At 35.5% G+C, this 576,716-nt stretch overlaps 1 protein-coding gene across 2 annotated transcripts; it reads right to left on the bottom strand.

Annotated features, from left to right (window-relative positions):
* Positions 1 to 553,322: 553,322 nt before the first annotated feature.
* LOC131035515 (uncharacterized) lies at positions 553,323 to 565,849 on the bottom strand. Of its 2 annotated transcripts, XM_057967222.2 has the most exons (2): positions 565,697 to 565,849; positions 553,323 to 553,640 (listed from the first exon to the last, which is right to left on the bottom strand). In XM_057967222.2, the coding sequence occupies exons 1-2, from the start codon at positions 565,790 to 565,792 to the stop codon at positions 553,323 to 553,325; spliced, it is 414 nt and encodes a 137-aa protein (XP_057823205.1). In that variant the 5' UTR covers positions 565,793 to 565,849. The 2 variants fall into 2 exon arrangements, with proteins under 2 accessions (XP_057823205.1, XP_057823206.1); XM_057967223.2 differs by lacking the exon at positions 553,323 to 553,640 and having other exon boundaries at positions 565,443 to 565,846.
* Positions 565,850 to 576,716: the final 10,867 nt, after the last annotated feature.

Genomic DNA, 576,716 nt, shown 5'->3' with positions numbered 1-576,716 from the left:
TCTGTAAAACGAACACACTTCAAACACTCTTTATCCCTAAGGTCAAATGGCCAGTTGTGATAAATTTAGCCCACATCTTGATATTTCTTCGACTTTGGTACTACATACCTTATCAATCCCGCCGTGGTAGGTAAGGATGTGATATACTAAGTCTTGCACGAGCATAACAAATAGATGATCCCTATGATGGGGGAGTCACCACTTTTATCAAGCCACAAGTGACCTTTCAAAAAGCTATGTTTCTACTCAAGGAAATATGTATGGTGAGTATCTTGGGAGCAAAACCATCTATGCTCTTGCACTAAATTATACCTCAAATATCCTCAATCAATAGAACAGGTGGGCTACTACTTAAAGGTGTTTAGTCATGTTCGATGGCTTTGGACATAAGTTCATTCTGCAGTGACTCACTTAAGAGCCTTGTAACTGGTGGTGGGGCCCATTTGTCCTTTCGGCCAGTTACACTGTAGGAACAGCTATACCCAAGGCTACAGCTTTCGCTCTCACCTGATTTCTATAGCGGCTCGAAGGATTTACCGCTCGAGGTCGTTCCCAAGAGTATCGATCCCTTGGCAGGCCTCTCTTAAAAAGATAAAATTTGAGTGTTACTAACACTTTTCTCTTGCACCTAGGACCACGAGAGCCAAGGGAGAGGATAGTGTGTGTTAGAGGTAGGACCACTCGACCAACTCTTTTGCACAAGTGTGCCAAACACAAAATTCACTTGTTCCTTTTAATTTGTCATCGCAATGATTTTCTATCTATTTGGAGATGTTGCTCCAACAATCATGGTGTTCTTTTTAATTTTCAAAGGCAATTGTTGGAGTAAACTAGAATTTGAAAATCCTGGTCAACTTAATGAAAAACACGTTTGCATGAAGTAAAATTGCTTTAAAAATGAGACAAGTTGATTGTGAATTTTATTTGCACCAAAAATGGAAATGTGGATTGTAAGTTTTATCTTGATGCAAGAAATAAAATTTGCCTTGTTTATTTTAAGCACCAAAACGAAGTTTGTTTCCTAACTTGCAAAAAAATAAAACCTTTATCTTAGGCTGATCAGATCCTGAGACAAGTGCTAATGCCAGTATAACAACAATACTCTAAAATGCTTCTCTTCTTTGTTTGAGGAGAAGGGTTCTATTTATAGAAGAAATAGGGAAATGAAGGGTTAAGATTGAGCAATCTTAACAAGGGTTAGGATTGAAAGTTGGGGATCCATGTGCACAATTGGCACCAATAAAATGGTGACAAGTGTCAACATAGGATTGGGTTGAGAGAAGAGGTTGGAGGCATTAAAGGCCTGAGAAGACCTCATGGTTATCTAGAAGGTAAGGGTCAAGTCTAAATTAGGATTACCCATTGGATTAAGAGTTAATCCAAGGATAAACCTTTGTGCAAATGATTAAGAGATAATCATGGTCAAAGCATTAAAGGCTTGATGAGACCTTTGGGTTGGGTAGAGGTTGAGTCAAAACAAATGTTTTAACCATGTGGGAGGGTTTGAGGTAACCATTAATGGTTATTGGAGACTTTGGGGATTAAGTGGTTGAAGGTTGAAAGCCTTCAATGGTTATCAAAGACTTTGAGCCATTTAGTGGTTGAAGGTTGAAAGCTTTCAAAGGTTATCCAAGACTTTGAGGGTTAATTTGTTGAACACACAAAGCATTAATTGCTTTTCAAAGACTTTGGAGTCTTTGAGAAGTGACTCCAATTTGCTTAGGAATGTGACAATATTTAAGGGATGGATTTAGGCTAATTAGGAAGGGTTTAGAAGAATCTAGAAGGGGTTTAGGCATACAAGTGGATTTTGTAGGAAAATGCAAGTGGGAGAAATTTTGGTATTTTCAATTAAAATAAAATCATTTATTTCAATTAAATGGTGTAAGTTGAATTTGGATAAATATTTAAATAAATATTAATTTATTTAAATGAGAAAAAGAAGATAAAGCATTTAAAATGCTTGAAGACTTTGAGGGAAACCATTAAAGGCTTGAAGACTTTAAGGAAAACCATTAAAGTCTTAAGAAGACTATAGAAGGAAGCCATCAAGTTTGAAGACTTTAAAGCCATCAAGTTTGAATACTTTAAGGGAAACCATTAAAGGTTTCAAGTGGGTGAGGATAAATAGGATTTTAAATAAATAATTTATTTAAAATAGTTGTGCAACTTGCTTTTGTAGGAAAATACAAGTGGGTGGAGGATAAAGGTGATTTAAATAAAATATTTATTTAAAATAATTGTGCAACTTGCATTTGTAGGAAAATGCAAGTGGGTGGAGGATAAAGGTGATTTAAATAAATGATTTATTTATTTAAATGTGAGAGGTGGGATTTTGGGGGAATTTAAATAAATATTAATTTATTTAAATGTGAGAGAAGATTTAATTAAATAAATATGATTTATTTATTTAATTAATAGTCTGAATTTGGTTAAGTGAATTAAATCAAATAAATTGAATAATTTATTTAATTAATAGGAGAAGAGGGTTAAGATGAATTAATTAAATATTAATTTAATTAATTATTAATTGATGGTTAAATAATCAAATAAATACTAAGTATTCATTTAATTAAGTGGACAGATTTATGTGACTACAGTTATTATTGAAGAATTTCTTTTTACTTTGCAATTGAATCAAGTGATATATGACAAAACAGATGTGATTGTGAAATTATTTGATGCATTTTCTTCTCCTGCAATTGGTTCTATTACATTGCCTATTGAGGTCCATAACAAATCTCTTGATGTGAACTTTGCTATTATTCCATCTTCCGAACAATTTCGTGTGAAGCTTGGCTATCCTTGGCTATCTTCCATGAAAGCTATTGCTTCTCCTATTCACAAGTGTTTGAAATTTCCCCATAATGGTGAAGTTGTTACTGTCAATCATAGTCTCTTTAAACCAGCTGAAAGAACCTCTAGTGTTCTTATTGATTACTTTTGGCCTAAACAATTCCAATCTCTTCCTCCACGAAGTGATCATCTTTTCAAATCTTATCAAAAGTGGAAAACAGATATGATCCTATCTCTAAGTGAACCTAGAGCACCTAAACTTGATATTCCTATCATTCTTGAGAAGGAAGTTCTTCCTTTGAAAGATAAAACTAATGTCTTTCCTCAAGAAGATTCTCAACCCATCCCTATGGAAGTGACTATGTCTATACCTAATAAACTTCCTAAGAGTAGACCTATACCTCCTCGTCATGATGGAATTGGTCTTCTCCCTAAACCAAAAATTCCTCCTTTGTATGGAGCAGTTCCTTCTCCTTCTTTTTATAGAGAGAAGAGACCTTCTTCTTCTCCTATTATCTAGCCTAAGAGACCACAACCTAAACACCCAAGTGCTAAGGATGAGAACATTCCTCCTCCTCAGTCTTCTTCACTTCCTACTAAGACTAGACGAAATCGTTCTGCACGTGAACGCCGACGAAAGCATCGTCTTAGGGCTCAAGCAGCCGCTTCTCAAACTTTGCCATCTCCAAAAACACTTTCAACAAGCATTATTCCATTTTCTCCTCAGCCGGACATTGAGCCTAAATCTCCTAAACATAAGATGCATGATGGTCTTGATCCGGTGCGAGTTAAAGATCCTATTTTTATAAATCTTGATGATGATATAGATGAAAATGTTATTCATGATGAAAATGTTACTCCTCTTGCTTCTGATAGTGAATATGAACTTGTTGATGTCGATAACCATTTATCTAATGAATTTTTTAAAGCACTTATCCTAGCTCCTAGACAAGAACAATGTGGCTCGGAACATGAACATAGCCCTTGTTTGGATCTTGTGATAGCTCCATCTGCTGTGTTGGATGTTCCTCCTCTGGCGTGTTCCCTGCCTTCCCGAAACATTGATCAGCAAGATTGGGGGGTAGATGACATGCTAGACTAGTTACATTAGCATAGCAGATTCTCTCCTCCTCTCTTATGTTACTCTCATTCTTCTATTTGTTGTCCTTAGTGTTGTCTACTTGAGGACGATGCAAAGCATTGAGATCTCTCGATCTCTCTCATGTTGACTCAAAAGACACATGTGTTCCCTTCTTCTAGGTGACCTTCCTTGATTGGGGAATGAAGAACAATTATGCATACATACATATGATATATATACATGAATTATCATACAGCATACTGACCCCGAGGAAAGAGAAGTCACCTTGTGCTTTGTGTTTTGTGTCTATTATCCTTGGGCTTATCTCACACTTGGGGGCTAAATCCTTGCGATAACGTGCTCCTTTCCTTTCTCATTTCTTATGTGTATCACTACGTTAAAAAAATCACCCCTGGTGAGGCATGTGCGATCTCTTTAACGTAGGGGGGCATACATCTCGTTCATATCTTTTCAAGATACTTGAAAATTTCTTGGCAAATTTAGCCTTGCCTTGAAAATTTTTTGATATCTTTCTTGCATGACTCATAGTGAGGGAGCCTTACTACTGACAGTCATGGTTCTCCTTCGTGATCTTCCCTTTTACTTTGTCAATCGAAGTCATAAGATCCTTAGTCCACTGGGGGCTTGGTGTGTCTTGCCTCCTTGACGTGGTGAAAGTCTTTCAATGTTGTTTCCTTGTACTTTACCGGAAGTATGAGCATACATACTCCCGCTAAAGTGGGGGCTAAATGTAGCGTCCTAAAATTGCGACACTTGCAATTTTGACTGCATTTTGGTCTTCACGATGGCGATGCAACACGCAACCTGAATGGAGACCTTGAAACTTGCTCACGACACTGAAAACTGCATTTTTCAAGCACCCTGGCCTGAACCTCCTTGCACCCTGCTGTCCCGGGAGGTGGGACCAGAGCGCCCAGCGCCCTAGTCCCCAGGACCATGGCGCCCAGCGCCCTGGTCCCTGGGTCCTATTTTGGGCACGGTCTCCTAAGGGGCTCGGGTCTTTTTGTTTGCAATTTGGAAATTAACTTTCCTGGTCGGCCTAAGGTCGGGAAAATCAGTCTATCAGCCCTAATTGACAAGTATATAAACTACATTTTCCTCTTTCATTTGATATGATGATGGGAAAAAGCGTGGAAACTATACTCAAGCACTCAAGCATTCAAGCATTCAAGCATTCAAGCATTCCTTCAAGCAATTGATCATTTCAAGTCTCCATTCAAGGCTAAGTGTTGCATTCAAGACAAGGATTCAACCATTGAAGAGGAGATCACATACAACATCTAAACCTTTGCACATAAGGATACAAACATCCTTAGAACAAGGTATTAGTACTTGTTTTACAGTCATTTACATTGACAGCTCTTGCTCATTTCTTGGTTAATTCCAAAACTGGGGTTTGACCTAAAGGCAAACCCCTAATCCCTAACCCCCCAATCGTCTTCGCTTTTCTGTGTGTAGGTTGCAGGTACGCGGCTGAAATTGAAGATCTGGAATCCTTATGCAGAGACGAACAGATCCCCCTTCGTTTCGCGGATTTTTCGGAGGACCGTGGCGCCGGGCGCCATCGTCCCAACAACTTTTTCTCAAATTTGTAGGACAGTGCCGTATCGACATTTTACTGCTAATTCCAGGTCCGCAGCTTCATCCTATAACCTGAACTCAGTTTATAAGCGAATCTTTATGACTTTCTATGCATTCCTAGCTTAATTTCCTTAACAACATTCTTTACAAAAGAGCGTAGCCTTGCTTTCCTAACCCTTGAAATTCATTTAGCATCCAATCTTACATTGTGTGGGATTGGATCTTATGAGTTTCAACCCCTCTTTTGAATGTAAAGTCTCTACCCTAAGTGAAAAACCATCGAATCCTAGCGAACTTCCCTTCTCTCTCCTCAGAGTCGGAAGAGGGGAGACCAACTAGGGTTCGATCGCGATTTTTCCGCTTTACACTTATTTATTTAATTATCCCACTTCTTCTATTAATTAAATAAATCTTTATTTATTTAATTAATTCATTAACCTTTTCTATCAATGACACATGTCATTCATCTCTTAATTCATACACTACCTACCCCTTTCATTATTTTATTATTTCTTTTACCTACCCTCTAATCATAGCCAACCTCCTTTTAAACATCTCAATCTTATCCCTCCATTTCTTGTAGTGTCTTCTATATAAGGAGATGCTTCCCTCATTATCAAACCCTAACTAATGAATCATCTTAAGGACTTGACTACATTACGATCCTACTTGCAACCACATTCCGTTCTTTGTTGAACTCTTGTGCACATAAAATTTGAGAGCAAATATATCAAGCAAGATCAATGGAGATAGGAAGAATGGAGATCCAAACCCTATTGGACATGTGATGGTATAATCTTTGTGATTTTGTTTGATTTACATTGTCTTAGGTAATCTTCATATGTTATGGTGGATCTTTGTTGTTATTAGGCTAGGGTTTTTGTGGTTGAATTCATTTAGCCTTTCAATATCCTTATTATTGTTATCCATTTTCACCATATACACTTATCAAACTTAGGTCTCACAAAGTGTGTAGGAAATGGAGGCATTGGAATGCTCTTGTCAAATGGATAAGGACATATGTCTCTCATTGTGTATGTTGGCTTCAGTGTATTTATGTCCTCCATTTTCTTTTGTAAGTCCTTGATTTGTTGTTCCGATTTGTTCTTAGGTGGAGACCGACTTCTTGGACCATTCCCCATGCTTGAGGCACCAATTGGAGGAGAAGCATGTTGCATATATGGATGATATTGATCATACACATGTTCATGTGGAGGAGGTCTATAGTGATGCTGCATATATGGACCACTTGGTATAGATTCATGTTGAGGAACAAAATATCTATTTTGTCCATGTATACCATACTCTATAGGCATGTCATGTTCTAATGTGTTGCCCCCAAATTTGACACGGGGTTTCCTTGTGTCCAAATTTTTGGCATGCCTTTGAATATCCAATTGCTTTGGTGGTTGATCCTTAGCATTGATATGTGATTGAGCATATTTCTCTGCATAAGACTTCCATAATGGTTTGTGAAGGTGAGTATCATATGCTTGAGCATGTGTATGTGGGACCTCTGGTTTTTGAAACAAAGATATTGGTGATTCAGGCACAAGATGTGGTCTTCTATTGCCTCCACTATTAGGCATCCTTTGATCCATGTTGGAGTGAGGTTGTTGCAAAGGTCGATTTTCCATTATTTGAGACATGTCAAAATCATGAGGTATCTTGGCTCCACTTTGTGCCATCATTTGTAAGAAGTATTGTCTATCCCTCCTCATTATTTCCTCAATCAATTGATTGAAATGGGGATCCATAATGGATTCTTCCACATCTGCCGAATGTATGGAGAAGTTGTCCATATTGTCATTGTCTGTATCATTGTTGTTTGTAGTGTCCATGTTCTCAACATTTGGAATGTTTCTATAGGCATCCATGTCAGGTAATGTAGTATGATTAGAACTGAAAAAGATATCATTGTCATACTCATAAGAACTCATGTTTGCGGACTCTTGAGCCTCTTTAGTTTCTCTCCTAGATTTTTGAAGAAGGGTTTCAACCATGAACTAGGTATTGACCGAGATGTGTGAGACTAGATGAAAAATGGAAAAAGTATGGAAGACCAAGAGTTGGATGGAATGTAAATGAATCTGAGGTGTACTTGCGATGTCCAAAGTGTAAGACCAAGTATGTATGTAGTAGATTAGGTGTGACTTCCAAAGAGAGGATAGTTTCTCTTGATGAGGTAAGTTGACCTTGACTCTAAGTAAGACCAAATGAGACCCAAAGGTGATAGACCTTGATGAGGGACCACTGAGCAAAATGTTGTTGTATGTAGTGTCTTGACAAAGTATAGTGAGGACAAGCAAGTGACCTTTTGACTCAAGTTTAGACAAATGTGAATGTAATGTAAGGTGTAAAGAAATGATGGATTTTGTGAGACCCAAAGACAACTTGAATGCTAGATGAAAACCCAGAGAAACAACCTAGGAAGCTCAAGAATTCCGAAACTGATTGCTCTTGTTTGTTGGACTATAAAAATTTTCCAATTTGTGAAGTTGTTGGTTGTGACCAAATCTGAATGTTTGACTATTTTTCGTGACAAGAGGACACAATGTTGATGAGGACTCAATGTTTGCAAGTGTTTAGACTGACAATGACTCCAAGAAAAGTGTGTTGTTTGATGTAAAATTGTTTTACATACACTTGAAGACAAAAAAGATGCAATGTTTTTCTATTTGGTCTTGAATGTTTGAATGTTTAAAATAAGTCAAGCACAATTCTTATGGCTGGCCAAGACAATAGTTGTTGATCCCACATGGGGTTTTACCCCTGAGGCTACGCTATTCAGAGCAGATACTTAGATGCTTGACCTCACTAGCTCCACCCTCGGCACTCACTTCTCGGGTCAGCCAAGCATTAGTCCCCACAAAAAATCCCCGTGGCGAACTTTGTATCTCTACTAAGAACCATATGTGTGTGGGTCGCTACCAGAGGTCCGACCTCCTGCCCCAACAACTAGAAGGATTTGGGCTTCTAAAACAAAAAGGTGCTAGTAAGGGCATCCGCTTGTGTGGCCATACATGTAGCACTTTTAGCTCTGTAAATACAGAAGGCTCCTAGCCGGTAGGGGTTACACCTTACAACTGATCAAATAAATTTGATCAAACGGGTTTATGGGGAGACATAGTGTCGATATGAACTAATCAGCACACGTTATTCATATTTTTCACCATGACTACAGTTATTTATAGTGGTTTGGAAGAAGATGGCTTTTCTTTTGCTACCACTTGGGTCGTTCTCTTCTCACTAGTAGTCCTAATGACCACACAGGAAGATAGGCCCTCTAAAGATTAAACAAAAAGAGCCTATTACTCAAGACACAAAAGACAATGATTCAATTTTAGTGCACCGATGGAAGTGTTTGCTAGTATATGAAAACAAGGCACATAATAAAAATCCAAAAACCCTTGCCAAGGACTTGCAACAAAGAGTTGTTAGTAGTTTGGATTGTTTCAAATAATCACCCCTTCCTGCAAGCACACAAGTTAGGTAATTTTTAAATCCAAAAGACTTTGTGAAAATAGGGGCCTTCAACAAAAATGATTTTGCTTTCAAGACAAGCTACACCAATTTCATTAGCTAGATCTGAAAATGTTAGCTCAAAATAAACCAGATCTGAAACCTTAAATGCAAAGCTCAAAACCAAATCAATAAACCCAAAAAAAATAAAAAAAAATTTGAAACCGATGTGCACAGATGTGATTACTTTCGACACAGACGCAACTTTGTGACGCAGACGCGATTCTGTGAGACACAGACGTGGCTCCAGAACCCAAACGCGACTTCTGGACACAAATGCGTCTAAAAACACCGCAGAAACGACTTCTGGACACAAATGCGTCTAAAAACACTGTAGACGCGACTTAGGAACATAAATGTGGTTTCCAAAATCTGCAAAATAAAATGTTGTCGATAACATAGACATGATTCCAGATGTCGCAGACGCGCCAGAAAATAAAAAACGCGATCCGAAAGTACGCAGATGCGAAAATATCAAAATGATGTCGAAAATGTAAGATCTGCAACTTCAAAACACAAAATCTGCAACAAGGATGTTAAATGCAAAAGGGACAAGAGTCCCACCGGGCATGCCAAAATGTATATGGTGAAAATGGATAACAATAATAACGATATTTAAAGGCTAAATGAATTCAACCACAAAACCCTAGCCTAACAACAACAAAGATCCACCATAACATATGAAGATTACCTAAGACAATGCAAATCAAACAAAATCACAAAGATTATGCCATCACATGTCCAATAGGGTTTGGATCTCCATTCTTCCTATCTCCATTGATCTTGCTTGATATATTTGCTCTCAGATTTTATGTGCACAAGAGCTCAACAAAGAACAGAAATGTGGTTGCAAGTAGGATCGCATATGCTCAAAAGCGTAGTGTAGTCAATTGATCAAGTAGTTAGGTCATTAGAATGATTGACTATGGTTCATAATGAAGGAAGTATCTCCTTATATAGAAGACACTATAAGAAATGGAGGGATAAGATTGAGAGGTGTAAAAGGAGGTCGGCTATGATTAGAGGGTAGGTAAAAGAAATAATAAAATAATGAAAGGGTAGGTAGTGTATGAATTAAGAGATGAATGACATGTGTCATGGGTAGAAAAGGTTAATGAATTAATTAAATAAATAAAGATTTATTTAATTAATAGAAGAAGTGGGATCAATTAAATAAATAAGATATTTATTTAATTTAAGAAAAGGATAATTTAAATAAATAAATGTATTTATTTAAATGAGAAATAAGGTTAGAAGAAGATAAATGAATTAATTAAATAAATAAAGATTTATTTAATTAATAGAAGAATTAGGCTAAAGTAATTAAATAAATAAAATATTTATTTAATTAGACATGACAATTTTAGGTGTCTACATTACCCTTCCGGGCGATCATTGTATCATGACTGATATATTCATTTTTAAGATCTATATATATGATTTTGGCAGTGGTTATACATGTACTTTGTTATGGATATTATGATGGATATTACTTATTAATTTGTGATGTGATGCATGGATGATGATTATAGATGTATTGTGTTGACCTATTTGTGATGCAGGATGGATGCTTATATATGTAGATGCTTATGATGCACTACTAACATGTTGATGGATGCAGGATGGATACACATGCATGTGTTTATGATATGTTACTTACTCTTTGATGGATACAGGATGATTGTCTATGTGGATGCATATGTTTTTGAGATTTTATGATGCGTTTATATATATTTGTATGATGTGTTGTTTTGAGATTTTTTTGATGATTTCAGAATGCATAATGTGATTTAATGGATTAATCTAAAATGGATATGCAATGCAATTTATAATGAAGTGAATATACACACTATAATGCATATCCTATACAATGGAAAATGCAACAAGATTTGGATGCAAACTAGGTGATAAAAATGCAACAAAATTTGAAATGCAATCTAAGTGATGGACAAAAATTTAGGATGCAACTTAAATGAATAGCAAAATTTGAGATGCAAGTTAAATGAATAACAAAATTTGAGATGCAAGTTAAATGATTAATGCAATAGATAAAAAATGCACCTATATAAATAATACAAAATTTATTTGTGAATATGTAAATCATAATGCAGTGACCTTAAGATAGGATAGAAGAAATAGGAGGAGAAAAAATGAAGACTCCATGGGGATGTTAGATAGGGAAAAAATTGAGGACTTTATTATAATGCAAAATGGAAATTGTGAGATTTTGCCAAGATCTAGAGGCAATGGAAAGCTCAAATAAGAGAGACAAAATAGATGGTAGTACTAAACTGTATTCTATCAAGATGCACAATATGATCAAATAGATCACTACAAGATGTTCAATGATTTCCCATACAAACAATGTAGATGAGCCTGCTTATATAGGCAAGGCTATATGGATATGTGAGAACACAAACATGACACATGGCTCAATAAAAAAAAGGGTAGGTAGGAAATAGGTGTGGGTAGGTAGGAGACACAATAAAATATTCCACATGAGGTGGAATGTAACAACAAGATAAGATCAACACCATAAAAGGTGGAAATTCTCCTACACACACTATCCCAATGTGGCACAAACACCCAAGTGTCTCATACCCAAACTACTATGAAATGCATGTACCTAAGTAAACCTAAGTAAAGTGTAATAATATCCATGATGAATATTTATTTACACTAACACTCCCCCTTAAGTGCAACTTAGGGGAATGCACTAAAGTCTACAATGCAACTAAGCAATGCAAGATGGGTCCCGACTACTAGGCCATGTTAGGTACCCATTTACAAATGCAAATGCAATCTCCCATAAACAGAGAAAGAGGGAAAAACCTAATGGGAAAAAACCCTCCCCCAAAAGAGAGATGATAAAAGCACACAATGCTCTCAATGATGAATGAGAAGAACAAAAAATATGTCCCCCCCCCCCATAAGAGAGAAGAGGAGACCATGAATTACCCCTTAATGTCGAATCTCCTGCAAAGATGGTCCAATAATGATGACCAAAATACCTCCCCATAAGGAATAAAGAGATTCAATGTTGCACCAATAATGTCAAATCGTGACAAAACCAGGTACCAAGTCAATGACGATGAATCACTCACCGTAATAAAATAAAGATCAGGCATGGAGACAACCTACTTTGAGCATCATCTAGATACTTGTAAATAGAAAAAATACTCGTACAATCTAAGTCTCATGGGAACCATGCAAAAATGTGTACAATCTAAGTCTCAACTGGAGCCATGCACCAAGTCTCACAAGATATTCTTAATCTACGTGTACAAGAGGATTACATCAAATATGTCAACAATGACAAGATACAAAGAGTTGTGGTACTTTATGATAGTGCGAGTACAACATTTCTCAAGCAAGAGCATATATCATGATAAAATATTCAAATATGGAAACATGAAAATGATGCCACCAACAAAGAAGCCCTATAGAATATTGCAGATGAAGACACCTCCGAATGGAATTTCACCAAGAGATATAAATGAACAACTAGCCCCCCATAAAAAGATCATGTTGGCACTTGAAAATAATGGCAAAGTGGACTTCTGATTTCAACTTTACAACTTCTGAAAATGAGATATAAGAGACTTCAACAAATACTACTAGTGATCTAAAGTAGGATCCAAGCAAAATACAAGTACCAAATAGGCCAAAAATGACCAAACACTGAAAATACAATATCCACTCAAAATCACTGCAAACTAATAGCAAATTATGAAAGTAGACAAAAATTATGCACTTTCAAAAAACAAGGCACATGAAAAGGAGTCCATATGAGCTCGAACGAAGCCTCCAAAGTTGAAAAAATTGGGATTTCACAATTTTCGAAACACCTATATCCGAAAATCAGAAAAATCCTGCACCTTTGTACAGATCACAAAATTATACCCCAAAACAAAAAAAATTGTTCGAAAAAAGGAGTATGGATGAGTGAGATATCCCTATTTGAAAATTGTCTTCAAAATTATAATCTCTAGAAAATTTCCGCCGCAGCTTCAAATGCCTCTAGATTTGGCCTCCGAAATCTGATTTGCATGAAACAAAAGGAAAAACTGACTTTCTTGGACCTCCTTAGTCCAATAGTAACCTCATATTTGACCCATCAAGCTTCAATAATAACCTGCAATAGAAAGCTCCAAAATACACAACCCCAAATAGCATCAAGTTTCTCTCAATTGCCAAACCAATGACACTCTAATGGCTCTGATGCCATGTGAGATTTTGCCAAGATCTAGAGGCAATGGAAATCACAAATAAGAGATACAAAATAGATGATAGAAATAAGTTGTATTCTATCAAGATGCAAAATAAGATCAACTAGATCATTACAAGATGTTCAATGATTTCCCGTACAAACAATGTAGATGAGCCTGCTTATATAGGCAAGGCTATATGGATATGTGAGCACAAAAACATGACATGTGGATCAATAAGAAAAAAAGGTAGGTAGGTAGGAGAAACAATAAAATATTCCACATGAGGTGGAATGTAACAAGAAGATAAGATCAACACCATAAAAGGTGGAAATTATCCTGCACACAGTTTCCCAATGTGGCACAAACACCCAAGTGTCTCATACCCAAACTACTATGAAATGCATGTACCTAAGTAAACTTAAGTAAAGTGTAATAATATCCATGATGAATATTTATTTACACCAACATAAATGATGGGGGGAATTTTGCACAAAATATGTGGTGAGCCAACCTAGTTTGATGTTGCCCTAGGTAACTTGCACCACTGATTATAGGAATCGAGATTCCATGAGCAGAGAGTTTTTTAGTGGCGAATCTTCACCAATTGGTGAATTTTGCATTTTTTTTTTTGAGGAAATGGCAAATAGTCTGGGGCAACATAGTGGTCAAATCGCTCAGAATTTCAGGGTTAACGGTACACTGTATTCTAGCTTTGCCATTGACCACACACCATTCAACCTGCATGCCCATAATATTTGCCTGGAATCACTTAGACATGGGTATTAGATCACCTCCATTATTCACTAGAAATAGTAAAATGACGACATACCCAGGACCTAATTCGCCAACGGTAAATTAAATATTCATTGCACACATCGGTCAAATTCGCCAATGTCAATTAAAATATTATAAGCATTCAAGGACCCATTTTGCCCCACTTAAATCAAGATGCATTTTGAAATTACAGCACAATTCACCAAAAATGCAATCATGAATTGATATAAATACACTCTTTTTTACAATTTGTTCATGTCTCATTAGTAAATTTGAGAGCTCTCGATTCACATTCTAAAATTTGAGTTGGAACGTTGAAGTTCATTGTAGGGCGGAGGGTCAAAGTTACAATCCTGCAACATAGGCCCAGGTATTCCTGATTCCTGATTCAGATAATTGAGAAGGCATAAAGGTGAGAATTAAGAATTTGAATTATTAGTAAACAATTAGAATTTATTTTCTGAATTATTAGTAAACAATTGAATTATTAGTAAATTGGTTCCACATTATGTTGAACATGAAATGCAACAATTTGTGTCACAAGATCCATAAAATTATTCATATTGCATAACTATTAGAACATTTCTACTGTTCTACTTAAATGCTTAACATGATGTTCATGGCGATTAGGGTTTTGTGTTTGTTTTTTGTCTTAGTTGGCTAGTAAACCGAAGTTGTCATGTGTTGAAAATCTGAGTTGTCCTCTCTTTATTTGTCCATATCAACGTCAAGTGTGGTCAAACGGTTGGTTAGACAATGAGACATGTTTAATGTTTTATCTCTAACTCATAGATAAATTTCTTGTTTAACAATTTAAGTGGCGAGTTAACGAGTGTTGGTTTGGGTTTATCGCGAGGTCTCTAGTTTTTTGGGTGTTAGCATTTTATGTTAGTGAGCTAGAGATTGTTAATGAAATTGCTTTGGTCATGAGGTCTCTAATTGGTTTGATGCCATGCATTATAGCTGCGAGAGTTAGCTAGTAAGTCATTAATGGTCTGTGTGCCATTGCTCGTGCCTGTTTATGAAGCTAATTAACATAAAACATCGATTTTTGTTGGTACTCGCTGGGTCGCTGCGGTCAAGAGAAATATAGTTTTGAGATTTTATGGTTATCGCTAGCTCGCATGTCCTTTATCATCAAGACAATTTAAGTCGTGAGCTTGCGAGTACTGGGAGATTTTAGTTGTCACTACCTCGCAAGATGTTTTGCACTTGACCATTTTATGTTGCGACGTTGTGACTGGGTGTGATTTTATGTTATCGCAACGTCGCGAGGTGTTCGTGATTAAGTCATTTTAATTTGCAATCATGCAATGTGGTTGGTATCAAAACATAGTTGGTTTCATCCTTTGCTCGCAGGTTTTGAAGTTGTTTAGCATTTTATGTTGCGATCTGGCGACAGGTAAGTTTTGGTTTGATTTTGTGGTCATCGCATGCTCGCGCATTTGTAAGTCTTGAGTCAAAAAATGTTGCGAGCATGTGATGGCGGTTAAGTGTCTTGTTGTCACAAGATCGCAAGGGTTTAAGTCAAGTTAAGTTTTGTGTTACGAGCTTGAGATGAAATAAGTTCTTTTGTTAGATTTGCAGTGCTCGCTAGCTCGCAGGTAAAGAAAGAATATTATAAATGTTTTTGCGAGGTTGCAAATGAAGGGCTTGATGAAGATCAATGGTTGTCGCTCACTCGCGAGATTCTTTGAGGATTCGTAAAAGGGGTTGCGAGCTTGTGATTAAGAGGATTTGGTAGCATTGTTGCTAACTTGCTGGTTACTTTCCAAATTGTTATAACCAGTTGCAATTGTGCAGTTAAAGATGGGGATTGACACGTGGACTTGTTTGTCAGGTTCTATAAATTTTTTGAATGGCAATCGCCAATCAAATAGAAGGGCATGAATTCAAATTTCACTTGAATACTTCAGCCATTTTGTCAGATGTCTTGGGTCCCATGACTTCTACCATTTTTCGAGCACGTCACCATACTCGTGTCACTTTTCAGGACTGTTTTTTAAGTCTGTTTAATCATTTTAAACTTCCACCTAGAAAAAGCTTTATAGACTTAATTATATTTAATTAAATTAAAAAATTTCAATTCTGGGTGAAGTTCTCACAAATGTGTTCACTTCCCACATTCGGGCCGAAATCCACCCTAAGTCGTTGATCTTTGCTCATCCAACAGATGATGGTACCTATTGTCAGATGTTGTGGGTCCCATGACTTTTGCCATTTTTTGGGCACATCACCAATGACTATACTCGTGTCACTTTTTGGGTCTTTTTTTAATCTGTATAATCATTTTAAAATTTCGTTTGAAAAAGAGATTTATACACTTAATTATATTTAATTAAATTTAAAACGTTCAATTCCGGGCTTGCTTGCAAGGTAAAATGTCTGAAGACGTGATCAAGCCGTGAGTTGGCGACAAGTTGGTTTGAGTTTACATCACGAGGTCTCTAGCTTTTTGGGTGTTCGCATTTTATGTTAGCGAGCTGGAGATTGTTAATGAAATTGCTTTGGTCGCGAGGTCTCGAGTTGGTCAGATTTCATATATTATTGTCGTGAGAGTTAGCGAGTAACTCATTTCACACAGTTGTCACTAGCTCTCATGTTTGTTTAATGTTAGCATTTTTAGGTCGTGAGCTAGCGACTAGACAGTTTGTGGTTAAGTTTTATGGTTATTGCTAGCTCGCGAAGTTAAATGTCTGGAGACCTGATTAAGCTATGAGCTTGCGAGTGAAGTTATAGTGGTTAAGAGATAAACGGTTTTATGTTGGAAAGTATGCGACAAGGGTTAAAGTTACCACTATCTCCAAGTCGCTACAGTGACGAGGACTTAACATTTTGTGGTCAATAATTGGCGAGTGGTAGTTCAATTTCCCTCAGTTGCTAGATCTTGAGGTTATGAAGGCTTAGCATTTTCAGCTTGCAAGTTGGAGATAGAGTCATAAGGGCTTGTCACTTGGTCACGAGATTTTCCAATGGGCAGTGTTTCAGGCAGAGAGTTGACGACTGTGTGCCACGTGTTTTAATGACTTGATGGGGACTGTTGAGGTGCCAATATATTTTTTTTACATTTTGGAAAAAGGTTGAAATTGCCAATATATTTTTTTTATGGTTTGAAAATATCTTGAAATCGCCAATATTTTATTTTTATGGTTTGAAAATAGGTTGAAATCGCCAATATTTTTTTTTATGGTTTGAAAATAGGTTGTAATCGCCAATAATTATTTTTATGGTTTGAAAATAGGTTGAAATCACCAATGCAAATATTTTTTCTGGTTTTAAAATCATTACAATTTGCCCATGCAATTATTTTTTTGGTTTTAAAAACATTACAATTCGTCTGGATTTTTCACAAACTTTGAGCGATCATGAATGATTCGCCAATGGGGATTATTATTTTTTCTCTGTAAGCCGCAAAATTGTGCCAGTAAAATTAAAATTTTCCTCTGCAATTATACACCTTTCGCTGGGTTTTTACACCTTGTCCGAGAGGGGGGGGGTTCTTAAAGTTTTCCCTGGCCATGAGAAACCCAAGGCGTTGACTGACTCACAGACAAGAGGGAATTCCCTACACACAACTATGAAAGTGTTGAAGAACACTAATACAAAGTTGTGGATACGTGCAATTCCCTCAAGCACATAGATATCCCTTGTATGCGACAAGGTAAGTGTTGATAAACACTACTACCAAGTCGTCGGTTCATACAAGAGAGATCCCAGACACACCATACCATGAAACATACCCCAGTATACACACATTGTAAACATACCTGGATATGGAGGATCCGTGCAGTCATAGATAGGAGTAGTCGTAGGGCAAAAGATGCAAGCCAAATAGGAAAATATTTTAAAATTATTGAAAATTTAAATGATTTAAAAATAAATTTGCAATAAAAATATTAGTTTAATGTATAAAATTATTTTAATACAATATGTAAATACCAATTTTTTATGAATTGATTATGATACTCAATGTAATGTAAATATTAAATAATATATACCAAAATTAAATAATATCAGTCTTTCTTCAATTTGCGTCCTCCAATATATTAGTTAACATATTTAAATTAAGGCTAAAGATATCTTTAGGGTTAGAACTCAATTATTGCTAGGGGTAGTGTTAGTATGTCATACTAAAAATTATTATCACTCTTTTTTCAAATTTTGCCCTCCAATATATGAGTTAACCTATATGTTACTATGGTTAGGGTTACATTTGAACTAGGATTAGTTCAAATAGGATTGGAGTCTGTGTTCCTAAGATTTAAATTAAAGTTAGTAATATCATTAGGGTTCAAATTCAATTAATATTAGGGGTAGGATTAGTATGTCATATTATAAAATATTACCACACTTTCTTCAATTTGTGCCCTTCAATATATCTTACTATTAGCATAACCTTGTACCCTTCAATATATCTTATTATGGGCATAACCATTGCACCTTTTTTTTGGTGCAATTGCTAGTTAATTTTTTTCAAAAAGAATAGTTAATCATTAAATTAACATTTTTTAAGTTAGAAAGTGGATGAGAAAAAATTGAATTGTAAAGTGATGCCAATCAGAATTCTTGAATTAAAAGGATGTGAAGTTGTGAAAAAAATCAACAAGTTACAAATTGAACTTAAATTATGCATCTTTTTTTTCTAAATCACACCTTTTAAAAAGTGAAGATTAGAAAATAAGATTCAGACCTTTTTACCATTTTCTAACATTTTGAAAATTGAAAAATTTTCAAAACTCAACAACATACTCTTTTCCCATTTCTAACCTATGCTAACATGCTTAACTTTTAGCAAATTGTGCACCTCATCATTTTTGAACATTAAAGAAGGAAAGTGGTTTCTACAACTACACATAATATGTGAATCATAAGCCAACATTACAAGTTTCATGATAAATTTGTATGCAGCTTAGCTTCAATGAATGTGCAAATATAGGCAAATTACACCAAATCGAGTGGAGCTTTGCGGGATGTCATAGATGCTGGATTTGTGCACGAAATGTATACGTTGAAGAGGTTTAATTTTGGTTTGAAGATGTGATCTCATATGTATATGTATATGTCAGATATGTTGGATAGGTGCATAAATTGGTTTCAGAGGCACGTAGGTGCATTTGACTATTGCAAGGCCAAAATCTTTACGTCTGTGCTTATGGTTGACAATGGTGGTATCAAAATGACATTTCGTAGGTCTGAACAGTAGCTCATGGACATTTTCATGAAGTTATTGAGAATAGATAGCTTTGAACGCTTAAAAAAATGTAGGCATTGTAATTTTAGATAAAGAATGATTTTGTTTGTAGGTTCAAAACAAAGAAGGAATGTTGAATTTTAAAATTTTAATTTTAATGCTAGAGGCTCCTTGCTGTTCCCATCAACCTGTCAGGAGCAACCAACTAGGGTAATCTAGATAATCTAACTGGTTTAAGAGATTTTAAATTCTTAACAAATTTTCCTTCTTAAAAGAACTAAGGTAATCTAGATAATCTAACTGATCTAAAAGAATGACCTTCTTGAATTTTTTTCCTCTATTTTTTTAGTTCTAATAGATGACCTTTCACTATTTTTTCCCAAACATTCATGAAAGCTTGACAACAATGAACATCCACTGCCAACCCACCCTAATTACTTCCTCCAGTCTTGACTAAATTATAACAATTATTAAAATAATAAATAATAAATTAAAATTACCAATTTGTATATTTTAAGCTAACAATAATATAACCATAATTAAATCTTAATCAATTATAAACAATTTTGAAAAATTCATTATCATTAAAAGAAATGAAGTATAATAAATAATTTACAGCCTAAAATTTTGACACAATATTTATATAAGATGATCTTAAACCTAAAAAATAAAAACAATTTTCAAAGCCATGAACACAAATCAAATGTACATAACAGTTTTGCAATGGAGCATCTCAAGAGGCTTTAGTACAACCCCTTATTACAACGTGAGAATGGAAGTGAATAGATTTTACCATCAAAATGCTACTACATAAATCTGATGACTGAACTAACATTCTTGCAGAAAGTTAAATATCTATAAAGCCGTTCTGAAGCCTCTAACCATTTGAAAAAGCCAGCCCTTCAATTTCCTTCCCATAACAATTGATTGAAGTAGGTGTCAGTGTTCTCAAATTTCAGGTTTTAGTTAAATATGATGTCAAAAGATCGAAACAATCTTTGTTCCAGGAAAAATTCAATTTGAGCTAAAGGAAAAATCAGATAAGGATAAATTAATCACAATCAGTATAAGAATTTAAGGTAAAAAGAATTTTCTATTGCATTTCTTTTCAACACTCAAGATTACCACTTTCAGAGGAATAAGAAGCACATTTTACTTTTTCTATTGAAAATCCAAAATTTGTTGAGATTCATCATCATAATAAAATCCATCGATCAAAGATCACAAAAGCTACTCTTGCAATACAAATAATATATATTGTTCTCTTCTTAAAAACCATTATCAATAGATGAATATTTTCCTTGGTTTGTCAGAAAATTTATCACCATCAGGCTAAAATAAATTATTGTTCTTCAGCTACTCTTACAAATGCAAATAATATATATTGTTATCTTCTCTTAAACCATTATCAATAAATGAATATTTTTCTTGGTTTGTCAGAAACCTGATAAAATTTCTTCATCTAAAAAAAAATTGATAAAGTTTTCTTCTAATTCATTACTTGAGATCCATGGTAGTATTTCAGCCATCATTGCCAAATAAGACAATGATCACTAGTACAAATATTTTTATTGTTGTCCTCTCTTAAACCTAAAATCTTGTTCTATAATTAACCGCCTTTATCAGGTTGTATATGATTAGACAAAGCTATTTAAGTTATTATAAATAGATTTTATAATCAAAGATATAAAATTTTGACAGCTCATAATGATTATTATGCATTCAACCTTGTAGATTTTGTTAGCATCAATATTTCGGATCACATACCATGATCTATCATCAGAATGAAAATGAACTATGAGAAAAAAATTATTAAAACTAATTCAATAATTTACTTTTATAGAAATCTTGTCATCCAACTTAATTAATCGTGATGCAATGAACGCCCATCCTCTTTAAACACGTTCTGGAAACACACATGCTTTCAATGTTTTTATCTACAGAGAAAATTAACTGAGTGATGCGTGAATACCATTTTGGTACTGATGAAGATATTTTATCAACAACAAACTAAACACTCATGCTTGCCAATGCTTAGTTTGATCTCCTCCTTTTCATTCTTCTCCGTACCAAGTGGTACAAATGCATCATTCAGTTAGTTTTTTCCATCCTCTTTGTTTCCTTTTTTCCATTCCAGAATTCTTTCCTGGATGCGATTCAATATGAATCAATTCATGTGAAAATTAAAAGTCGAATATAATATGAATCAGATAAAATTCATATGAAATTCTAAATCATATTAAGATAAATTTATAAAATTAGTAAATCGTCAGACATCTACAGAGCATGATCTGGAGATTAAAAACAACAAATAAATTAAGAGTAGAATATAATATGAATCAGATTGAATTGCATATTAAGATAAATTTATAAAATAAATAAATCATCAAGCATCTACAGATAAAAAAGTCCAATAAGTAAAAAGAAAGAATAAATAAATCCTAACTGTGACGACCTCTTATGCAAATCATTCTCAGAGAAACCCACCCATTGGTTTCTCTTCCCACTCGACTTATGTTCTCAAAAACAACAATTTTTTTGGATACTTGTTCCTTCTTCGTTCTCCATTATTCTCTGCTGCACCATGAGTACAAACAAGGATGAGCTTGAGAATACAATGATGGAAATGTACATTAAGATAGACTATTGGTGAGATCTAATATAAAATATAAAATATTAAATATTAAATTAAGATTTGAAATTTGATGCTTGACCTATTATGATTACATGATTCTTAACAGTGAAAAGCTTCAATAAAATACTTTGAATTGTACTGTATATGTTTTTCATTTAATATTTTAGATTTCTCAATGATCTCTCATTAAATAATCAACAGTTAAAATCTAAATTATCTCAAAGATCCCTCATCACATAGTCAATAATTAAAACCTAAATTATTTATGCATTAGCTTTTTTGTTTAGATTTTATGTTTGCACACAAAACAAACAAAACCTAATGTCATATAATAAATTGTAAAGGGGGAAAATGAAAACTATCATTATAAAGCCAAAAAGGGGAAATGAAAGATTATGATTGTAGAAGCTAAAAAAAGAGGAAAAGAACTCAGAATTTGAAGAGTTGTATACTGACCTATTTTTATGACTTAATAAACATTTTCTATTAAAATGTAGAATTCTAATGTTCTCAACTTAGAAACATCTACTAAAGAATTCTTGAAAAACCCATCTTTCTCTTCTTCTCCTTTCTTCATATACATGAGCATGAGTTAGAGTATGTGGGTTTTACAATGCAATGAGTTTTGAATACAAACTATCAAATGTATGAGAAAGAACAAAATAAAGTAGTTTTATTTGTTGATTTTTTTGTGAGATAACTTCTTTGATTGGAATGTAGAAGGCGGTTTGGAAGAATGAAAGATTGTAGGTCATATAGAAACTGAAAAAAATATGCTATATCAATAAGCTAAATAGAAAAGAATACATTTGAGAAAATGGATGTATAGAGCTGTAGACACCTAAAATTATCATGTCTAATTAAATAAATATTTTATTTATTTAATTATCTAAGCCTAATTCTTCTATTAATTAAATAAATCTTTATTTATTTAATTAATTCATTTATCCTCTTCTAGCCTTATTTCTCATTTAAATAAATACATTTATTTATTTAAATTATCCTTTGCCTAAATTAAATAAATATCTTATTTATTTAATTGATCCCACTTCTTCTATTAATTAAATAAATCTTTATTTATTTAATTAATTCATTAACCTTTTCTACCCATGACACATGTCATTAATCTCTTAATTCATACACTACCTACCCCTTTCATTATTTTATTATTTCTTTTACCTACCCTCTAATCATAGCCGACGTCCTTTTACACCTCTTAATCTTAACCCTCCATTTCATATAGTGTCTTCTATATAAGGAGATGCTTCCCTCATTATCAAACCCTAATGATCATTTTGACTACACTACGATCCTACTTGCAACCACATTCCGTTCTTTGTTGAGCTCTTGTGCACATAAAATCTGAGAGCAAATATATCAAGCAAGATCAATGGAGATAGGAAGGATGGAGATCAAAACCCTATTGGACATGTGATGGTATAATCTTTGTGATTTCATTTGATTTGCATTGTCTTAGGTAATCTTCATATGTTATGGTGGATCTTTGATGATTGTTAGGCGAGGGTTTTGTAGTTGAATCTATTTAGCCTTTCAATCTTGTTATTTTTGTTATCCATTTTCATCATACATATTTTGGCACGCCCGGTGGGACTCTTGTCCCTTTTACATTAACATCTTTGTTACAGATTTTGTGTTTGAAGTTGCAGATCTGGCATTTTCGACAACATTTTTGACATTCCCGCGTCTGTGCACTTTCGGATCGCGTCTTTGATTTTCTGGCACGTTTATGGTATCTGGAATCGCGTCTGTGTTTTCGACAAATTTTATTTTGCAGGTTTCAGAAAAGGGCGTCTGTGTCGGAAACGAGTCTGTGTCGGAAACGAGCGTCTGTGATTTTTAGGCACATCTGTGCATCACATAACCGCGTCTGTGTTATCCAGACGCGTCTGTGTTTAGGGTAACAACGTCTGTGTATTTACTGTTTCAGAATTTGGAAGTTTTCATTGATTCGATTTTCGGATTTTGTACTTAAGGTTTCAGATCTGGTTTATTTTCGGACTAACACTTTTAGATCTAGCTAACTAAATTGGTGTAGCTTGTCTTGGAACCAAAAAATGTTTTTGTTGAAGGCCCCTATGTCACAAAGTCTTTTGGGTTTTTAAAATGTACCTAACTTGTGTGTTTGCAGGAAGGGGTGATTATGTCAAACAACCCAAACTACTAACAACTTTTGTTGCAGGTTCTTGGCCAGGGTTTTGAATTTTTATTGTGTGCCTTGTTTTCATAGACTTGCAAACACTTCTATTGGTGCACTAAAATTGAATCATTGTCTTTTGTGTCTTGAGCAATAGGCTCTTTTTGTTTAATCTTTAGAGGGCCTGTCTTCCCATGTGGTCATTAGGACTACTAGTGAGAAGAGGACGACCCAAGTGGTAGCGAGGAAAACCCACCTCATCCGAACCACTATAATCAAATGTATTCATGGTGAAAACTATGGATAACGTGTGCTGATTAGTTCATAACGACACTATGTCTACCCATAAACCCGTTTGATCAAATTTATTTGATCATTTGTAGGGCATAACCCCTACCGGCTGGGAGCCTTCTGTATTTACAGAGCTGAAAGTGCCGCATGTATGGCCACACGAGCGGATGCCCTTACTAGCACCATTTTGTTTTAGAGGCCCAAATCCTTCTAGTTGCTGGGGCAGGAGGTCGGACCTCTGGTAGCGGCCCACACACATACGGTTCTTAGTAGAGATACAAAGTTCACCATGGGGAGTTTTCATGGGGACTGATGCTTGGCTGACCCGAGAAGTGAGTGCCGAGGGTGGAGCCAGTGAGGTCAAGCATCTAAGTATCCACTCTGAATAGCGTAGCCTTGGGGGTAAAACCCCATGTGGGATCAACAACTATTGTCTTGGCTAGCCATAAGAATTGTGCTTGACTTATGTTAAACATTCAAACAATCAAGACCAAACAACAAAACATTGTGTCTTTTGTGTCTTCAAGTGTATGCAAAACAATTTTACATCAAACAACACGCTTTTCTCGGAGTCATTTTGGAGTCTAAACACTGTGTCCTCTTGTCACGAAAAACAGTCAAACAAGTCAGATTTGGTCACAAAAAAATGACTTCACAGATTGGAAAAAATTGCACAAATTTTACAGAAACGCGTCTGTGTCTATTTTAACTGAGTCTGAGTCATATAAACGCGTCTATGAAGGGCAGAATAGCGTCTGTGTTGAATATAAACCCGTCTATGTCGGATAAAAGCGTTTTTGTAGTATACAGTCGCGTCTGTATCCAGAATTGCAAAAAATCTTTACAGTCCAGCAAACATAAACAAGAAAATCGCAGAAGCACGTTTGGGTTAGACAGAGTAGCGTCTGTGTCTAGAAACCACGTCTGTGAAGTATACAGTCGTGTCTATGTTCAAAATTGCAAGAAAATTTCAGAGTCCAACAAACAAAAGAAATCAGTTTTGGAATACTTGAGCTTCCTAGGTTGTTTCTTCAGGTTTCATTTAGCATTCAACCTGTCCTTGGCTCTCACAAAGTCCATCATTGCTTCACATCTCACTTTACATTCACGTTTGTCTAAACTTGAGTCAAAAGGTCACTTGCTTGTCCTCATCATACTTTGTCAACACATTACATACAACAACACTTTGCTAAGTGGTCCCTCATCAAGGTTTCTTACCTTTGGGTCTCATTTGGTCTTACTTAGGGTCAAGGTCAGCTTACCTCATCAAGAGAAACTATCCTCTCTTTGGAAGTCACACCTACTCTACTACATACATACTTGGTCTTACACTTTGGACATTGCAAGTACACTTCAGACTCATTTACATTTCATCCAACTCTTGGTCTTCCATACTCTTTCCATTTTTCATCTAGTCTCACACATCTTGGTCAATACCTAGTTCATGGTTGAAACCCGTCTTCAAAAATCTAGGAGAGAAACTAAAGAGGCTCAAGAGTCCGCAAACATGAGTTCTTATGAGTATGACAATGATTTATTTTTCAATACTGATCACACTACATTACCTAACATGGAGGCTTATAGAAACATTCCAAATGTTGAGAACATGGATACTCTAAACAACAATGCTACACACAATGACAATTTGGACAACTTATCAATACATTCAGCAGATGTGGAAGAATCCATTATGAATCCCCATTTCAATCCACTAATTGAGGAGAGAATGAGGAGGGATAGACAATACTTCTTACACATGATGGCACAAAGTGGAGCCAAGATACCTCATGATTTTGACATGTCTCAAATAATGGAACATAGACCTTTGCAACAACCTCACTCCAATATGGATCAAAGGAGACCTAATAGTGGAGGAAATAGAGGACCACACATGGTACCTGAATCACCATCAGCTTTGCTTCAAAAACCAGAGGTCCCACATACACATGGTCAAACATATGATACTCATCTTCGCAGACAATTATGGAAGTCTTATGGGGAAAAATATGCTCAATCACATCTCAATGCTAAGGATCAACCACCAAAGCAATGGGATAGTCCAAGGCATGCTCAAAATTTGGACACAAGGAAACCTCATGTCAAATTTGGGGGCAATACAATAGAACATGACATGCCTGTAGAGTATGGTATACATGCACAAAATAGATATGGTGTTCCTCAACATGAATCTATACCAAGTGGTCCATATATGCAACATCATTACAGACCTCCTCCATATGAACATGTGTATGATCAATATCATCCATATATGCAACATGCACCTCCTCCAATGGGTACCTCAAATATAGGATATGGTCCAAGAAGTCGATCTCCACCTAAGAGCAATTTGGAGCAACAAATCCGAGACTTACAAAAGAAAATGGAGGACATAAATACACCAAAGCCAACATACACAATGAGAGACATATGTCCCTATCCATTTGACAAGAGCATTCCAATGCCTCCATTTCCTACACACTTTGTGATGCCTAAATTTGACAAGTATAGAGGAAAAGGGGATCCTAAGGCACACATAAGACAATTTTTCACAGCTTGCATTGAAGTGGCTTCAGAAGAGACATATTTGATGAGATTATTCCCACAAAGCTTAGGCAATCAAGCTATGGAATGGTTCTCCCAACTTCCACCTGGAATTAAGTCATGGTGTGACTTAGCAAAGGCATTTATTCAACATTTCTCCTACAACATAGAGATAGACATATCAGTCACTACTTTGTGCAACACTAAGCAAAAAGAGGGAGAATCTTTTGCATCATTTTTACAAAGATGGAGAAATCTAGCCAGCAGATGCTCTTGCAAAATTCCACAAAAACAAATGGTAGAAATGTTCACCCAGAATGTTAATAAAGACATTGGCTATGATCTAAGGAAAGCTTGTTTGTCCACCTTCAAGGACGTCATCGAAAAAGGCTTAGCAACAGAGAAGGTCCTAATGGAACAAGGAGTCATTAAGATATTCAAGGAAAACAAAGATGACTTTAAAGGAAAAGACAAGCCAAGATTTTGGAATAAAAACAAGAACACAGTAAATGATGGTGTTGTTGATGCCAACACAGTGCGACCCAAAGTCATCTTTTCAGGATCAAGTTCTACAAACAATCAAGTGAATACTCAAACAACTTCTAGGTCACGAAGGAAGTACACTCCTTTGGGAGAACCACTTGAGTCAGTCTTCAAAAAGCTAGTGGCAAACAAAGTGATCACAATTCTAGATTTCCCACCATATGAACCAAAGGTCAAACCAAATTGGTGGAATGATGATGAGTATTGTGAATTTCATAAAAGCAAGGGACATAAGACAGGAAATTGTCATCGACTAAAGAACATTGTGCAAGATCTCATTGATAGAGGTGACATTGAGATTGAGGGACACTCATCCAATCAAGAACATGAGATGTTTAAGGAACCATTCCCAAAGCACGACAATGGAAAAGCTAAAGTCACAGATGATCAAGCCAACTATACTAGAGCACCTTACAACTATGATTCAACTATCAATCATATCTCGATGGACAATCATATCTCTACTATTACCATCAAGAACAAAAACCCTGAGAATCCTCCTCAGCGACCCAAGATTGTCCTAAGAGGTGTTGGATCTTCTTTCGAACCTACTTCTGAATGTCATGTTACAACTCGTCGAGGTAAAATTACTTTGCCAGGTGCTTCGACTAAAAACACCACTTCTTCATCTACTAAACCTGAGTATAACCTTGTAGAACAGTTAGGGAAGACACCTGCGCTCATCTCCATCCTTGAGCTCTTACGCATATCCCCTGCTCATAAAGCTATTCTTGACAAAATCTTGAGAGACATTGCCATTCCTACTGATCTGAACGTGGACCAATTTCAAGCCATGGTGGGATACCTTTCCATTCCACATTCCCTTACATTCACAGAAGTCGATGACGCCTCCGTAAGTCAGCCACATAATGCACCATTACATATTGAAGCCTTCATACACAAACATCGAATAAAGCGAGTCCTGATAGATGGAGGAGCTGGTCTAAATATCTGCACATTGAGCACCATTAAACAATTGGGATATTCCGATAAAGCTGTGAATTCAAAAAATCAAATCACCATCAAGGTATATGATGATGAAGAGAACTCATCCAAGGGCACAGTCACCTTACCTCTAAGAATTGGGCCAGTTACAAAGGATGTGGTTTGCCAAGTCCTGGATTTAGATCTCAATTATAATATATTGCTAGGACGTCCTTGGATTCATGAAATGAGGGCAATCCCATCGACATATCATCAATGCATTAAGTTTCCTCACAATGGAGTCGAGGTAATAGTTAACGGCGATCCTAATCTGTTCATATATTGCAATAACTTGAGATCACATACTGAGACCATCATTCCCAGTAATCGTGAAGCTGTTTCTTCTTCGACATACATTGATCCTGAGTCATTAAAACCTTCGACATCAAAACAAGGTGAACTTAAAGGCAAATTTTAGGACAAAGGCATGGGAGAATACACTTTAAATCAGACCATGTATTTATGACAAGTCATGAACTCTCCAAAAGAATATGGAAGGCCACATCCTAACAAGCAAACATTCATCATGACGCTCAAATGGGACCCTACTACCTTTCAAAGATGGGGCGAACTGGAAGAGGAAGGTTTATACAAAATGCTCTACAAAGACATTGAAGATGACACACAAGATCAGATCAATATACCCTGTGAGAAATATGGCAAAGGCTTCAAGATTCTACAAAAATTTGGGTATGATGGAAAAAGCCCTCTTGGGTTACGAAAAGAAGGTGTTATGGAGCCCTTACAACCTGAATTGACTGTAAAAAGGGAATGCTTGAAGGGACTTGGTTTTCTGACTTCCAAGATCCACACTAAAAGGACAGAAGAGGCATCACAAATCAAAATTGCCAAAATTCAACAAGAGGATCGCTATTCCATAGACTCCAACGAATGGGAATGGGGTTCAGACAAATCCTCCAATGACTATGAGCTCACTGAGACATTCAGAGAGCCAGATGAACCCACAGAAGAGGAGGATTTTTATAACAAATTTAGAGTTGGTCAAGAAACAACCCATGAGGAGTCTACAACATAGGATGAGAACACCTGTTCCAAAATGCGCTACTAGTAATGATAATTTGGATTCGTTCGTGATCGAGACTGATAAGGAGAGTGCCATCGATGACCTTGATAATTACCTTGACATACCCAAATATAACCACATCTTCACTCTTAGCCCCGCTAACTTCAAAGATATTAACGGCCTTCCCCTTGTTCATCACCAACTCATTGACTGGGATAATGAAGGACCTGCACAGTTGGATACATTCCAAAACGATGAAGCTTTTATTGATTATCTAGGCATACAAGATGATCTTCCCCCTAGAGACCATAAAGCGGGATACACCATAGAACTCAATAGCGTGGCATATTTTGGTGAGGGTGTCAGACCTTCCAGTCGCAAAAATGTGAAAATAAGAACAAATCAAGGGTCTTATGGCAAAAACCACACTGTGGCACTATCTGACCCCAAAAAAGTAAAAAGAAAGGACTCATCTGAGGGTGAAAACCTCTTTGAGGCACCCGAAGATGGAAGGCTCGACATTCTCCCAGCATCATATGAGGAAAAATCATCCATGTTGGTAGAAGAAACTATCAAAACAAACATTGGTACAGAAGAGGTTCCACACAACATATTCCTAGCTCAATCACTGACAGAGTCTGAAAGGTCAAAATTCATAAGTTTCTTCAAAGAGCGACAAATCAACTTCACCTGGTCATATGCTGATATGCCCGGATTGGATCCGGATTTGGTAATGCATCATCTGACGGTCAAGACGGAGGCAAAACCAGTAAAACAGAAATTAAGAAAAATGCATCCACAAGTGGCATTACTAGTCAAAGCAGAGCTGGAGAAGTTATTGGATGTCGGATTCATATGCCCAATTGATTATCCGGAATGGATCTCTAACTTGGTACCTGTCAGTAAACCAGATCACAGCATCAGAATTTGTACAGATTTCAGAGACATCAACAAAGCTTGTCCAAAGGATGACTTCCCATTACCAAACATTGACTTGATCGTTGATCTCACAGCAGGTCATGAAATGCTATCATTAATGGATGGATTCTCTGGCTATAATCAGATAAGAATTGCACCCGAGGATCAACACAAAACATCATTCACTTGTCCTTGGGGAACTTTCTGTTGGAATGTCATGCCCTTTGGGCTAAAAAATGCAGGTGCTACATATCAAAGAGCTATGACTACTATTTTTGATGATCTCATGCATGTAACTGTGGAAGATTATGTTGATGACCTCTTGGTCAAATCAATAGACAGAAATACACACTTGGACATACTTTCAGTTGCCTTTGATCGGTTGGAAAAATACAAAGTTAAATTAAACCCTAAGAAATGTGTCTTTGGAGTAACCTCTGGGAAACTCCTAGGATTTATTGTATCCAAAAGAGAAATTGAAGTGGATCCAGCAAAAGTCAAAGCTATCTTGGAAATGCAACCACCAAGAAATATCAGTCAACTTCGATCCTTACAAGGCAGACTCCAGTCCATACGAAGATTCATAGCACAACTGGCGGATAAGTGTAATCCTTTTCATCACCTGCTACATAAAAACATCAAATTCAAATGGGATGACAACTGTCAACAGGCTTTCTAGATGCTCAAAGACTATCTCCTAAATCCACCAGTTCTGATGCCACCAATTCCAGATCAACCACTGCTACTATACATATCAGCTACTCCAATAGCACTAGGGGCACTCTTAGCACAACAAATTGCTGGGGGCAAGGAAAAAGCAGTATACTATATCAGTCACACATTGATGGGATACGAGCTAAACTACACACGAATTGAGCGCGCATGTCTCACCGTGGTCTTTGCTTCACAGAAATTACGACATTACATGCTCACTCATAAGATTAAGTTGGTTGCAAGAATTGACCCATTAAAATACCTTCTCAATAAAGCAACACTTACTGGGTGACTGGCCAAATGGGTAATGATACTGAGTGAATTCGACATCGAGTATGTGGACAGAAAAGCAATAAAAGGACAAGCCATCGCAGATCAATTAGCAGATGCTCCCATGATAGATGATGTTCCTTTAAATTCAGAATTTCCAAATGAATCCATTTTAACAGTGTCACATGCAAAGCCATGGCAACTGTACTTCGATGGCTCATACACACAGCATGGGGCAGGGGCTGGCATCCTCTTTATAACTCCTCAAGGGGATTCTATACCAAAATCATACCGCTTATCATTTCCTTGCACTAACAATATAGCGGAATATGAGGCATTAACAACAGGATTACGAATTGCAGTTCAATGGAAGATCCAGGAACTTCGTGTTTTTGGAGATTCCCAACTTGTTATCCGTCAAGCAACTGGTGATTATCAAACAAAAGATGAAAATTTAATGCCTAATAAACAAATGGTGGATGATCTGAAACAACACTTTACAAAGATAGACTTTGAGCAGATACCAAGAGAGCAGAATCGCGCCGCAGATGCCATGGCTACAATTGCTTCATTGATTGATTTACCTCCAAACGAGACCCGCTATGAGTTCTTGGTGGATAACCTTTTAGTCCCTTCATATGAGATAATGCCTACTGAGATGATATGTGTTGTCTGTCCCGAATCCCAGTTATATGGTTCCATTTTCACATACCTACGCGACAATACTTTACCTCCTGATCTATCAAATAGCCAACGTCGTACATTCATTCGCCAATCCTCTTGATATGTCATTTTAGCTGATATCCTATACCGGCAAGGTGTAGATGGCACTCTTCTTAGATGTCTAGAAAGCGACGAAGCTCAAATTGTGTTACGTGAAGTGCATGAAGGGATATGTGGTCCACATGCTAGTGGTCCTACCTTGGCCAAGAAACTCATTAGGACTGGATATTACTGGCCCAATATGGAAAAAGACTCATATCAGTTTGTCAAGAAATCTAAGCAATGTCAAATTCATGGAGACCTCATACATGCGCCAGCATAAGAACTACAACCACTTGCGTCTCCTTGGCCCTTTTGTCAGTGGGGACTCGATCTCATAGGCAAGATTCACCCTCCTTCTTCCAATGGTCATAAATTCATTATCACCGCCACAAAGTATTTTACAAAATGGATTGAAGCCGTGCCTCTCACACAAGTTACGGGAAAGCAAATTGCTACATTCATCCTTAACTATATCATTTGCCGATATGATATTTTGGTTTCCATTATCACTGATAACGGGCATCCCTTCAAAAATCAGGATGTTCGCGAACTCTGTGACCGCTTCCATATTTCCCATCGTTTCTCCACACCATATTACCCCCAAGGTAATGGCCAAGCTAAGGGGTCTAATGAAACAATCCTTAAAATCCTCAAGAAGATAGTCGACGACGCTGGCCGTAATTGGCATATCCAACTCAATCCTGCACTCTGGGCCTACCGCACAAGCATCCATACACCTACAGGAGCTACACCCTATTCACTAGTCTATGGTTCTGAAGCCATCTTGCCTATTGAGGTTGAGTTACCCTCTTTACGGGTCTCTTTGCAAAACATCATTACTGATGAAGACTACAGGGTCTCTCGCTTACAAGAACTAGAATTGCTGGATGAACGGAGACAAACTGCTTTTAATCATCTCAAGGCTTACCAACAATGAATGAGTCGCAGCTACAATCACAAGGTCAAGCCTCACACATTTGAGGTAGGTGACTTGGTTCTCAGAGAAAACCCCAAGAATCAGCAACAGAGAGAAGAAGGGCAAGTTTGAACCAAACTAGCTTGGTCCTTACATCATCACAGCAGTATATGGCTCTAGGGCATATCAGCTCTCAACTACAGAAGGTGAACCTTTGGAGGATCCTATCAACAGCATGCACCTTCGCAGGTTCTACACATAGCTCATCGGAATATCCTAATTCAAAAATACAGAAAAAATCAAAAAAATTCAAAAATACAAAAAGTTTATAAAACAAAAAAAATCGTTACTTGGTGAAAACCTAGCAAACAGGTGCCTTGTGACACAAAAAACATTGAAAAATAAAAAAAAGTAAAGAGAAATAATTTCGTCCAATGGTGAAAACCACTTCGGTGGCGCCCTGGGCAAGTACCATGGTGAAAACTGGGTCACCAGTGCCATGCGTAGAGACATTGCTCCTCCCTCCTTCAGGATTCTCTTTCATCATTTCACTTTGCACACACTCACAACCTATTCGTTCATAATAAACTTACCCATTCCCATCATGGCTTGTTATTGATCTACCCAAGATTGGTTAGCCATTCATAATAAACCTCCCTTTTCACATCCCTTTCCATCCATAACAAATCAGACCCTATCTGTGGCTAAGGCAAATCCTACGTCTAGTGATGGGTGTGGAACTAAGAACATCACATGTTTCAAGGAGTAAAGTTTCTTCCAGCTTTCTTCAGTCTATTCGCGCACAATCCGCAATAAAAGCAACATTTGCATCACAGATCCGCAATAAAGTTTCATCTTCTCCGCAATAAAGTATCAGTTTCATGGATTCAGTCAGTTTTAGATGAGACACAGCACAGCAACAATGGGCTTCAACAAATCAAATCTTTCAACAGATTCAGACAACATATGGTTCAGTGCTATCTATCCATTTTGTGAAAGTAAACATTGTGACCACAATCAAATAAGACTTATACAAGTGACAAGAGACACTAAACTTGAGGACTACAGTGGATGTTGGTGTTGAGTCTTGGTTTTCTTTTGATTTTATCTTTTTGGTGACATGTCTTTTAGCTTTTCCAGGATGTCTTTGACTAGAGATTCTATCTCCAGGATGTCTTTGACTAGAAAGGCAAGGATGGGGTATCGTCACCTATTTGTGCTTGCTGTCTATGGATTGTCTCTTAGTAATGCTATGACTTGTCCAAGGATATGAGGACACTGTGAGTCTAGTGTGAATTGGGGCATTCCTTGTGTGTGACTATCTTATCTCCATGCAAACGGGTACAATGACTTTCTAGGTCGAACATATGCCTCAATTGTCATAACCTATTTTGCCATAATAAAGCTCAATGATGATAATGCACAAGAAGCTCTTTCACTTTCATATCTTCTGTCTTCCATCCCCCTTTCTCGATTGACTTCCATCGTCCTTCTCGAGTTCGCATAGCCTGCTATCACATGACTGAGTATAATGACACACCAAAAACATTTGCATTTCATGTAGTTGCACCTGCATTACCACATATAAGCATTTCATACACACATATAGATATCACAACTGCATCACATCCTGCACACAATACCTATTAGCACAATTTACATTGGCATTATCATATTCATATGCATTATATACATTTACATTTACATTGGGCATAACATTTTAAAACATAAAAGAACAAAAATATTGCATTACATACATATTTGCATCCATTTCATAAGCATCACATAAGAACATCTCATCACATAGGTACATGCATATAGCTACCGCAAAGATGAATCATCTCATATATATAATCAAAAGTGTCATGATACAATGATGTCAAAATCATATGGCTACAATCACCTGCAGGTGTCTACAATACAAAAGAATGATACAACACTGATACAATGGGAGCCCTCTAAGGCTATGATGAACTCCCTCCCTCGGAGCCGCCTGACCTTGATGGAATCTGAGCCCCTGAAGGACCCGCCCCAGGATCATCCTGCCTGCCCCCTCTATCTGGTGGTGGTGGAGGACCCATGACCCCACCGCTAGATGCCTGCCTCCTCCGACTCCCTCCCGTAGTTGTCGCTGTACGCGACGGTCTATGGAAGCTCCTTGCCCGCTGATCTGCTGGCACTGCACCGTAGTAGACATCCCTCCAGTACCCTATCTCCTCTCCGGCCCACAAGACATATGCATAGCCTGCCCCTGTGTCCTCCGCCGCCTACCTCCCTGCCCTCAGTGCTGTCTCAGCCTCTATGTAGCGTTGAATCGCCTGATCTCTCTCCCGCTCAGTATCCCTGAGCCTCATCCTGAGCTGATCCCTCTCCCTCTCCAGCTGCTGTATCTCATCTGCCTGGCCTTGGCAGATCTCCCTGAGCTCAATCAGCTCATCCTCCTCTGGATCCCCACCCTCTGCCTCTGCTTGTGGCTCTCCCTCTGTAGGTGGCTGCCCCTGTATCAGTACCTATATTGGTGCCTGTACGGGTACCTGTCTCTGTACATGCACCTGTCCCTGTACCCTTCCCTGTCCCTATCTCTGCCTGGGATCCTGTGCTGCTGGTACCTGTAGGGGTAATCCACCGTGACCCCTCACCACCTGAGCCTGCCTCTCCTCTCCACCCTCCCTCCGAGGTGCAACTCGCCTCTCTCCCACTACTCCCCTCCGCCTCCGTCGGCCTCTACCCCCATCGCCTCCACCATCATCATCATCGTCCCCACCTCCATCTCCATCCAACAGCTCCCCTGGATCTGTCAGTCGTGGGAATGGATGCTCCACCCAATATGCTGAATACTTAGCATCCATCCCGGCATCGTCGACCTTTGGCCACATATCCCAGGGTAAGGGTACCATCTTTGCCAGCTGTGTGACCGCCTGATCATATGACAATAAAGGCCCAAACTGCGCCTGATCTCTAACTGTACGGGCATACATACCCAAGCCTCGTGGCATCCTCTGGATCCTGCCATACTGCCTGCATACCCTATCCACAAGCTGCCTCTCTAACACATCAATATCATCCAGCACTCGCTGCCAATGCTCTAACCTGCCAATCCGGGGCTGTGAGGTGATCATGTCGTAGAAATGAACAAAGTTGCGTCCATGTCCCCTGCCTCGGAAGTGTATCGGCCTCATCACTGGCAGATGCTCATAAGCCCAAACTTGTAGTAGTGTCACCCTGCAGCCCAATCCAACTGACCCATGGTAGACAAACTGGTGAAGCTCATAGTACAAGTGGGCCAACACACATGGTCCCCAAGCATATCTGGTGTGCTGCATCACCAGTGTCTCCAATGCTCCGCCCCAGCCCACTGCCAATCCCCGCATCGCCCTATCCAGACACAAGAACCCACTGATAGCTCCTCTGATCACAGCTGGCAATGCTAACCCTGTGGCGGTCATGGTGTCCCATGCCACATGTCTTGCCCTCATCTCTAGGCCGGGATCCTGGAACACCCGTCTCAAGGCCTCCCTGTCTCCGTCACGATCATATGGAATCAACTCTCCATCAATCGGTATCCGTAGAATCCTGTAGACATCCTCAAGGGTGACTGTCATCTCACCCATCGGCAAATGGAAAGTGCATGTCTCAGAATGCTATCTCTCAGCAAGTGCAGTCAATAGTCCCATGTTTGCCCGAAACTCAGGCACATACAATATATGTCTCAAACCCATCTCCTCGATGGCAGCTCTATCCTGGAATGACAACTTAGGTCGCAATCTCTGTGTCGACGGGAATCTCTCCCGTGACTCCAACATAGGCAAATACTCCTGTAGTTAAACAACTCAATCATGTCAGTTATGGTGGCATTCACTGTTTATCACAAAATGCTACTCGCTATCTAAATGCATATGGTTATCTATCCTAGTGACACTCACTGTTCATCACAAAGTGTTGCTTCTATCCTAGTAGTACTCCCTGTTCATCATAAAGTACTATGTGTGTGACACTCCCTGTTCATCACAAAGTGTTACTCACATTTGCACTCCCTCTTCATCACAAAGTGTTGCTCATACTTTGGGGTACTCCCTGTTCATCACAAAGTACTCTATCTTGGTACTCACTATTCATCACAAAGTGCCTTGATCTATCCTAGTCTTCCTAGAGGACCTGCTTGAGTGTATCCTCTCAACAGCTTATCCAATCGACAACAGATGTTCATCACAGAACTGCTGATTTGACCTAGAAGACCAAACTTGCATTTTTTCACACAAACGCACTTGACTGACACAAACGTGCCTACAGACTGCACAAGCGTGCCTGAAAAACACAGACGCGCCTGTAGGACATAGACGTGCCTAGGCGGTGCATAAACGCGACTATACATCGCAGACGCCCCTGCACATCGCAGACGCCCCTGCACAATGCAGACGCGCCCACATTCGACGCAAACGTGGTTCCAGACACAGACGTGCCTGGCACCGACACAGACGCACCTGTTGGACACAGACGCGCCTGGCACCGATGTAGACACGGTTACACATTTTCAGACTTTTTTGGTACCCTATTCCTAAGCGCATTTATTGCTCTAACTAGCATGCATTAATGACAAAAATACATGCATCAAAGTACGACGAGGCTTGGTGGTACTTATCAGCTCTCCTGCCTCTACTGGCCTCTGAAATCGTCGAATGCGGTCGAATCTGTGAACCAAAGCCATCGCTGCTGACTACTCCTACTTTTTTCTCGCTCTGCACTTTGATCTCGTGATGGTGTAGATGACAATGAGGATGTCTTTGGCCCGTGGTCTATCTTATAGCCTACCCTAGCCCTCGCCTTCATTTCCCGAGTCAGTTTTCATTATCCCGTGACTTTGTCACTTTATTTGGTCAATCCATTCTAGCCTTTCTTTCTTAATCGAGAGATTGTCTGCAATCTTTTCAGACATTTTCATCCAATCTCACGAGGGGGCAACTCTGTTTCCCATTTTGGGGCAACTCTGTATCAGTTCATCTTATCTTCTTTGAAACAACGCGACAAGCCGCATTGTCTCAAAGAGGGGTAAAATGTAGACACCTAAAATTATCATGTCTAATTAAATAAATATTTTATTTATTTAATTATCTAAGCCTAATTCTTCTATTAATTAAATAAATCTTTATTTATTTAATTAATTCATTTATCCTCTTCTAGCCTTATTTCTCATTTAAATAAATACATTTATTTATTTAAATTATCCTTTGCCTAAATTAAATAAATATCTTATTTATTTAATTGATCCCACTTCTTCTATTAATTAAATAAATCTTTATTTATTTAATTAATTCATTAACCTTTTCTACCCATGACACGTCATTCATCTCTTAATTCATACACTACCTACCCCTTTCATTATTTTATTATTTCTTTTACCTACCCTCTAATCATAGCCGACCTCCTTTTACACCTCTTAATCTTAACCCTCCATTTCATATAGTGTCTTCTATATAAGGAGATGCTTCCCTCATTATCAAACCCTAATGATCATTTTGACTACACTACGATCCTACTTGCAACCACATTCCGTTCTTTGTTGAGCTCTTGTGCACATAAAATCTGAGAGCAAATATATCAAGCAAGATCAATGGAGATAGGAAGGATGGAGATCAAAACCCTATTGGACATGTGATGGTATAATCTTTGTGATTTCATTTGATTTGCATTGTCTTAGGCAATCTTCATATGTTATGGTGGATCTTTGTTGATTGTTAGGCGAGGGTTTTGTGGTTGAATCTATTTAGCCTTTCAATCTTGTTATTTTTGTTATCCATTTTCACCATACACAAGAGCAAAATAAATAGATGAATGGTTAAATGGATTTGAGTATAAGAAAGTTATTCTTATAAGAGATATTATAGAAGCAAAAGAAAGTGGCTTGGCTCATCACTTCTTCAGGAACTTTCAAATTAATAGTATGAAGATGATAATTAAATGCGCAAATGCATAAAACCCTTCCCTAAATTACTATTCAATTAGTATTTTTTTTTAAATTTTTTTGTAAAAGTGGCAAGCCATTATAATTTTATTAGTATTATAATTAGGGTTAATTGAATTTAGGATTCAATTAATTTTATAATTAACATTCAATTAGGTATATTTATTGAATTAATTTTACATTGTTTAAATTTTTATTATTTCAAAGTTATATTAATAAGAAAAAAAAATATTTGAGTAAATAGATTATTGAATGTGATTCTAAATTTAATATTTTGAATATTATTTTGAGATATTTTTAAGAAAATGAATCATATTTCTTTATTCTTTCTAGTTGTAAAAAATATGTAATAAAGATTTTAGATTAACATTTTTTTAAGTTTATAATTTTTTAATATTTTTTAATTTCAAATATAAACAACAATATTTGAATATGTTTTATAATAAAATATTTTTTTTGTCAACCTAACAATCTTGAGAATCTAGATATCTTTATTATTTTTATGGTTTGACAATAGTTTCATAAAATTAATTATACAATATCTCCTTGATATCATGAAAGATTAATTGGTTAAATTTTAGAGGTAATTTTGAATGTGATAAAAGAAAAAAATTGTTAACAATATAATTGATAAAATGATGACATTTTAGAAGTAATTTTGAATGTGGTAAAAGAGACAAATTGTTAACAATATAATTGATAAAATGGTGTTATTATTATTATTATTATTATTATTATTATTATTTTTAATTAATATTTTTTAATTTTTACACAAGATTCAAAGAGCATACCAGAGGAAAGAACCGTGGAGAAAACCTCTAATCACAGCTCATAAAATAAACCTATAGTATGTAACGGATCAGTTTATACACCCCGCCCAAAACCACATACAAAATGCAGTCACAACACATATAATATCAGTTTTGCATAGAGCCATATGACAATTTGTCAAAAAAACCCATCGGATAACTTTCAAATGTAGACTCCACATCTACTATCAATGGAAGAAGACAAAATTTTCCAAAGCCCTGTGCCAAATTCCATGAGCCAAAAACCTTCCTGCCAAAAAAGAAAGTATCAAAAAAACTTTGGAAAAACACTATTGTATCAAATACCATGAGCTCGAACTCTCCTCCAGACAAGGAACATGAATACTTGAAATAAAACGGGAAAGAGGGAATAATTATCATCATAAAATTTTACATCAACATTACTCAAGAAAATCACATAACTATTGTTGCAAACCTTCCCATACCCTAGAAGGAATTTCCTCAAAACCCACCTCTTGCTGATTGGCATTGCTATCAATGGCTAAATTTGCCAAATAATCTGAAATCTTATTAACTTCTCTGTAACAATGGGATACCAAGAAAGATTCAAATGATTCTAATTTTTGTAAAATGAGATCAATTATTACTACAAATTCCAACAATTCAATTCCTTTTTCATAACACATTGAATAATCACCATAGAATCACCTTCAATTATTAAGTCCTTAATTCCCAATGAGATTTCCATATCCAAACCAAAAGACAAAGCATGAAATTCCGCATAATTGTTAGTTTTAAAACCAATAGCATGACACTTAGCTTGAATAAAATTTGCATTGTGATCACAAATTACCATGCCTATCCCAGCCGGCCCAGGGTTATCACGAGAGGCCCCATCAAAATTCAATTTAAAGTGCCCTTGCAGAGGAGGTTTCCATCTAGCAAAGCATCTGTTACCTATTGCATCATTCTTTTTTTAAATTGAACCATGAGAGGGTAAAACTGACAGCATCTTCCAAACTCTAGTAACTCTACTATCCTAGTGCAAAAAAGAAGTAAGATTTTCCAAATTCTTATAAATAAACGACAAAGCAACCTCAACGATTGAAGACTCAATTTTTAATAGAACCTCAAACACAGGAGACCTTGTTTTTTTAAATATCCTATTGTTTCTCTCTAGCCAGACATTCCAAATCACAATAGATGGAGATATGATCCAAAGGCATGCATAAAAAGATGAGGCAAACATAAAGGGCCAAGATCTAAAATGGGAAATGAGATCCTTAACAATAACAAAGGATATATTTAACTTCTCAAACAACCACTGCCAACCAAAACAAAGGCTCTAGCTTTAGGAAGACAAGCCGAACGCCAAAACAACTTATAAGGCCAAGATGATAAATCTTTAGCAACCATAAGAGAGTTGTAACCATCTTTAACAGTGTACTTACCAGAAATATTCTTTGTCCAAATAAGTTCATCCTCAGAATCAGAAAGAAATACAATTCTATCCCCCAAAATCTTCTCAAAATCTAATTTCATGCTTTGATCAACATCTAAGAAATCAATCGACTTCCATCTAGCTATCTTAAGGGGACCACTAGTCACAATTTCAAAATAATCTGCTACAAAAACACCCCAAAGGGAGGAAAGAATAGTGATCAAAGGCGACTAATCCCTAATATTCACCAAAGGTGTGTGTCCATTCCATACTTCATCCCAGAATCTGACCTTTCTACCATTATGAACAATCCATGAGAGATGAGGCAAAACAACTGATCTACATTTACAAAGAAAATTCCAAATAGCAAAACCCAAAGGCAAATTTGAGACTTTAAAAATGTACTCTCTTGGTCCATTATTTAAATATTTGGCAAACATAATTTTTGCCCATAAGGAGCTAGGCTTGTCATATAATTTCCAAACCAACTTAGCACCTAAGGCTAAATTCTAATTCTTGAGACTCTGAATTCTTGTTCCCCCAAGTTCTTTAGGAAAACATACCTTATCCCATGCAACTAAAGGGAGTTTCTTCTTGCCATCTTTATTATTGTTCCAAAGAAAATCTCTAAGAGTGTCCTGTAAACTAACAATAGCTACTTTTGGATACTTCAAAACAGACATGAGATATATGGAAACAACATTCAAAATAGATTTGATGAGAACAAAATTACCTACCAAAGTTAACCATCTATGATTCCATGAGAGAATTCTTTTAGAAATGACTGAAATAATCTTGTCCCAAAAACCAATCTTATCCTGTTTAACAAAGAAAGAAATCCGAAGGTAAGTACATGAAAGATTTTCAGTCTCAAATCCCTAAAAGGATTGCAACCTATTCTGAACCAGTTGTGATGTATTAAGGAAAAAAATCTTTGATTTATCACCATTCACTTTCTGACCAGAAAATGATGCATAATTTTGTATTATTCCTTTAATCACTTTTGCCTCAACTAACAAAGCATGTCCAAATAACAGAGTATCATATGCAAAGAGACAATGAGAAATACTCTGGAGAATATTTTGAATCCTTATACCTTTCCAAACCCCCCCACTTTAGTAGCCCTAATAGCCCAACTAAAGGTTTGAACTAGGAGAATAAACAAAAAGGGAGAAAGGGGATCTCCCTATCTCAAACCCCTAGAGGAAGTGAAAAAACCACAAGGAGAACCATTAATTAAAACCGAGAATCTTGCAGAAGAAATACATGCACGAATCCATTTGACCCAAGCCTTGGTAAAACCTAACTTCTCAAGAAAAACACATAAAGCCCCCCACTCTACTCTATCATAAGCCTTAATCATGTCTAGTTTAAGTATCATGACTGGGGTTCTTTGGGTGGAAATAGAATGCAACACCTCATGTGCTACAATTGCACCCTTTGTCATCTCCCTTTGGGGAACAAAACCACCTTGCTCCAATGAAATGATCCTAGGTAGAATTTTTTCCAACCTAAAGGAAATTGCCTTCATAAATATCTTATACAAAGTGTTACATAAAGCAATGGGGTGGAAGTCAGCAAAAGTCTTAGTATCCTCTTTTTTAGGAATAATTGCAATCATTGTAGTATTAAGTTCTTTTAAAATAGACCTATTTCTCCTAGCTTCCTCGAGAGCCAATAAAACATCATTTCCCACAAAATCCCAACATTTCTGAAAAAATAAAGGAGTAAAACCATCTGGTCCCAAAGCTTTATCGGGATTCATGGAAAAGACAACACTCTTAACTTCTTCTAAGGAAAAGGGAGACATCAACATCTTATTGTCTTCCAAAGATACTAAACGAGGAATATTAGATATAATATCATTGCTGAGATTTCCATTTTTCGAAGATAATAATGACTTAAAAAACCTAACTGCCTCTAAAGCAATGTCCTCTAGCTCTGTCAATAAATTCCCATTCTAACACTGAATACAAGATATCCTATTCTTACATCTTTTAATCTTAGTTGAAGAATGAAAAAATTTAGTGTTCCTATCACCATCTGAAAGCCATAACTCTCTAGATTTTTGTCTCCAATAGATTTCCTCTCTAGCTAACATCTCCTCAAGCTGTAATTTTAGTGGCTTCAATTCATCAAAAACTTGTGGCACCATACCATGTTGAAGAACATGAGTATTAAGACACTCAATCATATCTTGAATCCTTTGTTTCTCCTAAAAAATGTTCTTAAAATGCGAGATATTTCATTCCCTAATATTCAATTTCAAATAACTTAACTTCTTAGCAATCTGAAACATACGGGACCTAGAACAAAAAGGAGCAGAATTCCACCATTTTATAAGTAGAGGCAAAAAGGAAGAATCCCTAAACCACATGGGCTCAAATTTAAATGGAGACTTAAAAGAACTCCTATCCTCAATAACTGAAAGGGAAATTGGAAAATGATCAGAACCCGAGATCGGTAGAATAGAGGAAAAGAATTCAAAATCTAAATCAATCCAATTCTTAGATAACAAAAAATGATCTAATCTCTTAGAAATCTGAGAAAAATCGCTTCTCATGTTTGTCCATGTGAAAACCCCATTCCGAGACTTACAATAAAAAAGGCTCATATCAGAAATTAAATCCCCAAAGTCATCCATAATCCTTTTATTAGGGAAAACACCTCCTCTTTTCTCATCTAAATCAGTGATAGCATTAAAATCACCCCCGAAGATAATAAAGGAACCATGTTTTAAGGGAGAAGAAATCCTCTTTAATTCACCCCATAATTTACTCTTCCCTTGAATTCTTGACAGAGCATAAATGTTAAAAAGCCAGAATTTAACCTTCGAAATCTTGCTTATAACTAAAGCCAACATCCAATTTGTAGCAGATGCCACTAAGTGTACCTCCAAATTATAATTATTTCAAAGCAGTGCCAAACCCCCTAAAGCACCACAAGCCAGAGAAGAAAGAAAATTCCACCTTCTCCAAGATGTAAAAACCAAATCAGTAGACTCCTTTGACAACTTTGTTTCTTGCAACATAAAAATATCACACTTAATTAAGTCCATCTGGGACTTAATTAAGCATCTCTTGTTAGGGGCATTTAAGCTCCTAACATTCCAAGAAATAATTCTCATTGTCCTTGAGGGGAGGCCGAAACTCCCCTCTTCCCATTAATCGAAGAATTTTTGCTTTCCCCAAAGCAACCTTGCAAATTACGTTTCACGGCCCCTGATCTTGTCACAGGAGGACTAGTCACAATTCTCTTACTCCTCTTTCTTTTTACACTTACAAGAGTTAGGCATGTTTTCTTAGGCCTACCAAGAGAGACTGAATGCCTCCCTTGCCCACCAGCAGGGGAAAGGGACAAAGTCTTTTGAATACCAGCATCAATTTCCATTTGAGTCTTAAGATTATTTGGAGGCCTACCTCTCCTAGGAGAAACCACCAATGATGAAAAAACTAGAGTTGTTTGGACAATTGGTAAACTCTTGCATGACTTTGGAGAAGCTAGGATAAATGGATTATATTCAAAACCCAACTCTGTTGTAGCCAAAACTGCAAAAAGATTAGCAGATGCAGAAATTGGAAGGGTCAAGTTTATACCCCCAAAATCATTCTCAATTGAACGAACAACTCTATCAGTAATACCCTCATCCATTTGATGTCCATGATTGTTAAAAATATCATTTACTTGCTGAACTAGATTCTCATCTGGCATTAAAATAGGGACAATCTCTGACGGATTACTATTCCCTAAGGAAGATTCATTAGCCATATTAATTTCAACATTCAGAGGGGAATTATTAGACACCAAATTCTTAATTTCCTTAACTAAAGAAGCATCATTAGGAAAACCTATGGCAGGTACCTATTTAATAGTTTCCATATCAACCACTACATTTTTATCTAAATTCACATTCTTTGAAAAATCCAAAACCTCATTTTGAGTGCATGAAGACAAATTGTCGTCCTTACCCTTTATGTGACTATTTGGCATCTTAGAGAAATCTATCATCAATGGATTATCTACTCCATTCATGGGGGGATTACCATCCACTATACCCCCGTTATTAGAAAATGACTTTAGTAAAGACAAAAGTGAGACCGAACCCGAAGTGTGACCATTTGATTTCCCAGAACTATGACACAATGGATTATTTTCAAGATTAATGTGACCTGTTTCTACCAATTTATGTGAAGAGACATTTCCACATCCTTCAACCGAAGGTCCCACCGACAAACTATCTTTATTAAGGGATTTAGGTACAGAGCCAACAACCTGCTGGTTTTTCTTAAAATCCATAAGTAACGGAGCATCCAAAAGTAAAGGAGACTTAAGAAGCTCTGTATCTAATTTCTCAATTGACTAGTGCGAAATACCATTATGAGACTTGATATTACAAGTACGGGGGCAAACATTGTTAGGGTTAATAAGAACACAAATATTTACCAAAACCTCCCCCTTCACAAAGTCTATTTTAGATGATAAAAAAGTTCCCATAGTATTTCCAAGTTTCTCAAGAACATTTGGATCCATAAATTCAAAAGGAATTTTAGGTAAACCAAACCAGAAAGGAATAAGTTTTGAACTAGACCAAGAAGGAACAAAAAAAGGTTTCCAAGCCACAATTGAAATTAATTTTTATAGGAGAATAAAAGAATTTAGGTTTCCAAAATTTTATTTTTATAGTTTTTTTATTAAACTTATGCTTCATGGCAAATAATTGATCACAAGTTAGTAGTTCAAAATCATCATTCAACATTCAGAGAGCTTCAATTATAGCTTCAAAAGTGCTAGCAAAAATATAATTTGTATGTAAATCAAGAACACTTTTAGATTTGTGGAGGTACATCTTTATTTTGATAAAGTTTCCCCTTAGAATTCAAATCATTAGATAGTTTCAAGTGCTAAAGTTCATGTTTATATATGAGTGACAAGGTCAATTTTTGATAAAAAAAATTAACACAATGATCAATTATCAAAACCAAAATCACATTACACAAACCAAGACTGACACACATTGTGTCCTAGAATGTCAAGCCAAATAGGCAAGAAACTAGTGTTGGGTGATGGGGTCCAGGCTTATTGGCTTGTTCAAAGGAAAGATACAAGTGAATGGCCCAAGATATTGGACATGTTACTATCTCAAGAATTTGATAAATTTTGTAGTATTACGGTCATCAGTAAAGTCTTTTAGATTTGAGCATAGAATATTGCTTAAGTTGAGGTTTAGGTTTGAGGCTTGCAATGGTCCTAAAATGCACTAGAAGATTGGACATCAAAGATTGTACCAACAAGAGTATTAAATTGTTCTTGCATCATTAGGGAGTACAATTTATGATGCTACATTTAGCCCTAAATTTAATAGTCATATGAAACTACATGCATATGCATGATAAAGTATACAAAGAAAATCCAATAATATAGAGGACACCTAAAAGGATACTATAGAGGACATAGGGTGTCACCAAATGTGATAAAATTATCCTTAGTGTAGTAACTTACAATACCATATCATTAGGAATTTTATAATTCAAAACTTATTCATTAGAAAAATTAAAAAAATACCAAACACGAACAAACATGTCATTTCATAACACTTATAAGGGTGATGAAGTTCATGGCTAGTTTTATGCCTTACATACTCACCCCCTACATTTTGAGTTCGAAAATTTTGCCCCCCCTGCCTTTTTTTTTTGTTTCTTTTTCTTCTTTTGCCTCTTTGCCTATTTTTTTTCTGAAATCTTAGAATTTTGGGTTCCTGAGTTGAAAAACTCGGAACCCCGGGATCTTGAGTTCTCAGGTTTTTCTTTGTTCTTGTGCTTTGTTGATCCCATTTTCCTTCATTCGATATTTCCTTTAGAAACTCGGGTTCCAAATTTCTCAAGCATTTCCTCATTGTGCCTTGCTTCTTTTTCCTTCCCTTTTTGTTTGTTTTGGCATTTGAGATTTTGCGATCCTAAGTTTAGGAATTTGTATGATTCTAACCTTGGAACCCCGAGTTCCTGAGTTTGATTTTTGTTTTGCCTCTTTTGTTTTTTGCCTTCAGAATTTCAAGTACCCAAGTTCTTAGATTTTCTTTAGCCTTTTGGTTTTCAAAACCTTGAAATCTTAGGGTCTTGAAGTCCTGATGTCTTTGTTTCTTTGTTTTCATTTTTGTTCTTTGCTCGTTTTGAAGAATTGAAACCTCGGGATCCTAGGATCCCAAGTTCTCCATGTTTTGTTCATTTTGAGGCCTCAAAATTTTGAAATCTTGGGATCTCGAGTTCTTTTGTTTTGTCTCCTTTATTCGGAGGTTCAAAATCCTGGGTTGCCAAAGTGTATCGTGTGACCGTTTAATTGTGTGATCTTGAGACTTCGAGATCCCAAAACCCAAAAAATAATTTTGGCACCTCATTATGTGTAGCCATGATGGGGTATAAATACTCTCTTTGGTGTTTTATTTTCCTCATTTGTGCATTCAACTTGTCCATAACTAAACTCTCATTTTTTGGCAATTCTAGTGATTGTGTTAACAGATTCTTGGTGTCTTGTCCTCCCTTTTTCACATTGTTGAGGTAGGCCTGATTATCTCCCTCGTCTTTGGTTTTCCTGTTTTCTTTTCTTGTTTTTCGTGTTGCTTAGTTTAGGGTTTTTATCTTTTGTGTTTTTTTGTTTTTCAATAAGTCAATTCTTCAACATATCGACCCTCCTAGAATCAATTTTTTGATCCCTTTTGATTAATTCCCATTCTCTTAGACTTAGGTTTTTGCATCCAATTGTTCTACTCATTTGCACCTTAGGGTTTCACCTTTGCATTTGCAAGATTTCAAAATCCCAAAATCTTGAACTTCCTTAAGCTTTCTTGCTTTTCACTTTTAGAATCTTGGGATCCCCACTCGTGTAAGTTAAAAGCTTATGACTATCTCCTTTGTTTTCCCAAAGTTTGGAAACTAGAAATCTTGAGATTCTGAAGTAGTTGTGGTTATGGGACTGAGGAACTCAGAACCGTGGAATCTTGGAGTTTTGGAGTCCATTCTTAGAGACACTTCAAGATCTTTGGATCCTAGGACCCCAAAGTTTGTACTTGGTTTTAAAAGACCTTTACCAAGATCTCCTTTCACTGCTCATATTATAAAGTTTGGGATCTCGGGATCCTGAGACCTAGAGTACCCTGAACTTTCTTAACCTGGAATCCCAAGATCCTAGATTAAGACATAGCTCTGTTTGAGATCTATTGAACTCGGAACCCTAGGACCCAAAGATTATGAAGCTCACTATTTTGATAAGAGATATGCATTAAGATCTGGTTGATTATTTTTCTCTTGCAGGGTAAGGAGTTCATATGGAAGTAATAAATGCTAGGATGGTAGTTCCAAGAAGAGGACAAAGACTGAGATAAGGCTAGAGAAGATTCTAGTTACAATGAAATATCAATATCAAGGTCAAACTCAGGATTCTAAGTTAGAGGATAAAGTGTAGTGGATTACAGACATTAAGATAGGCCACATTAAACTGGAAGCAATCAGATAGGAGGTATATGTAGAGAATCCCACTAGTCCTTGGAGGAGAATTCAAAGGTCTAGGTTAGTTGAAGCTACTATATTTCCTCAGGCTAACAAACATCTCAATTGATCTTGTCCATTGCACAATACTATGAGAAATACACAAGGAAATTATAGTGTCATAAATTATCACCAAACCAATTTACACCTCAAGTTTGTGCTCCTACTTTGGTGTGTCTCCCTCTCATGTTCTATACAGGTTTGGTTAGTGCCTTAACTCTAGTTTTGATGCCTCATACACTTGTTAAATGATTCTCTATATGTGTGTCCTCCTCCCTAGACCCTAGTTCTAGTTCCTAATTGAGGAGGACCAGAGTGTCAGTGCCTTAGGTTTGAACCATGGATCCCAACATCGTGATCCCCCTCAATGGGGCCCATTTTTCTAGGGAGGGGCGTGACCCATCTCTCCATCGAAAAATGAATTAGGTGGCTCTATATGACCATTGGAGGTCGACCTAATTGGTAATTTGATCTTGAATCTCATATATAAATACATTAATCAATTAATTTCAATCCTAACGAATCCAGTGAAGCAATCAAGCATTCAAACATTGAAGCATTTGTCATCAAGTGTTTTGAGAGATCTTCAAGGTTGCATATTCTTCATTCATCTATTCTAGAGAAACATTACATCATTCATATGCAAGCATGTGTGTGTGATTATGGTTCTGTTATGTCCATGAAATTTCATACAACATATGTGATTACATTCAAGAAGTAAAGCATCAATATTAGTCATTGCAGATTTGAGTTATATCTTTCCATCATTTATTTTAGTATTTGCAATATTTCATTCAAGGTTAATTCCTAAACAAGGGTTTGACAAACCCTTATTTCCAACCTGTTTCCCTTTTTTTTGTGTAGGGAGCAGGTACAGAGTTGCGATCTTCATAGTCAACATCATTTATAGAGACAAAGAGATCCCCCATTAGAGTGCGAAAAGTGCAGAGGACCAGGGCGACCACCACCATGGTCTTGACATTTAAGGAGCTCCTTATAGGAACAAATCCAAATGCATTTACCTTTATCAGATCTAGGTTCGTAACTTGATTTGGCGACTGTAGCTAACCGTTTCCACATTTTTACCTTCATTGCAACACATTTACCCTAATTTCAACAATTCAATTTTAAAAGAGGATAGATTAACTCCATCTTCTAAAGAAAAATCCAATAAGAATTCTCAAACCTATACTTGCTAATTTGTGGCTAGATCTATTTGATTTCTACCTCTTTTAATGTAATGTGCCCTAAGTGAAACTTAGTGGTTTTCATACATTTAGTGGTGGAAACCCTAATTTTATGACATCATTACATTTTGGTGAACCCAATGTCTTACAAATTTAATTCAGATTTATATTATCGGATCTGAGTGGTTTATGTAATTTAAATTCAAATTTACAAGTTAAATTTTGAATTAAATTTTATAAATTTAGAGGTTGAATTCACAAAACCCTAATTTTTAATTTTTAAAAATGAATTTGTGGGTTTTTGATAAAATATTTTCAGATCTAATTTGTGAACATTATAATTATCAATTTTGCACTCATAAGTATCATTTCAAATTTAATTTAAAAAATTTAAGATTAAATTCACAAAAACCATAATTTTAAAATTTCAAATTCACTTGTGGGTTGCTTAAAATTTCAAATATGATTTTGATTATTCATAGTGGCACTTAACAAATCTGATTTATTTTCTATTTCACATATGATTAATTTTATTTGACTTCAATTTATTATAATCATGTGTTGGATAATGAATTATTTCATTTCACACTGGATCTTTTCATTCATAGCACTTTGGCATATTGTATTTTTAGAGTTTCCAAATTGCTTTCAATCAATCAATTAGATCTTGAAGCTTTCATTTATCATGCATGCATTTTTATTGAGATATTATTAAGAAATGTATTTCATATATAGATCACCTAAAAAGTTTTGTAGATCCCAATCCTAGAGATGCTAATGGAAAACCTAATACTTGTACCTCTCCTAGGGAATCTAATGTGAATGGAGAAAGAGCTAATACTCCTATCAATGATCTCTCTAATAAAGAGAAAGAATTAAAGAGAAACATGGTCTCATCTTCTTCTCACACATATGCCCCAGTGCAAGGGGAGCAAGATCAAAATATTGGTATTTCCATTTCTCTAGATCCTTCTTATTCTCCTAGAGCCTATCTTAATCATCAAAAAATTTGTAGAGAGGATGATGCTATGCACTTGATTCATGATCTACCTCCTCGCATAACATTAAGAAAATATGACACCTTAGATCATAAGGATCTACCTTCCTAAATGAGAAAAGAGGATATGCATGGTGAAAGAAAGGAAAATCTCCCTACACTATAAGATATTCCTTTTTCATCTACATGTCCCTTTGTTCCTTCTAAACATATTTACACTACAAATTTCAAAGAATTTCATTATAATTTTTTGTCCCCTTCTGAATTAATAAATTTCTATAAGAGTGGCTATAACATAATATCAAAATAAGGTTTTAGAGGACAAGGACCTAGAAAATTTGAACAAGGAATTAGAGTCCCTCTAAACCCTCCTACACAAGCTAGTACAAAAGGTCTAGGACATTATCATGATTCTCCTAAGGATGACCTCCTTAGGATTCAAGACTTTAAAGATTACCTTGCAAGACACAAGACTTAGCATTCATCTAAAACTCCTTTTTGCTCGTTTAATCAAAATCATGATCATCATGCTAATGATTATTTGGATTTCCAAAAAGTATACAAGAATTAGTTGATAATAGAATTTGTAAAATCACTCAAGACAATCCTTCCTCTTCTGACAACCCTTGTCCTAAATCTCAAAAGACCAAATCCACACCTATTAATGATCGAGAACAATTAGCAACTAGAATATTGTCTTTTTCCTCATGGTGGTTTTTATTTAAGTAATTTGTTCAATAACACTATGATCTTTCTCGTATATGTTTTTCAAGAGATCTTGCTCTCTTTCTTGGTGAAAAGGTAGTGCCTTAGCACTCCATTCACCCTTCATGTTGCTTCTTACCCTATGGCACAAGTAGTTAACTTAATGGGGGGCTCTTTGTCATATGAGGTGATGCTTTTTCAATATCAATTTTTTGGGGGAAAAACACGATTCATTCTTTCCTCTATCTCATTCTTTCTCTCTTTATCTAAAGTATCATTGTTCCCTTGAGGAGTTGTATTTTTCATATTTTGACGTCCTTTCATGGTATGTATCTTATGATTAATTTTTCCTTAAGTGGAGTATGTGATCTTTATTTCATCCTAGTTCCCTCTCTCTCTCTTTGAAGATTTCCTCTTCTTTAGAGTTGTATTTTATATATATAAATTTATTTTCTTGAATTAGATATTCCTTCATGTGAATAAATTATGCATTTTATTATGTCTAATATCCCCTTAGAGGTTGTGTAATTATTCTCATTTTCCTTGTTATTGTGGGGTAATGATCTCTTTATCTCTCTTGTCATTTCTAAGGATCAAGTTTTCCTTTGTTGGGTGGTGTTTTCTTATAATTTGATGTCATTCCTTGTGTGAAATTTTTGTTTGCTCAAGGATACTCTCTTATGAAAGAGGTGTATGTCCTTAGATACAATCTCTTTCTCACTTGGCAATGTACATCTATCATAACCTTAACCCTCACAATGAGTGAAAAGTGTGTCATCCTTCATCAAGAATCCCTTTCACATAGTAATAGGGGGAAGGTATATATTCTTTTTCTCCTTCCCTTCTTTTGTTTTAAGATGTTATGTTTGTTCAAGAAACTCCTCTTGGAGGTAGATGTATTTTGAGAAAATATCCCTTCTCCTCCAAGTATCCTCTTTACACTTGTTGCAAGATATCTCTTTTTCAACTATCTTATCTTTTCTTGGAAGAGTTTTTCCTCTTTCGCTTGGATTTATGACATTGTTGCCTAAAGGATATCTCGTTAGTGTTGAAGGTGGGTATCCTTGTTCTTAACTTCCTTAAGACATCAACATAAGGCTATGTTGACATCTTAAGGGGGGCACCCATATCACCCTCTTTGTACCATATTGTACCATATCTTTGCATATCTTAAATGTGGTGTTCAAACTCATAATCAAAGAAAAAAAAATCTTATATGAGATGATTTATGCCTGAAACCAGAAATAGCATTGATATGTGTCTTAGATGGGATGCACATCACCGAAACAAGAGAAAATGAACTCTTACATGGGATGTCCTTGAAACCACACATGCATCTATCTTAAATGAGTTTACACATTCTCTAAACTAGAGAAAACAAACTCTTATATGTGATGTTCCCAAAACCAGACATTCGCCCCTTGGAATTTGCATTTGCATTATATAGGTTATTGCACACTCAAAACTAGAGGAAACAAACTCTCATATGGGATGCTATATAATTTAAACTAGACATCCCTTGCACACACACACACAGGAGGATGAATGGATCCAGCAAAACACAACTAGAGTATTCCTACTCTCCTCCCCAACATGGATCACTTACAAAAAAAGATTTGGGGGAAAGTATATATGTCTTATCTCATTCTTCTTCTCATGGATCACCTAGAAAAACACATCTAGTATGTGTATCCATTCTTTCTCTTTCCTTCTTTGCAAGAGATCATATCCTAGCTATTTGTAGTTCATGGATGATGTGTGATTTTCTCTTCTATGTGATCGCTTGTGTTCTTGAGATGAAATTTTTCAAGATTGATATTAGTGGTTGAGACATTTTGATATCGATGTCTCTTTGGATAGTTGACTTGAGGTCTTGTTTTTTGGTCTTAGCTTTTGTATTGTGCATCTTTGGCATTTGCTTGTCCTTTTATGTCTTTGTTTTTCCTTTGTTTTCCTTTTCCCTTTCTGTCTTGTTTTGTGTGTGCCCTTGCATGCGTTTGAGTGAGTTAAGATCCTAAGATTGGGGGCTTGGTTCCTCGAAATTAGTGATGTATTATTCTCCTTGTGATTATTCTCCGCATTTCTCCTCTTCTTCATCTTTGTTTCATCTACTTTACCATGAGTATTTTCATAGGCTCATACTCTCACTAAAGTGGGGGCTTAATGTAGAATCATAAATTGGCATTAGTCTAATTTATAGCTCATGTTTGTGCTCCTACTTTGGCAACTCCTCCTCTCGTCTTCTATCTGTGTCCATTCTGTGCCTTAACTTTAGTTTTAATTCCTCATACACTTACCTAATGATTCCTTGGAGGTGTGTCCTCCTCCTTGGACCCTAATTATGGCCCCTGATTGAGGAAGACCATTGCACTAGTGCCCTACTCCTAGACCATGATGCCCAACACCCTGGTACCCCTCAATGGGGCCTATTTTTATAGGGAGGGGTGTATCCCATCTCTCCACTGGGAAATGAATTTTGTGGCTCTATATGACCATTGGAGGTCGACCTAATTAGTAATTTAACCCTGGATCTCATATATAAAGATATTAATGAATTCATTTCAATCCTAACGAATTCATTGAAGTAATCAAGCATTCAAGAACTTTGAGAGGTCTTCAAGACTGCATATTCTTCATTAATCTATTGTGGAGAAACATTACATCATTCATATGCAAGAATGTGTGTGTGATTAGGGCTTTGTTATGCCCGTGCCATTTCATACAACATATGTGATTACATTCAAGAAGCAAAGCATCATTATCGATCATTGTAGATCTAAGGTATATCTTTCCATCATTTATTTTAGTATTTGCAATATTTCATTCAATTTTAATTCCTAAATTGGGGTTTGACTTAGGCAAACCCCTATTTCCAACGTGTTTCCCTTTGTTTTGTGTAGGCAGCAGGTACAGAGTTGTGATCTTAAAAATTGACATTATTTACATAGACAAAGAGACCCCCATTGGAGTGCGAAAAGTGTGGAGGACCAAGGCAACCACCACCATGGTCCTGACATTTCAAGAGATCCTTCTGGGAATAGATCCAAATTCATTTAAATTGATCTGATCCAGGTTGGTGGCTCAATCCGATGACTATAACTCACTATTTCCACATTTACCCTAATTTTGACATTTCAACTTTAAAAGAGATTATATTCACTCCATCTTCTAAAGAAAAATCCAATAAGAATTCCCAACCCTATACTTACTAATTTGTGGCTAGATCTATTGGATTTCAAACTTTTTTAATGTAATGTGCCCCAAGTGAAATTTAATGGTTTTTATTCACTTAGTGATGAAATCCCTAATTTCACCACATTACAAAATCTATGGACACTAAAGGGAATGCCAGAGCAGATTTGTCTCTCGACATGCTTTCCTTGACATTTGGAATAACACAATTTGATGAGGTGTTACAAACTGCTAAGGAATAAGTTGTACAAGATTTTATTAGTGTGTAGGTAAGAAAAAAGATTATATCAATGATACTTGGCTCAAACAACCCAAAAAATAGGTTTGAAGGCAACTGATAACATCCGCAAAAAAAGATTTCAAGGATGCTCCCTATGACTTGATCATCATGCTAAGTAGATCTTTTGGGAAAGAGGATTATAAACATTATCATCTAAGGATGTATCACTACATTTTCACTATCCTCAAGCCCAAGAATTATTTTGATTACTCATAGATTATCTCTGATAATAGTCATGAGCAGATTTGGAATGTAATGGAGACTAAATTTTTTTTTATGACTTCATATATTGTATGGATGGTTGCAAGAAGTGGTGTGTATGTAGGCCTAAACACTTAGGATAGATTAGGGGAAATCATTAATGAAAAGAAAGTATGGGAATGCTACACTCAATTACCCTTCCATGTAGAAAAAGATCATTTCACAAGAATAAATGATGATTTTATATTTACAGTCATATGTAGATTAATTAGCGATGTTGGATATCGACTATCTCCAGAATCCATGACACTATTTGAGACTTGGTGGACCTAGTTCATTCAAAACCAAAGGTCCACATATATCAATTTAAGTGGCTTCACCGACAATCCTTTCCTCCTTCCCTATTATTGCAACAATAAGATTATCTTCCTTGAGATCTGTAGGCAAATTGTACATTTGTATAGGATTTGATGACACAAAAACCATAAAGCAAGAGTAAGTTTCCCACATGCTCTCAAGCACTATAAGTGTCATAACTTGCAAACTACCAAAATAGCAATCCATGAGATTCAAAATCTAAACATCAAGGAGTTTGACAATGCTTGAGAATATTATAATAAATATAACAAATTGAAGGGCCTAATGTCGAATTCTTATGAATGACACAAGCCCACACTAGAAGAAATTTGGGTAGGATTGCAAGAGAGCTTTGATGTAAGAAAAAGAAGATATTGTAGATTGACTACTTGCCAGATGAAAGATTTTGAGTTAGAAACTGATATACCAAAGGACTTCAGAGATGATAGGATTATCCTAGATATACTCTACCAGAAGCAATGGGTAGATCAAATAAAATTGATATTGATTCTGAGGAAGTGGTTGAAATAAGGATAGAATGGATAGGACTTGGACGTCATGGCTATGTTTCAAAAGAAATAAAGAGAAATAATGCCACAACGAATCCTTGGTCTAAAACAACTCAAGAATATGTGAGAAAGAGAAGAAATGATTCTAGGAAGCCCACCCCCACTAAAGAGGAGACTCCTGTATCTATAGTTAAAAATGAAGAGCTATTGAAATAGTTGGAGAAGAAGATAAAGGAATCACAATCCTTGAAAGTAGCATCAGAGAAAGGGGTAGCCATTGGGTTGTCAGCAACTCCATAAGTTTCAATTGCTCTAGTTATGATTGCCATTGGAAACACTCCATGAGAAGGGACATCATGAGACCCAGGTTCAGGACAAGAAGTCACTCCTTCTCAAGTCTCTTCTGCTCCCCTAAATCAAACACCAACTCAAGAGAAGGTAATCATTCTAAATATTGATTCTAATTCTGATAGTTAACCAATATCAATGGTAGCTCAAAAAAAGAAAGAAATCCCAAGGCAAAAGCAAACTACTTCAAGACAAGGTTTAGAAGAAAATGTGCCTAATCAAGTGTCCACTGATCTTGAAGATGAGAAATGTACTCAAACTTCCATGACCACACCTATGGATCAAACTATTGAAACCACTCAATTACAGGTAGATGAACCACAAAATGAACATATGGAGGTTGATGATGAAGATGAACATATGGTCCTTACTCTGCAGGATCAAGAAGTGCTTCTAAAGAAACTTGAAGAAATCCAAAGGAAATAATAGGAAGAAACAAATAAAGAATCTTTTAACCACTTGAGATGGGAGAAAATCTTAATGATCTTGCAAGGGAACAACAACAACAAGAACAATTTGCTCAACAAACTTCACAGCCACCACAACAGCATGAAGAACACCATCGAGAACATCCGCAAGATGAACACCACCATGAACAACAACAAGAAGAAAAGGAACAAGAACGAGACTAGATTACATGCCACAATGGTTAAGTTTCAATTTTGAAAAGATATGAAATATTGTATTGCCAAGAGTGACTTTACAAGATGTAGTTACTGAATCTCCGAGGAAATCAAAGAAAGCAAAAACCATTCACCACTTAGCAAGGAGTGAGACTAGGGACCTCATGGCTAGCATATCAACCCTAGTGCCAACAAAGGAGGTGAAGAGTATGTTTAGATACTAGCTATCAAATCTCCCAAGTAAATCTAGGTAAGAAAAATAAATGGGGATAAATAACCACTTTAGATGTTGTTACCACCACCATTAAAACAAAGATTAAAAAAGAGCACAAGTCAAAACAGGAGGGTAAGGGTTAGTTGGAACAATACATACAATTGTTGACGGAATTGTCTTGTCCACTTGACTCAAGACCTACAGACACACAAACCTCCTCCTCCACACTTCCTCCACAAGAAGTTAAAAATTTCTATGCTATGAGAAAGAAAGCAACAATTGTAGATACATGGGCCAGAAATTAGTTGAGAAAGGTAAGGAGGTTCCTACAAGAAACCATGGATATATTTGAGGATTCTCATCTTCTTGAAAAGGGTATGATCTTTCTCTCAAATCAATGTGAAACCCAATCCAAAAAGTTCATAAAGAAAATCAAGATGTTGAAGAAGATCAAAACTGTAGGTGATGTAATCAAAAGAGAAGACTTGTTAGGAGGTGAAGAATTCATTGTCTTACAGGGTTCCATTGACGTGTTGGAATTTAAAATGGACACTCTTGATCAGTATAGAATTGAAGTGTTCAAAGGGAATCCATCTTTCCTGGGGCTGCTAGAAGAATATGAAAGATGTGTAGTAAAGGTGTTGGGTAAGTATGGACCCATAGTTATTCAATCGGGCTCACTTAATCAAGAAGAAGTGCTCAAACAATGGGAGGCATATGTATCAAAGAACTTCTCTCCGGAGCTTGAGTTTGACATGACTATGATTGAAAGATACATGTTCCTAATTCTGCAATCTTACTAGGCAACATAAGTAGTGGATGACTTGGTCGACAAAATGCATGAATTGAGAGAAAGCACCAGTTTCTCCAAGTTTCAAATTGGATATGTGTTAGACCCATGATAAACTTTAATTGAATGTTAGCTAAAAAATTATTGGAGTTTTAAGAAAAGTAAAAAATGAATGATCAATAGACTGCATGTGCACCTTCAGTCACTTCAAAGAGAAGACAGTTAGTTACAATGTAACATCCAACAGTATCATCCAGTAATATGCAGTTTTGATGGCATACTTAAGGAATGGTTTTTCATAGCATGCATGGCACCATGACATCTCAAGAGAAGGAGATCATGCTCAAAGGAAGAGTGCAATTGTTTTTCTAGATGATGAATATTTTCCTATAAATAGTTAACTGAGGTTGGAGTGCAATGACTTGCAAATCAAAATCCAACCCATCCCATTTTGTAACTAAGTCCTAAGTAGAATTTACTCCAAGTTTATAGGGACTAAAACTTATAAATATATTGTCCTAAGTTTGTGTAAAGGGTCTTAAAATTGATGATTTGAAGGTCATTAGTTAAAATTTCATTTCTTTTTATGCAACTTTTCAACTTTCAAAGTTCTTTTTTAGCAATTGAACATTTGCAGTATCAGTGCATGTTGATGCTCATCTTTCAAGTTAATACAAACAATTCATGGATCGCATGTTTCATGTGTTGTATCCTCTAAAATTGGTATTCTCCTATTGATTTAATATCTTCTCTCATTCTAGATAGTATAATTGTCTTAAGCAACATTTTTTCATGAATCATACTATGCATGTCAATGGTGTATGAATATTAAACAGTGTTGTGGGATTGGTTTCTTTGAAAACTCAACTCAATCTACATGTAAATCGTAGATCTTGCATGCTAACTAAAAATATCATTTAATGTTATATGGTGTGTTATTGATAATATTAAGTTGTATGAGATATTTGTTTCATGATATACATAGCTTGTTTGTTTAATGTTGTTTATTTCCCTCTCACAATCCTTTCTTTTGCATATTATTTCTTAGTAAGTAAGACTCATGTTAAGAACTCCAGCTTGCAACTAGCATGCTCCTTGATGAAATGGGTTACTTCAACACTAAGTTATTTAGCAATGTTGTGACCCAGCAATAAATACCTTGGGAGGTCATAAGCCTCATTCTCCCAACCTCTTTCAGGAAAATTTAAGTTATGCTTGTCTTGTGTTTAGTGTGTTAAAAGATGCATCAACAAGTAGATATATGCCTCCTATTATTACTTGCTTCCATGGATGTAGAAATATGATGGGAATCTTACCATATTGAATTATTAAAAGAGGCGATTAAAATGCTTTTGGTAGTGTCATTTCATGGAATAACACCAAGTCAAAAATCATTTGAGAGATATAAGGATGCAAAAATGTTGTATACGGTGAAAATGGATACAACAATATTGAAAGGCTAAATGAATTCAACCACAAAACCCTAGCCTAACAACAACAAAGATCCACCATAACATATGAAGATTACCTAAGACAATGCAAATCAAATGAAGTCACAAAGATTATACCATCACATGTCCAACAGGGTTTGGATCTCCATTCTTCCTATCTCCATTGATCTTGCTTGATATATTTGATCTCAGATTTTTATGTACACAAGAGCTCAATAAAGAACGGAAATGTGGTTGCAAGTAGGATCGCATATGAAAGTGCAAAAGGTGTAGTGTAGTCAAGTACGCAATTGAGTTAGTTAGGGTTGATAATGAAGGAAGTATCTCCTTATATAGAAGACACTATAAGAAATGGAGGGATAAGATTAAGAGGTGTAAAAGATAAATGGTCGGCTATGATTAGAGGGTAGGTAGAGAAAATAATAAAATAATGAGAAGGTAGGTAGTGTATGAATTAAGAGATGAATGTCATGTGTCATAGGTAGAAAAGGTTAATGAATTAATTAAATAAATAAAGATTTATTTAATTAATAGAGGAAGTGGGATCAATTAAATAAATAAGATATTTATTTAATTTAGAAAAAGGATAATTTAAATAAATAAATATATTTATTTAAATGAGAAATAAGGCTAGAAGAGGATAAATGAATTAATTAAATAAATAAAGATTTATTTAATTAATAGAAAAATTAGGCTAAAGTAATTAAATAAATTAAATATTTATTTAATTAGACTAGACAATTTTAGGTGTTTATAGATTCTAATGTAAGGAGAAGTTCATGAAAATTAGAGTTTGCAAGCCCAAGTTATGATGAATCGAATGAAAATGTGATAAATTAAGGTTTAAATATTTTTTTGCCATAAATTGTATTTTTTTTTACTTTGCACTATTTATTTATCTTATTCACATGTCATAGGAGTAGAGGAGTGGACATGGCCATCAGAGAGGGAATTCCATGCAAATGATCATATCGACTGCCTAGCCTTGAGGCCTTGAGGGACAATTTGTAGGGCATATAGACTCACAAGGTAGGTCCCTATCCTTTTTCTTTACTTTATAAACTACATTTTCAGCACATTTTGTATGCAAAAATAAACATCTTTGAGGTGCTAGTGTCTATATTTCACTCTAGTGTCTAGATTTGACACTAATATCCAATTTGAGTGCTAAGGTCTAGAACTACCACTAGTGTCCTTCAAGGGAGATGGTGTTCTATTTTAACATGTGAAGTTATCTTGAAAAATATTTAGTGTTAAAGTAATTTTGCATAAAATTTCATAGGTAAATACTTGATTGACTATCTATTTGGGAAGACAGATGAGACTTGCATACTATGATTGTAGGTCCCTCTCATTATGTGTGAGCATACTGGTAGACATGTGTACACATCATTATGTGGTCACATCAATACATTAATAGTTGTAGAGATGGGATTCCTCAAAGAGATAGGTCTACCATGGGTATTCATGATGTCCACAGTTAGATTCCATGACATTAGATTGATGGTGCTCATGGAGCAATAATTCTCAAATACATCTATCTTCCATATTTTAATATGGGAAATTATGGTCACACTTGAGGACATGTACCACACCTTGAGACCACATATATGAGGAAAGAATGTAAAGATCACAAAGTGTTGACCAATAGAGTATATTTTAGTATTGTTTTTTTTCAAATATGTCATCTAATATTGAGGAAGAGTAGGCAAAAGAAATATTATTATTATTTTTAAAATCAAATCAATAGTTTCAATTATCAAAAAGTTTCTATAATTTTTCACTAAACTTATGCCCTGTGGCAAATTAGTATATGGATGGTTATCTTCCGGAACCACTATCCACCCTCAGAATTGGTTAAGGGTAATTTTGGTATAACTTATTGGTATCTCCAATGTCAATCCTTAGGATTGGATAAAGGCAATTTTGGAATTATAGTGTATGAAGTTAACTTATACTTATTAGTACTTGTATTATTGCACTCAATTTTTCTTAACTCGTTATTATTCAATTGTTCCTTCACCAATAAGAATTGTGATTTTTTTAATTTTTGTTTTCTTTGTTTTTCAATTATATATTTTTTCACTTATATACCTTCTTAGTGCTTTCCATAGGCTCAAAACTTGACCCTTGGTGGTCTCATTTCGAGTCATTCAACTTCACTAATAGACCAAGAGCCCATCCACAATTTCAATTTTCAAAAAGTTATTTTTTATAATTTTTCAATAAACTTATTCCCCTCAGCAAATTAGTTATTTTAGTATGTAAAGGTAATTTTAGTATGGTTTTTTTTAATATGTAGTCTAATGGTTGAGAAGGGTAGGTAAGAGAAACATTATTTTATTTCAGAAACCAATCAATAGTTTCAATTTTTAAAAAGTTGTTTTCACAAAATTAAAGAGAGTAGATAGAGGTTAAGTAGAGATAATAAATAATCAAATAGATTAATAATTTTGGAAAAAGCCATAATGGAGGTAAGAGAAATATTATTTTATTTTATTTCAAAAGAAAATCAATAGTTTCAATTTCCAAATATTCGTTGCCATAATTTTCCACCAAACTTATGCCCTATGGCAAATTAGTGATATAATGGTTATCTTTGGTAGGCAAGGAAAATTAGAATAGTTTAAATGAAAATTAGTCAAAGTAGATAGTGGGTAGGTATAGATAATAAATGTTTAAAAACTTTAAAAAATTTGACATGATTTTTTTCAATAAGCCATAAAATAGTTAAGCTTGACTACCAATAAAAATATTATTTTAACTTAAAAGGGAATACAGTTTCAACTTTCAAGGAATTGTTAAGAAGGGTATGTACGAGAAGTATTATTTTATTTTAAATGTGAATCATTAATTTCAAAATTCAAAGCATTGTTTCTATAATTTTTCACTAAATTTATGTCTTGAGGCAAGTTAGTGATCCAATTATTATATTGGGTAAGTAAGGGAAATATTATTTACTTTTTATTTTTTATACGAGAATAAAATAATTTAGGTTTCAAAAAAAATATTTTTATTGTTTTTCATTAAACTTTTCCCTCATGGAAAATAAGTGATCACGTAGTTCCAAATCATCCATTAACATTCAAAGAGATTCCATTATAACTTCAAAAGTGCTATTTACAACAATATAAATTATATGTAGATCAAGAAAACATTTAGATTTGAGGACATATGTCTTTATTTTGGTAGAGTTTCCCCTTACAATTCAAATCATTAGATAGTTTCAAGTGCTAAAGTTTGTGTTTATATATATGTCACATGGCCATTTTTTGATAAAAATTTGACACAAAATGATCAATTATCAATACCAAAAACACATATCACAAAGCAAGGCCAACACACATCGTGTCCTAGAATTCCAAGTCAAATAGGAAAGAGACTAGTGTTGGGTTATGGGATCCATGCCTATTGGCTTGTTCAAAGGAAAGATACAAGAGAATGGGCCTAATATATTAAACATGTTCCTATCTCAAGCATTTGATAAAATCCATAGGCTTACGATCATTGGTAAAGTCTTCTAGAACTAAGCATAGAATTTTGCTTGAGTTGAGGTTTATGTGTGAGGCTAGCAATGGTCCTAAAATGCACTAGGGGAGTGAACACCAAATATTGTGCCAAATAGAGTATGAAATTGGTCTTGCACTATTATGGGACATACTTTATGATGCTACATTTAGCCTTGAATTTATTAGTCATATGAAACTTCATGCATATGTATGCTAAAGTATATAAAGAAAATGAAATTTTTAATGGTGAAAAATTAGGGTTTTACCATGGGATGTAGTAAGATCAATAATTTTTTGCTTAATTACCAACACATTAGGGAAAGATAGGAAATTGATAGATCTAAGCCTAATAGACCTAGATTGTGATTTGATTTCAAGTTTCCTAAGTGGGGCTCTTCTTTCCCTTGAATTTAATTGAATTTAAATTATTAAAGATTAGGGTATAATGGTGGATTATTGAAGCAATTATGCACAAATAGTGAGTGACAATTGTCAAATGGAGACACAAAATCGGATATGAGCACTAGATGAAGGTTTGGATCTGTTCCCAAAAATTCAACCTGAATTGTCAAGACCATGGTGGTGGACCCCTTGGTCCTCTGAACTTTTTTTCATCCAAAGAGGAGCTTGTTTGTCTTTGTGAATCTTGTTGTTCCTCTGAAACACAACTATGTACATGTTCCTACACATAGAGAAAAAGAGAAAATATTTGGGAATAGGGGTTTTCCTTAGGTCAAACCCTGGTTTTGAAATTAACCACATGAAATAGAATTGAAATGTAATGAAGTACTGTAATGAAATGATTTCCTTTTGACGGAAAGAGTGAAAATGAATGTAACACTAATGATGTACCTTTGGTAAATTTTCATTTATCTTCACAAGGAATTAGGGTTTCATGTAGATAGTCTTCATAAAACATAGAACATGAATTTCATCTCCAAAGCTTGATAGAAGACTAATTGCTTGATCACTTGAATTTTCTTGAGTGTAATTGAGATCTTGAATTTTTTCCTTAGGTTTAAAATGAGAGGGGTAGACCTCCTTTTATACTTGCTAGTAAAAAATAAATAATTTTTTTACATATGACAAAATGGGATCTAGGTTCCCACTCAAACTGGGCGACTGTTATGAGGCCCCAAAATGGGCCCTTTTTGAGTGGACCATGGCACTGGTCTTGGATATCAAGGTCCCAAGATTAAGGTGGAGGAAAGCATAGATAGTTAAAAAGTTGATTTTGATGACTATTGTGAGAAGAATAAGAGCATCAATCAAGATTTAGAAGATGAACATGAAAGTGAGGCCTAAGTGAGGACAAAATTGTAGGCGAGTACAATTTACAACACTACATTTAGCCCCCAATTCTACAAGAGTATGAGACTAAGCATACTCATGGTAAAGTACAAAGGTTTGCATTGAAAACATTCATCAAGACATCAAAGAGACAAGACACACTAAGCCCCCAAGGGTCTTTCAAATCTTACTACTTCAATATCAAGATAAAAGAGACATTAGAGAAAAGAGAGAGAGAATCATGACTACTAGCCTAGTAAGGTTCACCTGAGTCATTAAAAAAAGAAAAATTACAAATTACAAAGAAAAAGGCTTAGTTTGCAAAGTAACTTGAGTATCAATATATGTTATCGTGTGTGCATAAAGTGAAACATTGAGCAAAGTGTATGCTGCCACATTAAAATGATTGCACATGCCTGATTGGTAGTAATTTCTTTAAGGTAGCATGAATCCAAAGATAGACACATTACCACAATGATATGCCCCCAAGAAAGGGCAAATTGTTCAGGATAATGGTCACAAAATATAAAGCACATAAGGGATCCACTAACTTCGAGCTCACTATGCTCTTATGATAGTTTATGTATATCATGAATATTTGTATTGAATTAAGCTTATCCCCCAAAGGTAGTGGAAGCACAAGCACATTGGAAGAAAGGAATATGTGTCTTTTGAGTCAACATGGAACAGACCAAAAGAGATCTCGATGCTTTTCATCATCCCCAAGAAGACAACACAAAGCACAACAAACAAAAGAATTAAGATACAAATAGAAGAATGTTACAACAGATTTGACCTCTTTATTACCTTGAAATGACAGAGTAACAAGGGTCATCCAAAGAGAACCTAACATAATAGAAAAAAACACCACAAGGGAAACACATTACGAACAAGCAATAGAGGAGTGTGAATCTACAAAATGAAAGAAGCTAATTAAGCAAAGATCATCCCCCTCCCAATATTACTGAACATTGTTTTGGGAAGAAGGACAAGATGCAAGAGGAGCAACTTCGAGCACAGTAGATGGAGCTACTACAAGTTCCAAATAAGGACCTGTAGCGTCGTAAATTGTACGCACTTGCTAGGGTGGTACAATTTCACACCTAGTTTAGCACCCGCCTTGGTGCATTTTGCATTCTGCATTGCATTTTCCCTTTAGCACTTAATTAATTAAACTAATTAGGTCTAAGGTTCTATTTTATCATCTCCCATATCATAAAGTCGGGCCCTTTTCATTAAAGTGTGCCCCTTTCATTTTATTCCTCCAATACATCACTTAATCAAAAACCCTAATTAGGCCCTATTCTGAGCTTGGGGGCTTGATTTCGGGGGTCAAAACATCTCGAAATCACCTGTAACTTTAGGATTCGCTCTAAAATCATCATATCCAACGGCCTTGAAAATTTGGTGAAAAGTTGTCAGGACCGTGGCACCCGAAGTGCACACGGTCCCGGACATTTTTCTCAAAATTTTAGGAGCGCAATCCAATCATAAAATAAAGCTTAACCCCAAGAAATTGGTGAGAGATTCAATCTCTAGGTCGGCCAAAACTTGGAATTAAGACCTAGGGTTTCATATATAAGAGCTCTCTTTCTTCATTTGAAAGGATCCGGATTCTAGTTTCAAGGACCTTCTATGCAGCGAAAGAGTAGATCTTTGAAGACCTCAACAACATTCAACATCCATCCATCAAGCATCCATCAATTTAATTCATCCATTTAGGGCTTTGAAGGCATTGAAGAACAATAAGGGATCACCGACTGAAGATTGGCTTGTACCCCTCCCTTGGGGTTGGGTATGATTTCATGTCTTTGCATAAGCTTCATGATATCATTTGTATTCATTCTTTAGATCACTTTTCATCTTGATTTGGAGCACTTACATTATCATGTACAAGCAATTAGGGTTTACTTTCTAGGTTGCTCTAGTTTGCTTACTTGCATTTTAGGATCTTGCACACACACAAGGTCTACACACACTATTTTTACAATACAACTTGGCTATTCATGGAGGTGGAAACCACCAAAGTGGGGGTTTGAGTAAGGCAAAACCCTATATAGCCGCCCGCCATACCTTTTCAGATATAAGTGCAGGTTTCAGGATTTGGACGACGCCGCAAGTTGCAAATCCGATAGAAGCGGACCGAGACAGAACAACACACCAAATTTCAGAGCAAAAGACCAGGACAGGGGCGTGGGGTGCCCTAGTCCTACCAGGATAGGGGCGCTGGGTGCCCTGGTCCCTGGGACAGGGGCGCTGGGCACCTTGGTCCTTCTATCAGACAACAAGTTTCAGACAGCTTTTCAGGTTGCAAAACAACAGTTTCAGGAGCAGTTTCAGGGGCAGTATCAGGACAGTGGCACTTGCGCCCCCATCCCAAACATTTTCACTCAGATTTTAACTCTGGGTAGGCATTTGCATTCTTGTCTTGTCCTTGTGTTTACAGCTTTCCATTGTTTAACCTTAATTCTGCAATCTTGTTATTAGTTCATACTTGCACTTTGGGATTAGGAATTGAACTTGTATCATTTTATCTTTCAATTACAACAAAGGAATAGAAATCCTAATAGGTAGCCCATGGCTCTCTCTTCCACAAAAAGAAGTAGCCAATTGTGTGATACCTCTAGGCTCTTTCGTATTCCACAATGTGTGTCAAAAGGTAGGATTAGGACATGTTAGCCTAGTCTCGCTTTTTCCCCTACACATTTTGGTGAACCCAACGTGAATCTTATTATTGCTTTCTCTTGCATTACATTTGTTAGATCTGAATCTACATTTAGCGTGTTTCATTTAAGTTTCATTTTCAAAAAAAAAAAAGAAGGAAAAGAAAGAGTGTGTTTTGTTTCTTTGCATTGTGTGCAATTTTTATTTCAAAATGTCAGATTTTTATTTGCAAGATGTTCATATTTGTGATGATTATGAGTTAGATGAAGCTTTAGATGAGTTTTTGAAACCTAAAGATACCAAACCTTCATTTTACGAAAAACTCATAAACATTGTTACTATGCCATTTCGTTGTGATGAGAAAGATAAGTCGAATGATTCCTCTCAAGGGTACATTCCTATCAACTCTTCCACTAAATCTAGTAACATGGTTGTTTTCAACGATCCCCTCTATGAAGAGATATCTCCTTTTGAATCAAAAGATAAACCTTTTAATAGATATGATCATGCTTTGTTGGACGATGCCCTTGATGACTTTGTGGCTCCTAAAAAACACTCCCTTCATGAGGATCCTTTTGTGCAAGAAGATGACATTATTCCTACATTTCCTAGTGATGGCATTTCCTTTTCCAACAAAATTCCCACTAGAGATGATGAATTAATGATAAATGCTTACCCTTCTCCTAAAGTTTGTCTTACCCATAAGCATCCCTTAGAGAAAGAAGATGAAATAAAAAGCAATTTCCTTAATTCTCTCTCCCCTAAAGATCATATTGAACATATTTTGAGGAAAGAGGATGAGTTTAACACATCTATTGATTCTCTCCCTCCTAAGGATGAGGAATTAATAAACAATGTTATCTCCTCTCCCGAAATTGACAATACTTCAAACATTCCTTTCAACCACTTCACTATTTGGGATGAACCATTAGAAGAAGGTATAGATTATTCTCTACCCCTAGCCAAAGGGGATGAAATCAAGATTGAAAACTCCCTTGATAGTTTCTCACCTTCCTTGAACCTCAATTATTCTCCCTCTAAAAATAAAGCATCTCCCTCTCCTCAACTTGGTTCTACTCATAAGGAAACCCTAGTTCAAAGCAAGATGGTTAACATCTCTTTCAAAGATCTCCCTCTCAAAAGTGAGACTTTAGAGAGTAATGTTGATCCTTCTTCTAGAGAGTTTATTCCCCATGTAGATCCTTTGATGATAGAGGATGATATGACCTTTCCTAGTATTACTCTTCCTACTGGAACATCAATGCCTACATGTGATAAGATGTTAGTGCAAGAGAATACTATCAATAATTCTTCCAACACTTTTGTTCATTCCTCTAAACCATCCTCAATTAATTTGATACGTGTGAATGAAACACCTAACAAACCTCTTTTCACTGCCCAAGGTGCCTGTCCTTCTCAAAATTCTCAACCTTTAAATAAGCCTATCTTAGTGGTCCAAGGTGGTTATGCTGATGATTCTTTTTGCACTTCTAAGAAACCTATTATTACTATGCAAGGAGGTTATTCTACTAAGAGCCCTTATGAGTATGCTAAGCAACTGACTAGAGAGAGTTATCATGCGGTTGCCCATACTTATAACACAAGAAACAATAGGCAGCCTAATCTTCCTCCTGTTACTCCAACTTCACTTCCTCCTTCCCAACCTATTCTTCCGCAAGCTCCACATATTTCACAAGTTCTCGGTAAGGAATATGATCTCATAGAACAACTTAAAGCTACCCCTGCTAAGATATCCCTTTGGGATTTAATCCAAACTTCTTCTGCTCATCATGGAATGTTACAAGATGCCTTGAAAGATTTGAATGTTCCTCCACCTAATACATCTAGTAATATAGTATCTTTGGTTAACTCTGTGATGAATCCTAAAGCTCAAATTGTGTTCACACAAGATGAGTTGCCTATTAGTGAAATTCAACATCAATATGATCCCTTGATGATTGTGGTTATCATAAATGACACTGCTATAAGACGAACACTGGTAGATAATGGTTATGGCCTTAATGTGTGTAGCATTAATCTATTGCATAAGATGAATGTGGATACATCCCTTATTGAGCCTGACTCTCGTCCCATTCGAGGCTTTGATAATGTGGCTAAGTCTTCATTAGGTATTATCACCTTACCCATCATACTAGGACTTGTTACTTTGCCTACTCCTATCCATGTTATGTCGGGAAATCTAACATACAACTTGTTATTAGGGAGACCTTGGATTCACATTATGCAAGTTGTCCCCTCTACATTGCATAGACAAGTTAAATTTATTTATAATAACAAGACATATACCTTGATAGGTGATACTAATTTTCAAGCTGTTTGCAAACATCTACTTCCAAAGGGAGTTCTTCTAAGCCTTCCTCTTCTAGTGATGACTCATTAAACAAGATACCTATGGATGAATCATCACCCTCTGATAATCAAAATTCTTTGGATGAGTCTGAAGTTCCTGAAGAAGATTCTTCTCAAATTGAATCTACACATGAAAAGGCTTTTGATCCTGAGAAGGTTCTCGCAGAAGATGATTGGGGATCTCTTGATTTCAATCCCACCTTTGTAGGTGAGTATAGGGTTCCTCCTAGAGAGCTTAAAGTTAAAAAGAAGGAAGAAACTAGAAATCAATCAGTCTTACCTGAACCTATGAGCAATAATTTTGTGGCTACTTCTCAAACTTCTTCTCCTCACACCTCTAATTATGAAGAATTTGATTCTTTGTCTTATGAAAAACCACCTTTTCTTTCTGAAATGGCTAATCGTTATGGTCGTGGTTTTCATATTTTGGCTAAGAGTGGCTATAGTGGAAATAGTTGTGGCACAAATGAACAAGGAATTAAAGTTCCTTTAGAACATAATATGCATGAATATTCATTTGGACTCAGATATAATCTTTCTAAGCCCACCAAAGCATCTAAAAGACCATCTCTCAATGTGAATGCTATATTTAGTAGTGATGATGATCTCACTTCAACTAAATCATCTTCTACTTCTATCAACTCTCATTCCCCTCATAAGGAAATCTTGGCAATGAACAAATCTCTTTATGACTCCCCTCAAATTTCTAAATCCACTTATGAATCTTTATCTCCTATTCATCATAAAGTCCTTTCCTCCAGGGATAAGGCTCTAATAAATTACACTCATCCCTCTTCTAAGATTTCTTGTGACTTTTCTTCTTCAATTTTTATCATTTTATACATGTTTTTGATCTCACTTATAGTTGAGCATTTAGCATGTCATATTCAAATACCTCATTCAATCTATCATGTCTTTAAATAACATTAATGGCTATTATGTTGCTCATGATTATGTGACATTGGTAGCTCATTTACTGGGGGCTCATTGTCATTCATGATGGTACAATTTCAAGTGCAATCATATTTTTGAAGCAACATAATAGCCTAATTTTTGTATGTTATCTCTTGTTCCTATGGGGTAATAGTGTGGAAATATTGATCATCTTTTCTTTAGAATCCTCTTTTCCTAGATATGGGAGAAGATGTGTATTCTCTTTCTTATCCTACCCACTTCTTGTGAGGAGCATTTTACATACACTAATGTCTTGCTTGCATGAACTCATGTGAGTATGTAGTACATTTCGCTTATGTCTAAATCTCTTCCTAGAAGATTGTGTAAGTCCTTCTCATTTTCCTTATCCTTGGGAGGCAATGATCTTTCCTTATTTTTATCTAAGGATCCAGTTTTTCCTATTTCATGGATGGTGTGAACTTTATTACTTGATGTTATTCCTTGTATGCATTTGTTGTTTGTTCAAGGATTCTCTCTTACAAGAGGTGTAAGTCCTTGACTACAACCTCTTTTGCACTTGGTAAAATACATCCATAATGAATTCACTCTCCCAGTTGGGTTAAAAAGAGCGTCATCCTTCATTAAGAATCACTTTCACCTCACAAAAGAAGGAAGTATTGCATTCTTATTCTCTTCTTTGTCTTATTCTAGAAGATGTTATCTTTGTCTAAGACAATTCCTCTCGGGGATAGGTGTCTTTTGTACAAAGATATCTTCTCCTCTAAGGATCTCCTTTACACATACTACAGGATATCCCTTTTCAACTATCTTATCCTTGCTTAAAGAGTGCAAAACTCTCTTGCTTGGATCTATGACATTGTTGCATTTCTGGGGTATGTTCTTTTTTGATGAAGGTAGGTATCCTTGTTCTACTTTTCTTATGACATAAACATTACACTTTTTGAGCAATGGGTCATTCTTGGAACCAGAGCACAGACTCTTAGAGTGAGATGTCTCCATTTTTCTTTTATGCAAGGTGATTATTCTCAGAACCAGAGCACAGACTCTTAGAGCGAGATGTCACGCTTTTGTACTATACATATACAGGTTGTAGCATACTCGGGCATAGACTCCTATGAGGTGCTTCTAACCTCCTTTACACACACATGCACGAGGTTGAGTGGAACTGGTGGCATAAGGCTAGACTTCTCACTCTCCTCCCTTACATGGATCACCTAGACAAGATCTAGGGGCGAGAAGTCCATGTTTTCTCTCTCACTATTCTTTTCATGGATCACCAATGTGTGTATTCATGCTTTTTTCCTTTCTTTTCTTCTCTTTGCATTTTGTTTCCATTTACATCCTTCATCTTGTGTTAGAGAACTCTCAAATCCTCACACTCTTTGTTGTGTTGGAATTGAGATTTAGTCCTCTTTCTTACCAAATGATTCTCCATTAGTTTTTGATCTCATATCAAATCTTCTTGTGAGCATTTGTCATCAATATTCTTTAACAATTTGAAGTGGTAAACATGATACCCTGTTTCAACTCACTAAAATTAGCAAGCCGAAACAGGGGGGGGCATATAGCTACCCTCGAATTTTCATCACCTTCCTTAGTAAGCATTAGGTGATTTTGTGATCTAACATGTGGTTTTGTAGGTTGTGGTTCCTAACTGTGTACTGCAGATACCGTTGGGGGCTTCGTCCGACAACTTATGTATATATCCTCTTTCAAATAATGTTTACTTTTATGTACTTTATCTTGCATATGCACGTAGTGTTCATATGACCGCTAAAGTGGGGGCTAAATATAGCGTCGTAAATTGTACGCACTTGCTAGGGTGGTACAATTTAACACCTAGTTTAGCACCCGCCTTGGTGCATTTTGCATTCTGCATTGCATTTCCCCTTTAGCACTTAATTAATTAAATTAATTAGGTCTAAGGTTCTGTTTTATCATCTCCCATATCATAAAGTCGGGCCCTTTTCATTAAAGTGTGCCCCTTTCATTTTATTCCTCCAATACATCACTTAATCAAAAACCCTAATTAGGCCCTATTCTGAGCTTGGAGGCTTGATTTCGGGGGTCAAAACATCTTGAAATCACCTGTAACTTTGGGATTCGCTCTAAAATCATCATATCCGACGGCCCTGAAAATTTGGTGAAAAGTTGTCAGGACCATGGCGCCCGGAGTGCACACGGTCCCGGACATTTTTCCCGAAATTTTAGGAGCGCGATCCAATCATAAAATAAAGCTTAACCCCAAGAAATTGGCAGGAGATTCAATCTCTAGGTTAGCCAAAAGTTGGAATTAAGACCTAGGGTTTCATATATAAGAGCTCTCTTTCTTCATTTGAAAGGATCCGGATTCTGGTTTCAAGGACCTTCTATGCAGCGAAAGAGTAGATCTTTGAAGACTTCAACAACATTCAACATCCATCCATCAAGCATCCATCAATTTCATTCATCCATTTAGGGCTTTGAGGGCATTGAAGAACAATAAGGGATCACCGACTGAAGATTGGCTTGTACCCCTCCCTTGGGGTTGGGTATGATTTCATGTTGTTTTCATGTCTTTTCATAAGCTTCATCATATCATTTGTATTCATGCTTTAGATCACTTTGCATCTTGATTTGGAGCACTTACATTATCATGTACAAGCAATTAGGGTTTACTTTCTAGGTTGCTCTAGTTTGCTTACTTGCATTTTAGGATCTTGCACACACACAAGGTCTGCACACACTACTTTTACAATAAAACTTGGCTATTCATGGAGGTGGAAACCACCAAAGCAGGGGTTTGACTAGGGCAAAACCCTATATAGCTGCCCACCATACCTTTTTAGATATAAGTGCAGGTTTCAGGATTCGGACGACGCCGCAAGTTGCAGATCCGACGGAAGCGGACCGAGACAGAACAACACACCAAATTTCAACGAAAAAGACCAGGACAGGGGTGTGGGGCGCCCTGGTCCTGCCAGGACAAGGGCGCTGGGCGCCCTGGTCCTTCTATCAGACAGCAAGTTTCAGACAGCTTTTCAGGTTGCAGAACAGCAGTTTCAGGAGCAGTTTCAGGGGCAGTATCAGGACAGTGGTGCTTGCACCCCCGTCCCGAACATTTTCACTCAGATTTTAACTCCTAGTAGGCATTTGCATTCTTGTCTTGTCCTTGTCTTTATAGATTTCCATTGTTTAACCTTAATTCTGCAATCTTGTTATTAGTTCATACTTGCACTTTGGGATTAGGAATTGAACTTGTATCATTTTATCTTTCAATTACAACGAAGGAATAGAAATCCTAATAGGTAGCCCATGGCTCTCTCTTCCACAAAAAGAAGTAGCCAACTGTGTGATACCTCTAGGCTCTTTCGTATTCCACAATGTGTGTCAAAAGGTAGGATTAGGACATGTTAGCCTAGTCTCGCTTTTTCCCCTACAAAGGACCATGCTATGAAGATGAGTAACATTATTTGTCACTAGCAGCTAGGATTAATGCTATAATTTTTTTTTAGATAAATCATTGTCAACATCAAGAAGTTCAAACATATCATTAGAATCATTAGAATCACCATTGCTATCATGAACAACATCATCATCTATTTGTTCATGAAGATTAATAAAAATAAGATCTCTAATACAAATAAAACATGAACCATCATCTTTCTTAAGTATTTTTAATCTTGGTGATTTAGGTTGAACTCCCTCCCTAGGGTTAGGAGAAAGTTGGACAAATGGGACTAAGTCATCATTTGGTGTCTTTGGGGAGGAAATAGGTTGAGAATCAAGTTCACGAGCCTTAGCCTGACGTCTCCATCAGCACTCTCTCCCATTATAGTTTTGTTTAGTTTTACTTGAGGGTTGTGAAGGTTTAGGATCAATAGACATAGGCTTCTTTTGTTCCTTTAAAGGAGGAGGAATGGGAGAAGGTCTACTAGGTTGAGAAATAGGAGATGTCGGGTGCTTCCTTTTGTAAGATGTAGCATCCGGGACTGCAACATATATATGAGGAATAGAAGGTATAGAAAGGATGTTAGCTCTATCATGTGGAGGGGGAGTAGGTCTAGGATCTCTAAATTTACTAAAAAATAATATCATCTCATTCTTCCACCTTTTATAAGATAGAAAAAGAGCATCACTTTGAAGCTTAAGATGCTCAAATTGTTTAGGCCAAAAGTAATCAAGGGTGACATCGCCACGCCTCACCATGGATTGGTACATGCTATGATTCATTGTTATAATAGTACCATTATGAAATAAGTTTAGACATTTATGAATAGTAGAAGCGATATATATTTCATGGAATAGAGCCAAGGATTTTCCAACTTCACATGAAATTGATTTGATGTAGGAATGATTGAAAACATGACATCTGAGCACTTAGTACCAACCTCGACGAGAAGAGTAATAGAACCAATAGTAGGGTAATAGAAACCATCATACACATTGAGCACTACATCAAATTTATCATATGTTACTTGATGCAATTGTAAATTATGAAGATATTCTCCAGTGATCACATTCATCATACACACTAGATCAATGAGCACCCCTCATGAGAGTTTGTCTTTGATCTTCACAATGATATATAGTGGGCCATAAAGTGAAACAATAGTCTCACTAGGATCAAAGTCAATACACAAGTTTTTAGGAGGTGTAAGTTTGTCAACAAGATTCAAAACATTAAATTAGACTCAACACCAAGGTCATTGGGAGAAGATGCAAGAGGCTCATACTCAACCATATTAGTAGAATGGGAATGTAAAATATTAGTAAAGATTTGGAGGATATATGGATTTGTTTCCTTTGTCATTCACATCAACTACAGATCTGGTATTATTTATCAATAAAGTCTTGAATCCTACTCCTTAAGGTATAACACTTCTTGATATCACATGACCGGGTTGACGATGAAATTGGAAAAAGCTTTCGGATCATGACAAGATGGCAAAGGTTGGAGGTTCCAATTGGCTTGAGAGGACGAAGTTTCAACATATTTTTATTTATCAATTGTGTCATTATGCTATGCAAAGACATAGATAGAGTAGTAAATTATTTTCTAAAGTATGTGGATAAAGAGGCCACACTTGATATTGTGGCTGCCACTTGAGTATTGATGTTATCGTTTATGTTGATGTATCCCTTGTTCGATTTAAAATTTGCAAAATATTGTTGATAATTCTCATTCTTATCAACCGGAGATATTGAAGGAGATGATTCAAATTTACTCACTTGAAGTTGATAATTATGAGGCACTATGCACAACATGTACATGAAGTAAACTCAAAAAAGAGAAGCTTATGCCTAATGAATTTTTGTAAATTAGCAATAAAAATTCTTAAAACATCTTGATCAGGCATAAGATAAGAAATTTGAGAATACAAATATTTATATCTACCAATAAAATTAGTCACTTTTTCTTTAACAGGTTGCTTACAATGAATCAAATCAATCAAAGTAATCTTAGGATCGATATTATTATGAAATTGTTTAATGAAAGTATTAGCTAATTGTTAAAATAATGTAATAGAATAAGGAAGAAGAGAACAATGCCATTGCAAAGCTTTATCCCTAAAGGTTTGTGTAAACAATTTATCCATAAGTCTTTGATCATGAGCAAAGTCACTACACAATGTTTGAATTTTTTCACTTGAGTCAAGGGATCACTTTTTTCATTGTAAAGCACCAATTGAGGGACTTCCATATGCTTAGGATGGACAACACAAACAACATGTCATCAAATAACGGGCTCTCTACATCAAATGTGGGCACATTAAACTTGGATTGGGTAATAGAATCCAATTGTTGTTGTAGGGATGAAAAGTTTGGGCTATGTTATTGATGGTTGCTTCGATTGATGGATTGAAATTTGAAATATTGGATAGTGATGGAGGAGTAACATTTTTGTATGTAGGTGTATGTTTAGAGTAAGGAGGTGGTAGGTGGGTATCGGAGATGATTGAGATACAACTGGAAGACTCATAGAAGGAGGTATATAATAATTTTGATTAACAAGGTTTCCCCCTTGACCAACATGTGTAGGATTAACATTTTGTGTGGAAGTAGTCATGATAGAAGATGTAAATCTAGGCACACTAGGCAATGATGTAGGCATAGGAATAAAATGATTGACATGACTAGTGGTTTGAGTGTAACCAAGGACTTCAGAATAACTTTTGATAGGCATGATATTAGTGTAAACAATATGGGCAAGGCCACACAACAAATCAACACCAATTTTATCACTTTGCACCATTCTTTGTAATCCTCCAATCAATGGGATTGTCTCACTTTTTGGGTATTATTGACTTGAATCTATTGTTGAAGATTTTCAAATTCATTGTCAATCTTCTCCAATTGGTCAATGGTAACCCTAGTTAGTGATTCATCCTCATCATGACAATTATGAAATGAATGGAGATAATGACATCATTTGTTGGGTTGGAGGAACCACCAACATTCTCATGAAATAAGTTATCCAATTTAGGCTCCATATCCTTAGTAATTAGACCCTGGGAAGCCTTAATTCTATAACTTCTTCTCATAGGAGTATTGTAGGTAGGAATAATGGTAACAAAACTCATGCACAAAGGAAGGAAATTTGAATGCACAAATTGAAAATTGCGATTAAACAATGCAAAATTTGGTAAAGGTGATTGATTAACCAATTAATTAATCAATGTAATTTGTGAATCTTAAAGATAAATGACTTTAAATAATACCATAACATTTCATAAATATAGAATATGAGAATGGATTGTTGAATACAAGATGTCACTAAGAGGGGGGTGAATCGGTGGTTTCCAAACTTGACCCTTTTAATTCATGAAAGATGTGGACCGGTTAGCAGATCTAACACAACGTATACATACCGATGAGATAGAAGAGAACATCAATATGCAAGCACACACAAAAGGTGTCAATTGATCTTGAAGATGAGAAATATTCTCAACCTTCCATGACCATACCTATGGATCAAATTGCTGAAACCACTCAATTACAGACTCCAAAGGAAATAATAGGAAGAAATCCAAAGGAAATAATAGGAAGAAACAAATAAAGAATCTTTTGAGAAAGAGATTTGAGAAAAGCTTAATGATCTTGCAAGGGAACACCAACAAGAAGAACAATTTTCTCAACAAACTTCACAACCACCACTCCAACATGAAGAACACCATCGGGAACAGCAGTGAGATGAACACCACCAGGAACAAGAAGAAGAAAAAGAAAAGGAACAAGAATAAGACTCTTGCATGCCACAATGCTTAAGTTTCAATTTTGAAAATATAAGGAATATTGTATTGCCAAGAGTGACTTTACAAGATGTAGTTACCGTATCTCCGAGGAAATCAAAGAAAGAAAAAACCATTCACCACTTAGCAAAGAGTGAGTCTTGGGACCTCATGGCTAGTCTATCAACCCTAGTGCCAACAAAGGAGGGTGAAGAGAATGTTTGTACTAAATATCAAATATCTCAAGTAAATCTAGGTAAGAAAATTAAATGGGGATAAATAACCACTTTAGATGTTGTTACCGCCACCATTAAAACAAAGATTAAAAAAGAGCACAAGTCAAAAAAGGAGGCTAAGGCTCAGTTGGAACAATACAGACAACTATTGATGGAATTGTCTCGTCCACTTGATTCAAGACCTACAGACACACAAACCTCCTCCTTCACACTTCCTCCACAAGAAGTTAAATCTTTATATGCTATGAGAAAGAAAGCAACAATTGTAGATACATGGGCCAAAAATTAGTTGAGCATGGTAATGATGTTCCTACAAGAAACCATGGATATATATGAGGATGCTCATCTTCTTGAAAAGGGTATGATATTTCTCTCAATTCAATGGGAAACCCAATCAAACAAGTTCATAAAGAAAAGCAAGATGTTGAAGAAGATCAAAACTGTAGGTGAAGATGCAATCAAAAGAGAAGACTTGTTAGGACCTGTGAAGACTCCATTGTCTGACAGGGTTGCATTGACATGTTGAAATTTAAAATAGGCACTCTTGATCAGTAAAGAGCTAAAGTTTTGAAAGGGAATCCATCTTTCCTGGGGCTGCTAGAAGAATATGAAAGATGTGTAGTAAAGGTGTTGGGTAAGTATGGGTACATAGCTATTCAATCAGGCTCACTTAATCTTGAAGTGCTCAAATAATGGGAGTTATATTTATCAAAGAACTTCTCTTCAGAGCTTGAGTTTGACACCACTATGATCGAAAGATACATGTTCCTCATTTCGCAATCTTACCAGGCAACACAAGTAGTGGACAAGTTGCTTGACAAAATGCATGAATTGAGAGAAAGCACCAGAGTATCCGAGTTTCAAATTGGATATGTACCAAACCCACCACACACTTTAATTGAATGTTATCTAGAAAATTATTAGAGTTTTAATAAAATTCAAAACCAAATGAGCAATAGAATACATGTCCACCTTTAGACACTTCCAAGAGAAGTGAGTCAGTTACAATGTAACCAACAGTATCATCCAGTAAGATGCAATTTTTATGGCATACCTAAGTAATGGTTTTGCTTAGCATGCATGGCAGCACGACATTTCAAGAGAAGGAGATCACGCTCAAAGGAAGAGTGCAGTTGTTGTCCCAGTTGATGAAGATTTTCTTATAAATAGTTAACTAAGGTTGGAGGGCAGTGACTTGCAAGTCAAAATACAAGCCATCCCATTTTGTAACTGGGTCCTAGGCAGAATTTACTCCAAGTTTGTAGGGAGTAAAACTTATAAATATACTGTCTTGAGTTTGTGTAAAGGGTCTGAAAATTGATGATTTGAAGGCCATTAGTTAGAATTTCATTTCTTTTTATGCAACTTTTCAAGTTTCAAAGTTCTTTTTTATCAATCCATGTTGATGCTCATCTTTCAAGTTAATACAAACAATTCATGGATCACATGTTGCATGTGTTGTATCATCTAAAATTGGGATTCTCTTATTGATTTAATATCTTCTCTTTCCAGATAGTATAATTATCTTAAGAAGCATTGTTTCATGAATCATACTATGCATGTCAATGGTGTATGGAAATTAAACAACATTGTGGGATTGGTTTCTTTGAAAAATCAACTCGATATGCATGTGAATCGTAGATGTTGCATGTTGACTAAAAATATCATTTAATGTTATCTGGTGTGGTATTGATAATATTAAGTCGTATGAGTTATTTGTTTCATGATATACATAGCTTGTTTGTTTAATGGTGTTTCTTTCCCTCTCACAATTCTTTCTTTTCCGTATTATTTCTTATTAAGTAAGACTCACGTTAAGAACTCCATCTTGCAACTAGCATGCCCCTTGATGAAATAGGTTACTTCAACATTGAGTTATTCTGCAACGTTGTGACCCAACAATAAAGACCTTTTGGGAGGTCAGAACCCTCATTCTTCCAACCTCTTTCAAGAAAAGATAACTTATGCTTGTCTTGTGTTTGGTGTGTTAAAATATGCATCACCGGGTAGATATATGTATCCTATTTTTACTTGCTTTTATGGATGCAAAAATACCCTGGCAATCTTTCCACATTGAATTATTAAAAGAGGTGATTAAAATGCTTTTGGTAGTGTCATTTCTTGGAATAAAACCAAGTCAAAAATCATTTGAGAGATATAAGGATGCAAAAAATGATTTGAATGTAATGAGAAGTTCATGAAAATCAAAGTTTGCAAGCCCAAGTTATGATGAATCGAATGAAAATGTGATAAATTAGGGTTTAAAGATTTTTTTTTTGCCATAAATGGTATTTTTTTTACTTTGCACTATTTATTTATCTTATTCACGTGTCATAGAAGTAGAGGAGTCCACATGACCATCAGAGAGAGAATTCCATGCAAATGATCATATCGATTGCCTAGGCTTGAGGCCTTGAGGGATAGTGTGTAGGGCATATAGACTCACAAGGTAGGTCCCTATCCCTTTGCTTTACTTTATAAACTACATTTTCAGCACCTTTTGTATGCCAAAAAAAAACATCTTTGAGGTGCTATTGTTTATATTTCACTGTAGTGTCTAGATTCAGCCCTAATTTCCAATTTGAGTGCTAAGATCTAAAACTAGCACTAGTGTCCTTCAAGGGATATGGTGTTATATTTTAACATGACTATCTTGAAAAATATTTAGTGTTAAAGTAATTTTGCATAAAATTTGATAGGTAAATACTTGATTCACTATATTTCTAGGGAAGATAGATGAGACTTGCATACTGTGATTACATGTCCCTCTCATGACGTGTGAGCATATTGGTAGACATGCGTACACATCATTATATGGTCAAAAAATACATCAATAGTTGTAGCTATGGGATTCCTCAAAGAGATCATGGAGGGATTGGGATTGGAGGATGATTATGGTGATATGATCGATGAGAGACCTATGTCTCACCCTCGCATGCCACAACCACTATTAGCTAGAGAACCTAGTAATTATTAGGATGGAGAGTCAAGAAGGGTTGCTGCTATAGTGCCCCAAACATCAAAGACTATGGAGTTAGTTGATAGTACCATCCCTATCAATCTTGATTAGTATCTACTAGCGATCCAAGTGACAGATTAGACTCATGCATTTTGATTTGAGTAGAATACTATATGTTTTGATTTTTTATTATACATGGTGTGGTGTGTAATATCATGTATCAGAGAAAAGTTCTTCTAAAGTATCACATCAAATGTGGCTAATTTTAAGGTCAAACATCTCTCAATTTCCAATTTATCAAAGCTTAAATTTTTATTGACCAAATTATGGAAACAATTAAATTATAGATTTTATTTAGTCAAAATGAAAATGTTTCTGGGTTTTGATCATAATGATATTATTATCAACTCAAAAACATTTTGTGGGAAAGCATTGACCCAATAAAAAGTTATATGTTTTTTTCTCTTATGACCTCCAAGGTTTGTTAGAAAGTTTATCAATTTATTCATACCATAATTTTTATTTTTTTGAAGAATAGCTTTATTAAATTAATAATTTTTGGGCAAGTTAGAAAGTGTATGAGCCAAAAGTAATGTCAATTAAATAAAATGAATAAATGCTTAGATTGAATGCTCTTGAGACTATGGATTAAAATGAATAAATGCTTAGATTGAATGTTGTTGAATACTATAGAGTGAATGGTTAGATTGAATGCTATAAAGTGTAGTAGTGTTGCAAATACTTTTACACTGATAGCTATAGAGTGAATGTTGTTGAGACTATGGATTAAAATCATGAAATCCATAATAGAATGGGTATATAGCCACACCTCAGTCATTTCTAGACATACCACAAAATTCAGACATCTGATATGCATCTTTATTGTGTTAATTACCTAATACATATCAAATATGCATGCAAGGATATGACCAACACTAACAGGGCTCTGAGTATCTTCAAATCACATTACTTCATGAGTTTTTGAAGTAATACTCAGAAATTGCAAGTTGATTGCATTCAAGATGCCATTCCTTAGTTTTAAATGAATATTGATGTTTCAACTTACAAAGACACTTAGAAAATCATTTTATGATAGTCATAGATTTATTTTTAAAAGTTTGATATTTACAAGGGGGGAAATTCCTTAGGTTCCACCATTATATTATTTTCAAAGAGGCTTCAATTTAACGTGGGCACTCTCATCAATATACATGAACAACATACATTCTTAGGAAGGCTTTCCACAAACTAAAAGTATGAAAGTCATGTACAAAAATAATAATAATAGTCTTGCAATGGAGCATCTGTAGAACCCTTAATTCAACATGAGAGTGGAACCCTTAATCAAAATAGACACTTAAACCATTGACTGAATTAACATCCTTGCAGAAAATTAAATAGCAAAAAAGCCAGCCTTAATGTTTCTCTGCCATAACTATGTTGTCAAATTTCAACTTTACAACTAATTGAAGTATTTGGCGTTCTCAAATTTCATTTATTAGTTAAATATGATGTAAAAAGATCGGATCAATCTTTGTTCAAGAAATATCCAATTTAAAGCTCTAGTTTCAAAATAAAAAATCAGTATAAGGATAAATTGACCACAGTAAAGATTATCACTTCTAGAGGAATTAAAAGCACATTTTACTATTCCCATTGAAAATCCAAAACTTGTTGTAGAACAACATTACTTGTTACTTATTACTTATTTAATGAGATTGTAGTAAAATAAATCATGGATCGCCAAAGATCACAAAAGCTACTCTTGTAAATACAAATAATATATATATATTATTTTCTCTAAAAAAACCATTATGAGTACATGAATATTTTTCAAGGTTTGTCAAGTTTCTTAACCACTTCTTTACTAATTCATTACTAAGAGATCTATGGTAGTAACAGTTGTCAAGTTTCATCTACAGATATTATTATTATCCTCCTCTCTTAAAAACATAAAGAACGACGGTTGTTTCTTGTTCTATAATCAACCTCCTTTATCACAATGCAACCTCTTCTTTCTGCACATGAATAGACAAAGCTATATAAGTTAGTATAAATAGGTTTTACATTGCAGTGATTTTCTCATCCACGGAGAAATTTTTTTAAAAGGAAAAATCTTGTCATCCAACTTATTTGATCGTAAATGAAAAATTGTAATTATAGGATGAAAAAATACAAATAGATGGACGAGATTCAATATAATATGAATCAGATAAGATTCACACAATAAAAGCATATAAAATTCTTATAGAATCATCATACACAGAAATCAAATAAATAAAAAGAATGAATAAATAAATGCTTACTGTGAGGACCTCTTATGGAAATCAGTGTGCAACTAATAGTAGACATTATAGATTTAATGTACTTCCTATTTCCTCCTTTCTCATTTTCATTCTACAGAAACGCACCATTTAATTTTCTCTTCCCTCTCGAATTATGTTCTCAAAAAAACAACAATTTAATTTTTCTTTTGGATACAATACATGTTCTTTTTTCATTTTTTTTTTCCTTGCGAACGATTGTATGAAGGATCTGGAAGCACCATGAGTAAAAACAAGAATGAGTTGGAGAATGCAGTGATTGAAATGGATATAAAGATGACTGCTGGTGAGATCTGATATAAAATATAAATTTAGATTTAAAATTTGCTGCCTTGACTTATTATGATAATATGATTCTTAACAGTGAAAAGTTTAAGTAAATTTATGAATTGATAAAATATTTTTTGAATTCTGTTGTATATATTTTTCATTCAATATTTCAGATCTTTCTCAACTATGTATTAGATTATTTGTTTGCATACAAAACAAACAAAACCTAATCCCACATAATAAGTCAAAAAAGGGGAAAAATGAAAGACTATCATTGTAAAGCCAAAAAGAAGGAAATGAAAGATTATGATTGTAAAGCCTAAAAAAAGGGAAAATATTCAGAATTTGAAAAGTCATTTATTGACCTGCAAATTTATGAGTTAATAAACCTCTCCTATCAAAATGCAGAGTGTTCTCAACATAAAAACATCTATTGAAGAATTCTTGCAAAACCCATATTTCTCTTATTCTCTTTTATGCATTTAGGGCATGAGCATGAGTTAAAATATGTAAGTTTTACAATGCAATGAGTTTTGAATACAAACTATAAAATGTATTAGAAAGAACAAAATAAAGTGCTTACATTTACTAGAATATAGAAGGCCATTTGGAAGAATGAAAGATTGTAGGTCATATAGAAACTGAAAAACATATGACCATATCAATAAGATAATATAGAAAAGAAAATGAGATAGAGGACAAATTGGAGAAAATGGATGTAGGGAGGAAAATAAATAAGTGAATGGTTAAATGGAAATTACTTGAGTAGATAGTGGTAACTAGAGATAATAAATGATTAAATAGTTTAATAATATTGTTATGATTTTTTCCTAAAAAGCCATCCAATGATTAAGAAAGGTAGGTAAGAGAAATATATATATATATATATTTCAAAGGAAATCAATAGTTTCAATTTTCAAAAATTAGTTTCTATAATTTTTCAGTAAACTTATGTCCTGTGGCAAATTAGTGATCCAATGGTTTTCTTCAATAGGTAAGGGTAATTATAGTATAGTTTTTCCCTAAAAAATCATCTAATAGTTAAGAAAGGTAGGTAAAATAAATATTACTTTATTATTTTAAAAGGTTTCATTTTTCAATCTATTAGGAAGGCTTGGGAGAGTGTTACACATAATATTTGTAATAATTGGATAAGTAGGGATGATTTTGTGTGTGGAGAGAGGTCTATTTGGTGGAATCTTATGTACAATGGCAAACCCCTTGCACTCACCCAAAGTTCCTCCGCTAAGATTTGGGCCAGCAAAGGAATCAGATGCTTTAAAGATATTATTACTAATGATATGATCATGTCATGGGATGAGCTCTCTTATAAGTATCAACTTCCCCTGTCTAGTATAAAAACGTATAGTGTCTTGTATAAAGCTTACAACTCCTTGTAGTTACCCAAAAGATGTGATGTTTTTAATGACAGATTTGTTTCCTTTACTTGGATTGATCGTAACTTGCTTTGTAATGTTAAATCTATTTTTATTTATAATTCTTTGATGTATAATGAGAGTATTGTTAATCATGTTAATACAATTTGGTATTCTAATTCATCCTTTGCTCAATGGGGCAAGTTGTTTAAGAATATTTGGAACTCTCTTGTTGCTCCTAAAAAGAAAGTTTTTAAATGGTTGTTTCTACTTGATAAGTTATCTATCAGATCTAAACATTCTAATGATGATTTGTGTAACATTTGCAAGGTTAAAGAGATAGTTAGACATATTTTCTTTGTCTTCTTTGTAGCTAAGGAGGTTTGGAAATTGTGGTTTTATTAAAGGACTTAAAAAAGACACTAATCAGTTCTGGAATTTTCTTTCATGTGAAATTCTTTAGTACATTTGCAGGATTAGGAATTTAGAGAAGTATCAAGGCATAGAAAGGGCCCTTACTGAGTCTTTTCATAGACTCACATTCTATACTGTCTTCTCATAGGTCACAATGGTTATCAGACTCAATAAAGAATTTTTTTACAGATTTCTTTGAGGATGGGCATACCAGGATTTTAATCTATGAGCTCTCCCATGGATATACATGGGGAAGGTTAAGTGAAGAGAGAACTCCCATTATCAACACCTTAGATGCACTCATGAAAAAGATAAGAGGAAATGGAGTGATGGCTCGCCAACAGTAATGCCAGGAGGATATGGCTATACATAGAAGCCTAGGTTTGGTACCTAGGTATTAATATGTAATGCAAATGTAATCTATGACTGGTATACTAGCAAGTATTTGTGGGTTTGTCTAGATTCTTAGGCTTTAGGCATCTATGAACTTAGATTATACTTCGATGTCTTTTAGTTTTTACCTTATAATGAACAAAAAAAAATGTCATTTCTATTATTTTCCACTAAACTTATGTCTTGTGGCAAATTAGTGATCCATGGTTTTTTTGAGAAGGTAATGATAATTTAGTATAGTTTTCCCCAAAATATCATCCAATGGTTAACAAGGGTAGGTAAGAGAAACATTATTTTATTATTTTAAAAGGTTTCAATTTTCAAAAAGTCCTTTCTATTATTTTCCACTAATTAGTGATGGGATGGTTATCTTGTGTAGGTAAGAGTAATTTTAGTATTGTTTTTTTGTCAAAAAAAACCATCCAATGGTTAAGAAAGGAAGGTAAGACCAATATTACTTGTAGTTACCTAGTACTAGTACTAGTTATTATTCAATTGTTTTTCCACCAATTACATCTATGAATTTGTTATTTTGAATTTGTATTTAAATCTTTAAATCTTATCAAGTATTATTTTAATTATCCTCATGCACTTATAATATAAAAATTTCATAAACTTATATATGTTAGTACCATGACAAATAATTTTTTTTTTATTATTGAAACTATAAAACTAATTATAATACTAATGGAATGTTAATTTCCATTAAATTTAAATTTAATTGAATCCTAAATTTAATTAACCCTAATTATAATACTAATTGAATGTTAATTTTATATTCAATAAGATTACACATATTATTGTTAAGATTAAATTAACTAACTTAAAAATAATTGAAAACTAAGTCAAGTTATAAAATCTCTACATAATCTTTTCCCTAACACTAATATAAGTATAAACTAAACTAAACCCTAAAAGTAAAACTAAATTTTAACCTTAACCCTAACCCATAACAAAGTTTAACACTAACACTAAACCAAATTTAATGACAACCTTAAACTATATAAAATTGAAAGCTAGAAAGTAAAACTAAATTTTAACCTTAACCCTAACCCATAACAAAGTATATGGAAGCTTTCATTTTTAATTATTCCATTTAAAAAATATATATATTAAATTAAAAAATGAAAGCCTCCATATCTCTCAGCTTTCTTTATATATATTTATAATACTAATTCAATGTTAATTTTAAAAACGGACTCTCTAGTTAAGATAAAAATACAAAGATAGTTAGGTTTATTATAGTTAGGGTTAGGAAAATTTTTGAGTTAGGTTTAAGTTATGATTATAGTTGAAACATAATTAGGGTAAGGGTTAGGTATAAAGTTAAATTTGAGTAAGGTTTAAGGATCAAATAGGCTTGTAAGAAAAACTTTTGATTTGTGGTTAGGGTTAAAAGAGGTTAGGAATAAATCAAATTTCTTAATTAAATTTTTATGTACAATAAAATAATATTTAAAATGTCTTAATTTTATTTTTAAAGTTTTTAAATTTTGTATCTTGTAAAGCTTTATATAAATAAATAAATATATATAAATAATATTATTAATACTATAGTATATTATATATAAGAAATTTATATAATAATATTATACTATACTTATAATAAATTGATAATAGTATAATAATGAATATACATACAAATATGTTGCAAGGTAGCTAACATGACAAATGAAGGTGAAAATATATGGGTTCAAGTGAGTGAAGGGCTAATATTAATTGAATAATAAAGAATATATTCTTTAGCATTATTGATATTTCAACTTAGATTAATGCATTTATATGTACTAGTTTGATTGAATTATTGGATTACCTATTTACTCCCCACTAATTTCAAAAGAAAATCAATACTTTCAATTTTCGAAGAGTTGTTTTTACAAATTTCCACTAATAAATGATCCAATGATTATCTTGGGTAGGTAAGGGAACTTAAATAGTTTAAAAGGAAATTAAAGAGTAGGTAGATAGAGATAATAAATAATAGAATAAATAAATAATTTGGTATAGTTTGAAAATAAGCCATCTAATGGTTAAGAATGGAGGTAAGAGAAATATTATTTTATTTTATTTTAAAAGAAAATCAATAGTTTCAATTAAAAATTTGTTTCTATAATTTTCCACTAAACGTATGCCCCAGGAAAATTAGTGATTTGATGGTTATCTTTGGTAGGTAAGGGAAATTAGAATAGTTTAAATGGAAATTACTCAAAGTAGATAGTGGGTAGGTAGAGATAATAAATGTTTAAAAATTTTGAAATTATTTTTCTGAATAGGCCATCAAATAATTAAGCTTGGGTACTAAGAGAAATATTATTTTAATTTAAAAGGGAATAAATAGTTTCAATTTTCAAGGAATTGTTTATATAATTTTCCACCAAACTTATGTCCCATGGAAAATTATTAATCTGAGAGTTATCTTGGTAGTTTACATGGAAATTACTAAGAGTAGATAGTGGATGGATAGAGATAATAAATGATTAAATATTTTAATAATGTGTGATTTTGAAATTGCATTGGACAATGCAATTTAAGATGTTTTTTGTAGAGATAGGAGTGCTTTCACCACAATTAGATTTTATGGCAGACCTAGTGGAATTAGGGTGGAATGTGAAATATGCAAATGTGAAGTAGCAATAGTGTGTGGTGGAAGTATAGAAGCTAAATTGTCTAATGGTTGCTTGAGGTAGTGTGTAAGAGCACCTACATTCAAAGGAAGGTTGTTGTAACTCAAATATTCATGTATCTTTCTCACAAATAGTGTGTATCCCTAACAAGTCCTATGTATCTTACCCTAGTGTAGTAAACCTCAGTCTAGGTTGTTGTAACTCAAATATTCATGTATCTTTCTCACAAATAGTGTGTATCCCCAACAATTCCTATGTATCTTACCCCGGTGTAGTAAACCTCAGCCTCCAAGTTCTTTTAGGAGCAGTGCGCTTCCTTAAGTAATGAGCCTTAAAAAAAGTGTAATATTGTTCATATAATATGAGTTAACTCTCATTGTGGTTTTCTGTTCTGGGTTTTGATCATAATGATATCGATTGAAAAACATTTAGTGGGAAAGCATTGACCCAATAAAATTTATATCTTTTTCTCTTGTGACCTTAGAGGTTTGTTAGAAAGTTTATCAATTTACTCATGATATTAATTTTTATTTTTTTTAAATGGCTTTATTATTAAATTAATATTTTTTGGGCAAGTTAGAAAGTGGATGAGCCAAAAGTGAGTTGTAAAGTGATGTCAATCAGATAAAATGAATAAATGCTTGGATTAAAGGATTGTGAATTTGTCAAAAGATTTGCAAGTTAGAATTTAGATTTCTATTATACATATTTTTGTTAAATCCTAATCTTTAATAGATGAAGGTTAGAAAATGAAATTCAGCAACACACCTTTTTACCATTTTCTAACCTTCTGAAAATTGAAGGTTTCCAAACAAATTAGAAAATGAATTTCAACTACACTTTTTCCAATTTCTAACCTATGCAAGCATGTTCAACTTTAGCAACTAGTAAACCTCATCATTTTTTTCTACCATTAAATAAGAAAAGTGATTTCTATAACTACCAATAATATGTGAAATATTGCTCATTCAGAGCTTATAAGGACAGCTTAGGATGCATTTTGTGTACATAATTGTTGTTGACACACATATGTTTGTGTTCATTAATTTTTACCATGAGAATTGCGAACATTTTAGATTGTAGTTTTGAATAAGTCTATGTTAGATGCTAAAGTAAATTAGATTAACTAAGTTTGTTGCAAATACTTTTACACTGATTTTGTTCCATGAAAAAATTGTCTAGAGAGTGAATGCTGCTGAGACAATGGATTAAAATCATGAAATACAGAATAGAATGGGTAAACATGCATACAAATCGGGTATATAGCCACTCCTCAGTCATTTCTAGACATACCAAAAAAAATTCAAACATCTGATATACGTCTTTATTGTGTCTATTACCTAATACATATCAAATATGCATGCAGGGATATGACAAACACTAACAGGCCTCAATATCTTCAAATCACATTACTTCCATCTAAGAGTTGTACTGGCATTACTTCCATCTAAGAAATATTCAGAAACTGCAAGTTGATTGCATTCAAGACGTCATTCCTTACTTGTAACTGAATATTGATGTTTCAACTTACAAACGTACTTAGAAAATCAATTTATGATGATAATATATTTATTTTTAGAAGGGGGGGAATTCCTCAGGTTTCATTATATTGTTTCCAAAGAGGTTTCAATTTAACGTGGGCACTCTTATCAATATACAGCAACATAAATTCTTAGGAAGGCTTTACACAAACTAAAAGTAGTAAAGTCTTGCAATGCAGCATCTGTAGAATCCTTAATACAACATGAAAGTTGTTATGCATTTAGAAACACATATTACTATTGTTGTTCTCTCTTAAAAATCTAATATAAAGAATGACGGTTGTTTCTTGTTCTATATATAATTAACCTCCTTTTTCAAGATGCAGATGAAATAACTCCAAGGTTCTCTTTACTTCTTCTTTCTGCACATGAATGGACAAATCTATATTATAATAAATAGATTTTTATAATGCAATGATTTTATAATCCAGTGAGAAAAATTGTTAAAAGGAATTTGATGATTTACCTTTGCAGAAATCTTGTCATCCAACTTATTTGATCTTGATCCAATGAAAACACTCATCCTCTTCAACGATGCCCAGGAAACACACATGCTCTCAATGCTTTTATATATAGAGAAAACTAACTTGGTGATGCATGAGTATCATCTTGGTACACATGAAGATGAAAAGGAAGGGGGGTTTGCTGTATAAAAGATATTTTATCAACAACAAATTAAACATTGTCCTAACACCCAATGAAACAGTCATGCTTAAATCATCTTTTGATAATGTTTAATTATTCGCCTTTCTTTTCAGCCTTCTCAGTACCAAAATGATAGTGATGCATCATCCAATTAGTTTTCCCAGCTTTTGAGCCTTTTGTACTACTATACAGAATCACAATCTTCTTGCATCCATTTTGTTTCCCATTTTCCCTTACAGGATTCTTTCCTAGATGACATTCAATTGAATCAATGCATGAGAAAATTAAAAGTAGAGTATTAAAATCATAATAATTACAGGATTAAAAATATTAAAAATAATACAAATAGATGAATGGGATTCAATATAATATGAATCTAATAAAAGATCATATTAAGATAAAGTTATAGATCTATTTTGGATACTTGGTCCTTGTCAAATGATTGCATGAAGGATCTGGAAGCACGATGAGTAGAAACAAGGATGAGCCGGAGAATACAATGGTTGAAATGTACATAAAGGTAGACTATTGGTGAGATCTAATATAAAATTTAATTTAGATTTAAAATTTGTTGTCCCGATTTATCCTAATTACATGATTTTTAAAGTGAAAAAAATTAGTATATTTATGTATATACTGTTCATTCAATATTTCAGATCTTTCTCAACAATCTCTTATTTAAATAATGAACAGTTAAAATCTCAAATTATCTATGTATTAGAATATTTGTTTAGAATTTTTTGTTTGTATATAAAACAAACAAAACCTAATGCCACATAATAAGCTTAAAAAAGGGGAAAATGAAAGACTATCATTGTGAAGTCAAAAAGAAGGAAATGAAAGATTATGATTGTAAAGTCTAAAAAGAAGGAAAAGAACTCAGATTTTGAAGAGTTATTTACTGACCTGCAAATTTATGAGTTAATAAACCTCTTCTATCAAAATGCAGAGTAAATAACTCCCCTGTTCTCAACTTAAAAACATCTATTGAAGAATTCTTGCAAAACGAATATTAATTTAGATTTAAAATTTGCTGCCTTGACTTATTATGATAATATGATTCTTAACGGTGAAAAGTTTAAGTAAATTTATGAATTGATAAAATATTTTTTGAGTTCTATTGTATTTTCACTCAATATTTCAGATCTTTGTCAACTATGTATTAGATTATTTGTTTGCATACAAAACAAACAAAATCTAATCCCACATAATAAGCCAAAAAGGGGGAAAATGAAAGGCTATCATTGTAAAGCCAAAAAGAAGGAAATGAAAGATTATGATTGTAAAGCCTAAAAAGAAGGAAAAAAACTCAGATTTTGAAAAGTTATTTACTGACCTGCAAATTTATGAGTTAATAAACCTCTTCTATCAAAATGCAAAGTAAATAACTCAGTTGTTCTCAACTTAAAAACATCTATTGAAGAATTCTTGCAAAACCCATATTTCTCTTATTCTCCTTTTTGCATATGCATGAGCATGAGTTAGAATATGTGAGTTTTACAATGCAAGGAGTTTTGAATACAAACTATAAAATGTATTAGAAAGAACAAAATAAAGTACTTACATTTACTAGAATGTAGAAGGCCATTTGGAAGAATGAAAGATTGTAGGTCATATAGAAACTGAAAAAAATATGACCATATCAATAAGATAATATAGAAAAGAAAATGAGATTGGAGAAAATGGATGTAGGGAGGAAAATAAATAGGTGAATGGTTAAATGGTTATTACTTGAGTAGATAGTGGGTAGCTAGAGATAATAAATGATTAAATAGTTTAATAATATTGTTATGATTTTTTCCTAAAAAGCCATCCTCTGATTAAGAAAGGTAGGTAAGAGAAATATATATATATATATATTTCAAAGGGAATCAATAGTTTCAATTTTCAAAAAGTTGTTTCTATAATTGTTCACTAAACTTATTTCATGCTGCAAAATATTGATACAACAGGGTTTTCTTCAGTAGGTAAGGGTAATTTTAGTATAGTTTTTCTCAAAAAATTCATCCAATGGTTAACAAAGGTAGGTAGGAAAAATATTACTTTATTATTTTAAAAGGTTTCATTTTTCAAAAATTCATTTCTATTATTTTCCACTAAACTTATGCCTTGTGGCAAATTAGTGATCTATGGTTTTTTTGAGAAGGTAATGATAATTTTAGTATAGTCTTCCCAAAAAAAAATCATCCAATGGTTAACAAGAGTAGGTAAGAGAAACATTCTTTTATTATTTTAAAAGGTTTCAATTTTCAAAAAGTCTTTTTATTATTTTCTACTAATTAGTGATGGGATGGTTACCTTGTATAGGTAAGAGAAATTTTAGTTTTTTTTTGGTCAAAAAACCATCCAATGGTAAAGAAAGGTAGATAAGACCAATTTTACTTGTGGTGAGCTAGTACTAGTACTTGTTATTATTTTAATTATCCTCATGCAATTATAAAAAAATTTCATAAACTTATATATGTGAGTACTATGACAAATAAATTTTTTCATTGAATCCTAAATTTAATTAACCCTAATTATAACTAATTGAATGTTAAATTTAAATATTCAATTAGATTACACATATTATAGTTAACATTAAATGAACTAACTTAAAAATAATTTAAACCTAAGTCAAGTTACATAATCTATACATAATCTTTTCCCTAACACTAATGCTCATTGAACCTAAACCTTACACTAAATCAAATTGATCTGTAACCCTAAAATGCTAACCCTTAATGTAATTTAAGTATAAACTAAACTAAACACTAAAAGTAAAACTAAATTTTAACCTTAACCCTAACCCATAACAAAGTTTAACACTAACACTAAACCAAATTTAACCACAACCTTAAACTATACAAAATTGAAAGCTAACTTTAAACATAATTGAAGCCCCAAAAGATATGGAAGCTTTCATTTTTAATTATTCCATTTAAATAAAATAATTTTATTAAATTTAAAAAAGAAAGCCTCCACATATCTCTCAACTTTCTTTATATATATTTATAATACTAATTGAATGTTAATTTAAAAAAGGGATTCTCTAGTATTCAATAAGATTAAACATATTTACACATATTATAGTTAAGATTAAATGAAATAACTTAAAAAATACAAAGATTACCAAATATATTCATTATAATTATAGTTCTTGTTAAAGATTACCAAATATACTCATTATAATTATAGTTCTGATTAATTAGAAAAATGGGTTTTAAGGACCCAAAACCTTTTAAATAAAGATCAAAAGAAAGATCATCAAAGATCAACTAGACCAACATAAAGACAACAAACAAAAGACTAGCAAGAAAGCTAGCAACCCAAACAAATAGCAAAAAACTAGGAACAACAAAGCAAAAAAACTAGAAAGAAAGATCTAGATAGCTAGCAACACCTACAGAAACTTAAGAAGTTCAGCAGCTTTGATGACAAACGGGTCATAATTCGCCGAGGCAACTTTGATCTCTTCGATTTCCTTGTTTGTCTTTTTCTCCCTCTTCTTGCCTCTGGTCCTCGTGCGTGGACCTCACACACCTTCCATGCCCTCCATATAAGTTTCCTTCTCCAGGGATCCCTTCTCATTCTCCAGCTCATTGATCAGGATTTTGATGTTGTCATCTAAGGCCTCCAAAATGTTATAACTGTGTTTAGCAATGCCTCTAGATAGGTATCGATTTTGTTGAGTCTATTTTCAGCTTCCACCATTCTCTGGTCCCTAATAGTGTCATTGTTTTTTATTTCCTCCAGGGCCTTCTCCACTTGCTTAAACCTTGGATTGAAGGCATCCCTAATCTCTTCAACTTTGGCAATAGTCTTTCCCAAATCATCAACATGCTCAGCCATGGATTTACCTTCACCGATGCTAATAGTCTCCAGAATTTGAATCCTATGACTTGGGTTCTTGTTTTCCTCCATAGCTTTCTTGTGACTATTTATGACCTAGTCGAGGGTGTCCACAAACCCCTTCAAACCCTCAACAAAATGGTTAGAAGTGGGGATTTTTTCACCAACCTTGGCCTGATCAGTTTTGCGGTCTTCACCACCGGTATTCTGTTCAGCATCACAACCAACACTCTGGTGGAAACCATCCCCCGTAATCTTCTCAATGTTTTGGTCCACATCTTAATCCTTTCTTTGCTCTTTGTCATCCATCTCTGGCTCAGAATTGCCCTGCCTTTTCTACTTTTTCCTTTTCTGAGAAGAAGATTTAGGTTTCTTCTTTTGAGGGGACGGAGAGTCATCCTTTTCAAAGTCCTCAAAGACCTCCGAGGAGGAGGAAGAGTGAATCTGGAAGACCTTCTCTTTTCTTTTTTTCTTGCCCTTGGAAGAGGACAACTTACTGCTCTCATGTTTTCTTTTCTTACCCAATTCAACCTCAGAGTCCTCCAGGCTCTCCTCAGTCTCACTTTTTGAATCACTAGCAGAATCCTCACCCACAAAAAATTTAGAGTCTGACCCTTCCTCCTCAGATTCAGAGATAGAAAGCTTGGGTCGGGTGATTTGATTATCTTTAATATGTTCATAGATTAGAAGCATTAGACCTTGGTGCATAGAAATGTCTCCCTTAGGGTTCTCTCTATGGGCTTTGATAGTCGCATTCATCGAGAAAATTAGGTTATAGGGCATGTTAACTTTGTCTTCATACTTGAAGTGGTTGAGCAACAAGAAATGGTAGTCGTAGACTTTGGTAAATCTACCATCCAGAGTGATGTAGCACATGATTGCAAACAAAACCTCCCTCCAAGGCTTAGCAAGGCCCTGGGAGGGTAGTAGGTCTTACTAAGCTTAACCAAGTGCTTCTTCTCCTTAGTAGTTTTAGGGTATCCCTTGATGGCTTCCTTGCTAAGCTTTCTGTCCCAGTAGAAATTACTTCCCTCCCTCCGGAGACCAGTCACCTGAGCAATGAGGTCTTCATTGATGGTGATAGTTTGATCTCCCATTTTCAGGGTGCCCTTCCTCCAATTTTTGGTGACAAAATTAGTGATTTTAGCATCCCTCCCATGGAGTCTTTCCATGTACTTTGTTAGTCTGCCCTTCTACAAGATACTCCAGATTTCCTCCTTTTGTTTCAATTATTTACAATTACTAGGCTCGTAGCGGCACCTGTTACCTTGATCCATGAAAATGATCTATCTAGCATCATTAAGAAGATCCTCTTCACCCTTCCAAGTAATGATGTTGTCATGAGTGACCGCCACGTTAGTTGCCCAATCAGCGAGGCTATTTGCTTCCTGATAAATGTGTGAGATAAAACATTTATCAAGGTTTTAATAAGATCCCTAGAAGCCTTAATAATATTGTTAATAGTCCATGAGGGCTTGGTAATTCCTTTAAAGCAGATATGGTTAGTTTGGCAACCTATAGGAACAACAACAATTTCCTTACAAATGCCATTTTCATCTCTGAGAATTGCACCACATCCTGCTGGTCTAGGATTGCCTTTAGCAGCACCGTCAAAGTTGATTTTGAACCATCTAGGAGGGGGAGAGTACCACTTAGCTTCCAGTCTCTTACTTTGTTGAGTATCAATCCTAATAGCACTCTTGAGGTTCCAAGAATTGAGGATGTGAGCTTCTAGTAAATTGACAGGAGTGCAAGGTTCTCCAATGGTCCTGAGGTTCTCCACTATAGCCCTTTAAATTTTCTAAAAAACAAAGCCTGGGGGAGAGAAGTATCCTTGAAGATGCGGTTGTTCCTTTCTTTTGAAATCCCCCACAGGATGTGAGGAAGAGAGATTTGCAACAAAGTTCTCAAAGAGGGATTAGACCAATGTTAGCTCCAAGAATGGAACAAGTCTTGAATAGAGTTAGGGAGCACCCATACCATACAAAAATTCTTAAGAAAGCTTTCCCAGATAGAGATGGTGAAAGAACAATGAATAGCCAAGTGGTCCATAGACTCTTCCTCCTCATGACACAAAAGACACCTATTGGGGGAATTAAAACCTTTAATCTTCAGGTTGTCTAGAGTCAAAATTTTATTTTGGAGGATAGTCCAGTAGAAGATATTGATCTTCAGAATAAGACCCTTGATCCAAGCTTTAGACCAGAAGGGGTTCTCTAGGGGGCTAGAGTCAACACTCCATACATGGAAGAAACAATAAGGTTGCCTTTGGGCTCAAGTTTCCAAATAAGAATATCTTCTTCATTATTCAGACAAGACGAAAATAAGTGTTTCTTGAGATTGATGAGGCTAGGGTGTATACCTTCAATATTTTTCCATTTTTCACCTATCCAGTACTCCTTAGCCAAGGAACCAAAAACTCTTTTACAAGGGGCAGCAAAAGGGGCCCAATCAGGGATTTCGAGAAAAGGCTTATCAAGCAACCAGTTATCTTCCCAAAATCTGACTTTCCTACCATTACCAACTCTCCATTTAACCCCTTTAGCTATGATATCTTTACACTTTGAAGCATGGTTCCAAATGTGAGAGCCATTGAAGCTGGAATCAGAGTTGATGAAAGAGAAAAGAGATGAAGACGAGAGGATACTTACTTCTCCAAATTTCACACCACTCACTATCACAGTGGAATAGTCTCCATTATAATTATAGTTCAATTATAATTATAGTTAGGTTTAATCATAGTTAGGGTTAAGATTATAATTCAATTAGGGTTAAATTTATTAGTTTAGTATTAAAGTTTAATTAGGAGTAGGGTTCTATTAAGGTTGGGACTATGATTCAATTACTATTTAATTAAAGTTATTAAAGAAATTTTTGAGTTAGGTTTAAGTTATATTTATAGTTGAAACATAATTAGGGTAAGGGTTAAAGGTATAAATTTAAATTTGAGTAAGGGTTAAAGATCAAATAGGATTCTAGGCAAAACTTAGGAAAGCTTTTCACAAACTGAAAGTAGTAAAGTCTTGCAATGGAGCATCTGTAGAACCTCCTTTACCAGGCTCAGGATGTAGATGATAAACACATGCTCTCAATTCTTTTATATATAGAGAAAACTAACTGGATGATGCATGAGTATCATCTTGGTACAAATGAAGATGAAAAGGAAGTGGGATTTGTTGTACAAAAGGTATTTTATCAACAACAAATTAAACATTTTCCCAGCTTTTGAGCCTTTTGTAGTAGTATGCAGAATCATGATCTTCTTGCATCCTTTTTGTTTCCCATTTTCCCTTAGAGGATTCAATGAAGACGAAAAGGAAGTGGGATTTGTTGTACAAAAGGTATTTTATCAACAACAAATTAAACATTTTCCCAGCTTTTGAGCCTTTTGTAGTAGTATGCAGAATCATGATCTTCTTGCATCCTTTTTGTTTCCCATTTTCCCTTAGAGGATTCTTTCCTGGGTGAGATTCAACATGAATCAAAAATTTGTTACTATAATATTCCACTAATCTTATGTCTGGAGGCAAAATAGTGATCCAATGGTTATTTTGGGTAGGTAAAGGTAATTTTAGTATGGTTTTTCCAAATATGTCATCTAATATTGAGGAAGAGTAGGCAAGAGAATTTTTTTTTTTTTAAATCAAATCAATAGTTCCAATTATGAAAAATTTGATTCTATATATTCCACTAAACTTATGCCGATTGGTTAAGGGTAATTTTGGTATAACTTATTGGTATCTCCAAAGTCAACCCTTAGGATTGGATAAGGTAATTTTGGAATTATAGTGTATGAAGGTAACTTAATAGTACTTGTTGTATTATTGCACTTAATTTTTCTTAACTTGTTATTATTCAATTCTTCCTTCGTAACTTATTAGTACTTCTTGTATTATTGTGATTTTTTTTCTTTTTAAAAAAAAAAAAAAATTTGAATATTTAAATTTTTTGTTTGTAACTTATATACCTTGTCACTGCTTGCCATAGGCTCAAAACTTGATCCTTGGTGGTCTCATTTGGAGTCATTCAACTTCACTAATAGTCCAAGAGCCCATTGACAATTTCAATTTTCAAAAAGATGTTTTTATAATTTTCCACTAAACTTATGCTCCTTGGCAAATTAGTGATTTTAATATGTATGGGTAATTTTAGTATGGTTTTTTTTAATATTTAATCTAATGGTTAAGAAGGGTAGGTAAGAGAAATATTATTTTATTTCAAAAATCAATCAATAGTTTCAATTTTCAAAAACATGTTTTTATAAATTTTCACTAAAATTTTCCCAAAACAATGATGCAATAGTTATCTTGGGTAAATAAGGAATTTAATAGTTTAAAAGTAAATTAGTGAGAGTAGATAGAGGTTAGGTAGAGATAGTAAATAATTAAATAGATTAATAATTTTGGAATAAGCCATAATGGAGGTAAGAGAAATATTATTTTATTTTATTTTAAAAGAAAATTAATAGTTTCAATTTCCAAATATTTGTTTCCATAATTTTCCACTAAACTTATGCCCCATGGTAAATTAGTGATCTAATGGTTATCTTTGGTAGGCAAGGAAAACTAAAATAGTTTAAATGAAAATTACTCAAAGTAGATAGTGGGTAGGTATAGATAATAAATGTTTAACAGGTTTAAAAAATTTGACATTATTTTTCTCAATAAGCCATCAAATAGTTAAGCTTGACTACCAATAGAAATACTATTTTAACTAAAAAGGCAATATAGTTTCAATTTTCAAGGAATTGTTAAGAAGGGTATGTAAGAGAAATATTATTTTATTTTAAATGTGAATCATTAGTTTCAAAATTCAAAGCATTGTTTCTATAATTTTCCACTAAATTTATGTCTTGTGGCAAGTTAGTGATCCAATTATTATATTGGGTAAGTAAGGGAAATATTATTTACTTTTTTTATTTTTTATAGGAGAATAAAATAGTTTAGGTTTCCAAAAAAATATTTTTATTGTTTTTCATTAAACTTATCCCTGGTGGCAAATAAGTGATCACATAGTTCCAAATAATCCATCAACATTCAAAGAGCTTCCATTATAACTTCAAAAGTGCTAGTTACAACAATATAAATTATAGGTAGATCAAGAACATTTTTAGATATGAGGAGCTACGTCTTTATTTTGATAGAGTTTTCCCTTAGAATTCAAATCACTAGATAGTTTCAAGTGCTAAAGTTTTTGTTTATATATGTGTCACGAGGTAATTTTTTGATAAAAATTTGACACGGAATGATCAATTATCAAAACCAAAAAAACATAACACAAAACAAGGTTGACACACATCGTGCCTCAAAATTCCAAGCCAAATAGGAAAGACACTAGTGTTGGGTGATGGGATCCATGCTTATTGGCTTGTTCAAAGGAAAGATACAAGAGAATGGGCCTAATCTATTAAACATGTTCCTATCTCAATCATTTGATAAAATCCATAGGATTAGGATCATTGGTAAAGTCTTCTAGAGCTAAGAATATAATATTGCTTGAGTTGAGGTTTAGGTTTGAGGCTCGCAATGGTCCTAAAATGCACTAGGGGAGTCAACACCAAAGAATGTGCTAAATAGAGTATGAAATTGGTCTTGCACCATTATGGAGCATTATTTATGATGCTACATTTATCCTTGAATTTAGTAATATGCACGTTAAAGTATAGAAAAAAATGAAATTTGTAAAAGTGAAAAATTAGGGTTTCACCATGGGATGTAGTAAGATCAATAATTTTTTTATTAATTTCCATAAAATTAGGGATAGATAGGAAATTGATATATCTAAGCCTAATAGACTTAGATTCTGATCTAATTCCAGGCCTCCTAAGTGGGGCTCTTCTTTTCCTTGAATTGAATTGAATTCAATTTAATTAAAGATTGGAATATAATGGTGGATTATTGAAGCAATTATGCATAAATAGTGAGTGCCAATCGTCAAATGGAGCCACAAAATCGGATCTGAGAACTAGATGAAGGTTTGGATATGTTCCCAAAAAAACAACCTGAATTGTCAGGGCCATGGTGGTGGACCCCTTGGTCGTTTGAACGTTTTGCCATCCAAAGGGGAACTTGTTTGTCTCTGTCAATCTTGTTGTTCCTCTGAAATGCAACTCTGTACCTGTTCCTACACATAGTAAAAAAAGAGAAAATATTTAGGAATAGGGGTTTTCCTTAGGTCAAACCTCGGTTTTCGAATTAACCATGAAAGAGAATTAAAATGTAAATGAATTATTGTAATGAAATTCTTTCCTTTTGAGGGAAAGAATGAAAATGAATGTAACACTAATGATGTACCTTTAATGAATTTTTGTTTGCCTTCACAGGGTATTAGGGTTTCATGTAGATAGTCTTCATAAAACATAAAACCTGAATTTCATCTCCAATGCTTGAATCTTGACTTTACTTCTACTTCAATTCTTGATAGAAGACTAATTTCTTGCTCAGTTGAATTTTCTAGAGTGTAATTGAGATCTTGAATTTGTTCATTAGGTTTAAAATGAGAGGGGTAGACGTCCTTTTATACTTGCTAGTAAAAACTAAATTAAATTTTTGACATAGAAAAACACGAGATCTATGTTCCCACTCAGAGTGACTATTATGAGGCCCCAAAATGGGCCCTTTTTTAGAGGACCATAGTGCTGGTCCTGGACATCAAGGTCCCAAGATTAAGGGGAAGGAAAGCATAGATAGTTGAAAAGTTGAGTTTTATGACTATTGTGAGCAGAATCAGAGCTTCAATCAAGATTTAGAGGATGAACATGAAAGTGAGGCGTAAGTGAGGAAAAAATTGTAGGCGCGTATTATTTAGGATACTACATTTTGCCCCCACTTCTGTGAGAGTATGAGACTAAGAATACTCATGGTAAAGTACAAAGGTTTGTATTGAAAAAATTCATCAAGACATCAAAGAGACAAGGCACACTAAGCCCCCAAGAGTCTTTCAGATCTTACTACTTCAATATCAAGATAAAATGGACATTAGAGAAGAGAGAGAGAGAAAATCATGACTGCTAGCCTAGTAAGGTTCACTTGAGTCATGAAAAAAAGAAAAATACAAAATTACAAAGAAAAAGGCTTAGTATACAAAGTAACTTGAGTATCTAAATATGTTATGGTAGTAGAAGCACAAGCACATTGGAAGAATAGAATGTGTGTCTTTTGAGTCAACATAGAATAGACTAAAAGAGATCTCAATGATTTGCATCGTCCCCAAGTAGACAACACAAGGCACAACAAACAGAAGAATTGAGATATAAGTAGAAGAATGTCATGACAGATTTGACCTCTTTATTACCTTGCACTGATGGAGTAACAAGGGTCATCCAAAGAGAACCTAACATAATGGAGAAAAACACCACAAGGGAAACACATTTCTAACAAGCAAGAGAGGAGTGAGAATGTACGAAATAAATGAAGCTAATCAAGCAAAGATCATCCAACTCCCAATATTATTTAACATTGTTTTGGGAAGAACGACAAGATGCAAGAGGAGAAACTTCAAGCATAGTAGATGGAGCTACTGCAATATCCAAACAAGGACCATGCTCTGAGGATGAGTCACATTTTTTATCACTAGTAGTTAGGATTAATGCTTTTGAAAATTGTTTAGATGAATCATTATCAACGTCAAGAAGTTCAAACATATCATCAGAATCATTAGAATAATCATTGCTATCATGAAAAACATCATCATATATTTCTTCATCAAGATTAATAAAAATAAGATCTATAATATGAATAGAACATGAACCATCATATTTCTTAAGTATTTTTAATCTTGATGATTTAGGTTGAACTCCCTCTCTAGGGTTAGGAGAAATTTGAACAAATGGGACTAAGTCAAAATTTGGTGTCTTCGGGGAGGAAATAGGTTGGAAAGAAAGTTCACGAGCCTTAGCATGATGTCTATGTCAGCACTCTCTCCCACAATAGTTTTGTTTAGTTTTAGTTGAGGGTTGTGAAGGTTTAAGATCAATGGACATAGGCTTATTTTCTTCCTTTAAAGGAGGGGGAATGGGAGAAGGTCTACTAGGTTGAGAAATAGGAGTTGTTGGATGCTTCCCTTTATAAGATGTAGGATGCGGGACTATGACATATATATGAGGAATAGCATGTGTAGAAAGGATGTCAGTTATATCATGTGGAGGAGGAGTGGGTCTAGGATCTCGAGGTTTACTAGAAAATAAGATCATCTCACTCTTCCACATTTGATAAGATAGAAAAAGAGCATCACTTCGAGGCTTAAGAGGCTCAAATTGTTTAGGCCAAAAGTAATCAAGGGTGACATCACCACGCCTCACCACGGGTTGGTACATGCTATAATTCATTGTTATAATAGTACCATTATGAGAGAAGACTAGATATTTATGAATAGTAGAAGGGATAGATCTTTCATGGAATTGAGCCAAGGATGTCCCAACTTCACATGAAATTAATTTGATGTAGGAATGATTGAAAACATGACATCTAAGCACTTAGTACCAAACTCAACGGGAAGAGTAATAGAACCAATTGTAGGGCAAGAGAAACCATCATACACACTGAGCACTACATCATATTTATCATATGTTACTTGATGTAATTGTAAATTATGAAGATTTCCTCTAGTGATCACATTCATCATACACACTAGATCAATGAGCGCCCCTCGTGAGAGTTTGTCTTTGATCTTCACAGTGATATATAGTGGGCCATCAAGTGAAACAATAGTCTCACTAGGATCAAAGGCAATACACAGGCTCTTAGGAGGTGTAAGTTTGTCAACAAGATTCACAATATTAAATTGGACTCAACACCAAGGTCATTGGGAGAAAATGTAAGAAGCTCATACTCAACCACATTAGTAGAATGGGAAGGTAAAATATTAGTAAATATTTGGAGGATATGTGGATTTTTTTCCTTTATCATTCACATCAACTAGAGATATGGTATTATTTATCAATAAAGTCTTGAATCCTACTCCTTAAGGTATAACACTTTTTGATATCACATGACTAGGTTGATGATGAAATTGGAAAAAGGCTTTGGGATCATGATAAGATGGAAAAGGTTGGAGGTAGGAATTGGCTTGATGGGAGGAAGTTTCAACGCATTTTTATTTATCAATTGTATCATTATGCTATGCAAAGACACAGAAATAGTAGTAAATTAATTTCTAAAGTATGTGGATAAAGAGGCCACACTTGATATTGTGGTTGTCACTTGAGTATTGATGTTGGCGTTTATGTTGATGTATCCCTTGATCAATTCAAAATATGAAAAATATTGTTGATAATTCTTATTCTTACCAACCAGAGCTATTGAAGGAGATGATTGAAATTTACTAACTTGAAGTTGATAATTATGAAGCACTGTGTACAACTCTGTAAAGGAAGTAAACTCAAAAAAGAGAAGTTTATCCCTGTGTGGGGGAAAAAGTGAAACTAAGCAAACATGCCCTAATCTCACTTTCAATCACACATTTGTGGAATACGAAAGAGCCTAGAGGTATCACACAATTGGCTACTTCTTTTTGTGGAAGAGAGAGCCACGGGCTACCTATTAGGATTTCTATTCCTTTGTTGTAATAGAAAGATGAAATGATGCAAGTTCAATTCCAAACCCCAAAGTGCAAGTATGAACTAATAACAAGATTGCAGAATTGAACTTAAACAATGGAAAGCTGTAAACACAAGGACAAGGCAAGAATGTAAATGCGTACCGGGAGTCAAAATCTGAGTGAAAATGTTCGGGATGGGGGCGCGGGCGCCACTGTCCTAATTCTACCCCTGAAACTGCTGTTTTGCAACCTAAAAAGCTGTCGAAAAAAATGCTGAAACTTGCTGTCTGACAGAAAGGACCAGGGCACCCAGCGCCCCTGTCCTAGGGACCAAGGCGCCCAGTGCCCCTGTCCTGGCAGGACCAAGGCACCCCACGCCCCTGTCCTAGTCTTTTGCTCTAAAATTTGGTGTGTAGTTCTGTCTTGGTCTGCTTCTTTCGGATCTGCAACTTGCGGTGTCGTCTGAATCCCGAAATCTGCACTTATATCTGAAAAGGTGTTTTGGGTGGCTATATAGGGCTTTGCCTTAGTCAAACCCCCACTTTGGTGATTTCCACCTCCACGAATAGCCAAGTTGTATTATAAAATTAATGTGTGTGTGCAGACCTTGTGTGTGTGCAAGATCCTAAAATGCAAATAAGCAAACTAGAGCAACCTAGAAAGTAAACCCTAATTACTTGTAAATGATAATGTAAATGCTCCAAATCAAGATGCAAAGTGATCTAAAGCATGAATAAATGATAGATTGAAGCTTATGCAAAGACATGAAAACAACATGAAATCATACCCAACCCCCAAGGGAGGGGTACAAGCCAATCTTCAGTCGGTAATCTCCTATTGTTCTTCAATGTCTTCCAAGCCCTAGATGGATGAATGGAATTGATTAATGCTTCATAGAGGGATGTTGAATGTTGTTGAAGTCTCCAAAGATCTTCTCTTTCGCTGCATAGAAGGCCCTTGAAACCAAAAATCTGGATCCCTTCAAATGAAGAAAGAGAGCTCTTATATATGAAACCCTAGGTCTTAATTTCAACTTTTGGCCGACCTAGAGATTGAATATCCCGCCAATTTCTTGGGGTTAAGCTTTATTTTATGATTGGATCGTGCTCCTAAAATTTCGGGAAAAATGTCCGGGACCATGTGCACTCCGGGTGCCATGGTCCCGACAACTTTTCACCAAATTTTCAGGGCCGTCAGATATGATGATTTTAGAGCGAATCCCGAAGTTACAGCTGATTTCGAGATGTTTTGACCCACGAAATCAAGCCCCCAAGTTCAAAATAGGACCTAATTAGGGTTTTTGATTAAATGATGTATTGGAAGAATAAAATGAAAGGGGCACACTTTAATGAAAGGGCCCAACTTTATAATGTGGAAGATGATGAAATAGGACCTTAGACCTAATTAATTTGATTAATTAAGTGCTAAAGGGGAAATGCAATGCAAAATGCAAAATGCGCCAAGGTAGGTGCTAAACTAGGTGTGAAATTGTACCACCCTAGCAAGTGCGTACAATTTACGATGCTACATTTAGCCCCCACTTTAGCGGTCATATGAACACTACATGCATATGCAAGCTAAAGTACATAAAAGTAAACATTATTTGAAAAAGGATATATCCATAAGTCTGTCGAACGAAGCCCCCAACGGTATCTGCAGTACATAGTTAGGAACCGCACCCTATAAAACACACATTAGATCACAAAATCACCTAATGCTTACTAAGGAAGGTGATGAAAATTTGAGGGTAGCTATATGCCCCCCCCTATTTCGGCTTGCTAATTTTAGTGAGTTGAAACAGGGTATCATGTTTACCACTTCAAATTGTTAAAGAATATTGATGACAAATGCTCACAAGAAGATTTGATATGAGATCAAAAACTAATGGAGAATCATTTGGTAAGAAAGAGGACCAAATCTCAATTCCAACACAACAAAGAGTGTGAGGATTTGAGAGTTCTCTAACACAAGATGAAGGATGTAAATGGAAACAGAATGCAAAGAGAAGAAAAGAAAAAAAAAAAGTATGAATGCACACATTGGTGATCCATGAGAAGAATAGTGAGAGAGAAAACATGGACTTCTCACCCCTAGATCTTGTCTAGGTGATCCATGGGAACAAGGACATGGAAAACTAGCCCCTAGAGTCTGTCTAGGTGATCCATGTAAGGGAGGAGAGTGAGAAAGTCTAGCCTTATGCCGCTAGTTCCACTCAACCTTGTGCATGTGTGTGTAAGGGAGGCTAGAAGCACCTCATAGGAGTCTATGCCCGAGTATGCTACAACCTGTATATGTATAGTACAAAAGCGTGACATCTCGCTCTAAGAGTCTGTGCTCTAGTTCCGAGAATAATCACCTTGCATAAAAGAAAAATGGAGACATCTCGCTCTAAGAGTCTGTGCTCTGGTTCTGAGAATGACCCATTGCTCAAAAGGTGTAATGTTTATGTCATAAGCAAAGTAGAACAAGGATACCTACCTTCATCACAAAAGAAGATACCCCAAAAATGCGAAAATGTCATAGATCCAAGCAAGAGAGTTTTGCACTCTTTAAGCAAGGATAAGATAGTTGAAAAGGGATATCTTGTAGTATGTGTAAAGGAGATCCTTATGGGAGAAGAGATCTTTGTACAAAAGACACCTATCCCCGAGAGGAATTATCTTAGACAAATATAACATCTTCTAGAATAAGACAAAGAAGAGAATAAGAATGCAATACTTCCTTCTTTTGTGAGGTGAAAGTGATTCTTAATGAAGGATGACGCTCTTTTTAACCCAATTGGGAGAGTGAATTCATTATGGATGTATTTTACCAAGTGCAAAAGAGGTTGTAGTCAAGGACTTACACCTCTTGTAAGAAAGAATCCGTGAACAAACAACAACAAATGCATACAAGGAATAACATCAAGTAATAAAGTTCACACCATCCACAAAATAGGAAAATGTAGACCCTTAGATAAAAATAAGGAAAGATCATTGCCTCCCAAGGATAAGGACAATGAGAATGACTTACACAATCTTCTAGGGAGAGATTTATACATAAGCAAAATGTACTACATACTCACATGAGTTCATGCAAGCAAGACCTTAGTGTATGTAAAATGCTCCTCACAAGAAGTGGGTAGGATAAGAAAGAGAATACACATCTTCTCCCATATCTAGGAAAAGAGGATTCTAAAGAAAAGATGATCAATATTTCCACACTATTACCCCATAGGAACAAGAGATAACATAGAAAAATTAGGCTATTATGTTGCTTCAAAAAAATATGATTGCACTTGAAATTGTACCATCATGAATGACAATGAGCCCCCAGTAAATGAGCTACCAATGTCACATAATGATGAGCAACATAATAGCCATTAATGTTATTTAAAGACATGATAGATTGAATGACGTATTTGAATATGACATGCTGAATGCTCAACTATAAGTGAGATAAAAAACATGTATAAAGTGATAAAAATTGAAGAAGGACAGTTACGAGAAATCTTAGAAGAAAGATGAGTGTAATTTATTAGAGCTTTATCCCTAGAAGAAAGGACTTTATGATGAATAGGAGATAAAGATTCATAAGTGGATTTAGAAATTTGAGGGGAGTCATAAAGAGATTTGTTCATCGCCAAGATTTCCTTATGAGGGGAATGAGAGTTGATAGAAGTAGAAGATGATTTAGTTGAAGTGAGATCATCATCACTACTAAATATAGCATTCACATTGAGAGATGGTCTTTTAGATGCTTTGGTGGGCTTAGAAAGATTATATCCAAGTCCAAATGAATATTCATGCATGTTATGTTCTAAAGGAACTTTAATTCCTTGTTCATTTGCACCACAACCATTTCCACTATAGCCACTCTTAGCCAAAATATGAAAACCACGACCATAACGATTAGCCATTTCAGAAAGAAAAGGTGGTTTTTCATAAGACAAAGAATCAAATTCTTCAGAATTAGAGGTGTGAGGAGAAGAGGTTTGAGAAGCAGCCACAAAATTATTGCTCATAGGTTCAGGTAAGACTAATTGATCTCTAGTTTCTTCCTTCTTTTTAACTTTAAGCTCTCTAGGAGGAACCCTATACTCACCTACAAAGGTGGGATTGAAATCAAGAGATCCCCAATCATCTTCTGCGAGAACCTTCTCAGGATCAAAAACCTTTTCATGTGTAGATTCAAGTTGAGAAGAATCTTCTTCAGGAACTTCAGACTCGTCCAAAGAATTTTGATTATCAGAGGGTGATGATTCATCCATAGGTATCTTGTTTAACGAGTCATCACTAGAAGAGGAAGGCTTAGAAGAACTCCCTTTGGAAGTAGATGTTTGCAAACAAGCTTGAAAATTAGTATCACCTATCAAGGTATATGTCTTATTATTATAAATAAATTTAACTTGTTTATGCAATGTAGAGGGGACAGCTTGCATACTGTGAATCCAAGGTCTCCCTAATAACAAGTTGTATGTTAGATTTCCCGACATAACATGGATAGGAGTAGGCAAAGTAATAGGTCCCACTGTGATGGGTAAGGTGATAATACCTAATGAAGACTTAGCCACATTATCAAAGCCTCGAATGGGATGAGGTTCAGGCTCTATAAGGGATGTATCCACATTCATCTTATGCAATAGATTAATGCTACAAACATTAAGGCCAAAACCATTATCTACCAATGTTCGTCTTATAGCAGTGTCATTTATGATAACCACAATCATCAAGGGATCATATTGATGTTGAATTTCACTAGTAGGCAACTCATCTTGAGTAAACACAATTTGAGCTTTAGGATTCATCACAGAGTTAACCAAAGACACTATATTACTAGATGTATTAGGTGGAGAAACATTCAAATCTTTCAAGGCATCTTGTAACATTCCATGATGAGCGGAAGAAGTTTGGATCAAATCCCAAAGGGATATCTTAGCAGGGGTAGCTTTAAGTTGTTCTATGAGATCATATTCCTTACCAAGAACTTGTGAAATATGAGGAGCTTGAGGAAGAACAGGTTGGGAAGGAGGAAGTGAAGTTGGGATAACTGGAGGAGGATTAGGTTGCCTATTATTTCTAGTATTATAAGTATGGGCAACCACATGATAACTCTCTCTAGTCAATTGCTTAGCATACTCATAAGGGCTCTTAGTAGAATAACCTCCTTGCACAGTAATAATAGGTTTCTTAGGAGTGCAAAAAGAATCATTAGCATAACCACCTTGAACCACTAAGATAGGCTTATTCAAAGGTTGAGATTTTTGAGAAGGACAAGCACCTTGGACAGTGAAGAGAGGTTTGTTAGGTGTTTCATTCACATGTATCAAATTGATTGAGGATGGTTTAGGGGAATGAACAAAAGTGTTGGAAGAATTATTGGTAGTCTTCTCTTGCACTAAAATCTTATCACGGATTGAATCAATTTTAGGAGAGAGACAAGGGGTAGGCATTGATGTTCTAGTAGGTAGAGTAATACTAGGAAAGGTCATATCATCCTCTATCATCAAAGGATCTACATGGGGAATAAACTCTCTAGGAGAAGGATCAACATTACTCTCTAAAGTCTCACTTTTGAGAGGGAGATCTTTGAAAGAGATGTTAACCATCTTGCTTTGAACTAGGGTTTCCTTCTGAGTAGAACCAAGTTGAGGAGAGGGAAATGCTTTATTTTTAGAGGGAGAATAATTGAGATTCAAGGAAGGAGATTCAAGGAAGGAGAGAAACTATCAAGGGAGTTTTCAATCTTGATTTCCTCCCCTTTGGATAGGGTTCTCTCATGGGGTAGAGAATAATCTTCACCTTCTTCTAATGGTTCATCCCAAATAGTGAGGTGGTTGAAAGGAATGTTTGAAGTATTGTCAATTTCGGGAGAGGAGATAACATTGTTTATTAATTCCTCATCCTTAGGAGGGAGAGCATTAATAGATGTGTTAAACTCATCATCTTTCCTCAAAATATTTTCAATATGATCTTTAGGGGAGAGAGAATTAAGGAAATTGCTTATTATTTCATCTTCTTTCTCTAAGGGATGCTTATGGGTAAGACAAACTTTAGGAGAAGGGTAAGCATTTATCATTAATTCATCATCTCTAGTGGGAATTTTGTTGGAAAAGGAAATGCCATCACTAGGAAATGTAGGGATAATGTCATCTTCTTGCACAAAAGGATCCTCATGAAGGGAGTGTTTTTTAGGAGGAACGTGAACATATTTCTCCAAAAATTCATGCTTAGGAAGTAGATCTTTGAAAGAAGTGTTCATAGCCTCTTGTTGCACTAACATGCCCCCATTGGAAGGACCAACTTTAGGAGAAAATAAGTCAATGTCCATCAATACCTTTTCACATAGAGAGGCATCATGTAGGGAAGGTGAATTAACATTAAGAAAGGTGTTTATGATATCATTCTCTTCCTCTAGGATAGCTAAATAGGAAGGGCACATTTTAGGAGAATTGTCAAGGTCACTCTTAAAGTCTTCATCCTCAAAGCATGGGAGAGTCTCAAAGGGATTGGAAGAAACTATTTTAGGCACTAAAATGTTGTTATAGATGGGGGGAGGTTCTTTAGGAGAAGGAAAAATTGAAACAAGGGAAGCTAACCCATTATCACATCTATGAAATGAATGCATCATGACAACAATTTTCCTCTTTCAAATGATAAGACATGCAAAATAGAAGGAAATGTTTAATTTTAATCAATGCAAGCACTTAGAATGTAGATTTAGAAAATGTTTAATTTTAATCAATGCAAGCACTTAGAATGTAGATTTAGAAAATGAAATTTATGATTCAAATGAGTTCCTAAATCAGATTTGAAATTATTGATCCAAATTAAGCTATCCACAAGTTCAACTTTGAATTGAAAAATTAGGGTTTTAGCAAAATTTTCCTCTAGATTTTTGAATCTTACAAGAAATTAAAACTTGTAAATACAAATTTCAATTTGAAATAGCATAAACACTCAAATTTGAAAACATAAATCAGAATTAGAGAAGATTGGAATTCACGTCGGGTTCACCAAAATGTGTGGGGGAAAAAGTGAAACTAAGCAAACATGCCCTAATCTCACTTTCAATCACACATTTGTGGAATACGAAAGAGCCTAGAGGTATCACACAATTGGCTACTTCATTTTGTGGAAGAGAGAGCCACAGGCTACCTATTAGGATTTCTATTCCTTTGTTGTAATAGAAAGATGAAATGATGCAAGTTCAATTCCAAACCCCAAAGTGCAAGTATGAACTAATAACAAGATTGCAGAATTGAACTTAAACAATGGAAAGCTGTAAACACAAGGAAAAGGAAAGAATGCAAATGCGTACCCGGAGTCAAAATCTGAGTGAAAATGTTCGAGATGAGGGCGCGAGCGCCATTGTCCTAATTCTGCCCCTGAAACTGCTGTTTTGCAACCTAAAAAGCTGTCGGAAAAAATGCTGAAACTTGTTGTCTGACAGAAAGGACCAGGGCGCCCAGCACCCCTGTCCTAGGGACCAGGGCACCCAGCACCCCTATCCTGGTAGGACCAAGGCACCCCACGCCCCTATCCTGGTCTTTTTCTCTAAAATTTGGTTTGTAGTTCTGTCTTGGTCTGCTTCTTTCGGATCTGCAACTTGCGGTGTCGTCTGAATCCCGAAATCTGCACTTATATCTGAAAAGGTGTTTTGGGTGGCTATATAGGGTTTTGCCTTACTCAAACCCCTACTTTGGTGATTTCCACCTCCACGAATAGCCAAGTTGTATTGTAAAAGTAATGTGTGTGTGCAGACCTTGTGTGTGTGCAAGATCCTAAAATGCAAATAAGCAAACTAGAGCAACCTAGAAAGTAAACCCTAATTGCTTGCAAATGATAATGTAAATGCTCCAAATCAAGATGCAAAGTGATCTAAAGCATGAATAAATGATATATTGAAGCTTATGCAAAGACATGAAAACAACATGAAATCATACCCAACCCCCAAGGGAGGGGTACAAGCCAATCTTCAGTCGGTAATCTCTTATTGTTCTTCAATGTCTTCCAAGCCCTAGATGGATGAATGGAATTGATTAATGCTTGATAGAGGGATGTTGAATGTTGTTGAAGTCTCCAAAGATCTTCTCTTTCGCTGCATAGAAGGCCCTTGAAACCAAAAATCTGGATCCCTTCAAATGAAGAAAGAGAGCTCTTATATATGAAACCCTAGGTCTTAATTTCAACTTTTGGCCGACCTAGAGATTGAATATCCTACCAATTTCTTAGGGTTAAGCTTTATTTTATGATTGGATCGTGCTCCTAAAATTTCGAGAAAAATGTCCGGGACCATGTGCACTCCGGGCGCCATGGTCCCGACAACTTTTCACCAAATTTTCAGGGCCGTCAGATATGATGATTTTAGAGCGAATCCCGAAGTTACAGCTGATTTCGAGATGTTTTGACCCCTAAAATCAAGCCCCCAAGTTCAAAATAGGACCTAATTAGGGTTTTTGATTAAATGATGTATTGGAAGAATAAAATGAAAGGGGCACACTTTAATGAAAGGGCCCAACTTTATAATGTGGAAGATGATGAAATAGGACCTTAGACCTAATTAATTTGATTAATTAAGTGCTAAAGGGGAAATGCAATGCAAAATGCAAAATGCGCCAAGGTAGGTGCTAAACTAGGTGTGAAATTGTACCACCCTAGCAAGTGCGTACAATTTATGACGCTACAATCCCTAATATATTTTTGTAAATTAGAAATAAAAATTCTTTAAACATCTTGATCAAGCATAAGATAAGCAATTTGAGAATACAAATGTTGATATCTACCAATAAAACTAGTCACTTTTTCTTTAACACCTTGTTTAAAATAGTCAAAGTAATCATAGGATCATTATTATTGTGAAATTGTTGAATGAAAGCATTAGCTAATTGTTAAAATGATGTAATAGAATAAGGAAGCAGAGAACAATACCATTGCAAATCTTTATCCGTAAAGGTTTGTGTAAACAATTTATCCACAAGTCTTTGATCATGAGAAAAGTCACTACACAAAGTTTGAAATGTTTTCACATGAGTCAAGGGATCACTTTTTCCATTGTAAAGCTCCAATCGAGGGACTTCCATATGCTTTGGATGGACAACACAAACAAAATGTCATCGAATAATTGGCCCTCTATATCAAATGTGGCCACATTAACCTTGGATTGGGTAATGGAAGCCAATTGTTGTTGTAGGCATAGAAAGTTTGGGCTAAGTTATTGATGGTTGCTTTGATTGATGGATTGAAATTTGACATATTGGATTGTGATGGAGGAGTAACATTGTTGTATGTAGGTGGAGGTTGAGAGTAGGGAGGTGTTAGGTGGGTATGGGAGATGACTAGGAAATAAATGGAAGACTCATAGAAGGAGGTATATAATAATTTTGATTAACAAGGTTTCCCCCTTGACTAACATGTGTAGGATTAACATTGTGTGTGGAAGTAGTAATGATAGAAGATGTAAATGTAGGCACATTAGGCAAGGCTTTAGGCATAGGAATAAAATGATTGACTTGACTAGTGGTTTGAGTGTAACCAAGGACTTAGGCACAACTTTTGATAGGCATGAGTTTAGTGTCAACAATATGGGCAAGGCCACACAACAAATCAACACCAATTTTATCACTTTGCACCATTCTTTTTAATCCTCCAATCAATGGGATTGTCTCCCTTTTCGGGTATTGTTGACTTGAATCTATTATTGAAGATTTTCAAATTCATTGTCAATCTTCTCCGATTGGTCAATGGTAACCCTAGTTAGTGATTCATCCTTATCATGAGAATTATGAAAATAATGGAGATAAATGACATCATTTCTTGGGTTGGAGGAACCACCAACATTCTTATAAAATAAGTTATCCAAATTAGACTCCATATCCTTAGTAATTAAACCTTGGGAGTTCTTAATTCTACAACTTCTTCTCATGAGAATATTGTAGGTAGGAATAATGGTAACAAAACTCATGCAAAAAGGAGGGAAATTTGAATGCACAAATTGAAAATTGTGATTAAAAAAATGCAAAATTTTGTAAAGGTGGTTGATTAACAAATTAATGAATCAATGTAATTTGTGAATTTTAAAGATAAATGCCTTTAAATAATAACATAACATGTCATAAATATCAAATATGAGAATGGATTTGAAAAGTTATGCAACCCACAAGTAAATTTTAGAATTATTAATTAGGTTTTTATGAAATCAACCTCTAACTTTGTGTAATTCAATTGAAAATTAAAGCTATGAGTCAAAATTTGAAATTTAAATTTTATAAGCAATTAAATTTGAAATAGTGAATCCAAATTAGGCAACCCACAAGTTTTATTTTATAATTATAAATTAGGGTTTGTGTGTATTTAACCTCTAAATTTATGTAATTTAATTGAAAATTATACTTGTAAATGTAAATTTGAATTTGAAAATGCATGAACAATCAAATCTGAGAACATAAATTAAAAATTAATGTACATAAGATGTCGGGTTCACCAAAATGTAATAGTGAAAAATTAGGGTTTCACCATGGGATGTAGTAAGACCACTATTTTTTTCTTAATTACCTTCACATCACGGAAATATAGGAATTTGATAAGTCTAATCCTAATAGACCTATATTCTGATCTGATTCTAGGCCTCCTAAGTGGGCTCTTCTTTCCCTTGAATTTAATTGGATTTTAATTAACTAAATATTAGGGTATAATGGTGGATCATTGAAGCAATTATGGTTAAATAGTGAGCTACAGTCGTCAAATAGAGCCAGAAACCTGTATCTAAGTAGTAGATGAAGGTTTGGATTTGTTCCCAAAAATTCAACCTGAATTGTTGGGACCATGGTGGTGGTTGAATTGGTCCTCCAAACTTTTTGCCATCCAAAAGGGAACCTATTCATCTCTATGAATCTTGTCATTCATTCAAAATGCAGCTTTGTACTTGTTCCTGCACACAGTAAAAAGGGGAAAATTATTGAGAATTGGGGTTTTCCTTAGGTGTTTTGTAATTAACCATGAAATATAATGTAAATGTAAATGAAGAATTGTAATGAAATGCTTTCCTTTAGAGGGAAAGGATGAAAATAAATGAAACACTAATGATATACCTTTAATGAAGTTTTATTTTTCTTCACAAGGAATTAGGGATTCATGAAGATACTTGATAAAACATAGAACATGAATGCCATCTCAAATTCTTGAATCTTGACTTTACTTCTACTTTAATGCCTTATAGAAGACTGATTGCTTGCTCACTAGAATTTTCTAAAGTGTAATTGAGATCTTGAATTTATTCATTAGGTTTAAAATTAGAGGGGAAGACCTCCTTTTATACTTCCCAGTCTAAAAACAAATTAAATTTTTGACACAAGCCAACATGAGATCTAGGTTCTCACTCAAACTTAGTGACCGTTATGAGGCTCCAAAATGGACCCTTAATAGGTTTAGGTTAAATCTAGGGTTAGAAATAGGCTTAGAAGTCCAATGGGGTGGATGTGTTGATCGTTGTTTCGACGCGGGCTCCCCTATTGTAGTGCGAGCATTAGCAAATAGCTTCAGCACTCACGAGGCAATATGGATCTCAAGGGGTTCTTGGGTGAGAAAATACATTTGGCATGGGCGCCTGTGCTAGGCTAGATTAGGGTTTGGGTTGGAGGGAGGAAAGGGGCATGTGGCGTGAGCGCCTGCGCCAGTCTAGATTAAGGTTCAAGGTTAGGGGGGAGGTCAGCATGTGTGTCTGTGGCATAGTGTGAGCGCCATAGATTTGGCACAAGCGCAAGGAGGGGGGAGATGAAGAATTTGATAAGAAAAGGTAAAGAAAATGGCTTAGGAGGGATCATGAATGCCTTGGGGATAGAATAGGGCCAAGAATGTTATGAGATAATTAAGTGGTTTGTGGATGCAAGCAAATTTGGGGCCATTAGCATCAAGGGAGCACTGGTCGAGGACCATGAGGCTTTATAGGTAGCTAAGGGCAAATGAGTTGGAGATAATGGCCATAGTAGGATTGAATTTTGTTGGTCGATGGCCAAGGATCTGTGCACATGCTGCTATGATGACCATGCTAGTGGAGAGATGGGACAGCAGGTACTGTACATTCCACCTGTCCATAGGAGAGGCAACAATGACTCTATTAGATGTATGGAGGATCTTGAAGATCCTCATTTGCAGTGTCATCCTTGAGTATCGACTGGATGCAGCAGATTTCTACCTTTGGGAGATTTGCAAGTATGACACACTATCCATGATGGATAAGATCTAGATGCATCTAGGTAGGGTGATGTAGATCCCACACATTCCTCACATAGTACTTGTGATCTACAAGTTTCTAAGTGGACGAATGATGCCTAATCTAGGAGAGCATGGATTTCCCATTAGATGGAGCCATTGTGTCTGCTACATGGTATAGGATTGTGCAAAGTATGCTTGGGGAGTAGCAATGTTGGCTCAACTTTATCACGATATGCATCTCGTAGTATAAAGGGACTATGATAGTATATCTGCAAGGATCACCCTTCTACACATATGGGCAAGGGAGCACCTCACGGTGACACGACCACTTGGTATACAGGACAGGCAAGCTTGACGACCTTATATCAACATATATAAGGGCCTTCTGCACTATACATGGATAGGAGTTGTCTGGTTTTGGTGCTGCATTTTTAACAAGCTCATGGAGTTTACATGGTGACTATTTCTGGATTGCAAGAGATGGAGGGGGGATTCGTTGCACTGGGCTAGTGTAGAGATGTGGCTCTTTGGTCGGTTAGTGTACGTTATGGAGTACTACGCACCTTTCAATGTAGCTCAGCAGTTTGGTTTGGTGTAGCATATAGTGGGGGACATACCATTATACCCTAAGACAACTTGGGAGGTTGGGAGATGGGGGCAGACAATGAATTCGCTATAGGGGAGGACTAGCTTCTAGATGGTAGCCTATCTAGTGTGGGATGAGTGGAGGGGAGCATGGGAGAATCTGGGGATGACCGGAGGATATAGGAGCTAGTGGGAGGCACACCTACCAATGTGTTTGACCATTCCCAAAGTTTTGGAGGATGATGAGTTATAGCTGACAGTTGATGAGGTGGTCGGAGGAGAGACGGATGCACCTAAAGACAGGGTTTTGGTAGGAGGAGGCAAGGGTGGTGTGAGGTAGTGGAGGGGGGTGGTATGAGGGAGAGAGCCAGAGGCAGCATAGGTACATGCAGCAACAATAGTGATAGGGGAGGCAGTCGAGGGAGGAGAGGGTGGGATGGGTGAGGTGGTGCCTCTGGACATATCACAGATATAGGTATAGGGTGCGAGAGCAGAGGGTGGAGAAGGGGTATCGTAGGCAGATTTTGGTAGCCTCCTGTAGCAAAGAGATGCTACCAGGGCAAGGCTACACTCACTCAAAGATGAGGTGTAGATTGAGATGGTGAGGAGGGAGAGCCTATAGGTGGAGGTGGAGAGGCAATGGCAGGAGGTCAATGATTTGACTGAGAGCCTATAGAAAGCTAGGACAGAGGTGGATGACTTGCGAAGGGATAGAGAGGAGTCAGAGAGGATTTTGGAAGGGGCTAGGATAGGGACCACCATTGGGGAGCTTCAAAGTACTTTATGGGAGCAAGATGAGGAGTTGGATGGGATACAAGCAAGGGTAGACAGGACAGAGTTAGATGTTACTCACCTACAAGGGGAGAGGGATGCAGCATGACAAATGTTGGTTCCCATGGGGCTTGGCAGATGTCCTCAGACATGATAAAGCAGCAGGAGAGGGAAGAGAGGGCAAGACGGAAGGCTACCTATTACAAAGGATTATACCATGGGGTAGTACTAGCAGACCAGAGAGCGACCTTGTACACTAAGAGTGTATGCTCCCATAGGACCCACAGCTAGCATCCCATACAGAGTCAGCAAATAGGTGGATCAGTGGGTTTCAGACCACCTAGGACAACATGAGTAGGGGGATCCATAGGAGGAGGGGGTGATGAGGAGGGGGTTGGGGAGACAAGAAGAGCAAGCTAGCTCCATTTGGACTTATGTGTTATTGTTTACCCTTCGGGGCAATCATTGTATCTTGACTGACATATATTCATTTTTAAGATGTATATATATGATTTTGGTAGCGGTTATACATATACTTTGTTATGGATATTATGATGGACATTACTTATTATTTTATGATGTGATGCATGGATGATGATTATAGATGTATTGTGCTGACCTATTTGTGATGCAGGATGGATGCTTATATATGTATATTCTTATGATGCTTCTACTGACATGTTGATGGATGTGGGATGGATACGTATGCATGTGTTTATGATATGTTACTAACTCTTTGATGGATGTAGAATGATTGTCTATGTGGATGCATATGTTTTGGAGATTTACAATGCATTTATATATGTATATTTGTATGGTGTGTTGTTTTGAGATTTTTTTGGTGATTTGAGATTGCATAATGTGATTGAATGGATTAATCTAAAATGGATATGCAATGCAATTTATAATGAAATGAATATACACACTATAATGCATATCCTATAAAATGGGAAATGCAACAAGATTTGAATGCAAACTAGGTGATAAAAATACAACAGAATTTAAAATGCAATCTAAGTGATGGATAAAAATTCAGGATGCAACTTAAATGAATAGCAAAATTTGAGATGTAGGTTAAATGAATAACAAAATTTGAGATGCAAGTTAAATTATTAATGCAATAGATAAAAAAATGCACCTATACGAATAATACAAAATTTATTTGTGAATATGTCAATCATAATACAATGACCTTAAGATAGGATAGAAGAAATAGGAGGAAAAAAAATGAAGAATCCATGGGGATGTTAGATGGGGGAAAAATTGAGGACTTGATGATAATGCAAAATGGAAATGATGGGGGAAATTGTGCATAAAAGATGTGGAGAGCCAACCTAGTTTGATATTGCCCTAGGTAACCCGCACCACTGATTATAGGAACTAGAATGCCATGAGAAACCCAAGGCATGGACTAACTCATAGACAAGCGGGAATTCCCTACACCTAGATATGCAAGTGTGGAAGAACACTGATACAAATTTGTGGATACGTGCAAGGAAACCCTCAAGCACATAGATATCCCTTGTACACAACAAGGTAAGTGTTGATAGACACTAGTACCTGTAATACCCTAAAAGTGGTCATCTAAACCATGGGCCCCTAATCTCGACAACATCACCAAGGTCCTAACCAAAGGCAATTAAATCAATCTTGAGCACACAATTAATTTCTAAAATCATCAATGTCACATGGCAAATTAAGCACTCAATATTAATTAAATATTTATTTAATTAATTAAATCATTCCAAGTAAATCATTTTAAACAATTATCTTATTTATTTTATTAAATATCCTAGCATATTTAATAAAAATAATCAACTTGCCATTAATCTTCAAAAAAGGAAACAAATCAAGAAAGAGGAATTGGAAATTATGAGCAAAAAAGGAAACAAATCAAAAAAGGAATTAATTGGCAAAAAAGAATTAAAATTTGAGAAAAGAAATCAATTGGAGATAATCTTGAAAAACAAATTAAAAATGGATAGAAAATCTCAAAGAAAGCAATTAAAACAATTAAATATTAAAATTGAATGAAATAGAGAATAAATCAGTTTTTTTCTGATTTTATCTTAATTTTAGTTGAATTTCCTTTAAAAATGAGAAAAGCATCCAATCACATCAATTCACCTGGATTGTGCTTCCTCTTGGAAAATCTTGACCGCTCGTCATCATTTGATCTTAGCCTTTGGTTTCTTTCTAAATTTTCTATAAATTGAGGCTATCATCTCTCATTCAAAAATCCTGGAGAATATATTGTTATCATGTTGTTTTTGCTCTAGGTTCATTAATATTTGTGTATTTAGATATTCACATATTAGTTATTGCATACATATTTAGATCATTTATCTCATTTATTGCTTAAATCATGTCAGATTAAATCTTGCATTCATCTAGCTTAAATCCATGCTCATATAGCTTAAAAATCCTTCATTTAGGTGTTGTCTAGTCACTAGATAGCTTAACAATCTGAGAGCAATCTAAATTCGCATCTACTAGAATCCAATGGGTCGATTTGTTATGGTTTTATTATTCATTGATTATATATGTCTAACCATGCATGTAATGACTTAATTGAAGTGTTGTGTATTCTAGATACAGATACAGGTCCACTTTTCACACACACAGTACCAGGCTGTTAGTTTGTACAAGAGAGATCCCATACACCCCATACCATGAAAGATACCCCACTATAAATTTATTGTAAACATACCTGGATATGGAGGATCCAGGCAGTCATAGATGGGAGTAGTCGTAGGGAAAAAGATGCAAGCCAAAAATTAAAATACAAAAAAATCAAACAAGTCACCCATACATGACCAATTGTTGTCTCTTGCCAAGAGTAGGATTAGGATAAAAGATTAAACTACCAAGCAAGGGAAGGATTCATCCCAAGGGAAAAGGATAGGGTGGATGAGATTGAATAGGAAATTGACCAGATAACCATGAGGATTGTCTTGTGAACGTAGGATTGACACCAAGACTTGATGAAGCTCACAGGGAGGCACAAGCTCAGGAAGCGGGACAAAGCTCAGTTGACAAGATAAAACTCAGTTTGATTGGGGAAAGCTCAGATTACTGGGATAAAGCTCAAATTAATGGGTTTTATCTTTATTCTTGATTCAGGTGTTGGCATTGTGTTGTCATTGATGTCAACCGGTAAGTATAGCATGTCACTGGTATGGATGGTTACAGGTATGCAAGGTGTATGCAGGATGCAAGTAGGAGATGTTACCGGTATGGATGTTCACCAGTAAGAAAATATAAGAAAGAAAAGAGAGAAACTGGTTATGTCAAGCAGTATGCAAGAAGGTGCAGTGCCAGCCAGTAAACATGTCCACCGGTGAGTATGTATGAACAAGTAGAAGACCGGTAGCATAAGGCAAATATCGGTAGGATGTTTTTGGTCGGTGACCAAGCTTAAACCAACATAGTGGAATTAGTTGAGTTGGATGTCGTCAAAGCATGACATGTAGGAACCAAGTGTCTAACACATAGTTATCGATGAAGTGTGCTTTAATGAGGTAGTTGAAGAGTCAGTCGACATTAAGTGAAGACTATGAAAATCACAAGTGAGTTGCAAAAGTTTGCAGCTCAATGAAGATCGACGGATGACTCTTGTGTTCTTATCGATGCATGATATATGATCTCCTTGTCAACCTGGAGAATAAAATTGTTGGGACATTAATGGTGATTGGCAGAAAGTAGAGCTGTGTTTGCCATATATAGAAAATGTGCATTTGAAGGAAGGATTTGGAATGCGGTGTGTCATTGTTGCAGGCTATCAATCTTGGAGATGAGATTCGATATGACCTGATACAGATCGGGTCGGTGGAGAAAACCCTAAGTGCACCAAATTTTGCATCTATGTTTTGGCAAGAAAGAAGATAAATATTTAGATCAAAGATTAAAAAACATGATTCCAATTGCAAGAAGAGAGTTTTATTGAGTGAATAGTGTGCAGATCATTCTGAGAAGAGTATTGCAACTAAGTAGCTGAAGGAGAACCGGTAGTAAGAGTTGTAACTAGTGAGGGGGTTTATTAGAGGTTTAACCGATAGATTACAAAGCTGAGGTGAACTGGTAGGAAGGAATCCGAGAGTGATAGAGTGCATGGTGAGTATCAGAGGAAGTCAGCAAAGGTAGAGATTGACCGACAAGTTATCAGAGAGAGTGAATTGATAACCGATAGTGAAAGATCCAGTGAAATAGAGAAGAGTTGAAACTAGTAGAGAGAAATTGAATAGGTGTTACATAACTCATTTGTAACAAGGTACTTTCATTGCAAATAAGTTGTTATTTCATTTTGTATCACTGAGTTGGAGCTCAATGTAGGGGTTTGTGCTCCTTTGGGTTGGTGCCCATAAATCATTAGGGGTTGGTGCTCCTTGGTTTGGTGCCCTAAACATTGTAAATGTTGTTTCATTGTGAGGCTAGATTCGAGCATTAGACTCTAGTAGCATTTATCACCGAGGTTTTTCCCACATTGGGTTTTCCTCGTATATCTAGTGTTGTGAGATGCATTCTTTGTATGTTTGATTACTAGTGCCTTCATTGCTTTACTAGTTCCACACACAGTTGGAAATTATTTGAAATCATTTTTTCACCCCCTTCTCAATGACATATTGTTTTCCACAATTGGTATCAGATCCTTAGGTTCCCGGTTGGTTAAAGCTTTCTCTAGCTTGGGTAGATTCTGGTCTAAGAACATAATGGAAATAAATGAGTCCTCCTCCTCCAAATCTCCCATGTTTGATGGAACCAACTATGCATTTTGGAGCAGAAGAATGAAAACCTATATGTGCTCTCTATGATTTGATGTTTGGATGTCTATAAAGAATGGGTATACTATCCCTAGTGTTCCTCCCATAGACCCAGATTCCAAGAAGGAGTATGAGAACAATGCAAAGGATAAACATGTTATTCTTAGTGGTTTGTCAGATAATGAGTTTGTCAAGGTAATGCACTGCTTATCTGTTAAAGAGACTTCACATAAACTATAGAGATTATTTGAAGGAGATTCCAAGGTCAAGGAGGCCAAGTTGAAAAATCTAAGAGGTCATCTTGAAGGATTTAAGATGAAAGATAAAGAAACAATTGCAAACTACCTTCACAAAGTTGACGAAATTGTGAGTACCATCAGAGGAATTGGAGAGGAAATTATTGGAGAAGTATTATATCATGATTTACAAAAATTGTTCTTATATGCATATAACAAACACTCCATCTTATTATTCATAAGAGGCTTAACATAACAAGTTGATCCTACGAACATAACATTAGTTAAGAGAACACATACAATTCTCTTTCATCCTATAGCATGATCATTAATATAGGGAGAACAACTTCTAATATTCAAGTAAGCATTAAAATTTACAAGCAAGTAAGACCGCATAAAATTGTATAGACATCACTCTCATCCAAGAAGTATGCATCAGAAATGAATACACATTTTGCACACAATTATAATTTCTAGGAAGAATTAGGGAGAAACACAAGGCATAAACATACAAGATCTCCAAATATTCCAATAAAATTTTCCATCACAAATCTCGAGAACAACTCAACTCAAGAGAACATTATAGTACATGATGCAAGACTACGAGCAACAACCTTAACCAGAGATCCTAGTGTTTTCAACATAGGCTCTGATACTAGATGCAATGCCTACCAAAATACCCTAGAGAAATACACCTAATTTAACTACAAATAGAGAAAAAAAAAATTTAAGCTCATATACTAAACAACACATACATATATAACATTCATCTAATGCATATCAAATACATCATCTACGAAATGCATCATTACAAATTATATCATTTTCTAATTACAACAAATCATAGAACATCATAACACAACCACACAAGCAGAATAACACATCATATCATTCTTTCTCCTAGGGTATCTCAACGTAACTACTTTTAAGAGTAACATCCATTAAAATAAGTTCATTTTAGACCACCAATTCAAACATTCAAAATCCCCATCATTACACATCCATTCTATTCATTATTAATCTAAACAGATATCTATTCATAAGATAGTACTAGATCATAATCTAAGATTCACAATGCATAACAATAGGATTACTAATATATGCAAGTACATGAAGTATAACATCAATACTTAACTATTATAGGTGCATGATGTCACCTAAGATACCTATATCATTTCCATCTAATCCATACATACTAGCATCTCTTAATACATACCATATGAAATTTCAACAACACACTATTACAATTTCCATTGTACTTCAATCTCTAAGATCATTTATGACACTAGAAATTCTTCTCATTCACAATCTTACAAGAATAATCTAACTTGAAATGAAACCAAATATCCAACTCTATAAGTTAAATTAGATCATTTCTTAAAGATACATATCATCAAATCAAGATTACTAATCACATGCTCATACACAAATCATAACAGCAAGTAATAACCCTTCTTAACACATGATACCATCAAGATTCACACATAATAATCTAACTCAAACCCATTTCTAATGAACACTTTGACAATATAGATCACATGGAGTAACATTATCTTAATACATTCCAAGGTCATAATCATTCAACATCATATTACAGGATATTACGAATCACAAGAGCACATATTTTGTATCCACATTTAGCAAATCATCATGATATAATATTAACCCTAATGGATAGAAATCAGTTCCATAACTCAAACACATAATAGAGAATCATTGAATCCATACAAATATACGAATACTCATTCATTTACATATCCCAAGAGTAATCGACACTAAGGATTAACATCCCTCAAATCAAGGTATACAAGATCATTATTATATTCACTACCACCCACATGATATACACAATCATTGCAATCATTTAATTCATTCTAGCTGGAAATTACATTCATCATGAATATCAATTTACAATAATATTATCCTATATATCTCATTTGTAGATCAATCCTCTACAAGTCTCGTTACACATATTCCAAGATATTGGTTACATGGCTTCCTTTACAATTACATCCTTTTGAGTTACATACCACACGATAACAATCATAATTACATAGATTATGTCCCAATTTACATACACATGAAGAGAAAATAGAAATCCAATTCCACGCATGCAAATTCCAAAGAAGGACATCCCAATGGAAGAAGGCATCAAACCACCCAACCATGTGGAACCAAATAGGAACCACCCCCCGTGTGGTGCACGAGCACCTAGTTTTGAGTGCATTGTCTAGATTTTGGTTTGTTAGTCTTTAGGCTGGTTTAGGTTTGTGAATAATGGACTAATCATAGGTCCACATGTGTGTTTTATATGAATTTGGAGGGTGAATGTTAATTAGATCATGTATTTACTCAATTTTTGGCTCATAAGCCCTCGTAAGCCTAAAATGGCATAAACTTGCATTTTGGTGTCAAACACCTTGAAAAGCCTCATTTGGAATTGAGACATGTCATGTTAGTTTTTTTAAGTTATTTTAGGTGGTTTAGGATGAGTGACAATGCACAAAATGCAAAAATGTACTTTTTGTCAAAAGTTGTCAATGTTGTTTTACAACATTTTCCAACTTTTGAGCAACTTTTTGAAAGTTTGATCATTTCGGTGGTTAGGAAACAAATATAGAGTTGGTTAGAATCTACATGGCATATAAATGCTTTGAGAATTAATGTAAGAAGGTTTGTGAATTCCCTGATCAAATTGGAATACATTGTGAAGACCCTTTACCAGATGTATCGACCCACAGGTTGCATCACTGATTTAGCCACGATTCTTAGCTACCCATGGTCATTATCCTAACAATGACTAGATACCATTATACTTTGCACATCAGGTATTTACTGAGGTTCATTGTCAGATGAAACCAAACTACCTTGATATTCCAGGATATTATGGACAGGGTAGGGGCAGGATTGCTGATAGAGATGCATATCGTACGCATGATAGAGCTCCACCTAGACACAGGGACCTTGTTGGCTAGAGATTTCCTGCAGTAGTCCCAACCATGGAACCCATAGCGGATCACATTGTGATTGCTTCTCAGAGAGAAGCAATTGATAGGATTGGATAGATTGCATCAGCAGCAGCCACCATATCTTCTAACAAGGTGGGCAGATATATGATGAGTCGACTAGGTTCGCGATCATCCACAGATCATGTATCTTCTAGTCATGGGGGGGCTTCAGATTTAGATATTGGTATATTTTTGTTGGCATCCCCTCCCTAGATGAGGTAGCAGCTATAGTCAGAGGTAGTAGACATGTACATATGTCACAATATTTAGCCGAGGACCTACTACAAGCTTATAGTTTTATTTCATCTCAACTTGGGATACCATTGGATGATGTTAGAGAGGAGATTCTCAAAGATGGTCGGGCTATAGTGGCATCGACGCATACCTCAAGGCAATCATAGCATTCTCATCACTCTACGCATGCTCCAGGCACTAACCCACCTACAGATCACTCTGCTGCTATAGAGGAGGAGCTACGAGCTGGTCAGGTCCATATCACAGATGAGGGCTGGTTGGATTCATTTGAGGAGGAGATACGAGCTGATCAGGTCCATATCACAGATGAGGGTTTGGACTCATTTGAGGATCAACTGAGAGATTTGAGCCATACTGGATTTATGGACATGCTACTATAGTCAGACACTTCATCCACGATGCCCACTCATTTAGTTAGCCCCTTGCACTCCTCAGTGATACATACAACTAGAGAGAGATATGTTAGGCACGAGTGATGTTGTTGATATGATCACGGGACAGGATCAGACTATACAGCCTACTCCAAGTGATACACAGGTATGTACATGTACATGTGCATTTAAATTTTTAGAAGATATGTATACATGTTGCAGATTTGTAGGATAAATCTATATATTTAGATCATGTTTAATAAATAATCTAGAATTCTAAGTTTTAATTTCTATATCATTTAAATTGATCATGGACTAATCCTTAAATTGACAGTTAGCTCATGTCACTCCTTCCTTGATCTTTGAGCATGTGCGTAGGAGAGATTCTTTAGATGCTATTAGTGTATAGGTTAGTTATGGTTTTTGGTACATATATGTACATGTATGTATACATGCACGTTACAATTTATATTTAAATTTTTATTTAACTCTACTTGGATTTGATGTACATGCAGGTCTAGAGAGATAGATATATTATATTTAATATTTAAATAAATTCTACTTTTGTAGGACTCCCCCTCAAATGGTCACTCAGTTCGTAGCCGACATGATCCTTGTTGATTTGCTCCAGACTTTATAGCTCATTTACATTTATCTTTTTATATACTTTCATATTATATATATTCATGCACGTACATGGAGTTTAGACTCTAGATTATACTGTATACTTTATACATGGAGTTTAGACTCTAGATTATACTTTATACCTGGTTTGTGTTTGACTCTAGATTATACTTTATACTTTATACATGGAGTTTAGGCTCTAGATTATACTTTATAAGTTTTATACATGTTTGATTATATTAGATTTATACATGTTTGATTATATTAGATTTATACATGTTTGATTAGATTAGATTTATACATGTTTGATTAGATTAGATTTAAATACATGTTTGATTAGATTGTATATTTCATGCATGTACAATGAAGTTTAGACTCTAGATTATACTTTATACCTGATTTGTGTTTGATCAGATTATACATGTTTGATTATATTAGATTTATACATGTTTGATTATATTAGATTTATACATGTTTGATTAGATTAGATTTAAATACATGTTTGATTAGATTGTATATTTCATGCATGTACAACAAAGTTTAGACTCTAGATTATACTTTATACCTGATTTATGTTTGATCAGATTATACATGTTTGATTAGATTAGATTTAAATACATGTTTGATTAGATTGTATATTTCATGCATGTACAATGAAGTTTAGACTCTAGATTATACTTTATACTTGATTTGTGTTTGATCAGATTATACATGTTTGATTATATGAAATGTATTTCAAACAAAAGAGTATGTATGATTATACATGTTTGATTTTCAAACAAAAGAGTATGTATGAAATGAACAAACTAAACTTAATAGGTCATGTATTTAATAGTTCACATGGTATGTGAGCTTCTAGGTATGTATATTGTAGTTAAATAGTTCACAACATGTACATGTCCTAATTACAAATGTCCTAATTCCATATTAAATATCAATTTTACAAATGTACATATTACATTCTAATATAAATATGCATTTTTTAATTAAATACAAATACAATTACATACAATTAAACATGCACATTTAAACATGTGGATGTACTTGAATTAACTTTGAATACATCCTAATTTGATATAATGTATAAATAAACTTAAAAAATATTTATCCTTTAGTTTCAAAACAAGTTAAGAGATCTAGAATTTATCTTGAGTACATTAAAATTCAATTCATGTGGGCGGAACCACATGTGTACTTTGGATTACTATATATATATATATATATATATATAGTTCATACCACATCAAGTGGTTCACAATTCTCTTCAATAACACTTAATATTTTGTCATGATCTTCACTATCTAGTTTCCACTTTTGAGACTGCCCTTGACATGGAACTGTTTGAAGAATTAGGCCAACAACAATGACCAAGTGACTATACTGATATACCTTGTTGTCAATTTGGTATTCAGTGAAATGAATCCCATGTTGAACAATTTTAACTTGTTTGAAATATGTCCCTTGCACTACAACTGATCCTGCATGTACATGTATATAAGAAACGTGAGAAATTAAAAATTTCCACATAAGCGATTTGTACATGTACATATTCAAATCAGAACTCAAACCTATGGGAAATGACATTCCATCACTCATCTCAGATTTTGATAACTTCTTTCTCTCTTCTGTGCAACGCAATAAATAATAACTAACACCTTCTATATTTCCATCTTCTACTATGACTGCAAAAATATCTCTTGCAATTTGTCACAAGTTAAATAAATTCTAAGTTATATGTCATTTTTAAGGAAATATTTACATGTGTACGTCATGTATGTACCTTTTTTAATCAATCCTAAAATATGATCATAATCACCAGAAATCAAAGGAATGTCTTCAAATATTTCATCCTCATTTGAATCCTCATATGTGTCAGAAACATCTAGTGGCACCATTTTCCATTCACTAACATATCCAAGCTCTTGGTTCTTGCAATCAACATAGTTTTCAAAAATGCATTCAGAACAAAAACATGAATAATCCCTAGTGTATAATGTCCATGGGCAATTATCTGTACTCATGACACAATGCAAAGATCTTGTCCTCTCCACACTCTTGCATCCATGCATTGATTTTCTATCCACATCTGCAAAATGTACATGTGTACAAGAATGTACATGTAGATCAAGTTGTTAAATTGAAACATTTGAACTAGGAACATTTGAACTAGGAACTAAGAATGTACATGTAGATCAAGTTGTTAAATTAAAAAAAATTAAATAAAATACTAAAAGAGAACATGTACTGGTTATCTCCCAAAACACTCTATATGGAATGGCCCTGTATGTTCTTGATGATGATTCCCCGGGATAATTAGGTTTCTCAAAGTGTTTCTTACACCATTCAACAACATCATGTGCATCTTCTATATGTTCTCCTGTGTACTTTATTTGATGCTTTCTTAGAGCACATTTGATACAAGCTCCTGCACCATCATGTTCACCCTTTCCATGACCACTCTAAAAAAAACTCCAAACATGTGGTATTTTGTCATTTCGATGATATCTACATAGTGCATAAAATAGCCTTGAAGATTTGAATTATGTCGCACATTCATCAGACCAAACAAAATGTTTAACTATTGTTATGCCTCTATCTTTCAAATATTCAAAAAACTTCTTAAAGCAATGTTTTACAAAAAGTGTGTCATGCTCCTTATCATCACTGATATAGAAGTGGTACTCTTTCTTAATGACACGATTTTCAAATGTACTATCAACACCATCCAAATTCATCTGTGCATGTCGATAACACACATGCACAAAAATAGTGATTTGCTTTGAAAAGTAATACTCTGATTGAATCTCTTTTTGATGTGCAAAAGAGTAATTCTCTGTGAAGTCAACTACAGATAGAATAGTTCCAAGTGGGAAAGTGTCTCTTAATCTTTTAAATTGTTCTTCTTGCCACTTGGAAAAAAAATCATGGCATATGTATGGTTTTATCAACTTATGAAAATTTTCCATAAATGTTCCAATAGGTATTTCCTCTTCTACATAATCTAGCCTTGTAGATTTCTTTCCAAATTTTGTTTCAAATTTTTTTGTACTTGTAACTCTTGCAATTTGCCATCTTCCTCGTGTTAGTATCTTCATCTCTCAAAGGCAATTTAGTCAGGTCCCCACATGTTCCACAAATTTCTCTTATGCAATTTATTTGATCGGTTGCATTATCATATGATTTATCACATAAGATGGATGCTATGAATTGACTTGTTCATTTAAAAGGAGCATTTTCATAACCATCACTATCTTCTCTAATCTTTCGAAACACCTGATAGTACAAATCAAATTTGATGTGATAACGACAACAACAAGTTTCAAAAACTTTGTTTAACTTCACATAATATGGCCTTAACCGTTCAAACATGGTTTGTCCAATCTTTATATGAGGGTTTGTTTTAGTAAACATTACATACAATTCATGTTTTGTTGTGTCTGTCCAATGTTTTATATGGAGATCATAACGATCAAGACCAATCCTTTGCTTGATAACATCTCTACTATTTGATGAAGGATGAGTATTATCATTCCAAAAACTTGTCACAAAGTTCCTAACAACATCTTCAATTCTATCAGAATGAGGAGCTCTACACATAATTGCCCAATTCCCTTTTGAGGTAGTATCATCCAAAATCTTTCTCCTTTTAACATATTTAGATATTGTCCTTCTACTAAAACCAAACTCAGATGACAATGAAGAGATTTGTCTTTTTTGAGGAAATCTTTCATTTACTAAAGATGTCAACATCACTCTTCTTGAAATGGTCTTATCTAGTTTTCGAGATTTTTTACAAATGTTCACCAAACCTTTCTTAACATTATCAACAATGGTTTTTTGTAGCTGAGAAGATTTCCTCTTTTGACTTGTTGTATCTATACCCAGCAATTTCATTGGATCTATTAAGTCTTTATGAGTAAGTACAACTGATAACAATTGAGCTTTTTCTAGTGTAGTATCAAGATTGTTGAAATGAGACATTATTTCTTTTCCACTTTTATTCATTAAACTCCTTTTAGTATGTTTAGGTTCCTCACTGAGATGTTTCAACTCATCCACATCTATTTCAAGTAAATGATCTAAATTTTTATAAGAAATATTTCTCTTCACCTATTTAGCTAGATCCACAATGTGCTCATCCATATCAGTGGTAGGAGGTAAGGAGCCTGACCCCTCTCCTTCAAAGGTCTCCATTGGTTCAACTTGGACAATCTCCTCCCTATGTTCATCAACTATATTGTGTTCTTCAACAGGTTCATTTGCCCATTCTGCACATAATTTAAGAGTTTGTGTAAGGTTCTTGAATTAATCAGAGATTATTCAATTAGGTTTAAGAATAGGGGTGAATTTGGCTTAAAGCTTTACATGTTAAAATTAGTCATTCATTTTGGTTTATTGAATTTAATTACTTTCAGGACCTTATTGTTATAACTCTAATTAAATTACCTATTTAGGTTTAGAGTTCAATTTGTTCTCAAGTTAGGATTAAAGTTCAATCTCTAATTTTGAGCACTAATTTAACACATAAACTACAATTTTGATAAATTAGAAATTCCAATTTTGAAAATTAAAAGTATAGATATTTTGATGCATGCATATGATAAAGGTGACCTCATATTAATTTGTTATGGACCATAATGTAGGTGGACTATAATTTGTCACATGTGTGTATATTTAAGACCTATTATTGCATAATAGACCTCCTAATCTGAAATGTTTTTGCATGTACGTGAAGTTGAATATAAATAGTTCACCTAAATTATTCAACATGTTTAATAGGTTATAAATTTATGTCACATTTAAGACCTATAATCAATGTAATAGTCCTAATAGGCCTTATTATTAAAATGAATATGACCACGTGTGAAAAAACATTTCACAATTAATATACTTAACTACCCTTAAGACAGGTATATTATGTGATATTAAAGGACCTATCACATGAAATTACTTGTACATGTAGATTAAATATTCAATATATATAATTTAGAACCTAGAAATTATGACATAATAGGTCTTATCTATTATAAATGGACTTAATTATATAGGAGAAAAGTGCAATTACACAACAAGCAAGTTGATGGAATCTGAAATTTGCAAATACACATGTATTATCTCAAATTAATTATGCTTTCCAATTAAAACAAAATTATTTTTAATCCTATTATTTCCAATTAATTTAATTAATATTTTTTAAATTAATTTTCATTAAAAATATTAGATAAAAAATATTGAGTTCTAATTAATTGATACGTAATACATATTAAATTAAATAGAAATAAAATTAAAAATACATACTTGCATCATGATATCTTTGTCTTCTTTGTTCTTGATATCTTTCTTCCGTTTCGGGAGAACAATTCCTTGAAGTCTTATTTTGCCTTCTCTTCTTGTTCCCCATGCTTTTACAAAAAACCTTCAAATTATTGCCCTCAAAATAATTTTCAAATGTCTTCTCTCATCCAAAAATGCGAATTATTTTAATCATTTGTGTGATAAAAAATAAAAAAAATTATGGACATTTATACGACTCCACAAATGAAAACTAAAATAAAAAATGCATCAGCCAGAGTTCAAACGAAACCCGATAGTTAAAAATGGTTGCGTTCGCTCGAACATGACTGTTACAAAAATGTGTGTGCCAATATCAAGCCCATTGGTTCAAATGAATGTGGGTTCGCTCGATCCCCTTATGGTTTGAGCGAACCCAATTCGCTCAAAGTACTGTTCATTCGAACCCTCAAATTAGAGGTTTCTCCCAAAAAATTTCAGAGTTCTGATGAAATTAATGACTTCGAAGCTCTGGTTCAAAGCACGAATGAAATAATCTTGATAACCCAAAAATATTAGATGGTAGTACTCGGAACAAGCTTTCCAACGAGTATAATTTTGTTATATTTTGAATTTATTATGTTCTTATTTTTTTAATTTTATGGAAAATTGGTTTTTCACCGAACATGAACTTCTTTGTTCAATGCATTGGGAAAAATAAGAAACTAATTCAAAAAAATTCTGAAAAATATCTATGCCCCTGGTATTGATGTCTTCTTTCGAACAAAAAAAATAAAATTGAATTTTGATTTATATAAAACAAGTTATGTGTTCAAACGTAAACCTATGTTTGAATTATGACTAGTCGGACTTCAAAACTTTATAAAATGAAAAATATTGAACATATCACTATAAAACCAAATGCAAGCCCTGGATATTGATGTTACAAACCCAAATTCGAAAGAATTGAGTTTTTATTATTTATAGAAAAAAATTTATGCATTTTGGGAGGCACATCACTCTTAAAAAATGTAGTTTGTTGTAAAAAACTACTTTTCGAGGGAGATGGAAAATTTTAAAAAAATTCCTTCAAAAAAATTTGGAAAAAATGTATATAGAATATACAAAAAAAATGATAGAAATCACTAATTTACATCATCTTCAAATTTTTAATAGTTTAAAAGTTATAGTTCTCGGAAGTTGAAGATTATTTTAAAAATGTACATCTCAGTGTCAAAAGTGGCAAAAAAGTGGGAAGCATTATTGTGAGTTCACCCTGTTAAGTCCACTTAGTTAAGAGATTTTCTGTCACTTTCACAAAATAATAGTAATAAAATCTATCTGCAACTTCACATCTAAAATGCTAAAGCAGATTCATATTTGTTCAATGCAATCTAGACATAGAATTAATCTTGTCTATCTGCTGGGCTTCTATACTCTGTTATTCTAACAGGTCTTCAAGCTTCTATCCTTGGTAATCACTATGTAGCATCCCTGCGCATACACTTGCCCGCATACAGTGTTTATCAACAGTTTCCTATTTATAAACAATTAGGTAACCGCATAATTGTTAGGGTTTCAAGCAGATCTGAAGCAAATATGAACTAACAATTATATGCAGATTTAAATACAAAAGATAAAGAAATAAAACAGGACACAGATAACACAAAGATTTAATGTGGTTCACCCAGAATGGGTTACGTCCACAATACACAGTCGTCCAATCTTTCTTATTATCTAGCAAAAATAGTACATCAACCTTACAATGCCTTAACCATCCCAGCCGCTTATAACATGCATTTTTAGGGCAAAAACAAAGTTGGTCTTTTTACGGTTTTATTACAATGTCGATTTTCATACAAAAAAAACACCCAAATTTTTTTTTTTCTCAGGGGCTCCCGCCCTCGAACCCTCGCTTTTCTCGGGGTCTACTACCCCTAAACCCTTGCCCGAGGCTTGGACCCTGGCGAGGATATGTGCTGAGTGTACAGTACTTTGTTGATCAGTTGCCACATTTCAACAATCTCCCACTTGGAGACTAATTAGGCTCCACACCGAACAATCTCCCACTTGGAGATTGATACTACACGACACCACTATACATGCAACATCTGCTGGATAAAACACTAGGACTTGACTAGTATAAATTCCATAATTATCAATAAAGAAGACCAACAAAAACTGATGAAGAAATCAGCTTCACCTATGGAACTGCCTTCGTGAACATATCGACAGGATTCTCACTTGTGTGAATCTTCTCAAGTCGTAATTGACCCTCCTCCAAAACAATCTAGATGAAGTGGTACCTGAGCTAAATGTGCTTTGTCCTTGAATGAAAAGCAAAGTTCTTCACAAGATGAATGGCACTCTGGCTATTAGTATACAATGGGCTATCCTCTTGTGTCTGACCCAATTCCTCTAGAGAACATTGCAACCAAATCATCTCCTTGCTGGCTTCTATAGTAGCAACATACTTAGCTTCAGTGGTTGAAAGTGCAACAACCTTTTGCAGCCAAGAAATCCAACTGACTGCAATTCCCCCTATAGTAAAAACATACCATGTAGTACTCCTCCATGAATCAATATCACCTGCCAGATCAGAGTCAACAAATCCACTTAGAGTAGCATTAGATCCTTTGAAACACAATGCCTTTGTAGTAGTTCCTTTCAAATACCGAAGAATCCATTTTACAACATTCCAATGTTCCATACCTGGATTACTCATAAACCTGCTCACAACTCCCACTGCATGTGTAATATCTGGCCTTGTGCATACCATTGCATACATCAGACTACCAACAGCTAATGAATACAGGATGTTAGACATTTTATTAACCTCTTCCTATGCCTTTGGGCACATCTCCTTAGTCAATTTGAAATGACTAGCCAAAGGTGTACTAACTGCTTTTGCATCTTGCATGTTAAATCTTTTCAACACCTTCTTTATATAATCACTTTGGGACAAATTCAAGGTTCTATTTTTCCTATCCCGTGTAATCCTCATACTGAGAATTTGCTTAGTTGCATCCAAATCTTTCATAGCAAATCACCTGGCTAATTTTTGTTTAAGATTATTTATGTGTTCTATGTTAGAACCAACAACAAGCGTGTTCTATGTTAGAACCAACAACAAGCGTGTTCTATGTTAGAACCAACAACAAGCATGTCATCAACATAAAGCAATAGGATAATATAACTATCATTATCCAATCTCTTAAAATATACACAATGATCAGAATGACATCGATGATAATCGTGTTCAGCCATGAAACTATCAAATTTTAAATACCATTGTCAGGGTGCTTGCTTTAGGCCATACAAACTTTTCTTCAACCTGCACACCAAGTTCTCCTTACCTTTGACCTCATATCCCTATGGTTGCAACATGTAAATTTCCTCCTCCAAATCTCCATGGAGAAAAGCTGTTTTGACATCTAATTGTTCAAGATGTAAATCATCTGCTGTCACAAGACTAAGTACAGTTCTAATTGAAGTCATTTTTACAACTGGAGAAAATATTTCATCATAATCTATACCCTTTTTCTGTGCAAAACCTTTTACCCCAAGTCTGGGCTTATATCTTTTCTGACCTCCTTCCTCCTCCTTCAGCTGATAAACCCATTTGTTAGGCAAGGCTCTTTTTTCTGCAGGTAAAGGGACTAAGTCCCAAGTCTTATTTTTCATCAAGGAGTCAATCTCCTCTTTCATGCCTAGCTCCCACTGTTGTTTGGCATCCACCTACATTGCTTCTTCATATTCTTCTGGTTCACTAGAATCCATTAATAAAATAGAATACAAAGAAGGAGAAAATCTTTCAGGAAGTCTACTTGTCCTCATAGAATGTCTAACACTTGCAGGAGTTTGTGGGACACTCTGTTGTTGTTGAGCATCAGGTACCTGTGGCATTTCATTTTCAGGAATCTCATTCAACACCACATATTCTTGTTTGTCTTGTTCATGCTTCTTTTCCTGCATCTATTCTTTATACATAACCTTCTCATTAAATATAACATCTCTACTTCTAGTTATTTTCTTATTTTCAAAATCTCATAACTGATAGCCATATTCATCTATCCCATATCCAATGAAGGTACATTTCTAAGATTTAGCATCAAGCTTGGTTCTGTTTTCTTTATCAACATGGACAAAAGTTTCGCAACCAAAAGTTTTAAGAAAAGAATAATTTACCTTTTTACCAGTCCATGCCTCCTCTAGAATACCACCATCCAAAGGGGTTGAAGGTCCTCTATTTATCAAATAGACAGTAGTATGTACAACATCTACCCAAAAATGTAAGGGCAATCCAGCATGCAATCTCATGCTCCTCGTGTGTTCCATGATAATCTTATTCATTCTCTCTGACACACCATTTTCCTATGGAGTTCTTGGAACTGTATTCTGCTTTCTAATCCCATTTAAAGAGTAGTAATCTTCAAATGCTTTGCTGCAATACTCACCTCTATTATCCAATTTGAGAAACTTCAACTTTTTTCCTGTCTCATTCTCAACCAAAGCTTTCCATTTCTTAAAAGTTTCAAAAACATCTGATTTTTGTTTTAGGAAATATACCCATGTTTTTCTGGTTGACTCATCAATAAAAATAACATAATAACAAGAGCCACTAAGAGATGATACCTGAGCCAGTCCCCATACATCTGAATGTACAAGCTCTAACTTCTCACTCTTCTTCTCTTTCCCAACCTTGAGAAATCTGACTGTTTTCTATTTACCATAAACACAGTTTTCACAGAACTCTAAATCAATCTTCTTTAGTCCTGGCAATAGATTTTTGGAGTGAAGGGTTTTCATCCCTTTCTCACTCATGTGCCCAAGCCTATGGTGCCACATTATCGAATTTGTTCTTGCAACATTTATTGTTGTTGTCCCTGTAGTAACTTTATCTGTAGCAGCTAGGGTAGAGTAAGTGTTACCTATACATAGATATAATGTGCTTACCTTCACACCTTTAGCTATTACTAATGATCCTTTAGCGACCTTCTACATACTGTCTGAGAGGGTAACTATGCAACCTCACTACCTAGTTGCCCTGTAGAAATTAAATTTCTTCTTAAATTAAGAACATGTCTTACCTCCTGCAGAAACCAGTCATTTCCATTCTACAACTTGATCTTTATCTTTCCTTTTCCAACAATTTGACAGGGCTCATCATCACCCAAATACACCTATCCAAAATCACCTTGAACATAATCTAGAAAATATTAAAATTAAAGCATCTTGTAAAGTATTACTTGCAATATTAGCTTCCTTACTGTCATTTTCATTTTTGTCTCCTTCTTTGTTTTTCCAAGACCAACGGTCTTTCTTTAGATGACCAGGCTTTTCGTAGTACCATCAATCTTTATTTCCTCTAGATTGAGAGCATCCTTTCTTTGACTTCCCTCGTGACTTCTCATTCCAAGGGCCTTTTCCTCTTTCCTTTGATCTTCCTCTATTCTCCACATTCAAAACACTACCCGATGATGTTGGAGTCTCACCTATGCTTTTCCTTCGCATTTCCTCGCTTAGGATAACACAAACAATATCATCAAATACCAAAGTATTTTTACCAGAGACAGAGTTACTTACAACCATAACCAAGCTATTCCATCTTTCTAGCAAAGAACATAAAATCAAGAGAGCCCTAACCTCTTCTACAAAGGTAATTTTTACCGAAGACAATTGACTAGTAATTGTATTAAATTCATTTAAGTGCTCCACTACAGATCCTCCCTCACTCATTTTCAAATTAAACAAACGCTTCATAAGAAATAGCTTATTCAAAGCCGAGGGTTTCTCATACAACTTAGCCAATGTTGCCATCAAATCTGTTGGTGTAAATAATTATTCATCATGGATATTATTACACTTACTTAAGTTTACTTAGGATAATGCATTTCATAGTAGTTTGGATATGAGACACTTGGGTGTTTGTGTCACATTGGGATAGTGTGTGTAGGAGAAATTCCACCTCTTATGGTGTTGATCTTGTTATTACACTGTCATATCCACTTATTGTGGAGTGATAATTCCACCTTCGGTGGGTGATCCACCTCATGTGGAATATTATATTATTTCTCCTACCTACCCACACCTATTTCCTACCTACCCTTGTTTCTCATTGAGCCACTTGTCATATTTGTGTGCTCATACATCCATATGGCCTTGCCTATATAAGCAGGCCTCTATTCATTGTATTGGTTAATCCAGTTGATCATTTTTATATTGATGAGATTACAATTTGTTCTTGTCATTCTATTGTCTCTTTTATGCTTTTCATTGTGCCCTTGATCTTGGCAAAATCCAACAAAATCTACAACCATTTTTGCTTCTATTTTATTGAATGCTACAGACGGCGCAAGGCACAATCGAATGGATCCCAGTGCCTTTCTATCTAAAATGTCCCACTCTTCATCTAACATTGTGGTCACTTTCTTTGCCTTTCCTTCCAATGGCCGCCACAAATCCTTTTGATACAAGTAATCCTCCATCTGCATTTTCTATAACTGATAATTCTGGCCGTTAAACTTTTCAACCTTGAATTTGGAATCCTCCATTGCTCCCACTCAAATCTGAAAGTCCTGCCAATTTATTGAAAACCTCACTCTGATACCAATTGCTAGGGTTTCAAGAAGATCCAAAGCAAATACGAACTAACAATTATATGCAGATTTAAATACAAAAGATAAAGAAATAAAACAGGACACAGATAACACAGAGATTTAACGTGGTTAACCTAGAATGGGTTACGTCCACTATACACAGCCGTCCAATCTTTCTTATTTTCTAGCAAAAATAGTACATCAACGTTACAATGCCTTAAGCATCCCAGCCGCTTATAACATGCGTTTTTAGGGCAAAAACAAAGTCGGCCTTTTTAAGGTTTTAATACAATATCGGTTTTCATAAAAAAAAAACACCCAAATTTATTTTTTTCTAGGGTGCTCCCGCTCGCAAACCCCCACTTTTCTCGGGGGCTGATACCCTTGAACCCCTACCCGGGGCCCGGCTTGGCCCCGAACCCTAGCGAGGATACATGCTGAGTGTACAGTACTTTGCTGATCAGTTGCCACATTTCCCATGATCAATCATAGCCATTAGATCTTTGATCTTGTCTAGGTTCAATGCATCTTTTGATCTGAAAATGTTTTACCCCGCCTTGGAACTTGCATATTAGTCTTGGAACTTGTGCTCAGGTATTGCAGTTCAATCTGAGCTGTAGATATTCATGCTGAATTTCCATTGCCTTAGATTAGTTAACAAACTTCATCCATGACTCACCAATCATTTAATCAGTTCCAGCTCATCAGCTTCCTTCATTAAATATTGCATGTAAACATTTAATGTATTTTGTTGTAGCTCAGTTACAACTTGGTAACAACTTGGTGAATACTAAACTTCACTTGGTAGACATTCCGCCTTCATTAACCGATAGTGATAACCTTAGGGTTTACCGACTAGGTTCTTTGCTTGATAACATAGTATAGTATTAACCTTTACAATTTACAACATATGTATGATGTTAAAACAATCTAAAACATCATGATCTCATCATTGTCTGACTCGATACTAGTTGCCCACTGAATACCTTATTCATCCCCTTATTCATCATATTCTTTTCTGTGTCATTTACCGACATCTTTATACTCTTTAAATCATACTTCTCAAGATATGGCAACATCATACTGAATTAGAAAATCAATTTCTTGACATCAATGACAAAATAGTAATATCAAGACAGTAAAACATCCTTAATCAGTTATATCCATAATCATCAACAACCTTCTCAATATCCTTGAAATGCTATCAATCTTTCATTGTCTATTATAATGCTATATTTCCAACAATCTACCCCTTTGGCATTGATGGCAAAACCAATTGATTTGACCTTAAAAGCTTCGGATTGCTGTGATTCTGAAATGCTGAAATGCTCTCCCCCATACATTAGACTTCTCCTATTTTCTTCAGTTTTCTTTCCAATCTCCAGTCTTCTCTCAGTCTTCTCCCCTAATATTAGTCTTCTCCCCCTTTGACAACAATGCCAAAAAGTAAAGAACTAAAACATAATTTCTATGTGTATGAAGTGATTTCCTGCTATTGTGTATCAATTCAGTCTCGGTCAGAGCATTTGTCTTCAATTCCTGTTCCCTGTAATATTTCTTATGATAATTCTTGTACACCTTTAGAAAACATCCTAAAGTGTATAAATCAGCATCAACTCCCAAAAGATATTCGATAGAGTCATTGGATTGATGCTTTCACCGAACTTGGTTAGTGAGTAGAAGATAGGGGTAGGACCCCTAGCTTACTTATGAAATATTCAAAAGTGTCCCTTGGTAGTGGCTTGGTGAAGATATCTGCTATTTGTTCCTTTGTGCTAACATACTCCAACACCACTTTCTTCTCTTGAGCTTCTTCTCTAAGATAATGATATTTGATAGAGATGTTCTTTGTCTTAGAGTGCATAATAGGATTCTTTGAAATATTAATGGCACTAGTATTGTCACAGAATATTGTTAGTGGCTCAGTAACTTTCTCATTTATACCTTCCAACAGTTGTTTGATCCATGCAATGTTGGTACAATTCAATGCTGCAACAACGTATTCACCTTCTACTGTTGACTGTGAAACACATCCTTGTTTCTTGCTAAGCCAACTCATTAGTCTTTCTCCTAAAAAGAAAGCTCCTCCACTTGTGCTTTTTCTATCATCAATGTTGCTTGCCCAATCAGCATCAGTATAAACTTTTAAATCAAAATCATTTCCTTTCTGATATACTAAGTGTAAAGCGGAAAAATCGCGATCGAACCCTAGTTGCTCTCCCCTCTTCCAACTCCAAGGAGAGAGAAGGGAGTTTCGCTAGGATTCGATGGTTTTCACTTAGGGGGGAGACTTTACATTCAAAAGAGGGGTTGAAACCCACAAGATCCAATCCCATGCAATGCAAGATTGGATGCTAGATGAGTTTCAAGGGTTAAGACAGCAAGGCTACCCTCTTTTGTAAAGAATGTGCATAGGAGAATTGAGCTAGGAATGCATAGAAAGTGACCAAGATTTGCTTATAAACTGAGATAGGAATACAGTATGAAGCTGCGGACCTGGAATTAGCAGTAAAATGTCGATACGGCACTGTCCTGCAAATTTGAGCAAAAGTTGTTGGGACGATGGTGCCCGGCGCCACGGTCCTCCGAAAAATCCACGAAACGAAGGGGGATCTGTTCGTCTCTGTACAAGGATTCCAGATCTTCAATCTCAGCCGCGTACCTACAACCTACACATAGAAAAGCGAAGATGATTGGGGGGTTAGGGATTAGGGGTTTACCTTTAGGTCAAACCCCGGTTTTGGAATTAACCAAGAAATGAGCAAGAGCTGTAAATGTAAATGACTGTAAAACAAGTACTAATACCTTGTTCTAAGGATGTTTGTATCCTTATGTGCGAAGGTTTAGATGTTGTATGTTGTATATTGTAGTAGTATGTGATCTCCTCTTCAATGGTTGAATCCTTGTCTTGAATGCAACACTTAGCCTTGAATGGAGACTTGGAATGAATGCTTGAATGCTTGAATGCTTGAGTATAGTTTCCACGCCTTTTTCATCAGGTATATGTCTGTCTTCCTCAAATGAGAGAGAAAAATGTAGTTTATATACTTGTCAATTAGGGCTGATAGACTGATTTTCCTGACCTTAGGCCGACCAGGAAAGTTAATTTCCAAATTGCAAACAAAAAGACCCGAGACCCCTTAGGAGACCGGGCCCAAAATAGGACCCAGGGACCAGGGCGCTAGGCGCCATGGTCCTGGGGACCAGGGCACTGGGCACCCTGGTCCTGAGGGACCAGGGCGCTAGGCGCTCTGGTCCCACCTCCCGGGACATCAGGGTGCAAGGAGGTTCAGGCCAGGGTACTTGAAAAATGTAGTTTTCAGTGTCGTGAGCAAGCTTCGGGGTCTCCATTCAGGTTGCGTGTTGCATCACCATCGTGAAGACCGAAATGCAGTCGAAATTGCAAGTGTCGCAATTTTAGGACGCTACATTTAGCCCCCACTTTAGCGGGAGTATGTATGCTCATACTTCCGGTAAATTACAAGGAAACAACATTGAAAAAATTTCACCACGTCAAGGAGGCAAGACACACCAAGCCCCCAGTGGACTAAGGATCTTACGACTTCGATTGACAAAGTAAAAGGGAAGATCATGAAGGAGAACCATGACTGTCAGTAGTAAGGTTCCCTCACTATGAGTCATGCAAGAAAGATATCAAGAATTTTTCAAGGCAAAGCTAAATTTGCCAAGAAATTCTCAAGTATCTTGAAAAGATATGAACGGGATGTATGCCCCCCTACGTTAAAGCGATCGCACACGCCTCACCGGGGGTGATTGTTTTAACGTAGTGATACACATAAGAATGAGAAAGGAAAGGAGCACGTTATCACAAGGATTTAGCCCCCAAGTGTGAGATAAGCCCAAGGATAATAGACACAAAACACAAAGCATGAGGTGACTTCGCTTTCCTTGGGGTCAGTATGCTATATGATAAGTCATGTATATATCATATGTATGTATGCATAATTGTTCTTCATTCCCCAATCAAGGAAGGTCACCTAGAAGAAGGGAACACATGTGTCTTTTGAGTCAACATGAGAGAGATCGAGAGATCTCAATGCTTTGCATCGTCCTCAAGTAGACAACACTAAGGACAACAAATAGAAGAATGAGAATAACATATAGAAGAAGTAACACAAGAGAGGAGGAGAGAATCTGCTATGCTAATGTAACTAGTCTAGCACGTCATCTACCCCCCGATCTTGCTGATCAATGTTTCGAGAAGGCAGGGAACACGCTAGAGGAGGAACATTCAACACAGCAGATGGAGCTATCACAAGATCCAAACAAGGGCTATGTTCATGTTCCGAGCCACATTGTTCTTGTCTAGGAGCTAGGATAAGTGCTTTAGAAAATTCATTAGATAAATGGTTATCAATATCAACAAGTTCATATTCACTATCAGAAGCAAGAGAAGTAATATTTTCATCATGAATAACATTTTCATCTATATCATCATCAAGATTTATAAAAATAGGATCTTTAACTCGCACAGGATCAAGACCATCATGCATCTTATGTTTAGGAGATTTAGGCTCAATGTCCGGCTGAGGAGAAAATGGAATAATGCTCGTTGAAGGTGTTTTTGGAGATTGCAAAGTTTGAGAAGCAGCTGCTTGAGCTCTAAGACGACGCTTTCATCGGCGTTCACGTGCAGAACGATTTCGTCTAGTCTTAATAGGAAGTGGAGAAGATGGAGGAGGAGGAATGTTCTCATCCTTATCACTTGGGTGTTTAGGTTGTGGTCTCTTAGGCTGGATAATAGGAGAAGAAGAAGGTCTCTTCTCTCTATAAAAGGAAGGAGGAGGAACTACTCCATATAAAGGAGGAATATTTGGTTTAGGAAGAAGACCAAGTCCATCATGACGAGGAGGTATAGGTCTACTTTTAGAAGGTTTATTAGATATAGACATAGTCACATCCATAGGGATGGGTTGGGAATCTTCTTGAGGAAAGACATTAGTTTTATCTTTCAAAGGAAGCACTTCCTTCTCAAGAATGATAGGAATGTCAAGTTTAGGTGTTCTAGGTTCACTTAAAGATAGGATCATATCTGTTTTCCACTTTTGATAAGATTTGAAAAGATGATCACTTCGCGGAGGAAGGGATTGGAATTGTTTAGGCCAAAAGTAATCAGGAGGAACACTAGAGGTTCTTTCAGCTGGTTTAAAGAGGCTATGATTGACAGTAACAACTTCACCATTATAGGGAAATTTCAAACACTTATGAATAGGAGAAGCAATAGCTTTCATGGAAGATAGCCAAGGATAGCCAAGCTTCACATGAAATTGTTCGGAAGATGGAATAATAGCAAAGTTCACATCAAGGGATTTGTTATTGACCTCAATAGGTAATGTAATAGAACCAATTGCAGGAGAAGAGAATGCATCAAATAGTTTCACAATCACATCTGTTTTGTCATAAATCACTTGATTCAATTGCAAAGTAAAAAGAAATTCTTCAGTAATAACATTAACCATGCACGAAGGATCAATAAGCACTCCACGGCAAGGTGTATTTTTTACTTTTGCAACTATGTATAAAGGACCATTAGGTGCCCTAATGGTTTCATTGGAATCAAATGTGATGGAAGGTTCTTTAGGGTTTTCTTGCTGCTCTACAAAGTTAATCACATTTGGAGTCATAGACACAAGACCATCAGATGAAAGAGAGGAATCATTAGTCTCAATCGCATTAGAAGTATGAGAAGGTAATGGATCAGTGAAAATTGAAGATTTTGATTAGGAGGAGCTACAGATGTATTGCCTTTATCATTCACTCCAGAAACAGAGATAGTATTATTATCAATCAAATCTTGAATTTTACCCTTTAAAGAAAAACATTTTTCAGTATCATGCCCAGGCTGACGATAAAATTGACAAAAGGCTTTGTTATCAAAATAAGGTGAAGTAATCTTTGTAGGATCAATTTGTCTTATAGGAGGAAGAGTAAGCATATTTTGTTCCAATAACTTATTCATAATACTATGCAATGATTCATTCAAAGGAGTATACTTTCTTTCTTTCTTGAAAAATTTAGAAATAGGAGGCACACCTGATGCTGCATTCACATTGTTGTTGATGATGTTTTCATTGAATTTGATGGAGTCTCTATTTGGTTTAAACTTCCCAAATGGTTGTTGACTGCTATCACCCTTATCACTCGGAGCCATAGGATGTGATTGTTCCATTTGACTCACAGTTAGTTGATAATTGTGAAGAGTGGCACACAACTGTTGGAAAGAAGTAAACTCAGAAAACAAAAGTTTGTCTCGAATATCTTTTTGTAAATTAGAAATAAAGATTCTTTGAATATCATTGTCAGGCACTGGAAAAGAAATTTGAGCATACAAATGCTTATATCTACCAATGAAATCAGTCACTTTTTCTTTAACACCTTGTTTACAATGCATTAAATCAATCAAAGTAACTTTAGGACTTATATTGTTTTGAAATTGTTGAATGAAAGCATTTGCAAGTTGTTCGAAAGAAGTAATAGAATAGGAAGGCAATGAGCAATACCATTGTAGGGCTTTGTCTCTTAATGTTCTAGTGAATAGTTTTGTAAGAAACCTTGGGTCATAAGCAAAATCAGTACAAATTGTTTGAAAAGTCTTAACATGTGTTAGAGGATCACCTTTACCATTATAAAGTTCCAAATGTGGAATTTCAACATGTTTAGGGGGAATAGCTCGAACAATGTCAAGAGAAAGTGGGCTCGCAACATCAAATGTGGGCACACTAAACTTAGATTGATTCATAGAGGCAATTTGTTGCTGTAAAGAAGAGACAGTTTGTGCAAGATTGTTAATGGTCACTTCAGTCGAAGAGTTCATATTAGATGTGTTAGATTGAGATGGAGGTGTTATGTTATTGAAAGAAGGTAAAGAGTAAGGTGGTGGGACCCTATGATAATTAGTCATAGGAGATGATTGGACAAGAGGAACACTACAAGGAGGAATGGAATGATTAAATGAATTGCCCCCTTGCGTCATGTTCATTTGTGAAGATGTAATAGGAACACTCATTGAAGGAGTGAATGAAGAAGTCGGATTGAATGAAGGAAGAGGGTTAATTGAAAAGGAAGGATTGCCCCCATGACTAGTGATCACAGGAGGAATGTCTTGTGTAGAAGTAGCCATTATGTTTGATGTAAAGGTAGGTATGCTAGCAATAGAAGTCATCAAAGGAATAGAATGATTGACTTGTGTAGGAGGTTGTGTATAACCTAAAGTTTCGGCACAACTCTTCATAGGCATCATGTTCGAATTCACAATGTGTGAAATACCACGCAAAATATCAATTCCATTCTTATCACTTTGAAGCATACGTTTTAGACCCTCAATTAAAGGAAGAGCTTGACTATCAAGGTATTCTTGAGACATCCATTGTCAAAAATCGTCAAATTGGTTATCCAATTTCGAAAGTTGGTCTTCAGAAACCTCATGGAGAGCTTCTTCATCATTAGGAGGATTAGAGGAATTACCCATGTCCTCGTTAAAAAGGCTATTCAAATTAGGTTCCATCTCCTCAGTAGTTAAACCTTGGAAAGACTTAATTCTACGGCTTCGTCTAACGGGAATAGTGTAAGTAGGACTTATTGTTGTAAAACTCATGCACTAGAGAAGGAGAGAAAATTTTGATTTTAGAGGCAGCAATTTTCAGTAAAATCAGCCAATCTTCTGGATTTAAGCTGTTAAATGCAATCACGACAGTCTCCCGAAATTTCGGAAAAAATGTCCGGGACCGTGGCGCTCGGAGTGCAACACGGTCCTTGCAACTTTTTTTGAAATTTGCAGGGATGAAAGGTATGATGATTTTAGAGCTAATCTGAAAAAATTGAGTGATTTTACGATCTGTAGATAGGCCAAATTAAAGTTGCAATCTCAAAATTGAACCCTACCCAGATTGTCGAAAAAATGCAAAATTTGAATTTTGAAAAAGAGAGGGAAACTGAAATTTTGAATTTTATGATTTTAGAGGGAATGTCAAGGGCAATGCAAATTTTGAAATTCAAAAATTGACTCAATTTCATGCAAAATTCAATTTTGAAAGCGGAAATCAAAGTTGTTGTAATTAAGCACTTAATTTCAAAAGTCACAAAATGCAAGAATTTGAATAAAGCACTGAAATTTTTAATGAATGCAAACACACTTTTCAGATTTAGGACAGTAAGAACACAATTTTGACACAAAATTTCAGTTTCAATGATTTTTGAATGTTTAAAAGCCTTAATCCAAGCAATCACAAGACCAACTTTGACTGTAATTTTGAAGGTGTTAAAATTGATAAAATCAGCCAAAATTCTGGATTTTAGCAGAAAAATACATTAAGATCTCGCTCCCGAAATTTTGAAAAAAATGTCGAGGACGATGGCGCTCGGCGCCACGGTCCTCGCAACTTTTTTCCAAATTTTCAGGGATGAAAGATATTGTGATTTTATTGCGGAATCCAAAGTTACAGCTGATTTGGAGATGTTTTGATCGGTGAAATTGTCGAACAAAGGTTGAATCAAGAGGGTTTTCAAAAATTAGGGTTTTGACACTTAACCACTTAATTTTGAAAATTAAAACATAGATATGAATTGATAATTTGTAATAGAAGGACAGATCTGAAACAAGCATTAAAAATTAAAAATTTCACAAGTTTAATTACTAAAAAGAAATTTTAGGGTTTTTATGCAATCACCTCTAAAATTTTGCAAAAGATCAAACATGGAAATGTAATCAATTTTTTTTTTCAGATCTAAGCATGAAAAATCAGAAAGGATGCTCACGTCGGGTTCACCAAAATGTAAAGCGGAAAAATCGCGATCGAACCCTAGTTGCTCTCCCCTCTTCCAACTCCAAGGAGAGAGAAGGGAGGTTCGCTAGGATTCGATGGTTTTCACTTAGGGGGGAGACTTTACATTCAAAAGAGGGGTTGAAACCCACAAGATCCAATCCCATGCAATGCAAGATTGGATGCTAGATGAGTTTCAAGGGTTAAGACAGCAAGGCTACCCTCTTTTGTAAAGAATGTGCATAGGAGAATTGAGCTAGGAATGCATAGAAAGTGACAAAGATTCACTTATAAACTGAGATAGGAATACAGTATGAAGCTGCGGACCTGGAATTAGTAGTAAAATGTCGATACGGTGCTGTCCTGCAAATTTGAGCAAAAGTTGTCGGGACGATGGCGCCCGGCGCCACGGTCCTCCAAAAAATCCGCGAAACGAAGGGGGATCTGTTCATCTCTGTACAAGGATTCCAGATCTTCAATCTCAGCTGCGTACCTGCAACCTACACACAGAAAAGCGAAGACGATTGGGGGGTTAGGGATTAGGGGTTTACCTTTAGGTCAAACCCCAGTTTTGGAATTAACCAAGAAATGAGCAAGAGCTGTAAATGTAAATGACTGTAAAACAAGTACTAATACCTTGTTCTAAGGATGTTTGTATCCTTATGTGCGAAGGTTTAGATGTTGTATGTTGTATGTTGTAGTAGTATGTGATCTCCTCTTCAATGGTTGAATCCTTGTCTTGAATGCAACACTTAGCCTTGAATGGAGACTTGGAATGAATGCTTGAATGCTTGAATGCTTGAGTATAGTTTCCACGCCTTTTTCATCATGTATATGTCTGTCTTCCTCAAATAAGAGAGAAAAATGTAGTTTATATACTTGTCAATTAGGGCTGATAGACTGATTTTCCCGACCTTAGGCCGACCAGGAAAGTTAATTTCCAAATTGCAAACAAAAAGACCTGAGACCCCTTAGGAGACCGGGCCCAAAATAGGACCCAGGGACCAGGGCACTGGGCACCATGGTCCTAGGGACCAGGGCACTAGGCGCCCTGGTCCTGAGGGACCAGGGCACTGGGGGCTCTGGTCCCACCTCCCGGGACATCAGGGTGCAAGGAGGTTCAGGCTAGGGTACTTGAAAAATGCAGTTTTCAGTGTCGTGAGCAAGCTTCGGGGTCTCCATTCAGGTTGTGTGTTGCGTCGCCATCGTGAAGACCGAAATGCAGTCGAAATTGCAAGTGTCGCAATTTTAGGACGCTACACTAAGCCATAATCCTCTGTCTCTTTCAAGTATCTAAAAATTCTTTTGATTGCTGTCATGTGTGTTTCCTTAGGATCTGTAGAGAATCTTGCAACTATACCTACTGTATGTGCTATATCTGGTCTATTGTGAACAACATACTATAGCTTTCCAATCATGGATCGGTAAAGTGTCTCATCAACAGATGTAGATTCATCATTCTTTGATAATTTACAATTGGTAGTCATAGGAGTACTTACTGGTTTTGAATCCTCCATTCAAAATTTCTTCAAGATTTCCTTTATGTACTTGGATTGAGTAATGAAAATCTCATTTCTCATTTGCAGTATCTGTAAACCTATAAAATACTTTATCTCACCGATTAATGAGATCTCAAATTATTTGTTCATTTCATTTCCAAAGTTCTTGCATAAAGAGTCATTTCCATAAAACATAATATCATCAACAAATATGGCTAAGATCAATATTCCATTTTCATCATTCTTCATGTACATGTTGCTATTCTCACTTGTCCTTATAAAACCAATCTTAATCAAATAAGAGTGCAATCTTTCATACCATGCTCTAGGTGCTTGTTTCAAACCATATAAAGCTTTGTTCAATTTACATACCTGATCTTTATTATTGTCTTCAACAAATGCTTCAGGTTGTTCAATAAAAACTTCTTCTAATATTCCATTCAGAAATCCAGATTTGACATCCATTTGATATACCTTGAAATTCTTGAAAGCAGCATAGGCCAACAATGTTCTTACTCCAAGTCTAGCAATAGGTGCAAAAGTTTCACCACAATCAATTCCTTCTTCTTGAGAATAACCTTTGCAAACTAGTCTTGCCTTGTTTCGAATGACCTCTCCTTTTTCATTTAGCTTGTTTCTGAAAACCCACTTTGTACTGATTACATTTTTCTCCTTTGGTCTTGGGATTAGTGTCCATGTGTCATTCTTCTTGATTTGATCAATCTCTTCTTTCATAGCATTTATCCAATATTCACTGTTAAATGCCTCTTTCATTATTCTCGATTCAAATTCAGATATCAAACATGTGTTCTGTCTCAGTTTGTTCCTTGTCATCACTGGATCATTCTTATCTCCTATAATCTGACTTGGTGCATGATGTCTTCTAACATACTTGGCTAATATAGGCTCGGTAGGCTCTGTATGATCTTCTTCATCACTCGGTTACTAGATATTCTCTTCATTTTCTTCAACAGTCTTCTCGGTAAGACTTCTTAGTTGAACATAGACAAATTCATCATAGTCTTCTGGTTCCTTGGAATTTCCTTCATCATTTCTTTCTACAAATTCATCAATTTTCACATTTGCACTTTCTACTATTTTGTTAGATTATTTGATCAGACATTTAAATGCTTTGCTTCTAGAAGAATAACCTAGAAATGTTCCTTCTTCACTTTTCTGATCAAATTTGTCATTTCTATCATCTTTGTGAACATAGCATCTACTTCCAAAGATTTTAAAATAACTAACATTACCTGTTTCTTATCATACCAGATTTCATATTGTGTCTTCAAAGTACGTTTCTTCAATTGAACTCGATTCAAGGTGTAAACTACTGTGCTTATTATTTCTCTCCAAAATGTTTGTGGCACCTTCTTTTCAATCATCGGTGTTCTAGCACAATCCACAATAGATCTGTTTCTTCTCTCAGCTATTCCATTCTGCTGTGGAGTTCTTGGTGCAGAGACTTGTCTTTTAATACCATGATCATTGCAAAATAGGTTGAACTCATCAGATGTGAACTCTCCTCCTCTATCTAATCTAAGACATTTCAATTGTCTTCCTGTTTCATTTTCAACTCTTGCCTTGTACCATTTAAACATTTGAAAAGCTTCTGATTTTTCTTTTAGAAACATTACTGACATCATCCTTGAATAGTCATCCACAAATAATATGAAATATTTATCACCATAATAACTTTGAACTTTCATAGGACCACAGAGATCAGTGTGCACTAGATCTAAAATTCCCTTAGAAGTGTAAGACTTACTTGTAAAGCTTGATCTTGTCATCTTACCCATCTAACATCCTCGACACATAGCATTCTCAAGTTTTTCAAGACTCAGTAGACCTCTTACTCGGTGCTTCTTTCTTATTTTGAACAGATTATCAAAATTTACATGACAAAGCCTTTTATGCCATAACCAGGTATCATCAATCTTTGCATGCAAACACTTGCTACGAGTTGAGTCAAGGTGAAATGTGTTACCTTTTGTTTGTGTCCAGGTAGCAGCTAACTTTCCATTCTTATCATGAACTTTGACAATTCCCTTCTGAAATTCTATTCGGTACCCTGTGTTGTTTAGCTGTGCTACACTCAACAAATTGTATTTCAAACCTTCAACCCAATAAACATCATTGCATCTTGCATTGTCAAGAAGTGTTATAGATCCTTTACCTTTCACCGGACATGGTGCATCATTACCAAATCTGACATAGCCTCCATCATAATCTTCTAATATAACAAACTTGTGTTTATCTCTTGTCATATGATGTGAGCATCCACTATCTATAATCCAAGAATCATTAGTGTTTATGTGAGATATTAGGGATTTTTCTTCATACCTTTCTTCATTTGATCCATCTTTGATAGCCACATAAACTACTTCCTCTGTATCAGTCTCATCTGATTTATCATCATTGGATTCCTCATCAGCTATTATGCATGTCTTTCTATCTCTTCTTTTGAAGTCTCAATGTCCTCTGTAATGATTGTCTTTCTATCTATCATCTCGGTAATCTCTCTTTTCAGTAAAATCTTTGTCAAGACAGTTAGAAGCCATATGTCCTATCTTATCACAATTGAAACATTTCAAAGGTAGTTTTCCTTTATACTTACCTTTGCCTCTCGGTAACCTTTTGGCTAATAGTGCTTCAAACTCTTCTTGCTTTCTGATTTCCTCATACAGTTTGTGTACTACCTCCATGTTCTTACGAAATATTTCACTTGCTCCGCTATGATTTCCTTCAGAGTACTTATACATTCTTTCACTGTAATCATTAGATTCATCAAGATGAAAAGAACTAAATGCAGATTCAACTTTATTTACTGAAGATCCACTGTTATCAAAGTTACTTAGCTCAAATGCATGTAGCTTACCAATAGTAGCATCTAAAGAAACTGGCATATTAGGTACAGACCTCAATTCATTGATTGCAGAGACTTGGATTGCATAAGCTGGTAGAAGGGTTCTTAACAACTTACTTGTTATATCTTTTTCTTCAATAGTTCCACCTACTCCTTTGATTTGATTGACAATCTTCTTTAGTCTTGTACTGTACTGAGTTATGTTCTCACCTTCATTCATCCTCATAGATTCAAGTTGTCCTCTTAGACTATCTACTTTTTCTCTTTAAACATGTTCATCTCCTCCATATACTGATATGAGTTTATCCCACATTGCCTTTGCATCATTGCAACCTTCTAGATCATTAAACTCTGAGTCGGTCAATGCAGATGTTATTTCGATCATTGCTTGAATATGTTCTTGCTTTGCCTTTATCTCTTCCATAGTCAATGGATAGGTGCTCGATGTAACAAAATCATTCTCCGGATAGTATACAACATATTCTCCAATTCCTAATAGATGTAGCTTCATCCTTTTCTTCCATGTAGAGAAACTTGACTTGTTCAGCTTCAGTGCATCCCTCTTATACATCTTTTGGATCTTTAACTCAAGTGCCTTTAAACTTTCCTTTCAGAGTCCAAAGCTCTGATACCAATTGATAGTTTTGATACTTAATATAAGTATAGATCCAATAGCCAACAAGATGAGAGGGGGGGGTGAATCATACAAACTTAATCATCCATAAAAACATCAGATTCAACCTCAGTAACATATATTTCAGTAATAAAACCAAAACTGTTAAACATGCAAACTCAAAAGCATATAAACATCATAAACCTCATAACACCAGATTTAACGTGGAAACCCAAATAGGGAAAAACCACTGTGGGATTTCAGACCCACTAAGAAATATACTCCTCTAGAGTATGCTTGGTTAAAAGAAAATCCTATTAAAGATTACAAACACATTGCTAGATGTGACATGGTTAAGGGATTTCCCTTAGATCTATTAGGATCTTCACCTTGTTAGAAGTGACATTGTTAAAGGATTTCAAACACTCAATCAAAATGTCACCTTGCTAGAGGGTTTTACAAATAAGGCTGTTAAGTCCACTCGGTTAAGAGATTTTCTATCACTTTCACAAAATAACAGTAATAAAATCTATCTACAACTTCACATCTAAAATGCTAAAGTAGATTCCTATTTGTTCAATACAATCTAGACATAGAACTAATCTTGTCTATCTGTTGGGCTTCTATACTCTGTTATTCTAACAAGTCTTCAAGCTTCTGTGCTTGCTAATCACTATGTAGCATCCCTGTGCATACACTTGCCTGCATACATTGTTTATCAACAGTTTCCTATTTATAAACAATTAGGTAACCGCAATCTTCTTGATCACATTTCCCATGATCAATCATAGCCATAAGATCTTTGATCTTGTCCAGGTTCAATGCATCTTTCAATCTGAAAATGTTTTACCCCACCTTGGAACTTGCATATTAGTCTTGGAACTTGTGCTTAGGTATTGCGGTTCAATCTGAGCTATAGATCTTCATGCCAACTTTCCATTGCCTTAGATTAGTTAACAAACTTCATCCATGACTCACCAATCATTTAATCATTTCCAACTCATTAGCTTCCTTCATTAAATATTGCATGTAAACATTTAATGCATTTTGTTATAGCTCGGTTACAACTTGGTAACAACTCGGTGAATACTAAACTTCACTCAGTAGACATTCCACCTTCATTTACCGATAGCGATAACCTTAGGGTTTACCGACTAGGTTTTTTGCTTGATAACATAGTATAGTATTAACCTTTACAATTTACAACATATGTATGATGTTAAAACAATCTAAAACATCATGATCTCATCATTGTCTGACTCAGTGCTAGTTGCCCATTTAATACCTTATTCATCCCCTTATTCATCATATTCTTTCCTGTGTCTTTTACCGACATCTTTATACTCTTTAAATCATACTTCTCAAGATATGGCAACATCATACTGAATTAGAAAATCAATTTCTTGACATCAATGACAAAATAATAATATCAGGATAGTAGTGAAACAATAGTCCCACTAGGATCAAAGGCAATGCACAGGTTCTTAGGAGGTCTAAGTTTGTCAACAAGATTCACAACATTAAATTGGACTCAACACCAAGGTCATTGGGAGAAAATCCAAGAGGCTCATACTCAACCACATTAGTAGAATGTGAAGGTAAAATATTAGTAAAGATTTGGAGGATATATGGATTTGTTTCCTTTGTCATTCACGGTATAACACTTCTTGATATCACATGACCAGGTTGACGATGAAATTGGCAAAAGGCTTTGGGATCATGATAAGCTAGCAAAGGTTGGAGGTATCAATTGGCTTGATGGGAGGAAGTTTCAACATATTTTTATTTATCAATTGTGTCATTATGCTATGCAAAGATATGGAAAGAGTAGTAAATTCATTTCTAAAGTATGTGGATAAAGGGGCCACACTTGATATTGTGGCTGTCACTTGAGTATTGATGTTGTCGTTTATGTTGATGTATCCCTTGTTCAATTTAAAATTTGAAAAAGATTTTTGATAATTCTCATTCTTACCAACCAGAGCTATTGAAGTACATGATTCAAATTTACTCACTTGAAGTTGATAATTATGAAGCACTATGCACAACTGTGTAAAGGAAGTAAACTCAAAAAAGAGAAGTTTATCCATAATATATTTTTGTAAATTAGCAATAAAAATTCTTTGAACATCTTGATCAGGCATAAGATAAGCAATTTGAGAATACAAATGTTTATATCTACCAATATAATTAGTTAGTTTTTCTTTAACACCTTGCTTACAATGAATCAAATCAGTCAAAGTAATCTTAGGATTGATATTATTGTGAAATTTTGAATGAAAGTATTAGCTAATTGTTAAAATGAGGTAAAAGAATAAGGAAGAAGAGAACAATACCATTGCAAAACTTTATCCCTAAAGGTTTGTGTAAACAATTTATCCACAAGTCTTTGATCATGAGCAAAGTCACTACACAAAGTTTGAAATTTTTTCACGAGTCAAGGGATTGCTTTTTCCATTGTAAAGATCCAATTGAGGGACTTCCATATGCTTAGGATGGACAACACAAACAACATGTCATCAGATAATGGGCTCTCTACATAAAATGTGAGCACATTAAACTTGGATTGGGTAATGGAAGCCAATTGTTGTTGTAGGGATGGGAAGTTTGGGATAAGTTATTGATGGTTGCTTCGGTTGATGGATTGAAATTTGACATACTGGATTGTGATGGAGGAGTAACATTGTTGTATGTAGGTGGAGGTTGAGAGTAAGGAAGTGGTACGTGGGTATGGGAGATGACTGGGATATAAATGAAAGACTCATAGAAGGAGGTGTATAAGAATTTTAATTAACAAAGTTTCCCCCTTGACTAACATGTGTAGGATTAACATTTTGTGTTGAAGTAGTCATGACAGAAGATGTAAATGTAGGCACACTAGGCAAGGATAAAATGATTGACTTGACTAGTGGTTTGAGTGTAAGAAAGGACTTCAGCACAACTTTTGATAGGCATTATATTAGTGTCAACAATATGGGAAAGGCCACACAAAAAGTCAAAACCAATTTTATCACTTTGCACCATTCTTGTTAATCCTCCAATCAATCGGATTGTCTCACTTTCCCTGTATTGTTGACTTGAATCTATTGTTTAAGATTTTCAAATTCATTGTTAATCTTCTCCAATTGGTCAATGGTAACCCTAGTTAGTGATTCATCCTCATCATGAGGATTATGAAAATAATGGAGATAAATGACATCATTTGTTGGGTTGGAGGAACCACCAACATTCTAATGAAATAAGTTGTCTAAATCAGACTCCATATCCTTAGTAATTAAACCCTAGGAAACTTAATTCTACAACTTCTTCTCATGGGAATATTGTAGGTAGGAATAATGGTAACAAAACTCATGCACAAAGGAGGAAAATTTGATTGCACAAATTGAAAATTGTGATTAAACAATGCAAAATTTTGTAAAGGTGATTGATTAACAAATTAATATAAAATATGAGAATGGATTTGAGAATGGATTTGAAAAGTTATGTAACCCACAAGTAAATTTTAGAATTATAAATTAGGGTTTTTGTGAAATCAACCTCTAAATTTATGTAATTCAATTGAAAATTAGATCTATGAGTGAAAATTTGAAATTTAAATTGCATAAAAAATCAAATTTGAAATAGTGAATCCAAATTAGGCAACCCACAAGTTTTATTTTAGAATTTTAAATTAGGGTTTGTGTGAATTTAACCTCAAAATTTATGTAATTCAATTGAAAATTATACTTGTAAATGTAAATTTGAATTTGAAAATGCATGAACAATCAGACTTGAGAACATAAATTAATGTATATAAGATGTTGGGTTCACCAAAATGTAATAGTGAAAAATTAGGGTTTCACCATGGGATGTAGTAAGACACCACTATTTTTTCTTAATTACCATAACATTAGGGAAAGATAGGAATGGTATAAGTGTAATCCTAATAGACCTATATTATGATCTGATTCTAGGCCTTCTAAGTGGGGCTCTTCTTTCCCTTGAATTTAATTAATTAAATATTAGGGTATAATGGTGGATCATTGAAGAAATTATACATAAGTAGTGAGCTACAGTCGTCAAACAAAGCCAGAAACATGTATCTAAGTAGTAGACAAAGGTTTGGATTTGTTACCAAAAATTCAGCCTGAATTGTTGGGACCATGGTGGTGGTTACCTTGGTCCTCTGAACTTTTTGCCATCCAAAAAGGAACCTATTCATCTTTGTGAATCCTATTGTTCCTTTGAAACACAACTTTGTACTTGTTCCTGCACACAGTAAAAAAGGGAAAATTATTGGGAATTGGGGTTTTCCTTAGGTGTTTTGTAATTAACCATGAAATAGAATTGAAATGTAAATGAATTATTGTAATGAAATTCTTTCCTTTAGAGGGAACAATTGAAAATGAATGAAAAACTAATGATATACTTTTAATGAAGTTTTGTTTTTCTTCATAAGGAATTAGGGATTCATGTAGATACTTCATAAAACATAGAACATGAATGTCATCTCCAATGCTTGAATCTTGACTTTACTTCTACTCTAATGCCTTATAGAAGACTGATTGCTTGCTCACTGGAATTTGCTAGAGTGTAATTGAGATCTTGAATTCGTTCATTAGGTTTAAAATTAGAGGGTAGACCTCCTTTTATACTTACTAGTCAAAAAATAAATTAAAATTTTGACACAAGCCAACATGAGATCTAGGTTCTCATGCAAACTTAGTGACCGTTATGAGGCTCCGCAATGGACCCTTAATAGGTTTAGGTTAAATCTAGGGTTAGAAATAGGCTTAGAAATCCAATGGGGCAAACGTGTTGATCATCATTTCAGCACGTGCGCCCCTAGGGTAGTGCAGGCGTTGGCGAATAGCCCCAGCGCTCGCAAGGCAATATGGATCTCAAGGGGTTCTAGAGTGGGAAAACACATTTGGCGTGAGCACCCATGCTAGGCTAGGTTAGGGTTCAAGTTGGAGGGGCGCATGGCACAAGCACCCGCATTGGTCTATATTAAGGTCTGAGGTTGGGGGGGAGGTCAATACATGCATCTATGGCATAACATGAGTGCCATAGGTTTGGTGTGAGTACAAGGAGGGGGGAGATGAAGAATTTGTTAAGAAAAGGTAAAGAAAATGGCTTAGGGGGGATCATGAATGCCTTAGGGATAGAATAGGGCCAAGAATGTTATGAAATAATGAAGTGGTTTGCAGAGGCAAGTGGATTTGGGGCCGTTGGCATCAATGGAGCACTGGTCGGCAACCATGAGGCTTTATAGGCAGTTGAGCATGGACAAGTTGGAGATATTGTCCATAGTAGGATTGCATTTTGTCAATCGATGGCCGAGGATCTAAGCACATACTGCTATGATGACCATGCTAGTGGAGAGATGGGACAACAGAACTTGTACGTTCCACCTACCCATAGGAGAGGTGATAGTGACTCTCTTAGATGTATGGATGATCTTGAAGATCCCCATTTGCAGTGTCATCCCTAAGTACCGACTGGATGCGACAAATTTCTACCTTTGGGAGATTTGTGAGTATGACGCACTACCCATGCTGGATAGGAGCCGAATGCATCTAGGTAGGGTGATGGAGATCCCACACATTCCTCGCCTAGTACTTGTGATCTGCGAGTTTTTGAGCAGATGGACGATGCTTGATCTAGGAGCACATGGATTTCCCATCAGATGGAGCCACTATGTCTACTACATCATACATGACTGCGCAGAGTATGCTTGAGGAGCAGTAATATTGGCTCAACTTTATCACAATATGCATCTCATAGTATAAAGGGACTATGCTAGTGTATCTATAGGGATCACCCTTCTATACATATGGGCATGGGAGCACCTCGTGGTGACATGGCCACTTGGTATACAGGACATGTGAACCCGACGACCTTATATCGATAGATATAGGGGCCTTCTACACTATAGACGGATATGAGCTATCTGGTTTTGGTGCTGCATTGTTTACGAGCTCATGGAGTTTACATGGTGACCATTTTTGGATTGCGAGAGATGGAGGGGGCATTGGCAGTTGCACTAGGCTATTATAGAGATGTGGCTCTTTGGTCGGTCAGTGTACGTTATGGAGTACTATGCACCTTTCACAATAGCTCGACAGTTCATTTTGGTGCAGGATATAGTGGGGGACATACCATTATACCCTTAGACAACTTGGGAGGTTGGGAGATAGGGGCAAACAGTGACTCCACTAGAGGGGAGGACCAACTTCTAGATGGCAGCCTATCTGGTGTGGGATGAGCAGAGGGGAGTAGGGGAGGATCTGAGGATGACTGAAGAATACAAAAGCTGGTGGGAGGCACACCTACCAATGCATCTGACCATTCCTAGAGTTTTGGAGGATGATGAGTTACAACCGGTAGTTGATGAGGTGGTCAAAGGAGAGGAGGATACACCTAGAGACAGGGTTTTCGTAGGAGGAGGAAAGGATGATGTGAAGAAGAGGAAGGGGGTGGTACGAGGGAGAGAGCGAGAGGAAGCACAGGTACATGCAATAGCAACAATGATAGGGGAGTCACTCAGGGGATGAGAGGGTGGGATGGGTGAGGCGGTGCCTATGGACATACCAAAGATATAGGTACAGGGTGCAAGAGTAGAGGGTGGAGGAGGGGTATCACAAGAATATTTTGACAGGCTCTTATAGTAGAGGGATGCTACCAGGGTGAGGCTACACTCACTCAAGGATGAGGTGTAGATTGAGAGGATGAGGAGGGAGAGATTAGAGGCAGAGGTGGAGAGACTACAATGGGAAGTCACTGATTGGACCGAGAGTCTATAAACAACCAGGATAGAGGTGGATGACTTGTGGAAGGACATGGAGGAGTTAGAGAGGATGTTGGAGGAGGCTAGGCTAGGGATCACCATTGGGGAGCTTCAGAGTGCTTTATGGGAGTAAGATGAGGAGCTGGAAGGGCTACGAGAAAGGGTAGACAAGGCAGAGGTAGATGTTACTCGCCTGCGGGGGGAGAGGGATGCAGCATGATAGATGTTGGTCCCTACAAGGCTTGGATAGATGTACTCAGACATGATGCAGCAGCGGGAGAGGTTAGAGAGGGTAAGATGAGAGGCTGCATATTACAAAGGATTATACCATGGGGTGGTACCGACAGACTAGAGAGCGGCCTCGTACATCGAGAGCATACAGTCCCGTAGGACCCACAACTAGCGTCCCATATAGAGTCAGCAGATAGGTGGATCGGTGGGTTTTAGACCACCTAGGACAGGAGGAGCAGGGAGATCCAGTGGAGGAGGATGTTATGAGGAGGGGGCTGGGGAGACAAGCAGAGAGAGATAGCTCCATTTTGACTTATATGTTATTTTTTACCCTTCTGGGCAATCATTGTATCTTGACTGATATATTCATTTTTAAGATGTATATATATGATTTTGGCAGTGGTTATACATGTACTTTTTTATGGATATTATGATGGATATTACTTATTAATTTATGATGTGATGCATGGATGATGATTATAGATGTATTGTGTTGACCTATTTGTGATGGAAGATGGATGCTTATATATGTAGATGCTTATGATGCGCTACTGACATGTTGATGGATGTAGGATGGATACGCATGCATGTGTTTATGATATGTTACTAACTCTTTGATGGATGCAGGATGATTGTCTATGTGGATGAATATGTTTTTGAGATTTTATGATGCGTTTATATATATATTTGTATGATGTGTTGTTTTGAGATTTTTTTGATGATTTGAGAATGCATAATGTGATTTAATGGATTAATCTAAAATGGATATGCAATACAATTTATAATGAAGTGAATATACACACTATAATGCATATCCTATAAAATGGAAAATGCAACAAGATTTGGATGCAAACTAGGTGATAAAAATGCAACAAAATTTGAAATGCAATCTAAGTGATGGATAAAAATTTAGGATGCAACTTAAATGAATAGAAAAATTTGAGATGCAAGTTAAATGAATAACAAAATTTGAGATGCAAGTTAAATGATTAATGCAATAGATAAAAAATGCTCCTATATGAATAATACAAAATTTATTTGTGAATATGTAAATCATAATACAATGACCTTAAGATAGGATAGAAGAAATAGGAGGAGAAAAAATGAAGACTCCATGGGGATGTTAGATGGGGAAAAAATTGAGGACTTTATGATAATGCAAAACAGAAATTGTGAGATTTTGCCAAGATCTAGAGGTAATGGAAAGCACAAATAAGAGAGACAAAATAGATGATAGTAATAAATTGTATTCTATCAAGATGCAAAATATGATCAACTGGATCATTACAAGATGTTCAATGATTGCCCGTACAAACAATGTAGATGAGCTTGCTTATATAGGCAAGGCTATATGGATATATGAGCACACAAACATGACACGTGGCTCAATAAAAAAAAGGGTAGGTAGGAAATAGGTGTGGGTAGGTAGGAGAAACAATAAAATATTCCACATGAGGTGGAATGTAACAACAAGATAAGATCAACACCATAAAAGGTGGAAATTCTCCTACACACACTATCCCAACATGGCACAAACACCCAAGTGTCTCATACCCAAACTACTATGAAATGCATGTACCTAAGTAAACCTATGTAAAATGTAATAATATCCATGATGAATATTTATTTACACCAACAACCCCCTTTAAGTGTAGCTTAGGGGAATGCACTAAAGTCTACAATGCAACTAAGCAATGCAAGATGGATCCCAACTACTAGGTCATGTTAGGTACCCATGTACAAATGCAAATGCAATCTCCCATAAATAGAGAAAGAGAGAAAAATCCAATGGGAAAAATCCCTCCCCCAAAAAAGAGATGATGAAAGCATACAATGCTCTCAATGATGAATGAGAAGAACAAAAAATATGTCTTCCCCATAAGAGAGAAGAGGAGCCCATGAATCCCCCACTTAATGTCGAATCTCCTGCAAAGATGGTCCAATGATGATGACCAAAATACCTCCCCATAAGGAAGAAAGAGAGTCAATGTTGCACCAATAATATCAAAGCGTGACAAAACCAAGTACCAAGTCGATGATGATGAATCAATCACCGCAATAAAATAAAGATTAGGCATGGAAACAACCTGCTTTGAGCATCATCTAGATATTCGTAAATAGAAAAAATACTAGTACAATCTAAGTCTCATGGGAACCATGCAAAAATGTGTACAATCTAAGTCTCAGCTGGAGCCATGCACCAAGTCTCACAAGATATTCCTAATCTACGTGTACAAGAGGATTACATCAAATATGTCAACAATGACAAGATACAAAGAGATGTAGCGCTTTATGATAGTGCGAGTACAACATTTCTCAAACAAGAGCATATATCATGATAAAATATTCAAATGTGGAAACATGAAAATGATGCCACCAACAAAGAAGCCCAGTAGAATACTGCAGATTCAGATGCCTCCAAATGGAATTTCACCAACAGATTTAAATGAACAACTAACCCCCATAAAAAGATCATGTTGGCACTTGAAAATAATGGCAAAGTGGACTTCTGATTTCAACTTTACAACTTCTCAAAATGAGATATAATGTTAGAGTTATCAATTATTTATTTAATTATTAGTCTATTAAACTCTATGCTTAAGCTAAACTTAGACATTTAATAAATATTGTAGGTATTTAATAATTATTCTAATTATTAAATACATATTATCCCTTTAGGGTTTCTTTAGGGTTGCATATCTTTAGGGTTTCTATTATCCTTTTATAAGGATTGCATTGTACTTGTTCATTAAATTGATTCCCTTTCTGAATGATAATTTTCTTCTTCAGAGAATTTATGCTTTTTTGCTTTATGTGCCTCCATTCTTCTCTTGTGACAGGTATTTGCATGCAGGTGTTCATGGGATCTCTGAAGTTGTATTTCCTCAACTTCTTCATGGTATTAGAGCCTACATCTATTGCTGCTTGTTCCTGATTTTTCAGAAGATTTTTTGGAGGAGGGTTTCATGTTTTTTCAAAAAAATTTATTGGATCTGGGGTACTAATTAAATAAAAAGAAAAAGCTAAATGCTAAATAAAGCTTTAAAGCTAATTAATTAAAAAGAAAAAGCTAAATGCTAAATAAAGCTTAAAAGCTAATTAACTAAAAAGCTAAATGACCATTAAACAAGGAACTAAATATAGGTGACTAAAATATAATTAAATATTCTAATACCCTCCCTTAATGGTCATGCTATCTATCACACCAAGTTGCCCTCTAAATTTGAGAAACTTTGCTGGGCTCAAGGACTTGGTGAGGATATCTGCAGTCTGATCTTCTATAGAAATGTACTACAGTATCACTGATCCATCTTCAACATGCTGGTGGATGAAATGACAATGAAGCTCCACATGCTTTGTTCGCTCATGGAAGACTAGATTTTTGGCTAATTTTAGAACCCCTTGATTATCACAAAACAAGAGAGTAGGTCCTGGTTGAGACATTTGCATGTCTACAAGCATACTACATAGCCAAATTGCCTCACATGCTACCTTAACAGTTCCCCAATACTCTGCTTCGGTCGAGGAAAGAGCTATTGCCTGTTGCTTCTTGCTGGTCCATGTGACTGCACCTATACCCAAGCTGAAAACATACCCAGAAGTTGACTTTCTGTCATCAACACAACCTGCCCAATCTGAGTCTGTAAAAACCAACCAGCCTAGGATCTTTGCTTCTACTGTATAGAATGCCAAAATCAGGAGTTCCCTTCACATATCAAAGCACACATTTCACTGCAACCCAATGTTCAACTTTTGGGGCTGACATGAAGCGAGAAATATAGCTCACAGCATAACTGATGTCAGGTGTAGTGGCGGTGAGATAGATTAGGTTGCCCACTAGTTGCCTGAATGAAAACTCATCCACTACAGGTGAATCTAATTTGGTTGATAATTTGAGCCCTATCTCCATAGTTGTAGATGCAAGTTTACAATCTTGCATAGGCAACTTATCTAGTAGGCTTCCGAAGAGCGTTTCCATTCATTTTGATATATAATTCGACCTATTTTGGTGACAAGTGCATCTGGGCCATGATTTTTTCATTGGCACACTTTACGAGGCACAAAAATCCGTACGGCTGTAATTGGAAATGCCTCAGAAAATTTTCATCAAAAAAATAAAATAAAATAAAATTTTAACCCTTTTTATGCCCTAAAAGAGGGGTTTTTTTTTCTTTTGGCCATAACTTGGTCATATGGAGGCGCTTATTCAAAAACCTTATATCACCGAAAATCTCTTTCCAAGCTCTCTCCAGATCTAGAGGTTTGATCTTCTGATTTTTCTTTTTTGACGGTGTTTTTTTCTGTCAAATCTAGAAGTTCCTTTTTGCACTCCGGTAGCCATAGAATGAGCATCTGAACTTCATTTTTCAAAAACTTTATATCGTTGGAAATATTGTCTTGTGTACTTTCCATCCATATGAATTTTATTTCTAGATTCTTCTCCAGGAATATTTTATTTATTTTTTTGCTTTTCAGCAGTCTAGAGGATATCTTGGTTGTTTCAGGTCCTAGGATCTCTTCTTTGAGTAGGATGTCTCAGTTTTGGTTCTTATTTCTATTTCCAGTCTTCTTATCATTGTAGCTTGTATTTATGCAAAAGCATTGAGATAAAGTGCCATCATGTATTGTTTACATGGAATCTTGCACCTCTTGTGCCTTATTGTACATGCACTACTTATAAAGTGCCATGGGGGGGTTGATGTTTGCCTTGTTTGCCATCTACCATTGTCTAGTGAGTGTTCCTTCTATGACATTCGCCTCATGATGTGTGTCAAGTGAGTGTTCCTTCCACAACACCATGTACTTTCTCTGCACCCTCGATATTCCTGGTTCGTCGTCATGCAGTTCTTGTTAGCCATCTTTTCAGTGTTCCTATCCCTCTCTCTTTTCAGCATTATGGGGAGGTTTGTCCTATTGGTTCTAATGCTTCCTTGGTTCTGTAGACACCCAAAATTGTCATGTCTAATTAAATAAATATTTTATTTATTTAATTATCTAAGCCTAATTCCTCTATTAATTAAATAAATCTTTATTTATTTAATTAATTCATTTATCCTCTTCTAGCCTTATTTCTTATTTAAATAAATACATTTATTTATTTAAATTATCCCTTTCCTAAATTAAATAAATATTTTATTTATTTAATTGTCCTACTTCTTCTATTAATTAAATAAATCGTTATTTATTTAATTAATTAATTAGCTTTTTCTACACATGACACATGTCATTCATCTCTTAATTCATACACTACCTACCCCTTTCATTATTTTGGTATTTCTTATACCTACCCTCTAATCCTAGCCGACCTCTCTTTTTACACCTCTCAATCTTATCCCTCCATTTCATATTGTGTCTTCTATTTAAGGAGATGCCTTCTTCATTAGCAAACCCTAATCAAGTATTCTAATGACACATGCTAACTACTTGATCAATTGACTACACTACGATCCTACTTGCAACCACATTCCGTTCTTTGTTGAGCTCTTGTGCATATAAAAATCTTAGAGCAAATATATCAAGCAAGATCAATGGAGATAGGAAGAATGGAGATCAAAACCCTATTGGACATGTGATGGTATAATCTTTGTGATTTTGAGTTATTTGCATTGTCTTAAGTAATCTTCATATGTTATGGTGGATCTTTGTTGATTGTTAGGCTAGGGTTTAGTGGTTGGATTCATTTTAGCCTTTCAATATTGTTGTTTATTGTTATCCATTTTCACCATATACATTTTGGCACGCCCGGTGGGACTCTTGTCCCTTTGCATTTAACACTTTTGTTGCAGATTTCGCATTTTTGAAGTTGCAGATCAGACAATTTCGACGATATTTTAGGTTTTTTCCGCATCTGCGAGTGTTCGGATCGCGTTTTTGTGTTTTAGAAGCGTCTGCGATATCGGGAATCGCATCTGTGTTTCTGCCAATTTTTATTTTTTTGCAGGTTTCTGGAATCGCGTCTGAGAATTTTAACCGCGTCTGTGCTGGATCTTATCGCGTCTGCACTCGGAAGTCGCGTCTGTGATCTCTGATCGCGTCTGTGAACTACAGAACCGCGTCTGTGTCATACAGACGCGTCTGTGTCTGGTATAAAGGCGTCTGTGCTTTTTGTTTTGCAATTTTCAAATTTGTTTTGATTCGGGTTTTCGGATTTTGTACTTAGGGTTTCAGATCTGGTTTGTTTTCAGCTAACTCTTGCAGATCTAGCTAACCTGGTTTGTGCAGCTTGTTTTGGAGGCAAATACGTTTTTGTTGAAGGCCCCTTTTCACAAAGTCTTTTGGGTTTTAAAATTTACCTAACTTGTGTGCTTGCAGGAAGGGGTTATCATTTGAAACAACCCAAACTACTAACAATTTTGTTGCAGGACCTTTGCTAGGGTTTTGTAATTTTGTTGTGTGCCTTGTTTTCATAGTTTAGCAAACACTTCAATTGGTGCACTAAAATTGAATCATTGTCTTTTGTGTCTTGAGCAATAGGCTTTTTTTGTTTAATCTTTAGAGGGCCTGTCTTCCCGTGTGGTCATTAGGACTACTAGTGAGAAGAGAACGACCCAAGTGGTAGCGAGGAAAACCCACCTCATCCAAACCACTATAATCAAATGTATTCATGGTGAAAACTATGGATAACGTGTGCTGATTAGTTCATACCGACACTATGTCTCCCCATAAACCCGTTTGATCAAATTTATTTGATCATTTGTAGGGCGTAACCCCTATCGGTTGGGAGCCTTCTATATTTATAGAGCTGAAAGTGCCGCATGTATGGCCACACGAGCGGATGCCCTTACTAGCACCTCTTTGTTTTAGATGCCCAAATCCTTCTAGTTGTTGAGGCAGGAGGTCAGACCTCTGGTAGCGGCCCACACACATACGGTTCTTAGTAGAGATACAAAGTTCGCCATGGGGAGTTTTCATGGGGACTGATGCTTGGCTGACCTGAGAAGTGAGTGCCGAGGGTGGAGCTAGTGAGGTCAAGCATCTAAGTATCCGCTCTGAATAGCGTAGCCTCGGGGGTAAAACCCTATGTGGGATCAACAACTATTGTCTTGGCCAGCCCTAAGATTTGTGCTTGTCTTATGCTAAACACTCAAACATTCAAGACAAAACAACAAAACATTGTATCTTTTGTGTCTTCAAGTGTATGCAAAAACTTTTTACATCAAACAACACACTTTTGGAGTCTAAACAGTCTGCAAACATTGAGTCATCAACACTGTGTCCTCTTGTCACGAAAAACAGTCGAAAAATCAGATTTGGTCACAACAAAACAACTTCACAGATAGGAAAAATTGCACTAAGGTTACAGAAACGCGTCTGTGTCTGTTCAAACCGCGTCTGTGTCGGATAAGCATGTCTGTGAAGTACAGAATAGCGTCTGTTTTTTTATCAGCGTCTGCGTCAAACAGAGTAGCGTCTGTGTCTGGAAAACGCGTCTGTGAAGTATACAGAGGCGTCTGTGTCAGTATTTGAAAACTTTAACAGTCAAGCAAACAAAGAAAATCAGTTTCGGCATACTTGAGCTTCTTAGGTTGTCTCATCAGGTTTTCATCTAGCATTCAGCCTATTCTAAGGTCTCACAAAGTCAATCATTGCTTCACATCTCATTTTACATTCATACTTGTCTAAACTTGGGTCAAAAGGTCACTTGCTTGTCCTCATCATACTTTGTCAACACACTACATACTACTACACTTTGCTAAGTGATCCCTCATCAAGGTTTCTTACCTTTGGGTCTCATTTGGTCTTACTTAGAGTCAAGGTCAGCTTACCTCATCAAGAGAAACTATCCTCTCTTTGGAAGTCACACCTACTCTACTACTTACATACTTGGTCTTACACTTTGGACATTGCAAGTACACCTCAAGATTCATTTACACTCCATACAACTCTTGGTCTTCCATACTCTTGTCATTTTCGTCTAGTCTCTCATATTGGTCTAACACCTAGTTCATGGTTGAAACCCGCCTTCAAAAATCTAGGAGAATAGCTAAAGAAGCTCAAAAATCTGCAAACATGAGTTCTTATGAGTGTGACAATGATCTATTCTACAATCTTGAGCACACTACATTACCAGACATGAATGTTTATAGACACAATCCAAATGTGGAAAGCGCAAACACTATAAACAACAATGCTACACACAATGACAATGTTGACAATTCTTCAATACTATCAGCAGACATACAAGAATCTATAATGGATCCTCAATTCAATAGATTGGTTGAAGAGATAATGAGGAGAGATCGTCAATACTTTTTAAACATGATGGCACAAAGTGGAGCTAAAATACCGCATGATTTTGACTTATCTCAACTTATGGAAAGTCGACCTTCACAACAAGCTCAACCTAACATGGATCAAAGGAGACCAAATAGTGGAGGAAATAGAGGACCGAATATGATGCCGGAGTCAACATCAGTTTTTCTTCAAAAGCCAGCAATCCCACATACACAAGCTCAAACATATGATACTTACACTCAAGGACCATCATGGAGGCCTTATGCTCAATCACATGCTCAAGGTATGAATCAATCAAAACAAGTGGATACTCAAGGACATCCTCAAAATTTTGACACAAGGAGACCTCATGTCAAAATTGGGGGCAACACAATGGAAAATGAGAGGCCTATTGAATATGGTTTATACACACAAAACAGATATGGGGTCCCTCAACAAGAAGTTATGCCAAGTGCTCCATATATATCGCAACAATATAGACCTCCATATGGACATGTCTACGATCAGTATCATCCATACATGCAACAAGCTCCTCCTCAAATGGGTGTTTCAAACATGGGGTATGCTACAAGAAATCAATCTCCTCCCAAGAACAATTTGGAGCAACAAATAAGAGATCTGCAAAAGAAAATGGAGGACATGAGTACACCAAAACCTACATACACTATGAGAGATATATGTCCTTATCCCTTCGATAAGAGAATTCCAATGCCTCCATTTCTTCCACACTTTATAACGCCAAAATTTGACAAATATAGAGGGAGAGGAGACCCCAAGGCACACATAAGACAATTCTTCACAACTTGCATTGAGGTAGCGGCAGAAGAAACATACTTGATGAGGTTATTCCCACAGAGCTTAGGAGATCAAGCTATGGAATGGTTTTCTCAATTACCTCCTGGTATTAAGTCATGGGGTGACTTAGCAGAGGCATTCATTCAGCATTTCTCCTACAACATTGAAACAGATGTCTCAGTTACTACCTTGTGCAATACTAAACAAAAGGAAGGAGAATCTTTCGCAACATTTTTACAGAGATGGAGAAACTTAGCTAGCAGATGCTCTTGTGAAATCCCGCAAAAACAAATGGTGGAGATGTTCACACAAAATGTTAACAAGGCTATTGGCTATGATCTCAGAAAAGCTTGTTTGTCTACATTCAAGGATGTCATTGAAAAGGGCCTAGCAATAGAAAAGGTCTTAATTGAACAAGGAGTTATCAAACTATTCAAAGAAAACAAAGAGGACTTCAAAGGAAAGGACAAACCAAAATTTTGGAATAAGAACAAGAACACAGTTAATGATGGTGTTGTTGATGCCAATACAGTGAGACCCAAGTTCATCTTTTCTGGATCAAGTTCTACCAACAATCAGGTGAACACTCAAACAACTTCTAGACCATGAAGGAAGCATACTCCATTGGGGGAACCACTTGAATCAGTATTCAAAAAGCTTGTAGCAAACAAAGTAATTACAGTTCCAGATTTTCCTCCATATGAACCTAAGGTAAAACCAAATTGGTGGAATGATGATGAGTATTGTGAGTTTCATAAGAGCAAGGGTCATAAGACAAGTAATTGCCATCGATTGAAAAACATTGTGCAAGATCTCATTGACAGAGGAGATATAGAGATTGAGGGACATTCATCTAATCAAGAGCATGAGATGTTTAAGGAACCATTCCCAAAACATGACAAAGGAAAAGGCAAAGTCACAGATGATCAAGCCAATTATACTAGAGCACCTTACAATTATGATTCTACTATCAATCACATCTCAATGGACAATCATATCTCTACTATTACTATCAAAAACAAAAATCCTGAGAATCCTCCTCAGAGACCCAAGATTGTCCTAAAAGGTGTGGGATCTTCTTCCGAATCTACCTCGGAATGTCATGTTACAACCCGTCGAGGTAAGATTACATTGCCAGGTACCTCCACTAAAAATACCAATCTTTCATCAACCAAGCCTGAGTACGACCTTGTAGAACAACTAGGGAAGACACCTGCGCTCATCTCTATTCTTGAGCTCTTATGTATATCTCCTGCACATAAAGCTATCCTTGACAAAATCTAGAGACACTGCCGTCCCTACTGATCTGAACGTGGACCAGTTTCAAGCCATGGTGGGATACCTATCCGTTCCACACTCCCTCACATTCACAGAAGCCGATGACGCCTCCATAAGTCAGCCACATAATGCACCTCTACATGTTGAAGCCTTCATACATAAACACCGAATAAAGCGAGTCCTGATAGATGGAGGAGCAGGTCTTAATATTTGTACCTTGAGTACCATCAGACAATTGGGATATTCTGACAAAGCTGTGAATTCTACAAACCAAATCACCATTAAGGCTTATGATGATGAAGAGCGCTCGTCCAAGGGCACGGTCACCTTACCACTAAGAATAGGGCCAGTCACAAAGGATGTGGTTTGTCAAGTCCTAGATCTAGATCTCACATATAACATATTGCTAGGATGTCCGTGGATTCATGAAATGAGGGCAGTCCCATCAACATACCATCATTGCATTAAGTTCCCTCATAATGGATTCGAGGTAACGGTCAATGGTGATCCAAATCCATTCATATATTGCAATAACTTGAGGTCACATACTGAGACTATCATCCCCAGTAATCGTGAGGCTACTCCTTCTTTAGCATATATTGATCCTGAGTCATTAAAGCCCTCGACATCCAAACAGGGTGAACTTAGAGCCAAGTTTCAAGACAAAGGCATGGGAGAATACACTTTGAATCAAACAATGTTTTCACGACAAGTCATGACCTCTCCCAAGGAATATGGGAGGCCACATCCTAACAAGCAAATCTCCATCATGATGCTCAAATGGGATCCTACCATCTTTCAAAAATGGGGTGAACTAGAAGAAGAAAATTTATATAAAATGCTCTATAAGGACGTTGAAGAGGACACACATGATCAGATTATAATACCCTGTGAGAACTATGGCAAAGGCTTCAAAATTTTGCAAAGATTCGGGTACGATGGAAAAAGCCCTCTCGGACTACGCAAAGAAGGTGTCATGGAGCCCTTACAACTTGAGCTAACTACAAGAAGGGAATGCTCCAAGGGGCTTGGTTTTCTGAATCCCAGACTACATAATAAAACAACAAAAGAGGTATGGCGAATCAAAGTTGCCAAAGTTCAACAAGAGGATTATCCTTCCACAGATTCTAATGAGTGGGAGTGGGGTTCAGACAAATCCTCCAGTGACTATGAGCTCACTGAAACATTCAAAGAGCCAGATGAACCCACAGAGGAGGAGGAATTTTACAAAAAGTTCAGAGTTGGTCAAGAACCAACCCATAAGGATCCCGCACAGTCTTCGTTTCAAGGTCCTAGGTCAAAATCACATAGGATGAGGACACCTGTCCCAGAAGGCTCTATTAGTGATGACAATTTGGACTCGCTCACGATCGAAACTGATGAGGAGAGTGCCATCGATGACCTCGACGATTGCCTTGACATACCTGAATATAACCACATCTTCACTATTAGTCCTGCAAAACCTGAAAGCACTAAAGACCTTCCCCTTGTTCATCCCCAACTCATTGACTGGGATCATGAAGGACCAGCACAATTTGATACATTTCAAAATGACGAAGCTATTATCGACTACCTTGGCATTTGAGATGATCTTCCCCCTGGAGACCACAAAGTAGGATACGCCATAGAGCTCAATAACGTGGCATACTTTGGTGAGGGTGTCGGACCTTCCAGTCGCAAAAATGTGAAAATAAAAACAAAACAAGGGTCTTATGGCGAAAACCACACTGTGGCGCTATCTGACTCCAAAAAAGTAAAAAGAAAGGACGTATCTGAGGGCGAAAACCTCTCTGAGGCACCTGAAGATGGAAGGCTCGACATTCTCCCAGCATCATATGAGGAAAAATCATCCATGTTGGTAGAGGAGACTATAAAGACAAACATTGGTACAGCAGAGGTTCCACACAACATATTTTTGGCTCAATCATTGACAGAGGCCGAGAGAGCAAAATTCATAAGCTTTTTTAAAGAACGACAAATCAACTTCGCATGGTCTTACGCTGATATGCCTGGGCTAGATCCGGATTTGGTTATGCATCATTTGATAGTCAAACCGGGGGCAAAACCAGTAAAGCAGAAATTAAGGAAAATGCATCCACAAGTGGCATTGCTAGTCAAGGCAGAGCTAGAGAAATTATTGGATGTCGGATTCATACGCCCAATTGATTATCCCGAATGGATTTCCAATTTAGTACCTGTCAGCAAACTGGATCGCAGCATCTGAATATGCACAGATTTCAGAGACATCAACAAAGCTTGTCCAAAGGATGATTTCCCATTACCAAACATTGACTTGATCGTTGATCTCACAGCAGGCCATGAAATGTTATCTTTAATGGACGGATTTTCTGGATATAATCAAATCAGGATAGCACCCGAGGATCAACATAAAACATCATTCACTTGTCCATGGGGAACCTTCTGCTGGAATGTCATGCCCTTTGGGCTGAAAAATGCAGGCGCCACTTATCAAAGAGCGATGACCACTATCTTTCATGATCTCATGCATGTAACGGTGGAAGATTATGTTGATGACCTTTTGGTTAAATCAATAGACAGAAATACACACTTGGACATACTTTCAGTTGCTTTTGATCGGTTGAAAAAGTACAAGGTAAGATTAAACCCAAAGAAATGTGTCTTTGGAGTAACCTCCGGGAAGCTCCTAGGATTCATTGTGTCTAAAAGAGGAATAGAAGCTGATCCAGCAAAAGTCAAGGCTATCTTGGACATGCTGCCACCCAAGAATATCAGTCAACTTCGATCTTTACAAGGGAGACTCCAGTCCATACGAAGATTCATAGCACAACTTGCAGATAAGTGTAACCCTTTCCAGCACCTGCTACACAAAAACATCAAGTTCAAATGGGATGAGAACTGTCAACAAGCTTTTCAGACGCTCAAAGATTATCTGTTGAACCCGCCAGTTTTGATGTCACCAATCCCAGATCAACCATTGCTACTTTACATATCAACTACTCCGACAGTACTGGGGGCACTCCTAGCACAGCAAATACCTGACGGCAAGGAAAAAGCAGTCTACTATATCAGTCGCACATTGGTGGGATATGAGCTAAACTACACACCAATCGAGCGTGCATGTCTCGCTGTAGTCTTTGCTTCACAAAAATTACGACATTATATGCTCACTCACAAGACTAAGTTGATTGCCAGAATTGATCCACTAAAATATCTTCTCAACAAAGCTACACTTACTGGGCGGCTGGCCAAGTGGGTAATGATTTTGAGTGAATTCGACATTGAATACGTGGACAGAAAAGCTATAAAAGGACAAGCAATTGCAGATCAACTGGCAGATGCTCCCATGATAGATGATGCTCCTCTATAGTCAGAATTTCCAGATGAGTCCATTCTAACAATATCACCTGCAAAGCCATGGCAATTATATTTTGACGGCTCATACACACAGCATGGGGTAGGAGCGGGTATACTCTTTATAACTCCTCAAGGCGATTCTATACCAAAATCATACCGCTTGTCATTTCCTTGCACCAACAATATAGTGGAATACGAGGCATTAACAACTGGGTTAAGAATTGCAGTTCAATGGAAGATCCAAGAACTTCATGTTTTTGGGGATTCTCAACTTGTTATCCGTCAAGCAACTGATGATTATCAAACAAAAGATGAAAAGCTAATGCCTTACAAACAGCTGGTAGATGATCTAAAACAGCACTTTGCAAAGATAGAGTTTGAGCAGATACCAAGAGAACAGAATCGCGCTGCTGATGCCATGGCTACAATTGCTTCGCTCATTGATCTACCGCAAAATGAGACCCGCTATGAGTTCCTGGTAGACAACCTGCCGATTCCTTCATATGAGATCACTCCTACGGAAATGATATGTGTTGTTGGTCCTGAATCCCAGTTATATGGTCCCATATTCACATACCTTGCGACAATATCTTACCTCCCGATCTATCGAACAATCAACGCCGTACTTTCATTCGCCAATCCTCTCGATACGTCATTTTAACTGATATCCTATACCGACGAGGTCTAGATGGCACCCTTCTTAGATGTTTAGAGAGTGACGAAGCTCAGATTACGTTACGAGAAGTGCATGAAGGGATATGTGGCCCGCATACTAGTGGTCCTACCTTGGCCAAGAAACTCATCCGGACTGGATACTACTGGCCTACTATGGAAAAAGATGCATACTAGTTTGTCAAGAAGTGTAAGCAGTGTCAAATTCATGGAGACCTCATACATGCACCAGCACAAGAACTACAACCACTTGCGTCTCCTTGGCCCTTTTGTCAATGGGGACTCGATCTCATAGGCAAGATTCACCCTCCTTCTTCCAATGGACATAAATTCATTATCACAGCCACCGAGTATTTCACAAAGTGGATTGAAGCTGTGCCTCTCACACAAGTTACTGGGAAACAAATCGCTATGTTCATCCTGAACTACATCATTTGCCGATACGGGATTCCCACTTCCATTATTACTGATAACGGGCGTCCCTTCAAAAATCAGGATGTTCGTGAACTCTGTGACCGCTTCCATATTGCCCACCGTTTCTCCACACCATATTACCCCCAAGGTAATGGCCAAGCTGAGGCGTCTAATAAAACAATTCTCAAAATCCTTAAAAAGACAGTCGACGATGCTGGTCGTAACTGGCATGTCCAACTCAATCCTACACTTTGGGCCTACCGCACAAGTGTCCGCACACCTACAGGAGCTACACCCTACTCACTTGTCTACGGCTCTGAAGCCATCTTGCCTATTGAGGTTGAGTTACCTTCTCTACGGGTCTCCCTGAGAAACATAATCAACGATGAAGACTACAGGGTCTCTCGCTTACAAGAACTAGAACTGCTGGAGGAACGAAGGCACACTGCTTTTAACCATCTCAAGGCTTACCAACAACGAATGAGTCGCAGCTACAATCACAAAGTTAAGCCTCGCACATTTGAGGTAGGTGACTTAGTACTCAGAGAAAATCCCAAAAATCAACAAGACAGAGAGAAAAAGGGCAAGTTCGAACCAAATTGGCTTGGTCCTTATATTATTACAGCAGCATACGGATCTAGGGCATATCAGCTCTCAACTACAGAAGGTGAACCTTTGGAGGATCCTATCAACAGCATGCACCTTCGCAGGTTCTACACATAGCTCTTCAGAGTATCCTAATTCGAAAATACAAAAAAAAAAAAAATCAAAAAAATAAAAAATACAAAAAAAAATTATAAAACAAAAAATCGTTACTTGGTAAAAACCTGGCAAACAGGCGCCTTGTGACACAAAAAAATTGAAAAATCGAAAAAAGTAAAGAGAAATAATTTCGTCCAACGGTGAAAACCACTTCGGTGGCGCCCTGGGCAAGTACAATGGTGAAAACTGGGTCACCAGCGCCATGCGTAGAGACTTTGCTCCTCCATCCTTCAGGATTCTCTTTCATCCTTTCACTTTGCACACACTCACAACCAATTCAGCCATAATAAACTTACCCAATCCCATCATGGCTTGTTATTGATCTACCCAAGATTGGTTAGCCATCCATAAATCTCCCTTTACACTCCCTTTCCATCCATAATAAATCAGATCCTATCTGTGGCTACGGCCAATCCTACGTCTAGTAATGGGTGTGGAACTGAGAACATCACATGTTTCAAGGAGTATAGTTTCTTCCAGAGTCCTTCAGTTTATCCGCGCACAATCCGCAATAAAGCAACATCTGCATCACAGATCCGCAATAAAGTTTCATCTTCTCCGCAATAAAGTATCAGTTTCATGGATTCAGTCAGTTTCAGATGAGACACAGCAACAACAATGGGCTTCAACAAATCAAATCTTTCAACAGACTCAGACAACATATGGTTCAGTGCTATCTATCCTTTTTGTGAAAGTGAACATTGTGACCACAATCAAATAAGACTTAAACAAGTGACAAGAGACACTAAAATGGAGGACTACAGTGGATATTGGTGTCGAGTCTTGGTTTTCTTTTGATTTTATCTTTTGGTGACATGTCTTTTAGCTTTTCAGGATGTCTTTGACTAGAGATTCTATCTCCAGGATGTCTTTGACTAGAAAAGCGAGGATGGGGTATCGTCACCTATTTGCATTTGCTGTCTATGGATTGTCTTTTAGTAATGCTATGACTTGTCCAAGGATATGAGGACATTGTGAGTCTAGTATGAACTGGGGCATTCCTTGTTTGTGACTGTCTTATCTCCATGCAAACAGGTACAATGACTTTCTGGGTCGAACAAATGCCTTGATTGTCATAACCTATTTTGCTATAATAAGCTCAATGATGATAACGCACAAGAAGCTCTTTCACATTCATATCTTCTGTCTTTCATCCCCCTTTCTTGATTGACTTCCATCATCCTTCTCGAGTCCGCATAGCCCGCTGTCACATGACTGAGTATACTGACACACCAAAAAATATTTGCATTTCATATAGTTACACCTGCATTACCACATATAAGCATTTCATACATACATATAGATATCACAATTGCATCACATCCTGCATACAACACATGTTAGCGCATCTCACATTTTCATTATGTAAAATAATCATTTGCATTACATACATTCACATTTGCATCATGCATTACATATACAACATAAAAGAACAAAAATATATTGCATTACATCATATAAGCATCCATATCATAAAACATGCATCACATAAGAACATCTCATCACATAGGGTACGCATGCATATAGCTGCCGCAAAAATGAATCATCTCATATATAATCAAAATGTGTCATGATACAATGATGTCAAAAGAATCATATGGCTACAAAAGAATCACCCGCAGGTGTCTACAATGCAAAAATGATACATATACTGATACAATGGGGAGCTCTCTATGGCTATGATGAACTCCCTCCCTCGGAGCCGCCTAGCCTCGACGGAGTCTGAGCTGTAGATGGACCCACTCCAGGATCCCCCTATCTCTCTGGTGGTGGTGGAGTACCCATAACCCCACCGCTGGATGCCTGCCTCCTGCGACTCCCTCCCGTAGCTGTCGTTGTGCGCGACGATCTATGGAAGCTCCTCGCCCGCTGATCTGCTGGCACGGCAGCATAGTACAGATCCCTCCAATAGGCGATCTCCTCTCCGGCTCGCAGCACATATGCGTAGCCTGCCCCTGCATCCTCTGCTGCCCACCTCCCTGCCCTCAGAGTTGTCTCGGCCTCCGTGTATCTCTGGATAGCCTGATCCCTCTCCCGCTCTGTGTCCCTGAGCCTGATCTTGAGGCGATCCCTCTCCCGCACCAAATCCTCAATCTCATCTGCCTGGCCCTGGCAGATCTCTCGCAGCCTCAGCAGCTCATCCTCCTTAGGATCTCCGCCCTCAGCCTCTGCCTGTGGCTCCTCCTCTATAGGTGCCTGTCCCTGTGCCTCTGCCTGCACCTGTCTAGGTGCCTGAATAGGTACCTGTGCCTATATCTGTCCCTGTCCCTGCACCTATCCAGGTCCCTGTCTAGGACCCTATGCTGCTGGTACCTGTAGGGGTACTCCACCCCGAACCCTCACCACCACCTGGGCTGGTCTCTCCTATCCTCCCTCCCTCTGAGGTGCTACTCGCCTCTCTCCCACCACTCCCCTCCGCCTCCGTCGGCCCCTGCCTCCATCTCCTCCACCATCATCATCATCATCCCCTCCCACCTCTCCCTCCAGCAGCTCTCCTGGATCTGTCAACCTCGAAAATGGATGCTCTGCCCAATACGCAGAGTACTCTGCGTCCATCCCTGCATCCTCTACCTCTGGCCACATCTCCCATGGTAACGAAATCATCTCCGCCAACTGTGTCACGGCCTGATCATATGATAGCAGTGGCCCGAACTGTACCTGATCTCTGACTGTGCGGGCATACATGCCCGAGCCTCGTGGCATCCGCTGAATCCGACCAAACTGTCTGCATACCCTGTCGACAAGCTGCCTCTCCAGAATATAGGGCGTCCGCCCAATAAGATACCTGCTCCTGAATGCATAGGGTAGCTCCAATGCGTCATCATCCCACTCCTCGCACCCCAGGTACGGCCTCCAGATAACCATGTCTATGTCATCTATGACGCGCCTCCAATGCTCCAATCTATCAATCCAAGGCTGGGATGTGATCATGTCGTACAAATGCACGAAGCTCCGTCCCTGCCCTCTGCCTCTGAAGTGGATCGGTCGTGTGATGGGAAGGTGCTCATATGCCCACACCTGAAGGAGAGTAACGCCGCAGCCCAAGCCCACTGATCCGTGGTACACAAACTGATGCAGCTCATAGTACAAATGGGCCAGGACACATGGCCCCCATGCATACCTGGTGTGCTCTATCATTAGTGTCTCCAATGCCCCTCCCCAGCCAACTGCCAATCCTCGTGTGGCTCTGTCTGGACATAAATACCCACTGATAGCTCCCCCAATAACAACCGGCAATGCTAAACCTGTGGTGGTCATGGTATCCCAGGCCACGTGACCTGCTCGCATCTCCAAACCGGGATCCTGAAACACCCGTCTCAATGCCTCCCTGTCACCGTCACAATCGTATGGAATCAACTCTCCATCGATCGGGATATGCAGTATCCTGTACACATCCTCCAGTGTCACTATCATCTCACCCATCGGCAGGTGAAACGTGCACGTCTCAGAGTGCCATCTCTCAGCCAACGCAGTCAGCAACCCCATGTTTGCCCGAAACTCAGGCACATAGAGCACATGTGTGAGACCCATCTCCTCAATAGAAATCATGTCCTGAATCAACAACTCTGGTCGCAACCTCTGAGTCGATGGGAATCTCTCCCGTGACTCCAACATAGGCAGATACTCCTGTAGTCAACCAATCAATCATGTCAATTATCGTGGCATTCACTGTTTATCACAAAATGCTACTTGCTATCTAAATGCATACGCTTACCTATCCTAGTGACACTCACTATTCATCACAAAGTGTTGCTATCTATCCTAGTAGTGCTCCCTGTTCATCACAAAGTACTACGTGTGTGACATTCCCTGTTCATCACAAAGTGTTACTCACATTCGCACTCCCTGTTCATCACAAAGTGCTGCCTATCCTAGTGCTCCCTGTTCATCACAAAGTGCCTTGATCTATCCTAGTCTTCCTAGAGGACCTGCTTGAGTGTCTCCTCTCAGCAGCTTATCCAATCGACAGCGTATGTTCATCACAGAACTGCCGATTTGACCTCAAAGACTCAACTTATGCATTTTGACTCACAAACGCGCTTCTGCAACACAGACGCATTTTCTGAACACAAACGTGCCTATACCATGCACAAACGCGACCAGGGAACACAGACGTCCCTACATGACATAAACGCTCCTACAAAGCACAGACGCTTCTACATTTCACAAACGCGTCCGTATTCAGCACAAACGCGGTTCCAGGCACAGACGCGCCTGGACCCGACACAGATGCGCCTGTTGGACACAGACGCGCCTGGCACTGACACAGATGCGGTTGCGCGTTTTTGCACTTTTTAACTATCCTATTCCTAGCACATTTATTGCTACTAAACATGCATTTATGACAAAACTTGAAATGCTTGAAAGTACGAGGAGGTTCTCGGGTACTTACCGGCTCTCCTACATCTGCTGGTCGCTGGAATCGGCAAACGCGATCGAATCTATGAATGAAAGCCATCGCTGCTAACTGCTGCTGCTCTTTTCTCGCTCTGCACTATGATCTTCTAAGGGTGTAGATGACAATGAGGATGTCTTTTGCCCATGGTCTATCTTATAGCTTAGCCTAGCCCTCATCTTCCTTTCCCGAGTCAGTTTTTCTCATCCTGTGACTCTGTCACTTTATCCGGTCTGTCCATTCTAGCCTTTCTTTCTTATCGAGAGATTGTCTGCAATCTTTTTAGACTTTTTCATCCAATCTCTCGAGGGGGCATATCATTCCCATTCTGGGGCAACTTTGTATCAGTTCATCTTATCTTCTTTGAAACAACGCGACAAGCCGCATTGTCTCAAAGAGGGGCAAAATGTAGACACCCAAAATTGTCATGTCTAATTAAATAAATATTTTATTTATTTAATTATCTAAGCCTAATTCCTCTATTAATTAAATAAATCTTTATTTATTTAATTAATTCATTTATCCTCTTCTAGCCTTATTTCTTATTTAAATAAATACATTTATTTATTTAAATTATCCCTTTCCTAAATTAAATAAATATTTTATTTATTTAATTGTCCTACTTCTTCTATTAATTAAATAAATCGTTATTTATTTAATTAATTCATTAGCTTTTTCTACACATGACACATGTCATTCATCTCTTAATTCATAGACTACCTACCCCTTTCATTATTTTGGTATTTCTTATACCTACCCTCTAATCCTAGCCGACCTCTCTTTTTACACCTCTCAATCTTATCCCTCCATTTCATATTGTGTCTTCTATTTAAGGAGATGCCTTCTTCATTATCAAACCCTAATCAAGTATTCTAATGACACATGCTAACTACTTGATCAATTGACTACACTACGATCCTACTTGCAACCACATTCCGTTCTTTGTTGAGCTCTTGTGCATATAAAAATCTGAGAGCAAATATATCAAGCAAGATCAATGGAGATAGGAAGAATGGAGATCAAAACCCTATTGGACATGTGATGGTATAATCTTTGTGATTTTGAGTTATTTGCATTGTCTTAGGTAATCTTCATATGTTATGGTGGATCTTTGTTGATTGTTAGGCTAGGGTTTAGTGGTTGGATTCATTTTAGCCTTTCAATATTGTTGTTTATTGTTATCCATTTTCACCATATACAGGTTCAATTGATCAGCTCTTCAGGCTTGGGTGTCTCATGCCATCTGTATCTTCGAGTTCAGTTGTTTGCCTTTGTTTGCCATCTGATTTGAGTAGTGACATTTGAGGGTACTCATGCAGATTACAATTTTTTCTACCTGGTCATGTTCTATTTCAGTGGAGGTTCTTCAGATCAGTAGTTACTCTTCGACAGTGTTTGTAGCTATTTCCTGCTTCAGTAGTGTTTTTTCCCATGTGGTTTTATCTATTTCTCCAATTCATAGAGATTTGGTTGTGATTGGGTACCTCATCAGGCTTTGTTGCCCAGACCCAAATTTGCCTTCATCATATAGTTGCATTTTTTGCTTCATGCATTTAGTGTTTTAGCTACTCCCTAAGTTCATCTTAAGGGGGGGTGTTAGAGTTATCTTGTATAAGCTAATAATTATTTATTTAATTATTAGTCTATTAAATTCTATGCTTAAGCTAAAATTAGGCATTTAATAAATATTATAGGTATTTAATAATTATTCTAATTATTAAATACATATTATCCCTTTAGGGTTTCTTTAGGGTTTCTATTATCCTTTTATAAGGATTGTATTGTACTTGTTCATTAAATTGATTCTCTTTCTGAATGATAATTTTCTTCTTCAGAGCATTTATGTTTTTTTGCTTGATATGCCTCCATTCTTCTCTTGTGACAGGTATTTGCATGCAGGTATTCTTGGGATCTCTGAAGTTGTATTTCCTCAACTTCTTCATATAAGAGACTTCAAAAAATACTTCTAGTGATCTAAACTAGGATCCAAGCAAAATACAAGTACCAAATAGGCCAAAAATGACCAAATACTGAAAGTACAATATCCACTCAAAATCACTGCAAGTTAATAGTAGATTATTAAAGTAGACAAAAAATTATGCACTTTCAAAAAATAAGGCACATGAAAAGGAGTCCATATGAGCCCGAACGAAGCCTCCAAAGTTGGAAAAATTGGGATTTCATGATTTTCAAAACACCTGTATCTGAAAATCAGAAAAATCTTGCACCTTTATACAGATCACGAAATTCTACCCCAAAACAAAAAAAGTTTTTTGAAAAAAGGAGTATGGATGAGTGAGATATCACTATTTGAAATTGTCTTCAAAATTAAAATTTCTAGAAAATTTCCGTCGCAACTTCAAACTTCAAATGCCTCTAGATTTGACCTCCAAAATCCGATTTGGATGACACAAAAGGCAAAACTGACTTTCTTGGACCTCCTCAATCCAATAGTAACTTCATATTTGATCCATCAAGCTTCAATAATAACCTGCAATGGAAAGATCCAAAATACACAACCCCAAATAGCATCAAGTTTCTCTCAATTGGCAAACCAATGACACTCTAATGGCTCTGATACCATGTGAGATTTTTCAAAGATCTAGAGGCAATGGAAATCACAAATAAGAGATACAAAATAGATGATAGGACTAAACTATATTCTATCAAGATGCAAAATATGATCAACTGGATCATTACAAGATGTTCAATGATTGCCCGTACAAACAATGTAGATGAGCCTGCTTATATAGGCAAGGCTATATGGATATATGAGCACACAAACATGACATGTGGCTCAATAAGAAAAAAGGGTAGGTAGGAAATAGGTGTGGGTAGGTAGGAGAAACAACAAAATATTCCACATGAGGTGGAATTTAACAACAAGATAAGATCAACACCATAAAAGGTGGAAATTTGCCTACACACACTATCCCAATGTGGCACAAACACCCAAGTGTCTCATACCCAAACTAATATGAAATGCATGTACCTAAGTAAACTTAAGTGTAATAATATCCATGATTAATATTTATTTACACCAACATAAATGATGGGGGGAATTGTGCACAAAATATGTGGTGAGCCAACCTAGTTTGATATTGCCCTAGGTAACCTGGACCACTGATTATAGGAACCGGGATGCCATGAGCAAAGAGGTTTTTAGTAGCGAATCTTCACCATTTGGCAAATTTTGTGTTTTTTTTTTAGGAAATGGAAAATAGCCTGGGGCAACATAGTGGTCAAATCGCCTAGAATTTTGGGGTTAACGGTACACTATATTCTGACATGCCTGTATTATTTGCCTAGAATCACTCTGACATGCGTATTAGATCACCTCCGTTATTTGCCAGAAATACTAAAATGACCACATACCCAGGACCTAATTCACCAATGGTAAATTTAATGTTCATTGCACGCGTGGCCAAATTTGCTAATGTCAATTAAAATATTATAAGCATTTGAGGACCCATTTCACCCCACTTAAATCAAGATGCATTTTGAAACACCTGCGCAATTCACCAAAAATGCAATCATGAATTGATATAAATACACTCTTTCTTACAATTTGTTCATGTTTGATTAGTAAATTTGGGAGCTCTCGATTCACATTCCGCAATTTGAGTTGGAACGTTGAAGTTTATTGTAGGGCGGCGGGACAAAGTTACAATCCTGCAACACAGGCCCAGGTATTCCTGGTTTCTGATTCAGAGAATTGAGAAGGCATAAAGGTGAGAATTGAGAAATTGAATTATTAGTAAATAATTAGAATTTATTTTCTGAATTATTAGTAAACAATTGAATTATTAATAAATTGGTTCCACATTATGTTGAACATGAAATGCAACAATTTATGTCACAAGATCCATAAAATTATTCATATTGCATAATTGTTAGAACCTTTCTATTGTTCTACATTAAATGCTTAACATGATGTTCATGGTGATTATGGTTTTGTGTTTTTTTTTTGTCTTAGTTGGCTAGTAAACGGAAGTTGTCGTGCATTGAAAATCTGAGTTGTCCTCTCTTTATTTGTCCATATCAACGTCAAGTGTGGTCAAATGGTTGGTCAGACAATGAGACATGTTTAATGTTTCATCTCTAACTCATAGATAAATTTCATGTTTAACAATCTAAGTGGCGAGTTAGTGAGTGCTTGTTTGGGTTTATCGTGAGGTCTCTAGTTTGTTGGGTGTTAGCATTTTATGTTAGTGAGCTGGAGATTGTTAATGAAATGGCTTTGGTCACGAGATCTTGAATTGGTTTGATGCCATGCATTATAGCCACGAGAGTTAGCGAGTAAGTCAGTAATAGTCTGTGTGCCACTGCTCGCGCCTATTTATGAAGGTAATTAACATAAAACATCAATTTTTGTTGCTACTCGCTGGGTCGCTGCGGTCAAGAGAAATATAGTTTTGAGATTTTATGGTTATCACTAGCTTGCAGGACTTTATCATCAAGTTAGTTTAAGTTGCCAGCTTGCGAGTACTAGGAGATTTTAGTTGTCGTTGCCTCGCAAGATGTTTTGCACTTGACCATTTTATGTTGTGAGATTGCGACTGGGTGTGATTTTATGTTATCGCAACGTCACGAGGTGTTCGTAGTTAAGTCATTTTAATTTGCGATCATGCGATGTGGTTGGTATTGCAACTTATTTGGTTTCATCACTTAGCATTTTATGTTGCGATCTGGCGACAGGTAAGCTTTGGTCTAATTTTGTGGTCATCGCATGCTCGCGGGTTTGTAAGTCCTAAGTCAATAAGTGTTGCAAGTATGTGATGGTGGTTAAGTGTCTTGTTGTCGTAGGATCACAAGGGTTTAAGTCAAGTTAAGTTGTTTTGTTAGATTTGCAGTGGTCGCCAGCTCGCAGGTAAAGAAAGAATATTACAAATGTTTTTGTGAGGTTCTGACTAAAGGGCTTGATGAAGATCAACAGTTGTCGCTCACTCGCAAGATTCTTTGAGGATTCGTAAAAGGGGTTGCGAGCTTGCGATTAAGAGGATTTGGTAGCATTGTGGCTAACTCGCCAGTTACTTTCCAAATTGTTATAACCGGTTGCGAATGTGTGGTTAAAGATGGGGATTGACACGTGGACTTGTTTGTCGAGTTCTGTAAAAGTTTTGAATGGAAATCACCAATCAAATAGAAGGGCATTAATTCACATTTCACGCGAGTAATTCAAGCATTTTGTTAGATGTCGTGGGTCCCATGACTTCTACCATTTTTTGGGCATGTCACCATACTCGTGTCACTTTTTGCGACTATTTTTTAAGTCTGTTTAATCATTTTAAACTTCCACCTCAAAAAAAACTTTATAGACTTAATTATATTTAATTAAATTTAAAAATTTCAATTTCGGGTGAAGTTCTCACAAATGTGTTCACTTCCCACATTCGGGCTGAAATCCACCCTAAGTCGTTGATCTTTGCTCATCCAACGGACGATGGTACCTGTTGTCATATGTTGTGGGTCCCATGACTTCTGCCATTTTCCGGTCACGTCACCAATGACTATACTCATGTCACTTTTCGGGTCTATTTTTTATCTGTATAATCATTTTAAAATTCCATCTGAAAAAGAGATTTATAGACTTAATTATATTTAATTAAATTTAAAATGTTTAATTCTGGGCTCACTTGCGAGGTAAAATGTCTGAAGACATGATCAAGCTACGAGTTGGCGACAAGTTGGTTTGAGTTTATATCGCGAGGTCTCTAGCTTTTTGGGTGTTCGTGTTTTATGTTAGCGAGCTGGAGATTGTTAATGAAATTGCTTTGGTCGCGAGGTCTTGAGTTGGTCTGATTTCATACATTATAGTTGTGAGAGTTAGTAACTCATTTCACACAGTTGTTGATAGCTCTCATGTTTGTTTAATGTTAGCATTTTTAGGTTACGAGCTAGCGACTAGACAGTTTGTGGTTAAGTTTTATGGTTATCGCTAGCTCACGAAGTTAAATGTCCAGAGACCTAATTAAGCTACGAGCTTGCGAGTGAAGTTCTAGTAGTTAAGAGATAAATATTTTTATATTGGCAAGTACGCAACAAGGGTTAAAGTTACTACTATCTCCAAGTCGCTGCGGTGATGAGGACTTAACGTTTTGTGGTCGAGAATTGGTGAGTGGCGGTTCAGTTTCCCTCAGTTGCTAGATCTTGAGGTTATGAAGGCTTAGCATTTTCAGCTTGCGGGTTGGAGATAGAGTCGTAAGGGCTTGTCACTAGGTCGTGAGATTTTCCAATGGGTAGTCTTTCAGGTAGAGAGTTGATGACTGTGTGCCACATGTTTTAATGACTTGATGGGGACTGTTGAGGTGCCAATATATTTTTTTTCTGTTTTGGGAAAAATGTTGAAATCACCAATATATTCTTTTTTATGGTTTGAAAATATCTTGAAATCGCCAATATTTTATTTTTATGGTTTGAAAATAGGTTGAAATCGCCAATATTTTTTTTTTATGGTTTGAAAATAGGTTTTTTTTTATGGTTTGAAAATATCTTGAAATCGCTAATATTTTTTTTTTATGGTTTGAAAATAGGTTGAAATCGCCAATATATTTTTTTTATGGTTTGAAAATAGGTTGAAATCACCAATATTTTTTTTAATGGCTTGAAAATAGGTTGAAATCACCAATGCAAATATTTTTTCTGGTTTTAAAATTATTAGAATTCGCCCATGCAAATATTTTTTTGGTTTTAAAAACATTACAATTCGCCTAGATTTTTCACAAACTTTGAGCGATCATGAATGATTCACCAATGGGGATTATTATTTTTACTCTGTAAACCACAAAATTTCGCTAGTAAAATTAAAATTTTCCTCTACAATTATACACCTTTCACCAAGTTTTTACACCTTGTCCGAGGGGGGGGGGTTTCTTAAAGTTTTCCTTGGCCATGAGAAACCCAAGGCGTGGACTGACTCACAGACAAGAGGGAATTACCTACACACAACTATGATAGTGTTGAATAACACTAATACAAAGTTGTGGATATGTGCAAGGAAACCCTCAAGCACATAGATATCCCTTGTACGCGATAAGGTAAGTGTTGATAAACACTAGTACCAAGTTGTTGGTTCGTACAAGAGAGATCCCAGACACACTATACCATGAAACATACCCCAGTATAAACCCATTGTAAAATACCTGGATATGGAGGATCCATGCAGTCATAGACAGGAGTAGTCGTAGGGCAAAAGATGCAATCCAAAAATGAAAATACGAAAAAATCAAACAAGTCACCCATACATGACCAATTGTTGTCTCTTGCCAAGAGTAGGATTAGGATAAAAGATTAAACTACCAGGCGAGAGAAGGATTCATCCCAAGGGAAAATGATAAGGTAGATGAGATTGACTAGGAAATTGACCAGATGACCATGAGGACTATCTTGCAAATGTAGGACTGACACCAAGACTTGATGAAGCTCACATGGAGGCACAAGCTCAAGAAGCAGGACAAAGCTCATTTTGACGAGATAAAATTTAGTTTGATTGGGGAAAGCTCATATTAATGGGATAAACCTCAAATTAATGGGTTTTATCCTTATTCTTGATTTAGGTGTTGGCATTGTGTTTTCGTTGATGTCAACTGGTAAGTCTAGCATGTCACTGGTATGGATGGTTACAAGTATGCAAGGTGTATGCATGATGCAAGTAGGAGATATTACCAGTATGGATGTTCATCGGTAAGAAAACATAAGAAGGGAAAGAGATAAACTAGTTATGTCAACTGGTATGGAGGAAGGTGCAGTGCCAACCAGTAAACAGGTCCACCAATGACTTGTTCCTTCTTCATTCTCCATTTTTCCCTTGCTCCTAAACTTTGTCAAACGATTGCATTGAGGATCTAGAAGCACAATGAGTAGAAACAAGGATGAGTTGGAGAATCCAATGGTTGAATGTATATAAATATTACTAGTAAGATCTTAGATTTAAAATTTGTTATCTTGACTTATTATGACAAAAGTTTTAATAGATTTATGAATTAATAATAAACTTTTTAAATTTTATTGTATATATTTTTCTTTTAATATTTTAGATGTTTCTCAACTATCCCTTATCAAATAATCAAGAGTTAAAACCTAATTTATCTATGTATTAGATTTTTTGTTTGCATACAAAACAAACAAAACCTAATGTCACATAATAAGCCAAAAAGGGGAAAATGAAAGACTATCATTGTAAAGTCAAAAAGAAGGAAATGAAAGATTATGATTGTAAAGCCTAAAATGGAGGAAAATAATTCAAAATTGAAAGAACTATTTACTCACCTACAAATTTATGAATTAATAAACCTCTTTTATACAAATGTAGAGGAAATAATTTCCAGGTTCTCAACTTCAAAACATCTATTGAAGAATTCTTGGAAAACCCATCTTTCTATTGAATGGTTAAATAGAAATTACTCAAAGTGGATAGTGGGTAGGTAAAGATAATAAATGAACAAATAGTTTAATAATATTGGTACAATTTTTTCCAAAAAGTCATTCAATGGTTAAGAAGGGTAGGTAAGAGAAATATTATTTTATTTTCAAAGCCAATAAGTAATTTCAATTTTTAAGAAGTTGTTTCTATAATTTTCCAGTAAACTTATACCCCGTGACAAATTATTGATCCTATGGTTATCTTGTAGGGTAATTTTGGCATAGTTTTTCCCAAAAAGTCATCCAATGGTTAAGAAGGGTAAGTAAGAGAAATTTTATTTTATTTTAAAAGAAAAACAATAGTTTCAATTTTGAACAAGTCGTTTCTATAATTTTCCACTAAACTTATGCCTCATGGCAAATCGATTATCCTATGGTTATCTTGGATAGGTAAGGAACATTTTAATATAGTTTTTCCCCAAAACTCCATCCAATGGTTAAGAAGGGTAGGTAAGAGAAATATTATTTTATTTTAAAAGTGAATTAATAGTTTCAATTTTCAAAAAGTTGTTACTATAATTTTCCACTAAACTTATGCCCTTTGGAAATTAGTGATAAGATGTTATCTTGGGTAGGTAAGGGTAATTTTACTATGGTTTTTTCCAAATATGTCATACAAGTAGTGCCCAAAAATAGCACTAAAACATTAAACAAACATAGGCAAATCCAAAAATTAGAAATAGCTAAATAAAAACTGCTAAGCAACTAAAGAAATAACTACAAGAAGTGGTCATGGATCATGATCATCCTTGGGATCCCATACATTAGCAGGGTCAAGGTTGTTGTCCGGGAGGGACCACCCTTCTTTAGTTGTCATCTCTTCATTATCCTTCTCCTTCCTAGTCAGTGAAATGGCCAAAGGAATCCATGAGAACCATTTGTAAGAGCTAGGCCAGGTAAAATCTATGTCAATATTTGGCCAGCTAGAACCATCACCAATTAGAAAATCAACACCCCTCGTACTGCACCTGAAAGTAGAGCCACCACATGGCGTAGAGGCTGAGTAATGTCGATTGAAATCACTACTGTCACTGGACTAGTGGCGAGCAAACTATTCCCATGGGGACTATGGGCGACGAGCAGAGGAGTTGAAATTGCATCATCAATCCCGGGGTAGAGAGTGATCATGAGATAGAGAACGGTCATGGGAGGAAGAAAGATCTGACAACACTCATGCCATCATACAAGGGGCATTTCCCAAATGGTCCAAGAGCACTTGCAAGTGGGCCACCTTGAGTGCAACCATTTTGGCTTGCACTTGAATCTAAAGCATCACATTATTACAAATACATGCTTTAGTAAAAAGCGAGACATAAATATCAATAGAGCTGTGAGAAAATAAAATAATATTTCTATCTTTCCATAATATGAAGAGTATTTCCACCCTAAAAGCATGCCAAATATGTCTGAATGAAGGGGATCTGAGTGGAGTCCCTAGAAGAGCCATATACCAAGTGAAAGACGTAGGTCGAAATGCTTAAAAAAATCATGAATCCAATTTCACAAATGTTGAGGTCAATGATAGAACTAGAAAAGGTGAGTGAAAGACTCTACTGACCACATATAGGGTAGTGAGGGCCAGGAACTCCCAAGTGTCATAGCTGAGCTTCCAACAACAAGCGTTGGAAAATAATACACTAGGCAAAGTGAGCCAACTTAGACTCAACAATGGTGGACCAAATAGTTTGAAATCTACGATGCCATATGTGGTGTTGTGACTAAAAATGCCACTAGATATTCAAAGACAGGACCATAAGCAAATGAGGCATGAGCCAATGGTAATCCAATCTGGGTTTATAATTGCAAAAGGGTGTGCTGGGAAACCAACACCAATATTTCCACCAAGATTTTATAAACCGAATGTCTAGCTTGTGTAGCATATTGAGAGACAAGGTTGACAAGACAAGGTAAAATGTTTGCTGATTTGGTTACGCGAGCTAAAACTGGATTTACATGTCCTCCTAAGAAATAAGTTGCATTGTAGCTTTGGAAAAAAGGTCCCTAAGGGTGCAAATGTCACATTTGTGAGAATGTATAGCACTAACCCCAGGAAGAAGGGCTAAAGGTGGCCCTTGAATCTAAAAGAGCAACAACCACCAAATAGTATGTTAATTGAAAGAAAGACCATCCTAAAATCTAGCTCCATCCCACCAAAGCCAAGGTTTGACAACTTCCCAAGCATGCAAAATGCTTTTGGCAACAAAAGTGCCTTGAATTTGCACTTTGTCTTTCATGACAAGAAGGGTTTGAAAGTTGATCCCCTTCTACGAGGGCCTATTAGCTGGATATCCAATAGAAATGCAGTGTCTGAGAAGAAATTTTGAGGCTTCATCACCAGTGATAGCCTGAATAACCCATTTGGAACATAATGCAAGACCCTGCTTTTTGGTAGAAATAAGGCCAAGCCTATCGAACTCCCTGGGTAAACAACAATACTCCCAAACGACTGTGAAAGCCAAAATGGTTTGTTGTCAAAGCCCACAAAAAATCCCGAAGAAGCGTCTCATGCTTACTATAAGAAGCTTTTGAGGGGGTCCAAAAGGAAGAGTAGTACACATGGGTAGAAGTAAGGACTTTAGAACAAATTTAGAATTTTCCAACCAACGAGAGGGGCTTAGTAATCTAGAAAGCCAACTTTTTCTCAATTTTGGCAAGAACCACATTCCACAGGTCCACAAGAGAACCCTGAAAGGCAAAGGGGATGCCCAAGAATTCAAAGATTTATCCATGCTAAATCCATTTCCATCCATATTGGAGAATCCAATTGGGAGCTGGGAGAAAGGATTGCCTATAACAATGGGTTTTGTGTCATTGTATTGTCTACCTAGAAGCCAAACATAAGTATCAAGGCATTGCAAAACTTCATGAACACTATCTTCATCTTAATGAGGATGAGGAAGGAATCATTTATGAAATGACCATTGACAAGATGAGAAGTTGACTCAGGTAGGGAAATCCCACTAATGTGCCTAGCAAAAATGGTAGTTGCGAGAAGGTAACCAAAACCTTTAGCAACCAACACATACAAGGAAGGAGCCAAAAACAACCTTATCGAATGGAGCAATATAGACTAAAAGCTTAAGATTTTCGGCTATTGATGGTAAATAAATACAATCAATTGTAATTTTAAAGATTGAATGTAGGGCATGGATAGTGAGTAAAAAAAAAATTAAATTTAACAATATTTTTAATTAGATAAATAAATATAATTAAATTAATCATATTGGATTTCTACAATCTATAGTGTTCATTGTTGTTGTTTTTGGAATATTGTGTGTTTGTTTTTGGAGCAGCATTTCAAATCACTTTGTGATCTATCAACATTTTTTATACACACAACATAAAAAATGAATGGTAAAATTAAGGGATTTCATTTTAATGCATGTTCATTATTTCTTTTTAAGAATTTTGTTTTATGTTTTGCTTTAGTGCCTAGATTTTATTTATTTTTATTATGTTTCAAAAATAATTTTATTCACAATCAAAATTTAGGAGGATTAAGATTAAGATTAAGGATAATTAATTATAATTAAGATTAATATCAAAGATAAAAAAATTATTAATTATAAGTAAATATTTAGATTATTATCTTCATAATTTAAACTCACCCAAATTTAGTTTCAAAAGAAATATTGATAATTGTGTTAGTTCTTTGTAACAAAAAAAGTTTTTTTCGTTGTTGTTATTTTAGAAAACTTTATATTTATATTTTGTATTTAATAATATTATAAGATTGAAAAAAATTAAATTAAATATTTTAAAATTATTGAAAATTTAAATGATTTAAAAATAAATTTGCAATAAAAATATTAGTTTAATGTATAAAATTATTTTAATACAATATGTAAATATTGTTTTTTTATGAATTGATTATGATCCTCAATGTAATGTAAATATTAGATAATATATACCAAAATTAAATAATATTCTTTCTTCAATTTGTTACTATGGGTAGGGTTACATTTGAACTAGGATTAGTTCAAATAGGATTGGAGTCTGTGTTCCGAAGATTTAAATTTAAGTTAGTAATATCATTAGGGTTCAAATTCAATTAATATTAGGGGTAGGATTAGTATGTCATATTATAAAATATTATCATACTTTCTTCAATTTGTGCCCTTCAATATATCTTACTATTAGCATAACCTTGTGCCCTTCAATATATCTTATTATGGGCATAACCATTGCACCTTTCTTTTGGTGCAATTGCTAGTTAATTTTTTTTTAAAAGAATAGTTTATCATTAAATTAACATTTTTTAAGTTAGAAAGTGGATGAGAAAAAATTGAATTGTAAAGTGATGCCAATTAGAATTCTTGAATTAAAAGGATGTGAAGTTGTGAAAAAAATCAATGAGTTACAAATTGAACTTAAATTATGCATCTTTTTTTTCTAAATCACACCTTTTAAAAAGTGAGGATTAGAAAATAAGATTCACACCTTTTTACCATTTTCTAACATTTTGAAAATTGAAATTTTTTCGAAACTCAACAACACAATCTTTCCCCATTTCTAACTTATGCTAACATGCTTAACTTTTAGTCTCATCATTTTTTAACATTAAAGAAGGAAAGTGGTTTCTATAACTACACATAATATGTGAATCATAAGCCAACATTGCAAGTTTCATGATATATTTGTATGCAGCTTAGCTTCAATGAATGTGCAAACATAGGCAAATTACACCAAATCGAGTGGAGCTTTACGAGATGTCATAGATGCTGTATTTGTGCACGAAATGTATACGTTGAAGAGGCTTAATTTTGGTTTGAAGATGTGATCTCATATGTATATGTATATGTCAGAGATGGTGGATATGTGTACGAAATGTATGTGTTGAAGAGGTTTGATTTTGGTTTGAGGTATTCCTCATAGAGATGTGATCTCATATGTATAAGTTTTTCGCCAAATAAATTGGTTTTAGAGGCACGTAGGTGAATTTGACTATTGCAAGGCCAAAATGTTTACGTTTGTGCTTATGGTTGAAAATGGTGGTATCAAAATGACATTTCGTAGGTCTGAACAGTAGCTCACAGATATTTTCATGAAGTTATTGAGATTAGATAGCTTTGAACGCCTGAAAAAATGTAGGCATTGTAATTTTAGATAAAGAATGATTTTGTTTGTAGGTTCAAAACAAAGAAGGAATGTTGAATTTTAAAATTTTGAATTTAATGCTAGAGGCTCCTTGTGGTTCCCATCAACCTGTCAGGAGCAACCAATAATTTGGAAATTGATTTAAGTAGCAACAAACAAAAAGGAAGAATGTCTCTTAAATCAGTCAAGTTGGTGGTTTCATTAAAATAATTCATTTCTTTTCAAAATTATTTTTTTATAAAAATTAAATTTAGCTGGTGGGGCAATTTCTAGCCAGTCTCTTTTTCACAGACTTACAAAGTAGGGGCTCCTTTTGTTTTTGAAAAAAATTCAAATAATAACACTGCAAGTTCTTCACACAATTCATTCATTCATTGTTTTCCAAATTCCCCCTAACCCCCTTATATACTACTCTCGTTGGAAAACCAACGGCCGAGATTAATTCTCAATCAATCACTGAGATTAAAACAACTAAACAACCCTAACCAAATTGGTTGCTAGAAGTTTCTAAAAAGAGTCAAATAATTAATAAGAATTGTTTGAACTCTAACTACATTTGTTAGCAAACAATTATTTACTAATTATTTAGCAAAGGGACAAACAACTATCCAAGCTAACAAACTAACAAACTAACACTCCCTCTTAGCAAGGAAGTTGTTCTGCATGACACCCAACTTCTCTCTGAAGAAGATGAATTTCACCTTCCCCAATGCCTTTGTCAGAATGTTTGCTACCTGCTAATCTGTAGGTATAAACTGTAGTTGAACAACTCCATGCTGTACACAATCTCTGATGAAGTGATACCTAATGTCTATATGTTTCGATCTATCATGAAACACTGGATTCTCAGTCAACTTGATGCAACTCTGATTGTCGCAGTTTATCACTGTAGTCTCAACCTTCTGACCAAACAAGGCTACTAGCAACTTCCAAAGACATATAGCTTCACATGTCGCCATGCTAGCTGCTATGTATTCTAGCTCCGCTGGACTTAGAGCCACAGACTTCTGCTTCCTGCTGAACCAAGAGACAACTCCTGATCCCAAACTGAAACAACACCTTAAAGTGCTTCACTTGTTTGTTGTACTGCCTACCCAATCTGCATCAGTATAGCCCATCAACCTGATTCCTTCACCTTGAGAATATCTAATTCCATACTTGATTGTACCTCGCAAATAATGCAACACATGCTTTGCCGCTATCCAATGCACTCCCTTTGGTTCAACCATGAACTGACTAAGAGAGTTAACTGCAAAAGCTATATCTGGCCTGGTGTTGACCAAATACATGAGAGAACCAATCAACTGCCTAAATAATGTCGGATCTACATCCTTCTCCCTAGATGTATCTACCTTCCTCCAATTCGTGACCATAGGTGTAGACATGGCTTTGCAATCTTCTATCCTGAACCTTTTCAAGATTTCAATGCAATATTTTCCTTGTCCGAGGAAAATCTCTCCATCTGTCTGCCATACCTCCATGCCTAGAAAGTAGTGCATAAGTCCCAAATCCTTCATCTTGAACTCTACTACAAGGTCCCTCTTGCACTCTTCTATGAGCCCTAGTGAACCTGTTAGAAACAAGTCATCCACATATAGAACAAGAATGAGAATCTCACCCCCAACCACCAAGTAGTAGAGATTAGCATCCGCCTCACTCTTCACAAATCCCATTTCCTACAAGTAACTATCAATGCGTTCATACCACGCTCTGGGAGCCTGCTTGAGTCCATACAAAGCTCTCTTTAATCTGCACATGTGGGTCTCTTTTTTGTGTGCTACAAAGCCTTCTAGTTGTTCTATGTATACCTCCTCTTTCAACTCACCATTGAGGAACGTTGTCTTGACATCCATTTGATGGATCTACCATCCCATTTGTGCTGAAATTAAGATTATAGCTCATATAGAAGTATACTTGGCAACTGGAGTAAATGTCTCCTCATAGTCTATTCCCTCCTTCTGAGAGAACCCTTTTGCCACAAACCTTGCCATGTATTTCTCGATGCTACCATCTCCACCATGCTTGATCTTATAGATCCAATGTGATCCAACCATAGCCCTATTTGTTGGTCTAGGCACTACTTCCCACACATCGTTCTGCATTATTGAGGTATACTCCTCAACCATTGCATCTTGCCACACTTGATGTTGTGTAGCCTCCTGATAGCTAGAAGGTTCACTATCTACCAATTGACCAACTAATGCAACATAGTCATCAAACTTGCCTGGTTGTTTCCGTTGTCTACTACTCCTCCTAGGAGTACCCACTAACTCCTGAGTATTTCTTTGTGTCTGTTGAACCTTATAGTTGCTGCAACCAACTATAGAAGATGAAATATCAACCTCCATGTCTTCTTGATGCATCTCTTCTTGCACCTATTTCTCCATACTTTGAGAACTCTCACCTCTTGAGCCTATGCTTGTACTAGTAACTATACTAGAGCTTTGTTGATAATGATTCAGTTGAGTGATCCTTGGAGCTTGTGTTGGCTGCTCACTCTGATCATCTGCTGGCAAATCTCTGGACCTTCTAAATGCCTTGTCCTCCATGAACTTGACATCACATCGAACAATAATCCACCTGGTTCCTGGAATGAATATCTGATATGCCTTTGAGGTTTCACTGTACCCCACAAAGTACCCTCTTTCTGTAGTCTGATCTAACTTGGTACGTGAATCCTTTGGAATGTGACAATATGTCAAACTCCCAAAGATCCTAAAGTGACTAACATCTGGCTTCTTCCTAGTGAATGCTTCCTCTGGTGTCATCTTCCCTAGCACCTTATGTGGAACCCTGTTCTGTATGTATACTACCGTACTACATGCTTCTACCCATAAGTAACGGGGCAAGTCCTGATCATGTAGCATAGCCCTTGCTGCCTCCGATATAGACCGATTCTTCCTCTTAGCAACCCCATTCTATTGCGAGTTGTAAGGAACAGTCCACTCTCTCTTGGTTCCTTCCTTGGTACAAAACTCTTGGAATTCATTCCCTTTGTATTCGCCTCCATTGTCTGACCGAAGAACCTTTATCTTCCTTCCTGTCGAGTTCTCCACAAGAGCCTTGAACTCTTGGAAGCGACTAAAAACCTCATCCTTGGTCTTCAAGAAGTATATCTAGGTCTTCCTGGAGAAATCATCAATAAAAGTACTAAAGTACTCATACCCTCTGAGAGATTTCATCGACATTGGTCCACATACATCTGAATGTACTAGATGAAGAACACCCTTGGATCTAGTGTTACTCCTTGGAAAAGTTGCATTCACAAACTTCCCCAACACACATCCCTTACATACATCATCATGCTCTGTGCTCACCTCAGGAACACCTATTACAGTCTCATGAAGCAATTTAAGTGCTCTATGATGTATATGGCCCATCCTCCTATGCCATAGCTCCCCAATATCTCTAGGATTACTGTTGCTCATGAGTACCTTAGGAGTATCAAACTGCAACCTATAAAGTCGACAACTCCTAACTCCAATAGCTATGGGTGATTTCCAATCCGTATGCGTAATCAATACATTTGCCTCTCTAAAGAGTACATTGTACCCTTTGTCTTGAAGGATAGATACAGAAATCAAATTCATCCCTAAGCCTGGAACATGCAACACCATGAAGAGGAATCATCTTACCATTCTCCCTCTGAAGTTGAACAGTCCCTTTCCCAACTGAGTTGAGTTTGGACATGTTTCCCATAGAGATCTAGATTCTAGTGCTCTCCTCCTTATAACTGGAGAAGTATTCTCTAACTCCTGTCATATGAAATGATGCCCCACTATCTATGTACCAAACACTCTATGAGGTTGAGCTAACCATACACGCTATGAGTGCAAACTCATCTTCCATTCTATTCGAGAGCTCATCTGCACTTGCTGAAGCTGCAACTTGCTTCTTGCCTTTCTTGTCATTCTTCTTCCTTTCAGGGCAATCGCTGACATAGTGGCCAAATTCATGATAGCCGTAGCACTTGATCTTCAACAAGTCTTTCTTCTTCTTCTCACCTTGTGGATTTGATCCTTTGCTGGACCCCTTCTTTGCTTTTCCTTTACCTGCTAGGGCAACGTTCTCTTGTTCTGCCTCACTTTTTTGACTCTTATTGTTGGCTCCATTAACAAGGCTTAGTCTAAGCTCCTCTTGAGTGAAGTCACTTCAAAGTCGATCCCAACTTGGTAAGGTGTCTTGTCCATTCACAACTTGAACAAAGACATCCCATTGCTTAGAAAACCCATTTAGGGCTATCCGTACCAGCTCATCATCACTTGGTTTATCTCCAATAGCCGCTAACTCATCCTTGACAAGTTTGAGTCTGGTGAGGTAACTCGTCACGTCTTCTCCCTTATTCATTCAGGTATTCCTCAGTTTTTCTCTAAGAATCAGCTTCCGATTAGTGGTAGCATTTTGGTACAGATTCATAATGGCATCCCACATCTTCTTTGTAGTATCTAACTCTGCAATATGTGGAACTATATGGTCCTTGACACCATCAAGGATTAGCCTCCTCGCCTTGGAATCATCCTTCTTGTATGTTGCAAACTGTGTTGCATCTGAAGGTATAGTCACAATAGTGGTAACATATTCCTTGATACCGTTCTCTTCTAGCAATAGAGAAATTTTGGCTTTCGAGACACCAAAATTAGAGGCTCCATCCAATCTGTCCTGACTCTTAAACCAACTGAGGCCATCTCAAAGGTTAAAGAAAATAAAAATTCTAAAGAGGTTAAACTAGGTTTTATAAACCCTCAGTTTCCTTTGCCTAGGGTAAATCTCTTCTACCCTTAACTTAGCTCTGATACCATGTAAAAAATCTATTAAAATTACTGATTATTATCCTCCTATCTTTGATAGATTATTTGAGCAACAAATACTGAAAAATAACACAACTGTAATTTCACAAACTCATATGAATGTGCAACACAATGAACACAATATTTCTGGACAATTGTCCCTAGGAAAACCCCGAAGGAAAAACCAGTACTGCAGATGAGGAATATATATTAACTACAGCAAATCAAGAGATACAAATACTGCTTGCCTGTTACTGGCAGAGCTTCGACAACCTCCCAATTTCTCCTGCTGAGATTCCACCCCGCTACTATCCCAACGCTATCACTGCGCCCTTGCTAACACTGCAAGACTACTTGCTAACACTGCAATTTCTTCACACAATTCACTCATTCATTGTTTTCCAAATGCCCCTGACCCCCTTACTCTCGTTGGTTACCAAAGGCCGAGATTAATTCTCAATCAACGGCTGAGATTAAAACAACTAAACAACCCTAACCAAATTGGTTGCTAGAAGTTTCTAAAAAGAGTCAAATAATTAATAAGAATTTTTTGAACTCTAACTACATTTGTTAGCAAACAATTATTTACTAATTATTTAGCAAATGGACAAACAGCTGTCCAAGCTAACAAACTAGCAAACTAACACGCCCATCCTCTTCAAACACATTCTGGAAACACACATGCTTTCAATATTTTTATTTACAGAGAAAATTAACTGGGTGATGCATGAATACCATTTTGGTACTGATGAGATGAGAAGGAAGGAAGGAGAGATATTTTATCAACAACAAACTAAACATTGCCAAAGTAAATCAAAAGGATGCTGCAGTTTGATCAGCAAGAGGATTCCGTAACGCCCAATGAAAACACCCTTCCCCTTCAACCACGCTCAGGAAACACTCATGCTTGCCAATGCTTAGTTTGTTGTTGATAGAATACTTTTGACACAACGAAATCTCCTCCTTTTCATTCTTCTCCGTACCAAGTGGTACAAATGCATCATTCAGTTAGTTTTTCTCAGCTAACCACGATCTTCTTGCATCCTCTTTGTTTCCTATTTTCCACGATCTTCTTGCATCCTCTTTGTTTCCTATTTTCCATTCCAGAATTATTTCCTGGATGCGATTCAATATGAATCAATTCATGTGAAAATTAAAAGTCGAATATAATATGAATCAGATAAAATTCATATGAAATTCTAAATCATATTAAGATAAATTTATAAAATTAGTAAATCACCAGACATCTACAAAGCATGATCTGGAGATTAAAAACAACAAATAAATTAAGAGTAGAATATAATATGAATCAGATTGAATTCCATATTAAGATAAATTTATAAAATAAATAAATCATCAAGCATCTACAGATAAATCATGAATCAGATAGATTATTGAATGTGATTCTAAATTTAATATTTTGAATATTATTTTGAGATATTTTTAAGAAAATGAATCATATTTCTTTATTCTTTCTAGTTGTAAAAAATATGTAATAAAAATTTTAGATTAACATTTTTAAAAGTTTATAATTTTTTAATATTTTTTAATTTCAAATATAAACAATAATATTTGAATATGTTTTATAATAAAATAATTTTTTTTGTCAACCTAACAATCTTGAGAATCTAGATATCTTTATTATTTTTATGGTTTGACAATAGTTTTCATAAAATTAATTATTCAATATCTCTTGGATATCATGAAAGATTAATTGGTTAAATTTTAGAGTTAATTTTGAATGTGATAAAAGAAATAAATTGTTAACAATATAATTGATAAAATGATGACATTTTAGAAGTAATTTTGAATGTGGTAAAAGAGATAAATTGTTAACAATATAATTGGTAAAATGGTGTATTGTTATTGTTATTGTTATTGTTATTATTATAGATTTCATAGTATTCAGTATATAAATATATAATTATAATTTCTTGGGTTGGTAAGGGAACTTAAATAGTTTAAAGGAAATTACTTAGAGCAATTGAAAAGATTAACATTAAGTAATTGAATAGATTATTAATCTGGTATAGTTTTGAAATAAGCCATCTAATGGATAAGAATGGAGGTAAGAAAAAAATATTTTATTTATTTTAAAATAAAATCAATAGTTTCAATTTCTAAACATTTGTTTATATAATTTTCCAATAAATGTATGCCCTTGGAATAGTTTAAATATTTTGGCATGTTTTTTCTGAATAAACCATCAAATAGATAAGCTTGGTGCTAAGAGAAATACATATATTTTTAACTTAAAAAGGGAATAAATAGTTTCTATTTTCAAAGAATTGTTTCTATAATTTTCCACCAAACTTATGCCTTGTGGAAAATTAGTAATCCCAGAGTTATCTTGGGTAGTTTACATGGAAATTATTAAGAGTAGATAGTAGGTAGATAGAGATAATAATTGATTAAATATTTTAATATTGTTGGTATTGTTTTTTGAAATAAATCATCTAATGGTTAAGAAGTGTGGTGGAAGAAATATTATTTTATTTTAAAACTGAATCAATAATTTCGATTCTAAAGAGTTTTTTTCCTACAAATTGTCTTCCAATTTATGCCCCATGGAAAATTAGTAATCTCATGGTTATCTTGGGTAGCTAAACCAAATTACTATAGTTTAATTGGAAATTACTTAAAGTAGATAGTTCCTTGGTAGAAATTATAAATTTTTAAACTTTGATATGGTTTTTTCTCCAATGTGTCATTCGATGGTTAGGAAGGGTATGTTTAAGAGAAATATTATTTGTAGGTAAGGAAATATTATTTAGTTTTTAATTTTTATAGGAGAATAAAAGAATTTAGGTTTCCAAAATTTCATTTTTATAGTTTTTTTTATTAAACTTATGCTTCATGGCAAATAAGTGATCACAAGTTAGTAGTTCCAAATCACCCTTCAACATTCAAAGAGTTTCAATTATAGCTTTAAAAGTGCTAGCAACAATATAATTTGTATGCAAATCAAGAACACTTTTAGATTTGTGGAGCTACATCTTTATTTTGATAAAGTTTCCCCTTAGAATTCAAATCATTAGATAGTTTCAAGTGCTAAAGTTCATGTTTATATATGAGTCACAAGGTCAATTTTTGATAAAAACATTGACACAATGATCAATTATCAAAACTAAAATCACATCACACAAACCAAGGCTGACACACAGTGTGTCCTAGAATGTCAAGCCAAATAGGCAAGAAACTAGTGTTGGGTGATGGGGTGTAGGCTTATTGGCTTGTTCAAAGGAAAGATACAAGTGAATGGCCCAAGATATTGGGCATGTTACTATCTCAAGCATTTGATAAATTTTATAGGATTACGGTCATTAGTAAAGTCTTTTAGAGTTGACCATAGAATATTGCTTGAGTTGAGGTTTAGGTTTGAGGCTTGCAATGGTCCTAAAATGCACTAGGAGATTGGACATCAAAGATTGTACCAAGTAGAGTATGAAATTGTTCTTGCATCATTAGGGACTACAATTTATGATGCTACATTTAGCCTTAAATTTAATAGTCTTATGAAACTACATGCATATGCATGGTAAAGTATACAAAGAAAATCCAATAATATAAAGGACACCTAAAAGGATACTATACAGGACATAGGGTGTCACCAAATGTGATAAAATTGTCCTCAGTGTAGTAACTTACAATACCATATCATTAGGAATTTTATAATTCAAAACTTATTCATTAGAAAAATTAAAAAAATACCAAACACGGACAAACATGTTATTTCATAACACTTATAAGGGTGATGAAGTTCATGGCTAGTTTTATGCCCTACATACTCACCCCCTACATTTTGAGTTGGAAAATTTTTGACCCCCTCTCTTTTTTTTGTTTTTGATTCTTTTTCTTCTTTTGCCTCTTTGCCTGTTTGTTTTCTAAAATTTTAGAATTATGGGTTCCTGAATTGAAAAACTCGGAACCTCGGGATCCCGAGTTCCTGGGTTTTTCTTTGTTCTTGTGCTTTGTTGATCTTGTTTTCCTTCATTTGATATTGCCTTCAGAAACTCGGGTTCCAGATTTCTCAGGCATTTCCTCATTCTGCCTTGCTTCTTTTTCCTTCCCTTTTTGTTCGTTTTGGCATTTGAGATTTTGTGATCCTAAGTTTAGGAGTTTGTATGCTTCTAACCTTGGAATCTCGAGTTCCCAAGTTTGATTTTTATTTTGCCTCTTTTGTTTTTTGCCTTCGGAATTTCGAGTACCCGAGTTCTTAGATTTTCTTTAGCCTTTTGGTTTTCAAAACCTTGAAATCTCAGGATCTAGAATTCCCGATGTCTTTGTTTCTTTGTTTTCATTTTTGTTCTTTGTTCATTTCAAATAATTGAAGCCTCAGAATCCTAGGATCCCAAGTTCTCCATGTTTTGTTCATTTTGAGGCCTCAAATTTGAAATCTTGGGATCCCGAGTTCTTTTGTTTTGTCTCCTTTCTTCTGAGGTTCAAAACCCTGGGTTCCCAAAGTGTATCATATGACCATTTAATTGTGTGATCTTGAGACTTCAAGATCCCGAAACCCCAAAAATAATTTTGGCACCTTGTTATGTGTAGCCACGATTGGGTATAAATACTCTCTTTGGTGTTTTATTTTCCTCATTTGTGTATTCAACTTGTCTACAACTAAGCTCTCATTTTTTGGCGATTCTAGCCATTGTGCTAATGGATTCTTGGTGTCTTGTCCTCCCTTTTTCATATTGTTGAGGTAGGCCTCATTATCTCCCTCATCTTTGGTTTGCCTGTTTTCTTTTCTTGTTTTTCATGTTGCTTAGTTTAGGGTTTTTGTCTTTTGTGCTTTTTTGTTTTTCAATGTCAATTCTTTGACATATCAACCCTCCTAGAATCAATCTTTGATCCCTTTTGATTAATTCCTGTAGACACTCAAAATTGTCATGTCTAATTAAATACATATTTTATTTATTTAATTATCTAAGCCTAATTCTTCTATTAATTAAATAAATTTTTATTTATTTAATTAATTCATTTATCCTCTTCTAGCCTTATTTCTCATTTAAATAAATACATTTATTTATTTAAATTATCCCTTTCTTAAATTAAATAAATATTTTATTTATTTAATTGTCCTACTTCTTCTATTAATTAAATAAATCTTTATTTATTTAATTAATTCATTATCTTTTTCTACACATGACACATGTCATTCATCTCTTAATTCATACACTACCTACCTCTTTCATTATTTTGGCATTTCTTTTACCTACCCTCTAATCCTAGCCGACCTCTCTTTTTACACCTCTCAATCTTAACCCTCCATTTCATATTGTGTCTTCTATTTAAGGAGATGCTTTCTTCATTGTCAAACCCTAAGAAGACATGCTAATGATCTTTCATGCAACTTGGCTACACTACAATTCCACTTGCAACCACATTCCGTTCTTTATTGAGCTCTTGTGCATACAAAAATCTGAGAGTAAGCATATCAAACAAGATCAATGGAGATAGGAAGAATGGAGATCAAAACCCTATTGGACATGTGATGGTATAATCTTTGTGATTTTGAGTTATTTGCATTGTCTTAGGTTATCTTCATATGTTATGGTGGATCTTTCTTCATTGTTAGGCTAGGGTTTGGTGGTTGAATTCATTTAGCCTTTCAATATTGTTGTTATTTGTTATCCATTTTCACCATATACAATTCCCACTCCCTTAGACTTAGGTTTTTGCATCCAATTGTTCTACTCATTTGTACCCTAGGGTTTAACCTTTGCATTTGCAAGATTTCAGAATCCCAAAATCTTGAACTTCCTTAAGCTTTCTTGCTTTTCACTTTTAGAATCTTGGGATCCCCACCCATGTAAGTTAAAAGCTTACAACTATCTCCTTTGTTTTCACAAATTTTGGAAACTAGAAATCTTGAGATTCCGAAGTAGTTGTGGTTATGGGACTGAGGAACTTGGAACCGTGGAATCCTAGAGTTTTAGAGTCCATTCTTTGAGACACTTCAAGATCTTAGGATCCTAGGACCCCAAAGTTTGTACTTGGTTTTAAAAGACCTTTATCGAGACCTCCTTTCACTTCTCGTATTGTAAAGATTGGGGTCTCAGGATCCTGAAACCTAGAGTACCCTAAACTTTCTCAACCTCGAATCCCAAGATCCTAGATTAAGACATAGCTCTGTTTGAGATCTATTGAACTCGGAACCCCAGGACCCAAAGATTATGAAGTTCACTATTTTGATAAGAGATATGCATTAAGATTTGGTTGATTATTTTTCCTTTGCAAGGTAAGGAGTTCATATGGAAGTAATAGATGCTACGATGGGAGTTCCATGAAGAGGACAAGGACCGAGATAAGGCTAGAGAAGATTCTAGTTACAATGAAATATCAATATCAAGGTCAAACTCAAGATTCTAAGTTAGAGGATAAAGTGTAGTGGATTACAAACATTGAGATAGGCCACATTGAACTGGAAGCAATCAGATAGGAGGTATATCCAAAGAATCCCACTAGTCCCTGGAGGAGAATTCAAAGGCGTAGTTTAGTTGAAGCTACTATATTTCCTTGGGCTAACAAACATCTCAATTGATCATATCCAATGCACAATACCATGACAAATACACAAGGAAATTGTAGCATCATAAATTATCACCAGGCCAATTTACACCTCAAGTTTGTGCTCCTACTTTGGTGTGTCTCCCTCTCATGTTCTATACGGTTTTTTTTAGTGCCTTAACTCTAGTTTTGATGCCTCATACACTTGCCAAATGATTCTCTGGAGGTGTGTCCTCCTCCTTGGACCCTAGTTCTAGTCCCTAATTGAGGAGGACCCGAGTGCCAGTGCCTAAGTTTTGAACCATGGTTCCCAACATCGTGATCCCCCTCAATGGGGCCCATTTTTCTAGGGAGAGGTGTGACTCATCTCTCCATCGAAAAATGAACTAGGTGGCTCTATATGACCATTGGAGGTCAACCTAATTGGTAATTTGACCTTGAATCTCATATATAAAGACATTAATCAATTAATTTCAATCCTAACGAATCAAGTGAAGCAATCAAGCATTGAAACATTGAAGCATTTGTCATCAAGCATTTTGAGAGATCTTTGAGGATGCATATTCTTCATTCATCTATTCTAGAGAAACATTACATCATTCATATGCAAGCATGTGTGTGAGATTAGGGTTTTGTAATGTCCATGAAATTTCATACAACATATGCGATAAAATTCAAGAAGTAAAGCATCAATATTAGTCATTGCAGATCTGAGTTATATCTTTCCATCATTTCTTTTAGTATTTGCAATATTTCATTCAAGGTTAATTCCTAAACAGGGCTTTGACAAACCCCTATTTCAAACCCGTTTCCCTTTTTTTTTGTGTAGGGAGTAGGTACAGAGTTGCGATCTTCATAATTGTTGGCCCCATATAAAATTTTCATTCCATATGCATCCCTGTCTATAGTAATACTTGTCTAATCCATCAGTCAAGAACTTGTTCAAATTTCATATCATTTAGCCCTCGTTAGGTTACACTGCATTGAACTTGAACCTTGAACTTGAACCTTGTTGGTTCATGGTTCAAAGTTCAAGAGGCATTGTTTCGAGTATCTTTCCTCCCACACAATTTTAAGCTTTGTGAGTTCTTGTTGACACTTTGCATTCTTTGAATTGTGAACTTGAACCTTGTTGGTTCAAGGTTCAAGGTTCAAGATTTGCCATGTTAATGTTATATTGTGATGATTTCGTAAGGCTCTGAGTTTAATGTATAGGTTCCTTGGAAGGCATGTGACTTGCCACGTGGTGACGGTGCAGACTTTTAGAACATGATAGATGACCACCGAAGGAAAGAATATTCTTTCCCTAATAATTTGAAATCTGCCATTTATGGCTGGTATGTGTGAAGATCTATTGTGTCAGAAGAGAAGTGACTTAATGGTAAGGCCTACCTCAGCTCAATCATATCAAAGTAAGGTCACACGAACAAGGAGTAATGAAGGTAGTTTTAGTAATGATGGGTAAGATTTTCTCCGCTTTAAAACTGAGTAGTTGTCTCATCGGGATTATTATTTTCTTAAGAAGATTTTGAGAAGGATTTTTTGGAGCGGGAAAAATAGGTAGCGAGAAAGGTTTATAGAGAGCGGAGGAAGGTATGTTCAACAATTTTCTAAATTGCTGCAATTTTTTTTAAAAGATCTGGGTGTTCTTTAGCTACTTGTTTTTGTTTTCACTTCCTTTCTTCACCTGGGATTGATTTGTGAAAACCACGAACCAAAATATGAGGCTTGTTTTACCCAAATTGATGAGCTCATCTTCCCTTGTAATCTCTCTGCCGGAGTTGGGTGACACACTGCTGGTTCAACTAGATTTAGAGGTCTTTCTGGAGAGAGTAAAGAATTCAACCATATTCCCCATGATGAGAGATGTGGCTCAGAGCAGATTACTGGAAGCCGTCGCCTTCCCCACAGCTTCTCCCTACCCAGAGCTAGTCTTAGAATGCATGAATCATTATGACAAGGGCAATAGGTGCATAAGGAAAAATAATGGTGAAGTCTTGTTGTCTATTGATAAACAGACAGTAATGTTAGCATGGGTATTCTTCACTGAGAACCCTATGAAGACTAGACCACTGGTAAATCTTACAGGATTTTCTCTAAGAAGAAGCAATATTATAGAACAGTGATTGCCCAGAATTGGCTCTTAAGATTCCAAAAAGGAGGCTCAAGGCTGCCGAGACCTTTAACTCGTGAACATTTAATTCCAGCAATTTGAGATTTGGTCATACTGTTGAGCAGGGTGAAGGGTAAATCTCACTCTTTTTACTGGGAAGATTGGATGTATTTCTTCATCCAAGTTACTCTGGATAAAAATTGGTTCATTGACTAGGGAACTGTTATTGCAGAAAGATTACATGAAGGTCTAAGTAATTATCTTGGAATGCCTAATTTTTATATGTCATCCTATCTGTTATATATGCTTGCCTGTGTGAGAGAGTGGTCTGGGTTGTCTCATGTAAAATGGGTTCAAGGCATGAGAATTTATGAGTATCATCCTAGTCTGACTTTGAGAGAGCATGCCGACGATTATCTTCGTTGGAATGATGTTTTTGCTAGAAGGCTGACCTTTGAACTCAAGGGTAATTTGCATAGAAGAATGTCTACGGAGGCAGTTGAGCTCGTTAACATATACGACAATTTCTTCATACATTTCAGTCATTTCACTTATTTAAGGGTCGAAGGATTTAAGGGTGAACCCTTTAAACTTCGCAGGTACGTTTTAGACTCCTGCATTTTGATCGAAGTATCTAGATAGCTTGCTTATGTCACAAAAGATTATGGTGAGGACTCCGATACAAGCGAAATTTTTCCCATTGATTTAGGCCATTATAGTTGTAGATCAGTTTCTGATGCCTTGAACCTTGAACATGAATTTAAAAGGTTTCATTTGAAGTCCTTTGTAAAAAGGGATAACTTTGATAGTAAGGGTTTCATTGCTCAGTATGTAAAGAAAGCAATACCTGATCAGCATGTTCCTCAGTTGGAGGATTATTGGGAGGGTTGCTAGGATGAATTTGAAGTGCGGAGAAGGAGTTGGTCTAGATTGACTTTGAGGCAAATTCATGACATGAAATTATCCATGGATACCTCAGGTGTCTCTACTGATGATGAAGACATACTTGACCCAGAGTTTATGAAACGGGTCCATGATGAACCTCTTTCAGAAGTAGATTGGAATAAGAAGATGGGGGATAGTATTCAGACATGCACTTTCAGTATAATCCAAAGGACAAAAAATTGGCTTAGGAGTTTCCGTTTTCATCCGACACGAGCAACCAGTTCAAGAAGTAGGAGTGGGAAGAGGAGTACTACAAGTAAGACTTCTGTTGTGACTAACATTTCTGTTTCTGATGCAGGGAAAGCAAAGGCAAGGATTAAGGAAGAGAAACTTGACATCGGGGTTGAGCTTCCTATTGCCGGTCGAGTTACCAAATTGAGATCCAAGAAGTGTTTCCGAAGCAGACAAGGTTTGAATTGACATAGATACTATTTTTTAGGACTCGGGAGCACTCAAAATCCACTCTCATATAGACCATTCCATTCCGCCATCCTCAGTAGAGTTTCCATCCATGCCTTCAAAAGAGCTGACCCTAGCACCAAAATGGCTAAGTGATTCAATCACCAGGAAAAGGAATGTAGTTTCGATTTCAGTATTAATGTAGGACACCGTGAGTAAATGTCTGCGAAGGACTATAAAGCCCCAAAAGTTAAAAACAGAGGCAATGATTGACTTTGATGAAAATATGAAGCATTAGACTGCGAACATTGCTAGACCCGAGCCTAAAAAAGATGCTACTATGGCTTCAGAAGCAGACTATGTTGTTGAACAAATAAATTTGGGAATCGAAACCAGAGCCATAGATGTTAAGCACTTGGAGACGTCCACCAAATGAATTATCTCCCATACCTGGAAGGATGAGAGGGACAAGGCTGAGTTGAAACAGAGTTTAACACAGATGGCCCAGTATATCCATGCTTTGAAAAACAACCTGTTGCCATTGTCCCAACATTCAAGCCCATTTAGTCCAAAGTCACCTAGCAATCAAAAATTCTTGGATGAAGTTCAACGAAACATGATGATCATCGAGGTTTCCTCAGAATGGCTCACCTCAATCATGCACCAGGCAACTAATTACATAATTGACTTGGTCCATATTTTCAAGGATGCCAATGAGGTCACCAAAGCCTTGGACTCCGACTTGGTCTCATGGCAGAAGGAGAAATATAAATGGGTTGTGATTTCGAAGCCGATGCGAGATATTTATCATTATGGGCTAATGAACTTTCTTGCTAAAAACCAAGTGTTTAGACTAAATGAAGATGTCATGTTCATTTGCAAGGAGGGTATTGAGTGGCACAATCAGATTATTGAGAAAGGTTATAGCGAGTCATCTAGTTTGCATGGTGAATTAACAGCTTTGAGGGCAACCATACAGAAGGACTTACACTGCGTGGATGTTCAATTAATTAAGGAGGATAGTGAAACTCTAGAAGACACCATGGAGATGATTAACCAGTTCGACAGCCACATCAGGCAAATCAAGATGGAGAAATCCTTGTCCGTGGAAGACTTTACGAGGATCTCTAAGGTGGAATCGATGCTCACCATTTGTCTCGATCATCTGGATTCACACAGAGATAAAGTGCAATTGATAAAGAGGAAAAAGGAGCTCTGGAAGTAGAGAGTTATTCATATTAGTTTGCCGCACGTAACTATAATCCAAAACTTTTCTAAAGTGCATCGAGAGTGGAGCACGGCCAAGGCGGTGATGGTGTCTGTCCAAGACACCAAACCGAGCGACCACACTAGAATAGAGCAGACTGCATGACTAGCACTGCTGGCAGTAGTTTACCAGCGAGTCTAGTTATTTTCTTTAAATTTCAGTTATACAGTTAGGGTTTCCTTTCTATTAACTCTTATGAGTTAATTTTACTTTGGTTAAAAGAACTATTGGGTCTGGTGACCTATAAATATCTTATGTAATGACTTTGAATGGGTTCGCTAAGTTTTTGGAAAAGACTATCTTTAAGATTAGCTAAGAACATTTTGTGTATGAAGAAAGTAGATGACCATCAGTGAATGCGAAATCTTATTAACAACTATTTTCAGTTTCAAATCTGTGTGTTTTATTTTTGAAGTCTGATTTCTGTGTAAATCTATTTCAAAGAAGAGGTTGTTATACTTTCTATATGTGCAAAAAACTATTGGCTAAGTTCATCTTTATAAGGTTTTTTTCATTTTGTTTTAGTGCTCATATGAAGTCTGTCGGCTTTATATAAATTTTTTTATATGGATCAGTGTTTGCATTCATTTTGTATTGATTGGTGTATGCAATTGCCTTTAAGTGCTTTCTGGTGAAAAGCATTCTATTGATTATATGTAATTTGGAGCCGAATGAATATTTACTAGAGGGAGTTGTACCTGAATTCAGAGGTTAATCAATTAGATGATTTTCCAAATATTCGGTGGAAAGTTTGTCTTCTTTTCTATGATTCATAGTGCTTTAAATTAAATAGATAAGAAAAGACAAATTTGTTTACCAACAATATTCAACATCATTTATAGAGACAAAGAGATCCCCCATTAGAGTGCGAAAAGTGCAGAGGACTAACGCAACCACCACCATGGTCCTGACATTTAAGGAGCTCCTTCTAGGAACAGATCCAAATGCATTTACCTTTATCAGATCTAGGTTCGTAACTTGATTTGACGACTGTATCTAACCGTTTCCACATTTTTACCTTCATTCCAACACATTTATTCTAATTTCAACAATTCAATTTTAGAAGAGGATAGATTAACTCCATCTTCTAAAGAAAAATCCAATAAGAATTCTCAAACCTATACTTTCTAATTTGTGGCTAGATCTATTTGATTTCTACCTCTTTTAATGTAATGTGCCCCAAGTAAAACTTAGTGGTTTTCATACATTTAGTACTGGAAACCCTAAATTTATGACATCATTACATTTTGGTGAACCCAATGTCTTACAACTTTAATTTAGATTTATGTTATCGGATCTGAGTGGTTTATGTAATTTAAATTCAAATTTACAAGTTAAATTTTCAATTAAATTTTATAAATTTAGAGGTTGAATTCACAAAACCCTAATTTATAATTTTTAAAATTGAATTTGTGAGTTTTTGATAAAATATTTTCAGATCTAATTTGTGAACATTATAATTATCAATTTTGCACTGATAGGTATAATTTCAAATTTAATTTTAAAAATTTAAAGATTAAATTCAAAAAAACCGTAATTTTAAAATTCCAAATTCACTTGTGGGTTGCTTAAACTTTCAAATATGATTCTGAGTAGTATTCATAATGGCACTTAATAAATCTGATTTATTTTCTATTTCACATATGATTAATTTTATTTCACTTAAATTTATTATAATCATGTGTTGGATAATGAATTATTTCATTTCACACTGGATCTTTTCATTCATAGCACTTTGGCATATTGTGTTTTTAAAGTTTCCAGATTGCTTTCAATCAATCAATTAGATCTCGAAGCTTTCATTTATCATGCATGTTGTTTTATGGTGATATTCTTAAGAAAATGCATTTCATATATAGATCACCTAAAAGTTTTTGTAGATCCCCCTAGAGATGCTAATGGAAAACCTAATACTTGTACCTCTCCTAGGGATTCTAATGTGAATGAAGAAAGAGCTAATACTCCTATCAATGATCTCTCTAATGGAGAGAAATAATTAAAGAGAAACATGGTCTCATCTTCTTCTCACACATATACCCCAGTGCAAGGGGAGCAAGATCAAAATATTGGTATTTCCATTTCTCTAGATCCTTCTTATTCTCCTAGAGCCTATCTTAATCATCAAAACATTTGTAGAGAGCATGATGCTATGCACTTCATTCATGATCTATCTCCTTGCATAACATTAAGAAAATATGACACCTTAGATCATAAGGATCTACCTTCCTAACTGACAAAAGAGGATATGCATGGTGAAAGAAAGGAAAATCTTCCTACATTACAAGATATTCCTTCTTCATTTTCTTGTCCCTTTGTTCCTTCTAAACATATTTACTCTACAAATTTCAAATAATTTCATTATAATTTTTCATCCCCTTCTCAATTAATAAATTTCTATAAGAGTGGCTATAACATAATATCAAAACAAGGTTTTAGAGGACAAGGACCTAGAAAATTTGAACAAGGAATTAGAATCCCTATAAACCCTCCTACACAAGCTAGTACAAAAGGTCTAGGACATTATCATGATTCTACTAAGGATGACCTCCTTAGGATTCAAGACTTTAAAGATTACCTTGCAAGGCACAAGACTTATCATTCATCTAAAACTCCTTTTTGCTCATTTAATCAAAATCATGATCATCATGCTAATGATTATTCGGATTTCCAAAAATGTATGCAAGAATTAGTTGATAATAGAATTTGTAAAATCACTGAAGACAATCCTTCCTCTTCTGACAACCCTTGTCCTAAATCTCAAAAGACCAAATCCACACCTATTAATGATCGAGAACAATTAGCAGGTAGAATAGTTTGGAGATTCAAGTATGACAAGAATTTTGTTTTTCCTTTTATAAAGTTTACCAATAAACATAAGGAATGTACTGAATATTGTCTTTTTCCTCATGGTGGTTCTTATTTAAGTAATTTGTTCAATAACACTATGATCTTTCTCGTATATGTTTTTCAAGAGATCTTCCTCTCTTTCTTGGTGAAAAGGTAGTGCCTTAGCACTCCATTGACCCTTCATGTTGCTTCTTACCCTATGGCACAAGTAGTTAACTTAATTGGAGGCTCTTTGTCATATGAGGTGATGCTTTTTCAATAACAATTTTTTGGGGGAAACAACATGATTCATTCTCTCCTCTATCTCATTCTTTCTCTCTTTATCTAAAGTATCATTGTTCCCTTGAGGAGTTGCATTTTTCATATTTTGACGCCCTTTCTTGGTATGTCTCTTATGATTAATTTCTCCTTTAGTGGAGTATGTGATCTTTATTTCATCCTTGTTCCCTCTCTCTCTCTTTGAATATTACCTCTTCTTTAGAGTTGTATTATATATATATAAATTTATTTTCTTGAATTGGATATTCCTTCATGTGCATAAATTATGCATTTTATTATGTCTAATCTCCCCTTAGAGGTTGTGTAATTATTCTCATTTTCCTTGTTCTTGTGGGGTAATGATCTCTTTCTCTCTCTTATCATTTCTAAGGATCCACTTTTCCTTTGTTGGGTGGTGTTTTCTTATAATTTGATGTCGTTCCTTGTGTGAATTTTTTGTTTGCTCAAGGATTCTCTCTTATGCAAGAGGTGCATGTCCCTAGATACAACCTCTTTCTCACTTGGCAATGTACATCTATCATAACCTTAACCCTCATAATGGGTCAAAAGTGTGTCATCCTTCATCAAGAATCCCTTTCACGTAGTAATAGGGGGAAGGTATATATTCTTGTTCTCTTTCCCTTCTTTTGTTAGAAGATGTTATGTTTGTTCAAGAAACTTCTCTTGGAGGTAGATGTCTTTTGAGAAAAGATCCCTTCTCCTCCAAGTATCCTTTTTACACTTGTTGCAAGATATCTCTTTTTCAACTATCTTATCCTTTCTTGTAAGAGTTTTTCCTCTTTCACTTGGATTTATGACATTGTTGCCTAAAGGATATCTCCTTGGTGTTGAAGGTGGGTATCCTTGTTCTTAACTTCCTTAAGACATCAACATAAGGCTATGTTGACATCTTAAGGGGGAACCCATATCACCCTCTTTGTACCATATTGTACCATATCTTTGCATATCTTAAACGGGGTTTTCAGACTCAGAATCAGAGAAAAAAAAATCTTATATGAGATGCTTCATGCCTAAAACCAGAAGTAGCATTGATATGTGTCTTAGATGGGGTGCACATCACCGAAACAAGAGAAAATGAACTCTTACATGGGATTTCCTTGAAACCACACATGTATCTATCTTAAATGAGTTTACACATTCTCTAAACTGGAGAAAACAAACTCTTATATGTGATGTTCCCAAAACCAGACATTCGCCCCTTGGAATTTGCATTTGCATTATATAGGTTGTTGCACACTCGAAACTAGAGGAAACAAACTCTCATATGGGATGCTATATACTTTAAACCAGACATCACTTGCACACACACACAGGAGGATGAACGGAACTAGTAAAACACAACTAGAGTATTCCTACTCTCCTCCCCAACATGGATCACTTACAAAAACAAATTTGGGGGAAAGTATATATGTTTTATCTCATTCTTCTTCTCATGGATCACCTATAAAAACACATCTAGTATGTGTATCCATTCTTTCTCTTTCCTTCTTTGCAAGAGATCATATCCTAGCTATTTGTAGTTCATGGATGATGTGTGGTTTTCTCTTTTATGTGATCACTTGTGTTCTTGAGATGGAATTTTTCAAGATTGATATTAGTGGTTGAGACATTTTGATATCGAGGTCTCTTTGGATAGTTGACTTGAGGTCTTGTTTTTTGGTCTTAGCTTTTGTATTGTGTGTCTTTGGCATTTGCTTGTCTTTTTATGTCTTTGTTTTTCCTTTGTTTTCCTTTTCCCTTTTTGTCTTGTTTTGTGTGTGCCCTTGCATGCGTTTGAGTGAGTTAAGATCCTAAGATTGGGGGCCTGGTTCCTCAAAATTAGTGATGTATTATTCTCCTTGTGATTATGCTCCGCATTTCTCCTCTTCTTCATCTTTGTTTCATCTACTTTACCATGAGTATTTTCATAGGCTCATACTCCCACTAAAGTGGGGGCTAAATGTAGCATCATAAATTGTCATTAGTCCAATTTATAGCTCATGTTTGTGCTCCTACTTTGGCAAGTCCTCCTCTCATCTTCTATCTGTGTCCATTCAGTGCCTTAACTTTAGTTTTAATTCCTCATACACTTACCAAATGATTCCTTGGAGGTGCGTCCTCCTCCTTGGACACTAATTATGGTCCCAAATTGAGGAAGACCATGGCACTAGTGCCCTGCTCCTAGACCATGGCACCCAACACCTTGGTACCCCTCAATGGGGCCCAGTTTTATAGGGAGGGGTGTATCCCATCTCTCCACTGGGAAATGAATTTTGTGGCTCTATATGACCATTGGAGGTCGACCTAATATTAATTTAACCCTGGATCTCATATATAAAGATATTAATGAATTCATTTCAATCTTAATGAATTCATTGAAGCAATCAAGCATTCAAGAATTTTGAGAGGTCTTCAAGACTGTATATTCTTCATTAATCTATTGTGGAGAAACATTACATCATTCATATGCAAGCATGTGTGTGTGATTAGGGTTTTGTTATGGCCGTGCCATTTCATACAACATATGTGATTACATTCAAGAAGCAAAGCATCATTATCAATCATTGTAGATCTAAGGTATATCTTTCCATCATTTATTTCAGTATTTGTAATATTTCATTCAAGTTTAATTCCTAAATTGGGGTTTGACTTAGGCAAACCCCTATTTCCAACCTATTTCCCTTTTTTTGTGTAGGCAGTAGGTACAAAGTTGTGATCTTAAAAATTGACATTATTTACATAGACAAAGAGACCCCCATTGGAGTGCGAAAAGTGTGGAGGACCAAGGCAACCACCACCACAGTCCTAACATTTCAAGAGCTCCTTTTGGGAGTAGATCCAAATTCATTTACATTGATCTGATCCAGGTTGGTGGCTCAATCTGATGACTATAACTCACTATTTCCACATTTACCCTAATTTTGATTTTTCAACTTTAAAAGAGGTTATATTCACTCCATCTTCTAAAGAAAATTCCAATAAGAATTCCCAACCCTATACTTACTAATTTGTGGCTAGATCTATTGGATTTCAACAATTTTTAATGTAATGGGCCCCAAGTGAAATTTAGTGGGTTTCATTCACTTAGTGATGAAATCCCTAATTTCACCACATTACAATAATCTATGGACACTAAAGGGAATGCCAGAGTAGATTTATCTCCCGACATGCTTTCTTTGACATTTGGAATAATACAATTTGATGAGGTGTTACAAATTGCTAAGGAATAAGTTGTAAAAGATTTTATTAGTGTGTAGGTAAGAAAAAAGATTATATCAATGATACTTGGTTCAAAGAACCCAAAAAATAGGTTTGAAGGCAACTGATAACATCGCAAAAAAAGATTTCAAGGATGCTCCCTATGAATTGATCATCATGCTAAGTAGATCTTTTGGGAGAGAGGATTATAAACATTATCATCTATGGATGTATCACTACATTTTCACTATCCTCAAGCCCAAGAATTATTTTGATTGCTCACAGATTATCTCTAATAATAGTCATGAGCAAATTTGTAATGTAATGGATACTAAATTTTTTTTATGACTTCATATATTGTATGGATGGTTGCAAGAAGTGGTGTGTATGCAGGCCTAAACACTTAGGATGGATTAGGGGAAAGAATTAATAAAAAGAAAGTGTGGGAATGCTACACTCAATTACCCTTCCATGTAGAAAAAGATCATTTCACAAGAATAAATGATGATTTTATATTTACAGTCATATGTAGATTAATTAGCGATATTGCATGTCCACTATCTCCAGAATCCATGACACTAGTTGAGACTTGGGGGACCTGGTTCATTCAAAACCAAAGGTCCACGTATATCAATTTAAGTGGCTTCACCAACAATCATTTCCTCCTTCCCTATTATTGCAACAATAAGATCATCTTCCTTGAATTCTATAGGAAAATTGTACATTTGTATAGGATTTGATGACACAAAAAATATAAAGCAAGAGTAAGTTTTTCACATGCTCTCAAGCACTATAAGTGTCATAACCTGCAAACTACCAAAATAACAATCCATGAGATTCAAAATATAAACATCAAGGAGTTTGACTATGCTTGAGAATATTATAATTAATTTAACAAATTGAAGGGCCTAATGTCGAATTCTTATGAAGGACATAGGCCCACACTAGAAGACATTTGGGTAGGATTGCAAGAGAGCTTTGATGTGAGAAAAAGAAGATATTGTAGATTGACTACTTGCCAGATGAAAGATTTTGAGTTAGAAACTGATATACCAAAGGACTTCAGAGATGATAGGATTGTCCTAGATCTAAACTACCAGGAGCAATGGGTAGATCAAATAAAATTCATATTGTTTCTGAGGAGGTGGTTGAAAGAAGGATATAATGGATAGGACTTGGACTTCGTGGCCCAGTGTTTGAAAAGAAATAAAGAAGAATAATGCCACAATGAATCCTCAGTCTAAAACAACTCAAGAATATGTGAGAAAGAGAAGAAATGATTCTAGGAAACCTACCCCACTAAAGAGGAGACTCCTGTATCTACAGTTAACAATGAAGAGCTACTGAAACAGTTGGAGAAGAAGATGAAGGAATCACAATCCTTGAAAGTAGCATCAGAGAAAGCGGTAGCCATTGGGTTATCAGCAACTCCATAAGCTGCAATTGCTCTAGTTATGCCTGCCATTGGAATCACTCCATGAGAAGGGACATCATGAGACCCAGGTTTAGGACAAGAAGTCATTCCTTCTCAAGTTTCTTCTGCTCCCCTAAATCGAACACCAACTCAAGAGAAGGTATTCATTCTAAATATTTATTCTATTTCTGACAGCAAACCAATATCAATGGTAGCTCGAAAAAAGAAAGAAATCCCAAGGCAAAAGCAAGCTACCTCAAGACAAGGTTTAGAAGAAAATGTTCCTAATCAAGTGTCAACTGATCTTGAAGATGAGAAATGTACTCAACCTTCCATGACCACACCTAGGGATCAAACTGTTGAAACCACTCAATTACAGGTAGATGAACCACAAAATGAACATATGGAGGTTGATGATGAAGATGAACATATGGTCCTTACTCTGCAGGATCAAGAAGTGCTTCTAAAGAAACTTGAAGAAAGCCAAAGGAAATAATAGGAAGAAACAAATAAAGAAGCTTTTGACCACTTGAAATGGGAGAAAATCTTAATGATCCTGCAAGGGAACAACAACAACAACAACAATTTGCTCAACAAACTTCACAGCCACCACAACAACATGACAAACACCATTAGAAACATCAGCAAGATGAACACCACCATGAACAAAAAGAAGAAGAAAAGGAACAAGAACGAGACTAGATTACATGCCACAATGGTTAAGTTTCAATTTTGAAAAGATATGAAATATTGTATTACCAAGAGTGACTTTACAAGATGTAGTTACCGAATCTCCGAGGAAATCAAAGAAAGCAAAAACCATTCACCATTTAGCAAGGAGTGAGACTAGGGACCTCATGCCTAACATATCAACCCTAGTGCCAACAAAGGAGGTGAAGAGTATGTTTAGATACTAGCTATCAAATCTCCCAAGTAAATCTAGGTAAGAAAAGTAAATGGGGATAAATAACCACTTTAGATGTTGTTACCACCACCATTAAAATGAAGATTAAAAAAGAGCACAAGTCAAAACAGGAGGCTAAGGGTCAGTTGGAACAATACAGACAATTATTGATGGAATTGTCTCATCCACTTGATTCAAGACCTACAAACACACAAACCTCCTCCTCCACACTTCCTCCACAAGAAGTTAAATCTTTATATGCTATGAGAAAGAAAGCAACAATTGTAGATACATGGGCCAAAAATTAGTTGAGAAAGGTAAAGAGGTTCCTACAAGAAACCATGGATATATTTGAGGATTATCATCTTCTTGAAAAGGGTATGATCTTTCTCTCAAATCAATGGGAAACCCAATCCAACAAGCTCATAAAGAAAATCAAGATGTTGAAGAAGATCAAAACTCTAGGTGATGTAATCAACAGAGAACACTTGTTAGGAGGTCAAGACTTCATTGTCTTACAGGGTTGCGTTGACGTGTTGGAATTTAAAATGGACACTCTTGATCAGTATAGAGTTGAAGTGTTCAAAGGGAATCCATCTTTCCTGGGGCTACTAGAAGAATATGAAAGATGTGTAGTAAAGGTTTTGGGTAAGTATGGACCCATAGTTATTCAATTAGGCTCACTTAATCAAGAAGAAGTGCTCAAACAATGGGAGGCATATGTATCAGAGAACTTCTCTCCGGAGCTTGAGTTTGCAATGACTATGATCGAAAGATACATGTTCCTGATTCTGCAATCTTACTAGGCAACATAAGTAGTGGACGACTTGGTCAACAAAATGCATGAATTGAGAGAAAGAACCAGTTTCTCCAAGTTTCGAATTGGATATGTGTTAGACCCATGATACACTTTAATTGAATGTTATCTAAAAAATTATTGGAGTTTTAAAAAAAGTAAAAAATGAATGAGCAATAGACTGCATGTGCACCTTCAGTCACTTCAAAGAGAAGACAGTTAGTTACAGCGTAACGTCCAACAGTATCATCCAGTAAGATGCAGTTTTGATGCCATACTTAAGGAACGATTTTTCTTAGCATGCATGGCACCAGGACATCTCAAGAGAAGGAGATCACGCTCAAAGGAAGAGTGCAATTCTTGTCCCAGATGATGAATATTTTCTTATAAATAGCTAACTGAGGTTGGAGAGCAGTGACTTGCAAGTCAAAATCCAACCCATCCCATTTTTTAACTAAGTCCTAGGCAGAATTTACTCCAAGTTTATAGGGACTAAAACTTATAAATATATTGTCCTAAGTTTGTGTAAAGGGTCTGAAAATTGACGATTTGAAGGTCATTAGTTAAAATTTTATTTCCTTTTATGCAACTTTTCAACTTTCAAAGTTCTTTGTTACCAATTGAACATTTGCAGTATCAGTGCATGTTGATGCTCATTTTTCAAGTTAATACAAACAATTCGTGGATCGCATGTTTCATGTGTTGTATCCTCTAAAATTGGTATTCTCTTATTGATTTAATATCTTCTCTCATTCCAGATAGTATAATTGTCTTAAGCAACATTTTTTCATGAATCATACTATGCATGTCAATGGTGTATGAATATTAAACAGCGTTGTGGGATTGGTTTCTTTGAAAACTCAACTCGATCTACATGTGAATCGTAGATCTTGCATGTTGACTAAAAGTATCATTTAATGTTATATGGTGTGTTATTGATAATATTAAGTCGTATGAGCTATTTGTTTCATGATATACATAGCTTGTTTGTTTAATGTTGTTTATTTCCGTCTCGCAATCCTTTCTTTTGCATATTATTTCTTTGTAAGTAAGACTCACGTTAAGAACTCCATCTTGCAACTAGCATGCCCCTTGATGAAACGGGTTACTTTAACACTAAATTATTCAGCAATGTTGTGACCCAGCAAAAAATACCTTGGGAGGTCATAAGCCTCATTCTCCCAACCTCTTTCAGGAAAATTTAAGTTATGCTTGTCTTGTGTTTGGTGTGTTAAAAGATGCATCAACAAGTAGATATATGCCTCCCATTATTACTTGCTTCTATGGAAGCAGAAATATGATGGCAATATTTCCATATTGAATTATTAAAAGAGGCGATTCAAATGCTTTTGGTAGTGTCATTTCATGGAATAACACCAAGTCAAAAATCATTTGAGAGATATAAGGATGCAAAAATGATTCTAATGTAATGAGATGTTCATGAAAATTAGAGTTTGCCAGCCCAAGTTATGATGAATCAAATGAAAATGTGATAAATTGAGGTTTAAATATATTTTTTTGGCATAAATTGTATTTTTTTTTAATTTGTACTATTTATTTATCTTATTCACATGTCATAGGAGTAGAAGACTGCACATGGCCATCGGAGAGGGAATTCCATGCAAATGATCATATCAACTGCCTAGCCTTGAGGCCTTGAGGCCTTGAGGGACAATTTGTAGGCCATAGACTCACAAGGTAGGTCCCTATCCTTTTGCTTTACTTTATAAACTACATTTTCAGCATATTTTGTATGCAAAAATAAACATCTTTGAGCTGCTAGTGTCTATATTTCACTCTAGTGTCTAGATTGGACCCTAATATCCAATTTGAGTGCTAAGGTCTAGAACTACCACTAGTGTCCTTCAAGGGAGATGGTGTTCTATTTTAACATGTGAAGTTATCTTGAAAAATATTTAGTGTTAAAGTAATTTTGCATAAAATTTCATAGGTAAATACTTGATTGACTATCTTTTTGGGAAGACAGATGAGACTTGCGTACTATGATTGTAGGTCCCTCTCATTATGTGCGAGCATACCGGTAGAAATGTGTACACATCATTATGTGGTCACATCAATACATTAATAGTTGTTAAGATGGGATTCCTCAAAGAGATAGGTCTATCATGGGTATTCATGATATCCACAGTTAGATTCCATGACATTATATTGATGGTGCTCATGGAGCAATAATTCTCAGATACATCTACCTTCCATATTTTAATATGGGAAATTATGGTCACACTTGAGGACATGTACCAGATCTTACAACCACATATATGAGGAAAGAACGTAAAGATCACAGAGTATTGACCGATAGAGTATATTAAGATTATCTAGATAAATTGTATTGATCATTATATTTCAATTGATACTTTAGGATATATATACATAAACAGAGATTGATACCAATGATCCTAGGCCATGGAGATCAATCAGTGAGAGTACATAGAGGAGGAGAGGAGGAGGATGAACTGATACAAGAGGTCATCGAGGGATTAAGATTGGAGGATGAGTATGGTGATATGATTGAGGAGAGACCTATGTCTCACCCTCCAATGCCACAACCACTATTAGCTAGAGAACCTAGTAATTATTAGCATGGAGAGTCATGCAGGGTTGTTGCTATGGTGCCCCAAACATCAAAGACTATGGAGTTAGTTGATAGTACCATCCCTATCAATCTTTATTAGTGTCTACTAGTGATCCAAGTGAAAGATTAGACTATTTTGATTTGAGTAAAATACTACGTTTGATTTTTTATCATACATGGTGTGGTGTGTAATATCATGTTTATTTTATTCTTACAGTTGGCATACGATCATAGTATAATTTATAGGTTAAGCCATAGTAGAAATGATCCCTATAGCTGAGACATAACTATTGGTAGTTGTTGTCATTGATGACTTGGTGTTGTAATTGATATCAATCCTCAGCTTGTGTGTTGATGATATACTCAACATTGCATTGCGATTGTTAAAATGTGGAGAAGTTTTGTGCAGGATATTGAAGACTATTTTCAATGAAGTTTTGGTGTTTTCTATTGGTACCAACATTGAGATTATGTGTTTTCATTGTGGTGAAAATCTATGATGGAGACTACTGTGATGGAGATGAAGTCTAGGCATTGTTATTGATGATATACTAATGATGAGATTTGTGGCATATGTTGGAAGGATATGTTGTAGATATGTTATGATTGATGAATGGTGTAGATTGATGTCTCAAGTATATGGTGTTTATTATTGATAAAATAAATCCCAGGTGTTAATGTGGGTTCGAATGTATGTGTAGATGGCTAATGGTTGAAGGTATTCTCTATTATGGATGTCCACCTTCTTGGTCTCAATGTCTACACTCAATATGTTATAGAAAAATGAAATGTAGATGAATATTAAGGAAATGATGAAACAAATGACAGTCCTATCAAATATGTGATTTCATTAATGTATATTTGCAGATATGTTTTGTGCATGTAGTTAATAGTTGATGTATACCATCTTGGTATTGATATCTATGCTATAGTGTCATGATTGATAGAGATGTTGATGATATTTGTTGAATGTCCACCATCAATGTGGATTTGATATCTTCCCTTGTATGATGATAATGTATTTAAGAACATTGATAATGAATACTTTCATATGAGGCTTGCTCTTTTATTCTTATGGTACTAATGGTGATGATGATTGATAGAAGGGATGATATCATATTTAGATGAGAATTACTAGTATTGAGATTAGGATTAAAAGCATTGAGATAAGGATTAGAGGTATTAAGATGAAGATTAGAAGAATGTTGATGAAGTGATTTTTTCAGATGGTCTTATACTCGGTACAAGCTATTGTGATGTCTTTCTTGTGGCTCCTACAATTGGTGTTGCAAAGTGTTTTGGTCTCCGAAAGTTGATGAAGTATGTGAATGTAGAAAAAATGTTGAAGATAGTTTGGAAGAATTATCTACACTGCTTCACATTTGAATCTATAGGCTTTTGGTTCTATATTTAAATTTTATGCTATATGGAAGTTGCACTCTTATCTTTTCAGGTCCCTAGTGTTGTAGTTGATGTTTATGGTAAAGGCAATATGTCGGCAGTTTGATGGCTGGTTTCAAAATTGCTCTGCATTGGCATTTTTGGTGTTGCAACTTGGAGAAAATTATTATAACATCTATTTAGTGTCTCAATTTATATTTTAGGTGATGAAGTGTTTCAAAAGTATGTTTATGATTTTTTGTTTCATAATTGTCTTTCCTGGTATTTCGGTAATGAAGAACTAGTTTGTTTTTTCTAACTTTTTGGGCTTGATAGAGTGGAATAAGTGTATGAGGATGGTGTTAAGGATTCATGGAACACCTCTATATGGTATGCATTAGGTTGAATGGTATGTTTGGTGCTACACTGTGACTGATGTTGGTTTTCAATGTAATTTGCAATTATTTGATCGACTAGGCTTGTTCTCTTTCTTGTAATGTATCTTTGGGATTCTTTTTCAATTTTGGTGTTTGTGTTGAGTTTAATTTGGGTCCTAATATGCCATGTGGGGATCCACATTGTGTGAATTCATCTGGAAGAAGTTTTTTTGTGTTGTTAGTCATGTGTTGGATGTTTCAACAAAATGCTACGCTATTACTAACCTTGGAGGATGTATTACAACATGTGTGATGTTTGAAATTACATTAGAAAATGTAATTTATGATGGTTTTTGTCCTCTCTATCTCATAGATAGGACCGCTTTCACTACAATTAGGTATTATGGTTGACCTAGTGGGATCATTCCTTGTCCCTTGTTTTGGCTGACCTAATTGATGTTTTTAGGTCTTGTGGATGGTATAAATAGAATAAATGTCATTTGCAAGTGGTGTGAATTAGGGTGGAATGTGAAAGATGCAAATGTGAAGCAGTAATAGTGTGTGGTGGAAGTATTGAAGGTAAATTGCCTAATGGTTGCTTGAGATAGTGTGTCAAGCGTGGTTACATTCAATGGAGCTTGTTGGATGTAGTGATGTTGAAGTCTTATTTATTGTCACACTAATATTTATGTATCATTCTCACAAATAGCGTGTATCCCTAGAAAGTCCTATGTATCTTATTGTGGGGTAGTGAACCTTAGCCTACAAGTCCTTTTAGGAGCAATGAGCTTCCTTGGATAATGCACCCTAAAAAAAGTGTACTATGATTCATACAATATGAGTTAACTTTCATCATGGTTGTTCCCTTCTTTGATTTTCCACATAAAACTAGTGTTCTCTTGTACATGTGTGTTCATTGATTTAACTTTCATCGTTATTAATCCAATTAAGGTTTAAGGTTGAATTGTGCTATAAAGTGTTAAGATTTGTTCAAGACTCATTCACCCCCCTCTTAGTCTTGTAGTGTGTTCAACAATTGGTATGAGAGAAAATTTTGTCTAAAGTATTACGTCAAATATGGATAATTTTAAGTTCAAGCATCTTTCAATTTCCAATATATTAAAGCTTCATTTTTTATCGACCAATTTATGGAAATAGTTAAATTATAGATTCTATTTAGTCAAAATGGAAATATTTTTTTGGGTTTTGATCATAATGATATTGTTATCAACTCAAAAACATTTTGTGGGAAAGAATTCACGCAATAAAAAATTTCTCTTATGACCTTGGAGGTTTGTTAGAAATTTTATCAATTTATTCATGACAGTAATTTTTTTTTAAAGAATAGCTTTATCATTAAATTAATAGTTTTTGGGCAAGTTAGAAAGTGGATGAGCCAAAAGTGATGTCAATCAAATAAAATGAATAAATGCTTAGATTGAAGGGTTGTGAAGTTGTGGAAAGATTTGCAAGTTAGAATTTAGACTTCAATTATGCATCTTTTTGTTAAATCTCAAATCTTTAAAAAATGAAATTTAGAAAATAAAATTGAGTTACACATCATTTTACCATTTTCTAACCAGTGAAAAGTTTAAGTAAATTTATGAATTGATAAAATATTTTTTGAGTTCTATTGTGTATATTTTTCACTCACTCAACTATGTATTAGATTATTTGTTTGCATACAAAACAAACAAAATCTAATCCCACATAATAAGCCAAAAAAGGGGGGAAATGAAAGACTATCATTGTAAAGCCAAAAAGAAGGAAATGAAAGATTATAATTGTAAAGTCTAAAAAAAGGGAAAATATTCAAAATTTGAAGAGTTATTTATTGGCCTACAAATTTATGATTTAATAAACCTCTTCTATCAAAATGCAAAGGAAATAATAAATGGATGTAAGGAGGAAAATAAATAGGTGACTGGTTAAATGGAAATTACTTGAGTAGATACTGGGTAGCTAGAGATAATAAATGATTGATTAAGAAGGGTAGGTAAGAGAAATATATATATATATATATATATATATATATATATATATATATATATATATATATATATATATATATATATATATAACTTTTTCAAAGGGAATCAATAGTTTCAATTTTCCACAAATTGTTTCTTCAATTTTTCACTAAGCTTATAGTTTTCCCTAAAAAATCATCCAATGGTTAACAAGGATAGGTAAGAGAAACATTATTTTATTATTTTAAAAGGTTTCAATTTTCAAAAAGTTATTTCTATTATTTTCCACTAATTAGTGATGGGATGGTTATCTTGGGTAGGTAAGAGTAAGTTTAGTATTGTTTTTTTGTCGAAAAAATCATGGTTAAGAAAGGTAGTTATTCAGTTGCTTTTCCACCAATTACATCTATGAAACTTTTATTTTGAATTTGTATGTAAATCTTTAAATCTTATAAAGTATAAATAACCCTAATTATAATATTAATTGCATGCTAATTTAAAAAATGGATTCTCTAATATTCAATAAGAATACAAAATTAAAGTTTAAAAAAAAAAAATTGAGATAGTTTTAAATTATGATTATAGTTGAAACATAATTAGAGTAAGGGTTAGGTATAAAGTTAAATTTGAGTAAGGGAGGCTTGAAACTTTTGATTTGGGGTTAGGTAAATGAAACTTCTCAATTATATTTAAAATGTTTTAATGTTCTTTTCAAATTATTTACAGTTTGTATCTTTTAAATCTTTATATAAATAATATTATTAATACTATAGTATATTATATATAAAAAGTTTATATATTGTGGAAATGTCTTGATTATGACTATTTGGATGAAAAACGCTATAAATCTAAACTTTTTTTGATTTGATATATGTTGCAAGGTAGCTAACATGACAGAGATTAACAAATACATCAGTGTGAAACTAAAATTCAATGTCTAGAACATAGTATTTGAAAATAAATTAGAATTTGGATATTAGTCATAAGTATGATTATTATATAAATTAGAAGATAGTGGGTAGGTAGAGATAATAAATAATTGAATAAATAAATAATTTGGTACAGTTTGAAAATAAGTAATCTAATGGTTAAGAATGAAGGTAAGAGAAATATTATTTTATTTTATTTTAAAAGAAAATCAATAGTTTCAATTTCTAAAAATGTGTTTCTATAATTTTCCACTAAACTTATGCCCCAAGGAAAATTAGTGATTTGATGGTTATCTTTGGTAGGTAAGGGAAATGAGAATAGTTTACAATGGAAATTACTAAGAGTAGATAGTGGGTAGGTAGAGATAATAAATGTTTAAATAGTTTAAAAAATTTGACATGATTTTTCTGAATAAGCCATCAAATAGTTAACCTTGGGTACTAAGAGAAATATTATTTTAATTTAAAGGGGACTAAATAGTTTCAAGTTTCAAAAAATTGTTCTTATAATTTTCCACCAAATTTATGTCCAATGGAAAACTATTGATCCCAAAGTTATCTTAGATAGTTTACATGGAAATTGCTAAGAGTAGATAGTGGGTAGTGGGTAGATAGAGATAATAAATGATTAAATATTTTAATAATGTGGGATGTTTAAACTTACATTGGACAATGTAATTTAAGATGTTTTTTGTGGAGATAGGAGCGCTTTCACCACAATTAGATTTTGTGGTAGACCTAGTGGGATCATTCCTTGTCCCTTGTTTTGGCTGACTTAATTGATGTTTTTAGGTCTTTTGGATGGTATAAATAGAAGATCATTTCATTTGCAAGTGGTGTGAATTAGGGTAGAATGTGAAAGATGCAAATGTGAAGCAGCAATCGTGTGTGGTGGAAGTATTGAAGATAAATTGTCTGATGGTTGCTGGATGTAGTGATTTTGAAGTCTTATTCATTAGCAAGTCTTATGCATCTTACCCTGGTGTAGTAAACCTCAGCCTGCAAGTTCTTTTAGGAGTAGTGAGCTTTCTTAGGTAAGGAACCTAATATTGTTCATATAATGTGAGTTAATTCTCATTGTGGTTTTCTTTTCTTGAGTTTTCCACATAAATCTGGGGTTTTCTTGTACATTGGTTTATCTTTCATCGTTGCTGATTAAATTAAGATTTAAGAATGCATTTTGTGCACATATTTTTTGTTGACCACCTTTTAATTCCTTTGAAAATTACTTTATAGACACACATGTTTGTGTTCATTAGTTTTTACCATGAGAATTGCGTACTTTTTAGATTGTAGTTTTGAATAAGTCTATGTTAGATGCTAAAGCAAATTAGATTAACAAGTTTGTTGCAAATACTTTTACACTGATTTTGTTCCAGGAAAAAATAGTCTAGAGAATGAATACTGCTGAGACAATGGATTAAAATCATGAAATACAGAATAGAATGGGTAAACATGCATACAAATCGGGTATATAGTCACTCCTCAGTCATTTCTAGACATACCACAAAATTCTCAAACATCTGATATACATCTTTATTCTGTCTATTACCTAATACATATCAAATATGCATGCAGGGATATGACCAACACTAACCACTAACAGGCCTCTGAGTATCTTCAAATTACATTACTTCCATCTGAGAACTGTACTGGCATTGCTCCATGAGTTCTTGAAGAAATATTCACAAACTGCAAGTTGATTGCATTCAAGATGTCAAGACGTCATTCCTTATTTGTAACTAAATATTGATGTTTCAACTTACAAACGCACTTAGAAAATTTATGATGGTAATTATTTAATAGTGCACTATCCACAAAAAAAATTAGAAGGCTGTGAGATCACCCCTTAGGAGTCATATGGGTAGCACCCAGAAATAGCACTAAAACATCAAAAAAACACAGGCAACGCCTGAAATTAGAAACAAATAAATAAAAACTGCTAAGCGACTAAAGAAATAACAATAAGAAGTGGAGGTGGATCACGATCGTCCTTGGGATCCCATACATTGAAGCAGGGTCAGGGTTGTTGTCCGATTGTTGTCCGAGAGGGACCACCCTTCTTCAGTTGTCCTCTCTTCATTCTCCTTCTCCTTCCTGATCAGAGAAATGGCCAAAGCAAGCCAGGAGAACCCTTTGGAAGAGCCAAGCGAGGTAAAATCTCTGCTGGTATTCGACCAACTAGAACCACCAGCAGCAAGAAAATCAACACCCCTTGTACCCCACCCTGAAGCAGATCCACCACATGGCGTAGAGGCTGAGCAACACTTACTGAAGTCACTACCACTACTGGACTAGTGGTGAGAAAACTGTGCCCATGGGAGTTGTGAGCGAGGAGCAGAGGAGTTGCAACCGCACCATCGGCCCCGAGGTAGAGAGTGGTCACGAGACAGAGAGCGGTCATGGGAGGTAGAATAATCTAACAACACTCATGCCGCCATACAAGGGGCATTTCCCAAATGGTCCAAGAGCACTTTCAAGTGGGCCACATCTAGTGCAACCTTTTTGGCTTGCTCTTGAATCTGAAGCATCACATTATTACAATACATGTCCTGTGAGAAAATAAATTGATAGCTAAAGAGTGAATGCTGTTAAGAATATGGATTAAAATCATGAATACAATGGATAAACTGTTGCTCTTTGGTACTTTTGTCGTCGATGACAAGAAAGAAAAAAGATGATGTGTTGGCATACACGGACATACTAACTTGGCTGACGTGTTAAGTGTTTAAAACATGTTCTTTGGAGCCATGTTGGTGACACGATAGCTCTGACTTTGCATTAATGTTAATGACATCTTTGGTTAATATGGCTACGTTTTAAAGGGCATATTCCTCATGATACTTATTGTATCGAACAAGTTAATGTTTTTCTTGGAAGTTGCATTTGGCGTTTCATTTGTTTTGTTTTGGAGTCCGTCAAACCCTAACGCCGTGTGAGTCACAGTGCCGCTGGAGCTACAGAGCTCGAATCAGTTACAGAGAATGGTGCGAACAATGGTTTCATTCAAGAGATTAATGGTTGACTGGTTAGTTTATTTGTTCAGTTTGCATTTAACAGGTATGGTTCTTGAAACACATGATTTAAGAGATTCTGTTTACCTTGGTTCGAATTTTTCAGTTATGCAAAATAAAAATAAGGAAGTGGTTGTGCTTTATTTTTGTTTTTCATGACTGGGAAATTAAAATGTCTTCCATTGCACAGTTAGAATCAGTTATTTGTTTTTCAGTTTACAAATCTTGTAAGTTAACGGGTTATTTAAGATGAAAACGGGATTCTTTCTGGGTGTGCATAAAAACAGTTTGACAAATCAGTCTGTGAGAAGAAAAACGGAGAAACACAGTGCCATAGTTTGAGTGTGAACAAAGTTCTAACATTAAAACAGAGAAATACAGTGCCGTGTTTTGAGTGTGAACAAAGTGGAAGTGTTAAACAGTGCCGTAGTTTAACAGAACCAGCCGAGGGTTTCTTGAGAATCAATACTCTGTTTTTGTTACAGAGTATATGAGGCTTCATTGAATTGAAACCATATTATTCAGTGTTTATTGATTTGAAATCATACAGTACAGAGTATTTGAGGTTTTATTTGATTTGAAATCGTATTGTTCAGGGTTTGTTGATTTGAAATCATACTGTTCAGAGTATATGAGATTTTATTGATTTGAAACCATATTTTCAGAGATTGGATAGTGTTGAAGAATATTATTGCAAAATTTTCATATGTACAGACTGATAAAATATTCTCGCTCCAATCCCTGATGTTTTTGTGACTGCAAGAATAAAATGCATGCATAAAATCACTAGTGGTTGTAGCTCGAGTTGAAAGATACATTGATAAGAAGAGGGGTTGGTGCTCCTTGAGGCCTTGTGGTTTCTAAGAATGTGAACTGAGTTGGTGCTCTTGTTGAATTAATAAAAGGGATCTTCCGAGTGGTTTTTCTACCCCAAGAGGGTTTTCCACTCATGCAAAATATTGTGTTATGTTGCATTGTCGTGTTTCATTCTGTTTACTAGTGTATGCTCTGATACATCATATTTTAGTCCTCTTTATCTCATACTCTGTTTAGTTGAATGTATGTAATGCAATATTGAAAGTATTTTTAATGTTTCCAGTTTGTGTAATATCTTAATACCATTTTGTTAAACAAGGTCTGAATTAGATGTTTTAGTTGGTTCAATGGTATACTTTAAGCTGCATTAATGTATTCCTTCAAAGTGTTAAGTTTCAGCCATTTGTTCACACTGTGAATTAAAATTGTCAAGGTCCATAAAGTTTAACTTGTAAAAATTTTGTAACACTCTGATTCACCCCCCCCTCTCAGAGTGTTTTCCACTTCCAACAAGTGGTATCAGAGCGTAGGGTCCCTCATATAGGTCTGTCCTAGGGATTGTTCCTGGTCATTTGGAAGTTTTTTATGGCTCAAACTCAGGAAGGTGCTTCACTTTCAAGAGCTCCTCTTTTTGATGGAACTGATTATGTGTTCTGGAAGATTAGAATGGAAACTTATCTCATTTCAGTTGATCTTAATGTGTGGAATATTGTGATCACAAAATATACAGTTCCTTCCATTATTCCTACTGATCCTGATGATAAAACCAAGTATGAGTTAAATGCCAGAGCCAAGCATGCTCTCTTATGTGGTCTCACTAAAGATGTTTTTGTTAAAGTCATGCATTGTTCTTCTGCTTATGATATTTGGAAAAAACTTGAAACCATTTATCAAGGGGATGCTAAGGTTAAGGAGTCTAAAATCCTTACACTCAAAAATCAGTTTGAATCCTTAAGAATGAAAGAAGATGAAATAGTAGCAAGTTATTTTCTTAGAGTTGATGAAATAGTTAATTCCAGAAAGGGTCTTGGTGAAGATGTTGAAGAAAAGGAAGTTGTCAATAAAGTGATTAGAACCTTGTTACCCAAGTTTGAAACTAAGGTTTCAACCTTAGAAGAAAAGAAAAGTTTCTCTACCATGACACTTGATAACCTTCAAAGCATTCTTACTGCCTATGAGATGAGGATAGGTAATAATCCTTCTTCTTCAAGAGAAATAGTTTTTAAAATAGAAAAGAAAGAAGAACCTGATAGTGACTCTGAACTTTCAGATGCTATAGAAGCCCTTTTTGTTAGAAAACTAAAAAAGAAATATAAGGGCAAATTACCTTTTAAGTGCTTTAATTGTGGTAAAGCTGGACACTTTGCTGCTCAATGTCCTTTAAGTGATCAAAACAGCGAAGAGGAAAAACCAGAAAAATTCTACAAAAAGAAAATGTGGAATCCTAAAAGGAGATTTAATACCTTCAAGAAAAAGAAGAGTCTTTTTACTAAAGAAGACTCTGGAAATGAATCAGATGATTCACCTTGTGAAGGTGATGAAACTCTATTTATGGCAGAATTAGAAGATGTAACTAGCAAAACAGAAAATGAATTTGAAGATCTAGATCAAGGAGAAATAGATCTTGAAGGAGAATTGCTTTGTGCCTTAAAAGAAATAAAGAGGTTAAAGAAACTTGTAGCTTCACATGAAAATTCAAATCAGATTTTACAAGTTGAGTTAAATGATGCAAATTTAGTGACTTCAAACTTGAAGTCCCTTCTTGAAGAAAGAGAAAAGAAAATTGAAACATTAGAACAACAGTCCACAAAACTTCAAAAAAAAATTGAACAGTATGAAAGTACAATACATCTAAATGATATCTTGAGCAAGCAAAAATTGCATAAAGATTTGGCTGGTTTAGGGTTTGATAAAGCTGAATCATCAAGACAGAACACTAAGCCTGCAACTAGAAAATCATTTCAGACTTCTAACAGAACAAAACCTTTTAGGTTTGGCTTCTTTCATGGATACTGTTTCTATTGCAATAGGTTTGGTCATAAGGTTAATACTTGCAGATTTCTGCAGCAAAGATTTCCTATGTTTGGGTACAATCAAGGATATGACTTTCCAAATACAGTAAAGTGTAATAAGTGTAACACTTTTGGGCATACTACTATACAGTGCAAAACAAAGGCAAGTCCTAATAAAATATGGAAACCTAAGTTTGTATCTGGTATTGAGCAATCAATGATAGTACAAACTGCATTTTTCTCAAATAAGAAGTCTTTATGGGTGTTGGACAGTGGCTGTTCACACCATATGACAAGAGATAGAAATAAATTTCTGCATCTTGAAGACTTTAATGGTGGCTTTGTACGCTTTGGGGATAATTCAGGAGCTTATGTTCGAGGTAAAGGTACATTATTGCTAAATGATGATACTCCTATTCATGATGTGTACTTTGTTGAAGGGTTAAAGCACAATTTATTGAGTGTCAGTCAAATTTGTGATAGTGGTTACAGTGTATCTTTTAGTTCTCAAGACTGTACTATCAAAAATAAATCTGGTAAAACTGTTGCTACTGGTTTGAGAACAATTGGCAATGTCTATAGTCTTCTTGATTCCACTGACTATGAGAATAATGAAGGAATTTGTCTTATGGGTCAAATAGAAGAAAATTGGTTATGGCATAAATGCCTAGGACATATAAATTTTGACAATCTGGTTAGAATCAGTAAAAATCAGAATGTTAGAGGTTTGCCTATTTTGAATAAACCATTCAATTCAGTTTGTAAAGCATGTTTGAAAGGAAAGAAAACAAAAGTGTCTTTCAAACCTAAAGAACATTCTTCTACTAGACCATTACAGCTTGTTCACACAAACTTATGTGGTCCTACAAGGACACAGTCTATAAATGGTGAAAAATATTTTATGCTTTTTGTTGATGACTATACCAGAATGGTATGGGTCACTTTCCTTAAACACAAATCTGAAGCATTTGATAGGTTTAAGATTTTCAGAAAAATGGTTGAACGAGAATCTGATCTAAAGTTGAAATGCTTGAGATCAGACAAGGGTGGTGAATTCACTTCACAAGAATTCATTGATTACTGTGAAAGACATGGTATTAAGAGACAATATGCTGCTACTCGTACACCTCAACAGAATGGAGTAGTTGAGAGAAAAAATAGAACAGTCAAAGAAATGGCTCGCACAATGCTTAATGAGGCAAATCTACCAGACAGATATTGGAAAGAAGCTGTACACACAGCTGTTTACATTTTGAATCGTGTTCAAATCAGGGTAAAATCTACCTTTACTCCTTATGAACTTTGGTATGGAAAAGCTGCTTCTATCAAATATTTCAAGATTTTTGGTGCCAAATGTTATCTAAAAAGAGATGAAGAAAATCTAGGAAATTTTGAGGCTAAAACTGATGAGGGTATCTTTCTTGGATACTCTACTCACAGCAAAGCCTATAGATGTTTCAATAATAGACTAAATAAAATTGTTGAAACAATAAATGTAAGGTTTGATGAACAATTTTTGTTAAGTAATGATTTGCAGGATATTGAAGAAGAGGAAATTACTTTAACAAAGGTTGATCAAGTTCCTAAACCTGCAGAAACAGAAAAGAAAAATGATTCATCAAGTTATGATGAAGAAAATACAGAGAATTCAAATGCAGAGACAGGTACTCTTCATGATACACCCTCAAAAATTATAACAAAGAGACATCCTCAAAGTCAAGTTATTGGAAATATAGATGCAGGTATTTTGACTAGAAGAAGGGCAAAAACAACTGAACAAGCTCAATTGGCTGAACATTTTTGTTTGATAACTGATTTTGAACCCAAAAATGTTTCTGATGCTTTATCTAATGAATGTTGGTTAAATGCAATGAAAGATGAAATCAGTCAAATAGAGAAAAACCAAACTTGGGAATTAGTACCTAGGCCAGATGATAAGAATGTGATAGGAGGCAAATGGATTTTTAGAAACAAGCTTGATGAATCTGGGAAGGTTGTTAGAAATAAAGCTCGTTTTGTGTGTAAAGGTTATGCTCAGCAGGAAGGAATAGATTTTGGAGAAACATTCGCACCAGTAGCTAGATTAGAATCAATCAGAATTTTTCTTGCATACTCTTGCTATAAAAAATTTAAAGTTTATCAGATGGATGTCAAAACTGCCTTTCTAAATGGTTATCTTGATGAAGAAGTGTATATGGAACAGCCGGAAGGTTTTGAAATTGCAGGCAAATCTGATTGTGTATACAGATTAAAGAAAGCACTCTATGGCCTTAAACAGGCTCCAAGAGCTTGGTACTCTAGACTGGATAATCATCTTAAAGCAAATGGATTCACTAGAGGTGCTGTAGATAGCAACTTATATGTTAAACTCGAAGGTAATGATGTCCTAGTGGTTGTGATATATGTAGATGATATCTTTTTTGGCTGTAATAATGACTCTTTATCCAAAAAGTTCTCTAAAATCATGGAATCTGAGTTTGAAATGTCTATGTTTGGGGAACTGAATTTCTTTCTTGGTCTTCAAGTGTTACAACTTCAGCAAGGTATCTTCTTGTCACAAACTAAATATGCCAAAGAGATGATTAGAAAATTTAATATGACAGATTGTAAACCAGTCAGCACTCCAATGGAAACAGGCTGTAAATTGATCAAATCAGATGACTCACCTGCAGTAAATCAATCTGAGTACAGGTCAATGATAGGAAGTCTATTATATTTAACTGCATCTCGACCAGATTTAATGTTTACAGTATGTCTAGTCTCTCGCTTTCAATCTGCACCTACACAATCTCATTTGAATGCTGTAAAACGAATCTTTAGATATGTTCAAGGCACACTAGATTATGGTCTTTGGTATCCTCGCAATAATGACTTCACTCTTGTGGGTTTCCCTGATTCTGATTGGGCTGGTTGTCTAGATGATCGTAAAAGTACCAGTGGAGCTGCCTTCTTTCTTGGTGATTGTCTTGTTGCTTGGCACAGTAAAAAACAAGATTGTGTCACTCTATCCACCGCAGAGTCAGAATACATAGCAGCCACTGCATGTTGCACACAACTGATATGGATGTCTCATCAAATTACTGATATGGGTATTTCTACTATTAAGCCCATTTCAATCTATTGTGACAATACTAGTGCAATTGATCTTTCAAAAAATCCTATTATGCACTCTCGTACTAAACATGTTGCCATTAAACTTCATTTTTTACGAGATCAGGTGTTGGCTCAATCTGCTCTTGTCTTCACCTAAAGCATACTTTGAGGGGGAGTGTTGCTCTGTTGCTCTCTTCTTTCCTTTTGTCCTTGTATTGAAAAAAAAGAAAAAAGGGGGAGAATTTGGTATTTGGTTATACAGTATTTCATTTTTTTTGCAACAGTGAGTAACATTGGTATACAGTGACAGATTGGTATTTGGTATTTGGTTATACAGTATTTCATTTTTTTTGCAACAGTGAGTAACATTGGTATACAGTGACAGATTGGTATTTGGTATTTATGGTTTTTGGTATTTCATGTTTGACAGTATACAGTGATAGATTGGATATTGTGACATTGGATATTGGCATTTCACAGATATTGACATATTGGTATTCACTCTAGTATTTCATTTCTGACAGTGACATTGGATATTGGCATTTCACAGATATTGGCACTTCACATATTGGTATTCTTTTTGATTGACATTACAGACTTGGCATGTTATTGGCATTTCATTGGCATTACAGTGATATTACAGTGACAATTGACTTTTCAGGCATTGGAATTTCATTACAGTGGCACAAGCATTTTGGGTATTTCAGTTCAGTATTCTTGTTTGATTCAGATTGGGAGTTCATTATTTACAGAATTGCAAGTTCAGAGAATGTTTTTTTTATACGACAAAGTTCAGTGGTGATGTATATTGCATTTGTTGACAGTGGAATTTCTTGCATTGTTTTTGATCCTTTCAGATGATGGCATTTTTCGTGGCAATAATTGTTTAAGTTTTTTCTTTTTTTGCCATCAAGGACAAAGGGGGAGTTTGTTGCTCTTTGGTACTTTTGTCCTCGATGACAAGAAAGAAAAAAGATGATGTGTTGGCATACACGGACATACTAACTTGGCTGACGTGTTAAGTGTTTAAAACATGTTCTTTGGAGCCATGTTGGTGACACGATAGCTCTGACTTTGCATTAATGTTAATGACATCTTTGGTTAATATGGCTACGGTTTAAAGGGCATATTCCTCATGATACTTATTGTATCGAACAAGTTAATGTTTTTCTTGGAAGTTGCATTTGGCGTTTCATTTGTTTTGTTTTGGAGTCCGTCAAACCCTAACGCCGTGTGAGTCACAGTGCCGCTGGAGCTACAGAGCTCGAATCAGTTACAGAGAATGGTGCGAACAATGGTTTCATTCAAGAGATTAACGGTTGACTGGTTAGTTTATTTGTTCAGTTTGCATTTAACAGGTATGGTTCTTGAAACACATGATTTAAGAGATTCTGTTTACCTTGGTTCGAATTTTTCAGTTATGCAAAATAAAAATAAGGAAGTGGTTGTGCTTTATTTTTGTTTTTCATGACTGGGAAATTAAAATGTCTTCCGTTGCACAGTTAGATTCAGTTATTTTTTTTTCAGTTTACAAATCTTGTAAGTTAACGGGTTATTTAAGATGAAAACGGGATTCTTTCTGGGTGTGCATAAAAACAGTTTGACAAATCAGTCTGTGAGAAGAAAAATAGAGAAACATAGTGCCATAGTTTGAGTGTGAACAAAGTTCTAACATTAAAACAGAGAAATACAGTGCCGTGTTTTGAGTGTGAACAAAGTGGAGGTGTTAAACAGTGCCGTAGTTTAACAGAACCAGCCGAGGGTTTCTTGAGAATCAATACTCTGTTTTTGTTACAGAGTATATGAGGCTTCATTGAATTGAAACCATATTATTCAGTGTTTATTGATTTGAAATCATACAGTACAGAGTATTTGAGGTTTTATTTGATTTGAAATCGTATTGTTCAGGGTTTGTTGATTTGAAATCATACTGTTCAGAGTATATGAGATTTTATTGATTTGAAACCATATTTTCAGAGATTGGATAGTGTTGAAGAATATTATTGCAAAATTTTCATATGTACAGACTGATAAAATATTCTCGCTCCAATCCCTGATGTTTTTGTGACTGCAAGAATAAAATGCATGCATAAAATCACCAGTGGTTGTAGCTCGAGTTGAAAGATACATTGATAAGAAGAGGGGTTGGTGCTCCTTGAGGCCTTGTGGTTTCTAAAAATGTGAACTGAGTTGGTGCTCTTGTTGAATTAATAAAAGGGATCTTCCGAGTGGTTTTTCTACCCCAAGAGGGTTTTCCACTCATGCAAAATATTGTGTTATGTTGCATTGTCGTGTTTCATTCTGTTTACTAGTGTATGCTCTGATACATCATATTTTAGTCCTCTTTATCTCATACTCTGTTTAGTTGAATGTATGTAATGCAATATTGAAAGTATTTTTAATGTTTCCAGTTTGTGTAATATCTTAATACCATTTTGTTAAACAAGGTCTGAATTAGATGTTTTAGTTGGTTCAATGGTATACTTTAAGCTGCATTAATGTATTCCTTCAAAGTGTTAAGTTTCAGCCATTTGTTCACACTGTGAATTAAAATTGTCAAGGTCCATAAAGTTTAACTTGTAAAAATTTTGTAACACTCTGATTCACCCCCCCCTCTCAGAGTGTTTTCCACTTCCAACATAAACATGCATACAAATCAGATATATAGCCACTCCTCAGTCATTCAGATATAAAACCACTCCTCAGTCATTTCTAGACATACGACAAAAATTTCAAACATCTGATATACATCTTTATTGTGTCTATTACCTAATAGATATCAAATATACATGCAGGGATATGACCAATACTAACCGGCCGCCTCAGTATCTTCAAATCACATTACTTCCATCTAAAAACTGTACTGGCATTACTCCATGAGTTCTTGAAAAAATATTCAGAAACTGCAAGTTGATTGCATTCAAGACGTCATTCCTTACTTGTAACTAAATATTGATGTTTCAAGTAACTGAATATTGATGTTTCAACTTACAAAGGCAATTAGAAAATCAATTTATGATGGTAATAGATTTATTTTTAGAAAGGGGGAATTCCTCAGGTTCCTTTATATTGTTTTCAAAGAGGTTTCAATTTAAAGTGGGCACTCTCATCAATATACAACAACATAAATTCTTAGGAAGGCTTTACACAAACTAAAAGTAGTAAAATCTTGCAATGGAGCATCTGTAGAACCCTTAATACAACATGAGAGTTGTTATGCATTTAGAAACACATATTTTTATTGTTGTTCTCTCTTAAAAACCTAATATAAAGAATGATGCATGTTTCTTGTTCTATATATAATTAACCTCCTTTATCAGGATGCAGATGAAAGAACTCCAAGGTTCTCTCCACTTCTTCTTTCTGCACATGAATGGACAAATCTATCTTATAATAAATAGATTTTTATAATGCAATGATTTTATAATTCAGGGAGAAAAATTGTTAAAAAGAATTTGATGATTTACCTGTGCAGAAATCTTGTCATCCAGCTTATTTGATCTTGATCCAATGAAAACACCCATCCTCTTCAACGATGCTCAGGGAGCACACATGCTCTCAATGCTTTTATATATAGAAAACTAACTGGGTGATGCATGAGTATCATCTTGGTACAGATGAAGACGAGAAAGAAGGGGGTTTGTTGTCAACAAATTAAACATTGTCCTAACACCCAATGGTCATGCTTAAATCTTAAATCATCTTAACTTGCCTTCCTTTTCAGCCTTCTCAGTACCAAGATGGTAGTGATGCACCATCCAATTAGTTTTCCTAGCTTTTGTTTCCCATTTTCCCTTACAGGATTCTTTCCTAGATGACATTCAATATGAATCAATGCATGGAAAAATTAAAAGTAGAGTATAGCAATCATAATAATTACAGGATTAAAAAAAATACTAATAGATGAACGGGATTCAGTATAATATGAATCTAATTAAATTCATATGATAAAAACATATAAATTTTAGATCTTATTAAGATAAATTTATAGATCTATTTTGGATACTTGGTCCTTCTTTGTTCTCCATTTATTTTCTGCTGCAAAACCTTATCAAACAAATTAAATTTAGATTTAAAATTTGTTGTTCTGATTTATCATGATTACATGATTCTTAATGGTGAAAAAAATTAGTATATTTATGAATTGATAAAATATTTTTTGAGATCTATTGTATATACTGTTCATTTAGTATTTCAGATCTCTCTCAATAATCTCTCATTTAAATAGTGAACAGTTCAAATCCTAAATTATCTATGTATTAGATTATTTGTTTAGAATTTGTTTGTTTGCATATAAAACAAACAAAATCTAATGTCACACAATAAGCCAAAAAAAAGAGGAAAATGAATGACTATCATTGTATTGTCAAAAAGAAGGAAATGAAAGATTATGATTATAAAGTCTAAAAAGAAGGAAAAGAACTCAGATTTTGAAGAGTTATTTACTGATCTGCAAATTTATGAGTTAATAAACCTCTTTTATCCAAATGCAAAAGAGATAATTCTCATGTTCTCAACTTAAAAACATGTATTGAAGAATTCTTGCAAAACCTATCTTTCTCTTATGCTGCTTTTTGCATATGCATGAATATAAGTTAGACTGTAAGTTTTACAATGCAATGAATTTTGAATACAAACTATTAAATGTATTAGAAAGAACGAAATAAAGTACTTACATTTGTTGCGGCAGGGACCGGCTGGCCGAGATATAGTTCCCTTAAATCAACAAATAACTTCTGCCATCAAATAATGGACTACACTATCTCGCAGTAAACAACAGGCCGAGATATAGTTCCCTTAAATCAACAAATAACTTTTGCCATCAAATAATGGACTACACTATCTCTCAGTAAACAACAGGCCGAGATATAGTTCCCTTAAATCAACAAATAACTTCTGCCATCAAATAATGGACTACACTATCTCGCAGTAAACAACAGGTGATGGACTAGACTATCTGGCAGAAAACAACAGGTTGAGGGTACATCAGAATAATATTAACATTAACAGGTGAGGGTAATTTTAATATAGTTTTTTTTTCAAAAAGCTGCTCAATTGTTGAAAGGGTAGGTAAGAAAAATATTATTTTATTTTAAAAGTGAATTAATAGTTTCAATTTTTCAAAACGTTGTTACTATAATATTCCACTAAGCTATGCCTGAACGCAAAATAGTGATCTAATGGTTATCTTGGGTAAGTAAGGGTAATTTTAGTATGATTTTTTTAAATATGTCATCTAATATTGAGGGAGAGTAGGCAAAAGAAATATTATTATTATTTTTAAAATCAAATCAATAGTTTCAATTATCAAAAAGTTGTTTCTATAATTTTTCACTAAACTTATGCCTTGTGGCAAATTAATAATTGGATGGTTATCTTAGGGAGCCACTATCCACCTTCAGAATTGGTTAAGGGTAATTTTGGTATAACTTATTCTTATCTCCAATGTCAATCCTTAGGATTGGATAAAGGTAATTTTGGAATTATAGTGTATGAAGGTAACTTATACTTAATTTTTTTAATTTTTGTTTTCTTTTTTTTTAAATTATATATTTTTTCACTTATATACCTTGTCAGTGCTTTCCATAGGCTCAAAACTTGACCCTTGGTGGTCTCATTTCGAGCCATTCAACTTCACTAATAGACCAAGACCCCATCCACAATTTCAATTTTCAAAAAGTTATTTTTTATAATTTTTCACTAAACTTATTCCCCTTGGCAAATTAGTGATTTTAGTATGTAAAGGTAATTTTAGTATGGTTTTTTTTAATATGTAATCTTATGGTTAAGAAGGGTAGGTAAGAGAAATATTATTTTCTTTCAAAATCCAATCAATAGTTTGAATTTTCAAAAAGTTGTTTTCACAAAATTAAAGAGAGTAGATAGAGGTTAGGTAGAGATAATAAATAATTAAATAGATTAATAATTTTGGAATAATCCATAATGGAGGTAAGAGAAATATTATTTTATTTTATTTCAAAAGAAAATCAATAGTTTCAATTTCCAAATATTTGTTGCCATAATTTTCCACCAAACTTATGCCCTATGGCAAATTAGTGATATAATGGTTATCTTTGGTAGGCAAGAAAATTAGAATAGTTTAAATGCAAATTACTCAAAGTAGATAGTGGGTAGGTATAGATAATAAATGTTTAAAAACTCTAAAAAATTTGACATGATTTTTTTCAATAAGCCATCAAATAGTTTAGCTTGACTACCAATAGAAATAGTATTTTAACTTAAAAGTGAATACAATTTCAACTTTCAAAGAATTGTTAAGAAGGGTATGTGAGAAGTATTATTTTATTTTAAATGTGAATCATTAGTTTCAAAATTCAAAGCATTGTTTCTATAATTTTCCACTAAATTTATGTCTTGTGGCAAGTTAGTGATCCAATTATTATATTGGGTAAGTAAGGGAAATATTATTTACTTTTTATTTTTAATAGGAGAATAAAATAATTTAGGTTTCCAAAAAAATATTTTTATTGTTTTTCATTAAACTTTTCCCTCATGGAAAATAAGTGATCACGTAGTTCCAAATCATCCATTAACATTCAAAGAGATTCCATTATAACTTCAAAAGTGCTAGTTACAACAATATAAATTGTATGTAGATCAAGAAAACTTTTAGATTTGAGATACGTCTTTATTTTGGTAGAGTTTCCCCTTAGAATTCAAATCATTAGATAGTTTCAAGTGCTAAAGTTTGTGTTTATATATGAGTCACAAGGCCATTTTTTGATAAAAATTTCACACAAAATGATCAATTATCAATACCAAAAACACATATCACAAAGCAAGGTTGACACACATCATGTCCTAGAATTCCAAGCCAAATAGGAAAGACACCAGTGTTGGGTGATGGGATCCATGCCTATTGGCTTGTTCAAAGGAAAGATACAAGAGAATGGGCCTAATATATTAAACATGTTCCTATCTCAAGTATTTGATAAAATCCATAGGCTTACGATCATTGGTAAAGTCTTCTAGAACTAAGCATAGAATTTTGCTTGAGTTGAGGTTTAGGTGTGAGGCTAGCAATGGTCCTGAAATACATTAGGGGAGTGAACAACAAATAATGTGCCAAATAGATTATGAAATTGGTTTTGCACTATTATGGAGCATAATTTATGATGCTACATTTAGCCCTGAATTTATTAGTCATATGAAACTTCATACATATGTATGCTAAAGTATATAAAGAAAATGAAATTTGTAATGGTGATAAATTAGGGTTTCACCATGGGATGTAGTAAGATCAATAATTTTTTGCTTAATTACCAACACATTAGGGAAACATAGGAAATTGATAGATCGAAGCCTAATAGACCTAGATTGTGATCTGATTTCAAGTTTCCTAAGTGGGGCTCTTCTTTCCCTTGAATTTAATTGAATTCAAATTATTAAAGATTAGGGTATAATGGTGGATTATTGAAGCAATTATGCACAAATACTGAGTGGCAATCGTCAAATGGAGCCACTAAATTGGATCTAAGCACTAGTTCCCAAAAATTCAACCTGAATTGTCAAGACCATGGTGGTGGACCCCTTGGTCCTCTGAACTTTTTGTCATCCAAAGAGGAGCTTGTTTGTCTCTGTGAATCTTGTTGTTCCTCTTAAACGCAACTATGTACATGTTCCTACACATAGTGAAAAAGAGAAAATATTCGGGAATAGGGGTTTTCCTTAGGTCAAACCCCGGTTTTGAAATTAACCACATGAAATAGAATTGAAATGTAAATGAAGTACTGTAATGAAATGATTTCTTTTTGAGGGAAAGACTGAAAATGAATGTAACACTAATGATGTACCTTTGATGAATTTTTGTTTGTCTTCACAAGGAATTAGGGTTTCATGTAGATAGTCTTCATAAAACATAGAACATGAATTTCATCTCCAACGCTTGATAGAAGACTAATTGCTTGATCACGTGAATTTTTTCATTAGGTTTAAAATGAGAGGGGTAGACCTCCTTTTATACTTGCTAGTAAAAAATAAATAAAATTTTGACATAGGACAACACGGGATCTAGGTTCCCACTCAAACTGGGTGACTGTTATGAGGCCCCAAAATGAGCCCTTTTTGAGTGGGCCATGGCACTGGTCCTAGATATCAAGGTCCCAAGATTAAGGTGGAGGAAAGCATAGATAGTTGAAAAGTTGATTTCGATGACTATTGTGAGCAGAATCAGAGCATCAATCAAGACTTAGAAGATGAACATGAAAGTGAGGCCTAAGTGAGGACCAAATTGTAGGCAAGTACAATTTATGAAACTACATTTAGCCCCCACTTCTGTGAGAGTATACGACTAAGCATACTCATGCTAAAGTACAAAGGTTTGCATTGAAAACTTTCATCAAGACATCAAAGAGACAAGACACACTAAGCTCCCAAGGGTCTTTCAGATCTTACTACTTCAATATCAAGATAAAAGAGACATTAGAGAAAAGAGAGAGAGAATCATGACTACTAGCCTATTAAGGTTCACTTGAGTCATTAAAAAAAGAAAAATACCAAATTACAAAGAAAAAGGCTTAGTTTGTAAACTAACTTGAGTATCAAAATATGTTATGGTATGTGCATAAAGTGAAACATTGAGCAGAGTGTATGCCCCCACGTTAAAATGATTGCACATACCTGATTGGTAGTAATTGCTTTAAGGTAGCATGAATCCAAAGATACGCACATTACCACAATGATATGCCCCCAAGAAAGGGAAAATTGTTCAGGATAATGGTCACAAAACATAAAGCACATAAGGGATCCACTAACTTCAAGGTCACTATGCTCTTATGATAGTTAGTGTATATCATGAATATTTGTATTGAATTAACCTTAACCCCCAAAGGTAGTGGAAGCACAAGAACATTGGAAGAAAGGAATATGTGTCTTTTGAGTCAACATGGAATATACCAAAAGAGATCTCAATGCTTTACATCATCCCCAAGAAGACAACACAAAGCACAACAAACAAAAGAATTGAGATATAAATACAAGAATGTCACAATAGATTTGATGTCTTTATTACCTTGAACTGACGGAGTAACAAGGGTCATCCAAAGAGAACCTAACATAATAGAAAAAAACACCACAAGGGAAACACATTACGAACAAGCAATAGAGGAGTGCGAATCTACAAAATGAATGAAGCTAATTAAGAAAAGATTATCTACCTCCCAATATTACTGAAGATTGTTTTGGGAAGAAGGACAAGATGCAAGAGGAGCAACTTCGAGCACGATAGATGGAGCTACTACAAGTTCCAAACAAGGACTATGTTGTGAGGATGAGTAACATTATTTGTCACTAGCAGCTAGGATTAATGTTTTAAATTTTTTTTAGATAAACATATCATTACAATCATTAGAATCAACATTGCTATCATGAACAACATCATCATCTATTTCTTCATGAAAATTAATAAAAATAAGATCTCTAATACAAATAGAACATGAACCATCATCTTTCTTAAGTATTTTTAATCTTGGTGATTTAGGTTGAACTCCCTCCCTAGGGTTAGGAGAAAGTTAGACAAATGGGACTAAGTCAACATTTGATGTCTTTGGGGAGTAAATAGGTTAAGAATCAAGTTCATGAGCCTTAGCCTGACTCCTCCATCAGCACTCTCTCCCATAATAGTTTTGTTTAGTTTTACTTGAGGGTTGTGAAGGTTTAGGATCAATGGACATAGGCTTCTTTTCTTCCTTTAAAGGAGAAGGAATGGGAGAAGGTCTACTAGGTTGTTAAATAGGAGATGTCGGGTGCTTCCCTTTGTAAGATGTAGGATCCGGGACTGCGGCATATATATGAGGAATAGAAGGTGTAGAAAGGATGTCAGTTCTATCATGTGGAGGAGGAGTAGGTCTAGGATCTCTAAATTTACTAAAAAGTAATATCATCTCATTCTTGCACCTTTGATAAGATAGAAAAAGAGCATCATTTTGAAGCTTAAGAGGCTCAAATTGTTTAGGCCAAAAGTAATCAAGGGTGACATCGCCACACCTCACCATGGATTAGTACATGCTATGATTCATTGTTATAATAGTACCATTATGAGAGAAGTTTAGACATTTATGAATAGCAAAAGGGATATATATTTCATGGAATAGAGCCAAGGATTTTCCAACTTCACATGAAATTGATTTGATGTAGGAATGATTGAAAACATGACATCTAAGAACTTAGTACCAACCTCGATGAGAAGAGTAATAGAACCAATAGTAGGGTAATAGAAACCATCATACACATTGAGCACTACATCATATTTATCATATGTTACTTGATGCAATTGTAAATTATGAAGATATTCTCTAGTGATCACATTCATCATACACACTAGATCAATGAGCGCCCCTTGTGAGAGTTTGTCGTTGATCTTCATAGTGATATATAGTGGGCCATAAAGTGAAACAATAGTCTCACTAGGATCAAAGTCAATACACAGGTTCTTAGGAGGTGTAAGTTTGTCAACAAGATTCAAAACATTAAAGTGGACTCAACACCAAGGTCATCAGGAGAAGATGCAAGAGGCTCATAGTCAATCACATTAGTAGAATGGGAAGGTAAAATATTAGTAAAGATTTGGAGGATATATGGATTTGTTATCTTTTTCATTCACATCAACTATAGATCTGGTATTATTTATCAATAAAGTCTTTAATCCTACTCCTTAAGGTATAACACTTCTTGATATCACATGACCGGGTTGACGATGAAATTGGAAAAAGGCTTTGGGATCATGACAAGATGGCAAAGGCTGGAGGTATCAATTGGCTTGATGGGAGGAAGTTTCAACATATTTTTATTTATCAATTGTGTCATTATGCTATGCAAAGACATAGAAAGAGTAGTAAATTATTTTCTAAAGTACGTGGATAAAGGGGCCACACTTGATATTGTGGTCACCACTTGAGTATTGATGTTATTGTTTATGTTGATGTATCCCTTGTTCGATTTAAAATTTACAAAATATTGTTGATAATTCTCATTCTTATCAACCAGAGCTATTGAAGGAGATGATTCAAATTTACTCACTTGTAGTTGATAATTATGAGGCACTCTGCACAACATGTACATGATGTAAACTCAAAAAAGAGAAGTTTATCCCTAATGTATTTTTGTAAATTAGCAATAAAAATTCTTAAAACATCTTGATCAGGCATAAGATAAGAAATTTGAGAATACAAACATTTATATCTACCAATAAAATTAGTCACTTTTTCTTTAACACCTTGCTTACAATGAATCAAATCAATCAAAGTAATCTTAGGATCGCTATTATTGTGAAATTGTTGAAGTAGCTAATTTTTAAAATAATGTAATAGAATAAGGAAGCAGAGAACAATACCATTGCAAAGCTTTATCCCTAAAGGTTTGTGTAAACAATTTATCCATAAGTCTTTGCCCATGAGAAAAGTCACTACACAAAGTTTGAATTTTTTTCACATGAGTCAAGGGATCACTTTTTTCATTGTAAAGCTCCAATTGAGGGACTTCCATATGCTTAAGATGGACAACACAAACAACATGTCATCAGATAACGGGCTCTCTACATCAAATGTGGGCACATTAAACTTGGATTGGCTAATAGAATCCAATTGTTGTTGTAGGGATGAAGAGTTTGAGCTATGTTATTGATGGTTGCTTCGATTAATGGATTGAAATTTGAAATAATGGATTGTGATGGAGGAGTAACATTTTTGTATGTAGGTGGATGTTCAGAGTAAGGAGGTATATAACAATTTTGATTAACAAGGTTTCCCCCTTGACCAACATGTGTAGGATTAATATTTTGTGTGGAAGTAGTCATGATAGAAGATGTAAATCTACGCACACTAGGCAATGATGTAGGGATAGTAATAAAATGATTAACATGACTAGTGGTTTGAGTGTAACCAAGGACTTCAGAACAATTTTTGATAGGTATGATATAGTGTAAACAATATGGGCAAGTCCACACAACCAATCAACACCAATTTTATCACTTTGCACCATTCTTTGTAATTCATTGTCAATCTTCTCCAATTGGTCAATGGTAACCCTAGTTAGTGATTCATCCTCATCATGAGAATTATGAAAAGAATGGAGATAAATGACATAATTTGTTGGGTTGGAGGAACCACCAACATTCTCATGAAATAAGTTATCCAAATTAGGCTCCATATCCTTAGTAATTAAACCCTGGGAAGCCTTAATTCTATAACTTCTTCTCATAGGAGTATTGTAGGTAGGAATAATGGTAACAAAACTCATGCACAAAGGAGGGAAATTTGAATCCACAAATTGAAAATTGCGATTAAACAATGCAAAATTTTGTAAAGGTGATTGATTAACCAATTAATTAATCAATGTAATTTGTTATTTTAAAGGTAAATGAATTTAAATAATACCATAACATTTCATAAATATAGAATATGAGAATGGATTGTTGAATACAAGATGTCACTGAGAGGGGGGTGAATCAGTGGTTTCCAAACTTGACTCTTTTAATTCATGAAAGGTGTGGACTGGTTAGCAGATCTAACACAAAGTAAACATACCAGCGAGATAGGAGAGAACATCAATATGCAAGCACACACAAAAGGTGTCAATTGATCCTGAAGATGAGAAATATTCTCAACCTTCCATGACCATACCTATGGATCAAATTGCTTAAACCACTCAATTACAGACCTGTAGATGAACCATAAAAATAACATATGGAGGTTGATGATGAAGATGAGTGTATGTTCCTTACTCCACAGGATCAAGAAGTGCTTCTAAAGAAACTTGAAGAAATCCAAAGGAAATAATAGGAAGAAACAAATAAAGAATCTTTTGAGCAAGAGATTGGAGAAAAGCTTAATGGTCTTGCAAGGGAACACCAACAAGAAGAACAATTTTCTCAACAAACTTCACAACCACCACTCCAACATGAAGAACACCATTAGGAACAGTAGTGAGATGAGCACCACCATGAAAAAGAAGAAGAAGAAGAAAAGGAACAAGAATGAGATTCTTGCATGCCACAATGCTTAAGTTTCAATTTTGAAAAGATAAGGAATATTGTATTGCCAAGAGTGACTTTACAAGATGTAGTTACCGAATCTTTGAGGAAATCAAAGAAAGAAAAAACCATTCACCACTTAGCAAGGAGTGAGTCTGGGGACCTCATGGCTAATCTATCAATCCTAGTGCCAACAAAGGAGGGTGAAGAGAATGTTTGTACTAGCTATCAAATATCTCAAGTAAATCTAGGTAAGAAAATTAAATGGGGATAAATAACCACTTTAGATGTTGTTACCGCCACCATTAAAACAAAGATTCAAAAAGAGCACAAGTCAAAAAAGGAGGCTAAGCCTCAGTTGGAACAATACATACAACTGTTGATGGAATTGTCTCGTCCACTTGATTCAGGACCTACAGACACACAACCCTCCTCCTTAATTGTTCCTCAACAAGAAGTTAAATCTTTATATGCTATGAGAAAGAAAGTGACAACTGTAGATACATCGGCCAAAAATCAGTTGAGCATGGTAAGGATGTTCCTACAAGAAACCGTGGATATATATGAGGATGATCATCTTCTTGAAAAGGGTATGATCTTTCTCTCAAATCAATGGGAAACCCAATCAAACAAGTTCATAAAGAAAAGCAAGATGTTGAAAAAGATCAAAACTGTAGGTGAAGATGCAATATAAAGAGAAGACTTGTTAGGACATGTGAAGACTTCATTGTCTTATAGGGTTGCATTGACGTGTTGAAATTTAAAATAGGCACGTTTGATCAGTAAAGAGCTGATGTTTTGAAAGGGCATCCATCTTTTGGGGCTGCTAGAAGAATATGAAAGATGTGTAGTAAAGGTGCTGGGTAAGTATGGGTCCATAGCTATTCAATCAGGCTCACTTAATCAAGAAGTGCTCAAATAATGGGAGTTATATTTATCAAAGAACTTCTCTTCGGAGCTTGACTTTGACACCACTATGATCAAAAGATACATGTTCCTCATTTTGATATCTTACCAGGCAACACAAGTAGTGGACAACATGGTTGACAAAATGCATGAACTAAGAGAAAGCACCAGAGTCTCCGAGTTTCAAATTGGATATGTGTCAAACCCACCACACACTTTAATTGAATGTTATCTAGAAAATTATCAGAGTTTTAATAAAAGTTAAAAATGAATGAGCAATAGAACACATGTCCACCTTTAGACACTTCCAAGAGAAGAGAGTTAGTTACAATGTAACCAACAGTATCATCAAGTAAGATGCAATTTTTATGGCATACCTAAGGAACGGTTTTGCTTAGTGTGAAGCTAAAAATGTTGTTAGTATAAGAGGCATACACATATAATGAGACAATATAATATAATTGAAAAGCTTAATTTCAAAACTAAATAAAAGATGCAAACCATAAGCCTTCCTTGAGATGTCCCATTTTCCTCTATTCTTGAGGACCTTGAAGGTGTTGGATTGATGGGGGGTGAATTCACAAAACTGGTTCCCACTTTTGCCAACGAAAGAATTTGGCGAAAGTGGGAATTTCGGATTTGACAATGTTTGAGTGAAACACAAATGTTCGCTCGAACTGCCCCTGTGAGTCCGAGCGAACCAAATGGTTCAGCTGGGTTCGAGCGAACACGGTGGTTCGAGCGAACCCATTAAATATCGATATTTTAATGGGTTCGCTCAAACCCCCCATTCGCTCGAACCCTTAGCAGTTAGGGTTTTTTTTTAAATTTTATAAATATCAAAAATGACAGTTAAAAGGTCATTGTTACATTTGACTTTTTCTGTCTGGTGGGGGTTGGATCGAACCAGTCGTCAGCATCACGTCATCGAGCCTTGTCTGCAGTAGTTAGCATCTTTCTTATTTCAGTTTTCGACCCTTGTTATATCAGGTGCACAAAATAACCCTTTGTTTGGTTTAATAATGTCTTTTTTTATTAAATTTGTAAATAATTTATTTGTTAATTTAATTTTTTAATTAAATAATTATATATAGTTATTGGTTTTGAACATTTTAGAAAAATGTTTGATAATTTATTGTTTTTCATTATTTTAGAAAAATGTTTGATAATTTAATATTTTGATTGAAATGTGTAAATTTGTTTTTAAAATTACGTAATTGTATAGATGTATATTTTTTTCAACATTTTAAAAAATTGTTATGAAAAACATAGAAAACTACCCTGTAGTAAATCAGATCTTAGAAAAACATTAGCAAAAAAAGAAAAACGTTAAAAAAATTAATTTAAATAAACATTAGAAAATTTAGATACCAAATTTAAACAAATTAGACAAAATAAATTTCCTCTACAATGTGACCTATTTTCACATCCTATTACACGCACAACATGACCCCTTAAGACCACATATGACACTATACGTTCGCTTAGGAGGTCATAGAGGATCACATATAATATAATAGTGTACATGTATGACATTCCCTTTAGGATCACATCTAGTGTCCTAAGGGGTCATACGTGGTTCTAAGGGGTCACACGTGTTATAACACATGTGGGACCCCTTAGAATCGCATATGACCCCTTATAAAATTGTAGGGTGAATGACATACCCCTTAGTCCATCAAATAGTGTCTTAACACATACGTGACCCATTAAAATCGCATATGACCCTTTATAAAATCAATCTTAGTGTGAATGACATATCCCAAAACCCATCACATAGCGTCTTAAGGGGTCGTATGTGGTCCTAAGGGGTCACGCATGCTTTAACACATGTGTGACACCTTAGTAGGTCACATAGGACCCCTTATAACATCCTACTATACATATGACATTCCCCTTAGGATCACATAGTGTCATAAGGGGTCATATGTGGTTCTGAGGGGTCATGCATTTGTTATAACATATGCATGACCCCTTAGAACTGCATATGACCCCTTATAAAATCCTAGTGTGAATGACATACCCCTTAGTCCATCACATAGTGTCTTAAGGGGTCCTATGTTGTCCTAAGGGGTCACGCATGCATTAACACATGTGTGACCCCTTAGTAGGTCACATATGACCCCTTATAACATCCTACTGTACATATGACATTCCCCTTAGGATCATATAGTGTCCTAAGGGGTCATATGTGGTTAGACCCACATATGACCCCTTATAAAATCCTATAACCACATATGACCCCTTATAAAATCCTAGTGTGAACGACATACCCTTTAGTTCATCACATAGCGTCTTAAGGGTCGTATGTGGTCCTAGGGGCCACGCATGCATTGACACATACGTGACCCCTTAGTAGGTCACATGTATGACCCCTAATAACATCCTACTGTACATATGACATTTCCTATGTGTCCTAAGGGGTTGAATATGTGGTCCTAAGGGCTCACGCATGCATTAACACATGCATGACCCCTTATAGAATCCTAGTGTGAACGACATACCCCTTAGTCCATCACATACTATTTTAAGGGGTCGTATGTGGTCCTAAGGGGTCAACATGCATTAACACATGCGTGACCCCCTTATAACATCCTACTGTACATATGACATTCCCCTTAGGATCATATAGTGTCCTAAGGGGTCATATGTGGTTAGACCCACATATGACCCCTTATAAAATCCTATAACCACATATGACCCCTTATAAAATCCTAGTGTGAACGACATACCCCTTAGCCCATCACATAGCGTCTTAAGGGGTCATATGTGGTCCTAAGGGGCCACGCATGCATTGACACATGTGTGACACCTTAGTAGGTCACATAGGACCCCTTATAACATCCTACTATACATATGACATTCCCCTTAGGATCACATAGTGTCATAAGGGGTCATATGTGGTTCTGAGGGGTCATGCATTTGTTATAACATATGCATGACCCCTTAGAACTGCATATGACCCCTTATAAAATCCTAGTGTGAACGACATACCCCTTAGTCCATCACATAGTGTCTTAAGGGGTCCTATGTTGTCCTAAGGGGTCACGCATGCATTAACACATGTGTGACCCCTTAGTAGGTCACATATGACCCCTTATAACATCCTACTGTACATATGACATTCCCCTTAGGATCATATAGTGTCCTAAGGGGTCATATGTTGTCCTAAGGGGTCACGCATGCATTAACACATGTGTGACCCCTTAGTAGGTCACATATGACCCCTTATAACATCCTACTATACATATGACATTCCCCTTAGGATCATATAGTGTCCTAAGGGGTCATATGTGGTTAGACCCACATATGACCCCTTATAAAATCCTATAACCACATATGACCCCTTATAAAATCCTAGTGTGAACGACATACCCTTTAGTTCATCACATAGCGTCTTAAGGGTCGTATGTGGTCCTAGGGGCCACGCATGCATTGACACATACGTGACCCCTTAGTAGGTCACATGTATGACCCCTAATAACATCCTACTGTACATATGACATTTCCTATGTGTCCTAAGGGGTTGAATATGTGGTCCTAAGGGCTCACACATGCATTAACACATGCGTGACCCCTTATAACATCCTATTGTACATATGACATTCCCCTTAGGATCATATAGAGTCCTAAGGGGTCATATGTGGTTAGACCCACATATGACCCCTTATAAAATCCTATAACCACATATGACCCCTTATAAAATCCTAGTGTGAACGACATACCCCTTAGTTCATCACATAGCATCTTAAGGGGTCATATGTGGTCCTAGGGGGCCACGCATGCATTGACACATACGTGACCCCTTAGTAGGTCACACATGACCCCTAATAACATCCTACTGTACATATGAAATTTCCTATGTGTCCTAAGGGGTTGAATATGTGGTCCTAAGGGCTCACGCATGCATTAACACATGCGTGACCCTTTATAGAATCCTAGTGTGAACGAAATACCCCTTAGTCCATCACATACTATCTTAAGGGGTCATATGTGGTCCTAAGGGGTCAACATGCATTAACACATGCGTGACCCCTTATAACATCCTACTGTACATATTAGATTCCCCTTAGGATCATATAGTGTCCTAAGGGGTCATATGTGGTTAGACCCACATATGACCCCTTATAACATCCTACTGTACATATGACATTCCCCTTAGGATCATATAGTGTCCTAAGGGGTCATATGTGGTTAGACCCACATATGACCCCTTATAACATCCTACTATACATATGACATTCCCCTTAGGATCATATAGTGTCCTAACATACATATGACGTGTTAGATCTCTCTATTCTTGAATTTTTTATGTATGTCAAAGATTTAAATATGTACATGTACATTAGATCTCTCTATCTCTCTAAAATATATGTTATCTCTAGATCTGAAATATATGAACTCTCTCTCTCTCTCTCACTGAAATATTTGAAATTTTTACATGTATTTTTTGAAAATGAAAATTATCTCTCTCTCTCTGTCATGAAGATTTATATGTATATAATCTCTATCTCTCTCTCTCTCACGAAAATGATCTCTCTCTCTCTGCTTACGTATTTATTTTAACTTTATGACATGTACCTAGATAGATGGCATCCCAGGATATACCTTCGCAGGCTCCTGATCAGGATCCACCTTTGCAGGCTCCTGATCAGGATCCACCTTCACAGGCTCCTGATCAGGATCCACCTGCGCAGGCTCCACATCAGGAGCCACCATAGCAGGATCCTCCACAGCAGGATCCCCCCTTGCATGATATTGCCACTATTTTTCATTACAGTGATTGAGAGCTGCATAGGTTGAGGGCCATACTAGATGACCCTCGTACTGATGGCGTGTACAAGAGTACGTGCACATCCATTTTTGACAGTTTGCAGACATTGAGGGACCGCTTAGTATCTCATACCTCATTCTCACCTGAGGTTATAGAGGATATATATAGACAGTTGAGGAGTGAGGTGAGGGGTCCTCATTCTTTTGCTGATGTGGTGGGGGTGGTCTCGAAGGAGACCATCAAGGAGAGATGCTTCCCACAATATCAGGAGAAGAGTAAGGTGAGGGGATATCAGGTTACCAGATGTATTGACCCACAGGTTGCGTCACTGATTTACCCACGATTCTTAGCAGCCCATGGTCGTTATCCTAATAACGACCAGATTCCATTATACTTTGCACAGCAGGTATTTGCTGAGGTTCATTGTCAGATGAAACCAAACTACCTTGATATTCCGGGATATTATGGATAGGGGAGGGGCAGGATTGCTGATAGAGATGCATACCGTAGGCGTGATAGAGCTCCGCCTAGACACAGGGACCTTGTTGGCCAGAGATTTCCTGCAGTAGTCCCAGCCATGGCACCCATAGCAGATCACGTTGTGATTGCTTCTCAGAGAGAAGCAATTGATAGGATTGGACATATTGCATCAGCAGCAGCCACCATATCTTCTGACAGGGTGGGCAGATATATGATGACTCGACCACGTTCGCGATCATCCATAGATCATGCATCTTCTAGTCATGGGGGGGCTTCAGATTTAGATGATCGGTATATTTCTGCTGGCATCCCCTCCCCAGATGAGGTAGCAGCTATAGTCGGAGGTAGTAGACATGTACAGATGTCGCAGTATTTAGTCGAGGACCTACTACATGCTTATAGTTTTATTTCATCTCGACTTGGGATACCATTGGGTGATGTTAGAGAGGAGATTCTCAGAGATGTTCAGGCTACAGCGGCATCGACGCATACCCCGAGGCAGTCACAGCATTCTCATCACTCTACGCATGCTCCAGGCACTGACCCACCTACAGATCACTCTGTTGCTGCAGAGGAGGAGCTACGAGCTGATGAGCTCCATATCACAGATGAGGGCCGGTTGGATTCATGTGAGGAGATACGAGCTGATCAGGTACATATCACAGATGAGGGTTTGGACTCATTTGAGTATCAGCTGAGAGATTTGAGCGATACTGGATTTATGGACATGCTACTACAGTCAGACACTTCATCCACGATGCCCACTCATCTAGTTAGCCCCTTGCACTCCTCAGTGATACGTACAGCTAGAGAGAGATATGCTGGCACGAGTGATGTTGTTGATATGATTACAGGACAGGATCAGTCTACTATACAGCCTACTCCAGGTGATACACAGGTATGTACATGTACATGTGCGTTTAAAATTTTAGAAGATATGTATACTTACATTGCAAATTTGTACCTAATAAATCTATATATATATATAGATCTCATGTTTAATTTAAATAATCTAGAACTTTCTAAGTTTTAATTTGTAGATCATTTAAATTGATTGTGGACTAATCCTTAAATTGACAGTTAGCTCATGTCACTCCTTCCTTGAGCTCTGAGCATGTGCGTAGGAGAGATTCTTTAGATGCTGACATTAGTGTACAGGTTAGTTATGGTTTTTGGTATATATATATTTGATGTACATGCACGTCTAGAGAGATCTATATATATTATATTTAATATTTAAATAAATTCTACTTTTGCAGGACTCCCCCTCAGATGGTCGCTCAGTTTGTAGCCGACATGATGATCCCCAGTGTTGATTTGCTCCAGACTTTATAGCTCATTTACATTTATCTTTTTATATACTTTCATATTATATATATATTCATGCACGTACATGGAGTTTAGACTCTAGATTATACTTTATACCTGGTTTGTGTTTGACTAGAGCTAGATTATACTTTATACATGGAGTTTAGACTATAGATTATACATGTTATAAGTTTTATACATGTTTGATTATATTATATTTATACACATGTTTGATTATATTCTAGATTTATGTACATGATGTTTGATTAAATTAGATTTAAATACATGATTGATTAGATTGTATATTTCATGCATGTGTACAACGACTTGTTTAGACTCTAGATTATACTTTATACCTAGTTTGTGTTTGATCAAGATCTATTATACATGTTTGATTATATTAGATTTATACACATGTTTGATTAAAGATTAGATTTAAATTCATGTTCAAGATTAGATTGTATATTTCATGCATGTACAACGACTTGTTTAGACTCTAGATTATACTTTATACCTGGTTTGTGTTTGATTGATCTATTATACATGTTTGATTATATTAGATTTATACACATGTTTGATTAAAGATTAGATTTAAATTCATGTTTGATTAGATTGTATATTTCATGCATGTACAACGACTTGTTTAGACTCTAGATTATTCTGTATACCTGGTTTGTGTTTGATCATCTATTATACATGTTTGATTATATTAGATTTATACATGTTTGATTAGATTAGATTTAAATACATGTTTGATTTTCAAACAAACTTGATTTAAATGTATTCAATTATACATGTTTGATTTTCAAACAAAAGAGTATGTATGAAATGAACAAACTAAACTAAGATAGGTCATGTATTGAATAGTTCACATCCAGTACTTGTATATTACATAGGTATGTATATTTGTAGGTATGTGAGCTTCTAGGTATGTATATTGTAGTTAAATAGTTCACAACATGTACATGTCCTAATTCCATATTAAATATATCAATTTTACAAATGTACATATTACATTCTAATTTAAATATGCATTTTTTAATTAAATACAAATACAATTACATACAATTAAACACGTGCACATTTAAATACATCCTAATTTGATATAATGTATAAATAAACTTAAAAAAATATTTATCCTAAATAGTTTCAAAACAAGTTACTTGAGATCTAGAATTTATCTTGAACTTTTACATTAAAATTCAATTCAAGTGGATTACTAAATTATGTATATATAGTTCATACCACATCAAGTGGTTCACAACGCTCTTCAATAACACTTAATATTTTGTCATGATCTTCACTATCTAGTCTCCACTTTTGAGTCCGCCCTCGACGTGGAACTGTTTGAAGAATTAGGCCAACAGCAATGACCAAGTGACTATACTGATATACCTTGTTATCAATTTGGTATTCAGTGAAATGAATCCCATGTTGAACAATTTTAACTTGTTTGAAATATGTCCCTTGCACTACAACTGATCCTGCATGTACATGTATATAAGAAACATGAGAAATTAAAAAAATTCACACAAGCGATTTGTATGTATGTACATATTCAAATCAGAATTCAAACCTGTGGGAAATGACATTCCATCACTCATCTCAGATTTTGATAACTTCTTTTTCTCTTTTGTGCAACGCAATAAATAATAACTAACACCTTCTATATTTCCATCTTCTGCTATGACTGCAAAAATATCTCCTGCAATTTGACACAAGTTAAATAAATTCTAAGTTATATGTCATTTTTAAGGAAATGTTTACATGTGTACGTCATGTACATACATACCTTTTTTAATCAATCCTGAAATATGATCGTAATCACCAGAAATCAAAGGAATGCCTTCAAAGTTTTCATCCTCATTTGAATCCTCGTATGTGTCAGAAACATCTAGTGGCACCATTTTCCATTCACTAACATATCCAAGCTCTTGGTTCTTGCAATCAACATAGTTTTCGAAAATGCATTCAGAACAAAAACATGAATAATCTCTAGTGTATAATGTCCATGGGCGATTATCTGTACTCATGACACAATGCAAAGATCTTGTCCTCTCCACACTCTTGCATCCATGCATTGATTTTCTATCCACATCTGTAAAATGTACATGTGTACAAGAATACATACATGTAGATCAAGTTGTTAAATTAAAAAAAAATAGAATAAAATACTAAAAGAGAACACGTACCGGTTATCTCCCAAAACACTCTATATGGAATGGGCTTATATGTTCTTGATGATGATTCCCTAGGATAATTAGGTTGTTCAAAGTGTTTCTTACACCATTCAACAACATCATGTGCATTTTCTATACGTTCTCCTGTGTACTTTATTTGATGCTTTCTTATAGCACGTTTGATACAAGCTCCTGCACCATCATGTTCACCCTTTCCATGACCACTCTCAAAAAAACTCCAAACATGTGGTATTTTGTCATTTCGATGATATCTACATAGTGCATAAAATGGCCTCAAAGATTTGAATTGTGCCGCACATCCATCAGACCAAACAAAATGTTTAACTATTGTTATGCCTCTATCTTTCAAATATTCAAAAAACTTCTTAAAGCAATGTTGTACAAAAAGTGTGTCATGCTCCTTATCATCACTGATATAGAAGTGGTACTCTTTCTTAATGACATGATTTTCAAATGTACTATCAACACCATCTAAATTCATCTGTGCATGTCGATAACACACATGCACGAAAATAGTGATTTGCTTTGAAAAATAATACTCTGATTGAATCTCTTTTTGATGCACAAAAGAGTAATTCTCTGTGAAGTCAACTACAGATAAAATAGTTCCAAGTGAGAAAGTGTCTCTTAATCTTTTAAATTGTTCTACTTGCCACTTGGCAAAAAAACCATGGCATATGTATGGTTTTATCAACTTACGAAAATTTTCCATAAATGTTCCAATAGGTATTTCTTCTTCTACATAATCTAGTCTTGTAGATTCCTTTCCAAATTTTGTTTCAATTTTTTTGTACTTATAACTCTTGCAATTTACCATCTTCCTCATGTCAGTATCTTCATCTCTCAAAGGCAATTTAGCCAAGTCCCCGCATGTTCCACAAATTCCTCTTATGCAATTTATTTGACCGGTTGCATTATCATCTGATTTATCACATAAGATGGATGCTATGAATTGACTTGTTCGTTTAGGAGGAGCATTTTCATAACCATCATTATCTTCTCTAATCTTTTGAAACACCTGATAGTACAAGTCAAATTCGATGTGATAACGACAACAACAAGTTTCGAAAACTTTGTTTAACTTCACATAATATGGCCTTAACCGTTCAAACATGGTTTGTCCAATCTTTATATGAGGGTTTGTTTTAGAAACAATACATACAATTCATGCTTTGTTGTGTCTAGCCAATGTTTTACATGGAGATCATAACGATCAGGACCAATCCTTTGCTTGATAACATCTCTACTATTTGATGAAGGGTGAGTATTATCATTCCAAAAACTTGTCACAAAGTTCCTGACAACATCTTCAATTCTATCAGAACGAGGAGCTCTACACATAATTGCCCAATTCCCTTCCGAGGTAGTATCATCCAAAATCTTTCTCCTTTTAACATATTTAGATATTGTCCTTCTACTAAAACCAAACTCAGATGACAGTGAAGAGATTTGTCTTTTTTGAGGCAATCTTTCATTTACTAAAGATGTCAACATCACTCTTCTTGAAATGGTCTTATCTAGTTTTCAAGATTTTTTACCAATGTTCACCAAACCTTTCTTAACATTATCAACAATAGATTTTTGTAGCTGAGAATATTTCCTCTTTTGATTTGTTGTATCTATACCCAACAATTTCATTGGATCTATTAAGTCTTTATGAGTAAGTACAATTGATAACAATTGAGCTTTTTCTAGTGTAGTATCAAGATTGTTGAAATGCGACATTATTTCTTTTGCACTTTTATTCATTGACCTCCTTTTAGTATGTCTAGGTTCTTCACTGGGACGTTTCAACTCATCCACATCCATTTCAAGTAAATGATCTAAATTTTTATAAGAAACATTTCTCTTCACCTGTTTAGCTAGATCCAAAATATGCTCATCCATATCAGTGGTAGGAGGTAAGGAGCCTGACCCCTCTCCTTCAAAGGTCTCCATTGGTTCAACTTGGACAATCTCCTCCCTATGTTCATCAACTATATTGTGTTCTTCAACAGGTTCATTTGCCCGTTCTGCACATAATTTAAGAGTTTGTGTAAGGTTCTTGAATTAATCAGAGATTATTCAATTAGGATTAAGAATAGGGGTGAATTTGGCTTAAAGCTTTACATGTTAAAATTAAAGCCCATTCAATTTGGTTTATTAAATTTAAATACTTTTTTAAGACCTTATTGTTATAACTCTAATTAAATTACTTGTTTAGGTTTAAAGTTCAATTTGTTCTCAGGTTAGGATTAAAGTTCAATCTCTAATTTTGGGCACTAATTTAACACATAAAATAAAATTTTGATAAATTAGAAATTCCAATTTTGAAAATTAAAAGTACAAATATTTTGATGCATGCATACGATAACTTAGGTGACCTCATATTAATTTGTTATGGACCATAATGTAAGTGGACTATAATTTGTCACATGTGAGTATATTTAAGACCTATTATTGCATAATAGACCTCCTAATCTGAAATGTTTTTGCATGTACGTGAAGTTGAATATAAATAGTTCACCTAAATTATTCAACATGTTTAATAGGAGAAAAATGCAATTACACAACAAGCAAGTTGATGGAAATTGAAATTTGCAAATACACATGTATTATCTCAAATTAATTATGTTTTCCAATTAAAACAAAATTATTTTTAATCCTATTAAAAATATTAGATAAAAAATATTGAATTCTAATTAATTGATACGTAATACATATTAAATTAAATATCTTCTTTGTTATAAATTTATGTCACATTGAAGAACTATAATCAATGTAATAGTCCTAATAGGCCTTATTATTAAAATCAATATGACCACATTTGAAAAAACATTTCACAAAATTAATATACTTAACTACCCTTAAGACAAATATATTATGTGATATTAAAGGACCTATCACATGAAATTACTTGTACATGTAGATTAAATATTCAATATATATAATTTAGAACCTAAAAATTATGACATAATAGGTCTTATCTATTATAAATGAACTTAATTATATAGGAGAAAAATGCAATTACACAACAAGCAAGTTGATGGAAATTGAAATTTGCAAATACACATGTATTATCTCAAATTAATTATGTTTTCCAATTAAAACAAAATTATTTTTAATCCTATTAAAAATATTAGATAAAAAATATTGAATTCTAATTAATTGATACGTAATACATATTAAATTAAATATCTTCTTTGTTATAAATTTATGTCACATTTAAGAACTATAATCAATGTAATAGTCCTAATAGGCCTTATTATTAAAATCAATATGACCACATTTGAAAAAACATTTCACAAAATTAATATGCTTAACTACCCTTAAGACAAATATATTATGTGATATTAAAGGACCTATCACATGAAATTACTTGTACATGTAGATTAAATATTCAATATATATAATTTAGAACCTAAAAATTATGACATAATAGGTCTTATCTATTATAAATGAACTTATTTATATAGGAGAAAAATGCAATTACACAACAAGCAAGTTGATGGAAATTGAAATTTGCAAATACACATGTATTATCTCAAATTAATTATGTTTTCCAATTAAAACAAAATTATTTTTAATCCTATTAAAAATATTAGATAAAAAATATTGAATTCTAATTAATTGATACGTAATACATATTAAATTAAATAGAAATAAAATTAAAAATACATACTTGCATCATGATATCTTTGTCTTCTTTGTTCTCGATATCTTTCTTCCGTTTCGGGAGAATAATTCCTTGTAGTCTTATTTTGCCTTCTCTTCTTGTTCCCCATGCTTTTACAAAAAACCTTCAAATTATTCACTTTCAAAATAATTTTCAAATATCTTCTCTCATCCAAAAGTGCGAATTATTTTAATCATTTGAGTGATAAAAAGCGAAAAAAAATTATAGATATTTATACGATTCCACAAATGAAAAAAAAAACAAAAAATGCGTCGGCCCGTGTTCGAACGAAAGCCGACAGTTAAAAATTGTTGGGTTCGCTCGAACATGGCAGTGACCAAAAAATGCGTGCCGAAATTTAGCTCGTGGGTTCGAGTGAATGGGGGTTCGCTCGAACCCACTTTGGTTCGAGCGAACCCAATCCGATTGAACATGTGTTCGATCGAAACCCCAAAATTGGAAGTTTCTCCCAAAAAATTTTAGAGTTCTGAAGAATTAATGACTTCGGAGCTCTGGTTCAGTACACGAATGAAATAATCTTCATAACCCAAAAATATTAGATGGTAGTACTCGAAACAAGCTTTCCAACGGATATAATTTTGTTATATTTTGAATTTATTATGTTCTTGATTTTTTAATTTTATTAAAAGTTGGTTTTTAACCGAACATGAACTTCTCTGTTCAACGCATTGGGAAAAATAAGAAACTAATTCAAAAAAATTTTAAAAATATCTATGCCCTTGGTATTGATGTCTTCTTTCTAACAAAAAAAAAAAAATTGAATTTCGATTTATATAGAACAAGTTATGTGTTCAAACGTAAACCTATGTTTGAATTATGACTAGTCGGACTTCAAAACTTTATAAAATGAAAAATATTGAACATATCACTATAAAACCAAATGCATGCCTGGATATTGATGTTACAAACCAAAATTCGAAAGAATTGAGTTTTTATCATTTATAGAAAAAAATTTATGCGTTACGGAAGGCACATCACTCTTAAAAAATGTAGTTTGTTGTAAAAAACTACTTTTCGAGGGAGATGGAAAATTTTTTAAAAAATCTTTCAAAAATATTTGAAAAAAATGTATATAGAATCTAACAAACAAAATGCTAGAAATCACTAATTTACATCATCTTCAAATTTTTAATAGTTTAAAAGTTATAGTTCTCGGAAGTTGAAGATTATTTTAAAAATGTACATCTCAGTGTCAAAAGTGGCAAAAAAGTGGGAACCATTATTGTGAGTTCACCCTGGGCTCTCAGTTGAGAAATGACCTCCAAAATGACAACTCAAGAGTTGAGTAGCTATTTGATCATGATTGACTATGGAGATGATATGAAATGCATGATTTAAGAAACTAGATTAGCATGCTAGGATTAATCCAACAGCTAAATGCTAGATAATTGAAATGCAAATTGCCTATAGTAATGATGCCTAAATTGATATGAGATGGGATCCTTATTGCTCCAAAATGGGGGATATTTAGAGGAATTCCAAGGCCAAAGCTGAGATGGTAGGAATCGACGGTCCAGATTTGATCTAAAGATATCAAGGGCCAAGATTGAGGAAGTTGGAGAAGAGGATGGAGGAAGAGGCACTTGTCATCTCTGTGGTGACAAGTGTCAAGGAGCCTTGCTCATGAGAGGGCAAGTGTCCAAGGGAGGAGACATGTGGAAAAAGTGCCATCTGTCTCAAGGAGAGAATATCCACACCATGGGAGGTTAGGATAAGGAGGTTAGGATGTGCAAGATAGGATGGGGTTAGTTAGACCCAAGATTAGATTGAATGGGTTAAGTTAGGGGATGGTTAGGTTAGGTGGTTAAAGTTAGGAGCCATGTGCTCATTTGAATTTATAAATTCAAATAATTGGAAAATGGTAATTAATCTCAACAAACTTGAGTTTGTTAATCTTAATTAGCGATTAGAAGAATTAATTAATATGGGGAGACATTAATTAATTTAGAATTAATTAATCAAAGGGGGATATGAGATGAACTATATAAATAAATCATTTATATTTATTTACTTGTATATGAATAGAGAAATTAATTAAATTGCTTGTGAATTCAATTAATTGGGAAGGGGAATTAATCAAATAAATGCCTATTTAATTAACTATATTCAAACCATTTTTAGGTGTATACATTTTGCCCCTCTTTGAAGCGATGTGTGACGATGCGTTGGTTCAAAGAAAACTTGATTGATGATGTTGTTAATATTGATTTTGATAGGATGTAGATTCGATCTTGATTTGATGCAAATTTGGTTTCGATATGATACTGATTTGATTTGGAGATGATAAATCTCTATATGATGTCGATTCAATTTTCGAGATGATAAATCTTGATATGATGTCGATTCGATTTTGGAGATGATAAATCTCAATATGATGCGGTTTTGATTTTGGAGATGATAAATCTCAGTATGATGCCCCAGATGCTGATTGATAGATATTGATGTGAAGATGCCCCCTGAGAGATGAATCGGATAATTTTCTAATGTTTTTGAATTTTTCGCAATTTTTTGATTGTTTTTAAATTTTTTGAAATTCTTTTCGTTTTTATATTTTTAATGATTTTCCGATGTTTAGAGATTTTTATAGTCAATCCGATTCATTTCCTGATAAGAAATTTGAAAATGCTACCCTGCCAGACTGATTAGTTGATTGGATGATTAAAAATAAGTGGAATAAAAATCCAACTTAAATGCTCCATTATGAGTTTAAAAAGGTGAATTCCTTTTTACCACTCCTCATTTGTGCACTGCAGATTTTGGAGAAAGTTTGCTCTGGAGAAAGGAAATGGCGATCCCGTACCACCAGCATAGGTTTGAGTGAGTTTGGAAATATGAGCATCCTCTGACATATGGTCCACCGATACGTACTTCGAGGAAACCCAACTTTGTTAATTTTTAGTTAATTTTTTAAAATTTTAGCTATTTGCATAAAAATCATTTTTTAGCATTTTTGTCAGATGGGTTGGGAAGAAAATTGTATTTTTGAGATGGGTTTTTCAATTTTTGAAATGGGTTTTTTGGATTTAAAAAAAAAAAATTCCATTGTGCATCCCAAAAAAAAAACATTAAAATTTTTATTTTTTTTTCGTTTTTTGAAATTTTTGGTGGGAATAGGGAAAGGCAGTGGTGGAGGCCCAACAACAGCCACCACTGGCACCGTCGATGCTATGGGAGGCACCGTGGGCGCCACCAGAACCACCGACGCTGTGGGTAGAGCTGTCGGTGCCATAGGGGCCACGGGGGGGAGTTTTTTTTGTTCGGTTTTGATGATTTTTTGATTTTGATGATTTTGATTGGTTGACTTTGCTATCAATTTGATTTTGATTTTTGATGGGTAAGATTTGATTAGCTCTCTAATTGATAAAATTAGACGCTCCTGATTGATAAATTTGATGACCAGTTTTGATTATCTTGATGCACGTGTGAGATGAGATAAGTTTGATAATGACCTCATGATAGATGAGCGTCATTAATAGGGGCCCAACGAGATTTGATAAAAATCTCAATTGAGAAAAACAAACCAATAGATAGATTGATTTGATAGATAGATAAATCAAGAAACTGATATGATGAGATGATTTGATTGTAGGAGCACTTTATCGTTCTTCAGTCTCGGGAGCATTTCCTGAAGACATGGATGCTGATACCCCTCCTTAGCCAGGTGGAGCAAGACCACATTGGTAAGTGTGGTTTGTCTTCTCTTCTTGACATGCCCCGACCATTGATAAACTGGGGATTACTGACAACTTTAGCAGAGCATTGGCATAGTGAGCATAACACATTTCATTTGCCAACGGGAGAGATTACGATGACACCTGATGATGTCTATCAGATTTTGTGCATCCCTGTGATGGGTGATCTAGTATATTATGATCTCAGCAAGTGGGGTAGGACAGAGGCACTTTACCGTGTGTTTGAGGATGATGAGATAGGTGGGTATGATATTGTGTGGCAGGAGATGCTAGAGTTAGGATATGCCACATTACCGACTGTGCTTGCTAGATTTATTGAAGGCTTCCTTTGTCCTGATCACAGGTCAAAGGGATTATCTGTTGGATGGGGTCATCTTCTTGAGTAGATGGTGACAAAGGGGACCCACTTTGCATGGGGTTCATGTATGTTGGCACATTTGTATCATGACTTGCACCGAGTTGTGTATCAGGGATCAACTGCGTTATCAGCAGGGGTGACCATGCTTCAGATATGGGTCTAGGAGAATCTACCTATCACATGACCATTGGCTAATAGAGATAGACATGTAGGTAGGCCTTATGCTGAGGGGTATCTAGGTATTATTGTCTAGTGAAAGCTGGGCAAATTAGAGTATTAGCGATGGACCTTGGATGACCTGGATACTGTGATATGGAGACCATACAGGGATTGTGAGATTTGGCCTGAGGATGTAGTGGAGATGTCATATGTATTCATGACGTGATATCTGATTGGGTCGACACCCTATGTCATCGAGCAATTCCTTTGCATGAGGGTGTTGAGACAGTATGGCAAGATACAGGGGATGCCACAGGGTACAGCTCATTATGCTCGATGGAGATTGGATGTGGCTACTTGGGCACCTTCTATTTCATATGACCAGGCCTGCGCAGAGTACCAATTATTGGAGCTAGTTGATTGGGATCATCTTCAAGGTGTGATGGATAGTGGGATGACACATGAGCATGCTATGCATTGTACTGTACACAAGTTTCTGAGGCTGACCTGTCCGGATGAGCTAGAGCCAGTTTCTGATGAGGATGATGAGAGGCTACGATACAAAGCTCCTAGATGATGGAGGGATGGTGAGGGGAGAGATGATAGCTGAGATGGGGATGGATATGGAGGAGATACAGGAGATCATGGTGCCAGAGATGATGAGGGGGGAGATGATGATGGGGGAGATGGTCGAGCAGTGGCAGTCGCAACAACAGGCACACCAGGAGCTAGCAATTCTAAATCTGCCAAAGATGTATGTATAGATTGGATGGCCCGAGTGGTCAGACATAGGAGATCAAGTCCAAGGGATAAAGGACATCAGGTTCCAGAGTAGGAGGGACCCCCAGTTGAGCAAGTACCTAAGACAATATCACGGGCTGAGTAGCCACAGGCAAAGGCACCTCAACTGATCCTCATTAGGATTTCATCGCATCAACAACAGGCCTTGATTATAGACTTACAAGCTCAGGTTCAACAGGTAGAGAGTGAACTAGCAGAGAGGGACTCTCAGATGGCCCAGCTAGAGACTCAGATTGCTTCTCTCCTAGTCAAGAGAGACGCAGCTATGGATAGGTGTCGGTAGGCTGAGACACAGGTACAGTTGTCAGGAGGGTCTACTTTAGGGAAGACCGCCCTGAAGATGATGCGCCAAGGGATCCGAGAGGCTGAGTATTACAGGACATTATACTTTACTATTGTTCCTCCTAATCGAAGGGCTCCAGGACTTTCACAACTGAGCACGAGATCGGGGTAGAGCCAGACTAAGAGTTGAGGAGTGACAGGACCTCTTCAGAGAGCTCCCCCAGGTGGGGACTCAAGTACTGGAGTACCAGCTGGTGTTACACTACCTGCCACATCAGGATAGAGTTCCGCTTCACGTCCAAATGGTCACACTAATATGGGACATTGATCTATTTATGTACACACCTTTTTGTGATGAGATATTGATGATTCCAGCGATGTATATTTATGATGTATCTCATATATTTTGTGATATCATTGTACCTTGGACATTAATCTTGTTTTGATGATATGATATGCAGTTGATTCTATTCGCTCTACATGACCTATGAAATGATGGATGCATTCTATTTGATATATGATTATGATGTGCAGTTTACTTTCATGATGCATGCTTGATGCATGCTTTAATTTTTATATGCTTATGAATTCTAGATGATATATATATGATGATGCAATATTTACATGATGTATGCAAATGCAAATATGTATGGTGATGCTTATAATTTCTATGTGATGTTTGCGTGATGCAATGCTTTCTATGTTTATGATATTTTTATGATTTTCTCATGCATGTTAATATGAGATGGATGCAATGCAATGCAATGGTGATACCTTATATGATTTGAGATTAGATGAATGTCATGCAATGATCTTACTAAATGAATGAATGAGTTTATGCTTTATATGAATGATGTCTTGGTATGTAATGGTTACATGAGATGAACTAACTTATCATGCAAGATGAATGAATTGATTATTTTTGTTATTGTCCAATGTACTCAATCACATAATAAGAGAGATGACACCATGTTAGCTTCGGCCTTGGAAAAGATGAGTATTGTGATCCCATGCAAAATGAAATGCAAATCTATCTTAAAATGCAATGCAATGTAGTGATTAGACCGGTCATGGAGTCATTTCTTTATTTCATCATTGAGCCTTTAAACTGTGGGAAGAGAGTGCAAACATCAATGGTATAATTGAACCATGATGACCTGAGCACTACTTTCTTGGGTTTTGATATTGCAAGTTAGCACAATCATCAAGGTATAATTGAACCAAGATGAACAAAGTGTTGCTTACGTAAAATAGGCAGTATTAACCATTTCTATATGCAAGTCTGAAATGTCTTTGATGATACTCTAATGATCATTTCCTTAGACAACTTTGTACATATTAATGATTAATTTATAGGTAGTAGACAAGAAAAATATCACGTTCCTTCCTCGTTCCTCTAGTCAAAGACATCCTGGAGTTACTCAGAAATCATGATAGCAAAAATCAAAATAAAATAGTTGAACCATTATTGCCAAAGTGTTAAAATCATGAGTCAAGATATATCATCCATTGATATGTGTTTTGTCATGTTTAGATTGATATGTGATAGTTAATGGTTGACAATGTGATCTTATGTTCAATGTTGGATGTATCTCAATTTTTCGCTTGACAAGCATTGTCTAACTATTGTTCTATCTGCTTGATTAAGCTTAAAATGATCAAAACTTTTTTCCCCCAGCCAGGTTCAGGATTTTGCCCCCAACCTAGAAATAAGCCTTATTATGATATAGTCAATGATCTAAACCATGACAAAAAATCACCTGGAATGCCTGCGTATGTACAAAGGCTTTATGATGAATATGAACAACACTGATGGAAAAGAATGCAAGTAGAAGAAAGCATGAACCAATAGATGGCAGAGCTAGCCAACAGATAGCGCCTATTTGCCAGGTTTTCACCATCTATTTTTATTGCACTTTTTCTCATATTTGATTTTTTACTGTTTTTGGATTTTCTGCTTTTTCACTGTTTTTGGATTTTTCTACTTTTTCACTATTTTTGGATTTTTTGCTTTTTTACTATTTTTAGATTTTTTTCTTTTTCACTGTTTTTGGATTTTTTAGACATAAAACTTCTTCAGATGCATGCTATTGATGGGTTCCTCGAGCTAATCTTTGTCTTGTGTTGATAGCTAGTATGCCCCTGACCCAAATACTATTGTGACCACAAATGGACCTAACCAGTTTGGTTCAAATTTTCCCTTCTTTTCTTGATCTGACTGATTTCGTGGATTTTCCTTTAGTACTACTTCTTTCACTTGAAAGATTCATGGTTTGACCTTGTGATTATAACTTCGGCACATTCTTTGGTGATATACCTTTAGATGATCAAAGGCATTTTGTCTTCTTTCATGGATCAGTTCTAACTCTTGCAGTCTAGATACTCGTTTTTCTTCATCTGGGATAAGTCCTTTTAGTGATACATGTAGAGAGGGTATGTCTACTTCGATTGGTAATATGGCTTCTGATCCATATACAAGAGAGAAAGGTGTGGTACCTGTTGGTGTATGGATACTGGTGTGGTAGGCCCAAAGAGCCAGTTTTAATTGAATATGCCAATCTTTCCTAGTATTGTTCACTATCTTTTTGAGGATTTTTAGAATAGTTTTGTTAGATGCTTCTGCTTGCCCATTCCCCTATGGATAATAGGGTGTACAGAATCTGTGCTAGATCTTAAACTTCTCACATAGCTCTTGTACATCCTGATTCTTGAATGGTCGCCCATTATCAGTGATAATGGTCATTAGTATTCCATAACAACAGATGATGTAATTCAAGATAAATGCAACAATTTGTTTTCCTATTATATTTGTGAGAGGTACTGCCTCGATCCATTTTGTAAAATATTCTATAGCTACAAGGATGAATTTGTGACCATTAGATGAAGAAGGATTTATTTTTCCTACTAGATCAAGACCCCATTGGCAGAAACACCAAGATGTTGCCAAAGCATGAAGTTCTTGTGTCGGTGCATGAATCAAGTTCCCATGGATCTGACATTGTTTGCATGTTCTACCTATCTGAAAAGAATCCTATTCCATAGTCGGTCAATAATAGCCCAATCGTATGAGTTTTTTTGAAAGGGTGAGACCACTTGAATGAGTGCCACAAATGCCATTATGGACTTCCTTTAAGACCTTCTCATATTCTTCTTGTTCGAGACATCTTAAAAGAGTACCGTCTAGACCTCATTTAAATAGGGTATCTACGACAAGAGTATAATGGGAGGATTGACAAATAAAGTTTCTCTTTTGATTTTTCAATAAGTCAGGAGGTAAGATGTTATCTTTGAGGTATGTGTAAGTTTGGCCATAGCGGGAGGAATCATGTCCTATAAGTTAACAAATGGTTTGGGAATCAGGACAATTATGAGATGGGTAAAACAACTCTTCAACCGGGAATTCATAACGCCCTTGATTTTCCTGTGTTTGTAATAGAGAAGCAAGTGTTGCCAGGGCATCTGCTGCTTTGTTATCATTTCTTGGAATTTGTTCAAAAGTGATTTCAACAAAATATTTCTTGAAGTCATCCACCATCTTTTTGTAAGGCATGAGTTTGTCATCTTTTGTTTGATAGTCATCATTGATTTGATTGATGACAAGCTGAGAGTCTCTAAAGACCTAAAGTTGTGTGATGTTCCATTCTACAGCCATTTTGATAACTGTAACCAAAGATTCATACTATGTAGTGTTGTTGGTGCATGGGAAGCTTAATTTTTATGCTTTTGGAATTGTATGACCTTGTGGTGTGATAAATAGAATTCTTGCTCCTGATCTGTGTTGCGTATATGAACCATCAAAGTATAGTTGCCATGCTTTTGTTGTGACTATTAGGATATCAGCATCAGGAAACTCAATCTATAGAAGATGATCATCTTGAAGTGGTGCCTTTGCTAGTTGATCTGCGATGACTTGTCCCTTGATAGCTTTTTTGTCTACATACTCAATATCAAACTCACTTAGGATCATGATCCATTTTGCTAGTCGTCTTGTCAATGTTGCCTTGTTGAGAAAATATTTCAATGGATCGATTTTAGCTATCAACTTGATGGAGTGAGATAATAGATAGTGTCTTAATGGATCTACGACAAGAGTATAATGGGAGGATTGACAAATAAAGTTTCTCTTTTGATTTTTTGATAAGTCAGGAGGTAAGATGTTATCTTTTAGGTATGTGTAAGTTTGGCCATAGCGGGAGGAATCATGTCCTATAAGTTAACAAATGGTTTGGGAATCAGGACAATTATGAGATGAGTAAAACAACTCTTCAACCAGGAATTCATAACGCTCTTGATTTTCCTGCGTTTGTAATAGAGAAGCAAGTGTTGCCATGGCATCTGTTGCTTTGTTATCATTTCTTGGAATTTGTTCAAAAGTGATTTCAACAAAATATTTCTTGAAGTCATCCACCATCTTTTTGTAAGGCATGAGTTTGTCATCTTTTGTTTGATAGTCATCATTGATTTGATTGATGACAAGCTTAGAGTCTCCAAAGACCTGAAGTTGTGTGATGTTCCATTCTATAGCTATTTTGATACTTGTAACCAAAGCTTCATACTCTGCAGTGTTGTTGGTGCATGGGAAGCTTAATTTTTATGCTTTCGGAATTGTATGACCTTGTGGTGTGATAAATAGAATTCTTGCTTCTGATCCGTGTTGCGTATATGAACCATCAAAGTATAGTTGCCATGCTTTTGTTGTGACTATTGGGATATCAGCATCAAGAAACTCAATCTATAGAGGATGATCATCTTGAAGTGGTGCCTCTGCTAGTTGATCTGTGATGACTTGTCTCTTGATAGCTTTTCTATCTACATACTCAATATCAAACTCACTTAGGATCATGATCCATTTTGCTAGTCATCCTGTTAATGTTGCCTTGCTGAGCAAATATTTCAATGGATCGATTTTAGCTATCAACTTGATGGAGTGAGATAATAGATAGTGTCTTAATTTTTGAGAAGCAAAAACTACTTCCAAGCATGCTTTTTCTATTGGGGAATAGTTGAGCTCGTATCCCACTAGTGTTTAGCTAATGTAGTAGATGGCTCGCTCTTTTCCTTCATTATCCTATTGTGCGAGCAAAACTCCTAATGATACTTCAATGGTCGATACATAGAGCAATAATGGCTTGTCCGGAATTGGTGACATTAGAATGGGTGGTTGCATGAGATATGCCTTGATCTTGTTGAATGCATCCTCACATTGATGGTCAAATGAACATTTTTATGTAATAGATGGGTAAATGGTTGACATTTATCTGCTAGTTGAGCCACAAATCTTCTAATTGACTGCAGCCTTCCTTGTAGTGATCTGAGTTGACTTATATTCTTGGGAGATGCCATTTTCATGATTGCTTTGACCTTAGCTGGATCTACTTCGATACCTCTAGCTGAAATAATGTATCCCAATAACTTTCCTGAAGTGACCCCAAAGGCACATTTCTTAGGATTTAGTCGTAGCTTATACTATTCTAACCGATCAAAGATCTTTTCTAGTATTTCGATATGTTCTTCTTTGTTGTATGATTTTGCCAAGATGTCATCCACATAGTCTTCCATGAATGTATGCATCATGTCATGGAATATCATTGTCATAGCTCTCTGATATGTGGCACCTGCATTCTTTAGTCCAAAAGGCATGATGTTCTAGCATAAAGTACCCCACAGACATGTGAAAGCTATCTTTTCTTGATCTTTAGGTGCTATTTTAATCTAATTGTATCTGGAGAAACCATCCATTAGCGAAAACATGGAGTGTCCAGCTGTTAAATCTATAATGATGTCAATGTTAGGCAAAGGAAAGTCATCCTTTGGGCATGCATTATTAAGATCTCTGAAGTCTATGCATGCTCTGATAGTTTTGTCTGGCTTTGAAATGGGAATAATGTTTGATACCGATTGAGGGTATGCTATAGGTCTGATGAACCCTACATCCAGTAATTTTTTTAGTTCTGCTTTGACCAAGAGAGCAATATGTCGATGCATCTTTCTTAATTTTTGTTTGACTGGTTTGGCTCTTGGATTGACATTTAAGTGATTTATAATAAGCTCTCGATCCAATCCTAGCATGTCTGCATATGACCAGGTGAAATTGATTTGTCATTGTTTAAAGAATTCCATATATTCTTTCCTTTCTTTTTCTGATAGAGAAGTTGCTGGATGTAGGATCTTTGGTTGCTCTAATGTCCAAATATTAACTGCTTCTATTGGTTCAATCAAAATTGATGATCTTTCTTGATAGTACTCAAGTAAAGTGTCAAATCTCCCATCTTCTAGTGCCTCGAAGAGGTTTTCACCGTTAGATGCACCGTTTCTTTTTACTTTTTCCTGATATAATGTTGCCAAGAAAAGGTTTTCAACATTAGACTTGATATTGTTTTCTTTATTTTCCTTTTTGTGACTAGGAGATTTGGCACCCACTTGACTGGAAGATGTGTTGCTGAAATTCCTGGTGGAAGTTGTTGTGGGTTCGATTGCATTAAGATATATGAATATGGCATAGTCATTTGGAAAGGTATCAATGGTAGTATGTCCTTCATTTTCCCATTCAATAAGTTCAGGGTGGATTAGAGGTAAGGGATCATCAGGTTGAGATGTTTCGAGAGTATTTAGGGTCATGATTGAGTTATCAAAGTTTTTGATATGTATGTCAATGTCTATAACGATACCCTCATCAGAATGACCTCGCCCAAGAAGTTTCTAATCATCCTCAATTAAGTCCAAGTCCGCCGAATGTGATTCTAATTCAAGTGAACTAGTTCCTAACGTTTGTCCTGCATACATGTGAACTACATCGACTCCTACATCTTCTTTAAAGTAATTTTCTTCAGCTGATTCTTCAGAATGATAGGAATCCCATTCCCATTCATTAGAATCTGTCTCACTTGTAGCTTGCAATCTACAAATTTGTTCATATATCTTTGATGTGTTTCTTTTGTTTGTCTTGCTATATCTTTCCTTCTTTTATATTCAACTTCTTCTAGACTGAGATTGAGTTCTATCAACTTTACTATCATCTCTCCTTGATTAGTACAAGGTTCATGCTTGTTTTGATTGAGAGTTAATGCTGCTTAGGAGGTACTATTGGTTTGTTTCTCTTGTTGATTTGAGGATTGTTTCTTTTGCCATTTCATGTTTGGTTGTGCTTTTTTCTTTGCAGATGCTTCTTCCCTTTCAATTGCAAGTTGTTCTTGTCTATTTTCATATTCCTCTTGGTGCTGATTAGAGAATATGTCTTCTGGTAAAGTAACTTGTCCATACCCTAAGCCTACTTTATCTGTAGCTTGCTGAGTATGAGGTTGGATAGGTTCTGACATACCCTTTTTTCTTTTTCCTATAGGACCTGTTCCAGTGTATCCCATCTTTTAAAGAATGTTGAATCCTTTTCCATATTTTTCTGTAGGTATTCTGACATTGTTGACATTTTGTTGAACTTCTTCATCTTTGTATAGACACTGTAGCACATCTTTGTCTTTTGCCTCCTCTGATAAGGTTCCAGTACTAATTAATGCTCCATCAAATATCAGAAGATGTTTCACAATTTTTTGTTGTTTAGAGTTTGATGGTTTCCAAAGGATTTAGGAGAGAGTGGTAATTGTGATATTGAGTATTCTTTGTTTCCTCAATCTCTTAGCTGCATTTTTTTTTCCATACTTGATAAAATAGAGGCAAATGATTGTTCTTTGGATTGTGTGTTCAAAGATGACTCCTCCCTGTTATAAGGAAAAATGACTTCTTGAGCCAATTTTAGATTGCTACAATATTGGAATGGATTTGAATCTGTAGATATTGTGATTTCTTGTCCATTATAAGGAAATTTGACACACTGATGATAGGTTGATGGGACAGCTTGCAAGTCATGTATCCATGGTCTCCCCAGGAGTATATTATATAATAAGTCCAAGTCCAGAACTTGACATGCTGTATTTTTCTGTAAAGGTCCCACTCTGATGGGTAGTATCACAATTGCCTTGGAGGAATGTTCTTCTTCATCATATGTAGGCTTTTATGGTGATCTTTTTGCAGGGATCAACTACATCTTTTGAATATCCTAAGGCACGAACAAGACTCAAAGAACAAATATTTAGGCTAGCTCCACCATCTATTAGAACACATTTAACTTGCATTTTGTGAACGAGGACTTGAATATGCAAAGGAGCGTTGTGGGGATGTTGCAAGGACATGTTGTCTTCTTCAGTAAATGATAAGAAGTGAGGAGTTGTGAGGTGTCCCACCATGGTTTGGAATTGATCTATATCAAGATCTTTGGACATTGTGGTATCTACTAATGGTCGTTCAAGAATCTCTTTGTGTGCAGGTGACAGCTTTAAAAGTTCTAAGATGGATATTTGTGCGGGTGTTTTCTGTAATTGATCCACTAGATTATATTGTTTGGTAGTGGATGACGAGTTTGTTGTAGGACCCAACAAAACCACTTTGGCTTTGCTTAGTGTGATAACATGAGTAGGCTCGTGATGTTGTTGCTCTTTTACTACGATTACATTTACCACATTGTATGTCCATCCACGGTTATTATTCCATTATCAATCAAATTTTGGATGACATATTTTAATCATTGACAAGCATCTGTTTGGTGTCCTTTGTTTTGATGGAAATCACAATAATGGTTGTCATTCCACCAAGTAGATTTTACCTTGGGTTCAAAGTTTCTTTCTTCTGGTAAAGTAATCAATTTGTTTGTGATGAGTGTTTTTAATGCGGACCCAAGGGGTTCACCAATGTTTGTAAATTGTCTTCGAAAGAAGTTTTTGATAGTTACTTTTTGGTGATTGTTGTTTTGTTGAGCTATTGCTGAGTGATTGGATAAATTAAAAACCGGTTGCTTTGGTTTTACATTGTTGTTATCCACCATCCCATCATTGATGACATTACGATTTCTATTCCAAAACTTTGGTTTATCATTGTGATTGTTGTTGTTAGTGTTGTTAGGAGGGTGAACTGCTTTGAATATTTTCAACTCACCTTTCTTTATCATGGCTTCCTCCATTTTGATTCCATTATCAATCATTTTCACAAAACTTTGATTTCTTTGCATTTTTAAGTAATAACTCATTTGATCATTTAAGTTGTCTATGAATATGTCCATTTTTTCATACTCTGGCACTATACGAGGATACCTCAAATCTAACCACCTCCATTGTTGTAAGAATGTCATGAAGGGTTCTCCACTTTTTTGTTTTGTGTTGCACGGGTATAGCATGGGTACTTCATGTTGGATGTTATAAAAGTATTGTGAAACAAACTTATCCACCAATTCTGAGAATGATCTGATTCCAGGTGTAAGTTTGGAGAACCATTCCATAGCTAGTCTAGTTAAGCTTTTCGGAAATAGTCTCATTACGTATGTATTCTCATATGAAAACTCCATACTCATTGTGCAAAATTCCCTTATATGATCTTGAGGGTCAGTGCTTCCATCATATTTTTCGTATCTAGGAGTTTCAAAGCCTATAGGAAATGGTCTCATGTTTAGGTTTCTGTCAAATGGATAAGGACAGATTTCTTGAAGTGAGTATCTTCTAACATTTCCTCTTTGCATATGTTGAATTTGTGTTTGCAGTGTTTGTATTTGTTGTGTGAGAGTTGTGATAGGATTATCCACATGATTTGTTCTTGCATAGCCATGATTTTGCATTCTAGGAGGATCTTGATCTCTTCTGATATCATCTCTATCCCTTGTTGTATCCTCATTGGATTGAGTGTTATTTAGAATTTCTACTTCATCCCTTGTGGGAATGTAAGTTTCCTCATTGTTTCTAGTGTTGCTAGGAATTGACGTGTCATTGAGTTTGAGACCTAAAATATCTTCGTATTGTTCATTATTAAGGGGGGGTTTATTTCTCTTTTGTTTCAATTTGTTCACATCAAAATCTTGAGGGAGTTTAGCACCATATTTTGCTAACATTAGGAAATATTTTTCTTTTTCTCCCTCCAATATTTTTTGCATAAATTTATCGAATTCAGGATCTTTTTTGATATCTCTGACATGTTGTTCTATTATTTCCTCTTCAACTTGTATTTCATCTTCGTGTTCCATGTTTCTATAGTCTTCTGTTATTTCAAACGTTTCTATTTCTATTTCTATAATCTTTCATCTCTGAGCCCTGGTTAGAAGGGGCATACACATGTCTTGAATGTTTTTTGAGGTTTAAATCTTGTTTAATGTTTTATAATAAGTGATCAATTGTTGAGGTTAAATTTGGGGATGGATAGACACAAAATGATCTTTTCAAGTGTTTTCTTGTTTGCAAGTTTTTCGATCTTAGTTTTGGAGTGCAGATTTTGTGATTTTTGATATGACCAAGTTCAATAGGAATGATATATCCTATGATAGAGAATGAGGTTATTTTGATCAAGCATTGTAGTTTCGTGATTAAAGGATGATGGATCATGATGAGAAACTATGTTTGAATGATCAGTTTATCAAAGACAATGTGGTGTTGCACTTTAAGGTGTTTGATCTTTAACTTGTTTGAGGTGAATACTTGAGACTTTTGTGTGTCTTGTTCTTGAATCTATTTTGACATAAGATAACCTGATTGAATGACCCAACAAGATGACCTACTCTCTATGTTTGACTGTTTGAGAAATGGGTTGTTTTTGTTTTCTAATTTTGATGCAGTTTACTAGAAACCCTGACAAAGTGACCAGGAACTCTGCTATACTGACTAGAAACATTATTCTGCACCCCATAAACACTGACAAACAGACCAGAAACACTGATAGATAGACCAGGAATGCTGACAAATAGACTAGAAATGCTAACAGACAGACCAGAAACTCTGTTCTGCACACCAGAAATGCAGACAAACAGACCAGAAACTCTGCTCTGCAATACAGTGACTCTAAGGGTCAAATAATGATGTGTATACTTAGCAAATTTGGTGTTTGAACTTAGGAGATCATTGTTTTGACCCAATTTTGTGATTTTCAGACTCAGAAAATGGATATGTAGACCTAGCAAGCACAAACTAGGAGATTTGATGTTGCAACATGAGCAATTTGATATGCAACTCACAAGAGTTGTTGATTAGACGAAGGGATATGAAATTTAGACCAAGAGAGCTATTGTTTAGACTAGGAACTCTGCTATACTGACCAGAAATGCTGCCAAATGGACTAGAAACGCTGGCGAAATTACTAGAAACGCTGACAAACTAACTAGAAACTCTGTTAAACTGACCAGAAACTCAAATGTTTAGACCAGAAACTCTGATGTTTAGACCAAAAACTCTAATGTGTTCAACCTTGGAGAGTTAATGTTAAACTATGAGAAATTTGGCATTCACACCAAAAGATCTGATGTTTGGACTGGAAATGTGACTGTTTGGACCATAGGTGCGACAGTTTGAACTGCAGATGCGACTATCTGAACTTTTAATACGACTGTTTGGACCAAAAGTGCTAATGTTTGGACTGTGAATATGAGTGTTTGGACTGATAAAGCTAATGTTTGGACTGTGAATGTGACTGTTTGGACTGATAAAGCTAATGTTTGGACTGTGAATGTGACTGTTTGGACCATGGATGTGACTGTTTTGAATGAAAGAGATAACCTGCTGTGAAACTTGTGAATTTGATAGTTTGAAGTTTGAGTTTTCAATGTTTGTTGTATTTCAATGGATGATATCTTGACTTGACTTACAAACACAGAATTCAAATTGTATTTTTGTCCCAAAGGAAACATAAAGTGTATGTTCAAGAAGCTTTAAAGAAATCCCATGTTTTTACGAGTTTTGAACAATTTGAAAACACATCAATTAGTCTATCCTAAGGAGATTGGCTGAGAATGAAAACCTTTTCTTGCTAACTTAGGTACACACCCAATAGTTGATCAGAATACAACCACTGAGTCTCATGCAATGGATTCTCAACATTGTATTATCTGACTCCAAATGCTAATGGGGGCATGATATGGCAAGTGTCTTGGGAGAGTTACTATCTCTCTTGCACAAAAACTATCACCCTTTCGGAGGTGAATCGAGTAGCTTCTAATTTACTTGGAACTAGTAAGGGGTCCGTTCGATGCATCAAGGTATAAACTCAATTAAGAGGTCTCACAGCCTTGAAAACCAAGGTTTGATATACCCGAAGGTACGAAGGAGAGCTATTCCCGAGCACTGTCATTGCTTTGATTTTCATCAAAAATACATTTATTTTATAGTGGGTTAGAGTACTTGGTGTTAGGCATTCCCACTTAGGTCGTTCCCCTCTCACCGGCCTTAAGGGCTAAGAGTTAATAACTCCTCGGGAGGGTAGGCCTGCTAAAGAAATGCACTATTGAAAGCAAATGATGAGTCTGGTTTTTTGATCACCTAAGAAAGGTGAGAGCACACTCACCTATGATCAAAACACATAAGACATGTTTGTTCATTTCCATTGTAATTAGTCTATGTGCCTAATTTAACAAATATAAGTGTAAAATCTCACGGCTGCAAACAAAGTTAGTAGTTTATGTTGCATTCTTTGACGGTGAAATAGTTTATGACTCTGGTCTTTCCCAGTCAAATAAGTACCTGCAAAACCAACAATCTATAAATTAGGTTTAGGAAAATGATAGTCCAGAAGCAGAAATGAGGAATGCAGCATACAATATTTGCAAAATTAATAAAAAATTGAAAACGCCATCAAATTGACCAAGAACGCCATCATATATGCCAAGAAAATTGCTCTGCACACTAGAAACATTGTTCTGCGCACCAGAAATGTTAAACAGACTGAAAACGCTGACAAATGTGCCAAAAATGCCACAATGGATACCAAAAAAGCTAAAGTACATACTGAAAGCGCTAAAGTATAGAAAGGCATAAAAAATAGAGTTGAGAAATCTCCCATAAACACCATTTAAGGTGTCGGAACGCCACAATAGAGACCAAGAATGCTATTCGGGAGCCCAAGAGAGCTAATATGCACTCTGGAAGAGCTAACCAACCTATCAATGAAATTTCCTACAAGCAAACTTGTTAAAGATCAAAGGGGCTAGGCCCCACGGTGGGCACCAATTAATGTGATGCTAAAAATGTTGTTAGTATAAGAGGCATACACATATAATGAGACAATATAATATAATTGAAAAGTTGAATTTCAAAACTAAATCAAAGATGCAAACCATAAGCCTTCCTTGAGATGTCCCATTTTCCTCTATTCTTGAGGATGTTGAAGGTGTTGGATTGATCCAGGCTCTCAGTGGAGCAATGACCTCCAAAATGACAACTCAAGAGTTGAGTAGCTATTTGATCATGATTGACTATGGAGATGATATGTGTGAGATTTTGCCAAGATCAAGAGGCAATGGAAAGTACAAATAAGAGATAACAAAATAGATGATAGAAATAAACTGCATTCTATCAAAATGAAAAATATGATCAACTGGATCATTAAGCATTACATACAATGAATATGAGCCTGCTTATATAGGCAAGGCTATATGGATATGTGAGAACACAAATATGACATGTGGCTAAATAAGAAACAAGGGTAGGTAGGAAATAGGTGTGGGTAGGTAGGAGAAAAAATATAATATTCCACATGAGGTGGATCACCCACTGAATATGGAGTGTAACAACAAGATCAACACCATAAAAGGTGGATTTTCTCCTACACACACTATCCCAATGTGGCACAAACACCCAAGTGTCTCATACCCAAACTACTATGAAATGAATTTCCTAAGTAAACTTAAGTAAGTGTAATAATATCCAAGATGAATAATTATTTACACCAACACCCTCCCTTAAGTACAACTTAGGGGAATGCACTTAAGTCTACAATGCAACTAAGCAATGCAAGATGGGTCCCGGCTATGAGGCCATGCTAGGTACCCATGTACAAATGCAAAAGCATGAAACCAATACAATGAAATCTCTCACAAAGTAGGGAAAGAGAGAAAAACACAATGGGAAAAAACCCTCCCTCAAAAGAGAGATGAAAAACTAGATACAAAGAACTCTCATAGAAGTATGTGAAGGAAAAAACCCCATGTGAGGAAAAAGTCCCCCCCATATGAGAGAAGAAGAGAAGCTAGAAAGTCCCCCCTCAATGTGGATTCTGCACCAATGATAGAAGCTCTATGTATGAAGAAACTACTCCATGAACATTGAACAATATTCCTCCCCTTAGGAAGAAACAAAAACAAAGGTGTATCCATGAAGTCTCCCTAATCATGAAGGGAAGATGTATGAAAAAACTCATGATGAGAGGAATCTCTAAAAAACGCTCAAGTGTCCCCATGTTGATGCTGAAAGATACCCCCTCCAAAGGTGGTAAACTATACCACACTACTGAAAAAGGCACTCCAAGATCTAGTGGAGATGGATGTAGAACATGTCCCAAGGACTCACATGTCTCCTCAAAAAATAAAGAGACCTCCTCCAACTGTTGTACACAAGTATCCACAATCATGTCAACCTTGAAAGAATGATCACGTAGAGAATGAACAAGAGGGTCAGATTGTTCCCTCGCAACAATCGAAGAAGGATCACCTTCATCAAAGAGAAGATTAATGTCATCAATGATGTCTCCCAAATCTGCAATGTAGGATTCCATAAACAAACCTGCAATGTCTGTCAAGTAACCATCCCATGAATCTGAAGCTGGAAGACAATGAATATCCTATTGCACTAAATCACATGAAGGCAAAACTGTCACACTATCTGCACCATCAGGTGCAATAGGTGATGTGATATCAATATGAGGAGATGAAATACAAAACTCAAGAACGGGTTCACATGTGAGAATCCCCATGTTCAAGTGCCCAAAGTTCTCCTCAAAAACTAAACTATCACAAGAAGTGTGATCATCATGTGTAGAATCATCAAATGTGAATTCATCATCATCAACAAAATCTAAAAATGAGTATAATCGAGAGGCATGATCAACCACCCCAGTCACAATGATAGCTCTAGTCTCCAAGTCTCTAATGAAAACTAGCTTAGGTGTGAACTCCACAACTCTCTTAGTTGTGCCATGTGTGATTTGATAGATAGAAAGGAGATTGTTTGTTAAGTGTGGTATACACAACACATCATTGAAGGATTTATCCCCAATGTCAATAGATCCTTTTCCAATCACATCCATGTATGTATGATTGCCCATCAAAATTTGCAGCATGGTGCAAGGCTCAAATGTAGAGAACATAGACTGTGAAGATGCCATATGATGAGAAGCCCCTGAATCTAGAAGCCATCTCTCTGAATCATGAGTGATAGTAGCACATAGAGCTTTTCCTTTTCTTGTCCCAAAAGAGTGATTCTTCCCACTTGTAGAAGCCATGAATGCTTTCCCTTTTCCTTTTGAATGTGAGGAAGTGGAAGTTGATGAATCATCCTTCTTGTAGACATTAGGTAAATCAATGTTATGCTTTTTGATGATATGTGTGGGGTCATCAATCTTCTTAGAATGGCAACGACGCTCCTCATGACCAAAATTTTTACAATAGGCACAAGTAGGTCTCTCCCTCTTTGGCGAGTTATCCCTCTTGGAAGAGGATGTATCTCCTTTTTGTGGAGAGGATGATGCTTTGTCCTTAGTCTTTGATTGCCATTTCCTTTTGTTTGAGTTGTCATTTCCTTGATTTCCTTTGTTCCCTTGATTTGCCACTAATGCTTGAGACTTATAAGCCTTAAGAATGCCCATTCTTATCAACTTAGTTTGTTCCATCATCAACATTTCATTGAAAGCATCAAATGTAGGCACTGTGTAGCTTGAACTCATTGTCATCCTATAGGTTTGGAATCTAGAAACAAATGCTGCATATTCTTGTGGAAGCTTGCCTATCAAATTGAAGATCTATTGAGTATCCTTCTTATCAATGCCACAATCTTTGAGTTGTGCCCTCAACTCATTTGCCTTAGTGACATAATCTTGTATAGTACCAAAGTTCTTGGGATCCAACATGGTGAGATCACTATCAATTTGATATCCCCTAATCTCATCAACTTGACCATATAAGTCTTGAAACTTTTGCCAAGCATCCTTGATTAGAGTACATTTCTCAATATGAAAAATGAGATCCTTTGATACATACTTTTTTAAGGTACCAATTGCCATGATATTTTTAGTGAGCCAATCCAAGTGACCAACTGGATCAACCTTAGGATCAGGAGGAGCAACAATAGTTCCATCAATGTAATGAGTTAGTCCTTTTTCCATAAGTTTACTCCATGCATCAATTTTCCAAGTAGCATATTTATGAGGAGTTAAGAGAGGAAACTTAGAAGAACCCATAGCAGCAAAAAGGAAGGAACACAAGAGTACAAAAGCGCAAGAGACACCCCCCCAAATTAGATCAATCAAAGTACCCCCCAAAAAAGATGATTTTGGCACTTTATATGTAGTGCGTGTATAATAGGCCACTTGAAAAACAAGGAAAAGTGGACTTCTGATTTCAATTTACAACTTCTCAAAATGAGATCTAAGAGACTTCAACAAATACTGCTAGTGATCTAAACTGAGATCCAAGCAAAATGCAAGTACCAAATATGCCAAAAATGGGCAAATAATGAAAATACAATTTCTACTTAAAATTATTGCAAACAAATGGTAGATTATGAAAGTAGATGAAAACATATGCACTTTAAAAAAAAATGGCACCTTAAAAGGAGTCCATATGAGCCCAAATGAAGCCTCCAAAGTTGTAAAAATTGGCATTTCACGATTTCTGAAAAACCTGTATCCAAGAAATAGAAACATCCTGTACCATTGTATAGATCAACAAATTCTACCCCAAAACAAAAAAAAATTCTCAAAAAAAAGAGTTCGGATGAGTGAGATATCACTATTTGAAAATTGCCTGCAAAATTATAATTTCTGGAAAAATTTTGTCATGGCTTCAAACTTCAAATGCCTCTAGATTTTGCCTCCGAAGTCCGATTTGGATGAAACAAAAGGCAAAACTGACTTTCTTGGACCTCCTCAATCCAATGGTAACCTTAGATTTGATCCATCAAGCTTCAAAAATAACCTGCAATAGAAAATTCCAAAATGAAAACCCCAAATAGCATCAAATTTCTCTCAATTGGCAAACCAATGACACTTTAATGGCTCTAATACCATGTGATATTTTACCAAGATCAAGAGGCAATGGAAAGAACAAATAAGAGATAACAAAATAGATGATAGAAATAAATTGTATTCTATCAAGATGAAAAATATGATCAACTGGATCATTAAGCATTACATACAATGAATATGAGTCTGCTTATATAGACAAGCCTATATGGATATGTGAGCACACAAATATGACATGTGGCTAAATAAGAAACAAAGGTAGGTAGGAAATATGTGTGGGTAGGTAGGAGAAACAATATAATATTCCACATGAGGTGGATCACCCACTAATGTGGAGTGTAACAACAAGATCAACACCATAAAAGGTGGAAATTCTCCTCTACACACTATCCCAATGTGGCACAACCACCCAAGTGTCTCATACCCAAACTACTATGAAATGCCTTTCCTAAGTAAACTTAAGTAACTGTAATAATATCCAAGATGAATAATTGTTTACACAAACAATATGGAATGCATGATTTAAGAAACTAGATTAACATGCTATGATTAATCCAAAAGCTAAATGCTAGATAATTGAAATGCAAATTGCCTATAGTAATGATACCTAAATTGATATGAGATGGGATCCTTATTTCTCTAAAATGAGGGATATTTATAGGAATTCCAAGGCCAAAGTTGAGGTGGTAGGAATTGACGGTCCAGATTTGATCTGAAGATATCAAGGGCCAAGATTGAGGAAGTTGGAGAAGAGGATGGAGGAAGAGACACTTGTCATCTCTATAGTGACAAGTGTCAAGGAGCCTTGCTCATGAGAGGGCAAGTGTCCAAGGGAGGAGACATGTGGCAAAAGTGCCATGTGTCTCAAGGAGAGAATATCCACACCATGGGAGGTTAGGATAAGGAGGTTAGGATGTGCAAGATAGGATAGGGTTAGTTAGACCCAAGATTAGATTGAATGGGTTAAGTTAGGGGATGGTTAGGTTAGGTGATTAAAGTTAGGGGCCATGTGCTCATTTGAATTTATAAATTCAAATAATTGGAAAATGGTAATTAATCTCAACAAACTTGAGTTTGTTAATCTTCATTAGGGATTAGAAGAATTGATTAATATGGGGAGACATTAATTAATTTAGAATTAATTAATCAAATGGGGATATGAGATGAACTATATAAATAAATCATTTAGATTTATTTACTAGTAGATGAATAGAGAAATTAATTAAATTGCTTGTGAATTAAATTAATTGGGAAGGGGAACTAATCAAATAACTACGTATTTAATTAACTATCTTAAAACCATATTTAGGTGTATACACTCAGCATGCATGGCAGCACGACATCTCAAGAGGAGGAGATCACGCTCAAAGGAAGAGTGCAGTTGTTGTCCCAGTTGATGAAGATTTTCTTATAAATAGTTAATTGAGGTTGGAGTGTAGTGACTTGCAAGTCAAACTACAACCCATCCCATTTTATAACTGGGTCCTAGGAAGAATTTACTCCAAGTTTGTAGGGAGTAAAACTTATAAATATATTGTCTTGAGTTTGTGTAAAGGGTCTGAAAATTGATGATTCGAAGTCCATTAGTTAGAATTTCATTTCTTTTTATGCAACTTTTCAAGTTTCAAAGTTCTTTTTTAGCAGTTGAATATTTACATTATCAGTGCATGTTGATGCTCATCTTTCAAGTTAATACAAACAATTCATGGATCACATGTTTCATGAATCATACTATGCATGTCAATGGTGTATGGAAATTAAACAGTGTTGTGGGATTGGTTTCTTTGAAAAAACAACTCGATTTGCATGTGAATCGTAGATCTTGCATGTTGACTAAAAATATCATTTAATGTTATCTGGTGTGTTATTGATAATATTAAGTCGTATGAGTTATTTGATTCATGATATACATATCTTTTTTATTTAATGGTGTTTCTTTCCCTCTCACAATTCTTTCTTTTCCATATTATTTCTTAGTAAGTAAGACTCACGTTAAGAACTCCATCTTGCAACTAGCATGCCCCTTGATGAAACGGGTTACTTCAACATTGAGTTATTCAACAACGTTGTGACCCAACAATAAAGACCTTGGGAGGTCAGAAGCCTCATTCTTCCAACCTCTTTCAAGAAAAGATAACTTATGCTTGTCTTGTGTTTGGTGTGTTAAAATATGCATCACCAGGTAGATATATGTCTCCTATTTTTACTTGCTTCTATGGAAGCAAAAATACCATGGCAATCTTTCCACGTTGAATTATTAGTTGAATTATTAAAAGAGGTGATTAAAATGCTTTTGGTAGTGTCATTTCTTGGAATAAAACCAAGTCAAAAATCATTTGAGAGATATAAGGAAGCAAAAAATGATTTGAATGTAATGAGAAGTTCATGAAAATCAAAGTTTGCAAGCCCAAGTTATGAAGAATGGAATGAAAATGTGATAAATTAGGGTTTAAAGATTTTTTGCCATCAATGGTATTTTTTTTACTTTGCACTATTTATTTATCTTATTCACATGTCATAGAAGTAGAGGAGTCCACATGGCCATCACAGAGAGAATTCCATGCAAATGATCATATCGATTGCCTAGGCTTGAGGCCTTGAGGGATAGTGTGTAGGGCATATAGACTCACAAGGTAGGTTCCTGTCCCTTTGCTTTACTTTATAAACTACATTTTCAGCACCTTTTGTATGCAGAAAAAAACATCTTTGAGGTGCTATTGTTTATATTTCACTCTAGTGTCTAGATTGGGCCCTAATTTCCAATTTGAGCGCTAAAATCTAAAAATAGCACTAGTGTCCTTCAAGGGAGATGGTGTTATATTTTAACACGACTATCTTGAAAAATATTTAGTGTCCTTCAAGGGAGACTTGTGTACTATGATTACATGTCCCTCTCATGATGTGTGAGAATACTGGTAGACATGCGTACACATCATTATGTGGTCACATAAATACATCAATAGTTATAGAGATGGGATTCCTCAAAGAGATCATGGAGGGATTGGGATTGGAGGATGATTATGGTGATATGATCGAGGAGAGACCTATGTCTCACCCTCGAATGCCACAACCACTATTAGCTAGAGAAGCTAGTAATTATTAGCATGGAGAGTCAAGCAGGGTTGCTGCTATAGTGCCCCAAACATCAAAGACTATGGAGTTAGTTGATCGTACGATCCCTATCAACCTTCATTAGTATCTACTAGCGATCCAAGTGAAAGATTATACTCATGCATTCTGATTTGAGTAGAATACTATATGTTTTGATTTTTTATTATACATGGTGTGGTGTGTAATATATAGGTTGATCCATAGTAGAAATGATCCCTATATTCGAGACATAACTATCAGTAGTCATTGTCATTGATCACTTGGTGTTGTAATTGATGTCAATCCTCTATATGTGTGTTGATGATATACTCAGCATTGCATTGTGATTGTTAAAATGTGGAGAAGTTTTGTGCAGGATATTGAAGACAAATGTCAATAAAATTATGGCATTGTCCATTGGTACCAACACTAAGATTATTATTTTTTATTGTGGTGCAGTTGTGTGCAAATCTATGATGGAAATGACTAGGTGTTTTTATTGGTGATATAATAATGATGAGATTTGTGGCATATGTTTGAAGGATACGTTGTAGATATGTTATGATTGATGAATGGTGTAGATTGATGTCTCAAGTATATGGTGTTGATTATTGATAAAATAAATCCCAGGTGTTAATGTGGATTCAAATATATGTGTAGATGGCTAATGGTTGAAAGTATTCTCTATTTTGGATGTCCACCTTCTTGGTGTCAATGTGTACGCTCAATATGTTGTAGTAAAATGAAATGTAGATGAATATTAAGGAAATGATAAAAAAGATGATTGTCCTATCAAATGTGTGATTTCGTTAATGTATATTTGCATATTATTATTTGGTTAATGTATATTTGCATATATGTTTTGTGCATGTAGTTCATAGTTGATGTATACCATCTCAGTGTTGATATCTATGCTATAGCATCATGATTGATAGAGATGTTGATGATATTTGTTGGATGTCTGCCATCAATATGTTGTTGTTGTCACCCCTTGTATAATGATAATGCATTGAAGAAAATTGATAATGAAGAAGTTCATATGAGGCTTGCTCTTGTATCCTTATGGTATTGATGGTGATGATGATTGATAGCAGGTCTGATATCATATTTAGACGAGGATTAAAATTATTGAGATTAGGATTAGAAGCATTGAGATAAGGATTACAGGTATTAAGATGATGATTAGAAGAATGTTGATGAAGTGATTTTTTTTGAATGGTCTTATACTTTCTACAAGTTATTGTGATGTCTTTCTTGTGGCTCTTACAATTGGTTCTACAAAGTGTTTTGGTCTCCAGAAGTTGATGAAGTATGTGAATGTAGAAAAAAATGTTGAGGATAGTTTGGAAGAATTCTCTGGACTCCTTCACATTGAAGGTATAGCCTTTTGGTTCTATATTTGAAGTTTATGCTCTATAGAAATTGCACTCTTATCTTTTCAGGTCCCTAGTGTTGTATTTGATGTTTCTCATAAAGGCAGTATGTTGGCAGTTTGATGGCTGGTCTAAAAAATACTCCGCATTTTTGTTTTTGGTGCTGCAACTTGGATAAAATTCTTATAACATCTATGTAGTGTCTCAATTTAGATTTTGGGTGATGAAGTCTTTCAAAAGTATGTTTATGATTTTTTGTTTCATGATTGTCTTTCCTAGTATTTCAGTAATGAAGAACTAGTTTGGTTTTTCTAACTTTTTGGGGCTTGATAGAGTGGAATAAATGTATGAGGATAGTGTTAAGGGTTCATGGAAAACCTCTATATAGTGTGCATGAGGTGAAATGGTATGTATTGTGTCGCATTGTGACCGATGTTGGTTTTTCAATGTAATTTATAATTTTTTGGTCGACGAGGCTTGTTCTCTTTCTTGTAATGTATCTTTGGGTCTTTATCGGTCTTGGTGTTTGTGTTGAGCTAAATTTTTGTCCTACTATGCCATGTGGGGATCCACACTGTGTGAATTCATCTGGAAGAAGTGTTTTTGTTTTGTTTGTCATGTGTTGGATGTTACAACTAAATGCTACCCTATTACTGACCTTGGAAGATGCATTCCAACATGTGTGATGTTTGAAATTACATTGGAGAATGTAATTTAAGATGGTTTTTGTCCTCTCTATCTCCTAGATAGGACTGCTTTCACCACAATTAGGTTTTATGGTCGACCTAGTGGGATCATTCCTTGTCCCTTGTTTTGGCTGACGTAATTGATGTTTTTAGGTCTTGTGGATGGTATAAATAGAATAAATGTCATTTGCAAGTGGTGTGAATTAGGGTGGAATGTGGAAGATGCAAATGTGAAGAATTAATAGTGTGTGGTTGAAGTATAGAAGCCAAATTGCCTAATGGTTGCTTGAGGTAGTGTGTCAAGCGTACGTACATTCAAGGCTTATATTTTTATTGACCAAATTATGGAAACAATTAAATTATAGATTTTATTTAGTCAAAATGAAATTATGTTTTTGGGTTTTGATCATAATGATATTAATATCAACTCAAAAACATTTTGTGGGAAAGCATTGACCCAATAAAAAGTTATATTTTTTTTTCTCTTATGACATTTGAGGTTTGTTAGAAAGTTTATCAATTTATTCATGACAATAATTTTTATTTTTTTTGAAGAATATCTTTATTAAATTAATAGTTTTTGGGCAAGTTAGAAAGTGTATGAGCCAAAAGTAATGTCAATTAAATAAAATGAATAAATGCTTAGATTGAAGGATTGTGAAGTTGTCAAAAGATTTGCAAGTTAGAATTTAGACTTCAATTATACATCTTTTTGTTAAATCTCAATGTTTAAAAGATGAAATTTAGAAAATAAAATTCAGCTACACATCTTTTTACCATTTTCTAACCTTTGGAAGATTGAAGGTTTCCAAGGAAATTAGAAAATGAATTTCTAACTATAATTTTTTTCCAATTTCTAACCTATGCGAGCATGTTCACTTTAGCATCTAGTGAACCTCATCATTTTTTAAGCATTATAGGAGAAAAGTGATTTCTATAACTACCAATAATATGTGAAATATTGTTGATTCAGTGTAGATATTTGAATGATCATCTATTGACAATCTAATTGATGGCATGCTCTCGTGGCTATGCTGCTATAGGACAGATTAGCATGCATTTTGTGCACATAATTGTTGTTGACCACTTTGTAATTCCTTTGAAAATTACTTTATGGGCACACATTTGTTTGTGTTCATTAGTTTTTACCATGATAATAGCATTTTTTTTTAGATTGTAGTTTTGAATAAATTTGAAAATTAGATTAACAAATTTGTTGCAAATACTTTTACACTGATAGCTATAGAGTGAATCTTGTTGAGACTATGGATTAAAATCATGAAATACAGAATAGAATGGGTAAACATGCATACAAATTGGGTATATAGTCATTTTTAAAGACGTCATTCCTTACTCAGAAATTGCAAGTTGATTGCATTCAAGACGTCATTCCTTACTTTTAATTGAATATTGATGCTTCAATTTACAAAGGCACTTAGAAAATCATTTTATGATGGTCATAAATTTATTTTTAGAATTGTGATATTTATAAGGGGGGAAATTCCTCAAGTTCCATTATATTATTTTCAAAGAGGCTTTAATTTAACATGGGCACTCTCATCAATATACATGAACAACATACATTCTTAGGAAGGCTTTTAATAAACTAAAAGTATGACAGCCATGTACAAAAATAACAATCTTGCAATGGAGCATCTATAGAACCCTTAAACGTGAGAGTGGAACTGCATGGCTTTTTCCATCAAAATACTGCTACATAAAGCTAATAGACACCTGGCAATAAAAAGGGGGTAAAAATTTATTCAAAACAAAGAAGTACATAAAAAGAAGGCAAAGAGCCCAACAAAGAAAAGATTACAAAGACTTGTCCTGATCAACAAGATGATCCAACTGATGAGACAATTTTGAAGAAAGTTGTCCCCTATCCTCAATAGACTAGCCCTCCATAAAGATAGAAACCCACTTAGCAAGACAATCGACAACTCCATTCCAATCTCCCCAAAAGCCATTCCCCTAGCAAGGTCACACTTTGCCAAGACAGTCTCTCGAACAAGATGTAGGATTTTCAACCACACATGTTGAGAAACAAGTTTGACATTTGAAAAATCCACTAATTCCTCTCCAACTAGATGTGCCAAATAATAAAAGTTGGACCCAAGGACGAGGAAAATTTAAGAAAAGGATTACCAAAATGTGTCTAGCCCAAGCGGTCCCAAAAATCAACCAAAGAAGCAACATACCAATAGGTATGTTTCCAAGTTTCCCACCAATAGTGTTAAATCTTCTCAGATAATGAGCACTGAAAGAAAAGGTGGGAGACAATCTCCTCACTATTACAATAAAGAACACACATAGAGGGCCCACAAAAACCTCGCTTACATAAGTTATCCCAAGTAAGACATCGATTTTGAACCACTAGCCACAAGAAAAATTATATTTAGGCCAAGAAAACAATTCCAAACATATTTCCACCAAGGCACCTCTTCACCACCATAAATTTCATGAACCGACTTCTTATAGCCATCAACAATTGAATATTTCCCAGATGACTCACTACCCCATGCTAATATATCCGGTCCCTCCAAAGAATTATAGTTCCAAGAAGAAAGAATATGGGCCAACTCTTGTTGAGACTCCTCAAAACCCCTCGGTGGCCACTCACTAGGACCCTTCCATCTATAGCCAAAAGAAGACCCAAAGTTCTAAATTGTCTTAAAATATCCTACTGAAGTCCACCCAATAACTACAAAACTATCATAAAGAGGCTATAAATGAGAATATATATAAATAATGGGAGGATTACCATCCCAAGAATCCAACCAAAAAAAAGCCTTAGAGCCCTTGTGACAAATCCAAAAAGCACCCTCTTTTATGAAGTGTGCCCCAACTTTTAGAGTATGCCAAATCACAGAGCCGCTGCCTGCCAGCTGGTATTGAGGAACATTTCAATCATGAATGGTACCCAAATACTTATAAGTAAGGATACGAGCCCCCAATTGATGTCAGTTGGTACACCACCTCGAGTAAAATTTTGCTGCCAAAGCCTGATTGTTCAAAACCATTGAGAGAAGACAAAGGCCACCCTCAGTTTTAGGTTGGCAAACTAGCTCCCACTTAACCAAACTCCATTTAGAAGAGTGCAAGCTACCACTCCAAAGGAATTGATGAGACAAAGAATCAAATTCCTTAAGGAAATACCTTGGAGCAACCTAAACAAAACCCCCGTAAATAGAAAGAGCCTGAATCATAGACTGAAGAAGAGTAACACAAGCAAAAGTAGAAAGCCACCTATGATTCTGATGGTTAGCCTTTCATCGCAGCTTATCCAACAACCCTTACCAAAAGGGTCTAGGTTGTCCACCAAAAACAATAAGAATACTTAGATAGATGAAAGGAAGAGAACCAATTTGGAACATTAGAGTATTAGCAATTCTGCTTTGGATAGCATCAGTGGTATTGAAGAAATAGATTGAATCCTTATGCTCATTCACCCGCTTCCTTGAAGAAGCTAAATAGACATCCAACAACTTCCTAATTAACTTAGCCTTCCGAAGAGGGGAAACCCCAATAAGAGTTGCATCATCCACAAACTGGAGATGTGAAAGCTTAGGAAATCCAATACCCCAAGTCCACCCCCTGATCACCCCTCGAGCAACCTAAGACTTGATGAAATGTCCCAAGCCTTCAACAATGATGATAAACAAATAAGGAGAGAGGATCACCTTGCCTCAAACCCCTTGAAGAACCAAATAACTATGATGGCTCACCATTGATAAGAACAGAGAAGGAAGCAGAGGTGACACAACTCATAATCCAACCAACCCACTGTAAATTGAAGTCAAAGGCCAAGAGAATTTGACACAAAAAGCTCCATCTAACCCTATCATAAGCTTTAGCCATGTTCAATTTGATAAACATAGACCTCTCCCTAGATGTTACCATTGAATGAATGGCTTTAGAAGAAATAACAACCCCATCGAAAATTTGTCTGCCAATCACAAAACCCCCTTGCTCATTAGAGATTAATGAAGGAAGCCAAACTTTTAGTCTTTCAACAATCAATTTAGTGATAATTTTATACACAACATTGTAGAGAGCAATGGGTCTAAAGAACTCAAGTTTATTGGCACCCTCCATTTTAGGAATAAGAACCAGGAAGTTAGAATTCAAGTTCTAAAGCATTTGCTTGCTACTATGAGATTCTTGGACAACTACTAACAAATCCAAATTGATGATGTCCCAAAAATCTTGAAAAAAATCAATAGGAAAACCATCTAGGCTCGAAACTTTGCCTTTAGCCATACCAAAAACAACCTCTTCAAGTTCTGACAAAGTCACTGGACACATGAGAGACTCATTCATCATATTAGTGACCAAAGAGGGGATACAAGCCAAGATCTGGTTCTCCTCCATAGAAGTAGGGGGCACATCATCTAAGAAAAGGGCTGAATAAAATTGATATGCCTCACATGATATTGCTAGAAGGGAGTTCAACTGAATGCCAACCGAATTGATCAGGGAGGATATCATGCTCCTCTACCAACAAGCCTAGACAAATTAATGGAATAAAGTATTATTATGGTCACATGCTTGAAGCTAATAATTTCAATCTTTTGGCTTCCAAAAGATCTCCTCTCGAAGCTCCCACTCTTCCAAATCCTTCAAGGCACGAGACTCAACAGATCCCAAAACTTCCGAGTAATAGCATCAACGCACTCCTAAGAACCTCTTTTCCTTCGAGATAGAACACGCCCTGCTCCATTTATTTAGTTGATATTTCACAAACTGCAACTCCTTAACAAAAGTATACATAGATGTACCATAGGCAGGGACCCCATCATGCCACCACTGCGCCATGAGATCATGGAGAGAAGCCTCTTAGAGCCACATTAGTTGGAACTTGAATGGAGTATTTCGATGACCACAAACAAACCCAACAAAAAACTTAATTGGCCAATGATCAGAACCCTGCCAACCTAGGATCTTTGAGCTAGACAACACCCTATCCCCTACCCAAAAGAAAGAGACCAAAAATATGTCTAGTCTCTCAAACATAGCATCTGCTACACACCATTGATTGGTCCAAGTAAAGATTCCATTAAAGGGCTTGACATCAACTAGGCCCAGAAAATCCACATTATGCTAAAAGAGAATGGAGGAAGGACCTAATCTAGCCAATTCCCCCCTCTTCTCAGCTAAGCTCGGGATAGAGTTAAATTCACCAGTAAGAACCCAAGGCAGGAAATGAGTACCAGACCGAATATGTCTAAGATGAGACCACAACTGGGATTTTCCTCGAATATCAATGGGAGCATAGACATTAGTAACCAAAAAAATTTCACTGGACTCCAAACTAGAGGCAATCAAGGAAAGAGAAAATTGACTAGAGAGCCACCAAAGAGGAGTAACCTTATGCGAATCCCAAAAGAGAGCTAATCCACCTGAACAACTTGAAGAATCAATACGCTGACACTGGCCATAATGCCACATTGTTGAAGCTTGCTGAAACATAAGATAAACATAAAGCTTAGTCTTTTGAATACAAAATAGATCTGGAAAATGAATACCCACCAAATCACCAATAGCTTTTTGATGGGAGGAGCTATTCAATCCCCGCACATTCCAAGAAAGAATAATCATTTAAGGGAATGTGGAAAGTGGGAGTCAGTAGTCTTCACCAACCCAGACTCCACTAACAAATCCCCAACTGAATGAAGCTTCTCCTGATCTATTTTACTACCTCCTTTAGGGGTTTCCAATGCACTCCTCTTATGAGGCTACTGAAGAAAACCCAAAGCTTGAGAAGAACCTTTTCTATTGCTATATTTCGAAACCTTTTTGGCCAAGTTTGCCAAAACCACATCATCCTGCAAGATACTAGAATCATCATATTTGGTTGTCTACTGACCAAGAGAAATTTCTAGAGGTAACAGGGGTGCCTGAGAAGTCGGGACATCACCATCCATCCCCTTAGTCCTTCCCAAGCCCACTACTCTAGAAGATATTCCATTGGAATCCCTTCCTCCAATGCCAAAATCTCAAAATGATTAAAATCCTGCTCATTCTACCTATCCTTGAGAGACCACTTTTGCCTCCTTCCTTTAGAATGAGGTTTAATTGGCACAAATCCATCCCCTACAGAAACTCCACAACACAGAAGAAACCCACGCCCAATCACCGCACCCAAACACTCTCCGAGCACACCACGCTAGCAAAAAATGAACATGCAGGCTGGGGTAAAACCCTAGCCCGCAAAGACGACCTTCACACTCTCCATTTGCATTTTTTTATGAATCAAAGCTGATAGACACTTAAACCATTGACTGAACTTGTTAATATCTCTTCACGGGTTTAGTTTTATTTAGATTAATTTTTCATTAGTTTATTTATTAGGTTTTTCTGTTCCGACAGTTTTGGAGTTTGAAGTATATTTTTATGTGAAGCATTTGAAGATTGCAGCTTTCTACATAATCAAAACACGGAAACAAAAATTGATTCAGGTGAAATCAATTTATTTATTTGTACAAGAATTTTATATCTTGTTATATTTCATAAAGTTTGGCAAGAGATTTTGAGCAATCCTATAAATTTGCAAACTTTGCAAATTCTATATACATTTATTTTCAATTTACAATGCAGTCCATTATTTCATTGATTGGGGAAATATTAATTGGAAAAGATACTTGGTTGGAATGGCATAGAAAAGTGGAAAATACATTAATTTTTAATGATTTATGGTATAAAATATGTGATGGAGATACCCAACCTACAGAACCAATAGATGTTAAAGAAAAAAAAAATTGGAATTATAAAAATTCAAAAGCCTTGGCTTTGATAAGAGCTTCAGTTAATGGAGATGTATATCGTCATATACAAGTATGCAAATTTGCTTGGGAAGCCCTTGACAATTTAAAAAATTTATTTGATTCTCATTCAGAATTAGAATTTATTTTGTTACAATTAAAATTGTTCAATCTTGAATTAAAAAATGGTGATGTTATGAGTTTGGCTTCTGAAATTAGAGCCATAAAACAAGATGTTAATGTTGTTGGTGGGAAAGTTGATATTTATCTCACTGCTTTTATTAAGGCACTCCTTCCAACACATTCTACTTATCTAGAGTCCCTTCAAGCAAGTAACCAATTGAAAACCATTACTTTTGATTTATTGGTTGAAAAGTTGGCTAAACATGAAAAAGATTTTGGAAGGAAAATAGATAATACTAATGAAAATGTTTGTTTTGCTCACCAAGAAAAACCTCTAAATAAGAGCTTTTCAAGAGGAGGTTATAATGATAGAGGCAAAGGTAGAGGTCAATGGAGTAAAAATGATAATCAAAATGATAGGCAACATTTATATTGTAAAAGATGTGGTAGAAAAGGAAGTCATGAAGCACATGAGTGCAAGTTGTCATGGGATAAGATAGAAAAATTTAAAGAAAATAATTTTAAGCAAAAAGATAAAACAAAAGTTTATAATGATGATAAACATTCAGATGATAAAATTCCAAGAGCAGCCCAATTTGCTTGTGATAGTGATGGTGATCAATATGTGCTTTCTGTTTTTGACTTTGCATCTAATTCCTCATGGTATGATTCTTGGATCTCAGATACTGGAGCCACACAACATATGACATTTCGGCATGATTACTTTGAGGATTTTCATGAAAGTGCATGTGGTCCAATTTATTTAGCTGATAAATCAAGTCTCAAACCTATTGGAAAAGGACTGTTCAATTTAAGTTGCCTAATCTTCCAGACTTTGTGCTTCATGTCGTATTGTTTATTCCTCAATTGCAACATAATTTGTTATCACTAGTATTGATTCGACAACAAGGCTACTCTATTCTGTTAAAAGATGGGCAAGTTGTTGTTAGAAAACAATCAAATAATCAAATTGTATTCACTAGATGTGAGGATGCGAGATTATTAAAACTAAATGGCACTTCTTTTTCTAAAAAAATTGCATATCTTACTGAAGAAGGTAGTCTATCTCATGTTCTTTTATGGCATGCAAGACTTGGGCATATTGATAACATTCATATCTTGCAAAAGCATGGTGTTGATGGCTTACCTATTTTGCCTAAAACAATTGAAAAATGTGAAGCATGTATTCATAGAAATTCTTTTCCTCGCTCCACTTGGAGAGCACAAAGAAAATTGCAGCTTATTCATTCTGATTTATGTGGGCCTTTACCAGTAAATTTTGTGGGAGGATCTAAGTATTTCATGTTGTTTATTGATGATTACAGTCGCATGACTTGGACTTATTTCTTGCAGCAAAAATCAGAAGCTTTTGAAATTTTTAAAAGGTTTCGTGTTATGATTGAAAAACAAGCTAAATCTCAAATTAGTACTCTTCGAACAGATAATGGTGGAGAATTTACTTCTCTAGTTTTTTAGGACTATCTACATCAAAATGGGATCCAACATCATCTTACTGTTTCAAATACTCCTCAATAAAACGGTCTTGTTGAACAAATAAATAGAACTATCATGAATATGGTTCGTGCAATGTTATATTTTAAAGGAATCAAATTACATTTTTGGGCTGAAGCAAAAAGAACTGCAGTTTATCTTTGTAATAGATCTCCATCATGTACATTACACCAATCTATTCCATATGAAGTGTGGTTTGGATATCCTCCTTCTATTCGACATCTTCGCATTTTTGGTTCCACTTGCTATGCTTTAATTCACAAGGACAAAAGAAGTAAGTTACATCATCACAGTATTAAGTGTATTTTTCTTGGTTATTCAAAATCTTCCAAAGCATATCGGTTGTATGATGAAGTCAACAAAACTTTCTTTATTACATGTGATGTTGTATTTGTTGAAACCTCCAACATTGCTGAAAATGATGAATGTAAATTCAAATAGCTTGCTACAATTACAAATTTGTCTCCTTTGATAGAAAACTCTTGTGAGATTCCACATATAGAATCTATATCTCCAAGTGATCTAATTCACGTTGCTCCATCAATAAATGACCAAAAAGAAGCCCATCATGATGAGCTTGAACTCTCTGAACTATTAACCACTAATACAACATCTAGTAATGAAATTGTCACATCTTTTGTGCAACCAAAGTCTTCTCATAAGTGGGCAAAACAAGTACAACAAACATTGAAAGATTTAAGACCGGATGAAATAGGTAAGATAGGTACAAGAAGGTCTTACAAAGCAAGGCTCCAAGCTCAAACCAATAGTGCAGATAACTTGGAGGCCATTGGTGAACTCAATCTCATAATTGACTCTAAACCATCATCCTATAATGAAGCCAAAAATATTATAGTATGGAGGAAAGCTATGCAAGATGAGTATGATGCTCTTTTGAAAAATGGCATATGGCAGTTGGTTGATCCTCCACTTGGTTGTAAACCTATTGGCTGCAAGTGGATTTTCAGGAATAAATATAAAGCAGATGGTACAGTTGACAAACACAAAGCCCGACTTGTTGCCAAAGGTTATGCTCAAAAGGAGGGTATAGATTATGATGAAACCTTTGCACCTACAACAAAATGGACAACCATTCATGCTTTGTTGGCCCTTGCAGCTCAATATGGGTGGAAAATTCACCAAATGGATGTTAAAACAACATTCTTAAATGGTGATCTCAAAGAATAAGCTCATATGACTTAACCAGATGGGTATGCAATCAATGGAAAAGAACATCAGGTATGCAAGCTTGTCAAATCATTATTTGATTTGAAACAAGCTCCTCATGCCTGGTATGAAAAACTTGCCGAGTATCTCTTAAAGTTGAATTTCCAGCATTTTGAATTTGATGATGCCACACTTTTTGTTAAAAAACTTGATAAGATTATTGTCTATCTTATTGTTTATGTGGATGATTTATTTATGACTGGTCCCGATGAGAATAATATTCAAAATGTGAAAGAATAACTAAAGCAAGGTTTTGATATGACTGATTTGGGCCATCTTCATTACTATTTGGGTATTGAGGTAACTCAAACACCTTATTTTATTTTAATCACACAACAAAAATATATTGGTGAACTTTTGCATAAGTTTGGCATGGCTGATTGTAAACCCCTTAGTACTCCTATGGAGCAAAATCTTAAGCTCTCTTCAGATGACCCTTCAGCATTGGTTGATGCAACTATCTATAAGAAACTTGTTGGTAGTTTGATTTATGCTACAACTACCCATCCAGATATTTCTTTTGTTGTTGGAGTTCTTTCAAGGTTTATGCAACAACCTAGAGAAACTCATTGGTTAGCTGCCAAGCGCATTCTTCGTTATTTGCAAGGTACTCAACACTATGGGCTCAAATACTCCAAGACAAACCAATTTTCTTTGGTTGGCTATTCTGATTCCGATTATGTAGGTGATTCTATAGATGGAAAATCTACATCCGAGTATTTAATGTATCTTGGATCTCCTGTCATCTCTTGGAGATCTAAAAAGCAATCTGTTCTAGCTGCCTCTTCTGTCGAAGCTGAATATATGGCTGCCTTTGAAGCAACTTAGGAAATCTTATGGTTTCGAAGAATTCTTGAAGACTTGCAGACACCACAGATTTCATCAACTCCACTCTTCATTGACAATCAATCTGCTATCAAAATGGCTAAAATCCAGTATTTCATGATCACACCAAGCACATCAATACAAAGTTTCATTTGATTTGGCATTATGTGAAAGATGGCACCATATACCTTAAATATTGCCCCACTGCAGATCAACCAGTAGATAATCTTACCAAGGCTTTGGGCAGAGAAAAGTTTGAGAAGTTCAGAGAAATGCTCGGCTTAACCCCTTTAGTTTAAGGGGGGGATGTTAATATCTCTTCACGGGTTTAGTTTTATTTAGATTAATTTTTCATTAGTTTATTTATTAGGTTTTATGTTCCAGCAGTTTTGTATAACAGTTTTTTTATTGGAATACAAATTATATTCAGATTGCCATTCTTTCCATTCTTTTTTCTATCTGCTGCTAACAGAGATTCGAGGATTCCAGATTGTTATTTTCTGCTAAGCTAACAAAACTAACATTCTTGCCGGAAATTAAATATCTATAAAGCTATTCTCAAACTTTACCATGCAGTTCCAGTCTAACCATTTGAAACATCCCCGATTCAAAAATATAGAAAACCCAATTTAAAGCCCTAACTATCTCTTCAAGAGGAATTAGAAGAACATTTTACTATCCCATTTGAAACATCCCCGATTCAAAAATATAGAAAACCCAATTTAAAGCCCTAACTATCTCTTCAAGAGGAATTAGAAGAACATTTTACTATCTCCATTGAAAATCCAAAACTTGTAGAATGACATTACCCTCTTCCTTATTTAATGAGATCATAGTAAAATAAATCATGGATCACCAAATATGACAAAAGCTACTTTTGCAAATAAAAATAATGTAATATTATTCTCTTCTCTTAAAAATAAAAAACCTAATAAAGTTTCTTGATCTGTAAAAATAAAATTGATAAAATTTCTTATCCACTTCTTTTCTCTACTAATTCATTAGTAGAGATCCATGGTATTATTTCAGCCGTCATTGTAAAATAAGACAATAATCACTACTACACAGTAGCAGTTGTTAATGCATTTAGAAAGGCTAATCTTTCAATTACAAATATTATTATTGTCATCCTCTCTAAAATACCTAATACAAAGAATGACGTTGTTTCTTGTTATATAAGATGAAATAACTCCAAGGTTCTCCCCACTTATTTCTACACATGAATAGACAAAGCTATATAAGTTAGTATAAATAGGTTTTATAATGCAGTGATTTTCAAATCCACTAAGAAAATGATTTAAAAATTGTTAAAACAAGTTAGAAGATTGACCTTTACAAAATCTTGTCATCCAACTTATATGATTGTGATCCAATGAAAAATCCCATCCTCTTCAACCACGTTCAGGAAACACACATTCTCTAAATGCTTTCATCTACCTAGAAAACTAACTGGGTGATTAATTAGTATGATTCTCTAAATGCTTTCATCTACCTAGAAAACTAACTGGGTGATTAATTAGTATGATCTTGGTACTGATGAAGATGAAAAGGAAGGATAAAAGATATTTTATTAACAACAAACATCCCTCCTCTTCAACCAGATGGTACCGATGCATCATCCAATCGATTTTCTAGGCTTTTGAGATCTTTGCAGTAGTATATAGAACAACGATCTTCTTGCATCCTTTTTGTTTCCTATTTTCCATTATAGGATATGGGATTCAATAAGAATTCATGAATGGGAAAATTAAAAGTAGAGTATAAGAATTATAATAATTATAGGATAAAAAAATACAAATGGATGGACTGGATTCAATATAATATAAATCAGATAAAATAATCAAGAGTTAATATGAATAGGATAATAAAATAAAAATGGATGGACTTTTTGAATTTTATAGTATATATTTTTCATTCAATATTTCAGATGTTTCTTAGCTATCCTTTATCAAATAATCAAGAGTTAAAACCTAATTTATCTATGTAATAATAGATTTTTTGTTTGCATACAAAACAAAACAAAAAAAACCTAATGCCACATAGTAAGCCAAAAAGGAGAAAATGAAAGACTATCATTGTAAATCCTAAAAGAAGGAAATAAAAGATTATGATTGTAAAGCGTAAAATGGAGGAAATTAACTTAGAATTCAAAGAATTCAAAGAACTATTTACTGACTTGCAAATTTATGAATTGATAAACCTCTTCTATAAAAATGCAAAGGAAATAATTTCCATTCTCAACTTCAAAATATCTATGGAAGAATTCTTGGAAAACCCATCTTTCTCTACTTCTCCTCTTCTCCTTCCGTGTTGGGAAAATTACAGCAAATTGAAATGTAGAAGGTCATTTCGAAGAATGAAAGATTGTAGGCCATATAGAAACTAAAAAAAATATGTCCATATCAATAAGATGATATAGAAAAGAAAAGGAGACAGAGGAAACATTAGTGAAATTGGATGTATGGAGCAAAATAAATAGGTGAATGGTTAAATGGAAATCACTCAAAGTGGATAGTGGGTAGGTAGAGATAATTAATGAATAAATAGTTTAATAATCTTGGTACAATTTTTTTTTCCAAAAAGTCATCCAATGGTTAAGAAGGGTAGGTAAGTGAAGGGTAGGTAAGTGAAAAATTATTTTATTTTCAAAACCAATGAATAGTTTCAATTTTCAAATTTAAGTTGTTTCTATAATTTTCCACTAAACTTATACCCGGTGGCAAATTAGTGATCCTATGGTTATCTTGCATAGTTAAGGTAAATTTTGGCATATTTTTTTCCAAAAAGTCATCAAATGGTTAAGAAGGGTGAGTAAAAGAAATTTTATTTTATTTTAAAAGCGAATCAATAGTTTCAATTTTCAAAAAGTCATTTCTATAATTTTGCACTAAACTTATGCCCTGTGGCAATTAGTGATAAGATGTTATCTTGGGTAGGTAAGGTTAATTTTAGTATGGTTTTTTCTTAATATGTCATCTAATGGTGAGGAAGAGTAGGTAAGAGAAATATTATTTTAATTTTAAAGTCAATCAATAGTTTCCATTTTCAAAAATTTGTTTCTATAATTTTCCACTAAACTTATGCCCCAAGGAAAATTAGTGATCTTTAGTGATCTCGTGGTTATCTTGGGGGAAACTGCTATCTAGCCCTTAGCCCTTAAGATGCACCAATGTTAAAGGTTATGGATAAATTATAGTGTTTGAAGGTAACTTATTCATATCTTGGGTGGGTATCAGTTTTTCTTAACTCGTCATTATTCAATTGCTCCCCAACCAATAAGAATTGTGATTTTTAAGTTTCTAAATTGTAGAATTTTTTTCTTTGAATCAAATTGACTAAAAAATTCGACATCTATTTTTGTTTTTGATGAATAGATTTTTCTAAAATTATTTAATAATACTCTATCCACACAAAAAAATAGGGAGATGTGAGATCACCCATTAGGAGTCATATGGGTAGCACCCAAAAATAGCACTAAAACATAAAAAAAACACAGGCAACGCCTGAAATTAGAAACAAATAAATAAAAACTGCTAAGCCATTAAAGAAATAACAATAGAAAGTGGAGGTGGATTACGATCATCCTTAGGATCCCATACAATAGAAAGTGGAGGTCGATCACGATCATCCTTAGGATCCCATACATTGAAGCAGGGTCAGGGTTGTTGTCCGAGAGGAACCACCCTTCTTCAGTTGTCCTCTCTTCATTCTCCTTCTGCTTCCTGGTCAGAGAAATGGCCAAAGCAAGCCAGGAGAACCCTTTGGAAGAGCCTAGCCAGGTAAAATCTCTGCTGGTATTCGACCAACTAGAACCACCAGCAGCAAGAAAATCAACACCCCTTGTACCCCACCCGGAAGCAGATCCACCACATGGCGTAGAGGCTGAGCAACACTGATTGAAGTCACTACCACTACTGGACTAGTGGGGAGAAAACTGTGGCCATGGGAGTTGTGAGCGAGGAGCCGAGGAGTTGCAACCGCACCATCGGCCCCGAGGTAGAGAGTGGTCACGAGACAGAGAGCGGTCATGGGAGTTAGAATAATCTAACAACACTCATGCCACCATACAAGGGGCATTTCCCAAATGGTCCAAGAGCAACATTATTACAATACATGCTTTAGTAAAAAGAGAGACATGAATATCAATAGAGCTGTGAGAAAATAAATTGATAGCTAAAGAGTGAGTGTTGTTGAGACTATGGATTAAAATCATGAATACAGTGGGTAAACATGTATACAAATCGGGTATATGGCCACTCCTCAGTCATTTCTAGACATACCACAAAATTCAGACATCTGATATGCATCTTTATTGTGTTTATTACCTTATACGTATCAAATATGCATACAGGGATATGACCAACACTAACAGGCCTCAGTATCTTCAAATCACATTACTTCCATCTAAGAACTGTACTGGCATTACTCCATGAGTTCTTGAAGAAATATTCAGAAAGTGCAAGTTGATTGCATTCAAGATGTCATTCCCTACTTGTAACTGAATATTGATGTTTCAACTTACAAATGCACTTACATAATCAATTTATGATGGTAATAGATTTAATTTTAGAAGGGGGAATTCCTCAGGTTCCATTATATCGTTTTCAAAGAGGTTGTTCCATTATATCGTTTTCAAAGAGGTTTCAATTTAACGTGGGCACTCTCATCAATATACAACAACATAAATTCTTAGAAAGGCTTTTCACAAACTAAAAGTAGTAGTGTCTTGCAATGGAGCATCTGTGGAACCCTTAATACAACATGAGAGTTGTTATGCATTTAGAAAGGCTAATGACATTTTACCTACACATATTATTATTGTTGTTCTCTCTTAAAAATCTAATATAAAGAATGACAGTTGTTTCTTGTTCTATATATAATAAACCTCTTTTATCAAGATGCAAATGAAATAACTCCAAGGTTCTCTCCACTTCTTCTTTCTGCACACGAATAGACAAAACTATATTATTATAAATAGATTTTATAATGCAATGATTTTATAATCCAGTGAGAAAAATTGTTAAAAGAAATTTGATGATTTACCTTCGCAGAAATCTTGTCATCCAACTTATTTGATCTTGATCCAATGAAAACACCCATCCTCTTCAACGATGCTCAGGAAACACACATCCTCTCAATGCTTTAGTACAGATGAAGACAAGAAGGAAGTGGGGTTTGTTGTATAAACACCCAATGAAATAGTCATGCTTAAATCATCTTTTGACAATGTTTAATTTGTTGATAATAGAATATTTTTGACACAATGAACTGGCATCATCCAATTAGTTTTCCCAGCTTTTGAGTCTTTTGCAGTATACAGAATCACGATCTTCTTGCATCCTTTTTCTTTCCTGGATGAGATTCAATATGAATCAATGCATGGGAAAATTAAAAATACAGAATTAAAAAAAATACAAATAGATGAACGGGATTCAATATAATATGAATGTAATAAAATTCATATGATAAAAACATATAAATTTATAGATCTATTTTGGATACCTGGTCCTTCTTTGTTCTCCATTTATTTTCTGTTGCTAAAACTTGTCAAATGATTGCATGAAGGATCTGGAAGCACGATGAGTAGAAACAAGGATGAGCTGGAGAATACAATGGTTGTCATTTCTTATGATTCATAATTCTTAACAGTGAAAAAATTTAGTATATTTATGAATTGATAAAATATTTTTTGAGTTCTATTGTCTATACTGTTCATTCAATATTTCACATCTCTCTCAACAATCTCTCATTTAAATAGTGAACAGTTAAAATCTCAAATTATCTATGTATTAGATTATTTGTTTAGAATTTTTTGTTTGCATATAAAACAAACAAAACCTAATGCCACATAATAAGCCAAAAAAAGGAGGAAAATAAAAGACTATCATTGTAAAGCCAAAAATAAGGAAATGAAAGATTATGATTATAAAGTCTAAAAAGAAGAAAAATAACTCAGATTTTGAAGAGTTATTTACTGACCTGCAAATTTATGAGATATAAACCTCTTTTTATCAAAATGCAGAAGAGATAATTCCCATGTCCTCAACTTAAAAACATCTATCGAAGAATTCTTTCAAAACATATCTTTCTCTTATGCTCCTTTTTGCATATGCATGAGCATGAGTTAGACTGCAAGTTTTAAAATGCAATGAGTTTTAATATAGTTTTTTTCCAAAAAGCCATCCAATTGTTAAAAGGGTAGGTAAGAAAAATATTATTTTATTTTAAAAGTGAATTAATAGTTTCAATTTTCAAAAAGTTGTTACTATAATATTCCACTAAGCTTATGCCTGAAGGCAAAATAGTGATCCAATGGTTATCTTGGGTAGGTAAGGGTAATTTTAGTATGATTTTTTCCAAATATGTCATCTAATATTGAGGAAGAGTAGGCAAAAGAAATATTATTATTATTTTTAAATCAAATCAATAGTTTCAATTTTCAAAAAAATGTTTCTATAATTTTCCACTAAACTTATGCCGTGTGGCAAATTAATAATTGGATGGTTATCTTGGGGAACCACTATCCACCCTGAGAATTGGTTAAGGGTAATTTTGGTATCACTTATTTGTATCTCGAATGTCAACCCTTAGGATTGGATAAAGTAATTTTGGAATTATAGCGTATGAAGGTAACTTATTAGTACTTGTTGTATTATTGCACTCATTTTTTCTTAACTCATTGTTATTCAATTGTTCCTTGGTAACTTATTAGTACTTGTTGTATTATTGCACTCAATTTTTCTTAACTCATTATTATTCAATTGTTTCTTCACCAATAAGAATTGTGATTTTTTTTTCTTTTTTTTTTTTTAAATTAATTTTAAATATTTAAATTATTTATTTTTATGTTGATCCTTGGTCGTCTCATTTGGAGCCATTCAACAATTTCAATTTTCAAAAAGTTGTTCTTATAATTTTCCACTAAACTTATGCCCCTTGGCAAATTAGTAATTTTAGTATGATTGTTTTTAATATGTAATCTAATGGTTAAGCAGGGTAGGTAAGAGAAATATTATTTTATTTCAAAAATCAATCAATAGTTTCAATTTTCAAAAAGTTGCTTTTACAAATTTTCACTAAAATTTGCCATGTGGCAAAACAATGATCCAATAGTTATCTTGGGTAGATAAGGGAACTTAATAGTTTAAAAGGAAATTACTGAGAGTAGATAGAGGTTAGGTAGAGATAATAAATAATTAAATAGATTAATAATTTTGGAATAGGCCATAATGGAGGTAAGAGAAATATTATTTTATTTTATTTTAAAAGAAAATCAATAGTTTCAATTTCCAAATATTTGTTTCCATAATTTTCCACTAAACTTATGCCCCATGGAAAATTAGTGATCTAATGGCTATCTTTTTTTTTTTTTTGAAAAACAAAAGGGTAAAATTTTTATTGAGAATTAGAAAGAGTCATTACAAAAAGAATTAGAGCCTCGAGGCCCCAGAGAAGGACAACCAGCCCAACCACAATTCAACCAGCTTCTAAGCCACCCATGTCTTTAGTGAGAATCTTCTTCAATTTCTAACACTCATCCTGAGAGAGATGTTCCTAGCCCTCCACTTTCCACTCATTATCATGTTCCAAAGCCCACTTGGCCAAATAGTCAGCCACTCCATTCCATTCACGAGGAATATGGTTGAAGGACACCTTCTCCATTAAAGAGCTAATATGAAGAATCTACTGAACAATCCCAACTGCCACTGAACCCCACTCACCTTCTGATCAGACAACAAGTTAACAACAATTTGTGAATCCGATTCACAAATCACCTTCCTAAAACCCCTTGCCAAAGCTCGCTCAAGTGCATAAAGAATCGCAAAACCCTCCATCAAATTATTAGACTGATATCCTTTATGCACCGAAAAGAAGAAAACAACCCCCCCTGCTATTCCTACCAACACCCCCAACACCAGCAGGGCCTGGATTGCCCCTAGATGAGCCTTCAGTGTTGATCTTGATATACTCATCTTGAGGGGGTGTCCACCTTCCAACCCTTTGCACCTCCTTCATAGCCCGTCTACCTTTCCAGACACAGGCCGAGCTAGGAGACAACTCTTTCAATCCAAGCCTACTCACAATATCTGCCTCAGCTCTACCCAACAGGAAATTCACCTCACATTTAGCTTCCACTATCTCCCGAATCATAGCAATGATCCTATTCCAAACTTGTTGAACAAACAATTTGGCCTCTCGAACGATCCTCCTATTCCGTTCGAGCCAGATCTACCATAAAATGAAGATAGGCCCAATATACCAGTCCATCTAGAGGAAGGAGGACGAAATAGGAGGTATGCCCAAACTGCTCCAAAACTCCACCAGAGAGCCCGCATGGACACAAGGATGCTTCCACACCCCCCACCAATAGTGCCAAATCAACATAGAGAAGAGGCATCTGAAGAACAGGTGTGAGGAGTCTTCCTCTCCATTACCACATAAAACACAGATAGAGGGCCCCAAGAATCCCTGCTTACAGATATTGTCCCAAGTAAGACATCTATTCCAAGCCAAAGTCCAGGCAAAGCAGTTACACTTCGGCCAAGAAGCATTATTCCACACCTATTTCCACCAATTCACTTCTCCTCCCTCAAGTCTTTGACTCAACAACTCCCAATAACCACTAGCCATAGAAAAAATGCCCTTAGGATTTGGAGACCAAGCAATCCTATCCCTACCCTTCAGGGAGCTACAGTGTCTATTCACCAAAATGCCCTGCAACTCTGCACATTCTTCCTCAATCCCAACCACCGGCCATTCATTAGGAGTCTTCCACCATTCCAATTCCAGCCGACTGCACCTATAGACAGCCTTAAAGTCACTCACCCTTTACCATCCAGCTTCCAAGAACCTCTGGCCCAGGTTTCCAATGTTAGGAAACTGATCAAGAATGGGAGGGTAACCATCCCAATAATCATTCCAGAAAAGAACCTCTTCCCCACTTTTGCAGATCCAAAAAAGCCCTGGATTAATGAGAGAAGCCCCCTTCTTGAGAGTGTACCAGATTGATGAGCCCTTTCCTTCAAGCAGATATCTGAGGATTTCCTCCATCGAGATCCTCTACATATATTTGTTGGCCAAAATCCTAGCCTAGCCTTGGTCCTGCTCAACACACCACCTCCAGTACAATTTAGCAGCCAGAGCTTCCCCAAAAAGACTAGACTGCCTTAACCCAAGCCCCGCAAACTGCTTCGGCCTACAATCCAGGTCCCAAATGACCAGACTCCATTTGGAAGAGGTGAGATTACCAGCCCATAAGAATTTCCTAGCCAGAGAGTCCAAACACTTCAAGAACCACTTAGGAGCCACTTGAAGCATACATCGATAGGTCGGCAAAGCCTGAACCACCGACTAAATCAGAAGAACCCTCCTCGCAAAGGACAGCCATCTATGAGTCTAGTGTTCAACCTTGGAGCGAAATTTATCCAAGATCCCCTACCACGACTCCCTAGGGGGGGGTAAACTCACAATAATGGTTCCCACTTTTTTGCCACTTTTGACACTGAGATGTACATTTTTAATATAATCTTCAACTTCCGAGAACTGTAACTTTTAAACTATTAAAAATTTGAAGATGATGTAAATTAGTGATTTCTAGCATTTTGTTTGTAGATTCTATATACATTTTTTTCAAATTTTTTTGAAGGATTTTTAAAAAAAAATTCCATCTCCCTCGAAAAGTAGTTTTTTACAACAAACTACATTTTTTAAGAGTGATGTGTCTCCCGAAAAGTATAACTTTTTTTCTATAAATGATAAAAACTCAATTCTTTCAAATTTTGGTTTGCGACATTAATATCCACGCCTTGCATTTGGTTTTATAGTGATATGTTAAATATTTTTCATTTTATAAAGTTTTGAAGTCCGACTAGTCATAATTCAAACATAGGTTTACGTTTGAACACATAACTTGTTCTATATAAATCGAAATTCAATTTTATTTTTTTTTGTTAGAAAGAAGACATCAATACCAGGGGCATAGATATTTTTCCCAATGCGTTGAACAGAGAAGTTCATGTTCGGTGAAAAACCAATTTTCCATAAAATTAAAAAAATAAGAACATAATAAATTCAAAATATAACAAAGTTATACTCATTGGAAAGCTTTCTCTGAGTACTACCATCTAATATTTTTGGGTTATCAAGATTATTTCATTCATGCTTTGAACCAGAGCTCCAAAGTCATTAATTCTTCAGAACTCTGAATTTTTTTGGGAGAAACCTTTAATTAGAGGGTTCGAATGAACAGTAGTTCAAGGGAATTGGGTTCACTCGAACCTTAAGGGGTTCGAGCAAATTTTGTAATGGTCATGTTCGAGCAAACCCAACCATTTTTAACTATCGGGTTTCGTTCGAACTCTCGGCGACACATTTTTCATTTTTTTTTCATTTGTGGAGTCATATAAATGTCCATAATTTTTTTCATTTTTTATCACACAAATGATTAAAATAATTCACATTTTTTGATGAGAGAAGACATTTGAAAATTATTTTGAGGGCAATAATTTGAAGGTTTTTTGTAAAAGCATGGGGAACAAGAAGAGAAGGCAAAATAAGACTTCAAGGAATTATTCTCCCAAAATGAAAGAAAGATATCGAGAACAAAGAAGACAAAGATGTCATGATGCAAGTATGTATTTTTAATTTTATTTCTATTTAATTTAATATGTATTACATATCAATTAATTAGAACTCGATATTTTTTATCTAATATTTTTAATGAAAATTAATTTAAAAAATCTTAATTAAATTAATTGGAAATAATAGGATTAAAAATAATTTTGTTTTAATTGGAAAGCATAATTAATTTGAGATAATGTACATGTGTATTTGCAAATTTCAAATTCCATCAACTTGCTTGTTGTGTAATTGCATTTTTCTCCTATATAATTAAGTCCATTTATAATAGATAAGACCTATTAAGTCATAAAATTAATAAGACCTATTATGTCATAATTTCTAGGTTCTAAATTATATATATTGAATATTTAATCTACATGTACAAGTAATTTCATGTGATAGGTCCTTTAATATCACATAATATATCTGTCTTAAGGGTAGTTAAGTATATTAATTGTGAAATGTTTTTTCATACGTGGTCATATTGATTTTAATAATAAGGCCTATTAGGACTATTACATTGATTATAGGTCTTAAATGTGACATAAATTTATAACCTATTAAACATGTTAAATAATTTAGGTGAACTATTTATATTCAACTTCATGTACATGCAAAAACATTTCAGATTAGGAGGTCTATTATGCAATAATAGGTCTTAAATATACACACATGTGACAAATTATAGTCCACGTACATTATGGTCCATAACAAATTAATATGAGGTCACCTAAGTTATCGTATGCATGCATCAAAATATTAGTACTTTTAATTTTCAAAATTGGAATTTCTAATTTATCAAAATTTTATTTTATGTGTTAAATTAGTGCTCAAAATTAGAGATTGAACTTTAATCCTAACTTGAGAACAAATTGAACTATAAACCTAAACAGGTAATTTAATTAGAGTTATAACAATAAGGTCCTGAAAGTAATTAAATTTAATAAACCAAATTGAATAGGCCCATTCCATATAGAGTGTTTTGGGAGATAACCGGTACGTGTTCTCTTTTAGTATTTTATTTAATTTTTTTTAATTTAACAACTTGATCTACATGTACATTCTTAGTTCCTAGTTCAAATGTTTCAATTTAACAACTTGGTCTACATGTACATTCTTGTACACATGTACATTTTGCAGATGTGGATAGAAAATCAATGCATGGATGCAAGAGTGTGGAGAGGACAAGATCTTTGCATTGTGTCATGAGTACAGATAATCGCCCATGGACATTATACACTAGGGATTATTCATGTTTTTGTTTTAAATGCATTTTCAAAAACTATGTTGATTGCAAGCACCAAGAGCTTGGATATGTTAGTGAATGGAAAATGGTGCCACTAGATGTTTCTGACACATATGAGGATTCAAATGAGAATGAAAACTTTGAAGACATTCCTTTGATTTCTGGTGATTACGATCATATTTCAGGAATGATTAAAAAAGGTACATACATGATGTACACATGTAAACATTTCCTTAAAAATGACATATAACTTAGAATTTATTTAACTTGTGTCAAATTGCAGGAGATATTTCTGGAGTCATAGCAGAAGATGGAAATATAGAAGGTGTTAGTTATTATTTATTATGTTGCACAGAAGAGAGAAAGAAGTTATCAAAATCTGAGATGAGTGATGGAATGTCATTTCCCATAGGTTTGAGTTTTGATTTGAATATGTACATGTACAAATCGCTTATGTGAAATAATTTAATTTCTCACGTTTCTTATGTACATGTACATGCAGGATTAGTTGTAGTGCAAGGGACATATTTCAAACAAGTTAAAATTGTTCAACATGGGATTCATTTCACTGAATACCAAATTGACAACAAGGTATATTAGTATAGTCACTTGGTCATTGATGTTGGCCTAATTCTTCAAACAGTTCCACGTCGAGGGCGGTCTCAAAAGTGGAGACTAGATAGTGAAGATCATGACAAAATATTAAGTGTTATTGAAGAGCATTGTGAATCACTTGATGTGGTATGAACTATATATACATTTAGTAATCCAAAGTACACATGTTGTTCAACCCACATGAATTGAATTTTAATGTACTCAAGATAAATTCTAGATCTCAAGTAACTTGTTTTGAAACTAAAGGATAAATATTTTTTAAGTTTATTTATACATTATATCAAATTAGGATGTATTTAAATGTGCATGTTTAATTATATGTAATTGTATTTGTATTTAATTAAAAGATGCATATTTAAATTAGAATGTAGTATGTACATTTGTAAAATTGATATTTAATATGGAATTAGGACATTTGTAATTAGGACATGTACATGTTGTGAACTATTTAACTACAATATACATACCTAGAAGCTCACATACCTACAATATACATACCTATGTAATATACATACCATGTGAACTATTCAATACATGACCTATTAAGTTTAGTTTGCTCATTTCATACATACTCTTTTGTTTGAAAATCAAACATGTATAATCATACATACTCTTTTGTTTGAAAACCAAACATGTATTTAAATCTAATCTAATCAAGCATGTAAAAATCTAATATAATCAAGATAAATTCTAGATCTCAAGTAACTTGTTTTGAAACTAAAGGATAAATATTTTTAAGTTTATTTATACATTATATCAAATTAGGATGTATTTAAATGTGCATGTTTAATTGTATGTAATTGTATTTGTATTTAATTAAAAAATGCATATTTAAATTAGAATGTAATATGTACATTTGTAAAATTGATATTTAATATGGAATTAGGACATTTGTAATTAGGAGATGTACATGTTGTGAACTATTTAACTACAATATACATACCTAGAAGCTCACATACCTACAATATACATACCTATGTAATATACATACCATGTGAACTATTCAATACATGACCTATTAAGTTTAGTTTGTTCATTTCATACATACTCTTTTGTTTGAAAATCAAACATGTATTTAAATCTAATCTAATCAAACATGTATTTAAATCTAATATAATCAAACATGTATAATCTGATCAAACACAATCCAGGTATAAAGTATAATCTAGAGTCTAAACTTCATTGCACATGCATGAAATATACAATCTAATCAAATATGTATTTAAATCTAATCTAATCAAACATCATGTATAAATCTAATATAATCAAACATGTATAAATCTAATATAATCAAACATGTATAAAAATTATAAAGTATAATCTAGAGTCTAAACTCCATGTATAAAGTATAACTTGTATAATCTAGAGTCAAACACAAACTAGGTATAAAGTACACTCTAGAGTCTAAACTCCATGTACGTGCATGAATATATATATAATATGAAAGTATATAAAAAGATAAATGTAAATGAGCTATAAAGTCTGGAGCAAATCAACAGGGATCATGTCGGCTACGAACTGAGTGACCATTTGAGGGGGAGTCCTACAAAAGTAGAATTTATTTAAATATTAAATATAATATATCTATCTCTCTAGACGTGCATGTACATCAAATCCAAGTACAGTTAAATAAAAATTTAAATATAAATTGTAAGGTGCATGTACATACATACATGTACATATATGTACCAAAAACCATAACTAACCTGTACACTAACAGCATCTAAAGAATCTCTCCTACACACATGCTCAAAGCTCAAGGAAGGAGTGACATGAGCTAACTATCAATTTAAGGATTAGTCCACAATCAATTTAAATGATCTACAAATTAAAACTTAGAACTCTAGATTATTTATTAAACATGATCTATATATATAGATTTATCCTACAAATTTGCAACATGTATACATATCTTCTAAAAATTTAAACGCACATGTACATGTACATACCTGTGTATCACCTAGAGTAGGCCGTATAGTCTGATCCTATCCCATGATCATATCAACAACATCACTCATGCCTACATATCTCTCTCTAGTTGTACATATCACCGAGGAGTGCAAGGGGCTAACTAGATGAGTGGGCATCGTGGATGAAGTGTCTGACTATAGTAGCATGTCCATAAATCTAGTATGGCTCAAATCTCTCAGCTAATCCTCAAATGAGTCCAAACCCTCATCTGTGATATGGACCTGATCAGCTCATATCTCCTCCTCAAATGAATCCAACTGGCCCTCATCTATGATATGGAGTTGATCAGCTCGTAGCTCCTCCTCTGCAGCAACAAAGTGATTTGTAGGTGGGTCAGTGCCTAGAGCATGCGTAGAGTGATGAGAATGTTGTGACTGCCTCGGGGTATGTGTCGATGTCGCTGTAGCCTGACCATCTCTGAGAATCTGATCTCTAACATCAGCCAATGGTATCCCAAGTCGAGATGAAATAAAACTATAAGCATGTAGTATGTCCTTGGCTAAATACTGCGACATTTGTACATGTCTACTGCCTCCGACTATAGCTGCTACCTCATCTGGGGAGGGGATGCCAATAGAAATATACCGATCATCTGAATCTGAAGCCCCCCCATGACTAGAAGATGCATGATCTATGGATGATCGCGAACGTGGTTGACTCATCATATATTTGCCCACCTTGTCAGAAGATATGGTAGCTACTACTGATGCAATCTGTCCAATCCTATCAATTGCTTCTCTCTGAGAAGCAATCACAACGTGATCCGCTATGGGTGCCATGGCTGGGACTACTGTAGGAAATCTCTGGCCAACAAGGTCCCTATGTCTAGGTGGAGATCTATCACACCTACGATATGCATCTCTATCAGCAATCCTGCCCCTCCCCTGTCCATAATATCCTGGAATATCAAGGTAGTTTGGTTTCATCTGACAATGAACCTCAGCAAATACCTGTTGTGCAAAGTATAATGGAATCTGGTCGTTATTAGGATAACGACCATGGGCAGCTAAGAATCATGGGTAAATCAGTGATGCAACCTATGGGTCAATACATCTGGTAACCTAATATCCCCTCACCTTACTCTTCTCCTGATATTGTGGGAAGAATCTCTCCTTGATGGTCTCCTTCGAGACCACCCCCACCACATCAGCAAAAGAATGAGGACCCCTCACCTCACTCCTCAACTGTCTATATATATCCTCTATAACCTTAGGTGAGAATGAGGTATGAGATACTAAGCGGTCCCTCAATGTCCGCAAACTGTCAAAAATGGACGTGCACATACTCTTGTACACACCATCAATACGAGGGTCACCTAGTATGGCCCTCAACCTATGCAACTCCTGATCACTGTAATGAAAAATAGTAGCAATGTCAAGCAAGGGGGGATCCTGCTATGGTGGCTCTTGATGTGGAGCCTGCGCAAGTGGATCCTGATCAGGAGCCTGCGAAGGTGGATCCTGATCAGGAGCCTGTGAAGGTATATCCTAGGATGCCATCTATCTAGGTACATGTCATTAAGTTAAAATAAATACGTAAGCACACAGAGACAGAGATCATTTTCATGTGAGAGAGAGAGAGAGATTATATACATATAAATCTGCATGAGAGAGAGATCATTTTCATTTTCAAAAAATACATGTAAAAATTTCAAATATTTCAGTGAGAGAGAGAGAGAGAACATATATTTCAGATCTAGAGATAACATATATTTCAGAGAGATAGAGAGATCTAACACATGTACATATTGAAATCTTTGAAATACATAAAAAATTCAACAATAGAGAGATCTAACATGTCATATGTTAGGACGCTATATTATCCTAAGGGGAATGTGATGAACTAAGGGGTATGTCATTCACACTAGGATTTTACAAGGGGTCATGTGTGGTTCTAACCACATATGACCCCTTAGGACATTATATGATCCTAAGGGGAATGTCATATGTACAGTAGGATGTTATAAGGGGTCATATGTGACCTACTAAGGGGTCACACATGTGTCAATGCATGCGTGACCCCTTAGAACCACATACGACCCCTTAAGACACTATGTGATGAACTAAGGGCTATGTCATTCACACTAGGATTTTATAAGGGGTCATATGTGGTTCTAACCACATATGACCCCTTAGAACACTATATGATCCTAAGGGGAATGTCATATGTAAAGTAGGATGTTATAAGGGGTCATATGTGACCTACTAAGGGGTCACGCATGTGTCAATGCATGTGTGACCCCTTAAGACCACATACGACCCCTTCAGACACTATGTGATGAACTAAGGGGTATGTCGTTCACACTAGGATTTTATAAGGGGTCATATGTGGTTCTTGGTCGCACCCATAAAAGGATATGAAAATCATAGTAAAACCTTTCCTAGGAATTGGGCATTCCAACAGGTGACCAATATCTCTCTCTGTAGATGTTCATTTACTTGTCAAACCAGGGGATGTATACTTTAAATGGCGCAGCAAAATATATGCACCAGGAACTCATTTTGGTCAAATCTTAGCAGAAATACATACTAGAAAGAAATTCTACCTACGCTACAGGAAGGTAATGCAAAGCTCTTTAACTCAACTATGATTTGATTAAAACAAAAATCATGATAACTACAACTGAAACACAAACTATGAATTGGCCTTATGCTACAGGAACAGGCACAGTGATGGATTCCTTGTGCTGCAGGAGCAATGTAAAGCTGAGTTTGTATAAAAACTTTAAAAATGAAAGCAAACTGAAGCTTAACAGGAAAGAACAACTAACTAACTAGCTACAGATACCTACTAAGTGGGCCCCCTTAGCAAGCATCTCCTGATTATGCAGATGCTAAACTCAACTTCATTGAACTTTATTCATAAAAATAGAATGATATACATTGTTTTGTTGATATGAAAACTAACAACAAACTCTGTCTCTCGTTAAACAGATTTTGTCTTTCATTATCATATTGATTCTTACATGATATCTACTACTCTGATTCTATCTTATTCTAACTCTCTTCTCCCTTTCTCTCACACAAGAGGAGAACTTTATTTAAAAACAAGAGAGCAACTAACTAACTAACTCCATCAAGGAAAGACGTGGAAGTAAAATATATCCCCGAATCAAGGAACAAACTCCATAAATGAATTTATGCGTTCAACCTGATCCAGAGAGAATCTAGCGCTCCACTCTTTCTAGATTGACTGACATTAAAATTCTTTCCCATGGTTTTGGTCACAGAGTCTTTGCCGGAGCTCCCTCGAAGTTGTGCAGGAAATGGACTTTACTACAAGGCCGAGATCGGCTGCGCTTGACTCAATCGTTCTTCAACAACCTGCGAAACAAAAGGTAACAGGCAACAGAAAAAGGCGTATGGCACATACACGATATCTATTCATTAATCACACATTTTAAATCTACTTCATCATTCAAAAAAACTGTATACGATATACCAGTCATTTTAGGGAGTCAACGGGGCAATAAATGCAATCAAGTCAACACAATGAGCTGCAGGAATATAAAAGTATCTTGCTACAGGATATCCCAAAAAAGGTTTCAACAAAGTCTGAACATCTATGAAATAACAAAAGTAAAGGCATTTAAAAGTTTATCATAACATCCAAATTATGAGCATATTTTAAGCTCATCACTGCCCCCTACTTAGTCCAATGTTGGTCCTCCAGCATGAACTTTCCTGGTGGTTTCTTTGAAGTCAGTGGTTGCTACATGACTTTGAAATGAATTTTTAAACTTGTAATAAAATCCTTTGAAATCCCGACATTTTTCATACCTTTGGTCTTCTAATTCATTGTTAAGATTTGTAGCCTGGTGAGGATAAAGTGGCCACATTAGCATAGGGGGGCTGAATGTTAGTGACAACCACAGTTCAAATCTTGTTTGAAGTCCCAATTGAATATATCTGTTGGTTCATTTGAGAGCTGCTATGAAATTTAGGGGACCATGTGGTTCTGACTTTCTTAACCCAACAGTTAATCTCTCCCATCTTTTCTCACTTCTGGTGAATGGCAATTTCCAAAATGAATATTGTTGTGCCTAGAATTCATCATATACTTGTTTTCTGATATCAAATATTTTCTCTGTTGCTGAAACATTATTAATACCATATGTCAGAGTAAACCAATCTTTCAACATTGCATGGGGTTTGAACTTTGAGAACGTAATGGAACAGGCTCTATTTTCTCAGCTTCCTCATATGTTTTCCACTGCCTGCCATAATTCGCCTCATTTGCTATCCATGACATAAATGCTCTCAAATAAATATCACCAATATATAGAAAAGGATTCCATTTTGTTTCAAATGGTATTAAAAAGCCATGCAAATAGAATTCACACAAAGAATTCCTTAACCAGTTAGGGGCTGCCTGGTATGCTTCATAGAATTCCTTGGCAGTATGAATTATAGGATCTTGGTTTCTGGAAATTCTCATCAATTGGAACCATAAAAACTATTTTTTAAGGCATAGAGCATAAACTCTGGGTGGTGGTCTACATTCCATAATCTGACCAGTTACTTTTAACATTTCATCCATTTTTGCTTTCAACTCAGCAATTTCCTGCTTCTGACTTTCAATTTTCTTTTTCAATTTCTTCTTTTATATTTCCCATAGAATTTGTTGCATGTCAGTCTGGGCTATGTATCGGAAATTCAGGGTTTTCAATGTAACTATTTCCCAATTAGCTTTAACATATTCCAGAAACTCAATTAAAAACGTTTTCTTATACACAACAATGGCTTTACAAATTGCAGGGTGAAATACAACTTCACTAGGCACATTCAATTGTTCAGTCTGTTCTTGCTCTTGCTGCAAGATAAATTCTTCTTATTGCTGTGGTGGAGAAGTCTGTGCTTTCTCCGAAAATTGCATAGCAGCAGTAGCCAAATCATCAAGATTTGGTAACCCTTGCTCATTATGCCCTGTTTCTTTTGTCTCAACTTGTTCCTCTTCAGGAATGAACGAACTCTGGGCAACATTCTCAGACACATTCTGAGAAACATTAAATTCGGACTCAATAGACCCTTCTGAAATTACAATCACCTCTGGTTGCAGTGAAGCAGGGGAAGTCTTAGATTGTTTCCTTGCGAAAACCCTTCTTGGCATTGATGTGGCTGTAGGAGGTGTTCTGGTAGCTTTCCTCTTCTTTGTTTGTTCAGAGGGCTTTGCCCTACCAGAGGATGACTGTGAACTAGTAATAGCAACAGGTGTTGCTGTAGGAGACACAGCTGCAGGGGAAGGTGCTATAGGAGAAGGGCATTGCCTTTGTTTTTCCCTTCTCTCTCCTAGTGGCAGACCTAGTTTGTACCCTAGCAGAGGATTCAGGTGCAAAAGCTGCAGGACCAGGTGCTACAGGAGTAGATGACCCTTGCCCTGTTTTACTGGTAGATGTAATTTTTTTCTTCTTTTTCTGAGGCCGTGGGGTAAGTACCCTAGGGGGTTGTAGAATTTGCAAACTCTTTTGGGCAACAAATTGTTGCTAGGAGAGAGGTGAGACATCCCTCAAAGAGCGCTCAATCAGTAATTTAATAAGGCCATGATGAGCAACAAAATTATCTTTTCCCTGTTGAGTTCCGTGGGCACTTTGTTCTAAAAATTTTAACAAGAAATTCAGAACATTTATAACTAACCCATACCTCATATGGCTCAATAATTTAAAATGATGAGAATGCAAATAGGAAAAACGGCCTTCACAGGTCAAGTACCTAATTATGTAAGTAGCATACTCTGAATAAGGAGGAGGCAACGATACGCGCTTGCATCCCTACTTGGAGACTTCCAGAGGTCGATCAGTAGGCATTGAAAACTCAGCCCTTGCAGCTGCAGCGTCTGAAGAAAAGTTTTCTCCAACGGCTAGAAGCCTAGTTACTTCAGCAATTCTATTTTCGGTTGCAACAACCGTTAGACCCCATACGGTGGCTTCCCCTTCAGAAAGGGTTCTCAAAAATTCTCCAGCAGCCTCCTCATCAAAATCATTTAAGCTCAAGAAATAATTTAACCATCCACAGAGGTTGAATGCGTGGACTGTTTGTGGATTTTGCAATAACATTTCATGAGCTACAGGCTCATGTCGCACCAACTGACCACCCATGTTTGTAGTTTTCCTTTAGCTAAACTCAATTCTTTGCTGAAGGTTCAAATTCTCTGTTTCCCTTTTTGCTCTGGTTTTTCTTCTTTCATGCCATCACATTTCTTTCTTTTTCCAAAAATGAACTTTTTGAACAAGCAGTCTTAATCGTAATTATGCAATAAAGAAGGACATGCGATCATATTTGGAAAGTACCAGAAAAGTATTAAAGAAAGATTATTTTGCAGTTATGGCAGCGGTGAAAAGACAGATTTTAAAAGATGGATTACCCCACCCCCTACTTAAAGTATGGCATGTGTCCTCACATGTCGTAAAGAATGGGTAGAGATTCAGGTAATAATGACCGGTACATGCATAGCAGTAAATGAATAGAATGAAATAAATCAAATATACGATAAGAAAAGATATGGCATACCTTTGATAATTGCATGTACGTGTGAAGAAAGATGACAGCATTTGCATGAATTGACAAGTGGGAAAGATATCTTAATTAAGGTTGATGCGGATGGATGACGTGGATGGGTGAGATGGGCAGATGAAATGAATGGATGGAATGGATGGACGGAAGATAAAGAAGTGAAATGGGGGCAATAAATGAGAATGGAGAAAAAGGGGTTTCCTTTTTAAAAAGAAAACCTTTATTATGGGCATGCTTTTTTGAAAATTGCAGTAACGCTGCAGGAGAAAGGCTAAAGCCTTTGGCTACAGGAAGAGTAGCGGGAGGAACCTGAACAAATTGCTACATGAATTCTTCCTTGGAGACTGGTTTGTGGTACAACTGGAGTCGGTGGCCATTCACTAGCAATTTGAAACGGACTGGGTCTATTGTTACCAGCTGTACAGCTCCATTGTTGAACACAGTTTCAACTTCATAGGGGCCAAGCCAGCATGTTGTGAGCTTACCTTGGTTTTCTTGATATCTGGAATCATATAACAGAGCCCAATCTCCAGTAGAAAATTTTCTGGTTTTGATGTGTTGATCATGCCATTTCTTCCTTTGTTGTTGGATTGCTTCTATATGCTGCAAGGTGGCTTTTCTCATTTCGTCCAAAGCATTTAGCTACAGGAGATAGTCCTTCTATGCTTCAGATATGTCTATATTGAGTTCAAGAGCTATCCTCAAAGTTTTGTGTTCAAATTCTATGGGTAACATGGCCGTTTTTCCATAAAGCAGCTCAAAAGGTGTAAACCCAGTTGTTGTTTTCCATGTAGTTCTGTAAGCCCAAACTACTTCAGGAAGTCTATTGCTCCAATCTTTTCCATGGATCTGCACTGTCTTTGTGAGGATCACCTTAATTTCTCTGTTTGTTACCTCTGCCTGACCATTGGCTTGAGGGTGATAAGGGCTGGACTTCCTATGTTTGATTTTATAGTCATTTATTAGTGCAGTGATCAGATTCGACGTAAACTGAGCTCTTTGATCAGTTACAAGCTCTTTAGGAACTCCAAATCTTGTGAAAATTTGTTCATAGAGAAACTCAGCAACTTTGTTATCTTGGGCATGAGTCATAGCTATTACCTCAACCCATTTTGTTACATAGTCCATGCAAACTAGAATGTATGACTTTCCATTTGATGGTGGATCAATTGGCCTTACAAAATCCATCCTCCGTTTATCAAAAGGGGTGACTATTATGTGTGGATATAGTGGCATTTCATCGAACTTAGTTGGTCTTCCCATATGCTGGCATCTGTCACAGTTTCTTGTATAGGCCACAGCATCCTTATGTAATGTTGGCCAGTAGTACCCTGTTGTAAGAATTTTCATTGATGTTCTTTTTGCTGCAAAATGTCCTCCACATGGTTCATCATGGCAAGCATGCAATATGTCATAAGTTTCATCTTCTCTTACACATCTTCACATTACTTGATCAGGTCTAGTATAGAACAAACTATTTGCAATCCAGGAAAAGTTAAAACTTTTCTCTATTAACAATTTCTTTTCTTTTGGAGAAAAGTGGTCTGGTATTCTATTTACTGCTAGATAATTGGCAATGTCTGCATACTAGGGTATATGTGCAGTGATGGAAAACAAGTGTTCATCTGGAAACCTATCATCAATGATCTCATGTTCAACAGGTGCAGCTGATTGAAGTCTTGATAAAAAGTCAGCTACATCATTAGCTCTCCCTGGTTTGTCAATTATGGAAATGTCAAACTCTTGTAACAACAGGAGCCAACGTGCCAACCTACCAGAGATGGCAGGTTTGCTCATCAGATACTTGATTGCTGCATGGTCAGTATAGATGAATATCTGATAACCTATGACATAATGCCTAAATTTATTCAAAGCATACACTACTGCAAGCAACTCCTTTTCTGTGATAGTATAGTTGAGCTCAGGACCTTGAAGGTTCTTGCTGATAAAGTAAATAGCATGTTCAACTGAATTTTCTTTTTGATTCAGAACTGCTCCTATGCCAAAGTCAGAAGCATCAGCATGTATGTGAAAAGGCAAATTCCATTTTGGACCTTGAAGAACAGGGGCTTTAGTAAGTAAGTCCTTTAGTTGTAGGAAGGATTTTTCACAGGCCTCTGTCCACTCAAATTGGGAATCCTTTGTTAACAAAGCATAAAGTGGACTGACAATTTTATTGAAGTATTTTATAAACCTTCTATAATACCCTGCATGACCAAGAAAACTTCTGACATCTTTCTGTTTTGCAGGAGTTTGTAAATTCTGAATTACTTCAATTTTAGCAGGGTCAACCTGAATTCCATTCTTTGAAACATGATGACCTAGAACAATACCTTCTTCCATCATTAGAAAACACTTCTCACTATTTAGAGACAAATTTTGCTCTCTACACCTTTTCAATACTTTTTCTAAATTTACCAGTGCTTCTTCAAATGTGACTCCATAGGCAGTGAAATCATCCATGTAAATCTCCATACATTCATGAGATATATCAGCAAAGATACTAATTACTGCTCTCTGAAATGTTGCTGGCACATTGCATAGGCCAAAAGGCAAGACCGAATAAGCAAATGTTCCCCATGGATAGGTAAAAGTGGTCTTATCTTGATCTTCAGGGGCAATTTTTATCTGATTGTACCCATTGTAACCATCCAAAAAGGAAAAATATCTTTTGCCAGACAGTGAGTCTAGTACTTGATCTACAAAAGGTAGTGGAAAGTGATCTTTTTTAGTGGCACTGTTCAATTCTCTGTAATCTACACATACTCTCTATTTTCCACTTTTCTTGGGGACAATGACTAATGGAGAAACCCATTGACTGTCAAAGATTGGATAAATAAAACCAGCATCAAGCAACTTTTGAAGCTCATTTTTAACTATTTCTCTAAGTGATGGATTTACTCTTCTTTGAGGTTGTCTAATTGGTGAACAATCTTCTTTGATATATATCCTATGAGTACAAACTCGAGGATCTATTCCTTGCATGTCCCCATATTCCCATGCAAAAGCTTTATGATGTTCTTGTAGCATTTTTAATAGGTCAGCCTGTTAAGACTGTGACAGCTTGTTATTGATATTCAAACAATGACCTTGAGACAATTCTATCTGCTCTGTGAGATTACTCATAGAGTCTACAGGTAATGTTTGTACCTCTTGTGGAAGCAAATTATGAAAAATTGCTGGAAGTTTAGGCAGTGAACTTTCAGAATCTGGTTGTTGCAGGAAACATTGTAAATGAGTACCATTTGGATCAGATGAACTACCCGTATCAGAATTGTACTGTAGAATTTGAAACAGCAAGGCATCTTCACTCTAAAGTTGTGAGAATGGGTCATTTTGAATCATCATTAATTGAGCCAAAGAATTGGCTTCTTCAATTTCCTCCCCCACATCTGGCCAAACAGGTTGGGACAAATCTGACTGAGGTCTAGCAGGTGGATACAGAGCTAATTTCTTTGTGGACTGGCCATCAAAAATGGTCATATCTCAAGAATGACATCCTATAAAAGCATCAGCAGTTGCTAACCATGGTCTACCAAGAATAACTGGATATCCTCCTAAAGTTGTCTTGACTAATAATATTGTGAAATCGACAGGATACTCCCAAGATTCAAGAGTGACAATTACATCTTCTACTATCCCATCAGGTTTAATTGTGGAGCTGTCTGCAAGCTGCAGAACTGTGGGTGTAGACCTAATGTTTAAAATGTTCAGGGAGTCCATAGTATGCTTTGTCATGACATTAATGGCAGCACCTAAATCAATCAAAACATTTTTTACAACTTGACCATTTACATTTATCTGCACTACAGGACTTCCAAGGTCAATATACTTTGGAATAACTACATTTCCCAACATTATATTAGCCAATTTTCCTAATACATGAATTGTTTGAGGATCCTTTTTCTTTCGTCCAGGCTTCTTCAAATAGGCTTCTTTAATAGCATTTCCAAAAATAGGAATATCTTTAATAGCCTGAAATAAAAGAATTTGAATCTGCAAATTTTTGAGCTGATCTATAATGTCAAAAGTGGGTTCTTCCATGGGTTTATATGCAGTACTTTGCAACCTCTGAGGAAAAGGTGGGTTGTCTTGATTTTTCAGAATAGGCTCTTTAGGAACTGTATCAGTTATGGGCATGTGCTCAGTAGGAACAACAGGTGCAGTAGATTCTTCATGGGGAGAATCTGATATTTCAGTAATCAGAGGCGGTTTTGGAGCAGGTAAAGTAGTTCTAGATCTCAAATGGATGTCATTAACATTTAAGGCATAAGCTTGATATTGGTTGGCTTCAGCAAGATACGCAGGCTGCTGAGGCTGCTGCTATTGCTTATTATTGAGATTGGGCAACGTCTGGGCAGGCATAGGTGTTTGTTTTGGAGGTCCAGGATTTGTGGCAGTTACTGCAAGAGGCGGCATAAGGGCTTGTGGTTGTGGCTGTGGAAGCTGCTAGAATCCAAAGGATTGGTTTTGTCATTGCTGAAGGCCTCGCCATTGGGAATTTTGCTGCCAATTTCCTGAAGGTGGGGTCCATTGCCCTTGTGGCTGTTGCCATCCTCCTTGAGGGGATTGCCATTACTGGTTCTGATAATTAGGCCAATTTGGTTGAGGTGGATTCCAGGGTGGTGGTGGTCCATATGCATGTTGCCATTGGTTATTATATCCAGAATAAGAATTACCAAAAGTTAAAGGGTCTTGAGGCATACCTTGTCTTTGGGCCCATGGTCTCCTTTGTGCAATAAAGAACACTTGATCATCATCTCCTTCTACTGGCTTGAAGTCAGTAGGTAGTTGTTTGGCTTCCAAATTAGCCACCATCTTGCATCTGCAGTCACACTTCTTTTGTCTGCAGTATGGACAGAACTCGGCCAAAATTGCGTCAACCTCCTCATGTTTCTTTCGAGCTTGCATAGTGTCCAGTTGCGTAGCCATATTATTAATGATGTCCTGCTTGAAGTCAGATAGCAAATTTGTTATCTCCATTCGGGAAACTCCACCAGAAGAAGACTTCCCTATTATAGCATGATGACCTCGACCTTTCTTAACTATTGCGCAAGAGTAGTTAAGACATATTTTCTTTATATCATCCCAAGGCACCTGGGTTATATCACCTCCTCCTATCAGGTCCAGGGCATCTATACAAGCATCACCTATTCCCTTTAGAAATAATAGTTTCTGAGAGTCCTCGTTGAGAGTATGGTTTGAGTTCCTTTGTAGTGAAAACAAGAATCTAAAAATATAATCTTCCAAACTTTCATCGTCCTTCTGCTGAATTCGGAATATGTCATCACCTTTGCTGGCGCTCTTACAATATTCCTTATACTTTTCAAGGAATTTCATCTGCATGACCTCCCAACTATTGACGACACCTCTTCCCAGACTCATGAACCATCTGAGAGCTCCTTCCTTCAAGGTGGAAGGAAATAACTTCAGGTTATGAGCGTCTGTGTTGTAGTCATAACTGCGACAGAGGACATCAAATTCAAACAAAAAGTTTTATGGGTCCTCTGTGACCAGGCCATAAAACTTTGGAAGCAAAGAAGAGGGAATGTGTTTAAGATTGTCAGTATCACCCTAAGGGACAATGGGAAACTCAAATGCAGGAGGTGGATTATTAGGTGGATTATTTGCCATGTTTGGTTGCTGGAATAACAGAGCGAATGGATTTTCCTCAGGTTCTTTGTTGGCTGGGTCAAATGGTAGTTCAATAAATAGATTTTCAGGGAGGAACCTTCCCAGGGCATCTCTTCTTCTTCTATGCATGCAATATGATGAATAGTGGCTTGAAGGATCTAGAAAATTTTACTAACAAGCTAAACTAATGCTAAAAATGACTTCTGATAAACTCCTAGCTAGACGCCATCCCCAGTAGTGGTGCCAAAAATGGTCGCGCCAATAAAAAGATATGAAAATCACAGTAAAACCTTTCTTGGGAATTGGGCATTCCAATAGGTGACCAATATCTCTCTCTGTAGATGTTCATTTACTTGTCAAACCAAGGGACATATACTTTAAATGGCGCAGCAAAATATATGCACTAGGAACTCATTTTAGTCAAATCTTAGCAGAAATACATACTGGAAAGAAATTCTACCTACGCTACAAGAAGGTAATGCAAAGCTCTTTAACTCAACTATGATTTGATTAAAACAAAAATCATGATAACTACAACTGAAACACAAACTATGAACTGGCCTTATGCTACAGGAACAGGCACAGTGATGGATTCCTTGTGCTACAGGAGCAATGTAAAGTTGAGTTTGTATAAAAACTTTAAAGATGAAAGCAAACTGAAGCTTAACAGGAAAGAAAAACTAACTAACTAGCTACAGATACCTACTAAGTGGGCCCCCTTAGCAAGCATCTCCTGATTATGCAGATGCTAAACTCAGAACTTCATTGAACTTTATTCATAAAAATAGAATGATATACATTGTTTTGTTGATATGGAAACTAAAAACAAACTCTGTCTCTCGTTAAACAGATTCTGTCTTTCATTATCATATTGATTCTTACATGATATCTACTACTCTGATTCTATCTTATTCTAACTCTCTTCTCCCTTTCTCTCGCACAGGAGGAGAACTTTATTTAAAAATAGGAGAGCAACTAACTAACTAACTCCATCAAGGAAAGACGTGGAAGTAAAATATATCCCCGAATCAAGGAACAAACTCCATAAATGAATTTATATGTTCAACCTGATCCAGAGAGAATCTAGCGCTCCACTCTTTCCAGATTGACTGACATTAAAATTCTTTCCCATGGTTTCGGTCACAGAGTCTTCACCGGAGCTCCCTCGAAGTCGTGCAGGAAATGGACTTTACTGCAAGGCCGAGATCGGCTGTGCTTGACTCGATCGTTCTTCAACAACCTACGAAACAAAAGGTAACAGGCAACAGAAAAAGGCGTATGGCACATACACGATATCTATTCATTAATCACACATTTTAAATCTACTTCAACATTCAAAAAAACTATATATGATATACCAGTCATTTTAGGGAGTTAACGGGGCAATAAATGCAATCAAGTCAACACAATGAGCTGAAAGAATATAAAAGTATCTTGCTACAGGATATCCCAAAAAAGGTTTCAACAAAGTCTGAACATCCATGAAATAAAAAAAGTAAAAGCATTTAAAAGTTTATCATAACATCCAAATTATGAGCATATTTTAAGCTCATCAGTTCTAACCACATATGACCCCTTAGGACACTATATGATCCTAAGGGGAATGTGATATGTACAACAGGATATTATAAGGGGTCATACGTGACCTACTAAGGGGTCATGTATGTGTTAATGCATGCGTGATCCCTTAGGACAACATACGACCCCTTAAGACACTATGTGATGGACTAAGGGGTATGTCGTTCACACTAGGATTTTATAGGGGGTCATATGTGGTTCTAAGGGGTCATGCATATGTTATAACACATGCATGACCCCTCAGGACCACATATGACCCCTTAGGACACTATGTGATCCTAAGGGGAATGTCATATGTACAGTAGGATGTTATAAGGGGTCATATGTGACCTAATAAGGGGTCACACATGTGTCAATGCATGCATGACCCCTTAGGACCACATACGACCCCTTAAGACACTATGTGATGAACTAAGGGGTATGTCATTCACACTAGGATTTTATAAGGGGTCATATGTGGTTCTAACAACATATGACCCCTTAGGACACTATATGATCCTAACGGGAATGTCATATGTATAGTAGGATGTTATAAGGGGTCATATGTGACCTACTAAGGGGTCACGCATGTGTCAATGCATGTGTGACACATGTGTGACCCCTTAGGACCACATATGACCCCTTAAGATACTATGTGATGAACTAAGGGATATGTCATTCACACTAGGATTTTATAAGGTGTCATATGTGGTTCTAACCACATATGACCCCTTAGGACACTATATGATCCTAAGGGGAATGTCATATGTATAGTAGGATGTCATATGTATAGTAGGATGTTATAAGGGGTCATATGTGACCTACTAAGGGGTCATGCATGTGTCAATGTATGCGTGACCCCTTAGGACCACATACGACCCCTTAAGACACTATGTGATGAACTAAGGGGTATGTCGTTCACACTGAGATTTTATAAGGGGTCATATGTGGTTCTAACCACATATGACCCCTTAGGACACTATATGATCCTAAGGGGAATGTCATATGTATAGTAGGATGTTATAAGGGGTCATATGTGACCTACTAAGGGGTCATGCATGTGTTAATGCATGTGTGACCTCGTAGGACAACATATGACCCCTTAAGAGACTATGTGATGGACTAAGGGGTATGTCGTTCACACTAGGATTTTATAAGGGGTGATATGAGGTTCTAAGGGGTCATGCATATGTTTTAACACATGCATGACCCCTCAGGACCACATATAACCCTTAGGACACTATGTGATCCCAAGGGGAATGTCATATGTACAGTAGGATGTTATAAGGGGTCCTATGTGACCTACTAAGGGGTCACGCATGTGTTAATGCATGCGTGACCCCTTAGGACCACATACGACCCCTTAAGACACTATGTGATGGACTAAGGGGTATGTTATTCACACTAGGATTTTATAAAGGGTCATATTCTGTTGTAATGGGTCACGCATGTTTTAAAACACTATTTGATGGACTAAGGGGTATGTCGTTCACAGTACAATTTTATAAAGGATCATATGCAGATCTAAGGGGTCACGCATGTGTTATAACACATGTGTGACCCCTTAGGACCACGTATGACCCCTTAGGACACTAGATGTGATCCTAAAGGGAATGTCATACATGTACACTAGATGTTATATGTGATCCTCTATGACCTCCTAAGGGAACGTATAGTGTCATCAGGGCATATGTGGTCTTAAGGGGTCATGTTGTGTGTGTAATAGGATGTGAAAATGGGTCACATTGTAGAGGAAATTTATTTTGTCTAATTTGTTTAAATTTGTTATCTAAATTTTCTAATGTTTATTTAAATTAAAATTGATTAATTTTTGTAATATTTAATTTATTATATTTATGTTTGGAACATTTTTCTAATTTTCTTTTTTTGCTAATGTTTTTCTAAGTTCTGATTTACTACCTTAGTTTTCTATGTTTTTCATAACAATTTTTTAAAATGTTGAAAAAAATATACATCTATACAATTATGTAATTTTAAAAACAAATTGACACATTTCAGTCAAAACATTAAATTATCAAACATTTTTCTAAAATAATGAAAAACAATAAATTATCAAACATTTTTCTAAAATGTTGAAAAACAATAACTATATACAATTATTTAATTAAAAAAATAAATTAACAAACAAATTATTTACAAATTTAATAAAAAAAGACATTATTAAACCAAACAAAGCATTATTTTGTGCACCTGATTTAATAAAGGTCAAAAAATGAAATAGGAAAGATGCTAACTGCTGCAGACAAAGCTCGGTGACATGATGTTGATGACTGGTTCGATCCAACCCCCTCCAGACAGAAAAAGACAAATTTGACAATGACCTTTTAACTGTCATTTTCGCTATTTATAAATTTTTTTAAAAACCCTAACCGAAAAGGGTTCGAGCGAATGGGGGGTTCGCTCGAACCCATTAAAATACTAATATTAAAGTGGGTTCTCTCAAACCCAAAAGTTACCCGTGGTTCGAGCAAACCCAGGTCCGCAGTTGGGTTTGCTCGGACTCCCAGGGGTAGTCCGAGAGAACATTGCCATTTCGCTCGAACACCGAGAAAATCAAAGTTCCCACTTTCGCCAAATTCCTTCATTGGCAAAAGTGGGAACCAGCTTTGTGAATTCACCCAGGGTTGCCAGGAGAAATAGGAATACCCAAATATGTTAGGGGCAGGGAGCCAACTTGGAATCTCAAGATAAGAGAAATCCTCCTCTGAATAGATTCAGGAGTGTTGAAAAAAAAGATGGAAGATTTATCCTCATTGACCATCTGGCCAGATGCTGCAAGATAAAAATCTAGGACCTTACGCAGATTCAAAGCTTCGTTGATCCGAGCAAGCCCCATCAGGGTTGTATCATCCACAAACTATAGGTGAGACTGCGGCTGCAAGTCATTCCCCCATCTCCAACCCTGAATAGAACCCCGGCCCACATTATGCTTAATCAGCCTCCCCAAACCCTTAGCAAGAAGAATGAATAAATAAGGGGAGAGAGGATCTCCCTGGCGGAAACCCCTAGAAGCACAAAACAGCTCAGTATGGTTTTCATTGATAAGAATAGAGAAAGAAGTGGACGTAACACAACTCATAATCCACTGGACCCACTCATCCGCAAAACCAAAAGCCCTGAGGGTCTTCTGAAGGAAGGACCACCGAACTCTATCATACGCCTTAGCCATATCTAGCTTGATAAAAATAGCTTTTTCCTTGGAAGTTGCCATAGAATGAATGGTCTCCGTAGCAATTACCACCCCATCCAGAATTTGGCGCCCATCCACAAATCCACTTTGCTCCTTAGAAATAACATTCCCCAAGCACTTCTTCAATCTATCCGCTATCAGTTTAGAGATGATCTTATAAATCACATTGCAGAGGGAGATCGGGCAGAACTGGCCTAATCAGTCAGCCCCTTCGTACTTGGGGATTAGGGAAATGAAGGTTGCATTCAATGCCCTAAGCATCTATTTATTCCTCTGGGACCCCTAGACTACTTCCAATAAATCTAGCTTAATTATATCCTGGAACTCTTGAAAGAACTCAATTGGGAACCCATCCGGTCCAGGAGCCTTTCCTTTCCTCATGTGGAAGACAATCCTCTCCAATTCTTCCAGTAAAATAGGACACAAAAGTTGCTCATTCATCTCCCTGGAGCCAAGAGAAGGGATGCAATCTAGAACCAGATTCTCCTCTACTATCTCCCCCTAAGAGTCCTCCCTAAAGAGGGACTGGGAAAATTGGAGAGACTCCCTAGACATCTCCTGCAAGGATAAGCACTGCTCACCTCTGTCATTAACCAGTACAGGAATGGAATTTCCATGTCTTCTTGCTTTCACTGAGTTGAAGAAGAAAGCAGTGTTCTTGTCCCCCTCCTTCAGCCAGTCAATGTGAGCTCTTTGCTTCCAATATAATTCTTCCTGAAGCTCCCATTCCTCAAACACCTTGACAGCCCTGTCTTCCTCTCTAAGCAGTTCCTCAGACAACCCATGCTCCCTAATTCTATTGGTGGTCTCATTCAGCACAATTTGAGCATCTTTCCTCTCATGAAAAATGTTCCCGAAACCTTGACGATTCCACTGTTTAACCTGAAGCTTAACAAATTGCAACTGCTTGGCAAAAGAGTACATGGCAGTGCCAAAAGCCGGTCTCCCTTTCCTCCATCAGTCCGCAACAAGAACCTACAAAGACGGGTCTCAAAGCCACATAAGTTGGAATTTGAATGCAGGCGAACGGGCTATCCGAGCCGAAGATGACACCAGCTTGATGGGCCAGTGATCCGACCCTCTCCAGTCAAGAATCTCAGAACTTGTGGACCACCCCCCGCTGATCCAAAAATAGGAAACCAGAAAACAATCCAATCATTCAGCAATCCAATTCTCTCCCACCCTCCTATTGTTCCAAGTGAACAAACCATTGCTAGGCTTCACGTCAACTAGCTACATCAAGGAGATACTATCCTGGAAAAGGAAAGAAGGTTCCAAACGCATAACACCCCCTTCTTTTCACTCAACTCGAGGATGGCATTGAAGTATCTTGCCGTAATCCAAGGATGAAAAGGGGCCAACCTTCGCACACCTGAAACATGTGACCATAAGCTTTTCTTACCCTGAAAATCAGTTGGAACATAGATATTCGAAAACAAGATGAATTCCCCAGTCTCAAGACTAGCCAACACCCCGGATAAAGAGGATCTGGAGGCAACCCACTAGATAGGGCAGAGCTTTAAAGGGTTCCAAAGATAGGCCACCCCTCCTGAGGAACTAGCTGCCCCAACATACTGACACTTGCCTCGCCCCCACAACTTTGGCATGAGACCCATTATACTATCCATAGTAAGTTTAGTTTCTTGCAAGAAAAGGATATCAGGTGAGTGATTCCTAATCAAATCTTGAACAACTTTTTGTCTACGGCCGTTGTTCAAGCCCCTTACATTCCATGAGAGAACAATCATTTAGGAGGGTTGGAAAAGTGTGAATCCAAAGTCTTCACTAACCCTAACTCAACCAAATTCTCCCCCATCAATTTGATCTTATCCAGATCCTTCTTTCTACCAACCTTTGAGATTTTCTCTGAAGCACTTTTCTTAATATCTCTCTAATGTAGACCCAAGTGAACAGCTGACTTATTACTTTTAGCCCCAACCAATTCCAATTTTGAAGCTATCGAAGAACCCTCCCCCTCAGCCAGGTTCACCTCAATACCAGGGGCCAGGCCCAAGTGAGCCCCGATTATCTGGTCCATCTCAATTTGCTAGCTTCCAGCCACTAGCAAGGTCTGGGAAGATTCCTCCATTACACTTTCCAGCACCCCTCCTGATGCACCCTGATCGAGAGGGGTTAACCCCGGGTTAACTTCCTGATGGCTCAGGTCATCCAGGGCCTCAAATCTGTTAAAAGTATCCTCCTCACATCTTTCCTATAAGGGTCTCTTTTGTCCTTTGTTCCTGTTCTTTGTCTTAACTGAGACAAAACCATCAGCACCCTCCACCACATCCGACATGACAGCTTTCCCCTTCTCAGCCCTATCAAGGCTCAGATCTGACTGCTAAGGTTTTTTCACTACTGGTTTGTATCTAGGACACTTACACTGTAAATGACCATACTCATGACACAGACAACAACGAAAAGGTAAAGTCTCATAATCTAGTTGTTGAACCCATGAATAAGAGCCTACACACATATCTATAGCATCTGGCAAGGGTTTACTAAGATCTATTTCAACACAGATACGTGCAAAGGTCATTACCTTTCTCCCCAGAGTTTGCGACGAGGATCCCACTGGCCTCCTAAGCAGAGCAGCGAGCATCCGAAGCACATCCTCTCAACAACATTCCACTGGAAGACGTGGTAACTGAACCCACACCGATACTCTATTTGGGAGCTCCTCTGAAGGATTAAAACTCACATGCCAAGCTTTGATGAATAATCCCACCTGGTTATAAAAATACGGACCTCCTTCAAAGACCCTATTCCTATCCTCCATGCAGTTGAACGTAACCATGAAATAGTTATTTACCAGCATCATGATCTCCATTTCCCCTTCCGATGCCCATGTCCTCTGCACCTAGTTTTCCAAGAACTGTAGGGAAACCCTCATTCCCAAAAATATGCAGTAAAGCGAGTGGTTTGAAAAGTACTCTATGTCTTTAGCTATCATCTCAGGGGGAATAACTAGCTTTGGCCTTTCACTGCATCACTTGAGACACCCATTAATCTTCATGAGGCGAGAGCTGTGAGCACTTCCAGTCCCCATATCTAAGGCAAAAAGATTATTGGAAAATGTCTTCATATTCTGAAGTGGGGGTTTTGATCCCACCACAGCTCAAAATTCCATGGCTAAGGTCACCTGTGAGGCCTCACCACCAAAACCTGTCATTGGATCGGACGAAGAATTAAAGGGCGACAAAAGATCGCCAACGATCAAACCTGAAAAACCCCTTGAGAAAGTGCAGCCCTTCAAGAAACACCCCTACCAAACTGCTCTACCCAAGAGGCTAAATGAGCCCCCCCAACCCCCCGGGAGACCCACAGGGAACCCACTGCACATAGCTGGCCGAAACCCAGCACCCCCGCAGACCCAAACTCCTCGTGGCGACCACCACAGAAGCCCCTCCTCCCACAGCCGCTTCCCCCTCCATTCTCCCCCAAGACCCTTCATCGCCCTCTCCCTCTGCGTCGACTGCAACTACGCCTGCAAGCTAGGGCGTCAAAACCCTAGCTCGGCCTTTGCAGCTCCCTCTTCACTCAAGAAATTGTACTACCCCACTAGATCATCCCATGAGTTAAAAATCCAAGAATCAATGGTTATCTTTGGTAGGCAAGGAAAATTCTAATATTTTAAATGGAAATTACTCAAAGTAGATAGTGGGTAGGTATCGATAATAAATGTTTAAAAAGTTTAAAAAATTTGACATGATTTTTCTCAATAAGCCATCAAATAGTTATCTTGGGTAGATAAGGGAACTTAATAGTTTAAAAGGAAATTACTGAGAGTAGATAGAGGTTAGGTAGAAATAATAAATAATTAAATAGATTAATAATTTTGGAATAAGCCATAATGGAGGTAAGAGAAATATTATTTTATTTTATTTTAAAAGAAAATCAATAGTTTCAATTTCCAAATATTTGTTTCCATAATTTTCCACTAAACTTATGCCCCATGGAAAATTAGTGATCTAATGGTTATCTTTGGTAGGCAAGGAAAATTATAATATTTTAAATGGAAATTACTCAAAGTAGATAGTGGGTAGGTATTGATAATAAATGTTTAAAAAGTTTAAAAAATTTGACATGATTTTTCTCAATAAGCCATCAAATAGTTATCTTGGGTAGATAAGGGAACTTAATAGTTTAAAAGGAAATTACTAAGAGTAGATAGAGGTTAGGTAGAAATAATAAATAATTAAATAGATTAATAATTTTGGAATAAGCCATAATGGAGGTAAGAGAAATAGTATTTTATTTTATTTTAAAAGAAAATCAATAGTTTCAATTTCCAAATATTTGTTTCCATAATTTTCCACTAAACTTATGCCCCATGGAAAATTAGTGATCTAATGGTTATCTTTGGTAGGCAAGTAAAATTATAATATTTTAAATGGAAATTACTCAAAGTAGATAGTGGGTAGGTATCGATAATAAATCTTTAAAAAGTTTAAAAAATTTGACATGATTTTTCTCAATAAGCCATCAAATAGTTAAGCTTGATTACCAATAAAATATTATTTTAACTTAAAAGGGAATATAGTTTCAATTTTCAAGGAATTGTTAAGAAGGGTATGTAAGAGAAATATTATTTTATTTTAAGTGTGAATCACTAGTTTCAAAATTCAAAGCATTGTTTCTATAATTTTCCACTAAATTTATGTCTTGTGGCAAGTTAGTGATCCAATTATTATATTAGGTAAGTAAGGGAAATATTATTTACTTTTTATTTTTTATAGGAGAATAAAGTAATTTAGGTTTCCAAAAAAATATTTTTATTGTTTTTCATTAAACTTATCCCTCATGGCAAATAAGTGATTGCATAGTTCCAAGTCATCCGTCAACATTCAAAGAGCTTCCATTATAACTTCAAAAGTGCTAGTTACAACAATATAAATTGTATGTAGATCAAGAACACTTTTAGATTTGAGGAGCTACGCCTTTATTTTGGTAGAGTTTCCCCTTAGAATTCAAATCATTAGATAGTTTCAAGTGCTAAATTTCATGTTTATATAAGAGTCACAAGGTCAATTTTTGATTAAAAAAATGACACAGAATGATCAATTATCAAAACCAAAAACACATAACACAAAACAGGGTTAACACACATCATCTCTCAAAATTCCAAGCCAAATGGGAAAGAAACTAGTGTTGGGTGATGGGATCCATGCCTATTGGCTTGTTCAAAGGAAAGATACAAGAGAAAGGGCCTAATATATTAAACATGTTCCTATCTCAGGCATTTGATAAAATCCATAGGCTTACGATCATTGGTAAAGTCTTCAAGAGCTAATCATAGAATATTGCTTGAGTTGAGGTTTAGGCTTGAGGCTAGCAATGGTCCTAAAATGCACTAGGAGAGTGAACACCAAAGAATGTGCCAAATAGAGTATGAAATTGGTCTTGCGCCATTATGGAGCATAATTTATGATGCTACATTTAGCCCTGAATTTAGTAGTGATATGAAACTTCATGCATATGCACGCTAAAGTATATAAAGAAAATGAAATTCATAATGGTGAAAAATTAGGGTTTCATCATGGGATGTAGTATGATCAATAATGTTTTTCTTAATTACCATGACATTAGGGATAGATAGAAAATTGATAGATCTAAGCCTAATAGAGCTAGATTGCGATCTAATTCTAGGCCTCCTAGGTGGGGCTCTTCTTTCCCTTGAATTGAATTGAATTCAAATTAGTTAAAGATTAGGATATAATGGTGGATTATTGAAGCAATTATGCATAAATAGTGAGTGTCAATCATCAAATAGAGCCACAAAATTGGATCTAAGCACTAGATGAAGGTTTGGATCTGTTCCCAAAAATTCAACCTGAATTTTTAGGACCATGGTGGTGGACCCCTTGGTCCTCTGAACTTTTTTCCATCCAAAGGGGAACTTGTTTGTCTTTGTGAATATTATTGATGCTCTAAAATGCAACTCTGTACCTATTCCTACACACAGTGAAAAAGAGAAAATATTTGGGAATAGGGGTTTTCCTTGGGTCAAACCCCGGTTTTGGAATTAACCATGAAATAGAATTGAAATGTAAATGTTCAGTAGTGTAATGAAATGCTTTCCTTTTGAGGTAAAGACTAAAGATGAATGTAACAATAATGATGTACCTTTAATGAATTTTTTTTTGCCTTCACAGGGAATTAGGGTTTCATGTAGACAGTCTTCATAAAACATAGAACATGAATTTCATCTCTAATGTTTGAATCTTGACTTTACTTCTACTCCAATGATTTATAGAAGACTAATTGCTTGCTCACTTGAATTTTCTAGAGTGTAATTGAGATCTTGAATTTGTTCATTAGGTTTAAAATGAGAAGGGTAGACCTCCTTTTATACTTGCTAGTAAAAAATTAATTAAATTTTTGACATAGGACAACACGAGATCTAGGTTCCCATTCAAACTAAGTGACTATTATGAGGCCCCAAAATGGGCTAGACATAAAGGTCCCAAGATTAAGGGGGAGGAAAGTATAGACAATTGAAAAGTTGAGTTCAATGACTATTATGAGCGGAATAAGAGATTCAATCAAGATTTAGAGGATGAACATGAAAGTGAGTCCTAAATGAGGACAAAATTGTAGGCGAGTACAATTTAGGATACTACATTTAGCCCCCACTTCTACGAGAGTATGAGGCCAAGAATACTCATAGTAGAGTACAAAGGTTTGCATTGAAAACATTCATCAAGACATCAAAGAGACAAGACACACTAAGTCCCCAAGGGTCTTTTGGATCTTACTACTTCAATATCAAGATAAAAGGACATTAGACAAGAGAGAGAGAGAATCATGACTGCTAGCCTAGTAAGGTTCACTTGAGTCGTGAAAAAAAGAAAAATACAAAATTACAAATAAAAAGGCTTCGTTTGCAAAGTAACTTGAGTATTGAAATATGTTATGGTATGTGCATAAAGTGAAACATTGAGCAGAGTGTATGCCCCCACATTAAAATGATTGCACATGCTTGATAGGTAGCGATTTATTTAAGGTAGCATGAATCCAAAGACAAGCACATGACCACAATGATATGCCCCCAAGAAAGGGCAAATCAAAGGATAATGGTCATAAAACATAAAGCACATAAGGGATGCACTAACATTAACCTCATCCCCCAAAGGTAGTGGAAGCACAAGCACATTGGAAGAAGGGAATGTGTGTCTTTTGAGTCAACATGGAAGAGACCAAAAGAGATCTCAATGCTTTGCATTGTCCCCAAGTAGACAAAACAAGGCACAACAAATAGAAGAATTGAGATACAAATAGAAGAATGTCACAACAGATTTGACCTCTTTATTACCTTGGACCAATGAATTAACAAGGGTCATCCAAAGAGAACCTAACATAATAGAGAAAAACACCACAAGGGAAACACATTACGAATAATAAAGAGAGGAGTGAGAATCTATGAAACGAATGAAGCTAATCAAGCAAAGATCATCCAACTCCCAATATTATGGAACATTTTTTTGGGAAGAATGACAAGATGCAAGAGGAGCAACTTTGAGCATAGTAGATGGTGCTAGTCCAAGTTCCAAACAAGGACCATGCTCTGAGGATGAGTCACATTTTTTGTCACTAGTAGCTAGGATTAATGCTTTTGAAAATTGTTTAGATAAATCATTGTCAACATCAAGAAGTTCAAACATATCATCAGAATCATTAGAATCAACATTTCTATCATGAACAACATCATCATCTATTTATTCATCAAGATTAATAAAAATAAATAGAACATGAACCATCATCTTTCTTAAGTATTTTTAATCTTGATGATTTAGTTTGAACTCCCTCCCTAGGGCTAGGAGAAAGTTGGACAAATGGGACTAAGACAACATTTAGTGTCTTCGGGGAGGAAATAGGTTGCGAAGCATGTTCAAGAGCCTTAGTATGACATCTCCATTAGCACTCTCTCCCTCAAAAGTTTTGTTTAGTTTTAGTTGAGGGTTGTGAAGGTTTAGGATCAATGGACATAGGCTTGTTTTCTTCCTTTAAAGGAGGAGGAATAGGAGAAGGTCTACTAGGTTGAGAAATAGGAGATGTCAAATGCTTCCCTTTGTAAGATGTAGGATGCAGGACTGCAACAAATATATGAGGAATAGAAGGTGTAGAAAGGATGTTAGTTCTATCATGTGCAAGAAGAGTAGGTCTAGGGTCTCTTGGTTTACTAAAAAATAAGATAATCTCATTCTTCCACCTTTGATAAGATAGAAAAAGAGCATCACTTCAAGGCTTAAGAGGCTCAAATTGTTTAGGCCAAAACTAATCGAGGGTGACATCGCCACGCCTCACCATGGGTTGGGACATGCTATGATTCATTGTTATAATAGTAACATTATGAGAGAAGAATAGACATTTATTAATAGTAGAAGAGATAGATCTTTCATGGAATAGAGCCAAGGATGTCCCAAATTCACATGAAATTGTTTTGATGTAGGAATGATTGCAAACATGACATCTAAGCACTTAGTACCAAACTCAATGAGAAGAGTAATAGAACCAATAGTAGGGAAAGAGACACCATCATACACATTGAGCACTATATCAGATTTATCATATTTTACTTGATGCAGTTGTAAATTATGAAGATTTTCTCCATTGATCACATTCATCATACACAAGATCAATGAGTGCCCCTCGTGAGAGTTTGTCTTTGATCTTCACAGTGATATATAGTAGGCCATCAAGTGAAACAATAGTTCCACTGGGATCAAAGGCAATACACAGGTTATTAGGAGGTCTAAGTTTGTCAACAAGATTCACAACATTAAATTGGACTCAACACCAAGCTCATGGGGAGAAAATGCAAGAGGCTCATACTCAACCACATTAGTAGAATGTGAAGGTAAAATATTAGTAAATATTTGGAGGATATATGGATTTGTTTCCTTTGTCATTCACATCAACTACAGATATGGTATTATTTATCAATAAACTCTTTAATGCTACTCCTTAAGGTATAACACTTCTTGATATCACATGACCAGGTTGACGATGAAATTGGCAAGAGGCTTTGGGATCATGATAAGATAGCAAAGGTTGGAGGTTTCAATTGGCTTGATGGGAGGAAGTCTCAACATATTTTTATTTATCAATTGTGTCATTATGCTATGCAAAGACACGAAAAGAGTAGTAAATTCATTTCTAAAGTATGTGGATAAAGGGGCCACACTTGATATTGTGGTTGTCACTTGAGTATTGATGTTGTTGTTTATGTTGATCTATCCCTTGTTCAATTTAAAATTTGAAAAATATTTTTGATAATTCTCATTCTTTCCAACCGCAACTATTGAAGGACATGATTCAAATTTACTCACTTGAAGTTGATAATTATGAAGTATTATGCACAACTGTGTAAAGGAAGCAAACTCAAAAAAGAGAAGTTTATCCCTAATATATTTTTGTAAATTAGCAATAAAAATTCTTTGAACATCTTCATCAGGCATAAGATAAGCAATTTGAAAATACAAATGTTTATATCTACCAATATAATTAGTCACTTTTTCTTTAACACCTTGCTTACAATGAATCAAATCAATCAAAGTAATCTTAGGATCGATATTATTGTGAAATTTTGAATGAAAGCATTAGCTAATTGTTAAAATGATGTAAAAGAATAAGGAAGAAGAGAACAATACCATTGCAAAGCTTTATCCCTAAAGGTTTGTGTAAACAATTTATCCATAAGTCTTTGATCATGAGCAAAGTCACTACACAAAGTTTGAATTTTTTTCACATGAGTCAAGGGATTGCTTTTTCCATTGTAAAGATCCAATTGAGGGACTTCCATATGCTTAGGATGGACAACACAAACAACATGTCATTAGATAATGGGCTCTCTACATCAAATGTGAGCACATTAAACTTGGATTGGGTAATGGAAGCCAATTGTTGTTGTAGTGATGGGAAGTTTGGGATAAGTTATTGATGGTTGCTTCAATTGATGGATTGAAATTTGACATACTAGATTGTGATGGAGGAGTAACATTGTTGTATGTAGGTGGAGGTTGAGAGTAAGGAAGTGGTACCTGGGTATGGGAGATGACTGGGATATAAATGGAAGAGTCATAGAAGGAGGTCTATAAGAATTTTAAGTAAAAAGGTGTCCCCCTTGACTAACATGTGTAGGATTAACATTTTGTGTGGAAGTAGGCATGACAGAAGATGTAAATGTAGGCACACTAGGCAAGGATGTAGGCATAGGAATAAAATGATTGACTTGACTAGTGGTTTGAGTGTAACCAAGGACTTCGGCACAACTTTTGATAGGCATTATATTAGTGTCAACAATATGGGAAAGGCCACACAACAAATCAACACCAATTTTATCACTTTGCACCATTCTTGTTAATCCTCCAATCAATGGGATTGTCTCACTTTCCTGGTATTGTTGACTTGAATCTATTGTTGAAGATTTTCAAATTCATTGTCAATCTTCTCCAATTTGTCAATGGTAACCCTAGTTAGTGATTCATCCTCATCATGAGAATTATGAAAATAATGGAGATAAACGACATCATTTGTTGGGTTGGAGGAACCACCAACATTCTAATGAAATAAGTTATCTAAATTAGACTCCATATCCTTAGTAATTAAACCCAAGGAAACCTTAATTCTACAACTTCTTCTCATGGGAATATTGTAGGTAGGAATAATGGTAACAAAACTCATGCACAAAGGAGAGAAGTTTGAATGCACAAATTGAAAATTATGATTAAACAATGCAAAATTTTGTAAAGGTGATTGATTAAAAAATTAATTAATCAATGTAATTTGTAAATTTTAAAGATAAACGCCTCTAAATAAGAGCATAACATGTCATAAATAGAAAATATGAGAATGGATTTGAAAACTTATGCAACCCACAAGTAAATTGTAGAATTATAAATTACGGTTTTTGTGAAATCAACTTCTAAATTTATGTAATTCAATTGAAAATTAGATCTATGAGTGAAAATTTGAAATTTAAATTGCATAAAAAATCAAATTTGAAATAGTGAATCCAAATTAGGCAACCCACAAGTTTTATTTTAGAATTATAAATTAGGGTTTGTGTGAATTTAACCTCTAAATTTATGTAATTCAATTGAAAATTATACTTGTAAATGTAAATTTGAATTTGAAAATGCATGAACAATCAAACTTGAAAACATAAATAAAAAAATAATGTACATAAGGCATTGGGTTCACCAAAATGTAATAGTGAAAAATTAGGGTTTCACCATGGGATGTAGTAAGACCACTATTTTTTCTTAATTATCATAACATTAGGGAAAGATAGGAATTTGATAAGTCTAATCCTGATAGACCTATATTTTGGTCTGATTCTAGGCCTCCTAAGTGGGGCTCTTCTTTCCCTTGAATTTAATTAGATTTTAATTAATTAAATATTAGGGTATAATGGTGGATCATTGAAGAAATTATGCATAAATAGTGGGCTACAGTCGTCAAACTGAGCCAGAAACATGTATATAAGTAGTAGATGAAGGTTTGGATTTGTTACTAAAAATTCGGCCTAAATTGTTGGGACCGTGGTGGTGGTTACCTTGGTCCTCCAAACTTTTTTCCATCCAAAAAGCAACCTATTCATGTTTGTGAATCCTGTCATTCCTTCGAAACACAGCTTTGTACTTGTTCCTGCACATAGTAAAAAAGGGAAAATTATTGGGAATTGGGGTTTGCCTTAGGTGTTTTGTAATTAACCATGAAATAGAATTGATATGTAAATGAATTATTGTAATGAAATGATTTCCTTTAGAGGGAACAATTGAAAATGAATGAAACACTAATGATATACCTTTAATGAAGTTTTGTTTTTCTTCACAAGGAATTAGGGATTCATGTAGATACTTCATAAAACATAGAACATGAATGTCATCTCCAATGCTTGAATCTTGACTTTACTTCTACTCTAATGCCTTATAGAAGACTGATTGCTTGCTCACTGGAATTTGCTAGTGTAATTAAGATCTTGAATTCATTCATTAGGTTTAAAACTAGAGGGGTAGACCTCCTTTTATACTTGCTAGTCAAAAAACAAATTAAATTTTTGACACAAGCCAACATGAGATCTAGGTTCTCATTCAAACTTAGTGATTGTAATGAGGCTCCAAAATGGACCCTTAATAGGTTTAGGTTAAATCTAGGGTTAGAAATAGGCTTAGAAGTCCAATGGGGCGAACGTGTTGATCATCGTTTTGGCACGCGCACCCCTAGTGTAGCGCGGGTATTGGCGAATACCCCCAGTGCTCGCGAGGCAATATTGATCTTAGGGGGTTCTAGGGCGGGAAAACACATTTGGTGCGAGCGCCCATGATAGGCTAGGTTAGGGTTCAGGTTGGAGGGGCGAAAGGGGCACATGGTGCAAGCGCCCACGTCGATCTATATTAAGGTCTGAGGTCAGGGGGGGAGGTTAGCACTTGCATCTGTAGCATAGCATGAGTGCCATAGGTTTGGTGCGAGCCCAAGGAGGGGGGAGATGAAGAATTTGATAAGAAAAGGTAAAGAAAATGGCTTGGGGGGGATCATGAATGCCTTAGGGATAGAATAGGGCCAAGAATGTTCTGAAATAATGAAGTGGTTTGCAGATGCAAGTGGAATTGGGGCCATTGGCATCAATGGAGCATTGGTCGGCGACCATGAGGCTTTACAGGTAGCTGAGGGCGGATGAGTTGGAGATATTGGCCATAGTAGGATTGCATTTTGTCAATTGATGGTCGAGGATCCAAGCACATACTGCTATGATGACCATGCTAGTGGAGAGATGGGACAATAGAACCTGTACGTTCCACCTACACACAGGAGATGCACTAGTGACTCTGTTAGATGTATGGAAGATCTTGAAGATCCCCATTTGCGGTGTCATCCCTAAGCACCGACTAGATGCAATAAGTTTCTACCTTTGGGAGATTTGCAAGTATGACGCACTACCCATGTTGGATAGGAGCCGGATGCATCTAGGTAGAGTGATGGAGATCCCACACATTCCTCACCTAGTACTTGTGATCTGCGGGTTTTTGAGCAAACGGATGATTCTTGATGTAGGAGGGCATGGATTTCCCATCGGATGGACCCACTATGTCTACTACATGGTACATAACTGCACAAAGTATGCTTGAGGAGCAATGATGTTGGCTCAACTTTATCACAATATGCATCTTGTAGTATAAAGGGACTATGCTAGTCTATCTGCAGGAACTACCCTTCTATACATATGGGCATGGGAGCACCTCGCAGTGACATGGCCACTTGGTATACAGGACAGGCCAGCCCAATGGCCTTATATCGATAGATATAGGGGCCTTCTGCACTGTACACGAATAGGAGCTATCTGGTTTTGGCGCTGCATTTTTTACGAGCTCATGGAGTTTACATGGTGACCATTTTTGGATTGCGAGAGATGGAGGGGGATTGGCAGTTGCACTAGGGTAGTATAGAGATGTGGCTCTTTGGTTGGTCAGTGTACGTTATGGAGTACTATGCACCTTTCAGAGTAGCTTGACAGTTCAGTTTGGTGCAGGATATAGTGGGGGACATACCATTATACCCTCAGACAACTTGGGAGGTTGGGAGATGGGGGCAAACAGTGACTCCGCTAGAGGGCAGGACCAACTTCTAGATGGCAGCCTATCTGGTGTGGGATGAGAAGAGGGGAGCAAGGGAGGATTTGACGATGACCGAAGGATATAGGAGCTGGTGGGAGGTGCACCTACCAGTGTGTCTGACCATTCCTGGAGTTTTGGAGGATGATGAGTTACAACCGATAGTTGATGAGGTGGTTAGAGGAGAGGAGGATACACCTAGAGATAGGGTTTTTGTAGGAGAAGGCAAGGATGACGTGAAGAAGAGGAAGGGGGTGGTACGAGGGAGAGAGCCAAAGGAAGCATTGGTACATGTAGTAGCTAAAATGATAGGGGAGTCAAATGGGGGACGAGAGGGTGGGATGGGTGAGGAGGTGCCTATGGACATACCAGAGATATAGGTACAGGGTGCGAGAGCAGAGGGTGGAGGAGGGGTATCGCAGGAAGATTTTGATAGGCTCTTACAATAGAGGGATGCTACCAGGGCGAGGCTACACTCGATCGAGGATGAGGTGTAGATTGAGAGGATGAGGAGGGAGAGCCTAGAGGTGGAGGATGATAGACTACGATGGGAGGTTGCTGATTGGACCGAGAGCCTATAGACAACCAGGACAAAGGTGGATGACTTACGGAAGGACATGGAGGATTCAGAGGGGATGTTGGAGGAGGCCAGGATAGGGATCACCATTGGGGAGCCTTAGAGTGCTTAATGGGAGCAGGATGAGGAGTTGGATGGGCTACGAGAAAGTGTAGACAAGGCAGAGGTAGATGTTACTCACCTGTGGGGGGAGAGGGATGCAGCATGATAGATGTTGGTCCCCACGAGGCTTCGACAGATGTACTCAGACATGATGTAACAGTGGGAGAGGGCGGAGAGGGAAAGATGAGAGGCTGCATATTACAAAGGATTATACCATGGGGTGGTACCAACAGACTAGAGAGCAGCCTCATACACTAAGAGTGTACGCTCCCGTAGGACCCACAACCAGTGTCCCATAAAGAGTCAGCAGATAGGTGGATTGGTGGGTTTTAGACCACCTACAACAAGAGGAGTAGGGGGATCTAGAGGAGGAGGATGTTATGAGGAGGGGGTTGGGGAAACAAGCAGAGAGAGTTAGCTCCATTTTGACTTATATGTTATTTTTTACCCTTCTGGGCGATCATTGTATCTTGAATGATATATTCATTTTTAAGATGTATATATATGATTTTGGCAGTGGTTATATATGTACTTTGTTATGGATATTATGATGGATATTACTTATTAATTTGTGATGTGATGAATGGATGATGATTATAGATGTATTGTGTTGACCTATTTGTGATGCAGGATGGATGCTTATATATGTAGATGCTTATGATGTGCTACTGACATGTTGATGGATGCAGGATGGATACACATGCATGTGTTTATGATATGTTACTAACTCTTTGATGGATGTAGGATGATTGTCTATGTGGATGCATATGTTTTTGAGATTTTATGATGTGTTTATATATATATTTGTATGATGTGTTGTTTTGAGATTTTTTTGATGATTTGAGAATGCATAATGTGATTTAATGGATTAATATAAAATGGATATGAAATGCAATTTATAATGAAGTCAATATACACACTATAATGCATATCCTATAAAATGGAAAATGCAACAAGATTTAGATGCAAACTAGGTGATAAAAATGCAACAAAATTTGAAATGCAATCTAAGTGATGGATAAAAATTCAAGATGCAACTTAAATGAATAGCAAAATTTGAGATGCAAGTTAAATGAATAATAAAATTTGAGATGCAAGTTAAATGATTAATGTAATAGATACAAAATGTACCTATATGAATAATACAAAATTTATTTGTGAATATGTAAATTATAATACAATGACCTTAAGATAGGATAGGAGGAATAGGAGGAGAAAAAATGAAGACTCCATGGGGATGTTAGATGGGGAAAAAATTGAGGACTTTATGATAATGCAAAATGGAAATTGTGAGATTTTGCCAAGATCTAGAGGCAATGGAAAGCACAAAATAGATGATAGTAATAAACTGTATTCTATCAAGATGCAAAATATGATCAACTGGATCATTACAAGATGTTCAATGATTGCCTGTACAAACAATGTAGATGAGCCTATTTATATAGGCAAGGCTATATGGATATGTGAGCACACAAACATGACACGTGGCTTAGTTAAAAAAAAGGGTAGGTAGGAAATAGGTGTGGGTAGGTAGGAGAAACAATAAAATATCCCACATGAGATGGAATGTAACAACAAGATAAGATCAACACCATGAAAGGTGGAAATTCTCCTACACACACTATCCCAACATGGCACAAACACCCAAGTGTATCATACCCAAACTACTATGAAATGCATGTACCTAAGTAAACCTAAGTAAAGTGTAATAATATCCATGATGAATATCTATTTACACCAACACCCCCACTTAAGTGCAACTTAGGGGAATGCACTAAAGTCTACAAAGCAACTAAGCAATGCAAGATGGGTCCTGACTACTAGGCCATGTTAGGTACCCATGTATAAATGCAAATCAAATCTCCCATAAACAGAGAAAGAGAGAAAAACCCAATGGGAAAAAACCCTCCCCCAAAAGAGAGATGATGAAAGCACACAATGTTCTCAATGATGAATGAGAAGAACAAAAAATATGTCCCCCCCATAAGAGAGAAGAGGAGACCATGAATCCCCCCCTTAATGTCAAATCTCTTGCAAAGATGGTCCAATGATGATGACCAAAATACCTCCCCATAAGGAAGAAAGAGAGTCAATACTACACCAATAATGTTAAAGCATGACAAAACCAGGTACCAAGTCGATGACGATGAATCACTCACCACAATAAAATAAAGATCAGGCATGAAGACAACCTGCTTTGAGCATCATCTGGATACTCATAAATAGCAAAAATAATGGTACAATATAAGTCTCACGGGAACCATGCAAAAGTGAATACAATCTAAGTCTCAACTGGAGCCATGCACCAAATCTCACAAGATATTCCTAATCTACATGTATAAGAGGATTACATCAAATATGTCAACAATGACAAGATACAAATAGGTGTAGCACTTTATTATCATGCGGGTACAACATTTCTCAAGCAAGAGCATATATCATGATAAAATATTCAAATGTGGAAACATGAAAACGATGCCACCAACAAAGAAGACTTGTAGAATACTGCAGATGAAGATGCCTCCGAATGGAATTTCACCAAGAGATATAAATGAACAACTAGCCCCCCATAAAAGGATCATGTTGGCACTTGAAAATAATGGCAAAGTGGACTTCTGATTTCAACTTTACAACTTCTCAAAATGAGATATAAGAGACTTCAACAAATACTGCTAGTGATCTAAACTGGGATCCAAGCAAAATACAAGTACCAAATAGGCCAAAAATGACCAAATACTGAAAGTACAATATCCACTCAAAATCACTACAAACTAATAGTAGATTATGAAAGTAGACAAAAAATTATGCACTTTCAAAAAATAAGACACATGAAAAGGAGTCCATATGAGCCAAAACAAAGCCTCCAAAATTGAAAAAATTGGGATTTCACGATTTCTGAAACACTTGTATCAGAAAATCAAAAAAATCCTGCACCTTTGTATAGATCACAAAATTCTACCCCAAAACAAAAAAAATTGTTTGAAAAACAGAGTATGGATGAGTGAGATATCACTATTTGAAAATTGTCTTCAAAATTATAATTTCTAGAACATTTCCACCGCAGCTTCAAACTTCAAATGCCTCTAGATTTGGCCTTCGAAATCCGATTTGGATGAAACAAAAGGCAAAACTGACTTTCTTCAACCTCATCTATCCAATAGTAACCTCATATTCGACCCATCGAGCTTAAATAATAACCTGCAATAGAAAGCTCCAAAATACACAACCCCAAATAGCATCAAGTTTCTCTCAATTGGCAAACCAATGACACTCTAATGGCTCTGATACCATGTGAGATTTTGCCAAGATCTAGAGGAAATGGAAATCACAAATAAGAGATACAAAATAGATGATAGGAATAAACTGTATTCTATCAAGATGCAAAATATAATCAACTAGATCATTACAAGATGTTCAATGATTGCCTGTACAAACAATGTAGATGAGCCTGCTTATATAGGCTAGACTATATGGATATGTGAGCACACAAAAATGACATTTGGATCAATAAGAAAAAAGGGTAGGTAGGAAATAGGTGTGGGTATGTAGGAGAAACAATAAAATATTCCACATGAGATGGAATGTAAAAACAAGATAAGATCAACACCATAAAAGGTGGAAATTATCCTACACACACTATCCCAATGTGGCACAAACACCCAAGTGTCTCATACCCAAACTACTATGAAATGCATGTACCTAAGTAAACTTAAGTAAAGTGTAATAATATCCATGATAAATATTTATTTACACCAACATAAATGATGGGGGGAATTGTGCACAAAATATGTGGTGAGCCAACCTATTTTGATATTGCCCTAGGTAACCTGCACCACTAATTATAGGAACCGGGATGCCATGAACAGAGTGTTTTTTAGTGGCGAATCTTCACCAATTGGCGAATTTCATGTTTTTTTTTTTGAGAAAATGGAAAATAGTCTGGGGCAACATAGTGGTCAAATCGCTCGGAATTTTGGGGTTAACGGTACACTGTATTCTGGCTTCGCCATTGACCACACACCATTTGACTTGCATGCCCGTAATATTTGCCTGGAATCACTCAAACGTGGGTATTAGATCACCTCCGTTATTTGCCAAAAATAGTAAAATGACCACATACCCAGGACCTAATTCGCCAATGGTAAATTAAATGTTCATTGCATGCATCGGCCAAATTCGCCAATGTTAATTAAAATATTATAAGCATTTGAGGACCCATTTCACCCCACTTAAATCAAAATGCATTTTGAAACGCCCGCGCAATTCACCAAAAATGTAATCATGAATTGATATAAATATACTCTTTCTTACAATTTGTTCATGTTCGATTAGTAAATTTGGGAGCTCTCGATTCACATTCCGCAATTTGAGTTGGAAAGTTGAAGTTCATTGTAGGGCGGAGGGCCAAAGTTACAATCCTGCAACATAGGCCTAGGTATTCCTGATTCCTGATTCAAAGAATTGAGAAGGCATAAAGGTGAGAATTGAGAATTTGAATTATTAGTAAATAATTAGAATTTATTTTCTAAATTATTAGTAAACAATTGAATTATTAGTAAATTGGTTCCACATTATGTTGAACATGAAATGCAACAATTTGTGTCACAAGATCCATAAAATTGTTCATATTGCATAACTGTTAGAACCTTTCTACTATTCTACATTAAATGCTTAACATGATGTTCATGGCGATTAGGATTTCGTGTTTATTTTTTGTCTTAGTTGGCTAGTAAACCGAAGTTGTCGCGCGTTGAAAATCTGAGTTGTCCTCTCTTTATTTGTCCATATCAATGTCAAGTGTGGTCAAATGGTTGGTCAGACAATGAGACATGTTTAATATTTCATCCCTAACTCGTAGATAAATTTCATGTTTAACAATTTAAGTGGCGAGTTAGCAAGTGTTGGTTTGGGTTTATCGTGAGGTCTCTAGTTTTTTGGGTGTTAGCATTTTATGTTAGTGAGCTGGAGATTGTTAATGAAATTCCTTTGGTCGTGAGGTCTTGAATTGGTTTGATGCCATGCATTATAGCCATGAGAGTTAGCGAGTAAGTCATTAATGGTCTATGTGCCACTTCTCATGCCTGTTTATGAAGGTAATTAACATAAAACATCAATTTTTGTTGGTACTTGCTGGGTCGTTGCGGTCAAGAGAAATATAGTTTTGAGATTTTATGGTTATCGCTAGCTCACAGGTCATTTATCATCAAGTCAATTTAAGTCGCGAGCTTGCGAGTACTGAGAGATTTTAGTTGTCGCTACCTCGCAAGATGTTTTGCACTTGACCATTTTATGTTGACAGGTTGCGACTGGGTGTGATTTTATGTTATTGCAATGTCACGAGGTGTTCATTGTTAAGTCATTTTAATTTGCGATCATGCGATGTGGTTGGTATCGCAACTTAGTTGGTTTCATCACTTGCTCATAGGTTTTGAAGTTGTTTAGCATTTTATGTTGCGATCTAGTGACAGGTAAGTTTTGGTCTGATTTTGTGGTCATCGTATGCGCATGGGTTTGTAAGTCTTAAATCAAAAAGTGTTGCGAGCATGTGATGGCGGTTAAGTGTCTTGTTGTCATAGGATCACAAGGGTTTAAGTCAAGTTAAGTTTCGAGTTGCGAGCTTGCGATTGAATAAGTTGTTTTGTTAGATTTGCAGTGGTCGCCAGCTCGCAGGTAAACAAAGAATATTACAAATGTTTTTGCGAGGTTGCGATTGAAGGGCTTGATGAAGATCAACGGTTGTTGCTCACTCACGAGATTCTTTGAGGATTCGTAAAAGGGGTTGCGAGCTTGCGATTAAGAGGATTTGGTAGCATTGTCGCTAACTCGCTGGCTACTTTCCAAATTGTTATAATCGGTTGCGAGTGTGCAGTTAAAGATGAGGACTGACACGTGGACTTGTTTGTTGGGTTCTATAAAAGTTTTGAATGGCAATTGCCAATCAAATAGAAGGGCATGAATTCAAATTTTGCTTGAGTACTTCAGCCATTTTGTCAGATGTCGTGGGTCCCATGACTTCTACCATTTTTTGGGCACATCACCATACTCGTGTCACTTTTCAGGACTATTTTTTAAGTCTATTTAATCATTTTAAACTTCTGCTTGGAAAAAAGCTTTATAGACTTAATTATATTTAATTAAATTTAAAAATTTCAATTCTAGGTGAAGTTCTCACAACCGTGTTCACTTCCCACATTCGGGCTGAAATCCACCCTAAGCCATTGATCTTTGCTCATCCAATGGATGATGGTACCTATTGTCAGATGTCATGGGTCCCATGACTTCTGCCATTTTTTGGGTAGGTCCCCAATGACTATACTCGTGTCACCTTTGAGGTCTATTTTTTATCTGTATAATCATTTTAAAATTCCATTCGAAAAAGAGATTTATAGACTTAATCATATTTAATTAAATTTAAAACGTTCAATTCCAGGCTCGCTCGCAAGGTAAAATGTCTGAAGATGTGATCAAGCCACGATTTGGCAACAAGTTGGTTTGAGTTTACATCGTGAGGTCTCTAGCTTTTTGGGTGTTCGCGTTTTATGTTAGCGAGCTAGAGATTGTTAATGAAATTGCTTTGGTTGCAAGGTCTCAAGTTGGTCTGATTTTATACATTATAGCCGTGAGAGTTAGCGAGTAACTCTTTTCACATAGTTGTCGTTAGCTCTCATGTTTGTTTAATGTTAGCATTTTTAGGTTGCGAGCTAGCGACTAGATAATTTGTAGTTAAGTTTTATGGTTATCGCTAGCTCGCGAAGTTAAATGTCTGGAGACCTGATTAAGCTATGAGCTTACGAGTGAAGTTCTAGCAGTTAAGAGATAAATAGTTTTATGTTGGCGAGTACCCGACAAGGGTTAAAGTTACCACTATCTCCAAGTCACTGCGGTGATGAGGACTTAACATTTTGTGGTTGAGAATTGGCAAGTGGTGGTTCAGTTTCCCTCAGTCACTAGATCTTGAGGTTATGAAGGCTTAGCATTTTTAGCTTGCGGGTTGGAGATAGAGTCATAAGAGCTTGTCACTAGGTCGCGAGATTTTCCAATGGGTAGTCTTTCAGGCAGAGAGTTGACGACTGTGTGCCACATGTTTTAATGACTTGACGAGGACTGTTGAGGTGCCAATATATTTTTTTTACATTTTGGAAAAAGGTTGAAATCACCAATATATTTTTTTATGGTTTGAAAATATCTTGAAATCGCCAATATTTTATTTTTATGGTTTGAAAATAGGTTGAAATCACCAATATATTTTTTTTATGGTTTGAAAATAGGATGAAATCACCAATATTTTTTTTTATGGTTTGAAAATAGGTTGAAATCACCAATGCAAATATTTTTTCTAGTTTTAAAATCATTACAATTCACCCATGCAAATATTTTTTTGGTTTGAAAAACATTTCAATTCGCTTGGATTTTTCACAAACTTTGAGCAATCATGAATGATTCGCCAATGGGGATTATTATTTTTTCTCTGTAAATTGCAAAATTTCGCCAGTAAAATTAAAATTTTCCTCTACAATTATACACCTTTCTCCAAGTTTTTACACCTTGTCCGAGGGGGGGGATTTCTTAAAGTTTTCCCTGGCCATGAGAAACCCAAGGTGTGGACTAACTCATAGACAAGAGGGAATTTCCTACGCACAACTATGAAAGTGTTGAAGAACATTGATACAAAGTTGTGGATATGTGCAAGGAAACCCTCAAGCACATAGATATCCCTTGTATGCGACAAGGTAAGTGTTGATAAACACTAGTACCAGGTCGTCGGTTCATACAAGAGAGATCCCAAACACACCATTCCATGAAACATACCCCAGTATACACCCATTGTAAACATACCTGGATATGGAGGATCCATGCAGTCATAGATAGGAGTAGTCATAGGGCAAAAGATGCAAGCCAAAAATGAAAATATGAAAAAATCAAACAAGTCACCCATACATGTCCAACTGTTGTCTCTTGCCAAGAGTAGGATTAGGATAAAATATTAAACTGCCAGGCGAGGGAAGGATTCATCCCAAGGGAAAAGGATAAGGTGGATGAGATTGACTAGGAAATTGACCAAATGACCATGACACCAAGACTTGATGAAGCTCACATGGAGGCACAAGCTCAAGAAGTGGGACAAAGCTCTTTTTGATGAGATAAAATTCAGTTTGATAGGGGAAAGCTCATATTAATGGGATAAACCTCAAATTAATGGGTTTTATCCTTATTCTTGATTCAGGTTTTGGCATTGTGTTTTCATTGATGTCAACTGGTAAGTATAGCATGTCACTAGTATGGATAGTTACAAGTATGCAAGGTGTATGCATGATGCAAGTAGGAGATATTACCAGTATGGATATTCACTGGTAAGAAAACATAAGAAAGGAAAGAGATAAAATGGTTATGTCAACCGATATGCAGGAAGGTGCAGTGCCAATTGGTAAATAGGTCCACCAGTGACTTGTTCCTTCTTCGTTCTCCATTTTTCCCTTGCTCCTAAACTTTGTCAAACGATTGCATGGAGGATCTAGAAGTACAATGAGTAGAAACAAGGATGAGCTGGAGAATCCAATAGTTGAATGTATATAAATATTACTAGTAAGATCTTACATTTAAAATTTGTTATCTTGACTTATTATGAAAAAAGTTTTAATAGATTTATGAATTAATAAAATACTTTTTAAATTTTATTGTATATATTTTTCTTTTAATATTTGAGATGTTTCTCAACTATCCCTTATCAAATAATCAAGAGTTAAAACCTAATTTATCTATGTATTAGATTTTTTGTTTGCATACAAAACAAACAAAACCTAATGTCACATAATAAGCCAAAAAGGGGAAAATAAAAGACTATCGTTGTAAAGTCAAAAAGAAGGAAATGAAAGATTATGATTGTAAAGCCTAAAATAGAGGGAAATAATTCAAAATTCAAAGAACTATTTACTCACCTGCAAATTTATGATTAATAAACCTCTTTTATAAAAATGTAGAGGAAATAATTTCCATGTTCTCAACTTCAAAACATCTACTGATTTTTTCTGATAACTTTTTTGGCTGGAATGTAGAAGGTCATTTCAAAGAATGAAAGATTGTAGGTCATATAGAAACTAAAAAAATATGTTCATATCAATAAGATAATATAGAAAAGAAAATGAGATAGAGGACACATTAGAGAAAATGGATGTATGGAGCAAAATAAATAGGTGAATGGTTAAATGGAAATTACTCAAAGTGGATAGTGGGTAGGTAAAGATAATAAATGAATAAATAGTTTAATAATATTGGTACAATTTTTTTCCAAAAAGTCATCCAATGGTTAAGAAGGGTAGGTAAGAGAAATATTATTTTATTTTCAAAGCCAATAAATAATTTCAATTTTTAAAAAGTTGTTTCTATAATTTTCCAGTAAACTTATACCCCGTGGCAAATTATTGATCCTATGGTTATCTTGGAGGGTAATTTTGGCATAGTTTTTCCCAAAAAGTCATCCAATGGTTAAGAAGGGTAAGTAAGAGAAATTTTATTTTATTTTAAAAGAAAAACAATAGTTTCAATTTTGAACAAGTCATTTCTATAATTTTCCACTAAACTTATGCCTCAAGGCAAATCAATTATCCTATGGTTATCTTGGATAGGTAAGGAAACTTTTAATATAGTTTTTTCCCAAAAATCCATCCAATGGTTAAGAAGGGTAGGTAAGAGAAATATTATTTTATTTTAAAAGTGAATTAATAGTTTCAATTTTTAAAAAGTTGTTACTATAATTTTCCACTAAACTTATGCCCTTTGGCAATTTGTGATAAGATGTTATCTTGGGTAGGTAAGGGTAATTTTACTATGGTTTTTTCCAAATATGTCATACGGGTAGTGCCCAGAAGTAGAACTAAAACATTAAAAAAACATAGGCAACTCCAAAAATTAGAAATAGCTAAATAAAAACTACTAAGTGACTAAAGAAATAACTACAAGAAGTGGTCGTGGATAATGATCATCCTTGGGATCCCATACATTAGCAGGGTCAAGGTTGTTGTCTAGGAGGGACCACCCTTCTTTAGTTGTCATCTCTTCATTATCCTTCTCCTTCCTAGTCAGAGAAATGGCCAAATCAAGCCACGAGAACCATTTGTAAGAGCTAGGCAAGGTAAAATCTATGTCAATATTCCACCAACTAGAACCACCACCAATTAGAAAATCAACACCCCTTGTACGACACCTGAAAGTAGAGCCACCAGATGGCATAGAGGCTGAGTAATGTCGATTGAAATCACTACTATCACTAGAATAGTGGCAAGGAAACTGTTCCCATGGGGGCTATGAGCGACGAGCAGAGGAGTTGCAATTGCACCGTCAATCCCGGGGTAGAGAGCGATCACGAGACAGAGAATGGTCATGGGAGGAAGAAAGATCTGACAACGCTCATGCCATCATACAAGGGGCATTTCCCAAATGGTCCAAGAGAACTTGCAAGTGGGCCACCTTGAGTGCAACCATTTTGGCTTGCACTTGAATCTAAAGCATCACATTATTACAAATACATGCTTTAGTAAAAAGTGAGACATAAATATCAATAGAGCTGTGAGAAAATAAAACAAAATTTCTATCTTTCCATAATATGAAGAGGATTTCCACCCTAAAAGTATGCCAAATATGTGTGAATTTGAAGGGGATCTGAGTGGAGTCCCCTAGAAGAGCCATATGCTAAGTGAAAGACTCAGGCCGAAATGCTTAAAAAAATCATGAATCCAATTTCACAAATGTTGAGGTCAATGATAGAACTAGAAAAGGTGAGTGAAAGACTCTACTTACCACATATAGGGCAGTGAGAGTCAGGAACTCCCAAGTGTCACAACTGAGCTTCCAACAACAAGCATTGGAAAATAATACACTAGGCAAAGTGAGCCAGCTTAAACTCAGCAATGGTGGACCAAATAGTTTGAAATCTACGATTCCATATGTGTTGTGGTGACTAAAAATGCCACTAGATATTCAAAGATAGGACCATAAGAAAATGAGGCACGAGCCAATAGTAATCCAATCTAGGTTTATAATTGCAAAAGGGCATGCTGGGAAACCAATGCCAATCTTTCCACTAGGATTTTATAAACAGAATGTCTAGCTTGTGTAGCATATTGAGAGACAAGGTTGACAAGACAAGGTAAAATGTTTGCCGATCTGGTCAGGTGAGCTGAAACTAGATTTACATGTCCTCCTAAGAAATAAGTTGCATTGTAGCTTTGGAAAAAAGTTCCCTAAGGACGTGAATGTCACATTTGTGAGAATGTAGAGCACTAACCCCAAAAACATGGGCTAAAGGTGGCCCTTGAATCTAAAAGAGCAACAACCACCAAATAGTATGTTAATTGAAAGAAAGATCATCCTAAAATCTAGCTCCATCCCATTGAAGCCAAGGTTTGACAGCTTCCCAAGCACGTGAAATGTTTTTGGCAACAAAAGTGCCTTGAATTTGCACTTTGTCTTTCATGACAAGAAGGGTTTGAAAGTTGATCCCCTTCTACGAGGGCCTATTAGCTGGATATCCAATAGAAATGTAGTGTCTGAGAAGAAATTTTGAGGCTTCATCACCAGTGATGGCTTGAATAACCCATTTGACACATAACACAAGACCCTGCTTTTTGGTAGAAATAAGGTCAAGCCTATCGAACTCCCTGGGTAAACAACAATACTCTCAGACGACTGTGAAAGCCAAAATAGTTTGTTGTGAAAGCCCACAAAAAATCCTGAAGAAGCGTCTCATGCTTACTGTAAGAAGCTTTCGAGGGGGTCCAAAAGGAAGAGTAGTACACATGGGTAGAAGTAAGGACTTTAGAACAAATCTAGAATTTTCCAACCAACGAGAGGGGCTTAGTAATCTAGAAAGCCAACTTTTTCTCAATTTTGGAAAGAACCACATTCCACAGGTCCATAAGAGAACCCTGAAAGGCAAAGGGGATGCCCAAGATTTCAAAGATTTCTCCATGATAAATCCATTTCCATCCATATTGGAGAATCCAATTGGGAGCTGGGAGAAAGGATTGCTTATAACAATGGGTTTTGTGCCATTGAATTGTCTACCTAGAAGCCAAACATAAGTATCAAGGCATTGCAAAACTTCATGAACACTATCTTCATCTTAATGAGGGTGAGGAAGGAATCATTTACGAAATGACCATTGACAAGATGAGAAGTTGACTCAGGTAGGGAAATCCCCCTAATGTGCCTAGAAGAAATGAAAGTTGCGAGAAGGTAACCAAAACCTTTAGCAACCAACACATACAAGGAAGGAGCCTAAAAACAACCTTAGCGAATGGAGCAATATAGACTAAAAGCTTAAGATTGTCGGCCATTGATGGTAAATAAATACAATCACCTATAATTTTAAAGATTGAATGTAGGGCATGGATAGTGAGTAAAAAAGTGGAATAAATTTAACAATATTTTTAATTAGATAAATAAATTAAATTAAATTAATGATATTAGATTTTTACAATCTATATTGTTCATTGTTGTTGTTTTTGGAATATTGTGTGTTTGTTTTTGGAGCAGCATTTCAAATCACTTTGTGATCTATCAACATTTTTTATACACACAACATAAAAAATGAATGGTAAAAATTAAGGGATTTCATTTTAATGCCCGTTCGTTATTTCTTTTTAAAAAATTTGTTTTATGTTTTTCTTTAGTGCCTAGATTTTATTTATTTTTATTATGTTTCACAAATAATTTTATTCACAATCAAAATTTAGGAGGATTAAGATTAAGATTAAGGATAATTAATTATAATTAAGATTAATATCAAAGATAAAAATCATTAAATATAAGTAAATATTTAGATTATTATCTTCATAATTTAAACTCACCCAAATTTAGTTTCAAAACAGATATTGATAATTGTATTAGTTCTTTGTAACAAAAAATGTTTTTGTTTTGTTGTTATTTTAGAAAAATTTATATTTATATTTTATATTTAATAATATTATAAGATTGAAAAAAATTAAATTAAATATTTTAAAACTATTAAAAATTTAAATGATTTAAAAATAAATTTGCAATAAAAATATTAGTTTAATGTATAAAATTATTTTAATACAATATGTAAATACCATTTTTTTATGAATTGATTATGATCCTCAATGTAATGTAAATATTAAATAATATACACCAAAATTGAATAATATCACTCTTACTTCAATTTACTTCCTCTAATATATTAGTTAACATATTTAAATTAAGGTTAAAGATATCTTTAGGGTTGGAACTCAATTATTGTTAGGGGTAGGCTTAGTATGTCATACTGAAAATTATTATCACTCTTTCTTCAATTTGTGCCCTCCAATATATGAGTTAACCTATATGTTACTATGGGTAGGGTTATATTTGAACTAGGATTAGTTCAAATAGGATTGGAGTCTGTGTTCCTAAGATTTAAATTAAAGTTAGTAATATCATTAGGGTTCAAATTCAATTAATATTAGAGCTAGGATTAGTATGTCATATTATAAAATATTATCACACTTTCTTCAATTTGTGCCCTTCAATATATCTTACTATTAGCATAACCTTGTGCCCTTCAATATATCTTATTATGGGCATAACCATTGCACCTTTCTTTTGGTGTAATTGCTAGTTAATTTTCTTTTAAAAGAATAATTTATCATTAAATTAACATTTTTTAAGTTAGAAAGTGGATGAGAAAAAATTGAATTGTAAAGTGATGCCAATCAGAATTCTTGAATTAAAAGGATGTGAAGTTGTGAAAAAAATCAGCAAGTTACAAATTGAACTTAAATTATGTATTGTTTTTTCTAAATCCAACCTTTTAAAAAGTGAAGATTAGGAAATAAGATTCACACCTTTTTACCATTTTCTAACATTTTGAAAATTGAAAATTTTTGGAAACTCAACAACACACTCCTTCCCCATTTAGAACCTATGCTAACGTGCTTAACTTTTAGCAAATTGTGCACCTCATCATTTTTGAACATTAAAGAAGGAAAGTGGTTTCTATAACTATACATAATATGTGAATCATAAGCCAACATTGCAAGTTTCATGATAAATCTCGCAAATTACACCAAATCGAGTGGAGCTTTGCGGGATGTCATAGATGCACGAAATGTATATGTTGAAGAGGTTTAATTTTGGTTTGAAGATGTGATCTCATATGTATATGTATATGTATATGTCAGATATGTTGGATATGTGCACGAAATGTATATGTCAGATATGTTGGATAGGTGAATAAATTGGTTTCAGAGGCACGTAGGTGCATTTGACTATTGCAAGGCCAAAATCTTTACGTCTGTGCTTATGGTTGAAAATGGTGGTATCAAAATGACATTTCGTAGGTCTGAACAGTAGCTCACGGACATTTTCATGAAGTTATTGAGAATAGATAGCTTTGAACGCCTAAAAAAAATGTAGGCATTTTAATTTTAGATAAAGAATGATTTTGTTTGTAGGTTCAAAACAAAGAAGGAATGTTGAATTTTAAAATTTTAAATTTAATGCTAGAGGCTCCTTGCTGTTCCCATCAACCTGTCAGGAGCAACCAACAGTTTGGAAACTGATTTAAGTAGCAACAAACAAAAAGGAAGAATGTCTCTTAAATCACTCAGGTTGGAGAATACTCTAAGGAAGTTGGTGGTCTTATTAAAATAATTCATTTCTTTTCAAAATTATTTTTTTATAAGAATTAAATTTAGCTGGTGGGGCAATTTCTAGCCCGTCTCTTTTTCACAGACTTAAAAAGTAGGGACTCCTTTTTTTTTTGAAAAAAATTCAAATAGTCGCATAGCACAATTTTTTTTTTCCTTCTTAAGAGAACTAAGGTAATCTAGATAATCTAACTAGTCTAAAAGATTCTCATCTTTCTTGAATTTTTTTCCTCTATTTTTTTAGTTCTAATAGATGACCTTTTACTATTTTTTCCCAAACATTCATGAAAGCTTGATAACAATGAACATCCACCACCAACCCACCCTAATTACTTCCTCTAGTCTCGACTAAATTATAACAATTATTAAAATAATAAATAATAAATTAAAATTATCAATTTGTACATTTTAGGCTAACAATAATATAACCATAATTAAATCTTAATCAATTATAAATAAATAATTTACAGCCTAAAATTTTGACACAATATTTATATAATATGTTCTTAAACCTAAAAAATAAAAACAATTTTCAAAGCCATGAACACAAATCAAATGTACATAACAGTTTTGCAATGGAGCATCTCAAGAGGCTGTAGTTGAATATCTATAAAGCCGTTCTGAAGCCTTACCATGTAGTTCCACTCTAACCATTTGAAACGTCCCCGTTTCAAAAATATTTGAAAAAGCCAGCCCTTCAATTTCCTTCCCATAACTATGTTCTCAAATTTCAAGTTACAATTGATTGAAGTAGGTGTCAGTGTTCTCAAATTTCAGGTTTTAGTTAAATATGATGTCAAAAGATCGAAACAATCTTTGTTCTAGGAAAAATTCAATTTGAGCTAAAGGAAAAATCAGTATAAGGATAAATTAATCACAATCAGTATAAGAATTTTAAGGTAAAAAGAATTTTCTATTGCATTTCTTTCCAACACTCAAGATTACCACTTTCAGAGGAATAAGAAGCACATTTTATTTTTCTCATTGAAAATCTAAAATTTGTTGAGATTCATCATCATATTAAAATCCATCATCAAAGATCACAAAAGCTACTCTTGCAAATACAAATAATATATTGTTCTCTTCTTAAAAACCATTATCAATAGATGAATATTTTCCTTGGTTTGTCAGAAAACTTATCACCATCACGCTAAAATAAATCTTGGGTGGTCCATAATGAGAAAAAGGCCCATTTTTGGGATGAAGTTTGGAATGGGCATCCTGCTCTCTCAGCTATTCGTGAATGGTCCCCTTTGCCAGATATTCGATCGGATCTTTGGGGACCTTTTGTTGGAGATTATTTCAACATTGTCACCTCAGGTCCATGTTTAGTGGCTAAATGGAAGGATATCCCTTCCCTATCTATTAATAATGATATTATTTTAGCTTTTATAGAAGAACTTCATAAAAGACCTTTAGTTTTCCATATGAAGGAGGAATCTTTAGTTTGGCTTAAAAATGCTACAGGTTCCTATTCAGTTAAAGAGGGGTACAATTCTTTGGTTCAGGCCCCCTTGCCATCTTGTTGGCCTACTAAGTTTTTCTGGCATCCTGGCATCTTGCTTGTCTTCCAAAGGCAGGGGCTTTTGCTTGGTTGGCAGTCTAAGATAAAGTCCTTACTAGAATGCGGTTGGATAGACTAGGGATTACAATAGTTTTTCCTTGTGTTTTCTATGGTTATTGTATGGAATCAATGGATCACCTTTTCCTGCTATGTCCTTTTGCCTCTGAGTGTTGGTATTGGTTGTTTGATATGTTAGGATGGTCTTCTGCTCTTTGTCTAAATCTACTTTCACAATTTATGTCATGGCCCTTGTTGTTTCCCTCTTCGTTCTATTCATCTCTTTGGGTTGTCGCTCCATCTCTTCTGATTTGGAATCTTTGGCTTGAAAGGAATTCAAGAATCTTCAAACATAAATCCTCATCTTTGACAGTCATAATTGGTAAAATTCAAGCGTCCATTAGTGAAGTGGTGCTTGCTTTCATTCATAGAAATTTAGATCATCTTAGGTCCTTTTCTCATTAGGACAATTGGGTCACTTGGCGATGGTCTTTACTTCATTTGATGCCTTCTCATGGGGTTATAACAGATGGAGTTTCTTCGACTCTTAAGTGCAAGATGGCTAAATGGAGTCCTACTCCTTTTCCTTCATTCAAACTTCAGTTTGATGGGGCCTCTAAGGGTAATCCAGAGAGGTCTGGGCTCCTCAAAGATTATCGAAGTAGTGGGTAAATATATTGGTCATGGCACTAATAATGTGGCTGATTTTCAGGCCTTATCCTTTGGACTTGATCTTGCTCATTCTTTAAACATTAAGGACATTGTTATTGAAGATGATTCAATGCTTGTATTTCAGGCGGTTGCTAGAAAAAAGTGTCTCTCTTGGCACTTACAGTATTTTTTAGAGCACATTCTCCTTCAACTAAATGGCTTTTCCACTTTCTCTATTTCTCACTGTTTTAGAGAGATTAATGCTTTCATGGATTTTCTTGCAAACAAGGCTGTTGTTGAGGCTGTTGATCATATAGAACTTGCCCCTTCGGATTTTCCTATCTCTTGCATGAAACTTCTCTCTTAACACACCTTTCATTCAGAAAATTCCTTCATTCCCTATTCTTGGTGTGGTTGTTCTTTCGTAAGTCCCTATAATGAGGGTGTTGGCCTTCGGGGCAATATCCTTGCTATTGACATTTATTGGGAGAATATCCTCATTAAGGAGAGAGTTTGTTGTGGTTTCTTTTTTTGGATTTGCCATTTTATTGACTGACCTCTCCCATCTCCTTGCTTTGTGGGGTGTTATACTTACTTGTATGGCTATAGGGGGGATGGTGTCTGGCCTTATGACAACATTTTTGTATAGTTATTTCTGGTAGTAGCTCCTTATTTTGTATAGAGGTTGGAGGGGCAATTTTATGCTCGGCGGACACTTATTGACAGTTTTTGGGTTTTGAGTTGATTATCATGTTTTGACTGTTGTTTTGAATAATATGGATACCCTTGTTGATGGATATCTTCATTCTTCTTTTGTCACTTATAAGAGTGAGATTGTATGGGTTCTTGTGTAATTATTTTCCTTTATAGTCAGATGTGGGATATCTTATAATCAGCTGGCAGTTTTGGTATTTTTGGGCTTCTTGCTTGGCATTGATCTGTCCCATGAAGCTTCATGTTGGGCTTACAGGTTTATCATCATGGTAGATGGATACCTTGGCTTCCTTTGGATATTTTGAGGATTGCTTTGGTATCAGATCTTCTATGTCAATCATTTAATTTCGTGGTTGGACTCTGTTAAAATACATTGAGTCTGATTTTCTACTTTTTTGGTAATCATTTCTCTTTGTGGTTATATATGGGTAACTTTGCCATGAGCTTTCAATTCACATTATGTAGAGCTGGTCCTTCTGTGGAATCATTTTGTTTTGTGGGTACCCTGCTGGTTAGGTAGTTGCTTTAATGATTGGGTCTGTTGTAAAGATATGACGGAATTATTTTCATCTTTTCATATGAGTTCTCTTGCTTGGTAGTTTCTCTCATGATGTTGAGATAATCATACAGTGGTTTTCCTTTTCTTTGTTATATTCCGGATGAGGGATAGGTTATTTGGTGGTGCACATGGCTCCTTATCTTGTTGTTGTTGTTATGGCTTTTGCTTTGGATTCTTTTATAGATAGGCCTCTCCCTGATTCTTGAGGGTTTTTCCATCCTTCTCGATGGGCATATGTTTTGCTAACTATTCTTGTGATGTCAGGACTGCTTTTACTTGGTTACCTTCTGGCTGTGGGTTTTGTTCTCTGCAGGGCCTTGGAGTCATGCCATGCATAGATAGTTTGGTCTCTTTGGGGTGATGACACTATTTTTGTGGACATGGTGGTTTCATTTTTGGGTGCCATCTTCTTCACTGATTCCTATAAGCTTTTTCCAAGCTTCCTTTTATATCTAATGCGATTGATATTGTAATTAGGGGTTGTATCTGGGTTGCCTATGGGCTTTTGTAATGGGTAGATAGGCTTTTGTTTTTTGAGCAATACTAAAGGGTTTTCTTACTGGTTCTTTCCCTTCAGTGCTCGTTGAACCAGAGGCCATGTAAAAAATATAAAGATATTTATTGATCTTCAGCTACTCTTACAAATGCAAATAATATATATTGTTATCTTCTCTTAAACCATTATCAATAAATGAATATTTTTCTTGGTTTGTCAGAAACCTGATAAAATTTCTTCATCTAAAAAAAACAAAGATAAAGTTTTCTTCTAATTCATTACTTGAGATCCATGGTAGTATTTCAGCCATCATTGCCAAATAAGACAATGATCACTAGTACATGATAGCAGTTGTTATACATTTAAAAAGGCTAATCTTTGGCGTACAAATATTATTATTGTTGTCCTCTCTTAAACCTAAAATCTTGTTCTATAATTAACCTCCTTTATCGGGATGCATATGATTAGACAAAGCTATTTAAGTTATTATAAATAGATTTTATAATCAAAGATATTAAATTTTCACAGTTCATGATGATTATTATGCATTCAACTGTATAGATTTTGTTAGCATCAACGTTTCAGATCACACTCCATGATCTATCATCAGAATGAAAAAAGTGAACTATGAAAAAAAATTTGTTAAAACGAATTCAATAATTTACTTTTATAGAAATCTTGTCATCCAACTTATTTAATCGTGATGCATGAATACCATTTTGGTACTGATGAGATGAGAAGGAAGGAAGGAGAGATTGCTGTATCGAAGATATTTTATCAACAACAAACTAAACATTGCCAAAGTAAATCAAAAGGATGCTGCACTTTGATCGGCAAGAGGATTCCGTAACGCCCAATGAAAACATCCTTCCCCTTCAACCACGCTCAGGAAACACTCATGCTTGCCAATGCTTAGTTTGTTGTTGATAGAATACTTTTGACACAACGAAATGAATCAATTCATGTGAAAATTAAAAGTCGAATATAATATGAATCAGATAAAATTCATATTAAATTCTAAATCATATTAAGATAAATTTATAAAATTAGTAAATCATCAGACATCTACAAAGCATGATCTGGAGATTAAAAACAACAAATAAATTAAGAGTAGAATATAATATGAATCAGATTGAATTCCATATTAAGATAAATTTATAAAATAAATAAATCATCAAGCATCTACAGATAAGAAAGAATAAATAAATCCTAACTGTGACGACCTCTTAATTTACTTCCTCATTCATTTTCATTCTCAGAGAAACCCACCCATTGGTTTCTCTTCCCACTCGACTTATGTTCTCAAAAACAACAATGTTTTGGATACTTGTTCCTTCTTCGTTCTCCATTTATTCTTAACAGTGAAAAGCTTCAATAAAATACTTTGAGTTCTACTGTATATGTTTTCATTTAATATTTTAGATCTCTCAATGATCTCTCATTAAATAATCAACAGTTAAAATCTAAACTATCTCAAAGATCCCTCATCAAATAGTCAATAATTAAAACCTAAATTATTTATTCATTAGCTTTTTTGTTTAGATTTTATGTTCGCATACAAAACAAACAAAACCTAATGTCATATAATAAATTGAAAAGGGGGAAAATGAAAACTATCATTATAAAGCCAAAAGGGGAAATGAAAGATTATGATTGTAGAAGCTGAAAAAAAGGAAAAGAACTCAGAATTTGAAGAGTTGTTTACTAACATGCAAATTTATGAATTAATAAACATTTTCTATTAAAATGTAGAATTCTAATGTTCTCAACTTAGAAACATCTACTAAAGAATTCTTGAAAAAGCCATCTTTCTCTTCTTCTCCTTTCTGCATATGCATGAACATGAGTTAGAGTATGTGGGTTTTACAATGCAATGAGTTTTGAATACAAACTATCAAATGTATTAGAAAGAACAAAATAAAGTAGTTTTATTTGTTGATTTTTTTGTTAGATAACTTCTTTGATTGGAAAGTAGAAGGCCATTTGGAAGAATGAAAGATTCTAGGTCATATAGAAACTGAAAAAAATATGCTATATCAATAAGCTAAATAGAATAGAAAATTAGATAGAGGATACATTTGAGAAAATGGATGTATAGAGCAAAATAAATAGATGAATGGTTAAATGGATTTGAGTATAGGAAAGTTATTCTTATAAGAGATATTCTAGAAGCAAAATAAAGTGGCTTGTCTCATCACTTCTTCTGGATCTTTCAAATTAATAGTATGAAGATGATAATTATATGTGCAAATGCGTAAAACCCTTCCCTAAATTACCATTCAATTAGTATTTTTTCTAAATTTTTTTTGTAAAAGTGGCAAGCCACTATAATTTTATTAGTATTATAATTAGAGTTAATTGAATTTAGGATTCAATTAAATTTATAATTAATAGTCAATTAGATATATTTATTGAATTAATTTTACATTATTTAAATTTTTATTATTTCAAAGTTATATTAATAAGAAAAAATATATTTGAGTAATTATAATTTTAACAATAGATTATTGAATGTGATTCTAAATTTAGTATTTTGAATATTATTTTGAGATATTTTTAAGAAAATGAATCATATTTCTTTATTCTTTCTAGTTGTAAAAAATATGCAATAAAGATTTTAGATTAAAATTTTTAAAAGTTTATAATTTTTTAATATTTTTTAATTTCAAATATAAACAACAATATTTGAATATGTTTTATAATAAAATAATTTTTTTGTCAACCTAACAATCTTGAGAATCTAGATATCTTTATTTTTTTTATGGTTTGACAATAATTTTCATAAAATTAATTATACAATATCTCTTGGATATCATGAAAGATTAATTGGTTAAATTTTAGAGTTAATTTTGAATGTGATAAAAGAAATAAATTGTTAACAGTATAATTGATAAAATGATGACATTTTAGAAGTAATTTTGAATGTGGTAAAAGAGATAAATTGTTAACAATATAATTGGTAAAATGGTGTCTTGTTATTGTTATTGTTATTGTTATTGTTATTGTTATTGTTATTGTTATTATTTCTTATTGTTATTGTTATTGTTATTGTTGTTGTTGTTGTTGTTGTTGTTGTTGTTGTTGTTGTTGTTGTTGTTATTATAGATTTATAGTATTCAGTATATAAATATATAATCATAATTTCTTGGGTTGGTAAGGGAACTTAAATAGCTTAAAGGAAATTACTTAGAGCAATTGAAAAGATTAACATTAAGTAATTGAATTGATTATTAATTTGGTATAGTTTTGAAATAAGCCATCTGATGGCTAAGAATGGAGGTAAGAAAAAAATATTTTATTTATTTTAAAAACAAATCAATAGTTTCAATTTCTAAACATTTGTTTATATAATTTTCCAATAAATGTATGCCCTTCGAAATACATATATTTTTAACTTAAAAAGGGAATAAATAGTTTCTATTTTCAAAGACTTGTTTCTATAATTTTCCACCAAACTTATGCCCTATGGAAAATTAGTAATCCTAGAGTTATCTTGGGTAGTTTACATGGAAATTATTAAGAGTAGATAATAGGTAGATAGAGATAATAACTAATTAAATATTTTATTATTGTTGGTATTGTTTTTTGAAATAAATCATCTAATGGTTAAGAAGTGTGGTGAAAGAAATATTATTTTATTTTAAAACTGAATCAATAATTTCGATTCTAAAGAGTTTTTTTCCTACAAATTGTCTTCCAATTTATGCCCCATGGAAAATTAGTAATCTCATGGTTATCTTGGGTAGGTAAACCAGATTACTATAGTTTAATTGGAAATTACTTAGAGTAGATAGTTCCTTGGTAGAAATTATAAATTATTAAACTTTGATATGGATTTTTCTCCAATGTGTCATTCGATGGTTAGGAAGGGTATGTTTAAGAGAAATATTATTTGTAGGTAAGGTAATATTATTTAGTTTTTAATTTTTATAGGAGAATAAAAGAATTTAGGTTTCCAAAATTTTATTTTTATGTTTTTTAAATTAAACTTATGTTTCATGGCAAATAAGTGATCAATTATCAAAACCAAAATTACATCACACAAACCAAGGCTGACACACACTGTGTCCTAGAATGTCAAGCCAAATAGGCAAGAAACTAGTGTTGGGTGATGGGGTCCAGGATTATTGGCTTGTTCAAAGGAAAGATACAAGTGAATGGCCCCAGATATTGGACATGTTACTATCTCAGGCATTTGATAAATTTTGTAGGATTGCTATCATCAGTAAAGTCTTTTAGAGTTGAGCATAGAATATTATTTGAGTTGGGGTTTAGGTTTGCGGCTTGCAATGGTCCTAAAATGCATTAGAAGAGTGGACATCAAAGATTGTACCAAGTTGAGTATGAAATTGTTCTTGCATCATTAGGGAGTACAATTTATGATGCTACATTTATCCCTAAATTTAATAGTCTTATGAAACTACATGCATATGCATGATAAAGTATACAAAGAAAATCCAATAATATAAAGGATAGCTAAAAGGATACTATAGAGGACATAGGGTGTCACCAAATGTGATAAAATTATCCTCAGTGTAGTTACTTACAATACCATATCATTAGGAATTTATAATTCAAAACTTATTCATTAGAAAAATTTTAAAAATACCAAACATGGACAAACATGTCATTTCATAACACTTATAAGGGTGATGAAGTTCATGGGTAGTTTTATGCCCTACATACTCACCCCCTACATTTTGAGTTGGAAAATTTTGGGCCCCCCTCTCTTTTTTTGTTTTTGTTTCTTTTTCTTCTTTTGCCTCTTTGCTATTTGTTTTCTGAAACCTTAGAATTCTAGGTTCCTGAGTTGAAAAACTCAGAACCCTGAGATCCTGAGTTCTCGAGTTTTTCTTTGTTCTTGTGCTTTGCTGATCTTATTTTCCTTCGTTTGATATTGCCTTCAGAAACTCAGGTTCTAGATTTCTCAGGCATTTCCTCATTGTGCCTTGCTTCTTTTTCCTTCTTTTTTTGTTCATTTTGGGATTTGAGATTTTTTGATCCTAAGTTTAGGAGTTTGTATGCTTCTAACCTGTGAACCCCGAGTACCCGAGTTTGATTTTTGTTTTGCCTCTTTTGTTTTTTTCCTTCGGAATTTCGAGTACCCGAGTTCTTAGATTTTCTTTAGCCTTTCGATTTTCAAAACCTTGAAATCTCAGGATCTCGAAGTCCCAATGTCTTTGTTTCTTTGTTCGTTTCAAAGAATTGAAACCTCGGGATCCCAGGATCCCAAGTTCTCCATGTTTTGTTCGTTTTGAGGCCTCAAAATTTTGAAATCTTGGGATCCCGGGTTCTTTTGTTTTGTCTCCTTTCTTCGGAGGTTCAAAACCTTGGGTTCCCAAAGTGTATCGTGTGACTGTTTAATTGTGTGATCTTGAGACTTCGAGATCCCAAAACCCCAAAAATAATTTTGGCACCTTGTTATGTGTAGCCACGATGGGGTATAAATACTCTCTTTGCTGTTTTATTTTCCTCATTTGTGCATTCAACTTGTCCATAACTAAGCTCTCATTTTTTGGTGATTCTAGTGATTGTGTTAATGGATTCTTGGTGTCTTGTCCTCCCTTTTTCATATTGTTGCGGTAGGCCTCATTATCTCCCTCATTTTTGGTTTGCCTATTTTCTTTTCTTGTTTTTCGTGTTGCTTAGTTTAGGGTTTTTATCTTTTGTGTTTTTTTGTTTTTCAATAAGTCAATTCTTCGACATATCGACCCTCCTAGAATCAATTTTTGATCCCTTTTGATTAATTCCCATTCCCTTAGACTTAAGTTTTTGCATCCAATTGTTCTACTCATTTTTACCCTAGGGTTTCACCTTTGCATTTGCAAGATTTCAAAATCCCAAAATCTTGAACGTCCTTAAGCTTTCTTGCTTTTCACTTTTAGAATCTTGGGATCCCCACCCGTGTAAGTTAAAAGCTTACAACTATCTCCTTTGTTTTCACAAAGTTTGGAAACTAGAAATCTCAAAATTCCGAAGTAGTTGTGGTTATGGGACTGAGGAACTTGGAACCATGGAATCCTGAAGTTCCGGAGTCCATTCTTTGAGACACTTCAAGACCTCGGGATCCTAGGACACCAAAGTTTGTACTTGGTTTTAAAAGACCTTTACCAAGATCTCCTTTCACTGCTCATATTGTAAAGTTTGGGATGTTGGGATCTTGAGACCTAGAGTACCCTGAAATTTCTCAACCTGGAATCCCAAGATCAGAGATTAATACATAGCTCTATTTGAGATCTATTGAACTCGGAACCCCAGGACCCAAAGATTATGAAGTTCACTATTTTGATAAGAGATATGCATTAAGATTTGGTTGATTATTTATCTCTTGCAGGGTAAGGAGTTCATATGGAAGTAATAGATGCTATGATGGGAGTTCCAGGAAGAGGACAAGGACCGAGATAAGGCTAGAGAAGATTCCAGTTACAATAAAATATCAATATCAAGGTCAAACTCAGGATTCTAGTTATAGTATAAAGTGTAGTGGATTACAAACATTGAGATAGGCCACATTGAACTGGAAGCAATCAGATAGGAGGTATAGGCAGAGAATCCCACTAGTCCTTGGAGGAGAATTCAAAGGTCTAGGTTAGTTGAAGCTACTATATTTCCTTGGGCTATCAAACATCTCAATTGATCCTATCCAATGCACAACACTATGACAAATACACAAGGAAATTGTAGCATTGTAAATTATCATCGTGCCAATTTACACCTCATGTTTGTGCTCCTACTTTGGTGTGTCTCCCTCTCATGTTCTATACGGGTTTTTTTAGTGCCTTAACTCTAGTTTTGATGCCTCATACACTTTCCAAATGATTCTCTAGATGTGTGTCCTCCTCCTTGGACCCTAGTTCTAGTCCCTGATTGAGGAGGACCAGAGTGCCAATGCCTTGGTTTTGAACCATGGTTCCCAACATCATGATCCCCCTCAATGGGGCCCATTTTTCTAGGGAGGGGTGTGACCCATCTCTGCATCGCAAAATAAATTAGGTAGCTCTATATGACCATTGGAGGACGACCTAATTGGTAATTTGAACTTGAATCTCATATATAAAGACATTAATCAATTAATTTCAATCCTAACGAATCCAGTGAAGCAATCAAGCATTCAAACATTGAAGCATTTGTCATCAAGCATTTTGAGAGATCTTCAAGGCTGCATATTCTTCATTCATCTATTCTATAGAAACATTACATCATTCATATGCAAGTATGTGTGGGTGATTAGGGTTTTGTAATGTCCATGAATTTTCATACAACATATGTGATTACATTCAAGAAGTAAAGCATCAATATTAGTCATTGCAGATCTGAGTTATATCTTTCCATCATTTCTTTTAGTATTTGCAATATTTATTTCAATGTTAATTCCTAAACAAGGGTTTGACAAACCCCTATTTCCAACCTATTTCCCTTTCTTTTGTGTAGGGAGCAAGTACAGAGTTGTGATATTCATAATCAACATCATTTATAGAGACAAAGAGATCCCCTGTTAGAGTGCGAAAAGTGCAGAGGACCAAGGTGACCACCACCATGGTCCTGACATTTAAGGAGCTCCTTCTAGGAATAGATCCAAATGCATTTACCTTTATCAGATCTAGGTTTGTAACTTTAATTGACGACTGTAGCTAACCATTTCCACATTTTTACCTTCATTCCAACACATTTACCCTAATTTCAACAATTCAATTTTAAAAGAGGATAGATTAACTCCATCTTCTAAAGAAAAATCCAATAAGAATTCTCAAACCTATACTTGCTAATTTGTGGATAGATCTATTTGATTTCTACCTCTTTTAATGTAATGTGCCCCAAGTAAAACTTAGTGGTTTTCATACATTTAGCGGTGGAAACCCTAATTTTATGACATCATTACATTTTGGTTGAATTCACAAAACCGTAATTTATAATTTTTAAAATTGAATTTGTGGGTTTTTGATAAAAAAATTTCAGATCTAATTTTTGAACATTATAATTATCAATTTTGCACTCATAGGTATAATTTCAAATTTAATTTTAAAAATTTAAAGATTAAATTCACAAAAAGCGTAATTTTAAATTTTCAAATTCACTTGTGGGTTGCTTAAACTTTCAAATATGATTCCGAGTATTCATAATGGCACTTAATAAATATGATTTATTTTCTATTTCACATATGATTAATTTTATTTCACATAAATTTATTATAATCATGTGTTGGATAATGAATTATTTCATTTCACACTGGATCTTTTCATTCATAGCACTTTGGCATATTGTATTTTTAGAGTTTCCAAATTGCTTTCAATCAATCAATTAGATCTCGAAGCTTTCATTTATCATGCATGTTGTTTTATGGTGATATTCTTAAGAAAATGCATTTCATATATAGATCACCTAAAAAATTTTGTAGATCCCAATCCTAGAGATGCTAATGGAAAACCTAATACTTGTACCTCTCCTAGGGAATCTAATGTGAATGAAGAAAGAGGTAATACTCCTATCAATGATCTCTCTAATGGAGAGAAAGAATTAAAGATAAACATGGTCTCATCTTCTTCTCACACATATACCCTAGTGCAAGGGGAGCAAGATCAAAATATTGGTATTTCCATTTCTCTAGATCCTTCTTATTCTCCTAGAGCCTATCTTAATCATCAAAACATTTGTAGAGAGGATGATGCTATGCACTTCATTCATGATATATCTCCTCGCATAACATTAAGAAAATATGACACCTTACATCATAAGGATCTACCTTCCTAATTGACAAAAGAGGATATGCATGGTGAAAGAAAGGAAAATCTTCCTACACTATAAGATATTCCTTCTTCATCTACTTGTCCCTTTGTTACTTCTAAACATATTTACACTAAAAATTTCAAATAATTTCATTATAATTTTGTGTCCCCTTCTCAATTAAGAAATTTCTATAAGAGTGGCTATAACATAATATCAAAACAAGGTTTTAGAGGACAAGGACCTAGAAAATTTGAGCAAGGAATTAGAGTCCATATAAACCCTCCTACACAAGCTAGTACAAAAGGTCTAGGACATTATCATGATTCTCCTAAGGATGACCTCCTTATGATTCAAGACTTCAAAGATTACCTTGCAAGACACAAGACTTATCATTCATCTAAAACAACTTTTTGCTTATTTAATCAAATTCATGATCATCATGCTAATGATTATTCGGATTTCCAAAAAGGTATGCAAGAATTAGTTGATAATGGAATTTGTAAAATCACTAAAGACAATCCTTCCTCTTCTGACAACTCTTGTCTTAAATTTCAAAAGACCAAATCCACACCTATTAATGATCGAGAACAATTTGCAACTAGAATATTTTGGAGATTCAAGTATGACAAGAATTTTGTTTTTCCTTTTGTAAAGTTTACCAATAAACATAAGGAATGTAGTGAATATTTTCTTTTTCCTCATGCTGGTTCTTATTTAGGTAATTTGTTCAATAACACTATGATCTTTCTCGTATATGTTTTTCAAGATATCTTGCTCTCTTTCTTGTTGAAAAGGTAGTGCCTTAGCACTCCATTCACCCTTCATGTTGCTTTTTACCCTATGGCACAAGTAGTTAACTTAATTGGGGGCTCTTTGTCATATGAGGTGATGCTTTTTCAATATCAATTTTTTGGGGGAAACAACATGATTCATTCTTTCCTCTATCTCATTCTTTCTCTCTTTATCAAAAGTATCATTCTTCCCTTGAGGAGTTGCATTTTTCATATTTTGACGTCCTTTCTTGGTATGTCTCTTATGATTAATTTCTCCTTAAGTGGAGTATGTGATCTTTATTTCATCCTACTTCTCTCTCTCTCTCTTTCAAGATTACCTCTTCTTTAGAGTTGTATTTTATATATATATAAATTTATTTTCTTGAATTGGATATTCCTTCATGTGCATAAATTATGCTTTTTATTATGTCTAATCTCCCCTTAGAGGTTGTGTAATTCTTCTCATTTTCCTTGTTCTTGTGGGGAAATGATCTCTTTCTCTCTCTTGTCATTTCTAAGGATCCACTTTTCCTTTGTTGGGTGGTATTTTCTTATAATTTGATGTCATTCCTTGTGTGAATTTTTTGTTTGCTCAAGGATTCTCTCTTATGCAAGAGGTGTATGTCCCTAGATACAACCTCTTTCTCACTTGGAAATGTACATCTATCATAACCTTAACCCTCACAATGGGTCAAAAGTGTGTCATCCTTCATCAAGAATCCCATTCATGTAGTAATAAGGGGAAGATATATATTCTTGCTCTCCTTCCCTTCTTTTGTTAGAAGATGTTATGTTTGTTCAAGAAAATCCTCTTGGAGGTAGATGTCTTTTAAGAAAATATCCCTTCTCCTCCAAGTATCCTCTTTACACTTGTTGCAAGATATCTCTTTTTCAACTATCTTGTCCTTTCTTGTAAGAGTTTTTCCTCTTTTGCTTGGATTTATGACATTGTTGCCTAAAGGATATCTCCTTGGTGTTGAAGATTGGTATCCTTGTTCTTAACTTCCTTAAGACATCAACATAAGGCTATGTTGATATCTTTAGGGGGGCACCCATATCACCCTCTTTATACCATATTGTACCATATCTTTGCATATCTTAAATGGGGTTTTCAGACTCAAAATCAAAGGAAAAAAAATCTTATATGAGATGCTTCATTCCTAAAACTAGAAGTAGCATTGATATGTGTCTTAGATGGGGTGCACATCACCAAAACAAGAGAAAATGAAATCTTACATGGGATGTCCTCGAAACCAAACATGTATCTTTCTTAAATGAGTTTACACATTCTCTAAACTAGAGAAAACAAACTCTTATATGTGATGTTCCCAAAACCAGACATTCGCCCCTTGGAATTTGTATTTGCATTATATAGGTTGTTGCATGCTTGAAACTAGAGGAAACAAACTGTCATACGGGATGCTATATACTTTAAACTAGACATCACTTGCACACACACACGGGAGGATGAATGGAACTAGCAAAACACAACTAGAGTATTCCTTCTCTCCTCCCCAACATGGATCACTTACAAAAACAAATTTGGGGGAAAGTATATATGTTTTATCTTATTCTTCTTCTCATGGATCACCTATAAAAACACATCTAGTATGTGTATCCATTCTATCTCTTTCCTTCTTCGCAAGAGATCATATCCTAGCTATTTGTATTTCATGGATGATGTGTGATTTTCTCTTTTATGTGATCACTTGTGTTCTTGAGATGGAATTTTTCAAGATTGATATTAATGGTTGAGACATTTTGATATCAAGGTCTCTTTGGATAGTTGACTTGAGGTCTTGTTTTTTGGTCTTAGCTTTTGTATTGTGTGTCTTTGGCATTTGCTTGTCTTTTTATGTCTTTATTTTTCCTTTGTTTTCCTTTTCCCTTTTTGTCTTGTTTTGTGTGTGCCCTTGCATGCGTTTGAGTGAGTTAAGATCCTAAGATTGGGGGCCTAGTTCCTCAAAATTAGTGATGTATTATTCTCCTTATGATTATGCTCTGCATTTCTTCTCTTCTTCATCTTTGTTTCATCTACTTTACCATGAGTATATTCATAGGCTCATACTCCCACTAAAGTGGGGGCTAAATGTAGCATCATAAATTATCAATAGTCCAATTTACAACTCATGGTTGTGCTCCTACTTTGGCAAGTCCTCCTCTCGTCTTCTATCTATGTCCATTCAGTGCCTTAACTTTAGTTTTAATTCCTCATACACTTACCAAATGATTCCATGGAGGTGCATCCTCCTCCTTGGACCCTAATTATGGTCCCTAATTGAGGAAGACCATGGCACTAGTGCCCTGCTCCTAGACCATGGCGCCCAACACCCTGGTACCCCTTAATGGGGCCCATTTTTATAGGGAGGGGTGTATCCCATCTCTCCACTGGGAAATGAATTTTGTGGCTCTATATGACCATTGGAGGTAGACCTAATCAGTAATTTAACCCTAGATCTCATATATAAAGATATTAATGAATTCATTTCAATCCTAACGAATTCATTGAAGCAATCCAGCATTCAAGAATTTTGAGAGGTCTTCAAGACTGCGTATTCCTCATTAATCTATTGTGGAGAAATATTACATCATTCATATGTAAGCATGTGTGTGTGATTATGGTTTTGTTATGTCCATGCCATTTCATACAACATATGTGATTACATTCAAGAAGCAAAGCATCATTATCGATCATTGTAGATCTAAGGTATATCTTTCCATCATTTATATCAGTATTTGCAATATTTCATTCAATTTTAATTCCTAAATTGGGGTTTGACTTAGGCAAACCCCTATTTCCAACCTATTTCCCTTTTTTTGTGTAGGCAGCATATACAGAGTTGAGATCTTAAAAATTGACATTATTTACATAGACAAAGAGACCCCCATTGGAGTGCAAAAAGTACGGAGGACCAAGGCAACCACCACCATGGTCCTGACATTTCAAGAGCTCCTTCTGGGAATAGATCCAAATTCATTTACATTGATTTGATCCAGGTTGGTGGCTCAATCCGATGACTATAACACACTATTTCCACATTTACCCTAATTTTGACATTTCAACTTTAAAAGAGATTATATTCACTCCATCTTCTAAAGAAAAATCCAATAAGAATTCCCAACCCTATACTTACTAATTTGTGGCTAGATCTATTGGATTTAAACCTTTTTTAATGTAATGTGCCCCAAGTGAAATTTAGTGGTTTTCATTCACTTAGTGATGAAATCCCTAATTACACCACATTACAAAAATCTATGGACACTAAAGGGAATGCCAGAGTAGATTTATCTCCCGACATGCTTTCTTTGACATTTGGAATAACACAATTTGATGAGGTGTTACAAATTGCTAAGGAATAAGTTGTAAAAGATTTTATTAGTGTGTAGGTAAGAAAAAAGATTATATCAATGGTACTTGGTTCAAAGAACCCAAAAAGAGAAGGTAATCATTCACAATATTGATTCTAATTCTAACAGTGAACCAATATCAATGGTAGCTCGAAAAAAGAAAGAAATCCCAAGGCAAAAGCAAGCTACCTCAAGACAATGTTTAGAAGAAAATGTGCCTAATCAAGTGTCAACTGAACTTGAAGATGAGAAATGTACTCAGCCTTCCATGACCACACTTATGGATCAAACTGTTGAAACCACTCAATTACAGGTAGATGAACCAAAAAATGAACATATGGAGGTTGATGATGAAGATGAACATATGGTCCTTACCCTGTAGGATCAAGAAGTGCTTCTAAAGAAACTTGAAGAAATCCAAAGGAAATATTAGGAAGAAACAAATAAAGAAGCTTTTGAGCACATGAAATTGGAGAAAATCTTAATGATCTTGCAAGGGAACAACAACAACAACAACAATTTGCTCAAAAAACTTTACAGCCACCACAAAAACATGAAGAACACCATCAGGAACATCAACAAGATGATCACCACCATGAACAAGAAGAAGAAGAAAAGGAACAAGAACGGGACTAGATTACATGCCACAATGGTTAAGTTTCAATTTTGAAAAGATATGAAATATTGCATTGCCAAGAGTGACTTTACAAGATGTAGTTACCGAATCTCCGAGGAAATCAAAGAAAGCAAAAACCATTCACCACTTAGCAAGGAGTGAGACTAGGGACCTCATGGCTAACATATCAACCCTAGTGCGAACAAAGGAGGTGAAGAGTATGTTTAGATACTAGCTATCAAATCTCCCAAGTAAATCTAGGTAAGAAAAATAAATGGGGATAAATAACCACTTTAGATGTTGTTACCACCACCATTGAAATGAAGATTAAAAAAGAGCACAAGTCAAAATAGGAGGCTAAGGGTCAGTTGGAACAATACAGACAATTATTGATGGAATTGTCTCATCCACTTGATTCAAGACCTACAAACACACAAACCTCCTACTCCACACTTCCTCCACAAGAAGTTAAATCTTTATATGCTATGAGAAAGAAAGCAACAATTGTAGATACATGGGACAAAAATTAGTTGAGAAAGGTAAAGAGGTTCCTATAAGAAACCATGGATATATTTGAGGATTCTCATCTTCTTGAAAAGGGTATGATCTTTCTCTCAAATCAATGGGAAACCCAATCCAACATGTTCATAAAGAAAGTCAAGATGTTGAAGAAGATCAAAACTCTAGGTGATGTAATCAAAAGAGAAGACTCGTTAGGAGGTGAAGACTTCATTGTCTTACAGGGTTGCATTGACGTGCTGGAATTTAAAATGGACATTCTTGATCAGTATAGAGTTGAAGTGTTCAAAGGGAATCCATCTTTCCTGGGGCTGCTAGAAGATTATGAAAGATGTGTAGTAAAGGTGTTGGGTAAGTATGGACCCATAGTTATTCAATCAGGCTCACTTAATCAAGAAGAAGTGCTCAAACAATGGGAGGCTCACTTAATCAAGAAGAACTTCTCTCTGGACCTTGAGTTTGACATGACTATGATCGAAAGATACATGTTCCTGATTCTGCAATCTTACTAGGCAACATACGCAGTGGACAACTTGGTCGACAAAATGCATGAATTGAGAGAAAGAACCAGTTTCTCCAAGTTTTGAATTGGATATGTGTTAGACCCATGATACACTTTAATTGAATGTTATCTAAAAAATTAATGGAGTTTTAAGAAATGTAAAAAATGAATGAGTACTAGACTACATGTGCACCTTCAATCACTTCAAAGAGAAGACAGTTAGTTACAGCGTAACGTCCAACAGCATCATCCAGTAAGATGCAGTTTTGATGGCATTCTTAAGGAGCGATTTTTCTTAGCATGCATGGCATACTTAAGGAACGACATCTCAAGAGAAGGAGATCACGCTCAAAGGAAGAGTGCAATTCTTGTCCCAGATGATGAATATTTTCTTATAAATAGCTAACTGAGGTTGGAGAGCAGTGACTTGCAAGTCAAAATCCAACCCATCCCATTTTTTAACTTATAAATATATTGTCCTAAGTTTGTGTAAAGGGTCTGAAAATTGACGATTTGAAGGTCATTAGTTAAAATTTTATTTCCTTTTATGCAACTTTTCAACTTTCAAAGTTCTTTGTTACCAATTGAACATTTGCAGTATCAGTGCATGTTGATGCTCATCTTTCAAGTTAATACAAACAATTCGTGGATCGCATGTTTCATGTGTTGTATCCTCTAAGATTGGTATTCTCTTATTGATTTAATATCTTCTTGTTGGAAGTGGAAAAAACACTCTGAGAGGGGGGGGTGAATCAGAGTGTGACAAATTTTTCACAAGTTATACTTTTATGAACCTTGACAATTTTAATTCACAGTGTGCACAGATGACTGAGACTTAACACCTAGATGAAATACATTAATGAAGCATGAAATATACCATTGAACCAACTAAAACACTTGATTCAAACCTTTTAAAAATGGTATTAAAATTTACACAAACTTGAAACATCTAAAAGAGTACTTCAAATAATGCATTACATAAATCCAACTAAACAGAGTATGAGATAAAAATATGATGTATCAGAGCATACACTAGTAAAACAGAATGAAACACGACAATGCACATAACACCGTATTTTTCATGAGTGGAAAACCCTCTTGGGGTAGAAAAACCACTCGGAAGATCCCTTATATTAATTCAAAAAGAGCACCAACTCAGTTCACATGTTTTAGAAACCACAAGGCCTCAAGGAGCACCAACCCCTCTTCTTATCAATGAATATTTCAACTCGAGCTACAGCCACTGGTGATTTTATGCATGCAATTAAATTTTGCAGTCACAAAACCATCAGGGATTGGAGCGAGAATATTTTACCAGTCTGTACATATGAAAAATTTTGCAATAATATTCTTCAACACTATCCAATCTCTGAAAAATATAGTTTCAAATCAATAAAGCCTCATATACTCTTAATAGTATGATTTCAAATCAATAAACCCTGAACAATATGATTTCAAATCAATAAAACCTCATATACTCTGTACAGTATGATTTCAAATCAATAAATACTGAACAATATGGTTTCAAATCAATGAAGCCTCATATACTCTGTAACAAAAACAGAGTATTGATTCTCAAGAAACCCTCGGCTATTTCTGGTAAACTATGGCACTGTTTAATGCTATCACTTTGTTCACACTCAAACTACGGCACTGTATTTCTCTGTTTTTCCTCTCACAAAATTGATCTGTCAACAAACTGTTTTATGCGCCGAACAGAAATACCACATTTTCTTCTTAAATAACCAGCGTATAGAGTTACAAAAACTTACAGGATTTGTAAACTGAAAAACAAAATAACTGATTTTAACTGTGCAACGGAAACAGTAGAAACGGAAGACGTTTTTATTTCCCAGTCATGAAAAACAAAAATAAAGCACGAACACTTCCTTATTTTTATTTTGCATAACTGAAAAATTCGAACCAAGGAAAACTGTATCTCTTAAATCATGTGTTTCAAGAAACATACCTGTTAAACGCAAACTAAACAAACAAACTAACCAGTCAACCGTTAATCTCTTGATTAAAACCATTGTTTGCTCCATTCTCTGTAACTGATTCGAGCTCTGTAGCTCCAGCGGCACTGCGACTCACACGGCGTTAGGGTTTGACGGACTCCAAACAAGTTAAACAAAACAAATGAAATGCCAAAAACAGCTTCCAAGAAAAACTTTTAACTTGTTCGATACAAGAAGTATCCTGAGGAATATGCCCTTTAAACCGTAGCCATATTAAACCAAAGATGTCATTAACATTAATGCAAAGTCAGAGCTATTCATTTATCCGTGTCACCAGTATGGCTCAAAAGAACATGTTTTAAACACTTAACACGTCAGCCAAGTCAGTATGTCCGTGTCACTATCCTGGCCCACGAGAAGAATATAACCACATGCCAACACAACATTTTTTTTCTTTCTTGTCATCGAGGACAAAAGTACCAAAGAGCAACAAACTCCCCGTTTATCCTTGATGGCAAAAAAAGAAAAAACTTAAACAATCATTGCCACGAAAAATGCCATCATCTGAAAGGACCAAAAACAATGCAAGAAATTCCACTGTCAACAAATGCAATATACATCACCACTGAACCTTGTCATATGCAAACTTGTAAAAAAAAACATTCTCTGAACTTGCAATTCTGTAAATAATGAACTCCCAATCTGATCTGAATCAAACAAGAATACTAAACTGAAATATCCAAAATGCTTGTGCCACTGTAATGAAATTCCAATGCCTGAAAAGTCAATTGTCACTGTAATATCACTGTAATGCCAATGAAATGCCAATAAAATGCCAAGTCTGTAATGCCAATCAAAAAGAATACCAATATGTGAAATGCCAATATCTGAAATGCCAATATCCAATGTCACTGTCAGAAATGAAATACTAGAGTGAATACCAATATGCCAATATCTGTGAAATGCCAATATCCAATGTCACAATATCCAATCTATCACTGTATACTGTCAGAAATGAAAAATCTGTCACTGTATACTGTCAAACACGAAATACCAAAAACCATAAATACCAAATACCAAAAAAAACACAAATACCAATCTGTACAATCTGTCACTGTAGACTGATGTTACTCACTGTCACTGTATACCAATCTGTACAATTTGTCACTATAGACTGATGTTACTCACTGTCACTGTATACCAATGTTACGCACTGTTGCAAAAAAAAATGAAATACTGTATAACCAAATACCAAATTCTCCCCCTTTTTTTCTTTTTTTTTACAATACAAGGACAAAAGGAAAGAAGAGAGCAACAGAGCAACACTCCCCCTCAAAGTATGCTTTAGGTGAAGACAAGAGCAGATTGAGAAAATACTCCCAATCTATCCCTTAACCGTTCAAAAATGTCTTTAGATAAGGCTTTTGTAAAAATGTCAGCAACTTGAGCTTGTGAAGGAACAAACACCAATTGAAACTCATTAGCCAACACCTGATCTCGTAAAAAATGAAGTTTAATGGCAACATGTTTAGTACGAGAGTGCATAATAGGACTTTTTGAAAGATCAATTGCACTAGTATTGTCACAATAGATTGAAATGGGCTTAATAGTAGAAATGCCCATATCAGTAATTTGATGAGACATCCATGTCAGTTGTGTGCAACATGCAGTGGCTGCTATGTATTCTGACTCTGCGGTGGATAGAGTGACACAATCTTGTTTTTTACTGTGCCAAGCAACAAGACAATCACCAAGAAAGAAGGCAGCTCCACTGGTGCTTTTACGATCATCTAGACAACCGGCCCAATCAGAATCAGTGAAGCCCACAAGAGTGAAGTCATTATTGTGGGGATACCAAAGACCATAATCTAGTGTGCCTTGAACATATCTAAAGATTCGTTTTACAGCATTCAAATGAGATTGTTTAGGTGCAGATTGAAAGCGAGAGACTAGACATACTGCAAACATTAAATCTGGTCGAGATGCAGTTAAATATAATAGACTTCCTATCATTGACCTGTACTCAGATTGATTTACTGCAGGTGAGTCATCAGATTTGATCAATTTATAGCCTGTTTCCATTGGAGTGCTGACTGGTTTACAATCTGTCATATTAAATTTTCTAATCATCTCTTTGGCATATTTAGTTTGTGACAAGAAGATACCTTGCTGAAGTTGTAACACTTGAAGACCAAGAAAGAAATTCAGTTCCCCAAACATAGACATTTCAAACTCAGATTCCATGATTTTAGAGAACTTTTTGGATAAAGAGTCATTATTACAGCCAAAAATGATATCATCTACATATATCACAACCACTAGGACATCATTACCTTCGAGTTTAACATATAAGTTGCTATCTATAGCACCTCTAGTGAATCCATTTGCTTTAAGATGATTATCCAGTCTAGAGTACCAAGCTCTTGGAGCCTGTTTAAGGCCATAGAGTGCTTTCTTTAATCTGTATACACAATCAGATTTGCCTGCAATTTCAAAACCTTCCGGCTGTTCCATATACACTTCTTCATCAAGATAACCATTCAGAAAGGCAGTTTTGACATCCATCTGATAAATTTTAAATTTTTTATAGCAAGAGTATGCAAGAAAAATTCTGATTGATTCTAATCTAGCTACTGGTGCGAATGTTTCTCCAAAATCTATTCCTTCCTGCTGAGCATAACCTTTACACACAAAACGAGCTTTATTTCTAACAACCTTCCCAGATTCATCAAGCGTATTTCTAAAGATCCATTTGCCTCCTATCACATTCTTATCATCTGGCCTAGGTACTAATTCCCAAGTTTGGTTTTTCTCTATTTGACTGATTTCATCTTTCATTGCATTTAACCAACATTCATCAGATAAAGCATCAGAAACATTTTTGGGTTCAAAATCAGTTACCAAACAAAAATGTTCAGCCAATTGAGCTTGTTCAGTTGTGTTTGCCCTTCTTCTAGTCAAAATACCTGCATCTATATTTCCAATAACTTGACTTTGAGGATGTCTCTTTGTTATAATTTTTAAGGGTGTATAATGGAGAATACCTGTCTCTGCATTTGAATTCTCTGTATTTTCTTCATCAGAACTTGATGAACATATTTCATTTTTCTTTTCTGTTTCTGCAGGTTTAGGAACTTGATCAACCTTTGTTAAAGTAATTTCCTCTTCCTCAATATCCTGCAAATCATTACTTAACAAAAATTGTTCATCAAACCTTACATTTATTGTTTCAACAATTTTGTTCAGTCTATTATTGAAACATCTATAGGCTTTGCTATGAGTAGAGTATCCAAGAAAGATACCCTCATCAGTTTTAGCCTCAAAATTTCTTAGATTTTCTTCATCTCTTTTTAGATAACATTTGGCACCAAAAATTTTGAAATATTTGATAGAAGCAGCTTTTCCATACCAAAGTTCATAAGGAGTAAAGGTAGATTTTACCCTGATTTGTACACGATTCAAAATGTAAACAGCTATGTGTACAGCTTCTTTCCAATACCTGTCTGGTAGATTTGCCTCATTAAGCATTGTGCGAGCCATTTCTTTGACTGTTCTATTTTTTCTCTCAACTACTCCATTCTGTTGAGGTGTACGAGTAGCAGCATATTGTCTCTTAATACCATGTCTTTCACAGTAATCAATGAATTCTTGTGAAGTGAATTCACCACCCTTGTCTGATCTCAAGCATTTCAATGTTAGATCAGATTCTCGTTCAACCATTTTCCTGAAAATCTTAAACCTATCAAATGCTTCAGATTTGTGTTTAAGGAAAGTGACCCATACCATTCTGGTATAGTCATCAACAAAAAGCATAAAATATTTTTCACCATTTATAGACTGTGTCCTTGTAGGACCACATAAGTCTGTGTGTACAAGCTGTAATGGTCTAGTAGAAGAATGTTCTTTAGGTTTGAAAGACACTTTTGTTTGCTTTCCTTTCAGACATGCTTTACAAACTGAATTGAATGGTTTATTCAAAATAGGCAAACCTCTAACATTCTGATTTTTACTGATTCTAACCAGATTGTCAAAATTTATATGTCCTAGGCGTTTATGCCATAACCAATTTTCTTCTATTTGACCCATAAGACAAATGCCTTCATTATTCTCATAGTCAGTGGAATCAAGCAGACTGTAGACATTGCCAATTGTTCTCAAACCAGCAGCAACAGTTTTACCAGATTTATTTTTGATAGTACAATCTTGAGAGCTAAAAGATACACTGTAACCACTATCACAAATTTGACTGACACTCAATAAATTATGCTTTAACCCTTCAACAAAGTACACATCATGAATAGGAGTATCATCATTTAGCAATAATGTACCTTTACCTCGTACATAAGCTCCTGAATTATCCCCAAAACGTACAAATCCACCATTAAAGTCTTCAAGATGCAGAAATTTATTTCTATCTCCTGTCATATGGTGTGAACAGCCACTGTCCAACACCCATAAAGATTTCTTATTTGAGAAAAGTGCAGTTTGCACTATCATTGATTGCTCAATACCAGATACAAACTTAGGTTTCCATATTTTATTAGGACTTGCCTTTGTTTTGCACTGTATAGTAGTATGCCCAAAAGTGTTACACTTATTACACTTTACTATTTTTGGAAAGTCATATCCTTGATTGTAATCAAACATAGGAGATCTTTGCTGCAGAAATCTGCAAGTATTAACCTTATGACCAAACCTATTGCAATAGAAACAGTATCCATGAAAGAATCCAAACCTAAAAGGTTTTGTTATGTTATAAGTCTGAAATGATTTTCTAGTTGCTGACTTAGTGTTCTGTCTTGATGATTCAGCTTTATCAAACCCTAAACCAGCCAAATCTTTATGCAACTTTTGCTTGCTCAAGATATCATTTAGATGTATTGTACTTTCATACTGTTCAATTTGTTTTTGAAGTTTTGTGGACTGTTGTTCTAATGTTTCAATTTTCTTTTCTCTTTCTTCAAGAAGGGACTTCAAGTTTGAAGTCACTAAATTTGCATCATTTAACTCAACTTGTAAAATCTGATTTGAATTTTCATGTGAAGCTACAAGTTTCTTTAGCCTCTTTATTTCTTTTAAAGCACAAAGCAATTCTCCTTCAAGATCTATTTCTCCTTGATCTAGATCTTCAAATTCATTTTTTGTTTTGCTAGTTACATCTTCTAATTTTGCCATAAATAGAGTTTCATCACCTTCACAAGGTGAATCATCTGATTCATTTCCAGAGTCTTCTTTAGTAAAAAGACTCTTCTTTTTCTTGAAGGTATTAAATCTCCTTTTAGGATTCCACATTTTCTTTTTGTAGAATTTTTCTGGTTTTTCCTCTTCGCTGTTTTGATCACTTAGAGGACATTGAGCAGCAAAGTGTCCATCTTTGCCACAATTAAAGCACTTAAAAGGTAATTTGCCCTTATATTTCTTTTTTAGTTTTCTAACAAGAAGGGCTTCTATAGCATCTGAAAGTTCAGATTCACTATCAAGTTCTTCTTTCTTTTCTACTTTAAAAGCTGTTTCTTTTGAAGAAGAAGGATTATTACCTATCCTCATCTCATAAGCAGTAAGAATGCTTTGAAGGTTATCAAGTGTCATGGTAGAAAAAAATTTCTTTTCTTCTAAGGTTCTAATCACTTTATTGACAACTTCCTTTTCTTCAACCTCTTCACCAAGACCCTTTCTCGAATTAACTATTTCATCAACTCTAAGAAAATAACTTGCTACTGTTTCATCTTCTTTCATTCTTAAGGATTCAAACTGATTTTTGAGTGTAAGGATTTTAGACTCCTTAACCTTAGCATCCCCTTGATAAATGGTTTCAAGTTTTTTCCAAATATCATAAGCAGAAGAACAATGCATGACTTTAACAAAAACATCTTTAGTGAGACCACATAAGAGAGCATGCTTAGCTCTGGCATTTAACTCATACTTGGTTTTATCATCAGGATCAGTAGGAATAATGGAAGGAACTGTGTATTTTGTGATCACAATATTCCACACATTAAGATCAACTGAAATGAGATAAGTTTCCATTCTAATCTTCCAGAACACATAATCAGTTCCATCAAAAAGAGGAGCTCTTGAAAGTGAAGCACCTTCCTAAGTTTGAGCCATAAAAAAAACTTCCAAATGACCAGGAACAATCCCTAGGGCAGACCTATATGAGGGACCCTACGCTCTGATACCACTTGTTGGAAGTGGAAAAAACACTCTGAGAGGGGGGGGTGAATCAGAGTGTGACAAATTTTTCACAAGTTATACTTTTATGAACCTTGACAATTTTAATTCACAGTGTGCACAGATGACTGAGACTTAACACCTAGATGAAATACATTAATGAAGCATGAAATATACCATTGAACCAACTAAAACACTTGATTCAAACCTTTTAAAAAAGGTATTAAAATTTACACAAACTTGAAACATCTAAAAGAGTACTTCAAATAATGCATTACATAAATCCAACTAAACAGAGTATGAGCTAAAAATATGATGTATCAAAGCATACACTAATAAAACATAATGAAACACGACAATGCACATAACACCGTATTTTTCATGAGTGGAAAACCCTCTTGGGGTAGAAAAACCACTCGGAAGATCCCTTATATTAATTCAAAAAGAGCACCAACTCAGTTCACATGTTTTAGAAACCACAAGGCCTCAAGGAGCACCAACCCCTCTTCTTATCAATGAATATTTCAACTCGAGCTACAGCCACTGGTGATTTTATGCATGCAATTAAATTTTGCAGTCACAAAACCATCAGGGATTGGAGCGAGAATATTTTACCAGTCTGTACATATGAAAAATTTTGCAATAATATTCTTCAACACTATCCAATCTCTGAAAAATATAGTTTCAAATCAATAAAGCCTCATATACTCTTAATAGTATGATTTCAAATCAATAAACCCTGAACAATATGATTTCAAATCAATAAAACCTCATATACTCTGTACAGTATGATTTCAAATCAATAAACACTGAACAATATGGCTTCAAATCAATGAAGCCTCATATACTCTGTAACAAAAACAGAGTATTGATTCTCAAGAAACCCTTGGTTGTTTCTGGTAAACTACGGCACTGTTTAATGCTATCACTTTGTTCACACTCAAACTACGGCACTGTATTTCTCTGTTTTTCCTCTCACAAAATTGATCTGTCAACAAACTGTTTTATGCACCCAACAGAAATACCACATTTTCTTCTTAAATAACCAGCGTATAGAGTTACAAAAACTTACAGGATTTGTAAACTGAAAAACAAAATAACTGATTTTAACTGTGCAACGGAAACAGTAGAAACGGAAGACGTTTTTATTTCGAACCAAGGAAAATTGTATCTCTTAAATCATGTGTTTCAAGAAACATACCTGTTAAACGCAAACTAAACAAACAAACTAACCAGTCAACCGTTAATCTCTTGATTAAAACCATTGTTTGCTCCATTCTCTGTAACTGATTCGAGCTCTGTAGCTCCAGCGGCACTGCGACTCACACGGCGTTAGGGTTTGACGGACTCCAAACAAGTTAAACAAAACAAATGAAACGCCAAAAACAGCTTCCAAGAAAAACTTTTAACTTGTTCGATACAAGAAGTATCCTGAGGAATATGCCCTTTAAACCGTAGCCATATTAAACCAAAGATGTCATTAACATTAATGCAAAGTCAGAGCTATTCATTTATCCGTGTCACTAGCATGGCTCAAAAGAACATGTTTTAAACACTTAACACGTCAGCCAAGTCAGTATGTCCGTGTCACTATCCTGGCCCACGAGAAGAATATAACCACATGCCAACACAACATTTTTTTTCTTTCTTGTCATCGAGGACAAAAGTACCAAAGAGCAACACTTCTCTCATTCCATATAGTATAATTGTCTTAAGCAACATTTTTTCATGAATCATACTATGCATGTCAATGGTGTATCAATATTAAACAGCGTTGTGGGATTGGTTTCTTTGAAAACTCAACTCGATCTACATGTGAATCGTAGATCTTGCATGTTGACTAAAAACATCATTTAATGTTATATGGTGTGTTATTGATAATATTAAGTCGTATGAGCTATTTGTTTCATGATATACAGCTTGTTTGTTTAATGTTGTTTATTTCCGTCTCGCAATCCTTTCTTTTGCATATTATTTCTTTTAGGAGTAGTGAGCTTTCTTAGGTAAGGAGCTTAATATTGTTCATATAATGTGAGTTAACTCTCATTGTGGTTTTCTTTTCTTGAGTTTTCCACATAAATCTGGTGTTTTCTTGTACATTGGTTTATCTTTCATCGTTGCCGATTAAATTAACATTTTAAGGATGCATTTTGTGCCCATAATTTTTTGTTGACCACCTTGTAATTCCTTTGAAAATTACTTTATAGACACACATATGTTTGTGTTCATTAGTTTTTACCATGAGAATTGCGTACTTTTGAGATTGTAGTTTTGAATAAGTCTATGTTAGATGCTAAAGCAAATTAGATTAACAAGTTTGTTGCAAATACTTTTACACTGATTTTATTCCAGGAAAAAATAGTCTAGAGAGTGAATGCTGCTGAGACAATGGATTAAAATCATGAAATACGGAAGAGAATGGGTAAACATGCATACAAATCAGGTATATAACCACTCCTCAGTCATTTCTAGACATACCACAAAATTTTCAAACATCTGATATACATCTTTATTCTGTCTATTACCTAATACATATCAAATATGCATGCAGGGATATGACCAACACTAACACTAACAGGCCTCTAACATGCCTCTGAGTATCTTCAAATTACATTACTTCCATCTAAGAACTGTACTGGCATTGCTCCATGAGTTCTTGAAGAAATATTCACAAACTGCAAGTTGATTGCATTCAAGACGTCAAGACGTCATTCCTTATTTGTAACTGAATATTGATGTTTGAACTTACAAACGCACTTAGAAATCAATTTATGATGGTAATTATTTAATAGTACACTATCCAAAAATAAAAATTAGAAGGTTGTGAGATCATCCCTTAGGAGTCATATGGGTAGCACCCAGAAATAGCACTAAAACATAAAAGAAACACAGGCAACGCCTGAAATTAGAAACAAATAAATAAAAACTGCTAAGCGACTAAAGAAATAACAATAAGAAGTGGAGGTGGATCACGATCATCCTTGGGATCCCATACATTGAAGCAGGGTCAGGGTTGTTGTCCGAGAGGGACCACCCTTCTTCAGTTGTATATACTGTTCATTTAATATTTCAGATCTCTCTCAACAATCTCTCATTTAAATAGTGAACAGTTAAAATTCTAAATTATCTATGTATTAGATTATTTGTTTAGAATTTGTTTGTTTGCATATAAAACAAACAAAACTTAATGCCACACAATAAGCCAAAAAAAGCAGAAAATGAAAGACTATCATTGTATTGTCAAAAAGAAGGAAATGAAAGATTATGATTGTAAAGTCTAAAAAGAAGGAAAAGAACTCAGATTTTGAAGAGTTATTTACTGACCTGCAAATTTATGAGTTAATAAACTTCTTTTATCAAAATGCAAAAGAGATAATTCTCATGTTATCAACTTAAAAACATGTATTGAAGAATTCTTGCAAAACCCATATTTCTCTTATGCTCCTTTTTGCATATGCATGAATATAAGTTAGACTGTAAATTTTACAATGCAATGAGTTTTGAATACAAACTATTAAATGTATTAGAAAGAATGAAATAAAGTAGTTACATTTGCAACTACTTTATTTCCCTTAAATCAATAAATAACTTCTGCCATCAAATAATGACCTACACTATCTCGCAGTAAACAACAGGTGATGGACTAGACTATCTGGCAGAAAATAACAAGTTGAGGGTACATTAGAATAATATTAATAGGTGAGGGTAATTTTAATATAGTTTTTTTTCCAAAAAGCCACCCAATTGTTAAAAGGGTAGGTAAGAAAAATATTATTTTATTTTAGAAGTGAATTAATAGTTTCAATTTTTCAAAAAGTTGTTACTATAATATTCCACTAAGCTATGCCTAAAGGCAAAATAGTGATCCAATAGTTATCTTGGGTAGGTAAGGGTAATTTTAGTATGGTTTTTTTCAAATATGTCATCTAATATTAAGGAAGAATAGGCAAAAGAAATATTATTATTACTTTTAAAATCAAATCAATAGTTTCAATTATAAAAAAGTTGTTTCTATAATTTTTTACTAAACTTATGCCCTGGGGCAAATTAATAATTTGATGGTTATCTTCGGGATCCACTATCCACCCTTAGAATTGGTTAAGGGTAATTTTGGTATAACTTATTCGTATCTCCAATGTCAATCCTTAGGATTGGACAAGGGTAATTTGGAATTATAGTGTATGAAGGTAACTTATACTTATTAGTTCTTGTTGTATTATTACACTCAATTTTTCTTATAGACCAAAAGCCCATCCACAATTTCAATTTTCAAAAAGTTATTTTTTATAAGTTTTTCACTAAACTTATTCTCCTCGGCAAATTAGTGATTGTAGTATGTAAAGTTAATTTTAGTATGGTTTTTTTTAATATGTAATCTAATGGTTAAGAAGGGTAGGTAAGAGAAATATTATTTTCTTTCAAAAACCAATCAATAGTTTCAATTTTCAAAAAGTTGTTTTTACAAAATTAAAAAGAGTAGATAGAGGTTAGGTATAGATAATAAATAATTAAATAGATTAATAATTTTGGAATAAGCCATAATGGAGGTAAGAGAAATATTATTTTATTTTATTTCAAAAGAAAATCAATAGTTTCAATTTCCAAATATTTGTTGCCATAATTTTCCACCAAACTTATGCCCTATGACAAATTAGTGATATAATGGTTATCTTTGGTAGGCAAGGAAAATTAGAATAGTTTAAATGAAAATTACTCAAAGTAGATAGTGGGTAGGTATAGATAATAAATTTTTAAAAACTTTAAAAAATTTGACATGATTTTTTTCAATAAGCCATCAAATAGTTAAGCTTGACTACCAATAGAAATATTATTTTAACTTAAAAGGGAATACAATTTCAACTTTCAAAGAATTGTTAAGAAGGGTATGTACTAGAAGTATTATTTTATTTTAAATGTGAATCATTAGTTTCAAAATTCAAAGCATTGTTTCTATAATTTGCCACTAAATTTATGTCTTGTGGCAAGTTAGTGATCCAATTATTATATTGGGTAAGTAAGGGAAATATTATTTACTTTTTATTTTTTATAAGAGAATAAAATAATTTAGGTTTCCAAAAAATATTTTCATTGTTTTTCATTAAACTTTTCCCTCATGGAAAATAAGTGATCACGTAGTTCCAAATCATCCATTAACATTCAAAGAGATTCCATTATAACTTCAAAAGTGCTAGTTACAACAATATAAATTGTATGTAGATCAAGAAAACTTCTAGATTTGAGGAGATACATCTTTATTTTGGTAGAGTTTCCCCTTAGAATTCAAATCATTAGATAGTTTCAACCAAAAACACATATCACAAAGCAAGGCTCACACACATCGTGTCCTAGAATTCCAAGCCAAATAGGAAAGACACCAGTGTTGGGTGATGGGATCCATGCCTATTGGCTTGTTCAAAGGAAAGATACAAGAGAATGGGCCTAATATATTAAACATGTTCCTATCTCAAGCATTTGATAAAATCCATAGGCTTATGATCATTGGTAAAGTCTTCTAGAACTAAGCATAGAATTTTGCTTGAGTTGAGGTTTAGGTGTGAGGCTAGCAATGGTCCTAAAATGCACTAGGGGAGTAAACACCAAATAATGTGCCAAATAGAGTATGAAATTGGTCTTAAACTATTATGGAGCATAATTTATGATGCTACATTTAGCCCTAAATTTATTAGTCATATGAAACTTCATGCATATGTATGCTAAATTATATAAAGAAAATCAAATTTGTAATGGTGATAAATTAGGGTTTCACCATGGGATGTAGTAAGATCAATAATTTTTTGATTAATTACCAACACATTAGGGAAAGATAGGAAATTGATTAAAGATTAGGGTATAATGGTGTATTATTGAAGCAATTATGCACAAATAGTGAGTGGAAATCATTAAATAGAGCCACATAATTAGATCTGAGCACTAGATGAAGGTTTGGATCTATTCCCAAAAATTCAACCTGAATTGTCATGACCATGGTGGTGGACCCCTTGGTCCTCTGAACTTTTTGTCATCCAAAGAGGAGCTTGTTTGTCTCTGTAAATCTTCTTGTTCCTCTGAAACGCAACTATGTACATGTTCCTACCTATAGTGAAAAAGAGAAAATATTTGGGAATAAGGGTTTTCCTTAGGTCAAACCCCAGTTTTGAAATTAACCACATGAAATAGAATTGAAATGTAAATGAAGTACTATAATGAAATGATTTCCTTTTGAGGGAAAGACTGAAAATGAATGTAACACTAATGATGTACCTTTGATGAATTTGTGTTTATCTTCACAAGGAATTAGGGTTTCATGTAGATAGTCTTCATAAAACATAGAACATGAATTTCATCTCAAATTCTTGATAGAAGACTAATTGCTTGATCACTTGAATTTTCTAGAGTGTAATGGAGATCTTGAATTTTTTCATTAGGTTTAAAATGAGAGGGATAGACCTCCTTTTATACTTGCTAGTAAAAAATAAATAAATTTTTGACATATGACAACACGGGATCTAGGTTCCCACTCAAACTGGGCGACTGTTATGAGGCCCCAAAATGGGCCCTTTTTTAGTGGGCCATGGCACTGGTCCTGGATATCAATGTCCCAAGAATAACGTGGAGGAAAGCATAGATAGTTGAAAAGTTGATTTCGATGACTATTTTGAGTAGAATCAAAGCATCAATCAAGATTTAGAAGATGAACATGAAAGTGAGGCCTAAGTGAGGACAAAATTGTAGGCGAGTACAATTTATGATACTACATTTAGCCCCCACTTCTGCGAGAGTATGAGACTAAGCATACTCATGGTAAAGTAAAAAGGTTTGCATTGAAAATTTTCATCAAGACATCAAAGAGACAAGACACACTAAGCTCCCAAGGGTCTTTTGGATCTTACTTCTTCAATATCAAGATAAAAGAGACATTAGAGAAAAGAGAGAGAGAATCATGACTACTAGCCTAGTAAGGTTCACTTGAGTTGTTAAAAAAAGAAAAATACCAAATTACAAAGAAAAAGGCTTAGTTTGCAAAGTAACTTGAGTATCAAAATATGTTATGGTGTGTGCATAAAGTGAAACATTGAGCAGAGTGTATGCCCCCATGTTAAAATGATTGCACATGCCTGATTGGTAGTAATTGCTTTAAGGTAGCATGAATCCAAAGACACGCACATTACCACAATGATATGTCCCCAAGAAGGGCAAATCATTTAGGATAATGGTCACAAAACATAAAGCACGTAAGGGATCCACTAACTTCGAGCTCACTATGCTCTTATGATAGTTAATGTATATCATGAATATTTGTATTGAATTAACCTTATCCCCCAAAGGTAGTGGAAGCACAAGCACATTGGAAGAAAGGAATATGTGTCTTTTGAGTCAACATGGAACATACCAAAAGAGATCTCAATGCTTTGCATCATCCCCAAGAAGACAACACACAACAAAAAAAAGAATTGAGATACAAATAGAAGAATGTCACAACAGATTTGACCTCTTTATTACCTTGAACTAACGGAGTAACAAGGGTCATCCAAAGAGAACCTAACATAATAGAAAACAACACCACAAGGGAAACACATTATGAACAAGAAATAGAGGAGTGTGAATCTACAAAATGAATGAAGCTAATTAAGAAAAGATCATCCACCTCCCAATATTACTAAACATTGTTTGGGGGAGAAGGACAAGATGCAAGAGGAGCAACTTCAAGCATGGTAGATCGAGCTACTGCAAGTTCCAAACAAGGACCATGCTGTGACAATGAGTAACATTATTTGTCACTAGTAGCTAGGATAAATGTTTTTAATTTTTTTTAGATAAATCATTGTCAGCATCAAGAATTTCAAACATATCATCAGAATCATTAGAATCAACATTGCTATCATGAACAACATCATCATCTATTTCTTCATGAAGATTAATAAAAATAAGATATCTAATACAAATAGAACATGAACCATCATCTTTCTTAAGTGTTTTTAATCTTGGTGATTTAGGTTGAATTCCCTCCCTAGGGCTAGGAGAAAGTTTGACAAATGGGACTAAGTCAACATTTGATGTCTTTGGGGAGGAAATAGGTTGAGAATCAAGCTCACGAGCCTTAGCCTGATGTCTCCATCAGCACTCTCTCCCATAATAGTTTTGTTTAGTTTTACTTTAGGGTTGTAAAGGTTTAGGATCAATGGACATAGGCTTCTTTTCTTCCTTTAAAGGAGGAGGAATGGGAGAAGGTCTACTAGGCTGATAAATGGGAGATGTCGGGTGCTTCCCTTTGTAAGATGTAGGATCTAGGACTGTAGCATATATATGAGGAATAGAAGGTGTAGACATGATGTCAGTTCTATCATGTGGAGGAGGAGTAGGTCTAGGATCTCTAAATTTACTAAAAAATAATATCATCTCATTCTTCCACCTTTGATAAGATAGAAAAAGAGCATCACTTCGAAGCTTAAGAGGCTCAAATTGCTTAGGCCAAAACTAATCAAGGGTGACATTGCCACGCCTCACCATGGATTGGTACATGCTATGATTCATTGTTATAATAGTACCATTATGAGAGAAGTTTAGACATTTATGAATAGTAGAAGGGATATATATTTCATGGAGCCAAGGATTTTCCAACTTCACATGAAATTGATTTGATGTTGGAATGATTGAAAACATGACATCTAAGAACTTAGTACCAACCTCGACGAGAAGAGTAATAGAACCAATAGTAGGGTAATAGAAACCATCATACACATTGAGCACTACATCAAATTTCTCATATGTTACTTGATGCAATTGTAAATTATGAAGATATTCTCTAGTGATCACATTCATCATACACACTAGAACAATGAGCACCCCTCGTGAGAGTTTGTCTTTGATCTTCATAGTGATATATAGTGGGCCATAAAGTGAAAAAATAGTCTCACTAGGATCAAAGTCAATACACAGGTTCTTAGGAGGTGTAAGTTTGTCAACAAGATTCAAAACATTAAATTGGACTCAACACCAAGGTCATTGGGAGAAGATGCAAGAGGCTCATACTCAACCACATTAGTAGAATGGGAAGGTAAAATATTAGTAAAGATTTGGAGGATATATGGATTTGTTTTCTTTGTCATTCACATCAACTATAGATCTGGTATTATTTATCAATAAAGTCTTGAATCCTACTCCTTAAGGTATAACACTTCATGATATCACATGATCAGGTTGACAATGAAATTGGAAAAAGGCTTTGGGATCATGACAAGATGGCAAAGGTTGGAAGTATCAATTGGCTTGATGGGAGGAAATTTCAATATATTTTTATTTATCAATTGTGTCATTATGATATGGAAAGACATAGAAAGAGTAGTAAATTATTTTCTAAAGTACGTGGATAAAGGGGCCACACTTGATATTGTGGTTGACACTTGAGTATTGATGTTATCATTTATGTTGATGTATCCCTTGTTCAATTTAAAATTTGCAAAATATTGTTGATAATTCTCATTCTTATCAATCGGAGCTATTGGAGGAGATGATTCAAATGTACTCACTTGAAGTTGATAATTATGAGGCACTATGCACAACATGTACATGAAGTAAACTCAAAAAAGAGAAGTTTATCCCTAATGTATTTTTGTAAATTAACAATAAAAATTCTTAAAACATCTTGATCAGGAATAAGATAAGAAATTTGAGAATACAAATATTTATATCTACCAATAAAATTAGTCACTTTTTCTTTAACACCTTTCTTGCAATGAATCAAATCAATCAAAGTAATTTTAGTATCGATAATATTGTGAAATAGTTGAATGAAAGTATTAGCTAATTGTTAAAATAATGTAATAGAATAAGGAGGCAGAGAACAATACCATTGCAAAGATTTATCCCTAACGGTTTGTGTAAACAATTTATCCATTAGTCTTTGATCATGAATAAAGTCACTACACAAAGTTTGAATTTTTTTCACATGAGTCAAGGGATCACTTTTTTCATTGTAAAGCTCCAATTGAGGGAGTTCCATATGCTTAGGATGACAACACAAACAACATGTCATCAGATAACAGGCTCTCTACATCAAATATGGGCACATTAAACTTGGATTGGGTAATAGAATCCAATTGTTGTTGTAGGGATGAAGAGTTTGGGCTATGTTATTGATGGTTGCTTCGATTGATGGATTGAAATTTGAAATATTGGATTGTGATGGAGGAGTAACATTTTTGTATGTAGGTGGATGTTCAGAGTAAGGAGGTGGTAGGTGGGTATCGAAGATTATTGGGATACAAAGGGAAGACTCATAAAAGGAGATATATAATAATTTTGATTAACAAGGTTTCCCCCTTGACCAACATGTGTAGGATTAACATTTTGTGTAGAAGTAGTCATGATAGAAGATGTAAATCTAAGCACACTAGGCAATGATGTAGGCAAAGGAATAAAATGATTGACATGACTAGTGGTGTGAGTGTAACCAAGGACTTCAGAACAACTTTTGATAGGCATGATATTAGTGTAAACAATATGGGCAAGTCCACACAACCAATCAACACCAATTTTATCACTTTGCACCATTCTTTGTAATCCTCCAATCAATGGGATTGTCTCACTTTCTGGGTATTGTTGACTTGAATCTATTGTTGAAGATTTTCAAATTCATTATCAATCTTCTCCAATTGGTCAATGGTAACCCTAGTTAGTGATTCATCCTCATCATGAGAATTATGAAAATAATTGAGATAAATGACATCATTTGTTGGGTTGGAGGAACCACCAACATTCTCATGAAATAAGTTATCCAAATTAGGCTCCATATCCTTAGTAATTAAACCCTGGGAAGCCTTAATTCTATAACTTCTTCTCATAGGAGTATTGTAGGTAGGAATATTGGTAACATAACTCATGCACAAAGGAGGGAAATTTGAATGCACAAATTGAAAATTGCGATTAAACAATGCAAAATTTTGTAAAGGTGATTGATTAACCAATTAATTAATCAATGTAATATGTGATTTTAAAGATAAATGACTTTAAATAATACCATAACATTTCATAAATATAGAATATGAGAATGGATTGTTGAATACAAGATGTCACTAAGAGGGAGGTGAATCAATGGTTTCCAAACTTGACCCTTTTAATTCATGAAAGGTGTGGACCGGTTAGCAGATCTAACACAAAGTAAACATACTGGTGAGATAGGAGAGAACATCAATATACAAGCACACACAAAAGGTGTCAATTGATCCTGAAGATGAGAAATATTCTCAACCTTCCATGACCATACCTATGGATCAAATTGCTGAAACCACTCAATTACAGACCTGTAGATGAACCATAAAACTAACATATGGAGGTTGATGATGAAGATGAATGTATGTTCCTTACTCCATGGGATCAAGAAGTTCTTCTAAAGAAACTTGAAGAAATCCAAAGGAAATAATAGGAAGAAACAAATAAAAACTCTTTTGAGCAAGAGATTGGAGAAAAGCTTAATGATCTTGCAAGGGAACACCAACAAGAAGAACAATTTTCTCAACAAACTTCAAAACCACCACTCCAACATGAAGAACACCATCATGAACAACAGTGAGAGGAACACCACCATGAACAAGAAGAAGAAGAAGAAAAGGAACAAGAATGAGACTCTTGCATGCCCCAATGCTTAAGTTTCAATGTTGAAAAGATAAGGAATATTGTATTGCCAAGAGTAACTTTACAAGATGTAGTTACCGATTCTCTGAGGAAATAAAAGAAAGAAAAAAACATTCATTACTTAGCAAGGAGTGAGTCTGGGGACCTCATGGCTAATATATCAACCCTAGTACCAACAAAGGAAGGTGAAGAGAATGTTTGTACTAGCTATCAAATATCTCAAGTAAATCTAGGTAAGAAAAATAAATGGAGATAAATAACGACTTTAGATGTTGTTACCACCACCATTAAAACAAAGATTAAAAAAGAGCACAAGTCAAAAAAGGAGGCTAAGGCTCAGTTGGAACAATACAGGCAACTGTTGATGGAATTGTCTCATCCACTTGATTCAAGACCTACAAACACACAACCCTCCTCCTCAACAGTTGCTCAACAAGAAGTTAAATCTTAATATGCTATGAGAAAGAAAGTGACAACTGTAGATACATCGGCCAAAAATCAGTTGAGCATGGTAAGGATGTTCCTACAAGAAACCATGGATATATATGAGGATGCTCATGTTCTTGAAAAGGGTATGATCTTTCTCTCAAATCAATGGGAAACCCAATCAAACAAGTTCATAAAGAAAAGAAAGATGTTGAAGAAGATCAAAACTGTAAGTGAAGATGCAAACAAAAGAGAAGACTTGTTAGGACCTGTGAAGACTTTATTGTCTTACAGGGTTGCATTGATGTGTTGGAATTTAAAATAGGCACTCTTGATCAGTAAAGAGCTGAAGTTTTGAAAGGTAAGTATGGGTCCATAGCTATTCAATCAGGCTCACTTAATCAAGAAGTGCTCAAATAATGGGAGTTATATGTATCAAAGAACTTCTCCTTGGAGCTTGAGTTTGACACCACTATGATTAAAAGATACATGTTCCTCATTTCGCAATTGTACCAGGGAACACAAGTAGTGGACAACGTGGTCGACAAAATGCATGAACTTAGAGAAAGCACCAGAGTCTCCGAGTTTCAAATTGGATATGTGTCAAACCCACCACACACTTTAATTGAATGTTATCTAGAAAATTATCAGAGTTTTAATAAAAGTTAAAAATGAATGAGCAATAGAATACATGTCCACCTTAGAAACTTCCAAGAGAAGAGAGTCAGTTACAATGTAACCAACAGTATCATCCAGTAAGATGCAATTTTTATGCCATACCTAAGGAACAGTTTTGTTCAACATGCATGGCAGCACGACATCTCAAGAGAAGGAGATCACACTCAAAGGAAGAGTGTAGTTGTTGTCCCAGTTGATGAAGATTTTCTTATAAATAGTTAACTGAGGTTAGAGTGCAGTGGCTTGCAAGTCAAACTACAACCCATCCCATTTTGTAATTGGGTCCTAGGCAGAATTTACTCCAAGTTTGTAGGGAGTAAAACTTATAAATATATTGTCTTGAGTTTGTGCAAAGGGTCTAAAAATTGATGATTCGAAGTCCATTAGTTAGAATTTCATTTCTTTTTATGGAACTTTTCAAGTTTCAAAGTTCTTTTTTACCAATTGAATATTTACATTATCAGTGCATGTTGATGCTCATCTTTCAAGTTAATACAAACAATACAAACAATTCAGGGATCACATGTTTCATGTGTTGTATCATCTAAAATTGGGATTCTCTTATTGATTTAATATCTTCTCTCTTTCCAGATAGTATAATTATCTAAAAGAAGCATTGTTTCATGAATCATACTATGCATGTCAATGGTGTATGGAAATTAAACAACATTGTGGGATTGGTTTCTTTGAAAAATCAACTCGATTTGCATGTGAATCGTAGATCTTGCATGTTGACTAAAAATATCATTTAATGTTATCTGGTGTGTTATTGATAATATTAAGTCGTATGAGTTATTTGATTCATGATATACATAGCTTGTTTGTTTAATGGTGTTTCTTTCCCTCTCACAATTCTTTCTTTTCCATATTATTTCTTAGTAAGTAAGACTCACATTAAGAACTCCATCTTGCAACTAGCATGCCCCTTGATGAAACAGGTTACTTCAACATTGAGTTATTCAGCAACGTTGTGACCCAACAATAAAGACCTTGGGAGGTTAGAAGCCTCATTCTTCCAACCTCTTTCAAGAAAAGATAACTTATGCTTGTCTTGTGTTTGGTGTGTTAAAATATGCATCACCAAGTAGATATATGTCTCCTATTTTTACTTGCTTCTATGGAAGCAAAAATACCATGGCAATCTTTCCACATTGAATTATTAAAAGAGGTGATTAAAATGCCTTTGGTAGTGTCATTTCTTGGAATAAAACCAAGTCAAAAATCATTTGAGAGATATAAGGATGCAAAAAATGATTTGAATGTAATGAGAAGTTCATGAAAATCAAAGTTTGCAAGCCCAAGTTATGATGAATCGAATGAAAATGTGATAAATTAGGGTTTAAAGATTTTTTAGCCATAAATGGTTTTTTTTTAACTTTGCACTATTTATTTATCTTATTCACATGTCATAGAAGTAGATGAGTCCACATGGCCATTAGAGAGAGAATTCCATGCAAATGATCATATCGATTTCCTAGGCTTGAAGCCTTGAGGGATAGTGTGTAGAGCATATAGACTCACAAGGTAGGTCCCTGTCCCTTTGCTTTACTTTATAAACTACATTTTCAGTACCTTTTGTATGCAAAAAAAAACATCTTTGAGGTGCTATTGTTTATATTTCACTCTAGTGTCTATATTGGGCCCTAATTTCCAATTTGAGCACTAAGATCTAAAACTAGCACTAGTGTCCTTCAAGGGATATGGTCTTATATTTTAACATGACTATCTTGAAAAATATTTAGTGTTAAAGTGATTTTGTATAAAATTTGATAGGTAAATACTTGATTGACTATATTTCTAGGGAAGATAGATGAGACTTGCATACTGTGATTACATGTCCCTCTCATGATGTGTGAGCATACTGGTAGACATGTGTACACATCATTATGTGGTCACATAAATACATCAATAGTTGTAGAGATGGGATTCCTCAAAGAGATCATAGAGGGATTGGGATTTGAGGATGATTATGGTGATATGATCGAGGAGAGACCTATGTCTCACCCTCGCATGCCACAACCACTATTAGCTAGAGAACCTAGTAATTATTAGCATGGAGAGTCAAGTGGGGTTGCTACTATAGTGCCCCAAACATCAAAGACTATGGAGTTAGTTGATAGTACGATCCCTATCAATCTTGATTAGTATCTACTAGCGATCACAGAGAGAGAGAGATCCACATCAACTTTTCCTTTTGCAACTCTCTGAGGGCATTAAATCAGATGATGCATTTCTATCCCTTGTTCTAAAATTATTTTCACTAGTTCCTTGCTGGATTCCCAACTTGATATTTGTTGCTCTTAATAAAAAAAAATTAGTTAAGAAAAGGAACTACATTTGAAAACATATACATCTTTAAATAATTGAAACAACTCTAAGCTAGAGAATCTCCTTAAGACAAAAATTTGGTAAAGACCTTAGGAAAAAAAAAAAAAAAAAAAGGGAAATTGACCCATCACAATGGCTTCAGAAAATGACTGAAAATCTTACGAAGACCTAGAGAGATCCAATCAAGTCCTACTAAATGAAATCTCTGAACTAGTAGCTCAAGTCAATAAACTTAAGAAGGAATCTATAGAATGAAGAAAACAACAAGAGATATCAATCTCAGAGAGCAAGAAAAGTTCTCGATCAACACGTCATCAAAACAAAAGAATTGAAAAACATAGAACAAAAAGTAAACGATGACGAGAATCATTCAAAGAGAGTGACACTTCCAAATCAAACAACTCTGACACTTGTGAATCAGAATCCTCAGAAAATAAATTTAGCAAACAAACACAATGAGAATTAGATAATTTTACCCGTAAAATCAAGCTACCTGAATATAGTGGCGACACTGGTATAGGAGAGGAAGCAAAGTAGTGGTTGACTAACCTAGAAAGATATTTTGACTTACAAAACACAAGTACCTATGCTAGGACAAAGATCGCCACCTACCAATTGATAAGTAGTGCATTAAATTGGTGGCAAGATACAGTTAGATCTTTAAAGCTACGAATTGATAGAACAAAATGGTCACAATTTAAAAAATTATTTCAACAAAAATATCTTTTTGATTACTTTTTACAAGAAAAGAAGAATGAATTTTTTGAATTGAAACAAAGGCTACAAACTGTAAGTGAATATAAACAAAACTTTGAAAGACTTAATAGATTTGTACCATTCATAGAAGGACATGATCGTGTTGTTAGATTTATCAATGGTTTAAGATATGAATACCAAGCTCAAGTATGGTGCGACAAGCCAGTATCAGTAGATGAAGCTGCACAAATTGCAAAAAAATTTGAAAATTATCATCAAATTTCAAGATAAAAAAGAGAAAATCGCAAAAGAATTAGGGAAGGATCACATAAGGAAACTTTCAAAAAAGGAAGACAATATTCCAACCAAAATACTGTTCAGTGTAGATCCACCAATATGTCCCATTTCAACAAAGACCACAAAACATCATCAAGAATTCAATGTTGGGCTTGTGGTGAAAATCATCTTCAGTGAAATTGTCCTCGAATGCACCCTTATTGTGGGAAATGTGGCAAGAACCACCATAAAAATGACCGTTCATGCAACCCCCAACAACACCAAAATCAAGATAATAAGGTTTTCACCCCCTCCAACCTGAAGATTTATGCAGTTGTAGATACGGGTACGGTGCATTACCAACCTTCTTTAATTGAAATTAAAGGTTCTATAAATAATCATCCCATTGTTTTTCTTGTTGATTCAGGAAGTAGTCATAACTTTATTTCTCCTAGGGTTGTAGCACAAATAAGGATTGCATCTAAATCAATCGAACCTTTAGATGTTGAAATGGCAGATGGTAGAATAGTTAGACAAACAAGTGCAATTATTGAAAATTTAAAATTTGAATTAGACAAGCTTGTAACATATGATCATTTTCACATATTAAATCTAGGTATGTATGATGCTATTCTAGGTATGAGTTGGTTGGAGAAAAACAATGCTTTCCTAGGTTGTGAAAACAAGCAGGTTATGCTAAACTCTAACATGGGGACATGTCACATTTTACAGGGGGAGAAAAGACCTCTTCACATTAAAACCATTTCAACAATGCAAGTTAAGCGTAGTGCGAGGAAAAATTGTAAAATATTTTGCGCTATGCTTTTCAAAACATGTAATAAATTTAAATTAGATATTAATATTAAACCTATGGTGCAAGAATTTAAAGATTTGTTTCCCGAAGAATTAAATAGGTTACCTCCTAAATGATTTGTAGAACATGCAATTGATCTAGTTCTTGGGGCAGAACCTATCTCCAAAGCTCCCTATCGACAGTCAATCCCTGAATTAACTGAACTAAAAATCCAATTAACACAACTACTTAAGGAAGGTAAGATAAGGCCAAGTGTCTCTCCATGGGGTGCATCGGTATTATTCGTTAAAAAGAAAGACGGGACCATGAGGTTATGCATAGATTATGGACAACTTAACAAATTAACCATAAAGAACAAGAACCCCTTGCCTTGAATTGATGACCTCCTAGACCAGTTACATGGTGCCAAATGCTTTTCCAAAATAGTTCTATGGTCAAGATACCATCAAATTTGTATTAAAGAATCTGACATTTCCAAAACAGCATTTCGAACACGATATGGTCATTATGAATTTGTAGTAATGCCTTTTGGTCTAACTAATGTACCTACAACCTTTATGACCTTGATGCATGATATCTTCTGACCATTTCTAGATGCATTTGTTATCATATTTTTGGATGACATATTAATATACTCAAAAAATGAGCAAGAACATGAGTAACATTTTAGGATGGTACGAGAGACCTTACGAAAACACAAATTATATGCCAAATTAAGCAAGTGTGAATTCTTTAAATCAGAGGTACCTTATTTAGGTCATATAGTTTCAGAAAAAGGTATTTCACCAGACCTTGCTAAGATTAAAGCAATTCAAGATTGGCCTATCCCCAAGGATGCTTACGAAGTAAGAAGTTTCCTAGGATTATCTGGGTTCTATTGTCAGTTTGTTAAAAACTATTCAAAAATTGTTGCACCTTTAACCGACCTAACTAAGAAAGATCAAAAATTATAAATGAATTGATGAATGTGATAAGGTTTTTGAAACATTAAAAACATTGCTAACATCTACACCTATTCTTTGTATCCCAAATTTTAGCAAACCTTTTGTTGTGATTACAGATGCATGTGGGACAGATATAGGTGGTGTTCTAATGCAGGATAACCAAGTTGTATGCTATGAATCAAGAAAGTTATTACTTGCAGAAAGAAACTATCATATTCATGATCTTGAATTATTAGGGATTGTCCATACCTTAAAGGTTTGGCGACACTATTTATTGGGAAACAAGTTTATTTTGAAAACAGACCATCATAGTCTTCAACACATATTTACTCAACCTCAACTTAACATGAGACAAAGAAGGTGGATGGAACTCTTAACTGAATATGATTTCACTATCTAGTATGTTCCTAGAAAAGAGAATGTTGTGGCAGATGCGTTAAGTTGAAAAAGATTATGTGTTAATGCTTTGACATTGGTAAGGAGCCAATTTGAACATGATATCAAATCCAAATTACCTATCGATGACTATTTCCAACCAATTTATGAAGGCCTCCAAAATCAGTCCCCTAATATCCATTTGAAAGATCAATTAGAACAATATTTACTAAGTAGAAATGTACTCCTCTATTTAAAAGGAAGATTGTGCATTCCTAATATCCTTGGCATTAAATCACAAATATTTAAAGATTCTCATGATATACCTATAGCCGGACACCCTGGATTTCAAAAAACCTATCTTTCAATCAAGAAAAACTACTTTTGGCCTCAAATGAAGAGTGAGACCCGTACTTATGTGCAACAATGCTTAACTTGTCAAAAGGTAAAAGCAGAACAGTGTAAACCTCTTGGCCTCTTGCAACCCTTGTCTATTCCGGAGTGGAAATGGGAATCAATTAGTATGGATTTTATCACTGGATTACCTCAAACCCAAAAAGGTCATGATTCTATCTTTGTAGTAGTAGATTGATTAACCAAAATGGCACATTTTCTAGCCATCAAGATAAAATCTTCTGCTTCTGACATTTCCCACATATTTGTTAAAGAAATTGTTAGATTGCATGGTATTCCAAAGAATATTGTTTCAGATCAAGACCCTAGATTTACATCATCTTTTTGGAAATCTCTTTTTTCTGAACTTGGTACGAAATTAAGCTTCAGTACTGCATATCACCCTGAATCTGATGGGCATACTGAACGAATAAATAGAGTCTTAGAAAATACGTTGTGCATGTATACCATGGATAAACCCAAAGCATGGGAGTACTACTTACATTTAGTTGAGTTTGCCTACAATGAAGGATATCATTCAACAATTAAGATGTCGCCTTTTGAAGCTATGTATGGTCAAAATTGTAACACACCTATCTCTTGGTCTGACCCTGTTCATAAGATTTGGTATGAAAATGAAAACTTGTTAGAGATGGATGCTATTATTAACAAAACCAAACAAAACATGAAAGCTGCCCAGGATCGATATAAAAGTTGGGTTGATTCCAAGAGGGCTACTCGAGATTTTGATGTTGGTGACCATGTTTTCTTAAGAGTCAAACCAAAAAGGAGCTCATTAAAGCTTGGAAAGTATTCTAAAATAGCTCCTCATTATTGTGGTCCTTTTCAAATATTAGAACGAATAGGAAATGTTGCTTATAGACTTCCTTTACCTCCTTAGTTACAAATTCATGATGTATTTCATGTAAGTTTACTTAAGAAATATATTCATAATGTAGATCATGTTATTCATTGGAAAAGTATTTCTATTGGGCCTTCTTGTGAATTTAAAATTGAACCAAAAAAATTAATTGAAAAAAGAACTAGAACATTAAGAAATAGAATTATAGAAGAATTAAAAGTTAAATGGAGTCATTGTGGTAATGATAGCGCTACATGGGAAAAAGCCGATTTTATTAGAGTTCAATATCCACAATTGTTTGACTAAATGTTATTTTACATGTGTTAATGATGCAGAAAATCCTCATGCTACTGAGGGCAGTAGCTGATTTATATGGGGAGAAATGTTACAGGACTTTTTCCCGTGGAAATAAATTGCAATAAATATAATTATGAACATTATTATAGTTATGAAAGGGTGTGATTTTTGGTAACCACCGTGTGACATTATATAAACCCATGAATTAATAAAGAAGGGTACATAGAGAGAGAGAGGGAGAAAATAATAGAAGCAAAAGAGATTGAAAGAAGCAAAAGCGAGAGGATAGTTAAGGTCTGGTGGTTGGGCATTGAGCATTGGAGAAGGGGCATACAGTGTGTGTCCAACTCGGGGTATAGCGTACACCAGGGAGTGTCTTGGGCTGTGTTTATTTCATGTTGTGAAGACATGTGGGGTTCTGTGTCAGAACTGTGTCCACCTGGAGTGCTTCCTTTCCTGGAAAACCCTAGGCCTAAAACTAATCCTCTACGTGCGGGAAAGCAACCTCTCCATGATTTACAGATATGTATTAATCAATTTTATTTACAATCATTGCCCTAATGTTTCACTGCTACAAATTTTTATCTCAATGTTTTATTATTGATTATTGATGTACATTGATCTTTAATATAATTGTTCTATAAATGTTTTGAAAGTTAATTAAATTAGGTTTAACTTAATATTTGATTTATTTAATCCACTGCAAATACTTAATAAATCATAGGGGAAAAGACCATTACAAAAGATTAGACTCATGCATTTTGATTTGAGTAGAATACTATATGTTTTAATTTTTATTATACATGGTGTGGTGTGCAATATCATGTTTATTTTATTCTTATAGTTGGCACATGACCCTAGTGTAATTTATAGGTTGATCCATAGGAGAAATGATCCCTATAGTTGAGACATAACTATCGGTAGTCATTGTCATTGATGACTTGGTGTTGTAATTGATGTCAATCCTCAGTTTGTGTGTTGATGATATACTCAGCATTGCATCGTGATTGTTAAAATGTGGAGAAGTTTTGTGCAGGATATTGAAGACAAATGTCAATAAAGTTATGGTGTTGTCCATTGGTACCAACACTAAGATTATTTTTTTTTATTGTGGTGCAGTTGTGTGGAAATATATGATGGAGATGACTAGGTGTTTTTATTGATGATATGATAATGATGAGATTTGTGGCATATGTTTGAAGGATACGTTGTAGATATGTTATGATTGATGAATGGTGTAGATTGATGTCTCAAGTATATGGTGTCGATTATAGATAAAATAAATCCCAGATGTTAATGTGGATTCAAATGTATGTGTAGATGGCTAATGGTTGAAGGTATTCTCTATTGTGGATGTTTACCTTCTTGGTGTCAATGTGTACACTCAATATGTTGTAGTAAAATGAAATGTAGATGAATATTAAGGAAATGATAAAAAAGATGATTGTCCTATCAAATGTGTGATTTCGTTAATGTATATTTGCATATTATGATTTTGTTAATGTATATTTGCATTTATGTTTTGTGCATGTAGTTCATAGTTGATGTATACCATCTCAGTGTTTATATCTATGCTATAGTGTCATGATTGATAGAGATTTTGATGATATTTGTTGGATGTCCGCCATCAATATGTTGTTGTTGTCGCCCCTTGTATGATGATAATGCATTGAATAAAATTGATAATGAAGAAGTTCATATGAGGCTTGCTCTTGTATCCTTATGGTACTGATGGTGATGATGATTCATAGCAAGGATGATATCATTTTCAGATGAGGATTAAAAGTATTGAGATTAGGATTAGAAGCATTGAGATAAGGATTAGAGGTATTAAGATGACGATTAGAAGAATGTTGATGAAGTGATTTTTTTTGAATGGTCTTATACTTTCTACAAGTTATTGTGATGTCTTTCTTGTGGCTCCTACAATTGGTTCTACAAAGTGTTTTGGTCTCCAGAAGTCGATGAAGTATGTGAATATAGAAAAAAATATTGAGGATAGTTTGGAATAATTCTCTGGACTCCTTCACATTGAAGGTATAGCCTTTTGGTTATATTTGAATTTTATGCTCTATAGAAGTTGCACTCTTATCTTTTCAGGTCCCTGGTATTGTATTTGATGTTTCTCGTAAAGGCAGTATGTTGGTAGTTTGATGGCTGGTCTGAAAAATACTCCGCATTGTTGTTTTTGGTGCTGCAACTTGGAGAAAATTCTTATAACATCTATGTAGTGTCTCAATTTAGATTTTGGGTGATGAAGTGTTTCAAAAGTATGTTTATGATTTTTCATTTCATGATTGTCTTTCCTAGTATTTCGGTAATGAAGAACCAGTTTGGTTTTTCTAACTTTTTGGGGCTTGATCTAGAGTGGAATAAGTGTATGAGGATAGTGCTAAGGGTTCTTGGAAAACCTCTATATCGTATGCATGAGGTTGAATGGTATCTATTGTGTCGCATTGTGACTGATGTTGGTTTTTCAGAGTCATTTATAATTTTTTGGTCAATGAGGCTTGTTCTCTTTCTTGTAATGTATCTTTGGGTCTCTATCGATCTTGGTGTTTGTGTTGAGCTAAATTTTGGTCCTACTATGCCATGTGGGGATCCACACTATGTGAATTCATCGAGAAGAATTATTTTTGTTTTGTTTATCCTGTGTTGGATGTTTCAACTAAATGCTACCCTATTACTGACCTTGGAGGATGCATTCCAACATGTGTGATGTTTGAAATTACATTGGACAATGTAATTTGAGATGGTTTTTGTCCTCTATATCTCCTAGATAGGACCGCTTTCACCACAATTAGGTTTTATGGTTGATCTAGTGGGATCATTCCTTGTCCCTTGTTTTGGCTGATGTAATTGATGTTTTTAGGTCTTATGGATGGTATAAATAGAATAAATGTCATTTGGAAGTGGTGTGAATTAGGGTGGAATGTAGATGCAAATGTGAAGCATTAATAGTGTGTAGTGGAAGTATAGAAGGTAAATTGCCTAATGGTTTCTTGAAGTAGTGTGTCAAGCGTACGTACATTCAAGGGTGGTTGTTGGATGTAATGATGTTGAAGTCTTATTCATTGTAACTCAAATATTTATGTATCATTCTCACAAATAGTGTGTATGCCTATCAAGTCCTATGTATCTTACCCTAGGGTAGTGAACCTTAGCCTACAAGTTCTTTTATGAGCAATGAGCTTCCTTGGGTAATGAGCCCTTAAAAAAAGGGTAAAATTATTCATATAATGCGAGTTAACTTTCATCGTGGTTTTTCCCTTCTTGGATTTTCCACGTAGAACTGGTGTTCTCTTATACATGTGTGTCCATTGGTTTATCTATCATCGTTACTAATCCAATTAAGGTTTAAGCTTGAATTTGAATTGTGCTATAAAGTGCGAAGATTTATTCAAGACTAATTCACCCCCCTCTTAGTCTTGTAGTGTGTTCAGCAATTGGTATCAGAGAAAAGTTCTTCTAAAGTATTACATCAAATGTGGCTAATTTTAAGGTCAAACATCTCTCAATTTCCAATATATCAAAGCTTAAATTTTTATTGACCAAATTATGGAAACAATTAAATTATAGATTTTATTTAGTTAAAATGAAATTATGTTTCTGGCTTTTGATCATAATGATATTATTATCAACTCAAAAACATTTTGTGGGAAAGCATTGACCCAATAAAAAGTTATATTTTTTTTCTCTTATGACCTCGGAGGTTTGTTAGAAAGTTTATCAATTTATTCATGACAATAATTTTTATTTTTTTAAGAATAGCTTTATTAAATTAATAGTTTTTGGGCAAGTTAGAAAGTGTATGAGCCAAAAGTAATGTCAATTAAATAAAATGAATAAATGCTTAGATTGAAGGATTGTGAAGTGGTCAAAAGATTTGCGAGTTAGAATTTAGACTTCAATTATACATCTTTTTGTTAAATCTCAATGTGTAAAAGATGAAATTTAGAAAATAAAATTCAACTACACATCTTTTCACCATTTTCTAATCTTTTGAAGATTGAAGGTTTCCAAAGAAATTAGAAAATGAATTTCTAGCTATAATTTTTTTCCAATTTCTAACCTATGTGAACATGTTCACTTTAGCATCTAGTGAACCTCATCATTTTTTAAGCATTAAAGAAGAAAAGTGGTTTCTATAACTACCAATAATATGTGAAATATTGTTGATTCAGTGTAGATATTTCAATGATCATCTGTTGACAATCTAATTAATGGCACGCTCTCGTGGCTATGCTGCTATAGGACAGATTAGCATGCATTTTGTGCACATAATTGTTGTTGACCACTTTGTAATTCCTTTGAAAATAACAGTCTTGCAATGGAGCATCTGTAGAACCCTTAATTCAACATGAGAGTGGAACCCTTGATCAAAATACTTGACTGAATTAACATCCTTGCAGAAAATTAAATGTTTGAAGCATCCCCGATTCAAAAATAGCAAAAAGCCAGCCTTAATGTTTCTCTGCCATAACTATGTTGTCAAATTTCAACTTACAACTAATTGAAGTATTTGGCGTTCTTATATTTCATTTATTAGTTAAATATGATGTCAAAAGATCGGATCAATCTTTGTTCAACAAATATCTAATTTAAAGCTCTAGTTTCAAAACAAAAAATCAGTACAAAGATAAATTAACTACAGTAAAGATTATCACTTCCAGAGGAATTAAAAGCACATTTTACTATTCCCATTGAAAATCCAAAACTTGTTGTAGAACAACATTACTTGTTACTTATTTAATGAGATCGTAGTAAAATAAATCATCGATCGCCAAAGACCACAAAAGTTACTCTTGCAAATACAAATAATATATATATATTATTTTCTCTAAAAAACACCATTATCAGTACATGAATATTTTTCAAGGTTTGTCAAGTTTCTTAACCACTTCTTTACTAATTCATTACTAAGAGATCCATGGTAGTAACAGTTGTCAAGTTTCACCTACAGATATTATTATTATTGTCCTCCTCTCTTAAAAACCTAAAATAAAGAACGACGGTTGTTTGTTTGTCAACTCCCTTTATCACAATGCAGATGAAATAACTCCAAGGTTCTCCCAACCTCTTCTTTCTGCACATGAATAGACAATGCTATATAAGTTAGTATAAATAGGTTTTACAATGCAGTGATTTTCTTATCCACGGAGAAATTTTTTTCAAAGGAATAAACTTGTCATCCAACTTATTTGATCGTGATCAGAAAATTGTAATTATAAGATCAAAAATACAAATAGATGGACGAGATTCAATATAATATGAATCAGATAAGATTCACACGATAAAAACATATAAAATTCTTATAGAATTATCAGACACAGAAATCAAATAAATAAAAAGAATGAATAAATAAATGCTTATTGTGAGGACCTCTTATGGAAATCAGTGTCCAACTAATAGTAGACATTATAGATTTAATGTACTTCCTATTTCCTCCTTTCTCATTTTCATTCTACAGAAACGCACCATTTAATTTTCTCTTCCCTCTTGAATTATGTTCTCAAAAAAACAACAATTTAATTTTTCTTTTGGATACAATACATGTTCTTTTTTCATTCTTTTTTTCCTACTGCTAAACCTTGCAAACGATTGTATGAAGGATCTGGAAGCACCATGAGTAAAAACAAGAATGAGTTGGAGAATGCAGTGGTTGAAATTTTTTGCAGATTTTCTTGAGGATGGACATACCAGGATTTTAATATATGTGTTCTCCCATGGATATACATGGGGAAGGTTAAGTGAAGAGAGAACTCCCATTGTCAACATCTTAGATGCACTCATGAAAAAGATAAGAGGAAATGGAGTGATGGCTCACCAACAGTAATGCCAGGAGGTTGGATGGAAGGCCCCCTTGGCTGGGTTGCCTGGTTCTAGAGCAGACTTCTATTTGTGACACCCTGTTCTTTTTTGACCCCGTGTGTGCTATTTTGACATATTCTATTATTGGCATTTTGCACTAGCCTTTGCTTCATATTGATATATGTATATGGCTATAGCTAGAAGCCTAGGTTTGGTATTAAGATGTAATGCAAATGTAATCTATGACTGGTATACTGGCAAGTATTTGTGGGTTTGTTTAGATTCTTAGGCTTTATGCACCTGTGAACTCATACTTCGATGTACTTATGCCTTGTGGCAAATTAGTGATCCATGGTTTTTTTAGAAGGTAATGATAATTTTAGTATAGTTTTCCCCAAAATATCATCTAATGGTTAACAAGGGTAGGTAAGAGAAACATTATTTTATTATTTTAAAAGGTTTCAATTTTCAAAAAGTCTTTTCTATTATTTTCCACTAATTAGTGATGGGATGGTTATCGTGGGTAGGTAAGAGTAATTTTAGTATTGTTTTTTTGTCAAAAAAAACCATCCAATGGTTAAGAAAGGAAGGTAAGACCAATATTACTTATAGTTACCTAGTACTAGTACTCGTTATTATTCAATTGCTTTACCACCAATTATATCTATGAATTTTTTATTTTGAATTTGTATGTAAATCTTTAAATCTTATCAAGTATTATTTTAATTATCCTCATGCAATTATAATATAAAAATTTCATAAACTTATATATGTTAGTACCATGACAATAATTTTTTTAATTATTGAAACCATAAAACTAATTATAATACTAATGGAATGTTAATTTCCATTAATTGTAAATTTAATTGAATCCTTAATTAACTCTAATTATAATACTAATTGCAATAAACGGCTGCGATTGACTAACACGTGGCTATCAAGTTGTACACTTCCCCCACTCTCCACTAAATTATAACAATTTTTAAAATAATAAATAATAAATAAAAATTACCAATTTGTACATTTTATGCTAACATTAATATAATCATAATTAAATCTTAATCAATTATAAAAATTCATTCTCATAAAAAGAAATTATAATAAATAATTTACAGCCTAAAATTTTGTCAAAATATTTATATAATATATAATATGATCTTAAACTATCGCCTTCAACTTTGGTTTATATAATATGATCTTAAACTATCGCCGCAAAATAGATGCTGATATACGAGTATATGCGTAATGGAACTCTCAGAAAAAGATCTCATTTGTAAAGCCATGAACAAAAATCAAATGAACATAACAGTCTTGCAATGGAGCATCTCAAGAGGCTGCAGTACAAACCCCTTATTACAACGTGAGAATGGAACTGGATAGATTTTACTACTACATAAATCTGATGATTGCATATTTTTTAGATTGTCGTTTTGATTAAATCTATGTTAGATGCTAAAGAAAATTAGATTAACAAGTTTATTGCAAATACTTTTACACTGATTTTATTCCAGGGAAAAATAGCTAGAGAGTGAATGTCGTTGAGACTATGGATTAAAATCATGAATACAGTGGGTAAACATGCATACAAATCGGGTATATAGCCACTCCTTCTATACATACCACAAAATCAAATTTACATAACAGTCTTGCAATGGAGCATCTCAAGAGGCTGCATTGGTTTCTCTTCCCACTCGACTTATGTTCTCATGAAGGATCTGCATGAAGGATCTGGAAGCACCATGAGTACAAACAAGGATGAGCTTGAGAATACAATGATGGAAATGTACATAAATTCAGATTACATGATTCTTAACGGTGAAAAGTTTGGATAAAATACTTTCTGAGTTCATTCAAATTATTAGATCTCTCAAGGATCCCTCATCAAATAGTCAACAGCTAAAACCTAAATTATCTATGTATTAGATTTTTTAGTTTAAATTTTATGTTTGCATACAAAACAAACAAAACCTAAAATCATGTAATAAGTTGAAAAAGGGGGAAAATGAAAACCATCATTGTAAAGTCAAAAAGAAAGAAATGAAAGATTATGATTGTAGAACCTAAAAAGGAGAAAAAAAGCTCAGAATTTGAAGAGTTATTTACTGACCTACAAATTTATGAGTTAATAAACCTCTTTTACCAAATGTTCTCAACTTAAAAACATCTACTACAAAATTCTTACAAAACCCATCTTTGTCTTCTTCTCCTTTTTGCATATGGCATGAGCATTAATTAGAATATGTGAGTTTTACAATGTACTGAGTTTGGAATACAAACTATAAAATGTATTAGAAAGAACCAAATAAAGTTCTTACATATGGTGATTTTTTTTTTCAGATAATTTCTTTGATTGGAATGTAGAAGGTCATTTGGCAAAATGAAATATTGTAGGCCATATAGAAACTGAAAAAAAATATGCCTATATCAATAAGATAATATAGAAAAGAAAATGAGATAGAAGACACATTGTAGAAAATGGATGTATGGGGCAATATAAATAGGTGAATGGTTAAATGTAAATTACTCTAGTAGATAGTGGGTAGGTAGAGATAATAAATGATTAAATAGTTTAATAATTTTCATATATTTTTTGCCAAAAAATCATTTAATGGTTAAGAAGGGTAGGTAAGAGAAATATTATTTTATTTTTAAAGCTAATCTATAGTTTAAACCATATTATTTAATCAATAGGGTAAGAAAGAGAAATATTATTTTATTTTCAAAGATAATCAATAGACTTATAGAATCCACAGAGGTGGTTAAGCCATATCACAAACCCGAGCGCTCCGCTGCGAGGGTTTTGAACTTGTGACCAAGCTCTAATACAACTTGTTACAAGTGTGGTTGTTGTTGCACCAAAAGATCGACCTGTTAATGCCTGATACAACCACTAGACTTATAGAATCCACGTGAGCCAGTTAAGCCATGTCACAAACCTGAGCGCTCCGCCGCACAACACAAGGAGACCAAGGAAACACACCTTGCAACAATCCCCCCCTAGTGCAAGCGAGGGGTTTGAACTTGTGACCAAGCTCTGATACCACTTGTTACAAGTGTGGTTGCGGTTGCACCAAAAGATCAACCTGTTAATGCCTGATACAACCACTACACCTATAGAATCCACAAGAGGTGATTAAGCCATGTCACAAACCCGAGCGTTGCACTGCACAACACAAGGAGACCAAGGGCACATACCTTGCAACAATCTCCCAATTGCAAGCAAAGGTTTTGAACTTGTGACCAAGCTCTAATACCACTTGTTACAAGTGCTATTGTAGTTGCATCAAAAGATTGACCTGTTAATGCCTAATACAACCACTAGACTTATAGAATCTAAAAGAGGTGGTTAAGCCATGTCACAAACTCAAGCACTGCGATGCACAACACAAGGAAACCAAGGGCACACACCTTGCAAAAAATTGATGGCATAATCTCGTGGACCACTTTGTAATTCCTTTGAAAAATACATTATGGACACACATGTGTTTGTGTTCATTATTTTTTACCATGATGATTGCATATTTTTTAGATTGTCATTTTGATTAAATCTATGTTAGATGCTAAAGAAAATTAGATTAACAAGTTTATTGCAAATACTTTTACACTGATTTTGTTCCAGGGAAAAATAGCTAGAGAGTGAATGTTGTTGAGACTATGGATTAAAATCATGAATACAGTGGGTAAACATGCATACAAATTGGGTATATAGCCACTCCTTCTATACATACCAAAAAATTTCAGACATTTGATATGCATCTTTATTGTGTCTAATGCATATCAAATATACTTGCAGGGATATGACCAACACTAATAGGCCTTTGAGCATCTTCAAATCACATTACATCCATATAAGAATTGTACTGGCTTTACTCCATGAGTCCTTGAAGAAATATTTAGAAATTGGAAGTTCATTACATTCAAGACGTCATTCCTTACTTTTAGTTGAATATTGATGCTTCAACTTACAAAGGCACTTAGAAAATCAATTTATGATGCTCATAAATTTATTTTTAAAAGTGTGATATTTACAAGGGGGGAAATTCCTCAAGTTCCACTATATTATTATCAAAGAGGCTTCAATTTAACATGGGAACTCTCATCAATATACATGAACAACATACATTCTTAGGAAGGCTTTTAACAAACTAAAGGTATGAAATCCATGTACAAAAATAACAATCTTGCAATGGAGCATTTGTAGAACCCTTAATAGAATGTGAGAGTAGAACTGCATGGATTTTTCCATCAAAATACTGCTACATAAATCTAACAGACACCTGGCAATAAAAAGGGGGTAAAAATTTATTCAAAACAGAAGAAGTACATCAAAAGAAGACAAAGAGCCCAACAAAGAAAAAATTACAAAGACTTGTCCTGATCAACAAGATGATCCAACTAATGAGACAATTCTGAAGAAAGTTGTCCCCTATCCTCAATAGACCAACCCTCCATAAAGACAGAAGCCCACTTAGCAAGACAATCGATAAATCCATTCCCATCTCCCCATGAGCCATTCCCCTAGCAAGGTCACATTTTGCCTAGACAGTCTCTCGAGTAGGATGCAGGATTTTCAACCACACATGTTGAGAAACAAGTTTGATATCTTGGAAAATCCGCTAATTCCTCTCCAACCAGATGTGCCAAATAATAAAAGTTGGACCTAAGGACGAGGCAACTTGAAGAAAAGGATAACCAACAGGTGTCTAGCCCAAGCGGTCCCAAAACTCAACCAAAGAAGCAACATGCCAATGGGTACGGCTCCAAGTTTCCCACCAATAGTGTCAAATCCTCCTAGAGAATGAGCACTGAAAGAAAAGGTGGGAGACAATCTCCTCACTATTACAACAAAGAACACACATAGAGGGCCCACAAAAACCTTGCTTAAACATAAGTTATCCCAAGTAAGACATCGATTCTGAACCACTATCCACAAGAAAAATTACATTTAGGCCAAGAAAACAATTCCAAACATATTTCGACCATGGCAGCTATTCACCACCATAAATTTCATGAACTGACTACTTATAGCCATCAACAATTGAATATTTCCCAGATGACTCACTACCCCAAGCTAATATATTCGGTCCCTCCAAGGAATTACAGTTCCAAGAAGAAAGAATATGGGCCAACTCTTGTCGAGACTCCTCAGAACCCTTCGGCAGCCACTCACTAGGATCCTTCCATCTATAGCCAAAAGCAAACCCAAAGTTCAGAATTGTCTTAAAATGTCCTACTAAAGTCCACCCAACAACTACAAAACTATCATAAAGAGGCTATAAATGAGAATACATATAAATAATGGGAGGATTACCATCCCAAGAATCCAACCAAAAAAGAGCCTCAGAGCCCTTGTGACAAATCCAAAAAACACCCTCTTTTATGAAGTGTGCCCCAATTTTAAGAGTATGGCAAATAACAGAGCCGTTGCCCGCCAGTTATATCAAGGAACATTTCAATCATGATTGGTACCCAGATACTTATAAGTAAAGATGCAAGCCCACAATTGATATTGGTTGGTACACCACCTCTAGTAAAATTTTACCGCCAAAGCTTGACTGTTCAAAACCGTTCAGAGAAGACCAAGGCCACCCTCAGTTTTAGGTTGGCAAACCAACTCCCACTTAACCAAACTCCATTTAGAAGAGTGCAAGTTACCACTTCAAAGGATTTGATGAGATAAAGCATCAAATTCCTTAAGGAAATACCTTGGAGCAACCTTAAAAAAACCCTTGTAAATAGAAAGAGCCTGAATCACAGACTAAAGAAGACAAACATGAGAAAAAGTAGAAAGCCACCTATGATTTTGATGGTTAACCTTTCATCGTAGCTTATCCAACAACCCTTGCCAAAAGGGTCTAGATTGTCGACTAAAAACAATAGGAATACTCAGATAGATGAAAGGAAGAGAACCAATTTGGAACCTTAGAGTATTAGCAATTCTCCTTTGGATAACATCAAGGGTATTTAAGAAATAGATTTAATACTTATGCTCATTCACTCGCTGCCATGAAGCAGCTAGATAGACATCCAACAACTTCCTAATTGACTCAGCCTCCCGAAGAGGGGAAACCCCAATAAGAGCTGCATCATCCACAAACTGGAGATGTGAAAGCTTAGGAAATCCAATACCCCAAGTCCACCCCCTGATCACCCCTCGAGCAACTTGAGACTTGATGAAATGTCCCAAGCCTTCAAACTTGATGATAAACAAATAATGAGAGAGGATCACCTTGCCTCAAACCCCTCGAAGAACCAAATAACTTGTGATGGATCACCATTGATAAGAATAGAGAAGGAAGCAGAGGTCACACAACTCATAATCCAACTGAACCACTCTAAATTGAAGCCAAAGGCCAAGAGAATTTGACACAAAAAGCTCCACCTAACCCTATCATAAGCTTTAGCCATGTTCAATTTGATAAACACAGACCTCTCCCTAGATGTTGCCATGGAATGAATGGATTTAGAAGCAATAACAACCCCATCGAAAATCTATCTGCCAACCACAAAACCCCCTTGCTCATCAAAGATTAATGAAGGAAGACAAATTTTTAGTCTTTCAGCAATCAATTTAGTGATAATTTTATACACAACATTGCAGAGAGAAATGGGTCTAAAGAACTCAAGTTTATTCGCACCCTCCTTTTTAGGAATAAGAACTAGGAAGTTAGAATTCAAGTTCTGAAGCATTTGCTTGCTACTATGAGATTCTTGGACAACTGCTAACAAATCCAAATTGATGATGTCCCAAAAATCTTGAAAAAAATCAATAGGAAAACCATCTGAGCTTGGAGCTTTGCCTTTAGCCATACCAAAAACAACCTCTTCAAGTTCTAACAAAGTCACTGGATGCATGAGAGACTCATTCATCATATTAGTGACCAAAGAGGGGATACAATCCAATATTTGGCTCTCCTCCATAGAAGCAGGGAGCACATCATCTAAGAAAAGGACTGAAAAAAATTGATATGCCTCACATGATATCTCCGGAAGGGAGGTCAACTGAATGCCAACCGAATTGATTAGGGAGGATATCACGCTCCTTTATCGACAAGCCTAGACAAATTTATGGAAAAAAGTATTATTACGGTCACATGCTTGAAGCCAATCATTTTGATCTTTTGGCTTCCAAAAGATCTCCTCTCGAAGCTCCCACTCCTCCAAATCCTTCAAGGCCTGAGACTCAGCAGACCCCAAAACTTCAGTGAAACCAAAATCACCAATATGTCGAGTAATAGCATCAATGCACTTCTGAGCACCTCTTTTCCTTCGAGATAGAACACACCCTGCTCCATTTCTTTAGTTGATATTTCACAAACTGCAACTCCTTAATAAAAGTATACATAGTTGTACCATAGGCAGGGCCCCCATCATGCCACCACTGAGCCATGAGATCATGGAGAGAAGCCTCTCAGAGCCACATTAGTTGGAACTTGAATGGAGTATTCTGATGACCACAAACAAACCCAACATAAAACTTAATTGGCCAATGATCACAACCCCGCCAGTCTAGGATCTTTGAGGTAGACAACACCCTATCCCCTACCCAAAAGAAAGAGACCAAAAATATTTCTAGTCTCTCAGAAATAGTATTTGCTCCACAATGCTGATTGGTCCAAGTAAAGATGCCATTGAAGGGCTTGACATCAACTAGGCCCAGAAAATCCACATTATCCTGAAAGAGAATGGAGTAAGGACCCAATCTGGCCAATCCCCCCCTCTTCTTAGCTAAGCTCAGGATAGAGTTAAATTCACCAGCAAGAACCCAAGGTAGGAAATGAGTACCAGACAAAATATGCCTAAGATGAGACCACAATGGGGATTTTCCTCGAATATCAATGGGAGCATAGACATTAGTAACCAAAAAAATTTCACTGGACTCCAAACTAGAGGCAACCAAGGAAAGAGAAAATTGACTAGAGAGCCACCAAAGAGGAGTAACCTAGCCGGATCCCAAAAGAGAGCTAATCCACCTGAACAACCTGAAGAATCAATACACTGACACTGGCCATAACACCACATTGTTGAAGCTTGTTGAAACATAAGATCAATAGAAAGCTTAGTCTTTTGAATACAAAATATATCTTGAGAATGAACACCAACCAAATCACAAACAAATTTTTGATGGGAGGAGCTATTCAATCCCTGCACATTCCAAGAAAGAATAATCATTTAAGGGAATGTGGAAAGTAGGAGTCAATAGTCTTCACCAACCCAAACTCCACTAACAAATCTCCAACTGAATGAAGCTTCTCCTGATCTGTTTTACAACCTCCTTTAGGGGTTTCCAATGCACTCCTCTTATGAGGCTGCTGAAGCAAACCCAAAGCTTGAGAAGAACCTTTGCTCTTGCTAGATTTCGAAACCTTTTCGGCCAAGTCTGCCAGAACCACATCATCCTACAAGATACTAGAATCATCAGATTTGTGTGTCTACTGACCAAGAGAAATTTCTAGAGGTAACTGGGGTGCTTGAGAAGTCAGGACATCACCATCCACCCCCTCTGTCCTTCCCAAGCCCACTTCCATTGGAATTCCTTCCTCCAATGCCAAAACCTCAAAATGACTAAAATCCTCCTCATTCTGCCTATCCTTGAGAGACCGCTTTTCCCCCCTGCCTTTAGAATGAGGTTTAACTGGCACAAATCCATCCCCTACAGAAACCCCATCCGAAATAGGAGCTTTCCCTTTGTCTCCCTCATCACCCTCCGCATGCATGTTCTAAGAGGAAATATTACCAGCAGCAGGTGTAGAAACATGGGGGCACTGATGTTGAAGATGTCCATATTCATGACAAACTCTACATCTAAAAGGAAGAGACTCGTAGTCTAATTGTTGAACCTAGGAAGCTGAGCAAGAGAATCCGGCAAAGGGTTATTTAAATCCTCCTCAATACAAATACGAGAAAATGAAATTCCTTGTTTATCTAGTGTCTGTTGAGAAAATGGCATCTGGCTTCCCAATTAACGCAACAATTCGATGTAAAATATCCTCTCTCCAAAATTCTAATGATAGCCTTGGGAGACGAACCCAAACCGGAACTCGTGAAGGAAGATCTTTAGCAGAATTAAAACCCATATGCCAAGGTTTAATAAACAAGTCAAACCAGTTGTAAAAATAGGGTCCTGCCTCAAAAACACGATTCCTATCCGCCATACTGGAAAAAACAACCATGAAGTAGCTATTGGCAGCTAACAAGATTTCCATATCACCCTCAACCTACCAAGTCCTCTTAATCTAGGCTTCGAATGCTGAAATGGAAATGTGGATCCCCAGGAATTTGCATATCAAAGCATGGTTGCTCCAATAAGCCACATCCTTCACAACTGATTTGGGAGGGATAACCAACACCCAATGATCTTGGCTCTGTGACAGACAGCCATTAACTTTCTTGAGCTTGGAACCCTCGCCCACATAAAAAAGAGTTGACTGGTTTACATGCACATCTGAAAAAGGGCCATTGCACCTCCCCATATAGACAACCACTAGAGACGAAGACATCGGCATCAAACCAACTCCAACACCACTCCACAGAAAACTCACGCAGAAAAGAGATACCAAAACCTGTCGAAAACCCCACACACCACGAACAAGAAAAAACCCCACAACACAGAAGAAACCCACGCCAAACACCCCCAACAAGAAGACAAAACCCCATAACCAAAACCTGCTGAAAACCACACAACAAGACGACAAGACCCCACAACACAGAAGAAACCCACGCCAAATAACAGCACCCCAACACTCTCCGAGCACACACCTTCGCACTCTCCATTCGCGTTTTCTTATGAATCAAAGCTGATAGACACTTAAACCATTGACTGAACTAACATTCTTGCGGAAAATTAAATATCTATAAAGCTACTCTCAAACTTTACCACGCAGTTCCAGTCTAACCATTTGAAACATCCCCAATTCAATAATATAGAAAAAAGCCATCCCTTCTATTTCCCTGCCATAATTATGTTCTCAAAATTTCAACTTTACAATTAATTGAAGTATGTTGTGTTCTCAAATTTCAGTTATTAGTTAAATATGATGTCAAAAGATCGGATCAATCGTTGTTCAAGGAAAACCCAATTTAAAGCCCTAACTATCTCTTCAAGAGGAATTAGAAGAACATTTTATTATCTCCATTGAAAATCCAAAACTTGTAGAATGACATTACCTGTTCCTTATTTAATGAGATCATAGTAAAATAAATCATGGATCGCCAAATATGACAAATGCTACTTTTGCAAATAAAAATAATGTAATATTATTCTCTTCTCTTAAAAATTAAAAACCTAATAAAGTTTCTTTATCTGTAAAAATAAAATTGATAAAATTTCTTGTCCACTTCTTTTTTCTACTAATCCATTAGTAGAGATCCATGGTATTATTTCAGCCGTCATTGTAAAATAAGACAATAATCACTACTACACAGTAGAAGTTGTTAATGCATTTAGAAAGGCTAATCTTTCAATTACAAATATTATTATGGTCATCCTCTCTTAAAAACCTAATACAAAGAATGACGTTGTTTCTTGTTATATAAGATGAAATAACTCCAAGGTTCTCCCCACTTATTTCTGCACATGAATAGACAAAGCTATATAAGTTAGTATAAATAGGTTTTATAATGTAGTGATTTTCAAATCCACTAAGAAAATGATTTAAAAATTGTTAAAACGAGTTAGAAGATTGACCTTTACAAAATCTTGTCATCCAACTTATATGATCGTGATCCAATGAAAAGTCCCATCCTCTTCAACCACGTTCAGGAAACACACATTCTCTAAATGCTTTAAATGCTTTCATCTACCTAGAAAACTAACTGGGTGATGCATCAATATGATCTTGGTACTGATGAAGATGAAAAAGGAAGGATAAAAGATATTTTATTAACAACAAACATCCCTCCCCTTCAACCAGATGGTACCAATGCATCATCCAATCGATTTTCTTGGCTTTTGAGCTCTTCGCAGTAGTATACAGAACCATGATCTTCTTGCATCCTTTTTGTTTCCTATTTTCCATTACAGGATATGGGATTCAATAAGAATTCATGCATGGGAAAATTAAAAGTAGAGTATAAGAATTATAATAATTATAGGATAAAAAAATACAAATGGATGGACTGGATTCAATATAATATAAATCAGATAAAATAATCAAGAGTTAATATAAATAGGATTAGAAAATACAAATGGATGGACTTTTTGAATTTTATTGTATATATTTTTCATTCAATATTTCAGATGTTTCTTAGCTATCCCTTATCAAAAATCAAGAGTTAAAACCTAATTTATATATGTAATATTAGATTTTATGTTTGCATACAAAACAAAACAAAAAAACCTAATGCCACATAGTAAGCCAAAAAGGAGAAAATGAAAGACTATCATTGTAAAGCCAAAAAGAAGGAAATAAAAGATTATGATTGTAAAGCGTAAAATGGAGGAAATTAACTTAGAATTCAAAGAATTCAAAGAACTATTTGCTGACTTGCAAATTTATGAATTGATAAACCTCTTCTATAAAAATGCAAAGGAAATAATTTCCGTTCTCAACTTCAAAATATCTATGGAAGAATTCTTGGAAAACCCATCTTTCTCTTCTTCTCCTCTTCTCCTTCCGTGTTGGGAAAATTACAGCAAATTGAAGTGTAGAAAGTCATTTCGAAGAATGAAAGATTGTAGGCCATATAGAAACTGAAAAAAATATGTCCATATCAATAAGATGATATAGAAAAGAAAAGGAGACAAGGAAACATTAGAGAAATTGGATGTATGGAGCAAAATAAATAGGTGAATGGTTAAATGGAAATCACTCAAAGTGGATAGTGGGTAGGTAGAGATAATTAATGAATAAATAGTTTAATAATCTTGGTACAATTTTTTTCCCAAAAAGTCATCCAATGGTTAAGAAGGGTAGGTAAGTGAAAAATTATTTTATTTTCGAAACCAATAAATAGTTTCAATTTTCAAATTTAAGTTGTTTCTATAATTTTCCACTAAACTTATACCCCCTGATGGTTATCTTGGATAGGTAAGGATAATTTTAATATTGTTTTTCCCAAAAATCCATCTAATGGTTAAGAAGGGTAGGTAAGAGAAATATTATTTTATTTTAAAAGTGAATTAATAGTTTCAATTTTCAAAAAATTGTTACTATAATTTTCCACTAAACTTATTATGCCCTATGGCAATTAGTGATAAGATGTTATCTTGGGTAGGTAAGGTTAATTTTAGTATGGTTTTTTCTTAATATGTCGTCTAATGGTGAGGAAGAGTAGGTAAGAGAAATATTTTTTTAATTTTAAAGTCAATCAATATTTTCCATTTTCAAAAAGTTGTTTCTATAATTTTCCACTAAACTTATGCCCCATGGAAAATTAGTGATCTCGTGGTTATCTTGGGGAAAACTGCTATCTAGCCTTTAGCCCTTAAGATGCACCAATGTTAAAGGTTATGGATAAATTATAGTGTTTGAAGGTAACTTATTCATATCTTGGGTGGGTAAGGGTAATTTTGGTATAACTTATTCATATCTTCAATGTTAAAGTTATGCATAAATTATATTGTATGAAGCTAACTTATGAAGCTAACTTATTATACTTTCCCTTAGACTAGCACTATTGCAATCAGTTTTTCTTAACTCGTCATTATTCAATTGTTCCCCAACCAATAAGAATTGTGATTTTTAAGTTTCTAAATTGTAGAATTTTTTTCCTTGAATCTAATTGACTCAAAAATTTGACATCTTTTTTTGTTTTTGATGAATAGACATCTCTAAAATTATTTAATAGTACACTATCCATACAAAAAAATAGGAAGATGTGAGATCACCCCTTAAGAGTCATATAGGTAGCACCCAAAAATAGCACTAAAACATAAAAAAAACACAGGCAACACCTGAAATTAGAAACAAATAAATAAAAACTGCTAAGCCACTAAAGAAATAACAATAGAAAGTGGAGGTGGATCACGATCATCCTTAGGATCCCATACATTGAAGCAGGGTCAGGGTTGTTGTCCGAGAGGAACCACCCTTCTTCAGTTGTCCTCTCTTCATTCTCCTTCTCCTTCCTGGTCAGAGAAATGGCCAAAGCAAGCTAGGAGAACCCTTTGGAAGAGCCAAGCCAGGTAAAATCTCTGCTGGTATTCGACCAACTAGAACCACCAGCAGCAAGAAAATCAACACCCCTTGTACCCCACCCGGAAGCAGATCCACCACATGGCGTAGAGGCTGAGCAACACTGATTGAAGTCACTACCACTACTGGACTAGTGGGGAGAAAACTGTGCCCATGGGAGTTGTGAGCGAGGAGCAGAGGAGTTGCAACCGCACCATCGGCTCCGAGGTAGAGAGTGGTCACGAGACAGAGAGCGGTCATGGGAGGTAGAATAATCTAACAACACTCATGCCACCATACAAGGGGCATTTCCCAAATGGTCCAAGAGCAACATTATTACAATACATGCTTTAGTAAAAAGAGAGACATGAATATCAATAGAGCTGTGAGAAAATAAATTGATAGCTAAAGAGTGAATGTTGTTGAGACTATGGATTAAAATCATGAATACAGTGGGTAAACATGCATACAAATCGGGTATATAGCCACTCCTCAGTCATTTCTAGACATACCACAAAATTCAGACATCTGATATGCATCTTTATTGTGTTTATTACTTTATACATATCAAATATGCATACAGGGATATGACCAACACTAACAGGCCTCAGTATCTTCAAATCACTTTACTTCCATCTAAGAACTGTACTGGCATTACTCCATGAGTTCTTGAAGAAATATTCAGAAAGTGCAAGTTGATTGCATTCAAGACATCATTCCTTACTTGTAACTGAATATTGATGTTTCAACTTACAAATGCACTTACATAATCAATTTATGATGGTAATAGATTTATTTTTAGAAGGTTGAATTCCTCAGGGTCCATTATATCGTTTTCAAAGAGGTTTCAATTTAACGTGGGCACTCTCATCAATATACAACAACATAAATTCTTAGAAAGGCTTTTCACAAATTAAAAGTAGTAGTGTCTTGCAATGGAGCATCTGTGGAACCTAATATTTAGAAAGGCTAATGACATTTTACCTACACATATTATTATTGTTGTTCTCTCTTAAAAACCTAATATAAAGAATGACGGTTGTTTCTTGTTCTATATATAATTAACCTCCTTTATCAAGATGCAAATGAAATAACTCCAAGGTTCTCTCCACTTCTTCTTTCTGCACACGGATAGAGAAATCTATATTATTATAAATAGATTTTATAATGCAATGATTTTATAATCCAGTGTGAAAAATTGATGAAAGAAATTTGATGATTTACCTTTGCAGAAATCTTGTCATCCAACTTATTTGATCTTGATCCAATGAAAACACCCATCCTCTTCAACGATGCTCAGGAAACACACATGCTCTCAATGCTTTTATATACAGAGAAAACTAACTGGGTGATGCATGAGTATCATCTTGGTACAGATGAAGATGAGAAGGAAGTGGGGTTTGTTGTATAAAAGGTATTTTATCAATAACAAATTAACATTGTCCTAACACCCAATGAAATAGTCATGCTTAAATCATCTTTTGGCAATGTTTAATTTCTTGATAATAGAATATTTTTGACAAAACGAACTCGCCTTCTTTTTCAGCCTTCTCAGTACCAAGATGGTACTGATGCATCATCCAATTAGTTTTCCCAGCTTTTGAGTCTTTTCCAGTATACAGAATCACGATCTTCTTGCATCCTTTTTCTTTCCTGGATGAGATTCAATATGAATCAATGCATGGGAAAATTAAAAATACAGGATTAAAAAAAATACAAATAGATGAATGGGATTCAATATAATATGAATCTAATAAAATTCATATGATAAAAGCATATAAATTTATAGATCTATTTTGGATACTTGGTCCTTCTTTGTTCTCCATTTATTTTCTACTGCTAAACCTTGTCAAACGATTGCATGAAGGATCTGGAAGCACGATGAGTAGAAACAAGGATGAGCTGGAGAATACAATGGTTGTCATTTCTTATGATTACATGATTCTTAACAGTGAAAAAATTTAGTATATTTATGAATTGATAAAATATTTTTTGAGTTCTATTGTTTATACTGTTCATTCAATATTTCAGATCTCTCTCAACAATCTCTCATTTAAATAGTGAACACTTAAAATCTCAAATTATCTATGTATTACATTATTTGTTTAGAATTTTTTGTTTGCATATAAAACAAACAAAACCTAATGCTACATAATAAGCCAAAAAAAGGAGGAAAATAAAAGACTATCATTGTAAAGCCAAAAATAAGGAAATGAAAGATTATGATTATAAAGTCTAAAAAGAAGAAAAATAACTTAGATTTTGAAGAGTTATTTACTGACCTGCAAATTTATGAGATAATAAACCTCTTTTATCAAAATGCAGAAGAGATAATTCCCATGTCCTCAACTTAAAAACATCTATCAAAGAATTCTTTCAAAACATATCTTTCTCTTATGCTCCTTTTTGCATATGCATGAGCATGAGTTAGACTGCAAGTTTTAAAATGCAATGAGTTTTAATATAGTTTTTTTCCAAAAAACTATCCAATTGTTAAAAGGGTAGGTAAGAAAAATATTATTTTATTTTAAAAGTGAATTAATAGTTTCAATTTTCAAAAAGTTGTTACTATAATATTCCACTAAGCTTATGCCTGGAGGCAAAACAGTGATCCAATGGTTATCTTGGGTAGGTAAGGGTAATTTTAGTATGATTTTTTCCAAATATGTCATCTAATATTGAGGAAGAGTAGGCAAAAGAAATATTATTATTATTTTTAAATCAAATCAGTAGTTTCAATTTTCAAAAAATTGTTTCTATAAAACTTATTAGTACTTGTTGTATTATTGCACTCAATTTTTCTTAACTCATTGTTATTCAATTGTTCCTTGGTAACTTATTAGTACTTGTTGTATTATTGCACTCAATTTTTCTTAACTCATTATTATTCAATTGTTTCTTCACCAATAAGAATTGTGATTTTTTTTTCTTTTTTTTTTTTAAATTAATTTTAAATATTTAAATTATTTATTTTTTAACTTATATACCTTGTCACTGCTTTCCATAGGCTCAAAACTTGATCCTTGGTGGTCTCATTTGGAGCCATTCAACAATTTCAATTTTCAAAAAGTTGTTTTTATAATTTTCCACTAAACTTATGCCCCTTGGCAAATTAGTAATTTTAGTATGATTATTTTTAATATGTAATCTAATGGTTAAGGAGGGTAGGTAAGAGAAATATTATTTTATTTCAAAAATCAATCAATAGTTTCAATTTTCAAAAAGTTGTTTTTACAAATTTTCACTAAAATTTGCCCTGTGGCAAAACAATGATCCAATAGTTATCTTGGGTAGATAAGGGAACTTAATAGTTTAAAAGGAAATTACTGAGAGTAGATAGAGGTTACCTAGAGATAATAAATAATTAAATAGATTAATAATTTTGGAATAAGCCATAAGGGAGGTAAGAGAAATATTATTTTATTTTATTTTAAAAGAAAATCAATAGTTTCAATTTGCAAATATTTGTTTCCATAATTTTCCACTAAACTTATGCCCCATGGAAAGTTAGTGATCTAATGGCTATCTTTTTTTTTTCAAAACAAAAGGGTAAAAACTTTATTGAGAATCAGAAACAGTCATTACAAAAAGAATCAAAGCCCCGAGGCCCCAAAGAAGGACAACCAGCCCAACCACAATTTAACCAGCTTCTAAGCCACCCATGTCCTCAGTGAGAATCTTCTTCAATTCCTGATAGTCATCCCCAGAGATATGCTCCCAGCCCTCCACTTTCCACTCATTATCATGTTCCAAAGCCCACTTAGCAAAACAATCAACCACTCCATTCCATTCATGAGGAATATGGTTGAAGGACACCTGCTCCATTAAAGAGCTAATATGAAGAATCTGCTGAACAATCCCTGCCAACTGCCACTGAATTCCACTCACCTTCCTAAAACCCCTCGCCAAAGCCCGCTCAAGTGCATAAAGAATCGCAAAACCCTCCATCAAATTATTAGACTGATATCCTTTATGCACTGAAAAGAAGAAAACAACCTCCCCCCTGCTATTCCTACCAACACCCCCAGCACTAGCAGGGCCTGGATTGCTCCTAGATGAGCCTTCAGTGTTGATCTTGATATACTCATCCTGAGGGGGTGTCCACCTTCCAACCCTTTGCACCTCCTTCATAGCCCATATACCTTTCTAGACACAAGCCGAGCTAGGAGACAACTCCTGCAATCCAAGCCTATTCACAATATCCGCCTCAGCTCTACCCAATGGGAAATTCACCTCACATTTAGCTTCCACTATCTCCCAAATCATAGCAATGATCCTATTCCAAACTTGTTGAACAAACAATTTGGCCTCTCGAAAGATCCTTCTATTCCGTTCAAGCCAGATCTGCCACAGAATGAAGATAGGCCCAATATACCAGACCGTCTGGAGGAAGGAGGGCGGAATAGGAGGTCTGTCCAAACTGCTCCAAAACTCCACCAGAGAGTCTGCATGGACACAAGGATGCTTCCACACCCCCCACCAATAGTGCCAGATCAACATAGAGAAGGGGCATTTGAAGAACAGGTGTGAGGAGTCTTCCTCTCCCTTACCACATAAAACACAGATAGAGGGCGCCAAGAATCCCCGCTTGTGGATATTGTCCCAAGTAAGACATCTATTCCAAGCGAAAGTCTAGGCAAAGCAGTTACACTTCGGCCATGAAGCATTATTCCACACCTGTTTCCACTAGTTCACTTCTCCTCTCTCAAGTCTTTGACTCAACAACTCCCAGTAACCACTAGCCATAGAAAAAATGCCCTTAGGATTTGGAGACCAAGCAAGCCTATCCCTACCCTTTAGGGAGCTACAATGTCTATTCACCAAAATGCCCTGCAACTCTGCACATTCTTCCTCCATCCCAACCACCAACCATTCATTAGGAGTCTTCCACCATTCTAATTCTAGCCGGCCACACTTATAGACAGCCTTAAAGTCACTCACCCTTGACCATCTAGCTTCCAAGAACCTCAGGCCCAGGTTTCCAAGGTTAGGAAACTGATCAAGAATGGGAGGGTAACCATCCCAATAATCATTCCAGAAAAGATCCTCTTCCCCCCTTCTGCAGATCCAAAAAAGCCCTGCCTTAATGAGAGAAGCCCCCTTCTTGAGAGTGTACCAGATCAATGAGCCCTTTCCTTCAAGTGGATATTTGGGGATTTCCTCCATCGGGATCCTCTGCATATATTTGTTAGCCAAAATCTTGGCCTAGCCTCGGGCCTACTCAACACACCACCTCCAGTACAATTTAGTAGCCAGAGCTTCCCCAAAAAGACTAGATTGCCTTAACCCAAGCCCCCCAAACTGCTTCGGCCTACAAACCAGGTACCAATTGACCAGACTCCATTTGGAAGAGGTGAGATTACTAGCCCATAAGAATTTCCTAGCCAAAGAGTCCAAACCCTTCAAGAACCACTTAGGAGCCACCTGAAGCATACATCGATAGGTCGGCAAAGCCTAAGCCACCGACTGAATTAGAAGAACCCTCCCCACAAAGGACAACCATCTATGAGTCTAGTGTTCAACCTTGGAGTAGAATTTATCTAGGATCCCCTGCCATGACTGCCTAGGGGGGTTGCCAGGAGAAATAGGAATACCCAAATACGTCAGGGGTAGGGAGCCAACATGGAATCTCAAGATAAGAGCAATCCTCCTTTAAATAGATTTAGGAGTGTTGAAAAAAAGGATGGAAGATTTATCCTCATTGACCATCTGGCCAGATGCTGCAAGATAAACATCCAGGACCTTACGCAGATTCAAAGCTTCGTTGATCCGAGCAAGCCCCATCAAGGCTGTATCATCCACAAATTGCAAGTGAGACTACGGGTGCAAGTCATTCCCCCATCTCCAACCCTGAATAGAACCCCAGCCCACATTATGCTTAATCAGCCTCCCCAGACCCTTAGCAAGAAGAATGAATAAATAAGGGGAGAGAAGATCTCCCTAGTCGAGACCCCTAGAAGCACAAAACAACTCAGTATGGTTTCCATTGATAAGAACAGAGAAAGAAGTGGATGTAACACAACTCATAACCCATTGGACCCACTCATCCGCAAAACCAAAAGCCCTGAGGATCTTCTAAAGGAAGGACCACCGAACTCTATCATACGCCTTAGCCATATCCAGCTTGATAAACATAGCTTTTTCCTTGGAAGTTGCCATAGAATGAATGGTCTCCGTAGCAATTACCACCCCATCTAGAATTTGGTGCCCTTCCACAAATCCACTTTCCTCCTCAGAAATAACATTCCCCAAGCACTTCTTCAATCTATCTACTATCAGCTTAGAGATGATCTTATAAATCACATTGCAGAGGGAGATCGAGCGGAACCGGCCTAACCGGTCGGCCCCTTCGCACTTGGGGATTAGGGCAATGAAGGTCGCATTCAATTCCCTAAGCATTTATTTATTCCTCTGGGACCCTTAGACTACTTCCAATAAATCCAGCTTAATTATATCCCAGAACTATTGAAAGAACTCAACTAGGAACCCATCCGGTCCAGGAGCCTTTCCTTTCCTCATGTGGAAGACAATCCTCTCTAGTTCTTCTAGTAAAATAGGACACAAAAGCTGCTCATTCATCTCCCTGGAGACAAGAGAAGGGATGCAATCCAGAACCAGATTCTTCTCTACTGTTTCCCCTTGAGAGTCCTCCCTAAAGAGGGACTAGAAAAATTGTAGAGACTCCCTAGACATCTCCTACAAGGATAAGCACTGCTCACCTCTGTCATTAACCAGTACAGGAATGGAATTTCCATGTCTTCTTGCTTTCACTGAGTTGAAGAAGAAAGCAGTGTTCTTGTCCCCCTCCTTCAGCCAGTCAATGCAAGCTCTTTGCTTCCAATATAATTCTTCCCAAAGCTCCCATTCCTCAAACACCTTGACAACCCTGTCTTCCTCTCTAAGCAGTTCCTCAGACAACCCATGCTCCCTAATTCTACTGGTGATCTCATTTAGTGCAATTTGAGCAGCTTTCTTCTCATGAAAAATGTTCTCGAAACCTTGATGATTCCACTGTTTAAGCTGAAGCTTAACAAATTGCAGCTACTCGGCAAAAGAGTACATGGCAGTGCCAAAAGCCGATCTCCCTTTCCTCCACCAGTCCGCAACAAGAACCTACAAAGACGGGTCCCAAAGCCACATAAGTTGGAATTTGAATGTAGGAGAATGGGCTACCCAAGTCGAAGATGACACTAGCTTGATGGGCCAGTGATCCGACCCTCTCCAGTCAAGAATCTCAGAACTTGTGGACCACCCCCCGCCGATCCAAAAATAGGAAACCAGAAAACAATCCAATCATTTAGCAATCCAATTCTCTCCCACCCTCCTGTTGTTCCAAGTGAACAAACCATTGTTAGGCTTGACGTCAACTAGCTGCATCAAGGAGATACTATCATAGAAAAGGAAAGAAGAAGGTTCCAACCGCATAACACCCCCCTTCTTTTCACTCAACTCCGAGATGACATTGAAGTCTCCCGCCATAATCCAAGGATGAAAAGGGGCCAACCTTCACACACCTGAAACATGTGACCATAAGCTTTGCCTACCGTGAAAATCATTGGGAGCATAGATATTTGAAAACAAGATGAATTCCCTAGTCTCAAGACTAGCCAGCACGTCGGATAAAGAGGATCTGGAGGCAACCCACTAGATAGGGTGGAGTCTTAAAGGGTTCCAAAGACAAGCCACCCCTCCCGAGGAACCAACTGCCCCAGCACACTGACACTCGCCTTGCCCCCACAACTTTGGCATGAGACCCATCATACTATCCACAGTAAGTTTAGTTTCTTGCAAGAAAAGGATATCAGGTGAGTGATTCCTAATCAAATCTCAAACAACCTTTTCTCCAGGGCCGTTGTTCAAGCCCCTTACATTCCATGAGAGCACAATCATTTAGGAGGGTTGGAAAAGTGCGAATTCAAAGTCTTCATTGACCATGACTCAACCAAATTCTCCCCCATCAATTTGATCTTATCCAGATCCTTCTTTCTGCCAACCTTTGAGCTTTTCTCCGAAGCACTTTTCTTAATATCTCTCTGATGTAGACCCAGGTGAACGGTTGACTTATTACTTTTAGCCCCAACTAGTTCCAATTTTGAAGCTATCAGAGAACCCTCCACCTCAGCCAGGTTCACCTCAATACCAGGGGCCAGGCCCAACTGAGCCCCAACTATTTGGTCCATCTCCATCTGCTGTCTTCCAACCACTAGCAAGGTCTGGGAAGATTCCTCCATTACACTTTCCAACACCCCTCTTGATGCACCCTGCTCGAGAGGGGTTAACCCCGGGTTAATTTCCTGATAGCTCAGATCATCCAGGGCCTCAAATCTGTTAAAGGTATCCTCCTCACGTCTTTCCTGTAAGGGTTTCTTTTTTCCTCTATTCCTGTTCTTTGTTTTAACTGAGACAAAACCATCAGCATCCTCCACCACATCTGACATGATAGCTTTCCCCTTCTCAGCCCTATCAAGGCTTGGATCTGATTGTTGAGGTTGTCTCACTACCGGTTTGTATCTAGGACACTTATGCTATAAATGACCATACTCATGACATAGAGGACAACGAAAAGGTAAAGTCTCGTAATCTAGTTGTTGAACCCATGAATAAGAGCCTACACACATATCTATAGCATCTGGCAAGGGTTTACTAAGATCTATTTCAACACAGATATGTGCAAAGGTCATTACCTTTCTCCCCAGAGTTTGCGACGAGGATCCCACTGGCCTCCCAAGTAGAGTAGCAAGCATTCAAAGCACATCCTCTCGACAGCATTCCATTGGAAGACGTGGTAACTGAACCCACACCGAAACTCTATTTGGGAGCTCCTCTGAAGGATTAAAACTCACATGCCAAGGTTTGAAGAATAATCTCACCTGGTTGTAAAAATACAGACCTCCTTCAAAGACCCTATTTTGATCCTCCATGTAGTTGAACGTAACCATGAAATAGTTATTTGCCAGCATCATGATCTCCATTTCCCCTTCCGATGCCCATGTCCTCTGCGCCCAGTTTTCTAAGAACTGCAGGTAAACCCTCATTCCCAAAAATTTGTAGTAAAGCGAGTGGTTTGAAAAGTACTCTACGTCTTGAGCTATCATCTCAAGGGGAATAACCAGCTTCGGCCTTTCACTGCATCGCTCGAGACACCCATTAATCTTCATGAGGTGAGAGTTGCCAGCACATCCAGTCCCCTTATCTGAGGCAAAAAGATTATTAGAAAATGTCTTCATATTCTGAAGTGGGGGTTTTGATCCTACCAAAGCATGTCATCAGATTGCATGAAGAATTAAAGGGCAACAAAAGATCGCCAACGATCAAACCTGAAAACCCCTTGAGAAAGTGCAGCCCTTCAAGAAACACCCCTACCAAACTGCTCTACCCAGGAGGCCAAATGAGCCCCCCCAACCCCCCAGGAGACCCATGGGGAACCCACTGCACACAGCTAACCAAAACCCAACACCCCCATAGACCCAAAACTACCCCCGACGACCACCGCAAAAGCCCCTCCTCCCTCAGCCGCTCCGCCCTCCGTTCTCCCCCGACACCCTTCACTGCCCTCTCCCTCTGTGTCGACTACAACTATGCCCGCAAGCTAGGGCGTCAAAACCCTAGCTCGGCCTTTGCAGCTTCCTCTTCACTCAAGGAATTGTACTAACCCACTAGATCATCCCATGAGTAAAAAATCCAAGAATCAATGGTTATCTTTGGTAGGCAAGGAAAATTACAATATTTTAAATGGAAATTACTCAAAGTAGATAGTGGGTAGGTATTGATAATAAATGTTTAAAAAGTTTAAAAATTTGATATGATTTTTCTCAATAAGCCATCAAATAGTTATCTTGGGTAGATAAGGGAACTTAATAGTTTAAAAGGAAATTACAGAGAGTAGATAGAGGTTAGGTAGAGATAATAAATAATTAAATAGATTAATAATTTTGGAATAAGCCATAATGGAGGTAAGAGAAATATTATTTTATTTTATTTTAAAAGAAAATCAATAGTTTCAATTTCCAAATATTTGTTTCCATAATTTTCCACTAAACTTATGCCCCATGGAAAATTAGTGATCTAATGGTTATCTTTGGTAGGCAAGGAAAATTATAATATTTTAAATGGAAATTACTCAAAGTAGATAGTGGGTAGGTATCGATAATAAATGTTTAAAAAGTTTAAAAAATTTGACATGATTTTTCTCAATAAGCCATCAAATAGTTAAGCTTGATTACCAATAGAAATATTATTTTAACTTAAAAGGGAATATAGTTTCAATTTTCAAGGAATTGTTAAGAAGGGTATGTAAGAGAAATATTATTTTATTTTAAGTGTGAATCATTAGTTTCAAAATTCAAAGCATTGTTTCTATAATTTTCCAATAAATTTATGTCTTGTGGCAAGTTAGTGATCCAATTATTATATTGGGTAAGGGAAATATTATTTACTTTTTTATTTTTTATAGGAGAATAAAATAATTTAGGTTTCCAAAAAAATATTTTATTGTTTTTCATTAAACTTATCCCTCATGGCAAATAAGTGATCGCATAGTTCCAAGTCATCTGTCAACATTCAAAGAGCTTCCATTATAACTTCAAAAGTGCTAGTTACAACAATATAAATTGTATGTAGATCAAGAACACTTTTAGATTTGAGGAGCTATGCCTTTATTTTGGTAGAGTTTCCCCTTAGAATTCAAATTATTAGATAGTTTCAAGTGCTAAATTTTGTGTTTATATAAGAGTCACAAGGTCAATTTTGGATTAAAAAAATGATATAGAATGATCAATTATCAAAACCAAAAACACATAACACAAAACAAGATTGACACACATCGTGTCTCAAAATTCCAAGCCAAATGGGAAAGAAACTAGTGTTGGGTGATGGGATCCATGCCTATTGGCTTGTTCAAAGGAAAGATACAAGAGAATGGGCCTAATATATTAAACATGTTCCTATCTCAGGCATTTGATAAAATCCATAGGCTTACGATCATTGGTAAAGTCTTCTAGAGCTAATCATAGAATATTACTTGAGTTGAGGTTTAGGCTTGAGGCTAGCAATGGTCCTAAAATGCACTAGGGGAGTGAATACCAAAGAATGTGCCAAATAGAGTATGAAATTGGTCTTGTGCCATTATGGAGCATAATTTATGATGCTACATTTAGCCTTGAATTTAGTAGTGATATGAAACTTCATACATATGCACGATAAAGTATATAAAGAAAATGAAATTTGTAATGGTGAAAAATTAGGGTTTCATCATGGGATGTAGTATGATCAATAATGTTTTTCATAATTACCATCACATTAGGGATAGATAGAAAATTGATAGATCTAAGCCTAATAGAGCTAGATTCTAATCTAATTCCAGGCCTCCTAAGTGGGGCTCTTCTTTCCCTTGAATTGAATTGAATTCAAATTAGTTAAAGATTAGGATATAATGGTGGATTATTGAAGCAATTATGCATAAATAGTGAGTGTCAATCATCAAATGGAGCCACAAAATTGGATCTAAGCACTAGATGAAGGTTTGGATCTGTTCCCAAAAATTCAACCTAAATTTTCAGGACCATGGTGGTGGACCCCTTGGTCCTCTGAACTTTTTGCCATCCAAAGGGGAACTTGTTTGTCTTTGTGAATATTATTGATCCTCTAAAATGCAACTCTATACCTATTCCTACACATAGTGAAAAAGAGAAAATATTTGCGAATAGGGGTTTTCCTTGGGTCAAACCTCGGTTTTGGAATTAACCATGAAATAGAATTGAAATGTAAATGTTCAGTAGTGTAATGAAATGCTTTCCTTTTGAGGTAAAGACTAAAGATGAATGTAACACTAATGATGTACCTTTAATGATTTTTTTTTTGCCTTCACAAGGAATTAGGGTTCATGTAGACAGTCTTCATAAAACATAGAACATGAATTTCATCTCTAATGTTTGAATCTTGAATTTACTTCTACTCCAATGATTTATAGAAGACTAATTGCTTGCTCACTTGAATTTTCTAGAGTGTAATTGAGATCTTGAATTTGTTCATTAGGTTTAAAATGAGAAGGGTAGACCTCCTTTTATACTTGCTAGTAAAAAATTAATTAAATTTTTGACATAGGACAACACGAGATCTAGGTTCCCATTCAAACTGAGTGACTATTATGAGGACCCAAAATGGGCTGGACATCAAGGTCCCAAGATTAAGGGGGAGGAAAGCATAGACAATTGAAAAGTTGAGTTCAATGACTATTATGAGCGGAATCAGAGATTCAATCAAGATTTAGAAAGTGAGTCCTAAATGAGGACAAAATTGTATGCGAGTACAATTTAGGATACTACATTCAGCCCCCACTTTTGCGAGAGTATGAGACTAAGAATACTCATAGTAAAGTACAAAGGTTTGCATTGCAAACTTTCATCAAGACATCAAAGAGACAAGACACACTAATCCCCCAAGGGTCTTTCGGATCTTACTACTTCAATATCAAGATAAAAGGGACATTAGAGAAAAGAGAGAGAGAATCATGACTACTAGCCTGGTAAGGTTCACTTGAGTCGTGAAAAAAAGAAAAATACAAAATTACAAAGAAAAAGGCTTAGTTTGCAAAGTAGCTTGAGTATTGAAATATGTTATGGTATGTGCATAAAGTGAAACATTGAGCAGAGTGTATGCCCCAACGTTAAAATGATTGCACATGCTTGATAGGTAGCGATTTATTTAAGGTAGCATGAATCCAAAGACAAACACATTACCACAATGATATGCCCCCAAGAAAGGGCAAATCAAAGGATACTGGTCATAAAACATAAAGCACATAAGCAATCCACTAACGTTGGGGTAAGTTGTTGAAATGTGGTGACTGATTTGCAAAGTACTGTACACTCAGCATGTATCAGAAAGTCATTTTTTCATTGATGAAAACCAACATTGTAATAAAACCCTAAAAAGGCCAACTTTGTTTGTTGCCCTAAAAATGCATGTTATAAATGGCTGGGATGCTTAAGGCATTGTAAGGTTGATGTACTATTTTTGCTGGATAATAAGAAAGATTGGACGGCTGTGTATGGTGGATGTAACCCATTCTGGGTGAACTACGTTAAATCTCTGTGTTATCTGTGTCCTATTTTATTTCTTTATCTTTTGTGTTTAAATCTGCATATAATTGTTAGTTCATATTTGCTTCGGATCTGCTTGAAACCCTAACAATTGGTATCAGAGCGAGGTTTTCTGTAAATTGGCAGGACTTTCAGATTTGAGTGGGAGCAATGGAGGATTCCGAATTCAAGGTCGAAAATTTTAATGGCCAGAATTATCAGTTATGGAAAATGAAGATGGAGGATTACCTGTATCAAAACGATTTGTGGCAGCCATTGGAAGGAAAGGAAAAGAAACCAACCACAATATTAGATGAAGAGTGGAACATTTTAGATAGGAAGGCACTGGGATCCATTCGATTGTGCCTTGCATCGTCTATAGCATTCAATATAACATAAGCAAAAATGACTATAGATTTGATGGCAACATTGGCTAAGTTGTATGAGAAACCCTCAGCTTCGAATAAGGTATTTCTTATGAAGTGTTTGTTTAATTTGAAAATGAGTGAGGGAGGATCTGTAGCGGAGCACTTAAATGAATTTAATACAATTACAAGTCAATTGTCTTCGGTAAAAATTACCTTTGTAGAAGAGGTTAGGGCTCTCTTGATTTTATGTTCTTTGCCAGAAAGCTGGAATAGCTTGGTTATGGCTATAAGTAACTCTGTCTCTGGTAAAAATACTTTGGTATTTGATGATATTGTTGGTGTTATCCTAAGTGAGGAAATGCAAAGGAAAAACATAGATGAGACTTCAACATCATTGGGTAGTGTTTTGAATGTGGAGAACAGAGGAAGATCAAAGGAAAGAGGAAAAGGCCCTGGGAATGAGAAGTCACAAGGGAAGTCAAAGAAAGGACACTCTCAATCTAGAGGAAAGAAAGATTGCTGGTACTGTGGAAAGCCTGGCCATCTAAAGAAAGATTGTTGGTCTCGGAAAAACAAAGAAGGAGACAAAAATGAAAATGACAGTAAGGAAGCTAATATTGCAAGTAATACTTTACAAGATGCTTTAATCTTATGTTTAGATAATGTTAATGATTCCTGGGTAATAGATTCAGGAGCTTCATTTCATGCCACACCCCATAGAAAATATTTTCTAGATTATGTTCAAGGTGATTTTGGACAGGTATATTTGGGTGATGATGAGCCCTATCAAATTGTTGGAAAAGGAAAGATAAAGATCAAGTTGCAGAATGGTAATGACTAGTTTCTGCAGGAGGTAAGACATGTTCCTAATTTAAGAAGAAATTTAATTTCTGCAGGGCAACTAGGTAGTGAAGGTTGCATAGTTACCTTCTCAGACAGTATGTGGAAGGTCACTAAAGGATCATTAGTAGTAGCTAAAGGTGTGAAGGTAGGCACATTATATCTGTGTACTGGTAACACTTACTCTACCTTAGCTGCTATAGATAAAGTTACTGCAGGGACAACAACAATAAATGTTGCAAGAACAGATTCGATAATGTGGCACCATAGGCTTGGGCACATGAGTGAGAAAGGGATGAAAATCCTTCACTCCAAAAATCTATTGCCAGGACTAAAGAAGATTGATTTAGAGTTTTGTGAAAACTGTGTTTATGGTAAACAGAAAAGAGTCAGATTTCTCAAGGTTGGGAAAGAGAAGAAGAGTGAGAAGTTAGAGCTTGTACATTCAGATGTATGGGGACCGGCTCAGGTATCATCTCTTGGTGGCTCTTGTTATTATGTTATTTTTATTGATGACTCAACCAGAAAAACATGGGTATATTTCCTAAAACAAAAATTAGATGTTTTTGAAACTTTTAAGAAATGGAAAGCTTTGGTTGAGAATGAGACAGGAAAAAAGTTGAAGTGTCTCAGATCGGATAATGGAGGTGAGTATTGCAGCAAAGCATTTGAATATTACTGTTCCTTAAATGGGATTCAAAAGTAGAAGACAATTCGAGGAACTCCATAGGAAAATGGTGTGTCAGAGAGAATGAATAGGACTATCATGGAATGTGCGAGGAGCATGAGATTGCATGCTGGATTGCCCTTACATTTTTGGGCAGATGTTGTACATACTGCCGTCTATTTGATAAATAGAGGACCTTCAACCCCTTTGGATGGTGGTATTCCAAAGGAGGCATGGATTGGTAAAAAGGTAAATTATTCTTTTCTAAAAACTTTTGGTTGCGAAGCTTTTGTCCATGTTGATAAAGAAAATAGAACCAAGCTTGATGCTAAATCTCAGAAATGTACCTTCATTGGATATGGGATAGATGAATATGGCTATCGATTATGGGATTTTGAAAATAAGAAAATAATTAGAAGTAGAGATGTTATATTTAATGAGAAGGTTATGTATAAAGAACAGATGCAGGAAAAGAAGCATGAACAGGACAAACAAGAATATGTGGTGTTGGATGAGATTCCTGAAAATGAAATGCTACAAGTACCTGATGCTCAGCAACAATAGATTGTCCCACAAACTCCTGCAAGTGTTAGACGTTCTACAAGGACAAGTAGACCCCCTGAAAGATTTTCTCCTTCTTTGTATTCTATTTTATTAACAGATTCTGGTGAACCAAAAGAATATGAAGAAGCAATGCAGGTAGATGCCAAACAATAGTGGGAGCTAGGCATGAAAGAGGTGACGGACTCCTTGATGAAAAATAAGACTTGGGACTTAGTCCCTTTACCTGCAGAAAAAAGAGCCTTGCCTAACAAATGGGTTTATCGGCTGAAGGAGGAGGAAGGAGGTCAAAAAAGATATAAGGCCAGACTTGTGGTAAAAGGTTTTGCACAGAAAGAAGGGTATAGATTATGATAAAATATTTTTTCCAGTTGTAAAAATGACTTCAATTAGAACTGTACTTAGTCTTGTGGCTGTAGATGATTTACATCTTGAACAATTAGATGTCAAAACAACTTTTCTCCATGGAGATTTGGAGGAGGAAATTTACATGTTGCAACCATAGTGATATGAGGTCAAAAGTAAGGAGAACTTGGTGTGCAGGTTGAAGAAAAGTCTGTATGGCCTAAAGCAAGCACCCCGACAATGGTATTTAAAATTTGATAGTTTCATGGCTGAACATGGTTATCATAGATGTCATTCTAATCATTGTGTATATTTTAAGAGATTTGATAATGGCAGTTATATTATCCTGTTGCTTTATGTTGATGACATGCTTGTTACTGGGTCTAACATGCAACATATAAATGATCTTAAACAGAAATTAGCCAGGTCATTTGCTATGAAATATTTGGGTGCAGCTAAGCAAATTCTCGGTATGAGGATTACACGGGACAGGAAAAATAGAAACTTGAATTTGTCCCAAAGTGAGTATATAAAGAAGGTGTTGAAAAGATTTAACATGCAGGATGCAAAAGCAGTTTGTACACCTTTGACTAGTCATTTCAAATTGACTAAGGAGATGTGCCCAAAGGCACAGGAAGAGGTTAATAAAATGTCTAACATACTGTATTCCTCAGCTATTGGCAGTCTAATGTATGCAATGGTATGCACAAGGCCAGATATTGCACATGCAGTGGGAGTTGTGAGCAGGTTTATGAGTAATCCGGGTATGGAACATTGGAATGCTATGAAATGGATTCTTCAGTATTTGAAAGGAACTACTACGAAGGCATTATGTTTCAAAGGATCTAATGCTGCTCTAAGTGGATTTGTTGACTCTAATCTAGTGGGTGATATTGATTCACGGAGGAATACTACAGGGTATGTTTTTACTATAGTGGGAACTACAGTCAATTGGGTTTCTAGGCTGCAAAAGGTTGTTGCACTTTCAACCACTGAAGCTGAGTATGTTGCTGCTACAGAAGCCAGCAAGGAGATGATTTGGTTACAATGTTTTCTGGAGCAATTGGGTCAGACACAAGAGGATAGCCCATTGTATACTGATAGCCAGAGTGCCATTCATCTTGCGAACAACTCTATTTTTCATTCAAGGACAAAGCACATTTAGCTAAGGTACCACTTCATCCAGACTATTTTGGAGGAGGGTCAGTTATAGCTTGAGAAGATTCACACAAGTGAGAATCCTGCTGATATGTTCACAAAGGCAGTTCCATAGGAGAAGCTGATTTCTTCATCAGTTTCTGTTGGTCTTCTTGATTGATAATTGTGGAATTTATACGAGTCAAGTCCTAGAGTTTTATCCAGCGGATGTTGCATGTACAGTGGTATCGTGTAGTATCAGTCTCCAAGTGGGAGATTGTTTGGTGTGGAGCCTTATCAGTCTCGAAGTGGGAGATTGTTGAAATGTGGTGACTGATCAGCAAAGTACTATACACTCAGCACATATCCTCGCTAGGGTCCGAGGCCAAGCTGGGCCCCGAGCAGGGGTTCGGGGGTGGTAGCCCCCGAGAAATTTTTTTTTGCCATTTTTTCGTTGATGAAAACCAACATTGTAATAAAACCCTAAAAAGGCCGACTTTGTTTGTTGCCCTAAAAACACATGTTATAAGCGGCTAGGATGCTTAAGGCATTGTAAGGTTGATGTACTATTTTTGCTGGATAATAAGAAAGATTGGACGGCTGTGTATGGTGGACGTAACCCATTTTGGGTGAACCACGTTAAATCTCTGTGTTATCTGTGTCCTATTTTATTTCTTTATCTTTTGTATTTAAATCTGCATATAATTGTTAGTTTATATTTGCTTCGGATCTTCTTGAAACCCCTGCATATAATTGTTAGCTCATATTTGCTTCAGATCTGCTTGAAACCCTAACATCAGTATGCTCTTATGATAATTAATGTATATCATGAATATTTGTATTAAATTAACCTCATCCCCCAAAGGTAGTGGAAGCACAAGCACATTGGAAGAAGGGAATGTCTGTCTTTTGAGTCAACATGGAAGAGACCAAAAGAGATCTCAATGCTTTGCATCGTCCCCAAGTAGACAACACAAGGCACAACAAACAAAAGAATTGAGATACAAATAGAAGAATGTCACAACATAATTGACCTCTTTATTACCTTGGACCAACGAATTAACAAGGGTCATCCAAAGAGAACCTAACATAATAGAAAAAAATACCACAAGGGAAACACATTACGAACAATAAAGAGAGGAGTGAGAATCTACGAAATGAATGAAGCTAATCAAGAAAAGATCATCCAAATCCCAATATTATTGAACATTTTTTTGGGAAGAATGACAAGATGCAAGAGGAGCAACTTTGAGCATAGTAGATGGCACTAGTCCAAGTTCCAAACAAGGACCATGCTCTGAGGATGAGTCACATTTTTTGTCACTAGCAGCTAGGATTAATGCTTTTGAAAATTGTTTAGATAAATCATTGTCAACATCAAGAAGTTCAAACATATCATCAAAATCATTAGAATCAACATTGCTATCATGAACAACATCATCATTTATTTCTTCATCAAGATTAATAAAAATAAATAGAACATGAACCATCATCTTTCTTAAGTATTTTTAATCTTGATGATTTAGTTTGAACTCCCTCCCTAGGGCTAGGAGAAAGTTGGACAAATGGTACTAAGCCAACATTTAGTGTCTTTGGGGAGGAAATAGGTTGAGAAGAAAGTTCACGAGCCTTAGTATGATGTCTCCATTAGCACTCTCTCCCTCAATAGTTTTGTTTAGTTTTAGTTGAGGGTTGTGAAGGTTTAGGTTCAATGGACATAGGATCCTTTTCTTCCTTTAAAGGAGGAGGAATAGGAGAAGGTCTACTCGGTTGAGAAATAGGAGATGTCAAACACTTCCCTTTGTAAGATGTAGGATGTAGGACTACAACACATATATGAGGAATATAAGGTGTAGAAAGGATGTTAGTTCTATCATGTGCAGGAAGAGTAGGTCTAGGATCTCTAGGTTTACTAAAAAATAAGATAATCTCATTCTTCCACCTTTGATAAGATAGAAAAAGAGCATCACTTCAAGGCTTAAGAGGCTCAAATTGTTTAGGCCAAAAGTAATCAAGGGTGACATCACCATGCCTCACCATGGGCTGGTACATGCTATGATTCATTGTTATAATAGTACCATTATGAGAGAACAATAGACATTTATTAATAGTAGAAGGGATAGATCTTTCATGGAATAGAGCCAAGGATGTCCCAACTTCACATGAAATTATTTTGATGTAGGAATGATTGCAAAAATGACATCTAAGAACTTAGTACCAAACTCAATGAGAAGAGTAATAGAACCAATAGTAGGGAAAGAGAAACCATCATACACATTGAGCACTATATCAGATTTATCATATGTTACTTGATGCAGTTGTAAATTATGAAGATTTTCTCCATTGATCACATTCATCATACACAAGATCAATGAGTGCCCCTCGTGAGAGTGTGTCTTTGATCTTCACAGTGATATATAGTGGGCCATCAAGTGAAACAATAGTCCCACTGGGATCAAAGGCAATACATAGGTTCTTAGGAGGTCTAAGTTTGTCAACAAGATCCACAACATTAAATTTGACTCAACACCAAGCTCATGGGGAGAAAATGCAAGAGTCTCATACTCAACCACATTAGTAGAATGTGAAGGTAAAATATTAGTAAATATTTGGAGGATATATGGATTTGTTTCCTTTGTCATTCACATCAACTACAAATATGGTATTATTTATCAATAAACTCTTGAATCCTACTCCTTAAGGTATAACATTTCTTGATATCACATGACCAGGTTGACGATGAAAAAGGCTTTGGGATCATGATAAGCTAGCAAAGGTTGGAGGTATCAATTGGCTTGATGGGAGGAAGTCTCAACATATTTTTATTTATCAATTGTGTCATTATGCTATGCAAAGACACGGAAAGAGTAGTAAATTCAATTCTAACGTATGTAGATAAAGGGGCCACACTTGATATTGTGGTTGTCACTTGAGTATTGATGTTGTTGTTTATGTTGATGTATCCCTTGTTCAATTTAAAATTTGAAAAAGATTGTTGATAATTCTCATTCTTGCCAACCGGAGCTATTGAAGGACATGATTCAAATTTACTCACTTGAAGTTGATAATTATGAAGTACTATGCACAATTGTGTAAAGGAAACAAACTCAAAAAGAGAAGTTTATCCCTAATATATTTTTGTAAATTAGCAATAAAAATTCTTTGAACATCTTGATCAGGCATAAGATAAGCAATTTGAGAATACAAATGTTTATATCTACCAATATAATTAGTCACTTTTTCTTTAACACCTTGCTTACAATGAATCAAATCAGTCAAAGTAATATTAGGATCGATATTATTGTGAAATTTTGAATGAAAGAATTAGCTAATTGTTAAAATGATGTAAAAGAATAAGGAAGAAGAGAACAATACCATTGTAAAGCTTTATCCCTAAAGGTTTGTGTAAACAATTTATCCATAAGTCTTTGATCATGAGCAAAGTCACTACACAAAGTTTGAATTTTTTTCACATGAGTCAAGGGATTGCTTTTTGCATTGTAAAGATCCAATTGAGGGACTTTCATATGCTTAAGATGGACAACACAAACAACATGTCATCAGATAATGGGCTCTCTACATCAAATGTGAGCACATTAAACTTGGATTGGGTAATGGAAGCCAATTGTTGTTGTAGGGATGGGAAGTTTGGGATAAGTTATTGATGGTTGCTTCAGTTGATGGATTGAAATTTGACATACTGGATTGTGATGGAGGAGTAACATTGTTGTATGTAGGTGGAGGTTGAGAGTAAGGAAGTGGTACATGGGTATGGGAGATGACTAGGATATAAATGGAAGAGTCATAGAAGGAGGTATATAAGAATTTTAATTAACAAGGTTTCCCCCTTGACTAACATGTGTAGGATTAACATTTTGTGTGGAAGTAGTCATGCCAGAAGATGTAAATGTAGGCACACTAGGCAAGGATGTAGGCATAGGAATAAAATGATTGACTTGAATAGTGGTTTGAGTGTAACCAAGGACTTCGGCACAACTTTTGATAGGCATTATATTAGTGTCAACAATATGGGAAAGGCCACACAACAAATCAACACCAATTTTATCACTTTGCACCATTCTTGTTAATCCTCCAATCAATGGAATTGTCTCACTTTCAAGGTATTTTTAACTTGAATCTATTGTTGAAGATTTTCAAATTCATTGTCAATCTTCTCCAATTGGTCAATGGTAACCCTAGTTAGTGATTCATCCTCATCATGAGAATTATGAAAATAATGAAGATAAATGACATCATTTGTTGGGTTGGAGGAACCACCAACATTTTAATGAAATAAGTGATCTAAATTAGACTCCATATCCGTAGTAATTAAACCCAGGGAAACCATAATTCTACAACTTCTTCTCATGGGAATATTGTAGGTAGGAATAGTGGTAACAAAACTCATGCACAAAGGAGGGAAATTTGAATGCACAAATTGAAAATTGTGATTAAATAATGCAAAATTTTGTAAAGGTGATTGATTAACAAATTAATTAATCAATGTAATTTGTAAATTTTAAAGATAAATGCCTATAAATAAGAGCATAACATGTCATAAATATAAAATATGAGAATGGAATTGAAAACTTATGCAACCCACAAGTAAATTTTAGAATTATAAATTATGGTTTTTGTGAAATCAACCTCTAATTTTATGTAATTCATTTGAAAATTAGATCTATGAGTGAAAATTTGAAATTTAAATTGCATAAAAAATCAAATTTGAAATAGTGAATCCAAATTAGGCAACCCACAAGTTTTATTTTAGAATTATAAATTAAGGTTTGTGTGAATTTAACCTCTAAATTTATGTAATTCAACTGAAAATTATACTTGTAAATGTAAATTTGAATTTGAAAATGCATGAACAATCAGACTTGAGAACATAAATAAAAAATGAATGTACATAAGGCATTGGGTTCACCAAAATGTAATAGTGAAAAATTAGGGTTTCACAATGGGATGTAGTAAGACCACTATTTTTTCTTAATTATCATAACATTAGGGAAAGATAGGAATTTGATAAGTCTAATCCTAATAGACCTATATTCTGGTATGATTCTAGGCCTTCTAAGTGGGGCTCTTATTTCCCTTGAATTTAAATGGATTTTAATTAATTAAATATTAGGGTATAATGGTGGATCATTGAAGAAATTATGCATAAATAGTGAGCTACAGTCATCAAACTGAGCCAGAAACATGTATATAAGTAGTAGATGAAGGTTTGGATTTGTTACTAAAAACTTGGCCTAAATTGTTGGGACCATGGTGGTGGTTACCTTGGTCCTCCGAAATTTTTGCCATCCAAAAAGGAACCTATTCATCTCTATAAATCCTATTGTTCCTTCGAAACATAGCTTTGTACTTGTTTTCGCACACAGTAAAAAAGTGAAAATTATTGGGAATTGGGGTTTGCCTTACGTGTTTTGTAATTAACCATGAAATAGAATTGAAATGTAAATGAATTATTGTAATGAAATGTTTTCCTTTAGAGGGAACAATTGAAAATGAATGAAACACTAATCATATACCTTTAATGAAGTTTTGTTTTTCTTCACAAGGAATTAGGGATTCATGTAGATACTTCATAAAACATAGAACATGAATGTCATCTCTAATGCTTGAATCTTGACTTTACTTCTACTCTAATGCCTTATAGAAGACTGATTGCTTGCTCACTGGAATTTGATAGAGTGTAATTGAGATCTTGAATTCATTCATTAGGTTTAAAGTTAGAGGGGTAGACCTCCTTTTATACTTGCTAGTCAAGAAACAAATTAAATTTTTGACATAAGCCAACGTGAGATCTAGGTTCTCACTCAAACTTAGTGATTGTTATGAGCCTCCAAAATGGACCCTTAATAGGTTTAGGTTAAATCTAGGGTTAGAAATAGGCTTAGAAGTCCAATGGGGCAAACGTGTTGATCGTTGTTTCGGCACGCGCGCCCCTAGGGTAGCGCAGGCATTGGCAAATAGCCCCAGCGCTCGCAAGGCAATATGGATCTCAGGGGGTTCTAGGGTGGGAAAACATGTTTCGCACGAGCGCCCATGCTAGGCTAGGTTAAGGTTCAGGTTGGAGGGGCGAAAGGGGCGCATGGCGCAAGCACCCGCGTTGGTCTATATTAGGGTCTGAGGTCAGGGGGGGAAGTTAGCACTTGCATCTGTAGCATAGCATGAGTGCCATAGGTTTGGTGCGAGCGCAAGGAGGGGGGAGATGAAGAATTTGATAAGAAAAGGTAAAGAAAATGGATTGGGGGGGGGATCATGAATGCCTTAGGGATAGAATAGAGCCAAGAATGTTATGAAATAATGAAGTGGTTTGCAGATGCAAGTGGATTTGAGGCCATTGGTATTGACGGAGAATTGGTCGGCGACCATGAGGCTTTACAGGTAGCTAAGGGTGGACGAGTTGGAGATATTGGCCGCAGTAGGATTGCATTTTGTCAATCAATGGTCGAGGATCTAAGCACATACTGCTATGATGACCATGCTAGTGGAGAGATGGGACAACAGAACCTGTAGGTTCCACCTACCCAGAGGAGAGGCGCTAGTGACTCTGTTAGATGTATGGAGGATCTTGAAGATCCCCATTTGCGGTGTCATCCCTAAGTACCGACTAGATGCGAAAAATTTATACCTTTGGGAGATTTGCGAGTATGACACACTACCCATGCTGGACAGGAGCTAGATGCATCTAGGTAGGGTGATGGAGATCCCACACATTCCTCACCTAGTACTTGTGATCTGTAGGTTTTTGAGCGGATAGATGATGCTTGATCTGGGAGGGCATGGATTTCCCATCGAATGGACCCACTATGTCTACTACATGGTACATAACTGCACAAAGTATGCTTGAGGAGCAATGATGTTGGCTCAACTTTATCACAATATGCATCTCGTAGTATAAAGGGACTATGCTAGTCTATCTGCAGGGATCACCGTTCTATACATATGGGCATGGGAGCACCTCGCAGTGACATGGCCACTTGGTATACAGGACAGGCGAGCCCGCAATAGATATAGGGGCCTTCTGCACTATACACGAATAGGAGCTATTTGGTTTTGGCGCTGCATTTTTTACGAGCTCATGGAGTTTACATGGTGACCATTTTTGGATTGCGAGAGATGGAGGGGGGATTGGCAGTTGCACTAGGCTAGTATAGAGATATGGCTCTTTGGTCGGTCAATGTATGTTATGGAGTACTACGCACCTTTCAGAGTAGCTCGACAGTTCAGTTTGGTGCAGGATATAGTGGGGGACATACCATTATAGCCTCAGATGACTTGGGAGGTTGGGAGATGGGGGCAAATAGTGACTCTGCTAGAGGGTAGGACCAGCTTCCAGATGGTAGCCTATCTGGTGTGGGATGAGAAGAAGGGAGTAGGGGAGGATCCAAGGATGACCGAAGGATATAGGAGATGGTGGGAGGCATACCGACCAGTGCGTCTGACCATTCTTGAAGTTTTGGAGGATGATGAGTTACAACCGATAGTTGATGAGGTGGTTAGAGGAGAGGAGGATACACCTAGAGATAGGGTTTTTGTAGGAGGAGGCAAGGATGACATGAAGAAGAGGAAGGGGGTGGTATGAGGGAGAGAGCCAAGGGAAGCACAGGTACATGCAGCAGCTGCAATGATAGGGGAGTCAATTGGGGCATGAGAGGGTGGGATGGGTGAGGAGGTCCCTATGGACATACCAGAGATACAGATACAGGGTGCAAGAGTAGAGGGTGGATGAGGGGTATCACAGGAAGATTTTGACAGGCTCTTACAATAGAGGGATGCTACCAGGGTGAGGCTACACTCACTTGAGGATGAGATGTAGATTGAGAGGACGAGGAGGGAGAGCCTAGAGGTGAAGGTGGAGAGACTACAATGGGAGGTCGCTGATTGGACCGAGAGCCTATAGACAACCAAGACAAAGGTGGATGACTTACGGAAGGACATGGAGGAGTCAGAGAGGATGTTGGAGGAGGCCAAGATAGGGATCACCATTGGGGAGCTTCATAGTGCTTTACGGGAGTAGGATGAGGAGCTGGATGGGCTACGAGAAAGGGTAGACAAGGCAAAGGCAGATGTTACTCGCCTACGGGGGGAGAGGGATGTAGCACGATAGTTGTTGGTCCCCACGAGGCTTGGACAGATGTACTCAGACATGATGTAGTAGTGGGAGAGGGCAGAGAGGGAAAGATGAGAGGCTGCATATTACAAAGGATTATACCATGGGGTGGTACCAACAAACTAGAGAGTGGTCTCATACACTGAGAGTTTACGCTCCCGTAGGACCCACAACCAGCATCCCATACAGAGTCAATAGATAGGTGGATTGGTGGGTTTTAGACCACCTACGATAGGAGGAGCAGGGGGATCCAGAGGAGGAGGATGTTATGAGGAGGGGGATGGGGAGACAAGCAGAGAGAGCTAGCTCCATTTTGACTTATATGTTATTTTTTACCCTTCTGGGTGATCATTGTATCTTGACTGATATATTCATTTTTAAGATGTATACATATGATTTTGGTAGTGGTTATACATGTACTTTGTTATGGATATTATGATGGATATTACTTATTAATTTGTGATGTGATGCATGGATGATGATTATAGATGTATTGTGTTGACCTATTTGTGATGCAGGATGGATGCTTATATATGTAGATGCTTATGATGTGTTACTGACATGTTGATGGATGTAGGATGGATACACATGCATGTGTTTATGATATGTTACAGACACTTTGATGGATGTAGGATGATTGTCTATGTGGATGCATATGTTTTTGAGATTTTATGATGCGTTTATATATATATATATTTGTATGATGTGTTGTTTTGAGATTTTTTTGATGATTTGAGAATGCATAATGTGATTTAATGGATTAATCTAAAATGGATATGCAATGCAATTTATAATGAAGTCAATATACACACTATAATGAATATCCTATAAAATGGAAAATGCAACAAGATTTGGATGCAAACTAGGTGATAAAAATGCAACAAAATTTGAAATGCAATCTAAGTGATGGATAAAAATTCAGGTTGCAACTTAAATGAATAGCAAAATTTGAGATGCAAGTTAAATGAATAACAAAATTTGAGATGCAAGTTAAATGATTAATGCAATAGATACAAAATGCACCTATATGAATAATACAAAATTTATTTGTGAATATGTAAATTATAATACAATGACCTTAAGATAGGATAGAAGGAATAGGAGGAGAAAAAATGAAGATTCCATGGGGATGTTAGATGGGGAAAAAATTGAGGACTTTATGATAATGCAAAACAAAAATTGTGAGATTTTGCCAAGATCTAGAGGCAATGGAAAGCACAAATAAGAGAGACAAAATAGATGATAGTAATAAACTATATTCTATCAAGATGCAAAATATGATCAATTGGATCATTACAAGATGTTCAATGATTGCCCATACAAACAATGTAGATGAGCCTGCTTATATAGGCAAGGCTATATGGATATGTGAGCACACAAACATGACACGTGGCTCAATAAAAAAAAAGGGTAGGTAGGAAATAGGTGTGGGTAGGTAGGAGAAAAAATAAAATATCCCACATGAGGTGGAATGTAACAACAAGATAAGATCAACACCATAAAAGGTGGAAATTCTTCTACACACACTATCCCAACATGGCACAAACACCCAAGTGTATCATACCCAAACTACTATGAAATGCATGTACCTAAGTAAACCTAAGTAAAGTGTAATAATATCCATGATGAATATTTATTTACACCAACACCCCCGCTTAAGTCCAACTTAGGGGAATGCACTAAAGTCTACAAAGCAACTAAGCAATGCAAGATGGGTCCCAACTACTAGGCCATGTTAGGTACCCATGTACAAATGCAAATGCAAGATGGGTCGCAACTACTAGGCCATGTTAGGTACCCGTGTACAAATGCAAATGCAATATCCAATAAACAAAGAAAGAGAGAAAAACCCAATGGGAAAAAACCCTCCCCCAAAAGAGAGATGATGAAAGCACACAATGCTCTCAATGATGAATGAGAAGAACAAAAAATATGTCCCCCCCATAAGAGAGAAGAGGAGACCATGAATACCCACCTTAATGTCGAATCTCCTACAAAGATGGTCCAATGATGATGACCAAAATACCTCCCCGTAAGGAAGAAAGAGAGTCAATACTACACCAATAATGTCAAAGCGTGACAAAACCAAGTACCAAGTCAATGACGATGAATCACTCACCGCAATAAAATAAAGATCAGGCATGAAGATAACCTTCTTTGAGCATCATCTAGATACTCGTAAATAGCAGAAATATTGGTACAATCTAAGTCTCACGGGAACCATGCAAAAGTGTGTACAATCTAAGTCTCAACTGGAGCCATGCACCAAGTCTCACAAGATATTCCTAATCTATGTGTATAAGAGGATTACATCAAATATGTCAACAATGATAAGATACAAATAGGTGTAGCACTTTATTATAGTGCAGGTACAACATTTCTCAAGCAAGAGCATATATCATGATAAAATATTCAAATATGGAAACATGAAAATGATGCCACAAACAAAGAAGCCCTGTAGAATATTGCAGATGAAGATGCCTCCGAATGGAATTTCACCAAGAGATATAAATGAACAACTAGCCCCCCATAAAAAGATCATGTTGGCACTTGAAAATAATGGCAAAGTGGACTTCTGATTTCAATTTTACAACTTCTCAAAATGAGATATAAGAGACTTCAACAAATACTGCTAGTGATCTAAACTGGGATCCAAGCAAAATAGAAGTACCAAGTAGACCAAAAATGACCAAATACTGAAAGTACAATATCCACTCAAAATCACTACAAACTAATAGAAGATTATGAAAGTAGACAAAAATTATATACTTTCAAAAAACAAGGCACATGAAAAGGAGTCCATATGAGCCCGAACAAAGCCTCCAAAGTTGAAAAAATCAAGATTTCACGATTTCCGAAACACTTGTATCAGAAAATCAGAAAACTCCTACACCTTTGTATAGATCACGAAATTCTACTCCAAAACAAAAACAATTGTTCAAAAAATGGAGTATGGATGAGTGAGATATCACTATTTGAAAATTGTCCTCAAAATTATAATTTCTAGAACATTTCCGCCGTAGCTTCAAACTTCAAATGCCTCTAGATTTGGCCTCCGAAATCCGATTTGGAAGAAACAAAAGGCAAAACTGACTTTGTTTCAACCTTGTCAATCCAATAGTAACCTCATATTTGACCCATCAAGCTTCAATAATAACTTGCAATAGAAAGCTCCAAAATACACAACCCCAAATAGAATCAAGTTTCTCTCAATTGGCAAACCAATGACACTCTAATGGCTTTGATACCATGTGACATTTTGCCAAGATCTAGAGGCAATGGAAATCACACATAAGAGATACAAAATAGATGATAGGATTAAACTATATTCTATCAAGATGCAAAATATGATCAACTGGATCATTACAAGATGTTCAATGATTGCTCGTACAAACAATGTAGATGAGCCTACTTATATAGGCAAGACTATATGGATATGTGAGCACACAAAAATGACATGTGGCTCAATAAGAAAAAAGGGTAGGTAGGAAATAGGTGTGGGTAGGTAGGAGAAACAATAAAATATTCCACATGAGGTGGAATGTAACAACAAGATAAGATCAACACCATAAAAGGTGGAAATTATCCTACACACACTATCCCAATGTGGCACAAACACCCAAGTGTCTCATACCCAAACTACTATGAAATGCATGTACCTAAGTAAACTTAAGTAAAGTGTAATAATATCCATGATAAATATTTATTTACACCAACATAAATGATGGGGGGAATTGTGCACAAAATATGTGGTGAGCCAACCTAGTTTGATATTGCCCTAGGTAACCTGCACCACTGATTGTAGGAACTGGGATGCCATGAACAAAGAGTTTTTTCATGGCGAATCTTCACCAATTGGCGAATTTCACATTTTTTGTTTTGAGGAAATGGCAAATAGTCTGGGGCAACATAGTGGTCAAATCGCCTGGAATTTTGGGGTTAACGGTACACTGTATTCTGGCTTCACCATTGATGACACACCATTTGACCTGCATGCCCATAATATTCGCCTGGAATCACTCAGATGTGGGTATTAGATCACCTCCGTTATTTGCCAAAAATAGTAAAATGACCACATACCCAGGACCTAATTCGCCAATGGTAAATTAAATGTTCATTGCATGCGTCGGCCAAATTTACCAATGTCAATTAAAATATTATGAGCATTCGAGGACCCATTTCACCCCGCTTAAATCAAGATGCATTTTGAAATGCCCACGCAATTCGCCAAAAATGTAATCATGAATTGATATAAATACACTCTTTCTTACAATTTGTTCATGTCTGATTAGTAAATTTGGGAGCTCTCGATTCACATTCCGCAATTTGAGTTGGAAAGTTGAAGTTCATTGTAGGGTAGAGGGCCAAAGTTACAATCCTGCAACACAGGCCTAGGTATTCCTGATTCCTGATTCAGAGAATTGAGAAGGCATAAAGGTGAGAATTGAGAATTTGAATTATTAGTAAATAATTAGAATTTATTTTCTAAATTATTAGTAAACAATTGAATTATTAGTAAATTGGTTCCACATTACATTGAACATGAAATGCAACAATTTGTGTCACAAGATCCATAAAATTGTTCATATTGCATAACTGTTAGAACCTTTCTACTATTCTACATTAAATGCTTAACATGATGTTCATGGCGATTAGGGTTTTGTGTTTATTTTTTTGTCTTAGTTGGCTAGTAAACCAAAGTTGTCGTGCGTTGAAAATCTGAGTTGTCCTCTCTTTATTTGTCCATATCAACATCAAGTGTGGTCAAATGGTTGGTTAGACAATGAGACATGTTTAATATTTCATCCCTAACTTGTAGATAAATTTCACGTTTAACAATTTAAGTGTCGAGTTAGTGAATGTTGGTTTGGGTTTATCGCGAGGTCTCTAGTTTTTTGGGTGTTAGCATTTTATGTTAGTGAGCTAGAAATTGTTAATGAAATTGCTTTGGTCGTGAGGTCTCGAATTGGTTTGGTCCCATGCATTATAGCCGTGAGAGTTAGTGAGTAAGTCATTAATGGTCTATGTGCCACTGCTCGCGCCTGTTTATGAAGGTAATTAACATAAAACATAGATTTTTGTTGGTACTTGCTGGGTCATTGCGGTCAAGAGAAATATAGTTTTGAGATTTTATGGTTATCGCTAGCTCGCAGGTCCTTTATCATCAAGTCAATTTAAGTTGCGAGCTTGCGAGTACTAGGAGATTTTAGTTGTCGCTACCTCACAAGATGTTTTGCACTTGACCATTTTATGTTGCGAGGTTGCGACTGGGTGTGATTTTATGTTATTGCAATGTCACAAGGTGTTTGTTGTTAGGTCATTTTAATTTGCAATCATGCGATGTGGTTGGTATCGCAACTTATTTGGTTTCATCACTTGCTCGCAGGTTTTGAAGTTGTTTAGCATTTTATGTTGCGATCTCGTGACAAGTAAGTTTTGGTCTGATTTTGTGGTCATCGCATGCACACGGGTTTGTAAGTCTTAAATCAAAAAGTGTTGCGAGCATGTGATGGCGGTTAAGTGTCTTGTTGTCGCAGGATCGCAAGGGTTTAAGTCAAGTTAAGTTTTGAGTTGCGAGCTTGCGATTGAATAAGTTGTTTTGTTAGATTTGCAGTGCTCGCCAGCTCGCAAGTAAACAAAGAATATTACAAATGTTTTTGTGAGGTTGCGACTGAAGGGCTTGATGAAGATCAACGGCTATCGCTCACTCACAAGATTCTTTGAGGATTCGTAAAAGGGGTTGCGAGCTTGCGATTAAGAGGATTTGGTAGCATTATCGCTAACTCGTCGGTTACTTTCCAAATTGTTATAATCAGTTGCGAGTGTGCAGTTAAAGATGGGGATTGACATGTGGACTTGTTTGTCGGGTTCTATAAAAGTTTTGAATGGCAATTGCCAATCAAATAGAAGGGCATGAATTCAAATTTCTCTCGAGTACTTTAGCCATTTTGTCAAATGTCATGGGTCCCATGACTTCTACCATTTTTCGGGCATGTCACCATACTCGTGTCACTTTTCGGGACTATTTTTTAAGTCTGTTTAATCATTTTAAACTTCCGCCTAGAAAAAAGCTTTATAGACTTAATTATATTTAATTAAATTTAAAAATTTCAATTCCAGGTGAAGTTCTCACAAACGTGTTCACTTACCAAATTCGGGCTGAAATCCACCCTAAGCCGTTGATCTTTGCTCATCCAACGGATGATGGTACCTGTTGTCAGATGTCATGGGTCCCATGACTTCTACCATTTTTTGGGCACGTCACCAATGACTATAGTCGTGCCACTTTTCAGGTCTATTTTTTATCTATATAATCATTTTAAAATTCCATCCGAAAAAGAGATTTATAGACTTAATCATATTTAATTAAATTTAAAACATTCAATTCCGGGCTTGCTCGTGAGGTAAAATGTCTAAAGATGTGATCAATCCGTGAGTTGGCAACAAGTTGGTTTGAGTTTACATCGCGAGGTCTCTATCTTTTTGGGTGTTCACGTTTTATGTTAGCGAGCTGGAGATTGTTAATGAAATTGCTTTGGTTGCGAGGTCTCGAGTTGGTCTGATTTTATACATTATAGCCATGAGAGTTAGCGAGTAACTCTTTTCACACAATTGTCGCTAGCTCTCATGTTTTTTTAATGTTAGCATTTTTAGGTTGCGAGCTAGCAACTAGATAGTTTGTAGTTAAGTTTTATGGTTATCGCTAGCTCGCGAAGTTAAATGTCTAGAGACCTGATTAAGTTGTGATCTTGTGAGTGAAGTTCTAGCGGTTAAGAGATATACAGTTTTATGTTGGCGAGTACCCGACAAGGGTTAAAGTTACCACTCTCTCCAAGTCACTGCGGTGATGAGGACTTAACATTTTATGGTCGAGAATTGGCGAGTGGCGGTTCAGTTTCCCTCAGTCGCTAGATCTTGAGGTTATGAAGGCTTAGCATTTTCAGCTTGCGGGTTGGAGATAGAGTCATAAGAGCTTGTCACTAGGTCACGAGATTTTCCAATGGGTAGTCTTTCAGGTAGAGAGTTGATGACTATGTGCCACATGTTTTAATGACTTGACGGGGACTTTTGAGGTGCCAATATATTTTTTTTACATTTTGGAAAAATTATGAAATTGCCAATATATTTTTTTTATGGTTTGAAAATATCTTGAAATTGCCAATATTTTATTTTTATGGTTTGAAAATAGGTTGAAATCACCAATATATTCTTTTTATGGTTTGAAAATAGGTTGAAATCGCCAATATTTTTTTTATGGTTTGAAAATAGGTTGAGATCACCAATGCAAATATTTTTTCTGGTTTTAAAATCATTACAATTCACCCATGCAAATATTTTTTTGGTTTTAAAAACATTACAATTCACCTAGATTTTTCACAAACTTTGAGCGATCATGAATGATTCGCCAATGGGGATTATTATTTTTTCTCTGTAAACCGCAAAATTTCACCAGTAAAATTAAAATTTTCCTCTGCAATTATACACCTTTCGCCAAGTTTTTACACCTTGTCCGAGGGGGGGGATTTCTTAAAGTTTTCCCTGGCCATGAGAAACCCAAGGCGTGGACTGACTCACAGACAAGAGGGAATTTCCTATGCACAACTATGAAAGTGTTGAAGAACACTGATACAAAGTTGTGGATATGGGCAAGGAAACCCTCAAGCACATAGATATCCCTTGTATGCGACAAGGTAAGTGTTGATAAACACTAGTACCAGGTTGTCAGTTCATACAAGAGAGATCCCAGACACACCATACCATGAAACATACCCCAGTATACACCCATTGTAAACATACCTGGATATGGAGGATCCATGTAGTCATAGATAGGAGTAGTCGTAGGGTAAAAGATGCAAGCCAAAAATGAAAATACGAAAAAATCAAACAAATCACCTATACATGACCAATTGTTGTCTCTTGCCAAGAGTAGGATTAGGATAAAAGATTAAATTGCGAAGCGAGGGAAGGATTCATCCAAAGGGAAAAGGATAAGGTGGATGAGATTGACTAGGAAATTGACTAGATGACCATGAGGATTGTCTTGCAAACATAGGACTGACACCAAGACTTGATGAAGCTCATATGGAGGCACAAGCTCAAGAAGTGGGACAAAGATCTTTTTGATGAGATAAAATTCAGTTTGATGGGGGAAAGCTCATATTAATGGGATAAAACAAAAATTAATGGGTTTTATCCTTATTCTTGATTCAGGTTTTGGCATTGTGTTTTCATTGATGTCAACCGGTAAGTATAGCATGTCACCAGTATGGATGGTTACAAGTATGCAAGGTTTATGCATGATGCAAGTAGGAGATATTACCAGTATTGATATTCACCGGTAAGAAAACATAAGAAAGGAAAGAGATAAAATGGTTATGTCAACCAATATGTAGGAAGGTGCAGTGCCAACTAGTAAACAGGTCCACTAGTGACTTGTTCCTTCTTCGTTCTCCATTTTTCCCTTGCTCCTGAACTTTGTCAAATGATTGCATGGAGGATCTAGAAGCACAATGAGTAGAAACAAGGATGAGTTGGAGAATCCAATAGTTGAATGTATATAAATATTACTGGTAAGATCTTAGATTTAAAATTTGTTATCTTGACTTATTATGACAAAAGTTTTAATAGATTTATGAATTAATAAAATACTTTTTAAATTTTATTGTATATATTTTCTTTTAATATTTGAGATGTCTCTCAACTATCCCTTATCAAATAATCAAGAGTTAAAACCTAATTTATCTATGTATTAGATTTTTTGTTTGCATACAAAACAAACAAAACCTAATCTCACATAATAAGCCAAAAAGGGGAAAATAAAAGACTATCGTTGTAAAGTCAAAAAGAAGGAAATGAAAGATTATGATTTTAAAGCCTAAAACGAAGGGAAATAATTCAAAATTCAAAGAACTATTTACTCACCTGCAAATTTATAAATTAATAAACCTCTTCTATAAAAATGTAGAGGAAATAATTTCCATGTTCTCAACTTCAAAACATCTATTGAAGAATTCTTGGAAAACCCATCTTTCTCTTCTTCTCCTTCTTGCATATGCATGAGCATGAGTTAGAATATGTGAGTTTTACAATGCAATGAGTTTTGATTACAAACTATTACATGTATTAGAAAGAATGAAATAAAGTACTTACCTTTGCTGATTTTTTTTGATAACTTCTTTGGCTGGAATGTAGAAGGTCATTTCGAAGAATGAAAGATTGTAGGTCATATAGAAACTACAAAAATATGTTCATATCAATAAGATAATATAGAAAACAAAATGAGATAGAGGACACATTAGAGAAAATGGATGTATGGCGAAAAATAAATAGGTGAATGGTTAAATGGAAATTACTCAAAGTGGATAGTGGGTAGGTAAAGATAATAAATGAATAAATAGTTTAATAATCTTAGTACAATTTTTTTCCAAAAAGTCATCCAATGGTTAAGAAGGGTAGGTATTAGAAATATTATTTTATTTTCAAAGCCAATAAATAATTTCAATTTTTAAAAAGTTGTTTCTATAATTTTCCAGTAAAGTTATACCCTATGGCAAATTATCGATCCTATGGTTATCTTGTAGGGTAATTTTGGCATAGTTTTTCCCAAAAAGTCATCCAATGGTTAAGAAGGGTAAGTAAGAGAAATTTTATTTTATTTTAAAAGAAAAACAATAGTTTCAATTTTGAACACGTGGTTTCTATAATTTTCCAATAAATTTATGCCTCATGGCAAATCAATTATCCTATGGTTATCTTGGATAGGTAAGGAAAATTTTAATATAGTTTTTTCCCAGAAATCCATCCAATGGTTAAGAAGGGTAGGTAAGAGAAATATTATTTTATTTTAAAAGTGAATTTATAGTTTCAATTTTTAAAAAGTTGTTACTATAATTTTCCAATAAACTTGTGCCCTTTGGCAATTTGTGATAAGATGTTATCTTGGGTAGGTAAGGGTAATTTTACTATGGTTTTTTCCAAATATGTCATACGGGTAGTGCCCAGAAGTAGAACTAAAACATTAAAAAAACATAGGCAACTCCAAAAATTAGAAATAACTAAATAAAAACTGCCAAGCGACTAAAGAAATAACTACAAGAAGTGGTCGTGGATCATGATGATCCTTGGGATCCCATACATTAGTAGGGTCGAGGTTGTTGTCCGGGAGGGACCACCCTTCTTTAGTTGTCGTCTCTTCATTATCCTTCTCCTTCCTAGTCAGAGAAATGGCCAAAGCGAGCCATGAGAACCATTTGTAAGAGCTAAGCGAGGTAAAATCTATGTCGATATTCGACCAGCTAGAACCACCACCAATTAGAAAATCAACACCCCTCGTACCGCACCTTAAAGCAGAGCCACCACATGGCGTAGAGGCTGAGTAATGTCGATTGAAATCACTACTATCACTCGAATAGTGGCGAGGAAACTGTTCCCATGGGGGCTATGAGCGACGAGCAGAGGAGTTGCAATTGCACCATCAATCTCGAGGTAGAGAGCGATCACGAGACAGAGAACGGTCATGGGAGGAAGAAAGATCTGACAACGCTCATGCCATCATACAAGGGGCATTTCCCAAATGGTCCAAGAGAACTTGCAAGTGGGCCACCTTGATTGCAATCATTTTGGCTTGCACTTGAATCTAAAGCATCACTTTATTACAAATACATGCTTTAGTAAAAAGTGAGACATAAATATCAATAGAGTTGTGAGAAAATAAAACAAAATTTCTATCTTTTTTTAATATGAAGAGGATTTCCACCCTAAAAGCATGCCAAATATGTGTGAATTCGAAGGGGATCTGAGTGGAGTCCCCTAGAAGAGCCATATGCCAAGTGAAAGACTCAAGCCGAAATGCTTAAAAAAATCATGAATCCAATTTCACAAATGTTGAGGTCAATGATAGAACTAGAAAAGGTGAGTGAAAGACTCTACTTACCACATATAGGGTAGTGAGGGTCAGGAACTCCCAAGTGTCACAGCTAAGCTTCCAACAACAAGCGTTGGAAAAGAATACACTAGGCAAAGTGAGCCAACTTAAACTCAACAATGGTGGACCAAATAGTTTGAAATCTGTGATTCCATATGTGTTGTGGTGACTAAAAATGCCACTAGATATTCAAAGACAAGACCATAAGAAAATGAGGCACGAGCCAATGGTAATCCAATCTAGGTTTATAATTGCAAAAGGGTCTGCTAGGAAACCAACACCAATCTTTCCACCAGGATTTTATAAATAGAATGTATGGCTTGTGTACCATATTGAGAGACAAGGTTGACAAGACAAGGTAAAATGTCTGTCGATCTGGTCAAGTGAGCCGAAACTAGATTTACATGTCCTCCTAAGAAATAAGTTGCATTGTAGCTTTGGAAAAGAGGTCCCTAATGATGTGAATGTCACATTTGTGAGAATGTAGAGCACTAACCCCAGAAACATGGGCTAAACGTGGCCCTTGAATCTAAAAGAGCAACAACCACCAAATAGTATGTTAATTGAAAGAAAGATCATCCTAAAATCTAGCTCCATCCCATTGAAGCCAAGGTTTGACAGCTTCCCAAGCACACGAAATGCTTTTGGTAACAAAAGTGCCTTGAATTTACACTTTGTCTTTCATGACAAGAAGGGTTTGAAAGTTGATCCCCTTCTACGAGGGCCTATTAGTTGGATATCCAATAGAAATGCAGTGTCTGAGAAGAAATTTTGAGGCTTCATCACCAATGATGGCTATAATAACCCATTTGGCACATAACACAAGAGCCTGCTTTTTTGTAGAAATAAGGTGAAGCCTATCGAACTCCCTGGGTAAACAACAATACTCCCAAACAATTGTGAAAGCCAAAATGGTTTGTTGTCAAAGCCCACAAAAAATCCTGAAGAAGCATCTCATGCTTACTGTAAGCAGCTTTCGAGGGGGTCCAAAAGGAAGAGTAGTACACATGGGTAGAAGTAAGGACTTTAGAACAAATTTAGAATTTTCCAACCAACGAGAGGGGCTTAGTAATCTAGAAAGCCAACTTTTTCTCAATTTTGGAAAGAACCACATTCCACAGGTCCATAAGAGAACCCTGAAAGGCAAAGGGGATGCCCAGGAATTCAAATATTTCCCCATGATAAATCCATTTCCATCCATATTAGAGAATCCAATTGGGAGCTAGGAGAAAGGATTGCTTATAACAATGGGTTTTGTGCCATTGAATTGTCTACCTAGAAGCCAAACATAAATATCAAGGCATTGCAAAACTTCATGAACACTATCTTCATCTTAATGAGGGTGAGGAAGGAATCATTTACGAAATGACCATTGACAAGATGAGAAGTTGACTCAAGTAGGTAAATCCCCCTAATGTGCCTAGTAGAAATGAAAGCTGCGAGAAGGTAACCAAAACCTTTAGCAACCAACACATACAAGGAAGGAGCCAAAAACAACCTTAGCGAATGGAGCAATATAGACTAAAAGCTTAAGATTGTCGGCCATTGATGGTAAATAAATACAATCAACTATAATTTTAAAGATTGAATGTAGGGCATGGATAGTGAGTAAAAAAATGTAATAAATTTAACAATATTTTTAATTAGATAAATAAACATAATTAAATTAATGATATTAGATTTCTACAATCTATAGTGTTCATTGTTGTTGTTTTTGGAATATTGTGTGTTTGTTTTTGGAGCAGCATTTCAAATCACTTTGTGATCTAACAACATTTTTTATACACACAACATAAAAAATAAATGGTAAAAATTAAGGGATTTCATTTTAATGCCTGTTCATTATTTCCTTTTAAAAATTTTGTTTTATGTTTTGCTTTAGTGCCTAGATTTTATTTATTTTTATTATATTTCAAAAATAATTTTATTCACAATAAAAATTTAGGAGGATTAAGATTAAGATTAAGGATAATTAATTATAATTAAGATTAATATCAAAGATAAAAATAATTAATTATAAGTAAATATTTAGATTATTATCTTCATTATTTAAACTCACCCAAATTTAGTTTCAAAACAAATATTGATAATTGTGTTAGCTCTTTGTAACAAAAAATGTTTTTATTTTGTTGTTATTTTAGAAAACTTTATATTTATATTTTATATTTAATAATATTATAAGATTGAAAAAAATTAAATTAAATATTTTAAAATTATTAAAAATTTAAATGATTTAAAAATAAATTTGCAATAAAAATATTAGTTTAATGTATAAAATTATTTTAATACAATATGTAAATACCATTTTTTTATGAATTGATTATGATCCTCAATGTAATGTAAATATTAAATAATATATACCAAAATTAAAGAATATCACTCTTTCTTCAATTTGCTTCCTCCAATATATTAGTTAATATATTTAAATTAAGGTTAAAGATATCTTTAGGGTTAGAACTCAATTATTGTTAGGGGTAGGGTTAGTATGTCATACTGAAAATTATTATCACTCTTTCTTCAATTTGTGCCCTCAATATATGAGTTAACCTATATGTTACTATGGGTAGGGTTAAATTTGAACTAGGATTAGTTCAAATAGGATTGGAGTTTGTGTTCCTAAGATTTAAATTAAAGTTAGTAATATCATTAGGGTTCAAATTCAATTAATATTAGGGGTAGGATTAGTATGTCATATTATAAAATATTATCACACTTTCTTCAATTTGTGCCCTTCAATATATCTTACTACAAGCATAACCTTGTGCCCTTCAATATATCTTATTATGGGCATAACCATTGCACCTTTCTTTTGGTGCAATTGCTAGGTAATTTTTTTTTTAAAGAATAATTTATCATTAAATTAACATTTTTTAAGTTACAAAGTGGATGATAAAAAATTGAATTGTAAAGTGATGTCAATCAGAATTCTTGAATTAAAAGGATGTGAAGTTGTGAAAAAAATCAGCAAGTTACAAATTGAACTTAAATTATGTATTTTTTTTACTAAATCCCACCTTTTAAAAAGTGAAGATTAGAAAATAAGATTCACACCTTTTTACCATTTTCTAACATTTTGAAAATTGAAAATTTTTGGAAACTCAACAACACACTCCTTCCCCATTTCTAACCTATGCTAATGTGCTTAACTTTTAGCAAATTGTGCACCTCATCATTTTTGAACATTAAAGAAGGAAAGTGGTTTCTATAACTACACATAATATGTGAATCATAAGCCAACATTGCAAGTTTCATGATAAATTTGTATGCAGCTTAGCTTCAATGAATGTGCAAATATAGGCAAGAGCATTGAAGTGTTGGGCAAATTACACCAAATCGAGTGGAGCTTTGCGAGATGTCGTAGATGTTGGATTTGTGCAAGAAATGTATATGTTGAAGAGGTTTAATTTTGGTTTGAAGATGTGATGTATATGTATATGTATATGTATACGTATATGTATATGTATATGTATATGTGAGGTTGGATATGTGCACGAAATGTATGCGTTGAAGAGGTTTACTTTTGGTTTGAGGTATTCCTCGTAGAGATGTGATCTCATATGTATAAGTTTTTCGCCAAATAAATTGGTTTTAGAGGCATGTAGGTGCATTTGACTATTGCAAGGCCAAAATCTTTACGTGTGTGCTTATGGTTGAAAATGGTGGTATCAAAATGACATTTCGTAGGTCTGAACAGTAGCTCATGGACATTTTCATGAAGTTATTGAGAATAGATAGCTTTGAACGCCTAAAAAAAATGTAGGCATTGTAATTTTAGATAAAGAATGATTTTGTTTGTAGGTTCAAAACAAAGAAGGAATGTTGAATTTTAAAATTTTAAATTTAATGCTAGAGGCTCCTTGCGGTTCCCATCAACCTGTCAGGAGCAACCAACAGTTTGGAAATTGATTTAAGTAGCAACAAACAAAAAGGAAGAATGTCTCTTATTTTTTTATAAGAATTAAATTTAGCTAGTAGGGCAATTTCTAGCCGGTCTCTTTTTCATAGACTTAAAAAGTAGGGGCTCCTTTTTTTTTGAAAAAAAATCAAATAGTCGCATAGCACAATTTTTCTTTTGCTTTATGGTACCTTCCTTAAAAATAGAGCTTAAGCCCTCTCATGGAACCCCTGCCTAGAGTATTTGGTAACTTGATATCAGAACATAGTCTCTGACTGTTTTAGAGATTTTAGATTCTTAACAAATTTTCCTTCTTAAGAGAACTAAGGTAATCTAGATAATCTAACTGGTCTAAAAGATTCTCATCATTCTTGAATTTTTTTCCTCTATTTTTTTAGTTCTAATAAATGACCTTTTACTATTTTTTCTCAAACATTCATGAAAGCTTGATAACAATGAACATCCACCACCAACTCACCCTAATTACTTCCTCTAGTCTTGATTAAATTATAACAATTATTAAAATAATAAATAATAAATTAAAATTATCAATTTGCACATTTTAGGCTAACAATAATATAACCATAATTAAATCTTAATCAATTATAAACAATTTTGAAAAATTCATTATCATTAAAAGAAATAAAGTATAATAAATAATTTACAGCCTAAAATTTTGACACAATATTTATATAATATGATCTTAAACCTAAAAAATAAAAACAATTTTCAAAGCCATGAACACAAATCGAATGTACATAACAGTTTTGCAATGGAGCATCTCAAGAGGCTGTAGTTAAATATGATGTCAAAAGATCGAAACAATCTTTGTTCTAGGAAAAATTCAATTTGAGCTAAAGGAAAAATCAGTATAAGGATAAATTAATCACAATCAGTATAAGAATTTTAAGGTAAAAAGAATTTTCTATTGCATTTCTTTTAAACACTCAAGATTACCACTTTCAGAGGAATAAGAAGCACATTTTACTTTTCCCATTGAAAATCCAAAATTTGTTGAGATTCATCATCATAATAAAATCCATCATCAAAGATACAAAACCTACTCTTGCAAATACAAATAATATATATTATTCTCTTCTTAAAAACCATTATCAATAGATGAATATTTTACTTGGTTTGTTAGAAAATTTATCACCATCATGCTAAAATAAATCTTGGGTGGTCCATAATGGGAAAAAGGCTCATTTTTGGGATGAAGTTTGGAATGGGCATCCTGCTCTCTCAGCTATTCATGAGTGGCCCCCTTTGCCAGATATTCTGTCGGATCTTTGGGGATCTTTTGTTGGAGATTATTTCAACATTGTCACCTCAGGTCCATGTTTAGTGGCTAAATGGAAGGATATCCCTCCCCTATCTATTAATAATGATATTATTTTAGCTTTTATAGAAGAACTTTGTAAAAGACCTTTAGTTTTCCATATGAAGGAGGACTCTTTAGTTTGGGTTAAAAATGCTACAGGTTCTATTCAGTTAAAGAGGGGTACAATTCTTTGGTTCAGGCCCCCTTACCATCTTGTTGGCCTACTAAGCTTTTCTGGCATCTTGCTTGTCTTCCAAAGGTAGGGGCTTTTGCTTGGTTGGCAGTCCAAGATAAAGTCCTTACTAGAATGCGGTTGGATAGACTTGGGATTACAACAGTTTTTCCTTGTGTTTTCTGTGGTTATTGTATGGAATCAATGGATCACCTTTTCCTGCTATGTCCTTTTGCCTCTGAGTGTTGGTATTGGTTGTTTGATATGTTAGGATGGTCTTCTTCTCTTTGTCTAAATCTACTTTCACAATTTATGTCATGGCCCTTATTGTTTCCCTCTTCGTTCTATTCATCTCTTTGGGTTGTCACTCCATCTCTACTGATTTGAATTCTTTGGCTTGAAAGGAATTCAAGAATCTTCAAACATAAATCCTCATCTTTGACAGTCATAATTGGTAAAATTCAAGCTTCCATTAGTGAAGTGGTGCTTGCTTTCATTCATAGAAATTTAGATCATCTTATGTCCTTTTCTCATTAAGACAATTGGGTCACTTGGCGATGGTCTTTACTTCATTTGATGCCTTCTCATGGGGTTATAACAGATGGAGTTTCTTCACTCTTAAGCACAAGATGGCTAAATGGAGTCCTACTCCTTTTCCTTCATTAAAACTTTAGTTTGATGGGGCCTTTAAGGGTAATCTGGAGAGGTTTGGGCTCCTCAAAGATCATCAAAGAAGTGGGTAAATATATTGGTCATGGCACTAATAATGTGGCTGAGTTTCAGGCCTTATCCTTTGGACTTGATATTGCTCATTCTTTAAACATTAAGGACATTGTTATTGAAGATGATTCAATGCTTGTATTTCAGGCGGTTGCTAGAAAAAAGTGTCTCTCGTGGCACTTGCAGTATTTTTTAGAGCACATTCTCCTTCAACTAAATGGTTTTTCCACTTTCTCTATTTCTCACTGTTTTAGAGAGATTAATGCTTTCATGGATTTTCTTGCAAACAAGGCTATTGTTGAGGGTGTTGATCATATAGAACTTGCCCCTTCGGATTTTCCTATCTCTTGCATGAAACTTCTCTCTTAACAAACCTTTCATTCAGAAACTTCCTTCATTCCCTATTCTTGGTGTGGTTGTTCTTTCGTAAGTGCCTATAATGAGGGTGTTGGCCTTTGGGGCAATATCCTTGCTATTGACATTTATTGGGAGAATATCCTCATTAAGGAGAGAGTTTGTTGTGGTTTCTTTTTTTGGATTTGCCATTTTATCGACTGACCTCTCCCATCTCCTTGCTTTGTGGGGTGTTATAATTCCTTGTATGGCTATAAGGGGGATGGTGTCTGGCCTTATGACAGCATTTCTGTATAGTTATTTCTGGTAGTAGCTCCTTATTTTGTATAGAGGTTGGAGGGGCAATTTTATGCTCGGCGGACACTTATTGATAGTTATTGGGTTTTGAGTTGATTATCATGTTTTGACTCCTTTTTTGAATACTATGGATACCCCTGTTGATGGATATCTTTGTTCTTCTTTTGTCACTTATAAGAGTGAGATTGTATGGGTTCTTGTGTAATTGTTTTCCTTTATAGTCAGATGTGTGATATCTTATGATCAGCTGGCAGTTTTGGTATTTTTGGGCTTCTTGCTTGGCATTGATCTGTCCCATGAAGCTTCATGCTGGGCTTATAGGTTTATCATCACGGTAGATGGATACCTTGGTTTCCTTTGAATATTTTAAGGATTGCTTTGGTATCAGATCTTCTATGTCAATCATTTAATTTCGTGGTTGGACTCTGTTAAAATACATTGAGTCTGATTTTCTAGTTTTTTGGTAATCATTTCTCTTTGTGGTTAGATATGGGTAACTTTGCCATGAGATTTTATTTCACATTATGTAGAGTTGGTCCTTCTGTGGAATCATTTTGTTTTGTGGGTACCCTGCTAGTTAGGTAGTTGCTTTAATGATTGGGTCTGTTGTAAAGATATGAGGGAATAATTTTCATCTTTTCGTATGAGTTCTCTTGCTTGGCAGTTTCTCTCATGATGTTGAGATAATCATACAGTTGTTTTCCTTTTCTTTGTTATATTCCAGATGAGGGATAGGTTATTTGGTGGTGCAGATGGCTCCTTATCTTGTTGTTGTTGTTATGGCTTTTGCTTTGGATTATTTTATAGATAGGCCTCTCCCTGAATCCTGAGGGTTTTTTCCATCCTTCTCAATGGGCATATGTTTTGCTAACTATTCTTGTTTTGCTAGGACTGCTTTTACTTGGTTCCCTTCTGGCTGTGGGTTTTGTTCTCTACAGGGCCTTGGAGTCATGCCGTGCATAGATAGTTTGGTCTCTTTGGGGTGATGACATTGTTTTTGTGGACATGGTGGTTTCATTTTGGGGTGGTCTCTTTGGGGTGATGACATTGTTTTTGTGGACATGGTGGTTTCATTTTGGGGTGCCATCTTCTTCACTGATTCCTATAAGCTTTGTCCAAGCTTCCTTTTATATCTAATGCGATTGATATTGTAATCAAGGGTTGTATCTGGGTTGCCTATGGGATGCATATGATTAGACAAAGCTATTTAAGTTATTATAAATAGATTTTATAATCAAAGATATTAAATTTTCACAGCTCATGATGATTATTATGCATTCAACTGTGTAGATTTTGTTAGCATCAACGTTTCGGATCACACTCTATGATCTATCATCAGAATGAAAAAAGTGAACTAAAATGAATTCAATAATTTACTTTTATAGAAATCTTGTCATCCAACTTATTTAATCGTGATGCAATGAACGCCCATCCTCTTAAAACACGTTCTGGAAACACACATGCTTTCAATGTTTTTATCTACAGAGAAAACTAACTGGGTGATGGATGAATACCATTTTGGTACTGATGAGATGAGAAGGAAGGAAGGAGAGATATTTTATCAACAACAAACTAAACATTGCCAAAGTAAATCAAAAGGATGCTGCAGTTTGATCAGCAAAAGGATTCCGTAACGCCCAATGAAAACACCCTTCCCCTTCAACCACGCTCAGGAAACACTCATGCTTGCCAATGCTTAGTTTGTTGTTGATAGAATACTTTTGACACAACGAAATCTCCTCCTTTCCATTCTTCTCCGTACCAAGTGGTACAAATGCATCATTCAGTTAGTTTTTCTCAGCTAACCACGATCTTCTTGCATCCTCTTTGTTTCCTATTTTCCATTCCAGAATTCTTTCCTGGATGCGATTCAATATGAATCAATTCATGTGAAAATTAAAAGTCGAATATAATATGAATCAGATAAAAAAGTCCAATAAGTAAAAAGAAAGAATAAATAAATCCTAACTGTGACGACCTCTTATGCAAATCAGTCTCCAACGAATCGTAAACATTACAGATTTAATTTACTTCCTCATTCATTTTCATTCTCAGAGAAACCCACCCATTGGTTTCTCTTCCCACTCGACTTATGTTTTGGATACTTGTTCCTTCTTCGTTCTCCTCTCTGCTGCACCATGAGTACAAACAAGGATGAGCTTGAGAATACAATGGTGGAAATGTACATTAAGATAGACTATTGGTGAGATCTAATATAAAATATTAAATTAAGATTTGAAATTTGATGCTTGACCTATATGATTACATGATTCTTAACAGTGAAAAGCTTCAATAAAATACTTTGAGTTCTACTGTATATGTTTTTCATTTAATATTTTAGATCTTTAAATGATCTCTCATTAAATAATCAACAGTTAAAATCTAAATTATCTCAAAGATCCCTCATCAAATAGTCAATAATTAAAACCTAAATTATTTATGCATTAACAAAACCTAATGCCATATAATAAGTTGAAAAGGGGGAAAATGAAAACTATCATTATAAAGCCAAAAAGGGGAAATGAAAGATTATGACTGTAGAAGCTTAAAAAAGAGGAAAAGAACTCAAAATTTGAAGAGTTGTTTACTGACCTGCAAATTTATGAGTTAATAATGTTTTCTATTAAAATGTAGAATTCTAATGTTCTCAACTTAGAAACATCTACTAAAGAATTCTTGAAAATCCCATCTTTCTCTTCTTCTCCTTTCTGCATATGCATGAGCATGAGTTAGAGTATGTGGGTTTTACAATGCAATGAGTTTTGAATACAAACTATCAAATGTATTAGAAAGAACAAAATAAAGTAGTTTTATTTGTTGACTTTTTTGTCAGATAACTTCTTTGATTGGAATGTAGAAGGCCGTTTGGAAGAATGAAAGATTGTAGGTCATATAGAAACTGAAAAAAATATGATATATCAATAAGATAAATAGAAAAGAAAATTAGATTGAGGATACATTTGATAAAATGGATATATAGAGCAAAATAAATAGATGAATGGTTAAATGGATTTGAGTACAAGAAAGTTATTCTTATAAGAGATATTCTAGAAGCAAAAGAAAGTGGCTTGTATATTTATTGAATTAATTTTACATTGTTTAAATTTTTATTATTTCAAAGTTATATTAATAAGAAAAAAATATATTTGAGTAATTATAATTTTAACAATAGATTATTGAATGTGATTCTAAATTTAATATTTTGAATATTATTTTGAGATATTTTTAAGAAAATGAATCATATTTCTTTATTCTTTCTAGTTGTAAAAAATATGTAATAAAGATTTTAGATTAACAGTTTTAAAAGTTTATAATTTTTTAATATTTTTTAATTTCAAATATAAATAACAATATTTGAATATGTTTTATAATAAAATAATTTTTCTGTCAACCTAACAATCTTGAGAATCTAGATATCTTTATTATTTTTATGGTTTCACAATAGTTTTCATAAAATTAATTATACAATATCTCCTCGATATCATGAAAGATTAATTGGTTAAATTTTAGAGGTAATTTTGAATAAACCATCAAATAGATAAGCTTGGTGCTAAGAGAAATACATATATTGTTAGCTTAAAAACAGAATAAATAGTTTCTATTTTCAAAGAATTGTTTCTATAATTTTCCACCAAACTTATGCCTTGTGGAAAATTAGTAATCCCAGAGTTATCTTGGGTAGTTTACATGGAAATTATTAAGAGTAGATAGTAGGTAGATAGAGATAATAACTGATTAAATATTTTAATATTGTTGGTATTGTTTTTTGAAATAAATCATCTAACTGTTAAGAAGTGTGGTGAAAGAAATTTTATTTTATTTTAAAACTGAATCAATAATTTTGATTCTGAAAGAGTTTTTTTTCCTACAAATTGTCTTCCAATTTATGCCCTATGGAAAATTAGTAATCTCATGGTTATCTTGGATAGGTAAACCAAATTACTATAGTTTAATTGGAAATTACTTCTAGAGTAGATAGTTCCTTGGTAGAAATTATAAATTATTAAACTTTGATATGGTTTTTTCTCCAATGAGTCATTCGATGGTTAGGAAGGGTATGTTTAAGAGAAGTATTAGATAAGGAAATATTATTTAGTTTTTAATTTTTATAGGAGAATAAAAGAATTTAGGTTTCTAAAATTTTATTTTTATAGTTTTTTTATTAAACTTATGCTTCATGGCAAATAAGTGATCATAAGTTAGTAGTTCCAAATCATCCTTCAACATTCAAAGAACTTCAATTATAGTTTCAAAAGTGCTAGCAACAGTATAATTTGTATGCAAATCAAGAACAATTTTAGATTTGTGGAGCTACATCGTTATTTTGATAAAGTTTCCCCTTAGAATTCAAATCATTACATAGTTTCAAGTGCTAAACTTCATGTTTATATATGAGTCACAAGGTCAATTCTTGATAAAAAAAAATTGACACAATGATCAATTATCAAAACCAAAATCACATCACAGAAACCAAGGCTGACACACACTGTGTCCTAGAATGTCAAGCCAAATAGGCAAGAAACTAGTGTTGGGTGATCGGGTCTAGGCTTATTGGCTTGTTCAAAGGAAAGATACAAGTGAATGGCCCAAGATATTGGACATGTTACTATTTCAAGCATTTGATAAATTTTGTAGGATTACGGTCATCAATAAAGTCTTTTAGAGTTGACCATAGAATATTGCTTGAGTTGAGGTTTAGGTTTGAGGCTTGCAATGGTCCTAAAATGCACTAGGACATTGGACATCAAATATTGTATCAAGTAGAGTATGAAATTGTTCTTGCATCATTAGGGAGTACAATTTATGATGCTACATTTAGCCCTAAATTTAATACTCATATGAAACTACATGCATATGCATGATAATGTATACAAAGAAAATCCAATAATATAAAGGACACCTAAAAGGATACTATAGAGGACATAGGGTGTCACCAAATGAGATAAAATTGTCCTCAGTGTAGTAACTTACAATACCATATCATTGGGAATTTTATAATTCAAAACTTATTCATTAGAAAAAAATTTAAAATACCAAACACGAACAAACATGTCATTTCATAACACTTATAAGGGTGATGAAGTTCATGGGTAGTTTTATGCCCTACATACTCACCCCCTACATTTTGAGTTGGAAAAGTTTGGGCCCCCCTTTCTTTTTTTTGTTTTTGTTTCTTTTTTCTTCTTTTGCCTCTTTGCCTGTTTGTTTTCTCAAATCTTAGAATTCTGGGTTCCTAAGTTGAAAAACTCGGAACCCTGGGATCCCGAGTTCTCGGGTTTTTTTTGGTTCTTGTGCTTTGTTAATCTCGTTTTCCTTTGTTCGATATTGCCTTCAAAAACTCGGGTTCCAGATTTCTCAGGCATTTCCTCATTGTGCCTTGCTTCTTTTTCCTTCCCTTTTTGTTCATTTTGGCATTTGAGATTTTGTGATCCTAAGTTTAGGAGTTTGTATGCTTCTAACCTTGGAACCCCGAGTTCCCGAGTTTGATTTTTGTTTTGCCTCTTTTGTTTTTTGCCTTCGAAATTTTGAGTACCTGAGTTCTTAGATTTTCTTTAGCCTTTCGGTTTTCAAAACATTGAAATCTCAGGATCTCGAAGTCCCGATGTCTTTGTTTCTTTGTTTTCCTTTTTGTTCTTTGTTTGTTTCGAAGAATTGAAACCTCGGGATCCCAAGATCCCAAGTTCTCCATTTTTTGTTCATTTTGAGGCCTCAAAATTTTGAAATCTTGGGATCCTAAGTTCTTTTGTTTTGTCTCTTTTCTTCGGAGGTTCAAAACCCTGGGTTCCCAAAGTGTATCGTGTGACCATTTAATTGTGTGATCTTGAGACTTCGAGATCCCGAAACCCCAAAAATAATTTTGGCACCTCCTTATGTGTAGACATGATGGGGTATAAATACTCTCTTTGGTGTTTTATTTTCCTTATTTGTGCATTCTACTTGTCCACAACTAAGCTCTCAATTTTTGGCTATTCTAGCGATTGTGTTAACGGATTCTTGGTGTCTTGTCCTCCCTTTTTCACATTGTTGAGGTAGGCCTCATTATCTCCCTCATCTTTGGTTTGCCTGTTTTCTTTTCTTGTTTTTCGTGTTGCTTAGTTTAGGGTTTTTATCTTTTGTGTTTTTTTTGTTTTTCAATAAGTCAATTCTTCGACATATCGACCCTCCTAGAATCAATTTTTGATCCCTTTTGATTAATTCCCATTCCCTTAGACTTAGGTTTTTGCATCCAATTGTTCTACTCATTTGTACCCTAGGGTTTCACCTTTGCATTTGCAAGATTTCAGAATCCCAAAATCTTGAACTTCCTTAAGCTTTCTTGCTTTTCACTTTTAGAATCTTGGGATCCCCACCTGTGTAAGTTAAAAGCTTACAATTATCTCCTTTGTTTTCCCAAAGTTTGGAAACTATAAATCTCGAGATTATGAAGTAGTTGTGGTTATGGGAATGAGGAACATGGAACCGTGGAATCCTAGAGTTCTAGAGTCCATTCTTCGAGACACTTCAAGATCTCGAGATCCTAGGACCCCAAATTTTGTACTTGGTTTTAAAAGACCTTTACTGAGATCTCCTTTCACTGCTCGTATTGTAAAGTTTGGGATCTCGAGATCCTGAGACCTAGAGTACCCTAAACTTTCTCAACCTGGAATCCCAAGATCCTAGATGAAGACATAGCTCTGTTTGAGATCTATTGAACTCAGAACCCCAGGACCCAAAGATTATGAAGTTCACTATTTTGATAAGAGATATGCATTAAGATTTGGTTGATTATTTTTCTCTTGCAGGGTAAGGAGTTCATATGGAAGTAATCGATGCTAGGATGGGAGTTCCAGGAAGAGGACAAGGACTGAGATAAGGCTAGAGAAGATTCCAGTTACAATGAAATATCAATATCAAGGTCAAACTCAGGATTCTAAGTTAGAGGATAAAGTGTAGTGGATTACAGACATTGAGATAGGCCACATTGAACTAGAAGCAATCAGATAGGAGGTATATGTAGAGAATCCCACTAGTCCTTGGAGGAGAATTCAAAGGTCTAGGTTAGTTGAAGCTACTATGTTTCCTCGAGCTAACAAACATCTCAATTGATCTTGTCCAATGCACAATACTATGACAAATACACAAGGAAATTGTAGCGTCATAAATTATGATCGGGCCAATTTACACCTCAAGCTTGTGCTCCCACTTTGGTGTGTCTCCCTCTCATGTTCTATACGAGTTTGTTTAGTGCCTTAACTCTAGTTTTGATGCCTCATACACTTGCCAAATGATTCTCTAGAGGTGTGTCCTCCTCCTTGGACCCTAGTTCTAGTCCTTGATTGAGGAGGACCAAAGTGCTAGTGCCTTAGTTTTGAACCATGGTTCCCAACATTGTGATCCCCCTCAATGGGGCCCATTTTTCTAGGGAGGGGTGTGACCCATCTCTCCATCAAAAAATAAATTAGGTGGCTCTATATGACCATTGGAGGTCGACCTAATTGGTAATTTGAACTTGAATCTCATATATAAACACATTAATCAATTAATTTCAATTCTAACGAATCTAGTGAAGAAATCAAGCATTCAAACATTGAAGCATTTGTCATCAAGCATTTTGAGAGATCTTCAAGGCTGCATATTCTTCATTCATCTATTCTAGAGAAACATTACATCATTCATATGCAAGCATGTGTGGGTGATTAGGGTTTTGTAATGTCCATGAAATTTCATACAGCATATGTGATTACATTCAAGAAGTAAAGCATCAATATTAGTCATTGCAGATCTGAGTTATATCTTTCCATCATTTCTTTTAGTATTTGCAATATTTCATTCAAGGTTAATTCCTAAACAAGGGTTTGACAAACCCCTATTTCCAACTTGTTTCCCTTTTTTTGTGTAGGGAGTAGGTACAGAGTTGCGATCTTCATAATCAACATCATTTATAGAGACAAAGAGATCCCCCATTAGAGTGTGAAAAGTGTAGAGAACCAAGGCGACCACCACCATGGTTCTGACATTTAAGGAGCTCCTTCTAGGAACAAATCCAAATACACTTACCTTTATCAGATCTAGGTTCGTAACTTGATTTGACGACTGTAGCTAACCGTTTCCACATTTTTACCTTCATTCCAACACATTTACCCTAATTTCAACAATTCAAATTTAAAAGAGGATAGATTAACTACATCTTCTAAAGAAAAATCCAATAAGAATTCTCAAACCTATACTTGCTAATTTGTGGCTAGATCTATTTGATTTCTACCTCTTTTAATGTAATGTGCCCCAAGTGAAACTTAGTGGTTTTCATACATTTAATGGTGGAAATCCTAATTTTATGACATCATTACATTTTGGTGAACCCAATGTCTTACAACTTTAATTCAGATTTATGTTATCAGATCTGAGTGGTTTATGTAATTTAAATTCAAATTTACAAGTAAAATTTTATAAATTTAGAGGTTGAATTCACAAAACCCTAATTTATAATTTTTAAAATTGAATTTGTGGGTTTTTGATAAAATATTTTCAGATCTAATTTGTGAACATTATAATTATCAATTTTGCACTCATAGGTATAATTTCAAATTTAATTTAAAAAATTTTAAGATTAAATTCACAAAAAACATAATTTTAAAATTTCAAATTCACTTGTGGGTTGCTTAAACTTTCAAATATGATTCTGATTGTTCATAATGGCACTTAATAAATATGATTTATTTTCTATTTCACATATGATTAATTTTATTTCACTTAAATTTATTATAATCATGTGTTGGATAATGAATTATTTCATTTCACACTGGATCTTTTCATTCATAGCACTTTGGCATATTGTGTTTTTAGAGTTTCCAAATTTCTTTCAATCAATCAATTAAATCTCAAAGCTTTCATTTATCATGCATGTTTTTTTATGGTTATATCATTAAGAAAATGCATTTCATATATAGATCATCTAAAAGTTTTTGTAGATCCCAATCCTAGAGATGCTAATGGAAAACCTAATACTTGTACCTCTCCTAGTGCATCTAATGTGAATGAAGAAAGAGCTAATACTCCTATCAATGATCTCTCTAATGGAGAGCAAGAATTAAAGAGAAACAATGTCTCATGTTCTTGTCACACATATAACCCAGTGCAAGGGGAGCAAGACCAAAATATTGGTATTTCCATTTCTCTAGATCCTTCTTATTCTCCTAGAGCCTATCTTAATCATCAAAAAAATTGTAGAGAGGATGATGCTATGCACTTCATTCATGATCTATCTCCTCGCATAACATTAATAAAATAAGACACCTTAGATCATAAGGATCCACCTTCCTAATTGACAAAAGAGGATATGCATGGTGAAAGAAAGGAAAATCTTCCTACGCTATAAGATATTCCTTCTTCATCTACTTATCCCTTTGTTCCTTCTAAACATATTTCCACTACAAATTTCAAATAATTTCATTATAATTTTTAGTCCCCTTCTCAATTAATAAATTTCTATAAGAGTGGCTATAACATAATATCAAAACAAGGTTTTAGAGGACAAGGACCTAGAAATTTTGAGCAAGGAATTAGAGTCCATATAAACCCTCCTACACAAGCTAGTACAAAAGGTCTAGGACATTATCATGATTCTCCTAAGGATGAACTCCTTATGATTCAAGACTTCAAAGATTACCTTGCAAGACAAAAGACTTATCATTCATCTAAAACAACTTTTTTGCTTATTTAATCAAAATCATGATCATAATGCTAATGATTATTCGGATTTCCAAAAAGGCATGCAAGAATTAGTTGATAATGGAATTTGTAAAATCACTAAAGACAATCCTTCCTCTTCTGACAACTCTTGTCATAAATTTCAAAAGACCAAATCCACACCTATTAATGATCGAGAACAATTTGCAACTAGAATATTTTGGAGATTCAAGTATGACAAGAATTTTGTTTTTCCTTTTGTAAAGTTTACCAATAAACATAAGGAATGTAGTGAATATTTTCTTTCTCCTCATGGTGGTTCTTATTTAGGTAATTTGTTCAATAACACTATGATCTTTCTCATATATGTTTTTCAAGAGATCTTGCTCTCTTTCTTGTTGAAAAGGTAGTGCCTTAGCACTCCATTCACCCTTCATGTTGCTTCTTACCCTATGGCACAAGTAGTTAACTTAATTGGGGGCTCTTTGTCATATGAGGTGATGCTTTTTAAATATCAATTTTTTGGGGGAAACAACATGATTCATTCTTTCCTCTATCTCATTCTTTCCTCTTTCATTCTTGGAGGTAGATGTCTTTTGAGAAAATATCCCTTCTCCTCCAAGTATCCTCTTTACACTTGTTGCAAGATATCTCTTTTTCAACTATCTTATCCTTTCTTGTAAGAGTTTTTCCTCTTTCGCTTGGATTTATGACATTGTTGCCTAAAGGATATCTCCTTGGTGTTGAATTTTGGTATCCTTGTTCTTAACTTCCTTAAGACATCAACATAAGGCTATGTTGACATCTTAAGGGGGGCACCCATATCACCCTCTTTGTACCATATTATACCATATCTTTGCATATCTTGAACGGGGTTTTCAGACTCAAAATCAAAGGAAAAAAAATCTTATATGAGATGCTTCATGCCTAAAACTAGAAGTAGCATTGATATGTGTCTTAGATGGGGTGCACATCACCGAAACAAGAGAAAATTAAATCTTACAAGGGATGTCCTCGAAACCACACATGTATCTATCTTAAATGAGTTTACACATTCTCTAAACTAGAGAAAACAAACTCTTATATGTGATGTTCCCAAAAGAAGACATTCACCCCTTGGAATTTGCATTTGCATTATATAGGTTGTTTCATGCTTGAAACTAGAGGAAACAAACTCTCATACAGGATGCTATATACTTTAAACAAGACATCACTTGCACACACACATAGGATGATGAATGGAACTAGAAAAACACAACTACAGTATTCCTACTCTCCTCCCCAACATGGATGACTTACAAAAACAAATTTGGGGGAAAGTATATATGTTTTATCTCATTCTTCTTCTCATGGATCACCTAGAAAAACACATCTAGTATGTGTATCCATTCTTTCTCTTTTATTCTTTGCAAGAGATCATATCCTAGCTATTTGTAGTTCATGGATGATGTGTGATTTTCTCTTTTATGTGCTCTCTTGTGTTCATGAGATGAAATTTTTCAAGATTGATATTAGTGGTTGAGACATTTTGATATCAAGGTCTCTTTGGATAGTTGACTTGAGGTCTTGTTTTTTGGTCTTAGCTTTTGTATTTTATGTCTTTGGCATTTTCTTTTCTTTTTATGTCTTTGTTTTTCCTTTGTTTTCCTTTTCCCTTTTTGTCTTGTTTTGTGTGTGCCCTTGCATGTGTTTGAGTGAGTTAAGATCCTAAGATTGGGGGCTTGGTTCCTCAAAATTAGTGATGTATTATTCTCCTTGTGATTATGCTCTGCATTTCTCCTCTTCTTCATCTTTGTTTCATCTACTTTACCATGAGTATTTTCATAGGCTCATATTCCCACTAAACTGGGGGCTAAATGTAGCATCATAAATTATTATTAGTCTAATTTACAACTCATGTTTGTGCTCCTACTTTGGCAAGTCCTCCTCTCGTCTTCTATCTATGTCCATTCAGTGCCTTAACTTTAGTTTTAATTCCTCATACACTTACCAAATGATTCCTTGGAGGTGCGTCCGCCTCCTTGGACCCTAATTATGGTCCCTGATTGAGGAAGACCATGGCACTAGTGCCCTACTCCTAGACCATGGTTCCCAACACCCTGGTACCCCTCAACGGGGCCCATTTTTATAGGGAGGGGTGTATCCCATCTCTCCACTGGGAAATGAATTTTGTGGCTCTATATGACCATTGGAGGTCGACCTAATCAGTAATTTAAGCCTAGATCTCATATATAAAGATATTAAAGAAATCATTTCAATCCTAACAAATTCATTGAAGCAATCAAGCATTCAAGAATTTTGAGAGGTCTTCAAGACTGCATATTCTTCATTAATCTATTGTGGAGTAACATTACATCATTCATATGCAAGACTGTGTGTGTGATTAGGGTTTTGTTATGTCCGTGCCATCTCATACAACATATGTGATTACATTCAAGAAGCAAAGTATCATTATCAATCATTGTAGATCTAAGGTATATCTTTCCATCATTTATTTTAGTATTTGTAATATTTCATTCAAGTTTAATTCCTAAATTGGGGGTTGACTTAGGCAAACCCCTATTTCCAACCTATTTCCCTTTTTTTGTGTAGGCAACAGCTAGAGAGTTGCGATCTTAAAAATTGACATTATTTACATAGACAAAGAGACCCCCATTGGAGTGCAAAAAGTGTGGAGGATCAAGGCAACCACCACCATGGTCCTGACATTTCAAGAGCTCCTTCTAGGAATAGATCCAAATTCATTTACATTGATCTAATCCAGGTTGGTGGCTCAATCCTATGATTATAACTCACTATTTCTACATTTACCCTGATTTTGACATTTCAACTTTAAAAGAGATTATATTAACTCCATCTTCTAAAGAAAAATCCAATAAGAATTTCCAGCCCTATACTTACTAATTTGTCGCTAGATCTATTGGATTTCAACCTTTTTTAATGTAATCTTCCCCAGCTGAAATTTAGTGGTTTTCATTCACTTAGTGATGAAATCCCTAATTTCACCACATTACAAAAATCTATGGACACTAAAGGGAATGCCAAAGCAGATTTATCTCCCGACATGCTTTCTTTGACATTTGGAATAACACAATTTGATGAGGCATTACAACATGCTAAGGAATAATTTGTAAAAGATTTTATTAGTGTGTAGGTAAGAAAAAAGATTATATCAATGATACTTGGCTCAAAGAACCCAAAAAATAGGTTTGAAGGCAACTGATAACATCCGCAAAAAAAGATTTCAAGGATGCTCCCTATGACTTGATCATCATGCTAAGTAGATGTTTTGGGAAAGAGGATTATAAACATTATCATCTATGGATGTATCACTACATTTTCACTATCCTCAAGGCCAAGAATTATTTTGATTGCTCACAAATTATCTTTGATAATAGTCATGAGCAGATTTGTAATGTAATGGAGACCAAATTTTTTTTTATGACTTCATATATTGTATGGATGGTTGCGAGAATTGGTGTGTATGTAGGCCTAAACACTTAGGATAGATTAGGGGAAAGAATTAATGAAAAGAAAGTGTGGGAATACTACACTCAATTACCCTTCCATGTAGAAAAAGATAATTTCACAAGAATAAATGATGATTGTATATTTACAGTCATATGTAGATTAATTAGCGATGTTGGATATCGACTATCTCCAGAATCCATGACACTAGTTGAGACTTGGGGGACTTGGTTCATTCAAAACCAAAGGTCCACATATATCAATTTAAGTGGCTTCACTGACAATCCTTTCCTCCTTCCCTATTATTGCAACAATAAGATCATCTTCCTTGAATTCTGTAGGCAAATTGTACATTTGTATAGGATTTGATGACACAAAAAACATAAAGCAAGAGTAAGTTTACCACATGCTCTCAAGCACTATAAGTGTCATAACCTGCAAACTACCAAAATAGCAATCCATGAGATTCAAAATCTAAACATCAAGAAGTTTGACTATGCTTGAGAATATTATAATAAATTTATCAAATTGAAGGGCCTAATGTCGAATTCTTATGAATGACATAAGCCCACACTAGAAGACATTTGGGTAGGATTGCAAGAGAGCTTTGATGAAAGAAAAAGAAGATATTGTAGATTGACTACTTGCCAGATGAAAGATTTTGAGTTAGAAGCTGATATACCAAAGGTCTTTAGAGATGATAGGATTATCCTAGATCTACTCTACCAGGAGCAATGGGTAGATCAAATAAAATTGATATTGTTTCTGAGGAGGTGGTTGAAAGAAGGATAGAATGGATAGGACTTGGACTTCGTGGTAGTGTTTCAAAAGAAATAAACAAGAATAATGCCACAACGAAGCCTTGGTCTAAAACAGCTCAAGAATATGTGAGAAAGAGAAGAAACGATTCTAGGAAACCCACCCCCACTAAAGAGGAGACTCTTGTATCTACAGTTAAAAATGAAGAGCTACTGAAATAGTTGGAGAAGAAGATGAAGGAATCAAAATCCTTGAAAGTAGTATCAGAGAAACGGTTAGCCATTGGGTTGTTAGCAACTCCATAAGCTTCAATTTCTCTAGCTATGCCTTCCATTGGAATCACTCCATGAGAAGGGATATCATGAGTCCCAGGTTGAGGACAAGAAGTGACTCCTTCTCAAGTCTCTTACGCTCCCCTAAATTGAACACCAACTCAAGAGAAGGTAATCATTCACAACATTGATTCTAATTTTGACATCGAACCAATATCAATGGTAGCTCAAAAAAAGAAAGAAATCCCAAGGCAAAAGCAAGCCACCTCAAGACAAGGTTTAGAAGAAAATGTGCCTAATCAAGTGTCAACTAATCTTGAAGATGAGAAATGTACTCAACCTTCCATTACCATACCTATGGATCAAACTGTTGAAACCACTCAATTATAGGTAGATGAACCACAAAATGAACATATGAAGGTTGATGATGAAGATGAACATATGGTCCTTACTCTGCAGGATCAAGAAGTGCTTCTAAATAAACTTGAAGAATGACAAAGGAAATAATAGGAAGAAACAAATAAAGAAGCTTTTGACCACTTGAGATGGGAGAAAATCTTAATGATCTTGCAAGGGAACAACAACAACAAGAACAATTTGCTCAACAAACTTCATAGCCACCACAACAACATGAAGAACACCATCGAGAACATTAGCAAGATGAACACCACCATGAACAAGAAGAAGAAGAAAAGGAACAAGAACGAGACTAGATTACATGCCACAATGGTTAAGTTTCAATTTTGAAAAGATATGAAATATTGTATTGCCAAGAGTGACTTTACAAGATGTAGTTACCGAATCTCTGAGGAAATGAAAGAAAGCAAAAATCATTCACCACTTAGCAAGGAGTGAGACTAGGGATCTCATGGATAACATATCAACCCTAGTGCCAAGAAAGGAGGTAAAGAGTATGTTTAGATACTAGCTATCAAATCTCCCAAATCTAGGTAAGAAAAATAAATGGGGATAAATAACCACTTTAGATGTTATTACCACCACCATTAAAACGAAGATTAAAAAAGAGCACAAGTCAAAACATGAGGTTAAGGGTCAGTTGGAAAAATACAAACAATTGTTGATAGAATTGTCTCGTCCACTTGATTCAAGACCTACAGACACACAAACCTCCTCCTCCACACTTCCTCCACAAGAAGTTAAATCTTTATATGCTATGAGAAAGAAAGCAACAATTGTAGATACATGGGTCAAAAATTAGTTAAGAAAGGTAAGGAGGTTCCAACAAGAAACCATGCATATATTTGAGGATGCTCATCTTCTTTAAAAGGGTATGATCTTTCTCTCAAATTAATGGGAAACCCAATCTAACAAGTTCATAAAGAAAATCAAGATGTTGAAGAAGATCAAAACTCTAGGTGATGTAATCAAAAGAGAAGACTTGTTAGGAGGTGAAGACTTCATTGTCTCATAGGGTTGCATTGATGTGTTGGAATTTAAAATGGACACTCTTGATCAGTATAGAGTTGAAGTGTTCAAAGGGAATCCATCTTTCTTGGGGCTACTAGAAGAATATGAAAGATATGTAATAAAGGTGTTGGATAAGTATGGACCCATAGTTATTCAATCAGGCTCACTTAATCGAGAAGAAGTGCTCAAACAATGGGAGGCATATGTATCAGAGAACTTCTCTCTGGACCTTGAGTTTGACATGACTATGATCGAAAGATACATGTTCCTGATTCTGCAATCTTACTAGGCAACATAAGTAGTGGATGACTTGGTCGACAAAATGCATGAATTGAGAGAAAGCACCAGTTTCTCCAAGTTTCGAATTGGATATGTGTTAGACCCATGATACACTTTAATTGAATGTTATCTAAAAAATTATTGGAGTTTTAAGAAAAATAAAAAATGAAAGAGAAATAGACTTCATGTGCACCTTCAACCACTTCAAAAAGAAGGCAGTTAGTTACAACGTAACATCCAATAGTATCATCCAGTAAGATGCAGTTTTGATGGCATACTTAAGGAACAGTTTTTCTTAGCATGCATGGCACCACGACATCTCAAGAGAAGGAGATCACGCTCAAAGGAAGATTGCAATTGTTGTCCCAGATGATGAATATTTTCTTGCAAGTCAAAATCCAACCCATCCCATTTTGTAACTAAGTCCTAGGAAGAATTTACTCCAAGTTTATAGGGACTAAAACTTATAAATATATTGTCCTAAGTTTGTGTAAAGGGTCTGAAAATTGACGATTTGAAGGTCATTAGTTAAAATTTCATTTCCTTTTATGCAACTTTTCAACTTTCAAAGTTCTTTGTTACCAATTGAACATTTGCACTATCAGTGCATGTTGATGCTCATCTTTCAAGTTAATACAAACAATTCGTGGATCGCATGTTTCATGTGTTGTATCCTCTAAAATTGGTATTCACCTATTGATTTAATATCTTCTCTCATTCCAGATAGTATAATTGTCTTAAGCAACATTTTTTCATGAATCATACTATGCATGTCAATGGTGTATGGATATTAAACAATGTTGTGGGATTGGTTTCTTTGAAAAATCAACTCGATCTACATGTGAATCGTAGATCTTGCATGTTGACTAAAAATATCATTTATTGTTATATGGTGTGTTATTGATAATATTAAGTTGTATGAGCTAGTATTTGTTTCATGATATACATAGCTTGTTTATTTAATGTTGTTTATTTCCCTCTCGCAATCCTTTCTTTTTCATATTATTTCTTAGTAAGTAAGACTCGCATTAAGAAGTCCGGCTTGCAACTAGCATGCCCCTAGATGAAATGGGTTACTTCAACACTAAGTTATTCAACAATGTTGTGACACAACAATAAATACCTTGGGAGGCCATAAGCCTCATTCTCCCAACCTCTTTTAGGAAAATTTAAGTTATGCTTGTCTTGTGTTTGGTGTGTTAAAAGCTGGATCAACAAGTAGATATATGTCTCCTATTATTACTTGCTTCTATGGATGCAAAAATATGATGGCAATCTTTCCATATTGAATTATTAAAATAGGTGATTAAAATGCTTTTGGTAGTGTCATTTCATGGAATAACACCAAGTCAAAAATCATTTGAGAGATATAAGGATGCAAAAATGATTGTAATGTAATGAGAAGTTCATGAAAATTAGTGTTTGCAAGCCCAAGTTATGATGAATCGAATGAAAATGTGATAAATTGAGGTTTAAAATTTATTTTGCCATAAATTGCATTTTTTTTTTTTACTTTGCACTATTTATCCATCTTATTCACATGCCATAGGAGTAGAGGAGTGCGCATGGCCATTGGAGAGGGAATTCCATGCATATGATCATATCGACTACCTAGCCTTGAGGCCTTGAGGAACAATTTGTAGGGCATATAGACTCACAAGGTAGGTCCCTATCCTTTTGCTTTACTTTATAAACTACATTTTCAGCACATTTTGTATGCAAAAATAAACATCTTTGAGGTGCTAGTGTCTATATTTCACTCTAGTGTCTAGATTGGACCCTAATATCCAATTTGAGTGCTAAGGTCTAGAACTACCACTAGTGTCCTTCAAGGAGATGGTGTTCTATTTTAACATGTGAAGTTATCTTGAAAAATATTTAGTGTTAAAGTAATTTTGCATAAAATTTCATAGGTAAATACTTGATTGACTATCTTTTTGGGAAGACGGATGAGACTTGCATACTATGATTGTAGGTCCCTCTCATTATGTGGGAGCATACCAATAGACATGTGTACACATAATTATGTGGTCACATCAATACATTAATATTTGTAGAGATGGGATTCCTCAAAGAGATAGGTCTACCATGGGTATTCATGATGTCCATAGTTAGATTCCATTACATTATATTGATGGTGCTCATGGAGCAATAATTCTCAGATACATCTACCTTCCATGTTTCAATATGGGAAATTATGGTCACACTTGAGGACATGTACCAGATCTTGCGACCACATATATGAGGAAAGAACGTAAAGATCATGGAGTATTGACCAATAGAGTATATTAAGATTATCTAGATAAATTGTGTTGATCATTATATTTCAATTGATACTTTAGGATATATATACATATACAAACATTGATACCAATGATCCTAGGTCATGGAGATCAATCAGTGAGAGTACATAGAGGAGGAGCAGAGGAGGATGAGCTGATACTAGAGGTCATGGAAGGATTAAGATTGGAGGATGAGTATGGTGATATGATTGAGGAGAGACCTATGTCTCACCCTCCAATGCCACAACCACTATTAGCTAGAGAACCTAGTAATTATTAGCATGGAGAGTCAAGAAGGGTTTTTTCTATAGTACCCCAAACATCAAAGACTATAGAGTTAGTTGATAGTACCATCCCTATCAATCTTGATTAGTATCTACTAGCGATCCAAGTGAAAAATTAGATGTGTGTATTTTGATTTGAGTAAAATACTATGTTTTGATTTTTTATTATACATGGTGTGGTGTGTAATATCATGTTTATTTTATTCTTACAGTTGGCACACGATCATAGTATAATTTATAGGTTAAGCCATAATAGAAATTATCCCTATAGTTGAGACATAACTATTGGTATTCATTGTCATTGATGACTTGGTGTTGTAATTGATGTCAATCCTCAGCTTGTGTGTTGATGATATACTCAACATTGCATTGTGATTGTTAAAATGTGGAGAAGTTTTGTGCAGGATATTGAAGACTATTTTCAATGAAGTTTTGGTGTTTTCTATTGGTACCAACATTGAGATTATGTGTTTTCATTGTGGTGCAATTATGTGCAAATCTATGATGGAGATGAAGTCTAGGTGTTGTTATTGATGATATCCTATTGATGAGATTTATGGCATATGTTGGAAGGATATGTTGTAGATATGTTATGATTGATGAATGGTGTAGATTGATGTCTCAAGTATATGGTGTTTATTATTGACCAAATAAATCCCAGGTGTTAATGTGGGTTCGAATGTATGTGTAGATGGCTAATGGTTGAAGGTATTCTCTATTGTGGATGTCCACCTTCTTGGTGTCAATGTCTACACTCAATATGTTATAGTAAAATGAAATGTAGATGAATATTAAGGAAATGATGAAACAAATGATTGTCCTATCAAATATGTGATTTCATTAATGTATATTTGTAGATATGTTTTATGCATGTAGTTAATAGTTGATATATACCATCTTGGTGTTGATATCTATGCTATAGTGTCATGATTGATAGAGATATTGATGATATTTGTTGGATGTCCACCACCAATGTGGATTTGATATCTCCCCTTGTATGATGATAATGTATTGAAGAATATTGATAATGAATACGTTCATATGAGGCTTGCTCTTTTATTCTTATGGTACTAATGGTGATGATGATTGATAGAAGGGATGATATCATATTTAGATGAGAATTACTAGTATTGAGATTAGGATTAAGAGCATTGAGATAAGGATTAGAGGTATTAAGATGATGATTAAAAGAATGTTGATGAAGTGATTTTTTTCAGATGGTCTTATGCTTGCTACAAGCTATTGTGATGTCTTTCTTGTGGTTCCTACAATTGGTGTTGCAAAGTGTTTTGGTCTCCAAAAGTTGATGAAGTATGTGAATGTAGAAAAAATGTTGAAGATAGTTTGGAAGAATTATCTACACTCCTTCACATTTGAATCTATAGGCTTTTGCTTCTATATTTAAATTTTATGCTCTATGGAATTTGCACTCTTATCTTTTCAGGTCCCTAGTGTTGTAGTTGATGTTTATGGTAAAGGCAGTATGTTGGTAGTTTCATGGCTGGTTTGAAAATTGCTTTGCATTGGCATTTTTGGTGTTGCAACTTGGAGAAAATTATTATAACATCTATGTAGTGTCTCAATTTATATTTTAGGTGATGAAGTGTTTCAAAAGTATGTTTATGATTTTTTGTTTCATAATTGTCTTTCCTGTTATTTCGGTAATGAAGAACTAGTTTGGTTTTTCCAACTTTTTTGGGCTTGATAGAGTGGAATAAGTGTATGAGGATGGTGTTAAGGATTCATGGAACACCTCTATATGGTATGCATGAGGTTGAATGGTATGTTTGGTACCACATTGTGACTGATGTTGGTTTTCAATGTAATTTGCAATTATTTGGTTGACTAGGCTTGTTCTCTTTCTTGTAATGTATCTTTGGGATTATTTTCCAATCTTGGTGTTTGTGTTGAGTTTAATTTGGGTCCTACTATGCCATGTGGGGATCCAGAGTGTGCGAATTCATCTGGAAGAAGTTTTTTTGTGTTGTTAGTCATGTGTTGGATGTTTCAACAAAATGCTACACTATTACTAACCTTGGAGGATGTATTACAACATGTGTGATGTTTGAAATTACATTGGACAATGTAATTTAAGATGGTTTTTGTCCTCTCTATCTCATAGATAGGACCACTTTCACTACAATTAGGTTTTATGGTCGACCTAGAGGGATCATTCTTTGTCCCTTGTTCTGGCTGACCTAATTGATGTTTTTAGGTCTTGTGGATGGTATAAATAGAATAAATGTCATTTTCGAGTGGTGTGAATTAGGGTGGAATGTGGAAGATGCAAATGTGAAGCACTAATAGTGTGCGATGGAAGTATTGAAGCTAAATTGCTTAATGGTTTCTTGAGATAGTGTGTCAAGCGTGCTTACATTCAGTGGAGCTTGTTGGATGTAGTGATGTTGAAGTCTTATTCATTGTAACTCAAATATTTATGTATCATTCTCACAAATATTGTGTATCCCTAGAAAGTCCTATGTATCTTACTGTAGGGTAGTGAACCTTAGCCTACAAGTCCTGTTAGGAGCAATGAGCTTCCTTGGATAATGCACCCTAAAAAAAGTGTAATATGATTCATACAATGTGAGTTAACTTTCATCGTGGTTGTTCCCTTCTTGAATTTTCCACGTAAAACTAGTGTTCTCTTATACATGTGTGGTCATTGGTTTAACTTTCATCGTTATTAATCCAATTAAGGTTTAAGGTTGAATTGTCCTATAAAGTGTTAAGATTTGTTCAAGACTCGTTCACCCCCCTCTTAATCTTGTAGTGTGTTCAACGATTGGTATGAGAGAAAATTTTGTCTAAAGTATTACGTCAAATGTGGCTAATTTTAAGTTCAAGCATCTCTCAATTTCCAATATATTAAAGCTTCATTTTTTATCGACCAATTTATGGAAATAGTTAAATTATAGATTTTATTTAGTCAAAATGGAAATATTTTTTTGGGTTTTGATCATAATGATATTGTTATCAACTCAAAAACATTTTGTGGGAAAGAATTGACGCAATAAAAAATTTCTCTTATGACCTTCGAGGTTTGTTAGAAAGTTTATCAATTTATTCATGACAGTAATTTTTTTTTTTTTAAAGAATAGCTTTATCATTAAATTAATAGTTTTTGGGCAAGTTAGAAAGTGGATGAGCCAAAAGTGATGTCAATCAAATAAAATGAATAAATGCTTAGATAAAAGGGTTGTGAAGTTGTCTAAAGATTTGCAAGTTAGAATTTAGACTTCAATTATGCATCTTTTTGTTAAATCTCAAATCTTTAAAAAATGAAATTTAGAAAATAAAATTGAGCTACACATCTTTTTACCATTTTCTAACCAGTGAAAAGTTTAAGTAAATTTATGAATTGATAAAATATTTTTTGAGTTCTATTGTGTATATTTTTCACTCACTCAACTATGTATTAGATTATTTGTTTGCATACAAAACAAACAAAATCTAATCCCACATAATAAGCCAGAAAAGGGGAAAAATGAAAGACTATCATTGTAAAGCCAAAAAAAGGAAATGAAAGATTATGATTGTAAAGCCTAAAAAAAGGGGAAAATATTCAGAATTTGAAGAGTTATTTATTGGCCTACAAATTTATGAGTTAATAAACTTCTTCTATCAAAATGCAAAGGAAATAATAAATGGATGTAGGGAGGAAAATAAATAGGTGACTGGTTAAATGGAAATTACTTGAGTAGATAGTGGGTAGCTAGAGATAATAAATGATTGATTAAGGAGGGTAGGTAAGAGAAATATTTTATTTTTTTTCAAAGGGAATCAATAGTTTCAATTTTCCAAAAATTGTTTCTTCAATTTTTCACTAAACTTATAGTTTTCCCCAAAAAATCATCCAATGGTTCACAAGGATAGGTAAGAGAAACATTATTTTATTATTTTAAAAGGTTTCAATTTTCAAAAAGTTGTTTCTATTATTTTTCACTAATTAGTGATGGGATGGTTATCTTGGGTAGGTAAGAGTAAGTTCAGTATTGTTTTTTTGTCAAAAAAAACTATGGTTAAGAAAGGTAGTTATTCAATTGCTTTTCCACCAATTACATTTATGAATTTTTTATTTTTTATTTGTATGTAAATCTTTAAATCTTATAAAGTATAAATAACCCTAATTATAATACTAATTGAATGTTAATTTAAAAAATGAATTCTCTAATATTCAATAAGAATACAAAATTAAAGTTTTAAAAGAAATTTTTGAGTTAGGTTTAAGTTATGATTATAGTTGAAACATAATTAGAGTAAGGGTTACGTATAAAGTTAAATTTGAGTAAGGGAGGCTTGAAACTTTTGATTTGGGGTTAGGTAAATGAAATTTCTTAATTATATTTAAAATGTTTTAATGTTCTTTTCAAATTATTTACAGTTTGTATCTTTTAAATCTTTATATAAATAAATAAATATATATAAATAATATTATTAATACTATAATATATTATATATAAAAAGTTTATATATTATGGAGATGTCTTGATTATGACTATTTGGATGAATAATGCTATAAATCCAAATTTGATATATGTTGCAAGGTAGCTAACATGACAAAGATTAACAAATACATCAGTGTGAAACTAAAATTTGATGTCCAGAACATAGTATTTGAAAATAATTTAGAATTTGGATATCAGTCATAACTATGATTATTATATAAATTAGAAGATAGTGGGTAGGTAGAGATAATAAATAATTGAATAAATAAATAATTTGGTACAGTTTGAAAATAAGTAATCTAATGGTCAAGAATGGAGGTAAGAGAAATATTATTTTATTTTATTTTAAAAGAAAATCAATAGTTTCAATTTCAAAAAATTTGTTTCTATAATTTTCCACTAAACTTATGCCCCAAGGAAAATTAGTGATTTGATGGTTATCTTTGGTAGGTAAGGGAAATGAGAATAGTTTACAATGGAAATTACTCAGAGAAGATAGTGGGTAGGTAGAGATAATAAATGTTTAAATAGTTTAAAAAATTTTACATGATTTTTCTGAATAAGCCATCAAATAGTTAAGCTTGGGTACTAAGAGAAATATTATTTTAATTTAAAAGGGACTAAATAGTTTCAAGTTTTAAAAAATTGATCTTATAATTTTCTACCAAATTTATGTCCCATGTTAAATTATTGATCCCAGAGTTATCTTAGGTAGTTTACATGGAAATTACTAAGAGTAGATAGTGGGTAGATAGAGATAATAAATGATTAAATATTTTAATAATGTGTGATGTTTAAAATTACATTCGACAATGTAATTTAAGATATTTTTTGTGGAGAGCGCTTTCATCACAATTAGATTTTGTGGTAGACCTAGTGGGATCATTCCTTGTCCCTTGTTTTGGCTGACTTAATTGATGTTTTTAGGTCTTTTGGATGGTATAAATAGAAGATCATTTCATTTGCAAGTGGTGTGAATTAGGGTAGAATGTGAAAGATGCAAATGGGAAACAGCAATAGTGTGTGGTGGAAGTATTGAAGATAAATTGTCTGATGGTTGTTGGATGTAGTGATTTTGAAGTCTTATTCACTAGCAAGTCTTATGCATTTTACCCTGGTGTAGTAAACCTCAGCCTGCAAGTTCTTTTAGGACTAGTGAGCATATAATGTGAGTTAACTTTCATTGTGGTTTTCTTCATATAAATCTGGTGTTTTCTTGTACATTGGTTTATCTTTCATCGTTGCTAATCAAATTTAGATTTCAGAATGTATTTTGTGCACATATTTTTTGTTGACCACCTTGTAATTCCTTTGAAAATTACTTTATAGACACACATATGTTTGTGTTCATTAGTTTTTACCATGAGAATTGCATACTTTTTAGATTGTAGTTTTGAATAAGTCTATGTTAGATGCTAAAGCAAATTAGATTAACAAGTTTGTTGCAAATACTTTTACACTGATTTTGTTCCAGGAAAACATAGTCTAGAGAGTGAATGCTGCTGAGACAATGGATTAAAATCATGAAATACAGAATAGAATGGGTAAACATGCATACAAATCGGGTATATAGCCACTCCTCAGTCATTTCTAGACATACCACAAAATTTTCAAACATCTGATATACATCTTTATTCTGTCTATTACCTAATACATATCAAATATGCATGCAGGGATATGACCAACACTAACACTAACAGGCCTCTGAGTATCTTCAAATTACATTACTTCCATCTAAGAACTATACTGGCATTGCTCCATGAGTTCTTGAAGAAATATTCACAAACTGCAAGTTGATTGCATTCAAGACGTCAAGACGTCATTCCTTATTTGTAACTGAATATTGATGTTTCAACTTACAAAGGCACTTAGAAAATCAATTTATGATGGTAATTATTTAATATTACACTATCGCAGATCACCCCTTAGGAGTCATATGGGTAGCACCCAGAAATAGCACTAAAACATAAAAAAAAAACAAAAAAAAAAACACAGGCAACCCCTGAAATTAGAAACAAATAAATAAAAACTGCTAAGCGACTAAAGAAATAACAATAGGAAGTGGAGGTGGATCACGATCATCCTTGGGATCCCATACATTGAAGCAGGGTCAGGGTTGTTGTCCGAGAGGGACCACCCTTCTTCAGTTGTCCTCTCTTCATTCTCCTTCTCCTTCCTGGTCAGAGAAATGGCCAAAGCAAGCCAGGAGAACCCTTTGGGAGAGCCAAGCCAGGTAGAATCTCTGCTGGTATTCGACCAACTAGAACCACCACCAGCAAGAAAATCAACACCCCTTGTACCCCACCCGGAAGCATATCCACCACGTGGCGTAGAGGCTGAGCAACACTGATTGAAATCACTACCACTACTGGACTAGTGGTGAGAAAACTGTGCCCATGGGAGTTGTGAGCGAGGAGCAGAGGAGTTGCAACCGCACCATCGGCCGCGAGGTAGAGAGTGATCACGAGACAGAGAGCGGTCATGGGAGGTAGAATAATCTAACAACACTCATGCCACCATACAAGGGGCATTTCCCTAATGGTCCAAGAGCACTTTCAAGGTTTCAAAATAAATTGATAGCTAAAGAGTGAATGATGTTAAGACTATGGATTAAAATCATGAATACAGTGGGTAAACATGCATACAAATTGGATATATAGCCACTCCTCAGTCATTTCTAGACATACCACAAAATTTTCAAACATCTGATATACATCTTTATTGTGTCTATTAGCTAATAAATATCAAATATGCATGCAGGGATATGACCAATACTAACAGGCCTCAGTATCTTCAAATCACATTACTTCCATCTAAGAACTGTACTAGCATTATTCCATGAGTTCTTCAAAAAATATTCAGAAACTGCAAGTTGATTGCATTCAAGACGTCATTCCTTACTTGTAACTGAATATTGATGTTTCAACTTACAAAGGCAATTAGAAAATCAATTTATGATGGTAATAGATTTATTTTTAGAAGGGGGGAATTCCTCACGTTCCATTATATTGTTTTCAAAGAGGCTTCAATTTAAAGTGGGCACTCTCATCAATATACAACAACATAAATTCTTAGGAAGGCTTTGCACAAACTAAAAGTGGTAAAATCTTGCAATGGAGCATCTATAGAACCCTTAATACAACATGAGAGTTGTTATGCATTTAGAAACACATATTATTATTGTTGTTCTCTCTTCAAAAACTAATATAAAGAATGATGGATGTTTCTTGTTCTATATATAATTAACTTCCTTTATCAGGATGCAGATGAAAGAACTCCAAGGTTCTCTCCACTTCTTCTTTATGCACATGAATGGACAAATCTATATTATAATAAATAGATTTTTATAATGCAATGATTTTATAATCCAGGGAGAAAAATTGTTAAAAAGAATTTGATGATTTACCTTTGCAGAAATCTTGTCATCCAACTTATTTGATCTTGATCCAATGAAAACACCCATCCTCTTCAACGATGCTCAGGAAGCACACATGCTCTCAATGCTTTTATATATAGAGAAAACTAACTGGGTGATGCATGAGTATCATCTTGGTACAGATGAAGACGAGAAGGAAGGGGGTTTGTTGTCAACAAATTAAACATTGTCCTAACACCCAATGGTCATGCTTAAATCTTAAATCATCTTAACTCGCCTTCCTTTTCAGCTTTCTCAGTACGAAGATGGTAGTGATGCACCATCCAATTAGTTTTCCCAGCTTTTGAGCCTTTTGCAGTAGTATCGATCTTCTTGCATCCTTTTTGTTTCCCATTTTCCCTTACAAGATTCTTTCCTGGATGACATTCAATATGAATCAATGCATGGAAAAATTAAAAGTAGAGTATAGCAATCATAATAATTACAGGATTTAAAAAAATACAAATAAATGAACGGTATTCAATATAATATGAATCTAATTTTTTTTTTTTTGATAAAAGTGGATTAGACCACTAAAATTATATTGATTATATATATTTTTACATGTGTCTGGTTCAAAGAGAACTGAAGGGAAAGAACCAGTAAGAAAACTCTTTAGTATTGCTCAAGAAAACATAAGCCTATCTACCCATTACAAAAAGCCCATAGGCATACCAAAACTCCCACATACATTGCATTGCATTGCCATCCGCATTAGATATAAAGGATGTTGTAAGAATCAGTCTAACAAGGAGCATCTAAAGATAGAGTCAAGAATGTCCACCAATAAGTCAAAGTCATCACCCCAAAATCCAGCCTGTCTAAACACCACAAGAATCAAAAGCTCTGAAGAAAATAGAACTCAGAGCCATGAGAGAACCATGAATAAGAGATCCACATTAACTGCTCTTTCCAATTCCTCAGAAAAAGCCACCATCCGCCGAATTTGGCAAGAATTCTCCATAGAAAACAAAACATGATGTTAGAGTGAAAAGCAAGACAAAGATCGAATGATAGCCATAAGTGCCCACCAAGAATTGATATAACTGAGAATGAGATCACCATTTCATAATTATCACATCATGAAAGAAACCTGCTAATATAAGGATGATCACATAATGATAAAGCCAACGAATAGCATAATATCCCCAATCATTAGAACAACTCCCTGAATCACTGATAGACCAAGATACCAAATGAAGAGAAGAGGGAAAAAAAAGTGCTTAATCAGACTAGTAGAAGAAACCCAACCAATTTCCTACCCCATGAATGAAATCTAACATAAGATATCAATAGCACAAAATTGTCATAAAGCCAACATCTTTACTACATATACTAACGAAGCATAGATAGTGAATTAGGATTTCAAGAAGCAAGACCACCTATAAAGAAAGCATCTTCATGCAAGATGCAAGAATGTCTGAGGGAGAGACCTCTAGGAAATCGACACCCTCCACAACAACCTTATTTGCTAAAAAATTTGCAATGACGTTGATCTCCCTAAAACAATGCGAAATAGAAAAAGTGGAAAAGCATTTTAACTACTGAAGAATGTGATCTAACAAATATTGAAGATGCCAAGATAGACATTTTTTGGCTACAACCACTTGGAACACGACCATGGAATCACCTTCAATAACAATGTCTTTAATGTTTAATGAAAGAGCGATATCAAGCCCAAAGGATAAAGCCTGAAACTCAGCCGTGTTGTTGGTACCATGTCCAATTTGTTTACCCACAGCTTTGATGACTTTTGAAGAATGATAAAAAATAACTACTCCAATACCAGACTTTCCCGGATTCCCCTTTGAGGCTCCATCAAACTGAAGTTTGAATGAAGGGAATGGAGGGGGAGTCCATCTGGCCAATTTTCATTTAACCAAAGAAGATAGACCTCTTGATACAGCCCCATGGGAAGGCAACAGACGAAGTGCGGACCATTTCCAAGCAACCTGATTATCCCAATGAGAGAAAGAACTTAGATGATCTAAGTTTTTATGAATGAACGAAAGAACCACCTCACTGATGGAGGTTTGAATTTTACCAATTACTTCAGAGAAAGTGGATATGATTAAAATTTCTAGAATTTCTTTCAAGCCAAATATTCCAAATTACCAGTGATGGGGCCACAACCCAAAGGGATGAATAGAACGATGAGGAAAACAACAAGGGTCAGGCCATGAAATGCAAAAGAAGATTGGGACCTATCATAGAAGACCAGCCAAGCATGCCAAATAACCAATACCAGCACTCAGAAGCAAATGGACAAAACAAGAAAAGATGATCCATGGATTTCATACAATGAAAACAAAAAACACAAGGAAATACAGTCGTAATCCCAAGTCTGTCCAAGTGCAATCCGGTGAGAACCTTATCTTGGACTGCCAACCAAGCAAATGACCCTGCTTTAGGAAGACAAGCCAGGTGCCAAAAAAGCTTAGTAGGCCAGCAAGGGGATGGAGAAGTCTGAACTAAAGAATTATAACCTTCTTTAACTGAATAAGAACGAGCAGCACTCTTAATCCAAACCAAGGAGTCCTCTTTATTTTTGAAAACAAGGGGTCTTTTATGAAGTTCTTCCAAAAAAGCTAGAATAAGATTAATATCAACCGACAAGGGAGGGATAATCTTCCATTTCGCAATCACACAAGCACCAGAGGAGACAATGTCAAAATAATCGGCAACAAAAGGCCCCCAAAATTCTAATAGAATACCAAACAAAGGGGACTAGTCTCGGATAGCTAAAAGGGCAGAGTGCCCATTCCAGACTTCATCCCAAAACCGGACTTTCTTCCCATTATTGACAACCCAAGATAGATGTGGTAAAATAACCATCCTACATGAAACCAAAAAATTCCAAAAAGCTGAACCTTTTGGAAGAGATGAAGCAGTAAAAATCCTTTCTCTAGAAGCACCCCTTAAATACTTAGCAAACATGATGGCAACCCATTTACTATAAGGGTCAGCATATAACTTCCAAACCAATTTTGCCCCAAAAGCCTTATTCTGAGCAACTAAATTACAAATGCCTGCACCCCCCAGCTTTTTGGGACGACGAATTTTGTCCCAAGCCAAGAGAGGAATCCTCGGCTTATCACCCAAGTTATCATTCCAAAGAAAGGTCCTAAGGGAAACCCTAATGTTCTTAATAACTTTTGGGGAAGCATGCAAAATAGACATCAAGTATGTGGGGATTGCATTCAAAACTGTTTTAATTAAAAGAATTTTACCAACCATCGTCAGCCACTTATGATTCCAGGAAGAGATTTGGGAGGCTATTGAAAGAACAATTTTGTTCCAAAAGGAAGCCTTATCTGACCCTAGAAAAAAAGGAATGCCCAGGTATACACATGGAAGGGTCCCAACTTGAAAACTCCAAAAGTGGACGAGTCTATTTTGAACTAGAGGGGAGACATTCACAAAAAAGATTTTGGATTTATGATTATTAACACTTTGTCCAGAAAAAGTTGCATAATCATAGATAATTTTCTTAATAACACGAGCCTCCCTTAGAGAGGCTGCCCCAAATAGAAGTGTATCATCCGCAAACAAGCATAGAGATTGCAGAGAATGGAGGCCATCTATTCTAATACCTAACCACAAACCAGAAGCTGTAGCACTAGAGATGGCCCTACTTAATTCTTTTGCCAAAAGGATAAATAGAAAAGGAGACAAAGGATCCCCTTGCCTAAGTCCCCGAGAGGAAGCCAAAAACCCTGACGGGGAACCATTAATAAAAATTGAAAAGTGAGCAGAAGATATATAAGAAAACACCGACTTAACCCAGCAGCAGGAAAGGCCTAGATGATATAAAACAACCCTGAGAGCCTGCCAATTGACCCGATCATAAGCCTTCAGCATGTCCAGCTTAAGTATCATAGCTGGAACCTTTTGTTGAGAAATGGAGTGTAGAACTTCGTGAGCTACCACTGCACCTTCAGATGTTTCCCGACCAGGAACAAATCCTCCCTATTCTAGGGAGACAATCCGAGGGAGAAGCCTAGATAGGCCAACCGAAATTGCCTTAGTAAAGATTTTATATAAAGTAGTACATAAGGCAATCGAACAAAATCCCTATAAACTCCCAACACTTTTGAAAGAATAGTGTCGTAAACCCATCCGAACCCGGGGCCTTCTCCGGATGCATGGAGAAGACTATCTCTTTCAGTTCAGATAGAGTAAAGTGAGCCATAAGCTTCTTAATATCTTCTTGAGAAACTAGGGAGGGGATCAATTGCACAATCTCATTATCTAACGCAACTGGGTCCGCTATAAGAAGTGACTTAAAGAACCTAACAGCTTCGGAAGCAATTTTCCATTAGAGTCAGTAATGCAGGAAATTCGATTACGTTGCCTCTTGAGCTTGGCCGAGGAATGGAAAAACTTAGTATTTCTATCCCCATTGGAAAGCCAAAGATCTCTAGACTTCTACCTCCAATAAGATTCTTCCCTAGCCAAAGTCTCAGAAAGTTGAAAGTTCAACAACTTCAACCTACCATACAAAAGAGAGAACATTCCTAAAGCCATAATGGTCTTATTAATTTGTTCAATTTCTTGCTGAATTCTCCATTTATTTTCTGTTGCTAAACCTTATCAAACGATTGCATGAAGAATCTGGAAGCATGATGAGTAGAAATAAGGATGAGCTGGAGAATACAATGGTTGAAATGTACATAAAGATAGACTATTGGTGAGATCTAATATAAAATTAAATTTAGATTTAAAATTTGTTGTTGTGATTTATCATGATTACATGATTCTTAACGGTGAAAAAATTTAGTATATTTATGAACTGATAAAATATGTTTTGAGATCTATTGTATATACTGTTCATTTAATATTTCAGATCTCTCTCAACAATCTTTCATTTAAATAGTGAACAGTTAAAATCCTAAATTATCTATGTATTAGATTATTTGTTTAGAATTTGTTTGTTTGCATATAAAGTAAACAAAACCTAATGCCACACAATAAGCCAAAAAAAACCAAAAATAAAAGACTATCATTGTATTGTCAAAAAGAAGGAAATGAAAGATTATGATTGTAAAGTCTAAAAAGAAGGAAAAGAACTCAGATTTTAAAGAGTTATTTACTGACCTGCAAATTTATGAATTAATAAACCTCTTTTATCAAAATGCAAAAGAGATAAGTTAAAAACATGTATTGAAGAATTCTTGCAAAAGTCATCTTTCTCTTATGCTCCTTTGTGCATATGCATGAATATAAGTTAGACTGTAAGTTTTACAATGCAATGAGTCATTTGTTACGGCGGGGACCGGCGGGCCGAGATATAGCTCCCTTAAATCAAATAATGGACTACACTCTCTCGCAGTAAACAATAGGTGATGGACTAGACTATCTGGCGTATAATATTAACAGGTGAGGGTAATTTTAATATAGTTTTTTTTCCAAAAAGTCATCCAATAGTTAAAAGGGTGGGTAAGAAAAATATTATTTTATTTAAAAAGTGAATTAATAGTTTCAATTTTTCAAAACGTTGTTACTATAATATTCCAGTAAGCTATGCCCGAAGGCAAAATAGTGATCCAATGGTTATCTTGGGTAGGTAAGGGTAATTTTAGTATGGTTTTTTTTCAAATATGTCATCTAATATTGAGGAAGAGTAGGCAAAAGAAATATTATTATTATTTTTAAAATCAAACCAATAGTTTCAATCATGAGAAAGTCGTTTCTATAATTTTTCACTAAACTTATGCCCTGTGGAAAATTAGTAATTGGATGGTTATCTTCGGGAACCACTATCCACCCTCATAATTGGTTAAGGGTAATTTTGGTATAACTTATTCCTATCTCCAATGTCAATCCTTAGGATTGGATAAAGGTAATTTTAGAATTATAGTGTATGAAGGTAACTTATACTTATTAGTACTTGTTGTATTATTGTACTCAATTTTTCTTAACTCATTATTATTCAATTGTTCCTTCACCAATAAGAATTGCGATTTTTTTTATTTTTGTTTTATTTTTTTTTAAATTGTATTTTTTTTTCACTTATATACCTTGTGAGTGCTTTCCATAGGCTCAAAACTTGACCCTTGGTTGTCTCATTTGGAGCCATTCAACTTCACTAATAGACCAAGAGCCCATCCACAATTTCAATTTTCAAAAAGTTATTTTTAATAATTTTTCACTAAACTTATTCCCCTCGCCAAATTAGTGATTTTAGTATGTAAAGGTAATTTTAGTATGGTTTTTTTTAATATGTAATCTAATGGTTAAGAAGGGTAGGTAAGAGAAATATTATTTTCTTTCAAAAACCAATCAATAGTTTCAATTTTCAAAAAGTTGTTTTTACAAAATTAAAGAGAGTAGATAGAGGTTAGGTAGAGATAATAAATAATTAAATAGATTAATAATTTTGGAATAAACCATAATGGAGGTAAGAGAAATATTATTTTATTTTATTTCAAAAGAAAATCAATAGTTTCAATTTCCAAATATTTGTTGCCATAATTTTCCACTAAACTTATGCCCTATGGTAAATTAGTGATATAAGGGTTATATTTGGTAGGCAAGGAAAATTAGAATAGTTTAAATGAAAATTACTCAAAGTAGATAGTGGGTAGGTATAGATAAAAAATGTTTTAAAAAATTAAAAAATTTGACACCATTTTTTTCAATAAGCCGTCAAATAGTTAAGCTTGACTACCAATAGAAATATTATTTTTAACTTGAAACGGAATACAGTTTCAACTTTCAAGGAATTGTTAAGGGTATGTAAGAGAAATATTATTTTATTTTAAATGTGAATCATTGGTTTCAAAATTCAAAGCATTGTTTCTATACTTTTCCACTAAATTTATGTCTTGTGGCAAGTTAGTGATCCAATTATTATATTGGGTAAGTAAGGGAAATATTATTTACTTTTTATTTTTTATAGGAGAATAAAATAATTTAGGTTTCCAAAAAAATATTTTTATTGTTTTTCATTAAACTTTTCCGTCATGGAAAATAAGTGGTCACGTAGTTCCAAATCATCTATTAACATTCAAAAAGATTCCATTATAACTTCAAAAGTGCTAGTTACAACAATATAAATTGTATGTAGATCAAGAACACTTTTAGGAGCTACATCTTTATTTTGGTAGAGTTTCCCCTTAGAAATCAAATTATTAGATAGTTTCAAGTGCTAAAGTTCGTGTTTATATATGAGCCACAAGGTCAATTTTTGATAAAAATTTGACACAGAATGATCAATTATCGAAACCGAAAACACATAACACAAAGCAAGGCCGACACACATCATGTCCTAGAATTCCAAGCCAAATAGTAAAGACACTAGTGTTGGGTGATGAGATCCATACCTATTGGCTTGTTCAAAGGAAAGATACAAGAGAATGGGCCTAATATATTAAACATGTTCATATCTCAAGCATTTGATAAAATCCATAGGCTTACAATCATTGGTAAAGTCTTCTAGAGCTAAGCATAGAATTTTTCTTGAGTTGAGGTTTAGGTTTGAGGCTAGCAATGGTCCTAAAATGCACTAGGGGAGTGAACACCAAAGAATGTGCCAAATAGAGTATGAAATTGGTCTTGCACCATTATGGAGCATAATTTGCGATGCTACATTTAGCCCTGAATTTATTAGTCATATGAAACTTCATGCATATGCATGCTAAAGTATATAAAGAAAATGAAATTTGTAATGGTTATAAATTAGGGTTTCACCATGGGATGTAGTAAGATCAATAATTTTTTTCTTAATTACCAACACATTAGGGAAAGATAGGAAATTGATAGATCAAAGCCTAATAGACCTAGATTTTGATTTGATTTAGGCTTCATAAGTGGGGCTCTTCCTTCCCTTGAATTTAATTGAATTTAAATTATTAAAGATTAGGGTATAATGGTGGATTATTGAAGCAATTATGCACAAATAGTGAGTGGCAATCGTCAAATGGAGCCACATATTTGGATCTGAGCACTAGATGAAGGTTTGGATCTGTTCCCAAAACTTCAACCTGAATTCTCAAGACCATGGTGGTGGACCCCTTGGTCCTCTGAACTTTTTGTCATCCAAAGGGGAACTTGTTTGTCTGTCTGAATCTTGTTGTTCCTCTGAAATGCAACTATGTACATGTTCCTACACATAGTGAAAAAGAGAAAATATTTGGGAATAGGGGTTTTCCTTAGGTCAAACCCCAGTTTTGGAATTAACCATGAAATAGAATTGAAATGTAAATGAAGCACTGTAATGAAATTCTTTCCTTTTGAGGGAAATACTAAAAATGAATGTAACACTAATGATGTACCATTAATGAATTTCATCTTCAATGTTTGATAGAAGACTAATTGCCTGATCACTTGAATTTTCTAGAGTGTAATTGAGATCTTGAATTTTTTCATTAGGTTTAAAATGAGAGAGGTAGACCTCCTTTTATACTTGCTAGTAAAAAATAAATAAATTTTTGACACAGGACAACACAAGATCTAGGTTCCCACTCAAACTGGGTGATTGTTATGAGGCCCCAAAATGGGCCCTTTTTTGAGAGGGTCATGGCACTAGTCCTAGACATCAAGGTCCCAAGAATAAGGGGGAGGAAAGCATAGATAGTTGAAAAGTTGATTTCGATGACTATTGTGAGCAGAATCAGAGCATCAATCAAGATTTAGAAGATGAACATGAAAGTGAGGCCTAAGTGAGGACAAAATTGCAGGCGACTACAATTTAGGACACTACATTTAGCCCCCACTTCTACGAGAGTATGAGACTAAGCATACTCATGGTAAAGTGCAAAGGTTTACATTGAAAACTTTCATCAAGACATCAAAGAGACAAGACACACTAAGCCCCCAAGGGTCTTTCGGATCTTACCACTTCAATATCAAGATAAAAGGGACATTAGAGAAAAGAGAGAGAGAATCATGACTACTATCCTAGTAAGGTTCACTTGAGTCGTGAAAAAAAGAAAAATACCAAATTACAAAGAAAAAGGCTTAGTTTGCGAAGTAACTTGAGTATCAAAATATGTTATGGTGGGTGCATAAAGTGAAACATTGAGCAGAGTGTGCCCCCATGTTAAAATGATTGCACATGCCTGATTAGTAGTAATTTATTTAAGGTAGCATGAATCTAAAGACAAGCACGTTACCACTATGATATGCCCCCAAGAAAGGGAAAATCGAAGGATAATGGTCACAAAACATAAATCACATAAGGGATCCACTAACTTCGGGGTTAGTATGCTCTTATGATAGTTAATGTATATCATGAAAATTTGTATTGAATTAACCTCATCCCCCAAAGATTTATATCTACTAATAAAATTGGTCACTTTTTCTTTAACACCTTGCTCACAATGAATCAAGTCAGTCAAAGTAATCTTAGGAACGATATTATTGTGAAATTGTTGAATGAAAGTATTAGCTGATTGTTAAAATAATGTAATAGAATAACGAAGCAGAGAACAATACCATTGCAAAGCTTTATCCCTAAAGGTTTGTGTAAACAATTTATCCATAAGTCTTTGATCATGATTAAATTCACTACACAAAGTTTGAATTTTTTTCACATGAGTCAAAGGATCACCTTTTTCATTGCAAAGCTCCAATAGAGGGACTTCCATATGCTTAGGATGGACAACACAAACAACATGTCATCGGATAATGGGCTGTCTACATGAAATGTGGGCACATTAAACTTCAATTCGGTAATAGAATCCAATTGTTGTTGTAGGGATGAAAATTTTGGGCTATGTTATTGATGGTTGCTTTGGTTGATGGATTGAAATTTGACATATTGGATTGGGATGGAAGAGTAACATTTTTGTATGTAGGTGGATGTTGAGAGTAAGGAGGTGGTAGGTGGGTATGGGGGATGATTGGGATACAAATGGAAGACTCATAGAAGGAGGTATATAATAATTTTGATTAACAAGGTTTCCCCCTTGACCAAGATTTATAGGATTAACATTTTGTGTGGAAGTAGTCATGATAGAAGATGTAAATCTAGGCACACTAGGCAATGATGTAGGAATAGGAATAAAATGCTTGACATGACTAGTGGTTTGAGTGTAACCAAGGACTTCAGAAAAACTTTTGATAGGCATGATATTAGTGTCAACAATATGGGCAAGGCCACACAACAAATCAGCACCAATTTTATCACTTTGCACCATTCTTTTTAATCCTGCAATCAATGGGATTGTCTCACTTTCCAGGTATTGTTGACTTGAATCTATTGTTGAAGATTTTTAAATTCATTATCAATCTTCTCCGATTGGTCAATGGTAACCCTAGTTAGTGATTTATCTTTATCATGCACTAGTAAATTCTGGTCAAAATTTCGACGACAAATCGTTGGAATTTCAACACAATTTCGTCGCACTACCAATAAAAAAAGTCATCGAAAACTTTATGTCGGAAGTTCCGACTATCCTTGTGGTCGTCGCAATTCCAACATCACCTCCAACCTTTCCGATGGCCGCCATGGATGCTCATACCCCAAAAGAATACCGTTGCGATCTTGGCCTATCATCGGAATTCTGACGATAGGCCGATTTTTCAGAAAAAAAAAATTATAGAAAAAGATTGACATTGGTATCTCTCTTCTGTCTCTCTTCTCTATCCCTCTCTACTATCTCTCTTCTCTCTCCCCTCTCTAGGTCTCTTTCTCCATCCCTCTCTTCTTCTCTCCCTCTCTACTTCTCTTTCTCTACCCTCTCCAGGTCATTATCTCTTCCTCTCACCCTCTCTCTCTCTCACCTCTATAGGTCTCACCTTCCATTCCTCCATCATTACCCATGTTGTCAAGTTGCAAGATATTTCCAAAAGTAGTTCATTGTTAGGGTTGATTTGCTTAAGTGTTGGAGTCGGAGTTAGATGAGACCTGCATGATTAAGTTGTATTAAGTGATCAAGTCACCAAGATCTCAATTGTAAACATGACTAGGTTCTAGGGTTTTAGGGTAGCATAGGTCAAGATTGAGGTATGGTGGTCAAGAATTACCTTCCAATGACAAAAGACATCCAAATGATGAAGAATGAAGGCGATGAACTCATAGAAGTTTGGAGGAGATAATTTGACTACGTTAAAATTTTGTTTAAGTCATGGTCATGATACTAGCTTGCTCATCAAGAGCAATTTCTGCGAATGAACCCTAGAAATGTGCCCATGCTAGAGAAGCAAGAATTCCAATAAAACCTAAGGAAATTCTAGTAAGGGGTCAAAATTAAAGAATTAGGGTACAAAAAACAAAATTTGGCTAAGTCAAGATGTTGCTCAAGGATGACCTAAATCATCGAGTGTAAATCAATCATGAAACATGAGAATGGATAGGTCTTGACCCAAGCAACATAAGTCCCCCTTGTGATTCCAATAGATATCAAATCAGAATCGAGTCTATCTGCAATATAAAGTCAAGACCTGACTATTGGAATCTTGGAGTCATCCCATTTGATCTCGTAGTTTAGCACTTGGGAGGATTTTGTTCAAGAGAGGATAGAATACTTAGTATTTTATTTTGTGTTGCATAGTGCATAAAAAACACATCAACAGAAACCATTGAAAGGTTTGGTTAAAGCCTTCGAATCATAATCTCTACGAGAAGCTATCAAGAGTGCCCATAATTTGGAAACTTTAGTATCCAAGAACATAATTCATAAGGCATCACTTTTAGAGAAACCAAAGAAGCCTATAAATGTAATATTTTATTTACCTTGGATATGTTTTATCCCAAGTGTGATATTCCACTATTAAAAAGCTCAATTAGGTAATATTTTTACTTAGGTAGAATAAGATAATGAGTTGCACATTCTCCTTCTTTGATTGAGATTCTACTTTTTCCTTGTCACAAAATTGGAAACTTGGATAAACAATTTCTTTTCGGGGTTTTCTACCTCTTCATGATCCTCATGGTTTTGGAATCTTGGAAGCTATATATTGTAGGTTTTTCCTCGATTAACATATCAAATGAAACTATTGTGAGCTTTCATATCTTAACATACCAAGGGCTTAAGTTTGGGGATGACAGGGGGATGACGAAGGGGGCGGGGTGGGATGCAAATATATACACAACTTAAAAAATTAATTATAAAAGGATGTGTATAGAATAAGTATAACAACTGTAAATAAAACTTTGCCACACTATGTAAATTTTACAATAAACATTAAAAATATGTCAATGATTGCATTGAAATTTGAACATTAACAATGGTGGTAGAGTTTTGGAACTTTGGGAACAAACTAAGAATAAGTATAAGAATTGCAGATGAAACTTTGGCATACTAAGTGTTTAAACTAGTCAACATAAAAAAGATGGAAATGATTCCATTAACAATAAGAATGGTGGGTAGAGGTATGGGGTCAATGGGTAGTGCCCCTTGTAGGGGGTTTGGGGTAGAGCCCTCATCAAGGTTAGGGGGCATTGCCAAATCTTTAATATGGATGACATTTTCACAATGATTTCACCATTTTTGTTTAGAATTGGAGTTTCTAATTGGGGGCCATGGGAGACTCATAGGAATCCTCAAGATGGTCAAGAGACTCTTTGGAGTCCTTAGGATGTCCCTAAGTGGTGCGACAATGGGATGTTTCCCCTAAGTATTGCATCCTGAAAAAATAGGGATTTTGGAGGGGGGGAAGGGGTCCCCATGTTTCAATGGTTTCAAAAGATTCTAAGTTTTTTTTATCTTGTCATAACAAAATATACTCCTCTTGCATCCTTGGATGATTTGAAAATTGAAAACAATTTGACAAGAAAAAACTAACTTCTAAAGTTTAGACTTAGTTTCTTTTTTTATCCAAGTCACTACAACATTTCAATGATCAAAGTAGCTTTTTTTTGGTAGTTTTGAAGCATCCAAAAGGCTTGAGAAATTCAATATTATCTTTCATTCCACCAAAATTGGAGATCAAGAAGCATGCTCACAAACAAGGATTTGTTTGTAACTTAAGGCAATCAACTAGTTTTTGGGGCATTTTCAAGTATAAAGAACCTACCATTGTGTCAAAAAGGCCCATAAGACCCCATTTTCATCTAAAACTTGTCTCTTTTTGTCGTAGAAGCATTTAAGGAAAAAAAAATCACACAACCAATGATATGCCTATACCATACATATTTGAGTTAAAATAAAAATAAAAAATTGACAAGGTTTGGAGACCATTGAACAATTTGGGAAATTGCTAATACATACACTCAATTTATAAAGTCTCAATTTGATGTACTTAATCTTCGAGAGGCCTATACAAAAGCATTTTTTAATTGCAAACTAAGATAAATTTCCATTTTTGGTAGTTTTCATCATGGATTATGGTATTAAATTTTGACATTCTATTGTCAAGATAAATTCAGAGAACCATTTGTACTCGAAATAAGGGATAGTGAAAAATTACATTATTTAGGATCTCCTACCCTATCTCATTGAATTCATTCCTACACCAAGTGACTATGAACAAAAGAGTAGGTATTTAACAACAATGACATGGTCCATGGACTAGTGATCCTCCTCTTGATACTCCATCTACAAATGAGAACATCTCTTATACACGTTGCTACTTCAGAATTAAAAGTTGCTTCTTCTAGAACTTTCCATGATTCTTTGCAATAGGATTATATGTCTTCTAGATTCACCCTGTTTATGGTGAAAATGGATAACAATAATAACAATATTGAAAGGCTAAAATGAATCCAACCACTAAACCCTAGCCTAACAATCAACAAAGATCCACCATAACATATGAAGATTACCTAAGACAATGCAAAATAAAACAAAATCACAAAGATTATACCATCACATGTCTAATAGGGTTTTGATCTCCATTCTTCCTATCTCCATTGATCTTGCTTGATATATTTTTGCTCTCAGATTTTTATATGCACAAGAGCTCAACAAAGAACGAAATGTGGTTGCAAGTAGGATCGTAGTGTAGTCAATTGCATAAAAGATCATTAGCATGTGTCATTAGGGTTTGACAATGAAGAAAGCATCTCTTTAAATAGAAGACACAATATGAAATGGAGGGTTAAGATTGAGAGGTGTAAAAAGAGAGGTCGGCTAGGATTAGAGGGTAGGTAGAAGAAATACCAAAATAATGAAAGAGGTAGGTAGTGTATGAATTAAGAGATGAATGACATGTGTCATGTGTAGAAAAAGATAATGAATTAATTAGATAAATAAAGATTTATTTAATAAATAGAAGAAGTAGGACAATTAAATAAATAAAATATTTATTTAATTTAGGCAAAGGATAATTTAAATAAATAAATGTATTTATTTAAATGAGAAATAAGGCTAGAAGAGGATAAATGAATTAATTAAATAAATAAAGATTTATTTAATTAATAGAAGAATTAGGCTTAGATAATTAAATAAATAAAATATTTATTTAATTAGACATGACAATTTTGGGTGTCTACATTTTGCCCCTCTTTGAGACAATGCGGCTTGTCGCGTTGTTTCAAAGAAGATATGATGAACTGATACAGAGTTGCCCCAGAATGGGAATGATATGCCCCCTCGAGAGATTGGATGAAAATGTCTGAAAAGATTGCAGACAATCTCTCGATAAGAAAGAAAGGCTAGAATTGACTGACCGGATAAAGTGAGAAAGTCACAGAAAGAAGAATACTGACTCGGGAAATGAAGACGAGGGCTAGGGTAGGCTATAAGATAGACCATGGGCAAAAGACATCCTCATTGTCATCCACACCCTTACAAGATCACAGTGCAGAGCGAGAAAAGAGCAGCAGCAATCAACAGCGATGGCTTTGGTTCATAGATTTGACCGCGTTCGCCGATTCCAGTGACCAGCAGATGCAGGAGAGCCGGTAAGTACCCGAAAACCTCCTCGTACTTTCATGCATTTCAAGTTTTGTCATTGATGCATGCTAGGTAGCAATAAATGCGCTAGGAATAGGATAGTTAAAAAATGCAAAAACGCGCAACCGCGTCTGTGTCAGTGCCAGGCACGTCTGTGTCCAAAAGGCGTGTCTGTGTCGAGTCTAGGCGCGTCTATGCCTGGGACCATGTTTGTGCTGAATGCGGACGCGTTTGTGAAATGTAGGGGCGTTTATGTCATGTAGGGACGTCTGTGTTCCCTGGCCGCGTTTGTGCATGGTATAGGCACGTATGTGTTCAGGAAGCGCGTATGTATTGCAGAAGCGCGTTTGTGCAGTCTATAAGCGCGTTTGTGAGCTTAAAGCGCGTTTGTGTGTCAAAATGCATAAGTTGATTCTTTTTAGGTCAAATCAGCAGTTCTGTGATGAACATACGCTGTCGATTGGATAAGCTGCTAAGAGGATACACTCAAGCAGGTCCTCTAGGAAGACTAGGATAGATCAAGGCACTTTGTGATGAACAGGGAGCACCAAGATAGGCAGCACTTTGTGATGAACAGGGAGTGTGAATGTGAGTAACACTTTGTGATGAACAGGGAATGTCACACACGTAGTAATTTGTAATGAACAGGGAGCACTACTAGGATAGATAGCAACACTTTGTGATGAACAGTGAGTGTCACTAGGATAGGTAGTCATATGTATTTAGATAGCAAGTAGCATTTTGTGATAAACAGTGAATGCCACGATAACTGACATGATTGATTGGTTGACTGCAGGAGTATCTGCCTATGCTGGAGTCACGGGAGAGATTCCCATCGACTCAGAGGTTGCGACCAGAGTTGTCGATTCAGGACATGATTTCTATTGAGGAGATGGGTCTCACACATGTGCTATATGTGCCCGAGTTTCGGGCAAACATGGGTTTGCTGACTGCACTGGCGGAGAGATGGCACTCCGAGACTTGCACGTTCCATTTGCCTATGGGGGAGATGATAGTGATGTTGGAGGATGTCTACAGGATTTTGCATATTCTGATTGATGGAGAGTTGATTCCATACGATCGAGACGGAGATAGAGAGGCACTGAGACGGGTATTTCAGGATCCCGGGTTGGAGATGAGAGCAGGTCACGTGGCATGGGATACCATGACCGCGACAGGGTTAGCGTTGCCGGCTATTATTGGAGGAGCCATCAGTGGTTTCTTATGTCCAGACAGGGCTACACGGGGATTGGCAGTTGGCTGGGGAGGAGCCTTGGAGACACTGGTGACAGAGCACACCAGATATGCATGGCGGCCATGTGTCCTGGCACATTTATACTATGAGCTGCATCAGTTTGTTTACCACGGATCAGTGGGCTTGGGCTGCGGAGTGACTCTCCTACAGGTGTGGGCATATGAGCACCTGCCGATCACATGACCTATCCACTTCAGAGGCAGAGGGCATGGACGGAGTTTTGTGCATTTATACGATATGATTACATCACAGCCTCGGATTGGTCGATTGGAGCACTGGAGACGCGTCATAGATGACATTGATATGGTTATCTGGAGGCCGTACCTGGGGTGCGAGGAGTGGGATGACGATGCAGTGGAGCTACCATATGCATTCAGGAGTAGGTATCTTATTGGGCGAACGCCCTATATTCTGGAGAGGCAGCTTGTTGACAGGGTATGCAGACAGTTCGGCCAGATCCAGAGGATGCCGCGAGGCTCGGGCATGTATGCCCGTACAGTCAGAGATCAGGTACAGTTCGGGCCACTTCTATCATATGATCAGGCCGTGACACAGCTGGCAGAGATGATGCCATTACCGTGGGACATGTGGCCGGAGGTAGAGGATGCAGGGATGGACGCAGAGTATTCTGCATATTGGGTAGAGCATCCATTTTCGAGGTTGACAGATCCGGGAGAGCTGCTGGAGGGAGAGGTGGGAGGGGATGATGATGATGATGGTGGAGGAGATGGAGGTAGGGGTCGGCGGAGGTGGAGGGGAGTAGTGGGGGAGAGGCGGGTGGCACCTCAGAGGGAGGGAGGACAGGAGAGAGCAGCCCAGGTGGTGAGAGGTCGGGGTGGATTGCCCCTACAGGTACCAGTAGCACAGGGTCCTAGAGCACAGGGACCTAAATAGGTGCAGGGACAGGAGCAGGTGCAGAGACAGGTACCTATTCAGGCACCTAGACAGGTACAGGGAGAGGCACAGGTACAGGCACCTGCAGAGGAGGAGCCACAGGCAGAGGCTGAGGGTGGAGATCCTGAGGAGGATGAGCTGCTAGAGCTGAGAGAGATCTGCCAGGGCCAGGCAGACGAGATTGCAGATTTGGTGCGGGAGAGAGATCGCCTCAGGATCAGGCTCAGGGACACAGAGCGGGAGAGAGACCAGGCCATCCAGCGATATACTGAGGCCGAGACAGCTCTGAGGGCAGGGAGGCGGGCAGCAGAGGATGCAGGGGCAGGCTACGCATATGTGCTGTGAGCCAGAGAGGAGATTGCCTACTGGAGGGATCTGTACTATGGTGTCGTGCCAGTGGATCAGTGGGCGAGGAGCTTCCATAGATCGTCGTGCACAGCGACGGCTACGAGAGGGAGTCGTAGGAGGCAGGCATCCAGCGGTGGGGTCATGGGTCCTCCACCACCACCAGACAGGCAGGGGGATCCTGGAGCGAGACCATCTACAGCTCAGCGTCCGTCGAGGCCAGGTGGCTCCGAGGGAGGGAGTTCATCATAGCCATAGAGGGCTCTCCTTTGTATCAGTATATGTATCATTTTTGTATTGTAGACACCTACGGGTGATTTTGTAGCTATATGATTCTTTTGACATCATTGTATCATGACACTTTTGATTATATATGAGAGATGATCCATCTTTGCGGCAGCTATATGCATGTGTACCTTATGTGATGAAATGTTCTTATGTGATACATGTTTGATGATATGGATGCTTATATGATGCAATGCAATATTTTTTTTTTTGTTCTTTTATGTTTTATATGTGTATGCATGATGCAAATGTGAATGTATGTAATGCAAATGAATATGATAATGCAAATGATTATTTACACAATGAAAATGTGAGATGTGCTAACATGTGTTGTATGCAGGATGTGATGCAATTGTGATATCTATATGTATGTATGAAATGCTTATATGTGGTGATGTAGGTGTAAACTATATGAAATGCAAATATTTTTGGTGTGTCATTATACTCAGTCATGTGATAGCGGGCTACGCGGACTCGAGAAGGACGATGGAAGTCAATCAAGAAAGGGGGATGGAAGACAGAAGATATGAACGTGAAAGAGCTTCTTGTGCGTTATCATCATTGAGCTTATTATGGCAAGTAGGTTATGATAATCGAGGCATATGTTTGACCCAGAAAGTCATTGTACCTGTTTGCATGGAGATAAGACAGTCACAAAAAAGGAATGCCCCAGTTCATACTAGACTCACAGTGTCCTCATATCCTTGGACAAGTCATAGCATTACTAAGAGACAATCCACAGACAGCAAATGCAAATAGGTGACGATACCCCATCCTCGCCTTTCTAGTCAAAGACATCCTAGAGATAGAATCTCTAGTCAAAGATATCCCGGAAAAGCTAAAAGACATGTCACCAAAAAAGATGAAATCAAAAGAAAACCAAGACTCGACACCAACATCCACTGTAGTCCTCAAGTTTAGTGTCTCTTGTCACTTGTATAAGTCTTATTCGATTGTGGTCACAATGTTCACTTTCACAAAAAGGATAGATAGTACTAAACCATATGTTGTCCGAGTCTGTTGAAAGATTTGATTTGTTGAAGCCCATTGTTGCTGCTATGTCTCATCTGAAACTGACTGAATCCATGAAACTGATACTTTATTACAGAGAAGATGAAACTTTATTGCGGATCTGTGATGCAAATGTTGCTTTATTACGGATTGTGCGCGGATAGACTGAAGAAAGCTGGAAGAAACTTTACTCCTTGAAACATGTGATGTTCTCAGTTCCACACCCATCACTAGACATAAGATTTGCCTTAGCCACAGATAGGATCTGATTTATTATGGATGGAAAGGGAGTGAAAAGGGAGGGTTATGGATGGCTAACCAATCTTAGGTAGATCAATAACAAGCCATGATGGAAATGGGTAAGTTTATTGTGAACGAATAGGTTGTGAGTGTGTGGAAAGTGAAAGATGAAAGAGAATCCTGAAAGAGGGAGGAGCAAAGTCTCTACGCATGGCGCTGGTGACCCATTTTTCACCATGGTACTTGCTCAGGGCGCCACCGAAGTGGTTTTCACCGTTGGACGAAATTATTTCTCTTTACTTTTTTTTTTTTTTTCTTTTTTTTTTTTTTCAATTTTTTTTTTGTCACAAGGCGCCTGTTTGCCAGGTTTTCACCAAGTGACGATTTTTTTATTTTATAATTTTTTTTGTATTTTTGAAATTTTTTTGATTTTTTTGTATTTTTGCATTAGGATATTCCAGAAAATTATGTGTAGAACCTGTGAAGATGCATGCTATTGATAGGATCCTCCAAGGGTTCACCTTCTGTAGTTGAGAGCTGATATGCCCCAGATCCATATACCGCTGTGATGATGTAAGGACCAAGCCAGTTTGGTTCGAACTTGCCCTTCTTATCTCTGTCTTGCTGATTCTTGGGGTTCTCTCTAAGTACTAAGTCACCTACCTCAAATGTGCGAGGCTTAACTTTGTGATTGTAACTGCGACTCATTCATTGTTGGTAAGCCTTGAGATGATTAAAAGCAGTGTGCCTTCGTTCCTCCAGTAGTTCTAGTTCTTGTAAGTGAGAGACCCTGTAGTCTTCATCGTTGATTATGTTTCTCAAGGAGACCCGTAGAGAAGGTAACTCGACCTCAATAGGCAAGATGGCTTCAGAGCCGTAGACAAGTGAGTAGGGTGTAGCTCCTGTAGGTGTGCGGACACTTGTGCGATAGGCCCAGAGTGCAGGATTGAGTTGGATATGCCAGTTACGGCCAGCGTCGTCGACTGTCTTTTTAAGGATTTTGAGAATTGTTTTATTAGACGCCTCAGCTTGGCCATTACCTTGGGGGTAATATGGTGTGGAGAAACGATGGGAGATATGGAAGCGCTCACAGAGTTTACGAACATCCTGATTTTTGAAGGGACGCCCATTATCAGTAATAATGGAACTAGGAATCCCATATCGGCAAATGATGTAGTTCAGGATGAAGGTAGCGATTTGTTTCCCAGTAACTTGTGTGAGAGGCATGGCTTCAATCCATTTTATAAAATACTCTGTGGTTGTGATAATGAATTTATATCCATTGGAAGAAGGAGGGTGAATCTTGCCTATGAGATCGAGTCCCCACTGAAAAAAGGGCCAAGGAGATGCAAGTGGTTGTAGTTCCTGTGCTGGTGCATGTATGAGGTCTCAATGAATTTGACACCGCTTACACTTCTTGACAAACTGATATGCATCTTTTTCCATAGTAGGCCAGTAGTATCCAGTCCTGATGAGTTTCTTGGCCAAGGTAGGACCACTAGTATGCGGACCACATATCCCTTCATGCACTTCTCATAACGCAATCTGAGCTTCGTCACTCTCTAAACATCTAAGAAGGGTGCCATCTAGACCTCGTTGGTATAGGATATCTACTAAAATGACGTATCGAGAGGATTGGCGAATGAAAGTGTGGCATTGATTGTTCGATAGATCGGGAGGTAAGATATTGTCACGAAGGTATGTGAATATGGGACCATATAACTGGGATTCAGGACCAACAACGCATATCATTTCCGTAGGAGTAATCTCATATGACGAAATCAGCAGGTTGTCTACCAGGAACTCATAGCAGGTCTCATTTTGTGGTAGATCAATGAGTGAAGCAATTGTAGCCATGGCATCAGCAGCGCGATTCTGTTCTCTTGGTATCTGCTCAAACTCTATCTTTGCAAAGTGTTGTTTCAGATCATCTACCAGTTGTTTGTAAGGCATTAGCTTTTCATCTTTTGTTTGATAATCATCAGTTGCTTGACGGATGACCAGTTGAGAGTCCCCAAAAACACGAAGTTCTTGGATCTTCCATTGAACTGCAATTCTTAACCCAGTTGTTAATGCCTCGTATTCCGCTATATTGTTAGTGCACGAAAATGATAAGCGGTATGACTTTGGTATAGAATCGCCTTGGGGAGTTATAAAGAGTATACCCGCTCCTGCCCCGTGCTGTGTGTATGAGCCATCAAAATATAATTGCCATGGCTTTGCAGGTGATATTGTTAGAATGGACTCATCTGGAAATTCTGACTGTAGAGGAGCATCATCTATCATGGGAGCATCTGCTAGTTGATCTGCAATTGCTTGTCCTTTTATAGCTTTTCTGTCTACGTATTCAATGTCGAATTCACTCAGGATCATTACCCATTTGGCCAGCCGCCCAGTAAGTGTAGCTTTGTTGAGAAGATATTTTAGTGGATCAATTCTGGCAATCAACTTAGTCTTGTGAGTGAGCATATAATGTTATAATTTTTGTGAAGCAAAGACCACAGCGAGACATGCACGCTCGATTGGTGTGTAGTTTAGCTCATATCCCACCAATGTGTGACTGATATAGTAGACTGCTTTTTCCTTGCCGTCAGGTATTTGCTGTGCTAGGAGTGCCCCCAGTGCTGTCGGAGTAGCTGATATGTAAAGTAGCAATGGTTGATCTGGAATTGGTGGCATCAAAACTGGCAGGTTCAAAAGATAGTCTTTGAGCGCTTGAAAAGCCTGTTGACAGTTCTCATCCCATTTGAACTTGATGTTTTTGTGTAGCAGGTGCTGGAAAGGGTTACACTTATCTGCAAGTTGTGCTATGAATCTTCATATGGAATGGAGTCTCCCTTGTAAAGATCGAAGTTGACTGATATTCTTGGGTGGCGGCATGTCCAAGATAGCCTTGACCTTTGCTAGATCAGCTTCTATTCCTCTTTTAGACACAATGAATCCTAGGAGCTTCCCGGAGGTTACTCCAAAGACACATTTCTTAGGATTTAATCTTACCTTATATTTTTCTAGCCGATCAAAGACAACTGAAAGTATGTCCAAGTGTGTGTCTCTGTCTATTGATTTTCCCAAAAGATCGTCAACATAATCTTCCACTGTTATGTGCATGAGATCATGAAAAATAGTGGTCATCGCTCGTTGATAAGTGGCGCCTGCATTTTTCAGCCCAAAGGGCATGACATTCCAACAGAAGGTTCCCCATGGACAAGTGAATGATGTTTTATGTTGATCTTCAGGTTCAATCCTGATCTGATTATATCCAAAAAATCCGTCCATTAAAGATAACATTTCATGGCCTGCTGTGAGATCAACGATCAAGTCAATGTTTGGTAATGGGAAATCGTCCTTTAGACAAGCCTTGTTGATATCTCTGAAGTCTGTACATATTCGGATGTTGCGATCCAGTTTGCTGACAGGTACTAAATTGGAAATCCATTCAAGATAATCAATTGGGCGTATGAATCCGACATCCAATAATTTCTCTAGCTCTGCCTTGACTAGCAATGCCACTTGTGGATGCATTTTCCTTAATTTTTGCTTTACTGGTTTTGCCCCCGGTTTGACTGTTAAATGATGCATCACCAAATCCGGGTCTAGCCCAGGCATATCCGCGTAAGACCATGCGAAGTTGATTTGTCGTCCCTTAAAGAAGCTCATGAACTTTTCTCTCTCGGCCTCTGTCAATGATTGAGCCAAAAATATGTTGTGTGGAACCTCTGTTGTACCAATGTTTGTCTTTATAGTCTCCTCTACCAACATGGATGATTTTTCCTCGTATGATGCTGGGAGAATGTCGAGCCTTCCATCTTCGGGCGCCTCAGAGAGGTTTTCGCCCTCAGATACGTCCTTTCTTTTTACTTTTTTGGGGTCAGATAACGCCACAGTGTGGTTTTCGCCATAAGACCCTTGTTTTGTTTTTATTTTCACATTTTTGCGACTAGAAGGCCTGACACCCTCACCAAAGTATGCTATGTTGTTGAGCTCTATGGCGTATCCTGCTTTGTGGTCTCCAGGGGGAAGATCATCTCGAATGCCAAGGTAGTCGATAATAGCTTCGTCATTTTGAAATGTATCAAATTGTGCTGGTCCTTCATGATCCCAGTCAATGAGTTAAGGATGAACAAGGGGAAGGTCTTTAGTGCTTTCAGGGTTTGCAGGACTAATAGTGAAGATATGGTTATATTCAGGTATGTCAAGGTAATCGTCGAGGTCATCGATGGCACTCTCCTCATCAGTTTCGATCGTGAGCGAATCCAAATTGTCATCACTAGTAGAGCCTTCTGGGACAGGTGTCCTCATCCTATGTGATTTTGACCTAGGACCTTGAAACGAAGCTTGTGCGGGATCCTTATGGGTTGGTTCTTGACCAACTCTGAACTTTTTGTAAAATTCCTCCTCCTCTGTGGGTTCATCTGGCTCTCTGAATGTCTCAGTGAGCTCATAGTCACTGGAGGATTTGTCTGAACCCCATTCCCACTCATTGGAGTCTGTGGAATAATAATCCTCTTGTTGAACTTCGGCAACTTTAATTCGCCATACCTTTTTTGTTCTTTTATTATGTAGTCTGGGATTCAGAAAACCAAGCCCCTTGGAGCATTCCCTTCTTGTAGTTAGCTCAGGTTGTAAGGGCTCCATGACACCTTCTTTGCATAGTCTGAGAGGGCTTTTTCCATCATACCTGCATCTTTGCAGAATTTTGAAGCCTTTGCCATAGTTCTCACAGGGTATAATAATCTGATCATGTGTGTCCTCTTCAACGTCCTTATAGAGCATTTTATATAAATTTTTTTCTTCTAGTTCACCCCATTTTTGAAAGATGGTAGGATCCCATTTGAGTATCATGATGGGGATTTGCTTGTTAGGATGTGGCCTCCCATATTCCTTGGGAGAGCTCATGACTTGTCGTAAAAACATTATCTGATTCAGAGTGTATTCTCCCATGCCTTTGTCTTGAAACTTGGTTCTAAGTTCACCTTGTTTGGATGTCGAGGGCTTTAATGACTCAGGATCAATATATGCTGAAGAAGGAGTAGCCTCACGATTGCTGGGGATGATAGTCTCAGTATGTGATCTCAAGTTATTACAATATATGAATGGGTTTGGATCACCATTGACCGTTACCTCGACTCCATTGTGAGGGAACTTAACGCATTGATGGTATGTTGATGGGACTGCCCTCATTTCATGAATCCACGGACGTCCTAGCAATATGTTATACGTGAGATCTAGATCTAGGACTTGACAAACCACATCCTTTGTGACTGGCCCTATTCTTAATGGTAAGGTGACCGTGCCCTTGGACGAGCGCTCTTCATCATCATAAGCCTTAATGGTGATTTGGTTTGTAGAATTCACAGCTTTGTCAGAATATCCCAATTGTCTGATGGTGCTCAATGTACAAATATTAAGACCTGCTCCTCCATCTATCAGGACTCGCTTTATTCGATGTTTATGTATGAAGGCTTCAACATGTAGAGGTGCATTATGTGGCTGACTTATGGAGGCGTCATTGGCTTCTGTGAATGTGAGGGAGTGTGGAACGGATAGGTATCCCACCATGGCTTGAAACTGGTCCACGTTCAGATCAGTAGGGATGACAGTATCTCTCAAGATTTTGTCAAGGATAGCTTTATGTGCAGGAGATATACGTAAGAGCTCAAGAATAGAGATGAGCCCAAGTGTCTTCCCTAGTTGTTCTACAAGGTCGTACTCAGGCTTGGTTGATGAAAGATTGGTATTCTTAGTGGAGGCACCCGGCAATGTAATCTTACCTCGATGGGTTGTAACATGACATTCAGAGGTAGATTCGGACGAAGATCCCACACCTTTTAGGACAATTTTGGGTCTCTGAGAAGGATTCTCAGGATTTTTGTTTTTGATAGTAATGGTAGAGATATGATTGTCCATTGAGATGTGATTGATAGTAGAATCATAATTGTAAGGTGCTCTAGTATAATTGGCTTGATCATCTGTGACTTTGCCTTTTCCTTTGTCATGTTTTGGGAATGGTTCCTTAAACACCTCATGCTCTTGATTAGATGAATGTCCCTCAATCTCTATATCTCCTCTGTCAATGAGATCTTGCACAATGTTTTTCAATCGATGGCAATTACCTGTCTTGTGACCCTTGCTCTTATGAAACTCACAATACTCATCATCATTCCACCAATTTGGTTTTACCTTTGGTTCATAAGGAGGAAAGTCTAGAACTGTGATCACTTTGTTTGCCACCAGCTTTTTGAAGACTGATTCAAGTGGTTCTCCCAATGGAGTGTACTTCCTTCGAGGTTTAGAAGTTGTTTGGTTGTTCACTTGATTGTTGGTAGAACTTGATCCAGAAAAGACGAACTTGGGTCTCACTGTGTTGGCATCAACAACACCATCATTAACTGTGTTCTTGTTCTTATTCCAAAATTTTGGTTTGTCCTTTCCTTTGAAGTCCTCTTTGTTTTCTTTGAATAGTTTGATAACTCCTTGTTCAATTAAGACCTTTTCTATTGCTAGGCCCTTTTCAATGACATCCTTGAATGTAGACAAACAAGATTTTTTGAGATCATAGCCAATAGCCTTATTAACGTTTTGAGTGAACATTTCTACCATTTGTTGTGGGATTTCGCAAGAGCATCTGCTAGCTAAATTTCTCCATCTTTGTAAAAATGTTGCGAAAGATTCTCCTTCCTTTTGTTTAGTATTGCACAAGGTAGTAACTGAGACATCTGTTTCAATGTTGTAGGAGAAATGCTGAATGAATGCCTCTGCTAAGTCGCCCCATGACTTAATACCAGGAGGTAATTGAGAAAACCATTCCATAGCTTGATCGCCTAAGCTCTATGGGAACAACCTCATCAAGTATGTTTCTTCTGCCGCTACCTCAATACAAGCTGTGAAGAATTGTCTTATGTGTGCCTTGGGGTCTCCTCTCCCTCTATATTTGTCAAATTTTGGCATTACAAAGTGTGGAGGAAATGGAGGCATTGGAATGCTCTTATCAAAGGGATAAGGACATATATCTCTCATAGTGTATGTAGGTTTTGGTGTACTCATGTCCTCCATTTTCTTTTGTAGATCTCTAATTTGTTGCTCCAAATTATTCTTGGGAGGAGATGGATTTCTTGTAGCATACCCCATGTTTGAAACACCCATTTGAGGAGGAGCTTGTTGCATGTATGGATGATACTGATCGTAGACATGTCCATATGGAGGTCTATATTGTTGCGACATGTATGGAACACTTGGCATAACTTCTTGTTGGGGAACCCCATATCTGTTTTGTGTGTATAAACCATATTCAATAGGCCTTTCATTTTCCATTGTGTTGCCCCCAATTTTGACATGAGGTCTCCTTGTGTCAAAATTTTGAGGATGTCCTTGAGTATCCACTTGTTTTGATTGATTCATACCTTGAGCATGTGATTGAGCATAAGGCCTCCATGATGGTCCTTGAGTGTAAGTATCATATGTTTGAGCTTGTGTATGTGGGATTGCTGGCTTTTGAAGCAAAACTGATGGTGACTCAGGCATCATATTATTCAGTCCTCTATTTCCTCCACTATTTGGTCTCCTTTGATCCATGTTGGGTTGAATTTGTTGTGAGGGTCGACTTTCTATAAGTTGAGATAAGTCAAAATCATGTGGTATTTTAGCTCCACTATGTGCCATCATGTTTAGAAAGTATTGTCGATCTCTCCTCATTATCTCTTCAACCAATCTATTGAATTGAGGATTCATTATGGACTCTTCTATGTCTGCTGATAGTATTGAAGAGTTGTCCACTGTGTCATTGTGTGTAGCATTGTTGTTTATAGTATTTGCGCTTTCCACATTTGGATTATGTCTATAAACATTCATGTCTGGTAATGTAGTGTGCTCGGGATTGTAGAATAGATCATTGTCATACTCATAAGAACTCATGTTTATGGATTCTTGAGCTTCTTTAGCTATTCTCCTAGATTTTTGAAGGCGGGTTTCAACCATGAACTAGGTGTTAGACCAAGATGTGAGAAACTAGATGAAGAATGAAAAAGTATGGAAGACCAAGAGTTGTATGGAGTGTAAATGAATCTTGAGGTGTACTTGCAATGTCCAAAGTGTAAGACCAAGTATGTAAGTAGTAGAGTAGGTGTGACTTCCAAAGAGAGGATAGTTTCTCTTGATGAGGTAAGCCGACCTTGACTCTAAGTAAGACCAAATGAGACCCAAAGGTAAGAAACCTTGATGAGGGACCACTTAGCAAAGTGTAGTTGTATGTAGTGTGTTGAAAGAGTATAGTGAGGACAAGCAAGTGACCTTTTGGACTCAAGTTTAGACAAGTATGAATGTAAAATGAGGTATGAAGCAATGATGGACTGTGTGAAACCTTAGAACAGGCTGAATGCTAGATGAAACCTGAAGAGACAACCTAAGAAGCTCAAGTATGCCGAAACTGATTTTCTTTGTTTGCTTGACTGTTAAAGTTTTCAAATCCTGACACAGATGCCTCTGTATACTTCACAGACACGATTCCCAGACACAGACGCTACTCTGTTTGACGCAGACGCTGATAAAAACACAGACACTATTCTGTACTTCACAGATGTGCTTATCTGACGCAGACACGGTTTGAACAGACACAGACGCATTTCTGTAACCTTAGTGCAATTTTTCCTATCTGTGAAGTTGTTTTGTTGTGACTAAATCTAATTTTTCGACTGTTTTTCGTGACAAGAGGACACAATGTTGATGACTCAATGTTTGCAAACTGTTTAGACTCCAAAAGTGTGTTGTTTGATGTAAAAAGTTTTTGCATACACTTGAAGACACAAAAGACACAATGTTTTGTTGTTTTGTCTTGAATGTTTGAGTGTTTAGCATAAGACAAGCACAAATCTTAGGGCTGGCCAAGACAATAGTTGTTGATCCCACATAGGGTTTTACCTCCGAGGCTACACTATTCATAGTGGATACTTAGATGCTTGACCTCACTGGCTCCACCCTCAGCACTCACTTCTCGGGTCAGCCAAGCATCAGTCCCCATGAAAACTCCCCATGGCGAACTTTGTATCTCTACTAAGAACCGTATGTGTGTGGGCCGCTACCAGAGGTCCGACCTCCTGCCTCAACAACTGGAAGGATTTGGGCATCTAAAACAAAGAGGTGCTAGTAAGGGCATCCGCTCGTGTGTCCATACATGCGGCACTTTCAGCTCTGTAAATATAGAAGGCTCCCAGCCGGTAGGGGTTACGCCCTACAAATGATCAATTAAATTTGATCAAACGGGTTTATAGGGAGACATAGTGTCGGTATGAACTAATCAGCACACGTTATTCATAGTTTTCATCATGAATACATTTGATTATAGTGGTTTGGATGAGGTGGGTTTTCCTCGCTACCACTTGGGTCGTTCTCTTCTCACTAGTAGTCCTAATGACCACACGGGAAGACAGGCCCTCTAAAGATTGAACAAAAAGAGCCTATTGCTCAAGACACAAAAGACAATGATTCAATTTTAGTGCACCAATTGAAGTGTTTGCTAGTCTATGAAAAACAAGGCACACAATCAAAATTACAAAACCCTAACTAAGGCCCTGCAACAAAATTGTTAGTAGTTTCAAATGATAACCCCTTCCTGCAAGCACACAAGTTAGGTAAATTTTAGATCCCAAAGACTTTGTGAAAAGGGGCCTTCAACAAAAACATTTTTTTGCCTCCAAAGCAAGCTGCACAAACCAGGTTAGCTAGATCTGCAAGGGTTAACCGAAAATAAACCAGATCTGAAACCCTAAGTACAAAATCCAAAAACCTGAATCTCAGAAAAATTGAAATTGTAAAACGGAAAGCACAGACGCTTCTATACCAGACACAGACGCGTTTGTATGACACAGACGCGGTTCTGTTATGCACAGACGCGCTCAGAGATCACAGACGATATTAAATGACGTAGACGCGGTCTGATGCAGCGTAGACGCGGTTAGGAATCACAGACGCACCTTTCGGAAACCTGCAAAATAAAAACTGACAGAAACACAGACGCGATTCCTGATATCGCAGACGCTTCTAAAACACAAAAATGCGATCCGAACACTTGCAGACGCGAAAAAAAAAACCTAAATGTCGTCGAAAAATTGTCCGATCTGCAACTTCAAAAATACAAAATCTGCAACAAAAATGTTAAATGCAAAGGGACAAGAGTCCCACCGGGCGTGCCAAAATGTTTATGGTGAAAATGGATAACAATAATAACAATATTGAAAGGCTAAAATGAATCCAACCACTAAACCCTAGCCTAACAATCAACAAAGATCCACCATAACATATGAAGATTACCTAAGACAATGCAAAATAAAACAAAATCACAAAGATTATACCATCACATGTCCAATAGGGTTTTGATCTCCATTCTTCCTATCTCCATTGATCTTGCTTGATATATTTTTGCTCTCAGATTTTTATATGCACAAGAGCTCAACAAAGAACGGAATGTGGTTGCAAGTAGGATCGTAGTGTAGTCAATTGCATAAAAGATCATTAGCATGTGTCATTAGGGTTTGACAATGAAGAAAGCATCTCTTTAAATAGAAGACACAATATGAAATGGAGGGTTAAGATTGAGAGGTGTAAAAAGAGAGGTTGGCTAGGATTAGAGGGTAGGTAGAAGAAATACCAAAATAATGAAAGAGGTAGGTAGTGTATGAGTTAAGAGATGAATGACATGTGTCATGTGTAGAAAAAGATAATGAATTAATTAAATAAATAAAGATTTATTTAATAAATAGAAGAAGTAGGACAATTAAATAAATAAAATATTTATTTAATTTAGGCAAAGGATAATTTAAATAAATAAATGTATTTATTTAAATGAGAAATAAGGCTAGAAGAGGGATAAATGAATTAATTAAATAAATAAAGATTTATTTAATTAATAGAAGAATTAGGCTTAGATAATTAAATAAATAAAATATTTATTTAATTAGACATGACAATTTTGGGTGTCTACACACCCCACTAGGACACATTCCTATCAAGCATCTTTACTTTTTTGAAAAGTATACCACATTTCAAATCTAGATGACACCATAATGACTTTGATTTCCTCTTGCAAGACATTCCTCCATCATGTATTGCTTCATCGAAATTCAAATTTGCTTCTTCAAGGGCTCTCAATGATTCTCTATATAGGATTCTTCGTGTCTATGAGATCCACTTCATTGGGAGGCCTACTTAAACATTTCACATATGTTTGTGGACTCTCACCTTTCAAATATTGATGAAACAATTGAGAATATTTGTCTTCTCATTGATGACAATGCCCATCGAGTTACATCATATCCCATTATAAATTCACTTGTTCTATCCCCACCATATCATGCAACATGACACATTCTATTTCACATTAATTAAGGTCTCACACGTTAATGATTCTAGTCCCTGAATCTTCTATGGAACAATCACAGCATAACATCAACATCAAGACACATGAGTCGCTTCAAAAACCATACATTTGAATTCCTTTCTACGTTCCACTTGAATGGGAATTCAACAATTTGACAACTCAAGATTTCCATATTGTGAAAGGAAGGTGCATCATTTGTTGCAAATGAACCTACTACAACATTCACCATTCAACATTTTGCATTGCTTTTCTCTCTTCTTTGTGGAGGCGCCAACTTTAGGGGATGGGGTGGGTCTATATTATCCTTCACATATATCACTTGGGATGGAGTTTTGTCCTATGGATTTTCTAGTCTCTACTTCGAGAGGGTACACTCTCTTTATAATTTGGGGTTATTTCATATTTTACATGGATACCTAACCTTGTGACCCATTTCTTCTTACCTCAATTGCACTTAAGGGGGTGTGCCAATGTACCATTTTATTCACCAAGTGGATATGTTTTATCGTAAGTATGATATTGCATTTGTTTGTTTAGTTTACTTAAGTAATTTTCTTTTAACTTGAGATAATGACTTGCACATTCTCCTTCTTTCATAGGATTATGTTTTTTTCCTTATCCTCAAAAATTTGGAAACTTGGATAAACAATTCCTTGTCTTTTGGTTTTCTATCTCATCCTCATCTTCATCCTCATGGATTAAAAATCTTGGATATTGAGTGAAGATATTGTGAAATTTTTCATTTTCTCTCTTATGAAATCAACTATGTTATGCTATTTTGATTTTATTATCATTTATATTTAACAATTTTAAAAATGTTATCACTTACATTAATTTCTAGGTTAATATTTATTTTGTAGATTCTAATAGAATTGAATACCATACCCAAACAATATCTAGTATGAACTAGTTAGTTACAGGCTAGGTTCCAAGCGTACTTGGTAACACAATTTTTGAGCTTGTGTTTGTTTATGATTTAATGATTGATGCATCTAGCTTTGCTATGCATCTACTTTGAATACAATGAGAGGGTGATTTTGTCTAAGCCAAGAGACCCTGCTATCTAATATCACCCAGGAAAGATACTGATATTTTACCTTAGAAATATAAGCCTTTTGTAAGTATAATTCAATGAATTGTGATAATAACTTAAAACGAAGTGAATTAAAATTTGATTGAGTTCCCCATTGTATTTTAACAAATCACCTAGGAAGATGTTCGTTCCTAACAATTTCCAATTCTCTTTCCCAATGGATAAAAAAGAAGAGAAAGGAACTAATTAATGTTGGGATAGAATTTAGAAGACCTATGTTTTGTGTCTAAAAGCTACTAGCCTAGAGAGCATGGAAACAATCTGAAGTCATGGGAGAGAGTTTCAGTTCTATCTCTAGAAATTATGTCTAGTACTCTTGTATTGAATTTTTAAATCCTTCTAAGTTTAAATTTTCATGAGGAAACTCTAAAATTTTAATAAAATACATAAATGAAAACCAATTTTGTTTTCGTCAGAATACTTTTGAAAATCACATCACCTCAGTAATTGAACTGTAACAATAAGATTGCATACAAAGTGCAGGTTTGCTATGAAACATGTTAAAGGGTTAAACTATTTCAATTAATACAAACACTAGAACTATTAAACAACAATATCTTGTTGGTAATCAAGATTTTGGACTATACCCACATTTTACACCTTTTCATACAGTTACAAAGAACATAGAAAACATGTACGTGGAACTACAGATTCCAACATATGTAAAAATACAATAATCTAAATAAGAATGGGAAGCATGTGGAGAATGGTTAAGACATGCATAAATAAAAGGAAAATAAAAATCTCTCAATGTGTATCACGAACAAATCAAGGAAAAAAGCTTTTAGGCAGGGGACCGATATGATCATAAAAATTTCAAAACTTCCAAATTATAGAGCATTTGAGATTTTATAGAGAATGAGCTAATTTATCTTTATTCATGATGAGGCATATTCACAACTTTTGCAGTCGCACCATGGTGTTGTTCGTGTTTTCTTTGTTGGACCCTACAATTAAGATTCAATATACGTACATTATTCAATAAGATTAACTGTGCAACATAATGAAATATTGAAAAGTGTGTTATCTTATTAAGCTTTGCTTTGTTTCGAGAATAGTTTAATATTCTCTACTTAACAGGGCCAACCACGTGAAGGTGGAAGCTCATTTGGGCCCTCCCCCACCCTAACATCACTCTAAATTCCTCGTTAACATCTAACATTCATTCATTCTTCATTCATTCTTTCATCCATTATTAAAATATAACATTCATTCATTATCACATAATGTTCATTAACACATAAAATTCATTAACTTTCATTAACACGCAACATTCATCAATAATCATCAACACATATCATTCATGAACATTCATTAGCACATAATTACATTCATTAACACATAAAAATCAGTCATTATCAAATAAGGTAGATTACAATCATTTCTTTCTTTGTTTTTTTTTAAAGCTATGTAAAGTCTAAGTGGAGCATCGTCTTCTTCATCATTTCCCCCATCTTCGGATGTTTTGCCCTCTTCTCGTGCTCTTGATGTATGCCTAGTCCTATACAAAGGATGAGGATGCTGAACCAAAGGGGGGTCCTCTGCAATAAGAAAGAATTGGGTTAAATTCAAAACATTTTTTTATTATTGTTACAATTATTTCATTAATTTAAAGAACACAACCGTTACACTCTTTACCTGATGGGGCCACATCATTTTGTCTAGCATCAACCTCGACATGCTGAGCACCCTCTAGATCCTCTGGAGTTGAAATACAAAACATTACATTAATCAATACACCAATTGCAATTAAATTTGTTTAAAGGAATAATAGTGGTCCTCTTTACCTGATATTGTCTACCTGGATCATGCTCCACTTGGTCACCACCAACTACATGCTCTAAAATATTAACAATAAAGGTTACATTAATTACTACACTAATTTTCAATTTAAGATGTTTAATTGTAATAATAATTACATAAAAAAAATTGAATAGCAAATGAATACCTCCACTACTAGGATGCACATCCGGACCTTCATGTATAGGTTCTATTCCACTATAATCATGCTGCATTCCAATGTCACGCGCAGTGTTATCATTGCTTGCTTATTTAAAAAAAATATAGTCACTTTATGTTGAAACTTAACATCAAATAGATTATTGGTTAAGTATTCAATTTGAAATCACTTTCATTTATCTTATTTACCATTGTGATAGATGCATCAGAATCTTGTGTTTGCCCACTCAATTCTCATAGCCGTTCAGCCATGGCTATATAACCTTGCTGGTAGCAAATTCTCTTGTCATCTTCTGTGGGCGCTCTATTGAATTCAGAGCCCTGCATTTTTGCTTAGTATTGTGAATTTTGCTTGTATTGTTTGATCAAAAAAAATTTTTTTACAATTTATAAATATTTTGATGTGATACTTAATTTACTGATTTTTACAATTCATGCAGCAAGTTTCATATAACCACCAGAGCCGAGTTATGTTTCCCATGCTTTTCTTGTATTGCCTTGGTTGGCTTTGATGTGTCAATCAATCTATGAAAAGTTTGAAATTGTTTAGATTATATAAATATAATGAATAATTAGTACATATTCACATTCTTAATAGTATCGCATACCTTCTTCTAGTGTCTGGTGGTGTATTTCATTTTTTCCTTTCAATTCTCTCCTTTGCATCCAAAATCAGGTCCTTCCACTCCCTCTCTGGAATCATGGGGGGGCATTCATACTTTACATTCTTCTCTAAATGTGTCATGTATTGGTCCCTCACATACTTTAGATATGTGCCAGCTTTTTCTAGGAGCTTAGTCTTGTCGAATGTGTCATTTCCAAACAACCCTACCATACGGCTTGTGAGTTCATCTTTTAACTTTTTTTCTTGGTCATTCCACCTTTAAAGCAAAAACAAACCTGTTAGATTTAGAAAGAAATTGAAGCTACCTTTGATATAGTTCAAGAAATGGATAAAAGGAAAACTATTCTAGCAATGATAAGAAATCAAAATAGTGGATAAGGGTTAGTTCACGTATGATGTTCCACCTTTTACGTATGGTGGGCCCAAATATCTACAATGTAATGTCATTAAGATTTTTATAAAAAATATCATTTTCTGCAAAAAAAAACATGGGATCATTAGTGCAAAATGAGTGATTAGTAAGTAAATTACAATTAGACTATATATAATAATAATTTTAAAGTACCTGGAACCTTCTGTATCTTCAAGGGAATCAATTCTTCGTCGCTCACCACCAATGTGGCCTGCAACGTTCCCGTACTAGCAATACGGGAAGATCCAGGAAATGATGGTTTGCTATCACCAGTAGTCACCTCTGGCACATCCTCATGTGCATCTCCTACCACAGTAAATGAATCCACTATGAAATGCCTCCAAGAAAGAACACTTCAAGGGTAATAAACACATAACGAAAGAGAGAGAAAAAGAGGGATCTACCACCAGTGGGCGGGTCAACACGAGCCGATGCAATAGATGATGTCTGCATGCTATGTGTTACTGACATTGCAGTCGGCAATACAGTTGGGGTCGACCTTGGACCCATGTCAGCACCTGAAGAGTAATACATTAAATATATAAAACATTAAAAAAGCAAGTTCACAAGTCCAAAGGAGTGGTTTTAATATATAGAACATGGTCATCACCTGAACTACCCACAATACCCTGATCATCACCACCAGGATGATGAGCCCTTATAAATTTCTGTAAAAACAACACATACATATTTTAGTTAATGACATAAAAGAGAAAAAAATATAAACCATTATTGAACTTTTGTTATGATTAAAGCTTTCATTACTACTTACTTGCAAGTTTTCCACTGTCCGCAACAATAGTTGCACCTTCTCTGTTATCTCATCAGTCTGAGGGCTTATGGTTGCCAAATCAACAATCTCTTGGCTAATTTTTCTAATATTCATTTGTACCAATTGTATAGGGTTTGTGCAAAGTGTGATGTCATCAGGGCATAACACTGTCGAGTGCCCCACATCCCTATGGAGGTGCTGAGGTACTGCAGGTTCCTTTCCCTTATCCCGAACATCTGTCTATGACAAGAATATAATTAACACTATCAAAATTACTTCAAAACATTCAAGAAAAGATCATAATGTAACAGTTTGCTTCTATCTAATTTGTACAATTACAATGAGGTTTACCTGCTCCGTAGAAGTGTCGGGACCTACACCCCTATCTGTGCTATGTGGTGGATCCATGTGACCCTATGACAAAGAAAAAATATAAAAATGTTAGCGAAATGAAACCAATAGACTTAGCAAAAAAACTTAATAATACAATGGTTTATTGGATTCATTAATTGGAAATTGGCTTAAATGGTATATATATAGTACGTACCACCCCCATGATAGTAACTTTGTTTGTATCTATACAATTCAAATTGTAATCGATTAGCAGCTCTTCCCCTACACTTATTGATTTTATTGCACATACAAACACACAATTTCCCTCACGTGCCTCAAATATGCAATTGGGTTGCTTATTAGTTGACCCAGGTCGTGTACTATTTATAAAACCTGCAACATTCCCTGTTGCTTTTGGCCTTCCATCAATGTATAAAGCCACTCATTTACTTTGATCATTATCTTTTTGTTGTATATAATTGGCCGACAGTGCATACCTACGTATACTTTTTTTTATATCGAACAATCTGCATCCAATCATTATAATTGTAACAAGGTCCAACAAAATCCATCAATTCAACAACTTTGTTGTAACAGACCTTTATGCTGTCCATGGAAAATAGGCCCAAACCATGTAACGACGAAGGTGCTATGCGATATATCCTCTCATTAACACAAAAATCAGTGTTTATTGGAGGAAGTTCCTTGGGTACACATTGTTTCAGTAGATGTTTGTACCTCAAGGGCACCTCAATGTCGCCTTTGGTCTCATCATCATATGAACATGACCCCCCTTGAGCAAGAAAAAATTCCATGTGTTTATTGAATTTTCTTCTAATCTTTTGACCTCTAGTTGATCTCCCTATTTGAGATCTACTACATGTCTCACTTTCCTCTTCTATTCCTACATTTCCCTCACTCGAGGAAGAAACGTCTAACAAATACGTATTTGGTGATACCTGTGCACCATCAAATGAGAGAGTTAGTTGGTAATGAGAGAGATATTTTGCAAATGAGGGTAATATTGATGAAGAAGTCGGCCATAAAGTTGATGTTGAGATTAAAATTTGAGTAAGTCCAACTGGGGCCTCAAGTGTTGATAACTGTATTAGATTTGCTACTAATGTTGAGGTTTGAAAAACTGAGGAAGTTTGTTTTTCTTGTAATTTTTAAAAAATATATTACTTCTATAAGGTGTATTGACTTATACTTGTCGATCCATGAGACTATGCAGGATCCTCGTCAAAGGGGTTCATGTTCCTACACCAACAATTGAGCATCATAAGCATTACATTTGTAATTTGATAAACAATAAATACTACAGTATCATAAGCATCATAAGCATCACATATGTATCATCATATATGTAATTGAGCATCATAAGAATCACATATGTATCATCATAAACATGTAATCTATCACATACGTATCATAAATCACCATCCATCACATAGCTAATAAGTAGTCCACATTCCATAAATAAACACAAAGTTCAAAAAATGTCACATGTATCATCATAAGCATGTAATCCATCACATATGTATTTTAAATCACCATCTATCACATAGCTAGAGGTGCATCATGAATTAATTAAGTAATGGCATTAGAATTCAAAACATATGAATTATTTATGTAACCATATAAGTTAAATCAATTTCTATCAAGATATCAATATTAAATAGATAATATAATAATCGCATCTCATACATTTCATTCATGTCATTGATCTTCTTCTTCATCCAACTCATCATCATGACCATCATGATCATGATGATGATGATGATGATGATCATCATCATCGTTGTCGTCGTCATCATCGTTGTCGTCGTCGTTGTCGTTGTCATCGTCGTTGTTGTCATTGTGTTCGTCATCATCATCATCATCACCATCACTGTTACCATCACCATCACCATCACCATCACTATCATCAATAGCAGTAGCATCATCATCATCATCAGCTTCTTCTTCATGTACATTTCCATCAGGAATATCATCGACTAACTGTTGATCATGATCATCATCTATATCATCTTCTACTTCTTCAGTATCTTCTTCTTCCATCACATTATACATTATCGGCCTTCCTCTTGGATCATGTCTAACAACAAATGACCAACCCGGTTTATGTGGAACCTCCGAGTAAAATACCTGCTCACATTGACTTGGAAGAACATAGGGCTCATCCCCAACTCATTCAAATGACCTTGTATTAACCATTGTAAATCCATTATCATGTTCGCTAACAATTCTATTAGGATCATTTTTATTCAATTGTAGCCTATACCATTTGACAACAAACATAACTAATTTGAAGGAATTAAAGTCACACTCACATATATCATCCAAAATGCCATAGTATCGATTTTGAGAGACTTGACGATGTATGTCGTTTCTAGATGAAATATTGGTCACCTCAAAGACTGCAGTTATCCCAGAATCACAAGTTTTCTTCGTGTCATCCAACTATTTGATGTGAAATTTATGACCATTGCAGCACATAGCCTTGTGGTGTTTGACCTACAATATGTCTAACATATTAAAATTATTGCATCATGAGTTGATAAACATACAGGTGATTAATAAAATTATACGTACTTGTTGATCTCTTAAACCATATGCTAAATCAATTTCCCTTTGTGTAACATTGGAATCTCCATTATGATGAGCTTCTTTAACCAATGAAGCGACACCATCCCATGTTAATGTGCGACCAGGATGTTGACATCGTTCAATCCACACCGTCATCCAATCAAGATTGTATGCAATATACAAATGTAGCGCATCCCACTCTCGACCAACTGTACAAACAATTAATAGACCACTTACAACTGATTTATTTAGAAGATGAAGAATTAATTTACTACAATAACATCTTATAATTACCTCTTACTTTCTTCAATCTACCTTTCCCCATCAAGTGCTCCCCTTCAAATTTATTAATGGGGTTGGGATCCCAAATGTGATCTACGTGGATTTTTGCTGCAAACTTAGGAAGATATTCAGTAATGTACACCATAGTTTGGTATACCATATATCCCTCCACCATAGAACCCTTAGGATGTGCTCTTTGTCGAACCAAAGCCTTCAAAAATTTCAAGTGCCTCTCAACCATCCACATTGACCTAGTGTGTACAGGTCCACACAATTCGATCTCCTCAACTTGGTGTATGAGGTAGTGTTCTTGTGCATTGAAAAAGTTGAAGGTAGACACTTTTGCATTTCACACATTAGATGAGGGATTTTTCTCTTCCAATATTTTATATCTTCCTTGTGGATTTCTTTAGATGACAACCACCTAAAAGAGATTGAAGACACAAAAATATATAAATGAGACTTTACAAAATAATATACAATATATTGCATAACAAGTAAAACAAATGGCAAATATAATATCTATACAACAAATTGAACAAACATCACTACTTACCTCATGTATTTTCCAAGATCATATATGACTTGCTTGATATTATTGTCAAAGTGGTCTGGGAGAGATAGAGGTAGAATGTACTGCAACAATTATAAAATGATCTTTTCATTGTTTTCGAACATAATACAATGAAAAGTACATGCGCAGTATACAAATATATAGTAAATACACAAGAACACGAATTACCTTAATGAAGGTATGCCAATCATGCGTTTTCATCCCTCGCCCAAATTCACTCTTCTTTGATATGAGATTGTTTATGTTCGCAGCAAATCTTGTGGGAAATCGAATTTTTCATATGACTTCTTTTATAGAATTGCTTTGCTGCTCCATTAATAACCAAGGAAGGGCACTTATATTAATTTGATCTCCATTGCTATTTGATTGAATGACATTTTTCATTGCATGATTGGATTCCACAATGTCACTACAAATTTTGACAATTTTTCTTTGTCACGCCTTCCATCCAATATTTTCCATAATGTCTCTGTTATATTCTTTCCAATATGCATTGTATCAAACAAATGCACAATTTGTAGCTGCTCGTAGTAAGGCAACCTACTAAATTGTCTGGGATAAATTTTTAGTCCCTTTCGAAGGTGGCCATCCATGCCTTGACGACCATCAGTATCATCAATTACATCATCAATAAACAAAACACGATAGAAAAATTCAAATTCCAAACATAAACCATTAGATGGAATGACATTACCTTGACGATTAATTCTATTATATTCCAACTTCCATAAGTGAGGAGTCATTCTTCGTGGCTTTGATGTAGTCTCTTCTTTCCCATTGAAAAGATGTTTTTCAGTATTCTAGTACTTATGATTTTTGTGAAGGAAGTGCCTATACTCATCAAACACCTGCTTTCCTAAACTTTTTGAATGACGGGATTTCATCTTTGGACCACAAACTGGACATGCAAATTTTCCCTTTGTTTGAAGACCTACAAGATAATGTATAATTCTATTAAATCTGTTAATTTTTATAATTATAATTATCATGTGCAACTTGAACACTATAACGTAACACAAAAATGTGTTAGCCCTGGGGCATCATGTATTGTCCATACAAGCATTGCATGGAATTGAAATTGTCTTTGTCCTATTGGTCTAGAGATGTCATACATGGTCACACCATTCCATAACTCCAGCAACTCGTCGATAAGAGGCTCAATATATACATTCATATCTTTAACTTGGTACTTGCCTAGTGGAATGAACAAAAACATTACATAATTATTATGACCATTTAACTGCAATATTTATAATTAAATGTAGATGACTATTAAATAATAAAATACCTGGAACAATCATTGACAACATTATGTGCTCCCTCTTTATTGACATCCATGGAGGAATATTATTGTTGATAACAAAAATAGGCCACATTGAGTAAATAGATCACAACTCTCCAAATGGATTGACACCGTCTGCTGTCAATGAAAGCCTGAGATTGTGAGGTTCTTCTTTAAAGTGTTGCCACTTTTCCTCTATGTCCATAAATGTTGTGTTAAATTCTGTGAGAAGCAAGAATTGAGCCAGGATCTGATGTCAGTCATAGATCACATGCAACTCCAAGCAACGGATGATCGAAGATAAAAATAGCTGAATGAAGATAAATCTGATATGAGAGAAAAATATAGATAAAGAAGAGAATTTAGAGAAGACTCTCACCGAGCTATCACTTCCCTTGTGAAGGTGAGAGTATATTGCTTATTATATAGAAAAATAATAGCATATACAACCAAGAGGTGCATTAACTCCCACCTCCATAAAAAGTGGGAGGTTTTACCTACTACCCCATAAAAGGTGGGAGGTTTTTACCTACTTGGTAAATGCCAAAACATGTGGCATAACCTCCTTACATGAAAACAAAAAAGGAGTTATAAGAGGTGGCACATAAGGCCAAAAGAGGGTGAGAAACCCAACTACCCCATAACCCACTTAGGTAATGACAAAATAGTGGTTATGAGAGGTGGCACAACAAGCCAAAAGAGGGTGTGTAACTCAACTACCCATGTGAGGTGGAGAGTTACACATGTAGCTAATGTATTCCGCCATGTGTCCTCATATTAACCACACCTAATAACCTAAGCAAGCTTAATAATATATGTGTAGGAAAAATAAATACCCCCTAACATAAGGAAAATAAAAAAACCTACACTAACACCCCCCCTTAAGCGTAGCTTAGGTGGGTGAAAAGATGGGTCCCGGCAAATGAGGCCATGTTAGGTACCCATGTACATAAATATCCCCCCCAAAAGAAGAAGCCCCCCATAAGAGGAATAGACCCCCCCTAAATAGAGAGAGAAAGAATGAAGGACTAAGAAGCCCCTCCTGAAGTAGACACCTTTTGCATCCCAAGCAAAGATCGCAAATGAAGGAACTTGCTTTCGGTGAAAGGTTTGGTGAAGATGTCTGCAGTTTGCTCCGATGTAGAAAAATACTTAAGACCAATGATGCCTTCCTGAATGAGCTTCCGAATATAGTGCATATGTATCTCAATGTGTTTCGTCCTCTGATGATGAACTGGATTTCTTGAGATCTGTATAGCACTCTGATTATCACAAAAGATGATGGTAGGCTTTCTGACTGGAATACCAAACTCAGTAAGAATATTTTGAAGCCAAATAGCCTCAGTGGTGGCATTGACTGCCCCTCGATACTCGGCCTCTATCGATGAAAGAGCAATTGCAGACTGCTTCTTGCTCGACCAACAAACTGGACCAGAACCAAGTGAGAAGCAATACCCAGAAGTAGACTTGCGATCCTGAGAATCACCTGCCCAATCTGAATCCGTATATCCTACCAAGTCAATATCCACACCTGCTACATACTGAATTCCATAATTGTGAGTACCCTGAATGTAGTGGAGGATTCGCTTAGCTGCTTTCCAATGCAACTCATGTGGCTCCTGCATGAATCTAGAGACCATGCCCACAGCATAAGAAATGTTGGGTCTCGTATGAGTCAAATAAATGAGGCTTCCAACAAGCTGTCGATATAAAGTGCCATCAACCAAGGGTGAAGAGCACTTAGCCTCAAGTTTGACCCCTGACAAAAATGGAGTAGGTGCAGGCTTACAATCAGCCATGTGAAATTTGGAGAGCATATCAAGTGCATACTTGTGTTGTCCAAGGAAGATCCCTGAAGATGCTTGAGTGATCTCAATTCCCAAGAAGTAATGCAGAAGACCCAAGTCTGACATCAAAAATCTATCATGTAGAGAAATTTTCACTGCTTTGATGGTGGATGAGTGACTCCCTGTGAGTAACAAGTCATCAACATAGAGAACCAAAAATGTGAGAGTTTCATCCTATTGCAGAATGTATACGTTCGGATCAGAATGGCACCGAGTGAAACCAACTGTCAGAAGGAATGAATCCATCTTGGCATACCAAGCTCGAGGAGCCTGTTTGAGGCCATAGAGAGACTTTCGAAGTCGACACACAAGTGAAGGATCCTGAACAAACCCCTGTGGTTGCTCCATGTAGATTTCCTCCTGAAGGTCACCGTGAAGAAATGCACTCTTCACATCCATCTGATGAACTTCCCAACGATGTGCTGCAGCTATAGCAAGAACAAGTCGGATGGAATTCATCTTAGCAACTGGAGCAAAAGTCTCAGATTAATCAACCCCTGGAACTTGGGAAAAACCTTTTGCTACCAAGCTAGCCTTATACTTAACAACCAACCCATCCGCTACAAATTTTGTTCGATAGATCCACTTGCATCAAACAAGTTTCCTTCCCTTAGGAAGAGGAACTAAATCCCATGTGTGATTCCTTTCCAAGGAATTGAACTCTTCTTGCATTGCAGCATCCCACTCAGGAACACCTGAAGCTTCTCGAAAGGACTGTGGATCAGAAGCTAAAGAAATGAAGAGATGTGGAGCTTGCTGAAATTGTGACCTTGTTCTTCTAGTATCTAATGGATCACCAAGCCAATCTCCTGCTGACTCAAATGTTTGTCGAGCCCAAAGAGGCACTGAGGCTGGAGAGTCTGGGGGAGAATCATCAACCTCTTAATGATGACTATGAGAGGAATGTGTATCCTCATCATCACTGTCACCATCTGAAGTAGAGGAAGAAGACTCCTCATCAAGATTAGGAGGATTAAGATCCTCTGAAGAACTGTCATCATAATGCAATTTCTCCAATGTGATAGTGGATGGAGAAGTGGTATGAGAAGAACTAGAAGAACTCTCCTCAAAATGAACACTCCTCTCAATGAACAACTCATGAGTAGTGGGATGGAGAAGCCTATACCCTTTGACATCATCTGGATATCCAACAAATATGCAAGGCTTACTCTGCGGATCCATAGCCTTGCATTTTTCAGCTGGAATGTGGGCCCATGCAAGAGAACCAAACACTCTAAAGTGTTTAACTGTGGGTTTTCGACCAGTCCAAGCTTGAAAGGGAGTTACCCCCTTCATAGCTTTATGAGGAACTCGATTCTAGATGTAACACGCACAGTTGATGGCCTCTGCCCAATATTGAGGTGCCAAAGACTTGGAGTGAATCATACAATTAGCCATCTCCTTCAAGGACCTATTCTTTCGTTCTGCTACACCATTTTGTTGAGGACTGTATGGAACTGTGTGTTGCATGTTGATACCTTCTAAAGCACAAAACTATTCAAACTGATTATTAACATATTCACCCCCATTATCTGTACGCAGAATCTTGATGAACTTCCCAGATTGTTTCTCTACAAAAGCTTTGAAATCTAGAAAATTTTCAAAGACTTCAGACTTTTGTTTGAGAAAGTAAACCCATGTATATCTGGAAAAGTCATCAATAAATGTCAAGACATATCTAGCCTTGCTGAAAGATGGTTGTGGAAATGGTCCTGCCAAGTCACTATGTACCAACTCCAATAGTTGTGTAGCTCTCCAAGCTTTACCTTTATCATACTTCTCCTCTGGATGCTTACCAAGAATGCACCTCTGGCAAACTCCATTAGAAAATCGAATAGAAGGCAACCCTGAAACCATTTCTTGTTGACTGAGTTGTTGCAAGTAATGGTAGTTCAAGTGGCCGAACCGTTGATGCCACAAACAACTCACCTCATCTACATGAGTGAGTAAAACTGTCGAAGGAGAGTCAGGAACAAAGTGAGAAAACTGATATAATCTAGAATGATGATCCGCTTTTCCCACAGCAACAGTAGACCCATTATGCATTTTGCTGATTACCACTGCATTTGGTGTGAACTCAACTCGCTTGCTAGAACTAGTGTGAGTGATCTGATAAGCAGATAGGAGATTAGTTGATAAAGATGGAACACAAAGGACATCTTGAAATGTTCCTTCACCCACATCAATAGACCCTCTCCCATGCACTTCAATAGGAGCGTCATCACCCATTAGGATGGAAGGCATAGAACATGGCTCTAAAGATGTGAAATCATCTTCTGAAGAAGCCATGTGGTGTGAAGCACCTAAGTCAATTATCCAATAATTTGGTTGTGAAGCAATAGCAACTAGGGCCTTACCCTTTCCTTTCCCCTTACTCTTATCTATGTCCTTAGAAGATCCTTCCGATGAACTATGTTTGACTGAATCAGGAACCTTGATATTATTCTTTTCAAGAAGATTTGAAAGGTGATCAATTTGTTTCCTTAAACACTTATGTTCATCATGACCAGGCCTCTTACAATAAGAACACTTGACCTTCTCCTTCTTAGGTTGTTCACCTTTTGATGAAGAGCTCTCATTGTCTGCTTTTGAAGTAGCAGATTTCTGATCTTTCTTCTTCTCTCCTTGGTTCTTTTGTTTCTTATCTTGCTTACTAGACCCTTTCTGTTCTTTTATGCCTTGATTTACAACTAAGGCATGTGATTTAGAGGGCTTTATTGTACCCATTTGAACCAATTTTTCCTGCTCCCTAGTGAGTTCTACAACAAAATCATCTAAAGAAGGCATTTTGAATGTGGTACCTAGGGCACATTTGGTAGCATAGAATGTAGAAACAAACACTGAATAATTAGGACCAAGCTTAGAAAGAATACTCAAGATTAGTTGCTTATCATCCTTCTTAGTTCCACACTGTTCCAACTGCAATCTTATAGACTTAAGTTTAGTGAAGAAGTCTTGTATAGTATCAAAATTGGTTGGATTCAACCCTATGAGTTCATTCTCCAATTGATGACCTCTTAGTTCGTCCTGCTTACCAAAGAGGTTTCCCAAAGTAGTCCATACTGCATTTGGTGTAGTAGCAGATTCAATGTGAAAAAGAAGGTCAGGAGAGACTGACATGCACAATGTACCAAAAGCTTCATCACATTTATTAAACCATTTAATCTTTTCTGCAGCATCTTGAGGTTCAGTTTCAAGTCTCATAGTAACATGATGATATCCATGTCTTTTCAGATATATTATCATCTTAGATTTCCATTCAAAGTAATTATATGGTGTTAAAAGTGGAACTGTAGATGCATCCATGATAGCAGAAAAGAAGATTGCAAAGAGTCAAGAAGAGTGCAAGAAAGAAGACACAAGAGACACCCCCCCTTTTCACTAGTCTTTGAAATCACCCCCCCCAAATATTACAAGGTTGGCACTTTATAATTAGTGCATTTACAAGGCTTTTATCAGATTACAATGCTTTCTAAGGCTTTAATGGCCAAAATAGAAAGTTTAAATACATATAAATTTAACACAAAATCTGAAAAAAAAATTAGCCTTATAGCTGCTCAATGTATCTTAATACCTTTCCAACAACTATTCATTTTTGTAAAATAGAGTTGTGAGAAGAAAGATATGATCTATAGAAGAAAAAAAAACATGCAGCTGATTCAACCTGCAATATCTAACAAAGAAGGGTAGAATATTTCAGTAAGACCTGCAATTATGAAGAGTGCTCATTTCCAGCTTTCAGTCAAGTACTCTGATTTTTTTTACTGTGTTCTCCAAACTCTGAATTTGGTGAAATAAAAGTCACTTATGATTTTCACAAGCCTTCTGGACACTCTAGAAATGCTAAAGAAGCCTCCAATATTACCAAAAATGCTGCAATCACCCAGATCTCAAAGAACACATATATAAAACCAGATTTAACTAGAAGCTTATTTTCCTTAAAACTGTTCTGATTCTCCAGATCACACGAAAATGCAGGAGAAGAGCATACTTGGTTTTTAAGAAAAATATTAGCTATCTAACAATCTCAAATCTCTCAAATAAATCAGAAAAGCAATGAGCTATACCAGACAACACGGCTCTGATACCATGTTAAATTCTGTGAGAAGCAAGAATTGAGCCAGGATCTGATGTCAGTCATAGATCACATGCAACTCCAAGCAACGGATGATCGAAGATAAAAATAGCTGAATGAAGATAAATCTGATATGAGAGAAAAATATAGATAAAGAAGAGAATTTAGAGAAGACTCTCACCGAGCTATCACTTCCCTTGTGAAGGTGAGAGTATATTGCTTATTATATAGAAAAATAATAGCATATACAACCAAGAGGTGCATTAACTCCCACCTCCATAAAAAGTGGGAGGTTTTACCTACTACCCCATAAAAGGTGGGAGGTTTTTACCTACTTGGTAAATGCCAAAACATGTGGCATAACCTCCTTACATGAAAACAAAAAAGGAGTTATAAGAGGTGGCACATAAGGCCAAAAGAGGGTGAGAAACCCAACTACCCCATAACCCACTTAGGTAATGACAAAATAGTGGTTATGAGAGGTGGCACAACAAGCCAAAAGAGGGTGTGTAACTCAACTACCCATGCGAGGTGGAGAGTTACACATGTAGCTAATGTATTCCGCCACGTGTCCTCATATTAACCACACCTAATAACCTAAGCAAGCTTAATAATATATGTGTAGGAAAAATAAATACCCCCTAACATAAGGAAAATAAAAAAACCTACACTAACATGTTGAACCATCTACAGGCATTCGAATAATTTCATCTCGACTTCTATTACGTGCATGGTAATCCCTAAATTGTGCCAAGCTAGTGCACCTGAATAATCGTTGCATACGTGGAATAATGGGAATATAACGAAGACCCTTGTGAGGCACCTTTTTTGTTATTTGATCTGTTCGATATCTACTGATATGACATTCAGGGCATTCTGTTCCAAATTCATGTTGTTTATGATATATAATATGATCATTGGGACAAGCATCTATTGTTTGATACTCCATTCCAATATCTTTCATAATGGTAGATAATTGTCGGTATGAGCGAAGTAGAATTTTTGATGGTGGTAAGAAAAACACACCTATCAATCTACAACAAAAAGAAAAAGTTTGAGGTGTTAATATAAAGAATATTAATGGTACATGATTCACCATTTATTAACTGTAATGACATGTATGACACACCTTAACATACGTGAGATTGTTATGTTGGATAAACCATTCATAACCTTCAAGTTCACCAACAACAATACAGCAGAGAGAAGAGTTGTTTGGGAGCCTTTGTAAAGGGGCTCATATGCCTTCTCAAGAAGAGGTAAATCATGAACATCAAGGTCATCCTGATCATCATGATCAGCTGTGCCAGTACTAAATGTGTCATGGATCAATGTATTTGTACCATCATCTTCAATTGTGTTTTCTAGTGCATGATCATCATCTTCCATGGGATCATTATCTTCAGCTTCGATATTCACACCTCCATGTTCCTCCACTTCGAAAACCACATTCTTCAGGTTGTGTTGGTCCATATCATGTGCCCTGGGGTGCTCGACCTATATAAAAATGATCAACATAAATAAGCCATGATCATGATCTCATTATCAAGTAATTTCTTATGTATATAAATTGTTAAAATGATATAATGAACAACTTACCAGTGGATGATAATCATGTCCCCCTTCAATGTGACCATGCTGCCTACAATGTTTCTTAGTTGTTTTGATTAGAAGTCTTCTAGTCTTTAAGCTCTTACAAATTTTGCAAGGACAATAACATTTCCCATCACCTTTTCTTTTCAGGTTAGACCATAATCTAGCAATTGTCTCCTTATTTTGTTCTTCGCTGATATTATCTGACATGGTCTTCCTTCACAGGAAAAAAAATCAAGCTATGGAAACTTCAGTGCAAAAGCTTCACAAAAATTGCAAATCAAACCAAAACCATTTAACTCTTCTTTTTCATCTTAAAACATTGAACTTAATAGAGAACGTATTTAATGTAGCTGATTGTGTGAATTTCTGAGCATTGTGTGTGCAAATTCTTACTAAAAGTTTGCCTGTTGCAGACTTTCTGAGAGACATTTTTGAGTATTCTAAGCCTTGGTTCTTGTATTTTCATTGGTGATAAGTTGGAAACTTTATGGCAGACCTGTAGTCAATCGATCTAATTTTGACAAGTTATACACCAAGCAAACAGGCATCTAGAACTAGCATTGTTTGCAGGTCACCCCTACCCTATGCCATGGGTATATGACTACCCAGAACTCCAGTTTAACCATTAAGTTACATCATTATTGACCTTACTTTGGGATGCTATGTATGAGATTGGAACCTTTTGTAAGGTGTGATCAATGTGCTATCATAAATGCAAAGCCAAAACCATTTTGATGAGATCATGATCCCACTAATACTATTTTTCCTTGTTAATTTTGCACCCACAAAAATGATAGAACCAGATATAATATGCCATCAATGCCCATATATTGACAATGCTCAAGATGAGCCACTTAGAGGTAGAGTTTAACCACTTTCCATATAGGTAGATTATGTCTAACCTCACTTTCCCTATAGGTAACTGATTAGGTTCATTTTAGAGTCTTATTTCCAAACATGTACCTTTATGTTAGCTTTTTGCTTTATTATTTGCCTGTTTATGCTTAATCTTGTCAATTTTGCATAATTTTACTTAGTTCTTGCATCTTCGATGAAATTATATCTAATCATATCCAATCACATCAAAATGGAACAATTAATCATATTGTTGGTCTCTCCTAGAGGAATTAAATTGAACCAAATTGACTATTCCCCAATAAAATTTTTTGAAATGGTGAATGTATAAGTTTGTAGTTTACTTTCCAGCTGAATTTAGCTGAATTTACCCTATATTTAGCTAAATTTACCCTTTTAGCTGAATTTACCCTATATTTAGGTGAATCTACCCTTGTATCATTCCTTGATCTAGTATGTCATTCCACCAATCAATAGTTTTTCCATATTCTTGGGAGAATACACTATCCCTTAGGTGAATATGCCATATCCTTAAATGAATCCTCCTTGTCATCATTGTAAGTCCTCTTTTTGTTAAGTCTTATCCCTTCATCTTTAGGAAAATCTACCTATCCTTATGTGAATCTACTTTCTCTTAGGTGAATCTATTTCACATAAATCATTTATCTTATCCATCTTTCTTACGCAAATGGTGAATTTTTCCTATCCTTAGATGACTACACCCCATTTAGGTGAATCTATCTAGTTTTAGTCTCCTTCCATTATTTTGTCCAAATTTGTATCCTCTAGTTTACATGAATCTACTTGTTCTTAGGAAAATCAACCCTATCATTCTAAGGAAAATTCACCTTGTCATCATCCTTAATCATCTACCTTTCAAGTGTATAGTCCATCCATCCTTGGGAGAATCTAACATTTTATTGGGAAAATCCACTCCCTCTTAGGTGAATCCACCTTTTCCACCTTCTCATTAATCTATTATTTGTTCTAAGAAGGACACAAAAGTGGATAGAAAACAATAGAGGAGATAGTACTCAAACAAGTGCTAAGGAATTGCATTAGTGACATGTCACAAATGTGAGTTATACATGTTCCAAATTGATTGATTCTCATGAAGGAACTAAGTTATCTACAATAAATAGCCACCCAAGAAACCCATTTGCTTTAGGCAAACTATCTTCTTAGTAGTAGCTTAATTCTTGAGACACTTGATTTAGATATGATCTTGTAAATGGTGTTAAAAAGAATAATTAGTCACCAACCAACCACACTCTTCATTTGTATATTTAAGAATTAGTTTGGTCAAACCTTGATTGTAACAAGCATAACCAAATCCTCCATGATAAAGTTAACAACAAATATATTATTGCATAACCAAATCTTTGTGGTGGGTGTGTTCAACAAATATATTATTGTGTGAATTGTTTTTGTCCAAAATGTAGGAACTTGATCTACATATCCATGAAGGCATGATTAGGTCTCTATACAACACTATTTTGTTGATGCATATATGTAGTGGTTAGTTGTTTTCTTTTAGTTGTGGATAAACCATTTTGAGTGAATTTCTCATTTACTTGAGCATTTTACATTTAGAAAACAACTGGATGACCACTCAACAAGGGGTTTAAACTCTTTGAACTTCACAAATGCTTGAGCTTTTCTTGTCAAGCAATGTACCCACATCCTAAAGACATCAAATTATGAAAGATGATAGTCCCAAATCTGCAAATGACTGTCACAACATAGTGAATAAGGTAAATCCATAGATACATTAATGAGTAGCCCTAGATCAATACAAAGAGAGCACATGCATGCTAAGGGAGCATTGAACAAGCCTTTTTTAGGATAATATAATGGTACTAAAAGAAATCAATAAAGAGCATAAGTTCATCAAGAACAATTCTTAGCCACAAAGATCTAAGATAATCATGGAGGAGCTGATAATAAGTGAGTTCAAGAAGACACACTCAAGCCTTCATCACATTACATAAAAAGAAAATCATTATTCCATATAATTGGAAGGAAATGATATATTGCAAAGATTACTATGAAGGTCTAAAATAGTAAAAGAGATGAGACTAATCTTTTATTTCTACTTACAATAGTGAATTGGTTAAGATATACTCATCGACAAAGTGAATGACATGTATGAGAACAACCTCAATAAAGGTAAAAAGGACAATAAATAGTAGTGATAGATGACAATGCATTGAATGTGCCAAGAAAAAGATAGTGGAAGCCATGGAGAAATCACTATCAAAACAAAGCCATTAAATAAAACCATGTTGGTGCAGCTTGAGAAGCACAGTAGAACAATGAAAAAAGAACACTACTTGGTCCTTGAAAAGCATGTAGTCACAATGATTGAAAACCACAATGACAACATAGAGGGCATGAATGTTTGGGGTATTTCCATTCTTAAGAATCTCATGATAGTCCATTATTAGGAAAGGTGAAGTGCACTATGAAAGTGTCTTAAAAGCTAATATAGCCATAAATGATAGTGCCAATGCTTTGAGTTCAAATCCTCATGAAATACAATCATGTTCAAATCCTCATGAAATACAGTCATGTTTATTCAAAACTCCTTGCATTGTAAAACTCACATACTCTAACCCATATTTCTCTTATTCTCCTTTTTGCATATGCATCAGCATGAGTTAGAATATGTGAGTTTTACAATGCAAGGAGTTTTGAATACAAACTATAAAATGTATTAGAAAGAACAAAATAAAGTACGTACGTTTACTAGAATGTAGAAGGCCATTTGTAAGAATGAAGATTGTAGGTCATATAGTAACTGAAAAAAATATGACCATATCAATAAGATAATATGGAAAAGAAAATGAGATAGAAGACGGATTGGAGAAAATGGATGAAGGGAGGAAAATAAATAGGTGAATGGTTAAATGGTTATTACTTGAGTAGATAGTGGGTAGCTAGAGATAATAAATGAGTAAATAGTTTAATAATATTGTTATGATTTTTTCCTAAAAAGCCATCCAATGATTAAGAAAGGTAGGTAAGAGAAATATATATATATATATATATATATATATATCAAAGGGAATCAATAGTTTCAATTTTCAAAAAGTTGTTTCTATAATTGTTCACTAAACTTATTTCATGCCGCAAAATAGTGATCCAGCGGGGTTTTCTTCAGTAGGTAAGGGTAATTTTAGTATAGTTTTTCTCAAAAAATTCATCCAATGGTTAGCAAAGGTAGGTAGGAAAAATATTACTTTATTATTTTAAAAGGTTTCATTTTTCAAAAATTCATTTCTATTATTTTCCACTAAACTTATGCCTTGTGGCAAATTAGTGATGTATGGTTTTCTTGAGAAGGTAATGATAATTTTAGTATAGTCTTCCCCAAAAAATCATCCAATGGTTAACAAGAGTAGGTAAGAGAAACATTCTATTATTATTTTAAAAGGTTTCAATTTTCAAAAAGTCTTTCTATTATTTTCTACTAATTAGTAATGGGATGCTTACCTTGGATAGGTAAGAGTAATTTTAGTTTTTTTTTGGTCAAAAAACCATCCAATGGTAAAGAAAGGTAGGTAAGACCAATTTTACATGTAGTGAGCTAGTACTAGTAGTTGTTATTATTTTAATTATCCTCATGCAATTATAATATAATAATTTCATAAACTTATATATGTGAGTACCATGACAAATAATTTTTTTCTTTATTATTGAAACTATAAAATTAATTATAATACTAATGGAATGTTAATTGTAAATTTAATTGAATCCTAAATTTAATTAACACTAATTATAACTATATACACCTAAAAATGGTCTGAAGATAATTAATTAAATAAGCAATTATTGAATTAATCCCTCCTCCCCAATTTAATTGAATTCACTAAGCAGTTTGATTAAATATCTCATTCATCTACTTATTAATAAATCTAAGGATTTATTAAATAGGTTCATTTCATTTAACCCCTTTAATTAATTAATTCAAATTAATTAATTCCCTCCACCAAAATCATTTCTTCTAAATCTCCTAATTAATTAAAACAAATCAAATCATGAGTTGTTGAAATTAATTAGACATTTTCCTAATATTTGAATTTCTAAATTCAAATTCTCCTAACTTCTACCACTCCTAAACCTAACCCTTCCTAAACCTAACCCATTCTACCTACCACCATGTCCCCTTTCATCCAACATCTTCTAGAACCTTTGTGACACTTGTCACTAAGTGTTCCCTTTAATCCAACTCCCTTTGCCAACCTTCCCCAATTTAAACATTGATATCTTCAGATCAATCTCAATCGTTGATTCATGCCACATTACCCCTAGCCTTGGAAAATCCTATAAATAGACATCATTTTGAGCAATATGGATCCCATCTCATTCGTAGCTTAAGCATTGTTATTATAGGCATCTAGCTTCTAGTTTATCATTTCTTAGCAATGTTATCATGCTCATTTTTGCTTAATTGCATCTTCATTCTAGTTCAGTTTCTAGATCAATCAATGCATTCATATAGCTTAATCATGCTATTCTTGCTAGATCATGCATTTTTAGCATTAAAATCCTCCATCTAAGTATAGTCAAGTCACTGGAATTTGCATAAGCAAGATCTGAGAGCAGTTTTCATACTCGCATTTAGTAGGAGGCAATAAGTCGATTAGCTATGGTTTTATGTTTCATTGATTTAATCTACTAACCATGCTTGCAATGATTTATTGGGTGTTTTGTGTTGCAGGAACAAGTATAAAAGGTACACCACACAAATACACGACATTTTGGCATGCACCGTGGGGCCAAAATCATCATTTTCAGCCTCCTAAGCTTCCTCAAACTTCATCTCTGCCAGATCAGAATCAAACTGTCATACAAGTTGCCTTTCTAGCTCGTATGACACCTCATCCTGACTCGTACTAGGTATAATCTTGACTCGTACGAGATTTTAAACTGCAAATTCTTGTCTCGTACTATGCTAATCCTCTGTCATTCGAGTTTATTTTCACTGCCGTACGATAGCTAAATCCTTTTCATACGAATTTCCACTTTGGAAATTGTTTAATCGTACTAGGTTGATTCTGTCTCATACGAGTCTGTTTTACTCTCTTTGCGAAGTTTAATCCTCTATCATGCTAATTGCAAATTTGTGTCGTACGAGTCTCTAGTTCTGTGATTTTTTTGGAAAAAGCTACAAATTCAAAATTTCAAATTTGTCTATACATTGGTAGTCTACTTTTTTCAAGGCTTTTTGGTCATTTTTAGCCCCTAAGACTGCTAAAAGCCATGCACTTTGAAAAATTGCATTGAGAACTCTTGGAGACCTTTCCAACGATGTAAACGGCTTGTAATTTCGAGTCCCAAACAGAAAGTTATGCCTTTCTGAAGTTACGATAAAATTTCTTATAATTTTTTTGAAAATTTCGTAATTCGGATCACTAATGCTAACTTTGATCTATTTATGAGATTTTGGCAGCCTAACTCTTTCTTGCAAATACGCTTGTCAAAGGCAAATTCAAAACACAATCATGGCTACTAATGGATCTATTTTGCAGGTTGCCTAAGGATTCAACAAAAACTTTGTGTATTCTTTAAAGAATTTTAGGCACACTTCAATTTGGGCCTAAAGAAATGAACAAACATGTCTTATGTGTCTTGATGATAGGCGAGTATGCTCTCACCTTTCTTAGGTGATTAGAAAGCTAGACTCATCCTTTGCTTTCAATAGTGTATATCTTTAGCGGGCATGTCAAAGTGGGAAAAAGTAATCACTCTGTGAGAATGACCCAAGTGAGTACAGCTGGACCTGAGCATTCCAACTCACTATAATAAATAGGTCTTTGATGATTAAAGTCTTAGAGGATGGGATTATTTGAGTTTTCTCTTTGAGATCTCTCATATCCGACATTTTCTAGGGCCTCGCGGTGTCAATGACGTTTACGTCACTACAGCTTGTTTTGGTACCTTGTCAGGCTATAGGCCTTAATCATGCTTGTGTGACTTCAAGGGGTAATTTCAAATGGAATTCTTGACTAAGAACTATAAAAATAGAAGCTAATTGATTCACCTCTGAAAGGGTGATAATCTTTGTGCAAGAGAGATACTAACTCTCCCAAGACACTTGCCATATCATGCCCCCATTAGTGTTTGGAGTCGGATAATATGGCGTTGAGAATCCATTGCGTCAGACTTAGCCGCCATATTCTGATTAGCTATTGGGTGTGTACCTAACTCAGCAAGCAAAGGTTTTCATTCTCAGCCAACTTCCTTAGGGTTTAGCTTGATTGAGAGTCATGTATCACATCATGTGTTTGTTGTGTATTCATCCCTAAATTGAAAAATCAAACACTTAAAACTAGAAAACCAAAGTAAAACATCAAAATTCAACGATCAAAACTCAAACAAACAAACACTTTTTACACTTGTTAAAATACCTATCGCACGAGTCATAATCTGTATCATACGAGTCAACTTACATAAAATCATTTGTCATACTATCTACTATTCTTTGTCGTATGGTCTATAATCCCATGTCGTATGAGTTGCTGCTGTTTATATGAAAAATTATGTTCTATCGTATGGCTATGTATCTTGTGTCATCCTAAGCTGAATCTTATGTCGTATGAAACTCTGCATTTGTCAATCTAGAACTGTATGAAACTATGATCATTCAAACATAGTTTCTCATCAGGATCAATCATCCTTCATCACAAAACTGAAACGTTTGGTCGGGATAACTTTGTCCCACATCGTAGCATATATCGTTCCTACTAGACTTGGTTCTTATCAATCATCACCATTGCACTCCTAAACCGAAGATTGAAAAACTTGCAAACTTTTAAACACTTGAATCATCTTTTCATGTCATATCACTCTATTGCCTTAAAATTGACTATTGATCACTTACCCAAAACAACCTTTTGGAAAATCAAACCCCTGAAAGGGAAACTAAAACATTTGAAATAGCTGAAAATCATATAACCATGACATACCAAAGAAAAACACAAGAAGAAAACATAACAAGCCAACATATCAGAGCAATCAAACAAGTTCAACATCAAAATCAAACTATGTTAAAACCTCACAAGGATTCAAATACATCTCAAAAGAAAGGTGGCTCTTTTATGCACCTCTTAAAAAGATCCCTAAAATATTTGGCTAAAGAAGATCAAAATCGTGCACCCATGTCTAGCAATGATCCCTCCATCCATAAGCAAATTGATTATCCAAAGGCATCTATTCCTACACCTATTGAAAGCTTGCAAGAAACTTCCATAACATCCTTGCCAAATAATGCATCCAAAGCTGAAGTTCCCCAAGAGATATCCCTAATGGCCATCCAACCTATTTCAGAGGACCCTATTCAAAGCTCATCTCCTTCATATACAAGCATTGATTCATTGCAAAAACCCCATAGCGTTTCCTTTGAAATTGAAGCCCTCATTCATAGAATGCTTGTTCAATGTGTCCTCATAGATGGGGGAGATAGCTTGAACATTTGCTCTATGATTCTTGTCCGTGCTCTAGGATATTTAGAAGATGTAGCTAATCCCCAGAAAAGGATAAAAATCAAAGCACATAATGAAGAAGATAATTCATCTAAAGGAATTGTGATACTACCAATCAAATTGGGACCTCTACAAAAGGACACAACATGCCAAGTTTTAGACTTGGACCTACCATATAATATACTCTTGGGGAGACCATGGATTCAGGACATACAGGCTATACCATCAACATGCCATAAGTGCTTAAAATTTCCCTACAATGGACAAGAAATCACAATATCAGTAGACTCAAAACCATTGCAGTGTTGTACTAATCAGAAATCAGCTCAAGAGGTCATAATTTCATATAACAAAGAGGTAGCACCTTCAAGCACACAATCCAAGGAATAATCATTTGAATCAATTTTGTCAAACATAGAAAAATAAATGTAGCTGAAAGATCAAGGAACTCGAGAGTATTTGCTATCATGGAAAAACAAACAAGAGCAACTTCAAATTAAGAGGGATGAAGAAGTAGATATAGTAGTCGATGTAGTTCACACGTATGTAGAACAAACGTTAGGAACTAGCCTACATGAATCAGAATCACATTTGACTGGCATGGACTTAACTGAGGACGATCAGGATTTTCTTATACAAGGTCATTCTGACGAGAGTACCGTTCTAGACATCGAAATACATACTGAAAGCTCTGACATCTCTCTCATGACACCTAATATCTTTGAAACATCTCAACCTGAAGATCCTTTACCCTTAAACTATCCTGAACCTATGGACTAGGAAAATGAAGGACATACTGCTATTCATACCTTACCTAATGACCATGCCATATCCTTATATCTTGATGAAATCAAACCCGCAACAACTTTCACCACGGATTCCGCTAACGTATCTTTGAGTCAAATGGATGTCAAATCTCCTAGTCGCAAAATTGAAAATTGAGAAAATAATATCAAGTCTAATGCTGAAAACCATTTCTTGGCAACTTTAGATCAATAAAAAGTAAAAATAAAGGAAGCATCTAATGGTGAAAACCTCTTTGAGGCACCAGAAGATGGGAGATTTGACACCTTACCAGAATGTTATCAAAAGAAGTGCTCCCCTTTGAATTTATTAATGAGAATTCTTGGAAAACCCATATTTCTCTTATTCTCCTTTTTGCATATGCATGAGCATGAGTTTGAATGTGTGAGTTTTACAATGCAATGAGTTTTGAATATAAACTATAAAATGTATTAGAAAGAACGAAATAAAGTACTTACATTTACTAGAATGTAGAAGGCCATTTGGAAGAATGAAAGATTGTAGGTCATATAAAAACTGAAAAAAATATGACCATATGAATAAGATAATATAGAAAGGAAAATGAGATAGAGGACAGATTGGAGAAAATGGATGTAGGGAGGAAAATAAATAGGTGAATGGTTAAATGAAAATTACTTGAGTAGATAGTGGGTAGCTAGAGATAAAATATGATTAAATAGTTTAATAATATTGTTATGATTTTTCCTAAAAAGCCGTCCAATGATTAAGAAGGGTAGGTAAGAGAAATATATATCTATATTCAAAGGGAATGGATAGTTTCAATTTTCAAAAAGTTGTTTCTATAATTTTTCACTAAACTTATGTCCTTCGGCAAATTAGTGATCCAATGGTGTTCTTTAGTAGGTAAGGGTAATTTTAGTATATTTTTTCCCAAATCATCGAATGGTTAAGAAAGGTAGGTAAGAGAAATATTACTTTATTATTTTTAAAGGTTTCATTTTTCAAAAAGACATTTCTATTATTTCCCACTAAACTTATGCCTTGTGGCAAATTAGTGATCCATGGTTTTCTTGAGAAGGTAATGATAATTTAGTATAGTTTTCCCCAAAAGATCATCCAATGGTTAACAAGGGTAGGTAAGAGAAACATTATTTTATTATTTTAAAAGGTTTCAATTTTCAAAAAATTATTTCTATTATATTACTTGTCCTTAGCTAAGAGAAACATTATTTTATTATTTTAAAAGGTTTCAATTTTCAAAAAATTGTTTCTGTTATATTACTTGTCGATAGCTAGTACTAGTACTCATTATTATTCAATTTCTTTAATTCTTATAAAGTATTATTTTAATTATCCTCGTGCAATTATAATTTAAAAATTCCATAGACTTATATATGTTAGTACCCTGACAAATAAATTCTTGCTTTATTATTGAAATTATAAAACTAATTATAATAGTAATGGAATGTTAATTGTAAATTTAGCTGAATCCTAAATTTAATTAACCCTAATTATAATACTAATTGAATGTTAATTTAGAAAATGGATTCAATAAGATTACACATTATAGTTAAGATTAAATGAACTTAACTTTAAAATAAGTTAATTAGGAGTAGGGTGCTATTAGGGTTGGTACTAGGATTATAGTTGAAACATAATTAAGGTAAGGGTTAGGTATAAAGTTGAATTTGAGTAAAGGTTAAGGATCAAATAGGCTTCCAAGCAAAACTTTTGATTTGTGGTTAGGGTTAAAGAGGTTAGCAATACAATTAATAAATGAAAATTCTTAATTAAATTTTGGAGATGTCTTGATTATGACTATTTGGATGAATAATGCTATAAATCTAAACATTTTTATATTAGATATATGTTGCAAGGCAACTAACATGACAAATAAATTTTGCCTTCATTATTGAAACTAGGTGAAAATATATTGGTAGTTACCATTACAAGATAACTACTGAATGAAGGGCTAATATTAATTGAATAATCAAGAATATATTCTCTAACATTATTGATATTTCATTATTGAATAATATAAAAATATATTTAATAATATTCAACTCAGATTACACATATTTGCAAATATTATTGTTAAGATTGAATGAACTCACCTAAATAAGAAATGTGATTTCTATAACTACCAATAATATGTGAAATATTGCTCATTCAGTGTAAATATTTGAATGATCATCTATTGGCAATCTAATTGATGGCATGCTCTCGTGGCTATGCTGCTAGATCATCTTAATCATCAGAGCTTATAAGGACGGCTTAGGATGCATTTTGTGCACATAATTGTTGTTGACCACCTTGTAATTCCTTTGAAAATTACTTTATGGACACGCAAATGTTTGTGTTCATTAGTTTTTACCATGAGAATTGCGTACTTTTTAGATTGTACTTTTGAATAAGTCTATGTTAGATTCTAAAGCAAATTAGATTAACAAGTTTGTTGCGAATACTTTTACACTGATTTTGTTCCAAGAAAAAATATGCTGCTGAGACAATGGATTAAAATCATGAAATACAGAATAGAATGGGTAAACATGCATACAAATCGGGTATATAGTCACTCCTCAGTCATTTCTAGACATACCACAAAATTTTCAAACATTTGGTATACATCGTTATTCTGTCTATTACCTGATACATATCAAATATGCATGCAGGTATATGACCAATAATAATAGGCCTCGGTATCTTCAAATCACATTACTTCCATCTGATAAAAAACAACAGAAACACAAAAACAGAAATACAGAGGAGATTGGAGAGAAACCCATAAAATGTGCTCTAAAAGTCACTCGGTGGAGGAATCTTCTAGAAGATAGAAGTTTCTAGGAAAATCTAGAGGATAATTAATTTATCTCCAACATCTCCCCATAAATTAAATATCGAATTGGTTGTGATATCCTCCCATAATCGAATTTGGATGGGTCCTGGTCTCAAGTCTTTTTAGGTATCCATTTACAACAATTTTTCTTTCCCCTAATCACTTTGGGTTTTCACAGTTTACCCTTAACTGATTCGCTACAAACTTTTCTTTTACAATAACTTTTGGGTTTTTAACCGGTTTATCCATAACCATTTTGGTTTTCCCCAACTGATACAATCACCTTGAATTTCACATTGCTTTGGGTGTTTTCTACCCAAACAAGTGGTTTTGGCTTACCACAAACCATCACAAGAGACTCAGCACTAACATGGTTCCAATGACCATCACAATGAGGAAACTTTCATCAATGTGGAGTTTTTTCCTAAAATTATTGAGTCCATATAAAAAGCAAACCATCTACCGAGACACATAGGTAACCAGCCACTGTGCTCGCCAGTTCTATAGGAATGCTTTTCAGATACATGGTTCATCAATATATTAAACAAAATACTTTTGGGGTGTCTTGTACCACCGATCATGCATCCCCTTACATCAGCTCACTTGTTAACTTCACAAACAACACTGAACTATGTGAATTCTCACAATCAACACAACTTACAACACTTAGAAAATATCTTTGAAATCCAACAATCTTCTTTTACATCCACTTTGACAGGGATGTAACCTTCACGCTAGACACACAAGTTTTCTCACCTGCAACCCAAACACTTTGCCCCTTTCATCAAAACAATTGGTTTATCCTTATTTGAAAAAGAGAACTGCCATCTGATCCAGATAAAAGTATATGAAATCATAAAAGTATATGAAATGGTTTGTCTCATGAGTAACATATGAGCCAAAATTTCGCCCCACGATGCAGTGCCAAGTAGGCGCATGCCTCATGTCAAACTCTTTTTTGTGATATGCTGCAACGTCCTTCTCTACAGCGTGGATGTCCAGGGCCTGAGAAGCGCATTGAATGGCTTCCTCCTGCATTTCCTCGCTCATATCAGCACTCTTAACAATTGCTTTCCGATTCGGCTTCTTGTACTCTACTTCATTTTCCACTATGCTCTTCTCCTCTGCGCCGTTTTTCAGCATGTTCTTCACCTCCGTCATTCTGTAAATGCTCTCTCTCGCTTTTCTTTGAGCAGGTGCCCACTAAGTGTTGGAAAACGAGGGTTTCACCATCGGCTCTCATACCATGATAAAAAACAATCGAAACACAAAAACAGAAATGCAGAGGAGATTGGAGAGAAACCCATAAAACGGACTCTAAAAGTCACTCCGTGGAGGAACCTTCTGGAAGACAGAAGTTTCTAAAACTGCAAGTTGATTGCATTCAAGACATCATTCCTTACTTGTAACTGAATATTGATGTTTCAACTTACAAACTAAAAGTAGCAAAGTCTTGCAATGGAGCAACTGTAGAACCCTTAATACAACATGAGAGTTGTTATGGTAATCTTTTGACTACACATATTATTATTGTTGTTCTCTGTTAAAAATCTAATATAAAGAATGATGGTTGTTTCTTGTTCTATATATAATTAACCTCCTTTTTCAGGATGCAGATGAAATAACTCCAAGGTTCTCTCCACTTCTTCTTTCTGCACAGGAATGGACAAATCTATATTATTATAAATAGATTTTCTAATGCAATGATTTTATAATTCAGTGAGAAAAATTGTTAAAAGAAATTTGATGATTTACCTTTGCAGAAATCTTGTCATCCAACTTATTGGATCAACCCATCCTCTTCAACGATGCTCAGGAAACACACATGCTCTCAATGCTTTTATATACAGATAAAACTAACTGGGTGATGCATGAGTATCATCTTGGCAGAGATGAAGACCAGAAGGAAGGAGGTTTGTTGTCAACAAATTAAACATTGTCCTAACACCCAATGGTCATGCTTAAATCTTAAATCATATTAACTCGCCTTCCTTTTCAGCCTTCTCAGTACCAAGATGGTAGTGATGCACCATCCAATTAGTTTTCCCAGCTTTTGAGCCTTTTGCAGTACTATACAGAATCACGATCTTCTTGCATCCTTTTTGGTTCCAATTTTCCCTTACAGGATTCTTTCCTAAATGACATTCAATTGAATCAATGCATGGGAAAATTAAAAGTAGAGTATAAAAATCATATTAATTACAGGATTTAAAATATTAAAAATAATACAATTAGATGAATGGGATTCAATATAATATGAATCTAATAAAAGATTAAGATAAAATTATAGATCTATTTTGGATACTTGGTCCTTGTCAAACGATTGCATGAAGGATCTGGAATCACGATGAGTAGAAACAAGGATGAACTAGAGAATACAATGGTTGAAATGTACATAAAGGTAGACTATTGGTGAGATCTAATATAAAATTAAATTTAGATTTAAAATTTGTTGTCCTGATTTATCATGATTACATGATTTTTAATGGTGAAAAAATTTAGTATATTTATGTATATACTGTTCGGATCTTTCTCAACAATCTCTTATTTAAATAGTGAACAGTTAAAATCTCAAATTATGTATGTATTAGATTATTTGTTTAGAATTGTTTGTTTACAAAACCTAATGCCATATAATAAGCTAAAAAAAGGGGAAAATGAAAGACTATCATTGTAAAGTCAAAAAGAAGGAAATGAAAGATTATGATTGTAAAGTCTAAAAAGAAGGAAAAGAACTCAGATTTTGAAGAGTTATTTACTGACCTGCAAATTTATGAGTTAATAAACCTCTTCTATCAAAATGCACAAGAAATAATTCCCGTGTTCTCAACTTAAAAACATCTATTGAAGAACATCTATTGAAGAATTCTTGCAAAACCATATTAATTTAGATTTAAAATTTACTGCCTTGACTTATTATGATATTATGATTCTTAACAGGGAAAAGTTTAAGTAAATTTATGAATTGATATAATATTTGTTGAGTTCTATTGTATTTTCATTCAATATTTGGGATCTCTGTCGACTATGTATTAGATTATTTGTTTGCATACAAAACAAACAAAATCTAATCCCACATAATAAGCCAAAATAGGGGAAAATGAAAGACTAACATTGTAAAGCCAAATAGAAGGAAATGAAAGATTATGATTGTAAAGCCTAAAAAAAAGGAAAAAAACTCAGATTTTCAAGAGTTATTTACTGACCTATAAATTTATGAGTTAATAAACCTCTTCTATTAAAATGCGGAGTAAATAACTCCACTGTTCTCAACTTAAAAACATCTATTGAAGAATTCCTACAAAAACCATATTTCTCTTATTCTCCTTTTTGCATATGCATGAGCATGAGTTAGAATATGTGAGTTATACAATGCAATGAGTTTTGAATACGAAATATAAAATGTATTAGAAAGAACAAAATAAAGTACTTACATTTACTAGAATGTAGAAGGCCATTTGTAAGAATGAAGATTGTAGGTCATATAGAAACTGAAAAAAATATGACCATATCAATAAGATAATATAGAAAAGAAAATGAGATAGAAGACGGATTGGAGAAAATGGATGTAGGGAGGCAAATAAATAGGTGAATGGTTAAATGGTTATTACTTGAGTAGATAGTGGGTAGCTAGAGATAATAAATGATTAAATAGTTTAATAATATTGTTATGATTTTTTCCTGAAAAGCCATCCAATGATTAAGAAAGGTAGGTAAGAGATATATATATATATATATATATATATATATATATATATATATATATATATATATATATATATATATATATATATATATATATATATATATATATATATATATATATATATATATATATATATATATATATTCAAAGGGAATCAATAGTTTCAATTTTCAAAAAGTTGTTTCTATAATTGTTCACTAAACTTATTTCATGCCGCAAAATACTGATCCATCATGTTTTCTTCAGTAGGTAACGGTAATTTTAGTATAGTTTTTCTCAAAAAATTCATCCAATGGTTAACAAAGGTAGGTAGGAAAAATATTACTTTATTATTTTAAAAGGTTTCATTTTTCAAAAATTCATTTCTATTATTTTCCACTAAACTTATGCCTTGTGGCAAATTAGTGATGTATGGTTTTCTTGAGAAGGTAATGATAATTTTAGTATAGTCCTCCCCAAAAAATCATCCAATGGTTAACAAGGGTAGGTAAGAGAAACGTTCTTTTATTATTTTAAAAGGTTTGAATTTTCAAAAAGTCTTTCTATTATTTTCTACTAATTAGTGATGAGATGCTTACCTTGGATAGGTAAGAGTAATTTTAGTTTTTTTTTTGTCGAAAAAACATCCAATGGTAAAGAAAGGTAGGTAAGACCAATTTTACTTGTAGTGAGCTAGTACTAGTACTTGTTATTATTTTAATTATCCTCATGCAATTATAATATAAAAATTTCATAAACTTATATATGTGAGTACCATGACAAATAATTTTTTTCTTTATTATTGAAACTATAAAATTAATTATAATACTAATGGAATGTTAATTGTAAATTTAATTGAATCCTAAATTTAATTAACCCTAATTATAGCTGTATACACCTAAAAATGGTCTGAAGATAATTAATTAAATAAGCAATTATTGAATTAATCCCTACTCCCCAATTTAATTGAGTTCACTAAGTAGTTTGATTAAATCTCTCATTCATCTACTTATTAATAAATCCAAGGATTTATTAAATAGGTTCATTTCATTTAACCCCTTTAATTAATTAATTCAAATTAATTAATAACCTCCACCAAAATCATTTCTTCTGAATCTCCTAATTAATTAAAACAAATCAAATCATGAGCTGTTGAAATTAATTAGCCATTTACCTAATATTTGAATTTCTAAATTCAAATTCTCCTAACTTCTACCGCTCCTAAACCTAACCCTTAGTAAACCTAACCCATTCTACCTATCACCATGTCCCCTTTCATCCAACATCTTCTAGAACCTTTGTGACACTTGTCACTAAGTGTTCCCTTTAATCCAACTCCCTTTGCCAACGTCCCCCAATTTAACCATTGATATCTTTAGATCAATCTCAACCACTGATTCATGCCACATCACCCCTAGCCTTGGAAAATGCTATAAATAGACCTCATTTTGAGTAATATGGATCCCATCTCATTTGTAGCTTAAACATTGTTATTATAGGCATCTAGCTTCTAGTTCATCATTTCTTAGCAATGTTATCATGCTCATTTTAGCTTAATTGCATCTTCATTCTAGTTCATTTTCTATATCAATCAATGCATTCATATAGCTTAATCATGCTATTCTTGCTAGATCATGCATTTTTAGCATTAAAATCCTCCATCTAAGTGTAGTCAAGTCACTGGAATTTGCATAAGCAAGATCTGAGAGCATTTTTCATACTCACATTTAGTAGGAGGCAATAAGTCGATTAGCTATGGTTTTATGTTTCATTGATTTAATCTACTAGCCATGCTTGCGATGATTTATTGAGTGTTTTGTGTGGCAGCAAGAGGTATAACAGGTCCACCACACAAATACACGACATTTGGGTGCCCACCGTGGGGCCGAAATCATCATTTTCGGCCTCCCAAGCTTCATCAAACTTCATCTCTGCCGGATCAGAATCAGACTATCATACGAGTTGCCTCTCTGGCTCGTACGAACTTCCTTTTAGTCTCGTATGATACCTCATCTTGACTCGTACTAGGTATAATCTTGACTCGTACGAGATTTTAAACTTCAAAAACTTGTCTCATACTATGCTGATCCTCTGTCGTACGAGTTTATTTTCACTGTCGTATGATAGCTAAATCCTTTTTGTATGAATTTCTTCTTTGGAAATTGTTTACTCGTACTAGGTTGAATCTGTCTCATACGAGACTGTTTTACTCTCTGTGCGAAGTTTAATCCTCTGTCATGCTAATTGCAAATTTGTGTCGTATGACTCTCTAGTTCTATGATTTTTTTGGAAAAAGATGCAAATTAGAAATTTCAAATTTGTCTATACGTTGGTAATCTACATTTTTGAAGGCTTTCTGGTCATTTTTAGCCCCTAAGACTGCTAAAAGCCATGCACTTTGAAAAATTGCATCGAGAACTCTTGGAGACCTTTCCAACAATGTAAATGGCTTGTAATTTCAACTCCCAAATAGAAAGTTATGCCTTTCTGAAGTTACGATAAGATTTCTTATAATTTTTTTGAAAATTTCGTAATTCGGATCACTAATGCTAGCTTTGATCTATTTATGATATTTTGGCATCCTAACTCTTTCTTTCAAATACGCTTGTCAAAGGCAAATTCAAAACACAATCATGGCTACTAATGGATCTATTTTCCAGGTTGCCTAAGGATTCAACAAAAACTTTGTGTATTCTTTAAAGATTTTTAGGCACACTTCAATTTGGGCTTAAAGAAATGAACAAACATGTCTTATGTGTCTTGATGATAGGCGAGTATGCTCTCACCTTTCTTAGGTGACTAGAAAACTAGACTCATCCTTTGCTTTCAATAGTGTATATCTTTAGCGGGCATGTCAAAGTGGGAAAAAGTAATCACTCTGTGAGAACGACCCAAGTGAGTACAGCTGGACCTGAGCATTCCAACTCACTATAATAAATAGGTCTTTGATGATTAAAGTCTTAGAGGATGGGATTATTTGAGTTTTCACTTTGAGATCTCTCATATCCGACATTTTCTAGGGCCTCGCGGTGTCAAGCACGTTTACGTCACTACAGCTTGTTTTGCTACCTTGTCAGGCTATAGGCCTTAATCATGCTTGTGTGACTTCAAGGGGCAATTTCAAATGGAATTCTTGACTAAGAACTATAAAAATAGAAGCTAGCTGATTGACCTCCGAAAGGGTGATAATCTTTGTGCAAGAGAGATAGTAACTCTCCCAAGACACTTGCCATATCGTGCCCCCATTAGTGTTTGGAGTCGAATAATACGGCGTTGAGAATCCATTGCATCAGACTTAGCGGCCGTATTCTGATTAGCTATTGGGTGTGTACCTAACTCAGCAAGCAAAGGTTTTCATTCTCAGCCAACTTCCTTAGGGTTTAGCTTGATTGAGAGTCATGTATCACATCATGTGTTTGTTGTGTATTCATCCCTAAATTGAAAAATCAAACACTTAAAACTAGAAAACCAAAGTAAAACATCAAAATTCAACGATCAAAACTCAAAACAACAAACACTTTTTACACCTGTTAAAATACCTGTCGCACGAGTCATAACCTGTATCATACGATTCAACTTGCATTTAATCATTTGTCATACTATCTGCTATTCTTTGTTGTACGAGTCATCTATTTTGTCGTATGGTCTACGATCCCATGTCATACGAGTTGCTGCTATTTATATGAAAAATTATGTTCTATCGTATGGCTATGTATCTTGTGTCGTCCTAAGCTGAATCTTATGTCGTATGAAACTCTGCATTTGTCAATCTAGAACTGTGTCTTACATGCCTATTTCAGATTTATCATTTATGCCTGATCAATTTACAGTAACCAAAAACACCAGTTATCTGTCAATCTATTGTTATATTGTTTGCTTGGTTTGCTTGGTCAAGTATCATCTGTCAAAAACAGACTCTAGAAAATATACACCTCAAGATTTTCAAGTTCTCACCCCCAACAAGTTGAAAATCTAAACATCTCAAAGTGCATTATCACCCCCTTTGATAAACTGATCATTCAAACATAGTTTCTCATCAGGATCAATCATCCTTCATCACGAAACTAAAATGTTTGGTCGGGATAACTTTGTCCCACATCGTAGGATATATCGTTCCTACTGGACTTGGTTCTTATCAATCATCACCATTGCACTCCTAAACCGAAAATTGAAAAACTTGCAAACTTTTAAACACTTGAATCATCTTTTCATGTCATATCACTCTATTGTCTTAAAATTGACTATTGATCACTTACCCAAAACAACCTTTTGGACAATCAAACCCTTGAAACGGAAACTAAAACATTTGAAATAGCAGAAAATCATATCAACATGACATAGCAAAGCAAAACACAAGAAGAAAACATAACAATCCAACATATCAGAGAAATCAAACAAGTTCAACATCAAAGTCAAACTATGTTAAAACCCCACAAGGATTCAAATAGATCTCAAAAGAAAGGTGGCTCTTCTATGCACCTCTTAAAAAGATCCCTAAAATATTTGGCTAAAGAAGATCAAAATCGTGCACCCATGTCTAGCAATGATCCCTCCATCCATAAGCAAATTGATTATCCAAAGGCATCTATTCCTACACCTTTTGAAAGCTTGCAAGAACCTTCCATAACATCCTTGCCAAATAATGCATCCAAAGCTGAAGTTCCCCAAGAGATATCCCTAATGGCCATCCAACCTATTTCAGAGGACCCTATTCAAAGCTCATCTCCTTCGTATACAAGCATTGATTCATTGCCAAACCCCCATAGCGTTTCCTTGCAAATTGAAGCCCTCATTCATAGAACGCTTGTTAAATGTGTCTTGATAGATGGGGGAGATGGCTTGAACATTTGCTCTATGAGTATTGTCTGTGCTCTAGGATATTCAAAAGATGCAGGTAATCCCCAGAAAAGGATAAAAATCAAAGCACATAATGAAGAAGAAAATTCATCTAAAGGAATTGTGATACTACCAATCAAAGCGGGACCTCTACAAAAGGACACAACATGCCAACTTTTAGACTTGGACCTACCATATAATATACTCTTGGGGAGACCATGGAATCATGACATACAGGCTATACCATCAACATGCCATCAGTACTTAAAATTTCCCTACAATGGACAAGAAATCACAATATCAGCAGACTCAAAACCATTGCAGTGTTGTAATAACAAAAATCAGCTCAAGAGGTCATATTTTCACATAACGAAGAGGTAGCACCTTCAAGCACACAATCCAAGGAACAATCATTTGAATCAATTTTGTCAAACATGGAAAAACAAATGAAGCTGAAAGATCAAGGAACTGGAGAATATTTGCTATCATGGAAAAACAAACAAGAGCAACTTCAAATTGAGAGGGATGAAGAAGCAGATATAGTAGTTGATGTAGTCCACACGTATGCAGAACAAATATTAAGAACTAGCCTACATGAATCAGAATCACATTCAACTGGCATGTTCTTAACCGAGGACGATCAGGATTTTCTTATAGGAGGTCATTCTGACGAGAGTACCGTTCTAGACATCGAAATACATACTGAAAGCTCTAACATCTCTATCATGACCCCTAATATCTTTGAAACATCTCAACCTGAAGATCCTTTACCCTTAAACTATCCTGAACCTATGGACTGGGAAAATGAAGGACATACTGCTATTCATACCTTACCTAATGACCATGCCATATCCTTATATCTTGATGAAATCAAATCCGCAACAACTTTCACGAGGGATTCCGCTAACGTATCTTTGAGTCAAATGGATGTCAAATCTCCTAGTCACGAAATTGAAAATCAAGAAAATAATATCAAGTCTAATGCTGAAAACCATTTCTTGGCAACATTAGATCTAGAAAAAGTAAAAATAAAGGAAGCATCTAATGGTGAAAACCTCCTTGAGGCACCGGAAGATGGGAGATTTGACACCTTACCGGAATGTTATCAAAAGAAGTGCTCCCCTTCAAATTTATTAATGAGAATTCTTGGAAAACCCATATTTCTCTTATTCTCCTTTTTGCATATGCATGAGCATGAGTTTGAATGTGTGAGTTTTACAATGCAATGAGTTTTGAATATAAACTATAAAATGTATTAGAAAGAACGAAATAAAGTACTTACATTTACTAGAATGTAGAAGGTCATTTGGAAGAATGAAAGATTGTAGGTCATATAGAAACTGAAAAAAATATGACCATATAAATAAGATAATATAGAAAGGAAAATGAGATAGAGGACAGATTGGAGAAAATGGATGTAGGGAGGAAAATAAATAGGTGAATGGTTAAATGAAAATTACTTGAGTAGATAGTGGGTAGCTAGAGATAAAATATGATTAAATAGTTTAATAATATTGTTATGATTTTTCCTAAAAAGCCAATCATTAAGAGGGGTAGGTAAGAGAAATATATATATATATATTTTTTTTTTCAAAGGGAATCGATAGTTTCAATTTTCAAAAAGTTGTTTCTATAATTTTTCACTAAACTTATGTCCTTCAGCAAATTAGTGATCCAATGGTGTTCTTCAGTAGGTAAGGGTAATTTTAGTATATTTTTTCCCAAATCATCGAATGGTTAAGAAAGGTAGGTAAGAGAAATATTACTTTATTATTTTTAAAGGTTTCATTTTTCAAAAAGACATTTCTATTATTTCCCACTAAACTTATGCCTTGTGGCAAATTAGTGATCCATGGTTTTCTTGAGAAGGTAATGATAATTTAGTATAGTTTTCCCCAAAAAATCATCCAATGGTTAACAAGGGTAGGTAAGAGAAACATTATTTTATTATTTTAAAACGTTTCAATTTTCAAAAAATTATTTCTATTATATTACTTGTCCTTAGCTAAGAGAAACATTATTTTATTATATTAAAAGGTTTCAATTTTCAAAAAAATGTTTCTGTTATATTACTTGTCGATAGCTAGTACTAGTACTCGTTATTATTCAATTTCTTAAATTCTTATAAAGTATTATTTTAATTATCCTCGTGCAATTATAATTTAAAAATTCCATAGACTTATATATGTTAGTACCCTGACAAATAAATTTTTGCTTTATTATTGAAATTATAAAACTAATTATAATAGTAATGGAACGTTAATTATAAATTTAGCTGAATCCTAAATTTAATTAACCCTAATTATAATACTAATTGAATGTTAATTTAGAAAATGGATTCAATAAGATTACACATTATAGTTAAGATTAAATGAACTTAACTCTAAAATAATTTAATTAGGAGTAGGGTGCTATTAGGGTTGGTACTAGGATTATAGTTGAAACATAATTAAGGTAAGGGTTAGGTATAAAGTTGAATTTGAGTAAAGGTTAAGGATCAAATAGGCTTCCAAGCAAAACTTTTGATTTGTGGTTAGGGTTAAAGAGGTTAGCAATACAATTAATAAATGAAAATTCTTAATTGACTATTTGGATGAATAATGCTATAAATCTAAACATTTTTATATTAGATATATGTTGCAAGGCAACTAACATGACAAATAAATTTTGCCTTCATTATTGAAACTAGGTGAAAATATATTGGTAGTTACCATTACAAGGTAACTACCATGACAAGTGAGTGAAGGGCTAATATTAATTGAATAATCAAGAATATACTCTCTAACATTATTGATATTTCATTATTGAATAATATAAAAATATATTTAATAATATTCAACCTGGATTACACATATTTGCAAATATTATTGTTAAGATTGAATGAACTCACTTAAATAAGAAATGTGATTTCTATAACTACCAATAATATGTGAAATATTGCTCATTCAGTGTAAATATTTGAATGATCATCTATTGGCAATCTAATTGATGGCATGCTCTCTCGGCTATGCTGCTATATCATCTTAATCATCAGAGCTTATAAGGACGGCTTAGGATGCATTTTGTGCACATAATTGTTGTTGACCACCTTGTAATTCCTTTGAAAATTACTTTATGGACACGCAAATGTTTGTGTTCATTAGTTTTTACCATGAGAATTGCGTACTTTTTAGATTGTACTTTTGAATAAGTCTATGTTAGATGCTAAAACAAATTAGATTAACAAGTTTGTTGCGAATACTTTTACACTGATTTTGTTCCAGGAAAAAATATGCTGCTGAGACAATGGATTAAAATCATGAAATACAGAATAGAATGGGTAAACATGCGTACAAATCGGGTATATAGCCACTCCTCAGTCATTTCTAGACATACCACAAAATTTTCAAACATTTGATATACATCGTTATTCTGTCTATTACCTGATACATATCAAATATGCATGCAGGTATATGACCAATAATAATAGGCCTCGGTATCTTCAAATCACATTACTTCCATCTGATAAAAAACAACAGAAACACAAAAACAGAAATACAGAGGAGATTGGAGAAACCCATAAAATGTGCTCTAAAAGTCACTCGGTGGAGGAACCTTCTAGAAGATAGAAGTTTCTAGGAAAATCTAGAGGATAATTAATTTATCTCCAACATCTCCCCATAAATTAAATATCGAATTGGTTGTGATATCCTCCCATAATCGAATTAGGATGGGTCCTGGTCTCAAGTCTTTTTAGGTACCCATTTACAACAATTTTTCTTTACCCTAATCACTTTGGGTTTTCACAGTTTACGCTTAACTGATTCGCTACAAACTTTTCTTTTACAATAACTTTTGGGTTTTTAACCGGTTTACCCATAACCATTTGGGTTTTCCCCAACTGATACAATCACTTTGAATTTCACATTGCTTTGGGTGTTTCCTACCCAAACAAGTGGTTTTGACTTACCACAAACCATCACAAGAGACTCAGCACTAACATGGTTCCAATGACCATCACAATGGGGAAACTTTCATCAATGTGGAGTTTTTTTCTAAAATTATTGAGTCCATATAAAAAGCAAACCATCTACCGAGACACATAGGTAACCAGCCACTGTGCTCGCCAGTTCTATAGGAATGCTTTTCGGATACATGGTTCATCAATATATTAAACCAAATACTTTTGAGGTGTCGGGTACCACCGATCATGCACCCCCTTACATCAGCACACTTGTTAACTTCACAAACAACACTGAACTATGTGAGTTCTCACAATCTTCACAACTTACAAAACTTGCAAAATATCTTTGAAATCCAACAATCTTCTTTTACACCCACTTTGACAGGGATGTAACCTTCACGCTAGACACACAAGTTTTCTCACCTGCAACCCAAACACTTTGCCCCTTTCATCAAAACAATTGGTTTATCCTTATTTGAAAAAGAGAACTGCCATCTGATCCAGATAAAAGTATATGAAATGCTTTGTCTCATGAGTAACATATGAGCCAAAATTTCGCCCCACGATGCAGTGCCAAGTAGGCGCATGCCTCATGTCAAACTCTTTTTTGTGATACGCTTCAACGTCCTTCTCTACAGCGTGGATGTCCAGGGCCTGAGAAGCGCATTGAATGGCTTCCTCCTGCATTTCCTCGCTCATATCAGCACTCTTCACAATTGCTTTCCGATTCGGCTTCTTGTACTCTACTTCATTTTCCACTATGCTCTTCTCCTCTGCGCCGTTTTTCAGCATGTTCTTCACCTCCGTCATTCTGTAAATGCTCTCTCTCGCTCTTCTTAGAGCAGGTGCCCACTAAGTGTTGGAAAACGAGGGTTTCACTATCGGCTCTCATACCATGATAAAAAACAATCGAAACACAAAAACAGAAATGCAGAGGAGATTGGAGAGAAACCCATAAAACGGACTCTAAAAGTCACTCCGTGGAGGAACCTTCTGGAAGACAGAAGTTTCTAAAACTGCAAGTTGATTGCATTCAAGACATCATTCCTTACTTGTAACTGAATATTGATGTTTCAACTTACAAACTAAAAGTAGCAAAGTCTTGCAATGGAGCAACTGTAGAACCCTTAATACAACATGAGAGTTGTTATGCTAATCTTTTGCCTACACATATTATTATTGTTGTTCTCTCTTAAAAATCTAATATAAAGAATGACGGTTGTTTATTGTTCTATATATAATTAACCTCCTTTTTCAGGATGCAGATGAAATAACTCCAAGGTTCTCTCCACTTCTTCTTTCTGCACACGAATGGACAAATCTATATTATTATAAATAGATTTTCTAATGCAATGATTTTATAATCCAGTGAGAAAAATTGTTAAAAGAAATTTGATGATTTACCTTTGCAGAAATCTTGTCATCCAATTTATTGGATCAACCCATCCTCTTCAACGATGCTCAGGAAACACACATGCTCTCAATGCTTTTATATACAGAGAAAACTAACTGGGTGATGCATGAGTATCATCTTGGCAGAGATGAAGACCAGAAGGAAGGAGGTTTGTTGTCAACAAATTAAACATTGTCCTAACACCCAATGTTCATGCTTAAATCTTAAATCATATTAACTCGCCTTCCTTTTCAGCCTTCTCAGTACCAAGACGGTAGTGATGCACCATCCAATTAGTTTTCCCAGCTTTTGAGCCTTTTGCAGTACTATACAGAATCATGATCTTCTTGCATCCTTTTTGGTTCCCATTTTCCCTTAAAGGATTCTTTCCTAGATGACATTCAATTGAATCAATGCATGGGAAAATTAAAAGTAGAGTATAAAAATCATAATAATTAAAGGATTAAAAATATTAAAAATAATACAAATAGATGAATGGGATTCAATATAATATGAATCTAATAAAAGATTAAGATAAATTTATAGATCTATTTTGGATACTTGGTCCTTGTCAAACGATTGCATGAAGGATCTGGAATCACGATGAGTAGAAACAAGGATGAACCAGAGAATACAATGGTTGAAATGTACATAAAGGTAGACTATTGGTGAGATCTAATATAAAATTAAATTTAGATTTAAAATTTGTTGTCCTGATTTATCATGATTACATGATTTTTAACGGTGAAAAATTTAGTATATTTATGTATATACTGTTCGGATCTTTCTCAACAATCTCTTATTTAAATAGTGAACAGTTAAAATCTCAAATTATGTATGTATTAGATTATTTGTTTAGAATTGTTTGTTTACAAAACCTAATGCCACATAATAAGCTAAAAAAAGGGGAAAATGAAAGACTATCATTGTAAAGTCAAAAAGAAGGAAATGAAAGATTATGATTGTAAAGTCTAAAAAGAAGGAAAAGAACTCAGATTTTGAAGAGTTATTTACTGACCTGCAAATTTATGAGTTAATAAACCTCTTCTATCAAAATGCACAAGAAATAATTCCCGTGTTCTCAACTTAAAAACATCTATTGAAGAACATCTATTGAAGAATTCTTGCAAAACCATATTAATTTAGATTTAAAATTTACTGCCTTGACTTATTATGATAATATGATTCTTAACAGGGAAAAGTTTAAGTAAATTTATGAATTGATAAAATATTTGTTGAGTTCTATTGTATTTTCACTCAATATTTCGGATCTCTGTCGACTATGTATTAGATTATTTGTTTGCATACAAAACAAACAAAATCTAATCCCACATAATAAGCCGAAAAAGGGGGAAATGAAAGACTATCATTGTAAAGCCAAAAAGAAGGAAATGAAAGATTATGATTGTAAAGCCTAAAAAGAAGGAAAAAAACTCAGATTTTCAAGAGTTATTTACTGACCTATAAATTTATGAGTTAATAAACCTCTTCTATCAAAATGTGGAGTAAATAACTCCCCTGTTCTCAACTTAAAAACATCTATTGAAGAATTCCTGCAAAACCCATATTTCTCTTATTCTCCTTTTTGCATATGCATGAGCATGAGTTAGAATATCTGAGTTATACAATGCAATGAGTTTTGAATACGAACTATAAAATGTATTAGAAAGAACAAAAAAAAGTACTTACATTTACTAGAATGTAGAAGGCCATTTGTAAGAATGAAGATTGTGGGTCATATAGAAACTGAAAAAAATATGACCATATCAATAAGATAATATAGAAAAGAAAATGAGATAGAAGACGGATTGGAGAATATGGATGTAGGGATGCAAATAAATAGGTGAATGGTTAAATGGTTATTACTTGAGTAGATAGTTGGTAGCTAGAGATAATAAATGATTAAATAGTTTAATAATATTGTTATGATTTTTTCCTAAAAAGCCATCCAATAATTAAGAAAGGTAGGTAAGAGAAATATGTATATATTTCAAAGGGAATCAATAGTTTCAATTTTCAAAAAGTTGTTTCTATAATTGTTCACTAAACTTATTTCATGCCGCAAAATACTGATCCAACAGGTTTTCTTCAGTAGGTAACGGTAATTTTAGTATAGTTTTTCTCAAAAAATTCATCCAATGGTTAACAAAGGTAGGTAGGAAAAATATTACTTTATTATTTTAAAAGGTTTCATTTTTCAAAAATTCATTTCTATTATTTTCCACTAAACTTATGCCTTGTGCCAAATTAGTGATGTATGGTTTTCTTGAGAAGGTAATGATAATTTTAGTATAGTCTTCCCCAAAAAATCATCCATTGTTTAACAAGGGTAGGTAAGAGAAACTTTCTTTTATTATTTTAAAAGGTTTGAATTTTCAAAAAGTCTTTCTATTATTTTCTACTAATTAGTGATGGGATGCTTACCTTGGATAGGTAAGAGTAATTTTAGTTTTTTTTTTGTCAAAAAAAACATCCAATGGTAAAGAAAGGTAGGTAAGACCAATTTTACTTGTAGTGAGCTAGTACTAGTACTTGTTATTATTTTAATTATCCTCATGCAATTATAATATAAAAGTTTCATAAACTTATATATGAGTACCATGACAAATAATTTTTTTCTTTATTATTGAAACTATAAAATTAATTATAATACTAATGGAATGTTAATTGTAAATTTAATTGAATCCTAAATTTAATTAACCCTAATTATAGCTGTATACACCTAAAAATGGTCTGAAGATTGTATATGGTGAAAATGGATAACAAATAACAACAATATTGAAAGACTAAAATGGATTCAACCACTAAACCCTAGCCTAACAATCAACAAAGATCCACCATAACATATGAAGATAACCTAAGACAATGCAAATAACTCAAAATCACAAAGATTATACCATCACATGTCCAATAGGGTTTTGATCTCCATTCTTCCTATCTCCATTGATCTTGCTTGATATACTTGCTCTCAGATTTTTATATGCACAAGAGCTCAACAAAGAACGGAATGTGGTTGCAAGTGGAATTGTAGTGTAGCAAAGTACTCCAAAATCAGTCATTAGGATTAGTCATTAGTCATTAGGGTTTGACAATGAAGAAAGAATCTCCTTAAATAGAAGACACAATAAGAAATGGAGGGTTAAGATTGAGAGGTGTAAAAAGAGAGGTCGGCTAGGATTAGAGGGTAGGTAAAAGAAATACCAAAATAATGAAAGAGGTAGGTAGTGTAAGAATTAAGAGATGAATGACATGTGTCATGTGTAGAAAAAGATAATGAATTAATTAAATAAATAAAGATTTATTTAATTAATAGAAGAAATAAGACAATTAAATAAATAAAATATTTATTTAATTTAGGAAAGGGATAATTTAAATAAATAAATGTATTTATTTAAATGAGAAATAAGGCTAGAAGAGGATAAATGAATTAATTAAATAAATAAAAATTTATTTAATTAATAGAAGAATTAGGCTTAGATAATTAAATAAATAAAATATTTATTTAATTAGACATGACAGTTTTGGGTGTCTACATTTTGCCCCTCTTTGAGACAATGCGGCTTGTCGCGTTGTTTCAAAGAAGATAAGATGAACTGATACAGAGTTGCCCCAAGATGGGAATTATATGCCCCCTCGAGAGATTGGATGAAAATGTCTGAAAAGATTGCAGACAATCTCTCGATAAGAAAGATGGGATAGAATGGGTCGATCAGATAAAGTGACAAAGTCACGGGATGAAGAAGACTAACTCAGGAAATGAGGGCGAGGGCTAGGGTAGGCTATAAGATAGACCACGGGGGAAAATACATCCTCATTGTCATCCACACCCATAGAAGATCACAGTGCAGAGTGAGAAGAGAGCAGCAGGAGTTAGCAGCGATGGCATTCATTCATAGATTTGACCGTGTGCGCCGATTTCAGCGACCAGCCGATGCAGGAGAGCCGGTAAGTACCCGAAAACCTCCTCGTACTTTCACGCATTTCGAGTTTGTCATAAATGCATGTTTAGGAGCAATAAATGCACTAGGAATAGGATAGTTGAAAAATGCAAAAACGTGCAACCGCGTCTGTGTTAGGTCCAGGCGCGTCTGTGTCCAACATCCACGTCTGTGTTGGGTCCAGGTGCGTCTGTGACTGGAACCGCGTTTGTGAAATGTAGCAGCGTCTATGCTTTATAGGAGCATTTATGTCATGTAGGGACGTCTGTGTTCCCTGGTCGCGTTTGTGCATGTCCTAGGCACGTTTGTGTTTAGGAAGCGCGTTTGTGATTGAAAAGCACGTTTGTGTGTCAAAATGCATGGTTTAAGTCTTTTAGGTCAAATCGGCAGTTCTGTGATGAACATACGCTGTCGATTGGATAAGCTGCTGAGAGGATACACTCAAGCAGGTCCTCTAGGAAGACTAGGATAGATCAAGGCACTTTGTGATGAACAGGGAGCACCAAGATAGGCAGCACTTTGTGATGAACAGGGAGTGCGAATGTGAGTGACACTTTGTGATGAACAGGGAATGTCACATACGTAGTACTTTGTGATGAATAGGGAGCACTACTAGGGTAGATAGCAACACTTTGTGATGAACAGTGAGTGTCACTAGGGTAGATAACCAGATGCATTTAGGTAGCAAGTAGCATTTTGTGATAAACAGTGAATGCCACAATGACTGACAAGATTGATTTGCTTGACTGCAGGAGTATTTGCCGATGCTGGAGTCCCAGGAGAGATTCCCGTTGACTCAGAGATTGCGACCAGAGTTGTCGATTCAGGACCGGATTTCCATTGAGGAGATGGGTCTTACACATGTGCTCTATGTGCCTGAGTTTCGGGCAAACATGGAGCTGCTGACTGCATTAGCTGAGAGGTGGCACTCAGAGACGTGCACGTTTCATCTACCGATGGGTGAGATGACAGTGACATTAGAGGATGTATACAGGATTCTGTGGATCCCCATTGATGGAGAGTTGATTCCCTATGACCGTGACGGTGACAAGGAGGCATTGAGACGGGTTTTCTAGGATCCCGAGTTGGAGATGCGAGCGGGTCATGTAGCCTGGGACACCATGACTGCCACAGGTTTAGCATTGCCGGCAGTGATTGGAGGAGCGATCAATGGTTATTTGTGTCTAGACAGGGCCACACGAGGATTGGCAGTGGGCTGGGGAGGGGCATTGGAGACGTTGATGGTAGAGCACACCAGGTATGCGTGGGGGCCATGTGTCCTGGCACATTTATATTATGAGCTGCATCAGTTTGTGTATCACGGATCAGTGGGTTTGGGTTGTGGCGTGACTCTCTTGCAAGTGTGGGCTTATGAGCACCTTCCCATCACACGGCCGATTCATTTCAGAGGTAGAGGGCATGGGCGGAGCTTTGGGCACTTGTATGCCATGATCACATCCCAGCCTCGGATTGGTAGATTAGAGTACTGGAGGCGGGTCATTGACGATATTGACATGGTGATCTGGAGGCCATACCTGGGGTGCGAGGAGTGGGAGGACGACGCACTAGAGCTACCCTATTTTTTCAGGAGCAGGTATCTGATGGGGCGGACGCCCTATATTCTAGAGAGGCAGCTTGTTGACAGGGTGTGCAGGCAGTTCGGGCGGATTCAGCGTATACCACGAGGCTCGGGTATGTATGCCCGCACGGTCAGAGATCAGGTGCAGTTTGGCCCACTGTTATCATATGATCAGGTGGTGACACAGCTAGCTGAGATGATGCCGATGCCATGGGGTATGTGGCCAGAGGTGGAGGATGCAGGGATGGACGCAGAGTACTCTGTGTATTGGGCAGAGCATCCATTTCCCAGGTTGACAGATCCGGCAGAGCCACTGGAGGGAGAGGGTGGAGGAGATGATGATGATGGTGGAGGGGATGGAGGTAGAGGCCGGCAGAGGCGGAGGGGAGTGGTGGGAGAGAGGCGGGTGGCACCTCGGAGGGAGGGAGGACAGGAGAGAGCAGCTCCGGTGGTGAGGGGTCGGGGTGGACTGCCCCTACAGGTGCCAGCAGCACAGGGTCCTAGACAGGTGCAGGCAGAGGGACAGAGACAAGTACAGCCACAGGTACCTAGACAGGCACAGGGACAGGTGTAGGTAGAGGCACAAGGACAGGCACCTGCAGGGGAGGAGCCACAGGCAGAGGCTGAGAGCGGAGATTCTGAGGAGGATGAGGTGTTGAGGCTACGAGAGATCTGCCAGGGCCAGGCAGATGAGATTGAGGATTTGGTGCGGGAGAGAGATCACCTCAGGATCAGGGTCAGAGACACAGAGCGGGAGAGGGATCAGGCCATCCAGAGATACACAGAGGCCGAGACAGCTCTGAGGGTAGGGAGGTGGGCAGCAGAGGATGCAGGGGCAGGCTACGCATATGTCTTGCGAGCTGGAGAGGAGATCGCCTACTGGAGGGATCTATACTATGCAGCTGTGCCAGCAGATCAGCGGGCTAGGAGCTTCCATAGATCGTCGCGCACAGCGACGGCTACGAGAGGGAGTCGCAGGAGACAGGCATCCAGCGGTGGGGTCATGGGGCCTCCATCACCACCAGAGAGACAGGGGGATCCTGGGGCGGGTCCATCTACAGCTCAGACTTCGTCGAGGCCAGCGGCTCCGAGGGAGGGAGTTCCTCATAGCTATAGTGGGCTCCCTATGTATCAGTATATGTATCATTTTGTATTGTAGACACCTGTGGGTGATTCTTGGTAGCCAGATGATTCTTTTGACATCATTGTATCATGACACTTTTTTTGATTATATATGAGAGATGATCCATTTTTGCGGCAGCTATATGCATGTGTACCTTATGTGATGAAATGTTCTTATGTGATACATGTTTTATGATATGGATGCTTATATGATGTGATGCAATATATTTTTGTTCTTTTATGTGATGCATGATGCAAATGTGAATGTATGTAATGCAAATGAATATGATAATGCTTATGATTATTTACATAATGAAAATGTGAGATGTGCTAACATGTGTTGTATGCAGGATGTGATGCAATTGTGATATCTATATGTATGTATGAAATGTTTATATGTGGTGATGTAGGTGTAACTATATGAAATGCAAATGTTTTTGGTGTGTCATTATACTCAGTCATGTGATAGCGGGCTACGCGGACTCGAGAAGGACAATGGAAGTCAATCAAGAAAGGGGGATGGAAGACAGAAGATATGAACGTGAAAGAGCTTCTTGTGCGTTATCATCATTGAGCTTTATTATGGCAGAATAGGTTATGACAATCAAGGCATTTGTTCGGCCCAGAAAGTCATTGTACCTGTTTGCATGGAGATAAGACAGTCACAAACAAGGAATGCCCCAGTTCATACTAGACTAACAGTGTCCTCATATCCTTGGACAAGTCATAGCATTACTAAAAGACAATCCACAGACAGCAAATGCAAATAGGTGACGATACCCCATCCTCGCCTTTCTAGTCAAAGACATCCTAGAGATAGACTCTCTAATCAAAGACATCCTGGAAAAGCTAAAAGACATGTCACCAAAAGATAAAATCAAAAGAAAACCAAGACTCGACACCAACATCCACTGTAGTCCTCAAGTTTAGTGTCTCTTGTCACTTGTTTAAGTCTTATTCGATTGTGTTCACAATGTTTACTTTCACAAAAAGGATAGATAGCACTGAACCATATGTTGTCTGAGTCTGTTGAAAGATTTGATTTTGTTGAAGCTCATTGTTGCTGCTGTGTCTCATTTGAAACTGACTGAATCCATGAAACTGATACTTTATTGTGGAGAAGATGGAACTTTATTGTGGACTGGCGATGCAGATGCTGCTTTATTGCAGATTGTGCGCAGATAGACTTGAAGGAAGCTGGAAGAAACTGTACCCCTCGAAACATGTGATGTTCTCAGTTCCACACCCATCACTAGACGTAGGAATTGCCTTAGTCACAGATAGGATCTGATTTATTATGGATGAAAAGGGAGTGAAAAGGGAGGGTTATGGATGGCTAACCAATCTTAGGTAGATCAATAACAAACCATGATGGGAATAGGTAAGTTTATTGTGAGTGAATAGGTTGTGAGTGTGTGCAAAGTGAAAGGATGAAAGAGAATCCTGAAGGAGAGAGGAGAAAAGTCTCTACGCATGGCGCTGGTGACCCAGTTTTCACCATGGTACTTGCCCAGGGCGCCACCGAAGTGGTTTTCACCGTTGGACGAAATTATTTCTCTTTACTTTTTTGATTTTTCAATTTTTTTGTTGTCACAAGGCGCCTGTTTGCCAGGTTTTCACCAAGTAACGATTTTTTTTGTTTTATAATTTTTTTGTATTTTTGCAATGTTTTTGATTTTTTTTGTATTTTTGAATTACGATGTTCCGAAGAGCTTATGTGTAGAACCTGCGAAGGTGCATGCTGTTGATAGGATCCTCCAAGGGTTCACCTTCTGTAGTTGAGAGCTGATATGCCCCAGATCCATATGCTGTTGTGATGATGTAAGGACCAAGCCAGTTGGGTTCAAATTTGCCCTTCTTATCTCTGTCTTGTTGATTCTTGGGGTTCTCTCTGAGGACTAAGTCACCTACCTCAAATGTGCGAGGCTTGACTTTGTGATTGTAACTGCATTGTTCCTTGACTGAATGATGTGTAGCTTGAGTGTTTGTCTTCCTTGATAAAGGAATTGAGATAGAATTACTAGCGTGTGGACTACACAGGCCCATATGCGTGTCACCTAAAGAAGTTTGGGCATCCCTGATAGAAAAGTCCTTTGAGGAAGCTCCATTAAAGGTCCATGATGTATCACCAGAAGGAAAAGGATGTGTGGAACAAGTGGATGAGTTATGAGGGCTTATGATTGTGAAAAGAAGTGAAAGTAGGATAGCATGATGGAGACTTAAGATCAACAAGTATGCTTTTTGACTTGAAATTTTAGAACTTTTGCCCCCAGTTATTTTGATATTAGGGGAGATCAACTCTTGTTCTTTCTCGTTCATAGGATTTTTATCCTTAACTTTGATTTTTGCAGAGTCCAATAGCTTTTGATTTTGATTTGGACTAAAGGACTTCTCTTTATTTTTGAATTTTAGATTTTTCTTTTCAAAGCTTGATTTGTGATCCCCAATGAGTAAGGGCTTTTGTAATTCTTGTTGATCCAAGTTTGGGAGCGGAGTGGAAATGGAATGAGTGGATGAAATGGTAAGGCTATGTGAGCTCTCAAGAGGGTTGGCGATACGCTCAATAGATTCTTTGTTGGAACCACTCTTAGGACTATTGATATCAAGAGCTGCTTGCACCGCTGGAGGAGATTTGCATTCGGACTTAGTAGCCACAACACTAGGTGGTTCACACCCAATTCCTTGGCATTGCAAATTGTTTGTAGGTTTCTCCTGTTGACTGAATGGCTTAGGAGACTGTGGGAGTTGATCAACATGAAAGATGTACTCACCACATCCCATGTCTTTAATCTTGAACTTGTCTTCTTTTAGCTCTGCTTGTTTTGGTGTAGAAGCTTTTAAGGATTCAGGATCCACATATGCCGATGAAGGAATAGCTTCGCAATTGACTGGGATTGTTATTTCTGATCTAGGTTGTATATTGTTGCAATATATGAATGGATTTGGATCCGCTTTGACAGTCACTTCAGCTCCATTGTGTGTGAACTTTATGCATTGATGGTATGTTGATGGGACTGCCCTCATTTCATGAATCCACGAACGTCCTAGCAATATGTTATACGTGAGATCTAGATCTAGGACTTGACAAACCACATCCTTTGTGACTGGCCCAATTCTTAGAGGTAAGGTGACTGTGCCCTTGGATGAGCGCTCTTCATCATAATATGCCTTGATGGTAATTTGGTTTGTAGAATTCACAGCCTTGTCAAAATATCCCAATTGTTTAATGGTGCTCAATGTACAAATATTAAGACCTGCTCCTCCATCTATCAGGACTCATTTTATTCAGTGTTTATGTATGAAGGCTTCAACATGTAGGGGTGCATTATGAGGCTGACTTATAGAGGCGTCGTCGGCTTCTGTAAATGTGAGGGAGTGTGGAACGGATAGGTATCCCACCATGGCTTGAAACTGGTCCACGTTCAGATCAGTAGGGACAGCAGTATCTCTCAAGGTTTTATCAAGGATAGCTTTATGTGCTGGAGATATACGTAGAAGCTCAAGAATAGATATGAGTGCGGGTGTTTTCCCTAATTGCTCTACAAGGTCGTACTCAGGCTTGGTAGATGAAGAATTGGTATTCTTGGTAGAGGCACCTGGCAATGTGATCTTACCTCGACGGGTTGTAACATGACATTCAGAGGTAGATGCGGACGAAGATCCCGCACCTTTTAGGACAATTTTAGGCCTTTGACAAGGATT

Source organism: Cryptomeria japonica, chromosome 3, assembly GCF_030272615.1.
Source record: "Cryptomeria japonica chromosome 3, Sugi_1.0, whole genome shotgun sequence".
Lineage (NCBI taxonomy): Eukaryota > Viridiplantae > Streptophyta > Pinopsida > Cupressales > Cupressaceae > Cryptomeria > Cryptomeria japonica.
Note: the sequence above shows the minus strand (reverse complement) of the source record. Positions and strands in the feature narration are given on the sequence as shown.

Excerpts from the sequence above, each read along its gene's own strand:
- LOC131035515 (XM_057967222.2), bottom strand. The coding sequence starts at position 565,792 with ATGACGGAGGTGAAGAACATGCTGAAAAACGGCGCAGAGGAGAAGAGC. Across the intron at positions 553,641-565,696 it reads AGCCGAATCGGAAAGCAATT|GAGAAGAGCATAGTGGAAAA; the intron begins GTGAAGAGTGCT and ends AACGGCGCAGAG.